This window comes from Microplitis mediator, chromosome 7 (assembly GCF_029852145.1).
Source record: "Microplitis mediator isolate UGA2020A chromosome 7, iyMicMedi2.1, whole genome shotgun sequence".
In the NCBI taxonomy this organism is placed as follows: domain Eukaryota; kingdom Metazoa; phylum Arthropoda; class Insecta; order Hymenoptera; family Braconidae; genus Microplitis; species Microplitis mediator.
In genome coordinates, this window is record NC_079975.1 from 1,227,988 (window position 1) to 1,740,347 (window position 512,360).

At 32.9% G+C, this 512,360-nt stretch overlaps 29 protein-coding genes and 2 long non-coding RNA genes across 44 annotated transcripts; 18 read left to right on the plus strand and 13 right to left on the minus strand.

Moving 5' to 3' along the window:
* Positions 1–8,770: 8,770 nt before the first annotated feature.
* LOC130671646 (beta-1-syntrophin) lies at positions 8,771–163,675 on the minus strand. 2 transcript variants are annotated; one of them, XR_008990547.1, is made up of 8 exons: positions 162,862–163,675; positions 153,668–154,292; positions 55,835–56,023; positions 29,370–29,578; positions 19,525–19,742; positions 11,355–11,578; positions 10,723–10,915; positions 8,771–9,919 (listed from the first exon to the last, which is right to left on the minus strand). XR_008990547.1 is itself a non-coding variant. In XM_057475683.1 (8 exons), the coding sequence occupies exons 1-8, from the start codon at positions 162,883–162,885 to the stop codon at positions 9,827–9,829; spliced, it is 1,794 nt and encodes a 597-aa protein (XP_057331666.1). In that variant the 5' UTR covers positions 162,886–163,675; the 3' UTR covers positions 8,771–9,826. The 2 variants fall into 2 exon arrangements, 1 of the variants encoding a protein (XP_057331666.1); XM_057475683.1 differs by having other exon boundaries at positions 10,723–10,934.
* Positions 163,676–167,442: 3,767 nt separating this feature from the next.
* On the minus strand, positions 167,443–174,849 carry LOC130670709 (purine nucleoside phosphorylase-like). 2 transcript variants are annotated; one of them, XM_057474139.1, is made up of 6 exons: positions 174,526–174,849; positions 170,951–171,045; positions 170,582–170,760; positions 170,261–170,436; positions 168,512–168,702; positions 167,443–168,034 (listed from the first exon to the last, which is right to left on the minus strand). In XM_057474139.1, the coding sequence occupies exons 1-6, from the start codon at positions 174,621–174,623 to the stop codon at positions 167,817–167,819; spliced, it is 957 nt and encodes a 318-aa protein (XP_057330122.1). In that variant the 5' UTR covers positions 174,624–174,849; the 3' UTR covers positions 167,443–167,816. The 2 variants fall into 2 exon arrangements, with proteins under 2 accessions (XP_057330122.1, XP_057330121.1); XM_057474138.1 differs by having other exon boundaries at positions 170,582–170,790.
* A 148-nt stretch (positions 174,850–174,997) lies between these two features.
* LOC130670706 (dynein assembly factor with WDR repeat domains 1-like) lies at positions 174,998–185,455 on the minus strand. The gene is made up of 9 exons (XM_057474135.1): positions 184,941–185,455; positions 184,757–184,829; positions 184,492–184,695; positions 182,703–182,825; positions 182,419–182,603; positions 181,837–181,966; positions 181,451–181,749; positions 181,161–181,372; positions 174,998–175,187 (listed from the first exon to the last, which is right to left on the minus strand). Exons 1-8 carry the CDS (start codon positions 184,978–184,980, stop codon positions 181,176–181,178), a joined length of 1,251 nt encoding a protein of 416 aa, XP_057330118.1. The 5' UTR covers positions 184,981–185,455; the 3' UTR covers positions 174,998–175,187; positions 181,161–181,175.
* Positions 185,456–186,876: 1,421 nt separating this feature from the next.
* On the plus strand, positions 186,877–191,082 carry LOC130670708 (nucleoside diphosphate kinase 7). The gene is made up of 9 exons (XM_057474137.1): positions 186,877–187,175; positions 187,259–187,425; positions 188,433–188,582; positions 188,662–188,869; positions 189,245–189,365; positions 189,429–189,553; positions 189,773–189,886; positions 189,971–190,078; positions 190,166–191,082. The coding sequence occupies exons 1-9, from the start codon at positions 187,062–187,064 to the stop codon at positions 190,196–190,198; spliced, it is 1,140 nt and encodes a 379-aa protein (XP_057330120.1). The 5' UTR covers positions 186,877–187,061; the 3' UTR covers positions 190,199–191,082.
* A 153-nt stretch (positions 191,083–191,235) lies between these two features.
* LOC130670705 (uncharacterized) lies at positions 191,236–197,408 on the plus strand. The gene is made up of 10 exons (XM_057474134.1): positions 191,236–191,589; positions 191,719–191,873; positions 192,532–192,903; positions 193,650–193,871; positions 193,950–194,301; positions 194,826–195,006; positions 195,152–195,315; positions 195,752–195,955; positions 196,081–196,248; positions 196,497–197,408. The coding sequence occupies exons 1-10, from the start codon at positions 191,493–191,495 to the stop codon at positions 197,060–197,062; spliced, it is 2,481 nt and encodes an 826-aa protein (XP_057330117.1). The 5' UTR covers positions 191,236–191,492; the 3' UTR covers positions 197,063–197,408.
* Positions 197,409–197,591: 183 nt separating this feature from the next.
* Positions 197,592–199,993, plus strand: LOC130670707 (putative uncharacterized protein DDB_G0291812). Its single transcript, XM_057474136.1, has 3 exons — positions 197,592–198,185; positions 198,287–198,704; positions 199,381–199,993. The coding sequence occupies exons 1-3, from the start codon at positions 197,968–197,970 to the stop codon at positions 199,948–199,950; spliced, it is 1,206 nt and encodes a 401-aa protein (XP_057330119.1). The 5' UTR covers positions 197,592–197,967; the 3' UTR covers positions 199,951–199,993.
* LOC130670711 (uncharacterized) lies at positions 198,898–199,610 on the minus strand. The gene is made up of 3 exons (XR_008990402.1): positions 199,508–199,610; positions 199,233–199,317; positions 198,898–199,010 (listed from the first exon to the last, which is right to left on the minus strand). It is a non-coding gene; the product is annotated as an uncharacterized LOC130670711 (long non-coding RNA).
* A 481-nt stretch (positions 199,994–200,474) lies between the features above and the next one.
* LOC130671544 (uncharacterized) lies at positions 200,475–202,393 on the plus strand. Its single transcript, XM_057475500.1, has 3 exons — positions 200,475–200,842; positions 201,416–201,617; positions 201,985–202,393. The coding sequence occupies exons 1-3, from the start codon at positions 200,712–200,714 to the stop codon at positions 202,177–202,179; spliced, it is 528 nt and encodes a 175-aa protein (XP_057331483.1). The 5' UTR covers positions 200,475–200,711; the 3' UTR covers positions 202,180–202,393.
* A 16,857-nt stretch (positions 202,394–219,250) lies between these two features.
* On the plus strand, positions 219,251–239,755 carry LOC130672432 (uncharacterized). Its single transcript, XM_057477021.1, has 10 exons — positions 219,251–220,131; positions 232,338–232,506; positions 232,584–232,607; positions 232,685–232,800; positions 233,000–233,237; positions 233,331–236,640; positions 236,960–237,160; positions 237,300–237,434; positions 237,531–237,808; positions 237,884–239,755. Exons 1-10 carry the CDS (start codon positions 220,048–220,050, stop codon positions 238,324–238,326), a joined length of 4,998 nt encoding a protein of 1,665 aa, XP_057333004.1. The 5' UTR covers positions 219,251–220,047; the 3' UTR covers positions 238,327–239,755.
* Positions 239,756–240,541: 786 nt separating this feature from the next.
* Positions 240,542–250,970, minus strand: LOC130672433 (adenylyl cyclase-associated protein 1). 3 transcript variants are annotated; one of them, XM_057477022.1, is made up of 9 exons: positions 249,173–250,970; positions 248,770–249,030; positions 247,221–247,626; positions 246,847–247,131; positions 246,517–246,773; positions 246,120–246,301; positions 245,833–246,039; positions 241,553–241,696; positions 240,542–240,713 (listed from the first exon to the last, which is right to left on the minus strand). In XM_057477022.1, the coding sequence occupies exons 1-9, from the start codon at positions 250,953–250,955 to the stop codon at positions 240,630–240,632; spliced, it is 3,609 nt and encodes a 1,202-aa protein (XP_057333005.1). In that variant the 5' UTR covers positions 250,956–250,970; the 3' UTR covers positions 240,542–240,629. The 3 variants fall into 3 exon arrangements, with proteins under 3 accessions (XP_057333005.1, XP_057333006.1, XP_057333008.1); XM_057477023.1 differs by lacking the exon at positions 248,770–249,030; XM_057477025.1 differs by lacking the exons at positions 248,770–249,030; positions 249,173–250,970 and adding an exon at positions 248,327–248,448.
* On the plus strand, positions 241,918–245,776 carry LOC130672434 (MATH and LRR domain-containing protein PFE0570w-like). Its single transcript, XM_057477026.1, has 3 exons — positions 241,918–242,024; positions 242,103–242,239; positions 242,443–245,776. Exons 1-3 carry the CDS (start codon positions 242,009–242,011, stop codon positions 245,701–245,703), a joined length of 3,414 nt encoding a protein of 1,137 aa, XP_057333009.1. The 5' UTR covers positions 241,918–242,008; the 3' UTR covers positions 245,704–245,776.
* A 3,734-nt stretch (positions 250,971–254,704) lies between the features above and the next one.
* Positions 254,705–255,979, plus strand: LOC130672460 (breast cancer metastasis-suppressor 1-like protein). The gene is made up of 3 exons (XM_057477064.1): positions 254,705–254,856; positions 254,999–255,249; positions 255,359–255,979. Exons 2-3 carry the CDS (start codon positions 255,032–255,034, stop codon positions 255,831–255,833), a joined length of 693 nt encoding a protein of 230 aa, XP_057333047.1. The 5' UTR covers positions 254,705–254,856; positions 254,999–255,031; the 3' UTR covers positions 255,834–255,979.
* Positions 255,980–256,746: 767 nt separating this feature from the next.
* LOC130672459 (homeobox protein unc-42-like) lies at positions 256,747–268,963 on the minus strand. Of its 2 annotated transcripts, none has more exons than XM_057477063.1 (6): positions 267,145–268,963; positions 265,494–265,621; positions 265,133–265,240; positions 260,862–261,044; positions 260,151–260,250; positions 256,747–259,687 (listed from the first exon to the last, which is right to left on the minus strand). In XM_057477063.1, exons 1-6 carry the CDS (start codon positions 267,362–267,364, stop codon positions 259,581–259,583), a joined length of 846 nt encoding a protein of 281 aa, XP_057333046.1. In that variant the 5' UTR covers positions 267,365–268,963; the 3' UTR covers positions 256,747–259,580. The 2 variants fall into 2 exon arrangements, with proteins under 2 accessions (XP_057333046.1, XP_057333045.1); XM_057477062.1 differs by having other exon boundaries at positions 265,494–265,639.
* A 7,462-nt stretch (positions 268,964–276,425) lies between these two features.
* Positions 276,426–278,950, plus strand: LOC130672462 (multiple coagulation factor deficiency protein 2 homolog). Its single transcript, XM_057477065.1, has 4 exons — positions 276,426–276,758; positions 278,226–278,384; positions 278,454–278,540; positions 278,615–278,950. Exons 2-4 carry the CDS (start codon positions 278,233–278,235, stop codon positions 278,886–278,888), a joined length of 513 nt encoding a protein of 170 aa, XP_057333048.1. The 5' UTR covers positions 276,426–276,758; positions 278,226–278,232; the 3' UTR covers positions 278,889–278,950.
* Positions 278,951–278,957: 7 nt separating this feature from the next.
* Positions 278,958–281,349, minus strand: LOC130672456 (ribosomal oxygenase 1). Of its 3 annotated transcripts, none has more exons than XM_057477055.1 (4): positions 281,192–281,349; positions 279,348–281,042; positions 279,205–279,272; positions 278,958–279,084 (listed from the first exon to the last, which is right to left on the minus strand). In XM_057477055.1, the coding sequence occupies exons 2-4, from the start codon at positions 281,040–281,042 to the stop codon at positions 278,973–278,975; spliced, it is 1,875 nt and encodes a 624-aa protein (XP_057333038.1). In that variant the 5' UTR covers positions 281,192–281,349; the 3' UTR covers positions 278,958–278,972. The 3 variants fall into 3 exon arrangements, with proteins under 3 accessions (XP_057333038.1, XP_057333040.1, XP_057333041.1); XM_057477057.1 differs by having other exon boundaries at positions 281,201–281,345; XM_057477058.1 differs by lacking the exon at positions 278,958–279,084 and having other exon boundaries at positions 279,122–279,272; positions 281,192–281,348.
* A 20-nt stretch (positions 281,350–281,369) lies between these two features.
* Positions 281,370–284,050, plus strand: LOC130672458 (transmembrane protein 43 homolog). Of its 2 annotated transcripts, none has more exons than XM_057477061.1 (4): positions 281,370–281,520; positions 282,550–282,738; positions 282,808–283,547; positions 283,607–284,049. In XM_057477061.1, the coding sequence occupies exons 1-4, from the start codon at positions 281,506–281,508 to the stop codon at positions 283,878–283,880; spliced, it is 1,218 nt and encodes a 405-aa protein (XP_057333044.1). In that variant the 5' UTR covers positions 281,370–281,505; the 3' UTR covers positions 283,881–284,049. The 2 variants fall into 2 exon arrangements, with proteins under 2 accessions (XP_057333044.1, XP_057333043.1); XM_057477060.1 differs by lacking the exon at positions 281,370–281,520 and adding an exon at positions 282,363–282,407 and having other exon boundaries at positions 283,607–284,050.
* A 713-nt stretch (positions 284,051–284,763) lies between these two features.
* On the plus strand, positions 284,764–287,191 carry LOC130672457 (regulator of nonsense transcripts 3A). Its single transcript, XM_057477059.1, has 5 exons — positions 284,764–285,108; positions 285,185–285,599; positions 285,677–285,831; positions 285,904–286,767; positions 286,852–287,191. The coding sequence occupies exons 1-5, from the start codon at positions 284,956–284,958 to the stop codon at positions 287,059–287,061; spliced, it is 1,797 nt and encodes a 598-aa protein (XP_057333042.1). The 5' UTR covers positions 284,764–284,955; the 3' UTR covers positions 287,062–287,191.
* A 1,128-nt stretch (positions 287,192–288,319) lies between these two features.
* On the plus strand, positions 288,320–294,651 carry LOC130672487 (sodium/hydrogen exchanger 7). Of its 3 annotated transcripts, XM_057477100.1 has the most exons (11): positions 288,322–289,025; positions 289,291–289,529; positions 289,598–289,675; positions 289,742–289,818; positions 290,341–290,550; positions 290,625–291,344; positions 291,420–291,489; positions 291,874–291,948; positions 292,145–292,402; positions 292,601–292,723; positions 294,510–294,651. In XM_057477100.1, the coding sequence occupies exons 1-11, from the start codon at positions 288,779–288,781 to the stop codon at positions 294,552–294,554; spliced, it is 2,142 nt and encodes a 713-aa protein (XP_057333083.1). In that variant the 5' UTR covers positions 288,322–288,778; the 3' UTR covers positions 294,555–294,651. The 3 variants fall into 3 exon arrangements, with proteins under 3 accessions (XP_057333082.1, XP_057333081.1, XP_057333083.1); XM_057477098.1 differs by lacking the exon at positions 294,510–294,651 and having other exon boundaries at positions 288,321–289,025; positions 292,601–293,602; XM_057477099.1 differs by lacking the exons at positions 291,874–291,948; positions 294,510–294,651 and having other exon boundaries at positions 288,320–289,025; positions 292,601–293,602.
* Positions 294,652–294,886: 235 nt separating this feature from the next.
* LOC130672490 (metallo-beta-lactamase domain-containing protein 1) lies at positions 294,887–296,938 on the minus strand. Its single transcript, XM_057477102.1, has 3 exons — positions 296,639–296,938; positions 296,404–296,574; positions 294,887–295,239 (listed from the first exon to the last, which is right to left on the minus strand). Exons 1-3 carry the CDS (start codon positions 296,793–296,795, stop codon positions 294,887–294,889), a joined length of 681 nt encoding a protein of 226 aa, XP_057333085.1. The 5' UTR covers positions 296,796–296,938.
* Positions 296,939–296,990: 52 nt separating this feature from the next.
* Positions 296,991–299,990, plus strand: LOC130672488 (integrator complex subunit 9). The gene is made up of 5 exons (XM_057477101.1): positions 296,991–297,213; positions 297,290–297,934; positions 298,006–298,884; positions 298,966–299,382; positions 299,573–299,990. The coding sequence occupies exons 1-5, from the start codon at positions 297,205–297,207 to the stop codon at positions 299,690–299,692; spliced, it is 2,070 nt and encodes a 689-aa protein (XP_057333084.1). The 5' UTR covers positions 296,991–297,204; the 3' UTR covers positions 299,693–299,990.
* A 91-nt stretch (positions 299,991–300,081) lies between these two features.
* LOC130672491 (FUN14 domain-containing protein 2) lies at positions 300,082–302,739 on the minus strand. Its single transcript, XM_057477103.1, has 4 exons — positions 302,595–302,739; positions 302,194–302,504; positions 301,812–302,007; positions 300,082–300,281 (listed from the first exon to the last, which is right to left on the minus strand). Exons 2-4 carry the CDS (start codon positions 302,364–302,366, stop codon positions 300,084–300,086), a joined length of 567 nt encoding a protein of 188 aa, XP_057333086.1. The 5' UTR covers positions 302,367–302,504; positions 302,595–302,739; the 3' UTR covers positions 300,082–300,083.
* A 1,157-nt stretch (positions 302,740–303,896) lies between these two features.
* LOC130671731 (aldehyde dehydrogenase X, mitochondrial-like) lies at positions 303,897–306,425 on the minus strand. The gene is made up of 7 exons (XM_057475794.1): positions 306,115–306,425; positions 305,955–306,056; positions 304,974–305,444; positions 304,801–304,903; positions 304,444–304,742; positions 304,089–304,375; positions 303,897–304,017 (listed from the first exon to the last, which is right to left on the minus strand). Exons 1-7 carry the CDS (start codon positions 306,253–306,255, stop codon positions 303,948–303,950), a joined length of 1,473 nt encoding a protein of 490 aa, XP_057331777.1. The 5' UTR covers positions 306,256–306,425; the 3' UTR covers positions 303,897–303,947.
* A 1,404-nt stretch (positions 306,426–307,829) lies between these two features.
* Positions 307,830–327,811, minus strand: LOC130671728 (fibrillin-2-like). Its single transcript, XM_057475791.1, has 26 exons — positions 327,589–327,811; positions 326,828–327,069; positions 320,927–321,009; positions 320,718–320,855; positions 320,347–320,490; positions 319,729–320,016; positions 319,411–319,659; positions 319,195–319,350; positions 318,845–319,123; positions 318,641–318,763; positions 317,581–317,829; positions 317,392–317,511; positions 317,105–317,320; positions 316,100–316,480; positions 315,705–316,010; positions 314,839–315,640; positions 314,604–314,770; positions 314,202–314,530; positions 313,712–314,138; positions 310,907–313,645; positions 310,598–310,837; positions 310,171–310,343; positions 309,903–310,097; positions 309,537–309,794; positions 309,228–309,449; positions 307,830–308,439 (listed from the first exon to the last, which is right to left on the minus strand). The coding sequence occupies exons 2-26, from the start codon at positions 326,992–326,994 to the stop codon at positions 308,215–308,217; spliced, it is 8,676 nt and encodes a 2,891-aa protein (XP_057331774.1). The 5' UTR covers positions 326,995–327,069; positions 327,589–327,811; the 3' UTR covers positions 307,830–308,214.
* LOC130671729 (WD repeat-containing protein 35) lies at positions 317,177–343,035 on the plus strand. The gene is made up of 2 exons (XM_057475792.1): positions 317,177–317,293; positions 338,141–343,035. Exon 2 carries the CDS (start codon positions 338,441–338,443, stop codon positions 341,957–341,959), a length of 3,519 nt encoding a protein of 1,172 aa, XP_057331775.1. The 5' UTR covers positions 317,177–317,293; positions 338,141–338,440; the 3' UTR covers positions 341,960–343,035.
* On the minus strand, positions 329,294–330,331 carry LOC130671735 (uncharacterized). Its single transcript, XR_008990560.1, has 3 exons — positions 330,030–330,331; positions 329,872–329,927; positions 329,294–329,447 (listed from the first exon to the last, which is right to left on the minus strand). It is a non-coding gene; the product is annotated as an uncharacterized LOC130671735 (long non-coding RNA).
* LOC130671730 (G-protein-signaling modulator 2) lies at positions 331,822–334,665 on the minus strand. Its single transcript, XM_057475793.1, has 4 exons — positions 334,266–334,665; positions 332,949–334,163; positions 332,673–332,869; positions 331,822–332,596 (listed from the first exon to the last, which is right to left on the minus strand). The coding sequence occupies exons 1-4, from the start codon at positions 334,308–334,310 to the stop codon at positions 332,200–332,202; spliced, it is 1,854 nt and encodes a 617-aa protein (XP_057331776.1). The 5' UTR covers positions 334,311–334,665; the 3' UTR covers positions 331,822–332,199.
* Positions 334,833–338,013, plus strand: LOC130671733 (adenylate kinase). Its single transcript, XM_057475796.1, has 2 exons — positions 334,833–335,096; positions 335,553–338,013. Exons 1-2 carry the CDS (start codon positions 334,983–334,985, stop codon positions 336,192–336,194), a joined length of 756 nt encoding a protein of 251 aa, XP_057331779.1. The 5' UTR covers positions 334,833–334,982; the 3' UTR covers positions 336,195–338,013.
* Positions 343,036–343,370: 335 nt separating the features above from the next.
* Positions 343,371–381,079, plus strand: LOC130671732 (odorant receptor 22a-like). Its single transcript, XM_057475795.1, has 9 exons — positions 343,371–343,599; positions 343,690–343,809; positions 377,113–377,230; positions 377,735–377,996; positions 379,452–379,583; positions 379,654–379,744; positions 379,819–379,955; positions 380,132–380,264; positions 380,968–381,079. The coding sequence occupies exons 1-9, from the start codon at positions 343,456–343,458 to the stop codon at positions 381,016–381,018; spliced, it is 1,188 nt and encodes a 395-aa protein (XP_057331778.1). The 5' UTR covers positions 343,371–343,455; the 3' UTR covers positions 381,019–381,079.
* Positions 381,080–381,605: 526 nt separating this feature from the next.
* LOC130671006 (uncharacterized) lies at positions 381,606–389,589 on the plus strand. The gene is made up of 9 exons (XM_057474674.1): positions 381,606–382,084; positions 382,520–383,183; positions 384,058–384,213; positions 384,298–384,335; positions 386,636–387,052; positions 387,647–388,036; positions 388,155–388,359; positions 389,199–389,354; positions 389,435–389,589. Exons 1-9 carry the CDS (start codon positions 381,723–381,725, stop codon positions 389,486–389,488), a joined length of 2,442 nt encoding a protein of 813 aa, XP_057330657.1. The 5' UTR covers positions 381,606–381,722; the 3' UTR covers positions 389,489–389,589.
* Positions 389,590–402,876: 13,287 nt separating this feature from the next.
* Positions 402,877–474,817, plus strand: LOC130671443 (glypican-6). Its single transcript, XM_057475335.1, has 8 exons — positions 402,877–403,359; positions 462,624–462,794; positions 466,359–466,501; positions 467,318–467,566; positions 467,881–468,049; positions 469,715–470,144; positions 470,250–470,419; positions 471,164–474,817. The coding sequence occupies exons 1-8, from the start codon at positions 403,215–403,217 to the stop codon at positions 471,571–471,573; spliced, it is 1,887 nt and encodes a 628-aa protein (XP_057331318.1). The 5' UTR covers positions 402,877–403,214; the 3' UTR covers positions 471,574–474,817.
* A 2,726-nt stretch (positions 474,818–477,543) lies between these two features.
* LOC130671282 (phosphatidate cytidylyltransferase, mitochondrial) lies at positions 477,544–483,849 on the plus strand. 4 transcript variants are annotated; one of them, XM_057475071.1, is made up of 5 exons: positions 477,551–477,816; positions 480,204–481,832; positions 482,391–482,567; positions 483,056–483,169; positions 483,246–483,849. In XM_057475071.1, exons 2-5 carry the CDS (start codon positions 480,213–480,215, stop codon positions 483,402–483,404), a joined length of 2,070 nt encoding a protein of 689 aa, XP_057331054.1. In that variant the 5' UTR covers positions 477,551–477,816; positions 480,204–480,212; the 3' UTR covers positions 483,405–483,849. The 4 variants fall into 4 exon arrangements, with proteins under 4 accessions (XP_057331056.1, XP_057331055.1, XP_057331054.1 ...); XM_057475072.1 differs by lacking the exons at positions 482,391–482,567; positions 483,056–483,169; positions 483,246–483,849 and adding an exon at positions 482,142–482,313 and having other exon boundaries at positions 477,548–477,816; XM_057475074.1 differs by lacking the exons at positions 477,551–477,816; positions 480,204–481,832; positions 482,391–482,567; positions 483,056–483,169; positions 483,246–483,849 and adding exons at positions 477,839–477,986; positions 478,117–478,247; positions 478,552–480,197.
* The last annotated feature ends 28,511 nt before the right edge of the window (positions 483,850–512,360 follow it).

Genomic DNA, 512,360 nt, shown 5'->3' on the forward strand with positions numbered 1-512,360 from the left:
TTTTTATATTTCCGCTTTTCTTGTACGATCTTTAGTTTTCCTGGACTTTCTTTTTATATTAGCTAACCTTCCTCGGCAATCTCACTCAAGTTGTTTCACAGTCTGCGAACACATTTCGAAGGAACTTTGATGTCGAATACGAGACGCCAGCGAGTTCTGGCCTGAGCGAACTGATAAAAAATAAATAAATTCAATCGAGTAAAATTAAACTCGCTCATTTTAAATTTTATCATTTTTATTGGTGGATGTAAATAAAAGTGCGACGACAAATCGGGAAATTACGCTCTCAAAAATATATTTTATATTAAATGCGAGGATATCAGAGCTTGTATTTTTACTGCCGCTGCAGCTGGTCCATTAAATTTCTTCAAGCTTTAGTATTTATTTAATATATATGTTGCTTGTCAACTTAAAGTAGTCCTTGATGTATCATATTACTTTTTTTATGTATAAAAATATATAAAAAGCAGCTATTACGCTTCTTAAATAATTTTTTGTCATCAGGATTACTTGAAGCGAAGCTTTTTTACGCCCGTTTTAGGTGGAGACCCATAACTCTGCCATTTTTCGAAATAACTACACACAATACTGCCATTTTTTGTTAATTTTCACGTATACAAGATTTATTTTCGGGCAGACGACACTCGGAGTTTCGTCCTGTTTTGACTTCTTTATACTGTGTGACCATTTCTATCCACAGTAGTCTATAATTCTGCCCGTTTTGGGAATAAGAACGCGCAGTCTTACCATTATATTTCAAAATTAAATTATATTAATCAATGATTAGGGTTTTATGTAAACCACGAAAGAAGCTTCTCTTTTCTCGGGTGTTCCATGACACATAGGGGAGGGTGGGGCAGAGCGGCCCCCTAAGCGAATTATTACTTTTTGTGGCTTTCAACCATAAGATCACTTTCCTTTTGTCCTTCGAACGAATTTATGGACATTTTGCCAAAATTCTGAAAAAAAAAAATTTTTTTGTGGGGCAGAGCGGCTCCCCTCCAAAAAGTGATAAAAAATTTTTTTTTTTCATTTTTTTTTTTTTAAATTGTTTTCATCATTGAGAATGTATTTCTTTCTCTTGACAACTATTTCTGGTTTTATATTACTCGAAAAAAATTTTTTAAGGTGTAATAAATCGTTCACTCTCGATTACCTTAATTACTAATTGTTATTTAATAAAAAAAAAAAAAACAATTCTATAGTTTTACTTTATTTCAAAAATTTATCAACTAAAAAAAAAATTTTTATTAATATAAATTTTTGTGACCAAATTTGGCTCTTATATAGAAAAAGGGCCGAAAAATATGAAAAAATAATTTTTTCGGAAGTTTCGGCTGGTCCATTTTGCCCCAGGTGTTATGCGTAGGTCTAGAAATGTGGAATTATAATAATTTTTTTTTGAATTTGACAATAAAAATATGAAAAAATCACTTTTTCAAAATTTTTGGGTTGTCCATTTTGCCCCAGGTGTCATACGTAGGGCTAAAAATGCGCAAATATATCGGATTTATAGTAATCAGACGAAAAAAAAAAAATTTTCTTTTTGATCAAAATTTCAGGGGGGCCGCTCTGCCCCACCCACCCCTACGTCTTTTTCCTTATCTACGATATAGCGAATACACACGTGAGATTTTTTTTTTTCATTACTAGTAATTATATTAATTTTTCTTATAATAAGTAGTTACGTCCATTTTTCATCAGACTATATTTTTATTCTGTACTCCAAAAAACTGAGCACGAATTCGCAAGTAATAAATTTTTTTAATGAGTAGTCAGTGCCAGTTTAAGTCAGACGTAATTAAAAAAAGTAGAAATGTCTCTTTAGTCAGACATAAAAACTATTTTTATAAAAATGAAAAACTTTTATGAAAATGAGGGAATGATCCAAAAATTATTATTGGGTTGAAATTTGATTTAAAAAAATCAAAAAACTTTTTTTAACACTAGTGATAACTCGCGTTTTTGATCAGACAGGAATTAATTTTTTTATTAAAGAAAATAAAATAAAAATATTTTACTACTTTCCATTGAAGAAAAACTTCCTGAGATTAAAATTTGCTACGCGCGCAATAACTTTTTACTATTAACGTAAATATATATTTATTTTAATTGTCAGTAACGTGACCATATTTCAAGGTTTAGACTCCATAATTTTTATCTGTCCTCAGCAAAAATATATACATATATATTTTTATCTCAATCCCGATTGTCGGGTATCTGACCTATGACGTCAATTCAGTTTATTAATCTCGTAAAAAATATCATTCGTTTTATATTGCCCGTAAAAAGTATCACAATAGAATATGCATATATATATCAGGGTAATAAAAAAATTAAATATCTCCTTATTGTCGTCAGTCATCACGTCAATAACTTAAACTAATAGCGACTTTTTACTGCGAGCAATCGGCTGCTTATACTTTTATCCTTAGAAGTAAAAAGCTCTGGAATTTCTTAATATATTTTTTTACGTTTCGATAACATCAGAACAGAAAGATACTTTTTGCAAAGAGTCGGAAAAAAATCCGACGTCGTTTTCAGCTTTTCACTGAGGCTTTAATGCAATTGAAAACACAGCTTATCCAAAAAGGTACACGAGCAAGAAAAAAAATGATAGCAAGCTCTGAGAAGTCAGAAAAGTAAAGACGCTTTCACAGGATTCAAACGAGTCTTATGTGTGCATGTATAAGACCAAAAAGAAGTATAGTGTCGTAGAGGGCGCGCAAAACGAATCAACTGGCAGGGATGTTTGCATAACCCTGATTCCTAAGGGAGTCTAGTCGATCGAATTCAAATCGAAGAAACCAGTCGACTGTAATACGAGCAAGATAAAATTTACGAGGTTAAAACTTACTACTTCGACGGTTGTGTTTGCATTTTAAATAAAATCTTTAACTATTTCGTAGACTGTACATTTAGAGTTTTCATGTTTTGAAATTTCGATTTAGATTTATCGAAATTTCGATTGTTAAATTGGCTGACGTTGATTGCGACGAACGGAGCCACGGAAAATGAGAGGTTGGATTTAAAATTGCGGAAATTTATTTAAAGTATTTGATTTTTAATTATTAGCGGGCTGATGAAAGGGAAAAATTTGAACCCGGGTAATTTTTTAATTTTTCTGACTCTTTCGACTGATTTTTATAATCGCAAATTAAGTAAATTATGGGATTCATTTCCTTGCATGGAAAAGAAAATTTACTGTAACCTCAGCGAAATTTCGGTTTTTTCAATTTTCAAATTGATGAAATTTAAGAATTTTGGGAAATGGAAAAAAAAATTGCGATCCACTTCTCGGTTGATTCAAAAGGAAAACAAACTTGTCCCAATACCTGTACATGGAACAATAAAAAATAAGTGAAAAGAATCTGGTCGCGTGTAAAGTTTAAATCAGAAAAGAAACCGGTTTAATAGAGAGAAAAGTATAAAGAAAAGCAGATGCCTTCTGGGCGTAAAGAAAACTTGGGGACTTTGTCATTTTTATCGGCAGCCCGATATCCCTCGCCCATGATTGGCCCATGGAACTTTTCTGATCCGTCTTTTGCTTCTCTTATAAAACTTAAAGATCTCACCTCAGCTCGAGGCTGCCCAGCTTTCTATACGTAAATCACCTGTTCTTTCTCTCTCTCCTTCGGTCCAGCCCCTTCCCTCTATTCTCCGTCATTCCGAACTCTCATTCTCCAATCGATGCTCTTTGTCCCGCCTCGTCCTCAAATCCATGCCAGGGGTGCCTCATTCTCATCCTCATTCTCATCCTCGTTCTACTTTTTTCCACCCTTTCTTTTGCTTTCTCGCGAGACATCCGTTTGTCCAACTTAAAAACTCTTGGAATCAAATGTGATAGTAACCGGGAGGAAGTTGGCGGCGTACCCACGCCTTCTATATCTTGTGGAGATTTTGATTGCGTTTGCAAATGCCGGGAAATCTTTGTCAACTTCTCGTCCATACTCTCAGAAAATGAACCAGTGAAATTTCACTGATTCTCCAGTGAAATCCACTAATTCACCAGTGACTAAAAGTTCACTGGTTGAATCAGTGGAATTTCACTGGTTCATTTTAGAAGAGTAGTCTTCTGATATAACGCTAGCACATAAAAGTGAAGGAAAAAAATTTATACTTAAAATACCGCGTCTGTGGTCTAGGATTTCTCTAGGACTTCTCTATACTATCGATACTTTTATATAAGAAAACGTCATCCATACAATTCATGCTTGCAATCTTTACTTACTTGTCCCCTGTGAATTACTTTTCTCCTTATACTTTTCATTTTTTTCTTTTTTTTATAACAACTTTTATTAGATTTTTTATTCTTCTTAAAATTTTTTTTTTAGACGAAGAATCTATAAAATTATTTTTACTTACTAATTATTACGCGATAAAATTCAAACTAAAACAGACGTTCTGAGTTAATATTTACTTTTTTAGATTTAAAATGGAATTTTTTCAGCCGTGGGTACAAAAAAAATTTCTATTTTAATTAGTTTTGTGTTTTCTTAAAGTAAACTATAGATAGTAATCTATAGTAATTGTTGATATTAATCCTAATTGAGTTGAAAAAAAATTTTAGTCAGTAAATTCTCTACTGATTTTGTAAAAAAATTTTTTTGAATAATTTGAGGTTAGAAAAAATTTTCTCTCATCTAATAAATTTGACATCGAATCAAACTCAAAATAAGACACGAAATTTTTCAATTTAATTTTTCTCGGCTAAAATAAAATTGAATTTAAATAACCCGCCAATTAGTTGTCTAATTTGGTCACCTAATAATTTTTAAAAATTCAAATAAATAATTTGTAGGAATCAGAGGTTAGAAAATTTCCACTAGTTCTTAAATAATAAATATTTCGATAAATTTTTGATCACTTACCTCTTACCTGGTACTAAATATAAATCCTAAAAAACCATAAAATAAAATTTTCAGAGCCAGGTAATAAAAAAAGGTATTTCAATTCTAACCACTTGTTTTCTTTATTCTATAACGCATACGTACATTAAAACTCTCTCTTAACTTCTAAAAAATTTAATCTTACCCAACATAAAATATATATATATAATAATTAAAATTACTAACAATTATTTTTTACCAAATTCCCGTCCCCCAAATCGTCATTTGATTTCAAAAATTCCACTATAATGAAATTTTTTATTTTACATTTATTTTTTATTTTATTCGAATTCATTATATTTTAATTAATAAACAAATTGATTTATTCATTTATTATTAATATTATTTACACATGACACAAGTGGGTTTTAAAATAAATAATTAAAACAAATTAATGAGACACGCTTCGTTGATATGTAAACTCTACATAATAATAATAATAAATAATAATTTATTTATTGTACGAGTTTGAGAGCAGATCCGCGGGTGGATCTGCGTGCTGACTAGTCACGCAGCCGCAACATCACGGACCTGCTCTCTTACATTTTCACTTGCTAATTATCTCTCACATTCTAAATAGTACACTATCTCTTGCTTCCGAGCACCACATACATATTATATATATATAGACAATAAACATACACATACATGTACATGTACATTATACATTACACATTTTACATTATTACATTATACATATATATAGTTTTGCGAATAATCTTGCAATATATATATAATACAAGGTGTCCCAAAAGTGCCGCACATAAACCAAGGGGTAGATAAGGGGCGCAATTCTGACACGAAAAGTCCTTTTATGTTTTTCAGTTTTATGCACAGGTAAAACTTACGCGGGTAAGAATATTTAGCCGAAAGTGCGTCGAAAAATTTAAATCCGGGTGAAATCGCTCCGAAATCGTAAAATTTTATTGGGACAGGCCGAAATTTGGCTGAAAATTTATTATTTCTAATAAACAGACCGAAAATTGGCTGAAATTTGGCCGAAATCACACCGAAACTGTAGAATTTATTGGGACAGGCAGAAAGTTGACTGAAAATTTATTATTTCTAATAAACAGACCAAAAATTGGCTGAAATTCGGCCGAAATCACACCGAAACTGTAGAATTTTATTGGGACAGGCCGAAAGTTGGCTGAAAATTTATTATTTCTAATAAACAGACCGAAAATTGGCTGAAATTTGGCCGAAATCACGCCGGAAATGTAGAATTTTGTTGGGAAAGGCCGGAAGTTGGCCGGAAAAACGCTGAAATTTTAGTATTCCTACCAAACAGGCCGAATATAGACTGAAATTCGGCCGAAATCACACCGAAGCCGTATAGAATTATATTAGAACAGGCCAAAAGTTTGCCGAAAATATGACGAAATTTTGGTATTCTTAATACACAGGCCAAAAGTTTGCCGAAAATATGACGAAATTTTGGTATTCTTAATACACAGGCCAAAAATTGATTGAAATTTGGCTGATAAATTGATTTGGTCTATTTTCTACCATTTTTTGGCCCCGTATTCACGATCTGGGGTTTTATCGGCCACTTTTCGGTCGAGAAAAAATTTTATCATTTTTTTTGGCTTGAAATTTTTTTACCCGAGTAATTATTAATTGAAAAGAGCAGCCAATCAAAAACCCTCTTTCGTAAAAAATGAAGAGCAATCACACTTGCGATTAGTAGCTGTTACTCCCCACTTTGCATCTTCCGCAAAAGCGCGCTTTTGATTCGTTACTGTCTTTAACTAATAAAATTAATTATCTGTGCGTTAGACGTCTTTTTGTCTCAGAATCGCAGCCCTTATCTACCCCTTAATGTATGCGCGGTACTTTATGGACACCCTGTATATAAATATATGTATATATAGTATAGTAAAGTTTTGTAAGTTAAACTCACAGATTCGCTGTAGCCAAAATTTATGTACCAAATTCACTCTTGCGGATATTTATTATATTGTTAACGAGTATACCTCCACTTGCAGTCGGCAGTAGTTAGTGCGAGGTACAAGTACTCGTGGGGTTGCTTCAGTGGTGAGCCCTAGCTATTATCTCGATAATTGGTTAAGACTCGCTAGCCCATTTATCGTACCGGGAACGAGCTAGACCATCGGCTCGAAATATTTTTAAAATTTTTTATACAATTACATTTACATATTTTTTATATTTTATTATTGTTTAGCTAAGTACGAGGTAACATAATTTATCTAGTATTTACTTTTTTAATTAAAAAAACTTATAATTAATTTTTTTTTCAATTGAGATAAATGTTAAGTCTTTTAATTTGATTGATTTTGAGGAAATAAATTTAAGGCAGATATTTTAATGAAATTTTTGAAAAAAGTTATGGAATTTCGGGAGATTAGTAAAAGAGTTCTGAAAATGTGGGAATTTTAGACGAAATTAAAATGCTAAGGATTTTTTTTATCGATGGAATCTGAGGAAAATTTTGAAAGCATATTTTTCATTACTAAGAAAAATTTTTTATGTCCGTGAAAATAAAATAAATAAATTTTTTTTTTCCTTGGATTCCCTCGGAAAAAAATTACGTCTTTAATATTTCGGGTAAAAATTATTTAGCTACAGTTATCATACATTACTTTCATTTTTTCGAATATCATTAAAAAAAATGATAATTGAACACATGAAGATTTTTTTTTCGTTTTAAATAAAAAAAATGGTAGTAACTTTTGATTAACCCTCATTATAGTTATCATGCAATAAAAAGATATTTTGATTAAAATTTGTAAATTTATATTTTACGAGAGTTTAAAATAATAATTGTCCCGATGGTCGGTCTATAAAATAAATTTATTACCAAAGATGTAACTCGCGTCTGCCGGTTGCTTTTCTCGCGAGATAAATTTAAAGAGATAATATAATGCAAGCCGAATAAAGTAAAAAGGGGATATAATAATAACAACAATAATAATAATAATAATAATAAAATAAAAGAAATAGTCAATTTAAAATCGCTGCGCTCGTTCTCGGGTACAATTTAAATTACATCAGTTACGCAAGTGGAAAATTCACGACAGTAATACCACCGCCGCCACACAACGGCTATAACACTTGATGTGTTGCGCACCTGGCAACACATTTTATCCTGCGTCCGTAAATTTAATTGCGTTAAGGATACGAACCGTATAAAATAACTACTGAAGGGGGAGAGAGAGAGGGGAAAGGGAAAAGGAGAGGGAGAGGGAGAGTTAAAGGAGATGCTGCAGTCCCGCCCTCTAACTCAGATACCCTCAGCTTAGGAATGTTTCTCTGAGTGGTGGAATGTTACGCGAAAGCGGAGTACAGACAAATTCGGATACCGAGGAAGAGAACGAGGATGGGGGTGGGGATGGGGGTGGGGAGAGACCTGGACGTACTGCAGCAGGGAGAGTTTACCAAGTAAATAGGGCTATAAGGTATGTTATCATGTGATTTTTATTTTATTCTCGCCTTTTTTTATTTATTTATTAACTTTTTTTTATTTTTCAGCCTTTACTCTTTATACCCAATTTTATTTTCACTCTAAACTACATTTTTTTTAAATTAATTTATTTTTTTAACTATGCAGTGACTCCAATTATTTTTTTGGCATAAAAAAATGTTTTTTTTGCCGACAGGTTAAATTATTTAAAGACTGGAAATTTAATTATTTTTTTTAAATATTTAAATTTTTATTGCAATAATAAATTTAAATTGTCATTGAATAATTAAACCAAATTATTTTTTTTTGTATTTATAGACTCGAAATAAAAAAGACAATTATTAGATATTTCAATAAAGAGTAAATTAAAAAATTTCAATTAATTGATTAATTTAAAATCGTATCAATTTTTTAAACAAAAAGTTTTTCATATTCGAATTATTTTAAAAGTCCAGGCAATAAATTTTGTAAAATGGCGCCACTGCATAATCAAATCGTCTAGCAAAAAAAAAATGTCGTATATATATTTTAAAAAATTGATTTAATTCGAGACCAGCGAGTAAACTTCTCAACAATTACAATAAATGATATTTAGCTTAATTGAGTGTCGTTAAATTTACTTAATTATTGTAAGGAGGTTTAATTAATAAATTTTATTAAAACAACCCGACAATAATTAAACAAATATCAAACTTTATAAAATAATTGGTCATAAATTATTTATTAATTAAACCCCATTGTCTTCCACACAAATATTTATCTTACATCTAATTAATCATATAATATTTATATTAATAATTACCATTAATTCGTTAATTACTCAACATATCTCTCATTGAAACCTTCAATATAATTATTATCATCATTAATATTATTATTATTATTATTATTATTATTATAATTATTTGTTTTTATTTATTAATAAAAGGACAATTATTTACTTATGCCAACATCCAGGCGCAATTTAATTAGCAAAACTTATCTTCGTTACCAATTTATTAATTAATTAATAATAATAACAATAATAATAATAATAATATTTACCATCAATTGACTTATTACCTAATTAATTAATTTAATTATCAAAGTTCTCGTGGCAACAATATCGTGGATGGCTTCAAGTCGATAATTATTAATTATCAATTAAATTAAATAAATATTTATAAATTAATAAATATCGACAATTTAACGACAAGTTAAATTTATATTTTTATTTTTCATACTTTCTTAAGTTATAAGTCGTTGACTCTGTTGGCTTTGATTGATTGCTCTCGTGCGTCAAGTATCAATCAATTTTTAAATATTTTATTTATTTATTATTTTTTTCAACGAGTCCTGAGTAAGGAAGAATTTAATTTTATTTATTTTATAAAAACCGGTGTCTTTAAATTAAAATTAAATTCAACTGTCAAATAAATAATGATATTTATTTCTAGTGAAGAAAGACGCTGGTTACAGACCTCGTTGTGTGCGGAGGAAGCTCGGGGACTTCTTCAGAAGTCCCCTCGTATCCCTATGCGCTCAATCCGAGGCGATGGATTTTAGCAGACAAAAAATTGTGAAGAACGAAAACTATCGGCTTGGGGCAGCTCTCGAGGTCCAGCTCCTGGAGGAAAAATAAAATTTTAACTCAACTGCTCGACAAATTTAGATCTTTACGATACTGGGGAGTCTATAAGGCGGAAGGCGAAAGGACCAGAGGGCAAGAGGCCGAGAGGAGTGAGGAGTGAGGAGTGAGGACTGTGTGTGTTTCTTTTGAGAAAAATTTCCCGCGGATGTGAACGCTCGAGGACAGAGAACTGAGAGCTGCTCTGGGCTTTAGTGGACTCTCTGGACTCAACTGGACTGTGGACCGTCAATATTTACGTTTCGACGATGGCTCTTACGTCCCATATGTATATATATGTATATAGCTATGGATAAAGGGTGTTTCGAATGAATGTATCAAGTGTACAAACATTGTTTACTGTCACGACAAATAAATACTTGACAAATTTTACTGCTAATTCTTGTGATTTTATTGTCCATGCACTTGATTGATTATTTATTACTTCAGTTTTTTTTTTATTATAAAGTGAGAAGTAAAGAAAATTAATTTTCGTCATTAATTATAAGATTAATTTCGATTTAAAAAATTTTTTTATTCAGGTTACGGTGGAAAAAAATTTTGAATTTCACGTCAGAAAATTGGCAACTTAAAAAAAAATTTCACTAAAATTGTTTTGTTAAAAGAAAAAAAAAATTTGTCACTTTTTTACCAAATTTCGTTTAATGGAAAAAAAAATTTGACGACTAATCAGGAAGTGGGTAAAACTTAATAGGAGAATTAGTTGTTAATTTAACGTTTTATTGAAAGCAAATGATAATTAAATTACTTAATAGGTTAATAAGGAAAGTGAATAAACTTACAAGCTCATTGTCGTCGTCAATAAAGTCGAGCCATAGCAATCTGGAGCCATCATCAGCAGACAGTCTCAGTTTGTCGAAAGACCGTTTCCAGAGCGGGGCCGGTGGGGATCCCGGACTAGCTCCGTTGACGGGTCTTGCACCTGCTGCGTAGAGCATAAAACCTTCTTCGGTGTTGACGACCAGTTTACACGGTCTACCTTGCCATAAACAGCCTGTTTATTTAAACATTAATGTCATTCATCCGCTGACATTATTTATTATTAATAATTAATTAATTACATTTTAATCTTATAATTAATAAACAACTGGGTATCGAGCCTTCACTCCATCGAAATAATAAATGAAAATAATAATAAACAATAAATCATTACTTCTAGACAGTTGTATTAGCAGACATTGAACATAACTGATTGACCAGCGAAAATATTTTTATATATATATATATTTTTATTATTACCCTTGGCAACGTAACGGAAGTATCATTAATCACAAGTGTCAATATTTGCGCATGCAAATTTAACGGCAATATTGTTTTTAGTTATTAAAAATATTCTCACTGACTTTGATTGATTTAAAGTTTTTAAAATTACCACTTATGTACAGTAAATAATGAATATAAACAAAGTACTTACGGACAGTGTATTCACGTAACGAGAGAGCTGCTGTGTGACACCCTTGAACTATTGCCCTCGCCCAGGCAGCTAAATCTCTTCGCGTTTCAGCCCTCAGGTGATGTGTAATAACCCCGTCTATGGTGCCAACACGTACTGCAAATGTTGCTCCGTTCATTGTTCCGCTATTACTGCTGCCGCTGCTGGACCCGGCTTCATTATTTCTTGTTGACGATGAAACGAGTCTGTGACATATTTTAGTTTTTTTTTCATTCGTTTGATTTTTAATTTTATTTTACATATAAAGAGGACACTCAGTCTGATATTTTTTTTGATCAGACTATAGATGTCCTGAAAAAAATCCTACACTGTAAAAAATCACCGGGGTAAGTCCAAGCGGTGTAGGTGTTAAAATTATCGGTGTTAAATTTACCCCCGAAAGTGGTGTGAAAATGCCGCCGCCACCGGTGTAAATATTCTAGACCGGTGTTAAAATAACGCCGCTGCCGGTGTAAATATTCTGTACCGGTGTTAAAATAACGCCGCCACCGGTGTAAATATTCTAGACCGGTGTAAATATTCTGGACCGGTGTTAAAATAACGCCGCCGCCGGTATAAATATTCTGTACCGGTGTTAAAAAAAATTCTCCGGTGTTAAAATAACACCGCTGCCGGTGTAAATATTCTAGACCGGTGTTAAAATAACGCAGCCGCCGGTGTAATACTCCAAGCGGACGCAATTTACCCCCCTTTTACACCGGCATTACTCCACTTTTACACCTATTACCCCGCTTTTACACCGGTTTTACTCCGATTTAACACCGATTTTACTCCGCTTTTACACCGGTTATCCCGCTTTTACACCGGTTTTACTCCGCTTTTACACCGGTTACCCCGATTTAACACCGGTATTTTTAACACCGGTGTATTACTCCTCTTACACCGGTGTAATTTTATTTTTACACCGGACGGAGTTAAAACGAGTCCATTTTTAACACCGCTCTTTTTACAGTGTAGAGATTAATGGATTATTTTTAAAATGTCTAAGCTGTGGAATTCGAAATTAGGTTTTTTTTTTTTCTTCAGTTATTGTTTAATTTTTATTTCCAGATGTTGATATAAATGAAATATTTTTAAGAGGAAATAAAATCGATGTTATATAGAACTGAGGGGGCTTGGGGATGAAATCACCCGGTATGTGCGCAAGCAAGGAGAGAAGTAAAGGTATGAGGTCCACAGAGAACCATCGAGCTTGAGTAGTCCCTCTGGAGCCTGGCCAATAAACTTGTTATTCCTGCCCGTATTTGTATGAGCGCACCAGCCACTAGCACACACTCCCCCTCCGGACTTCCACCCCCTGGTGTTTCTGTACCGTACAGATAAAACTTGCAGCTAAGCAAAATGATTGGGTGAATTATCATTAAAGTTAATCTACGGTCACCGATGGCACATTATTATGATAATAATGGACACTGGGTATTTTTTATCGCCCTAATTGCATCGTGGAAATAATCTCTGGTAATGGGGAAATAATCTCGAAATGAAAAACGAATTTTTTAATCGATTTCATTAATTATTATATTTCTTTTTGTTACCATAAATTTGATTATTTGAGGGAATAAATCAAGAGAATACACACTGCAATTGTACTCACTGAGGCCATAAATAAAATTGAGAATTGGAAATTTATCTGAGTCACGTGAAAATAAAAAGTAAAAATTTAAAGTCTTGGGAAAGGAGGTCAAGTAAATGGTTATCGATTGTTCTCTGCAAGTGATTCACTAGCTACTGGTAGGAACTGCAAAAAAAAAGTTAAGAAATAAAATTATCAGCGGAAAAAATTCCAGCCGCAAATCACTTCCGGTTCGACTGGCGATCTAATGAAAATGGAGGTTTAATTTTGCTAGGGCCGACTTGTTATTTGGAAAATAAACTCCCGATAGGATGATAAAAAATTATTGGCTTTAAAATACACACATATATAGAAAGTATAATAAAAATTTTATTTTATATTTTAAATTTGAATTTATTTTCAATTCTCTTTGTTATGACCGAGAGTTATGGGGAGAGGGTACGGAGATTGTGGATAGTTATACAGTTATACGGCCGTTGAATTATTCCCGTATAGAATATTGCGAGGAGCGTTGAAGGCACGGGAAGTGAGAGCTGTAGGAGGAGGGAGGGTGAGACTGGCATTGAATGGAGATTGAAAGCTAAATAAAAATAAATTTTAGTTGGACTTAATGGCGCAATAACGGGTACGAGTGCGGAAAATTTTTTAATAATCGTACAGCAGATTTTCACCGTCGCCGAGTGTTTAACGACTTGTGCATCTGTACATTTTATATATATGTACAAATATATATATTATATGTAGTTACGTAAATCAATCTAGAATTATACGTGCAGATGGCTTTCGATATTTATGAAGATCGTTAATTTTTGTTTATTAAAAAATAAAAAATGCTGTGTAATTAGACGTTCGCGAATAATTTCAACTTATGGAATAACGTGGAACGTTAATTGGTATCCCCAAAGGCTAAAAACCTTCGATCGAAGCCGTAGTTTCAGCCAAATACAGAATTCTATAGAAAATCTAGACTCAATGGCTTGGAAAAAAATTTTTTTTCCATTCTTTTGTATGCCAGAGTTCTTCTAAACAACTTGTCTGAAATCAACGACAAAACTTTTAGTCGAGAATGAGGTTCTGATTAGCCAGGGGCCCAGGGTATAGACCAGTCCATAACTTCCTGCTTTTTTTGAGCTACTTGGTTTCGAAAACGTCATTTTTAATACAATTTCCAACTTAAACTTTCACACACACACGTACACATTCGGACATGACTCCGAAAATAGGCAGGTTAGTTTCCTAGGACCTCAAAACGTCGACATCCGACGAAAACTCAATTTTCGAAAATCGGGGTGAAAACGATTTCTCGAACTTTTGGGAAATTGTCGATTTTCGTAGCGAGAAGTTAAAAAAATTATATACCCGAGTCGAAATATTAGACGTAAGTTGAACGTTCTTAACGTTTTAAACGTGAATTGAACGTTTTGAAAGTAAATTAAACGATTTTTTTGTATTTTAGTTCGTAAAAAATTTGTAATTTCACGAGTTATGATTTTAGTTTAATGATAACATTAATTAATTTATTTCAATATTTGTAATCACAATTTTCATAACCTTGATATCATAATATATGAACAGATATACATATCTAGTGTTAAAGATAGATATATGAAACTGAAAAAAATTTTTTTTCAATATACAAATTTCTTATTTAGGAGCCAGAAAGCCGGACGACAAAATTTTAGGGAATTGGCGTGATTATAATCCAGGAGTACAAAATCGATAAAAAAATTTTTTTGTATGTTTATGTTTTTTTATTGTAAGTCTAAATCGGTTTTAGTTACGTTTTTGATTTATGATACTCCAATCTACGTTTTGAATAAGTTGAAAGCTGTCAAATTGAATTTTTAATGTCCAAAACGTTCAATTTACGTTCAAAACGTTAAAAACGTTCAATTTACGTCTAATATTTTGACTCGGGTAAGTGTGGTAATTTTATTTGGCTCTCTAATTATTGATTGTAAAATAAAAATAAAAATTAGTAATGAAATAAATAAATTTAGTGAGTCTATAAAAGCGCAATAAAAAAATGATATTTTATATAGTGAGTATTTATTTATCATCTAGATCAGCAGCAGAGCTGAAGCAGAATAAAATGGAATAGAATATAAGCGAAGAGAGAAGAGTTTACCGAAAAAGCATTTGGTGTAATGCACGGCCGTGGTGCTGCCGAGGTACCAATCAGCAATTGTACCACGGCGTGTTATGAATTGGCCGCACTGGGTTAACGTCGTTTTAGCATCAATTTGCTGCGTTATTTTGTTACGTACAATAGGCGGTACAGGTGCCAGCAGCCGAGGGCCAGGGGAGCCAGCAGGGACGCGAAATTGTTGAGGCCGAAGAGGGGGAGTGGAGGTTTCGTTTAAATATATGGTCTGACAAAAATGTATCGTTATCACGAATTGCCCCCAGGAGTTTTCTCACACCAGCTCCGGTCCTGTGTACATATATTGTGACACCTGATACAAAACCATATACTGTTTATTTATTCATAACAACCTCATTTCAACGATCATATGCAGCGATACTCTTCTTCCCACCCTCGTCCACTTACTCGCTCATTCATCCACCCTCTCTCCTTTGCGCTGGGTGTGAATAAAAAAATTAATTATTTATTCTCGTAATGGAATTGAGTGTTATTTATGTCCCGCTGAAATTAGCTCTGCACTACCGATGCAAAAAATATAATAATGATAATACTCCTGATAAATAAATTATTTTGTTTATAGAGGGGGAAATAAAGATGATATTAATGATGATAAAGATACTTTGCAACTGAAATTCTTTATAATTCTGTGGGTCGAAATTTTCTTTACTTTGCGTTATATAATTTTCTTTTTCCGGGTAAATAAATGAAAAATGATGATAATAAATTATTTTCTATGTGTTTAAGATATTGCCGAGGGTAAGGTTCGAGAGAATTCTTTTTTTCTTTTTTATTGAAAAGTTATTAATGATGAAAAATTTTTGGCTGAATTTCGGAGTTTAAATCATTTGATTTAAGAATTTTTGTTAATTACTTTTTGTGCCGAAGGCTCTGCCAGTATGAAATTTAAAAAAAAAATAGAGAGAAAAATTTTTTTTTTAGACACATCACAGACTCATGTCTCTGGAAAGTTTTTGGGAATCTCTTCTGTTGAGATCCAGTTAAGGTTCTGTTGACTTTTTCCAAAAATTATCATTTTACAATAATTTTGAAGGCCCTATTAGTGGAAAATTATTTTAAAAAATGGAGAAAATTTTTTTTTAAAGTCTAGACCCATCATGTTTCAGACATGGATCTGGAATGGAAACTGCAAATTAAATTTTCGCTCACTTGAATATAAAACAATTAAATTTAAAAAGTTTTAAATATCGGGAAATGAGGCAGAAAAAAGTCAGAGTTTAAGTAAATAAAGACAAGTTTATCTCAAATTGAACATCGTTATAAAATAAAAAAGTTATATTACTGGAATCGAGGTATTTTTTGTTCATCAATTTTATTTTTTATCCAAACTCTTGTTTGAGTTTAAGTTACTTTGTTCTTTTCTTTAATTCTGTTTTTTGTCTTTGGCTCAGTTTGGCTCTTTTTTGTTCTCCGAGTTTTCCGTCTGTTTTCCCAGCGAATGAGAGCGGGCTGATACGTGACATCATCCGCATGTAAATGAGTCCGCATCGCGCGTTCCTCGACCCGATTCCCGCGAGCGCGCATTCGAGAGCCCAAGATAACCCCGTGGGGATGCGCCTCGGACAGTCAGCCGAAAGTTTATTGGGCGCCAGTACACCGGGGAAATCGACAGCACACTTGGCTATATTGCAACTACGTGCGATACGCGACCGATTTCTATTCCTATCGTTTTCTCATCCATACTCTTCGTTTATCTATTTCCTATATATATTTATTTCCAATAAACACCAGAGTTTAATTTTAAATTTTAAATTTCTTATCATCAAACTTTTTTTCAATTATCGGACTACTTATTTTTGCCAAAAAAATTTGAAAAATTTGGATATACTGAAGTTAGCCGACGTCTTATAATTTTTAGATTTTTTAAAAAACGCCAAATTACAAAAAAAAATATTTTGAAAAATTGCACCCGTAGTTTTTAAAATTTTCTACATGTGCAAATTTTTAGTTTTTTTAATTTGTAATCGTCTTGTTGAAAAAAAAAATCCGAAAATTGCTAATTGTCTGTTAACTCGATTTTTTTTTTCTTTTGTTTAAAAATTAGTAGTTTCAGTTTGTAAAAAAAAAAATGGGGCAAATTGATCAGTCCAAACATGCAGCCAATTAAAATTATTCTGTAAAAATTTTATTTTCTACAACCATGGCTCATTTTGCCCGGGGGTCAGCTTTCGAGTTTTTAATAAAATAATTTAGCTAGCAAACAAAAAAAAATAATTTTTCAGGTGAAAAACACGAGACCTTAGCGTCCAATTATTTTTCTGTTGTAAAAAAAAAAAAAAAAAATTTACTTTAAAAATATAAAAATAAAGTTGATAATAAAATGAAAATGATGTTTATTTAAAAGGCTCGTAAAAAGAGGTAATGAGTAAATAAATAAAACATGGGGATGACGAAGGTGCACTTGAAACTCTGTGTCCTCAATATAGTTGTGTAAAGAGTATAGTGTATGGTGTATAAGCATCGTATTTGCAGATCACGTACAAGCTTGGAGCAGTGCTCGGTTTGTTTGACGAGGGTAGACCGGCTGACGATTAATCACTTGCTATTAATTAACCGAGAATCGGGTCCTCGCCCCTCTCCCCAAGTGTGCTAGCTCTGCGCCCTCGGCGTGCAGCCCGGCGACTTGCACGTCTGTCTCCTATCCGTGGCGCGCTGCCCGGCTCATCCACGGACTTGGATCTATCGGCGGAGGTCCGGCGCGGGTCCGCGGGTTAAGCGCCGAGAAGCTCGCCCAGTCACGGTCCTTGGGTTTTACAATCTACGCTCGTTAATTATACGCCAGCGTACACGTTTTATCGTACACATCGGATAGATAATCATCAGCAAATACACTCATTTACACACTCGGGTTAAAAAAATTGTTTTCTCTATCATAATAATGATCGGGTGATAAAATTAACGAGTTTTCTGTTGATGGAATAAATTTTTTACTGTTTTTATTCTTTAAATTTTTATAGCTGGGAAACTGTGAGAGATACGATAAAAGTGGATAGAAATGAATTTGTAGCTTATTAAATTTACTTCAAAAAAGGTCATGACAAAAAAATCCGTAGAGTTGATAGTTTAGTAGAGAGAGATAAAAATACATGAGAGGAAATGTTGACGATTTATTTTTACACATTTTTTTTTTTATGCAGATTAAAATTAATATTTCTCAAAAACTAAGAGAGATACAATAAAAATGTATTAAAATGATTTTGTAGCTCGTTAAATTTACTACAAAAAAAGTCATTACAAAAAAGTATGTAGAGCTGATAGTTTACGAGCTAGAGATGAAAGTATGCAAAGCGACGTTAATGACTTGTTTTTACTCAGATATTTTTTTTTTATGATCACTAAAATTAATATTACTCGAAAACTATCTGAGTTACGGTAAAAATGAATGAGTGCGATTTCGTAGCTTATCAAATTTGCTGCAAAAAAGATTCAGTAAAAAAATACGCAGAGTCAATAGTTTAGGAGATAGTGAAAAAATACCGAAGGAATTTTAAAAATAAATATTTTTCGTGACAAGTCTGCAGGAGGGATTAAATGGTCGGTTAATTACCCCATTAATAGCATCCTACCGGCTATTAGTATTATCACAAATCGGTAACTCATTATTGAGTTGTCCTCGGACCTTCCTCAGTGCAGCAGCAACTCGTATCCTCATAAAAATTTTCATAAGCTCAATATGTTAGCGTGAGGATTACGTGGTCCGTGCACGTAATCGTCGGCAAGCCTTGTACCTGCTAATGTCGACGGGGATGTAATGGTCTTAATTAAAATGGCGGTCTAACGAACATCTCGCTAACTGCCGTAATCCGGGAAGGGCGCCCAGGAGCAGCCACATGTAATGCACATCCATGGGAGTGAGCGAGATCGGATTTTATAAGTGCGAAGGAACGTAAGAGAGAATGAGGTGGCAGCATACCATTGCGCCTCATTGGTAATCCGGTACTCGTGTCTCACTAGTGTACCAACTCAACTCCACACACTGGTCTACTCGTATCTGCATGTACAGTCGGGGCTCGAGCTGAGGATGAAGCCAGAGGATGAGAATGAAAATGAGCAAGAGCGAGAGCAAGAGGATGAGCAAGAGGATGAGAAAGAGGATGAGACTAAAAATAGGTATAGAGCAGAGTGAGAGGATTTTGTCCTAGAGACAATCTGTCGCACGTGCAAAATACGTTTTACGTGTATGTCACGATAACGCCCCACGACGTATATAGTAACACAAAAGCGACCTGAAAAGTAAGTTGGCACTGTACCGAATACCGACCACGGGAATTGAGCCTCGGGACACTTTGGGAAAGCTCTCGCTCGCCCCGACTCAGCCTCACGTCACTGACAAAGGAAACAAAGACTAATAATACCCGACATTTTGACTTTTTGTTAGGATTTTTTAGTCTCACCTGGTGGCTATAAGTGGACACGTGATGCTCGGTGACGCCCAAGCCTCCGGGCTCCAGGGCGCGCATTCATAGAGCCTCAGCTCCCGGCTTGATACTGCCCCGAAGACGCTCCGCCATCCCCCGGCGCAACTGACACCGATGTAACTCCCGGCGACTCGAGACATGCTCGTACTACTGCCGGCCCCGTCTTCGCTGCTTTCACTCGATGCTCGTCCGTTCTGCAATTAAAGTCATTATTTCAAGATTATTCAATTAGTTTGCCCGAACTGTCTAGACGCCAGCCGGTTTATTAAATAAACACCACCGGATGCCATTAAACAGCCATTATCATTTTTACCACAATACTTTCCTCCATTTTTTTATTTACCTCATGCACATTCAAAGAAAATAACAATTATTTGTTAGTCGTAACAAATATTTTCATCTGGTGAATTTAAATTTCCTTGGCAGTTTTAAAGTTATTATTATTATTATCAATTTAAATGCACCAGTATTTTATATATTTATTTTAATTTTAATATTCACTTAACGTTCTGTGTAAATTTTATTTTCCATTACACATTTTTACAGGGCGTGAAAAAATTTAACAAAAGCCTGCCGGTGCTGTATACTTCCGTTGTAAACAAATATTTCATATTTCGAGTTTGTAAAAATGATAGTCGTTATATTTTTTATATATATTTAGTATTGAGCGCCAGGAGGTACGAGAGAGGAGAGACAAGAGTCGAGAGACAGGGGACAAGGTTAAAAAAATTTTCAGTTTCGATTTACCGCGGTCGAGTTGTTTGTACCGCGTTCAGGCTTTTTATGCATCGCAACACAATACCATATTTTATCGTATTTCGGTGTGCCGTCGATTCCGAGATCTATTTTCATGTAACATCGATGCGTATGTACGCTGCTGCAGATTGCGGACAATTCGACCGAATCGCAATCCAAGTATTTATTGAAACGAGAATAAAATGGCACACGCAGATGTACTCCCTCTGTTGGTTTGAGTTCATCTGCGTCTGTGTGTAAGTCTGTGTGCGTCAGCCAGTGGGTTAATACATAAATATAAATATATGTATGTATATAAAATACTATTGATAATATTATTTGAAATATGTCTACAGATAAATGTCTACATGCATGTACGTATATATTTATATATATTTCCATGTGCATAAATGTGATGAGTAACTCAATTCGCCCGTAAATGCCTTGATTATTTTACTGTATTGACTTCATCCATTGTTTGTAATCAACAATTCCAGATATATGATTGCCACATACGTTTTGTCTTTTTTTTTTTTTTTTTATTATTCTTTTTTTTTTGTTAATATTTTTTTATCACCGTTTTCACTGTTTGGCTTTAATTAACTCGGCAATCAGTGTTAAAAATTTATTTACCTTGTGCATAAAACTGAAATTTTATTTACAGAGAAAATTTTTTTCTTTTTATTGAGTGACGAAATTATATTTTGAATGGCAATTAAAAGGATTGTTATTTTAAATTATAATATTGTTTTAGCGGTTTATTGACAGGTAAAAGTCAAGGGATGGGGGATGGGGTGGGGGGTGTAGAGATGGAGGTGAATTTACGAAGGGAGATTGGAAAATTAAAAGCACGAGAGAAAACGCGGACGAACATCGATCCAAGTTAAATGGAGGTGAGCTTTGTCGACCTCGACCCTTGGTTAGAGCTCGGCTGTGTGCGTTGGTTTTATTCAACTTGAATGAATAGAGAAGCTTTTTCAGCTTCGGTGAAATAAACTTTTTTAGAGAAAACTTTAAATTAAAGGAGTTAAAAAATTATGTCATTTATTTATTCATAATAAGTGTATTTAAATGTTTACTTGTGTTGGGCATTAATTAGCGTTCTTAATTTGTTATTCATTTTTTTTTGAAACTCGGTTGGCGGGCTATGAAAATTAATTTAAAAAAATCTCATTAATTGATAGCTTCGAATTTAAAAAAGGAATTTTTATTGTACGGAGTCTAGTGATAGGGGCAAATTTGAATTTGGCGGGCAGCAAAAATAATTAGAGCTCTGAACGCAGCTTTACATAATTTGATAGTTTTAGCTCCGTTTTATAGTAATAAAAATTACTTGATTGCACGGGTGCCCAAATTCAAATCCTAGAAAGGACTAGTTCTTATTTTATTTCAAATTCGTCTGAGAAAAAAAAATAATGAACGTATTCAAGAAATTTTTGAATCGAACCTGAGTATGATTAGAAGCGACTTTATATTTTATATATGTATATATAATAATTGAATTTTCGAAAACTTGACTGTGTTTATCCGACGCGACTATAAAACAAACTTTGGACGTGTGTCAATTTTTAGGAATTGTTTATTAATACTCAAGGGATTTCCAAAGCTTGGAGTACTTTCCTTGCTAAATAATAATGAGATTATGTACTATTAAAGTTGGCTTGGAATAGTGGGATAAAGTGATTAAATATTAAATTAAATCGATTATTTACTTTAATAATCGTGTAATTATTGATGCAAGTGTATTTACTTAAGTTACGGAAGCTGGATAAACCATGTTTGAGCTGTTTCAATCCAAACTATACATTCTATGCCTTGTTTCTCCCTGTGCAATACAACTTTCCACTACAATGTGATATTTAAGGTAGTAGTCTGGTAACTCGCGCCGTTTTTCATGCTTCTTTTTAGGGGCCCTTTTTTTTAGAAGGAACAAATGAAAAGTTTTGCATTTTTAATATGTTTTTATTTACATCTTAAGGTAACAAAAAAAAATTTTTTTGAGGAAATTAAATAATTTATTATTATTATTATTGTCGCTTGAAGTTGACGCCTCAAAAAAAAAGCGCGTGGATGGCCCGGGTGATATTGACTCTTGTGGACATCCGAAATTAAAAATTCTTGATTAGTCTTAATCTATAGACATGTCATTCTCGTCGGAACTAGGATTATTAAATTTTATCGAAAAATAACAAAATGGCGAACTTTGAAAAAAAAAGTCATTTTTTTTTCGCATAAAAAGGGTTGTAAAATGAAAAGTTAGGGATGAAAAAAATTAATCCTAGTTCCGACGAGAATGACATGTCTATAGATTAAGACTAATCAAGAATTTTTGATTTCGGATGTCCACAAGAGTCAATATCACCCGGGCCATCCAAGCGCTTTTTTTTTGAGGCGTCAACTTCAAGCGACAATAATAATAATAATAAATTATTTAATTTCCTCAAAAAAATTTTTTTTTGTTACCTTAAGATGTAAATAAAAACATATTAAAAATGCAAAACTTTTCATTTGTTCCTTCTAAAAAAAAAGGCCCCTAAAAAGAAGCATGAAAAACGGCGCGAGTTACCAGACTACTACCTTAATGTTCTATAGACATATACATATGTGTAAAATGAGTTTCAAAGGGTACAGCAGGTCACGGCGGCCCTTGTAAGCCGCTGATTATATTTTGTAACTTTTGAACAACGGGTTCAAGTTTTTTCGATCTATCTCGAACAAGTAAAAAATTTTTGGTAAACTTTTGAGAGATTTCCTCATGCGCTGGAGGTCTATTGCCGCTGATGGTCTCTTCTGCTATCGAATTCGCAACTAATTATCACATCACACAGTAAAAAATTGTGTGTTAAAATCATTTTTCAACACAGACTATTTGTGTTAAAATTTCAACACAAAATTCGAGTAATATAAGAAGTAACTTTAACACTTTTTAAATGTTAATGGTGACACAAAAAAAAAATGTTAACTCTTATATTTGTACCATGGATTATTTTTAGGTTATCAAAAATGTCAACAATTAATATTTAACATTGAACTATTTTGTGATAGTGAACATGATCCTCAGGTTAGCAGACAGTTAACAATTTTAGAATTTTTTTATCAATAAATCAATTACGAAAAAAAAATAAAAATATGCTCATGTAGAAAAGTAAAAAGCTACAGATGCATTTTTTTTTTTTAAACAATACGAATCATGAACTTTGTCAACTTAATTTTTTTATGTCCAATTGAAAATAAATAAAATCAATGTCACAAAAATAATAACTAAGCAAAATTGATGCTTAATGGCGCTTCCCGCGTGAATAGAAGGAAGACATTTTTTTTAACACAATTCAACTGTCGTTTCAACACTTTTTTTGTGTTGATTTTAAAGTAACACTTAATAAATGTTGATAATATCGATTTTTGTACTAGGTAACACTTTTAAAGTGTTGAATAGGAGATCGATTGAAAATTTTAAAGTAACACAAAGAATTGTGTTGATTTGACACAAAATAATCAACACAAAAAATTTAACACGGACCGTTTTTAACACAGATACACAATATTTTTTACTGTGCAGAAAATAAATTTCTTAATATTGCGTCCTCTTTGAAGACACCGGGGCATGATGGGATATTCAGAAAATTTTCTCAAATAAAAACTTGAAAATTTTGACAAAAATAAATTTTCGCGACACCATCCGACCCGAAGTTTTTAAATTTCACGGTAAATTCATTTATTTCAAGTGAAATTAAATTATGTACGTAATTAAAATCAATAAAAAAAAATTTTCTGGCTATCATGTCTGAATTTTTTTTAATTTATTGAAAAACGACAATAATTTAAAATAAATAATAAAAATACGCGTTAAAATAAATATGAAATTATTATTTCTTTAGATCGCTCACGGGTTCCGGTTTTCCTTACATACATTTTATATTAAAAATAATTCATTAGCAATGTATACTCGGTAAAATACAAACACTGCTGTAGGAGTAATTAAAGTGCACAAAGAACATGAGAGGAAAGTGGAGCAAATGCAATTATTTTATTTTCTCCACAAAAAAACGTTACCGTAGTTTTTTAAAACATTTAGAGCTCGCGCACTTCAGTGTTTATTTTTATAAAATATATATAATAATATGTTATTTATTTTCTTAGTCCATTTATTCAATACCTCGAGTTTCATAAAATACGGAATGAATGTTTTTTTAATTTTTTCTGTTGAAGAGAAAAAATAAATAAATAAATAATAACAATGATAACAATATTACATCTGTCGTATATTATATTTATAAAACATTAAATATTGTTTTAATATGTTTATCATAAACAGGAAAAAAAGTGAACGGTTATACTCCTAATAATGTTCGTGCACATACGGTAAGAGTTGTAAAATTTAACCGGTAAATATATCTCGTGAAGCTATCGTTAAATTATATCGTTCAATGATGGGGGTATAAAATTTTTTTGGTATTAAAAAGTTGTTAAATTGGTACTTTACCTAAAAATAGTACATAAGTGAGTATCATTATATTTTTGAATAAATATATACATAATGGTAATAATAAAAATAGGGGAGCCGGTAATCGAGATGCTCGTGAGCTAAATTTGATTATAGAATTTTACAATTTATTTCAACTTTTATCGAAAAATCTGTACCATTTGGATATTTTTTATGAAAAAAAAAAAATTTAAGGAGAGTTCCGTAGAAAATTACAAATAAATATTTTCCATAGAGCTTCGGTAAAAAGGGATGCTGGAAAAACAATTCATTTTTTTGGACTTCAATGCGAAGGATCTTCAAGTTGTTTTATCGAATTCAAAGAAAATAGAAAAACTTTTTTGAAAAGTGGTGACGCACAGTCTCAATTTTTTCTGAGTATTGAAAATAAAATGAATTTTTTTTTTTTTTTTTTGTATTTATTAAATTTTCATGCCAAGGCATAGGCCAAATGGCAAAATGAAATTATACAGATGATCTTACAGCAGTAGAACAAATTTGAAAATGATCAAACAACAATAATACACTGTAAAAAGAGCGGTGTTAAAAATGGACTCATTTTAACTCCGCCCGGTGTTAAAATAAAATTACACCGGTGTAGGAGGAGTAATTCACCGGTGTTAAAAATACCGGTGTTAAATCAGGGTAACCGGTGTAAAAATGGAGTAAAATCGGTGTAATAGCGGGGTAAACTGCGTCCGCTTGGAGTACTAACTTTAAAAATTATAAAACACAAAAAATGTCAGTTCTTTATGAAAATTAATAAAGAATATTATTTATTAACAAGTATAGTGATCGAGTAAGTAAAAATATTCACAAAGTAAAATATTTTAACACCGGTAAAGAATATCTACACCGGCGGCGGGGTTATTTAAACACCGGTCTAGAATATTTACACCGGCGGCGTCGTTATTTTCACACCGATTTCGGTGTTGAAATTTAACACCGCCAATTTTAACACCTACACCGCTTGGACTTACCCCGGTGATTTTTTAGTGTACTATTAATTTAAATTTGAATCAATTACATAGACAAAGCTAAAATCAATAATAAGAAATAAAAAATTGAACGATATACCGTTACAAATTTCGTTAATTAAAATCTAGATTTAGTAGATAATCATACAACTTGTTTTTAAAGATCTCAATACTGCCTGATTTAATCAGATCTAAGGGTAACTCTTGCCAAAGACGGATAATTGACACAACAAATGATTGCTCGTATAGCACAGTAGAAAAGTATGGCATTTTAAAATTTACTTTATTGGCTGCCTGGAGAGATGGATAATAAATTATCTTAAATATTTTTCCCAATCTCCATTAAAGCTGCTTATTCTGCCCCAGAAAAAAACTGATTAATTTTTCATCGCTATTGTTTCATGTTTTATTAAAAAGAAGTTAAAAATCCTATCTCATCTCCATATTTCAAGTAAGCAAACTAAAAAAAATATTATTATAAAAAAATAATCACTACAAATTCCCGGAGGGTAGAAAAAGACCAATAATGCAGAATCGAACGGGTTATTAAAAGAGCAATAAAGTATTAAATTCACCGTTAGCAATAGCCAATAAGAAATCGATGATAAAAGTATATTTACCCAGTATGAAAACGCATATCCTTCATCATTTATTCCGCAGAAATATATATACATATATACACGCGCTGTTGACTGTTCATACAGCAGTCTGCGATCATCCTCAATTCATATTCTCAATGGAACAAGAATAGCAGAATAGAAATAGCCCAGCAGTGGCAGCCCTACACTGGCAGGTACCAGCCAGTAGTAATATAAGCGATAGGAGATATTCAAGTTGAAGCATTTCAAAAAGCCAAACTAAACTCTTATATACCCTCGTAACCCTCTTTCAAGTTTACTCGCACTCGTATTCCATTCTCCCCTCGATCTACCTTTTACTCCTTTTGCTCACTCCTCAAACTATCCAGGATCCTCTCGACTATCCTCCAACTCGTCAATCCATCAGCAATGCCCGGTAGTATGAGGTTTACTTAGCATTGCTGATGCACTATCCACTTTGTGGACTAAACAGAAAGAGAGTAACTCAAGAGAGAGATAGATAAATCTAGTAGCAGTTGAGCCCAGAATCCAAAACCATCGGCCACATTACGGCTTACAAACGTCCAGACTTTACCACACAAAGATTCCGATGGTAAAAGCAAATATTTGATGATACTTCATATATATACATCTATCACACATACACACCCACACATATATTTATATATGTATACATATATATAAATCTAGAGGTGCACTAATTAGTTGATTATTGATACGAGCAGTTTGTCCTGATTGCAAGCATACACTTTGCCATCTCATCAGTCTACCAGAGGGCTACTGAATTGAGTTTAACCATTAGTTAAAAGCAATTTATTTGCAGCGAACTTAATGCTTTTCATTGGTACGATCATCATCAATGGAGAGCTTTAACTTTTTCTTAGTTAAACAACCTCGAAAGCTTTTTTATTATTAAGAACAGCGAGGGAAATGTTTAATAACAAAAATAAATTAAAAATTATAGGAGGAGTCTGAGGCTGAGGAGGAAGAGGAAGTGGTTGGAAGTAGAAGTGAATTGTAAAGATAGGTCATGCTTTTAAAAAGAATTGAATCAGTCAATAGCTTTTATCAGGAGCACGTACTACGGCGGAGTGGCGAACTAATGAAATGAAAATGGCACCTGACCAGTGCTACCAACATAAAGTGAGCGTGTGCAGAGGAGCAGTAGAGGTGACAGGCTCCGGTTTCAATCGACTGTGTGTGTGTGTGAGTGTGTGTGTGTATTGGTTATGGCGATGAACGTTTCCCAATGACTACAGCGACTAACACACTTCTATCTCCATTCAATTTCACACTAGACGGAACATACTATCCCTGTCTATGTACCGATATAGTCGAGCATGATTAATGGACACACAACCGTATTATATCTATCGAATGCCTTTTACTATCTATCGTTTTTGATATTCCTGTTTGTTTGTGTCTGTATATATTTTACTATTTTTTTGTATATGCTATTAATTTATTGCGTTTAATAAATTGTGTTAGGGTAATGATATTAGTATCGATAGCTCTACTCGACTATTATTTTAAATTTATTTATACGAAATTATTATTTGAATTTCCCGCGCAATGCCGCGTTTTAATTAGATCCTATTTTTTCATTAACAAAATTTATAGATCTATTTACCGGTGAAAATTTACGGGTCCGAAGCTAAAAAGGCAGTTGGCAACCCTGTCATTGTAAATTTTTACTCTAAAAGAGATCTAAGGGGTAAATAATTTGAAGTTTGAAAAAATGAAAAAGGGGAGGGGGATTATTTTTTTATTTATTTATCAGCGAGAGTTGAAGAGGTTTGTTTTGTTGGCGAAGGAAAAGTATGAGTTTAAACTCGACAGAACAGGAGTTTTATACAAGTTGTGATTCGCGCTGATACATAATGTTCTTAGTTATATATTTTTATTTTAGTTTTCACTGAGAACTTTTATGCGACACTGTAAAAAAATAACTTCTTTCAGAGCACAGCGATAATAAAAATGTTCGCTTGTGTGTACTTTGGTGTTAAGCTGATTTTTTACTTATAAAAAGCTTTTTGTTAAAAAGTTTATTATATTTTTTTATCGGGTATTACCTTCATATTTCATCTATTCATTCTATTTGAGGGGCAAAAAAATTTTTACTCCTATCGAAATTTTGAAAGTTGACTAATTTCGCTGAGCTAAAATCCGCAATTAATATTTTAATTGTTTATTATTTAAATATTGTTATTATTATTGTGATTACTGAAACAATAACGGCGTGAAATTTCCAATAATTTATTGACAAGTGTGGGGTCTATAGACTGTGGAACGTGGAGCTAACTATCGCTTAGTAAGACGTGCAAATGGGTTGAGTCAGAGGGCAGCAATCAGGTGGGCAAATGCCAATCAATTATGTGTGAACGACATGAACCTTGCGCCCCTTCCGGCCCCTTTGGCCCCACGTACCACCTTGCCCCTTTATCAATACGCCGAGTAGGACGACGACGACGATAACCAGGGTTGGGTGGCACTTGATATATCAGTTATCGATTCACTCGCACGCTCGACCACGTTCATGAGCGGTGCTTTGCACCTGACAATTCCCCTATAACTATCTTCTGCCCCTTTTCAGAGCCATTCCGAGCCCATTTCCCATTTCCTACCGTATCTCAGCCCTTTCCAATCCACTTGCCCATTCATCAAAATTATTTTTCATTCATCCAATCTAATCTTTTCTTAAAACTCCCTTTTGATTCCCCAACACTTTTTCTTATTTCCATCAGCCATTTCATTCATAAATTACTTTTTAACTTCTCTGATCAGTTTTCATGTTCTCTGATTTATTTCACTCCCGAATAAATTTTTTTCTCAGTCGCTTGATCCGGAGCTTTTTCAGCTGCCCGATCAATTTGTCAATGACCGATTCCTTTATAACTTCTGGCAGATGTTAAACATCCGTAAGAAAAAAGTATTAACAAGTAATTCCGAAGAATTTGATTGATTATTTGTAACTCGGAACAAGATGGATTATTAATTAATTGGTAAAGTTTCTGATAGATCTTTTACCTGAACACAGTGACGTCTGGCCAGCCAGCCGATGTGTTGGAGATGTGGAGGATCCGGAAGCACTGATGCGAGCCTCAAAGCTTTCAATGTTAGCGAAGCCAACGCTGAATGGAGTGCATTGAACCAAACATTCGCTTCAGTTGTGTCGACTGCCCTTAGCCAGCACTCGTGGACTCCGTCAGGCGAATGGAGTTCCAAAATCCGACCTTCTGCAATTATATATTTTGTTAGACTCGCAAAGGTTACGGTTACTTTGCAATGCTTATACAGGGACGTACGTGTATTCGTGAATTGGTGTGGGTGTGGGGTTGGGCCGAGGACGGGGAATCTGGGGATAGATGTATTGGTACTTGTACCAGCGAGTTATTATTAACTTTGAGTGAGTAGCTTTCGAGTTATTGACTTGACATATAACCGCGCACGGCTACTGTGGCACGTTTTATCGTCCAACTTTAATGCTTCTGACATAAATTGAGGGAAATTAGTCACGAATGGTATGCAGGGTAACCTCAGGGTGTCAGTTAATAGACGGACTGCTGGCGCATCTTGCGGTTAATAAATCTCAACGAAAATTGCTATCGATTGACCGGAAATTCATTGCACGTATCCATTAATTATAGATCCATAGAAATGGTATTTTTACCCGAAAGGATTTTTGGGGCTGGTTAATTTAATTTAACATCTTTTAAGTTAACTCTGGAATTTTCTGTGAAATTTTCATTAATGTTTCAAAGATAAAATAATTAAATGGAATCAAATATTTCCTGAATTTTTGAAGGGTTAATTTGGGTATTCATTAAAAGTTCGAGACATTTATAATTTTAGTTCGAATCAATAATGATGAACTCAAAGAAGAATAACTAAGTTACTACACTGTAAAAAAAGCGGTGTTAAAAATGGACTCGTTTTAACTCCGTCCGGTGTAAAAATGAAATTACACCGGTGTAGGAGGAGTAATACACCGGTGTTAAAAATACCGGTGTTAAAGCGGGGTAACCGGTGTAAAAGCAGGGTGAGAGGTGTAAAAGCGGAGTAATGCCGGTGTAAAAGCGGGGTAAATTGCGTCCGCTTGGAGTATTAACTTTAAAGATCATAAAACACAAAAAATGTCAGATCTTTATGAAAATTAATCAAAAATATCATTTATCAACTAGTATAGTGATCGAGTAAGTAAAAATATTCACAAAATAAAATATTTTAACACCGGTAAAGAATATCTACACCGGCGGCGGCGTTATTTTAACACCGGTCTGGAATATTTACACCGGTGGTGGCGTTATTTTAACACCGGTCTAGAATATTTACACCGGCGGCGGCGTTATTTTTACACCGCTTTTGTGGGTAAATTTAACACCGATAATTTTAACACCTACACCGCTTGGACTTACCCCGGTGATTTTTTACAGTGTAATTACTACTAAATTTCTAAATTCGTTAAATTACTAAAATTAGTACGAAAAAAATTTATTGAATTTAGGCGGTTAATTTTGAAATTGGGTCAATTCGAGTATTGATAAAAAACTCAAAGCATCAATAATTTTAAATGAAATTAATAATAATCTCATAACTAAATTATTAATAAAATAATTTATCTACTCAAATTAATTTGAAAAATATGCAACTGAACATTTAGAATATTTGTGACGTCCATTTGAAATTTAAACAAAGGTCTCACAATCGCAATATTTATAAAATAACTTGAATAAGGTAATAATGAAAATGAACGCCCGTGAACTGACGATAAAATCCCTTTTACTAAATAACTCAACCGAACGTATAAAAAAAGCAACCAAACAGTGACAACATTTGTGAGGTTAGAAATGCGTTCTCTGGTTCGCGCTCGAGGAAGACTGAAAAGACATTGAAAGTTTAATTAAATTCCACAGTTAATTAATACAGCATTTAAATATAAAATTGATTAGTTTTCATTTTATTTGCCCGTACATATATATGTATATGAATTAAAGGCTATATATACAGTGCATTATAAAAGCACTATAACTTTGCCGAGTGGATGACAACTCAATTTCAAGTTGAAGCTGACGTGCTCGCGTGCACTTCAAACTTGTCGAGCGGCTTCTCTGAAGGTGTCAGAGTTGTAAAAGGGATTGAGCAAGTCAACGTTAACATTTCACAGTTCATTTCTGCTTATCTTTGAATCATCTACTCCCACATAAATATATTAAAATGTCTGTTACACACTTTAATACGCGAAAACATATATATCTATATATATTATCAAAGACCGCGCGCGGTTCATGTTTCAAGTTGTAACGCATAAGTTTCCTTCGGGGAATAGTTGCCATGGTTGCTTGAGTCCTCAATATCAATTGACGTCTGCTATCAAAGTATCAAAGATAAATTCTTGGAATAATTTGCCAAAGAGTAATTTATAGTTTGATAATTAGATTTTAATTGATATTCACTTCAAGGTTTTACTACGATAATAATAATAATTATTTATAGCGGGAAGCATTGAAACCCTCGAAGTACTCATTGTTTATTTATCGTTTGGACAGGAAGAAATAAATGGAGCTTGAGGAAGCAATCCAAGAAAATTTTGACGCAGTGGAAACGATAGTGGGTGCAGGTGAGGAAGCAAGAGAAGTGGGTACGAATGTCGTACTTATGCCAAGTTAATGTCGTAGTAATCGTAGTTTAAAGTAAAGGCGGTATTACATTTCAAAGGGTTCGTTTAATTGCGTCAGCTCCTAGGAAGTAGATACCAAAGTTCGTTTAATTAACTAAGTAATGATGCACATATACCAGCTCCTGCTTATGTATTGGAGACTGTTACACACCCTTCACTACCAAATCTAAGTACATACATACTTTAATGTTGTACTTGGCTACTTTGTCTTCTTCTTCTTCTTCTTCTTCTTTGCTTCGTATGCTACTACGAGCGCTCCTTGTCAATCTTTTCAGTTTCTGACCTGGCCTCTTAACGTCAACCTCCTGCTCAGTTGAGTTGTTAAGTAGATTTGATACGCTCTTTACCGTTGGAATTACGGTAAAAAAATTTTGATGCTTTTTTGGACTTTTCAAGAAGAAGGTTAGGAGTTTTTTTATTATTTTTATTGGTAGTTTGATAATTTTTTTTTACTTTAAGACGTCAAAAGTGAAAAACTTGAGCGAAAGTAGATATAAAAAAAATATCTTCTATTTTTCAGTTACCAAAAGTTTGAAGGTTTAAATTGACTCAAAAATAATTACGATCTTAGGAAATATTTTTTTTTTACCTCTGTTTGACCAAATTTATGAAACATTTTGGTAATTGGTTTTGATGATCAAAAAAAATTTTTTCAATTTTCTATATCATGAAAAGTCCAACGAAATTTATTTGCCGTAAATTCAAAGTACCAAAAGATTTTTTGAATAAAATAGAGGCCAAAAAGGCATGAAATGATTTAATAATATCAGTGATAATGTCTACAGAATGATCCTCGAGATATAATATCACGTCGCGAAATTGATCAAAGAAAGACTCAAGTGTACACTCGTCAAGATCCATATATCCGAGAACGCGGAATTGAATGTGACTGTCTCATATCCTCGACATCACGCGAGATATTTGCCACCAATATACCAACTCATGTGAACATTTTGACGCTCCAGGCTTATACACTTCACATCGTGATAACTCGACTTTTCAATATCTTTAGACACGAATAAAGATGACACTCAACTACATCTGAACGAAAAGCCAAAAGTAATCCCCCAAAAATCCCTACAGATCCTGCACCTTTGTCTCGCCCTTTAATTTTTATTTTCCCTTCCCTTTATCCAAAAAAAAAGAACATAAACCAGCTCTTGTGTTTCATTTTCCTAATGAAAGTCGCGATAGTTTATATTGTATGGAAAAACAGTACCACAAAACGCACTTGCGGCTACATCTTTATTTATTTCAATGCAACACAACTTCCGCGGCTTTTTTTTTATTTTTCGTCCGAGTACATAAAGAGTAGGCAACGATTTTTAAACTTTTTACTTTTTTTTTGTGTTGGCCATTTGCCTCTTGTGTAAACAGGAAATTTTTCTGTCTTTATCATTCTTTTAGACACCAGCGATACTACACTACTTTTAGTTTCGTACTTTTATTCTGCCACCAAACCTCACTCCTTTGTATCTTTCTCGACCCACCTCAACCTCAATCCCTTCTACTAAAGCTCTTTCATATATATTTATATCTACATATATATATATACAATAACATATCTGCATGTTGCTTCCGGAATACTCTCACTCTCTTTTAAATTTTCAGTTTTATTTTTTTTATGCATCTGTACATTTTCTCTAGCCCTTTCACATTTTTCACGTAATTATTTCTATCCGCGATTGTAATGCAAATTTTTTATTATTATCATCTTTCTCTTCTTTTTATTCCGCAAAAGTTTTCAAAACACATCTCTTGAACTTGGGCTTTTACTCATTTCTCATTCACCTTTTCTACGATTCATTCCTATTTTATTGTCATGACCCATAGATTATTATTATTATTATTCTCATTCACTTTTCGTTTTGTCTCTACTCCCTGTCCGCTAGAAAAAATCGTAAAAGAAGAAAAAAAAATTATTCGATGTACAGGCTTCAGAGCGACGTTCTCAACTATCGTTACTCATTGTCATTTCATTTTGTATGACACTCATTATTTTTTATTATCATGTATTTTATGTGCATTTCATACATGTCAATTTTTTAAAAGTTTTTTTTTTTTACATCCGCATTGCATTTTAATATTTTTAGAAAATTTCACACGAAAAAATTATTTATGTTTTTTCAAATTCATTGCAGATGAGGGGGGGGGGGTGTTCAAGGTGAATTCCAGGTATGAAATTGTAAATTAATTTTCATAATCATCTGATTAAAATAACAAATTATTAAAGCCAATTTCCGCTTTCCAGTAAATATTGACTTCCACTTGCAGCAATTAAATAATTATTATTTAATAATCAGTGTAATATTTATAATTGACATAAAAATTAAAAAAAAAATGACCAATTTACTGGGAAAAATAATTGCCAACTACAATTTCCACTCTCGAAGTACAACTTCATTAATTGAAATTGACGTAAATGATAAAAAATATGAGAGTGAGGTAAAAATTTTTCTTCCATCGACGCGAAAAAAAAAAAAAGTTTACTTCAGAAGTCTGTTCAATAATTGAAGTCTACGTAACTTGAGCCAATTAAATACTTCAATAAGTAAAAAATACTCATTACGGCCATCTTGCTCCGTACTCACGATTTATAACCTAAAAGTCTTCAATTTAATTTTCTTTACTACAGAACGAAGTTTTCAAGTTAAAAAATTCTCAAGTGCGCACTTTGAATGCATACAAAATAATGAAAATTTTTCATTTATTTTAGCAAAGATTTATCATTTTTATTTGAAAACAACAAAAGTTTACATACACTGCAAAAAATCACCGGGGTTAATCCAAGTGGTGTAGGTGTTAAAATTATCGGTGTTAAATTTACCCCCGAAAGCGGTGTGAAAATAACGCCGCCATCGGTGTAGAAATTCTTTACCGGTGTTAAAATATTTTATTTTGTGAATATTTTTACTTACTCGATCACTATACTTGTTAATAAATCATATTTTTTATTAATTTTCATAAAGAATTGACATTTTTTGTGTGTTATAATCTTTAAAGTTAATACTCCAAGCGGACGCAATTTACCCCGCTTTTACACCGGCATTACTCCACTTTTACACCGATTTTACCCCGCTTTTACACCTATTACTCCGCTTTTACACCTATTACCCCGCTTTTACACCGGCATTATTCCACTTTTACACCTGTTACCCCGCTTTTACACCGGTTACCCTGCTTTTACACCGGTATTACTCCGATTTTACACCAGTTTTACTCCGCTTTTACACCTATTACCCCGATTTTACACCGGTTACCCCGCTTTTACACCGGCATTATTCCACTTTTACACCTGTTACTCCGCTTTTACACCGGTTACCCTGCTTTTACACCGGTTTTACTCCGATTTTACACCGATTTTACTCCGCTTTTACACCGGTTACCCTGATTTAACACCGGTATTTTTAACACCGGTGTATTACTCCTCCTACACCGGTGTAATTTCATTTTTACACCGGACGGAGTTAAAACGAGTCCATTTTTAACACCGCTCTTTTTACAGTGTACAAGTCAACAGTCCACGAAAAATATAAATTAAATTTGACTTTTTGACATTAACTTCAAAGATAATCGGCACAAATTAGTACAGAACTTGTTCATTACAGTCTCGTCTCTGTAATAATGCACTCATTACATCATTTTACTCTATTACATCCACTACAATAACAATTAAGTGTAAGCGAACCCTTAAAAATTTTTAAGTGAGAGTAAAAGCCAACACTTTGCTTCTAAAGTGCGCAGTAAATAAAAGTATATAAAAAAGACCGTACATAATATTCAAAAAACTCAACTCCAGCTCAATCCATTACAGTGAAAATAAAAAATACAAAGTAAATGACTTATAATTCAGGAATAAAAAGTCATTAAAAAGGGCAAGTGAGCGTAATCTCAAATCCATAATGTCTACCATTACAGCTCAATAAAAATTTAATCCAATAAAATAACACACTGCGGACAAAAAAAACATCACGCAATAGGGGCATTAAAAAATATATACCACCATCGGTGTGTCCCTAACAATAGTCACCAACAAGTGATTTAACGATTTGTCTTAAAAGCTGTAATAAATTTTATTTTCCGACATATTGCAAACAGATCAGCCGACCCTACCAACAACACCGATAAAAATCTCCATAATCACCAGATGATGTAGAAAAAAAAAAAATAAAAAACAATTACTCCAAGCATAGGAAAATAATCCTCAGTAAATATTATTACATTAGGATCTAAATCACTTGGAATTGATAATAAAATAGACTGAAATTAAATAACGTAACGTAAATACAAGCCGACACCTCCGTTATCCAGCAATTTATATATACATTTTTTTGTTCTGGTCTTTTAGACATGTAGCAGTGACATTAATGTCTCTGTCGACAATGGAACTCGATTTACAGACCAGAGACACGCAAATCACGTACCATCCTGGCACGCTTCTGTTTTTTTGTATCTGGATTTTGTTATCTGGAAATGGAGGTGCGAAGATTTATACAAGTTGGTCTTTAGTTAAAATAAATTAATCGATGAAATCTGATTGGTTTTCATTATTTTTTACATGCGAGTCTACGGTTTTCAGCAAAAGAGAAAAATTAAATTGAGGCGGGAGTTTTAAAATATTGTAAGTGGCTTTTAAGTCGCGTTCACTTGGTTACTTTTCAGTCTTTGTCGAGTAATATGCGGGTATAACACGTGTTCGGAACAAGCACCATCGGTCTTTTCTAGCCACGCTGTTCCGGCACGTACGCTAACCTAATACAAAGTTTCTATCCCATCCTGAAAGAGGCGGAGGACAGGGGGGAGGGAAGAGAAGAGGATTATGGCCTAGGGACATGGTGCTCATCCCCTGGGTGAAGATGATGGGAGGCGCCCTTTTGACGAGCACTTGGATATTCTCCGGAGAATCAAAGCCCTGTATGCATCAATTATTAAACTAAATCAATTATTTATTTGTGAATAATTATCAATTATCGCAGTTTCGGGGCTTTGTTGTCTTTAGTTGTTCGAGGTATTAATTTACTATAAACTTAAACAAATTTTTTCAAATCCTTTAATTTTATTTTAAAAAAATACTATGGCCGAAAATAGGCCGATTCAATTGACGGTCAAATTTCGGTGTATTTGATAAGAATATAAATTTTTCGGGTAACTTTGGGCCAAATATTTTCACCCGGAAAGATACACAGAAAAAAAAAATTCTCGACTGAAGGTAAATATTCTTGATTCAAGAAAATTTTGAAGACCTAAATTTTCTCCGATAAAGTAGAAATTTTCTCCGACCAAGACGAATTTTTTTTAACCAAGATAAATTTTCTTGGGTCAAGAAAATCTTGACTTGGTTCCCGAAAACGTTTGTTTTCAAAAATATTTTCTTGACTCAAGATAACTTTTTTTCTGTGTATTAAAATTATTTATTTTATTGCGGAGGTCTAGTGATTCGGTCATACGAGACGAATATTTATTTCACGTTAAGAAATCGCTTGAAACATTAATATTTATATTTTAATGGGTAATGGACTGAAAAAGAAGCTTCGGTAATAAGTAAATCGGATTTGAAATTTTTTAAAAATCATTTACCATAAAAATCTCCGAATCTTCTTGTGGAAAAGCACCAGTTTTGTTTATTTATGGTATTTGTAAGTCATAAGCTTTTATTTGTAGTAAAGGAATATTTTATTTCAGTACTCAGGACTTTTATCTTTTGACGAAATTAAATGAAATACATATTATGAAAAAGCTCACTGTAGCTTATTTTCAATAAACGGATATTTTGAAACATGAAACCGATTATGTAGAAGGTATAGACACAAATTTAATTTTTCAAAGACTGTGAGCACTCAAGTACGGGAATAATTTTTAATAGAATTTCATGTCCTGCAAATAAATATACATACCCCCTCCCCATTTTTTTTATTTTCATTTCAAACTCATTTCCCTCTTATTACTTTGTTCATAAATTTGTAAGTTCATCATCCAACTAATTTATTAACGTCAATTTAATAATTAAAAATCGCGTTACCGTTTTCACAACTTACCCGTCATAAGTAATTCCCACATAAAATAATGAAACAATAAAATATAATGAAATCGCTCATATTTATTTACAGCAACAAAATATTTAATTAACCACTAAAATATATTTATCCAGGCAAAACAAATAATAAATTCCGCAAATATAAAATTTTATTTCACCTCATATTTGCTAGCTCTCTACGCTGCTCAAACAAAACAATATAACCTACACTTAGCTTTAAAAAAATTACCATTTAAATTAAATATCACATGTGAGCACATTTTTATGCCTTAATAAAATTACGAAACACTTTTTTATTATTCTCGAAAACGGAAAACATGGAAGTAGTAATAGAAAAATAATTTCGCGGAAAATAATAAATATGACATAATTTTTTTTATTCAAATGGTATTACAGCTATGGCATAATAAGCTTCGGGGATTTACGATCATGTCCGAGGGTTGTCGAGACACCCATTGATACAGGATATTTCGGAAACATGGGTAGAAATCTTGTTTGAATTGGAAATATCGTGGGTTTACCTCGGGACAATTGAAGGTAACCAACGAAAACGTCGCCGCAGATGTATGTAGGAAGCGTACGAGCAAAGGAGCTAACGATAGCTATCCAATAGAGGAGAAGCAAACTTAGAAACCGTATAAGCAGCTTTCTATACAGCAGAGACAGACTGAAAAGCTGCGGAGGTTCTGTAACCACAAACCTTTTTACTTCTTAAGAAGTTACGACGTGACCCTTTTACCAACTTTTATATGAAAACCAAAAAATACTCCCACTTCTCCCCAGCCCTCACCCTGCCTCGGTATCTGCGCTACTTTATTTTATTCTGGTTTTGTTTTATTATTTGCCGGCAGCTCACTTTGCTGTACCGCTAATCTTTTAGTTGAATGCTTTTTCGAAAATATAAAACGTAAAGTATGTTGGTAAAATCATGAGTAAATCCGAGAGATTTTTATTTTAGAAAGAGATTGAGTGAAATCTCACGGGTTTAGCTTTTTGTTGGATAACAAAAAAAATTATGAATAAATCTTATAATCTGGTAGATGCAACGCCGATTAAAATATATATTTATTTTACGTCGGATTTTCCTACGGAAAAATGTTTGACATACGGAAAAAATATTTCATTAATTTAGTTATTTTCAAAAATATAATAATCCCGAGCATGGAGATTTAGTTTTTTCAAGGAGATTTTAATTTCGCTTCAAAAGCTACCATAAGTATTTTTATAATGGGAGCATTTAATCCGATAGTTTTTTTTTTGATAGTTAATAAGTATTTCAGTACAATTTTTTTTTTAATTTTTAACTGACGTTGAATCATTTCAAGGTCTAGAAATAATTTTCGGTATGGAATATTGACTTTTCAGTATAAAAGAACGTAGGAAAGTTTTAATAATTGGCAGTAATTGATTTTATTGAAAGTATATTTCATTTTTGGAAATTTGGAAATTAATAATTCGCTAGCGGTAGAGTCTGGCAGAGTCTTAATAGCTCACGCGAGTAGAATGAAATAAAATATTAGTGATAAATTCGACTGAGAAACGAGTCATATTCGTGATTGATCAATAAAAAATTCATTATCTGCAGAAGAATAGAATTTATTTCTGGATGTTGAAATTTTTGTAATGTAGATATTAATTTTTTACCCACCCCTTCTTTTTTGTCATAACATATTTTAGAACACAGAAAAATAGAGCAAAGTAATAAAAATTTCTATACCACAACTGGATTTTTTTTTTTTTTCAATAAAAGTTAAAAAACAATTTTTGGCTCGACCTATTTTTGAAAGAAAAATTTGAAACTTCCCTTCGTCGTATTGATAAAAGAAAAGTTGAAAAAAACAGGACGAATTTTAAGACTAAATGTCAATTTGTATCTTTGATTTTAAAAAAAATTTTAGCGATCGATTTGACAGAGAAATAGAAGTAAGTGAGCATAATTACCCTTTAAATAAAAAATAAGAGGAAGCTTCGCTAAGCGAAGGTAAAGGACAAAATGACAATAGATTATAAATGTTAGCAAACAAGTAAAATTAAATAGTAATAAGTAGAATAGCCCATTAAGTCAGACAAGTTTTTGCGGTTTCTCACGACTAATGGACGTATAAAAGTAATCCTCTGGCACACGGGAAACTCGACTAAAACAAGCAGGATCAGGAGCAGAAGAAGCTGATGAAGAAGAGAGAATGAACTGCTATCTTTTCTCATTCCATCTTTCTAGTCTTTCCAACGAGCAAATCATCTGCGACTGCACACGTCCGTTCGTCGCTCGTTAGTGTTACGTTCCCACACTCTTCACTATTTAACCGGGTTTAAAAAAAACAAGAAAATAAAATCTACCGCCAAGTCATTTGCTTTATGCACTCTCGTGAATATGTGCTCTAACATCAAAACATTTTTATTATCAAAGCAGGTGAAAATAAAAAAATGTTTGTATAGTAAATATACATGACGAAGCTTATTTTTGAGTAAATTTAAATTCTTTCAGGCCATGCAGAGTGCAGACTCTGTAGCAACCAAGTCTAATCTACTTTGGTGGATTTAGTCTTGATGTATCTTTGCGAACGTCACGTCAACAACTACAAATCCGTGTTAACATCAGAGGTGATTATTTGAGACATCAGCGAAAGGCTTTTGGGTTTATGTTTAGAAAAGGATGATGAGGTTACGGAAGACGGAGGAGTGGGAAGAGAGGATGACGAGGAGTGCAGGGCCAGGGGAGATCCAGATGTAAGAGGATATATCAGGTGTCAGAATAAAGATTCAAGTTTTCGAGAGCGTGACATGATGAGTGACTATGGAACCCCGTGATGATCTCCTGAGCTTCTATCCGTGTCACATTAAGTTTGCGGTAAGCACTTTAGTGTGTGGATGCTGGCAGCTTTGCAATGCTTGATCCCTTATCCTCATCTATTATATATACCACTGTAGCTTTAATATATAACTATTATACATCCTATGCATGTATGGATCTGTTCTGTCGGACCGTGATGTGTCTCGCGCTGGTGTACCTCAGCACGTTGGTACGTCGGTACGCTCTTTGCTGATGGCTCAGCTCGGCAGCCTCAAGGCCCCTGAGGACCTAAATGTAATGCGATTTGCAAGCGTTATCGCGGCCCAAACATGACCTACCAGACATTTGGATACTGCCACTGGGTGTCCCACGATGCCGCATAGACATTTGCATAAACACACCACGACACGACTACTAGGCCCTATTGTTATGTCTTTTATATACATATATATTGTACCAGGGATCTATAGTCCTTATGTCTTTCATGTCTATCCTATTAATTGTTGATTGTAACTCGGGTATCAACAACATCTTGCTTGTCTACAGTAATTCGACTATTCATTTTTTATTTACACTGTAAAAAATCACCGGGGTGAGTCCAAGCGGTGTAGGTGTTAAAAATATCGGTGTTAAATTTACCCCCGAAAGTGGTGTGAAAATAACGCTGCCGCCGGTGTAAATATTCTGTACCGGTGTTAAAAAAAATTCCTCGGTGTTAAAATAACGCCGCCGCCGGTGTAAATATTCTAGACCGGTGTTAAAATAACGCCGCCGCCGGTGTAGATATTCTTTACCGGTGTTAAAATATTTTACTGTGTGAATATTTTTACTTACTCGATCGCTATACTTGTTATTAACGATATTTTTTATTAATTTTCATAAATAACTAATATTTTTTATGTTTTATAATCTTTAAACTTAATACTCCAAGCGGACGCAATTTACCCCGGTTTTACTCCGCTTTTACACCAGTTACTCCGCTTTTACACCAGTTACTCCGCTTTTACACCGGTTCACTGCTTTTACACCGGTATTACTCCGCTTTTACTCCGGTTACCCCGCTTTAACACCGGTATTTTTAACACTGGTGTATTACTCCTCCTACACCGGTGTAATTTTATTTTAACACCGGGCGGAGTTAAAACGAGTCCGTTTTTAACACCGCTCTTTTTACAGTATATGAATCAGTTGACTTTTTTTGACGTGGAATTGCTCCTAATTTCGCTCTTTACAATACGACTAGGGAAATACAATTTTTTTAGGTTTGTTTGTTATAAATGTCTCGTACAGAGAGCACAGGAGTGTGACAGCGAAATTATCAGGGACTGAAACCGCGAATTAGTATAGAGAAAAAAAAAGTAAAAAGTCGGAAAGTTGTTTATGGGAAAGGAGATCAAGAGAAAAAAAAAGTAAATGAATGAGGACCGAAAGGAAGAGAAAGCATTGATTGAAGAAGGTAATGATTGACCATTGATTAACGAAGACAAGCGATTTAGGGGAGATTAAAAGTTTATCGTCTAGTTGGAGAGACAGAAGGTGACGCTGACGGAGTCGAACGGGCAAGTGATGGAGCACAAGTTTTGCCGGGCGTACAGAGAAGAACGGCTACGTCTGACGGATCTCGGCATTCGGCCTCTTGCCCGGGACAAATTAACTCGGTCGAGAATTGAACGAGCTGTAGCACGAGACTCGCCCGGATCGAACGGCTCTTTCATCATGCACATGTCCGGCTTTACTTTTATGACCAAGTAAAAAGTGAATTAAAATAATAACAATAAAACCATAATGTAAGAAGAAAATAAAAAAATTTTATTTTCAAAGCACATTTAATTTTTCATATGTACCCGCATCCATCAAATCCCAAAAGCTTTATGAAACTTTCTCTCTATACCTTCAATATTTTTATAACGAAGTTGTTGATTATTTTTTTTTTTATTAATTTTTTTCAGAGTTTAGTTATAAAAATGTAGAGAGGAGCTGGGAGAGAGAGAAAGAGTTGATGAATTTTAAAAGTAACTAAAGCTTTGACTATTCGGTTGAGACTCGCGCGTGGTTCCACCGAAAGTTTAAAAAAAAATCTTTTTTATTTTTTTTTATTTTTTGGTAAATTCTCTTTCTCGCTTTGTGGAGTCTCGATTTCCTCTCGGTCGAGTGTTTTGCATTTTCGAGTGATTTCGAGAGCCGACGGGAGTGCAAGAGAGAAAGAGAACAAGCGCAATTTTCTCCGGGCCACGGGTCCAACCCGCTTCATATTTTCATTCACACCACCAATCTCATTCTCTTTTCTCTCTCTTCCGTGCTTTTACCCGCTCACACCTCTTTATTGAGTTGTATACAGACGCGCATATACAAGTATATATAGACATACAAGCGGTGGTGTAGGTGTAGGTGAATGCAGATCTGTGTTGAAGCATAGATGGAGGTGTAGAGAATGAATTCATCCAGTTTCAAGTTATTTGTAGGTACGTGTGCGTTTGTTCGAGTAGCGCACGCCTCGATGATTTCAATCCGTTTCGTGATGAAGCCAGAGCCCGGGGCGAAAGATCGTTTCGAAATAGGCTGAGCATGTCGGCTGGGTTTGCGATTCACTTTTCCGGAACAACCGATGATATAGAACAAAACATATCTCCTAAACAATAAAACCACCAGAGCGCTTGTAATACATATTTTAATAATATTTTATGGAGACTTTTTCAATTCGTTGTCAATTCAGTGGAGAAAAAAAAATTATTTTGAGCTTAAAGAAAATGAACTGATAAAAAATTCCGCGACCGAGTCATTTTAAAAGTGATGAGAAAAGTCATCGGATCAAATCGCTAAGACGCAATCGACCTCGAGATCGTTTTCGAAGGCCACAAGTTATTGGCTTTTGTATTTTCTATTTCTGTATGTATGTATGTATAGATATATATATATATACAACTTGAAACTACTTTCCGATCCGATTACGTGGTCTTCCTCATCGTCGTTCCTGTTTCGAAATACCGGAAGTGAATCGCAGAGAGAATATCCGCGTCGGCCGTACTTACGTCACTATATATATCACTTTGAGATATATATATATGTAGCTTGTCGAACAAAAGAGACAAAATATAGAGAAAAATTCCAGCGAGACATCAATTTCCCGATACACCCACACTCAGACAATACTGAACTACAGAAAATATATATCTATCTGAAATTACGATTTTCGAAATGAACCTCAATAATAAACCCACCAGAAAGTCTAGACTATTGTTTCATATACTCATTTACAATTTTTAATTTACCTTCTTTTCATCATTTTCCGAATTATCACTTCAATGAAATAATTCAAAAATAATAATAACATTTAAATCACAATTTCAAATTTACGTTTCCATTCACGAGAGCTCAACGGATCATAAAAAGAAGCAGTACAATTTTTCATTAAATTTAGTCGCGAAATAAAAAATTTCACGGTTACAAATACTTTTACGTAATACCCTTTATAAAGCGTGAAAGTAATAATAACAATGTAACAATGAATGGAAATATACATATATATGTATAGAAAAAAAAGGCAGCTGGCAGATAAAATGTTGTCTGTAGACATATAACGTTTTTAATTAGCAATTACAAGTCTAACACATTAATTTCCGTTTGGTTGGGCGGATTGCGATGAGCAGGGCCGTAGCCCAGCGGACAGTAAATGCAAATAGGTTTGCAGTACAGCAGGTACAGTGGAGGCCAATTGATTGAATTGACTCCGTATTCACGTATAAATTCATTTTCTCTCTCTCGTTTTATCTCTTTCTCACTTTGTCTACCCTTTAAACTTTCCTCTGCTTCGACCCAGTCCCTTTATCTCTCTCTCTTTCTATATATATATATATATATATATTTGTATGCATCAACTGCCTAACCAAGTATATACTTGTGCTATAGCTCATACACATCCCCTGGACAATTGTATATTTACGCTTGCAAGCGTCACATAAATGCGAGTGAATCCTGCGGAAAGTAGGTGTACACTTGCGTCACGAATACAAGAGGAATCTGCGGAGTGAGGGTTGAAGTGGGAGGGCCGGGGATGGCCGGGTGGTGACGGAGGAGAGGAATATGGATGCAGAATATAATGGTACGAGTGAATTTTCCGTGAAACGCAAAACCAATGGAATGCATGTGGATGAATGCGAAACCTATTGGAGCGTACGATTGTGTCCTAGTTCCAACGTACTATAATAATGCCTGTTTCCCGTTTGCGGAATACTTTGCGGTGTAAATCTCCAACGTCACGCAGCATCTATTAGGAACTCAATATTACGACACTTTGCGCGATTAATTCAACAGAAAATTGTAAATCGCTGATGTTAAAACATTTTTTTCTAGTTTTGTTGTAGGGTCAATTTGGTTATGGGGATTTTCAAATACTGGTTTTAGGATTTATTAATTAAATTATTGGATCAATGATTTTATTTGTCTGATCAACGGGAATTTCTGTTTTAATATTATCTGTAATTAGTGACCTAAATTTATGTATTGTCAAAATTTGTTATTAATAGATTACGAATGGTTGTATGCAAACTATTGTTCGCAAGCAAGAATTTTAGGTGCGACTATAAAATTCAGTAAAATATCCTAATTTTTCAATGAATTTTCCAGAATTTCATTGAACTTTTTGACCATATAAATTATCGTAAATTCGTGATAAAAAATTTCACAAGATTCTAAAATTCCGAAATTTTGAATTTAAATTATAAGAAAAATTTTGAAAGTATTCTATTACGGACACACTCAAAGTATCGATTTTTTTAAAACATTCAAAATTATGTTTATTATTTTAAATTGACAAATTTCGGTACTAAATTCCATGGACTTGTGAGGAAATGAATAAAATGAGTTTAAAATGAAATTAATGACAAGTGGTATAAAATTAGCAACAAAATATAATTATTAAAGTTTTATATGAGTTATAATCCTTATGCGGTGGAAGCGAACACAAAGAGAAAACGTATTTGTGTAATTTCAAATGTCAGAGAGCATAATTATTGTCTGTATATCAAAAGTTAAGTTTAGATAATGGGAGTTTTAGAGTGACGGATAAACTGAGAGTCTTCAATTATCAAACCTCAAATAGTAGTAACTACGTCGGCTACATACGACAGATTTTGTTTTTAACCTCGTTATTATGTAGTAGCTGAGAGTGTAGATAGAAGGAGGCAAAACAGAAATAGAGTTGAAGGGAGCCTTGAGTCGGTGAGAGAGCGAATGGCGCGAGTGGCTCGAGTAAAATGCGTTGAGAGCTGCTTTAATATCTCCGGAAGCACACTGGTACGTCCCTTGTTATACGCTAATTCCTTTTGATGATTCTGGAAATTTGCGGAAGCCTCTGTCGTTATATGGCATTTCGTTATTTCGCTCTTACACGCGCTACGTTATCCCACTTGTTCTTTTGTCGAGTTAAAATATATAACAACCAACATACATTCACGTATATATATATATATATATAGTATGTACCCACTAAAACTCAGTACGACCTTATACTCCAACTAGTTAGCTGTTGGACGGACAATTCGAATTATGGTGCTGAGGACTTATACGGATGTAGGGAAATTAAAATCAGTCCAACTCTGAAACCACGTAAATTTATCTCACTTGTTTTCTGGGCTTTTGTATCATTTGCTTTTAATATTACATCAGATGTTATGTTTCAACGAAATCACTCGACTGTAGAGAAGGATTTTGTTGGAAAAAAAAAAAAATACTGAGTTTTCATGAAAAATAAAATTTAGTTCTTTAAAAAAATTGAAATATAAAAAAATGATGTGGAGAACTTTATCTACCCTCGAATTTTAGTCTGACTTTTGGCTAGAATTTGGAAAAAAAAATTTTTGAAGATCAATTGAAGTTTGTATTGGAAACTAACCAACCATTGGGGGAAAAATAAACACGGTTGGGTTCCAACGGGTATGTCGCTTTTATTGAAGCTCTTATCAAGAACCATTGGGAGCCAATAAACTCGTAAATTTCAACCAAGCAACTCTGAAAAATATAATTTTCTGTAAGAAAACTGAGAGAAGAATCCAAGAGAAAATTAGGATTATATAAATTTCCAGCGACACACAAACTCTTTTGTCGAGGAAAAATAAAAAAAATAGAAGCGTTGGTTAGCTAACAAAAGGACTACTCAACGGGCGTAAAGCAGAAACTTGAATGGTTATTAAACTTGATACACCCGCCGTAGCAGCAGCTAGAGCACGCAGCTGCTGTTGAATCTTGTACGTGTTTTCTCACAGACAAGATGTACACAGCGGCAAAGAAATTCTCTCCAGTGACGTCAAACAATGGGTCATCATCCTTTTCCAACGGCATCAAATTACGTGTATGTCGTCTCGTGTGTGCCGTCTTTCAGCATCATATCCCGCCGCTATTGTCTCGTCATTTATTATTCACCGTCCACTAAATCTTCAAAGGCTTTTTTAATAACAATATTCATATATCACGCATCCCAAAATAGAGCGTCATAAGTAAATTCGGGTACTCTTTCCCTCTTCATCTCCGTCTACTCCTTTATTGTTCATATAGACTATCAGCAACAAACAAGTTAGAAGAACCCAATGAAATAAAAAAGACCTGAGCAAAACGAGGCAACAACAAAATTTTTCATTTAATTTTTTTTTTCTTTTTCGAGCTTTTATTTTCAAATTCTAGTGCAAGTCATACTTCTCACTTGAATTTACACATGAATTACCAGACTTGTTAGATTTTATTATTAATTTTTTTGAAGCCACTCGAATTTTTCAAAAAAAGTATTTTTCATGGCAGTTAAAATTCATCTTTTTTTTTTTGGCTTTTTTAAATTTTTAAAATCCAAAATTACAAATAAATATTTGAGCTTAGAAGAGCCCAGATACAGCCGGCGGGAAATAACTAAAAATTTGAAAATATTGAATCGTGATTTATGTGATTTGTCGGGCACATTTTTTCCGTCAGTACGTGGACGTCGACCCAGTAATCCGTTTTCCGTTCGATACAAAACTCTGACGGATACTCTACAACTACAACTTCAACTACAGCTACAACTAACAGCTAGTAGACTAGTACACATATCCAATGGCGTCTGTAGAGTAGTATATATTTTAAACTATATTCTGCAATATTTCCACAGGCAATAACATCCAACAATAACTCGAGATATCAAAGAAATCAACGCCACGTTGATTCAGCGATGTGCTACGGGAATTGGCAATTGTGAACATTTCAACACCATACCTCGTCACTGTCATTCTTTTCTCTTACATCTCTACCCGACTTTCATACTCTCCTCATGTGCATTACCTCCATCTCTCCCCCCACCCCCTACCTCCTACAGCTGTATACACTTCATCATCTGGTGTATGGAACAGTGGAAACAGTAGTAAAGAGCACAGTGCATCAGACACGAGTCAACGTTAGCTCAGGCATACAACAGACCGGATAGTGTATGCCTTTCTTGCTTTATCTTCAGCTTTATTTTTCTACGAGGCTTTTTCTTCTAGACGTGCCATTTTTGTTCCTTACACAAGCACTCTTAGTGCTGAAGGAACTGCTGGTGGTAGTCCTTGAGGTTGCCGGGAACCATTTCTTCCGAGCTGTCACCCAGGCCATTCGTAGATTGTACTCTTGTTCGGTGGTACTCTTTCTCCGGCGTGTCGACGCTTACAAACGATCTCTGCGTCAGAATTACGGATTGTAGAGAACCAGGAAGGAAAAATCATTTCCTGCGAGACGATGGAAGCAAACCCCATTTTTAGTTTCAGGCTTTACTTTGTTGCTCCTCAACTTTTAAAACTTTAAAACTCGATAATTATTTCAACATTCTTAATTTAGATTACTCTTTTATGTCTTAATTTTTTGTGTTCGTAATGGAACACTCACAAGATGGCGCCCGTTTTCAATAAAACTTTTGGCTTTTGAATTTTAAATCGATTATTTAAGTTGGCATAAATTTAGAAATGTTTACGAAGAAAGTTATCATTATTACACTGCAAAAAGAGCGGTGTTAAAAATGGACTCGTTTTAACTCCGCCTGGTGTAAAAATGAAATTACACTGGTGTAGGAGGAGTAATAATACACCGGTGTTAAAAATACCGGTGTTAAAGCGGAGTAAAACTGGTGTAAAAGCGGAGTAACTGGTGTAAAAACGGAGTAATATCGGTGTAAAAGCGGGGTAACCGGTGTCAAGGCGGAGTAACTGGTGTAAAAACGGAGTAATATCGGTGTAAAAGCGGGGTAACCGGTGTCAAGGCGGAGTAACTGGTGTAAAAACGGAGTAATATCGGTGTAAAAGCGGAGTAACCGGTGTAAAAACGGAGTAACATCGGTGTAAAAGCGGGGTAACCGGTGTAAAAGCGGAGTAACTGGTGTAAAAACGGAGTAACATCGGTGTAACCGGTGTAAAAGCGGAGTAACTGGTGTAAAAGCGGAGTAAAACCGGGGTAAATTGCGTCCGCTTGGAGTATTAAGTTTAAAGATTATAAAACACAAAAAATATCTGTTCTTTATGAAAATTAATAAAAAATATCATTTTTTAACAAGTATAGTGATCGAGTAAGTAAAAATATTTACAAAGTAAAATATTTTAACACCGTTAAAGAATATTTACACCGGTGGCGGCGTTATTTCAACACCGATACAGAATATTTACACCAGTGACGGCGTTATTTTAACACCGCTTTCAGGGGTAAATTTAACACCGATAATTTTAACACCTACACCGCTTGGACTTACCCCGGTGATTTTTTACAGTGTAGTATTTTTTTTTTCCTTATTGTATTAGTAGTCCAGCAGTGTCTCGGTTATTTGATAAAAAGTTATCAAGTCTATATATTTATATATATATGTAGTAATGTCATTACTATCAGAAGCTTTAACCGACCGAAAAAAAACACAAAAGACTATAACCCGAGCGTTAAAACGGCACATGGGGATAATGAAAGTAAATAGAGCTCTAAACAGCATGTGGAGTATGATTGGTTTGGGGATAATAAAAAAAGTTTCGGCGAGTTTCGGAAGATCGAAAGTTACCGTCGGGTGAAAATGACCAGAGTAAGTATAAACTGGTAAGTGGAATACCAGCCAACTGGGGAGCAAAAATCCATTGCCCGAAAAGATAATGGAGGAAAAAGTTAAAAAATAATAATAACAAAGTAACTATGGCGCTAAGAGACCGTCGTGAGAGCTAAGAGCCGGGAAAACTTGAATTCACCCGGGCTCCGAAAAAATTAAATCTACGAAACGAAAAAGTCTCGATTGCCCCGAAAGGTTTCATTGCTCGCGATCGGGGTAAATGCTAATGCCGTACTGAAGATTACAATTATAATTATAATGATAATGATAATGTGAGATGGCTGAATTTATTAATATATATAATGGATGTGTAACGTATGCTGATGAAGTGTAAATGTCTAGTCAACATTTGTATGCGCATGTAGAGCCCGAGTTATTCGACGTTGAAATGACGTAGCTTTATCGGTTAAATCTTGTTATAATTTCAGCGCCCGCGGCAGTCCGGCAAAGGTTGTTATGTTACACATAACGCGGTATGTTCAATGGCAACCGATTGAAATCTAATTGAAGCTCTCTATCCAACTATAATATAAGCTATAACCAATCCTCCTGGCCACATTTCATATCCGCGTACATGCGTTACATATCTGCTCTGCGACTGTTTATGTGTGTGTGTGTGTGAGTGTGTAAGTGTGTAAGTGTATTGGTATCGCTTTGCCGGATAGATGCTGATAGTTGGATGTATGAATGTATTAATGTATGAATGCAGTGTTGGGGGAGGTGTAGGTGGAGCAGGTGGAGGTAGAGATGGTGGCGGTTGTCAATTCAATTCAAAATCGAGAACTAGGACGTCGGGAAATTGCTACTAAATCGCTCTCTATCACCAGTCAGCTATTATTGTATTTATATCATATATATATATATTTTAATATGCTTTTTTTATACATTTTCAATTTCCGAAAGTATCTATTGTTAGATTTGATAATAAATTTTTTTTATTAAATGGAATCTATATAATATTATTTAAAATATTTTAGAGAAGTCTAATTGTCACAACAAAACAGCATTTGAGTGAATAAAATTATTATGGAATTTTATTATCTATAAGTAAATTTTTTTGATAATGAGCCCAGTTGACATTTTTCGGCTGGAAGTTCAATGAAAGCCTGATTGTTTGTTTATAAATTAAATTTATTATGAGATTTGTTTGGGCGGGAAATATATATTTTTGAATTTCGACTCACGATTTACAAAACATGGAGTTTATTTTTTTAAGTAATTTATTTTTGCCCAGGTAACTCGGTACTCTGTACTGTTGTTGGTTTTTTATTATTTTGATTGCTAGGTATTTCATAGTATAGCATCTGTCTGAAAGTACTTGTCTGAGACGAAACGTCGTCTCAGAGTGCGCCACACGTCCCAGACGTAACAAGGCTTTCGACTTTATATAAATCTTTATACCAGAGACAGAGACGAGAAGATATTTTCTACTGTCATGTTTGTATCTCCAAGATTTTACGTGACTTATTTACTTTATTCGATAATATTTATATAATACATTTATATATATATTTTTTCACAATAAAAAATATTCGAGCTCCGAATAAGAATTTGACCCTAAACTCAATCTGATAAAATTACAAACCCTAAAAAAGATAATTTAGTTTTCATAAAAGATTTACTGCAATCAATACATCAGAGGACGGGGTGCTACTAAATGGGGTATAATGAGACACCAAAAAAAAAAATTTTTTAAGAATTTTTCATTCATTTCTGGATTAACACACTGTAAAAAGAGCGGTGTTAAAAATGAACTCGTTTTAACTCCGCCCGGTGTAAAAATGAAATTACACCGGTGTAGGAGTAGTAATACACCGGTGTTAAAAATACCAGTGTTAAACCGGGGTAACCGGTGTAAAAGCGGAGTAAAATCGGTGTAAAAGCGGGATAACCGGTGTAAAAGCGGAGTAAAATCGGTGTTAAATCGGAGTAACCGGTGTAAAGGCGGGTTAAAAGCGGGGTAACCGGTGTAAAAGCGGAGTAAAATCGGTGTTAATGCGGAGTAACCAGTGTAAAAGCGGAGTAAAACAGGTGTAAAAGCGGGGTAAATTGCGTCCGCTTGGAGTATTAACTTTGAAGATTATAAAACATAAAAAACGTCAGTTCTTTATGAAAATTAATAAAGAATATTATTTATTAACAAGTATAGTGATCGAGTAAGTCAAAATATTCACAAAGTAAAATCTTTTAACACCGGTAAAGAATATCTACACCGGCGGCTGCGTCATTTTAACACCGGTCTAGAATATTTACACCGGTCCCGGCGTTATTTTAACACTGGTACGAAATATTTACACCGCTCTTTTAAATTTGAATCAGTGAAAATAGTGACTATTCACTGTTTACTAGTGAAAAGTATCTCACTAATTCAAACAGTAGTATACTTTTCACTAGAAATAAGTGACTTTTCACTGCCAAATAGTGATTGTCACGTGATTTTCACTAATTCGTTTTTAGAGAGCGGTGGCGGCGTTTTCACACCGCTTTCGGGGGTAAATTTAACACCGATAATTTTAACACCTACACCACTTGGACTTACCCCTGTGATTTTTTACAGTGCATAAATTTCGAAGTGACATAAATTACTCAGAGCAAAATTTCGCGCTTCAAAAAGGCCAAAAAAATCTGGTCTTCATTTTGCTCCGAAAAATAAAATTATGTAGATAATTAAAATCAATGGTAATAAATTATTTGCTCTTCTTGGGTACCCGGCGTACCCCGGTCTCCCCTAATTAATGTAATAAATAATAATAAACAGGAAACAATATAGTAATAGCGGTTTCGAGGAGAGCCTTGAGGGAAAGTATAAAATAACAAAGGCCTACAGGGTGAGCAGAGAAGGATCCAGCAGGTAAAGAGCTATTGGATAAAGTTAAGCGTAGTTTGTAATAGAAACTAAAGAGCTAAGTTTTAAATGCACGGCCCGTGCTGAACATTTTCTCTACAACCTTCGCAAATATTAATTTATAATTTATTTTACCTGGATACACAAAGGATGATATATAATACTTTGGATATTAGTTGATTTATAAAGACTGAAATAAGAAAATTTCAAGTTTTATTTTTTACTTTTTTATCCAGATAAAAAAAACTTTGAAAGTCTTTTTATCTGGTACTTGGTATAATTAAAAAATTCAATAAGTACACGAAGAAAGTAATAAGTACAAGACTGAGCCATTGATCCGATGGTTTAAATTGTTCTGAAAAAGACCGTCAGTTCAATTACCCGTAACTAGCAACCAGCTGCACTATCTCTATACTGCAGACTGCACAGATAAGTATTAAGTTTGAATTCTTAACGAACAGCAATTATCGGTATAACTAAAATAATAAACCGTTATAATGCCACCAATAATTGCAGTAATTGCTATTGGATTTTTTTTTATTAGCGCAGAAAACTTGATTGGCCAGTTTGTTTTTTTTATGTACTCAGTCGGACGGTGTTTATTTTTTTAATCAACGAGATGAGGTTTGTTATTTATTTTTTATATATTTCATGTTGCAGATGCCATAAGGGCTGTTCTAGTGAAAGGCATCACCCGGGATAAGAGCGTATATTAAAACTGCGCCCTTCTGACACCCGAGATCGATGTTTTTTTTGGTGGGAAAGTATTAAAAAATATGAAACATTTTTTTTTATTAATTCTAATTTTTTTCACGCCCTTACGACACTTGGGAATCCCAAGGGTGTAAAAAAAAATTAATTAAAATAATCAGGCTGGCAGAATTTTTTTGCATTTAGAATAAAATTACATGAGTAAGTGAAAAAAAAAATTTTTACGCCCTTATTCCGAGTGCCATAAGGGCGTGTAAGTATTTAACATGTGTGACGCGAGATGTATATTTATAAATATGTGTGCGGGTGAATATGAAGAGAAGTAATTGAATTGAATCTTGTAACAGCGGACGGACATATATATGGTGTAAAAAAAGTCTGGGGTTTTTGGGTGAATAATTAATGAGTGCGAATGTTAAATGTAAATTACGTGATGTATGGAATAGCAACGGTCAATAATGTAATTGTTTAAGCAGATCAAACTCTGGGGGCTAGGGTGCAAATGAAAGCATATGGTTAAAGTTCATTGGATTCATCTCTGGAGCTCTCGAGCTAATGTCAATTACAATAGAAATGCTACTACTGTGAATTCAACCACACTGCTAAATGTAATTATCTACGTACGTTAATCATGTGTGGGTGGCTGGAAGGGAACTCGATGAAAGGGAGAGATCTGCAGCCATGTAGAAACGATAACGACCTAGTTAACCTTATATTACTTTTGGACGGATTGTATGTTTTGTCAGTAATTCCTAGATGCTAATTTTGATTCTCATATTTTATGGGGTTATATTTTTTGTCAGCTATTGCAATCCTAGTTTTCCTTTAATAGATTCTCTGTTCCAATTAAGATCTCAAGATTCTTTTTTAGTTATTCCAGCAATTATTTTACAAATAAATTTTATTATGCCCCTTTTTGTTTCTTTGAAAGTGATAACGCGACGATTAATGTCCCGCTAAAATTCAAAAGTTAATTTCTGGTATAGTCAGAAATCAATAGAACGGCGGCTCACTTTTTCATAAAAAGTTTTTCAAAACAAAAACCATTTCAGCCTTCTAATGCCCGAATAGAACTCAGTTGAAAAAAAAATAATAAAAGTCAAAAGTCAAAATATTCTCGGTACTTTCATAAGCCAAGTATGCAAAAAGTTGATCGTTACCACTTGTAAAATAACAACACGGACATATTGTCCTGGAGAATTTCCAAGAGCGGAGATAAAACACACGGTAACTCTCAGCGGCATCAGAACGTAAAATAAAAAAAAAGCAATTTAACCCTTGTATCGAGCGGCATTACCAGCGAGAGAATATACGGCTATGACTATCAAACTGCTGGAATATGTCCTCAGCAAATCGGTTTCCGATAAATTTCGACCGAAGGTGAGAATAAGTTTTTTTGCTGTGCACACAAAACTCGATATAAGTTTTCATATACAAACATATATATTATCTTCACCTATCTATGCATTGTATACTCATGCCTGTCCACATACTTATACATACATATATATATAATATATATAAGCCAGCCGATCTCGGTTCGAAGATCGCAGGATAACTCCCACCTCATACCCGTAAAGAGACAGAATGCATATGGGCTGCACTACACCGAGTCTCCGATAAGTCTCCCAGGATATGTTTACTTTAAAAATATCACTATGTAAACGTGCTGTCGATTTACTGTACCAGCAGTAGAGATTCGAGCTAGAAAGTAACCACCCAGTATAGCAGGAGGACTTTTAAAAAGGTGGTTTCAAAGATACAACTACAAGATACAGCACGTCTTTGATTGCTTTTCTTAACCCTCTACCTCTACCTCTGCCTCTTCCTCTTCATCGTCCCTTAGTCTTCTGTAGACTCATTTCTACCTACTCACGTTTTTCTTTGTTCGCGTACACTAGACCCCACTACAGTACACTCTGCACTAGATACTAACTACAAGGACGAGAAAAGTCAATATACAATAAACTACAAGAAGGTTAAGCCCGGAAGAATTAAGAGCGCTGCAATAAAACTTGGATTATTTTAGAATCGATTAGTTTACTTAAGTTACCAATTTGTTATTTTTTTTTTCGCTTCATTAGGCTTTACTGCATAAATAGGGATAAGGATAGGGGTCTGAGTTAAATATAACCTGGGGTAGATTTAGCGACCTTAAATTGTCTAATTTAGAAAAAATATGGACATTATTAAATTTTGTTTCAGCGGTTAATCATTTGGGCGACTGGTAAAATGTTCAAAATCGCAAACTCGCGGGTTTGTTTTAGCTACGGGTGGGTGAGTTTTGAGATGTTATGTAAAGGTGGAGGTTAAATGAGTTAGAGTCAGAGTTAGTGTAAGAGAAAGAGAATTAAAACTCACCGGGATCAGCGGATGGATGAGCTCGGGTAAGTCTGCAGAGCTGCAGAGGAAGATAACGCGTGTCCGCTCGCGGTGGCGATTTCGGCGGCGGCGGGGTCGCACTCAAAAATCCCCGTTGAAGTTCCCAGCCGACTTCTTGAATTATTGAAGCCTTTCTGAAGTACGGCGTCACCTCTCGTAGATATTTCACTGAAACAAAAAATTAAACAGATTTGAAAAATCGGCGGTAAAATTTGAATTTCAAAATTTCAAATAGACGACTTTTGAGGCCGGTAATAAAATACTGAATGCTAGATGATAAAATGTGTTAATATATTTTGTAACAAAGATTAAAATAGTTAATGGCATTGACCAAACAGCAATCGGTCTTTATACTACCGATTAAACGAGAGTATTAGTTTGAAAATTGTTTTGAATTTATGATCTATTTTACGACTTAGGGTGGACAGCTGGGATATATATAGATGTATATATATTGACGGAGCAGTTATTACTTAAGTGTTCAATCAACGGAGGAAGGAAGAAGGAGGACGAAGAAAGTGTCGAGTGTAGACGCATCTAAGAAAGTATTTACGAGAATTTAAAAATAAATCGACGTGTATTGTTCTCGTATCGTAAAACGCGAGCGTAAAATGGATATTTTTACTGGACGTTTGTGAGCGATATAACCGAGTTTAGTCGTTAGTTTTTTATCTACAGATGTATGGATGTATAAAATATTTGAACGCGCGCATTAATTGTATAAATAAATATAAACATGCCGGAGTAAAAACATTATGGGACACTTGAATTTAAATTAGATACATAAACTATGGTGTCATGAATTTTTTATTGCCGTGAATTTTATGGATATTTATTTAAATAATTTTAAATTTATAAATACTAGATATTTATAGAACATAAATTGACAAAAAAATCAATAGCCAGCTTTAACGGCAAGAACACTTTCCTGTATGCGGATCTATAATGAACTAGAGAAACACTTTAATTGAAATAATTATTAAAAATAATACGACTGTTAGTAATAACATTTAAACCGTTCTTATCCATGCTTCCTTGTATATATATTTATACAAAACACACTTGTAGAAATAACATTTACCAAAACTCTCGTACATTAAACTCACCTCTGGTTGTGTATTTCCGACTAGACATTGGACGCCAGAGTACTGAGTACCGAGAGCAAGTGGGCATTGCTTGCTTTGCCAGGAAATTCGGACAAAGAACTCTCCTAAGGGTGTTGGAGACACGTTGGCTTGGCTTTCATATGTACATACCCACATATATACATACATACTTACATACATATCTATATAAGATAAGCTGATAAGCTTTTATGGCCGGGATTATTTATTACTTAACATTCCGCCGGTCTTTATGAAGAGCCGCCCAAGTGTATGTATATATCACCATTAAATTCCAAAATTTACCACTAGTTATAATAACATACATACACTTATATAGGGGAGGGTGGGGCAGAGCGGCCCCCCTGAAATTTTGATCAAAAAAAAAATTTTTTTTTTTTCGCCTAATTACTATAAATTTGATATGTTTGCGCATTTTTACCCCTACGCATGACATTTGGGGCCAAATGGACAAGCCCAAAATTTTGAAAAAGTGATTTTTTCATATTTTTCTCGTCAAATTAAAAAAAAATTATTATAATTCCACATTTCTAGCCCTACGCATAACACCTGGGGCAAAATGGACCAGCCGAAACTTCCGAAAAAATTATTTTTTCATATTTTTCGGCCGTTTCTCTATGTAAGAGGCAAATTTGGTCACTAAAAATTTATAAAAATTAAATTTTTTTTTTTTTAGTTGATAAATTTTTGAAATAAAGTAAAATTATAGAATTGATTTTTTTTTTTATTAAATAACAATTAGTAATTAAGGTAATCGAGAGTGAACGATTTTTTACGCTTTAAAAAATTTTTTTCGAGTAATATAAAACCAAAAATAGTTGTCAAGAGAAAGAAATACATTCTTAATGATGAAAACAATTTAAAAAAAAAAAAAAACGAAAAAAAAATTTTTTTTATCACTTTTTAGAGGGGGGCCGCTCTGCCCCACAAAAAAAAAAATTTTTTTCAGAATTTTGGCAAAATGTCCATAAATTTGTTCGAAATAGGACAAAAGTAAAGTGATCTTATGGTTGAAAGCCACAAAAAATAATAATTGGCTTAGGGGGGCCGCTCTGCCCCACCCTCCCCTATGTATGTATGGTAGTTCGACTTTACTCCGTGAGATGACTTTGTAGAGATCGCGCCTCTCGCAACTCGTCCCTTTGCCTGTTTAAATATCAATTCCAACATGGCGTCTTAGGTGGGGTAAAAGATGGACACATTGACTGAGAAATCTCAGCTGTCGTGTACTCAGACGAACAGTCTCTCACTCCACAAATTCATTTTTCCATCTCTACTCTTCTCATTATCACTGATAACGTTTCGCTCTTTGGTATTTGGCGACTTAAGCGGTGACTGTTTCAATTTACTCTTGTACTGTCGTCGCTAGATATATATTATCAGGCGGATGAAGAAATAATATATGAAGTATATTAAGTATCCCGGGTATTTATGCACTTTGATATAAATTTTAGCGATACCGCGTAGCATCAATAACTTTCTATTGGTATTGCGCATTGGTATTATCTGAAAATGTATAGTCGGACGTACGAGCTGTTTAATATATTTATTTTCTGATTTAGCTTTGGTGTATGGTATTATATTGAATTGACCGCGGGCTACATGTAATTTTGTGAATTGGCTGTAGATTACCCATCATTCGTACTGTGGAACGCGTATTTCTGTCAGACTAATTCACCCAAATGACCAAATATTCTCATAGCACTTTCTCCGATTGCCCGCGTGTATACACCATTTCCAATGTTTATCACTTTGTAATCTATTAGTGTTTAATTTATATATCAGTCTGGGTTATTTTGTCTAATTATTTTGCTTTGTTTACAGAAATCTATCAAATCGTATTGGTATGAATCGAACTCGATTTTTGAATTTATTATTTGCTTAAGTAATTAAACTGGATAAAAGCGAGTGTTAATGGAAACTCTGTGTAATTAACATTCTATTTAAATAATTACAGGGAATTAGAAATCGATACCATTAATTCCTCCCTCAATTTGAATTTCAGTTTGATGTTATATTTACTTTAGTTATTAAATATGTTCATTTAATTGAAGCCTATGACGACTGGGACTAACGGATCAGCTGCAAATTTGTTTTTATTTTAAAAAATGCCTAGTCTTATTCCAGAGAAAAAATCAAATTTTTGTTCAAATTATTTACAGACTGGAAAAATTAGACTTGGGAATCAACTGATAATTTTTGAAGCCCGTTTTTTTTGTAGCGCGAAAATCGACGAGCGTGTCGTTAATTTAATGCCTGCGGATGACATTCGCAAATAACGTCGCGTATCCAAAGTAACTGAAGAATGAAAATGTTGATAAAATCGACGGGGGAAAAAATAAATAAATAATTCGCGGAAATAAAAAATAGGGACGTTACTGTGAATTTCGATAATTTTGCGATCGAAGTGAGCGTCGCTGGCGTCGTCCCACACCGGCAATTTGTCGATTCGATCGGCGCGAGCGATAACGAAATTTCCGATGCCGGATAATCCAAGCGAGCACGCGAAATGAATTCGATGTGCAACCGAATATTTTAACATCCTCTCCCCCTCTTACATATATATATATACATATAAATACACGTATGTGTACTGGATATTTCTATATACAAGAATTACTTTTGGGTTAGGAGAAAATTCACAGAGAGTGGTGCGTCGGATGATATACTAGATTGGTAATATGGTTTAACATATATGTAATGTATATTTATATATATTATATGGGTAGAGGCGGCGGATAATTCGTTGATTTCGAGGTTGATAACAATTTCACTGGAAAATTGCCAGAAGTCTGTACACACGTGAATTTTCTGATGACGTGCGATCAACGTTACCCTGATCCCACTAATGTAACCATTAAATTCAATGGCTTCTGCATATCTTTATTTAATTTTACGAAATTCGAGCGAACGGAAGCCGAATCCGGAATACTAAGACCATTACACAAATAGAACCATTTATTTATTTTATTTTTTTTTGCTAGAAAATTGGTGAGAAATTTTTAAATTCAAGTATCGGTTGATTTAAAATTTGTTGTATAAATAAATAAAATAGTCGGAGCAGATGTTACTGAAAAAGTGTAAGTTTGAGTAAAAATGAGATTCAGTTAGAGCTTGAAGATTAAAAATGAAATAACAGATGATAAATAACAGACATAATAAGCTTAGTATCAAATAAAGTTACAGCATAGAGCCTAATTCTGGCGTAAGACAAAAAAAATGAAAATTTTAATCAAAACACTCAACAAATACCCTGGGGTGAAGTTAATCCAGCGAGGGTGTTCCCTCCAGAAAAAGAAGAAAAAAAAGCCCTGATACGAAATCTTGGGTGAAATCGTTTTGCCAAAGTACGTAGAGCTTATCCCTGTATATAGAGAGAAAGGAAGGACTGAGGCATTTAATCGGGCGGGAGCGTCTTATCTCAGCCCTGATGTCTGCAGAGGAAGTAAAATGAACAGGAAAGCAAAAAAATAAAATTAAAAGCCAATCGAAAATGGTATTTCTCTCTCGCTCAAAGGCATCGCCGACTCCATACACTCGACTACGAGCCACTTCTTCAGCCTGTTATTCTTTATTTTTGGTAAACGAGAGGGTGCTTAGCGGACCTTTTTTCATCCCCTCGAAACCCTGATGTCTGATGCCCATTATTCTGCCCGCTCTCTTCCTCTAGCCGCCATTCTATCTCTCTTCATCTCTTCCTTCTTGAGCTCTCGAGAGAAATTACCGGCGATTACCACCGCGATTCCTGTCCACAATTCCAATTCAAAAGCTTTCGAGGACCCACTTCCCTCTGTGCCGTTACCGTGCCACTAATACTCCATTCTTACATTAAAACCACCATCAACACTGTCAATCCAATAACCCAAAGCTCCTTACTCCTCCTTTTGTCCAACAATATTATTATTTCCCGGATATTTCCCCTGTTGCTTCCACAATAAATTAACAATGCAATAAAATGTTACGGTTTATAAATTTATTTCTGCTGCTCAATGCTTTCAATGGATGAAACTTTTTTCATCTCCGTAAAAAATAAAAAAAATGAAACGTGATTGCGGGCTGTTTGTCCGCCTGCCTGCCTGCCTTTTGTTCCCATGCGGATTTGTACTTTTATTTTCGGGGAGAGGACCGATGCGATGGAACTGCATATCTATAGTTCTATCTGGTCTACTCGGTTCTTTGCGTAAACAAACGATACGGACCTTCGTGAGACAAACAGCCAACGGTGGTCTGCTGTCGGTTGCGTCTCGGTGAACGATAAATTGCGGTATCGATTCCCTCGGCACCGAGAGCGAGACTACGCCCTCGAGAATCCCCCGACACCACTGGCACACACTCGTTCGAGATTGTTGAAGGCTGTTAAGACTTTTTAACCGGTGAATAATGTCCCTCGTAATGCCATTTGTTTTTCACGCTCCTTTTTTACCCTGTCGTAATTACACAATAATAAACAAATTGGTTCTTTTAATTTACATTTTAATTGTTTAATTAAACGCTCAGTCTTTTTTAAAGAGTTTCTTGCCCGCACTAACATTACCACCGGTTACTTTAAATTATATATTTTAAATTTCATTTTTAACTGTTTTATCTTTAATAATTCCACGGTACGACCATCCATTACTGCTACGATAAAAAAACTCGTAAAATTGAGTTAATACCTACAATCCAAGTGTGTCCCTATTATTTCTTAAATTTATTCCTCTTGAAAATTGTTTATAACAGATCAAAAAAATTTTATTCCTTCAATTTAAATTTTTATTTTTTTTTTCGAGTTGTTAATTTTCTAATTAACCGCCACGTTTATTTTTTTTCAAGAATTTTTTCATCCTCAATTTTCAAAGGAGGCAAAATTTCGAGTTTCGAACCGAGTCTACACAGAAAAAAAGAATTTCTTGGCGCAAGAAATATTTTGTATTATGAATTGAAGACAAAAATTTTTCTTGGCTCAAGAATTTTTTTCTCGCCTAAAAAATTTTTTTCTTGTTCCGAGAAAATTTTATCTTACCCCAAGAAAAATTTTGTTTTCACTTTATAATACAAAAAATTTCTTGGGTCAAGTAAAAATTTTCTTAGAGCAAGAAAAAATTTTTTGCGCCAAGAAATCCTTTTTTTTCTGTGCAGGGAAAATAGCCCAGAAATTTGTCCTTTACAGCTTTTACTTGATGCCCAAATAAACTTCAGTAAAAAAAAATTTTGTTTATTTCAAGTAAATTTCAGAAATACTTTTCCTAAAAAAAAGTAAAACTCTTTTCAGAAATGAGATGCATTCGGGCGCCTTTACAGGTGTTTCATTCCGTCGATTAATTTTCTGTTTAAAATAAAATTGAAAACAAGCCGGAAGTATAAATTTCAATCCCAGTTAGTCTTTACCGTTATAATTGCAGAAAACTCGCTCTATGGCCATAAACCATTTATAAGAAAAAATCTAAAATAAACATAAAGTGTATTTCCAGGTCGGTAAAATGATTATAAAAATAGTACGGGTTGCAGTATTTTTCCGGCGTGCACGAAGTGACCGTAGTGGTTATCCGAGATTCGACGTGGGTAGTTTAGATAAAAGAGAATGATATTCCAAGAACGCTTTCGTCGGTCGTCATGGGACCAATATCCTCCGTTTTCTCTTCAGTTTCAGCCCGAGCTCGCCATACCAGTCGAACTATCTGAGTAGTATATATAATAGTAAGAAAACCACATCCACCGCGTTAAGCCCTTTTCCTTTCCTGAGAAAACCCATTTTCCCTCTTATACTCGAGTCTTTTCCCCTCCCTGTCCTCCCTCTCATGTATATATGTATAGTATTTTCTCTTTTCGGTTGCTTACTCGCTCGCTATCCTCATCCATTCACCATCGGCTTTCTTTATATGACTCATATCTACTCCACATACACTCATCATCTTATTCCGCCTTTTCCAATGACTTCAGCTTCAGCTCTAGCTCCAGCTCGAGCGATTTTTTTGCTGTTTGTTATATAACTTTTTTTTCATACATAAATAATAATTACGGAGGTAAATAAAATATTCAAAGTAAAATTAAAAAGTCATGAATATTTAAAAATATTTACCTGTAAAATAAAATTAAAAAAAAATTTCCGCGAAAAAATTAGAAAATTTTTTTTACAAGTGTATATTTATACTCGAGTATAACTTTGATAAATTTTCCGAGCTCCAATAAAAAAAGGGTGCATGTTATATGAGAATTACTGGGAGCTCGAACCAAATATAAAGTGAGCAAGCGAGAGAGAAGTCAAATAACGAGATGTGGATAAAAAAGTATGTGTATGTATATGAACATGGAAAGAAAGAAGCTTGTGTAGAAGCGTCGGTGGATATAAACCAAGTTAGGATGCCCAACGAAACAGGAAACAGGTCGTGACAAACAACCCTCGTCTGCAGACGAAAATAAAACCAACGTAAAAAGTTAAAAATAAAGTTTTCAGAATTTTTTTTTTTTTTTTCAAACTTTTCTTTGTTATTTGGACAAAAAAAAAGGTATCAATAGAAAACTTTTGAGTACACATCAATTTGTAAAGTTATGCAGAGTTTTGAATAAATGGGTTTTTAAATATTTTTAATTTAAAAATAAATATTCAAATTGGTTTTTAATTATTTTTGGTAAAGGCCAAAGGAGTTTGCAGTTTTTCTTTTGATTGGATTGTTTAGTATTCGAATAATTTACATTGTCATGGTAAATAATATTCGCTAAAAAAATTTCCTCGATGGAAATGTAACGATCTAATGAATTCACCGACCGCAAGCCGAAATTTGTACGTTGGAAAACTTCTAAATTTGAATAAACAATTAAAATAATTTAAATTTACAGATACTAATTTCTTTAATTTTTTAAAAAATTTATCTTTTTGAGTAAGCGGAGCCTCAAAAATTTAAATAAAAATTACTAGGAATTTTTTAATTACTCATTTGAGCGAGAGAAATAAATAGCGCATCTTAATCCAAAAAGTAGTTGCCCATAGCTAAAAAAAACGGATTAATCCCCAACGAAATGAAATCCAGCGAAGATAAATCTCCGATCCATCTGGCAATTAAAAAAAGTATTACAATGACAGTTAGTTAGTCAACTAGTTCGACAGTGAGATATATCTCCTTCTCACCCACACGTGAGATAAAGAGCGTGCACTGCCGCAGTTAAACGATCAATGGCTGCTTTGTAGTATCCGCGAGCGTATCCTACGCCCACTTGTGAACCCGATGAGTTCGGAATACCGTCGCGAGTATTGCACACGCAGGATGCTGCAGAAATACCAGCAGCAGTACCACCACCAGTACCAGTACCAGTACCAGTACCACCAGCAGCAGTAACAGTAACAGACTACATTGGGATATATGCGAACCAGGATAATCCCTTTAACGGTATAGGAGTGAAAACGTGGATGAGAAGCGGCTGCCACACCAGCTAGTATCTATTACGCGCAACGTGCTCGGACTTTTAAAGGCCTTTCCCTTCCTCTGCTGTGTTCTACTACCAACGAGAACCAGCTCACCCTACAGTATAGAGAGAGAATGAGTGGACGTTGATATTCGACGGGCGTACATTTTGACGTCGAGCTTTTCGTGCGCGAACGACGTCTGTGTATCGCAACCAATATATGATGCATACATATACATATACATATACATGCTGATGGATATAATATATATATGTGTATGTTTAGCTGATCCAACTGATCCTTTTCCCATTATCCATGTCACATGAGAATGAGCCTGAAAGCTTTATTACCAACTAGACCATATCCACCGGATCATTTATATCTCTCGCTACGAATTAATGCTGGTCTTTTCTAGTTGAATCTCTCTGATATGCTTGTGGTATGTATGTATGCATGTATCCATATATTTGTGAAGGGGTCTAGGATTCACCACAGGTTGGGCGATATATCAATTGACTTTATCCTACACGATCTACTTGCCGGAATTTTTGTTATTTGCTCTGATTTTATTCAGAGACTTCATCACTTTCTGTAATTTCTGGTTTTTTTTTATCATTCGAGTCTATTGTGTGGGAATCAGTCGACGGGATCCAATTTGCAGGCTTGTTTCTTTCTGTCTTTCGGCCTATTGAAGATCACCCGGGCAGACTTGAATCTCTATTCAGAGCAAATTGAGCGACTGTGCAAAGCGCTTACGGTCACTGTATTTAACAGTTTGCTCGGACGGTTTATAATGTGGGATTGGGAAGAAGATTAATAGTTTAGTGTCATTTGGGTAAAAATACAGGCAGGTATTGAATTTATGATATGGAAGAAATGTTAAGTGAAAGGGGCTACATTTAGAGCTGTAAGACTGCCCGGAGGCTGTGGATATGCAGGAGGGGCGATAGAGTTATGGCCAGTATGAAACCTCTGGCAAATGATGCACGCGTACGTGACTAGAGTTAACTTGAGCTTGCAGCAGTCCGTAACCCCCAGCTATCAGCCTCCGGTATCAGTTCATATTTTATCGCCTTTCCTAGACCCTGACGCTGTAGAACCAAACCGGGATATTGATATGGATCCAAAAATATTGACTCTGATTTTTTAACTCGGTTGTAAAATTTTAAAGCTCTAAAAATGCGAGATTATCAAGACGGGCTGAGTTTAAAACTGAGCAAAAAATATGTAAAAGTATTTTGACAAAAGAAGGGAAGTTATAAAAGGGGTCGTAATTTTATGGTAAAGGTACAAAAGAAGTAAAATTGATCCTTTTTTTTAATCGTCACTGGGATGGTGTCCAATAATAGGAATGGATTTAAATGAAAGGTAAAACCAGCATAATAATACGGATGTCGGTTTTATTCTGATGAATAATGCTGATGTATTCAATCAAGAAAGTCTGATGGCGTAAGGCGTAATCTAGTGAAATGGTGAGCTAGCTAGGCGCCTGCATTGGGTTCTGGGGTGTCAGGGAACAAGAAACCCTGCACGGGCTGCGGCTACACCAGGAAGGATCCGAACTACATCTATATAGAGATATGTATATGATAGACGGTAAAAGCAGGATAGGAGCGAGCACGTAATACCTCTGGGTAGAAAGCGTTATGGCAGACATATTGGATCATCATGGCTGGATACGATACAATCAGAATTCCACCCCCGTCGCGAATACCTCTCACTCTAGGATAGTACTGCAGCTACTAGTGTTTTCAAGCAATGTACTATCCAAGTGCGTTTCTCTATTAAATTTCTTGCAACGTAACTTCCAAGACAATGGCTGAATCATTTTACAAATACACCGGCGTGTAAGTTAATTGATCCTGAATTGCTTTAGATTAACATTGATTTTGCGTCTTTGCATATTAATATTAAGAGAAAACACAAGATACCGGTGAAATAACTCTACTGCCACCTTAGTCGGGAGCTTCCCGAGTCGAAAATTAGAGCCCATTTAGAGCCTTCTAAAGTCGGACCTATTTCGGACTTGGAGGCTCTAAATAGAGTCTGTTTCTATGTTAAATTAGGTCCGATTTTGGTCCCTGAAGTGCTACAAATTTCCGTTTTCGGCGCTTGCGGGCTTAATCTAGGATCTGATGAAAATTAAAATTAGGTCCGATTTAGGGCCTGTACGCCCTAGTTTATTGTAATAATAATAATATTAATAATTATAATATTAATAATAGTAACATTAATAATAATACTCATATTATTAATATCATTAGCATGATTAATATTGTGATTAATAATAATCTATGTTACTCTAGGTTTTTTTTATACTTACAATGCTTAAAATGATTGCAATTAAAATTATCAAAATATATAGCTAATGCTGTTAATAGTTTAATTTTTTATAATAATCAACAACTCCTAAAGACGTCAGATGACTAATCTTATCGTCAATTTTAGCGCTAGATTCTGTAATAAATAAAAAAATTATTATATGTAATGAATAAATAATTAATCACTGTGACTGCTGAATTTAATTTCAATATAATTCAATATTAATAAATTTCGTTGCATGTCAAAAAATAATGCTTACAATTAATTTTAAAAAATTTTAAACTTTTTTTATCATCACAAATTATTTAATTATAATGAATCGAAATTTATTACGGGACTAATATTGTCGGACTTGAAGGCTCAAAATCGGACCTGTCAGTGAATGTTAGGACCTCTGGGTTCTAAATCGGAGCTACAGGACTACAGGGCTCTAAATCGGATCTATTCAGGGCTAGAGGGACCTATATAGGCTCTAAATTTCGACTCGGGTTTGCGTGTTTACCCTCGCCTCAAAATTTTCACTCTCCCACTCGCACTAAACCTTTAAAAAGAAGACAGTCCAATCAATGCCCGTAAGGGTTTTTCGGCTCAATTTAATTTAATATCCATAAAAAATAATGAAATTTCATTGGCGTCCGTCAGTCGGGTCAATTGTATGTAGACACGATACCTCTAAAAAAAATGAATTAATACACTCGATTTTTTTTCATTGACTTCTGAACTACATACGAGAGAACCCTATAAAATATCTTTACTCTAATTACTTCCGTTTAATTACAATACATGTATATTAGCAGAGCAAGACTGGCAATCTGAGACATTTATTTTATTTTCTTCGTGTCTGTTTGTTATTTAGCACTGGCCTCAAGGCGCTTATTTATAAACTTTTGTTTAATGTCAGTTTCATTTGAAAAATAATGCTATTAAATAATGAAAAGTAAGAGAAAAATAATTTATTATTTATTTTTAATAATTTATATTCCATGTGCATTATGCTCGGGATGTAAAATAAAAAGTATCGGTAAAGTAAAAGCATGTTGCGATACTCGAGAGAAATACCAGAGTAGTAAAATATTCTCTCGTTGTATACAACTATAAAGAGCGCGGAGAGTGATGGAAGAAAATAAAACGAATGCTAAGTGGCATCAGCTATGTGGTGAGAATATACAGATAAAACCACCAGTATCTACAAATACTAAATATATATACATATATCTACATAAAATGAAAAATAAAAAAAAACTATTTTTTTGCTACAGATGAAATGAAACTAGTTTATAAATAAATCACGCACTACTTAAAAGACATCTCCACTCAGTCTGAGTTTTTAGTGTGAAATGTGTGCGCTGAAGTTTCCTCAAGTACTCAGACGCCCCCTGAGGCAGAATTTTGAATCACGCGTATGTCTAAGTGGTCTAAGCTGTTACACTGTAAATAATCACCGGGGTAAGTCCAAGCGGTGTAGGTGTTAAAATCGGCGGTGTTAAATTTCAACACCGAAAGCGGTGTGAAAATAACGCCGCCACCGGTGTAAATATTCTGTACCGGTGTTAAAATAACGCCGCCACCGGTGTAAATATTCTAGACCGGTGCTAAAAAAAATTCTCCGGTGTTAAAATAACGCCGCCATCGGTGTAAATATTCTGTACCGGTGTTAAAATAACGCCGCCACCGGTGTAAATATTCTAGACCGGTGTTAAAATAACGCCGTCGCGAGTGTAGATATTATTTACCGGTGTTAAAATATTTTACTTTGTGAATATTTTTACTTACTCGATCACTATACTTGTTAATAAATGATATATTTTATTAATTTTCATAAAGAACTGACATTTTTTGTGTTTTATAATCTTTAAAGTTAAAACTCCAAGCGGACGCAGTTTACCCTGCTTTTACACCGGTATTACTCCGCTTTTACACCGATTACCCCGCTTTTACACCGATATTACTCCGCTTTTACACCGGTTACCCCGCTTTTACACCGATTTTACTCCGCTTTTACACCTGTTACCCCGATTTAACACCGGTATTTTTAACACCGGTGAATTACTCCTCCTACACCGGTGTAATTTTATTTTAACATCGGGCGGAGTTAAAATGAGTCCATTTTTAACACCGCTCTTTTTACAGTGTATGGACTCGAAATATTGAATTATTTTTTATCCCAATAAAATCTGACGATAAATTGAATATTAAATATTTCCAGATCCCCGGGTGCAATAAGCAGTTTTAGCTCTGGATGCGGGTGGGAAATAATTCACACATGAATAAACGTCATCATTTCTTGCACGCGTTGTGAAAAATTTTATTCCTGGCGCACAAACTGTTTGACGGCGGGAGATTTTTTTATTAGATCCCATTGTCTTGTTGTTAATTTAAACGGCTGTCGTTCATGCGTCAATAATTTATAATAAAGTATTTCAGAGGTACGGTTTAAATTGACGTTAACTGCCGATTAATTATGTCGTTAATTTAATTTATTTATTAATATATTATTTTAAATGCATGAGGTAGAGCTGATTCATTAAATTGACGTCAGTCTGGTGTGAATTTTAGCTCTCGAGAGTTCGTACGTCTGAGTGGCAGTCTTTGAAAATATTTATGTCCAAGGGCACTGCGTTGACGAGAATCACGAGGATGTATAGCTACGGCTCGTAAAAAACATTAACGCGAAATAAAAATAATTTCAAGTATATGACGGCTGAGAGGGCGACGTTACCAACACAACTCATCAGAAGTTTTCTCAATTGCTACAGCCCACATGTACGTGTCACTTATTTATGATGAATAATAAAATTTATGCCGCGGAATAAATTCATTTAATTTTTATATTTAAAGTAACGTTAATAAGAATTTATGCTGCCCGAATTTCAATGGCTGTAGATTAATAAAAAAAGTTTAATTTATATTGTTTTATAATTTATCGAGTGGCTTTGTGGAGTACGAGAGCATCTATGGATTATTTATTCATATAGATAATTTATAAATCATTAATCACTGGTAATTGTGGGAATTTTCCGCGAGTTGTATATGTGTATATTTTCACAATGGGCTTAGTAGCTTTCAAATTTAAATTTATTAATTAAATATGTTATTAATTTATTTTAATTAAAATGAATTAATTTTTATTTATTCGATTTAATTTTTGTGATTTCGGGCAATTATTTAATTAGTCAAAAGTATCACAAGCATATTAAAGACAGTGGGGGGTAAGTTAGTAACCTAGGGTAAGATGATTTTCAAAATTCATTTTCTGCTGAAATTCATAATTATGTCGTCAGAAAATAGGATAGTGTAGAAATTGGAAGCGATTATGGATTTTATTTTCATTTGAATTCATTTCGTCACTCGAAGTTTCCGAGTTTTAAAAAAAATCACTCTGTATATGAAATAAATACAGAGTTTGTCTTCCCAGGAAAGTGATTTTGGGGTGATCTATTTTTTATTTCAATCCTTATTCGCTTCAATTCGGAGTTTTAATATTAAAATAAACTTCTTTAAGTGAATTTCACTTCGAAAGGATTTAATAAATAAACAGTCATCCGCTCCGCATTCACTCCACTAATTTTTTACAGTGTAACAATTAATTAGTCCCTGATTAAACAACTGAATTCGACCGAATTAAAAATTTTAATTCTGTTATATTCTGTCGAATTCTGCAAAACAGAATTCAACTGAATTGAAAATTTGAATTTGAATTGAACAGAATAAAACCGATTTAAAAATTTCAAATTCGTTTTAATTCAGTTTAATTCGGATTCAGAAACAGAAATTGGAGAATTGTTTTCGAATTAATCAGAATTAAACCGAATAGAATTATTTAAATTCGTTTTAATTTGGACAAATTCTGGTTTTCCTGCCGAATTAGACAGAATTCATTTTTAAGTTAGGTACCGAATTAACAGAATTTATCTGAATTAAATAGAATTAAAAATTTAATTCTGTTAAATTCGATCGAATTCAGTTATTTAATCAGGCGTTTGTTTTTAAACTATAATATAAATTTATTTTGAATGTCAATTTGAATAAATTAAAAAATAAATATTTTTACTTATATAAAATTGGAGTTAATTTTTTAGGATTAAATTTGTTCACAAAAAAAAAAATTATTTAAATAAAAATAAATTAATGGTCTAAGTATATTACGTTTGTCTCAATCTCTATACAGCATTTTGTTCCTTTTTTTTTCATTATTTGTTCCGGAGTGAAAAAAGTTTCCTACATTTACGTAATATCCGTGTCCCGGTCTTACGACGGAATTAACGGTTTCACCGCGACTTTTTCCTATATCAAGTTTTCTCCGAGCACGTTTACATTTTTTCTTTTTGCTGTACGCTACCGCTGCTACTGGTGCTCTTTTTTACTACATAGTCTATGTATATATGTATATATGTATATAGATATAAGAGTGAGCTTTTTTGCAGAGTATAACCTGAGGCGCAAAGACAAAACTGCCAACAGTCAAGTGGAAGAAAAATCACGTATCAGCTTGTCGTGGTTAACTTTAGATAACTCACCTCCATCAAAAGTACTTTAAACTTTAATATAAAGAAATAATAATAAAAAGTAACATAAACATTATGCTAACTCAAATTAATCTCTTGTTTCGTTGCTTTTTGTCACAATAAAATTCAATGTCTTTTTTTTTATTTTCAATAGTTTTGAAAATTTTTTTATTATAAATATTAAAATCTCATTATAGATTAGTTCGATATGAGCGAAATGAAATGTAGAGTTAATTAAAATTTAAAAAAATAATTTACGCGGTAATTAAAATATTTATATAAACAAATTATTCTCTAAGGAACGTCGTGTCCCAGTCTAGATTATAAGTAAATATATACTGTGATTCAAATGAAACAAAAAATGAATAAATAAAAAAAAATATATTGCCGGGAAATGACAGCGACATACAAGAGTATATAGAAATAAACGGAAATGTCGAGAAAAATCAGTCGGACGTAGGAATTGAAAAATATAAAACGTAAAATGGCATACAGAGAAAATTCAACAGCATCACATCAGCCAGAAGCAGAAGCAGCAGCACCACCAGAGGCTGAACCAGTAGTTTTACTAGTATATTCAACTGCGTAGTGTTCAATGAGTCGATATATACGCACGAATGATTTCCTTTTATACTTATCAAGACGACGAAAAATAAAATTCTAATGCCAACTGACGGTTCACTATTTTTCTACTTAAGCAAAAAAAAAGAAAAGGAACTTAACATTTGTTGTTTACTTTCAGAATTTTCTTTAGACATTCCGTGTCGTGAAAATTTTCTTTCAGGAAAATCATTGCAAAAATGAAGGAATACTTCACGAGCGAAAGACTTAAACATTTACAGAAATTACTGAAAAATAATTTTTAACACTCGGATAACGGAGTTCATAAAATTATTGTTTGAAGTTCGGCATTGTTTTGTTGGCTAGAGAGTAGAGTATTTTAACAATTTTCAACAGCAGTTTTAATTTTATTTTATTACGAAATGTGTATTGAAACAATGCACTTTATGGAACTGTTGTAAAAGCGTAATAAAACTTTTACAATACTATTTACTAATTTTACGAACCACAAATTTAAATAATTTCAGCCTAAATTACGTTATTAACTCACTCAAAAACTTAAAGTACTATAACTATTTTTGAAATTGATGAAATTACACTTTAAAATTCATTTTATCAAAAATTTTTATAGAGATATTTTTTAGGAAATTTAATTGCCTACAAAAAATGTCTGAGATAAAATTACTCTAGGACAAGCAGTTAAGAAGTTACAGGCATTTAAAGATTAATAATGATCAAAAATTGTTATCTATATATACCAAAATTTGGATCGTCTCTAACTTTTAAACTAATTATCCTACGGTAATTTTACCAGAGACCTTTTTTGTAACCCATAAAATTTCCTACAAAATATAATTACAAAATTTTTCTGTAAAATCAATAGTTTCGCTTCTATCAGCAATAATCAAAGTAAGTCGACCAATTATAGATTCAAATTTCTTTCATAATCATTCTACCCGAAGTATATTGTCGGCTGTCCTTTATTGTAATGATTTTTACACTGGCAATAAATTTGATTGAAATTAACCATTGACTTTTTTTTGAAAAATGCAAAAAATAATTTAAAATATCCCATATAAAAATAATGTTGATACATAAGAGTGAAAATCACCCTCATCTCTATAAACTTGAAAACATCATCCGTCCATGTCGTCTGATCATTTCGCAGAAGAACATTTGCGATGAAAAAATGCTGGGATTAAAGTGACAAATTTACAATGGATGTGATAACAAAAAATTATTAATAGCAGGTTTACTTTACACTATCTTCCTTTTTCATATTTACTTTTTTCTTTTCCTTTTTTTTTTGTGTTGTGTTGCTATTACTGTTATGATTATCATTGTTATACTTTTTTGTAGTACATAAGATGTTTGAAATATTTCTTTTGACGTTGATCCATCTGCATTGTTCCTATCTCACCCTAGTGGACACATTTTTTCCCTCACTCCACTACACTTTTTATGTTCGCTTTACTTCTGTTTTAGAGTAGACCTGAATAACAAAGCGGAAGGATTAACAATGCCAGATGTACAGGGACTAACTTTGAATAGACCGAACCATTGTAACCATTTCTATATATAAATATATATTTTTATATCACAGTTATTATTTTTAGTGTTTTTTTACCGGCTACTCAAATATTATTTTGCCCAATCTTGTCACTTTAATTAAATTAATAACCTTTTTTTTATGTGACGCTAGAAATATTTCAAAATAAATTTATAAAAGCTTTGACATTTTCAAATAACAATAATTTGTGATTATATTTAAAACCTGGTAGACATCTGACAAGTGATATGAGCTTATAAATTCTGTCAGCTGCAGTTTTTCCCGGTGATTATTCAAATAATTATTTAACTAAAGCTACGGTGATTAATAATTAATTAATTGCCTTCAATTATCAAGAAATGAAGGCAATTTATTTTTAAATCTCCAATAATGGCAACTGTAACTACTAATAGTTGAATTGAAAATAAAGTAATCCGGGAAAATGAGACACTACTTCGATGGATACTTTTTTTTAATAGAAAATTTTTTTTTTATTTTGTTGAATTATTATCGTGCCTTTTGGGAAATCAAAAGAAATCGAATTTGTGGGATAAAATAAATCACAATAAAAAAAAATTTTTTTTCACTTCGTCTCGGAACTAAAGTTCATTTCGATAATTTAATTTATTAATTAGAAAATAATCAACAAAATTAATGAATAAAAGTTTAAAAATTTTATTAAACTTTTTTTTAGTGGCTCATTTTACTCCAGCCAAATTTTATTTCTGTGGTCCATAATTTTAAAAAATGACTCGAATAAAAAAAAATTTACTTAAAATTCTGGTGGTCAAATGATCTATGGTCAACTTGCCTCATAGTCCCCTAACATCATAAGCATTGAGAATATTTTTTTTTTTTGTTAAGTAGTCCCATTTCACCCCGGGTAGAAAAAATTATTGTACTGCATTAAAAAATTTATTTTCGAAAAATGTATTGTCCGACTGCATATCGACCTTCTCTACTTACACCACAACTTAAATAAAAATAAATAATTTATTCAATCTATAAAAAAAAACTTGAAGTCCGAGTATAAATTTTTTATTCTACTTAAAAATAAATTTACAATCAAACTTTTATTATCTCATCTAAAAATAAAAAAACCATGAGATCAAAGTTCGATACAAGTTAAGCAACTTTCTAAAGTTCTTAGCAGGTTTCCGCGTTGACAAAAAAAGTTTAAAATATGAAATATAAAATGTAAGAGCTATAGATATGAAAGGTTGAATGAAAAATGCATTACTCTTGTGCGGACTTTTATCTCTCACGAGTGGATTTAAACACAACTGTAAAAGAATCACAGCCACTGTTATGTGCCAGCGTAGAACGTGGAAAGGACTCTAGTGCGATGGTCACGCTCCTGAGGTCACGTTTACATCGCAGTCCAGCCGATGGTTACCTACGTGACGTCGTTAATACGCACCACATGCGACCCACCACCACCGCCGTTTTCAACCACTACCCCAATCCCTCTACAGCTGCTATTACCATCATCCTTTACTCTAAAGACATTTCAAGAATCCTGCCAGTTTATTTCATAAACTCAAACAATCGCATTACTACTTACTCCTGTTTTAACTTCAACCCCCACCCAACCCACCCTTACTACTAAAACCAGACGAAGGTATTTTTGAACCCAGAGTTATGCAGATTAAACTTTCTCTCTTTCAAACCCTAACTACCGTACGACATGCGATTTATATATATACGACTATATTATTATTATTTATGTACACCATACGTGCATCTAATAAACCCCCTTTATTTTAAGCCTCGTAATTATTACTACTGACAGTTTGGACTTTCGTAATATTTTTCTCAAGAAAGGAAAGACATTAGAACTTGATATATAATTTTTTTTTTTTTCTTTTCGTTCACTGCCGTCTTCATTTTATTGTTCCGGAATATCTCGGTCTAATTACCGGCACGCATTTTCTTAGACCCGATTGTTAGGCTTAGTGGGTTAATTACAAACGAGGTAATTTAATAACATACGAGTTAAAACTGTAAGTATTTATACGAAGGGTATACTTTTTATTATTTGAAAAGTGATAAAAAATAATTGTACGGTTTATTTAATTTCTTGTTAATTGATAAATTGTTACGGAGATATTTTTGTGATTAAAAATAATTGTACGTTACTTAAGTCTGTATTGAGACATAAAAAATTTAATGTTTTTATTTTTATGTGTATAATTATTAGGTTGGGCAAAATGGGCTGGTGAAAAAAATTGCGTGATTTATTTTTATGAAGAGGGGAAGTCACTAATTTTAATTCTGAGGAAAGTAATTTTGTAGTAAAATGACCCAGTAAAAAAAAAGTTTTTTGAACTTAAACTCATAGAAAACTCAAAGAGTTATGCAATAAATTAAATTTTATTTGTTGACTATTTTTATAAAGAATAGGTCGCACATATTTGTGTATTAATCTAAGTAACTTGCAATGAGTTTCAAGAAACTCCGGGAATGTTTGGGCAAACATTTGGTGGTATGGATATTTTTTAGTGCTGGGGGATGAATTTGTGTGGAGAGGAGCAAAGTAAAAGTAGTTGGTCTGTGTGTATAGAGAAATTGGAAGTCGAGGAAGAGGAAGAGGAGGTGGGGTAGGATAAAGAGACTTTGGGATAGCAAGTGAGCTATAGTCCGTAAACGCGGCGGCAAGTCAAATCGAATTGGCCGTCCTAAAGTTTCGCAGAGACTCGTTTCACGGCTGACGACGGTAACTTTGGATGTTACTATACACTACGACTTCTGTAACACTTTGGCCTCTGGAAATTCTGCCAGACGAGAATCACTAGGTATACATGTTTAAATTTGTCTATATACATACATATATAGCTCGTATGGAGATACATACGTTTATTGAACTCAGTAGATCCTAATCTGCATATATATGTACAGAGTACTTCTAATGGAATCAATACTTTTTTATAGATTTGTCTTTAGAACACGAAGGAAGTAAAAATTACCTAGGAAAGTCTGATTAACTTCATTGATAATTTTTTTCAAGAAAATTCAATTATTCAAACGGAATTATAGTGAATTAATGAGCTGAGATCGATTATTCAAAATTTACTAAGACTCAAATTTTATTTTGTATCATACACTTTTTCAAACGCCTGTAATGACTAATCTATTGACCATAGAAAATAAAGTTCAGGAAAGATTTTGTAGAAAATTTGATTGGCTACAATAAAGCTCCAGTGCAAAATAACTCTAATTTAATTAGTTCAAAAGTTACAAGCATTAAAAGATTAATAATGATCAAAAATTGATATCTATAATGATCAAAATTGTAAATGTCTATAACTTGTTAGTTAATCCTTTTATGGTTATTTTTTATAGGACATTTTTTGTAGGCAATAAAATTTCCTAAAAAAAATTCTAGTAGTTTTTTGTTCTAAAATCAATAGTTTAGCCGGGATATTAATTTGAAAGTAGTGTAGATTTTTGAAAAAAAAATTTCAGCTATTAAGTCACATAACTTTCCGGCAGAGAATTAAATAATTCGTAAATATAAATCATATTTATTTTTATGTGACTTTATTATTCCAAGAATATACAAGGAAAACGTGGGGTAATTTTTTTTCTCATTGTCAGCAGAAGAAATATAATAAAATATAAGGATAATATAATTTTGAAAAATGAGTAAAAATTTACCACTTTTATACTTATCTTTTTACCACCAATTCCTTCCTGAATTCGTTTTGTAACCCCGGAATACTCGACATCAGGATTTCCGCGATGCGTTCCCGTTATACGCTGATGCCAAAATAGGGTGCGAGTGTAAGGGTGCTGACATTTATACGTATATGTATAAATATATGTACACACGTGAAATGTATATGTATATATATTCATAAAATGTATGTACAAAGGTACATGTAGGTAATATATGTATATATGATACGTCTAGGACTCGTACACGAGGGTGTAGAGCGACCGACGCTGCTGCGACATTGCGTCGAGCAAATGCGAATTTATCGCTTAAACTCCGACAGAAATAATTTTAAAGTGTCACAGAGAAAGTATATTACGTGGCTATACCCAGCCTGCAATGCATAACACATTTAAATATATATCTACACTTTTTTCACTCTATGAATAATAAAATTAAAAATATGTATAAGCTCTAATATTTAACCTTTTTTTTTAAATCTAAAAAATGTCAACGCGTCTTCGGGTGTCTTCATATATTTGATTTATTTGTTCAAATTCGATAGAACAATTCAATAAATTTTTACTTTTTTATTCAATAAGCAAAATAAGGCGGGAAAAATGGGCAGGCTACAAATTTTGAGCGAATACGTGGAAAAAATTTTCAATCTATCCCATTTTTGAAGCAAATAGCCAAATATTTATCAAAATTAACATAAAATATTTTATTGAACTCTAATAAATTTTCTGATCGAAATTTATATTTTTTATCGCCTGCATTGCACCAATTAATGGTCAAATCAGCTGACTAAAAAAAAATTAAACAAATAAAAAGATTTATAGAACAATTTAAATTAAAATAGCTTGCATATATTAAACTTTATATCCGATATATTTATGTGAAAACCTTGCAACGTTTTGTTAAAAAAAATGTATATATATATATTAGCAATTAAATGGCGTAATTTACCAGTAATTGATTACATTCAGTGAAAAACAAAAATGAAACTCATTAGAAGTCTAAAAAATAGACTATGGAATAAAAGGATATTATTATTATGTGAAAATTATTGTAATATTAAACTAAAGATATACAAGTTGACATTATTTGTAGACAAATTTATCAGATAGCTCAATATAAACTGTAATATTATGGTAACGCGTTGGCAATGTAAGTGATTCGATTTATTCCATCGGTTTGAGGGCATTCCGGATCCATTAAATGGACGTTAGCTTTGTGCACAGCTTGCCTGGGCGGTTGGCTCGGTGGACTTTGCATATATACGTTCATCCTATTCTGCACAACACAAACCCTCCCCGAGCACCCTCTTTAGCTCACAGCCTTGCTCTATCCATTCTCTTGCTCTCTATTGCTGGCTCTCTTTTGCACACATGCAAATATATGGAGAGACTCTTAGTATGAGTTTCTCTGTGGCACCCACTTCCGAGACTAACACAAGAGGTCCACGACCACGACGAACCGCCTACATGCCACTAGCTCCTAATAAAACGATACTTCCTTTCCTTCCTCCAAAGGCTCACCACCGTGCGCACACTGAATACACTAACCCAACTTTCAAAGGGTTTACAAGAGTTCATGTTCTTATGGATATTCGTATATATTTCCTCAAGAAACCCAATAATATTTCATCAAAACAATATATTAAAATTCTTGACGACAGCCTTCTATTTGTATCACATTAAATTTCCTTTTATCGATGGGGTTTAGAGAAAAATTTTCAAACAAAAATAATAACAGCATTCGCTTGATGCTTGACATGAATTCTTCCTAGAGAAACTTATTTTTGATATTTTATATATACGAATAAATCGATGTGCATGCTTATGAAAATGTTGAGAATTTTCGATATTCAGAAGATTCTTGACCACAAAGGAACATTGAATTTTCCAAAGTTTCAGCGGTTATTGGTTACTGAATAATCTGATAAGAAGAGAAGATCAAAAATGCGATTTTAAGAATTTGAAAAAAAAAATTCTTATGGTATGAAAGAAAATTTCAAGACAAAAATTGACGAATGGACTTTGAAAAGAAATCGTTTAAATATAGAGATACTTATAAGCTGAAGATAAAATTTAAAAAATTTGTTTTTGGCTTTTTTTCAAATTTAATTATTTACTGATGTCAAGTCAAAAAAATCGTTTCATCAAAATTAGAACTCATTGATTTTTGAATAACCAAATTTTTATTAGCAAATTTCCTTACACTGTTAAAAATAATTTGAAAATTACAATACAAAATGAATTGAATTTTCATAACTAGATATTTGAATTGTATTTTATGATCCTGAAGTTAGCAGACATCTAATAATTTTTGGATTTTTTAAAAAACGATAAATTATGAAAAAAAAAATATTTAAAAAAATTGCACCTATAGTTTTTTTAATTTTCTACATGTGCATATTTTTAGTTTTTTTTTTTCTTCAAGTTTAATTGTTCAAAAAAAAGTCCAAAAATTTTCAATTGTCTGCTAACTTCAGTTACTGATACTGATCATTGTATTTTCAATGAAAAAAGCTTTAAATTTAATATAGGGGAGGGTGGGGCAAAGCGGCCCCCATGGGGCAGAGCGGCCCCCCTGAAATTTTGACCAAAAAAAAAATTTTTTTTTTTTCGACTTATTACTATAAATCCGATATGTTTGCGCATTTTTACCCCTACGCATGACATTTGGGGCAAAATGGACAAGCCCAAAATTTTGAAAAAGTGATTTTTTCATATTTTTATCGTCAAATTAAAAAAAAATTGTTATAATTCCACATTTCTAGCCCTACGCATAACACCTGGGACAAAATGGACCAGCCGAAACTTCCGAAAAAATTATTTTTTCATATTTTTCGGCCGTTTCTCTATGTAAGAGGCAAATTTGGTCACTAAAAATTTATAAAAATTAAATTTTTTTTTTTAGTTGATAAATTTTTGAAATAAAGTAAAACTATAGAATTGATTTTTTTTTTTATTAAATAACAATTAGTAATTAAGGTAATCGAGAATGAACGATTTTTTACGCTTTAAAAAATGTTTTTCGAGTAATATAAAACCAAAAATAGTTGTCAAGAGGAAGAAATACATTCTTAATGATGAAAACAATTTAAAAAAAAAAAAAACGAAAAAAAAAAATTTTTTTATCACTTTTTGAAGGGGGGCCGCTCTGCCCCACAAAAAAAAAAAATTTTTTTTCAGAATTTTGGCAAAATGTCCATAAATTCGTTCGAAATAGGACAAAAGTAAAGTGATCTTATGGTTGAAAGCCACAAAAAATAATAATTGGCTTAGGGGGGCCGCTCTGCCCCACCCTCCCCTACGTAATTTAATAATCAAGCTGGTATTAACGTACTTAAAATTTGTACTTGATTTTTAAATTTTCAAAGCAAGTATTGAAAATTCTAAAACATATATTGAATTTTAAAAATTCTATTTGAAATTTCATAATACTTATTTGAAAATTCAAAAAAAAGTATTTGAAAATCCAGTGTTAATTTGAAAATTCAAAAACGTGTATTTTAAATTCTATATAAAATTAGTATTGAAATTTCAAGCACAAATGTATGTGTTTATTGCGTTATATACAAATCTTTGAAAATTCAAACAATTTTTTTTAGTGTAAAGTCCAAAGAAATGAAATTGAAAAAAAAATGAGAATTAAAATAAATGAATGGAAATAGTAAATGTTAATTAAAATAATGGCAGGTCAATACCCTCTAAAGGTCGTTGGTCAATTCTACAATGGCTAATTATCGTGACACCAACTGCACTACTCGGTCTTTTCGACCCCTTACACCCAGTGCGAGCTCCCTCTACGGCGTCGTTACGGTTACGTTTGCGGACACGCTTCGGCAGCTTTACCCGGCCAATTATTACACTCGAATATGGACCATCAAAGGCGCAAACTTGTCACAGTGATTACGTCACTAAGCTACAAGTGGAATTTTTCTAAAATAATTAATTAAATCCCGACAATAACAACCGCCCACGCACCCTCGCTCAATATATCAACGCGCAAACAAATCATATGAAACTTAATTGGATACTCAATAATTAAAAATAACAAAATGTTACCGTCTATGTCATTTTGTAAATCCATAAGTGAAAATAATTAATAATGAATTAACGAGATAGAGAAACGAACGAATAAAATAAAAGAAAGTTGACGGAGCGCTCGATTGTCCAATAGCAAATTGAACATTTAAACTCTTTAATTGGCAAACTTTTCTCCTCGTTATTATTTTGTTTAACTTTATTTTTATTTCAAAAGTTACTTTGTAGCTGTATATTTCCATCGGAAAAATAAAATACACATTAATAATATTGCGCTGTTTATTGACGTTTTTATCTTTGAGAAAACGATAAACAAAAAAAAAACATTTTTTATTTTTAATGCAATAAATAAATTCGAAATAAATCGAGCATGATAAATACAGAGTATGTCAAGTAGAAATAATGATAAAAAATAATGTTACATTACATTAGACACTTTTTCATATATATGTGATAGCACGAGAAAAATTTTACAACATAAATTTATACCTGGATTACCGTATTTATAAAATTTTATTAGAAATCCGAAAAAAAATCTTTTAAATTTTTTTCAAGTTATCCCGCAATTGTTCAAAAATGAAAATAAAAAATTTTTTCCAATAGCATTCATATTATGCCAACTCCTTTTCTATAAGAAATTTTTTTTCAAAAATATATTTTAATTTATTTGAGAAGGCTATATTTGAAAAAAATAAAAAAAAATTGTCGAAAGCATCTGCTTGTGATAGAACAAATCGTAGAAACCAAATTATATTCTCGTTGTTCGTGATAGTAAATGGGAATTGAAGTTGTGAAAAATGGATAGACAATGGAGACTCGGGTAAGGATTGGAAGTAAAAGAAGGAAGGAGCGTCTGTGGTGATGGGATTGGAAGTGAAGGCAACCTGGAGAGGAAGGAGGAAGGAAAGAGTGAGGAGTCGTGAGGAAAAGAGACAAGAGACAGACTCGAAAAAGGATGAGAGTATAAGGGACAGGGATTCCCTTCCGGGTTCGTGGTAATGAAACAACGACCACCGTCTACCCTGGCCCTGGATTTGGCAGGGATCCAGTTAAATGAATCACGAACGAATGAACGGAGCGGTAACTCACGAGCAATCATCTATTCATGCGGTCAAGTCGTATGTGACACAAGTATCAAGCTAAGAAATTTTTTCGTTACCAATTCCGAAGCTCCGCCGCGGAAAATATTTTGCTTTTGTTCGTGTGTGGACTGAGGACGTACTTTTAAACGGAGAATTTGAATTTTAAATGAGGTCGAGTGACGTCTTGACGAAGAATGACCACGTGGATGATTGCTGAGGTGGTTTCTTGTTATTATCTCGGAGAATATACCGATGGGTTGCGTGAACTGGATAAAGCATCCATTACCGAACGTCAATTAGCTTAACAAGTTCCAGATAATGGGAGAGTATGGATATGTGTGCGCGCGTGTGTATTTGCGCATGTGGTTGGTTTATATAGAGATAAAGTGTCTGAATGGAGCTTACAGAGTGGAACAAAAGACGGATTTAGAGGATGTGGGCACTGGATCAAGTGTGGGGGCTGTGGGCGCAGATATGAAGTGTAGAGTACAGAGTACAGAGTACAAAGTACGGAGATGAGAAAGACATTGGAAATTGGAATGATGTAATGAACAGAAGAATAGTGCGGATGATTGTTGAATGTGGAGACGCGAGGCACGCTAGCGTTTATTGTCTTCGTAAATTAAATCTGACTAACGAGATGAAAATTATGATTTTTTGGTCTTCCTTTTGCGGGATTAAAAGTGTCTAGTGATTGGATACGGTTTTTTTTTTTAATGAATAGAGGATTTTATTAAATTAAAATGTTGATTTTTTTTGGATGTTCAAGTAATCCGGAAATTATTTTCGCTAATTTACGTTTTTTTTTTTGCTTCAAAGAAAAAACTTTTTGATTAAAACTACTGATTAATTTTTGAGATGAATAAAATTTTGATCAGCTTTTAATTAAAATATTTAAATTCCGAATAAACGCTATCTATTTATTGCTAAATACCGCCCGAAATAATAAAACTCGTACGAAGCAACATTACAGATATCGGTTAGTTGTCTCGAGCGCATTTCTGTCATTTAATTCACATTCGGTCGATTAGCCAGGAATATTGTGAGTTATAGCTTGAGGGTAAGCGATGCGTTTGGAATAAATTATCATCCGAAGCAGGATCCCAATCCCATCAGGCATCAGAGCACGGGCTCCAGGACACATTTTGAAACAGCTTAAACCCATCTAGCTCCTAAACCGATCTCGCTCATCTTCACTCTTCAGATTTCATGACACCATCATTCGTAACGTAACAGCCCGTGTATAACAGAGCAAACCCAACTCCGGAAACGACCTGGCGGCCTGTAATATCCTGGATCGTATCCTGTCGGACGTTAACTTCGATAGAAAGCCAGAGCAAATCTAAACCAGAGTCATTTCAGATAGACAGAAACCAGCAGTAACACAGGCTGCCCGATATTATCACTCATTTGTTGTGTTAGTAAGCCACTGAATCGTTGAATTGAATGTAATCGCTGTTATACATACGTATAAACACACATAGACATGATGAGATAGATATTGTATAGACGCGGCAGCAGCCAGTGTATAGACCACAAGATCATCTATAATAAACTTGGGAGAATTGCATCAGTATTATATGAAAGGACTTGGTATGAAACTAGTAATGGACCACAACACCCTCATATTCTAGCTTCCACACTGGCGAAGTGGTTTCGTTTAACCGAAACACGCTACTAGAGAGGAGATGATCCCGAATCCCGGAGAGGGGGATGAGAAGGATATTCACGAAACTGTTCACAGAAGACATGGGGTGGATACGAGCATCCCTAAAAGCACACGAGCTTTGACTAACTCTCTCTTGTCTCTGTTCATCTCCATCTCGGTCTCGCTTCTACTTGCTCGCGTTGGAACCCGACAGTAACATGCGAGTAATAATGCTTCAAATAATTGAGCAAATAGAGCTGGTTAAATATTTACTCTAAGGATTTTTATACTTTTTTGTGTGATGAAAATTTGTAACAAATTGTTTGTAATTATTTATTTAGTAATGTAAAGATTTAAAAATATAAGAAAACTTCATGGGGAATTCAAATAGTAATGAAAAAATAGTAACTCGTGAGGTAAAAATATAAATAACTTATGGAAGAAAGTAAATATAAGAATTTAGCGAAAGGTATATTTGTAAAATGGATAAAAAGATTTAAAAAAAACATTTACAGTTGTAAAGATTGAATGACAAAGCAATTGGGTGTGGGCTGAGATACTTAAGAGGGTCGTTTCAACCGGTGAAACAGCCTGGAACAATTAACAATTCTAACTTAATTCATTAAGTCGAGGTCGAGAGCTAGACCGCGAAACTCCTTGACGTGCCTTGGTCGCCTCTGTTGTTTTGCCTACTATACTTCCAACAGCCTCCGTTCTTCAATCTCCTCAAGGTTCAACGAGCAACTGCTTAACCCGCTAACTCGCTTACCTTCTATTCAAACTTTTACCCATATAGGTCACCGTTCAGCGATACTCAAGTGGGGAAGAGCGAAACAAATAAAAATAAAGACCAACTATCGAGGGGATGAAAAAACTCGAGGGTTTGCACACATAAAAGTTTTCTGATTTAATTACTGAGCATCATTAAATACTGTCTTATAAATTTGATATTATATTTATGGAACGTGATGGTAAACTTTTAATTGACAGTTTCGCTCGTTACTAATTGAAAGCTTTGTTAAGGAGCCATCGTGTTTGCCAACAGTTTTACAGATAAAACTTTTACACTATTTCGTGTTAATTTATTTATAATTTCTTCAATGGTTAGATGCTTAATTTGTAGACGTCAAGATATTTATTTAAATCCGGTAAATCCAATTCCGATCAGCTTAACCCTTTAGTAGATTTGCCGAAGGTTCGAAGCTGACCATTTGCTGGGAGCTCCGTCTTTGTTCGCAGTTGACTAAAAACTAACGCTTTCTTAATCCGAGCGAGGCTATATAGGATCTCTCCCTCCAGTAGACACTTTCAAGGTCGTAACAGCTAATGCTGGCCAATTAGAGACGGGCGAGGTGGTGGGGGTAAGCAGAGAGGGGGAAGTATATAAACGCGATGAATTAGGAGATTGTCAGCAGTCTTTAGTTGACTGAAGAGCTGACAGTATCGATAACTCTCAGGAATAAGACGAAGTAATTTTGAAAATATAATTATTGTTTGATGTACTTTTAGTCCAGCTTATTCCCAATTAAAAATCTTTTGATTAGAAATTTAATTGATAATGAAATAGATTTTAGTTAATTAAAATATTTAATTAATTTTTTGTCGTCGATTGAGAAAATATAAATATGCTATTATTTATTGTTTCTTTATTTACTTGTTTATATTTGTTTTGAAGTTTGAAAATAGAGACAAATATGATTGAGTCCTTTATCAATTGTATGTAGTGGCGATGGAAAAAATAAAAAATTCTGTATGCAAGAAAGCAAAATAACGTAAACAGGATATAAACAATGAATATTTGTCCACAAACACGAGTCATTGGTCCGGAAGGTAAAGCGAAAAAGGTACGAAAACTGGAAGAGAGCAGTAGGGGAGATAAATATATAGAGAGATGATTGTTTTGTTGGCATACAGGTGGGATATGTGCTGTCGAAATAAAACAATGTTGCGCGATGTAGAGCAAATATAAGGGGAATTCCAACAACTTGAATATCTCCACCAAGATATGAACAAAAAAATAAATGAGGAAAAAATGGATAGAAAAATTGGCATCGCGTATGCAATAACATGGCATTAGTCAATACATTGTCATTTGATGGATTTCATTTTTTTTTTTTTTGCAATTTTCTTTTTTTGTCGTTCGCTCTGGGGTGAATTTTGTAATCGAATGCACAACTTCTGACAAAGATCATACATGGTAAATGTTACTGTATTGCGACTGCATGTCAAAATTGACTTTTCAATATTTGCTTTAACTCTGTTGTGATATGCACCTGGTTTATTTTTTATTTTCCTAGACTTATCCTTTGATAGGAATAAAAATATAAAAAATATCGATGTTTAAATTGAAATTGGTTATTGGATAAAAAAAAATAATAATAAATAAAGCAATTACGGGAAAATAGTTAGATTTTTGAATATTCATAGCTTGATAAAAAAATACGTCCAGCCGATTTGAATTTATACTTTATCTGTAATTTGGTGTTGACTTTGTTTTAAACTCGGCAAGTAAAGCGGTAAATGGTTAAAAGTAATTTACGAGAAATAATTAAATAAAAAACTGACAAATTATAGCATTTGTTGAATTTTTGAGGTCTCGGAGAAGAGTCTGAGCCGTGGGAATGGGATAAGAGCCAAAACTAAAGTCGTAAAAGGAGAATCAACGATCTCACATCGGTTCTCTCTTAAACTTTTCACCAGTCTGGAAACTACGCTAGCAGTGGTAGTAATAGTTGCACCAATGACTCGAGTTTACACGTAGTTGATGTCTTACGTGACATTACCACCTGATAAAAGGGTGACAAGGTTAATTTCCGCCGTCTCCGCACTTCCTTTTTCCTTTTATTGCGACAATGTGTCGTAAAAAGCCAGAGCACAAATATACACCAGTCAGTCTGTCTATGCGCATGTATCCAGACACCTCCGAGTTTTCTACTCCCTGTAAATTTAATGACTACTCGTAAAAACCCTATTCTCGTTTACTTGAAAGAACCTACAGCTTTTGATGACACTCGACGTATTATCCACTAATTAAATCGTAATAACAATGCTGCTCATCAAATTACACTTCGCTTTACAGTTTTTTCACTCAAGCAATAATCGTCATTTTTATATCTCACCAAAACGAGTTACATCATTTTTAATCATGAACCAGATTCTGATGATTGGCAAGTAGTAAAAAAATTTCAGAAATTAAATTTACGATCGATTAATTAATTACGAGAACGTATTAGCTGATTGATATTATAACTCATGCACAAGTTAGTTAGTTATTTATCAGTATATATGTAGGTAGGAAGTAAGAGAAGCGTAAAATACCCCAAGGAATAATTCCAGCCGGTGCTAAACTTAAACTCAATTTCAGAAGGATGCTATAAGAGAGTATATCATCCTAATCTTAATTCAACGCTCGCCAGATCTCAGTATTCTCCAGCTCTGTCTTCTCATCCTCTCAGACCTCATCCACGTACTGTAGGCCCAGCGTGACAAATAGCTTTTAATTTCTGTGAGCCTGTTTACCGAGCTCACTCTCCTGTCGCCGAATTAATTGGCTCCCCCTTGCCCCCTTGCTCTTCTTAGCGGCGTCATCAGCGCAAGCAACCAACCAACCAACCAGTCAGCCGACATAGCTGCGTTATCTTATCGACGGGCACTTAAACGATCTAGCAGCAAGTTCTCTGTGATCACCATTACCATCACCAGTTGGAGGGTTCACTTGGTTGCACCGAAAACTCTCTACTACCACTGGTTCTACTGGTACAACTACAGCTACAACTACTGGCACAACTAGTAGCGTAAACTGTCTGGCCTAGAGAGGCTGCCATCAGACCTACCACAAAAGCACGAGGCCAGAGGGCTCTTTCATCCCCGAGCTAAGTATAGTCATAGTCACGGCTCGAACCCTAGTCTTGGTTCAAGGCAGTGGGTTCTAGATGCTAGGTACACAAGACGTCAGATCTGAAACAGTGATTATGAATGCAGACAGGCGTGTAAGCCTCTTCCGAGCAGCCAGATACTAGATACTATACCACTGTTTGTTCAAACCACAGTGTCCGACAGCGAGCCTGTTATCAAACCCCTATCGAGTCGAGACTCATCGAGCTTCGCTCTGTCAGCTTACATCACTCAAATCTGAGGTCACTCGCACTGTTTACTTTGCGCAAATTATTTATTTACTCTGCGTTCCCTTACCGATTAGATTTTAATTATTTTTGCTAGGCTTCCACAAACTTGCGCCCCTTAATTTAATCGCATTTACTTGGAATTATGAGATTAAATCCCGAGCGATTAAATTAACTCGTATTTATAATTCTGTATTGCTTATTTTCAGCTCTACATATATACATATTTATCCATATGAATATATGTATAGATTGAAGGTGTAATTATTCATTAAACAACTGGTGAGTGATGTTAATGCTGTGTATAATAGGCGATAGTTATTAAATATATATAATGTTAACTCAGTCGTTGAAACGTTTGCATAATTTAGTAGTTATTAACACGAGTTAAATCGTCGTACGTATGCTTAGAATTGTTTTGAATTTTAAACTCTGCTTGTGCAATATTTTATCATCTTTGACGCCTCAATCGTATACTTGACGTAAAGAAAAAATAATTTAGATCCATCCGTACGTGATTTCATTTTTCAAAATTACGGGTCTATTTTAAGCTCAAACAATTTATATGGATCCTGAAATTTGAAAAATTTTTTAAACATAACTTCGATCTATGAAGTTCAAAATTTTGATGAATTTGAATAAGACCGAAATTTGACCTCTTTTGTAACTTAGATCGACGTAGATTTAAACAATAAAAAAATTAGGTCTGCAGATGTAAGTACTGCAGGATTCAGGCCAAAGTCGTAGATCAAATTTTTTTTTTCCCGGGTTGGATGTAAAAGTGCACATAAATATATTAAAAAAGACGTACACTAAATAATTGAGCGGTTGAATTGCAACACATTGTTGTAAATAATAGACATAGACGAGTGGGAATAAAACCAGTAACTATATATCTGGAGTAATAAAAAATAAATCCGTTCTACTTAGGTCTATACTTGGATAGTGATTCGTAAATAAGTTAAACACGGCGCTTGTAGTTAAAGTCTCGAGTGAAGCCTACCTTGTAACCTTCTACTATCAAGTTCTGCGACATAAGTGTTGGTATAAGGTCGCGATGGAGTAGAGCAGAACGACAGGAACAATAACAACAGTACTAACAACAACAACAACAACAACAACAACATTTAACGACTTTTAGCAGCACGAATCTAAACCACTAAGCGCTATATATAGATTGAGTGGGTGCACATAAGCATAAATAGTACATTACGCGTTGCACGTGTACCATAAGCACCAGATGGTGATACACATATTGGTAAATCTATATCACACATATCTGCATCCACTTGGCTTCCTGTTCTTCTTCATCTTTGTCATTAATCGTTGGCATGTCTTAGCTCGCTTTTTTTCTTTTTTTTTTAACTTTATTTATTATTGATAAAGAAAAAATTGAATTGACAAATAGATTGGATGCATGAAATATTAAAGTGAAAAGTTAATAAAAAAGTTTATGTGCAAGCTAAGTGTATAGAGGCGAGTGGTCGATGAACGGTAAGCGCCAGGTGCCTTTATCGGTGCTCGCAGTTATTTCCAGCCTGGTTTCCACTGGCCCACATAGCGCCTGCTATTAAGGGTGGTACGACCTCCATCATCCCCTTGTGAGCCTCTCGCTTTATGGTTGCTACCCTTCGTCGATGACTATACCCACACATGTGCTTACTCACTCTAATTCACTCGTTTAATGCAATATTCTTCAGCCGGGGGTTTTTTATCTCTTGTCTACCTTGAAGCTTACACTTAAACTCGGCTTTGCTTTCCTCCGGTACTATATGTTCCTGACCTCGTGAATTATGTAGTCTATGTTATTATTGATGTGAATTGCTGCCAGGTGAGCTTCATTATCTCGAAAATGCACCTGTGTTTCTTACTTTTATTTATCGCTATTTAGTTTTTACTTTTTAATTATTCACTACCACTGGCGCAATAATTAATTTACAAGTTTAAATTTCATTTTTTACAAACTGCTCAATGTCAGTTCATACCGTCCCAGTGTTTTCATATTTTTTATTTAATTTAAATATTTATTTTTTTTTAACCCTCAAATTTTTAATTTACCGACAGGTAAATAATTTTTTTAAGAAAAATTGAAATTTTCACATTCGATTAATTTTTGGTAATAATCTTGAGGGCATATTTTAAATTTTGTGTCGCAAATTTTCATGCCCGGGGGGAAATCACCTTGGATATGATTTTTTTCAAATTTGATCTCTATTATTATTAATTGATAACTTCGTCATATTTTTTATTGGATTTTTTATTCAGTTCCATTATCAAAAATAAATTATAAGAATTTCTAGCTCATGAGCATGAATTTGATACCCAACTTCTAATTTTAGTAAAAAAATTTTTTAATTTGAAATAATTCCCGATATAAATGGAAAGAAATTTTTCCAGGTGAGTATGAAATATTTTCAAGAATTCCTAAAAAAAAGGTGATCTGGATTCCAACACCAGCTTTTATCGACTTACTATTAATATAAAAAAAAGAAATTAATAATTTGCAAGCAGACAAGATGAATACTTTATTTTTCAAGTACCAGAGAGAAAAAAAAAGAAGTAAAATAAAAAATCCGTAGAAATGTTGAATAGTATTTTAAATTGCTTCACGAATTGTGAATTTTCAGTCTGTTAGTCTGACCGAATTCCACCATGGCATTCTTTTGTTATTCGACCTAGTTTTTTATATTTTTATTTTTCGTAGCAACCTACCGACGTTTTTCACTTCATTCACTCTCATCATTGTCATACACTTTAATAATAATAATTGAAAAAAATATAAAAAGACGAGTCGTAAAAAATGAAAAATTTGAGTCAGGATTTTTCTTGAATTTTCATTTATTTTCACAGGAAAAATGCTAACCGAATAATTATTTTCGTAAAGGAAACTGACAGAGGATAAAAAATATTTAAAAGAAAAAAAATAATATGAAAAGTTTCAAATATCGCTAATTGGAAGACGAGGATAGTTACAAATTCTTGATAACGGTCGGATTGGGTAATTCAAGTTTTAACGAGCCCGCGGTCGGGTGAATCGTACTGGATCCTCTCCATCCCGAGCAACGACCCCGTTTGCTCTAGTGAAAGAACCCAAGAAAGGGGGTGGTGACATCAGCGCACTTTGGTAAATTCGTCACGTACATATAGACCCGATAACTTTTATAGCCTTCAATGCGATATCTTTTTCTCTTTCTCTCCACACATACGCTCTCACATACACATATCTATATATTTATACAGTTTCTTCCATCATTTCTGCACGCAGATTACCTTCCATACGTGAAATAGGAAACGTACTATCTTTCAATCTAAATTTTTTTATTGAAAACTAAAAAAAATTGTTTAAAAATAAATAAGGAAATTAGAGTATCAGCAAAATACTCTTCTGCCGAGCGAAATAAATTTCGATTGGTTTTGAAAAAATAAATTTGTCTACTTTCGGCTAAAACGAGATATTACAGAAAAAATTTCGGGTAATTCGTCCAAGTCTTTGAGCAAACATTTGACATCTGGGAAAGTAGATAACGGAATTCTCATTGAGCATTCAGTTGAAGAGCTTGTGGGCGAACTAAAAAATCTATTTACTGATGTGAAGTTTAAGTACGAGGACCCAGTAGGTGACTGCTCGTAAATGAGAATCTAGCCGGGGTTTAAAATTTTAAATCTGAATGCCTGAGTGTCAATTAATTGAATAATTACGAGTCATCGATTGGTACATTCTGTTAATCGAGTGATGTAATTACTCGGGAATTAATGATTGTCAGCAGCGATTTATTATTAAATTAATGAAGACTTAGGGTCATTAAAATTAATTGGGGTTGTTATCGGGTTAAAAATGTTTTCGAAGCCATTCAAGAGGAAAAAGTTTCTAACAATAGTGAGCAGTCTAAAAACGGCCACAAAGACTCTTAAATAAAGTGATAAATATTAGGTAACACAATCTCGATAATACTGAAAGCGAAATGAGAATCGAAGGTTGAATAAAAAGTAAAAAATTTAATAAAAGAGCAGAATAAAAATCGATTTATCGGAACGGGTGAACTAAGCTGTGTATTTAAGTTTCCGTCGGTTGTTCGTGTCCAGGAGAGTAGTAAATATCTTTAGCCTCCTATCATCCAAAGGTGGTACTCGAGATGGCACTTGAATCAGTGCTGCCTTCACCTTCCACTCGTATTTTTCTTATTTCTTCAGCTCTCTTGGCTCTCAACCGCCATGTTAATTGAATGGCGCGCCATAAATAAACCAGGTTTTGGGTTAAATTCTTCTTGTTGATACTTTAAAAGCCTTAAGAAGCCACGTAAAATGGAGACACAAAAATCCCACATTTAATGTATTTAATGCTTTTCTTATTTATTCTTTTTTCCTCCCATCACTTGCTCTTAAGACCTTAATGCCCCCCTTTTTTATTTTATCCACCCAAAATAAATAAGTTCCACCTTCACCGAAGAGCCCGAATAAATTATTGAAATAATTTTTATAAATAAAACCTCTAAAGATTTTTTTGATTTACACTTTTTCCTTCAAAATGTGGTAGCTATCTAGGAATGGTTTAATCCAAAGAGAATTCAAAGGGATAAAAGTATAAAGGTTGCATCAGCGTGAGCGAATTCATCAGACAGGCAGAGGCAGCATTGAAACCAAGGTGTCTTTTGTTAAAAGCATAGCGTAGCATCAGCATTTGTAGCCGCATTACCCAGTACCAGTACCAGTACCAGTAACAGTTTCTCTTCTTCAGAATGTACTCATCGTCGGAGAGTTTTGAGCCGCAAGTGAATGAGTTCACCAGCAGACCCGATCTGAACAAACAGGTAAACCAAAAGCCGGGCAACAGTGAATACCAACACTTGGCTTATGCTGTGTTTAATTTGTGCATACATCCACTGAGTTCGTCCAAAGTATAAGTACTTTGTTAACTCGGAACATACTTCCACCTATTCTATTACCGTTATTATTATTGTTATTGTTATTGTTATTGTTATTATTGTTGTGGCGGGTGTTATTCTGATGAAAATTATATTCAATCGAGTGATGAGATTTAAGGACAAGACAAGACGAGACGAGCATAGTTATCTAGTAGTTTGTGAGATAGTGTCAGGGCGATCGAATGTCAGGGAACATGGAAACTAATCTCTGTTCCGAAGACAAAGCTCCGACATTGTCATAGAGCTACAGTTTCTGATTCACCCCGGCGTCATAGAGAAGAGGGTGCTGGGGGCCGCTCGGCTACCGTATCCGGCGTTTCAGGTGGCCTACATCAAAGGGTTCAACAGCTTCCTGGGTTTCTGGACAGTTGTTGGCTCTATGGTTATAGTTTCGTCATATTTCCCAGGGGTCGGCTCCTGATGTCTTTGAATATCATCCAGACCCTATTGTATAAGTTTACGGAACACATGCTGACGAGCTGAAATTTGATTTTTATTTTCGAGATTACTGTTCGGGATTACGTTCGCGAACAAAATTATTGAGAAGATAATTGTATCCTTCAAGTATTAAGTTGATTATGGATTCGATATGAGTATTATTCATTTGCTTCGAAATTAGGACTATTTGTAAAATGTAATTTTCTGATGGGTTACCAGAGGATATGAAATTCGGGATGAGTGTAATTATCGTTGCATGGAATTATTTTTAATCAGTTGCTTTTTTGGATTTATGGATTCGTTAATGAAGATGGGATGTGTAATTAAATAATTGAAGTTAATGGATTTTAAATGTGATTGATGGTGAGCTAATTTTTTGAGTGTTTTAAATTTACAATTCGTTTTAAAAATAATTTTAATATATGGGAGAGTGGTTTATTTATTCAGCATCCAGGCTTTATTTATTACATGAAAATTTTTTTTACTTCGATTTTTGACGTAAATGTAAATGCTCTTGTATTTTTTAATATTTTAATAAAAATTCGGTCAATTTATTCAGAGTCAAATTATTTATACTTTTATCCGATAAAATAAAAAAAGATTTAATGTAGAGTTCTACAAATCCACTTACTTTAATTACAAATAATTTTTTTATTCATTTCCTGCCCAGCTCTAATAAAAAAAAAATTTGAATTTTTTCCACGACAAAAAAAATTACTAAAGCTTCAAAACAATTAATTATTTATAAATTGTAAATATGAAAAAAAAATTTCTGAATAAATATATAAAACCACAAGGTTAAAACATAAAATATACGGAGTATATTTATATGTATATATATTTAGATGCTTTTCGTCTTGACTATTCATGAATACGGTTTATTATCTTGAGCAAAGATGGATGAACATAGAGGATGCGGTGTTATGCACACATCAATGCTGTTCTAATGTATATATATATATATATATATATACACACGTATATATGGAGTAAAGTTACTGACACGATGTTTTGACGCAAAGGAATATAGAGAGAGAAAATTTACTGGGGTATAATGCAGACCCTCTTTCCGACAGCCCGGAGCATTTTACCATTGACGGGAGACGCGTCGGTTCGTACGTTAATGCCGACACCCCTGGACCTGCCTGGAATGATGCTGCTGGGTCGTTAATGCAATAGGATGGTAACACTACACCTACACATACCATACTATCACCTATCACTGTCATACATCCTCCATTAATACACTGGATACATTGATGCGTGCATGAAACACGGGGTTAAAAACCGACAGGTTAATTTTTAATGACGCGGTATAATATTTTAAAAATAAATTATTTACGGTCTAGTCTTTTGCATGCGTCTGGTTTGGAAAAAAAACAGTGAAAACTTTTTGCGGTTTGTTTCTGTCAGACGCGAGTAGACAAACTGTCAAATAGAATATCGGAAGTTTATTCCGGTAGGCTGACAAGAGAGTTGCAGACCGAGAGAGTGGATAAGAGAATTACTACAACTACGACTAGGAGGACGTGACAGGCCCAGCCCGCGGGTTAAACTGTGATTGACCGTTTAATCGACGCTTTAATTAAATCGTCCGAGAGAAATAACGCCTCTTACCCTCCATCTCTTTCCCTCTTGTTCCCTACCCTATTGTCTTAACAATTTACGTTAGAGTTTAATGGTCATGTCTAACTAGTTTTCAATCGCCGATTTAATTAAACCTTTTTTTATTTCATATTTTTTTGTTTTATTTGGGTTTTAATTTGAAAGAAAGTATAATTGTTATACATTTGAATTTGAATTTAAATTGCGTCCGAACAGTTGCATTTACGGACAATGTCACCTGATACTTTTTTGTAGGGAATTTAATTTTCTACAAAATTGTGTTCTTATATATTTGTCATATTTTCGATAGTTTCATCAGAATTTGAGTTTGAAACCTATAGAATATTAACGGAGTAATTCATAACTGATTTATGAACCGGATGCTTGAAATTAAAACTATGAGTTATTTATCAGAGATACGATAAAATTGCTAGAGATCAAATTTATAGAGAATTAAATTTGCTACAAAAAGTTGTTCTATAAATTTTTCGATAAACTCAATAATTAGCAAGTTATTCCAATTAAAACTTTGAATAATATTTTTTTAGAAAATATTGATGATTACAAGTATTGATTATAATTTTATCATCCAATTGAATTGCCGATAATTAATATACAAAATCGTTCAATTATTTAACATATAAATCCGACAGTTAATACGGGTCAATTAATAAAATAAAAACAGTTTATCAAATGGTTATAAATCAGTTAATAATTAATTTTAATTTAGTCTTCATAATTATCGGGCATCGGATAATTATTATTTTTTAAAAAACATTACGCGGATCGCTTGATTATTTATGCTAATTGATTTTTTACTGTGAAAATAAATATAACGTTCAATTCGAATGTGACTAATTAGTGAAAAATACAAAAAAAAAAAAGAATAAAAAATAATAATAATAAAAAAAAAAAAAAATGAAAAATAAAACAATATTAGTGTAGATTGTCAAGTGGCATTCTATCGCAAGTGAAATAGATAGGAAGTGAATTATTGTTGTACAAGCATGTCCTAGCAACCCCCAGAGTTCACCCCCTTTGCAAGCTTTCCACGTAAACTGAGTGGAGCTGCGCAGGTTTTGCACGATGCAATCGATTCTATTTTTCCCCGGCTTTTGTATCAATTGAGAATACAAAACGGAATCGCTGATACTTTAATGTCTATTTATTTTATCATTTTTTTGTCAACTGAAATTTTATAAATTTTTCCAGCCGACAAGAGGATTATGAGGTACAAATTTGTAAGACGGAATCAGAATTGTATTAAATGTTTCGTAGGGAAATAATAATTAAACTAAGGAACTTTCATCAAGGTTCGTAAATTCTTAGTTGCCGCTCGCGTACAAACTACCGTAGAGTAGCAGTAGCAGTAACAGTTGCAGTTGCAGTTGCAGTTTCAGTATCAGCAGCTAAACTACTAGTACACCCTATGCTGGGATTCGGTGTGGAGGTGCCAGCAAAGCTGAGCTAAATTAACGTTTCGTGTAAACAGAGAAAGGGTAAGCGTTGTCTCAAAGTAGTTTGCTTGTCTTCAGCTGGTTCGTGTAAATCTTCTTCCCTTGGTTACCAGAATGGACAATTCCACTCACTAGTGCTCTATATTTTATTAAGTACTGACTGTTTCTACATAACAACAGCCTGAAGACAATAAACTCGCTGAAACTTTAATTACATTTTTTTTCCACACGCTGAGTTTAAATCTTTTTTAGAAAAGCACAAATTTTGATATTTTTATGGTATCGAAATTTAGCTCATCCTAAAATCGATCATTTAGAAAAAAATTATTCATCGATTTTTAAAAAATCAGTAATTTTTTAAAAAATTAATTATGACAAATCAAAAAAAAAAAAAAATTATTTTTAAAATTTCGATACTTTGAAAGAAAAATTTGATACATTAATTGCTACGTTTAAAAAAATATATAAAAGATTTAAATATCGTTATCTCGAAATAAAAATTCTATACATTAAATTATAATAGATAAATGTGTACATTATGTACAAAAAAAAATTGTTATTCATAGAAATCCACGGAGGAAATCCAATCGTTGGAAAAGGATAAAACGGAAACGGTATCGCATAATAAACACATAACATGAGTAACATGGAATAGAGTTTGACGGTGGAAAACTAGAGAGAGAGAGAGGAAACGGAAGCTGGTGAGTTACCCCAGGAATTCAAGGCAATTCCAAGCCGACTGCAATACCTCCTCGATATGCCTTGAAGTAGAGAACCATAGAAGCTTCTGTGTGTCTTAGATCTTTAATGAGAAGGCTCTTTCTCGTAAGGCTTCACTGGCATACCCCGAATTCTAAAGCCCATACGGTCTCTGGCAAAACCATCAGCCGGCATTGAGCTTCGACTGTTTCTAATTAATTTAAATTAATCATCCCTGATTACTTATTGCTGATATTGTACATATTATTCATACATATGTATATAGAAGGCGAGATATTTACAGCCTTATTACTTATTATAGTGTAATATATATATATATATGGATGATAATGTATGACATGAATATACATCATCAGCAGTGTGTTTGAATCACATGACAAATTAATCAATTAAATTACATTAGAATTATATGATGATAATAATTTTAACCGCAAGCAGTAGCTCTTGAATTAAACAATTTCACCCGGGCTGTCACTTGTCACATGAATCTCTGTGACTTTGCTGTCTAAAAGCGCTTGCATCCATTCAAATTTAATCCACAAAATTAAATTAACAACTATACGATATGCGGATCTCATATATTTATGACACCCATGTTCATTTTAGATTATTTTATTTTTAATATATTCTATTTGTCACTATTAGCATTCCGGCATCGGATTTTCACCAGCTAATTTTTCCTCGCGTCAACTCAACCAGTTTCGTCTAAAATTATCCATCAAAAATAATAATTATTAAGCTTGATCTGCACTTTTCAGAGCTTCTGTCATTAAAAATTCAAACTCTATTTCGATTAATTTATTCAGAAGCTTCAATTTCCTCCTCTATGAAGAAATCAAGCCCTTGATGTTTTATTTAATCATAATTTTTGTCCCTTTTCTCTGACCCGACCAATTTAAATCTCAAAAGTTTCTCCAAACAAAAGCCAGGCCTTGATAATTTTTAACCTCCCAGAAATCCAAACAGAAAATAGGGGAAGGGGGGGCAAAAGGGGGTAGGGTAGGCAAAACGGGGTACCCCAAAAATTTGATTAAAAAAAATTTTATATTTTAAATGGTTTTTAAACATTCCAATATCACTTCTGTAAATATAATTAAGCGTTACTTTGAATTTTTTTTGGTAAACTTTTTCAAAAATCGATTGTCAGTTGAAAAATATTAATGACGTTCATTTTATGATAAAAACTATTAAAAATTTTTTTTTCTCCTTTTGTATCCAATAAACATGTAAAATATAATTTTTCTTCATGTAAATTACTCAAAAAAAAATTCAACTTAATCAAATTCGTTTAAAATCCAGAATTTTTTTTTTTACCTTTTTTAGGGGGTACCCCACTTTGCCCGCAGAGATGAAAAATTTTTTTTTTCAACGGTAACTGAAAATTTCTCCTATTTACTTCGAATATCATTAAAAAAAAAAGATTTATCGTATTTGAGTCCTCGAAAACTTGGTATTTCCTTTACCCCCTTTTGCCCCTCCCTCCCCTAAATAAATTAAACGTCTTTATTATTAAGGATAATAAAGTCTAACAGTATTAATTAGAACCCGTGACAATAATTAATGAATTAACAAACAAAATATAATGAAAAAATATTGTCCAGTGTCTGCAGGTAATGAAGTTGGCATAATCCAATTGACCTGAATCATCCGGTAATTTAACTCTTTTCCAGAGTCTGCGTCATCCTTGTATACTTAAATGTAACGGCTTGCTCTTCTTCATCTACTTCTCCATCTTCTTCTTCTTCTTCTTCTTCTTCTTATTCTTGGATCTTTAAATTTCTCCCTGGAATTATATTCTAGACGTCTCTGTATATTCACTCTTATACATCGTCAGCTAACTTAAAGGATGAGCAAGTACCTCTTTTCTCGCTCGTCAACGAAATCGAATAGAATTAGGACAAAAGTGGATTATCAGCCGACGAAGGTCGAAGAAAACTCAGCCAAAAAGGATCGTCGCGAGTTCAGTCCTTGCTTTCTGTTCTGGTACTCGCTCTTTTCCTACCATTTAACTACTATCTATACAGATATATATACATGTATATATAGTTAAGAGACTTTCTGAAAGCTAATTGAATTGTTGTCATTAAAGTAATTCACAGTTTCATCTCTATAGAAATTTATTATTATAATTATTATTTATTATTAATAAATGAAATTTAAAAAATATTTTAAACGCTAAGAGAATATAATTTCTGAGTGATTTAATTTGGAGCAGATGCGGCGGAGTCGGCGGGTCTGCAGAGATATTCTTGTGAATTTAATAGCAATGAAGAGGAAATAAATATGTAGAGGATGAAAAAAGGAATGGGAGTAAAATGTTGAAATGAACAGAATTACTAACAGTAATTTGTCGACAATAAAACGATAAATTGTCCGGGATTTTGTTGGGTGGGTTGAGTGCCAGCGAGTGGGAGAGAGAGGGCGAAATAATAAAGAGATGAACAGGGAGAATTTCTATTTCTATGATATAAAAAAATTACTGAGTGATAAAAATAGTTGCGAGTGTAGATAACGAGAGTAAATCAACAAAAAGTTAAGAACTACTGAGTTTAGTATTAAAATTTTTAACGGAAAAAATGAGAACTTGATTTTCTGACAACCGAGTAATGAGATTTTCGGCTGGGATTATTGTAATTTTTTTCTTTTAATTTGAGAAAGTTTGAATTAATATTTCATTCTTTCATTCGCAGATCAAAGGTTTTTGTAACTTTTTAAATTTTTTATTCATTAGAAATGAGAAGCGGAATAATAAATTATAATTATTAATTTTGTTCATTCATCACTTATCTAAATTATGTATGATGAAAAAAATGAAAATATATATTTTTTATATTTTTAATTTTATTCATATAAATTAAATCTATATAATGGCAATGAATTTACCGACAACTGCACGCACTCAGGCTTCAACCAGTGTCACGCTGACAGTTTTAATAAAACCAAATCACCCTCACTAGCCCCACCAGTTTCACCACCGACACCCGCAGACTACCACCATCAGCCTATAACCTGTGGTATTAACCCCATAGTGAGCACGTTCCAACAAAATCCCTCAGTTTTCATCCACTCCCATCCTCTCTCTCTCTCTGCCTCTCTCCCTTTCTCTCTCATCTTTAACCAATTGAATGCCACCCACAGTTTCCATTCAACAATCTAACCACTAATTTTTTTATTTTTTTCATAAAACTTTTTACTTTCAACCGCTTTGACAAAATAATTAAAAATTTCGTTCAATTTATTTTAGTTAAACTGAATAAATAATTAAATTTTTCATACTTGGAATTCAAATTGCGTCTAAACTATTGAACTTACGGATAAAGTCACTCAGTACTTTTTTGTAGGAAATTTAATTTCCTACAAAATTGTATTGATACATATTTGTCATATTTTCAATAGTTAAGCCAGAAATTAAATTTAAAGCCTCTAGAATATTCATGGAATCAGATTTTGAACTCCTTTATAAATTGGCTGATTCAAAATCAAAATTACAAGGTTTCTATCGCAGATACGATAAAATTGTATAGAAACAAATTTATAGAGAATTAAATTTCCCACAAAAAATGGCTCTGTAAATTTTTTTGTAGACGCAATAGTTTATGAGTTACTTTAATTTGAACTTTGGCTACAATTTTTCCAAATTATTTTTTGGAAAAATAATAAAAAATAAAGTTTTAATTAAATCGTTTGATTAATCGATTAAAATACTAATGACAAAGTTGAGTATATTAAACCGGAATACCTGATATCTGATAACATTCCCTGAGGGCAAAGTGGTCAAGCATAGGAGATTGTTAATGCGGAGATCAAGTGGATAGATTAGAAGATGAGTTTACGGATCAAGGACCAAGGGAATCATGATAACGTGATAAGCTATTCCATGGCTAAATACCGTTTGATATTTTAAATCATCCACGTGATAAGTTGACCAGATACAGATATAATTGCTATCGAAGAAAAAAAAAATTTCGCTCGCTTTCCTACAAGGAAACGGAAATGTCTCGTATGCAAAAGAGTTTTAATCAGCGTCAGAGGTGAAGAAGCCAAAAGTTGTGACATAGTGTTCTAAGCAAACAGTGAAGTTGATTTAATGAAAATTCATATTATTTATATATTTTGAAAGAAGAGATAAAAGATCCTTAAAGGTTAGAGCGGACGCACGAAACTCTAAAATTTCCCCGAGTGTCGACACGCAAGACACCATCGGGGCAAGAAGCTGCGGTGTACTGCCTCGGACAGACTCAACAATAAGACAATGGAGAACGAATTTACAATGGAGAGAAGGTACGCTGTCGTCGTTGTACCTGGCTTCTATTCATATTATTCTCGTTTCAGAAACACAAAACCCACAAGAAACACCACCGCGATGATGGATCTCGCGAAACTTTTCACAAACTTTGTTTTTATAAAGATACGTATTCAAGTTCTAAGAAAAATTTATAATACAATATAAATAGGACAATTCTCATTTACTTTTTTTAAATAAAAATTTATTTTATTTTAAATTTAACTTTTTAAAGGAAAATATTTTTTAACAATAAAATTATTTAAGCTCTGAACAATGACAAAGCAGCATTTAATGGCCGGATTAATTATGTCATTTTATTATCATTATTATTACCCAGGTCATAAATAAGTCTTTGAACTTAAATATTGTAACGACAAGTTTACCTGAATACAATTTTGTAAGGAATTAAATTCTCTATAAAAAAGTAACAGGTGACTTTGTCCGTAATTCAATTGTGAAGACACGATTTTAATTCGAATTAAAGGACACAGTTTTTTTTACTGGCTATTGATAATTTGAGTAGAAAAAAAAATTAATTTGTCAGTAAAAGATTCATTGCGTAAAGAAAAGTTAAGAAGCTAAAAATTAGTGTACGAATAGTGAGGACTTTGATCCTTACACCGAGAGCGCACGCTCACTGCCGCGGTAATAATTCAACCGTTGGTACTTCTCGTGCGCGACATAATTCATCCCCATTTATAATGCAGAGCTTCAGCTCTCCATTCACTCCATTCGTAGGAATTAGAACACAGCACACCCGGTTTTGACACCGACACAAGAAACTGCGGTACCCATGAATGTCGATGTCAAAAAGCGTAATAAAAAAATTTTTTTTTTAATAATAATAATAAAAAATAAATGCCTTCATGACACACGGGACAAAAGAGGAGCCATAGAAGTATCAGCGAATGAAATAAAATCCAAACATTTGGGTAGAACTGGGTATGTCTGTTTAATATTTGAAGCTTCGAAAGACACGTGCCCTGTATTTAACCAGTCAGTTGTTTCGTGTCACTTTTCAAACGAGTGTACTCGAGTTAACCAATTAGAGTGAGTTTCGTGGCAAGCGGCAATGATGACGAAAGCACGACTCTGCACTAGACTCTGCTGTCTGTATATATATTGCCCCGATGCAACTGTTAAGTCACTGGCTGCCACGTGACTCCATTAACTCGTTGTTTTCCGTAAGTACATTTGAAGTTAATTAGCAAGGGCGCTACGGCTATTCTACTCTACTTGTTTGGCTGTTGGCTGTTCACTTTTGGCTAATGCCGATAAACACTTAATTTATTTTAATTTATGCGACTTTCGAATTACTATTCTGTTCTAAAATCCTCGTTTCATTACTGCGTCAATCATTTTATTTATTTTATCAATTAAGACTATTGATTTCATTCAAATTGTCGAGAACATGGGTCCTACCATTTGTGGTCATTGCTCTATTTTTGGACATTTGCTACTTTATTTTAATGAATTTAAAAGTATAAGACAAAATTTCCATGAAGCAGGGTAATAAAAGTATTTTGTCGACTTTTGAAAAATTATCATGGCGTTTTTTACAAATTATTCTATTTGAAGTTTTCAAAGGTCCAAAAATAGACAAAATCGGTATCGTTAACGATGAAAAAAGATTTTATACAATTGTATAGAATTGTATATCAATTATATATGGACTATATATAATTATATATAGACTATATATAATTGGACAGAAAAAATGGCCCGATCCAATTGTATACAATTTGGATAGAAATTGTATACAATTCTATATAATTGTATACAATTCTACGGCTACCCCCCTTTACATCTCAGAAATAACATCTCGAGACAATAATATCTCAACAATAAAATCTTAGACAAAAATATCCCGGTCCAAAAATATCTCAGACATAAATGTCTCGTTCCAAAAATATCTTTGACAAATTGTTCTTCTTATTATTATCGGAAATAGGCTAACAAAAACGCGCGTAATCGTGTTGCGCCTTTTTAACAAGATTTGAACGTATTTTTACTCGAAAACAGTCTAAAACGTGCGTTTAAGGAAGTTAAACATCAAATAATGCATATATCATATTGAAATTAATATAGCGTGCTAGTCATCATATAGTTGAGTCTGTAAAAAAATTACAAACAATATAATATTTCTTTTCATTATACCGGCATAATAAAATTATTAAAAAAAATATTTTTAATGTGGGGGGCTTCGCCCCCCAACCCCCACCGGGGCTTCGCCTCTGGACCCCAGCTACCCCTTTTTACATCTGAGAAATAAGATCTCGAGATAATAATGTCTTAACAATAACATCTCAGACATAAATGCTAATTCTGGAGATCATACTAGCTGAGAAAATAATAATTGAGATATTTTTATACAGAGACTTTTTTGTTCGAGAGATATTATTAACAAAGATAAGATTTATGAGATATTATTTCAGAGATATTATTGCTAGAGATATTATCGGGGGTCACCCAATTCTACATATTGCAATTATATAAAATTGTATATGATTATATAGAATTGTATATAATTTGTATAAAATTGTATATAATTATATAGACTTGTATACAATTTGTATAGAATTGTATACAATTACTATATAGTTGTATACAATTGGATCGGGCCATTTTTTGTATATAATTTTATACAATTGTATAAAATCTTTTTTCATCGGATTACTCTACTGATATTTTTTTATTTGAAAGTGACAAAAGGAAAGCCAGCAATCATATTTTCCAAACCTTTTTGAAAATTTGAAATCAACTCACGAAAATTTTTTGATCAAATAAGTTAGTAAATTTTTGTTGCTTTGGTCAAATTTTTCTTCAAAAATTTGTCGGCTTTTTTTTCATTGAACTCAAATTTCCCAGAGTAATTTTTAACACTTACTAAAATTAGATAAATCAAAATCACTGGGTTTTATGACCTCAGTAATTCGGAGCCGATTTTAAAATGTATAAATAAATATATGTCATTCTATATAAATAGTAAATTATTTGAAATTTAATTACGATGCAATTTATTTGTAGATATATCACATAAAAATGATCTTAGAGGATTCAATTTATAATGCGATTTATTGAGAATGTCGATTTCGCGCTAAATTTGATAAATGTATCCGGATATTTTCAAATTATCACAAAAATAGATTATCATAATTTTGAATTAACTGTCAAATATTGTACTATTAATATTTGGTACGGTGGCATTCGTACGCCAGAATATTTATAAAATTTATTTATATCTACAATCCCCAATAATTTATTTAAATTCAACTGATATCAATTTAACGATAGACAATTATCTCAAACTCAGTATTAATATTTTATATCGCATATTTCGAGTTCAATTTCTCCTGAATCTTTAAACAAATTTCTATAATTCAACTTGCATCACTCAGATAATTTATTCCCACATTAAAATTCGCAATTATCAATGTAATGTCAACAACAAAATTAAAACCGACGAATTATCTAGATGCCACATAAATATTTCAATACACGTCAAAACTAATTACGCTTGTAAGGGAATTAAGTCATTTATCAAGAGCGAAAAAAAAATCTATAAATTAAAAAATTTTAATGTCGACACTGTGTCGGTGTATTTTTAATAAAATGAACAACAAAAAAAACGTAATAATAATAATGTGGAATAGCGTAATTACACCGCGTCGATGCTTTGATTCATTATTTTGTAGAGCAAGTTGGTGTAAGCAGAAGCATTATCGATTTTCGATATTAATATCTACCAATATTATACAAAAGCTAGTGATATCAATCTCGTCAACTGCAATAAGTTTTTTATAATTATATTTTTAACATAAACTTTAATATTACATGACATTTTGAAATAACTGTTCTTATTTTTTGTTGAATTTCGTTTATAATTTTTATTAAAATGTTGATCTAGGGGAGGGTGGGGCAGAGCAGCCCCCTTGAAATTTTGATCAAAAAAAAATTTTGTTTTTTTTCGCCTAATTACTATAAATCCGATATATTTGCGCATTTTTAGCCCTACGCATGACATTTGGGGCAAAATGAACAAGCCCAAAATTTTGAAAAAGTGATTTTTTCATATTTTTATCGTCAAATTAAAAAAAAATTATTATAATTCCACATTTTTACCCCTACGCATAACACCTGGGGCAAAATGGACCAGCCGAAACTTCCGAAAAAATTATTTTTTCATATTTTTCGGCCGTTTCTCTATGTAAGAGGCAAATTTGGTCACCAAAAATATATAAAAAAAAATTTTTTTTTTAGTTGATAAATTTTTGAAATAAAGTAAAACTATAGAATTGTTTTTTTTTTTTTTTATTAAATAACAATTAGTAATTAAGGTAATCGAGAGTAAACGATTTATTACACCTTAAAAAATTTTTTTCGAGTAATATAAAACCAAAAATAGTCGTCAAAAGAAAGAAATACATTCTTAATGATGAAAACAATTTAAAAAAAAAAAAAAACGAAAAATAAAATTTTTTTATCATTTTTTGGAGGGGGCCGCTCTGCCCCACAAAAAAAAATTTTTTTTTTTCAGAATTTTGGCAAAATGTCCATAAATTTGTTCGAAATAGGACAAAAGTAAAGTGATCTTATGGTTGAAAGCCACAAAAAGTAATAATTGGGTTAGGGGGGGCCGCTCTGCCCCCCTCCCCTACTAAAAACTTGCGGAGTGATTTTTTTAAAAAACTCCGAAACTCCGAGTGAATTCGGTTTTAAATAAAATCCGCAATCACTCCGAATTTACTCCCGATTTTTTACAGTGTAGTGACTAATAAGAATAATCAGTCGCTTTTATTTAAAGCAGTCGCACTTAAATTTTGAAATTTTGTAAAAATGTTGAAGAGAAAAACCCTAAAGTAACTAAACAAATAAAGCAGCTAGAGCATAAACCGTAAATACAAATGGAAAGAAAGGAATAAATGTAAGGGAAGAACGTTTTTGTTAAAATATATTTTTTTAGTGCTATTTATTTTTTTTATTCATTTTAAGTTTCTTTCGCTTTGTCACCATATTTCTTTTTCTTACTATCCCGAACCCACTGAACCGATATATCTTGTTTAAAGTTATCGGCTAGCTAGTTATCCTGAGTGATTGCTTCTTAGGCAGGTACATTCCGCCACCACCGGCAAACTCCCTGCGCCATTTGTGCCATCCTACTCGACTATTCTTATTCCCACTCTCCCCTGCCCTTCCCACCCCTTCTTTTTCCTGCTACTTTTTTCTCCTCATTCACCTCGGCCTCTCACTCCTGCCTTTATTTTCACCCATGACTTGAAACTCTACTTCACTCTACTCTACTCTACTCGGGGTACGGTTTCCTCTAAAGCTTTTTCCACTACTATTTTCTCCAGTCTCAAGGACGATAAGAAAGATAAGTCACGATTTAGAAACGTCTGATTTGTAGAAATGAGATAATAGACTATTTTTAACTATTTATTATCATTTTATTTTGTTACTATATATTTATTCAGAGCTTTTGAGAGTTTATTTCGTTTACGAGGTGACGGCTGATGGCCGGGGACCTTTACTACTCAAAATTAAGTGATTAGGATATGCAGAGTCAGACACAAAAAATGGGCCAAAGAAAACTGGGGCTTCGAAGGATCGGAAAAAATAAATTTTATGTTTGAATTAAGAATTAATTTCGCATTAAGTTCTTTAATCAAAATATTTTAAACAATTCATAATTTTTAGAGTACATGAAGACATAGTGTCACCTGCCTCCATCAGCTTCATGTCTCTTGTTGAAAGAAATATTTTTTTCGACACTTTTTTGAGGTTTCTCCCACAAGAGGACATCTTAATGAACAAAAAACGTTTATATTGTGTAGAGTTATTCCCAACAGATAAAAAGTTACGGGTTACTTTTCGAAAAACACGTAGACAGTGTCATCTGCCCGCATCTGCCCGACGTCGATTATTCAAAAAATAAATTTTTCTCAGGAGTTGTTTGGGGTTTTTCTACTAAAGGACATCATAATGAACAAAAAACGTTCATATTGTGGTGGGTTATTCCTAACAGAAACAAAGTTACGGGCCACTCTTCTTAAAAATGCATGGGCAGTGTCATCCTCATTTATCCTTATATGGGTCTGAACTCGAAAAATAAATTTTTCTTCGGACTTTTTCGGGTTTCTCCTACGAGAGGACATCATAATGAACAAAAAACGTTCATATTGTGATGGGTTATTCCCAATAGGAGCAAAGTTACAGGCCGCTCTTCAACTTCACCCATCCTCACCCATCTTCATATGGACCTGGACTCAAAAAATAAATTTTTCCCAGGACTTTTTAGGGTTTTTTCACTAGAGGACATCATAATGAACAAAAAACGTTTGAATTGTGATGGGTTATTCCTAACAGAAGCAAAGTTACGGGCCACTCTTCCTAAAAATGCATGGGCAGTGTCATCCTCATTTATCTTCATTTATCCTCATTCATCCTCATATGGGTCTGGATTCGGAAAATAAATTTTTTTAAGGAGTTGGTTGGGTTGTTCGTACTAGAGGACTCCATATTAAACAAGAAATGTTTGTATTGTGTAGAGTTACTCTTAACAGGAGCAAAGTTACGGGCCACTCTTCGTAGAAATACATGGATGGCATCAACCCTGACCTCATAAGTTTAAAATAAAAGTTTTCTCGGGACTTTTTTGGGTTTTTCCTATTAGAGGACATCATAATAAACAAAAAACGTTTATGTTATCTGGAGTTATCTCCAACAGAAAAAAAGTTACCTGCTACTTTCCATGAAAATATATGGACAGTGTCAGCTTCCTCTATCCAACTTATACTTGTTTCAATTAAAAATTAGGAGTATGCAAATATTAAAATTCTAATTAATTATTCAAAAATTCTAATTATTCGTCAGTTTTCGAGAAATAACAAATTCCAACTAGAATTTCGAATATTCGATTTTTAATTCACATTTGACGAATTAAAGAAAATTTTCAATAATTAAAAATCTGACGAACTACTTCTTCACTCCTCTTTAAATTATTAAAACCTATCGAAAAATCTAATTGAATATCTAAAAATTTTTCTGCAAATAAAATATCTCAAAGGTAAATTAGTTTAATAACTCAATTAAATGTGTAAACTTAGATAGTTAGCATGAAACAATATATAAGTAAATGTATCTAGTAGTGCAGGAGTGTGTCTGAGAGTGTAGTGCTGGGGTCGTTATTTACCCTGACTGATTGCCTGGTAGTCTAGTTCATTCCTGTGGACTTTCGATCTCTGCCAAGGGCCTGAAAGACTCTCTCCATAGCTCACAATACCGTAACAAGTGACTCAGAAAATGGGAGATAAAAAGCACCAGTAGAAAATGAAACATACACATTCACCTGCACACACACACACACACACACACTCACACTGACGTGTAACCAAAAATACATCCATTACCCGAAACTACAGTAGTCGTGGTGGTTAAAGTAAATAGTAGTAATAAGCATCAGTGGTAGCGGTAAATGAAAGATGAAACAATGGATGAGAAAGCACTCGTGACATGATGATGGACAGTTTTTTATTTTTCTGGACATGCCCAGAGCTCGCTGAGACCTCTAAGAGCCGAACAACAAAAAACAACAACAACTAAAATAAATATATATACCTATATATTTATCGTTTCTCTAGCTTTACTTGTTATTTGTGTTGAATAATGGACTTTGAGATAAACTTCGAGACACATAGACAGGTAATTCTTTTCTTGTCTGAACTAGTTCACGTGGGAAAATTTATGGAAAAACACCGACGGTTTATTAACTTTTTAAAAACACTTTTAATTTTTAGCGTGCCCATAATGGACCGCGTGTAAGATCTCTCTTTAATTTCCATCAATGTCATAAATTTATCTAGATATTTAACCGATTATTAAATTGAAAAAATTGAAATTTTATTTCTGAATTACGCGAAAAATATTTTGCGCACTTGAGTTTTCATTTAAAAAATTATAACAATAGTAGATAATTAGAAGAGCGAATTCAAAAAGTTGGAAATTGCTACCGACTATTGGATTGTATCAGCTGACTTCAAAAAAAAATTTTTTTTTTTAATAATTTAACGATAAAAACTTTTCCGTACTGTATTTTATTTCTAACAATGACACGAATACAAATATCTTGATCAGCATTAACTTTTCCCAAGTAAAAAAAATTTTATAACAGTGGACTATTGTAAAAATTCGCCCTCGAAGATTTTACGTATTTTATTTAAATTCCCTTTATCATATCCATTGGCGCGTATTAATATTAAGCAAACCGTATCGCGGGGTAAAACTTGTGCATTATAAATTTTAGACACGATTCAGCTTTATTCCGGTTTTAAAAAAAAATTCAGATATTCGAGTGCCGGTTGCTCTCAACTGGGTACTTTGCCGCTGAAAACGGCCCTCTTGACCCGCCTTAGTCTTCGTCCTTCAGTTTTTACCTTCACTTTAACTTTAACTTTAACTTTAGCTCTGCTTTAATTTCAAATCCAGCAGCATCGCCCGTACGAAAGAGGAAACGCGAGGGAAAAAAGTGACGCGATACCCAAGCGATAAAATTAAAAAAAAAAAAGGCTTTGAAGCCACGGAAATAAGTTATGTAACTAAAAAATATCTGGAACGTAAAATAATAATTTATTTTTAGCTTTGAAAAATTTTCTTTTCGTAATTTAAACTCGAATTTTTTTAGGGACGAAATCAAAAGCTGAAAGTCGGTCGTCAATTTTTTTTTTGAAAATCGTGATTATAACTAATGCACTAAAAAAAAAAGTTAATAGTAATAGTAGGAGCAGTAAAAAAAATAAAAATAAAAAATAAAAAATGATTACCTGATCAAAATGACAAGAGAATGGCAAAGAGAAAAAAGTATTTGTGAAGTGAATGAAAAAGAATGAAATAAAAATTAATGTTACGGACAGAGCGTAGCAGGAATTTTCACATTACAACTACCACTTTACAACTACTAGCTATTGCAACAACTACTACTGCAATTCTGACTTTAACTCTGACCTTCCCTCTGATTACGAGGAGAAAAAAGTCTCGCGGATGGAAATTCATGGGAAATGCATGGCCGAGCGTTCTGTCGTTTAAAATAAAAGTAAAAAAAAAGAAAGGAAGAGCAGAAAGTAAAAAACAAAATGGAGGGCAACGAAAAATTAAAAGTATTAAAAATATGTAAAATTTTATTCCACTAACTTTTGAGTGCTATATCTATTTATTATGAGATTTTGATCATTATTGTGCGTTATCTCGAATGAGAAGCTCCGCGATTGTGTTATTGCGGAATCTAGGGCGTGGAATTAAATGCCAGGTTTATTTTTAATGCACTTTGTTTGAGGTCAAAGGGATTCTTTGTAGAATGTAAATGGTTTTTTGCTGTGAATGAAAAAAAAAAAAAAAGCTGAATACAAAATTGAGAAGGAGTAAAAGGAGTAGAATGTTCTTCATAATTTACAACTGCGACAAACGGAAAGTGTGTTATTTCATCTAACTTTTCACGCTGTCATGGTTCTTTAGCGCGGAGAAAATTTTATGAATAACGTGAATTTGTAAATTATATTGTAGAAATTTTTTTAACTTAGTATTGAATGTCAGGGCTGAGGAAGGGTTTTAATTTAGTGCAGAAAAAAGTTGATGGATTCTAAAAAATGCAACTTTGACACTCGACAAAGTTAATCTAACTTTTCGTGCTGTTAATACATTGTAGTAAGAAAGAAAAAATCCGTCGCTGGAGAAAATTACGACGGCATGGAATTTTGAAAAAAACGACAAAATTATTATTCCTGTGAACAACAGGAATTTCTGGTTTAACGAAAATTAAAATGAAGTATTGGTCTATTTAAATTCACGACGAATTATTTGGGTAATTTCTGAGCAAGCAGCCCCATAAATATTTAGTGATGACAACGCAAAAGTGCTAAAATTCAAACTGTTTTTAGTGTCTGACAAAGTTTAAGATATGACCTACTGGGAATACTTTCGGTTGCTTAGCCTAACATCGCTTCGAGCAAGATGTAATCCGAGCTAGGGTTCTCAGAGCTTTATAAGCTATAAATGTGCTTCTACATACCCAGTCCAGAAATAAAAATAAAATAAAAACCAGGCGAGCGGATATCGAACGACGGACGCATGATCGTCGTTCAGAAATCGCTTCAAATGGTTCGAGAAATTTCACAGCCTCGATAAAACATCTTGATGATAAAACCTGATAAAATTATAATAAAACTTTTTTTTATTTCATTTATTTTGTTGTTTTTCAAGTCACCCAAAATAAATTTAATAAAAATTTCTTTGCTAAGTAAACATAATTAATAATTATTAATAGTCAGTAAGGTTACGAGGTAAGAGATAAATTAAAAAGGGGTTAACAGCTATATATATATATATTCATTGTATCAAATCCCTTCAACTTGAGACTTGAGAAAGGGTGAAAATAATACCTCGAGGCTTAAGATTTCAACGATGTTCCATATAATTTAAAAATAATTTATTCGGGAGCATTACCCGCGTAAAGAAAATTCTTCCTAAAAAACTTCATAACTTTACTTCCAAATTTGAGACAATTCTGAACTCTGAGATGATCATTTTTAGAAATTTGAAAGATTCAAAAGTCTAATAATTTTCAATCTCCAGGCGTCGTTCTTGAAATGTTGTTACGAAAAGTCAAAAAAAGTTCATATTTGCTTAGTTTTTTTTTTCTATGTTCTTGAAACCAGAAAAATTTTGAAAACGAATTATTTTTACTTCAAAAAATTAGGAATAACGCCCCTGGAAAATACTCAATTTTTTTTATTCTCAAATGTTTCCAAAATTCCAAAAAGGATCAACTCAAAGTTCAGACTTTGAAAGTTCGCGGTTATGAACTTTTTTGTAACTTTTTTATAACGAATTTTTTTACGCGGGTAACGTGTAAAAAAAAAATTATAAATGAATTAATGATTTAAAAAAAAAATAAAAATTATGTTCAAGTAGAACTATAGAGTAAAAAAAATAAAAAATTAAAAAATGAAGGAATAAATTATGAAATTCGGTGATTGAGTGTATGGGTTAAGTTTATTTAAAAAATGAAACTAAAAAAAAATTCTTTTTGTTTTCAAGTGGCCAGCAGGCGAGGCACTCGGTAAAATTTTTAATTGGAGGTCTCGGAGGAGTTGTTGAAGGAGTTTCTTTTGAAAAAAGTGAGCGAGAGCAAGGCAGCTCTGCGGAGCATAACGCGTAAACCAGAATCGAATAATAATTGTGTAATCGCTTGCGACTTTGTAAAGTTTGCTAATAGCTTAAAACAAGTAATTCCACGGGCTCTGGTCCAACTCCTTTTTATTTTATATACTTTGTTTTATTTTATTTTATTTAACTTTTTTAAAACTTTGTCTGTTTTATTTTTGTTTAAAACTGTTTTATACATTTACTCTGGTCACTAAAAACTTTTATGCGTTTGCGATGTTTTCTCTAGCTTCTTATATTTTATTTTTACTGTTAGTTAAATACTAAAATGGACAAAAACATTTATAAAAACCAATTAACGCGAGTTGATCAACTATTTTTGTTTAATTAAATTTTTTAGCTTATTAGCGATTTTAAATTCACGATTTTCTTTGTTGCTAATTATAATATATAAATAATAATAATAATAATAGTAATGATGATAATGTTAATAGTTAGAAGCTACTTAGAAAATTGTTTAATGCTACTTAAAACTTCGTCAGAGTATCAGAAGACTTAAGTCTTATTTCAAATTTGGAAATCATAATTTTCAAATTGCGTAATGGTATCAAATATTGATAGTCCTTAACGAGTCATTAAATTGAATTAATAATTAATAATTAGTAATTAATTGGATGTTCAAAATTAATTTCTATAGATATTTATAATGCAATCACTAGGAAAAGTCTTAAATTTTTCGCTTAGAATTTAAAAAATGAGACAAGATTTTAATTTCAATTGACACAAAATTTATGATCCTAAAGTTAGCAGACAATCAAAAATTTTAGGATTTTATTTTGAACAATTAAATTTGAATGAAAAAAGAATCTGAAAAAAATGCACGTGTAGAAAATTAAAAAGACTATAAGTGCAATTTTTTTTTTAATTTATCATTTTTTGAAAATACAAAAATTACTAGACGTCGGCTAACTTCAGTATCATCAAAATTTTGATTTTTATAATAAACTTTAAAAAAATGTACGTATTTATATATTTAATGGTTACTGTTGTTAGTACTAGCATAATTTAACTGCACATATATATTTTTATCTCATAACGGCGTATAATCCGAGCAAGGTTTCACATTGGCTGCATTGCAGCAACGTATACATCACTCGCAACCACACCAAAATCTTTTGTCTTCATAATATTTATCCCCGTCGAGAATGTCGCGAGTAATGGAGCGTACCGATCCCAAGAGACATAAAAGCAAAGAATAAGTGGCATTTCAAAGCACACTAATCTTTTGATTCGATTTACCGAGTTACCACTACACCCCTATTTACCCCAAATAATGTAATATAATAAAAAAAATACATAAATCGAATCAATTGCTCGAATTTTATATACACACTCCCATAAAACTCTTTGCTCATTTTTTTACGTCTAATAAAAAAAATCTATTTAAATAGTTGATTAAAAAAATCCACGGAATGAAATAAAATAAAAAATAATTGTTATTTAAAAGTAAAAAGACCGTTTTTAAAATATTTTTATCGCAAAATATCTCATTAGTGTCTGACATTAAATCGAGAAGTTGAAAATAATAATAGTAAAAAAAATAAAAAAAAAACGCGTCGGCATAAAATTCAGCAAGTAACAATGGGGGAAGAGAGAAAATACCTCGAGACTTGAACGATGCGCTGCGCGATGAGAACGAGAGAGGAGAGAAAACGGGGAATGAGTTTGTGTCTGGGGTGAGAAAAAAAAAAAAAGAAATAAACGAGTAAAATAAAAAGAAGGTGGTGGGATAGAACGTGAGGGAAGATAAAAAAAAAGAGGACGATGAGTACGACGAGAGCCAAGAGGAACGTATGTGAAATAACGTCGTCGCAGTGTGGGAGTTAAAGTGAGTTGAGGGTGAAGAAACACGGGGATGTTTTATTCGCGACTGACGCTCTCGCGGTCTTTCTTCAGTTTTAGTTTTGTTCACTCGTGCTTGGATCTGTCCCACTCTCTTTAAACCCCTTTGGAGCAGCCCCTTATTCTGCACTCGGTGGTTTTCTCACTCGCTCTCTCACTCTCCCGGTTGCTCGCAGGTGTCTGGCGATACTCCAGGGGAATGAACGAGCTAAAGAATCTCGTCGGTTGTAAACGCGAGGCACATCTGCACGATCGTTTTCAATGCATCCAATAATAAAATATAAATAAATTAATTTATCGACAGTTTCAAAATTATTTAGATAAGAAAAATTTTTAATTTATTTTTAAAAATTATCATTAATATTAATATCAAATTTTTATAAACTCTGTGATTATTTTTTTAAAATAAAAAGTTGATTGCAAGCTATATACGTCATTTTGTTCACACCCTTCGCTACTAACCTATGCATGGAGTTTACAACCCATGCAAACGGGCGCACCTTAGACACAAAGAAAAATGTACATATATATATATGTGTGCTTGTTCACGGGGGATGAAGGGTTGTAAAAAACAAACAACGACAAGTGACGAGAAAAAAGGGACGGAATAATATAAGGAGAGTTTTTTCGCGCGCAACTAGTTCTCGCGGTGGCGAGCGACAGCGGAAAATTACCTAACATGCGACACGACCACCAAACATATATCTATATATATATTTTCAGCATCCGAGTCTCGAGACACTGGGGGAGCTTTAACGTGCACCGAGAGTTAAGTTCTTACGAGGTAATTTTCTAGGCTTCAATTCAAACCCTTGTACTTAAGTCTTTAAATATTTTTTTTTAATTACTCGGAAAAGCCACCAATTTAAAAACTTTTTCATCAAAATTACGAGATACCCTTTTAATTTTAATTATTTCGTTAACTTTCATAAATAAAATAGTAACTTAACTATACAGTGAAGGACCAAATTTTGTTTTTTTTCGTTTCTTTAAGTCAGCCCATTTTGCCCGGAAATAAAAAAAAATTTTTGATAGCAATATTAATTTTCTTGATACATCAAAATATAAGAATCCGTCACTATAATTTGAGTTTTAAGTCCAGAAATTTTTTTCAGTGGAATATTTAAAGAATTGAAGAAAAAAAAATAAGAGCGACTAATAATCGGTCGAAACACTAATAAATAATTATGATAATAATGAAAAAAATGAATAGAAGTATAAATTATTAGTACGTATGAGTTAAACTATAATTGTTCGTAGACTGTACGGTTCAGCAATTCAAAGTTTCCAAACTTTCGCCATTTTGAATCGGCAAAAGTAAAGGAGAATCCAATTAGTTAGCAATCTACCCAATGATAAATGACACGCTTGGTCAGACACTCAATTACATATATATATAGACATAGATATACTTATATAAACGGTAAATTATTAAAAGCTAAGAATATATACATATATTCTTCTTCTTTTTCGTTCACTTGCTCATTTATATAAGAAAATATTTTCAACTCCGACTGCGTCCTTACTCTGGCGTCCGCATTTCTTTGATTATAACTTTTTTGAAATTTTGATTGGTCCCAGGAGAGCAAAGAGAGAGGGAGAGATGTGAGAGCGGAGTCTGTATGAAATAGTGACGGCAATACGTTAAATTATAAGCCGAAACTTTTGGTATAGTGGAAAACTCTTCTTAGGGGTCTATATGTCTTATATCTATCATCATATAATATATAAGTTTATGTGTAGGTTGAATAAGGAGTACAGATTGTAATAAACTAGCGAATGGATAAAAAAAAGTTTAAATTTTGCACGTTAGACTGCACTCGAGGATTCGGCAGATAAAAAATGTGAACCTTATTTTGGTGGCACAAAAATAACTTTAGGGGAATTATTAAAAGGAAAAGGATAAAAAAAATGTTGAGTCAGTAGTATATCAACTGATGCTTTTGATGTAAGTACGCTTCGCAAAAATTTTCGGATATAAGAGAAAAGAAAGTAAAGGATGGGGTAAAAAGTAAAAAAAAGAAAAAAAAATGAAAAATTTGTGGGGTGGAATCGCAGACAGTGTGAAAGGACGAATCCACTTGATCTTTCCCGTTCTTGCTTCATCCTCCCTCTTTCTCTGGCGCTCCTGTGGAGGCTCGCCGGTTTGGTCTTTCTCTGGCAGCCACCCTCGGAGGGGTGGCCGCACACACTGAGCTGGGAAATCCGGACGCAGAGTCAGCAGGATTTACCCATTCCTCGACATCCGCCCTCGAGCGAAATCGTCGATTAGGAAATGCCCACGAGTTTCAACTTATCAAAAACCCAACGGCCTTAATTATTGTCGATCAAGATACGTAAAAAAACTCTTGACCCGAAAAAATTACGTGCGATTCGTTATTTTTATAACGTTTTCGAAAATTATAGGATAATTTTTTGAAAATGACTTCATTTCTTCATATGAATACTTTCGTTCTCTAAATTAATACTCCTCTTAAACTATTGCGCTTAGAAAAAAAAGTATAGGAAATCATTTACAGGAAATTTGATTTTCTAAAAAATTGGAGTCATAACATTTTTTTGTATCTTCTGTAGTTTGATCAGAATTTTGATTCAAAGATTTGAAAATTTTGATAAAATCACTGCTGATACATCAAGCTCGATAAATAAGAATTCTAGCTAAACTATTAGATATACGATCGAAATATATAAACATAAAGTTGTAGGAAATAATATTTTCTATAAAAAATGTCTCTATAGATTTTTCTGTACAGGGTTTCTTTAGGATTTCTCTAAGCCTCGATTTTTTCCGAGTTATCAATATTTAAAAGTTGACTGAACTTAAGTCTCAAAAAAATGAATGGCAATAATTATTAAAGTAACTTTATTTTTTAACTCGAGTAAAAAAACGAAAGGAAGCAAAGTACTAGTGTTACGAATAAAAATAATAGTATAATATAATGATAAAAATAAATAAACAGGAGATAAAAAAAATTAAAAAAGGATTTCCATTGAAAGAGGGCAACTTTATTTATCTGGTATACCCACGATAACAATAATAATGATAATAATATCGAGGATCCAGAAACGCACACACTCTCTTTGGTTATTCAAATGAAAAGCTCAATGGTGAGGATGAGACTCCGCGCAGTTGGTGAACTAAATCCCCAGAAGGATTGAGAGAAAGGCATAAATGTAACTGAGGGATGAGGGACCGGAATGGAGAAAGCTGTGTGGAGATCTGAAGAGGATGAACGGAAGTAGGGTGAAGATATTGGGAGGATGAGACGAGGGATTTAAAGGGGTGCTGAATGAAAGGAGGTGATAGTGCAGAGGGTGATCTGTCGGTCGGTGTAGTTGCTACAGAAGAGGAAGTCTAGAAAGAGGAGGGGGAGGAGTTGAAGGAGGGAGGAAATGATTGGACCAGGGTATAGAGAAACGAGTAGTGATCGAAGGTCGAGTTGGGTGGTAGCGATTAAACTCGACGTGGCGCGTTAGAGAGCAAGGGAAATCACAACGTAGCCCTGGGCTACGGAATCTTGTTCACTGGCACTCTCCCTTGACCCGAAAGTTCGCTAAGTAAGGAGCTCTGAATGCTCCCATTTCGCTCTGGTGCTTTCACCGCACACTGAACAGTCAACACCGAAAACCGTTGCCCCATCGAACAAGATCAGACGGGTGGTAGTGCGATGGCTGATGCTGGCGTTGAAGCCCAAATTAATTCCTTCCAACTTTGCTTTACGCTTTGATGAAACAACCGACAGAACCCTAAATTAAGACGGCTTCTCAAATATTTCTTTACACTTTCTCACAACTCAATCAAATATTGTTATTTTATAATTTGTCAGACATGACTGGAAATAATTGCTAATTTAAAATATAAGCGGTAACACGATTATGTAAGACGCTAGAAATTTAATCAGGATCTTTAATCCCTGGAACGGGTACAGGAATTTCGAAGACCGCAATTTGGGTTTTAATTTTCGTACTAAAATGAAAATTAATTTATTTTATAGACAGTAAGTATTTTAGTACGCATTGACTTAATTTTCCGGAAATTCGTGTAAAAAAATTATTGATTTGAGACTTAAAAATTTTTTAGAGTTCGAGTAATTTTTTATTTCGATAAAAAATGAATATTTTTTTTTTTTGAACCATAAAATAAAATAAATAACAAATATTGTAATTTTATTCGAGAAGAAAGTTGATGCCTCAATTCAATATGACAAATATAATAATTTTTTTTGAATATATCATTTTTATTGTGAAAAAAAAAAAAAAAAAAAAAAAACAAAGAAAATGTATATAAGATATTCTTGGGTATTTTATGGGTATAAAAAAAGTAAAAAATTGGAAAAGCTAAAGGAACATATCTAGAAAATGTTTTTTCGATCCCTTTTCTACTGACATTACTTTCATTCCAGCAAGCAGCTTACACACCCTTCCAATGCATTCCGAAAAGGGCTCAGGATGTCGCCCTCTCGTCTTAGGACATCCGCTGGGTGCCGTGTGCCGTGTGATCGAGATACGCCGATGGTCTTTTGAAAGCCAATATGGCGGCAGAGTACGAAAAAATATCGAGGTTTTTTACAAAAACGCCTGGGAATAAAAAAATTGATCCGAACTACAATCGGCTGACGACAAATAAGTTGACTACTAAAATCACAACCCAATATTTTATTGCGTGTATCAGAAATAACTGAGGAGTGGAATTTTTTAAATTTATGAATGGGTATTGATTCGAAAAAGTATTTTTATCTTGATACTTTTTTTTTCAAATGAATATTGCCAGCGGAAACAATAGCAATCTATTGGAATAAGCAGTTTTCGTCGGATTTTGTATTGGACTATTTTAGAGAGGAAGTCGGGGATTGTGTTCAGTCATCCGATAAACCAGTATCGAGAATCGAGATTCTTTAAAAACCACAAGGGAATCTCATTGCCGGAGTCAACTAGACATTTGTATGTAGACAGAGCATTCACGGTTATTTTTTTTTTCTTTTTTTTCTATAAAATATTTAAAAATTTTATAAAAACGGGAAACTTAGAAATTTTTTTTTCCAAAGATTCTAAACCGAAATTTGTCTAAATTTCGAACCATTTCAAGTACACGAAAATTGAAAAATTATTTATTATTTTTAAGCTCGATTTAAAAAAAAAAATTTTAATAAAAGTTGACAGCTCGTCTCATCTTTCATTAATTTGAATATTTCTCAACTCTTGATGATAAGAAAGTAAATGAATTTTACTATTTTATTACATTTTACTCGAGTCTGTGTTTTACCTTAAGATTATTTTCAATTTTTCAATAGTGGATTGCTTGGAATAAACTTCTTATCGATATTACTTTTAAGCACTCGAAGAATTTCAATAAGTAGAGCTTGAGAAATATTACGATATAAAGTGTATAAGATACTCACTTTCAATATCCGACGAGTGGCTAAAAAAATTTATGAAATGCCGAATAAAAGTGAGCTCGCATTAAAAATAATAATCAGTTTAGATTTATAAATTGGTGATAGTTGGTAAAAAATGAAGACAAATTACTGTTAAACGGATTGAACAAGCAGCCAACAAACTGAAGCATAAAATCGATAAATAATATAACGAAATCCCTTATGATGCCAGTGGTTTTAAAGAAAAAAACAAGCAAGTAAATTACTTGCCGTTGAGAATAATCTCGACGACGTTGAGTCTCAAGTCAAAGAATCTCACCCTCGGGAGTCTTTTCCGTTCATTAACCGAGAAAAGTACGACGACAGGATGACTAAAAAGTCGGGCAAAAGGTAAAGGTAAGAACCAATGGCTTGAATCCTCTCCTATACTTTTGTCTCTCAGCTTATTGCTTTTCTGCACTACAACCTTTTATTCATTTTCCTCCCTGGCTCTTTCCCTCCCTTCTTTGCGGACTATTTCTGTTATCTGATATTTTGTTTTCGCTCGGTTTTACATTTATTTATTTTTCTCAACAACGTCTGCATCGATACGAAGGTGGTCCGAGGAAGGAAATGAAAAATAAAATAAAATAAATGAAATGGAAAAAATTCATTGGAATATTGCAGAGCTCTGGAGCCAGAAGTTGTCACGTTGGTTACTGGGTTTCCGTTAGAATTTCTTTGCCACGGGTAGGAGTCACCAACATCGTCGCCGTGGCAGCAAAATTGCGGCGAACCCGAGAAACCGTAAGTGGTCATAAATTCCTAACGGTTAATATACCGTCGCAGTGGCGATGCTGAGTCTCATAAGGGTCATGGTAGGGGCAGAAAGCGCGGGTGGAGGCGAATAAAGGGGATGGGGGAAGTGGGGCTCGGCATTGCCGGGGTCGTCGTATACATCGGTGTTAAAACGACAGTAGGGTGGATGGGTGGATTACGAGGCAGTTGGCGTTATATTTTGAAACCGAATTAAATTTCGTCGGGTCAAAACCACACTGACCGAAACTCTCGAGTGCTTACTCAAGTAAATAAACCTTTCGCCACATTTTTTATATTTTTTATTTATTTTTATTTCCCTGGGTTTTTATTGTACGTAACCTACGGTTTTTAATGTTTTATCCAGGTCATGAGCGATTAATTAACCCCTTTTAATGGATAAAATATTTTAACGTATATTACAGGGCTTTGTAAAGTTTTGTTAAAAGGTTTCTGAATATTTCGAAAGCTATTTACATCAGTTTTTTTTTTTTATTTCATTTAGTTTTTTTTTAAAAGGATCAAACAGCGGCCGGCTGCATTCAAAGTAAATGAGTAAAAAATTTCATCCGAAAAATTCTCATAAACTATTGAGTTTACGGTTAAATATATTCAGCACTTATTTGTAGAGGATTTAATTTCCTACAAAATTATTTCAGTAAATTTTTCTCGTATCTCTGATAGTTAATTTGTAATTTTAATTTAAAAAATACAAAATTTATAAGAGATGAATTTTTTTTCATAAGTGGACTTTGTTAACTCAAAATTCTGGCTAAAGTATCAAAGATACGATAAAAATGTATGAGTACTAATTTGTAGAGAATTAAATTTCCTAAAAAAAATGTATCTTTGAAATTTTACGTAAATTCAGAAGCTTACGAGTTATTTTAATTCAAACTTTGATTGTATAAGTTTTTAATTATGCAATTATTATGTAAGTAATTATGTAATTAATATTCATGATTAATTACCTTTTAGGAAAATAAAAAATTTTAACTGTTCATTACTTTTCACTGTGACCCCATTTAAAATTTTTTTATTAAAAACATTAAGAGCATAAATTTATAAAATGAAGAAAAAATGAAACAATGAATTTTTTTGAAGAATATTAAAAGACTGAAACTTTATAAAAAATTTTATATTTAAATAGTTTGTATGCGTTCATTTCCAGGTGAAAACTTTTTTATTAAACCGTGCGCAACATAACTAGTTTATCATTTAAAGACATCGAGTTGTTTCCAGCTACTGGCGTTCATTATTTCCATTTTACCATCGAGATAAAACTAAAGTAACGTCAAAGAAAACCGTCTGAGTAGAAGAGAAAAGATCTCAGAAAGGCTCTCGATGAAACGCCAGGCAAACAAGGAGGGGGAGGGGGGTGTTCTGATGAGAAGAAGCATTGGCAGAAGGTGCCGAGCTGGACCAGGAGCAAAAGAGCCCAAGATGGAGATCGACGGAGATAAAAAAAAACTAATAATAATAATAAAGGATAAAAAAGTGAGAAAAGACGAGAAGAGAAGCGAGATGAGGAGTAGAGTAAAGTAGGGGATAGAGTAGGGTAAGTTGGTTGCAGTTTAAAGTCTAATAACCAAGTTTCCGTAGGAATAAAGCAAGAAACGCAAAAAGCTGGTGCACAACCTGCCGCTTGCTGCACTTGGGTTCATTAGAGAGTGAACGAGGGCGAGATGTGGTTACCTATCGGTTTCCAGCCTTCTCTGACACCCTCTGAGCTCCACAAAGCGACAACTGGCTGAAACTTACGGGATTAAACCTTTTGGTTTAGATTTCGCTCTTACGCTTTCTCTCGTCCGACGTCACCAAGTAAAACTTAAACAAAATAAAATCAGTTTGGCTGTGAATATATATATATAGATATACTTTTCCTCAAGTCCGCAGCAGAAATCGAGACGCCGGATAAGCGAAAGAGTGATATATGAACGCAGACAGATGAAAGTTTTATGTATTTTATAGTAAAATTTGAAAGAAAAATAAAATTAACAAGTGAAACTTAAATTCGAAAAGTGAGAAAAGTAACTGAAAGGTTAATTGTACCAGTAAAAGTTGGCACGTATTTCATTAAAAGTAATCCGACTATAGGGAAGAGGGTAAAGCCAGCGGAGAAGGTGGTCGAGGAGATCTGGAGGCTGGGTGGGTTTGTAAAAGACAAACTAAGTCAAACATCATTAGTAGAAACCAGAAACGTTGAAACGTTCACAACAAAGTTATCTGGTCTACTACCACCACCACCACCACTACTACTTCCACTACTACTTTGTACTTTCAAAGCTTTTTCACAGGTTCCTCATTAATTCACATTTCTTTGCAATAATTCACTCCAAAAGATTAAATTCAATCTTTTGTAGTTGACATATTTAGCTTAAGATGTCTTTCATATTCTTTGGACACAGCACCTAATTTTTGTTAATCAAAAAAATGCCAATCAATTGATTAATTTAACTATGACTCATAGACGACGATCCTGACCGAAATTAAAACGTTTGTTGGGTGTTGGGAGGCCTCAGAAGTATCATACAAGTCTTTGGGAAAAACGCTAGCACATGGAAGTGATAGAAAAAAACTGATGAATTTTTTTAACTTGAGGTCTTTTTCGTGACATCTGTTTTGGTCTTTCATATTTTTAAGAAAAATTTCCATAAAATATTTAGAGAAGCTCATTTCGCTCCTTTTTCTACCTCCGGAAATCGATAAATTTCGACTAATGGAAATTGAAGAGCTCTCTGGTGGCGGTTGTAAAAATGTGGTTCTGATATCGATATTATGTTCGGATATAATGGATTTTAATTAAGCGTGATGAAAAATTCCGACAGCCTTATTAGAATATTTATGAAGTGAGTGTGAAATAGTAGGGCATGAAATTGGCAACCGGAAGACATTGGTGTAAGACGCGGGAGTACTACTATAAGGAAGGAAACGAGAATAAAGAGGAGAATGAGAAAGAGACGACATAGTCTAGCCCATTGAGGCTGTTCCCAAATGACAAGATTCTGCAATTATGCCAGCAGTTTCACTTCTGATATATATGTAGTTATAAGTATATATAGTTTTAGGGATAAGATAGAAGTTCAAGTTAGATGAATACTACAACCAGACGCTGCAGCATTCGCTGCACAATACATTATACAGAAGATTTAAACTCCCGAAAGATAATACTCACCTATACGTTTTGGATATTAACACGGGAAACTCGGTGGTACCATTTGGGGAGGCGTGTCACCAAAATTCATTAACCGAAATTACAAAAAGGCTCGGGTTTAATTTCCTCGGAATAAAACTATAGCGAGTTCCGAAAGCCGGGTGATGATAAAAATTGGCCGAGTGAGTGGAAGTTGAGGAAACTCGGGCGGGATAGAAAATAGTAATTAAGTCGTAATGTTTTATGATAGTCGGTATGAAGACGATTAATCATCTCGGAAAGATACCGCGTTGAGTTTTCGGGAAAGATACACACACAAGATGCGAAAGGAGTGAGGAGTGTGTGAAGAGTGGGGCTTAAATACATCCCGGAAGCCAGGAAGACGTAGGACCGAGGGCGGAAACGACTTGGAGTACTTCTTGAGAAGCTTGGAGCTATTACACCCGCCACATATTCCCGCCCGCATCCCTACCGCGGTTATATAACTCATTCGTTCAAGATGAAATGTACAATTTTACTTAAAAACTTCATCTTCAGATGTTGCTCCAAATACTTTACCACCACACAACTTAGATAAATAAAAGTCACTATAATGCTGTCGAAAACATCTACAACTGTATTATGACTTTGAACAATTTTCTGATACTGTTGAATTAGGCAGTGTTGATAAAAATTTTATCTATTCCACGGTTTTAGGGGAGGGAGGGGCAAAAGGGGGTAAAGGAAATACCAAGTTTTCGAGGACTCAAATACGCTAAATCTTTTTTTTTTAATGACATTCAAAGTAAATAGAAGAAATTTTCAGTTACCGTTGAAAAAAAAAATTTTTCATTTCTGCGGGCAAAGTGGGGTACCCCCTAAAATAAGTATAAAAAAAAAATTTCTGGATTTTAAATGAATTTGATTAAGTTAAATTTTTTTTAAAGTAATTTACATGAAGAAAAATTATATTTTACATGTTTATTGGATACAAAAGAAGAAAAAAAATTCTTAATAGTTTTTATCATAAAAGAAACGTCATTAATATTTTTCAACTGACAATTGATTTTTGAAAAAGTTTACCAAAAAAAATTCAAAGTAACGTTTAATTATATTTACAGAAGTGATTTTGGAATGTTTAAAAACCATTTAAAATATAAAATTTTTTTTTATCAAATTTTGGGGGTAACCCGTTTTACCTACCCTACCCCTATATAAAAATAAATTTAAAAAAAAAGAATGTGATTCGGTAAATTCAAAATAGAAATTTCTATCCTTCCATATTTTATTAAAATACTCTGTCATAGTTCAGGTGTTAAATTGTGAGCCAAAAATAACCAGAATCTGCAAACGAAATTTTCAGGTATCTGAAGATCGGTTCAAAATATGCGATGAATGTCGTAGAATCAAATCAATGAATATAAATCTATAAATAATCGAGCACCTATCAAAAGTTAGTAAGCTAATTATTGAAGACTGAAATATCCGGACGCTATATGAATTTGATTATCATAATTAATACTGAGCATGAAATATTTAAAACTCATCATTAAACCATTAGCTTGAAACCTCAGTGGATAATTTATTTGATTGAACTTTAAATAAATAATTCGTTAGCAAATCATCGGAAACTAGTTTGATTTTATTTGAGGTCGATAAACTCTGTAATCAGTTGTCACTTGGACCTTCCGATAGTTTAGCAAAAGTGTTTTGAGTTTAAAAATAAAATATTTACCAAGATTAAACATTTTTGCAGTAAACCGATTAAACTCTTCCGTTTACTCTAAAAAATTGCAATACCCGGTAACCAAATTCGATCTGAATGTTTGAACTCTGGGTGCATTGACTGAAAAAAAAGTAAATAAATAAACGTTGTGTACCGACTAGGGCGGATGCTCGTAAGATTTGGACGTCGACGTAAACTTTTGAGTTGGCAATCTTCTAAAGTAACCAGTTTGCCATTTCGTCCATCCCTTTTTTCTCTCCATCGGCATTTTGAGTCCCCTGATCGACATCAGCTCAACTCATCCACTCAACTTGCCTACTACGACAACTACCAGCTAAAACTACAACACTTATCTATATATAGACTTTTAAACGATCCCACGGTAGCTTAAAGCTCCAGCGTTTAGCTTTTCTCCGATGGCTCTCGCCTCAATGCGGACCAAGGCACCGAAAATGTAAAAAAAAAAACCCGGCAGTGGAGAAGAATAAACGAAAAAATAATAAACAATAAACTAAATAAGTTTTCCACTGAAATATCTATTAAATTCAGAGAACCTTAGCCTGGATGCTGCGCAAAACTGCATGAAACTCTTGCGAGATTACACCGAGAATATCCAACCCTCATTTCAGTTGACTATACATCCCATGTCGCTGTTGATAGTTTAACTTCTCACCCTCTTGTCTTTATTATCCTCGAGAGTTGTTGGAGAATAATGGAACACGATAACAAAAATACACCATCAGCAGTATTATCGGCAAACTTTAACATCCTTGCCCGACATTGACCCAAGAGATCTTGGATATAGCCGACGATTAGTGATTACTGATTACCGATTAACCATTGATGATAATCGCGGACTCCAGAGCAATGATACTAAGAATAATGATAAAAATAATAATAATAAGAGCAATTTGTTGAGCAGAAGCTTAATTTAGAGCAAGCAGTCTAGCATGTTGAAATACACGGAGATGCTCAAAAGTTAAGCTCATGGCAGCGTTCGTTCGCTCAATAATTCTCGGAGGCAAACCAGAGATGGCAAGAGAACCTGCCGGGATACTGGATACACTAAATAATTATCTCTAGCTCGATGCAACTAAAGATGACGTAAATATATACATCTCACGAGTTGATTGCCAAGGTGGTGTGGGCTTCTAAGCATCGATATATAACATATCTGTTTTAATTACACGATCACTTTTCATCGAAATTCACCAGCAATTAAATCTGTCAGAATAAAAACAAACTTTAAACTATAATAATTCATTATAAAAGTTTATTAATTATATTTAATTAGCAAAAGTAATAAATCATGGAAAATGTTTTTATGTTGATAAAAAAGTTTGTTGGTGGGATAAAGTTTGTAAGTAAGATAAACGATTGCAAGCTATCCTGAGGTAAGAATTGATCCGAGTGTAGGTTGCAGTTTGGATTGGGTATCAAAGCCACATGCTGATAAGAAATTCATCGTAAAAGTTTATTCCGAGGGGCTGAGACTGAGGTATTGGGAAGGGGGCGAATTTAAGTTATGACATGGCTTAAAGAGTCTGTATGATCCATCCAATCAGAGCTGATCGGCAAGCCCGGATGTTTAAGATGGAGATGTCTTTTTACTAAATTGGGAAGCTCGTAAAGATTTAATGCTACAACTGACTTTTTTCACCGAAAGGAGGAACGAAAAGACGGTTAAGAGTTGTAAGCTCGGATACTGCATTTGTCTAACGAGCAGGATCTTTGGCTATTCAACCCCGACATAGAGACGCCCTGGAGCATGCTCTGCAAACTGCAAGACGCTCAAGTAATTGAATCAACTATGTCGTGTGCAATTACTATATCTGTAGATGTCTACGCTGAATGTGTACCGAGAAAAAAGGAAAGTCGGAAATGTCGCAGTTTTATTTTTTCAGAATCGTGTCGCTGCGCCCAGTTGACCCCAATTATTGAGAAAGCGGCTAGCACCTACAGCTGCTAATCAAGGATACTTGATGAAATATTAGGAAAGGAAAAAAACATACCACTGTGAGTTGAGAAAGAGTATGGCAGTGTCGTGTGTGTGTTTATAAAGGAAAGTTGGCTGGTAGAAGACAATTAGCGGCAGCCTCAAGAGATGGATAAAGAAGTGGAAAAAAGCATAAAAAAAAAATGTAAAAATAAAACAAAACCCGGGTCTAGTTTTCCAACGACAAGAGAGTCGGCGAGATGACAAAAAGCTTCAGAGTTAATCAAGACTTTACGAAAGAGTAGTTCATCATTCAGTACACGTCCTGGTTGTCGTCGTCTTGGGCACGGGGCTCGCAAGAAGAAGACCACCAGGAGTTTTGTTGAAATAAAAAATAATCGGCAAAGAAGCACAAGTTTAAGTAGCAGCTAGTAGCTAAAAATAAATAACAAACGAAAGATAAAAGTTTATGATACGAGAGCGGTAAACGAGCAACGGACTTTTGAGAGTAGCTTCGAAGCATCAGGAGAATGTGATACTGACAGGGTAGAATTACCGAGTTGCCATCGTCAAGGTCCTCGACGTCTCGGCGTCAGCTTTTGCCCGTTGGTTATATTGTTAGAGTAAGGTCAAGGAACGATTAAGACCTGGAGGACACAAAGTGGATAATTACTTGTCACGGAGGAAACTTTTCCCTGATATATATATGGACAAGTTTAACGCTGGGTAAGGGCGGCTAGACACCACTAAGATCCTGAATCAAGTCAAGACCCGTCTGGTCCCGTGTGGCAGCCTGACGTAGAAAGATACTCAAGTTCCTAACGAGACGTGCCCCGTGTCTGAGCACGAAACCATCGGGGACGAGACACCATCACCACTCTAGCACCCAGTACACTGTAGTACAGATCGCCCTCGAGTATTTTGGCAGCCACTGATGCCGAGAATATCTGGGCAAGAGACCGGGAACTATGAAATACGAGTATGAACAACCCCGACACCAGTAGCCATTACGAGCCACGTCAACGCTGACTAATCGTGCCACCAGACTAACGGCTGGAAATTCTTCTCTTTTTCCCTCCCGACCGTCCGTCCACCCCCGCACCAACGAGCAGCCCGGGCCTTTTTTCAACTACGTCCAAACGATTATTTTACCTGGCTCGTAACTTTTCAATATGCCACTTCAAGTCCTGCCACCCCATCGATCTCACGTACCGGCATTACTCCGTAAAATAAAAAAATGAATAAATTAATCACTTCATATTATTATATACGATCGTATCTCGTCGGATATACTACCTCCGAAAACATTTTTTTTATTTATCAAATGCTACATCCGCTTTATTAGCCCGATAAATTTCACGGAATTATATAGGCTGCGGACCGAAACTCTCATGCGAGACTTAATTTGTCATGCGACGCCTATCGGCGCACAGTAAAAATAAAATGATGTTGTGTGTAATTAGTGCTTATGAACGAACATTGTTGCCACCGGGAGTGAAACGTCAATGGAATAATGGAAGGTGTTGATAAGAAAGACAAAGAGGATCTATCCGTGTAATTGAGATGATAAAATAGCGCGATGGATAATGTCTAGTATAATGAAAAGGTGAACTTTGGTTTAATAAAATTGACGGTAGTTTTAACGTCTCTGGCAATCACTTAGCTGGTGGTGATGGTATATATATATATATATATAACTCTGCAGAGAAGAGAAAGTCCCAGGCGAATTAATGGACAATTACGGTCCGCTGACGCGGAAGGATTCCCCGAACGGTTAATCATTGTTTACGGTATACAATGCCGGGAATGTTTTAAAGGGACGAAGGGTGGGTGTGGAAGAAAAGCTACTAGCTTTATACCCACCGAGGAACCTACCACGACTATCTCTTCTCTCTATAACAACACGGTATAAACGTAACTAGGGAGGGTGAGGAGAGACCTCGGAGGCTGGTATGAGAATGAAAATGGGAACGAGTCGAGGTAAATTTTCTAAAGGGGCCTGTGGACTGAGCCATAATAGGCCGGGAATCTTAACGAGCGCTCGAGCGATTCCAGTCTTAATGCACGCTCGTTACTTCTTCCTAAGAAGCGGCATAAGGTATATTGAATCGTTAAAGAGACTGAATTTAAGGGTAAGAAATGTCAACTCATGATAAATTACATTTTTAATTCATACTCATTATTCATTGTTATTATTATGAGTGTAAGTATAAATATTAATATGAGTATATATATATTTACTGGCGTTAATAGCGGTACTGCTGACTGTGGTAACTTTAAAGACGGTGATTTGTTGACGTTAGCATTGGGCTTTACGATATAAGGGTACTCGTGGGGTAGACTACTGTTTATTGTTGTGTAGGTTCGTGTACGTTCAAGGAAATCCTCTTGGCGCAGATCAGTAACCAGGTCACTTGTGAATCTTTCACGACACTTTCTTAGATCCTCGGAAGGATTCAAACAGAGTCTCTTGAGAGATGCCTGTTAAATTCATGAATTATTGTGCATGCAGTATACATGAAGATATAACGGAATTGTCGTAAATTGGAATTACGTCCGTTCCCTTCCGTTCCGTTCCATTCCTATAAACATCATGGGAATACCAACGAGTCTGATGTCTGATAAAAAGGTATTATAAGACGCTTCTGGGTTTTATTTTATGATGTTTCATAACTGTTATGCGTTTATATGAGCGGATTACATGAATCGGCTCGCGCAATGGTTTATATTTAATTTTTTAATATCAAATCAAATTTTACGAGGGAATTTTTGACATAAAAATGAATTTATTAAATTTAGTTTCGAGGTGTCAACTTTTCGGTGGCTTTTCGGACGAATATAAAATGGATTTTGTAATTTTATAATATGGTAATTCATTGTGAGGTCACAGGTGGGAATAAAATATCTGCGTAATTAAAATTCTGTTGAGAAATAAAAAAAAAAAATTTTTAACTTTTCGGACGAATTAATTTTTTATCAATGCATTTAATTTTTGAAAAGTCTGTATTGTAAGTTAGTGAAATTTAATAAACTATTTATTTAACTGAGCTGGAAAATTCACCCCGTCAATCATTTTTCAATAATAAATCTTCTTTAATAATTTGAATTGTCAAATTGGAAACTTGTATTTTACTTAAATTTAAATTAAAATATTGATTGGGGTTAATAATTAATTTTTTTATGAATTGTCTACCAAATCTGATAAATTATGCAATTTGATTGACACAACTCTTACGTAATTTAAAAAATAAACTATTAAAATTTGTAAGAAAATTGATTATACTTGAAGAAAAAATTGAGAAAAAAATAATTTTGAATTTTGGGCGCCAGTTTAACGTGAAAAATTTATTATTTTTACTTTGCACTGAAAAAAAATTAATTTTTGTAAAAACAATATTTTTTTAAGCAGTAATTAATAAAAATTGTTGTTATTAATTTGATATTTAAGTCAAAAAAAATAAGACCAGCATATTTTGAGCCGAGCTCAGATTTCTTCGATTAAAAAATTGATTTTGAATGAAATCTTTAAATTTTTGCGCCAAAATTATACTAGATTTAAAATTTTAATAGCATAATTGCTTGTAAGAAGAAAAGACAATATTTCTAAAGGTAATTACTTTTTATCTCAGTGTGGGCAACTCTAAGCCCATTAGTTTCATAAAGTTAATCCTTTGAATATTTTCAAGTCTATTTACTGGGAAGTGAGTTGGCAATAAATTATAACAAAAGTTTACAATGTAATTGAAACAATTGAAGTGCTCAGAACAACAATTGTTGAAATAACTTTGAGAAACTAAAATTCCGTGTCGTAAGTAAGTACAAAGACAAACCATTTCCCTCAACTTAACACGTATAACTTTTGAGAGACTGAGTATTAATCGGTTATAAGTTTAGCCCAAGATCGAGCTTCTTATTAATAACCAGTCTCACACATTAACCATCACACTAGCAGTTAGTGAGGGAGTGGAGAGCCAAGAGATTCGGGATTCGGGAAATAGTTTCCGGTCGGATAACGCGGTAGCGTCCTGCGGCGAAAATTCTGGTAGTTACCGGGAAACTTCGGCCAACCGATCGGATACGTGCTGCATCCGCTCGTATCTCCCCTTGTTCCCATCCCTTCTCTCGGGTGCTTTTATCCTAACAGAGACAGAACCAGAACCAGAGGCAGAGGCAGAGGTGAAACTAGAGGTAGCAGACACCATAGTACTATTACTGTTACTACTCGAGCCCTCTCAACCCCAATTCAACTTCTCTGTTCCTTCTCTACAAATGCCTCACTGCAGTGCTACATCCATTTAAACTGACTCAATCGGAAAATTCACTTTGCAAAAAGTAAACTTTGTACATTCGTCTTCAAACTACATTTCATTTACCCCGAGCAGCATAAATGGGAGTACGAGCATGAGCACGAGCTGAATATGAGTCCGCCAATAAATGGCCCTATTAATTTAAATTTCGTAATTTTATTATTATTTCTGGTTGATAGTAAAGTATTGTTAGGTACATATATATATATATATATATTTACTTAAGTGAGTTTGTAAATAAATAAAACAAAGATAATAAAAATAAGTTTGCTAAGAAAGATTGAAAGAAAAATAAAGGGAGTACAGTTGTACTTTCTCAGAAACTCTCGCACCCTATCACATAATGGTGTAACTTTTGCTATGTCGATAGCCGTGTAAGAAATCTTTGTAACTGGGGGTTTCGAAGTCCGAGGGTGAGAGAACGAGAGAGGAAAGGGGTAAAAGAGGGAAAGAGATGTCCAGCATCCCGAGGGGATGTTTTAACGTACGGTCAGCGTATACTCTTGGCAAGTCGTTAGAGGGCAAAGTGAGCCAACACACTCTTTACTCTCTACTCGAGCTTCGGGGCTCGTTGAAGCTAAAGTCCGTTCAGAACCAACTTTTATATCGCGGTTGCTATATTCGCGGAAAAAGCTTCGCTTTAGCAAATAATGTGTCAAATATTCTCACGGGTTTTTATTTTATTTTTTTTTTTTTTTTACAAATTAAATGTTATTATATGAGTAAATATTTGAAAATTTTTACTTTATTTCATTTTTGATGACTACAAAAAATAAGTAAAAAATAATGCATGAAAATTTTAATTATTAACTATCGCAGATTTTAAATAAAATATTCAAGAATTTTCCATTACTTCAGTTTTAATATTTGATTAACATTAATAAATAGTTGATTAACGAAAACGTTAAGAAATGACTAAGATATATCTCAATCATATATAATAATCAAATTATAAGAATATTTTGAATTTATTAAAAAATACAAAATGCTGAGATAAAATTTAGGTCAAGTATTAAAATTTCACATCGCATTGGCTTTTAGTTATAATTGAACGTGAAATGACAACTGTCTGACAAGAAACTCAAAGATGATAAATTTTAAATACTCGAAAATATTAACAGCGAGATATCAATATTAAATAATACTATTAGTAAGCTCGTAGTACCAAAATCGATAAAAACGAAAGAGTAAAATTTTAATTATTTACAGGACAAACAAAAAATACACGACGCACTGACACGAATACCACGCAATGATATACTTTTAGTTATGTAATATTTAATATTTACTTTCAGATATAAAATAATAATAATAATAATAGTATTATTATTATCAGAGAGGAATAAACATCTAACAAGCGACCAGCCGATTAAAGGATATAACTAGTTACAGGAGTACGTGGTGGCGCACAGTATGAGGTAGATCGATAGCATTAAATATGCATGTACACCGTGAAATTGGCTCTCTTGAGCGGTAATTACTAGCACGACTGGTTTAAAATTAAAAACTCACCACTTATCGTTATACCTTGTACTTTGTGGAATCATTTCCATCCCCCACAATCTCATCCACATCCTCATCCACATCCCCATCCCCATCCACATCGACATCCATACTCGCATTTATATCGATGTCATATTTAAAATCCTCTTTAATTTTTCATTAACATTCTCTATTAATAAATAACACTGTTTGCTACGTGAAAGTGAAAAAAAAATATACTGGTATTAAAAAAAATAAAAATGACTTTTCTCGCTGCGCAAGTTTTTTAGCTGTTGCTCTTGTTTTGAGCTCTAGTTGAGTTTTAATGCATACAAGCACAGACTCCCTGAGGGTATCACGGAGGATCATAGCGAAACGATATCGAGCGACGATAAAAAGGCGACGTACGATGTACGATCGGCGATGGACGATGGACCTAGTGGTAACAGTGGAGGAGGACGAGGACGAGGATGAGAATGAGAATGAGGAGGAGGGGGAGAGACAACTTTAGTGTATGGAGTGTTGAATTATGTCCATCGATGAGGGTAGCTTATGGGATGTGGGGGCAGCAGGATGCTCTGTTGAGAGAGTACTAAAGGGGTGAGTAGTGTGGGTGTAGGCGTGGAAGACTGGGGGTACTGAGGTAGCAAGGGGATTTTGAAGACTCGGGTTCTAGGTAATAACTCATACCGTTGCCAGCACAATGCCGTTGTGTTCGTTGTACGGATTCTGCACAGAACAGGAACCGCCATCCGTAGTGCGCTATATATATATATGTATATATTTGTGTATGTATTGTATGAGCAAGTAAAGGTGTGGGTGTAGGTGTAGGTGGATATATATGTACAGAGGACGTGGTCATGTACCCGTTTCAACTAGATAAATATACCAAAGGTTGAGCTATATGTTTCTTGACAATATTGAATGTCACTTGGTGGCAGCAAAAAAAATATTTGTTTATGATTTATGTAGGAGATGAAATATTTTATGAGGTCTATTTTAAGTTTTTGTGTTTATTAATTTATTAATTTTGTGGAAAAGTAATTAGTGAGTTGTCGGGAACAAATAAACTGGGGGTGGACAGAGAAGAGAGAGCTTTTGTGCGCTGGCTGCTGGGCGATATTGAATTTATGTTTTGTTACATCTTTTTACGCGACACTCAAAAGGTAACGATTGGCAAAGCAAAATAAGTAGGTGCATAAATTGTCGCAGACTGTTTGACGCTGCGGTATTTCCGTAGCTTTTTACTTCTTGGGGTTCTTTGATGTCGAGAGCAAACTGCCGAGACTGTCTCCGTCGCTCCAGGATCCTCATCCTCATCCTCATCCTCATCCTCATTCAGCGTCTCGTCTATATCTTTTCTCGGCGCTTACATTCCATGATAAAATAGAAGGCCGGTTGGAATGTTTATGAATGAGCGAGTTGCGAGGACGCTATTCCCTAGACCGGGTTTCTGCCCTCTTCCAATCGTTCCGCTCGATCGACGAGACCTCTAAGACCTCTGAGACCTCTTATACGCCGGCCAACGTCTTTCACCTCTGTACCTCGTGTCTCTATGTATAAGTACTATAAATTCCTTTAACATTTATATGTCTTCGTATTTCTCAATTCTCAATTCAATTCTATACATTCACCCCATTCCTTTAATTTTTATTTCCTTTACATTTAACCTTTTCAACGTGTTTTTAATATTCTCAACTATTCAGATGATAAATATTCATTTTTTTTAAACTACTTATTTTTTTTTTTAACTTTAATGCTGATCCATTTTGTCAAAAAATGAAAACTACATGAAAATTATTTTTACCAAAATACCCCCAAAAATTTTACAACCCTGCGTCTTTTGAAAAATTTATTACACGGAAAGAAAATTATGGCAGCGGTTCCCATAATTTTGTGAAATTTTTTCCTATACCATCATAGGAATTACGACCATAAATTATGGGAGCGGTTCCTATAATTATAGGAATTTTTCCCATAATTATAGGAATAGTTCCTATAATTATGGGAATGATACCCATAACACTATAGGAATGGTTCCTATAATTTTTAGGAATACTTTTTATAATATTATGGGAATCATTCCTATACTATTATAGGAACCATTCCTATAATATTATGGGAATGGTTCCCATATTATCATGAAAAAATTAATCTAAAGAAGTGTGGTAATCACTTCTACAATACACAGAAATATTATTTAACATTAAAACAAAAATTCAAACATTGAAAAAAAAAATCGTATTTGGTAAAAAAACATTAAAATTTTTAACAAGAATTTTTTTGTCAGCACAAAACATTCAAGAAAATTCAAATTTTGGGAAATTTCTACACTATTGTGCAAAAAAAAAATTTTATGATATTATAGGGATGGTTCCCATAACATTATGGGAATAGTTCCCATAATATTATAGGAATAGTTCCTATACCAATATGGGAACCATTCCCATAATGGTATGGGAACTATTCTCATACTATTATGGGGATAGTTCCCATTTATTATGGGAACCATCCCTATAGTAGTATAGGTACTATTCCCATACCATTATGAGAACCATTCCCATAATGCATAGCAAAACTTTCCATAATTTTCTTTCCGTGTACACTAAAAAACCCGTATTTCGGGTAGAACACTTGTTGATAAATCAATCGTTGGAACGAAATAAAATTTAAATTTAACCATCAAACAAAAAAAAAACTCATATGTAATTAAAGACGACAAAATAGTAAACAAATTAAATTAGCATGTGACCTACATCCCCAAAGAATTTTCAACTACACACAGCAAAGCGCCAGCTTGTATACAACATATCTATACGTAATTTACTTCAGATGACGACTGTGATTTGCTTTTGAATATTAACTCAAAGGGTTCATCTGACTGGGCGGAAATGACGACATTGGCGTCAGACCTCGTCCTTGGAGTTGCAGTATATTTGTTGCTTTCACGGTTATGCTTTTGGTTAATTCATGCCTTTCAAAACACGCCTTTCCCCCCAGCTTCTGTTTGCTTGTTGTCATTATTATTGTTATTGTTGTTGTTGTCGTTGTAGTTCGTCTTTACCTCTATCACTGTCAATCATATCCACTCAGCAAATTTGCATTTACATTTATATCATTATTATTTAGTAACTTAAATGCATAAATATTCATCAGCAGCCGCCATTAACGTTCCCCTCGACAACAACAAGGCAAATCCACTTTTTGTTGTCTTTCAATACATAAAGCGGTAATCGAACCAGCATCTGTAAGTCGACATCGAGGAATGTGATCAATGGATTCCAGTCATAACGACGAGTATGAGGGTCAAATGCCTAGAGAGACATCATTGAGGGTGTTTGCATTGGCATTACAACTACTATCAACTCACCCTAGTAATGGTCCATTACTTCGTTAATCGTACGCAGTAACTGGATCGTTAACTGTACAGTACGCGACCCGAGCTCTCTGTATACAAGCACACACACTAAATAACATTCATTCAATATATACGCATGTTTTGTCGTGTAAATCTATAAAAAAAGAGATTTACGTCCGTTATACTTGTAAAATTAAACTGATTGATTAAGTGCTACAGTAGCTTTTAATTTTTTATTTTATAGCTTTCAGTCCATCATGTTGTTTAATTTCATCTGTAGGGTATGAGAGCGTCAATTTTTGTTTTCAACGGGCTTTTAAAACGCGAATTTTTAAAAAATTAAATTGAACGTTAACCTGAATCAGGATCTATGGAGGCAATTTTTTTTTAATTTTTTGAATTTAAATTGTAATTGGCTTTTATTAATAAGTAATTAATAAAATTGCTGTGATAGATTTTTTTTTTTGGGAAAAAAAAAATACAGGATGCACGCAATTCTCATGGGAGTTACGCAATAATGTCGATGCGAATGTATTTGGTGGAAATTGGGGATGGACCGACTGGGATTTTTTAGTATTTTTGATGTGATTTTTTTATTTAAAGGGAAGGGAAATAGAAATTTTATTTCTGGCGCACGTGAGAGAAAAAAGAATCGGCGATCGATGCCGATGAACGATGACGGATGTGCCGAAGGACAAATCGAGAGAGGAGATTTAATCTGTCAAGACTGACGGGGGCTGAAAGTGAGTTAGATGTCGAGTAATTTTAAACATTTAAAGTTAACTTGTTGGCTGTATTAAATATTTTATAGGTTTTTTTTGTAGGGTAGAAAAATATTTAAAATTTTTTTAGTGAAAATAAAATTATTAAATTTATGTAACAGTTATTGTTGCAAATAAAAAGTAAATTATTCATTGTTATGAAAATATAAAGAAGCCTTTTAATATTTCTCGAGGTGGAAAAGCAAGATGTAAAGGTCGACCAACAGATGGTCTTGATCGGAGAAAAGAAGTTATATATGTCACAAAAAAAGGGGAAAAAGTCATAAAATGCCAGGATACAATTCAAGTGTTTCTGTATTAATTTTTAAATACTTTGAAATTTGATTTAATTTTTTTTTTTACTCCACAATTATTTTAAATATTAGGGGAGGGTGGGGCAAAGTGGGCCCCGTAAGCTAAAAATGGGATTACCTTTACTTTTTTTTACTCGTTACACTACTTTATAGGCCCTTGTTTGTTATTTAACATTGATAAGCTGTGTCCATTAAAATTGAAAAATCGAAAATTAGGGGCAAAGTGGGCCTCCATCTAAAAAAATTGTGTGAGACAAATTTATTGCTCGTTTTACTTTTTTTAAATTCTTCACTTTGAAAATGTTATGAATAAGCTGTGTTCATAATAAATTACGAATTTTAAAATATGGGGCAAAGTGGGCAAAAATGGGTAAGCCATAAATAAACTAATAAGTAATAAATGAATAGTCGTAAAAAAGTGAAGGTGACTTATTATGAACCTCGTTCATAAAAAATTTCAGAGTGCTCACTTTGCTTTCAAATTTTAGGCGGGCCCACTTTGCCCAAAAATTTTGGTGGCTTTCCAAATTTTAGGGGGGCCTACTTTGCCCCAAGGGACCCACTTTGCCCCACCCTCCCCTAAATATATTTTCAATTGAATTATAATTTCAATTCTCAAAGTCTGTAATTAACTGACACATTCGTCAATTTAAAGATAATTTATGAAAACAGAAATATTCGACTTTTAATAATTTTCGTGAGAAGTCTAGACAATACGTTGATAAATTTTTAAAATTTGACTTTTCAAGTAGCGACATACTTTTAAATTTTCACTGAATTTTTAAAGCAGTTTAATTATTAAAAAATTATTATGAGACATATCACAATAATTTATTGATCATGTATCTGTCAATACCCAACATCTGATAATATTAAAAAAAAAATATTGTTAAAGAATTTTTTTAGAGAAAAATAAAAAAAGAATCAGTTGAATATTTAAAAATTTTTCTTGACTGAAAAAGGAAGACAACCCCGAGCGGGTTTACAAGTGCTCCATTACAGACACGGAAAAAAAAGTTGAAGTAAAAAATTCGTGCAGAAAAAAAGTCGCCAAAGCACACACTCAATTAACGCGTTCATCGACCTAAAAATGTCTCTACTCTTATTTCATTGGAAGAAATTAAATACTATTTAATAGCAAATATTTGAAAACTTGAAAAGCTATTTATTTAGTATAGAAAAAAGTTACAGAGCAGATAATAACTGAAATTTGACTAGACTATTTTTATTGGCCAGTCGATTCGGCAGCATAAAAAAAGTCGAGCGGGATAAAAAATGAAAGGGAAATTGTTAAATTCACCACGGAAATAAAATAGCAAAGGAGACAGGGCTTTGATCAAAGTATCGAGTATCCGAAATACATCAAGAAGCTACAATCGACAAAAATCTCTCCGAGCAGCCAATCGTTATCGGGCAAATGACAATAGATGGCCTGACAACTCGGTAAAGACAGTTCCAATTTATACTTTATTGCATTCTCTCCCCGGTTACTTTCGCTTACTGCCGGAGCTCGGAGACTCCTCGAGCTTTCAATAAAATGTCAAGACTGAATCTATACATATATATGTATAGGTCCGCACAAAAGATAATAATATAAAATTCAAACGACTTTTCAAAAGTTATCTATCACCTCGCACAATATTCTGGTGATGTATCGAAAGTTTTAAAAGTACGTGACGATGTACTTAAACTTTAAGAAAGATAAAATATAAGAATTGTTGTCGAATTGTGACGATCACGAACCGAACTAAATATATATATATATATATATATGTATATTTATATGTACATTGATTGCATAGAAGGCAAGTTCCAGTGTTAGGAGAGAAAGATCGTCGACGGCATCAACTACTGTACCCTCTATGAATGCCGCTAAGCACGCGATGCTACCATCCTAATGCATGTCTAACCTGTAACTACTTCAGCAGCTCGTATATAATAATAACGAATGAAAAAAAAATTATTACGGTAAAAAAGATGATGATAATAATATATCTGAGAAAACTAAAAAAAATCTTGAAATTTATTAAATTAATCTACAGTGATATCTATTGGGACTAAATTTATTTTTACAAACATATATACACAGAAAAAAAGGATTTCTTGGCGCAAAAAATTTTTTCTTGTTCTAAGAAAATTTTTACTTGACCCAAGAAATTTTTTGTATTATAAAGTGAAAACAAAACTTTTCTTGGGGTAAGAAAAAATTTTCTCGGAACAAGAAAAAAATTTTTTAGGCGAGAAAAAAATTCTTGAGCCAAGAAAAATTTTTGTCTTCGATTCATAATACAAAATATTTCTTGCGCCAAAAAATTCTTTTTTTCTGTGTATAGACCCCTTGTTGTAGTCCCTCTGAGCACGGATTAATAAAAAAAAATAAACTCCGCAAGAAATAAGGGAATTTTTCTAAGATGGCTGCGAAAATTCCGTCGATTAAAAAAACGAATTTCCTATCGATATGAATATTTTCAACGAGACTCCGAACGAAAGAAAAATGATTTAAAAAACAGAATAACTTTGGCAACGTTTCATCAACCTCTGGCTATAAATCAGGGATATTTTAGCATCCAAGGCATCAATACTCCGAATGACGGGTCTCTGCGCCTCCCTCGGCATACAATATATAATATTAACCAACTTGAGATATTATAAAACACACACGTAACATGGGCAGCAAACCTGCTCACGTATTGCGCGTCTAGTCGTACTAAGCACACAGCTCCGTGTGGGCGATAACTTGCCGCAAAATTCAGTAGCGCGTTCTCGTGACCGTTATCGGTCAATCTTGTGCAATTGCAGCACAAGCAGCGTCGAAAATGTGGAGCGTGTGTTGGAGTGCGACTGGTATGGTGGGAGCTGGGGATTCCAGTGAGGCTAAACCGACGGGAGACGTCAGGGAAAGCTTTTTAGGTTATATATACAACACACACTCCCACACATATATATAGAGATATAGATATATAGGTAAACGAGGGTAAGAGAGGGTGATATTAAACAGCCGATAAGGGCTATCTGCACGAGCCCGTATTTGCGTTACCACCCGACTACTGTACAGTACTACATATTGTATACTATACAGTTGTTATATATATGCCTCCCAATCCTCCCCCCGTCCCTTAGATCCCTCACATTGCCCTCCTATTTCGTTTAGCTTCCTATCACTCGCACGTTCACCAGCGCGTCGATTCGAATTGGAAAACCATCTGCACTTATCCGTAAAACAGCATGTCCTCCTCCCCCTGCCCTTCCCCCCTCCTATTTCCCTCCCTCTCAACTAACTCTGGATTTACGATGAGTTTGTGTGTTTACTCGGGCATGATTCTACCTGATAGGTTGGTTACTAACGGATACGCAAACCGGAAGTTACAAGCCTACATGAATTCTATGTATATATATATGTATATGTATATATATATTTATATTGAAGGATGAGATAGTCTTAGAGTTTCTCTTCCGGATACAAGGAGAACTTCCGATTTAACTTTGCACGATCGACAATTATCGCATGTATCAGTTTTCTCTTTACTCTCGACTATTTAAAGTCACCGAAATTTGAATGAATTTACGTTAAAACCATATATAATTTAATATATGCAGGCTTCTTTTATAGACTTTAAAAATTAAAATATCAACTCAAGGATATTTAAATCGATAGTGTGCAAGTTTGTAAGTTAAATATAAATGTATATGCGTGAAAGTTATAATTACAGTGGGGTAAAAAAGATACGGCCAATATTTGTACTAAGTATTTTTTTTAGATGCTGCTTAGATATAATAAATAATTTTTTTTTTTATAAAGCAGACACGAATTATTTTAAAAAAGAAATTTTAGTGTTTGCTAGCAATTATATATCTCAATTAAATAAATTCGTATTATTTGTAAAAGAGACCGGGATATTTATTTAAAATACACATATTGAATGTTTTTGATATTTTATTTAATTACATCGGTGAATGTGATTGTAAAATTGTAATTATTTAATTGAATGTTTTCGCGGATGTTTATTTGAATTTTTTTTTATAGATTTTTAATTAAAATTGTATTATAATAATGAATTGAGCGAATGGAGTATTTGTACTTTTTTATTTTAAAATTGAATTTATTGAACATTTGTATTTCATTTCATTTCACAAAAAGCGCTCATACTTAAATAAACACGATTAAAATATAAAAAATATTGTACAATTTTAACTTTATATATATTGTATATATATATATATTTATATAGATCTGATAGCAAAGGAATTCAATTATAGTGTCGACTTTAAAAGGAAACTAAATTAATTTTAAAGAAACAGGGTCGGGGTGGGTTCGTCCTCAAAGTGTAAGCAGTAAAGTGCAATAAGAATGAAATAAATAAAAGTAAAATGAGAAAATAGTTTCAGAATAGTAGACACTGTAGTACTAATAAGTGTCACAAGTGCACTAGGGATCAGAGGATCAGTATTTCAAGGTTTTATAAATAAGGAATAAAAATCTCGGGCGCCAGAGTATTAAAAAACAGAATAAATTTCGGTTTAGTAACACGAAGTCAAATGTCACAGACAATTTTAGAGTTAAGTTTTAATCGATAGTTTGACTTTACCCTGTCGAAAATGGGGAGTGAATTTGGAATAATTGCGGATTTTATTTTAATGCTAATTCGCTCTGTCGCTTGAAGTTACACTGTAAAAAATCACCGGGGTTAGTCCAAGCGGTGTAGGTGTTAAAATCGGCGGTGTTAAATTTCAACACTGGAAGCGGTGTAAAAATAACGCCGCCGCCGGTGTAAATATTCTGTCCTGGTGTTAAAAAAAATTCTCCGGTGTTAAAATAACACCGCTGCCGGTGTAAATATTCTATACCGGTGTTAAAATATTTTACTTTGTCAATATTTTTACTTACTCGATCACTATACTTGTTAATAAACGATATTTTTTATTAATTTTCATAAAGAACTGACATTTTTTAGTTTACCCTGCTTTTACACCGATATTACTCCGTTTTTACACCGGTTACCCCACTCTTACACCGATTTTACTTCGCTTTTACACCGGTTAACCCGATTTAACACCGGTGAATTACTCCTCCTACACCGGTGTAATTTTATTTTAACACCGGGCGGAGTTAAAATGAGTCCATTTTTAACACCGCTCTTTTTACAGTGCATAAAAAAAACGCATGTGGAATAAATAGGGAATTTGTCTTTTCAGTGGAGTGATTTCGGAGTGATCTGATTTTTATTTAAATCCGCCTTCACTCTGATTCGGAGTTTTAGTATTAAAATAAACTCCCTTTCGGAGTGAATTTCTATCCGAGGGGATTAAATAAATAAACACTCATCCGCTTCGCAGTCACTCCGGGTTTAATCCGCGTTCACTTTCATCGAAAAAATTTAACGTTGGGGTTAAAAAAAAAATTTGAACATGCTTCTAAAAGCTTAAAAATGAGTACCCAAAGTTTTAAATGATTTTGAAAACTATTTCCACAAAAAGGTTAATAATTCAATAGCTTCTCAAAATGTAAATTTCAATCACGAGTTAAATTACAACTTTTCGAAGTTAAGCGAAATCAAACTATTTAACGAAGATAAGTTTTACTAGATACACTCACTTTAATTACAACCGACTGTTGATTTTTTATTTCATTTTATCAATTTCTAAACATCGTTCAATTTTTTTAATCATTTGAAGAAAAAAAAAAAATTATTTCGTCGCAATGAAAGTAATTGGACTAGTGATTTATTTCTGTTAACTTTTAACTGTCTTACTATTTTCGCAACAATTTCACGAGTCATTAAAGTTAACTTACAAAAAATAATTATCCAACACTCGGATTCATTTAATAAAATTATTGACTCGATAATAAACTTTCAGATAAAAAAAAAAAAAAAAAAAAAAAAAGTTTAATGCTCAGGAAAAAAGTTATTCGATAATTATTTTCATAATAAAATAAATTAACTGTGAATAGTTTTATTTTAAAAAATACTTAGGGTAACAAAAAAAAAAAAATTTTACATTTATATCCATAAGATAAGTACTAAGTAAACTTTAAAATCTTTTCGTGAAATTTATTTCATTCAATAAAATTAAAGTTGCTTAAACTTACTTAAAACTAAAATCTTATAACTCAGTAAATACTTAAAAGTTGGTAATGAGTTTCTTTGTATCACTTTTACTTGATTACAAGCACCAAAACTCGAGTACGTTGCCCAAATAAAAATAATTAAACCGAAAAAAAAACATCAATAATAACTCAACACATATCTCTTCATATATGCAACGTCACTTTACAGTTTTTTTTTTTTTTTTGGACTCACTGTTTAAAATTTTTGAATTATTTTCTAATAATTTCATTTTAAAATGCTCGTAACTCAATAAATTTTGAATTTATCAATTTGTTGCCTCAAATCTTTTTTGTAGGCCATTAAATTCTCTACAAAATTGATTCGAAGCTTTTTTACATTATGTCAAAATTTCAGCAACAAAAAAATTTATTACCGAAGCTTTTTAAATTTTAATTGAGAACCGAAATAAAAATAATTTTTTTGAGAGCAAACTAAACAATTTTTGACAGCAGGCAGAAAAAAAGTCTATTATATTTACATATATATGTATATGGTATAATAGTGAACGTGTTAATTGTAAACATCTGCTTAACATATTGAAAGACCAGCAAATTTGCATGGGTACATGATAGACGTGTCAGAGAACCTGACGATGCCTAAACCTCATACCCGTCAGCCCTCAGCTCCCCAACTTCCCTGCGCAGGTCTTGGTTCTAAACCCCCCGGTAAATTGAGTCACGTTCATTCCCTCATGTCCAACATCAACGTGCTGTGGTTCACATTGGCTCGCCACAGGAGATGCATCTAAACGTCAGCCCCAAAGAGAGAGATCCTTTGACACGGAATACCCAATAAATAGCCTGGTCAATTTTGTCCAAACTGGAAAAGCTTATACCTACACACCTACACACCCACACACCTATACACCTATTGAGCCACGCTATTGTTGAACCGATAAATGCTATATTGGAATTGTCATGATTGTATCGAGGTTGTCGTTAATGTCAATCTCATGTGCTCAGCAAACCGAGAGACGATCAATCCTTATTACATTTTTATATTCATAAGCTCGTCATTTTTCATTACCATGGATTTATTTTAATGAAAACTCATAATTATATTTACCTCTAAATAATATGATCCTGAAGTTAGCAGACAATTGAAAATTTTTAGGTTTTTTTTTACGATTAAATTTGAAGAAAAAAAAAAATTAAAAATATGCACATGTAGAAAATTTCAAAGACTACAAGTGCAATTTTTTTAAATATTTTTTTTTTTATAATTTACCGACTAAAAAAAAGTCCAAAAATTATTAGATGTCGGCTAACTTCAGTATCATTAAATAATACCGCAGTCATATTTATCATAATTTTTTATAGGTTTCACTTTAAATTACGATTTCTTGGAAACTATTAGATTTACATAAAAAATTAATCAGACCTTTTCTGTAGGAAATTAAATTCCCTACAAAAATGTGTTCATATATTTTTGTCATATCTCTAATAGTTTACCCGCAATTTTAATTTAAAGTAGAAAAAAATTTGATACAGTAAATTTTTACACTTAGTTCTTTAAATTGATATTACAGCTCAATTATAAGAGATACAATAAAAATGTATGACGACAAATTTATAGGAAATTAAATGCTGAATAAAAAAGGTCCTCATAAATTTAACCATAAATTCAATAGCTTATATGCTATCTTTGTTTTGCTAAACTAAAATTAAATTAAAATATTCTATCCATTAGTAAACGAAGTAAAAGTTTTAAAACTCGTAATTGTTTGTAAAAAATTTTTTTTAAATTCACAACGAGTAGTTATAACGAGCTTTAGTGTAATGAAGATAAAGGAAAAAGTTTTGTTAAAATATAAGTATAATAATAGTTACATATTAAAATATCTATATACACTATTATTATTATTATTGTAGTGAACAAATCAGAATGAAATATGTAACTTTAGTTTATACCGCGAAATAAGAGCACAGTGTAGTGTTGGTATGGGCACAGTGTGCCCGAAAGAAAGACAAGTTGGTTGGAGTTTGCTGTGACAATGAATGCTAATAACGTGGCTGCGTAACAATAGCCGACCAGCGCAAAGCTTGTCACTGAAAGGACCCAGTGTGTGGGTGTGTGTTCACCGCCGAGACTGTTGCTTGTGTGCAAAGCTACACACATGCATAATAATAATATACACACTTGGTCTACCCAATGAAGTAGAGAGGAAAATAAAAATATACGCGAAAAAAAAAAACCTTTTTTTTAATTTATATGAAGCGCTAAAGTTAACGAGAAAGTTTAACTCAAAGGTAAATTAAATTCACGGTAAATATAGGCGTTAAAAAAAATATATTAATAAATAGAAAATGTTGGGTATGAAGAATTTCAATATTTTATGAAATTATCGAGCAGCTGAAAATAATTCGTTATACTTTAGAAGTTTATAATTATTTGAATAAAATAAAAGGCGAATTACTAATTAATATAAAGCTAATTGGATGAAATAATATGAAGTTTAATTGAAAATACGTGCGGGAAATATAAAATATTATGTTATTTAGAGTAATTGAATAATAAAAGATGAGTAGCGGATGACGTAGACAAGGAAATGATAAAATAATGTATGGAAATAAATGTAAAGATAAAATTTATCAAAATGATGTCATTGGGAGTGAAGAGTGAAGAGCGAGGACGGGGATAGAGATCAAGAAGAGGCTTGTTATAGTCAATTTTATTTGCATAAGTATATGAAGCATGAAAATCCTCGTTGAAATGTAGGACACAAGTGAAATAAGATAGAGGTGGGTGGAATGGCAAACTGGCATGGAGAAGAAGAACGACTGGAGAAAGACAAAGAGAGGGAGAGGATTTTACTTTAGGAACCCCAAGTAAAAGCACAGGCCGGTAGCGGCAGTCGAGTCGAGTCGGGTCGGTCTTCTTCTCTGCGCCAGTCGGCAACCGAATAACAATTACGTTACGTTCTCCAGATATTCCAGAATAACCGGAATTCGATGGTGAGCGCTTAACTGGAATAATCGGGCTGGAGACCCTAGAAGTTGCTTCAAATTGCCGGAATTAATTCAACAATTAGACCCTATTGTGCAGCATCCTTTTGAAAATTTACGTTTCAATAAAATTTTACAATCACGGGATGTTTGGATCCTCTACAAGTATAACAATTGATTTTTTTAAACATTTACTTTGATATATTTATATATGCAGCCTGTAATTTTACAGCGATATTTTTATCAGGTTCACGGGTCGAAAACATTTCGATTGCGCTGAAAATTTTCCCTCAGAATTTTATATTCGTCATTTAAAATACTGGACTGCATACTTTTGCTGCTGAAACTTTGACGTTACATAAAAAAGTTCGGGGACGATTTTGTAGAGAATTTATTGCCCTAAAAAAAATGTTTAAGTAACAAACCGATAAATTCTAAATTTATGAAATTTTTAAAATTTTTTGACGCTTCTCTATTTTATCTCAAAATGAAAAATAAAATTTTTGATGTCAATTTAAAATTTGTTTAATTTTTTTTTTATGTAAGTGAAAGATGAAAGGTTTTGTCCACCCAAATATAAAATAATTATTTAAAATTGTTATAAAAATTCATGGAATTGTGAGAGAGAAAGAATAATAAAATGCCGAAAAGATTTATAGGATTGTGTGCATAAGAATGTCGGAAATAGTTTAAATTTCGTAGAATTTAAGATGCAATTTCTGTCTGACAACGTTACTGTTAGTACTACTAGCAGTGGTAAGGCATGTCATACGTCATCCCTCAGGTGGGGGAGCCGCAAAAGCAGCGACAAACTCGAGCTGGGCATAGCGCGGATCTGAATGTACGAAGCTACAATGCACAGTTAAAATTACGCATTCCAATTTCGAAGGACACTAACGGGAATCCACAATCCGCCAGCAGCATATGTTATTCCTGCTACCAATAAATGTCCACACGCCACCGAAGGTATAGCGAAAAAGATTAAACATACGTTAGAATAAATAACCGTTCCACTATTAAATTTTTAGTGTACCTGAAGATTGGAACGTTTTCTGCACAACGAAAAAAAAAATTGGAAAGTAAAAAACTTACTGGATGACTAGATTTCAGAAATTATTCGCATATAGATGCTGGTATGTCAGCCGAAAATCTTCGGCCAACCCCAACTTCTGGAACTACCCCTTAAGGAGTAAAATTACATGAATTTTTTTCATTTTCATTGAGCGATAAACGTTCTGATCTTCAGGTACATAATTTTTAAAGAAAACTTTGGCTGCTTTTGTGCTGTGATTGATCGTTGATAAATTCCGGAATAGATTTTTTTTCGATTTTAATTTACGATCCGCTGTGTGGGGATTTTATAGTAACAGTCTATTGATTTTTAGTGGCTGCCATTTGGGTGGTATCCAAAGTACTCAAGCCTGAATTTACCTTATCAGAAATTATAATGAAAATTCTGTCGAGGCTCCAGTGAAAAAACCGTCAAACTGCCAGAGCATAATTTTAAAAATAATTTATCCAAATAATTGTTGACTTATTAAAGTGTCGTAAAAATTCAGATAAACGAAACTCGAGTCTGAGTTATAAGAAGGTAATATTTCGGTGTGTAGCTTAGTAATATCACCTACGGTGATTAATAATCACAAGGAGACGATATTTCATGAGGATTCGTCTGGATCCGGCGGAAAGATCGCCAGGAAGGATAAGAAGAGACCGAGGAAAGGAGACACGCCAAGTCGTTTGAGAATCGCTTCTACTTTACAAACTTATATGCATTTATATGTACTTCCGGTCGATTTTTTTTCGTTTTTTATGATCCTTACTCAACCAGATCGGGTAAAATGGGCCACCTAAATTCAGTTCAAAGTTTTTTTTCTTTTAAATTTTCTGATTTCACGGAAAGAAAATTATGGGAAGTTTTGCTATGCATTATGGGAATGGTTCCCGTACCATTATGGGAATAGTTCCGATATTGGTATAGGAACTATTCCTATAATATTATGGGAACTATTCCCATAATGTTATGGGAACCATCCCTATAATATCATAAAATTTTTTTTTTGCACAATAGTGTAGAAATTTCCCAAAATTTGAATTTTCTTGAATGTTTTGTGCTGACAAAAAATTCTTGTTAAAAATTTTAATGTTTTTTTGCCAAATACTATTTTTTTTTTCAATGTTTAAATTTTTGTTTTTATGTTTAATAATATTTCTGTGTATTGTAAAAGTGATTACTACACTTCTTTAAATTAATTTTTTCATGATAATATGGGAACCATTCCCATAATATTATAGGAACCATTCCCATAATATTATAGAAAGTATTCCTATAAATTATAGGAACCATTCCTATAGTGTTATGGGTATCATTCCCAAAATTATAGGAGCTATTCCTATAATTATGGGAAACGGTCCTATAATTATAGGAACCGCTCCCATAATTGATGGTCGTAATTCCTATGATGGTATAGGAAAAAATTTCACAAAATTATGGGAACCGCTGCCATAATTTTCTTTCCGTGTTCCCTATTTTGCCTGTCGTTTATTTTTTTTTTACAAACAATAATTTTTCATTAATGTTTAGTTTATAAATATAAAAAATCTAAAGGCACACATCGAGTTTTTAGTTTAATAATATAAGTTTTAAGTATACATGAAAAGTTTTAAAGCTTATTTACCTTTAAAAATTGTCAAGACTAAAGAGAATAAAAAATTGCCGGTAAGACTTTTGCAACTGACAGCAAGTAAACTGCAAGAATATTGTATAACAAAAAAAAATAAATAAGACCTATATAATCTAAAAAAAAAAAAAAGAAAATAAAGAATGAACAAAATAAGTTGAGGATGTGAAACGCTTGCTAGGTTTTTACTGCTCAGATAAAGCTCGTAAAAGATATAGAATGTGTAGGAGACGAACAACGAGAACAAGAAGAACAAGTACAAGAGTTTGCTACTTGAAAACATGTAAGATGGAAAAAGATAAGAGGATAAAAGCCCAATGATATTCATATTTAAGTTAGCCTGTGTGTTTGTGTTGAAGCTTGTTTGTGATATTCTCGTGTCTTTTTCTCCTCATGTCAACTAAACATCGATTAAACTTATTACTATTATCATTATTTTTATTATTATTGTTATTACTAGTCGCAAAACTTTGAAAGGATGACAGTTCAAATGAGTTTATGAATATAATTGTGACAGATAATTGTTTTACTTTATTATAAAAATGTTTTTTAATTAATGCATGGGTTTATCTTTTTACTGCTGTTCCAATTACTGACATTCATTTATTTTGTTACGAAATAAACTGAAGAATAATAATGAATATGTATCTATATATATAGATTTATAGATATAAGAAAAAAGGCGGAAAAAACGCTCCCCTATTTCTACTCTTTACTGCCAAGTAATTATTTAAAATCAATATGACCTAGTAATTTTAAAAAAAATCAATGTGAAGTTAAATGAACCCTTCAAAAAAATTCCTACATAAAAAATAATTTAGTTTAACGAAAGCCAATTTTTTCAAATTTAAGATCTACATCGGTGCTAATAAATCATTTTATTAATAAGAAATTTGAAGAATTAATTTCTTTTATTAATAAAATAATAATGAATAGCGAAACTGAAGAAATTTTTTTTTAATCTGAAATAGATATTTTTTTATCTAAAAAAAAATATCTACGAGTCATTCGTTAATTAAATAGTGACTATGATATTTTTTTCAACAAAACCCATGTCAATAACATATATATGACCATTAAATATAATTTTGACCAGCTTTGTGTTGTACAATCCGGCAATTCTTTACAGTTATTTTTTTGAGACCATCCATTACTTTACCGCACTCAGGGCAAGTTGAAGTATACCCGGGGTCAACTAAAGTAATCGACTCCTTTCATCAGTTACATTTTTATCACTCTCTCTCTCTATGTTCTATATAAATAGGGGAAAGGGAAGGGGCAAAATGGGCCCCTTAAGAAAAAAATTTTCAAATCCTGTTTTTTTTACTTGTATTACTTTTTTTTACTCCCTTGCCAAGGATTTGACCGTAATTTGTTCTGTCCATTAAAAATAAAAAATTAAAAAATTTGGGGCAAAATAGGCCCCCCTCAAAAAATTTTTATAATGCGAGTTTTTCAGCTTGTTTCACTTTTTTTCCTTCTGCTGAGTTTTTGGTGTTAGTTTGCTGTGTCTATGAAAATTAAAAAATACTGAAAAGTTGGGAAAACGGGCCCCCAACAAAACTCAGTGTATGTTTGTCGCTTGTTTTGTGTTTTGAAACTTTTTGCTGTGTGTTTAGTATAAAAAAGAGTTGATAGTGAAAATTTGGACCTAAAAATAACTTAATTTCATTACTTGATTGCTTATATTTTAATTATTTTCGTTTATATAGAATAAATTGTTTTTGAAAAAAATTATAGTTAGTAATGCTGTTGAACTCGTGACCTAGTTTGCCCCTATCATAATTCTTTAATCTTATCTGTTAAAAAAATTTTAGGAACCCGTTTGGCTAAAAAATATTCGTAGGTTTTCAAAGTCTAGACAGCCCATTTTACCCCCTCCCCCCAACACTTTTCATGTTAAAAACTTTGGGGGGCTCATTTTGCCCCCTAATATTTCGAGGCATCCAAAACTTTAGGGGGCTCGTTTTGCCCCCACCCCCCTTCCTCTATATATAAATTGTCAGTCACCATTATTATTGTTTTTGTTTTCCTGTTTCCAATGTAACGATGATTCAGCCGTCGAATACAATTGTCATAGTCATCTTAAAATAGTCTATAACCCTCGTAGTTTCGCACAAGCAACACACATTTACTAGTCACGTATAGACAGAGAGACAAAGCGCACATGTAAAAATACATGGATGATAATAGAGGAGCTTGGTCTGGTGTATGGTGTGTGAGGAATAAGAAAGGGATAAATAAGAGGGAGAGGAAGGGAAAAAAGTAAAGGGTGGGATGTGAAACAAATGGTCGTAAGGTGACAAAAGAAGTTTGAGAAGCAAGTGTGTGCGACTGGGTAAAGACTAGCATAGAGGGTTGAATCCGAATAAAGGACTGAGCATTAAAAAAATGAGAGAGTACTGAGAAATTGTAGAGTGATGACTAAAAATTTAAGAAAAAAGCCGAGAAAAAAATATAATACGCGATGAAAGCTTATGTAAGAAAGCTTTTTTTCTCTAAAGGTTTATTTAGTTTTTTTTAAATACTCGTACGATGGGAATTGGGGCTGGTTGTATAGAAATACTTTCAACAAGTTAATGACAAGCAATTTTTAATATTTTGAATTCGGTGGAAAATAATAAGTGTCTGTAATAGAGCACTCGTGAGATAACTTTTGATAAATTTTTTGAGGCTGTGCCATTTCGCTCGAAATTAAAAAAAATTTTTTTTAATGACAATTTAAAACTATTTGATGTCAATAATAAATTTAGCGGAAAATTATAATAATAAATAAAAATAAAGTCTGATTAAATGACATCATTATAAAAAACTTAAATGTTGAAATAAAAAAAAAAAAAAAATATTACTAATGACATGAAATTTTTTTTCAACCAACAAAATTATATCTTTAAAGAGGCCAAGTGTCAAAGCCCATTGAAGTATAAAAAAAAAAAAATTAATTTAGCTAAAAGCTCATCACGCAAGTGCCGCGGTATGTAGTGGTAGTGTGTGTAATGTGACGTAAAACGTAAAGAAGGTACAATGTACATCGGAGTAAAGAGTAAAGCGAAAGACAGAGAAGTAAAACGAAAAAGAAAAGGAAAAGACGAATAAGAGGAAAAGTGGGTAAAAAGTTAGTGGACGAAAATTCAGGTAAATTATTCAGGGAATTGAAAAGTGGATCTCAAGTCTTAGTGAATAGTTAAGAGACACTAAATTCGATATTAAAACGAACGCGGAGAATCCGTTGCGCTTAATGCACCGCGTACTTAACGCTAATTGGAATAAGAGTCTCGTTAATATTCCCAGGGCTAAACTGCACTACAAAGAGGGTAGAAGAGTGACGATCGCTCTGTATATTTTTCTACAAAATATGTACAGAAGGTAGTACATCAAGTTTGGTACTGAAGTTTATAAAAGATTCTCTTAGTCACGCGATTTATTTTTTTATTTCCAACAATGTATTTATCCATTCTTTCTTACTGTGTAATATACTATTTTTATTTCTTCTTAAGTTGTTTATTTATTTTAGTTTAGTTTAGTATTTTTTTTTTTGCCCTTTTTCTAGTGCAAATGGTATTTTACTAAGTGCAAATCGATTAACTGCTGAAAAGAATGTAGAATAAATGTCCGGTTGGGAAATTATTACAGGAAATTATTAGTCCGAGTTGAACAAACTTTTGTTCGACTTGGCGATTAACTACAAAAAATTTAAATATCCATTTCTTTTTCTTTTAAATCTAATGGAAAATTATTATAAATTTTCCGCTGTCTAATAGCATCAGGATAAAAAAAATTGACTATTTTTTGGGATAAAAATTTTTCATACTATGGGTTTTGAGTGTTTTTGAACTTCGAGTTAATATTCTGACTAAACTATTGAACATACGGGAAAAATACCAGAAAGCAATTTTGTAGGAAATTAAATTTTCTACAAAAAAGGTCTCATTTAATTTTTCCGTAACTTCAATAGTTTACACGTTAGAAATTTTTGAAACCAAACGCTGAATTTTTATCAAAAACTCCGTATTTTTCTGAATGGCTTTGAATTAAAATTTTGACTAAACTATTGGAGATACGAAAAAAATGTATCGATACAATTGTGTAGAGTATTAAATTCTCTACAAAAAAGGTTTCAATAAATTTTTACCTAAGTCCCATAGCTAATCTCAAAATAACGAAATACCTTCTCGCGATAAAATTTTCCGAAAATGTGAATTTTAGTTTTAACTTTGGCTTTTGCAGAAATAATCTTGTTTATTATCATGAATATAAAGATAAAAAGGAGTACTGCATAAAAATAAGTTCATGGGCATTAAAAATCGTAAAGTCAATAAAAATGTTGATGAAGTACGTAAGTAGTATAAGTAAGTAAAGTATAAGAATGAGTAAAGTAAGTAAAGTAAAGTAATAAGTTTACTTACCCTCGAGTTCCACAACCTTGCCAGCGCGTTTAAGAGCCTTGACAGCTTCATCATGAGTGGCTTCACGTAGATCTTCGCCATTCACCGCGAGAATAGCGTCACCGACATAAAGCTGTTCTGTAAGATCAGCAGCCATACCTTTGAAGATCTTGGATATGAGAATGGGCATTTTATTTTCTTTCCCGCCTTTTATTGAAATACCGAGACCATTGTTGTCGCTCTTGACAACGCGAACAATGCGCTTCTGATTTGCCACCGAGTCCGGTACGTCCGGATCATTCAGACTGTCAATATTATTGTTATTTATGTTGCCGTTTAGCGGACCGCCATTGCCCGCGAGTACATGCTCGTAACTCTCGTCGAGGGATATGCTCAGATAGTCGTCCTCCAGAGAAACAAACACGCGGTACCACTGGCCTCGTACTTGGGTCTCCAGGACACCCGACCGACTTGTTGTCGTTGTTGTTGACGAGGACGCCGCGGTTGTTGTCGTTGACGAGGATGACGACGATCCAGGTACTGATGTACCCAGTGGTAATCCACCAGTATTCAATTGTCCCAGCATCACTGTTGGCTGGCTGCTACCACTCAGCTCAACCATCTCGATTTCTTCGCAGACTGTCCGCTGAAAAAATTTTTTTTAAATTTTATTAATTACTCATTTTTTTTTTCTACTCTCTAAAACTAAATAAGTGAAAATTTCACTAATTGAAATAGTGATCTTAAAATTCACTACAAAATTAGTGATTTTGAATTAGATTCACTAATTCATTAGTGATTCCCCGGATTCTACAATGATTACTAGAGGCGCCTCGCTTAAGGACTTTTTATTCTATCGTTGAATTATCAAATTCAGGGCAAAATTAATTACGATAATTTTTAAATACAACTGAACAGTATTAATTCAAGTAAGTTAATTAAATAAAACCTAATTTAGTTGCTAAATAATACATCTTGTTATTTTTTAATAGCTTTATATTTTTACTCCAACTTTTATTACCGAACCTGAATCAAAACCATCATTGACAATAGATTCAGGTTATGAGTTATAATTATGATATAAATATTTACCATATGAAAGTAATTTTAATTGTTAATTTAGTCGATCAAGTTGCTAAAAAAATTTTATAATCAATTACAAATAATAATCATAATAATAATAATATTTTGATACAATATTATTAGTAACGATACAATATTTTTCCAAATAAATCCTCGTCAACAAGTGAATTAGTACATTTTTGACTAATTCAATCAGTGAAATTTTCACTAATTCTATATGTTGTTTTTTTTTACTAATTCAAAAAGTGAATAGTCACTAATTCATAGTCGTATACTTTGGATAATTTAGATTAGTGAATATTCACAAGTAATTAGTGGTTTTTCACTAATTTAGTTTTAGAGAGTAAGGTCAAGATTTAAGATCAAAAATTTTTAAGTCACTTAAAAGTATCAAAAGACCACAGAAAAAAAAAATTGTCAAGTTTCCAATTTTATAAAAAAAAATTAAAAAATTCTAAAGCAAAAGCTCATGATAAAAAAAAATTTCTCGGATTAAAATCGACTTATTCTTATAACTTTCGTATTGGTGGGCGGCTTTTTATTGAACAAATATATATTGATAGAGATAATTCGCGATATTGCGTTTTCAATGGACGTATAAAAACTAAATAAGCTCGATACGACAAAAAGGATAACGTAAAAAAAATAAATAAATGATAATAATAATAACAGAAGAGGTAAAAAAATTTGCCATGCATGACTACTAGAAATTCGGACTATCATAGATGCACGTACAATGAAAGTCACGAGAGATGAAAATCGATAGAGAACTAGAGTCGAGTTGAGTCGAGTAGTCGGAGGCTCAACACACTCTAGCCCGCTGCGACATTAGTGTCGTTTGGATTTGACCCGCGTTATGCAATTTTGCATCGGGTGTGGAAACTGCTCGGCTGAGGAAGAAATTCAATCTGACTTGTGCTCTACATATGTATGTATAACATGTAAAGGTATATATATATATACATATGTAGGTTATATCCATGCATACTCATATCTATACACACATATAATACATTTTCTCACAATGGAATTTCTCAATAGCGCTGGCCAACCGATAATAAAATTCTTATTGAATAAAATCGCATATCAATAATAGCACATTTCACTGCCGACAATGTGGCTCCCGTTGAATAATATTTGATACATTGAATAAAAATTTTTTCATTTTTTCTATTGTCCTGAAAATTTTTCCGCACGCCCGATTTTTGTTTCAAATGTAAAACCAAAAAGTTTTACTTTTTATTTTTTTCGGGTGCCTGCATTAATTTTTAAATTTATTTACACTACGGTCGTAGATATCAACGGACGTTTTCACAATATATAATAAATATATAAAAAAAAAAAAATCCTAAATTAAATGCATGAGTAACGAAGAGTTGGATGAATATTTAATTAAAAAGTACAACACTGTTGGATTGTTGAGTAAAAACTGAGGAGATGAGAGTAAATTAATTAAATTACAACAAATATTTGATATATATTTAATCTGAGATACAGCATTTATTATTAATAGGAAGAGTAATAATGAAATAAATATAAAAATATAAAATATCTCATAAACCATTGGCTTATACAAGCCGGCTTAAATAAATCCTGAATTTAATATACGAACGAAACATGCAATGAGGAAAATCCATTTCATTTCCGAGAAGATGAACATTCTACAGTGATAATATTAATTTGAAATAATAAATAATATATATAAATAAGAGGAATTAAAAAATAGTTATGATAATAATAACAATAATAATAATAATAATGAAATAGCGTAAAGAAGTATGGAAACAAACAAAGCCAAGTTGATGAGGAAAAATAATTATACTAATTATAATTTCTGATTAAAAGAGATATTTGTTTTATGAAATAGAAATTTCTCAAGACTACAAGGCAGTGAATTTATTTTATACTAATTTTTTTTTATCCTTGATAAAAGTTAGTAAATATAAAAAATTAAATCAAAAATGAATAATTAACGTGTGTACATAATTTTCCATCAACAATTTTTTTACACGCTCGCTATTTGAAATCATTTAGGATCTCTTCCGAAAAAAAATCATCTCTCGTTACAGCCGTTAATTAAAACTAAAAAAAAAATCGCCCCGAACTTCATAACATTGGTCATAAAAGTAGAGAAAAAAGTAATTTTATCATATTTATTGTTATTTTGACTACAAAAATATTTTCCGGCGTTAACGGCCGGACGCTGGTATATAGTTTCGTTGATCATCAAATTTAAATATTTTTTTTCAAAAGGTTGTAACTTTAATTTTTGAATTCATCGTTTTGTTGCCTGTAACTGTTTTTTGGGAAATAAAATTAAAAATTTCATAAATTTCTAAGTGACTTTTTAAAATTTCAATTAGATGCCGCAATGAGGATTTTTTTTTAAGTGTAAATTTTATAATTTTGAACAAAGACTATGAAAAACGCTTTAAAATGGCAGTCTAATATTACATATACATATATATGAATTTTTTTGAGTAAATATTAAAAAAAGTGAAAATGGATAAAATTGAGTTGAAGCAAAATTACGTATCTATATTGCTTTTCACGTTATAGTTTTTTTTTACGTTCGTATACAAACAGTTTTATTCAGTATTTTTATTTTTTATATTTTTTTGGAATAGCACACACGATTCTCTGAATTTACTAAATATAAGCAACGATATATCTATATCTAGGTAAATGTTTTTTATCCTATATTCGAGGCTCGCATGTTGTGCAGACGTTTCGTTCAAATTTTTCGCCATCAGTGAAAAAAAAAACCCATACACTATCTCAAACACTATCATCCGGATATACGAATTTTGCTATGCATAATATAATATAATACGTATAAAAAAAAATGGCATATGTAATAAAGATTATCTGAGTGTTCCTATGCACTGTCATAAATTTATTTTTTAAACACCTTAAAAATAATTTACACAAAATTAATGGGGTAGAAAAAAAAGTTAATTACCATTTATATGCACCGCGATCTTTTTACGACTGACTAAGAAGATTAATTTTTTTTTTAATTTAAATTCTTAAATCGACATCGATTCCAGTAGAAATTTTTTTTGCAACAGTATGTGCCCATTTCCATTAAAAAATCGACGCAATAAAAATCTAAAATTACAAACGAAATAACGAAAGCTCATAAAAAAAAAAAAAATGTTATGGAAAATCAAGGAATTTTAGCAATTAACCATAACCAGACATTTCATTAAAATTTTCTTTCATCGTCAAAAAAACTCATATTCTATCTGAGCATTTCGACGCTAATTCATAAACTTTTTCCAACAAAAAATAATTCCCTCCTGATTAACGGCGTAAAAAGTTGATTATATACTTTTTTTTTTCGCGATGTTTTTTAAAAATTTCTACGAGTTATGCGTCGAAATTTTCGTTATATATTTCCAAAAATTATAATTAATCAAATTAATATACTTGAAGTATAAATTTTACTAGATGCACTTTAATTATAAAAGTAAATTAAATTTCATGCACATGGTTATTGCAGTCATCTGCCAAATAACCCAATAAAATGAAATAAATTTTATCGAATCTCAAAAGCCAGTCCAGTATTCAAACACAAAATTTTTCAATAACCCTCAGTTGATAAAAAATTCATAACCTTTTCTGGTCCAATCAATAAAAATTTAAATTCCCAAAAAAAATCGACAAACAAAAATAAAATAAAAATCACTCGATAAATAACTATTGATTGTTATATTTATACAATTATTCATAAACTTCCAATAAATGATATCAGATAAAACTTAATTAATTAAATAAAATCACGAGAAATGATATTTCAGCGCAACAAACAATGTTACATCAAATAAATCAAGTTACAATTATTATCATCATATATAATGAATGAGTATTTGTAATTCGATGATACTGAATTGAAAATAATATTCATATTCTCTTCATATGTTGAAATATGGTTATAACATAACCGAAACGCAAAACCACACGCATACAATTGCCCAAAAATGAAATCCAATTGATATTCACATTGGAATTTGATCAATATATATGTATATATTTTATATACATAGATATAGATGAAAGATATCGTGTTTAATGGAACAATGATTGTATTTAGATCTAAAATAATCGCTTTTAAGCTCTGATATTAAACAATAATAGACTATCTTTTACTCCAATCTATTGATATTCTCTTCTTCTCTCATACGGCCTCATCCCTCATCACTTGTATATATATATAGATATTTATGATTGAGAAACGTATAGAGATGTACAGAACTGAATAGTGTGAGCATTGATGACTAGCAAAGGGGCATCAAGCTGTCGACAAGAGAAAACCGCCAGCGTTATGAAGCAAAACCGCCGAGTAATTAATACCACGAGCTTAATGAAAGCATCGATCGCGTGAGTAGGCGACGAGCTTGTCACTGGACCCCGCCTTTATCTGTACGCCGTACGAGAAGAGGGGCAATAAAAAATAAGCATTAAAAAAAAAAATAGAATAATCCAAGTGTCCCCATCGTCAAATTATCCGGACATTTTTCGATGAAACAAAAAAAATTACCATACATTGTGTGTGCATGTGACAGCTTTTGAGACTAAAAAATTTAATGGAAATTTAAATTTCGCGATATTGGATTTTAATTGTCACATGTGTTAATTCAAAGGGTATTTTAAGAATGACTTAATTTTAACTCGAGTTAATATTTGATAAATATTTGAATTTTGGAAATATTTAAATTTGTCATTTACGAAATTTATATGTATGATTTTTTTTTTTTTTATTGAATCAATTAATATTTCTACTCGTATGATATAAAAATATTTTCCGTAATAAAACTCATATTTATTTATATAGTCCATTTCGGTCGTTACTTTTATTAATGAATTTATAAAATATTATTTTATTAAAATTAATAGTCGCATATGATTGAATGAAATAAATTGACTTGGCATTTAAAAAAACCTGTTCGTTTGTTTAAAACGCGAAAAATGTCGTCTGATTCGCGAAAAAAAACCAATAACCTTGTGCGTTGGAACCGGCTTGTTTATGACCCCAGGGAGGAATGGGAATGAACATTGAAGTATATGGAGATCTAGGGGCTCATACTCTGTCGCATATATTTGTATATGTGTGTGGGTGGGTGGAGAAAAAAAGAATATGAGTAAGAGTGAGATGTAGACAATGTAAAAAAAAAAAAAAAAAAAAAAAAAAAACACAGGAAATGGAAAGAGCTAAGCGCGAGAGTGAAACGCAAATCCACTTGTAACTTTTATCATTGAAACACGACCGAATGCATTTTTTGATTTCATTTGAATTTTCTATACGGTTGATATATATATATATATGTATGTATGTTGGAGAATTCGATTTTCAATGGAACAAAATAATGTATATTTTAGAGGTGCAATGAGAAAAAAAAATTTAATATACAATTTTTAAAAAAATGTAATTTAATTCTTTTAACATTCGTGAGCAATTAATTTATTCTTCATTTTGTTGCGAATAATTCATTGTATTGTGGAGTAAAAATTATACGATAATTAGATTATTTAAATTTCTCATTTAAATATTTCATGTAGAAATTATTTTTTTTTTATTGTTCTCGTGATTAATTTCATTATTTAGACACTAAAATTTATTAGCAAGGATAAATTGTGTTCAGATTTATTTATTTGAAACACGAATTCATTTTTAAAAAAAATTCGGCGCTATGATTTGCGCGCTGAAATTTGAATAGAGATAAAGTTAAATTCTGTGTAAAAAAAATTACAGTCGATTGAAGTGAATTCAAGATGGATTGGAGTGATGTTTTTTAGCTGGAAAATTTTCCTTGGGTCTAATTACCGTTAAATAAATATGTGTAAGATAAAGAAATCTGCAAGCTCAAGTGACGTATCTTGATTAGGTTTGAAAGCTAGTGATGTTATCTCAGTCGAGGAAAATCCTGGCAAAAAAGAATCCCTTGAAGAGCCGGAGAGAAACCGCAAAAAATTAATTTTGTAACGGAAATGAAGCTTTTACTTTCACGAAAAAAATCTACACCTTTTTTATAAAATGAGTCATTTTTTTTTAATCAGAATTTTTTTTAAGAATAACTCACAAGAATTTGCTTTCCATGATTAATTAATTAAATGTCACGTGGCCATTTTTCAAAATTTCTAATTCAATAAAAAATTATCATTCGATTAAAAAAAAAATTTTTTGTGTACTTTCAATACCTTCGTTATATTTCGGGTAACAAATCCTCCTAATTACCGTCTCTGTATCAGACCTCAAATAAATTAGAGATAAATTTTTTAAAAATGACTCTTTAATTTATTCAAAAGTCGTCTCTTTACACCAGACACTAGTACGTCTGAGTATTAAATTCCGTTTCTACTTAAATTTAAATCTCGCTGTTTTTCATCTTTACATTATCCTACGACCCAAGGACACTACACATAACACTAGTAAATTTACATTGTACGAGTGCTGCGCAAATGACATTGACATCATAAGAAAAATTTCTCCCGTTGCAATCTAAAGAAAAAAAAAATCTGCTTGCGTTTAATACCCCGTTAATTCATGAGCGTCAATTTTGCTGACGATCGGTAATTTTTAGAATTTTTTAATAAATACATTAAATGTAAGAAGGAAAATTAAAAAATGCACACTTAGATAATTGAAAAACCAGTACGCGAATTTTTTGCAATTTCATTATTTTAATTAATTAATTCAAAATTTATAAATTGTCTGATATCTGCTATATCCACACTTATAATAATTTTCAAATTTATTCAGTGAATCTTGAGTGCGGCCAATAAACCCACGAACTCGTCAGTTCAATAAAAAAAAAAAAGTGCCAATAAATAAATCATAAAATATCAAAAACTATCTCAGGTACTCTTGATACCTTATTAAATAAATACAAAAATCTATATTTATTTTTCTTTATTTTTATTCAAACCAAACGGTCTGGATATTTATTAAAAAAATCTAGGTCATTAGAAAGAATATAACCGATATGTACATAAAAATTAATATATTAATTGGAATAATTGATATTCTAAATAACTCTCTCATTAATGGAGTGAAATTGGAAAAAAAGAGGAACTAGATTTCTTGACTCTTTTTAGTCTACTCGCCATTTAACTTTTTAAAAACTTTTTTCCGTGTCCATAAAACGATTTCAAATAGATCCACTATCATGAATTAATAATTTTCATAAAATAAATGAAATGTCACGGGTTCAATGAAAATAAATGTTTAATTGATGAATACAAGCGATATCGATTGCAATTATTTAAAGCTCATATAAAATAGAAGAAATTAAAAATTTAAATTTCATATCATTGAGACAATTAATTTGTCACGAAAGTGAAGGCAAGACAGCTGATGATTTTTTTTTGGATTCTAAATGAACGAATTGAATATTATCGAAAAAAATTTGAAAAATCTAGAGGAAATGTTTGATAGTAAAGTCAGTCGACGTCTAATAAATTTTGGATTATTTTAAAAACGCTGAGTTATAAGAAAAAAAAATATTTCGAAAAATTGCACCTATAGCTTTCTTAATTTTCTACATGTACATTTTTTTTTTTTTTTTTTTTTTCCTGACTGATCATGAAAATAATCAATGACAGTAAAGTTAGCGGACATCTGACAATTTTTAAAAGTATGAAATAATAAAATATAATGTTAGTAAAATAAAAATAAAAAAATGCATGTCTAGATAATTCAAAAATCAGTACACGGATTTTTTCAAATTTTATTATTTTAATTATTTAATTTTTTTATCTGTCATTTAAAAATTGTCTTATGTCTGCTACATTTACGCTCATGATCATAAACTACTTTCAGTATCAGTAATTAATTAGCTTACACATAAAAATAATTATTGCAAAAAAGTGTCAGACGAATTTAAATTTTTATCCATAAAATTGATAAAATGTCACAGCTTTAAGATAAATTTTTTATACACATCAATATTTGATTTAATTGATTCGCCCGAAAAAATTTTAATAAAAATTTTTTTTTAATTAAAAAAAAAAGTTTAAACTTTCCAGCCAATGCCCTACTGACTTATTAATTAACCTACGATATAAAATAATTGATCTGCGGATACCGTGTAGTAATTAATACTAAAAATGAGTAGAAAAAAAATATTTACCGATTTTCGAGCGTGTATGGGCATATGACTTCCGTTGGAACAGGAAGTAAAACGTTTTTCTTTCAAGTACTCCACAATTACGTTTTACTTAAAATATTTAAATACCAAAAGTATCCATGTACATGTATACATACACATACATATATATACATATACACGTATGTCTTGTTAGAACTTATTAACGTCAATTAACGTTTGATGTCACGATTCGTGACATTATCGGCCAGAAGTTTGCTCTTGAGTCTGGACATTTTATTTATTTCACCAAAAAAAAACTCGATTTATTAATTATTCTAGATTAATTACATACAAGTAACGTTACTTTTTATTATTACACATTTAAAACACAACACTAAAAAAAATAATTTAAAAAACTGACACTTCACTCGAACGCCATTCCCGCCATTTTTAAATAAATTATTGAGCTGATTATTTATTATCCATTTTAAATAATTATTAATAAGACTAATTGATAATTAATTATCTAGTATATTTTTGAAATTATTATTTAAAATTTAATTTAATTAATTAGTTGCAAATGTATTTTATTTTTTTTTTAATTAAATAGAATTTGAATGAAATAAGTCGACATTTTTGTTTTTAAAATTCCCGCACTGCACTAACACTTTGAGATTAAATAATTAAATGGACACTTTATTAGAGACGACAGTGTCTTTAATTTTACTTTGCGTAATTTATGTAAATTATATTTTATATTATTGAGTAAATAAATAACAAACACTTCACTGCGCGAATTACTTGGAACTCGGAGAAAAAACAAAACCGAGCTTCTGATTCGAGCGTCACGTGTGTACTGACTGCTGGGTAAGCGACTGAGCGGAGTCTCGAACTCCCGAACCAGCGCGACTGCACTTCGGCTGCGTTCGGGTAACGTTTATTTGAACGGAGGCGCGCGCGAACTTCAACGTGGCGCTGCGATCGCTGAGATTCAGCTCACGCGGGAAATTTGAATTTTAAAATTTTTTAATTTTATTTATATTTAATGCAATTGAATATCAATTACAAAAAATAATACTAACAAATTTTAAAATAAAACGACAAAAAAAAAACTTTTTAAATTTATGAGGTCTCAGAAATATCTTGAAAAATTTATTCGATTTAAATTTGGGGTCTGAAGGTTCAAAACCGTAACAAAGAATAAGTGTAAAGTAGTTGATAATTGGCAATTTGAAAAATTTTAGAATATTTGAATAAAATAAAAATGAAAAAATGCGCATGTAGATTAATGGAAATACTGTATACGTTTTTTTTTTAATTCCATTATTTTAATTAATTAATTTATATTATTATTATTATAAATTTATAAAATAAGTAAAAAATAAAAACTTACATTTTGGACGCGATGAATTAATTTTGCTCATTCCGGAAACAGAATTTGAATAATTTGATAATTATTCATATTAAAATTATTCACACAAACACTGACACTAATCACTCAATTATCTTTGAAACACAATTTTTAATTAAAAAAAAAAAAAACTACATTTTTATCTTTAAATTTTTTTACAATGGCGGCATAAAAAGTTTTAAAAAACACTTTCACTTTAACTACCCGATAAAAAAAATCGCACTTATACACAAACACTCACTAGTACTTTTTAAACACTGGTATATTAATAAAAATTATTTATATAGATTTAAATGATCTTGAAGTTAACAGACAATTAACAATTTTCGAATTTTTTTTTTTCAACAATTTAAAATAAAAAAAAAAATATAAAAATATGCACCTGTAGAAATTTCAAAAAACTATAGGTGCAATTTTTCAAAATATTTTTTTTTTTTTCAAATTATCGTTTTTAAAAAAAATTCAAAAATTATTAGACGCTGGCTAACTTCAGTATCATGGATATTAAATTAATAAAACAAATGACGACGAACGCCGGTAGAACAATAAAAAAGATGGGACGCTATAATTATTTGTTATTTTTTGTTATTAATATTATAAGTACCGACAAAATTATTATCACAAAACGATCGTTGGGTGGTAGAGAATATTTAAAGACGCGAGTTTTTATTTATTTTAACAAAAAAACACTGAATTTATTTATTTAATCACGACGGAGATACGGCCCGAGTTAATGCGATGGCGTCGGAGTGAAGTTTGACGCAGATCACTTGCGCAGTTGTAGAGACGCTTTGTGCGACCTGCGCAGTAGAGACAAAGTAGACTCGCGCATGCGCAGAAACCAGTCAGTCTCCCGCGTGATGCTGCTCTCATTGTTTTGTCATTTAAACTCGGTTAAATAATTTGTTTAATTACTGTGCCATGATTACGAACATATAAATCTTTTTAAATTATTTTTTGTTTAATGATTAATATTTAAATATATTAAATTATGTGTGTCAGTGAACGTGACCTGAATATTAAATTAAATTCAGTGCTGACGTATAGTTCTCACGTTGTTTCGCGCACGAGTGTAAAGTAGCAGACATCAAACAAATTCAAAATTATAAATAAATAGAGTACATAATTTTTAAAAAATATTTTTAAAAAATGCACTTATTAATTTAAAAATTTTTAAAAATATTTACTCTACATATTATAATTTTAAATTTGTCTGATGCCTGCTACATTCACGCTCATGTTTCGCGCCATATTGTTTGTCAGAATTTAAATAAATGTGTTATTTTTAGTTTGCTTGTTAATTTACTCAGGCATGGTAATTAAATAAATTTTGTACCTCTTTATAATTTGAATAATAAATATAAATTTGTAAATAACGTTAATTTAAAATTTATCAAAAAGTAATATAAATATAATTAAGCAAATAAAATTCAAAAATAGTAACAAATTTATTAATATTAATACTTATATTTATATTAATGTGCTATGTACAACAGATAAACAATACAACATAATATAATGGAGATGAAAATTATTTACAACGGATTTTCATCGTCGACTTCCGTGTAAATTCAATGAAAGTCAATAAGCCGATAAATATTCTCTGTTGTTTCGGAGGCCATGGTCTTGTTTTTTATTTTAATGTCGTATTATTTTTTAAATAAAAAATATAATAATAATAGAGAGATAAAAAATAGTAAATCGACATTCCAATCAATTTTACTTGATTTATTACATTACTTTTTATTTATCGGTAAAAAAAATTATTAACATAAATCAAATTTTTTATATTTAGGGGAGGAAAAAAATTTGTAATTATAAATCTTATTTTTTATTGCTATTTTTATTAAGTCAATGTGATTTATGTAAATTTTTTTATTATTAACATGCGTCATAAGTAATAACAATAATAATAATAATAATAAAAATTATTTAAAATATCATATAAATTACAAAATATTTCTAAAATTTTATACTGAACTTTGAATTGAAATTGTGTCTTAAAAATTGAGTTTACAAAAAAAGTCAATCAATACTTTTTTGTAGGAAATTTAATTTCCTATGAAAATCTATTGATGTAAATTTATCATATTTTCAATAGTTTCGTCAGAAATTAAGTTTGAAGACACGGAAATTTTAATGGAGTCAGATTTTGAACCCATTCATAAACTGCTTACTTTAAAATCAAAATTCGGAGTTTCCTATCGAAGATACGATAAAATTGCATAGACATAAATTTATAGAGAATAAAATTTCCTACAAAAAACTATTCTGTAATTTTTTTCATAAACTTGATAGTTTATGAGTTATTCCAATTTAATCTTCAAAAGAAATTTAATTTAAAATATTTTTGAAAATTAATTTTAAAAATAATAAATTCTAAGCTTATAATAGAATATAAAAATAACGGCAGTAAGTTTTCGTGCTTGTCAAATAATAATTTAATTCACGGCAACCGGAACAAGTTTGAGTTGAAGGCGTAGTCTCAAAATTATCAAATACCAGTTTTAAGACAAAGATTTAGTTATATATCATAAAGTATATGGAGAAATATAGGGTAGGATTAAAAAGTATATGAATTTATCGTTCACGACTGTCGATAGATTTACAGACCCGGAAAGGGCGCAGCTAAAAAAAAGAGGATTAAAATTTAAAGTCGTAATAAAAATATTAAAAGATAAAATAATTATAATTCTGTTTGGCATAAAGAAATTTAAATAAAAACCGATTGGAAGTAATCAGTGTTACGTAGTTATCTTATTCTTCTTATCAAGTCAACTGTACGTGGAGCGAATCAGTGAGGATACGATCGAATAGTACGAAAGAGAGTATAGAGATGAACAGGGTGCAGTGAGACTGAATTGAGATAAGGTGAGACTTTACGGATCGTAAGCTCGTCGCACGGAAACCACCCCATCGCTCTTGTCTTCGGGGAAATAAAAAATGGAAAAAAAAAAAAAGAAAAAGTAAAATAGTAAAGAAATAACGTGCGATAATTTTCGAGTCTCCTTCTCGTGTTTCCTTTTTTTTAACGGCGCTTTCCGTTTCTTTGTTACCGTCACTTCTCTCGCGTCTTTTCTATCTTCCCCATCACTTACTTTATACGTCGTCTGGTTGGTACTCTACTCCTGGTTTAAACTCGTACTATCTACGCCTTTCTCACCAACTACCACCTGCTCATGCGTTAAATTAAATACCATTTACGAGGGTCCTTCTTTTGTTTTATTTGTTTTTTATTTTCCTCGGATCCGCTGGGATGCCACCAGGTAGAATCCGATTCGATATAAAATACTATACCCATTCTACGTCTACATCTACATTCAAATATACAGTACTTTTAAGTCACCAAGGGCAAAATGGCCATATGCAGTAAAATAAATTTATATTAATGGTGTTTTTGTTTGTATTTGTTTTATAGAATAGTCAATAATAAAAAAATAAAATTTTATTCCTTTAGTAAATCGGCAGTCATAAAAAATACGGAAAAATTTATAATCAAATGCTTTCATTTAATTTTTTACCGTGAAAAAAATTTCTTTTTTTGCTTGAATAAAAAACGTTATGGAAAATTTTTGATAAATAAAATTTAAGTTTCAGTGACTAAGGGCTTGATTCTTTGAACCATACGACGGACGAAATCTTCGAGTACTGGCTGCTGAGATTTTCCGACGTCCATTACCTCCTCGTGATTGGCTTCGTCGTGACAGTCGTAATCGTAGACACAGAGATTTGTTATTAAACTGAATGCGAAGACAGTCAGATTGCAGTGACGTGCGGCTATCACTTCGTGTGCCGTTGACATGCCTGCAAAAAATTTTTTTCATAAATTATTTTTATAATTTTTTAAATGACAACTTTGATAAAATTCTCGTGGAATTTTAAATTAAAATAACTCGTTAATTATCAAGCCTATGAAAAAAATTAATGAATAACTTTTTGTAGGAAATTTAATTCTCTATAAATTCATTACTATACAATTTTATCGTATCTTTGATAGGAAACTCGGAATTTTGATTTTAAACTCCCCAAATAATGAACAAGTCAAAAATCTGACTTTAGTGTCTTTAAACTCAATTTCAGACTGAACTATCGAAATTACGACAAATTTATAAGAATACATTTTTGTAGGAAATTAAATTTCCTACAAAAAAGTACTCTATGACTTTGTCAATAAACTCGATTGTTCAGCCGCAATTTAAATTAAAAGTAAAGTAAAAAATTTTGTTAATTTTTAAACTTTTATTGTTATCAATAAATATATAAATAAATAAATAAACGTACCAACGGCATCAACTCCGATCATTCTCAACATTTTAAGTTCAGCAACTGTTTCAAAACTAGGTCCGCCAAGACAAGTATAAACTCCTTTATGTACGATATCTGATATCCCCATTTCTTCAGCAACTTCTCTCCCAACTTTAAGAAGCTCTCGATCATAAGCTTTATTCATCGGTGGGAATCGCGGGCCAAACCTGAAAAAAAAAAAAGTTTACTCGTCAACTTTATTGATTTTATATTCATACTTTTTTTAAAATAATTATGAATAAATCTTTTAAAACTTTCATGAATAAATTAACGTATGATAATAAAATAAGTAGTAAAAAATTTTATCGAATGACTTTCATTGGAATGTACAGTAAGAGTCCGAAGAAAAGAGGAATGAGTGAGGGATAAATCGAATTTCCGGTAGTCCGCAAAGTAATTCCCGGTGAGCGGGTGCGGCTGTTATAGACACAGAGATAGATACAGATACAGAAATAGTTATAGATATAAATGATAAAGGTTACAGGGTAGAGGGTAGAGGATAAGAGAGGATTCTAGTGACCAGTCAGTTGTGTGGGTGTAAGACACAGAGGTAAGACGGATTCCGAAGGAAACTAAAGTCCATTAATATCAGGACGAGTGGGACAAAAGAACAACTCGGTGATAACGAAAAAGAATGGGGACACGAGTACGTAGTGATAGAGTATGAGGGAGATAAAATAAATAAAATCGAGTAGAGGGAAAGGAAGAGTCTTAAAGTCTACAAGGAGTTCCAGGAGAATAAGAAGATCTAAACCCGGCGATGGTGACGAATTTCCTTGGGTAAATATCTCAATCAGTTTTTTTAAAACTCGCTAAGTAAATACTTCATCAAATCCTGTAATGTTATTGCTCTGATAAATTTATTTCACTGGAATTATTCTGTATTTTCATTTTTATTACATACATTAAATATACTGATTTATTTAAATAAAAAAATGTAGGGGAGGGTGGGCCAGAGCGGCCCCCCTGAAATTTTGATCAAAAAAAAAATTTTTTTTTTTTCGACTAATTACTATAAATCCGATATATTTGCGCATTTTTACCCCTACGCATAACATTTGGGGCAAAATGGACAAGCCCAAAATTTTGAAAAAGTGATTTTTTCATATTTTTATCGTCAAATTAAAAAAAAATTATTATAATTCCACATTTCTAGCCCTACGCATAACACCTGGGGCAAAATGGACCAGCGAAAACTTCCGAAAAAATTATTTTTTCATATTTTTCGGCCGTTTCTCTATGTAAGAGGCAAATTTGGTCACTAAAAATTTATAAAAATTAAATTTTTTTTTTTACTTGATAAATTTTTGAAATAAAGTAAAATTATAGAATTGATTTTTTTTTTTTATTAAATAACAATTAGTAATTAAGGTAATCGAGAGTGAACGATTTTTTACGCTTTAAAAAATTTTTTTCGAGTAATATAAAACCAAAAATAGTTGTCAAGAGAAAGAAATACATTCTCAATGATGAAAACAATTTAAAAAAAAAAAAACGAAAAAAAAAAATTTTTTATCACTTTTTGGAGGGGAGCCGCTCTGCCCCACAAAAAAAAAAATTTTTTTTCAGAATTTTGGCAAAATGTCCATAAATTTGTTCGAAATAGGACAAAAGTAAAGTGATCTTATGGTTGAAAGCCACAAAAAATAATAATTGGCTTATGGGGGCTGCTCTGCCCCACCCTCCCCTATTAATAATTTTTTTTTTAAGTAATAAATAGATTACCTGTCGTCATTGGGTCCTTGGAGGGGGTTGTTGCCAGCGAATCCCATTATATTGAGATGATCTTGCACGAGCATTATGTCACCGACTTTGAAATTTGGGTTCAACCCTCCGGCAGCATTCGTTGCGATCAGATGAGTCACACCAATAAGTTTCATTACTCGAACTGGCATCGCGCACTTTAAAAAAAAAAAATTCAATATTGACATTTATTTTGTGGAAATGATTTTTTTACGATAATTTCCCAGACGAATTTTTATTTTTGATAAGAAAAAGTCTTAATTGAAAATTGAGAGGCAAAGGATTATTATTATTGGTGATTACCTTCCATAGAGGATAGCCCTCGTAGTAATGAAACCTCCCTTGCATGCACATTACCGGAACATCTTGGAGATATCCAAAGACCATCTGGCCTACGTGACCCTTGACCGTGGACTTGGGAAAGTGTGGAATCTCCTCGTAGGGAAAGATTTGCTGCTGGGTCAGTGATTCGGCGATCGAACCTGGACACAACTCACTATGTTCAGACTCTCCTGCGCGTCAGAAAAAGTACCGAATTTTTTCTAGTGATTTCTAACTAACTTCCAATTTTTTTTGTTTACAAAAATTTTCTTTAATTTTTTCCCGATATAATTTATTTTAAAATTGGAAGCTTCATGATTTTAATAAATAAATAAAAAAATAAATACATACTCATTCCAGAGCCACAAATAATTCCTATTTTCGGCCTTATCGATGTGCGATCGAGGAAAAATTGAGCTGTTTCTTGTAATGCTTCAAATGTGTATCTGCAACAATAAATAAAATGAAAAATTAATTATACACCATAACAAATTTGCGGAGTCAACACAAAGTGGATGATTTTTTATTTTTCACTTTCCTTTAGAGTAAAATTCACTCCGAAAGAAATTTTCGCAATTGGATGATTTTTTATTTGTGTTAAAACTCCAGTCCAGAGTTAATGTGGATTGAGATAAAATTCGCGTCACTCCGAAATCACTCTACTCAAAAAAATTCATATTTACTCCGGACGCTAAATGATTTTTTTTAAACTCCAGAATTCTGAGTGACGAAGCGAATTCGGATTTAAATAAAGTCCAGATTTACTTCCATTTTTTTCCTGAGTGTATTTCTACCATCATCAGTAATTAAATAAATAAAATTTAAACGTACAAAAAATTTATGACATTGTACAAAAAAAAAGTAATAAAGAAAATAACTGTACAATTCCATTATTAAATAATATACAATCTATACTGTTGGTTAATTTAAATAACTGATAGCAGTTGTTACGAAATAATTTTATCAATAATTAATTAATCCAAGTTGTTTGTTAATAAGAAGGAAGAGAGAGAGATGGAGACAGAGATTAAGAGGGAGACGAAAAGAGTGAGCCGGTTATATTAATTATTTCTCAGTCACACATTATATATATATAATGAATACCTAACTGGCAATAAATTTTGTCAAGCGTACAACTCCGAGTTGACATATTAAATATATATGACAATCAAATATCGCTGGGTTAATGCCTCAGTATTAAGTTAGAGACATCGAAATATAAGCACCAGCACCAGCACCAGCATCGGCATCAGCATCAGCTTCACCTATTCAACTATATATGCAAGACACACAGGATATAGGAGCAGAGATGAGAGAATGCATCCAGGCATTACATATATCACTCGTCACAAGTTACTCCGGGGATCTTAACTGGTATTCGAAGCATAAGTAAATGGGAGTATCTACTGACACAGGATCCTGGGAAATAGGAAATGGGAGTACCGACTCGAGCATAAATACACATCGAAGGTTCTTGTTATATTGCTCTTTACAGACGCGACTTAACTATCGCAAAACTTGACGTTAAAACTTTATCACTTTTACATCATTTTGTCTAAGTGTGTCCGTAATTAAACGGCTCCCAGATCAAACTGCTCAGTAGTAAATTAAAAAAAAATAAAAATCAATTTCCAAAGCCTGTGGAATTTCAATTTATTGGGAAAAGTAAAATAAAAGTTGTGGGAAAAATGATGGAATAAAAATTAAATGAATTTGACCTGTTTCGGGTTTGAAAAAAAATAAACTATAGATAAAATAAAAGCTCTGAAATAAAACAGATAGTTGAGAGTGATATATTAATTGTTAAATCGGTAAATAAAAATACAAAGGAAGAATAAAACAAAAATTTTTTCATGTGGTTAATTACAGATGCTGTTAACTGATGCGTTAAATACTATGCCCACATGAAATAAACTCTCATCCGCGAGATAATTTGGTGATAAACTATTAACCCGAATAATTATTGCGGACTATGGTTATATGACACTCTAGCATTGTTGTTCAGATACAACCGCATATACACATATATTTATATTTATACATAAATGTACAAGTGGATTTTATAATGAAGAGAGAAAATTATATCGATACTCAACTATATATTCACATCATAGACTGCGAGTTTGTTATAGCTAATGAAAACTACTTCTACTGCAGACATAGACAACAATATATATGTATATAGACAGAAAATTAGTTATATACTGTTTTGAAACTTTGAACATGTTCACTGTGCTTGAATCCTCAAATGTATTAGATGATAAATATTAACCCTCTCAACAAAAAGTTTTCACCGCAACTAGACCCACCCTCGCATCATCAAAATCCTCGGTGCAATTTGTACCTTCACCTTTCAAGCTCGATCTCTTGTATTGTATATATCTGTATACAATGGATGTGTGTACCACGGAAAGCTGTTTCTATTTTACAAAACACTTTGAAAGTATTTCCCCCCTTAACTCTGCAGACGATGCCTAGAGTACATACAAGAGTACACACGTCCCTCATCGAATTAACGACTTTTACTATTGTGCTTTTGAACTGATGGAAAATAATTAATGGCGCTTTATTCGCGTATACACAATAGGTCTACATATTATATATGTATATACAGATACATGTAGGTTATTGTATTTCCACATCGATTATTTTATCTCCCTGTGGGCTAATAAATTAACCATATTAACTCATTGACTGTAAACTTTCATTTCTCATTTCTTTCATACATTTTAAATAATTCAAATCAAATATCGCTTCTAGTACACTGTAAAAAATCCGGAGTGAATCCGGAGTTTAAAAAAAAATCACTCCGCATGCGGGAGTTTTTTTTTAGCGGAGTAATCTCGGAGTAAGGCGGATTTTATTTCACTCCGAATTCACTCCGGTCCGGAGTTTTAATACTTAAATAAATTTATATTAAACTGCTAAACAATGTGTGTGTGTCTGTGTGCAAATGTGTGCGTGTGTGTGTCTAAATATGTGTGTGTGCGTATCAGCTGATCAATAATGTAATACGCGAGTTTTTACTTCGATTTTATTGAGTGGAGCAATTTTTTACACTGATAAAAAAATTGACTTTATTCAAGATCAAAAATCTTGAACCAAGAATATCATTTTGAAGAAAATGATATTCTTGAGTCAAGAGGAAAAATTATTGAACCAAGAAATTATTCTTGGTTCAAGTAAATTTCTCTTAGCTCAAGAATTTTTTCTCTTGACTCAAGAATATCATTTTCTTCAAAATGATATTCTTGGTTCAAGATTTTCTCTCTTGAATCAAGTCAAATTTTTTATCAGTGTATTAATAATATTTTCAAAACTCCGCTCCGGAATGAATTTCACTCCGGAGGGATTAAATTAATAAAAATTTATCTACTCCGCGAAAACCCTGCGGAGTAAATTTCACTCCGAGGGGAGTGAATAATTAAAAATTCATTCACTCCGCGAATTTTTGAAAGTGTATTGATCAATTAAATTTTTATTTTCATTTAAAATTTATATTAATTTATTATTGGTCGATACTTGATTAGAGAATCTGAGGCAAAATGAGTTCATTTTTGTTCAAAATTTTAGTGATATTAATTAGAAATTTGACTTTCGATACGAACTTATGAATATTAAAAAAAAAAATTGTGAGTTTGAAAAATTTTTCTTCTCTCAAATTATGACAAAATTATGATGGAAAAAAAAATTAATATCGGCTATTGGGGTCATCGTGTCCCGTCTTCTCTATTTAGATTTGATAAATTTATTTGTTGGACGCAATTAAAAAATTTGACTTTACTACTTGAGAACATAATTTGAATAACTTCTTTTTATAAAACAGGTAAATTAGTATCTTATTAATAAATAAAAGTATGAATTATGTAGAGGAAATATAATGAATGAAAAAAAAAAATAATTAAGTAGTTTAAAAATAAACTTACGTTGAGTGAGGAACATGTTTAACAACAGTCTTAAGAAACTCGTTTTCGTTGGGTTTATCGACACGTCCATGCCCATTCATAGTCTCCAGGAAAGGCATAATTTATTTATAATAAATCACTTTTTTATTATTTTACTCACTTATTATTTCCGGTCTAACAAAGTCGCAGTGACGTATATTTATAAGTGTATTAGCGAAGTTAGATAAATATTTACTGTCAATGGAGTGATTTCTCAACCGAGGAAACCAAAACAAAGATAACAGGCAGTAGAAAAAATCTAAATAAAAATAATAATTACAAGTGTTGTGAACGATGCGAGTGGTCGCGAAGGAATGTGACAGTAAGCCGAGAGGAGCTGCTTTATAAGTGTAATAAGGAGTAAGAAAATGATGAAAAGTAATGACTGACTAAACAGAGAGCCAATGAAACGTGAGGCTTGAAATGATGACCAATGGTAAGGTCGTTTTTATGATAAAATAAAAAACAGTTGATAATGATAATAATAATAGTAAGACACTCACGAAAGGCTATTACGGCGATAACCCGACGCGTTTAAATGCTCTAATTGCTCGACGAGGCCATTTCTCCCTCTTTTATATTCACTACAACTCCCTGTCCTCATCCAACCGGTTGATCCATTTATACGCACGTTAATTTTTCACCTGGAATTTAGAAAGGTCCACGATCGATATTTATTTCATTAGTATGTATTTTATTTAACAGTTTAAACACTCGTATATTTTAATTATTACCACTTTGTAATCTGTTTACTTTTAGGTGTTGAAAATTTTCTTTCACGTTTTTTTTTAGTTTTTTTTTTTTTGGATCTATTGATATTGATTTAAATAAATTGTTGACAATAAAAAGAACATTGATGATATCTAGTTTTTTTTCTTTCATTTTTTAATATGATTGTGTTCGAGTATTTTCTGTGCCTACTACTGGAAATAATGTAAACTTACACTGAAGAAAAATTACTCACATTGCAGCCTTTTATTTAAATTTTGAAGAATTGCTTATTTTATTAAATTTGATATTCAAAATATGATTACTAATTTTTTTAAACTGCTGAAATTTTTTTACACATAAAAAATATGTAAATAAAAATGTCCTGAAGTTAGCAGACATTTAAAAATTTTTGGATTTTTTTTTTCAACAAGTGAATTAAAAAAAAAAAAAACTAAAAAAATGCACGTAGAAAATTTAAAAAACTATAAGTGCAATTTTTTTAAATATTTTTTTTTTATAATTTATCATTTTGAAAAAATTCCAAAAATTATTAGATGTCGACTGACTTCAGTATCATAGGAAAATAAGAAAATAAATTTACAAAACTGATATTTAAATATAAAAAATAAGTAAATTTTTTAATAGCTCGTTAGTTTTATTTATGAACAATAAATAAAAATTGTAAAATAATTTTTTTTGTAATTAATTAACAAACCAAAATTAAAAATAATAATGATCCTGAAGTTTGCAGCCAAATAAATTTTTGAATTTTTTTTTTAACGACTCAATTACAAAAAATTAAAAAATTAAAATATGAACATTTAAAAAATTGTAAAAACTACAGGTGCAATTTTTTCAAATATTTTTTTTTATAATTTATCGTTCAAAAAAAAATCTAAAAATTATTAGACGTCGGCTAACTTATGATCCTGAAGCAGACATTTAAAAATTTTTGAATTTTCGTTTTTCAATAAATCAATTGCAAAAAAATAATATAAAAATATGCACATGTAGAAAATTTTAAAATCTACAGGTGCAATTTTTTCAAATATTTTTTTTTTATGTTTTATCGTCTAAAAAAAAATCCAAAAATTATTAGACGTCTGCTAACTTCAGTAACATGCTAACTTAAGTATGATACTGAAGTTAGCAGACGTCTAATAATTTTTGGATTTTTTTTTAGACGATAAAAAATTTTTAAAAAAATATTTGAAAAAATTGCACATATAGTTTTTAAAATTTTCTGCATGTGCATATTTTTATTTTTATTTTTTTTTTAAATTAAGTCATTGAAACAAAAATTCAAAAATTTTTAAATGTCTGCTAACTTCAGGATCATAACTTAAGTTTCATAAATAAATAAATAATTATCTTAATTAATGAAATCAATAAGAGAGTAAAGCGTTGAATTGATTAATTTATAATCTCCAGTATACATATATGTCTATGGCATTGGTATGGCAAAACATAGACACGCTTATACAGCAAAGATTACAGATGATACACATTGGAAGTTACATCACACTTGAGCTGCCAACTGAAATGATTAATATACTGTATTTTGTATACATTAGTTTCATGGTGTGATATCTCTTTTTTCCACTCTCTTCACAACACGCCCACGCCTCACACATATATCACCTATAAGCCCAATATATATGAATATATATATTACCTAACTCTACGTTTACTTTTCACTATATATGTATATATAATAAATACATTCTGATGAAAATTCAATCAATCACTTTGTGATATCCACACATCGCTCTATTATTATCACCATTTATTATTTATTCATATACATTCAACTTCAAAATATATTTATCCCATTTAATTCATGACTATTCATGTGCACATAATTATTATTAATTATTTGATACATCCATTAATTTAAATAACCTATTTAGTATCTCCACTAATAACAACTTTTTTTTTATTTGTTTACGCCATTGTTAAACGTCTACTAATTACATGAACTGTTACTTTAATTATCATTTTCTAATTAACTGTACGTAGAAAATAAAAAAATGATGAAATTATGAACTAAATTTTTTTTTGTTAGTTTACTTTTTATTTCATCATAAAAAAAAAATTTTTAAAAGGTTAAGAGATAAAAAATTGTGAAACGCTTTCTCTGAATCCATTAATTTTGAATTAGAAAAAAAATAATAATAATTCAAATTACGTCAAGTATTTTTTTCTGACATCACAAAAAAATTTGTGTACTGAACTTTGAATTGGAATTGTGTCTAAACAATCGAGTTTATGGACAAAGTCATGGGATACTTTTTTGTAAGAAATTTAATTTCCTGTAAAATTGTACTGACATATATTTGTCATATTTTCAATAGTTTCGTCAGAATTTAAGTTCAAAGCCGCTAGAATATTTCAGGACTGTCTTTTTAACTCATTCATAAATTGGGTATTTTAAAATCGAAATTACTAGTTTTCTATCAGAGATACGATAAAAACGTATAGAAACAAATTTATAGAGAATTAAATTTCCTACAGAAAATGATTCTTTACATTTTTTCGTAGACTCAATACTTAATAAGTTATGTAAATTTAAACTTCAAATTGAATTTTATTGAAAATAATAATAATAATAATTCAAATTACGTCAAGTATTTTTTTCTGACGTCACAAAAAAATTTGTGTACTTTACTTTGAATTGGAATTGTGTCTAAATAATTGAACTTATGAAAAAAGTCACCCAATGCTTTTTTCCAGGAAATTTAATTTCCTGTAAAATTGTACTGATATATATTTGTCATATTTTCAATAGTTTCGTCAGAATTTAAGTTCAAAGCCGCTAGAATATTTCGGGACTGTCTTTTTGACTCCTCCTTAAATGGGGTTTTTTAAAATCGAAATTACTAGTCTTCTATCAAAGATACGATAAAATTGTATAGAAACAAATTTATAGAGAATTAAATTTCCTACAGAAAATGATTCTTTACATTTTTTCATAGACTCAATACTTAATAAGTTATGTTAATTCAAACTTCAAATTTGATTTTATTGAAAATAATAATAATAATAAATGAAAATTATTTTCAAAAACTGAATAAAATCCTAAAAAATTGCATTGGTTGACATAAAATGTTTCCATTGAAAGTATAAATAATAAAATTCCATAGCCCCCCGGGGATTATTCACAAGTATCACTTGACCTCTCAGATCACTCGGTATCAGAAGCAAACAAACACTCTTAACATAATACTCTACGATTGTGAAGGTTCTCGACATTGATTGCAAGCAATAACGCCATCATTCTCACACTTTCGTACAATAATCATCAGCACTTGAGTAACCGCTACCGTCCCGTCATCATTAAAATATCAATTCAATAAATTTTATTACCGAACCCAAAAATATATATATATATATATATATATATTAATGAACATCGTTATCTTTAATTAAATGTTGACCTCTCACAAGTGCTCCAAAAAATTTTAAATTCAATTATCCGCACATAAATATATCAAATTTATCGGTATTATTATCACATTATTTGAATAACAATTATGTTTATGTACATACACATATATTTGTAATATAATATAATATAGCATAATATTATTGAGCGGGATCATCATCATCATCATCATCATCGTCGTCGTCATAATCGTCGTCATATATGATTTATATCTATAATCGTATAAAAAGATTGACCCCAAAACAAATAATCAGCTTATGTACAGCCGATTAAAACACTTATGACATTAATATTTAGCCGATTATTTACGTTAATAATCAGCAATACCAGCAGCAAAACAACATTATTATTATTATTATTGTTAGTATTACATCTATATCGCAGTTATTTCGCAATAATAATGCGAATACTGTTATTTCCACTTTGCTGTTGTTGTTATTTATTAACTACATCATATTTATTACTCATTTTATTTACTTACAAGATACTTATAGTTCATTATCATTTTTTAAAATGCTTAGAAGACTTTAAATTTTATTTTTAAATCAAGATTATTTTTTTTAGAAAATATTCCGAGAGGTTTTAAAAATTATGAGACGGTGGCTTTAAAATTTAATTTAAAAATGACAGCCCGCTTTTAAAAAAATTATTACTTTTAAATATTCGCGTTAATTGTGAAACTTAATCGCTTTTGCTGTAAATTGAACAAGTGGATGTACTCTTATATTTATTTTTTAGTCGAGGTGTAAATTTTAAATGAAATTAGACGACAGAAATCGATAAAACTTAATAATTTTTTAAGCGAAAACTTATGGATTTTAGTTTTAAATAAAAATACATCGAAAATGTGATCGGTTTATAAATTCACAGACATATTTTATGTCATATTTATTTGAATCTCTATAAAAATTTATTGATTTACTATTAGGCAGTGAACTTAAATCCAAAATATGCAGATATGAAAATTTCTATAAATTAATTGGACGCATTATTAATTAAAAGTGAACTTTGAAATCAATATTCGCGACCGGAAAATTTTTTCCGATTAAAAACTAAGTGATACTAAAAAAAAACTTTTATTAAACTGATGGAATCTCCACACGGCCATCTTACGGTATTGAATAAATTAACTTCACTTAGAGATAATCAATTACGTAAAATCACTGGTGGTCATTCCTCTATAAAGATTTGAACTCTGTAATAACCGATCAAAATTTCGCTTATTAAATTACCAAAGTTCAAGTATTTTTTTAAAAAAAATTAAGGGGCATAGCCACTAAGAAATTTCAAAAAAAAAAGTTATTTTTTTTTTTTATTAAATCAAAGTGTTCAAAAATATGTATCTAGAGTTTTATATGAAAATTCCGAATATTTTTCAAGTTATAGTAATTTTTGTGACAGCGCGTCAATTGACCGCTGCATCGACTAAAAACTTTAAACGCATTTTTCTCGAAACTACTTTTTTTGAGCTGGTGGCATCTGTAATTTGCATAAATATCAACCGATTCGCAACTTTTTTTTGCCGTATTCGTCTATTCAGTAGCTATAGTTGCACGTAGGGGATTTTGAAAATTTTGATTTTTAAGATTTTTTAGGGCTGTTTGAATCCAAAAAAATGAGAAAAAATAACGAAAAAATTTTTAATATGTCGCCATTTTTTTTCAAATTCAAATTTTCAAAATCCCCTATGTGCAACGAAAACCACATGTATACAGATTACAACGCCGTTTGGTTTTTTTGATTTTGATAATCCGTTTTTGAGTTAGAGATGACATCGTGGTGGGGGAAATTTTTTTGTTGCTCTACAAAAATGCTTATAACTTTGTAATAACATGATATTTTGTAATGAAAATTTAGGAGAATTATCTTCAATGTATACTTTAGTAAACAAAAAAAACCCGATCCCCAAATTCCTTTATTATTTCAGTCAAAAAAATTGCCGAAAATCACCTATTTTTTCGATCCTCACAGTGGCTATCCCCCTTAACCAAAACTTTTTTAGCATTTAGCCGACATTTAAAAATTATAATTTCAACAAATTATGAAAATTAATTTTTTAAATTTATCTATTAATTTAAATTTTCGCTGAAATATTTAAATTTCCCGGGCTAAATATTTAAATAAATTTTTTCAACCCGCGCAGAAATTTCTAGTCATTCCAGTGAACCGAAAGTAAATCCAACTATCAATTGCAATAAAATTTAATTAATGAAACTTAAAATAATTAAAAAAGTCGATAATTATTTGACATCCCTCGCAGTCAATTTATGATTGGAAATACTTTAAATTTATATTAATTGATAAATATTAAAACATGCCCGCCATCAAAACTCATTGTTAGCGGAACAATTAAGTCAGCGGGTCATCACATTAATTAATGTCCGACATAATTAGTAAGTACGTATGTTTACAATTAATAATAATAATTAAAAATGAATAATATTAATGATAATTATAATACTTGAAACCAATCGAGTCATCTCCATATGGTGCATGTGTTATCTTTACTTGCAGTAACTATCGTGTCACCATTATACGAGAATGCGCAGCTGAAGACATCATCTGTATGTCCAACTAAACTTTGTATACACCGGCCAGTATCTGTTGACCATAATCTAGCTGTTTTGTCTAGTGATGAAGTCAATATACTGCTGCCATTCGGACTAAAGCAAACTGTATAATTAAATTATAACTAATAAACTTGTTAACAATAATACCAATTTATGAAATATTATTAATTATGATCGGGACCTTTAGAAACTTCTTCCCGATGGCCTTCGAGGGTAAAAATTTTTTTAAAAGCTCCGGTGATGTCCCAAAGACTCGCTGTCGCATCGCTACTCGCTGTCGCTAATTTACTGGCCTGGTTATTTAACGCTAAGTCTAGAACCTCGTCCTCGTGACCGGACAAGGTACCGAGACAACCGCACATTCGGACGTCCCAGATCTTGGCCGTGTTGTCCAGCGAGGATGACGCTATTAGTGTGCAGTCAAAACTGTAGAGACAGTTTGATATTTTTCCGGCGTGTCCGACTAAACTTGTGATTTTTCTTGGATAGAAAATTTTTATTTTCATTGTCGGAAAAGTGATAAATTTTAGATTATTGAATTAATTTTTTTAATTAACCGGCACTTACTTTAAAATTCTAGTGTCCCAGATATTTATGGTATTATCAAATGAACCAGTTATTATTTGATTGCCATCGTTATTGTAATGAAGCGAAATTATTTCACCGTAATGGCCCTTCAATGTTCCGACTTCTTGTCCTTAAAAAAAATTTTTTTAAATAATTATTTTTACTATTTTTTTTAAAGAAAATAAATAAATTTTGTTTACTAGGCTTTAAATTGAAATTGTGGCTGAACAGTTGAATTTATGGACAAAGTCGCAGAATACTTTTTTGTGGGAAATTAAATTTCCTATAAAATTGTTCTTATATATATTTGTCATATTTTCAATAGTTTAGTCAGAATTCGGACTTAAAGCCGCTAAAATCAAATTTGATGTCTCTATTTCAGAAATAGGGACATTAAAATCGAAATTATGAGATTTCTAGCAAAGATACGGAAAAATTTAAAGAGACCAATGTTGTAGAGAATAAAATTTACTACAAATAATGACTCTGTAAATTTTTTCGTAGACTCAACAATTAACGAGTTATTTGAATTTTAATAACTGCTAGAGTTTTATTAAAAGGTTAAAAATAAAATATCAATACCGGTATCAATTTGAAAAATTTTGGAAGTAGTGTCCATTGAGCCAGTGGCTATTCTCAATTGACTTGGAGAAAACTCAACGGCAACAACTTCAGCGTCATGACCCCAAAACTGGTGATAACAGTGGCCAGTGCGTGAGCACCAGAGATTCGCAGTTTTATCAAAAGACCCAGTCAGTATTTTGTCGCTGTCGTGATCGAAATCATCTCATATACTTTTGATATTTAATATTTAATATTTATCATCATCATCGATAATTATGTATCGGCAAGATTAATTAACTCACGAAGTCGGGTTGTTGAAGGACACGGCATAGACTACATTCTTATGGCCTTCGAGAGTAAGAAGCTCCTTTCCACTGTCAATGTCCCAAACTTTACAAGTTCGGTCATAGCTGCCCGTCAGGCATCTAGTTTTGATATCAACAATAAACGACATATTTATTTTATCTCTCTACCTATAACCCTACGCGTGTGGAAAAAATTTGTTCCAAAAATTTTCCAAAAAGTTCATAACAGAGCTTAAAAATTTGAGAAAATCGTGAACTTTGGGTTGTTCGGGTTTTTCCTTCTAGGTAACACCAAATTGACCAGAAAACATTCTTATTGTGATGGTTTATTCCCAACAGGGGCAAAGGTACAGGCCACTCGTCATAAAAAGCCATAGACATCTGCCCGTATCTGCCCGACCTCGATTACTCAAAATATAAATTTATCTTAGGTCTTTTTAGGGTTTTTCCTACTAGAGGACATCACAATGAACAAAAAACATTTGTATTGTGATGGGTTATTCCCAACAGGGGCAAAGTTAAAGGCTACTCTTCATAGGAAATCATGAACAGCCTCACCCTCATTTATCCTAATTTATCCTCATATGGGTCTGAACTCAAAAAATAAAATGTTCTTAGGACTTTTCAGGGATTTTCCTACTGGAGGACATCACGATGAACAAAAAACGTCTTTATTGTGATGGATTATTCTCAAGAGAGAAAAAGATAGGGGCCACTCTTCACAGAGAATCATCTACACCCATCTCCACCCACCCTCATATGGGTCTGAACTCAAAAAATAAATTGTTGTCAAGACTTTTAAGGGCTTTTCCTATGAGAGGACATCATAATGAACAAAAAACATTAGTATTGTGATGGGTTATTCCCACCAGGAGCAAAGTTACAGGCCACTCGTCATAAAAAGCCATAGACAGTTTCATCTGCCCGTTTCTGCCCGACCTCGATTACCCAAAGTATGAATTAATCTTAGAACTTTTAAGGGCTTTTCTACTAGAGGACATCATAATAAATAGAAAACGTTTGTATTATGCTGATCTATTCCTATCTGGAGCAAATGTCATAGAAAATCGATAGGAAACCCATAGAAAATTGATATAAAAGAAAAACTTGTTGCTGTCGTAGAAAATCGATAGAAAACCCATAGAAAATTGATATAAAAGAAAAACTTGTTGCTGTCATAGAAAATCGATAGAAAACCCATAGAAAATTGATATAAAAGAAAAACTTGTTGCTGTCATAGAAAATCGATAGAAAACCCATAGAAAATTGATATAAAACAAAAACTTGTTGCTGTCATAGAAAATCGATAGAAAACCCATAGAAAATTGATATAAAAGAAAAACTTGTTGCTGTCATAGAAAATCGATAGAAAACCCATAGAAAATTGATATAAAACAAAAACTTGTTGCTGTCATAGAAAATCGATAGAAAACCCATAGAAAATTGATACAAAACAAAAACTTGTTGCTGTCATAGAAAATCGATAGAAAACCCATAGAAAATTGATACAAAACAAAAACTTGTTGCTGTCATAGAAAATCGATAGAAAACCCATAGAAAATTGATATAAAAGAAAAACTGTTACGCTCCTCTCCGGTTCTAGGACACAATAAGCAACAATGAATTACTCAGTTAAAAATTTTTCTTCAATTTCCAAAAATGATCTAATCAAAGTTCCGTTTCGTATAAAATTCTCAAGTTCTCTGTTATAAACCTTTACAGAAAATTTTTCTTTTCTCTACTTGTCTATTACATCTTATCATAGTTTCACAATAAAAAAGAGTACCTTTTACCTAATTTATCAAACGCAATGTTAGTCAGCGGCAACAAATGGGTCTTGAGTGTCTTGTACTTGTAGTAATGTTTTATATTGTCATCGCATACTTTCGACTGCAGTTTCAACAACGTCTCCTCTAATTGTTCCATCACACTGTCGGTTATTATCGGCTCGTTATTTTTTATAGTCAACGCCAATGCTTTTATGTCTGTCCTAAATATTGAAATTAATTTATTAAATTTAATTAATTCATTGATTATCAAAAAATAATTACTTAGCATCAAGATCGAGCAAATCAATCATTTTAGTTTTAACTTCCCCACTTTGTATGTATTCCAAAGCTATTCCTGTTAAATAATGAATAAAATTTAAGTGCAAAAGACTTTTTAAATAATAATAAAAAATTTAACAGCATTTTTATTTAACGAATAATGGGAAAAAATAAAATTAATTCTTACCTGGCGGAAAATAACGCAGCAAAAACTTGAGAAGTCTCATTATTAATTCAATTCACGAAAAAATGCGAAACACGAAACCGAGTAAAAGGAGTTTTCTTTGTGTAGATAAATTTTTTATATCTATAGACATATATATGTAGATATATATATATAGATATAGATAAATGTACGTAAGCTTTTAAATTGATTACACGGATTCTATTTTATAGTTGAACGTGCATTTTCTTTTACAAATCACTGAGCGATAATGAATTTTTATTTAACGCATGAGGGGACAATCATTTTATTCAGACTTGTTTCAAATAATTATTGAGTTTTTTTTTTTTTTGTTTAAACGTTCAATAGATTGTGGCAGTAGTGCTTCGAGTATTAATCACTTGACTTGATACTAATTTTGGTAAATATTTCTACTGGTGTTGTGTTACGTTGCCATGATGGTGTTTGATCAATATTTTGAAATTTCAAAATATAGTCAAGAGTTATGTTCATAAATTTATGTTTACATCATTTCCAATTGAAATTTTTATTGTTTTATCAAATACTTTTACTTTTTATTGGCAATGACTGCATTTATTTAATGAAAAATTTGAATTAATAAATTTTTTCGGCAAAAGGTTGAGTTCAAAAATTAAATAACAGGAGTATAGACTAATTTTTCATGGATTTGTTGGGGAAAAAAATTTTTATTGCGCGTATTTAAGATCAAAGTTAGTTTTTTTTCTGGTTCCCATTTTTCCCGCCCTTTTTTAATCATAGAAATTATAACTTTGTCTATACAAGATTTAAAAATTCATAAATAATAAATATTTTTCAAAATTTATGTGTCCAAAAATAAATATAGGGGAGGAAGGGGCAAAAGGGGGTACTTAAAAAATACCAAGTTTCCGAGGACTCAAATACGCTAAATCTTTTTTTTTAATGATATTCAAAGTAAATAGAAAAAATTTTCAGTTACCGTTGAAAAAAAAAATTTTTCATTTCTGCGGGCAAAGTGGGGTACCCCCTAAAAAAGGTAAAAAAAAAAATTTCTGGATTTTAAACGAATTTGATTGAGTTGAATTTTTTTGTAAGTAATTTACATGAAGAAAAATTATATTTTACACGTTTATTGGATACAAAAGAAGAAAAAAAATTTTTAATAGTTTTTATCATAAAACAATCGTCATTAATATTTTTGAACTGACAATTGATTTTTGAAAAAGTTTACCAAAAAAAATTCAAAGTAACGTTTAATTATATTTACAGAAGTGATTTTGGAATGTACAAAAACCATTTAATGTATAAAATTTTTTTTTATCAAATTTTGGGGGTACCCCGTTTTGCCTACCCTACCCCCTTCCCCTATTTGATAAAAAATTTGAATAAATAAATTTTTTCGGCAAAAAGTTGAGTTCAAAAATTAAATAAACAAGGGTATAGACTAATTTTTCATCGATTTGTTGTGAAAAAAAATTTTTATTGCGCGTATTTAAGATCAAAATGAGTTTTTTTTTCTGATTCCCATTTTTCCCGCCTTTTTTTATTTATAGAAATTATAATTTTGTCTATACAAGATTTAAAAATTCATAAACAATTAATATTTTTAAAAATATATGTGCCAAAAAATAAATATGAATAAACTGTTCATATATTTTTTCGTTTTTTACTAAAATCAAAATCAGTTGAAAAAATTTCCTTTGGATCCAGTTACGTAATTTCAAAAAAATTATCAAAAATTAGCGTTTTTATGACCTTCGAGTGAAACCGCGTACGTAATAATCATAATAATTATTAAATAAAGTTATAGTTTGACGGCAAATGATTATATAAATTTCTCATAAAAAGAATTTATCAATGGAGTAAATATTAAAGCGCATTTAATAAATACTACAGATGGCGGCACATGTGCTGCAATGTGACGTAACTATTTTCATTGACAGTCAGCTGTGCAGTTGCACACACAAACTTTGAGATAATAATCATAGTAACGCACCAGTGGGCATAGTAAACAGTAACCATCAAACGAATTCCAACAACAAACTGCCAACTACAAATGTCATTGATTTTTTTCTGACGTTTCTATGGCAACTAATTAATTTCAATCGTAATTTTCAATTTTAATAAGTAAATATATAATCAAAAATGTCAGATCTTACGGAAAAATATATTTTTGAAGCGGAATGGTTTGACAATGCGTCTGGAATTTTCAAAAAATTTTATTTGTACTATTTTCCTGCTGACAACACTATTGAGCTGGTAAATGAAATTTTTTTTTTAATTAATACCCGAAAAATAGTCAGTGGTTAATCATTAATTGTCTGTTTATTTTCAAATTTCAGTTTGACATAAAAAACAAGAAAATATTTCTCCGTCGAACGAAATGCGAAGGCGTTAATTTGAAAAATTTATTCATCGGCTCAGTTGTCACGATATTTTCCAGGCCGATGAAAATAATCGATATTGCTGATGGTGCAACTAGAAATCGATTGAGTAAAACGATGCAAAAGTAAATTTTCAATACTTATTACTATCATTATTACTTTTTATTTATGATTTAAAGGTTACGTCTTCAGCGGCCCGAAAAATTACCTAGTAGTTTTTTTCGGTTAATCTTTAAAATACTCAAATTTTTATGATCCTGAAGTTAGCAGACATTTAAAAATTTTTGAATTTTTGTTTCTCAACAAATTAATTGCAAAAAAATAGAATAAAAATATGCACATGTAGAAAATTTTAAAAACTACAGGTGCAATTTTTTCAAACATTTTTTTTTTTTATGGTTTATCGTCTAAAAAAAAATCCAAAAATTATTAGACGTCTGCTAACTTCAGTATCATAAATTTTTCTCTAGAATATTGTCAACTGAACTTAGAAGTACTAAAAAAAAATTTCAAATTATTTTTTAATTTTATTTTTATAACTTTTCGATGAGGGTCTTTGGATGGCCTCGAATGAGGTCATCGTTTGCGTGATAGTTTTTTTCAGAGAAACTAAAAAAATTAAATATATCAACTTAATGTTAAGTCATGTAATTATTTGCTATTTAGCAAATTTTTTTTCAGTTAATTATTTGGCTTTAATTCCGATTTTGGACTAGAAAAAAATTTTTTACTTGAGACTAACAATTTATTTATGAAAAAAATTAAGCAAAAACTTGTCCAATCAAACTATAATTAACGTATTATAGTAATAAATAATTATTTATTTCATTTTTTTTGCCTGCGCGTGAAGAAAAAAATAAATACATTCATTTTTTCCGGTGCGGTTCTAAAAAGTTCCATTGAAAACTGATAAAAATGGAATAAAAAAATGGTTTGAAATTTTTTCTATGTAATTCAAGGATCATTTCAAAATATTCAGAAAGAATTTCTTTGTACGGACAAAAAAAATCCTAATTTTTTGGCCTTCCGTCAGAGATTTTTAACCTCTTACGCGAAGGAAATGTTTTTTCTAAACTCAGTTAAGAAAATTTGAATTCTCTGAATCTATTCAAATATTTTTCAAATATTTAAGGACATTCGCTCTATTGACACCGGAATTGATAAATAATATGGGAGAAATATTCAAAATAATAGCGGCACATAATCTCCATATCGCAAACGTGAAAATGTGTATGCTGGAGGAGTCTGATGTCGAAAGAATTTACAGACACGATAATATTCCGTAAGATTTTTCTAACTATTTGTAGACTGCAGATAGAATTCAACAGACAATTAAGTTGTTTATTTAAAAATTTTTTTAGTCACATGAAATATATCTTAACGTCGAAGCCAGTCGTTATGTTAATGTTGATAGGAGACAATGCAGTAAATCGTTGGAATGAATTAATTAGTTTTAGTGATAATATTTCTGGTGGGGAAAAGTCAAAAGTGTCATTACATGAACGATTCGCTAAAGATGCAAGAGATAATTTGTTTTATGGCTCGCCGAATGTTGACGCTGCTGAACAAGTAATTTTCAGTTTAAATTATTCGTTTACTAACAAGTTATTCTGGTTTTCCTTTTGAAAAATTGATTTTTCTTGATTTTTCAATAAACATATGCTTTGAAATTTTCATTGAATAGATTCTCCATCATCCTGTGATTTTTTTACAATCAGAAACTAGTGACACTATTTTTTAGAACCGAATTCCATAACCCATTTTTCGAAATGGAATTTTTTGAATTGTCTTGAAAACAGAAACTAATGATCCGATTTTTCTAAAAATAAATTCATTAATTCTTTGAAAAATTCCGGTTATCAAAAATTTTCAAGTGCAGAACCCAAATGACTTGTTAATTAAAAAAGAAAATGAATTAATTATTGATTTGACTATTAAAATTAGGAACTAGATTTTTTCTTCCCAACCTCAAAATTAAAAAAACACAAATTTCGAAATACGGCAACTCTAAAAAATTGCACTTGTTGCATAATAAAACCTCATGCAGTCCAATCCGATTTGATCGGTAAGTTTTCAATGTTTAAAAAAAAAAAAAAAATTTAACAGTAACAACTATCGTTTTTCCAAGGAAATATTGTTGAAGACATTCAAAAATCCGGTTACACAATATCTGCGCTTCAGCAATTCAATATCGACCCAATAAACGCCGAAGAATTTCTCGAAGTCTACAAAGGAGTTTTAGCCGATCACGGGGTAATTTTTTTTAGCTCAAAAAATACAAAACCCGCTTGCTAAATATTTAAAAATAATTTTTTTTATTAACAGTAATATAGTAATAAGACAATTGAAATAATTATTTAATAAATCCAAGGCCCATCTTTAATCCACTTATTTAATTAATAAAAAAAAACCAAGTTTATTCATGTAGAAAAAGAGCAATTTAATATTCGAAAAAATTAAACTTTCGTCTAGGCTATGGTCGCTGAATTACAGTCGGGACCTTGCGTCGCCATGGAAATAACTCACAGAGATGAATCCATAAACGTTCCGCTCGAGTTTAGAAAACTTTGTGGTCCAATGGATCCAGTAATTTACTTTTTTTTAAAAACACTTCTCCTTTTTCCTTATTATTCAGGTCAACGATATTTCAAAATCCGTCTTTCGTTACAGGAAATTGGTAAACAATTACGACCGAATACTTTACGCGCGAAATATGGAAACACGAAAATCCAAAATGCTGTTCATTGTTCAGATTTACCCGAGGATGGTTTACTCGAAGTAATTATCCCGCCAATTAATTAACTAACCACTTAATCAACTGACCTATCAATCAATCAATCAATCAATTAATTAATTAATTTACAGGTGGAATATTTCTTCCGCATCCTCGACAGTTGAATGGAAATCAAAACATCCCAACTTTTTGTACCGACAAACAATTTTTATTTTTTTAATTTTATAAATATAAATAAATATTTAAACGAAAAATATAAATATGTGCATTATTAATTTCTCATTTAATTTAATGGCGTAATAAAAAAATGTTTATGACCGATAACGCTGGCAGTCGTAAGTCACAGTCAATAATCAAGAGTAGTTGGAGTAATTAAAAAAAAATATATCGTAACAATTGTTCTTAAAAAAAAAAAAAAGACATATGTTTAATATTATTGCATAAGAATATGAAAAGTATGATACTTGTAGTATTTCGCACATTCTTCAGTTGACAAAACAATAAACACGCATAATAAAAATCCAAATAATTGCATGTTTGCGTAAATATATATGTATATATATATGCAAACTTTTTTAAAACATTTATTATAAATAAATGAACATTAGTATTAAGTTTGCGTCGTCCTTGGGAACGAATGTGTTGAATGAATATTTTTTTTCGCCACTAGACCCAATGTTTGATTCAATTACATGGTCATCTGATGAAAAATCGAACAATCGTTATTACAAAAGAGTAATCACTTTACAACATAAAATAATGATAACAATGATAAATAAAAATAATAATAAAGACGAAGGCAAAGTAACATCAGTGAGTTCTCATTGGCTTATTAGGAAATTAACTTCCGTTCTTGTCGTCGACACGGTGGATCGGCAATATTAAGAGCCAGTCCGGAGTATGACATCGACTGACGTACTTCGCTCTTTTTAAGTTACTCTTTAGTTTGTTGTATTATTTTTTTTTTTTTTTTAATCAACTTTTTTATTAATCAACGGCCGATTAATTTTCACTAATTAACGATTTTTTTTTTTACGATTTATCGGTAGTATTATGCGGGTCCGTGATACGGAATATTATTACGTTATTTATTATTATCTCAGCCGATTTTATTTACATTTTTATTTAGCAAAGGTACAAATTATGTAATAGTGTATCAGATATATTTCAGTTAACGACACAAAAGTGCTAGTTTTATCAAGGACGTGAAGTGTTGATGATTATTTATATATATCGCATCCTTTTGATCTCATTTTTTTCACGTGACTTTTGTTCAAAAATTTAATTATTGTAATTAATAAAATTTTAATTAATATTTCAATCGCTAGTATATTTTTGAAAATTCAATAATAATTTATCAGCAAAATGACTTGATCAGTAATCAAATTCCTGAGCAAATACATACGGAAAAATTTTTTTTTTTTTATTTTTGATAGAACCCAAAAAAAATAAGTAAAAATGCTACTGATTGGAAGCTTCTTCCGAAGAATATTTAAGGACTTGCGGCAAAAAGAGCTGCTGCCGTTGAAATTAATATTTTTTGTCCAAGCCTCGAGTAAGTTTTTACTATTTATTATTTTTAAAAATTTAAATTAAAATGCAAGTAGAGAAAAAAAGTTACGTAAATTAGTTATTAAAATATAAGACAATTGAATAAGAAATAAATAAATTATTTAATAATCAGCACTATACGTCCTCTATCCTTATCTCACGATACACATGAGAGAACTTGGAATAAATGTTGAAGAAACGGCAATTATGAGCGCGGTAACTCCGTTCATAGCAATTGTAATGCCGCCGGTTGCTGGAGTCGTCGCTGATCGTATAGGAAATTTCAAGGTAATAATCAAGATATTTTTTATATGGAGTAAAAAAAAGTGGGTTATCTACCCGCGAAAAATGAATCACATGTCGCCATATATGCACTGAAAAAAAATTTCGGAGTGAACGCGAGATTTGTTTTATTTATTTAATTCCCTCCAGAAATTTAGTCCAGAGCTGAGTTTGAACTGAAAACTCCGGATCAAAGTGGATAAGAATCGAAACCAAATTCAAATCCCTTCGCTGAAAACAAGCTCCCTATTTACCCGATATGTAGAGTGATTTTTTTTCAGACCCTCCGGAACTCTGAGCGACAGAGTGAACTTGAATTGAAATAAAATCCGGATTCACTCCCAATTTTTTACATGATACTGAACTCAGCCGACGTCCAATAATTTTTGGATTTTTTTTAAACAATAAATTATTAAAAAAAAAATATTTGAAAAAATTGCACCTATAGTTTATCAAATTTTCTACATGTGCATATTTTTATATATATATTTTTTTAAAATTAAGTCGTTAAAACAAAAATTCAAAAATTTTAAATTGTCTGCTGACTTCAAGATAATATTTTTTACAGTGTATGATCTATATATGTCCATAATAGATCATATATGGCCATATGTGATAAATTTTCGACGGAAATAAAATAAAAATGAGGGTTTATTTTATTTAGATAATGCTGTCATTCTTTTCATCACTGGGAGGTGCAGCAGCACTTCTTTTACTGTTAGTTCCAGTCGGTAGAGTGACTGTTAAGTATCCAGAACAAATTGTTATGGATTTAGGCTGCTCTAGAAATGACAGTAATATAATAATAACGATTAATCAAATGAATCATCATTGTGATAATCGTGTTAATCTTGATATAATAGCCGGTGTACAAAGCTGCGGTTATATTTGCCACGTTGATTTGCACAATCATACTCATCTCGACTATATTTTGACGTCAAAATCTTATTCCGTTGAGTTTTTATATGATAATTATTTTAACGAGAGTAAAAAACAACGCGTTAAGTATAATCGACCTTACGCCGATTATAATCAGGTACAAAATTCAAAACACATTTGTTTGTTTAGTTATTAAGACAACTGGGGTAAGATGAGCTGCCTGATAAAATATTTAGCTTCGTGCGTTTGCTGCACAAAACTTGTTAGTTCAGGCTTTGATGAATAAATAAATCTGATTACAGTTTTTTTTATCAGCGTTAAGTTTTATCGAAAGCAAGATAACATTTTTAGTTTTTATTTTCTTATTTCGAGATGTTCTGATTTTCGAACAATACAAGCCCTCAATTTTTTGAAATTTGGATCATGTATTTTTGGTTGAATTTTGTGCAAAATTTAATTTCAAGTTCGTCAGAAAAAAAAACTGCAAATTTTTTATAAAAAAACAAATTTTCAGAACTTGATTATAAAGTCGTTGAATTTTTTTTTAAGAAAACATAAAAATTGCACATTATTGATGTTCTTGGTATCCAATTTTACAAATTACACTTAATTATCTAAATCATAATAAAGCGGGATCTGAAAAAATGTTCTCTGCTTTCAGTTAACAAACAAAGAGATTTCAGTAATTTTAATTTTATTTACTTTTGTTTCCACGTTAAATTTAAATGTTCACGCGTGTTGTTTAAAAAAAAAAACAACAACAAATAAATTAAAAAGGAAATCAATAATTATGAAATTTTTTTGACAGCTCATTTTACTCCGGAAGTCTTGGTCTGTTATTTATAATTAATTAAGTCAAATAATAAAAATAAATTGAGTAATGTATAAACAACTTTTTTCAAGACAACAATGACACGTGATGAAGTATTGGAACACCGTGTATTTAGGAACAATGAGTATTATAATTCATGCATACGTCAATTATCACGTAGCACAGTATTTTTTCCCACTGATAATCACTTGGAATTTACTTGCCTCACCTCAAATCACTTAGAAACAGAGAGCAACTCAACGACCAACAAAACAGTCTGTAATTTCAAGCAATCTCCTACTGAAATAACTCCAGTAAGTGATAAATATATATTTTCCCGGCGGAATACAAAACATGAAATACAAAATTAATTAGTAAAGTAATTTATTTAGGATCCAAATGACCGGGGATTCACAGCCAAAGTAAGGGCTCTGGTCGACTCGGATCTGGACGTCTTGGAAAAAAGGAAAAGATTTATTGTGGAAAAATTACGTACCGAAGAAAACGCGAACTGGAATTTGGGAAAATGCGAATCTTTGAACCGGCCGTACAGGGTTTCGGCTCAGGTGTCGGTTGATGATGTGGAAGATCCTAATTTCGATAATAATTTGAATTTCAAAGGATGCAGTGAACGCTGCATTATCACCGCGCCGAGAAATGATATTTGTACCAACAAAGATACTGTCATAGAATACAATATACAGTTGACTTTTTGGCTTTACTTAGCAATTCGTGTTTTTATAAGTAATTTTTTTTTATTATCATTCATTTTAATCGAACTGTGAAGTGCCCAATTTTATTTCCGACCGAAAAATAATGAATTAATTATTTTATTGTAATAAAGTAGCGGATTTATTTTTTGATTCATAATTAAGAAGACCGCTAACTTTTGAACGCCCGAAATTGGTGACTAATATTGAGTTTGAATAATTTTTTTCAATAATAAATTTCAAGTTTACGTCTAAGCTCATGTTGATTTCAAAATCCATTGATTCAAAAATAGATCGCGTTTCCGTGCACTTTTTATTCGCGGATTTGAAAAATTTTATGAAAGTTTTTTTAAACGCCTGGTGCACAATTACAGTCGATATTTCCATAGTAACTATTTTTTAAAAATCAATTTATTAATAATTTGAAGCCTCTAGTTTCTATTAAAATTTTTGAACTAATAATCAGGTTGGAAATTAAAAATTGAATCTCCATTGCACGTTTTGATAACCGACAATTTTTTTCCTCATCACAACACATTTTAATGAATTAAATTTCAGGCATTATTGGCGGCACAGCATTCGCGATGTTCGAAGGTGCAGTTATCGCAATATTACGTGAACAAAATGCTGATTATGGGCTACAAAGAATTTATGGTAGTATTGGTGGTATGATATCATCACCATTATCAGGAATGCTAATTGATTATGCCAGTACCGGTAAAGAATACACCGATTTCAGGTAATAAAAAAAAAAAAAAAAAAAAATCAACAACAACAAATCGCTCAACTTAAATTGAGGAAATAAATTTGGCTTTAAAAGTGAAGCATTGAAACGTGAGTTTGAACTCGTAAATAAATGGATTTAAATATTAACTTTATTACAGGCCAGCGTTTTATTTGTACGCGGGACTCAAAGTGGTATCTGGTGGGTTGATGCTCGCAATTAATCTCGAATTTAAGTCGCCGGCCCACAACGTCTTAAGTGACGTTATCAGCGTGCTGAAGAACGTCGAAATAGTCGCGCTGTTGCTGGCTTGCTTTATGCTAGGTTATTATTATTTATATTCAAAAAACCTTATTTACGTGTGCGCTTAATAGTCTTGTCTCATATTTTAAATATCATTGATCATCTATCATTGAAAGGTGACGCAAACGGATGTGTCAATAACACCGGCCGTAACGTCCGTGCGAAATTACAATTTCGTCTTCAAGGTCTTGTTTAATGACCTCCAAAAAATTTTATTATATCAAATAAACACTTATTATCATTGCTCTTTAATTACTTGTCATAAAAACTTGTTTTTTTATCTGCAAATATTTTGACTTTTTTTAAATATTTGAACAGTTTTAATTCACACAAATGTATGAATGTGTTATTTTTTTTTACGGCTGTAAAAATCATCTGATTTACGGGCGAGCTTAAAAAATGATAACACGTGAAATAAATTCCGGGAAAAATAAAATAAAAATTTTTTATTACGTAGGTACGGCATGGGGTTACGTCGAGTCCTTCCTCTTCTGGTTTCTCCAAGATCTAGGAGGTTCAAGGTCACTGATGGGTATCACAATAACCGTCGGTGGAATAGCCGGGATTCCTCTTCTAGTGTTATCTGGTCCGATTATCAAAAGGATTGGTCACGCAAATGTTTTATTCATCGGTTTTGTTTTCCATGCAATTCGTTTACTTGGTAATTTATTATCATTATCTAATGCCTTTAAATTTATGATTGAATTCAGCCTCCCACTTTCATAAAATGTAACAATTTCTTCCATAATAAAATAAATTTCCATGAGTAAAAGTTAAAATTTCCAGGTTACTCGCTAATTTACAATCCATGGCACAGTTTGATATTCGAGGCATTGGAATCTGTAACAACATCTCTGAGTTTTACTGCAGTTGTTACGTACGCTGCTAAATTGTCTACCACAACAACCGACTCATCTATTCAAGGTCTTCTAGGCGGTCTTTATTACGGCGTCGGTAAGTAAACCAACGTACTTACACTTACTGTCTAAGTACATCCGATAATTTATGTTCATTTTAATAAGATCATCCTCGCTCTGGTCTGACTAATAAAGTCTCCGCTCATTTAATATTTAATGTTATTGTCTTCTTAGACTTCGGCACAATTAAATTTTTACGAGTTACAATGAATTGATAAATAAAAAACTTAACTGCTACTGGTAGCTGTCAATAACAATAACAATAAATACATAAAAATGTTCCAGGCAAAGGGGCAGGAAGTCTAATGGGAGGTTTTATAATGAAAGCAGTCGGGACACGTCCGACTTATCAAATATTTTCGGTGGTATCATTAGTAAGCGGTCTTATATATTTCTTCTTCAACATGTGCTATCTGCAAAAGCGCCCGCAAGTCGAGGGGAACGATATTGTGAAGAAGGAGCCGAAGAAGTCGGTGGAGAACGGAGTGAACTTGGGGGAGAAAAATAATAAAAATGAGCTGAATATTAAATACAACAAGAGCAAGAAGGGAAACGAAAACGGCGGACTGAAGAAGAATATTGAAATAAATTTAAAGGCCATCGAGGCAGCCGCCAACGGGAGCAAAGCCGCCGAGGCTGAGGCTCAGGACGTCGACGTTATCAAACGCATGCCGGAAGAGAATCCCAAGATTAAGAAGAACAAGAATAAGAAGCTTAAGAATAGCAATGAGATGAATTTAAATAAGATCGATACCAGGGACGGGGCTACGAATCCGGGGTTTCTGGATGATCGTAATGACGAGAGTCAGTGCAATGTTACTGTTGAGAAAGTACCGGAAGACAATAAGTGATAGATTCTTGTTGCTGGATACACACGATTATAAAGTCCTTTGCTATACCTTAGATATAAATGATGAATGAGTGTGTTTGTATGTTTGTGTGTGTGTGTGTGTGCGTGTGTGTGGGTGGGAGTGTTGTGAAATTGTCACACAGATGCTGGACTTGTTAAAGGCGTCTTGCAAACGCTGATGAGACTATTACGATACAATTTTCTCATCGTTGTGAATGATATTGGTACTTCCGGATACTCAGTATACGTGACATGCAACCAGATGTTATATATGTGATAAAGTGATAAGTTAGTCAAGTTCTTGAGGCTCAGTATTGTAAAATCAGAAATGTTACTAATGAATATTAATAATAATTCATTGTTGTTATTAAATTTTAATTAATTGTATATATAGAAATATAAAAATTGTTTTATCTGAATAAATGATTATAATTATTTGATTATTTTTATTTATTTAGGTCAGTATCTAAAAGGCAGTGGCGTAGAAAATTTAATAAGAATTAATTTTTGAGAATTATTTAAATAAAAATTATGACCTAATTCTGAACGCAGATTTTCAAAAAAAAATTTTTAATGTCCGAAATTGGGTTCACTCAAAATGGCTCAAACAAAAAACCTGAAATAATGCCCCGAAACTTAACTTTCCTTTTTCTAATTTTTTTTTTCCCTTTTCTTGTAAAAATTAAAAACCCCGGTCGCAGTCTACTAAAAAATAAATTTATCTTTAAAATAACCTGCATGACCATAACGGTCCAAGTTTGCCAACGTAATTAGACAGTCTTTGTTCATGATTACGAGTATTTAGCGCATTTAATAGAACACACATAAAGTTTTGTACAGTTATCAGCGGCGAGTCTATATAGGAAAGCAGAAAGTCGTTAAAGGAGTCACAGATTGTCCATAACGATGTTGCGCTCGCTGCTGTTCAGTTTGGCAACTCTTGCGTCAGCATACGCCGCGGGGATTCCCGAAATCACGGGCTACTCGAGAGTTTCTAAAAACGGCGCTAGTGGCGCAGTGGCGGGCAGTGACGCGCGTAGTTTGAACCTGTCGCCGGTCTACAAGCCGGGAAATAACTTAAAAGTTCACAACGGCGAGGTCATCGATTATCCTCCGACACAAAAGTGAGACTAGTTGCAATTACTGGGTGTTAACTAATAAATATTTAATTGACCACTCAAATGTTTGTAAATTTATTTATTTATTTGTTGTTTAATTGGGACAGGTACTCGACCTTGGACGAAGAAATGGTGGCAAAATTGGATGGGAAAGCGAGTCGCCAACAGGCTCAAGACAGGTTCCATCCACCAGCGAGCTTCGAGCATGTTTTAGCGCACTCGAATGCCGCCGGTTCTGGTGCTCTTAGACTGCAGAGACCGTCAGACCTGCCAGGGTCGTCGAGCTCTTTGGCCTCTCAATCCTCAGGTTCATCATCCTCTATTTCTTCCGGTGGTTACGCCACGCTGCCGCAACGAGTTTACTCTTCAAATACTTATCAGTACCCCGACGACTCTAAATTATCAAAAAATAATGACAATAATAATAATAACAATAAATTAAACATAAATAATAGTAATAACCATGATAATTTGCCTTCTATTACTGTTGATGGATACTCTATGTCTGATGATTCTTATTCCAAGGTAATATAGATTTTATAATTATATAGATATGCTTGCTGAATCTCATATTTATTACACTGTCATGTATGTTGTTTTTTTTTTTTATTTTTTTTCTTATTGCAATGAATTCATTATTTTTTATTTCTTAATTTTAACTTTTTACTTCCCGCTATGAAAATTGAGCATTTTTTTACTTAATGTAATTAAAAATTTTAGTGCTCGTAAAATTTTATATTCGTTAAAAAAATTCAGACTCAAGTGAAATTAATTTGTAAATAAAAAATTTAATTATTTTAATTAATCATAAGAGACTGAAAAATCAGACACCTGAAAAAAATAATTTATTTTTATCAAAAAATGTATTCTAGTAAACGAGGCAAAGTGGTCATTTTTCAAGTTAATTTTTTTTTTCAATTTTTGGACTACTTCACTGCAAGGTTTTATTTTTAATCACAAAAAAATTAATCGAAATTTTGAAGTGACCAATTTGCCTCAACAAATTACAAAAATTTGTAAAGTTGAATAAAAATTTTGGGATGTCCAAAGTACCTCACTTTCACTCGTATTAAGTAAAAATTTTAAAAGATGGTGTCTTATTTTTTTGTGTTGGCGGTTTTCCTTAAAAATTCAAAATCTAAAAAAAATAAAATAGATTTTTAATTTGACGTCACTAATAATAATAATTATTTAACAACAGCTACCAGATACATATGGATTAAAAAATTATAAAGATAAAAAACTGACGAGTTATCTTGATAAACTGCCATCTAAACCGGAATACCAACCAGTGCCAGGATACATAGATCCTGATGATCCATACTTACCTAATGATAATGATAATGCTGATCACAGTCATGATCACGGTCATATTCACGACCTGACATACCCACATGAGTATATCTTCGATCACCCACCGGACGATTTCTATCACCACTTCACTAGCACAACCACCGAGGAGCCAATGAACGACCAACGTCTCAATAAACGTCCCTACTCGTACTATTATATCGGCAAAAAACTCTGGTACCTGCCATTGTACTTCAGTATTTATTTCATTATTTATATCGCCGCGCTGGTGCTAAAGAGCGTCGCCAGACACAAGATTAATTTTCCAGCAAATTTAGCGGAAGCTGCGGGTGCTAGGCAACTTAATGCGAATAATAATTTCGCCTGGTCGGATCTCACTCACCGAGTTTTGGAATCGATTGAAAAATTTTCTCTTCATAATAAAAATTTGAATCATACAATTGTAAAAAATGAAAAATAAATTTTATTCAAATTATTTGATTGATAAATTATTTGACTCAAAATCCTCCATTTTTTTTTAATTACTAGAATAATTTGTAATAATTTTTAATAAATAAATTTTTCGTATAAAAATTTATTCTTTTATTTTTTTATTTGAACCTAAAATTTGAATTATTAATTTTTGAAAATTTTTTACTGAAAATTTTAACGCGATATAAATATATATAATTTATAAAATAATATATAATATAATAAAAGCCATAATTCAAAGGAAGATGATATTTAATGTAAGACAAAAAAAAATATTTAAAAATGTACCGCGCGTAAAGTTGTTTGACGAGTTGGTAAAAATTGTTTCCGAAGAATCTCAATATGTTAAGTATCAGAACTTGTCATATCGGCGATCGCATAAGTATTTTGCAATCTGTAACAATTATTACTGGTTAGCACATCATCATTTGCTTAACGTTCTTGTTACAGTTACAGTTACACAAAATGTAACATTACTTTACAAGTTAGTTCACTAGCAGTAACCAGTTTGGCTATCGGTCTTCACCGAAAATCATCTCGTAATTTTCTGACAGCAACAGACGAGCCATCTGTTAAAATTTACTTTTATTTCGGTTTAGAATAAACAAAAAATAAGCCGCGATGTGAACTTGTGATAGTTTTTTATTAATTTTTAATTCAATTTCAAATTCAATAGACAAAAGTGGGGATTTTTAAGCATCGATTTATTAATAAAAATTTTTGACTGATAAATATTTTTAGAAAATAAAAATGGAAATAAAAATATTTAAAATAACTTTATTTTTAATTTACGTAAATTTATTAAGAGTTAAGACTGATAGAGTTAATAATTCAATTATGACAACTCAAAATACAGATATAGCTACGACAGAATCTTATAGGTACGGTAAATTTTTTTTTTATTGAATAAGAAATATATAAATATGTGATAAATATTTATACAAATTCTTTGCAATGAATTGAATATAAAAATTATTTATTAACTACGGAAATTCCAAATTAAAAAAAAAATATAATGAATAATTTGATCATTATTAATTACAATTTAACTTATGTTAATATTTTTGGGCATTAAGTTAAAGAATTAAAAAAAGAAATGATCGTAAAATATTTTACATCGATTCAAAAATTTTTTTTCAGTATTAGGTCGGCTGCCCAATTTCAAAACTCAGTAACTGACAAAAATAATATTTTTGAAATATGAATCGAATCATGTTCACAAGACCACTGGAACTAAAAATACTAAAATATCGATTTTTAAAAATTTGTCCCTTACTGTGTTCGAAATTGGCCAGCTGAGGCATCCAAATTTTGATCATTATGATTATCAAAGTTTTAAAAATCAGTGAATTTTTTTCTTAGGCAAGATAGCCATCGAAGTTTGCTTTTTTGAAATTCAAATTATTAATTCAATAATTTTTTACCAAAATAATATTTTTGGAAACATAATTTAGGCAATCACGAGTATATAGACGCGGGCACGATCATGATCACGATGAAGATGATGATCACGATAATCAAGAAGATATGGATCACATGGACGTAAACGACGACATGGATTCAAAATCCCTAGCGGAGTCTAAAGGGGAATATTGGGGCGGCTATTACGACTTCCTCATAAACGAAGGGAGCTACAAATTTTGGGCTGTATTTCAAGTAAGTCCAGGGTATGCAATCAGTCGAGCACGATATGCAATTTAAAATATTACTCATTTTTTCTTATTTTCTTCATCATTATTATTATCATTATTAGTTATTTCCATTTAAATATTTTACGACTGGTGTGGGACCCGAGGGTTTAAGCGGCGGTAGAGATGAAAATTCTCTCGCCGTGGCCCTTACATGAGAGCGTAAACGATAATAATAAACAATAGAGTGTAAAAGAGTAATAGTGGGATGTAAATGATGAAAGAAATAAGTATTTAAAATAAAAAAAAGCCGAGAAAGAAAGAAAGAGAGAAAGAAAAGGTTTCGTTTATGAGTCTAAAATGGCATAACGGACGTTAATGTATTTTGTCGACAGCTTGCCACCGCTGCGCTCCTCATATACAGCGGTTTCGCGGCTCTTTACTACGCCAAGGTTAATCCATCGACCACTGATGACTACGAGGATTATTTTCTCCGCAGAAGAAAGCGTCATATTAGCGACACGCTTTTTTACATCGACGGTCCGACATTCCAGAGGATTATCGACGCATTGGAAAATAATATTCATTAACTCTTATATAATCTTATATTATATATTATGCATTAGTAATTTAATTTTCATCCGATAATTTATTTATTTTTAAACGAATAAAAGTTTTTGTCTAATTTTCGTTTCTTTTAATTACTCGGCCGATTTGCTATGCCAGGAGATTCATTTTTGCTCTACAGTCTTTTTGTTTATTTTTATAAATATATTAATTAAATTTTATTTCATTTTTATGGAATCCGAGGACATTTGTCTGCACTTCAGTCTGTTATGAATAATAAAAAAAATCGTAAAAGTGTAGATTAATTATTTTTATTAAATATTTTAATTAAAATTTTTATTGCAATGATTTTTTATAAGAATTCAGACAACGGAATTTTGGATTTTTTATTTTGACTAAAATTTGAGTCTTTTGTTTTCAAAATGGCCCTTACTTTTAAGTTTTAATTGGTTCTGTTAATCAGCTGCAAAATCAACTTTAATTTGATATCCAAAATTAAATTTTGTTAAAATGAAAAATCGAAAAAATTTTTTCCAAATTGCAAATTTTCAGCGGTGGAAAAAAAATTTTGTTGACAAAATTTAAAATCAGTTAATAATTGGCTGTTATATAAAATGAGAGATCCGGGGATTTTATGTTCCATTACCGACACCCAAAAAAGCTTAATAAAATCATTAGTATCGCAAAACCCAATGTGAATCTAATGAATAAAAATATTTATCAACACAGCGGGGCTTACGAAAACCCCAACAGCTCATTGATAAAAAATTTAATTCCCTCAATTATGAGCGTTCAAAAAGATCGACGGCCCTCATCATCATCCGCAACGCCGCGACGTCACTCCCAAAAAAATTAAACAATAATTTTACATTTATATATATAAAAATACATATATATATACAATGAAAATTTGATTTATCGTATAAATCCATAAGATAAAAATGTTCAAACAAACTCACAAAGTCTGAGAGTAAATAAAAATATATAATATATGAATAAATTATTATTGTAAAAAATAATACTGATTGAATCGACGTAAGAATGTTGAATTATTTGTTTTGTATTGTGCTTCATACCAACTACACATATATATAAATATATATATATATATTTATATTTATATATATACACTACTTGCGACTCTTAAAGTAAAAGAAGTGGCCATTCGAAAAGGGTTATCATGATCAAACTGTTCGTCTTATATATATATACACTATAGTATATAAATATATATACATATAAGATTATATATTATACTATATAAGTTCAATCTCTCCAGCTGCTAAATATGCGTCGGATTAAAACGTAATAAAAGTCTTGAAGGAAAAAATGTCGAGCGATAAATCAAGATGAGATGCACAGACCCTGGCGAAAGGATGCTCGCAAACGAACGTTCTTGATTCTCAAACATCACCAACAGCGAGTTGTAATAAAATTTATAAAAATAATCACTTAAATTTTTTCAAATTTTATTAACTCGAGAAGGAAGTTAATAATTATTTAAATTATCTTGTAGAGTTGGGTTTGATTGGATCGAGCGAGTAGAGGCCGATGACAGAGATGAAGATGAGGACGAGGAGTGAAAAAATCAGCGAGCAATGTAACGTGTAATGGGTATAGTCCAGTCGGCCTGGAAAAAAAAAGGGGTTTGTTGGCAACTTTTCGACAAAATGGTCCGATTTTGAATTTTTTTTTTTTAAAATACTCAGAAAAATATTCTAAACATTTGTGTGTATGTGGGAAGTGTTGCTTTTTTTTTGTTTAAAAAATAGCGTTTTAGCGTTGAGCTTTAAATTAAAATATCTCAGAAACTACGCAAAAGTAGTCGAGACATGCTGCGTATGAAATTTAGAGAATTGAATAACGAACAAAATGAGCCCAACCCGATTTCTCTACGACCAATAGTTTGCGAGATATTAATTTTTTAATGAAGAAAAACGCGGTTCCGCTCGAACGCTTATAAACAAATAGCTGTAACTCCTCGAAAAATCATTCGATTTACTTTTTTTTTTTTTTGAATTACAGCTATTGTTGTCTACTATAAGCAAAAAAATCAGCTAAGCTAAAAAAAATTTTTTTGAATTTATAGGAATTATTTTCAGTTTTTCGAATTTATGCATTAAAAAATAGTTAAAATTCGAAAAAAAATATTTTGTTTGCATATAAAACTTTGACCAGCACCATAGAATCGATGTGAGAAAAAATATTTTTTTTAAAAAATTTTTTTTATGCAAAAATTTAGCTTACAAGTTTAAAAAAATATGAGCTCTACGGGGACTTGAACTCAACTCCGAGACAGTGCGCGTGCGCCATTCCCCTCAAACCGTTGTCGGCGAAATATGGGGGAAATAATAATAATGTGAGGCATATAATAATAATAGCAAGCGGCCGCTCAGATACTCGGAGTAATTCGTTTTTTCATTCTTATTTATAATTTTTTTTTTTTTTTAAAGTCTTAATTAACTTTCAAAAAATCGTTACGACAATATAGGTATCAATCGATTCCAAATTTTGTGAATCGTCCAGAAAATCTATCGATTTAAGATCGATTTTTGAAATGTTAACTAACATTTTTTATAAACAAATAAGTTTATGAACTTTCAAAAAATCGTTACGACAATATAGGTATCAAACGATTCCAAATTTTATGAATCGTCCAGAAAACCTATCGCTAAAAGATCAATTTTTGAAATGTTAACTAACTTTTCCTATAAACAAATAAGTTAATGAACATTTAAAAAATCGTTTCGATAATGTAGGTATCAATCGATTTCAAATTTCATTAATCGTCTGGAAAACCTATCGATTAAATATCGATTTTTGAAATGTTAACTAATTTTTGTTTATAAACAAATAATTTAATTAACTTTTAAAAATTCGTTTTTTCTATATAGGTATCAATCGATTCTACATTTTATAAATCGTTCGGAAAACCTATCGATAAAAGATCTATTTTTAAAAATGTTGAGTAATTTTTGTTTATAAACAAATAAGTTAATTAACTTTTAAAAATTCTTTTTTTTTATATATAGGTATCAATCGACTCCAAATTTTGTAAATCGTTCAAAAAACCTATCGATAAATGATCGACTTTATAAATGTTAACTAATTTTTGTTTATAAACAAATAAGTTAATTAACTTTTAAAAATTCGTTTTTTCTATATAGGTATCAATCGATTCTAAATTTTATAAATCGTTCGGAAAACCTATCGATACAAGATCTATTTTTAAAAATGTTGAGTAATTTTTGTTTATAAACAAATAAGTTAATTAACTTTTAAAAATTCTTTTTTTTATATATAGGTATCAATCGACTCCAAATTTTGTAAATCGTTCAAAAAACCTATCGATAAATAATCGACTTTATAAATGTTAACTAATTTTTGTTTATAAACAAATAAGTTAATTAACTTTTAAAAATTCGTTTTTTCTATATAGGTATCAATCGATTCTACATTTTATAAATCGTTCGGAAAACCTATCGATAAAAGATCTATTTTTAAAAATGTTGAGTAATTTTTGTTTATAAACAAATACGTTAATTAACTTTTAAAAATTCGTTTTTTCTATATAGGTATCAATCGATACCAAATTTTGTGAATCGTCCAGAAAATCTATCGATAAAAGATCTTTTTTTAAAAATGTTGACTAATTTTTGTTTATGAAGAAAAAGCTAATAAACTTTAAAAATATCGATTCGACAATATTTAGTCCCTCGGCTGAAGAGTACTCGGAAGCCCGTATGCACTTTTAGGTCCCCGGATTCTGATTAATGATATTTACGTATTTTTTTCCGAGGATCACGAAAAACTAGGTTATTTTGCTCGCCGATGGTAGGTTTAATTGTTAATAACAATTTAATTGTTTATAACGATATAAATCGAGAAGGACTGATTTGACGGGGAAGTTTATTTAAAAAAAAAGTTTTAAAATTAAAAAACCAACAAAAAATGTCCTTATCATTTTTTTGATAGAATGAATATTTTCGGAGATAGCGCAAAAAACAACAAGTAGCGGTCGAACCTCTCTCTCGCGCGCACGCATCCCACAGACTCTAGCGACGAACGACAGGCACAGAAAAATACAGGGACGAAAAAAAAATTCAATTCTCGGTGTCAACTAAAGATTAAGAAAAGAAACTCATAGATATCATAGAGGAGACTCTATGGAAAATTTCCAGACCCATAATCGATGGATCCACCCCATAGACACCGAGTAACAGCCCCATAAATGGGAGTTTTTTAATTAAATTGTCGAATTTTCGACTTTAGAAAATTCAATCCTCGGTGTCCACCTGAGATTAAGGAAGGAAACTCATGGGAATCTTCGAGGACACTATACAGAAGATTCCCAGACCCATAATTAAAATATTAACCCCATAGACATCGAGTAACAGCACCATAAATGGGGGTTTTTTAATTAAATGAACGAATTTTCGACATTAAAAAATTCAATCCTCGATGTACACCTGAGATTTAGGAAGGAAACTCATGGGAATCTTCTAGGACACTATACAGAAGATTCCCAGACCCATAATTAAAATATTAACCCCATAGACATCGAGTAACAGCGCCATAAATGGGGGTTTTTTAATTAAATTAACGAATTTTCGACATTAAAAAATTCAATCCTCGATGTACACCTGAGATTTAGGAAGGAAACTCATGGGAATTTTCTAGGACACTATACAGAAGATTCCTAGACCCATAATCGATAGATTAACCCCATAGACACCGAGTAACAGCCCCATAGAAGGGGGTTTTTTAATTAAAGTGTCGAATTTTCGACTTTAGAAAATTCAATCCTCGGTGTCCACCTGAGATTAAGGAAGGAAACTCATGGGAATCTTCGAGGACACTATACAGAAGATTCCCAGACCCATAATCGATAGATTTACCCCATAGACACCGAGTATCAGCCCCATAAATGGGAGTTTTTTAATTAAATTGTCGAATTTTCGACTTTGAAAAATTCGATCCTCGGTGTCCACCTGAGATTAAGGAAGGAAACTCATGGGAATCTTCGAGGACACTATACAGAAGATTCCCAGACCCATAATTAAAAGATTAACCCCATAGACACCGAGTAACAGCCCCATAGAAGGGGGTTTTTTAATTAAATTAACGAATTTTCGACATTAAAAAATTCAATCCTCGATGTACACCTGAGATTTAGGAAGGAAACTCATGGGAATTTTCTAGGACACTATACAGAAGATTCCTAGACCCATAATCGATAGATTAACCCCATAGACATCGAGTAACAGCCCCATAAATGGGAGTTTTTTAATTAAAGTGTCGAATTTTCGACTTTAGAAAATTCAATCCTCGATGTACACCTGAGATTAAGGAAGGAAACTCATGGGAATTTTCTAGGACACTATACAGAAGATTCCCAGACCCATAATTAAAATATTAACCCCATAGACATCGAGTAACAGCGCCATAAATGGGGGTTTTTTAATTAAATTAACGAATTTTCGACATTAAAAAATTCAATCCTCGATGTACACCTGAGATTTAGGAAGGAAACTCATGGGAATTTTCTAGGACACTATACAGAAGATTCCTAGACCCATAATCGATAGATTAACCCCATAGACATCGAGTAACAGCCCCATAAATGAGAGTTTTTTAATTAAATTGTCGAATTTTCGACTTTAGAAAATTCAATCCTCGATGTACACCTGAGATTAAGGAAGGAAACTCATGGGAATTTTCTAGGACACTATACAGAAGATTCCCAGACCCATAATTAAAATATTAACCCCATTGACATCGAGTAACAGCCCCATAAATGGGGGTTTTTTAATTAAATGAACGAATTTTCGACATTAAAAAATTCAATCCTCGATGTACACCTGAGATTAAGGAAGGAAACTCATAGGAATCTTCGAGGACACTATACAGAAGATTCCCAGACCCATAATTAAAAGATTAACCCCATAGACACCGAGTATCAGCCCCATAAATGGGAGTTTTTTAATTAAATTGTCGAATTTTCGACTTTGAAAAATTCAATCCTCGATGTACACCTGAGATTAAGGAAGGAAACTCATGGGAATCTTCTAGGACACTATACAGAAGATTCCCAGACCCATAATTGAAAGATTAACCCCATAGACACCGAGTAACAGCCCCATAGAAGGGGGTTTGTTTAATTAAAGTGTCGAATTTTCGACTTTAGAAAATTCAATCCTCGGTGCCCACCTGAGATTAAGGAAGGAAACTCATGGGAATTTTCTAGGACACTATACAGAAGATTCCCAGACCCATAATTAAAAGATTAACCCCATAGACACCGAGTATCAGCCCCATAAATGGGAGTTTTTTAATTAAATTGTCGAATTTTCGACTTTGAAAAATTCGATCCTCGGTGTCCACCTGAGATTAAGGAAGGAAACTCATGGGAATTTTCTAGGACACTATACAGAAGATTCCTAGACCCATAATCGATAGATTAACCCCATAGACACCGAGTATCAGCCCCATAAATGGGAGTTTTTTAATTAAATTGTCGAATTTTCGACTTTGAAAAATTCAATCCTCGATGTACACCTGAGATTAAGGAAGGAAACTCATGGGAATCTTCTAGGACACTATACAGAAGATTCCCAGACCCATAATTAAAAGATTAACCCCATAGACACCGAGTATCAGCCCCATAAATGGGAGTTTTTTAATTAAATTGTCGAATTTTCGACATTAAAAAATTCAATCCTCGATGTACACCTGAGATTTAGGAAGGAAACTCATGGGAATTTTCTAGGACACTATACAGAAGATTCCCAGACCCATAATTAAAAGATTAACCCCATAGACACCGAGTATCAGCCCCATAAATGGGAGTTTTTTAATTAAATTGTCGAATTTTCGACTTTGAAAAATTCGATCCTCGGTGTCCACCTGAGATTAAGGAAGGAAACTCATGGGAATTTTCTAGGACACTATACAGAAGATTCCTAGACCCATAATCGATAGATTAACCCCATAGACACCGAGTATCAGCCCCATAAATGGGAGTTTTTTAATTAAATTGTCGAATTTTCGACTTTGAAAAATTCAATCCTCGATGTACACCTGAGATTAAGGAAGGAAACTCATGGGAATCTTCTAGGACACTATACAGAAGATTCCCAGACCCATAATTAAAAGATTAACCCCATAGACACCGAGTATCAGCCCCATAAATGGGAGTTTTTTAATTAAATTGTCGAATTTTCGACATTAAAAAATTCAATCCTCGATGTACACCTGAGATTTAGGAAGGAAACTCATGGGAATCTTCTAGGACACTATACAGAAGATTCCCAGACCCATAATTGAAAGATTAACCCTATAGACACCGAGTAACAGCCCCACAGAAGGGGGTTTTTTAATTAAAGTGTCGAATTTTCGACTTTACAAAATTCAATCCTCGGTGTCCACCTGAGATTAAGGAAGGAAACTCATGGGAATTTTCTAGGACACTATACAGAAGATTCCCAGACCCATAATTAAAAGATTAACCCCATAGACACCGAGTAACAGCCCCATAGAAGGGGGTTTGTTTAATTAAAGTGTCGAATTTTCGACTTTAGAAAATTCAATCCTCGGTGCCCACCTGAGATTAAGGAAGGAAACTCATGGGAATCTTCGAGGACACTATACAGAAGATTCCCAGACCCATAATTAAAAGATTAACCCCATGGACACCGGTTGACAGCCCCATAAAAGTCGTTATTTAACTTGTTTTTCGAGAATTTGACTTTTTAAAAATTTAAGTTCTCGGTGTCTACTCGAGATTAAGAAAAGAAACTTATAGAATTTTTATAGTAGACCCTACTGAAGATTTCCTGACCCATAATTAATTGATCCACCCCATAGACACCAAGTACCGACCCCATAAAAGTCGTTATTTAACTTGTTTTTCGCGAATTTAAGTGTTATAAAATTCAGTTCTCGGTGACCACTGTATATTAAGGAAAGAAACTCATAGAATTTTTTTTAGTAGACCCTTCTGAAGATTTCCTGACCCATAATCAATCGATCAAATATTTTTGATAACTCACTTTTGGCCGATTTTTATATATATTTTAAATATATTTTAGATATATTTAAGAAATATTTCAAAATACATAAAAAATACATAGCTAAAAATATAAAATAAATATATTTTGCATATATCTAAAATATATTTGATATATATAAAATATATAAGAAAATCGGCTAAAAGTGAGTTATCAAAAATATATATTTACTATACATATTTTTTAAATATTTGATCGATTGATTATGGGTCAGGAAATCTTCAGAAGGGTCTACTAAAAAAAATTCTATGAGTTTCTTTCCTTAATATACAGAGGTCACCGAGAACTGAATTTTATAACACTTAAATTCGCGAAAAACAAGTTAAATAACGACTTTTATAGGGCTGTCACTCGGTGTCTATGGGGTAGATCGATTAATTATGGGTCAGGAAATCTTCAGTAGGGTCTACTATAAAAATTCTATGAGTTTCTTTTATTAATCTTGAGCTGCCACCGACGACTAAATTTTTTTCAAGTCTAGTTTTAGTTAAATAAGATAAAATTTGGATCTTATGGGGTCGGTACTTGGTGTCTATGGGGTGGATCAATTAATTATGGGTCAGGAAATCTTCAGTAGGGTCTACTATAAAAATTCTATAAGTTTCTTTTCTTAATCTCGAGTAGACACCGAGAACTTGAATTTTTAAAACTCAAATTCTCGAAAAACAAGTTAAATAACGACTTTTATGGGGCTGTCAACCGGTGTCCATGGGGTTAATCTTTTAATTATGGGTCTGGAAATCTTCTGTATAGTGTCCTCGAAGATTCCCATGAGTTTCCTTCCTTAATCTCAGGTGTACATCGAGGATTGAATTTTTCAAAGTCGAAAATTCGACAATTTAATTAAAAAACTCCCATTTATGGGGCTGATACTCGGTGTCTATGGGGTTAATCTTTTAATTATGGGTCTGGGAATCTTCTGTATAGTGTCCTCGAAGATTCCTATGAGTTTCCTTCCTTAATCTCAGGTGTACATCGAGGATTGAATTTTTTAATGTCGAAAATTCGTTCATTTAATTAAAAAACCCCCATTTATGGGGCTGTTACTCGATGTCAATGGGGTTAATATTTTAATTATGGGTCTGGGAATCTTCTGTATAGTGTCCTAGAAAATTCCCATGAGTTTCCTTCCTTAATCTCAGGTGTACATCGAGGATTGAATTTTCTAAAGTCGAAAATTCGACAATTTAATTAAAAAACTCTCATTTATGGGGCTGTTACTCGATGTCTATGGGGTTAATCTATCGATTATGGGTCTAGGAATCTTCTGTATAGTGTCCTAGAAAATTCCCATGAGTTTCCTTCCTAAATCTCAGGTGTACATCGAGGATTGAATTTTTTAATGTCGAAAATTCGTTAATTTAATTAAAAAACCCCCATTTATGGCGCTGTTACTCGATGTCTATGGGGTTAATATTTTAATTATGGGTCTGGGAATCTTCTGTATAGTGTCCTAGAAAATTCCCATGAGTTTCCTTCCTTAATCTCAGGTGTACATCGAGGATTGAATTTTCTAAAGTCGAAAATTCGACACTTTAATTAAAAAACTCCCATTTATGGGGCTGTTACTCGATGTCTATGGGGTTAATCTATCGATTATGGGTCTAGGAATCTTCTGTATAGTGTCCTAGAAAATTCCCATGAGTTTCCTTCCTAAATCTCAGGTGTACATCGAGGATTGAATTTTTTAATGTCGAAAATTCGTTAATTTAATTAAAAAACCCCCTTCTATGGGGCTGTTACTCGGTGTCTATGGGGTTAATCTTTTAATTATGGGTCTGGGAATCTTCTGTATAGTGTCCTCGAAGATTCCCATGAGTTTCCTTCCTTAATCTCAGGTGGACACCGAGGATCGAATTTTTCAAAGTCGAAAATTCGACAATTTAATTAAAAAACTCCCATTTATGGGGCTGATACTCGGTGTCTATGGGGTAAATCTATCGATTATGGGTCTGGGAATCTTCTGTATAGTGTCCTCGAAGATTCCCATGAGTTTCCTTCCTTAATCTCAGGTGGACACCGAGGATTGAATTTTCTAAAGTCGAAAATTCGACACTTTAATTAAAAAACCCCCTTCTATGGGGCTGTTACTCGGTGTCTATGGGGTTAATCTATCGATTATGGGTCTAGGAATCTTCTGTATAGTGTCCTAGAAAATTCCCATGAGTTTCCTTCCTAAATCTCAGGTGTACATCGAGGATTGAATTTTTTAATGTCGAAAATTCGTTAATTTAATTAAAAAACCCCCATTTATGGCGCTGTTACTCGATGTCTATGGGGTTAATATTTTAATTATGGGTCTGGGAATCTTCTGTATAGTGTCCTAGAAGATTCCCATGAGTTTCCTTCCTAAATCTCAGGTGTACATCGAGGATTGAATTTTTTAATGTCGAAAATTCGTTCATTTAATTAAAAAACCCCCATTTATGGTGCTGTTACTCGATGTCTATGGGGTTAATATTTTAATTATGGGTCTGGGAATCTTCTGTATAGTGTCCTCGAAGATTCCCATGAGTTTCCTTCCTTAATCTCAGGTGGACACCGAGGATTGAATTTTCTAAAGTCGAAAATTCGACAATTTAATTAAAAAACTCCCATTTATGGGGCTGTTACTCGGTGTCTATGGGGTGGATCCATCGATTATGGGTCTGGAAATTTTCCATAGAGTCTCCTCTATGATATCTATGAGTTTCTTTTCTTAATCTTTAGTTGACACCGAGAATTGAATTTTTTTTTCGTCCCTGTATTTTTCTGTGCCTGTCGTTCGTCGCTAGAGTCTGTGGGATGCGTGCGCGCGAGAGAGAGGTTCGACCGCTACTTGTTGTTTTTTGCGCTATCTCCGAAAATATTCATTCTATCAAAAAAATGATAAGGACATTTTTTGTTGGTTTTTTAATTTTAAAACTTTTTTTTTAAATAAACTTCCCCGTCAAATCAGTCCTTCTCGATTTATATCGTTATAAACAATTAAATTGTTATTAACAATTAAACCTACCATCGGCGAGCAAAATAACCTAGTTTTTCGTGATCCTCGGAAAAAAATACGTAAATATCATTAATCAGAATCCGGGGACCTAAAAGTGCATACGGGCTTCCGAGTACTCTTCAGCCGAGGGACTAAATATTGTCGAATCGATATTTTTAAAGTTTATTAGCTTTTTCTTCATAAACAAAAATTAGTCAACATTTTTAAAAAAAGATCTTTTATCGATAGATTTTCTGGACGATTCACAAAATTTGGTATCGATTGATACCTATATAGAAAAAACGAATTTTTAAAAGTTAATTAACGTATTTGTTTATAAACAAAAATTACTCAACATTTTTAAAAATAGATCTTTTATCGATAGGTTTTCCGAACGATTTATAAAATGTAGAATCGATTGATACCTATATAGAAAAAACGAATTTTTAAAAGTTAATTAACTTATTTGTTTATAAACAAAAATTAGTTAACATTTATAAAGTCGATTATTTATCGATAGGTTTTTTGAACGATTTACAAAATTTGGAGTCGATTGATACCTATATATAAAAAAAAGAATTTTTAAAAGTTAATTAACTTATTTGTTTATAAACAAAAATTACTCAACATTTTTAAAAATAGATCTTGTATCGATAGGTTTTCCGAACGATTTATAAAATTTAGAATCGATTGATACCTATATAGAAAAAACGAATTTTTAAAAGTTAATTAACTTATTTGTTTATAAACAAAAATTAGTTAACATTTATAAAGTCGATCATTTATCGATAGGTTTTTTGAACGATTTACAAAATTTGGAGTCGATTGATACCTATATATAAAAAAAAAGAATTTTTAAAAGTTAATTAACTTATTTGTTTATAAACAAAAATTACTCAACATTTTTAAAAATAGATCTTTTATCGATAGGTTTTCCGAACGATTTATAAAATGTAGAATCGATTGATACCTATATAGAAAAAACGAATTTTTAAAAGTTAATTAAATTATTTGTTTATAAACAAAAATTAGTTAACATTTCAAAAATCGATATTTAATCGATAGGTTTTCCAGACGATTAATGAAATTTGAAATCGATTGATACCTACATTATCGAAACGATTTTTTAAATGTTCATTAACTTATTTGTTTATAGGAAAAGTTAGTTAACATTTCAAAAATTGATCTTTTAGCGATAGGTTTTCTGGACGATTCATAAAATTTGGAATCGTTTGATACCTATATTGTCGTAACGATTTTTTGAAAGTTCATAAACTTATTTGTTTATAAAAAATGTTAGTTAACATTTCAAAAATCGATCTTAAATCGATAGATTTTCTGGACGATTCACAAAATTTGGAATCGATTGATACCTATATTGTCGTAACGATTTTTTGAAAGTTAATTAAGACTTTAAAAAAAAAAAAAAATTATAAATAAGAATGAAAAAACGAATTACTCCGAGTATCTGAGCGGCCGCTTGCTATTATTATTATATGCCTCACATTATTATTATTTCCCCCATATTTCGCCGACAACGGTTTGAGGGGAATGGCGCACGCGCACTGTCTCGGAGTTGAGTTCAAGTCCCCGTAGAGCTCATATTTTTTTAAACTTGTAAGCTAAATTTTTGCATAAAAAAAATTTTTTAAAAAAAATATTTTTTCTCACATCGATTCTATGGTGCTGGTCAAAGTTTTATATGCAAACAAAATATTTTTTTTCGAATTTTAACTATTTTTTAATGCATAAATTCGAAAAACTGAAAATAATTCCTATAAATTCAAAAAAATTTTTTTTAGCTTAGCTGATTTTTTTGCTTATAGTAGACAACAATAGCTGTAATTCAAAAAAAAAAAAAAGTAAATCGAATGATTTTTCGAGGAGTTACAGCTATTTGTTTATAAGCGTTCGAGCGGAACCGCGTTTTTCTTCATTAAAAAATTAATATCTCGCAAACTATTGGTCGTAGAGAAATCGGGTTGGGCTCATTTTGTTCGTTATTCAATTCTCTAAATTTCATACGCAGCATGTCTCGACTACTTTTGCGTAGTTTCTGAGATATTTTAATTTAAAGCTCAACGCTAAAACGCTATTTTTTAAACAAAAAAAAAGCAACACTTCCCACATACACACAAATGTTTAGAATATTTTTCTGAGTATTTTAAAAAAAAAAAATTCAAAATCGGACCATTTTGTCGAAAAGTTGCCAACAAACCCCTTTTTTTTTCCAGGCCGACTGGACTAGTAATGTGTAAGAAAATATCGAGGATTGGATGAGTAGAGTGTGTAATACTGGTTTTAAATAATATAAAACGAGAGCAAAAGTGGTCGGGGATTTTATGATGACAAAAACAATGGAATTTCATGTGGAATTCCGTGGAGTGTACGGCGTAAGTCGGTAAGCTTAGAACTTAGTTAAATGTGTGTAAAGACGCAGGCCAACGCAATGCAAGAAGAGTAAAAACCCTAGATGGGGAAAAAGAAGATGAGGAGCTGAGACCTGGGACCTGGAGGAAGATGAGAAGAAAAATTTCGCTGGGTATTCTTACGACGGAGATGGAAACTCGATCAGAATCAAACCGAGACTTGTGTCTTTTGTGTGATGCATCAGTTGAGTATTGTAAGCTACACACATACAAGAAATACGAGGCGGGATGTAATGCCAACGGGAATTGCGATGGACATTGAAGAATTGCGGGAAAGACGACATTCATGTCAGAGTTATAATGAAAAGGAAAGGAGATGGGCTAAAAAGAATTCATACTTTTTTTTATTTACTTGTTTTAAAAAAGTCTATTACATCTTTTAAAGAATTTTATAGCTTTTAACTTTTTTCCTAGTCGTTATTTTTATTTATTTATTACGAGGATCAAAACGATAAGAAAATAATTCGACTGGATTTAAATACATGGGATAACTTTGTTTTAATGAGAATTTTGATAAATATAATAGCTTTCTTTTTGAAAAATTTTGGCCCACGTTTAATTGATGACAGAAATTAGGGATTAGTTTTTTTTTAAACGAGTTTGAATTAATAGCAGTAGTCATTTCCTACTAATGGCGAAATTTTGAACCCGAAAATTTTGGAAGAGCGAGTTTTTAAAATAGAATTTTTTTGAAGGCGAATCAGAATTTTTGAAGAAACTAAATTATCAACTTTTTGTTGTAAAAATTATTTGATTTATAGTCAGAGCCTTGATTTGTATAAAAATCAGTTGCCATTACTCATTGAAGACGCTTTCATGTGAAGACTAAGGTCAGCGTATAATTGGCCCATGGAATCAAATTAATCGACCACCAAAGTCGGAAACCGGATGCATTCTGGCAGAGTCAATCGGGTAATCAAGATTCAAATTTAAAAAAAAACTCATGTCAGATGTCAGATGTCATATTGATGAAAAAAATTGTTTTTAACATCTAAATGATTTGCAAGTCGCCAAAAAAATTTATCTTTTTGATTAAACCATCTCTTGATACACTGTAAAAAATTCACGGAGTGAATGCGGATTAAATCCGGAGTGAATGCAGAGTGAATGAATTTTTAATTATTCACTCCCCTCGGAGTGAAATTCACTCCGGAGCGGAGTTTTGTAAATATTATTAATAAAATATAACTCCACTCAATAAAATCGAAGTAAAAATTCGCGTATTACATTATTGATCAGCTGATATGCACACACATACACACATACATATTTAGGCACACACGCGCACTTGCACACACACGCACGCACACATTTGCACACACGCACACACACACACATTGTTTAGCAGTTTAATATAAATTTATTCAAGTATTAAAACTCCGGACCGAAGTGAATTGGGAGTGAAATAAAATCCGCGTTACTCCGAGATCACTCCGCTAAAAAAAAACTCCCAATTCACTCCGCATGCGGAGTGATTTTTTTTAAAACTCCGGAACCCCGAGTGGCGGAGTGAATGCGGAGTGAATTCGGATTTAATTTCACTCCGAATTCACTCCGGATTTTTTACAGTGTAACCTCAAAAAAATAACAAATTTTTTCACTTAAATTACCCGCCATTTTGTTTCGCCTATTAGTGTACCGTAAAAAAATTTATAAGGATATGATCCTGCAGAAATGAACAAAGCGTCGGTCATTCTGTAATTAAATCCAAAAAATGATCGATGACGCAATAATCAATAGAATTTAAAAAAAAAAAAAGTAAAACAATAATACATTTTATTATGATTAGTAACGGATTGAGGGAAGAACAGCAAGGTTTACTTCCCATAAATTCTCAATCACTCCGACCTTTCTTAACCATGTATACAATATATATACATATATATAAGCCAAGTGTCTCTTTTACTCGTCATCCTAATTCCCCATTATTACAGTAGTGAATTCAGGTTACAATGAAAATTAATCCTTTGAATTATCTCATCGTTATATTATAGTTGGATATTATGCTGCAGACAAAATAATAACTCGTGTAATATAAAAGCTAACGGAGTTCTTTATTCGCTCTATGTCACGTTGTTTTAAATAAATTATATTTTTGCACTAAAAAAAACATTTTTTCTCACAATTAATCCGCGCTATTTATTTTATATATTTTTATTATTGCTATTGTTATATATTTACGTCTCCCATTTTAAATGAATAATATATTAAATATAAAAAAAATTGTTTAATAAAGAGCTACTTAAAGCCTAAGTATCTTGGTGTCCTCGTCCAAGTTAAATAGCCCGCGAAGGTCAGACTAAAATTTAACAAGAGTTTATTTGATTCAAGATGAAATTTAAAAAAATATTTTTCTAATGACTCGTAACAATACAGATACAAAGAGAAGAGTGAACTTGAACTAATACGTGAATGAGTTCATGTAAACACTTTTTTATGACCAGTAATAGAGGCTTTAATTTTTTTGTGATCTGAGATTACGATACTTTAGAAGTGGGTGAGGTCAGGAAAATCAAGAGTGGGTTGAAGTAGTGGGGGTAAATTAGCTGGTGTTTGTTTGAATAGAAGGTAATTTAATACGGACGATCAAGTGCGACCTTAAAAGCCTTTGGAGTCAGGACCCCGAGTGAGGAGTTGACACTGAAACAAATAAAATGTGTGTGCTACCTCCTGGCGCGAGCGGGAACAGGTTTTCCATGCACCGGCTTGGTTCTAATCTCGATCGACGGCTTATAACGAAACCCATCCATTTCCGGCTGGCTTGGGCTGTACTTTGATACCGAGGGAAGAAATTACAAATGGAATTCCGTAACCTCGTCCATGGGTCGTTTACGCCTACTTTTTTACCGTTTATTTTTAATTTATTATCATTTTAAATCTTTTGTAAATGTTTTGGGCTCTCAACAAACAAACTTGTTAAATTTTGTAACAAGCTAGAGGATAATTAAATTAAACTACACATTTTTTTACTATGGGAAAATTATCTGAGGAATTTTTGGTTACTTTCAGAGGTTCTAGAGCCTCAAATATTAGTTTTAGGAAGAAGTTACTCTGAATATTTTTTGTAGGAAATTTCAAGAGCTAAAAAAAAGGTTTGATTAAAGTTTTTGATATTTTGAATATTCAAGCCGAAATTTTTAATTTTCTAGAATTAAAAAAGTTATAGATAAACTTTAAAAATGTTTAACACTCAAAGTATTAATTTTGGATAAAAATTGATCAGATCTTTTTTGTAGAGAATTCAAAGAGCTACAAAAGTTACTCCTGTGAATTTTTTGATATTTTTAATATTTAAGTCGTAATTTAAAATTTTAATGAACGTGTGAAAAATTTTAATAATAATTATTATTGTTGTTATTTATGAAAAAAATGACTCAAGAATTTTATGAATAAAAAAAAAGTTAAAAAAAATGATTTTAAACCTTACAGGTAGGTCTTAGCATGGTTGCAGGACGTGGTTGTTGGTTAGTTGCTGGTAGAAGATATTTTTATATATATATATACACCTATACCCATACACTTGAAGCAAGTAGTTGAGTCGAGTGCAGAGGTAGGAATGGGAAGGTGAGATAGTGTAGCAGGGGAGTTGCCGGTGTACGGCTTTAGTAAAAGAATGAAGATGAAGAATGGCGGTGAAGATCGTCCAGTCGTCAGTCGGTGGTCAACCGTCTTGAAATAAAGACGTCGCTGTTATCACACACACACACATAAATAAATCCACACATATAAACACACTCCCACACATAAATTCACACATGACTCGGTCAGTTCTCACAGGCCGAAAATTACGCGAGTTTGAAATCTAATCAAAAGAAAAATTAAAAAACCGCGAAATTTTGAAATTTGAAATTTCGGTATGAATATTCTCACGGGGCTAATGACCCAGAGATTGCATTCGATAAATTGTTAAACTGGTAGATGAGGAAATAATTAATACCCAGTGTTAAATGTCAGATCAATGAACTTACTCCTATTTATTTAAGTGGAATTTTATGCAACTGTGTTTACTATTCGATTGAACTTGAATACCCTGTAGTTATTACCCCCACAAATAATAATTATTAATATTAAAATTAATAAAAAAAAAATTCGCCTCTCGTCTGACCTTCGCGAGTGTAAATCCCGAGTGAATAAATTAAAACTAAAGATCCACCCATAAATAAATATTGTTCCATCAATTTCTCACAGTACTCGGGATTTAAATTATAATTTAAAAAACGCCGCTAAGTCTTCTATAAACAAAAGGTATTTTATTTAAAAGTGATAAAACCAGCATGACGCGATATAAAAATGATCAACAAATATATTCAAAGCGTGAATAAAATTATCCTAAGTAAACAAAGACGATAAAGTTAAATAAATATAATTATAATTTAATAAACAACCTTTAAATTTATATATTTTTAAATATATATTAAAAATAATAAAATGGCATCGATGTGCGGCAGTAGTAAAAGCCATCCGGCTTTGACTACTCCGAATTATTATCGTCCTGGTATTTATCCTTATCAGGTAAGTTTTTTTTTATTTATTAATTATTTATAATCTATTTAATTAAGATAAAGAAAAAAATTAGTCACTATTATATTTAAACAAATTTAAGTTAATTATCGAAATTAGGTTATTATTGAAAAGTCCTAATTTCGAATATTTTTTAATTAGTGATCAGAAAAAATTAAATTTACTTTACAGTTTTATTTAAATTCAAATTTTTCCGCCATTTATCCAATTTTGCAATCGTATATATTTTTTTGATACACAGAAAAAAAGGATTTCTTGGCGCAAAAAATTTTTTCTTGTTCTAAGAAAATTTTTACTTGACCCAAGAAATTTTTTGTATTATAAATTGAAAACAAAACTTTTCTTGGGATAAGAAAAAATTTTCTCGGAACAAGAAAAAAATTTTTTAGGCGAGAAAAAAATTCTTGAGCCAAGAAAAAATTTTGTCTTCAATTCATAATACAAAATATTTCTTGCGCTAAAAAATTTTTTTTTTCTGTGTATATATAAATTTGTTACTTTTAAAAAATTCCAAATATTTGGCAGGATACGATTTTTTATGTCAATTAATAGGAAAAAAAAAATATTTATTGCAAGTAAATAAACCGCTGGAATTTTTTAATTTAATTCGATGATAATTTAATTATTAATGAATAATTAATAACTGAATCTTTAATTAATGCAGTCAGGAATAGAATTATTTAAAAAATAAGTAAACAAACATAAAAAAGTATCCTTGTAAAAAAAAATAAAATATTGGTAAGAATGTCAATGGCACGTGTTACAGGAGCGTAAAAACGGTTGAGTAATAAAAAAGTGCCCTAACATGACCTATAAAAATAAAAACAGGGACTATAAATAAATAAGAGCGGCATGTGAATAAATCGTAAGAGATAAAAAAATCAAAGTGATGAATTTTCCCATGGACAATTAAAAGGAAAAACAGTTAGAACAATAGAGCTTAAACGCAACACGATGCAGATATAATAGAACACACACGGGAACCTCAACCTTGACTCTCCCGTAAGAGAAAGAATTGCATAAGGCCCCGCGGAGGTTTTCAAGTTCACGCTTACATTAGCCAACACTTGCGCGCTTGCACACTTTTAAATCCTTCCTGTCTCGCTTGCTCCCTTTACTTGTACTCGGTTGCTTCTCTTAGGCATTATATTATATATCTCTTTACATTTACCTTTTTTTTTTTGGTATATAGTAGTAAGGATGCTCTATGGTCTACACTAGAGATACCCTGTAATGTGTATATACAAATCCTAAGGATGAGATTCACAATCGCGAGAGAAGAGTACGAGTCAAGTTGCCCTGCTATATTATAAACTCTATACTATTATATTATATATATATATATATATATATATATATATATATATATATATATATATATATATATATATAGTTGTTTGAACTCGTCTTTCTCAGGCCCCGAAGTCGACCCAGGAGTGAGATAGAAATATAAAAAAGGATAAAAAAAAATAAAGGGAGCGTCGTTTTGAACGCCGTTAGCAAGTCAGAGTTGTAGAGTGCGATTATCTTTTATGCTAATCGCACTACTGAGAGAGAGAAGGAGAGACAGAGATGAAAAAGAAGGAATAAGACCTGAGAGCAACTGTTGATGCTGGTTCTGGTACTGGTGCCGGTGAATTCGGGCGCGGGAAAAAATCTTGACGAAATTTAAGTTTTGAGTTAATGAGTCTGAAGCCTCGAGACATTAACCCATTCATCAGAAAATATTCCCATAAAATTTGTATACACTTTAAAAAAAATGTTTTTTTTTTATTTTATGTAATACACGTTAAAACTTTATTATTTTTACCTTTGGCTTTAAATTTATTTTTTTCACATGTTAATTTATTTACATTTGAAATTGCTCGTAAGGGCCGGCTTTGTAATTTAATACCGCGGAAACGGAGGCTCCAAAATAGATCGTTTATGAGGTTTAAATGTTACCGGACTTGTATTGACTTCAAAGCGAACGCGCGTTTTTAAATCTTATGAATTTTTTAAATTTCAAAAAGTGCTAGAGTTTTTTTTTTTTCAGTAAAAAATTCCAGAACTGGGGAGTAAAATTTATCGACAGAAGTCGTGGCAAAATATCTGGGTCTCAAAATTGAGCACACGCGTTTTTGTGTCGTTTTATTTTATCTCGCATTAAATTACGCATTTAAAAAGTTTGAAAAGTCTAACGAAAATTTAGATGTTGAATTTTATGACGAGGAAGTTTCAAAATGAAAATGATTAATTTATAAGCATTAAACCTAAAAATAAACTGACCTAACGTGATCCTGAGGAGCTGAGAACCTGACGAGTAGGACCAGTGAGACCCGGTCTTCGACACTACTCCTGAATACAGTTATTTTACTGGCATACTTTGGCTGGAATACCAAACGAGCATCGAGAGTCAAAGAGCGTGTAATGGAGAGAGAATGCTCTTACTAACCGATCATCATGTGAAATGAGAAGAAACACATCAAATATTTATCCTTATTATCATTATCATACGTCACACTTAGCCTACATAAAGTTCAATCAACATTTGCAAATTTTATCCTTTTTCTATTCCAAAACCAGAAATTTATTCAAACGGAAAATTAATAAATAAATTCTTACCCACCACCGTATGTTAATTTGAATTTTTATCTGGGTCTCATAAAGTTTGAGAAGAAAAAATTACAGTTGAAAACTTTGTGTTCTTGTGTATAAAAATTAAATGGTTAAATATTTTGGGTCAATTATTTGACACCATCAAGTGTAAATTTAACTAAAGTTGAATGTGTTATCTGATCTCAAAAATTTTTGAACCTGTATTATTGTTTGACACAAGTATACTGAGAGAACCATTTATTTGAGCCAAATAACCCGAGTCGAAATTGAACGTTTTAAACGTAAATTGAACGTTTTGGACATTAAAAATTCAATTTGACAGCTTTAAACTTATTCAAAACGTAGATTGGAGTATAATAAATCGAAAACGTAACTAAAACCTATTTAGACTTACAATAAGAAAACATAAGCATTCCAAAAAATTTTTTTCATCGATTTTGTACTCCTGGATTATAATCACGTCAATTCCCTAAAATTTTGTCGTCCGTTTTTCTGGCTCTTAAATAAAGAATTCGTATTTTGAAAAAAAATTTTTTTCATCGATTTTGTACTCCTGGATTATAATCACGTCAATTCCCTAAAATTTTGTCGTCTGCCTTTCTGGCTCTTAAATAAAAAATTCGTATTTTAAAAAAAAAATTTTTTCAGTTCATACTTCTATCTAACACTATTATATCTGTTCATATATTATGATATCAAGGTTATGAAAATTGTGATTACAAATATTGAAATAAATCAATTAATGTTATCATTAAACTAAAATCATAACTCATGAAATTACCAATTTTTTACGAACCAAAATACAAAAAAATCGTTCAATTTACTTTCAAAACGTTAAAAACGTTCAATTCACGTTTAAAACGTTAAGAACGTTCAACTTACGTCTAATATTTTGACTCGGGAAGATTTTGTTCAGGCAAATAAACCCCATATTTGAATGGAACCAACCAATACTTATTTGAGACAAAGATATGGTTCATTTGAACGCAATAATTACTTGTTTAAAGTTAACAAATCTGTATTTGAATGATGGCAGTGTAGCGCCATTTGTTAGCTACAAACAAATGTATATTCACAGAAAAAAAAAAATCTTGACTCAAGAAAATTTTTCTTCAACCAAGAAATTTTTCAGCGAGTGGAATGAAAACCGAAAATTTCTTGAACGAAGTGAAATAATTTCTTGAATTTTAAATCTTCAATTAAGAAAAAAAATTCTTAAGCCAATACATATTTCATACTTGGTCCAATAATAGAATTACTTGTTTTAAAAACTTGCAGTTTTTAGTTTAATAATAATTTTTCTTAATCTGAGTATGTTACTTACTTAAACCAAGAAATAAAAATATTTCGTTCGAGAAAGTTATACACTTAATTAAAGAACTATGATGTTTTGAAATAATAAACGGTACGAACTCGAACTAAAAATAAAGGGAGTTGATTCAAGAAATTTAAACTCTTGGTTTGAGCATAGTGTACTTTCTCTGACCAATCACACGAAAAATCTCAAACCAAGATTTCTAGAGTCTCAAGCCAAGAAAGTTTTCTCTTGGATTCTCACTCATAGATGCTCCCTCCTTCGCACCCGAAGGAATGAATACTCCCCACTCTCTCTCTTTCTCACACTAGCGCAGCAAATGGATTTTGAGTTCACCTTTTTATTTTAGATAAATTCAAAATTAAATAACCAAATTATATTATTATAATAAATTAATAGATTAATGTAATTATATAATATTGAATAATTTCTCAATTTTTTTTGTAATTAAATTTTTTTTTTTTTTTAACTTTTTTATATTTATGTCGAAATTCATTTATGAATGATTCATACAATCCGTTCAGTATTTTGGTAAAATGTCAAAACTAACATTTTTCTAAATTATTAGCGATAACATTTGTAATATTAATTCTGGGTTTAGGATTTAAAAATGTGACTGACCATAAGCCAGTGTGGTTCAGTATATGTGGGCAAAGTAAACGTAGCCTAGCAAAGGCTGGGATGGCTTAGTTGGTAAAGCTCTCGCGTGGCGCCGAATCGATCTGGGTTCGATTCCTCGTTTAAGCGATAATTGTTTTTTCTCAATTTGTTTAAATATTTAGCTCATTGCGAAACTTGCCCATCCCTTATAAATGCTTCTGATACAGTATTTATTTGCTTCACAGCATTGTTTGTAATATTTAAACAAAAAAAAAATTGTTCATTAAAAAAATGAAACAAAAAAAATAAATTTTTTTAGCTCGATAGATTTATTTGCTTAATTAAAGAAACTAATTTCTTGGCTGAAAATTTTTTTTTTGTTTGCGACAAATAAAAAAATTCTTGGCCCAAGAAAGTTTCTTCTTGGTTTAAAAAATTTTTTTTCTCAGTACAAAAACTTTTTTTTTTAGCTCAAGACATTGTTTCTTGACTCGATAAGGTAACAGTCTTTAGACAAGAAACAAATTTCTCGAGTTAAAAACAAACTTTCTTGGCCCGAGAAAATAATGCTTTAAACCAAGAGCAAACTTTCTTGGGCCAAGAAAGTTTGTTCTTGGTTTAAAACATTATTTTTCATGGTTCAAAAACTTTTTCGTTTCAGCTCAAGATATTTTTTCTTGACTTAAAAACGTAAAAATTTTCAGCCAAAAAAAAAATTTGTTGAATTGAAAAAAAAATCTTCTCGAACCAAAAAAAAATTTTTTGGGACCAAAAAATTTTTTTCTTGGTTTAAAGAATTTATGTTTTAGACTAAGAAAATTATGTCTTCCGCGAAGGAAATAATTTCTTGATCCAAATAATTTTTTTACTTTAATAAAGTAAGAAATTTTGCTTGGTTCAAGAAAAAAATTTCGAAGACATTTTATTTCTTGTTTCAAGATTTCCTTTTTTTCTGTGTTTGAATGAAATAAATGATTTTGTTCAGTCAAATAAATCTATTTTTTTGGCTCAAATAAATTGTTCTCTCAGTGTTAAATTAACATCAAAATTTGAGTAGACTTTTGAGACATGTAATTTGTGTTAAATGTAACACGAAGTTTTGAACTGTGAACAATAACTAAAATTTTCTTCACAATAAAACCGACTGAACACAATATTTATTTTTCTCCAGTTATTTGTCTTTAATAAATAATTTATTAGTATAAATAATGGAAACAGTGAAGTAGATGAGTATCTACTTAGTAAACACAACAGTTATTAAGTTGAGCATAAGTAATCTCATTACTGCAATGTCTACATAATTTAAATCTCACCGGTGGTTAGAAACGCATGATTAGTTTGCTAGAAACAGAACATCTCAAAGTACACAACGAGACTGTTTATTTATTTATTATTATAATTATAATAATAAAAACGAGCCTTGGAGTGTTGAATTCTTAGAGACGTGAACTAGTCATTTTAAAAGTAACTTTTAAGTTTTTTTTCCATCATTTCTTCACAATATTTTATCATCTGAAGCTCAACTCAAGTACAAGGTGTGGGAATAGATCACGCCCAGTTGGATTCTCACTTTTTTTTTTATTATTTATTTATAATTCGTTACGTTGATTTATTATTTACTATAAAAAGTATGAGTTAAATAAAATTGCATAACGCAAATCAAGGTTAGCAATGCAGTCATCAATAGATTCCAATGCTAAGAGTCGCTCTTGCTCATAAATTGATCACTTGACTGAATTTTCAATCTCGTTTTTAAAACCGCGTTCTATTAAAATTCACTGACACGGAACACGAGGTTCTATTCCGTGATCGCTGGCATTTGAATCTTTGGCACGCAACATATAAGTTATGATTGATGGCGGCGAAAATGGGATTTTTGAAATTTAATTAGCGAACTGACCTAAGGAGATGAATAGGCACGTGCGCGATGGGGTTATCCTTTATGTCTTGGAGCGGTTATAGTTACAATGATCAACAGTTAGGTTCATTGGCCCAATATTAAACAGATTGCCCGTCTACATTGTATTTATTCAATCGGTTATATAATTATTGCTATCTGCTATTATTTTATTATCTATTGGAGTTTAATACCCTTTTGTTCGCCGGCTTAATAATTCTATAAATAACAACAGCGATTAATAATTACACGCTTAGTACTTTTATTGGAATATAAACCCATTGACCCTGAGAATCTCGGTGGCTATTAAAATTTTTTTAAGCTTTAAGATGCTCACAGAAATTAATAAAAACAGTTTTAATGAAATAAAAAAATTTTACTGCAAAGTTGCAGCTGTTTAAGTGAAAAAACTGGGCAATTATGGTAATAATATATTTTTACGCGATTTATTTAAAAGAAGTTTAAGAAGTTAGCCGACGTTTAAAAATTTTTGAATTTATTTAAAAACTAGTTATAAAAAAAAAATATTTAAAAAATTACACCTGAGCTTTTTTAATTTTCTACATGTGCATATTTTTTTTTTTTGATTTGTTAAAAAAAAAGTCAGAAAATTGTTTATTGTCTGCTAACTTCAAGGTCGTTTTAAATTTTCCGCTGATATTTAAATTTTTGAATTTATTTAAAAACTAGTTATAAAAAAAAAATATTTCAAAAATTACACCTGAGCTTTTTTAATTTTCTACATGTGCATATTTTTTTTTTTATTTGTTAAAAAAAAGTCAAAAAATTTTTAATTGTCTGCTAACTTCAGGGTCGTTTTAAATTTGCCGCTGATATTTAAATTTTTGAATTTATTTAGATACTAGTTATAAAAAAAAATATTTAAAAAATTGCACCTGAGCTTTTTTAATTTTCTACATGGGCATATTTTTTTTTTTTTTTGATTTGTTAAAAAAAAAGTCAGAAAATTGTTAATTGTCTGCTAACTTCAAGGTCGTTTTAAATTTTCCGCTGATATTTAAATTTTTGAATTTATTTAAAAACTAGTTATAAAAAAAAAATATTTCAAAAATTACACCTGATACTTTTTCAATTTTCTACATGTACATATTTTTTTTTTTTGATTTGTTAAAAAAAATCAGAAATTGTTAATTGTCTGCTAAATTCAAGGTTGATTTAAATTTTCCGCTGATATTTAAATTTTTGAATTTATTTAAAAACTAGTTATAAAAAAAAAATATTTAAAAATTACACCTGAGCTTTTTTAATTTTTTACATGTGCATATTTTTTTTTTGATTTGTTAAAAAAAAGTCAGAAAATTTTTAATTGTCTGCTAACTTCAGGGTCGTTTTAAATTTGCCGCCGATATTTAAATTTTTGGAGGGAATTTGAATTTTTACAGAAATATTTAAATTTCAGATTTTCCAAATTGCGGAAAATTAAATTGACTCTTACGTCACTAGTTTTTTTTTGCCACAAAAATAGAAAATTTTGAAAAAAAAAATGAAGATTTTCCAATTTCTTAACTTTTTTGCTTTAAAACCTCAAGCTGTCGCATTCCACTAATAAATAAATATTTAATTCTATTAATTAAAAAAAAACTAATTACGTCTACATGACAAGTTGCTTTACTAATCTGCGTATCATATTTTCCACGACTATTTTCCAACAGCGTAAAATATCATTCGGATTAAGGACAGCAGAGAATACCCGTGGAAAAATAACCAGTCTGATTAATTAGATAATTTTAAAAAATTCTCAGCCTCTCCTTATAAATAAAAAAAATAAATATGAATATTCCTCAGTATATTTATAATTCAAATAAATAAATAATGAATAAATAAAACGTTAAAAAGAGCACGTAGATGCAAATGAACTCAACGGCGTGACTCAATGATTTCCGGTCTATCGTGATCATGTTTAGTACTCGTGGCTACTGCACTTGCAGGAATTCATATATTTAACTAAACTACCATTACTACTAGTTATGATTATTTCATACCCGATGCAGTCAAAAAAAATTTTTCATTTCCCATTAAAATTAAATGCAGCCCATAGTTACTGAGATAAGCCGCCGATTTAAATTTCAATTTATGTCCAATACATACTCGTATGTTTTATGGATTATATTACCATTCGATAAAAATAGTGCAGACAATTTATATATATATTTATTTATATATAGTTAAGTGTAAAGACCGAGTTGTGAAGATGTAAGGAGGGTAAAATAAGAGTCTAGAGGCAAAGTCTAAGGCTTCATTAGCAAGACAAGGACATTAAATACATATCAAGAGCGACCTTGAAGGATCTTTGCACTCGTCGCATCTTCCAACCCGTCGAAGGACGTACACTTAACGTCTAGGTCATGATCTCAGCCCTACACACTCGTATTTATATTTTAAATTTATATCCATTTGTATCACGGACTCACAACAATAACTAAGCCGACAGTCGCCATTTAAATCCGCATTTCCACGAATTAATATCATATATACACTGTAAAAAATCCGGAGTGAATCCGGAGTGAATTCGGAGTGAAATTAAATCCGAATTCACTCCGCATTCACTCCGCCACTCGGAGTTCCGGAGTTTTAAAAAAAATCACTCCGCATGCGGAGTGAATTGGGAGTTTTTTTTTAGCGGAGTGATTGCGGAGTGACGCGGATTTTATTTCACTCCCAATTCACTCCAGTCCGGAGTTTTAATACTTAAATAAATTTATATTAATTTATTTTAAACTGCTAAACAATGTGTGTGTGTTTGCGTGCATGTGTGTGTTTGGGTGTGTGCAGGTGTTTGTGTGCGAATGTGTGCTTGTGTGTGTTCGGATGTGTGCAAATATCTGCGTGTGTGTCCGCGTGTATGCAAATGTGTGCATGTGTGCAAATGTGTGTGTGTGCAAATGTGTGCGTGTGTGCAAATGTGTGCATGTATGCAAATGTGTGTGTGCAAATGTGTGCGAGTGCGCGTGTGTGTCTAAATATGTGTGTGCGTATCAGCTGATCAATTATGTAATACGCGAGTTTTTACTTCGATTTTATTGAGTGGAGTTATTTTTTATTAATAATATTTACAAAACTCCGCTCCGGAGTGAATTTCACTCCGGAGGGATTAAATTAATAAAAAATTATCTACTCCACGAAAACTTCCCTGCGGAGTTAATTTCACTCCGAGGGGAGTGAATAATTAAAAATTCATTCACTCCGCATTCACTCCGGATTTAATTCGCATTCACTCCGCGAATTTTTTACAGTGTAATAAATATAATGTCGCTGTTTCCTATGACTAAAACAAATCACAGTAATTACGCTGGCAATTAAGAAAAAATCAAAATCCAAATTAAAGTCGAGTATGAGGGTGTCACTTCCGCAAGTTATTATCTCGTAATTTACTAAGGGCTAATGATGTTTTATGAGTCCCATGTAGCTGTTACCACGCTCTGTGATCCGCGTAGTTTGTCATGCTTGGGATCACAACATAAGTGAGCTGTTGAGTACCAAGAAGATGCATCAATCTCCAATGCAACAAAGTATTTTTTATTTTTATTGTTATTATTGAGCCTCGAGGCCCATTTTCTCCGGGTTGTTTTATGCTTGCTAATAAACATCGGCCGCAGTCTCAAGGATCGAGCCTAAGGTCCGCAGCCTGCAGTCTGCAGTCGATAAATATTTAAAAGACATGGCCATTACATTGGCAAATGAATTCTAGTATGTATATCCGAGATCTAGATTAGCTATTGACCTAGTTAAGTGGAAAAACGCATGCATAACAAATCGACTCGTCATCTAAAGACGCGATGATCATATTAGACGCGTAATTTAATTTATTTCCCACAATGGGCTTGGAGATCCAAGTGCACTTTGATGTAACTTCAGGGTCTTTTTATTTTATTTCGTTCCAAGTAAAGATTCTAATTGCTATTCAGAGCATAGTGTTACTCTAAAAGGTTCGTCCTTCTATTGTCTGCTGTCCTTATTTATTTATTTATTTATTTAGTAATTTTTTATTAAACTTCGGTCTTGTAATTTTTTAATTTTATTTAGTCGTAACTAAAAATAATAGCGATCAGCTTGAAGGGATCGCCGGCTGTTGGAAGTAATCGGTCTCCGAGCCACAATTTTATACCGGGTTTGCTCTTTATTTGATACTTAACTCGAGTTTTCTTTCTTTACCGGCATTCCTGATGTTAATGGACGGAGGCTGATTTCAGATAAAAAATATCACCCGGAACAAAAAATATATATTTGAACTAAAGTACGAGATAAAGTAAATAAATTCATTTTTTATTTTTTTTTTTAGATAAAAACTTTTGTTTAGGATTAAACGGCAGATGTGAATGGAGATTACTCAAAGCGTGACCGAGACGTAACAGTATTATTATGTTGAGCATTATTTTAATGCTTCCTTATATTTTTTAAGGGAATATTTCGCTATGTACATTAATTAAAACCACAATTTATTATAATATTTAATGATATTAATAATGTGATTATTTACGTTTAATTACTTTATTATGTAATTAAAATCTATAGAATTATTTATTAGCAATGGCGGCAATGGCAGGATAGTTTAATAGTCATTGTCATGATTGTTATGGTAACATTTTTAAATTCTAAACACATTGCCGATGACCATGATGACGTTTATAACGGCACAGACCATTTGTGTTCCGCACGATGAATGTCCTTACAAAATACCGCTACAGACAATATCGTAAATTTAGTACGGATTTTTAATATTAATAAATTATAATAAAGTTAATTCGCTACAGTACATTTGCGTGTTCTTATGGAACGATCGCGATAAAATTCGCACACATCGACAATTTTTTAAAATTAAAATTTTATTGTTTGTTTTCTTAAATTTTGAATCGCGATATTTTTGAAAAAAAATAAGAAGTCGTCATTTTACTTGAAGTCATCGAAAGTGAAAACTCAATTTTGTAATTAAAGTTGGAATACTTTAAGTATTTTTGAAAAATTATGCAAAATTTTGATTTGAATTTTTGGAAAAAATTACCGACTGATAAATTTCTATTTTTCATTTTTAAGGTAAAAAAATTAATTACGTCATTATTTTTATGCTGTAAAAAGAGCGGTGTTAAAAATGGACTCGTTTTAACTCCGCCCGGTGTAAAAATGAAATTACACCAGTGTAGGAGGAGTAATACACCGGTGTTGAAAATACCGGTGTAAAAGCGGAGTAAAACTGGTGTAAAAGCGGGGAACCGGTGTAAAAACGGAGTAATACCGGTGTAAAAGCGGGGTAAATTGCGTTCGCTTGGAGTATTAACTTTAAAATAAAAAATGTAAAATAAATATGTAAAATATTTTAACACCGGTACGGAATATTTACACCGGTGATGGCGTTATTTTAACACCGGTACGGAATATTTACACCGGTGGCGGCGTTATTTTAACACCGGTACAGAATATTTACACCGGTGGCGGCGTTATTTTAACACCGGTACGGAATATTTACACCGGTGGCGGCGTTATTTTAACACCGGTACAGAATATTTACACCGGTGGCGGCGTTATTTTAACACCGGTACGGAATATTTACACCGGTGGCGGCGTTATTTTAACACCGCTTTCGAGGGTAAATTTAACACCGATAATTTTAACACCTACACCGCTTGGACTTACTCCGGTGATTTTTTACAGTGTAGGTCAAAAATTTCAAATTTTGAGGACCTCGAAATCTGATAAATTTTAAAGTTGAATTGAAATTTGACATAGACGCGATTACCGCAAAAATTAAAAATTTGTAATTAATTTTTTTAGAATGATTACTATCTACCGCCGAGATCAGCCTGGTCACGTGTGCCACCGCATCCTTCAAAAACACGGGGTAATACCAGATGGAAAGTTGGTAGCGCTGTGCTCATAGTAGCCGCTTTTTTAGTTATTATCGTCGTAGTAGCAATTGCCGGTCTTGCTTTATGGATGGGAGGTAAGTTCAAAAAATCACCAAAAACTCCCTCATACAAATCGACTCTTTAATTAAAATTAAAAAAATTTTTTTTGCAGCCATGAGATCCGACTCGAAAAATTGTAAGCTAACATTTGACTTTTTCCTGACCGCCATATTTAAAAATGAGATAAAAAATGAATTTTGAATTTGTTTACAGCGGCGCTTGTGTTCGCATGTAGCATACGAATAAACAGAGGAGAAAAATATAACCCAATGTTAAAATTAAATACGAGCATGGTATTCCGCGAGAAGGAACGCAAGTACAAAAACATAGTGAGTCAAATTGTGTGTTGTCTTGGTGGAAACGTAATATTTCTTATGACACAGCAACAAAAACAATAATTCAAAGCACACAGCTATTAAATAAAATATATCGCTTTTTACCGGCTATAAAATAATAATAAATTATAAAAATAACAAAAAGTTAAATATAAAATAAATAAATAAATAAAAATTCTCTTATGCTTTTTAGTTTGATGCTCTGTTCAAAAGAAGTGTCCTTGGACCCTCGTTCAAGCAGACTATCATAGACAGATTCGAGAATGGAACGCTCAAGGTCTTTTTCAGGTTATACCTGGACAGAAGAAAGATTCCCCGTAGCATAACTAACATCGAAGACACTGTCCAAGATATAATTGCTCAAGAAACCTACTCATCTTCATCACTCTTCAATGACATGGAACTAGATCTTACCAACATTATCGTCCGCAGTAATTAATCTTAAAGATCAATTAAAAAATTATTTACCGTCCGGTCGTCAATTAAAATCTGTTTATTTATCCTCATTATTGTTGTTTTTCCAGGACTATCGGATGTTGCTACGAGGACGCAAAAACCCCCAGTGTCCCAGCGTAATGCGATGATCACCAAAAATGGTCTTCTGCGGCCGAGCAGGAATAACACGTTGCTGATAAACACTAAATCTAAGTCTAAGCCCGCGAAAATGGAGCCCACTGAGGCTGACATCGATTTCAGTAACATTCCCACCATTCAGGGGACCTATCAAGCGACCAAATTAAATTTGTCGTCTCCGTCGTCGACTACATTGACAGTGAAAACTACAAGCACAGATGCCCCCGCAGTAGAAATTCCGAAAATAGAAACTAAAATCGAGTCGGGAGTTATAGAAATTAAGAAAGATGATGAATCAAAAGTAGAAAAGGCTAAAAATAGTACTTATAAGGTTGAAAACAGTGAAGGAATGTTAAGTAGCACGGAAAAAAATGTTCTATTGATGGAAAATGAGCCGACAAGCTCTACGACTAAGAAACCTTTCAATAGTTTTCCCGAACCGGATTTTGAAGAATCACCCTGGCGGCCAATTATTCCTAATTATAGTCCAGAACTTAAATCACGCCCTACTGGAATATTATCAGAAGTGGAAACGAAAGTGGGCAATGAAAAGACTGAGGATTCGGCGATAGAAATAGACAAAATATCACTGACGGAATCAGCGCCTGTGATAAAATTTAATCTTCCTGCGGTGGCATTGTCGCCGGTGGATATGCAAGACACGGATTTCCCACACGATCGGATTGTGCCGCAGGAAATTCCGAATTCCAGACCGAACGGAAAGTTTAAAAACAAAATTCCAGGAGTTGAACTGGAAAGTAAACCAGAAATCGAAGTTTCTGGGCAGCTGCCCCCGGAGACGTTCGATCTGCACTTAGGAGCCTCTGGTCCCCATCAGAATTTCCAGCCACTTAGAGGAATTTCGAAACCTACGAGCGAGAATCCTTTTGTGCCGATAGAAACTTCGGAGGAGCCAATTCTGCTGAATCCTATTGAGCTCCCGGTAAAAATATCTGGAGTCGGCATAGCGGAACCTGTCTCGGACTTAGACTTGGAGCTGGACTTGGAATCCCGGAATAAGTTTACGGACATCGCGGCCGTGCCTGAAATAATTCCAGATAAAATAGAAGACAAATCTAAGCCTATTTACACGAGTTACAAAACGCCTAATTTGAACGGCGAAAGCAATCCGAGTTTAGTCGAGCACACGGGAACACTGAAACCCTTTAGACACACCATCCCCGTCGATAAAATAAATTTGGATCAAGAACAAGTCACCGTAGGCAGTAATTCAAACGCAGAGATTAATCAAACTAACGCTAAGTACGAAGATTTTGATGTCACGACGGAAGTAATTAACTCGCCGGAATCAACAGATAAAATTGACGATGACAAAGTTATGACTCTGAGTACAACGGAAATTGATTCCGAGTTACTGCACACCAATTTCGATAAAGAGAAAATTAGCGAGCTACAACAAACCACTTTATCTACAGATAACGTTTCTCAAATGATTGATGAAGCTCCGGATGAAACAACTCCAGAGACCCAAACTAAACAGCCAGAATTGTTTATTTGGAGCTGGAGCAACGAAACGCGCCCGGAAGTCGAACAGAAAAAAACTTACAATGACACTTTGAAAGCGAACATCGTTCGAAATGAAAATGCCAACGCGCATGTCGAAAACGCAAGAAACTCGACGGAAAATAATCAAAAGTCTTTTAAAAATGACGACAGTAAAAATACTGAACTATTGGAAAAGTTATTCAGCACCCACGATCTCGAAAGCGATCCATCGAATATCAGGGAAAGTTTTGCTGATGATGAAAATACACAAGGGCCGATTCAAAGTATCGTAGAAGTTGTTACTTCGGTTAGCACCAGAGTTTCTACAAATTTACGCACAAGTAATGTCGTTCTGAGCTTCGACATCACTAATTCTACTTCAATGCCTATAATAAATGATAAAGATGTTAGAGGAGATGAAAATAAAAAAAACTCTGAAAGTTCTGGTGGGGAAAATTCGGAAAACCGTTCGTTCGATGATCAAATAAGTCCTAGTAATTTGAAATTTTTTGATTCAGAGACACTGAAATCGTTTGATCGTAAAATTTCTTCGCAGGAAAAAGAAGCGATTTTGGAAAAGCTCAAAAAATTAGCGGAGGTTCGGACCGACTCTGACAGTGGGTTTAAAATAAAAAATAGCACTAGGTCGAGTAACGTTCCGGTTGTTAATGAAAGTAGCGAAAAAAATTTAGTGAATGTTGAGGAATTAAAAAAATTAGCGGCCGTTGCAACCGGTAACAAAACAATCGCAACTAATTTTACTAACGGAGTGACACTCAGTCGTGACGGAGTTGAAATTCCTACGAAAATTCTCAACAAAGTTAATAATGACGATTTTCCAAAAGAAGCTGCAGTTGAAACCTGCAAAGGGTTCAAATGCGCTGATGGAAAATGTCTGCCATCTGCGGGAAGGTGCAACATGTCGGGGGAGTGTTCGAACTCTGAAGACGAGGCTAATTGTACGTGTGCTGATTTTCTGCGCGCCCAATTGCTTCACCAAAAAATATGCGACGGCGTTGCCGATTGCTGGGATTATTCGGACGAGTCGCAGTGCGATTGGTGCTCGGTCGGCCAATTTGTTTGCGGCAGTTCTAGATTCTGCATCGACCTGATAAAAGTTTGCGACGGGTTTCGAGACTGCCCGGGAGGTGAAGATGAGAAAAAATGCGCGGCTCTGATCGACGACGAGGAATTGGTTGACAATAAGGAAAATTTCAGAAGAATTCCCAACTGGGGAAGACAAAAAATGAATACTTCAGATACCGAAGCCAATTTCGATGATCAAGAAGCCGTGGAAACTATTTTGACAACCACCTTCAGAATAGACACTCCAAAAAACGAGGCCGTCGACCCAAAAAGTATTTTTGACGCAAACAAATTTGATTTTAACACAGGGATTAATTACGACGGCAGACAAACGCGCGTTGGAGAAAACACTAAAGTTTTTGGCCGCGAAATAGCCGTTAATACTAAAAATATAATTAATAATGATCAAAAAGTCTTTAACACAAAAGTTAACATTCCGATCAACACAAAACCTGATATTAATTACAAGAATAATAATTACGGTTTCATTAGCAACAATTTGGTGACGGAAATAAATAGTTACAGCGACAGGGGGTATCTTAGTGTCAGAAAAAATGGGAAATGGGGTAAATTGTGTCTAAATAACACCGACAGTCTGCTGGTTGACAAAAGAACCATTTGGACTATCGAAGACCTCGGGCGGGCCGTTTGTAAAGCCATCACTTATCAGTAAGTAACAAATCGCAATACGATGACTATTAATAAAAAAAATTTCAGGGTAAAGGACCCGATTGCAAGCCTCCCGATGAGTTTTGAAACGAGATTATTTTAAAACAGATAATTACTCATTTTCTTACTGACTCGACTGATTTCTTGTTAAACCGGTTCTTTTATATCGATTGAATTGTAATTTTTATGGAAAATCAAAGGGAACTGGCTACCGGTCTTCTGCGGAAAACTCAACTGGAGAACCTGGAGATCGGGTTTATTTACCCTAGGAGTCAATTCGCGCGGGTTGCAATTAATTTTGTTTTTCTGCTTTTTTCAGAGACTACGAAAACGTCGAAAAAGTGATAGACGACAGGAAAGGACGTAACCAAATTTACTACAGCCTATTTTTCAACGATAAACTGCCGGATAAAACGAGCCTGACATTCAAAACATCCGATTGTCCGAGCGGGGAAGTTTTGAAGGTAAAATGCAAGAGTTTGGAGTGCGGGATAAGGACGCAAACAACTTCGCAGGCTAGGTAATTTTAAAATTATACGGTAAATAATTGTTTGAGATGTTGAGTGTGATTTAAGAGATAAGATAATAAACGTTCATTGGTATGTAAATAAATAGGAAGTAATAAATAAATAAATTAGACGGACTTTTCGACATTCCAGAATCGTCGGAGGGGGTAGTTCTCAAGCAGGAAGTTGGCCTTGGCAAGTCGCGCTCTACAAAGAAGGCGATTATCAATGCGGAGGCGCTTTAATTAGTGACAAATGGGTTTTATCAGCGGCACATTGTTTTTATCAGTGAGTTTGTTTTACTAATTAGCAGATAAGTAATTTCATCATTTGTTTTTTTTTTTACATTATAAATAATTATTTTACTGTTAATTAATTTAATAGCGCTCAAAATGAGTACTGGGTAGCAAGAATAGGAGCGACCCGTCGCGGAAATTTTCCTAGTCCCCACGAGCAAATATTGACACTCGATTATATTAATTTGCATCCAGAGTACATCGACAGCGGGTTTATAAATGACGTCGCACTTTTGCGTCTCGAAAGGCCCGTAATTTTTAGTGATTACGTGCGTCCCGTTTGTTTACCAGACAGTGAACCAAAAAGCGGTACCACTTGTACAGTAACCGGATGGGGACAATTATTTGAAATCGGCCGCATATTCCGTAAGCATCAGCGACAGCATCGGCAATTAAGATGAATAATAAATAAATAAATAAATAATTAATTGTCTTTTGCAGCTGATACACTTCAGGAGGTCGAGTTACCTCTGATATCAACGGAAGAATGCAGAAGGAAAACATTATTCCTGCCGCTGTATCGAATAACATCAGGAATGCTGTGCGCGGGATTAAAAGATGGGGGCAGGGACGCGTGTATGGGTGACAGTGGTGGTCCACTTGTTTGTCGCGATAAAACAAATGATAAGTACACGTTACACGGTATTACATCGAACGGTTACGGATGTGCGAGACCGGGGCGGCCGGGTGTTTACACAAAAGTCCATCATTATTTGCCGTGGATCGAGAGGTCAATGAAACAGAAGGACGCGAGGCCGTTGATACCCGCATGCAAAGGACACAGGTGTCCTTTGGGCGAGTGTTTGCCGCGGTCACGTGTCTGCAATGGATTCCTCGAGTGCTCAGACGGGAGCGACGAGCGCGACTGCCCTTCTAGTTCATGATTTAATTACTCAAGTGCTGATTGGTTTATTTTAAATCATTTCACTAAAGTCGGTTTTATTTATTCCGACGGTAAATTTATTGTTGAATCAATGCAAATTGCTCATGCCACCGCGTGTTAACATATCGCGTGCCGAATGCCAAAAGGGCGAATAATTTTTTTTTTTTGTGCCAATCATTTGAAAACATGTTCTAAGCCTAAAAATGAAAAAAAAAATTTACAAGGGCGTATAACTTGAGACATACGCCCTTTTGGCTTTAGGGAATTGAAAATTTAGTGATCTAAAGCCAAAAAGGCGTATAATTTTTTTTGGTAGTAGTCGACTTTTAATTATATTTAAAGTTTAAAAATAAGATTGAATATTTCAAATTTAAAATATTTTATTATTAAACTAGTAAAACTAGAAACAAATTAAATTTAATTTAACATTTTATAAAGATAATAATTAAAATTTTTCAAAATTAAAAGAGAAGAGAAACAACTTATATTTAATTATAATTTTTAAAAAATTTATTTGTTTACTTTATAATAAGGAATTTCTATTCGAAATTTCGAAAAATTTTGATTTTTTTTTATACGCCCTTTTGGCTTTAGACCGACAATTTCCTAAAGCCAAAAGGGCGTAAATCTTAAGATATGCCCTTTTGGCGTTAGTACGTCAAAAATTTTTTTTTTGCAGATCTTTACGTTTCGAGCGATTCTAAAAAGAATGGCAAAAAAAAATTTTTTTATACGCCCTTTTGGCATGGAACCCTATCTAACTGCTGTAATACGCCCTTTTGGCATTTGGCACGCGATATTGAATGTATAAATGTCGAGATGTTTTATTGATTGTTTAAATGACTAATTGACGTGATAAGTCTCGCTCAATTGTGCAATAAATTTATAATTTATATTTTGTATAAGACTGGTTTTATAATAATAATAATAATAATAATTAATAATTAATACTGAAGGTATACGTGTTCAATTGATCGTCATTGTGTAATTAACAACGATGATTGCAGTATAGAAATTGTAATTGTTTTATTTTCAATTAATTATTTTTCTGAGGGCCAGTGGCGGGAAAAAAAATTGAATTGTTTTGTTTTAAAATATGAAAATTAAATTTAATGAATTAAGTGAGCAATTAAATGCCGAAAGAAAAAAATTTTGACTTTTGTCGGCTGTAAATAAAAAATCGATTTTAATTTCACTAGTTCTTGGAAATTAAAATTATTTATTTAATTTATAATTATGGTAATTAATAAAATTATTCAATTTTTTGCCGCCAAAAAAAAGTCGCCCTTTATATATAAAAGAATGTGTCTAACTGTATTAATATTAACGCGTGTAATGTAAATGTATGTGATACTTTAAATATATAAAATTAAAAAAAAAATTTTATAAGCAGGAAAAAATGATAATATTTTAAAAATTAAAATATATTTTGATCATTGTTTTTATTTCATTGTATATATATTACTGTTAATTAGCAAATAAATAAAAAAATTTTAAAGTACAATTTGTTTTTTTTTTTTTTTAAATTTAAATAATAATTAATCGATTACTGTAATGAGTTTTTATCAGACGGATAAATTACAGAAAAATGGATTTTAAAAGTAACCAACCGATTATTCAATTTTTTTTTTAATCAGTAATTAATTATTGATGCAAACTCCACTTGGTTTATGGTAATTGATTAATTGATTATTTATTAATAACTCAGTTATTGTTTTATTATTTAATGGTTATAAGGATTAAGAAAAAACATACGATTTAATATTAATAATAATTAATCATCACATAAATTAATTTTAGTTATTAATCAGCTGAGTTTTTAGCAGAGGACTCATATGATAATTAGTAATTAATGAATTAATTACTTATACATGCAGTACGCATTCCAATTTTAATTTTTGACTTTATTTTTAATGATTTTGCTTGATAGTCGAGAGCGATTATTTAAAATCGTCGAATTAATCATTAATTGATTTTTAATTAAAATAATTTTTAAGGCTTGAATAAAAGTTTAAGTCTTAAGAAACGTGTAAATGTATAAAAGCGATAGTAATTTTAACTTTTATCCAAGCCAGTCGTTTAGTTAAGAAAGAAACTTTTTTTTTAATTTTAATTTCAATTGAAATTTGGATCTCGATTTAAAAAATTTTTTTAAAAATTCAATTCAGTGGTAAATGTTTCAAGACTTTAACGAAATAAATTTATTTCCTAATGAATATAGTCGTATAATTTTATTTTATTTTTTTAATTAATTATGAGTCTAATGATTAGGAGACGAATTAAAATTTTAAATGGATTATAAATTTATCCAAGTGAGTCAACGGCTATCGTTGACAATCCTTTGGAATTAATAGTCGTTTTAAATTGCTCTGGCACTGGATACTCCGTCTAAAAATATTTATCAGTTATTTATTTATTGCTCATAAAAAATAATTTATTAAAAATTACGTGAATGAGCTTGAAATTTTTAATTCGTTCCACGTAATATTTAATTTTCTAAGAAATAATTCCCCTTAAAATTTTTATAAATTCAAAAAATTTATTTTAATTACTCGTAATTTTTTTAAATTGAATTTTGATTGCCATTCTCAGACAGTGCCCCCCCCCCCCCACTCTTTTTTAAAAATTTTGAATGACTTTTAACTGTTATAAGCGTATCAAATTTTTATCAATTAATTAAAAAAAAGTTAAAGCATTAATTCAAAAAATGACAACGCAGTCGTAATTTCGACGATATATAGATTTTAAAAAAATTATTTACACTTGATATCAATTAGGAGTTGAACGAAATTTCTTAAATAAATTTCAGTAAAATTGTCATGTCAATTTTATAATTCAAATTTTTAAATTTTGTTGGCTAAAATTTATTAAACAAATTTCGTTCAACTCCCAATTGATATCAATTGTAAGTAATTTTTTCTCAATTTTATATCGCAACGAAATTACGACTACGTTGTCCTTTTTTCAATTAAAATTAAAATTTTTTTTTTAATTGATTAATAAAATTTTAATACGGTTATGATAGTTGAAAGTCATTGCATATTTTTAAAAAGTGGGGGGCACTGTCTGAGAATGCCCTTAATTACTAAAAAAAAAAAATTTTAATTGATTACATATTTTTTTCACTTTAATAAAAATTAAATAGAAGAATTTTTTCTTAAATAATTTTTATAAAATTCCAAATTAAATTTTCTTATTAAAAATAAAATAATTATTAATTAACTTACATAATCACCATTACCCTTAGGTACCATAACATTCATTTCACTAGATTTACTGGTAATCAATTCAACATTAAGTGATTCTTGATTCAAATACATCTGACAGCCATCAGTCTTGTCAATTGAAATTGTTGGCACTTTTCCTAGTACCTAATTTTTAAAAATAAATAAATCATTAATCAACTCCTTGCACTATCGATAAAATAAAACTCCAAAAAAAGGGACGTGCATAAAAAATAAAAAAATAAACTTATCGTCAAAGTCTTGAGTTTAATTTTTGAATAAAAATTTCTTCAGTCAAAACGAACAAAAAAAAAATAATGCGATTGTCATTTCAATCTGTCAAAAGTCAGCAATGTGTAATAAGTACATTTTTTTATACTCAAAGTTAATTAATATTTACATTAATTAACTATTTACAATTCAGGTTTTTTTATCCGGATTTTTTGGTAAACACGAAAAATGCGCTGGCAAATTGGTAAATATTTTAAATAATTTTGTTAATGTATTTTAAAATTAGAGCGACATGCGAACTAATTAATGAATTAATTACTAGGAGGAAATATTAGACCAGTGCGTTTAGTTTGCGAGCTTAATTGGAAGGAGTGTCCATATGCTGTTTTAAATTATATGTGGTCTGAAATAGTAACTGATGTTGTTGATTGTGTTACTAATGAGTCAATCCTATTACGAGTAAGGATACCCTTTAATTAATAATTAAATTAACGCTTAAAAAATACAAGCGATTAAAATTTTTTTCAAAAGTTTTAATTAAAATTAAAAACTCGCGGATTTTTTTTTAAATTATCCCGACTTAATTTTTAATAAATTTTTTATCTGCGTATTTTTAAGTTCCACGTGTTCACTAATTCTTTTTTTTTTTTTTTTTTATACAGATAATAATTTTATTACTCGTGTCAACGATTCTCGTTCACACAATTTGGTCACGACTAAAATCATTAAACGAAAGTGTCCTTACAAAGGACACATTAAATGACGTAGGATATAAACTACAAGATCTCGAATTACGCGTTAATATATTGACCTACAAAATGCAGTACGGGACCTGGCCGCTGCCCGAGCAGATAAAAGGAACGAGTATCGAGGGACATAAACAAAACATACGATTAACTTTATCAGACAATCGTTCTTGGTTAAACAAATGTATAAAAAATACCCGCGATAGCTTCAGCATGCGAGTCCGCAAGCCGAAAACCGCCGAGACCAAGAGAATTAATTACGGGCACGATGCAAATGACAAATTACATCGGCGCAAAAGTGATAAGAGTCTTACAGCGAGAGATAAAAATGATTCACGACTTAAATCCGCCAGCGCAAAGTCCAAGAGTAGCAGAGAGTCGATTAATTCTAGTCTGACGTCATCCAATGATTCTTTAGACGGGTCGTCTAAGAAAAGTTTGAATAATAATTCGATTTATCCCGTCGATAAAATTTTTAAGTCTTCGCAAAAACCAGCCACGACCAAAGAAAGTCTCGCGGACGTCCAGCAGCGATTGGAAAAATTGCAAAATGTTTTGAAAACTTACAGTCAGGATAATTTATTAATCATCAAGTCTAAGGACAATGATGATGACGATGATAAGAGAGAATTTAGAGATTTTTTGAAAGAATTAAGCGACTTGCGCACTGATACTGAAAGTGATGACAATAAATTAGATGCTGATGTTGATAATAATAATGATAAATTAATAATTAATGATGACTCGAGTGAAGGAAAAGATAAAATTACTGGTAGTGAAAATAAAAATGATTTCACTGGGGAGGGAAATTTAAATAAATGTGAATTTAAATCCAATGAAGAATTAACTGATGAATTAAATGACAGTTTGAATTTAAATGGGAATTTAGTTGAAGGTTTCAATGAAACGGAAACTGAAGCGTTGAAACGGACTTTGATAAATGAATTTTATTTAGAAAATAATTTAATGGGTGAAGATAATTTTGGGTTTAACTCGCAATTAAATTTTACGCAGTCGAAATTACTGGATATTATTAATGAAGAGCAGTCGGGCAGCAGTTGCACGGAAAAAATAAGCAAGACGATGATTTGTTTTAAAAAAATAAGCCAGGAAGCGGAAATTCTAGACGCTGTTGAGGGAAAAAATTTAATTCAAGATGAATCACTGGAGCTGATCCAGGAGTTGCGATTTAATGAGACTGATTTAGATGAGGAAGTAGAATTTGTTGGTAAAAATTGTGGGATTGGTTTAGAGAAATGGGAAAATTTTGATGAGTTGTCGATAGCACGCGAGTCTAGTGAGCTGGTAAATAAATTAGAGATCACGGAAGTTAATGGAGGGGATGAAAAATTAGACGGCTTAATGATAAATGAAAATAAAAATGAAAATGAATTGAATATTTATGATTTATTGGAAATAAAAAATGAAGGAAGTGGAGATAAAAAATTATTAGAAGAGAAAATAAATATGGAGTTCATTAAAAGTAATGAAGATCTGATAGATTTGAATGACGACGCAGAAATAAAAATAGATAATGAAAAAATAAAAGATTTTGATAAATTTAATTTAATTGATAGTGAGGAACTCGATGATTTTAATCTGAGTGACGAACCTCTGACGGCAAGGACGATAATTAATGAAAATAAATCTGAAAATTCGGGTGATATTAAAAATTTGATAGAACTGGAGCAGCTGACATTCGAAGCTCTGACGCGGGTTGAAAGTTCATGGGACACTGAGATAACTAAAACAATATCTGAAGCATCGACGATCAATTTTGATTCGCTGGACGAGGATTTGAAGCTCAACACCAGCGAAATAAAATCCCTGAATGTTTTGTCTAAAGAGAGCAGCGTTTATTTGACAGTCGATTCTATTTCGGATTTGTCTGTCGACAAAAGTCTGGAGTCTGGTGATAAAATAAATTTACTTGAGCCCGACAGTTTGGAGATGAATGAAAATAATTTTGAAAAAGTGGCAGAAAATTCAAGCGGCGCTCGGACACCGGCTGAGATAAATAAAAGCAGTGAATTGACAAGTTCGTTATCTGACAAAATGTTTCAGCAGAATATTTATAACAGCGAGTTAAATTTATCTTGCGATAAATCTAATGGTCTGATAAACAATCCGAGTGATAAAATGAATAAAAAATCACGGGCTAATTCGCTAACGGGAATAAAGTCTTTTAAAATATCTGGGGACGGGGAAAAAAATGGAGAAAAAATTTTAAACACTAAAATAAATAATAATTCACAAAAAACGCGTAGTAATTTAAATTTGACACGCGATAATGAGCATGAGAAAGGCGAGAGACGTGTAATTAATTTGCAGAGGCGCAGCAAATCGTACGTGACCCCTAGAAAAGTCGAAGCAAGTCCAAGGATTAATACCGGGAATGCTAATAAATTATATAAATTTAATTCAAGATCACGTGAGTCGATGAATAAATTATCTAAATCCTGTATTCCGGTTCTGAAGACCCGTTTGGAGAGTAAGAAAGACGATTGCAGGCCTAAAAGTCCAGCTCGCGGGCCGCTGACTGTGTCTGTCAGTCTGGAAAATTCTAAGCAAAATATCCCGGTGATTACTGAAGGCGCTTTTTGTAGACCGGTAGTAAAACGCGGTAACTCTGCTGTTGATTCAGAAGCTGGAGGTAAAAGACACTTTGAAGTAATGAGTGATAAAAATAAGGAGTTAATTATGAAGGACCAGACAATTATTTACGTGAATGTCGTCACTGACAGCGATAACTGTGTGACCAAAGTTATTGATCCCAAAACATTTTTGGAGTTTATAAAAGACCGGGAATTAAATGTACAAGAAGTTATTGACAAAAGTGTCGGTGAAAATAATTCAGATAATTCTGAAGATAAAAATAAAAATTCTAAAATAATAACTGTCGTGTCGTCAGCAATTAATAGTAATAATAATAATAGTAATAGTAATAGTAGTAATAATAATAGTAATAATAATAATTTTGTGTGCAATAAATTAAAAGAGAAGGAAGTGTTAGCGAAGCCTTCAATAGCACACACGAGCACATCGATATCAGATTTATCAGGAATTTCAAAACTTAAATTGCCAGTTGACCACAAGCGTGTTCCTGACCGGCCGTCAAATTTAAATGTCGCGGGCATTGAAAATATTTTTAAACGCAAAAACAATAAATCTAAATGACAGTGATTGTATTTTAATGATGATGTTTTGTAAAAGTATTTTAATTTGTACTGCGCTTTTAAATTTTAAATATATATTTTTTTATAGTGATTTAATTTATGTGAATATTTATTTATTGTAAAAACTCACCTGCATCTGGACGCTCTGACAGTTAACGAACTCGATGCTGGAGACGAGTGAGTCGAAGACGATTGAAGATTTGCGGCATGAGTCCATCACGATTGAATTCAACTTTCCTTTTATTATTAGAGTACTGTCTTGGCAACGGTACATGTAGACGACGTTGTTCATCTCGGGGTTCTCTATCACCAGGTCTTTGTTGCCTTTGTGGTATTCCTTGAAAAAAAAAAAAAGAAATTTAATTTAATTCAATATGGGAAATTATTTTAGAGTAAAAATGAATAAAAAATACTTACGATCAGCCATTTTTTACCATCGCGACTAAATACTGGTGGTTTATCAATAGGCGCGTTTGCTGGAGGAACAGATTTCATTGGCGAGCCGGAATTATTAACGACCGGTGCTTTGAATGGAGCTGGACCAGTTCGAAGTGATGAATTTTTATGCGTTTGCATTTCCGATGTTACTTTTTTCAGCGCTAAATAATTTATTTTAAAATAAATTCACCTCAAATTACAAATATTTTCTTATTTCAAGGGAACTGCCATCAGCAATTTAATTTAAAATCACCAGAATATTAAATTTTGCTGTCTAAATTTTAAAAAAATGAATTAACTGCACAAAAATGACTTTTAACACAATTTATAAGTGGCAGTTCTCTTGAATAATTGATAACTAATGAATAATAATTACACTTAGTAATATTTTCCCCTTGATTAATTTGTGCAAAAAGTGCACTTCTGTCATCACCACCAGCAGACGCTGAAATATCACCGACAGGCATGCAAGGTGGCGGTGGTGGCATGCCACCAGGTGGTGGTGGTACTGGAGCTGATACACTGCCTGTTTTAGACCAGACCAAACCAGTTGTATGATGCTGACGTATGTACTTTTGTAGCTCCGATAATGTCTGGACCCAGGCTTTGCACCATTCGACGTGATTCTTATCTCTATTTCATTCAATAAATATACGAGTTTATAAAATAATAAATATAAGTAGGGAAGTAAAAGTTGAACACTAACTTTTCTTTCCAGTCTTTCAAAACACGATTGGTGTAAAATTGACCGGCATCATTCATTTCTTTGACATACGGAGCGGGTGTTGGTGTAACGGCGACCCATCCTAGTGCGGGAATGCTCTCGCTGATTGCCGATAAATGATTGAAGTACTGGGAGCCCCGATTGTTCTCACGGAATTGCTGAATCAATTGAATTTGTGATGACGTAGGACCGAGAAGTGACACTTGTTCGGGCTGACTCGATGGCGCTGGACGACTGGCCGCTGTTTTTATAAATTCCTTTTGAATTCTGTAATTTTAAAATCCCAATTATTTTTTATTTATAAAATAAAGTATCAATTAAAATACGAGATGAAGATTTAAAATTTAAATGCATACCGGAAAGCTTCATCGACGAGTTTGCTGTGAGCGGCAACGTCACCGCCGATCTTTTGACTTATGGCCAAGTACTCGGCGAACGGTCCGGCGACGAGATCTTCGAACCCAGACACGGACATGATGTTGAGTGTGTAATCAAGTGATTCTTGATCGACAACTTCTAGTTCTGCCTCCACGTCTCCAAAGTCGGGAGGATCTGGAAATTCTTGGTCTTGTTCTTCGTCAAACTCTTGGCCTGTCGATACGTCGACGCTCTCAACGCGCTTTGGCAATGAAATGTGAGTCTGGATAGCGACCTCCTGGGTTTCGGTAAAAAATTTCGACGGCACGTTCTCGAGCCTTTTTGTCACCTTCTCTAAACGAGTTACCAGCTGTTCTAAATGCTCTTCTCGATCGTTTTCGTATCCTGGAAAAATATTTTTATATTTATTAACCCAATTATTGTAAAATTCTTAAAATAGTTTTATAAATAGTGTCATTGTCGCAAGAATTTTTACGAAATATATCATATTTTTCGATGATATTATTACATAAATATGATGACTAAAACATTTACGTTGTAATCAAAATGTCTCGTCGCTTGATATTTAAAAATAGTTTCAATTTATTTTATTGATTTAAGCAGATTTTATTATTTTTATTTCTTTAGATTCAAATTCCTCCTTAACTATCAAGTTTACGTAAAAAATTACTCAATACTTTTTTGTAGGAAATTTAATTCTCTACAATTTAGTTCCTATACATTTTTACCGTATCTCCAATAGTTTAGCCAGAATTTCCATTCAAAGATATCAATAATATTAGAAAAATAAATTTTTCCAAACTATAAATCCCGAGCTATGAAAATAAATTCTGGCTAAACTATCAGAGATACGATAAAAATGTATGAGAACAAATTTGTAGAGAATTAAATTTCCTACAAAAAAGCACTCTTTACTTTTTTACGTAAACTCAATAGTTTCCGAGTTACTAAATTTTTAACGAAACTAAAACTTTATTTTTACGAAATCAATTTTTTTTCAATTAAATTACATAATAAATATAATAATTATTTATTAGTTGAATAAATTTTACAATTACAATAGAAAAATAAATAAATAGATAACCCTTATCAATTAAACAAACGATAAATAAATAAAAAAAAATTTTTTTCACAGCAGATAAAATGTTAAATAATAAAATAATAATCCGGTACTTCCAGAAAGCCGCAGTAAACTGAGAGACAACACACAACTGTCACGAGTATTAAACACGATGAAAATAACTACGTATTTATAATTAGAAAACCGCGAATATTGTTGATGAATCCAAGAGTTAAATATAATGTAGGCGTTTAAATAACGTAATACTCACTTAAATTTATATTAATATCTTTATCTTACTCTACTTTGTCGACACTAATTAAAATAAACAAATAAAAGTACAAAGGGGCGACTAAAATTAATAAACTTGAATTTAAATTATAGTTATAATTAGAGATGTAAAATTATTAGATTATTACAGCAGTACAATAAAACAAATAAATTATTATTATATAGATAATCCTAACCAGGATGAATCATCGGTCCCAACGGATCAAATCTGACTTTATGCTCGCTGTTATTGTTGGTTGCGTGCATTAAATCTGAGAAAAACCTGTGTCGTCTTAAAGCGAGTTCATCCTTGGCAACTGGCGTAGCTGGTGGTTCTTGCATACCACCGCAAACCTCGGGATTATCTGTGTCGTCTTCTTCAGAAAGCCAACGTGGCATTGGTTTATCTACTGGTACTACTGCTACCGATGGTGGTTTAGTCATAACCGCCGGACTAACTGTACAATAATTTTTTTTTTACACAATTTCACTCCTTCCTCAAATATTTACCACGAATTTATCAATTAATTAATTTTAATAAATAAAATACTAATTGAAAGTTTGCTACTCGGCTAAAATAATACGTGGCTATAAAAATACCTGGTTCAGTGGTTATTGAATTCTCAAAGACAGAATCGTCCCCTTCGTCGTCAGGTCCATCGGCAATTGTTCTTTCAATGTAACCTGGGGCTTGATACAGACAAACAGCTGGTGGCCCCATTACTATATTATCTAATGTCAATTTACATGTTTTAATATCATCTATTGTTTTAATTGATACAGTAGTACTTGTTGAATCGCTTTCATCGTTATCTTCTTCTTCATTTCCTTCTTCTTTTCCTTCCCCTTCTTCTCCATCGCCTTCTTGTCTTGCATCTTCGACCGGATCGACTCTCATATCATTACTTATTTCAATCGAGCTCTCAACTTGCTCACTTTTCATCAAAGAAAAGTCCAATTTTTCTTCTTGACTTTTAATCGAAGGACCCGAATCTTCCGCTTCACTTGTCATCAAAGAGAAGTCCAACTTTTCAACTTCTTCACTTTCAGTCGAAGGCAAACCAGAACTTTCAACTTGGTCACTTTTAATCAAAGAAAAATCTAAATACTCTTCTTCACTTTTGATCAAAGACAACCCAGAAATATCTTCAATAGGTTTGTCCTTTGAATGTTTTCTAATTTTCGACAAATTTTCCTCAATCTCCTTGCTAATTTCCATTAAATTTTCCTCAACGACAGTTATCATATCCGTGATATTTTCCTCCACCTGATCAATTATTTCCGAGGATATTTTCTTCACTTCATCGATCACTTCAACTTCGACTTCGTTTATCAATTCGTTTGATATTTTTCTAACATGATCTATTATTTCCGGTGTATGTATGCTCACTTTATCAACTACTCTACCATTATCATTATCATTACTATCAGCTACAGGAAAACTTTCTTTGGCATTCGTTGTTTCGTTAAAATGAATTCCAGCAGACTCTTCATTACTTTTAAATTTATAATCACCCCCCTCTTTACTAATACTCTTAACTTCTAATATATTATCTTCATTAATAATATCCGTTAAATTAACTTCGATTTCTTTAACAGTCGTTATTGAATTATCCTCATGATTGCTAATATCAGACTGATTTTCCTCAACTTCGCTACTTAATTCTACAGCTACATCTTTTATTACTTCAACTAAATCATCTTTAATATCAATAACTTTATCTCCTAAATAATCTTTATCAATAACATCTACATCAATATCAATATCTTTTTTATCTATTAAATTAATTTCATTATCTACCGAATTATTTTCAACTCCTTGTTCTAAATTGTCATCAATATCTCTAGTATTAACCAAAACACGATGAGCCTCATTGACTATAATCAGTGACCGTTCCTCGACATCGCGGATTATTTCACGGGAAATTTCTTTAACTTCGTTCATAAACTCCTCTGAATTAACATCAATATCATCCGGTTCTAGTTCTGCTTTGTGATTATCATCAGTTACTGGAGCATCAGTAGCCTCATTAACACCAGAACTTTCCTTATCAGCTTCCGGTTTCGGCTTTTCATCACTTACAGGTCTAACTTTAGGCTTAATAACTTCGTAAATAACATCGATACTTTCTTCTTCTTCTTCTTCTAATTCATTATCATTATTGCTGACGTGATTACCGTTCAACTGTTCGATATTTTCGTTAACGATATTTGAGCTTTGTTCGTTTAAATTTGAATTTGAATTTGAATTTGAATTTTTATTATCTAATGGCAATTCTATTTTTATAGAGTCGACTTCTTCAGAACCGTCAGCACTTTCTTCACTACTATCACCGTTGCTACTTTTAGTTTTTTTTGACTTGCATGCACAGCAGGAAAACATATTTATTTATTTATATAAACATTTATAAATAAACTATTCAATTATCAATCAATAATAATTTTGATTATCGATAAATAAATATTAAAATTTTTCAACAATTTTGTAAATAAATTTATAATTTAAATAAAAAACTTTATAAACTCTTTGAACTTTTAAAATATCAGCCTTTGATTAATAAACTTGATGGGTTTATAAATAAACAGTCGCACCCTTGTTACAAATCACGGGTAATTTCCGCGACTCGGACACAGATCAATAAAATTTTAAACTCATTCGTTAATTACGAGTAAAAATAAATGTAATAAGAGAAAAATACTCGGCACATTTTTGGTTTTTTTTTTTTTTTTTAAGTGTCTACTCGACTTGCCCTCGAATGGGTGGAGCACTGGAGACCATGACGGGGTTGTAAAATATTATAACTGGTACTGCGTTTTTTCCGAGCACGGATTTGGACCGCGTAAAAAATATGAGACGTAATATTGGCGGGTGCGTTGATGCTCGGAAACCCGCGAGATGAACGACGAGACGGATGTCAACGCGGAGGGACGGAGATGGAATTTAAATGAATCCCGGGGGTTAATGCTCGTTTTGGCACTGAGGGAAGCCACGGGGGGTGGAAAAGTGTCTAGGCCGGGTCATCCGGAATACGTAGTCGCAGGATACTGCTGCTCTGGAGTTTCGATTTGGAGCAGCATCTGCGGTAGGTGCTGCCATCAGAAACATTGTGGACGAGACCCGAATTTATTTAACACTTGCTTCCGGTTTAATAAATAATTATGTTAATTATTCTACACATTTATTTCCTACTCTGTATTTCATTAATTAGTATTTTGTAATTTACTCATTTACTAGTAATTATTTATAATTTAATGATAGTAAATTATAAACAATTTTTCGTGATAATTAATGGCTTCAATTATTAGTAAATTAATTGTTTAAAAATTCTGTAATTTTTGTAATTAATGATGACTATAAATATTAAAAAAAAAATTAATTAATTTTAAAAAATAAAATATCGTAAAAATAAAATTAAATTTCACTAATTAATGAAACTTGTACCGTTACAAATTAATTAGAAATTAGAAAAAAAAAAAAAAACAAATTACATATATTAGAAAGTATGACATTGAAAATTAAATCTCTAATGAAATTAAGTAAGAAAAATATGAGTGTGAATTAGCAGACAGACAAATTTAGAATTATAAATAAATGGAGTAAAAAATTTAAAAAATTGATTTTTAAAAAATGCGCATTTTAAAAAATTTGAAATTGATAAGTTCATTTTTTTAAAATTATTTATAATTTTAAATTTGTTTGATGTCTGCTACATTCACGCGTAGAAAAATATAAATAAATATAACTGGGATGTAATTCAATAGATTTTATATAAAAAAAAAAGTAAATAATAATAATAAAGTTGGAAAAGTTGTTTGGAATCAATGCTAAATAAAGACTTGACCTAATACTTATTGAAGCCGGACTAAAACAATAGTAATTGCGCGTATGAGTAATACATAAATTTTTAATTCTCTTTTATGAGATAAAACTGATGGATTTTTTTTGTAGCCTGTTAGATAATCGGTGGGCAATTCGAATTAGAGATTCGGTGGGTGGGAAGTTAATGAGTAAAAAAAAAAAATTAATGAAAATGATAAAAAATGAATTGTTGAATTAAACAATGAAATTAAATGTCAAGTGTCATATGTGAATTATGACTCATGCGAACTCAGCAGGAGACATTGGAACATAACCATCAGATGCATTGATAAATTTATTTATTTTTTAAAAGACTTAGAATTTGAAGAAAAAAAAAATAAGTTTAGTGAAGTCATTAATTGGTGGGTTCAATAAATTTTAGTTGATGAAAATTATCAATGGAATTCAGATGAAAATAATAAAAAAAAAAAAATGACAACCGGAGAGCCAGCGGCTATTGGAAATTGATTTGATAAAATAAGTGAAGTTACTCACTGGTTGATGAAAAAACAAGTGTTGACAGTTGACTTATTGTTGTAACAATATGAGAGTACTTGCAAAATATTTTGTGAGACACAAAAACTGGTTTTTAAATGTAATTTGAAGTGACAATAGTTAGTATGTGACACTAGACATTTACCAACAGACTGACAAACGTCGGGGCGTCTGCCGGATACCGGAAGTACATACTGATATATCTATGTACACAATCATTAAGGCTGGTTTTCAGACACGGATTTGAAATTTGAAAGCGCGCACGCGCGAAATTCGAACTTGGGAGAGTGCGCAGCGTATGAGAGTGGTGCGCGCAAGTTAGTAAGAATTCAAACGGGAAGACTGATGTCTATCACACAGATTCCGATGACAGAAATAAATTTATGATTGAGATCCTGAAGATTCAGATCTCAAACTTTTACATATCAATAACAGGTTTTCATGATGATCATCAGGACGAAAAAATAAAAAAAATATCCGATAAACTCAGGAGCAAAAGTCCAGATACATTCCAAGCACATGCTTGACACATGCCCATACACATTAGGGTGGGCCCGAAATCCGATTTTTTTGAATTTTCATTATTAATACCAAAAATATTTTTCCTTGTACAAAAAAAAAATTTTAGGTCGATATCTTGAGCCCGCCAAATCCCGCTAAAGTTGGAAGTTGTTTAAAATTTTTTTTCCAACACATTTTTATCGGAAATTTGGTTCCCTACAAAAATTTTGCTCTAAAAAATGAAATTTTTGAAGATATTATTACTTTTTCAGGGTAAAAAATAAATTTTATCATAAAAATTTCGTAGTAAATTCAATTTTCTACAAAACAGACCTAATAAAAATTTATTCAAAGTTGATAGTTACAAAGATAATAGCAATTCTTGGTGAAAACCACCAAATAACGAGAAATGTGACTATCTAAACATAAAACTGCCAGTTTCTGAATAACTATAAATTTCAAGTTTTTACCAGAAGACCAATTTTGTTAGAAATTTGATTTTCCATGAAATTTATATGATAAAATTCATATTTTACCCCTAAAAAAGACAATATCTTGAAAAATTATATTTTTTAGAACAAAATTACAATTATCTCAGTAACTATCAACTTTACGTAATTATATCATAGGACCTTTTATGTAGAGAATTAAATTCCCGATCAAAATAAGGAAAAAAAATTTTAAACAACTTCTAACTTCAGCGGGATTTGGCGAGCTCAAGATATCAACCTAAAATTTTTTTTGTTTTTCCGAAAATTTTTTTTCTTGTACAAAGAAAAATATTTTTGGTATTAATAATGAAAATTCAAAAAAAGCGGATTTTCGGCCCACTCTAATACACGTGGGTCTGGGACTATTCTAAGACTCTAATAATTTTTTTCCTCCAGTATTTTTTGTTATTTTCCGTTGAAAGAGCCTCAAAAATCATGTCGAATAACAACCAGATGGAAATATGAGAATAAAAATATCAGACCGACCCAAAGTGTCCAAGACATGAAGATGCCCTCGTCATGGTTCTGTCGAGAGTCTAGGAGTTTAAAAGTTTTTTTTCTTCAATAGTTTTACGCCCCTACCGAGTTTCAAATCAATCCTTACATTTTTACGTTTTCGGGCCACTGATTCCCACTTCGTTTGCGCTCTACGCAATTTTAAAATTTTCAAACCTACTATCTGTTTTACCTCATCGGTAAAAAATATCTCATCCTTACCAATGAAGAATAGAGAAAGTTTCTATTCTCCGTCCATGGCTGTAACATTTCTGTGCGCGGCAACTTTAGTTACATCTACTTCCAACAGGTAGCAATACTATTTCGATAGTTGTGTTTTGTGTACAACAATTTCTCAGAGAAATCAACAACTGTAAATTAAATAAATATTTCCACAGCACAGTGTTTTCATTTTTTTTTGTTTAGTCTTTTTTTGTTTCCAGGTAAATATCCTCATTCACATTTTTTGTAATTCGTATTTTTTCTATACATTCATAAATAAACCGTCTCAAGTATTTGAGGTTAACCAGAAACTCGAATTACTTACATTTAAATTTTTTAATTTAAAAAATTTTACACTTACAGTTTATTCAGGAGTCAACGTACTCCTGATTGTCGATGCCAAGCGTCAAAGATGAATCTGAGCCCGAAGGCGAAGAAATGTCGCACGATAGCAACAACAGTGACCAGAGTTCAGCCTCCTGTGACAGCAGTGCGGACCACAGTGACAGCGATGACTCCTCGGAGATGGATGAGGATGAATGCGAAAGAAGACGAAGTGAATGTATGGAAAATTTGGTAGATTTGGAGCGACAATTTACCCTCCTCAAGGAGCAGTTAGTATTTTTCATCAGCATCTGGACACCAGACCTGGAATAAATTCACAGCGATAATTATTCACTTCTTTATTATTATTATTATTAATGATAAAATTATTTCCTCTAGGTTGTATCGTGAAAGAATTACTCAGGTAGACACTAAATTAAGCGAAGTAAAAGTAGGAAAGTCCGAGGAATATCTCATACCCCTGGAACTCCTTAACCAAAACATGAAAACACGGACGGAAGTTGCGGGAATCTTGAAACAGTTGAGATTACAAAATATCGAGAACCAGTTCCACGCGGAGGAGCAGGCGGCCAGACAGAATTACGAAAGCGAAAAGAGACTTGTCTGGGACGCGATTTACAATGACCTGCAAGACAAAATACGGAGGCTAGAAGAGGATCGCAATAACGTTGACATCAACGCAGACTTGATGTTCAACTCGAGCAGCAGAAGGAGGAGAAATCACACGGACAGACGCAGAGCCGTGTCCGTCACTGGCCCGTACATCGTCTACATGCTCAATGACGCAGACATTCTTGAGGACTGGGCTCTGATCAAGAAAAGTTTGAGTAGTCGGAAAGCTGAGATCCTTTGAAGTAAATATTAAGTTCTTTTTTTTTTTCATCGAAATTTGTGGATTGTGCATAAGAATATTTTTAAAAACATTTCGATCAAGATGATGTTACATTATTATTATTATTGATATAAATATATACAGATAGATATTAAGATTTAAATTTAATTAATTGGGTTATTTTATTTCTTTATCATCTTCGTTCTATTCCTGGTGAAAGTGAGTTTTTGTTTTTCCGATTAATATGAATGAGAAAATTTTATTTATTTTTTTTTTGGTAAAAATTTCACTAAACTGAAAATAATAATTTAGATCTACGGAGACCTAATCACTGCACTTAGATCTACATCTAAATTTTGAATTATCTAGATCTATGTAAAGTAAAAGACCTAGTACCCGATCACTCATGTATTTATATATATATATATATATATATATTTACTAAATTTTACTAAATGTAGATATACAAATAAAGTGATCGGGTACCAGTTCCCTCATCGGGTACTGGGTTTCTTACCTTACAGAAAATCTATTAAAAAAATTCTAAGACTAAATCCAAAATTTCCATTTTTAAATTTAAAATAATAAAATGTAGAATTTAAAAATAACGATCTTGAAAATTTGAATAAATCTCCCAATATCTAGATTTAAAATTTAAATATTAGATGTTCCTGTCGTTGCCACCAAAAATTTTTATTGCGAATGTAATTAACTAAAAAAAAATTCAAAATCTATTTTTCTAAGTTACAAAAATTAAAAAAAAAATGTGATTCCACTTCTACAGATTTACCAGAATTAGAAATAATTTTTCTAACGCCAAAAAAAAAAATCCCACTATTCCTTATTCACTTTTATTAAACCCCGATTTAAATTAAAGCGAGTGGTGATTAATTAACAATTACGGACAAGGGTACTTAAATAATTTTACCATTAAACGTATTTTATTTATGCTATTTACAACACATACATACAATACGTGATCCTTACTTAAATCTAAAGTAATCTACTCGCCCAAGGTGTTGTTATTATTATTACATATTAATATACGTGTCAATGTCAATGTACCAATTGATATTTTCACAACACACTCTTGCATATTTAATAGTCTCATACAATTTAAAATCCTTACACTTAATTTATTAGGGAATCTTTAACGTACTTACAACGACAATTAGAACAATAGAGCATTTGTTTAAGTTTTTCATTTATTTAAGTTTTCCAAGTGTCTGATATGTTACAAACTTATTTATTAATTAATCAAAATCCAGGAACTCGATATTCAAATTTAATTAACGTAACAACAGAAAATAACTTGGCGCTCTTTTAATTTATTTTAAATAAATTTCCCTGCAATTACTATTGATTGTGTACCAGTTATTTGTTGTATTGCTTAGACAATAATATGAGGATGCTGATTGATATTTTATTGTGGTAATGATAATTATTTGACAAGTACTCTATCTGACCAGAAAGACAAATAATAGATATACATATATTTATTTGTATATTTATTTACTCCACATTATATTTGATACCCAAACAGTCGAGTATTTAAAATAAAATAAAATAAAATAATTAATTAATTAAATAAATAACACCCGAACGGATTAATAATAATTATCATAATTTTGCACTTACATGGAACTAAAGCGTCAACCAGATTATTATTTTTATTGTAACTGTCTTATATTTTTAAAAAGACATTGAAAAATTGCATACGCTATTTTTATTTTATTTTATTAAATTTAATTTATTTTAAAATTACCCGCCAAATACGCTAATGCTGTATATGTATATAAGTGTAGTGTATATTAATGTTTATATGTACAGGTAAAGTATTTATCGATTTATTTTCAAATTTTTTAAACTCAATGAGTTTTTTTAAAACTTGCTTCGTTGTTTTAATAAATAACGAAACAGTCTTTAGTCCTTGCCTCTCTCTTTCTCTTAATCTTTGTCTTGTTATTCAAATAAATTCCCGCGAAAAACGAATCCCGAAAATAATTGCACCTCAAAAATAATTAAATTTTTTAATGAAGAAAAAAAGAGAGGGCTGCAGGACAAATATACATTTTATTACTAATTTATGTTTTTAATAGTATACTTTCTTGGACATGTAGAAATTTCTACCTTCAATACGGTCTAAATACTTTATTTTATTTTATGTTTGTTTTTTTTTTTATTGCAATCCAGAAATAAAAATTTAATTTGAGGTAAAAGCTTCGATTATTTTCTAGCCGCCAATCATTTGAATTTAATTACAATGTAACCAATTGAAAATTTGTGCTCGTAAAATTGTAAAAGTACGGTACTAATTTTTTTTTTTAAACTTTAAGGCCATTCTCAGACAGTGCCCCCCACTTTTTAAAAATTTTCAATGACTTCCAACTGTCATAAGCGTATCAATTTTTTATCAATTAATTAAAAAAAAATTAAAGCATTAATTCAAAAAATGACAATGCAGTCGTAATACAGAGCTGATATACAGATTTTAAAAAAAATTATTCACACTTGATATCAATTGGGAGTTTAACAAAATTCGTTAAATAAATTTCAGTAAAATCGTCATGTCAATTTGATAATTAGAATTTTTAAATTTTGTTGGCTAAAATTTATTCAACAAATTTCGCTTAATTTCCAATTGATGTCAATTACAAGTAATTTTTTTTAAATTCTACATCTCGACGAAATTACGATTACGTTGTCCTTTTTTCAGTTAAGGTTTTAATTTCATTTTAATTAATTGATAAAATTTTAATACGATTATGACAGTTGAAAGTCATTGCATATTTTTAAAAAGTGGGGGGGGGGCACCGTCTGACAATGCCTTTAATTAGTTTTTGATAATTGTAAGTTTATTAAAGTCTTGGTATAAAAATTCAAGTATTGGAATTTTTATTTTTATTTATTGATGACTTGAAAATTTGAGGTAATGAATGAGGATTAAATGTCGAGTGGACTTTTTTTTAATCTCTGATAGGAATTTTTCGGACTTTTCTCTGAAAAACTCTGAAAAAGTCTTTAGAACTTCAGAACTGAGTTTTTTTAGAGAAAATTCAAAAAAATTTCCACCAGGAATCCCCTCAGAGAAAAATTCACTCCTGAGAGGAGTTCACTGTAACATTAAAACTCTATGGCATTAAAATAAAATTCAAATCACTCCGCTAAAAAAAACGCCCTATTCACCCCACATGCGGAGTAATTTTTTTAAATTCCATAACTCTAAGGGTCGGAATCAATTCAGATTTAAAAAGGACCAGGTTTTTTTTCTCTTTCACTCTCGTGTTGCACTTGCGCACTAAATAGGAACTTTTTCCACTTTTTTTTTAAACAAATAAACATTTTTTAAAAATAAAAACGTAAATTGCTAGATTATCGTGCAAGGAATCGAGCCTCGTTCTAAACTTTGCATTTGGAATCTTTGTTTGAGAGAAAAGCTTCGATGAAAATAATTACCGACTCTCCTTAAATGAAATCCTTATTCACTCCCGATTTTTCATTTTTTCTAGTCTCTAAAATTCTAGACATTGACTTTCAGGAAAAATAATTTATTTAATTAATTAGTGGAACTGATCGATTTTAATGACTGATTTTTCTGATGTAAATAATTGAAGCTCTTACCAAATTTAGTTAAATAAATAAATGAAAAGTATGAGCATGACGAACAAATCGGTGTATTTAAATTTTAAAATTGGGTTTTTATTTATTTTATTTTTAAATATATATATTTATATTATTTAATTATTAAAGTGTATCCAACGCTGTAAATTATGTCTGATATTGAAGCATAGGCGCAGCCAGATTTGGATGGTGTGCCGTATTCATTCTCAACGCTGAGATACTTTTGTTGTACCATTCATCCTCTGCAGACATTCCTGTTAATATCAATATTAATAACAATTATTTTTACCATATTTAATTAACACCCGCTATCCATGTAAATTAAAATAAATAATTTAATTTCATAGGATAGCGAATAATGAAAAAGATGAAGATAAAGAGATAGAAAGAGGTAGAGGAAGTGGAGGCGGGAGGAAGGGCAAGTCGATAAGCAATTCTCGAATACTCTTGATTTGATTTAAAAGCGATATGCCATCTTGTACAGGAAATGATGTAAGACGTCGCTCCAAAGGAAATGGAGCGTCTTCGAGTGAGTGAATCTTATGTCATTCTAAAGCTGTTTCTACGATTTGTTGTATAAAATTCTACTGTTATTTCCGGTAAATATTTCACAGTATATCGCTCTGGGATTACCGACATTTTTCGTTCCGATAAAAAATAATTGAACTCTTGCTTTTGACCTGGGATTAAATAAATAAATAGTTCAAAAATTTTTACCCATCGCGTCCTGTCGCATTCCCGTTACCGCAGACATATTCGACGCTGAGTGCGACATCGAGAAAGGCTGAGGCATACTTGGATATGACGAGGCTCCCATCTGCAATAAATTGTTATTTATTTATAATTAGTTTTTATAAAATGAAATAAAAAAATGAAAGACATTGATAATAAGAAGAATAATTTTTTGCGGGCATCCGTATCGGTCGTACAAATTATTGGCTCAATTAAAGCGACAGGCTTTCGGTAATCCGAAGCGGGCTCTACTAATTACCTGCAAATGCAATTTAGTTACATGGGTATACTGATGGACCGCGTGTATGCCACACCACGTCAATTATATTTAATCCATGCGGGTTCAAGATTAATAATTCTATAAAGAATTTTAATATTTTTATTTTTATTTTTATCGGAACACTAGAGAGCCGTCGGCGGGAATTTAAATTCTTTATTATCTTCATTGTAATTAATAATAAATAATTATTTTTGCGCGTTTTTTTGACAGTTGATAAGAAAAAATAATTATAAATTGTTCAAACGTAATGATCATTAATTATAAAATTTTGTATCCAAGAGGTGAAGAAGTCAAAAATATTTGACGAATTGTTGGCAATAAATTCAAATTTCATTTTTCTACAACTAAAGAGTTCTCATTTCCCGCCAACCTGAAATATTATTAATGATAATAATTGACAATTAATTTAAATTCACCTGAGGATAACGATTTATTCCATTGATACTATTGTGCGGATGAGCGTAGGGCTGATACCCTCTTCCGGCACCTGGATAAATATTTCTCATCATAGCGCCTTGACAAGTAGGAATAGGTGCCAATGCTTTTTGTAACTGTTTTTCCTGTTTCCGATACTTGGCTCTTCTATTTTGGAACCATACCTGCAAGCAAAAATTCAAATTTTCATAACAACAATACATCTAATAGGGGAATTATTTAATGGGCATTTAATGTAAGCACAAAAATTACGATGGTATAATTCCGCGGGAGGCACAAGGGAGATCCGAAACAGCGTGACCGGCGAGAGTAGGTTGGTTGCCAGGGGAAACATCGCCGCGGAATGAGGACCAGTAAAAGCGGGCTGCATCACCATCACCATCACCAGCATCATCCCCATCACATGTATATAATACGAGAGACGGATAAGAAAGCCCGCGGGTAAAAGCGGGTGGTGAGTTTCGAGAGTGAGAGAGAAAAGCTCTACTTGCCCTGCGCTTATTGGACGATAGTAAACGCGTGACGTCATACCGTGAGATCCCATTGGCGGATACGTTTTATCGACATTTCTGGACTGTAAACGCGCCCCCGAATAAATCGCGACTCCACAAACCCGCGACTATTAACATGGCGCAATAGTTAAACAAAAAATTACTGTTACTATTATTTATAAATAAAAAAACACTAGATAGTTTTTTTTTTAAAATTATCAGTAAAATTTTCCTCAGTTTATTTTTAAAAAAATGTATGAGTCTTAAGACTTGGAACTTTTTTTTTGTTGGTCTGTATCTAGAAAGACGCGTATCCTGCAAGAACTGAAAAGCTAAGAAGAGTTGGTAATTCAATAACCGTATCCACTCTCTTTCTCTTTACTCTCTTGCTAGTCTGCTGCTACTACTTCTTAAGATAGAGGGTGAGTTTCGTCAGTATGAGGGAAAAAGTAGATAAAATATATAAAGATACTACTTGTACTTGTACTTCTTTTCCTTATTTCTTTTTTTTTTTGTTAGACGAGAGCTCGCGGAAGTGCTTTTGGACCTTTTGTTTTATTTAAAAAAAATTTTCTCACAATTTTTTATTTAAAAACCCCTTAGAGTTTATTTTTTATTTACTATTTAGGCGGTGAGTTGTAGAATATATGTGTAGAGAGAATCGTAAAGGAAAAACGAGAGAAAATGGTGGATAATAATAAATAAAATGGCCTTAGGCCGGCTGTGTATAAGAGTGGAGTGGATGGTAAAATTGAGATGAGAGTCAAGGGTAGGCGATGATGTACCGGAGGCTGCCATTATATCTGAGCCGCCATTTTAAATCAAATTTTATCCACCCTAGATAGATCTCTGAAATGTCTCGGCCTCGAGAGCGAAATAAGCGGGAGATCTCTGTCTCAGGTCTCAAGATTCTTTTCCAGTTTCCCTCGGCTTCTTTTTAAATCCTCGACTCGCACACATTTATCGCGAGGATATCCCACCCTCGGCGAATAATCCAATCGAGAATAAATGTACTGCTGCTGAGAGTAAAAATCAAGATTTTTGCTTTGTGATGTTCATGTATCGGTATCGATCACAGTACAAACTAACCATTGTCGAGTATCGATTACCAGCTTCAGAGAATAACATGTTTAATATATAAATTATAATAATAAATTTATTTTATGAAAGAGAATAATTTAATAATTTATGAGAATAATGTTGTTAAGTGCAGCTTTAACTAAACAGAAATATTTAAATTAAAAAAAAATATAAAAAATACTTGGCTACGGTGAGTGAATAATTTTAGAATCACCGCACAAGAAATCTCATTATGACGAGGTAAAAAAGTTTTAAGAAAAAAAAAAAAGTGGAGATCCGGTAGTCCCCGCAATGATATCAAATTAGTCGAGTTATCATTTGAACTTGCCAATCTTTCGCGCTCTCAATCTCGATTTTCTCTCACCTTTTATTTTTATACCTTTGATTCAATGACACAATTCAGACATTATTCAATTAATCTCAATAATATATTCGCGATATTATTTCTGTGCTTTCTTTCGCCTTTTAGGGCACGACCCGCAAGCTTTTTTTTACAATATCCATTTTTTTCGTCGTATTTAATTATTTTTTATCACTTTACGTTCAGCGGAAATATGAGACAATGAAATTAATTTACCAACGGATACGTGTTAGGATCATACCCGAGGATCGAATAAATATTTTGAATGAAAATCATTTTTTTTTTATTCGAATTTGTCACAGGTTTTTATTTTCTTCTTATGGACTGCGAGAAATTTTCGGAGTAAGCGCGGATCAAATTCAGAGTAAATGCGGAGATTATTTTATATTCATTTACTCCCATTGAACTGCACTTTACTCCGAGGGTTTTCTCTATAAAATAAAAGCGCGCGAAGTAAATTCGCGGTTTCAATGACTAAATAGTAAAGTCTCATAAATTGAACTCCGGATCGGAGTTTTTATTAAAATAAAATCACTGATAATTCAATAACCTCCAGCATACAATTGATAAAACTGAGCTGTAAAATTCAATCGAAAAATTTGACTCAAGCAAAATGCGCGGTAACTTTTTCCAGTTTAAAAACTTATAGTTCACACGTCTGCCCATTAATTAGCAAAAGTTTTAAAGCGAAAAAATAAAAAAATGTCAACACACACGAATGTCAAAAGGATGGCGGACGGATAATAACAATATAATAATAATAATAATAATGATAATATATAGGAAATAGCTCGACGAAGTGCGGAAGTGATGCTTTGTGCATAACTTATATAGGCAGTAGTGGGTGCATCAGTAAAAGCAAACCGCGTTTTACTTGGCATCGCAGTTTAACAGGGTTAAGTCACGGCGGTTCTCGGGCTTTTAACGCAAACAACACCCGTGCATTATATATCAAAAGCGGGAACGTTGCGTCAACTGTTTTAATATGTACCTCCAACCGCCTCGTCGACGGAGTTTTGTCAATTTCTCATCCGCGTATTACTACTACCAGCAACAGAGGCTATAGCCGAGCAACGCGGCATGCTCTACAACCTGCACCGACCATTAAATTATTTTGAATACCCATTTCTCTTTGAGAACACACTTCACATTTCCCATTCACTTTTTTGTTAAATATTTTATCTCTTGCCCTTAAACTCATTCTACTCTTTACCCAACTCAATTATTTCATAGGCTTTCCCAAGCGCGTTACACATTTTTTAAAATCCGAAAACATCGACATTACATTTGCGGTGCATTAGACAAACGGAGGAAAAGAGATTCCGCTGAAAAAGTCTCTCGTCAGTCATCAGATGCTGGATTTTTTTAAAAAGAAAGAGGGTCGGTTGCAGCGGAATAAAGCCGAGATATATCTTGAATCGACATTTGCGCTGGTAATTCAATTCAAGCGCCCCTGCACGCTCGCGTCTTTGATTCAATTACGCGGAATGAGTCACAATGTGCGCTCGCGAGACAGAGCAAGACAGAGGGACAAAGAGCACATTGCAGTCAGTGTCAACGGAGTTTAGAATTCAAACTAAAAATTTTTATGTCTATCGATTACTTCAAAGGCTTCCCTAGTGACTTTAATGCGTGTCATTATATTTTTTATTCACAAAAAAATTTAATTTAAACTATTCATTACAATAATAATGACAATAATAAATCAGAAATGATTTCGAGTTCATACCAAACGCGCTGAATCTCAGGCAGTGCAGGATCTTAAAAACCACTAAATCCAACAAAAACTATGTGATAAATGGACCTAAAAATAGGATGCGCAATTTAGTTAACTCTATGCATAGTGATATTAACTTCTTCCAAGGGTCTTACGAGAATTTCCGTTCTTTTATCAGAAAACGATTACTAGAATACTAGCTACTCACACAAAGTAATTTCAAGCAACCGATTTTCCCTATTCTATTCTATTTTATTTTATTTTACACAAAGTTAAAATAATATTGTATAATAATTTAGCTTTATTATCTCATATCGTACATTGTATTATATTTGATCTATATTAGATGATGTATATTGCCGATTGGCGTAATAAATAAATAAATAAATAATTCCAAGTAAACATAAATAAGAATGAAAATGAAGAGCTATTAATTATAAAGTAAATAAATAGTATCACTAAAAATAATAATTTTCATGGTTTGTTTAAATTAAAAATAAAAATTTAATTGTATAATAAATTGAAAGAAAATATACATATATATATATGGGAAATGATGAGAGATAAATGGAATGTTATATGATAGTTGGATACTCTACTCACCTGAATTCTAGCCTCGTTCAATTTCGTGCTCCTCGCTAATTCCTCTCTGCAGTATATGTCCGGATAATGGGATTTCGCGAACGCCGATTCCAATTCCGCCAGCTGCTCCTGCGAAACAATTGGAAACCGTATTTGAAGGCACGTCGCTTTAACCATATATACATATATATATACACATATAGATCTAACTCTGTCTGCATCACGTACATGTTAATCGTGTAATCAAGAACAAGCAATGTACAATAAAATCTACTGTTAATTTATTACGTAGTCTCATTTACATGCTCATTACCACCTCAATAAATAAAAATAAAAAAAGACCGTGTATTACTATCATAATGATGATGAACAATTACGATACCTGGGTGAATGTTGTCCTGTGTCGTCTTCTAGCGGGCGTAGGACAGCTTGCTGTGGTCGGTGTGTGGCCGATGTGCGGACTCGAGGCACAGGGCTCGGGTTTCAATTTTTTGAAAGCACCCTCAGCACCTGCAAACACCGCGTAACCTCAACAACCACATTTTATTAATATTATTATTAATATTATCATCATCATGTTTACTATTTTATTTATCTCTATCTCTAGCAACCTCGCCCGCGACTCCGTTAAATATAAATCCATATTTAATTGAATAAATATCAAGAACGCGCGTCGGCAAGCAGAAGCTCTATCGGAAATGAAAAAGTTTTTAAACGCATTATTAATAAAGTGTTTGGATGGCTGACCATCAGACACTTGGAAGGAACGAAACTACACAGACTGGGAAATCTGCATGACATCAGGTTGATGGCGCAGAGTAAGAGGAAGAGGCGATAAAGAGTGAGTGAGAGGGATAGAGGTGCCGAGCCAGCAGCCAAGCAAGTCCCTCGCACTGTACTCTAACTTGGTTAGGGCGTTAATGACCTAATCATGTTACATGCTGATTCAATGTTCGAGGATGAATGCTGTCCACTTTACGCGCCTTGCCCCCGTTTACCCCATTCAAACATTCTCCAGCAGAAACTCGGTCAAGTTCACCTGCATACATTTTAACCCCATCAATCTTATTTCCCCACCTGATATTTATATCCTGACTTGTCCCCGCTCGGGACTATTTTACGGGCTTACGTGCTAATGACAACGATAACTATGACAATGATGATGATAATGATGATAATAATAACAGTATTCTGTATATAAATGTATGTAGATGGTATGTTAAGTGCGATTTTACTCGATGGGGTGAATGATACTCGACACCGTAGCTCGCCTCGGGCTGCCAACAAGACCATCTGTCATCTTTATAACATCCGTCATCACAACTATCGACATAAATCCATAATAACTCCACCAACTACTTAATCCTACTAATAATCACTTATTTCTAATGACTAATCACGGGTTCAAATCCCGACATCTGGAGTCGCCTGAGTCCTAAAACCATCAGAAGAATCTGGACATCAGACATCAGCTAATAAAACCGCGATAGAGTGTCCAAGGATTTCATTTATCTGTAACCACTTGGATGCTGAAGAAACGTAAATATTTGATTTGACTGATTGATAAAAAATCTACTTGATGCTATGAACAGTATGTACTTTTTAAATGACTCGTAAGTGTGACAATGAGATTGATGACAATAATAGACGGATGGTAATAGTATATAATAATGATGTACTGTGAGTGCGTATTAGTAAAAAAAAAGTCCCCCATGCTCACCAGCCCTACTTTTAAGAGAGAGCCATCAGCGAACAATAATAGCCCGACAACAGGTAGAACCATATGTCGGTCTCGCGGGCCCATTGTCCACACGAGAGTTGACACCCCCCGTGTTGCCGCAACAAGACTTCCGTCACTTGGCAACTCAACAACCGGAAAATTTACCCATCATCTCGAGTAGGCGTTGTGCATTTTAATAAATATAATACCAAACTAATATATATATGGAACTACCCTTTGAAGTTACTACAGAAACTAATTATTATCATTAACAATAATAGTAGTAATAGCATCAATAAATGTATTGTCTCACCAACACTAGTGGCATTGCCGACGCTATTCCTCCCGGGAGTTGCTGCTGGCGTTGGCGGACTGGCTTCCAAACCCTGGTGGACCCCGTAAAGTCCAAAGTCTTGTTCGTTAGAGCTCGCACTGCTGCACTTACGTTTCTCCTGGTTGTGGTTCAAATGGAAAGCGTCGTTCTCAACGAGCCCGACTCCAAGCAACCCGAGGTTCGGCCTCAGCTCGTCCATAAGTTTGTTTTGACTGCAGTTTGCCGCGGCAGCCGAAAAGTTTAGCTGGCGACTGAATATTGCCGGGAATATGTTGAATTGCTGGTGATCCAGACTCAGCGCGGTGGTCGGCAGAGATCCGCCGCCTACGGAGGTACCACCGACGGAACCAACACCGCCGCCTGGGCCACCGTTCCCACCGGATAAGTCGTTAGCCAGGATGATGCCGGGGTGACCTTGCTGAGAGGTCTCAGGTAATCTTTACTACCTTTTCAAACACTCGGTTGGCAACAACTTAATATTACCAGGACATGCTTGTATTTAAATAAATCCACACAACTAAAACTAGTACTCTAGTACTGCAGTCTCCGGTCTCCACTTGCATTAAACAGCAATCCGGTCATGAAATAAAAATTTAATCGCCTCCGTGCATGTCAATTCTCACAAAATAAATCCTCACAAATATTGTCTGCACTTAAATGTTCATCACACAATAGTCACTTTACAATAATTGATGTTACTATTATCCATTTGTTGACATACAGAGTTATCAGTCTCCACAAATATGATAAACAATTTCAGAGCGACGTTATACGTAATCCCTTGGGTTAGACGGCGGCGTATCACACCGAGTCTCGTCTTCAGAGTGCTCTTGCGACCAGGAAGGTCTGATTAAATTGTAAATTCAAATTTTATTACGAACTATTATTTAATTTAGACGGCGCCTCAGTCGGTCAGAGGGTAAGGAGCGAAAGAGGGGAAGGAGTTGCCGTCCTTGAAAATTCAAATATTACCAAAATAATTGGCGGGAATTTAAGGGATGTTGAGTTATTAATTAAATGAATTTTAATTTATGCGTTGCACTGTACTAGGATGATTGTGTTGATAGAGCGCGGCACGGACAGCGGGTCGCAGAACAAAGCATTGCGTGTTAAGTTAAATGTAAATATATATGTATATATATTTATTCGGTAACGGATGCGTCGGATCGGGGAACCGGAGCGCGAGTTTCGAGACACGAAAAATAATTTTTGCCGACGATGGTTGATGGGGGCACCGTTCGCCGTGAGTTCTTGTGGGATTCTGTCCGCGAAATGTAGTTATCCCAGCACAAGATTCGGGGGATGCGCGTCCAGAGCACGGGGGTGGGAGCGGCGTACCGACCCCTGGACGTGTACGAGCGAGCGTCAATCCACCCTCTAGTACAAGTGCCGAGTACGGTTGCTCAGCCTCACTGGTTGCTCTGTGCCAACCGTTGTCATGGTAATGTCCAATAGAACGTCGCGAACAACCACTGCTTTATCCCAGCATTCAATATGGCGGTCGTCCAATGAAAATTCCTCTGGAAAATAGCCTGCGAGCGATTTTCTTCTCTTGCCCACCCTCTCTCTGGCCCTGTCTCATTTTTTTGTCTTGCCATTTCATTCCTTTTTTTTCCAACTATTTTTTTATTTTATTTTTATTTTTATTATTTTTTTTTTTTTTTGTATATTTTTTTTTTTTTTTTTATTTATTTACTTTTTCTGCTTTAGGTACTCTTATGCCTTTTTTTGCCCACTTTCTTTTTTTTCTTCGTCGTCCTCTCTCAGAATGATCTACCAGTTTTTTCAACGACCAACAAGAAAAAGCTCAATAGAAAAAAAAATTAAGTATATTTTTTTCACTCGCTTTTCTTATTTTCTTTATCATGCATTCGATGGACTCAAATGTTTTTTTTTTTGTTAATTTTCTGTCGTGTAAAAAAAAACCGAGACGCTAGTTGTCATCCCAGGTCACTCGTTACTATGTACTAGTGGTAGTAACCGTGTAAATTCGAACTTTTAAAAGTAACTAGTAGTAAAAGACTACTATAGATCAGACCGCACTTTTGCATACTCTTTGTTCTTGGTAAACTTTGTTGCGCTTACTCTCCCCTATGACTATAACTGTGACTATGAAAAGTCAAAATAAAATTCTTGTTCTTATATAAAGTAAAAATAAAAAAATGGTGTGGACGAATAAAAACAAGCCTCGTGTCAATTGTATTAAATAAGCAATAAGAGTAATTTGTCTCCATTGAAATTTAGTAAAAACAGAACGCCCACTGACACGCGTATTTCTCTGACTGTAATTTGCTGGACAATGTACTGGATAGAATAAAAACCGGGCCAATTGTAAAACCAAAAGTGTACGATTGAGGTTTTATTGTATACTTTTTTTTATGAAATTTCCAACTATTAATTATTATTATTATTATTATTTATGAGGGTGACCCAAAAAAACCAACAATTTTTTTTTTATATCTCATAAAATTTTTTACTTCTACTTATTGTAAGAATTCAAATATCGCCATAATTTAAAAATTTCTCAAAGTAATTAATGATTTTGGAAAACTCAAAAATATAAAAAAATAAAATTTTTATTTTTCTAAACATTTAATTTAATTTTAAAATATGAATTTCTAAAGGTCGCTCAAAAATTTCCAAGTTTTCCGCGTCTCATATTTTTGTATATTCAAAAGACATCAAAAATAAATAATTCAAATTAATTTTCAAATATTTTAATTCAAATTTTTTAAAAATATGAATTTCTAAAGGTCGCTCAAAAATTTTCAAGTTTTCCGCGTCTCATATTTTTGTATATTCAAAAGACATCAAAAATAAATAATTCAAATTAATTTTCAAATATTTTAATTCAAATTTTTTTAAAATATGAATTTCTAAAGGTCGCTCAAAAATTTCCAATTTTTCCGCGTCTGATATTTTTTATTTTCAAAAGACCTCAAAAATAAATAATTCAAATTAATTTTCAAATATTTTAATTCAAATTTTTTAAAAATATGGATTTCTAAAGGTCGCTCAAAAATTTCCAATTTTTCCGCGTCTCATATTTTTGTATATTTAAAAGACCTCAAAAATAAATAATTCAAATTAATTTTCAAATATTTTAATTCAAATTTTTTAAAAATATGAATTTCTAAAGGTCGCTCAAAAATTTCCAATTTTTCCGCGTCTGATATTTTTGTATTTTCAAACGACCTCAAAAATAGATAATTCAAATTAATTTTCAAATTTCGCAACCTTTAGTCTAACGAAAAAAAATATCTATCCTAATATATTAAATATATGAAATCAGTGTAACAATTGTGAAACATTATTTCAAAGATGTTATGGTATCTAGGAAATAGTGGTTGCAAAGTCAATTTAAAACATTCACTTACAGTTTGACTTTATAACGAGACCTGATATCTCATTCCCCGTGCACTTGATTTTATTTATAATAAACACACGCGTACAATTCCATCACCATAATAGTAATACTTCAAAAAAATGAAATCTATAATCTTGGATCTTTATCGTCATCGTCATCTTCCATGACTTGATGACGTAAGAGTATAAAAATATCAATAAATAAATACCCTTCTATGTTTATTAATGTATAGAATCAAGATTGTAAAAGATATGGAAGGAGGGTAGATTAGTAGATTAGATGAAAGTATCGGGATAAACCAGTGTACATATTGCAGCTCAATCCTTTAAACATATATGTATACAGTAATGACATGAGTGGTCCTGTCTGTCTTGACTTGTTGATGAAACCGTCGACTTAAACTTAAAATACAATAAATTTATTTGTAAAGTGTGTTAAAGATAAAGTAAAAAAAGTTAAAAATACAATGGATTGAATAAGTATCTCTGTTGAATATGTGAAAAGCATAAACTCGTGTGGCGAATGTGACAGATTTGGACCACGCCCCACCGATATGGCACCCCCGCCGTCGAAAATACCGAGTCCATTGGGTGAACTCTATACCTCTGTACTCTGATAATGTCTCTCTCCGACACACATGTTCCCAAATAAACCCCTGGGTTCTATATATATGGAAATGTATATGTACATGCACATGTATACATATGTATCGATGTATAGTTCGTCGAAATTTCCGAGCAGCTTTGATCTGCGTACGACTATCCAAGGATGCAAAACCAATCCAACTTTTATCATCTACTTCTATATTGCTTTATTGATCTTTATCTGTAATCGATTTTATATTTTTTACAATATAAATAATAATCGCTTTTTATTTTTATTTATTGGCGTGTTCGTTCGAATGTATGTAATGTGCTCCGTAACCGCGTAAATTTAAATTGAGATATCGCCGATGGTATTGATAATAACGAGTGCAGATTGTATTGAAAAATGCAAATAAGTAAATTTTGATAAAAATTGATCGTTTTTTTTTTCTTTTTTCAAAATTTTGTATCTACTTATACAAACATTTTATAGATAAATCATGAAAAATGATTCATCAATGAAATATCTGTATAAAATTTATCTAATTTTAGCAAAACTGTAGTTTTTTTTTTTTTTTCTTGCATAATTACAAAAATAATAATAATGATAATCATTGGGAGTGAGTTCGGAGTGATTACAAAATTCATTTAAATCCGAATTCACTCTGTCACACGGAGTTTCGGAGTTTTTTAAAAAAATCATTCCGCATATGGAGTAAATAGGGAGTTTGTCTTTTCGGCGGAGTAATTTCGGAGTGGTCTAGATTTAATTTAAGGGAAGAGGGGAGGGGGCAAAAGGGGGTACCCCCAGAATTTGATAAAAAAAAAGTTTTATATTTTAAATGGTTTTTAAACATTCCAAAATCACTTCTGTAAATATAATTAAGCGTTACTTTCAATTTTTTTTTGTAAACTTTTTCAAAAATCAATTGTTAGTAGAAAAATATTAATGACGTTTTTTTTATGATAAAAACTATTAAAAATTTTTTTTCTTCTTTTGTATCCAATAAACATGTAAAATATAATTTTTCTTCATGTAAATTACTTACAAATAAATTCAACTCAATCAAATTCGTTTAAAATCCATCAATTTTTTTTTTTACTTTTTTTAGGGGGTACCCCACTTTGCCCGCAGAAATGAAAAATTTTTTTTTTCAACGGTAACTGAAAATTTCTTCTATTTACTTTGAATATCATTAAAAAAAAAAGATTTAGCGTATTTGAGTCCTCGAAAACTTGGTATTTCCTCAAGTACCCCCTTTTGCCCCTCCCTCCCCTAAATCCGCATTCACTTCGATTCGGAGTTTTAATATTGAAATACTTTCCTTCGGAGTAAATTTCTCTCCGAAGGGATGAAATAAATAAACAGCCACTCGCTCCGCAGTCACTCCGACTTTAATCCGCGTTCACTTCGCAAATTTTTTTACAATGTAATAATTGAATGTTAAAAGTAATAAGTAAAAAAATAATAACTGTGTTAATTGAAAAATTTAATTTAAATTTAAACTGTCTATATATTTTATAGAATTGGTTTGCAGATGCTAGTATACGTAACCAGCGAAAAATTACCAATAAATTAATTTTGAAATGGATCAAATGTGTGTTCATTGACACTAACAATTATCAAGTACCGATCAAAACAAGTATATATTTATACAAATGTATAAATTTTGAAACAACTTAAACATTAAAAATAATATTTGTTGTTGTTAAGATAAATTTAAAGGTAAATAAATAAATTTTTATATTTGAAACTATATATAAAAAATGATGATAGAGTTGATGTTTCGACAAGTGCGGTTTTATTGAAGACACGTGCCGTAAAATCAATTGGCCAACACGTGTCGACAGTAGATTATTATTGTCACGATAATTCGATATAATAACGTCTACTTTATCATTTTATCTACAACATTTAGCCTATTATTTAGTAAAAAAAATAAAAAACCATAATAAATATGCTTGCAGAGTTAACAGCGACAGTAATTACGAAAAAACGGGCATCTATTGACATAAAAAATATCTCCCGAACAAAATGCAGTAAATGATTTCAAAAAAAGTCGGAATTGTTATAACGGACGGTGTTGTATTTTGTCAAGCGAGTTGTTTTATTTCTCTTATCTCGAGGAGAGACTCTCGTAGCCGTAAAACTAAGAGAGCTCGGTAAAAGCTCTCGGAAGAAAAGAAGGACCAGGATGCTGGGAAAGAGAGATAAAGAGGGTATAAGAGAAAGTACGAAAGTACTACACTACTCACGGGGCGGAAGCGTCACGTACTGCTCTGAAACAAAAACGTAGCGACGTCAAATGCAATTACGAGAGCTGCGAGAGCTCTAGAACGCGGATGCTCGCTAGGTTAGATGGGGGCCAGGGGAACCAGAGGAAGGTGGAGAGGGTGAACCACCCGGTTGAGCGAACGAGGAGTTGAGGATCCTATATATATATAAATATATAGATATATATAAAGCCGAGATACGAACCTAGACTATGATGATGTCATGTATGTGTGGGTGTTGTGTAGTTGGAATATAGTTGTGTTGATAGTGGGCTTGCTGGTGCGAAGCACGATAACAGAGACACCGGTAAAATTTTGCGAAAATACTCTGAATAGAGAAGCTAGTCGCACACAACATGTACATGGATATTAACTCGATGTTTCTAGTTATTAAATTTTTAATTATTTTTTTTTACCTCAGATATGAATTTTTACATTTCATCCAGATGTAGAAATGCTTTTAATTATTGCTGATATTTTATTTATGACAAAATTTAAAAAAAAGTTTATAAATAATTTAATGATTTTTTATGGCGTCTAGTTAAAGATTAAACTCACGGAGACATGACTCCTGTCTAGCAGCTTCTTCTTCCTTGCTCTCTTTTATTTCCATCTCCGTCTATTCCTCTCTTCTAGTTTTCTCCCTCCGCCCATTAAAAAGTTGTTAAACGCAGCCTGACGGCGCCCCCCGGCAAATTGAAACCTCATCATAAGTCTCGTTCGCAAGCTCGCAGGTACCACGAGTACAGCCCCTAACCGTGTATGTGCATATATAATGTAAATAAATATGAGAGAAAAAAAAATGATGGAAAATTATTTATTTTTACCCGAAGTAAATACTTACGTTTACTGTCACATTGATGAAATATTAATCAGCCGAAAATTGACCTCGTAAATAAGCTAATAAAGAGGGTAATGAAAGGGATAAAAACCGCTGGGAGCGCGACGACTTTGGGAAAAACCACCAGTGGTATATTTTATTCTTGACAAACCATCGGGTGACTTTAGTCCCTAATTTTTTTTTTAATTCCTGGATCCCTTAAAAAATTTTCCACCTGTTTTGGGATACGTCGTAATAAGAGTCGAGTATAGACTGTGCTGGTTTCGGCTTTAAACGATAACGCGGTTAGTAAAATATTTTAAAAATAATTTTGCACTTAGTCGGTTGTAAAAAAAAAATACCGGAAGAGAAGCCGAGGTTTTTTTAATCTTTGCCGATCTTGCAGCAAAAAAATTCGATCGATAAAAAAAATATTGAGTTATAAATTTTTTATTTTATTTCTGCCTACTGCCATTTTGTACCGATAAATAAATTCCCATTCGATCAGTGCGGAGGATAAATAAAAGGAAAGAAAGATTTTAGTGTCTCAGGTCTCAGGTATCTCTGCTGTCTACTGTCCGGGGATATCGCGTTCACCAACGCGGAAAAATAAATATATGGTCCGATGCCTTCAGCAAAACTCCTTAAAGAATATATCAGCAAAATTGATAAGATCTTTTTTTAAAAAGATATTAAATAAAATGAAAATAAAAATTATTTCAGGATATTGGAGCTAATCATCCGGAGAACTTTTTCATTTCCTCAATTTTCTCGACCCGAGTTTATTATTTTTTTAATAAATAAAATTATATTATAGATTTATATATATGTGGGCATGCATGACAAATAAAACTATCACACAAGTTATGAATGTATTGAACAAGTTTGATAAAGTCCGATCGGACAAAACATCGATCACTGGGTGGCGCATCCCTCTGGGCAATTTTCATGCGTCAAAATTTTCAATACGCATTTTTTTTTCTTTATAAAAAAAATAAATTTACACAGTAAAAAATTTGCGGAGTGAATGCGGAGCGGATTTTTTTTTATTTCCAATTCCTCAGAGTAAAATTTCTATATATTTGAAAAAAAAACTCCGAAATAAAAATTGTAAACAATTAACTCTTAATTTACTCCAATTTAAAAATTCCTTAGAGTAGATGAGGATTTTTAAAAAATTTAAATTAACTCCTAAATTATTCTCTGTTTTTTTCAAACTCCAGAACTCCCGCATTTTTTGCAGTGTACTAGTAAAAAAAAAAAAAAAAAGAATTATTAGCAGTCTAAGTAATAAAAATATATAAAGTCAGTGTGGTGGAGCTATCAGTGGGTGGCAAAAATCTAAACGAGAAACGCAGTGGGTGTTCTTGCACGTATCAGTCATATGGAAAATTTAATGATTGATTCAGGTACTCGGCTCGATGACTCCGAAATACTCGATATCATCCATTGTCCTGGCTTTGTAATTAAGCCGGTCCCTGTTCTCCGCAAAACTTTTTATAAATTATATATAACAATAATAATAATAACGTTATTTGGCGAACATTTGTGCTGCAATGAGAGCGCCGCGGTGGAAATAAATAAAGAGTAACGCGAAATAATAATAGTTAAATATAATAAAAATATGGCAACAAGACAGAAGATGAAACGGAGTAAATACAAATATAGATGTCAAGAGAACAGGGCGAAACATCCACACTCCTGTACATTGTTTGCGGCTTGGAATCAATAAAAGCATAGCTTTAGGCTACGCTGGTTTCCATGACAACCGGAGAGTTATATACTCCCTCTTGCTCCTCATCCTCTCTCGGTCTCCTCTTTTCTACTTGCTGTCAGTATACCTATATATATCATCATCTATCTCATCTACCCTTGCTCTCGATTACCACTCAAAAGTTACCCACCATATTCTCAACTTGTAACTTTTTTTATTTCCTCAAATCCATCCCTTGAACTCTTCTTCCTTTACAATCGATCTATCGATCTATCAAGCCCGAGGAAATATCAACTACTCGATCTAATAATTACATTTTTTTTTTTTTACCAACGGTCATGAATTTTTTAAAAGAAAAAAATTCCAAGTTCTTGAAATTTATTTTTTCTAAATTTTTTTCTGAGCAATTGGCTGCTAAAAAAATTCAAATCCGTCGAATAGATTTTTAAAAAAAATTATAAAGGATATTTAGTAATTGTTCAGAGTGCAAAGTAAAAATCTTAAATCCAAAAAATGAAACAAACACCCGCGCTAGTGGGATTTTGCGCGCAGGATCACATTCACGCAGGTCCCAGAAGTAAAAACGTCGATAATCGCTCGCGCGTGCGAGTCAACGAGTATTGTAGAAAATAGCCGGGTAAACATATCCACATAGGTAACCCCGGGGACGATATTGTGTCAAAAAAATACACACTAGTATATATAACAAAATTTTTTTTTTATCAACATCAACATCAGCATCAGCACTAGCGCCAGCAGCAGTTCCAGGACCAGTATCAGTATCAGTATCATCAGATGACCAGAGAAAAAATTCCAAAAGCTATTTAACATCAGGTAATTATTAATTTTTTTTTAAATTTTAAAATTTATCTAGAAAAAATAAAAAACTGTAAATCTCTGTAATAGAATATTGATGCTAAATGTTTAAAAATAGTTAATAAAATATGTATGATGCGAAGTAAAGAGCTAAATAAGTTGGACATATATATATATATACATGGCGAGTGTGGTTTGGATGGAGCTAGATGGAATGAAGGGATAAAAAAATTTAAAAACGTCCCGAGCAGAAGAGTAAAAGAGCGCCGATGGAAGGACGATAGTCACGGGGATGAGATCAAGCGCCGCCGGGTTATTTAAAATGCATCTACAATCATAGTATCGTATTACCGCTACTATTTCCAACAACCAGAATCTGTTTATCTACTGAAAAATTATTTAAAAATACAATATCCCTCGGAATAGCTTTTAAATAATCCGTTTGATGACTGACCCGAGCCACAAAAAATCCTCGCGCAAGTATCCCATATTTAAAAATTTTTTTTTTGAGTAAAATAAAAGTCAAATTAGGTGTTGAGCAGCCTCCAGTGTCGGTCTGGTCTGCAGCCTGTTCACTTGGTAGACTATCAAGCAACTCTTTGTCTGGCAGGTTGAAAACTCTGTAAGAGAACACTCGGACTCGGTCCCCTCGAACACGAGCATGTAGCGTTTTTTTCTCTTCTCTTGTACTTACTCTGTCAATCTCCCTGTAAGTTGAATGAACCAAATGATATAAATTATTTATGGATTTCGACACTCCCAAGTTGTTGAATAAGGGTGGATAGATCTCACTCGTATTTCGCGAGCTCGGATCTACTACGGGGTGCTAGTTGTACCACAGGGGTCCACTTGCAGTGCATCAGTGTGGATACATGTGTGATGGCACTACCGCTCACTGGGAGCAACAGCAACAGCAAGAGAAAGAGAAAGTGAAGCAGAAAGAGAAGACAGGTCCTTGGGGAACATACTCAACATATGCATTCCCGGTCCACTGACGCTCGCTAAGCTTGTAAAATTGATTCCTAAGTACCCTATCCCAATCCTGTCATCACCTACACTACTTTACTCCGACACCTACTTTATTTATAACTTTCCTGAATTTATTTATTTATTTATTTATTACGCGATATTTTTTTTCATTGGAAATTTATGAAATCGCGAGTGTAAAATATCTGCAACAAGTATGAAAATCCAAGTACCAAGTCCACATATACTTATATATGCCGTATATCAGACCCCCGGCTGTCACCAATCTAAATCAATGGGCTTGTGGGTAATCGCATAATAATTACCGTAGACCCCCCAAAGCCCCATCTGTCGATGGCCAGGGGGGCGTTTTGATGTTATACATCTACATGTCTACAGTATTTCCTCTAACCCCCTTTATTTCGAGTGCTCCCGTGTCGAGCGTACCAGCAGGTTTAATTTTATCTCATTGTTATTATTTATATTTGTACTTTTAATAGAATAATTATTTATTTTCAGCCTTGAAATGATACCGATATTAATTGTCGCAATGTATTTGCAATCGTCTGCGGGTTTCCGGGGTCCTCATCATCCGAGAAGTTCTGTCTCCCATCATCATTACACCCCGCAGGCCGACGTCAAGTTGACTCAGGACTCGCAGTTGCTCCACGACACATCGTAATTATTTTTTTCATCACTTCCATTGGCAATTTCTTTGGATAATTATTTTTTTTATTTAATTACCAGGCATTTAGTTGAAGACATGGGTACAGACTACGCGGGTTTGTCTTTAGACGCGATGACTGATGAAGAAATTGAGTTTTACTTCTTCAAGTGAGTTAATTTTTATTGATAATTAATAGATATGTTTTTTTATTCATTCATTTATTTGGTTTTTTGTTCATCAGGATGCATGACAAAGACAATAATACGAAACTCGATGGACTGGAGATACTCCACGCTCTTCAGCACACGTATCACAACGACGAAGACGACAATGAAGTTCATGATTACAACCTGGAGGACCAAATCCCCATGATTATTAAAATGGTGGACCGGGTGTTGGAAGAAGACGATTTAGACAACGACGGGTACATCGGTTACATTGAATACGTTTTGGCGAAAGAAAAAAAAAATAGTACCGAAAAAATAACTACACTGGATGCTTTGAACTCAAAATAAAGTTATTTTGTTAATAATTTATAAAGTTTCAAATAAATGAGATTATATTTTTAAACTGAGTTTTTAATCCCGCGCTCGATGAAGTCATTGAGCGGGAAAATTTAGTCTGTCTGGAATTCGAACCTGGGCAGGACAACATTTGAATTGAGGACAGAAGAAAAAATTAGCTGAATAGAAGAACCGGAGGAGAAACTTTCTGGGGAAAAAAATTACTATCTCTTAATTTAAATAATTAAAATTTTTTAAAATGTAGTATATTTTTTATAACTGCTATTGCTCCTTGATATATACATATAATATTTTATTGTAATCTTACTCAATTATCGGAAGTGGTTGGTCAGTTAAAACAATACATTTTTCCCAAAGGTCTCTCGCCACTTGAACCTGCAAAGAAATAAACGATAAAAAAATACTTATTTTCAATTACAACAAAAAACATTCAAAAAATTAATACAATACCTTGTTGTCTTCGCCGTCTATAGGCAAGTCATCGACTTTAATAAACTCAGGGTACGTCAAAATAATTTTTTTAATAGCCGGTACTAAATTTTCCTCTACTTCCAGAAACTGCTGCTCGTACTCGTGATACTCTTTCGAGTTTTCGCAGGAGTAGTACAGCTTGAAGGAGTTGTCTTCCTCGACTAGTCTGGCACAGTGAGCTCTGGTGAGCCTGATCCTCGTGTCAGGTTCGATTTCGACCCTATTTTCAATCCTTCCCTCCTCGACCATCACTTCGCCGTCCTTTAGAGCCGAGCACTCGAGTTCCACAGGCGCCAGAACCGGAGGCAAGCAGTCGTGGATGTGTCCCTTGGCCATTTGGTCCGCGGCGGCGTCGACGTCAATCATGTCTATGACTTTGTGCAGCAAATCTTTGGTCGTCTCAACAAATTTTCTGCGGAACTCATTGTCCTTGGACTTGCTACCGTTTACTTTATGAACCAACCCGATGTTATTTAAATAACCTAGTGGCAGTCCTTCTCTGAGCTGGGAGTTCTGCGAAATCGCGCTGTTTAGTGCCGCGGGAACAAGTTTTTCAATAAAATCAGCCCAGCAGTTCTTCTGATAAACACTCAAAGTTAAATGGAGACTGTGGCTCTCATCAAGAGTTTCGCCTTGATGAATCGTACCGCGCGGAAAGTACAAAATATCGCCGGCATTCAATATCACGTCAAGTATCGGCCTGCCGATCTCTTCCTGGTTGAAATTTTCCGACGAGAATCTAGGAAGATGTTCTTCTTCACTGCGCGGCTTGTACAGCCGCCAGCGTTTCTTCCCCTCAATTTGCAGGATGAAAGCCTCGATGTCGTCATAATGCGGCGCGAACCCTTGACTTCCTGGTGGAGTCAAATAAAAATTAGCGCCGACAAAGCATCCGAAAAATTCCTGCAACGTTGAGTTCAACGTGTGGATCTTTGGAATAAATGTCTGGGGGTTCAACATTCTTATTGAACACCCGTTTGAATAATAATCCCACACAACACTGGGTAATGCACGACCCGGAGGATTGTGAGTCTCTCTCTGTCCGCTAGAATACGAAGTTATGTCAAGATTTTTAGTAAACAAGACGTTGAATTTACGCAAGACCTCGTCAATCAACGGAGTCGACAGCAAAATCTTGTAATAATTTTTCTTGCCCCTCTGAATGTGCAGCGGCGCTTTCTCCCAGTTTATTTTAAAAAACTCATCAAGTGACAGCGGATGAATCAACCATTCAAATAACGTTTGAGTTTCTTTTATGGGATTTATTGAGTTCGTATTCTGTTCCTGTTCTTCATCAGCTTCGGCATTTGCTGCAGACTCACCCTTGAAACTTTTCACACTCTGCTTGTCATTTTTCAACAATTTCTTTCCCTTCACCAGCAACTTTTTCGTCTTTACTTTCTTAGACAACGCAGTGACTCGTTTACCAGCAGACTTATCAGCCTTCAATGTCTTCTTGCTGACTTTTACTTTAACGTCAGCATCAACCGGCTCAAAATCGACCTCATCATCTGATGCAGATGAACAAAAAGACTCGCCGTTTATTTTGTCCACTTGATCGGGTAACTTGGACATTTTTTTAAATTTCTTAGACCCTTCAGCTTCCAAACTCTTGCGCTTCTGCGACTGCGAGTACATCGCAAAAGCCGAAACACGTTCTCCAGGACTCGACATCTGAAATACAGGTTATATATTTATTGCAGGTTAGACTGGTGATAAAAATAAATATGTTATCGATTTCCACAAATTAGTCTCAGTATTAATAATTATTATGATAAATAAAGTATTTGATTGAACATATCAGTGATAAATAAACAAATTACCTGACGTACTTAACAAAGTGGATAAATAAAAACAAAATTTGCGGAACTGGCGCGGTTTCTATGAAGTCCCAGAACTCAGACACTGCTGTAATTTTGAAATAAAAATCCAGGGATTCTATTGGATGATGATGATGTGTACACTTGGAAACCGGCTGAACGTGTAAACAAAGGACTGATGCTGCTCTCTCATGGCCGGTCATTGTCATTTCTAATTCTTTAGATATTTTTAGATATTTAATTATTATGCATTATGTATAAATAAAATTGATAAATAAATTAAAATGCACTTGAAATAGTTTATTATTATTTACAACATGCATAGAAATAATGTAAGTAAAATTGTTACTTAATAATTCAATGATCCTGAAGTTAACAATCAGCAATTTTCGTATTTTTTTATTTTGATGACTCGTAAAAAAAAAAAAAAACTAAAAATTTGCACATGTAGGAAATTAAAAAAACCACAGCTGCAATTTTTTTTTATAATTTAATGTTTTTTATAAAATATATGAGAATGTAGCAGACGAGACATTTTATAAATATGAATAAATAAATAAATGAATCGAAATAATGAAACTTTAAAAAAATGCACGTACTGATTTTTTATTGATGTAAATACGCATTTTTAATTTTTATTCTACTGACATTTTATCTATTTATTTAAAAATTTAAAAATTTCCCAGTTGTCAGTTACATTCACACTCATAAAAATCCAGAAATTATGACAGTAAAGTTGGCGGACATCTGTCAATTTTTTAAATTTTAAAATAATAAAATAAAATTTTTTTAATAAAAAAATAAAAAATGGACTTTTAAAAAATTCTAAAATCAGTACATGCATTTTTTTTATTTTATCAATTCGATTGTTTAATTTTTTTATATGTAATTTAAAAATTGTCTTTTGTCTGCTACATTTACACTCATCCAGAAATTAGACGTCAACTAATTCAGTATCATGATAATTTATATGAGTGAATGTAGCAGACATAAGACGACATAAATTTTAAATAACTAATTGAATTAATCAAATGAATGAAATTTTAAAAAATGCGCGTGCTGATTTTCCATTGATTTAAATACATATTTTAAAATTTTTATTCTACTTACTGAGAATGTAGCTGACTATCATCAATTTTTTAAATTTTGAAACAAATGAATTAAATGTAAATCGAATGAAATTTAAAAAATGCACATCTATAGAATTAAAAATCAGTATGTGAGTATTGATTCGTTTATTTGTAATTTAAAATTTGTCTCATATCTGCTGCATTCACACTCATGCCACTTTCAGGATCATGTCAGATTGTGGCTTTTATTTCACTATCATTTAAATAATTATTTAATCATTTTTTTTTAAGGCAAATATTACTGAGCGGAGAATCCCGAGGGATCCAGTTGCTGTTGAAAATAATGCGAATCCTCAAATAAATAATAATTTGAGACATTTATCTCCAACAATAATTGAACAGTTAAAGAAATCATGGCTGACTGCAATTATTGGTTGCATTTTGTGTGCAGTTGGTACTTCTTTGCTATTTTGGAATGAGGTAATAAATTTTTTTATTTATTTATTATCATTGTCATTATCAATTAGTGATATTTTATAAATTACTTAGGGCAGAGCAGCATCAGTGGCACAATCTTTGAATGAAGCACTGGAACAAGTGGGAATAATTGATGACTTATGGACAATCCCAACGGAATACGAGGGTCGACTGGTCCACATCTCAGGGCCACTTTGGATCGACGAGCCTCTGACTGAACCAGACTACGGAGTGATAATTGAAAGCGTTAAATTAAAAAGACGAGTGCAAGTTTATCAGTGGATCGAGATCGAAGAAGACCGAGTGTACGCTGGAGAAATTCAAGAGGACAAGAACTATTACTACACCACCGAGTGGAAAGATAAACTCGTTGACTCGGATCAGTTTTACATCCGGACTGGCCACGAGAATCCTAAGCAGGTTCCGATAAAAAGCCAAGTACAGATTGCGAACCAAGTGAAGATCGGATCCGTTTCGCTGGGTCTGGAGTTGAAGAAAAAGTTCACAGACTTCATTGAGATAACCAGCGACCAGCGACCCGAGAGGAGCGACATCAAAATGCACGCGGGTCTCTATTATCACAGCGCGGATTTATGGAATCCCCGGGTAGGGGACATCAGGATACTGCTGTCCTACGCTGGGAAAGCTGGGGAAGTTTATACGGTCGTTGGTAAATTAATTGATGGAACTATTGTTCCTTTTGTTACATCACAAGGCGATGAAATTTTGCTGCAAAGGAAACACCAGATTACTGTGGACAGAATGTTTCATCTGGAGCATGTTCATAATTATTGGCGCACGTGGATGATTAGGTACTTATTCAACTTTATTCTTTTTTTTTATCATAACTTATTTTTATAAACCGTTTCAGGGCTCTCGGGTGGCTGATTTTATTCGCATCCGCTACATGTCTAGCAAATATTCTCCGTATATTGATACAAAATTCATCATTCCTGTGTGGGATAATTGCCGTCGACTCGCTGACGATATCTGTGTCAATGTCAATAAGTCTTCTGATCATCGGATTTGCTTGGATGTGGTATCGTCCGATTGTTGCTCTGTGCCTTGCATTTGCGGCAGTACTTCCATTTTTGTACTCGTATTTTTTTCCTACTCAACAGCGAGATGATTACAGAAGAATTTGAAAAATCTAGTCAATTTTTTTTTAAGTTCTACTACTAATTACTTTTATTTATTTAATTAATCTAGGAATTTGTAAATAAATAAACTTTTTAATGAAAGTGAATTAAATATTTTTTAAATTGTAAAATAAAATAGGGCAATCATGGATTTGAGTGAATTTGAAAATAATGAAATAAAATAAAAATATTTATGACTTCTGAAGATATTGAAATTTAATAAATATCTCTAATTAAAAACTCTGATTGGAATATTCTGATTAACTTTCAATCGGAGTTTTTCATCATGATTCGGAAATTAGCCGACGTCTAAAAATTTTTGAATTTTTTTAAAAACGATGAATTATAAAAAAAAAAATTATTTAAGAAATTGCACCTGTAGCTTTTTTAATTTTCTACATGCGCAATTTTTTAGTTTTTTTTTTTTTTTCGTAATTGATTTTTTGAAAAAAAAAATTCGAAAATTGTTAAATGTCTGCTAACATCGAGTGTGAATGTAGCAGACATCAGACAAATTTAAAATTATAAATAAATAGAGGGAAGAATTTAAAAAATAATATTTTTAAAAAATGCACTTATAAATTTCAAAATTTTTCAAATGCGCATTTTTTCAAATTTTATTTTATTAATTATTTACTCGATTTATTAATAATTTAAATTTTGTTTGATGTCTGCCGCTTTCACTCTCATAAATTTAAATAAAATAAATCGAATCAATACATAATTGAGTCTTGTATTATTATAATATACTTGTATTTGTATTAATACCCGCTCATACATTTATATATTTGTACTATGAACTCAGCTGCGCACGCATTAGAACAAGTAACCAACGGCAACAACTAGAAACTGGTTTTAGTACCAAAGTAAATTTTCAAAACTTAACCAAAATAAAATTAAAAAAAACAACATGTTTACTTTTACTCCGATAAGTTGATAAAATTTTTTTGAATCAATTAACAAAAAGTTAGTTAATTAAATATTTGAAAACTAGTCATAATAATTTAGTTGACAGGTGTAAAATAAAAGTGATACTAAATTATTATATTTACATATATATTTTTATGTATTGATATTTAAAATGACTGAGGAAGTTAAAAAACTTGATAGTAACAGCGATAATTCAGCAACAAATAATGCGAATCCTTTGCCAGCTGAGAACCATCACCAGGATGTCGAGGTGTCGAAAAATAAACCGGACAATAAAAAAGAAAAATGCAAACCAATGACTAAGGTAATTTTAATTAAAAAAGTAAATTTTTTAGGTTATGTTCTAGTATTTTATTTTTATTTTATTTATCAATTCGTAGGTCGTAATTAGAAGATTGCCACCATCGATGTCTCAAGCACAATTTATTGATCAAGTATCTCCACTTCCTGACAATGATTATCTCCATTTTGTAAAAGCTGACATGTCATTGGGACAAAATGCATTTTCACGAGCCTACATAAATTTTATTGACCAGCAGGACATATTTGTATTCCGCGAAAAATTTGATAATTACGTGTTCGTTGATGCTAAAGGTGTCGAATATCCAGCAGTTGTGGAGTTCGCGCCCTTTCAAAGACTGCCAAAAAAACGTGTCGGCCGTAAAAAAGATCCCAAATGCGGCACCATCGAGGCTGATACTTATTACATTAATTTTCTTGAGAGCTTGAAGAATCAGGAGGCTGATGCGGCTGTTCCTCAGCCTAAAACTGAGTACTCATATCAGCCATTTGATAGTAAGTCATTAACTTTCTGTCCTGTCAAATCAATAAAATTTATTTTATTTATTTATTAATAATTTTATTTTTAACAGATACTCAGAAGAGAGTGACGACTACGCCATTGCTGGAGTATTTGAAACAACGGAAAGCTGAAAAACAGCGTGTCCGAGACGAAAAACGTGAGGAGAGACGACGACGGGATATTGAAAGACGTCGGTCTAAAGATGAACCGCCCATGGTATCAAAGGTATTTTTTATAAATTAAATTTATAAGTTGATAATGTGGATAGTAGAATTAATGTTTGATTTGTTTCTCTAGGTATTAAAAAACCCGGAAGCTGAGCGCGAAAGTAATCGTGACAATAAAGAAAATGACAAAGAAAAAATATTACCAAAAGAATTAAAAAACCGTAAGAGAGAGGACACTAGACGTGACAAAGTATTACCGGCTCGTGATCGGGACACTAAAGCTTTGGGTAAAAGTTACAGAGATCGCGAAGATAAAAAACATGACCGAGATAATAAACAGGGTAATAAAAAGTATGAGGATAAAAAATCATACAGGCGAGACGATTATGGAAAAGAGGAGAGACGAGAATCCAAAGGTTCGAGAGAAGATGCTGGCGCTGGAACTGGTACCGGTGCTGGTACTGGTGGTGGTAATTATCATAAGGAAAAATTGGCTGAAGAAAGAAAAGGCAAAAGCTATGAGAAAATGAGACAAGAAAAGCGACGACTTGCTGATGCCAAGAAAGATGAAGTTGATTTACCCAAAGATAAAGGACGGGAAGTTGATCTGAATAAATGTGAAACCAAAAAAGATGTCACTGTTGATTTATTGCCGAGCACATCTGGCGAATGTGATGACAAGAGTAATGATTGCAAGAGTTCGAATGAATTGCCGGACAATCCAAAGGATGAAAAAGTTGCCGATTGTAAATTTGTTGGATCCATTAAAACTGAGGAGACGAATAAAAGTGAGACTAAAGTGCGGAACGTAAAGATTCCGAAACGAAGGAGTTCCTTGGAGAGTGGTGGCGACGGAGGCGGTGGAGACGGTGCGTTTCTTCGTCGACACAAATCACTGGACGGTGGAGACGAGGACAACTTGAGAAAAAACGAACATGAGTATAAAGACAAAGACAAAAAGGATCCGCGCCTAGAACGACGAATTAGAAACAAAGTAATTATTAAATTAATTATTTTTTTATATAAGTTGTTCTGAATGTGTGCCTGAAATTTGTTGTTGTTTTTATTTATTTAAAAGGATCGGCCTGCAATGGAAATCTATCGCCCGGGAATGGGTAAATTTAGTAAACAGCGTTTAGAGCGCGAGAAATCAAATCACGATGATCGAGCTTCATCGTCTGAAAGTCCTACACCTGGTAAAGGTTCTAGTAAAAATGATTTGACATCTACCTCATCCGAGTTGCGCTCAATGACATTTAAACGGAGTGTCAGTCGTGACAATCCTTGATTGCGCTGCTAAATTTATCTTTCTTCCTTTTTATTTAAATTGTTTTAACTAAAGTCGTTTATTTCCATAACTTTGCTGACAAGACTTCTGTCAGTCCTTAGAAATGTATGTTAATAAAAATATAATAAACATGAAAATAATCATACCCATTTTTATTTTTGTCCATTCAAATTATTGCAGATTTTCCAGGTCTCAGAAGAACTCAGACAATGAGTTTGAATGTAACTGACAGGTGGGAATTTTTTAAATTTTTGAATTTATAAATAAAATGTAAGAATTAGAATAAAAATTAAAAATGCGGATTCAGATCAAAGAAAAATCAGCACGTGGATTTTTTTAAATTTCATCATTTTTTTTAAATTTATACTCGTCTGTTACATTCACACTTACTTTTATTTTTTTAAGCAGGAGCTTTAATTTAAAAATAATTTTTTTCATGAATAGTCAGCCGACATCAGTGACCAGATACAAAAATTCAAAAATTGATATCTCGATGAAACCGAACGTTACGAGCAAAATTTTAAAAAAATAAATGGCGCGTATTTCGAATCTCAGTGAATTTTTTCTTTTGTTTTGTTTTATTCATCACTCACTAATAATTTTAAAAATAAACATTTGTTTTTTTACTCTGATTTCCCAAAATGATGAAATTTACTAATTTTTTAATCAGTTTACTGTCATCTCTACATGGATTTCATTCCTTTTTAATTCCAGGCTAGAATTTTTTATGATCCTGAAGTTAGCAGACAATTCAAAATTTTTGGATTTTTTTTTATCAATTAAATTTGAAGAAAAAAAAAAACTAAAAATATGCACATGTAGAAAATTTAAAAAACTATAGGTGCAATTTTTTCAAATATTTTTTTTCTTCTGGTTTATCGTCTAAAAAAAAATCCAAAAATTATTAGACGTCTGCTAACTTCAGTATCATAATTTTTTACATACAAGTTGTCAAGCTGGGATCGAGTAATTTATTTTATTTTTTATATTTACAACTTTTATGAATTAAAAATATTTTTAAAAAATGAAAAAAATATTAAACTTTCTTCATTATTGACAGCTAATAAATTTTCCCCACTTTTCTATGGCATAGTAGCGCTGTCATAGGAAAAGAGCAAAAATATATTGCGACAGTATGACAGAAAGAGCAAGAAGCACCCAAATATATGACACGTACGCACAAACTATACATGTATACATGTACACGTACGTCACAAGTACATAAGTATGTGTAATTATAAAATGCAATAAAAGAACCACCAGGTCTTGGTGTTGGTGGACTTGGTTCTCGTTCTTGGTCTCCAATCCCCAATAATTCTCCGCAACAATTTAACCTCCTCAGCTGTTTCTTAAATTTATTTACGCAACAGTAATTTATCTAATAAATAAAAAACAACATAAAGAAAAATAAAATGTATTGGCCAGTGTTATCGTGTTTATAAAATTAGGTGCTAAATTTAAATGAAGTAAATTTAAATATAAATAATCAGAGGTCACTTTTGTTATCTCGTTAACGTCGTATTAATCAAGTGGTTATTCCGTCGTCGTCTTGGCCAGTTTTATAAATTTATCTAATTTAAATAAACTCAATATGTGCTTGAGCACCTACAAAATCAGCTCAACATATTTAAATATATCATATATATCTACCTGATTATTATTATTATTATTATTATTATAATTATTAGTGCACTGTCATAAGTGATTGCGTACAAAGATGATTGTATCAAACAATTCAATTGTCAGTTTAATTATTTCAATTGTCCTGATAATAACAACCAGGACCTGCAATGGAGCATCGACAGACATTGAGCTCGATGCCAAAGCACAATTTCTTCATCGACTTGACAGTCTAAATCTACTGTTCTATACATTTTTATTAACGCTCACTGTCCTGACTATCTGGACATTCAAACATCGCAGGCTGCGATTCCTTCATGAAACTGGTCTAGCTGTAATCTATGGTAATTATGATAACAATTAATTTAAATTATAAATTCACAGGCAGGTGGACAGTGAATTCAAATTTGCAATTTAATTTTTACCATAAACTGGATATTTTGCCCCTTTACTGGACAAGTTGCTGAAAAAGTCCCAATGAAGGGACAAAAGTGTAAATTTAAATTTACGGTCCAACTTTCTATTAATTTGTTGTCTTGTTGAGTTGATCTGGACACGGTTTTAAATTGAATATAATAATTTATTATAATAATAAATAATTAAATGCAGGTTTAATTGTTGGAGCAATTATTCGGTATGGATTGAGAACAACGGATGGAAAGAATACAATTAATCATATGCCAGTTGTGCCAGATGTTGAGCACAGCAAATATAATCAATCAGTACCGCCAGATTCTTTGTGGCTTCATTTTCCTGAAGACAAAGGAGGTGGTAATATTAAAAATAAAACCTTTTCGTATTCTTTTCGCGGTGAAATATACAAAGAAGAGGAGGAGATTTATTATATGGTAATTTAATATATCACTGTTATTTATTTTGTTTATTTTGTCTGGTTACTCATTCATATATTGTTTAGGCTACATTTGATCCAGAGATTTTTTTCAATATTATATTACCTCCGATAATATTTCATGCTGGCTACAGTTTGAAGAGAGTAAGTTTTCAGATTTTAATCTTGCGCTGATTTTATTTGATGACAAATATTTTTTTTTGTTTTCAGAGATATTTTTTCCGTAATTTAGGTGCCATTTTGATGTTTGCTCTCATAGGCACAACAATATCATCATTTGTTATTGGGTAAATTTATTTTATATTTAAAAAACTAGTAAATGTCAGCTGATACTCGCATTCGTATTGACTTGAATTTATTAAAGGCCAGTTTTTCAACCCAAGGTTTTTTTTAACCCCGGGTTTAAGAAATCTTGGGTTAAAAAACTGGCCCTAAATATAATTAATATTTTATTACTTATAAATATTTACCCTTGAAATTTTTAAAATCTCTACTTTCCAAGATCTACTTTTGATATTTAAATTTTTAACAATCAATTATTAAAAATCCTTGAAAAAGAATATTACATAAGACTTAATTTCATACCCAACGTGTAATTTTATAAAAAAGAATTCTAAATATATCCCGATATTATAAAAAATTCTCTGTGAAATCGAAACTTCCGGCTTTGATAATTTTGAAGTCATAAATATTTTAAAAGATTTAACTTTTATAGAACTCAAGAGACGGAGACCCGATCAATCTTATAAGTCTTCCATTACAGAGAATAATAAAATTACCTCTCATTATTTATTTTTTTTTTATTGCAGACTTTTAATGTATGGATTTTTCCAACTAGTACCAAATTTATCCGAGTCATTTGTATTTCTCGATACGCTTTATTTCGGAGCACTGATATCGCCAACAGATCCACTGACAATAATATCGATATTCAACGATTTGCATGTCGATGTTAATTTATACGCGTTAGTTTTTGGTGAGAGTGTTTTGAATGACGCGGTTGCTATCGTACTGAGTGGGTTAGTATTCATCATTCAAAATTATTAAATAAAAAAAACGAAAAAAAAATAATCTTGTGCCATAATTATTTCAGATCAATTCAAAATTACGGAGCAAGATATCAAACAGGAACTGGTGGTTTTGAAACCCTAGCATTCTTCCAAGCGCTCAGTGACTTTATACGTATATTCGGTTTATCATTATTGATTGGCGCAACGATGGGCTGCATCACTGCGCTTCTAACAAAATTCACGCGGGTACGTGATTTTCCGCTGCTGGAATCAGCGCTATTTGTCTTGATGTCCTACAGCACATTTTTAATCGCCGAAGCTGCTGATCTGACCGGTATCGTGGCGGTGCTGTTCTGCGGCATATGCCAGGCTCACTACACCTACAACAATCTGAGCACCGAGTCGCGACAGCGTACAAAGCAGCTCTTTGAACTGCTAACTTTCCTCGCCGAGAACTTTATATTCAGCTACATCGGGGTCTCCATGTTCACTTTCCCCAAACATCGCTTTGACCCGGGTTTCATTTTCGTCGGGTTCACTTGCGCACTGATAGGCCGCGCGGCAAACGTCTACCCGCTGGCGTTTATTTTGAATTTGGCGCGAAAGCCGAAAATTTCAATGAACTTTCAGCACATGCTGTTCTGCTCTGGTCTGAGAGGTGCCATGAGCTTCGCTCTGGCCATCAGGAACACGGTGTCTGATGCACGACAATCGATGCTGACCACTACCAGTCTTATTGTTATACTTACTGTCATATTCCAAGGCGGTATGACCACACAGTTTCTCAGTTGGTTCAAAATTCCGTAAGTGTTTAATTCTGGTGATAAATAAATATTTTAATTAATCACCCGGTCGCAATTAATTAATTTGTGATGTAGAATTGGAGTAGATGAGGAAATTGAAGGTCTTACTTCGTCAGCGTCTGCAACTCATGGGCAAGTAAGACACGTAAGTATTTTTTTAAATTTTATATTTGGTTCGCTTGTCATTATTATCAATTATTTAATAATTTTATTAAAGGGCGCTTATTTAAAATTCATTTTGCATTCACACCATTAACATCATCAATTTTTATTTTTTTTTTAAAAAGTTCATCCCAGTGCGCGCTCCGAAAACGAGCATCAATAGCTCAGTTTTTTTTTATTTTCTTACAAAAATTTACTGGAATATTTTTTCAAATTTAAGTACTGGGGTGATCTTTTAATTATTAATTTGAATAAACGGTTTATTTATTTTGTTAATAATCTACCGGCGGCACACATCGGCACCTAACAATACGATAGTAAATTTTCTTATAATAAAAAAAAATAAATGGAAAAATTGTTTAATTAGTCTAGTGGCGTCGACAGTGCATGTGGATTTGGTTGCAGTGGGAATCTGCAGCTACACCGAGACCAAAGTCCTCCGGTAGGTTTTATTTTAATTTCCACACTCACACATTTAGTTTTATTATTTCACAGCTTCAAAGCTACAGTAACAATTACATTTTTTAAAAACTGCTATAAAAATAATGCGTAAGCAAAAAATTTAAACTTCTAGAAGCGGGAAGCATCTGGTAGCTTATTAAGTAGCGGCTGCGTATTAATATTATTATTTATTGCAGTACAATTCGATGCAGGATAATTGCTCGCAGGGTGACGCCGGTAGTACAGGAGGCAGTGGTCCAAACTTGGCACACAAATCATCTTCCTCGTGGTCGCCGCCAAATGAGAAAGCTTTTCTCGCAAGAATTTGGGGTGACTTTGACACGCGTTACATGAAGCCGCTTCTTACACACTCACGGCCGACTTTACTTGAAACTTTGCCGGTCTGCTGTACACCACTCGCAAGAATTCTTACAACAGCTCAACAATTATCTCAGGTAATTAATAAATTAATTAATGATATTGAAGTTATCCGACATCTAATAATTTTTTGACTTTTTCCAAAACGATAAATTAGAAGAAAAAAAATTGCACTTATAGTTTTTTAAATTTTCTACATGTGCATTTTTTTTGTTTTTTTTTTTTAGAATTGATTTGTTGAAAAAATTTATTTATTTGTTGAATTTAAACTTTAGGAGGATTTGAATGGCGAAAGAAGAACCGATTCAGATTCCGATTTATGTCTAGCGCATTCTCAGCACCGGGATCAGGTAGGAGGGGGGGCAGGTGGTGATTGGAATACCGGAAGTCTCGAACCGGTAAGTTTTCACCAGTCAAATTTAAATTACACTGTTAATCCGTGCTATCAACCAAATAACAACTCCGAAATTCCTAACTCAACAACAACAACAACAACTGACGAACCCTATGTTATTCTTAACTTGCACAGAAGATAGATATACCATTGTTATTGTTGCTATTTATTTTTATTATTATTATAAATCAACTAATTATCAATAGTATTTATTTATTTATAGTAAATATAAATTCACCGTGACCATATAAACAGTTCTGTGTTATGATAATTTTGTGTATGCGTGTGTGAGAAAAAAATTATTGTAAATTAATTTAAATATTAATACCGACATTTATTTATTATAATTATCAAGATCTCTGGTGTGAGTTCTTGTATAGGGTAAGAGTCCCAATTGTTGACACTAAAAGTTTGTTGAATATTGAAATTGTTTTGAACATTTTCTTGGTCGATGCTTCTGAATTATCACTCGTATTTATTGTTGATAAATAAAATATGAATTTTGAATTTAAAATTTAAAATTTTCGCGCCATATTAATTCTAATAATTAATTAATTTATGTCATTAGACTATTCATGTTCTGGTTGATTGTCACAGAGCCAAAGTTTGTATTTTTTCTGATATTTTCAAAGACATGAATTTTTTTTTTTATTTTCATTTCAAACTTCACGGAGTGAGAAAAATTTATTGACAAAAATATAAAACTTTATTTTCACGGCATAAAATAACGAAAATGGAATTCAAAAAACTTTTGTATCAGGTCTTAATTTCGAAATTTGGCGGGAGTAAATAATTAATTAAAATAAAATAAGTTCATATTTAGTAGCCTGTCAATAATTGGGTCTTTTATCTCATACACAAGATAAAAAATATGTTACAGAATATTTAAAAAAAAAATTAATTGTATTTACACGCGTACACTTGTATTAATTACTTAGCAATTAAGTATTTATTGCCATTAGCGCGAGTTTTTACTCCGCACTGCAAGCAGGATAAGAAAAGTATCTGGCAGTTGTACCTCAGTTATTTATTTAGATGAATATATAAAACAATTATAAATTATAATTAATTAATTAATGACTACGATGTAATGACAGCGGCTGAAAGTACTTTCTGCGATGAGTATTAATAAAAATTATTGTTTTTTTTGACGACAATAATATTAATATATATATATATATATATATTTATTATAAAAACGAATAGTGTAAAAAATATGTGAATTTAATATATTAATATAATATAATATATAAAAAAAACTGCTGTATGTCCATGTGCGCATAGATAAACTTTATTTACTGTATGTGTGTGCGTGCTTACAAAATATATAAATAACAAAAACAAATAAAAATATTAAATCCTGTCGATGATGCCAATGATAATTAAAATATTTTTAATTGTTTATGATATTTTATTATTTATATTAAAAACTTAAAAAATTTTTATTTAAATTTAACTTGTACTGAAAATATTTCAAATTTTAATGCAACAATTTCATGGTAATTAATTATCTATCTATATATTATTTCTCATACTATTAGTATTTTTAAAAATTAACAATTACTAATTACTAATAAATAATAATAAAAATAATTATTAAATATTGCATGTACTCACAATTTTTTGGTGTATGGTAAAATTTTCATGATTAAATTTTTATTAAATTACTAATTAACTCTAATAAATTAGTTGATACCTAAAATTTAATTTTTAAAAAATATATTTATATATATTATTGTTATTTATTCCCATTTATTTTGTTTTTTTGTTGTCTTTGTTTTTATTTACAGTCAATTGGCGCCATCCGTCATACATTGCCGCACTCCAACATCTAATTTAAATTCTGCACGGCATCAGTTTCATTAAATCCAATATCAATTTTTTTTTCTCAATAGTTATCTTACACTATTAATTTTTATGTACATTTATAATAATTATTTTTATTGTTATATTATGGGAGTACGATATAATTATAAGAAATAATTTTGATCAGTATTATATTATTATTATTATAATTATAATTATTTAAATAATATATAAGCATTGCAGGTAAATGCTACGCAGGTTCACATCTCTTACTTTTATAATATCATAAATATATTAATTAATTAATTGTTTTAAATAAAATATTGTGTTGCAAAGGTAACCCCAAGTACTTTTTTTAAAATTACAATTGCGACTCTAATAATTTAATCATGTCTTCAGTAACTTTAAACAGAGCCCCGTGTCCTGGCACAATATAGTCTGCGGTCTTGATAATCATCAGCCGATTTTTCGCTTGGGTCTGCTGGAGTTCTTTGGAGCCCACCGCTTTCCACAGCTCCGGGTCCGCGATGTCAGCTTCTTTTTCAAACAAATCCCCAGTTATTGCCACGCAATGGGTCTGCAGAGCCTGGGATCCATCAACGTCGTTCGCATCATTGTTTATTATTCGACAGTTTTTTATCAAGAGCGTGATGTCTTCTGCAGTGTGTCCAGGAGTCGCGATAACTTTTATGTCTTCATTCAGCTGATACTCTCCTAGTAAAATTAAACGTTTTTAATTATATCACCTACAAGTAATTGAGTATTTTAATTACAATCACGAACATTTTAAATAGAAAATAAAATCCTACTCATTTTAAATTTAATGCCCTATCAAAAAAATCTACACGGGAATCCAGACTAGATTCCTATGTGGGTTTCCACATGGCGTTTTCAGATAGTTTTCACAGAAATAGTAGTCTGTTCTTTTATTTAGATATGCGTATCAATAGACGATAGGCATAGAAACCCAGATCCCTATAAAAATTTCCCACAAAAAAATCCATAAATCCAAATTCTTATATGGGAATCCAGGTATCTACAGTTTCCTATGTGGATTTCCCATATGAGAAAGTATACCCATAGTTTCCTACATGAATTCTTGTATAAATCCATACACTCCTATGATCCGGAAGTTAGCAGACAATTAAAAATTTGGATTTTATTTTGAACAATTAAATTTGAGGAAAAAAAAACTGAAAAAATGCACATATAGGAAATTAAAAAGAGTAGAAGTGCAATTTTTTTAAATATTTTTTTTTTATAATTTATCGTTTTTTAAAAAATCAAAAAATTATTAGACGTCAGCTAACTTCAGTATCATTGCACTCCCTGATTAAACAACTGAATTCGATCGAATTAAACAGAATTAAATTTTTAATTCTATTCAATTCGGATAAATTCTGTTAATTCGGTACGTAACTTAAAAATGAATTCTGTCTAATTCGGCAGGAAAACCCGAATTTGTCCAAATTAAAACGAATTTAAATAATTCTATTCGGTTTAATTCTGATTAATTCGAAAATAACTCTCCAATTTCTGGTTCTGAATCCGAATTAAACTGAATTAAAACGAATTTGAAATTTTTAAATCGGTTTTATTCTGTTTAATTCAAATTGAAATTTTCAATTCAGTTGAATTCTGTTTTGCAGAATTCGACAGAATATAACAGAATTAAAATTTTTAATTCGGTCGAATCCAGTTGTTTAATCAGGGCTCCTATATTAATTCCTATGGATTCTTACATAAATCCATACTTTTCTAATGGATTCTTATAGGTCCCCATGCAATCCCCCATACATTTTTTTCATCAGATATTCTTGATATAAATAAATATAATGAGCAAGTAAATTATTCCTTCTACTCGCTTCCATTTCTTACCTTTGGTGCCAATCTGAGATTCATCAAATATCGTTTCTCTTTGTATGCAATGGCCTACAATATGTTGTCTTGCATGGGTAAATAAGTTGTTGTTACCAATATGGTCAGCATGACCATGAGTACAGATGACATAATTAATGTCCTCTGGTTTAATGTTATGACTTCTCAGAGCTAAAAATTCAAATAATTATCAGCCATAAAAAATGAAAAATATCCAAATCATTTAAAAACTCACCTGTCACTATTTTATCACGGTCCCAAGCAGTCATGGTGTCAACAATTATGTTTATTGTCGGACTTTTTATCAACGTACACGAGCAATTTGCTTCCGTTTTTCCATTCTCCAGCTGTTTTGAGTAGCCGTCAAATAAAACTATAATTTGGTACATCATTTTTTTTTTAAATTACAAAAACTATTTTTAAAATAACTATTAACTAGTGACAAGTATTTATTTATTTACACATGCAAGTCAACCGGTTTGTTTACGTACACAAACTCAGTTACTTTTAAGGTTAACAAGACAATTTGAAATTTGAACCCAGTCGCAGTATTTTTATTTTACAAATTTAAATTCCGCGCACTTTTTAAAATTTTATTATTAAAACTTATTTAAATATATCAAATAATAATACACTATATATTTATATCTCCACATAATTGCGTGAATAAATTTATGGTCCAGGTTATCATTAATTTATATATATGTAAATATATAAATTAGCGGTGCTGATTAACCTGAAAAAATTTAATTTCTGTATTTTTAAAAAATGATCTAAAGATAAAATTTGAAATAACGAAAAATGAAGCTGGTAAGTAAAAAATATATAGAATTATATTTGTAATATATAATTGTTTTTAATTGATAAATTAATTTATAAATTGCAGTATTGCTTATCCAGTGAACCAACGAAACCATGTCTGGTACTGACATTCAAAGGAATAACTCTGATGTTGGACTGCAGTCTAAATATGCAGTCGATATTAAATTTCATGCCGATACCGATGGTGCCGAGTGGTAAATTTAATGCGCTACCAAACTGGCTCCCTCGAGACAACCATCACAATCCCTATCATAACCAGCACCCGTACCAGCAGTACCACAACCAAGAATGGAAGATTGAAGGTGAGCTGAAAGACTGCTGCGGTCGCGTGTTCGTAGACTCGATACCCGAGTTTTCACCTCCGCTGGAGAAAATCGTTGACTTTTCGGAGATCGACGTGATACTGGTGTCAAACTACACGTGCATGATGGCGTTGCCGTTCATAACGGAAGCCACCGGGTTCAAAGGAATCGTTTATGCGACAGAGCCAACGCTGCAGATTGGAAGATTTTTCATGGAAGAGTTGGTTCAGTATATTGAGCAGACACCCAGGACTACTTTGGCCAAGTACTGGAAGGAAATGCTGCACATTTTGCCATCACCTCTAGCTGACGCTGTCAAACCAAAGTCTTGGAAGCAGCTGTACTCAATGAATGCTGTCAATTCGGCGCTGTCTCATATTCAGCTGGTGGGATATGACCAGAAATTAGTGAGTACTTCAGCATCTTTGGTTGTGCAAGATTGTGTTGATGTTAATAAGTTTATTTATTTTACTTGTAGGACATTTATGGAGCACTGACAGTGACACCAATAAGTTCTGGTTACTGCCTAGGCAGCAGTAATTGGCTGATATCCTGCGAGCATGAGAAAGTCGCTTATGTCAGTGGATCGTCGACACTGACGACTCATCCGAGACCGATGGAGCAGACGACTCTCAAACATTCGGACGTCTTGATTTTAACTGGACTGACTCAGACACCCACGGCGAATCCCGACACGATGTTGGGCGAACTCTGCATGGCGGTTGCAATGACACTGAGGAGCAGCGGATGCGTTCTCATTCCTTGCTATCCCTCGGGAGTAGTTTACGACCTGTTTGAATGCCTGAGCACACATTTAGACAAAATAGGACTCACGCATATCCCGCTTTTCTTTGTCTCTCCGGTTGCGGAGTCTTCGTTGGCGTACTCAAACATTCTTGCGGAATGGCTGTCGACTAATAAACAGAACAAAGTTTATTTACCAGAAGAACCATTCCCGCATGGGTTTCTGGTGAAGAACGCGCGGCTGAAACACTTTACATCGATATGGCAAGGAGGCTTCAGCACCGAGTACCGACAGCCTTGTGTCGTTTTTTGTGGACACCCGAGTCTGCGTTTTGGCGACGCAGTTCATTTTGTTCAGCTCTGGGGGAATAATCCTCAGCACACTATTATTTTTACGGAGCCAGATTTTCCGTACTTGGACGCTCTTGCTCCGTATCAGCCGCTTGCCATGAAGGCAGTCCACTGTCCTATTGACACTTCCTTGAATTTTACTCAAGCAAACAAACTCATTCGTGATTTGAAACCGGACAATCTTGTGATACCTGAGTGTTACACTCAGCCCCCTTACTCGGCACCTCATCGCATTGATCTTATCATTGAACCAGTAGCTCCGGTAATTATTAAACCTTTTTAAAAAATTTCTAAATCTTATCCTATACTATAAAAAAAATCCTATGGTGGTTTTATTTTGTAGGACAAACCGCTGATCACCTTCAGAAGAGGCGAAGTAACAAAATTACCATTGAAACGAAGTAAGAGCCGTATTTTCATAGAACCCAAGTTAGCGAGCAGCATTGTTCCAAGTCAAATACGCCCGGGATTGAGTTTGGCATCGATTACTGGCGAACTTGAGATAAAAGACAATGTATATACGATCAAAAGTATTGAGCCTCTGCAGCAGTTGATCGGAAGAGGGAAACGAAAGATGCAAGAGCCTTCATCGTCTGCGGTTGACATTAAAGACAAGGACAGCGAAAATCTCAAAGAAAAAGATCTGAAACATGAGTATGGAAACATTGACATACAAGAACTCTTGCATAAATTCCATCAAGAAGGGATCCATGGTTTCAAAGTAACAAACAATACTCCAACTTCCACGAGTATACATTTAGTAAGTATTTTTTTTTAATTCTATCTCGGTGAAATTGTCGTTTTTTCAATTAAGGGTTTAATTTTTTTTTTAATTGATAAAATTTTGGTAATTGACAGTTCAAGGTCATTGAATATTTTTAAAAAGTGGGGGGTAAAAGTAGTGTCTGAGACTGTCCTTAAATTAATTAATTTTTGATTATTAATTACAGCAGGATGAAGATACACTTATTCAAATATCTGAAAACTCAACTCATATATTTTGTAACGGTAACCAGAGTCTACGAAAAAAGTTACGATTAATAGTGATGCAGTGTTTGAAACATTTCTGAGTGACAACAAAAAAATTATTACTTTATTTTTTTTATTTATTTCATCATAACTTTATAAGTTTTTTTTTTACACACACACACACATACGTACTCATAATACAACTTATGAATATATAATAAATATGTAATATACAGTAAATACAAATAAATAAAAAAAATAATTTTCAATAACACACTATTGTAAATACTGATAAAAAAAAATAAAAAAAATGTTTAATATCATTTGCAGTTGTACGCGTGTGTGTTTATGTAATTGGTACAGATTTAAATGAGTCGGGATCACACGAGTAAGTGTGACGTGTGCGCGGATATTTAGTTCTGGATTATTATTATTATTGTTATTTGTTCTTCTCATTCTTTCACAAGTTCGGTTATTGTTAATGTTAGTGATTTAATTACTAGCGGTTGCACATCCAATTAGGACACCAGCGACAAAAGAAACGACAAAGAAATGCATCTCTTTGGGTTTGAACACTCCGTTGGCGTTGTTGGTGCCGAGGATTTTTTCGTACCAGCGATGGCCTTGTACCTTCTTAGCATTCAAAAAGTCTTCAGCTTTATCCAATTTCTTATCCACAAATCTTTCTACCTGTAATGAACACTTGCATAAAAATATTATTCAATCCTAACTAATTTTTTTTAACTATAAATTCTATCAAAATTTTTATTTTACCACTAAAGTACAATTTTTTTTTTTTTTTTTAAATAAATATTTAGAGATATTTCATACTTTTACTGGAATACAATTGGATTTTATTTTTATTATTTGTATCGGTTACTTAACAATGAAAATAAAAGTAATGAAAAATAGTAATTAATTATTATCAACAAAAGCCTCGAAATGCAAATGAAAGTAATGGCAAGTTTGAATAATAATTTTTTTAAAAATAATTTTTCTGAAGACTTCAGTTTACGCGAGCGATTACATCGCTAAGCCAATTAAAAAACCGCCAACGAAACTTGTTGTTATAAACGTATTTTGACGACACCACTGGCCTACCTGTAATTGTAAATATATAAAATAAATATAAAGAAGAATAATTGTGCCCAAGTACTCCACCTATTTTCGGATCTAAATGTTAGATCTCCTTTCAAAAAAATCCATATAGGAATCCAGCCTAGATTCTTATGTGGGTTCCCACATGGAGTTTTTGGATGGATTCCCATATAGTTTTCTATAGGAATATTCATCTGTTCTTTTATATACATATATATATATATATATATATATATATATGCGTATCAATAGACGATAGACATACACACAAAAAAAAAATTCTCGACTGAAGGTAAATATTCTTGATTCAAGAAATTTTTTTTGGAGACCTAAATTTTCTCAGATAAAGTAGAAATCTTCTCCAACCAAGACGAATTCTCTTGGCTCAAGAAAATCTTGACTTGGTTCCCGAAAACGTTTGTCTTCAAAAATATTTTCTTGACTCAAGATATGTTTTTTCTGTGTAGAAATTCAGATACTCCCGATTCTATAGAAATTACTTGCATAGAAACCCAAATTTCTATATGAATTTTCCACAAAGAAATCGATGTATCCAAGTTCCTATATAGGAATCCAGGTACCCACAGTTTCCTACAAGGGAATCCCTGTAGCCAGTTTCCAATGTGGGTTTCCCATATGGGGATTTCCTACATGGATTCTTATATAAATCCAAAGACTTCTATATTAATTCCTACGGACTCTTACATAAATCCCTACTTAAGATCTTAAAAAAAATGTTGAAAAAATTTGAAATGAATCTGCCGAGTGAAAATTTAAAAAAAAATCTATTATTTAACGATAAATATGAAGTGGTATTGGTTAGCCGTCTAATGATTTTTGGTTGTTTTTTAAACGACAGATTATAAAAAGAAAAAAATATTTTAAAAAATTGCGCCTACAGTTTTTTAAATTTTCTACATGTGCATATTTTTAGTTTTCATTTTTTGTAACTAATTTTTTAAAAAAATATCCGAAAATTTTTAATTGTCTGTTAACTTCAGGATCATTAATATGAACCAGACAATTATATTAAGATTTGCTGATGGTCAAGTCTCGTTTTAGATTGAAGACTTGATCAAATAGGTGGAGTGCATCAGCAAAAAAACGTCCAAATATCAGTACCTTGTCTAAAAATTTCGGGCCTTCGCCCGTAATCTTTTCTTCCAGAGTGTCTGATACTTTCTCAGCTTTCTTCTGTATTTTGTCCCAATTGACTTTGATGTATCCTTGATGCACAGCTATCTGAAGAATAATAATACCACCGCCAACAGAAAACGCTGCGATTTTACCAACTTTCATTGCCAGGAACCCCGTCATCCTATTTTATTTTTTATTGCATAAATTTTTAAGTTAAAAATACTTATAAATTCGTACGTATAAAAATAAATAAAATCAATATTTCAAATTCAAACGTAATCTCAAAAACAAATCATCATTATATTTAGACCGTGAATAAAATGACGTGATATTTATTATATTTAGATGACAATGATTGAAAACTTACCATCCTGATGTGGTTCCGATAACGATTTGTTTAGTAGCTGATGTTTTTGATATATCTCCAAATACTTTGTCCAGATAACTTTTAGCCTCGTCCGCGGACGAGGAGGTACCAGCAGCCTCTCGTAATTCGTTACTCAAATTTTCTCGATTCTTTTTAACCGTAGGCAATCCCATTGTTGCGTTTAATATTTAGTTGAATTAAAGTCGTCAATGTCTTCACCAACTGTCTAAATACACAAAGTATTTATTCTAAGAATCTACGCAATTATTTACTGCGACTCGATCAAAACCTGACAGCTAAAGAAAGTCAACCTAAATGGTATGGAAAATTAATTAAACTATAATTAAGTATCAGTATTAATGTCAATAGTAATAGTAATTAATAATCAATAAAAATCTTACAATTGCTCACAATAAATTTAGAAACTGAGTCACCATCACCAGTCACGAGTTGCAGAATAACTGAAGTTGAGCGAAAGTGATCCCTCTATTCCTATTCCTTTAATTTTCAACAATATCTAAAGTCACGTCATTCGTTTTCTTCGTGAGTCTAGACCAGATTCAAATAAAATCGCCATGTTTTTGCGGACATTCAAATTTCGCGGTATTGGTAAAAAAAAAATAAACGAGTGCACCGGTGTCCTATTTTTTTGAGTGCATTCCTGGCTAGAGCTAGAGTTAGAGCATTTCCGAATGCACTCACAAATTTTAATAAAATTATTAAATTTCAATTTTGAATTTCGCGCCAAATTGGCGCTACTGCGCATCGCTGTTTTCAGGGTATGGCGCAAATTACCCAGTGTGCATATTGCCCAAAACTAAAATGGGTTGGTATCACTAGCGTCAAAGCAAAACAGGAATTCTGTTTTATCATGCGAACTCATCCCCGCTACCCGGAAATTATTTGAATTTACAATAAAAATAATTGGGCAATATGATCACTTCAAATTACCCAATACTAGATATATGTAACTAAAGTTAATAACGGCAGTTAGATGTTGATTTAGTTTGAATAATAAGTAAAAATTCATACCGTAAAATAAAAAACTATCGCGTCGTGAAAACATAAAAAAAAATATAAATAAAATTTTTACCGGGATTCTTATTTGTCTAAGAAAAGTTGTTTCGCAAGTGATTTAGTGTATGAGTGCGACAAAGAAAAATTTATTAGTTCCTTCAAGTCAACAAAAGAAAATCGGCGTCGTTTCTATTCGAACTGATTCTGGGTACGTACTTATTGCTACTGTATATTCAAATACAAAGTAAATAAATATTGACATGACAGATGAGTTTATTATTTTTCGAGTGCAAATGTAGCAGACATACAATTTTTGTATTACATATAAAAAAATTAAATAATTAAAACAATAAAATTTAAATGAGTGTGTGTAGCAGACATCGGATAAATTTAAAATTATAAGTAAGGAGAGTAAATAATTAAAAAAATAATATTTATAAAATTCACTTATTAATTTCAAAATTTTTTTAATTTTTAATTTATTATTTTTTTATTTTTAATTTATTTCTTTAAAGTTTTAAAAATGATCAGATGTCCGCTAACTTTACTATCATTTATTTTTAACTTTGGAGACACGTTAAATATTTACTGCAGGTAAAATTCTAATTTAATTATTTAGCTTTGAAAAATATAAGAAATAATGATCATTAAAATATATGAGGGACTAAATTAATATAATTATCATATTTTGAATAATTGCACATATTTATTTGAATTTCATATTACATCAATTTCATTTATTTAACATTCGCGAGTTTTATAGAAATAGTTTTTGTTTCCAAGTAATTGTCCAAAGCGTCTCGGCCACTGAAAACAAAATAAATTTATCAGCAATTCAAGCAGATTTTTTTTTAGAGATTAGTAGGAAATGATCTTACAGCTCACGACCGATTCCTGATTGCTTGTAGCCGCCGAAAGGAGCATGGGCTGTGATAGCCTCGTTGTAATTATTCACCCAGACGCTTCCAGACTCGACGGCATGAGCGAATTTTATCGCCTTGTTGATGTCATTGGTCAGGACACCGGCTGCGAGACCATAAGTTGTCTTGTTGGCGCGTTCTATCACGTCTTCCATGGAATCGAATTTCAAAATTGATTGGACGGGTCCGAATATTTCATCCTTGGCAATTGTCATGTCGTCGGTAACGTCGGCGAAAATCGTTGGCTAGACAGAATCAATAGTTAATTTTTTTTCTATCTAAGGACTAATGAAATTCGAAAAATTAAATTAACCTGGATGAAGAATCCTTTTTTTCCAATGCGTTCGCCACCGGTGACCAAAGTTGCGCCCTCTTTTTTTCCGATCGCGATGTACTTGATAGCGCGATCGAAAATGTCTTTCTCTACTTGAGGTCCATGTTCAGTTGCTGCGTCAAAAGGATCTCCAACTTTTCTTTTCAACGCCAGGTCTTTAGATTTTTTAACGAATTCGTCGTAAATTTTCGAGTGAACATACGTTCGGGACGCGGCGATACAAACTTGGCCGGAATTATTGAAAATAGCGTTGTGGGCAACTTTGACTGCTTCGTCAACTAAAAAAAAATTGAGCCCTCAATAACTTTTTAAAATAATTTAAAAATAATTACGTACCATTGACGTCATCAAAAATAACCAAAGGACTCTTTCCACCGAGTTCCAGGGTCACTCGCTTGAGGTTACTCTGACCTGATGCCACCATTATCTTCTTTCCGACCTACAAACAGTAAAAAAAAAAAATAATAATCCAAATGATCATTTTTTTGATACAACCCAAGTACTTTTACCTCAACGGATCCAGTGAACGAAATCTTGGCCACATCAGGATGCTCAGCTATAGCTGCTCCAGCAGTGGGACCGTAACCAGTGACGACGTTGATAACTCCAGCAGGGTATCCAGCCTCTTTAGTAAGTGCGGCGACGTGCAAATTACACAGCGGAGTTTGCTCTGCTGGTTTCAAAACCACCGGGCATCCAACCGCCAAAGCAGGTCCCAGTTTAATAGCAATGAGCAGAACTGGAAAATTCCAAGGAGTGATTTGCCCCGCGACTCCAATCGGTTCTTTTCTGGTTATCACCAAACTCCCATCGTCCGTCGGCAATGATTGTCCGTCTATTTTGTCGCACCAACCAGCATAGTAACGAAATACCTCCGCAGTAATCAGAGTTTCACCGTACGCATGAGTAAACGGTTTTCCATTTTCCAGTGTCTGGATGTTTGCAATCTGCGCGGCATCACGTACCACCAAATCCGCCAGCTACAACAATCAAACCACCCATCAATTAACAACTTCATCTCCAATTCCAACAATTTACTTCCCGAGTCGAAATTTAGAGCCCATTTGGAACCTTCTAAAGTCGGACCTATTTCGGACTTGGAGGCTCTAAATAGAGTCTGTTTCTATGTTAAATTAGGTCCGATTTTGGTCCCTGAGGCGCTACAAATTTCCGTTTTCGGCACTTGCGAGCTCAATCTAGGACCTGATGAAAATTGAAATTAGGTCCGATTTAGGGCCTGTAAGCCCTGGTTTATTGTAATAATAATAATATTAATAATAATCATCATAAATTATTTAATTATAATGAACCCAAATTTATTACGGGACTAATATTGTCGGACTTGAAGGCTCTAAATCGGACCTCTCAGTGAATGTTAGGACCTTCAGGTTCAAAGTCGGAGCTACAGGACTACAGGGCTCTAAATCGGATCTATTTAGGGCTACAGGGACCTACATAGGCTCTAAATTTCGACTCGGGTTGTTCCGTACCTTGTTCAGCAGCGCAGCTCGCTGTGTAGGCTGAAGATTTCTCCACTCAGATCCTCGTGCAAACGCATCCTTGGCAGCCTTCACCGCCTTGTCAACATCCGCCTTGAAAATGCCCACAATTAAATTCCATCCTCAAATATCTCAAAAAATAAAATCTTACCTTATCTCCCTCCGCGACTTCAGCCACGACCGACTCATCCACTGGATTGATACTCGGAAATTTTTTACCACTCACAGAATCAACAAACTCATTATTTATAAACAGCTTCTTATACTTAATTTCAACCTTCGGGTTCGCCATTCTGTCAAATTATCCTCACAAAACTCTTCACTCTTTCAATAAATCCACAAGTCTGCTCTCTATTCTTCCCCACAATCGCTATAAATACCGGCAACAAAAAAAATCCTCACAAACAAATATCTTCAACTGCTCAATCTTATCTGTTAGTTACCGATATCGTCAACTAATGACACATAGCTGAGCTCTAGACTCTCTTGAAACTGCGTTTCAATTTATTATTTCCCCACTCTCACACTTGGTATCAAGTCACGCGACAATTATCACCGAATTCCATTACAATATCAATTTATTGCATTCTCTCTTCTCTTTGCTCTTCTTATCCCCCACATTCCTAAGCCTCAAAGCATAATTTATAAATTACGCCCAACATATCATGCACATTATCACCACAAGGTCATTCACGACTCTGTGATTAATTCATTTGACTACAAACATTTAATTTAATGAAAATTAAAATTATAGTTTAACAATACAATTAATCAACATCTGAAATAATAAATCCCTTATTGACAAATTTTTACACACTACATACTTATCAATATTTACTTAGTACTTAAAAATTAATTCCTATTCAAATTAAGAGACATCCGCAGGGCCAACAGTTGCCCAGATTTTTTTTTTTTAGTTTTTTCCGCGAGAATGCGTCACAGAAAACAATAAATGTTCATATTGTTGACATTTATCCCTAAAACAAACCCAGTTATGGGACACTTTCGATGCCAAAAGTCACACGGTGTCTATGGTCTGAAACGATCCGTATCTCCAAGATACAGACCTCAAGAAAACATTTTTTTTTCTACTTTTTTTGAGTTTTTTCTGCGAGAATGCGTCAAAATGAACAGAAAATGTTCATATTTTCTACAATTATCCCCAAAACAAAGCCAGTTATGGGCCACTTTCGATGACAACAGTCACACAGTGCCCACATTCCGAAACTTTCTGTATCTCCAAGATACAGACCTCGAGAAAATCATTTTTTTTTTCTACTTTTGTTGTTTTTTCTGCGAGAATGCTTCAAAACGAACAAAAAATGTTCATATCGTTGACATTTATCCCTAAAACGAACCCAGTTATGGACTACTTTCGATGACAACAGTCGCACAGTGCCCATGTTCCGAAACAATCCGTACCTCCAAGATATAGACCTCGAGAAAATAATTTTTTTTCTACTTTTTTTGAGTTTTTTCCGCGAGAATGCGTCACAGGAAACAATAAATGTTCATATTGTTGACAATTATCCCTAAAAAAAAATCTAGTTATGGGTCACTTTCAATAACAACAGTCTTACAGTGTCCATGGTCCAAGATACGGACGTCGAGAAAATAATTTTTGTCCTCGACATATTGAAACTCACGTCTTTAAGAAATGCCTTTTAAATTTTAGTATATTATTTTTTAAAGTATAGACTATTAAAGTGCGCAAAAAATTGACTTTTTCAAAATTTCACACTAGTGGTGTCCCTCAATTAACTAACGAATCAATTAAATTAATTGTTTCAGATATAAAATCTCTGGCAATGATAATCCGTCGAAATTCGATGCAGGACTAAGGTAAATAAATACTTTTTTTTTGGCATAAATAACATTTTTATATTTATAATTTGTCTAAGTATCATTAAAAGTATTTGATTTCTACATAAAAACATGCGCAAAGTACATAAATTTTTTTTGTACACTATAATAATTAATAATGATTAAAACGGCGTATAAATCGTGCGGTTATTTTGCATATACATTTATAATAATAATAACTAGTCTATTATTTAAAAAAAATTAATTAATTAAAAAGAAGTTTGGTATAAAAATACATACAATAATTGCATATCACCCAACTCCCTAACAATAATAACATTGAACACATTTTTCGACATATTTTTACATGAAAAATTATTTTTTAACGACAGTTACAAATGGCAGTGTCGAATTAATAATTTTGGTTAATTGTTTATAATTTTTATACTCAATCCGTGACGACGATGTGAACTCTGAATGTCAATGGCTTCTCCCATATTTTATTTTCGGCGGTTATTCCATTGGCGGGCCTTCCGTTTATCACCACGCGGAATTCCCCGGAATGCTTGAGACGGCTTTTGAAATGTAGTCCCCATATTCCACCGCGGTCTTTCACTAATTCGAATTGATTGTTTTTGTTTCCTTTTATTATCGAATATTCCATTTTTTCATTCTAAAAAAAAAATTTTACATGAGCCCTCAATTAAAATTATAAAAAAAAATCAATTCAATTTTTTACGCGCAGAAAAAAGACAACTTCTTTCCTTAATAATTATTTCAATCAATTAGATATTAATTAAAAAAATTAATATTCTCACAAAAAATTTTATATTAATTAGCAAGTTTCGTACTACTAAAGAATTAATTATTTTTACCGACAACATGATGACTTTTAGTGAAATAAAATTTTTTGGAGAAGGTAAGAGACCCAGTACCCGATCAAGGAACTAGTACTCGATCACTCCATGTATTTTTATAAATATATTTAGTAAAATTTAGTAAATATATCTATAGATATACAAATACATGAGTGATCGGGTACTGGGTTTCTTACCTTAATAGTTATGAATTCTTGAGACAAAATTTAATTGTCTTCTTAAAATAATTTTTTTTTACTTGGTATTATAGTCAATAGACTGTAAAAAATTAGCGGATTAAATCCGGAGTAAAAATGGAGCGGATAATTATGTATTTATTTAATCTTGGAGTAAAATTTACTCCAAAGGGGAGTTTATTTTGATATTAAAACTGAGTAAATGCGAATTTTAAAAAAATCCAAATCACTCCGAAATCATTCCGCTGGAAAAACCAACTCCGAATTTACTCCCTATGCGGAGTTATTTTTCCTAAAACTCCGCAACTCCGAGTAAGTCCAGATTTAAATAAAATCCGTAATCACTCCGAATTTACTCCTGATTTTTTCCAGTGTAATTACTAATTATTAATCTAATCAATAATAACCTTGATAGCTGGTTGCAATTTGATTATTCTCATTTTATGTTTCGTTTGTCGTAATGTCATTTTCATGGTATAAATTTCCCCATGATGATGTCTCGCCGATCTTCTAATTAAAGGCGCTCGTCTCATCAAACCTCTCGCATGTCTAAGTTTCGCATGATTAACATTTATTGTTTGATTGCCTTGTAATTTAGTTCCTCTTCTCTGTCGTTCTCTTCCATTAATCTGAAATAAAGTAATTTTAAAACCGCAACTCATTCAATTTACTCCAACACCACAATTACTCTCGTAATTTGCCGTTAAAAATTTTACCTTGCAAGAGAAACAGCCTTCAGAAGAAATAATTTTATCGCCAGCCGGTGGTATGTGATAAGGATCCGGGTTGATAACGAACGTCGGTACGTTTCCTATTTCTTCTCCATAGTTACCTGTCGCTAGTGGGTTTATTGTCGAGAGACAGTGGCCTTGTCCGATTCGTTGATATCCTGTCGGACATCCGCACAGGAAACCACTCAATCCACTGGGTGTGCATCCGAATGCGCAAGGACTTCCGACACATCCTGGACTTACCTACGACACAAAACCCGTCAGTTAAAAATTCTTGTAATAAAAATTCTCGATGCGCAATAAATGTTTTTATTAAAAAAAAAAATCAGTAAATAAATAAACAGCAAGTACTTGAACGCAAATCTGCAAATCATTATCGAACTGATAATTATCCGGGCATCCGCACTTGTAACTTCCAATAGTATTTATACAAGCACTGTCACCACAAGGCGAATTATTACATTCGTTTTCATCAATGCACTGGTTGTAATATAAATGCTGGATAAATCCTTCGGGACAATTGCACCTGAACGTTCCCATTAAATTCTAAAGTGGCAAATAAAATTTTTGATTAATTATTTCCATGGTTTTTAGATAAATAAATAAATAAATAAATTACCTGGCAGCCATGATCGCAATTACTGTCTTCGGAGCATTCGTTGTTGTCGGTACAGAAACGTCCAGTTCTGTCTAATTTAAATCCTCGCGGGCAAATGCATTTGAAACTTCCTAGTGTGTTGATGCAAGTTCCTGGTTTTGGACACGTGCCTGCTTCGTCGCATTCATTGATATCTATAGATAATTAATTCATTGTAATTAATTATGATTTTAAAAGATTTGCCGTAATTATTTTGTCCACTAGTAACTACACTGAAAAAATTAGCGGAGTGAATACGGGTTGAAATAAAATCCAGATTACTCCGCTGGAAAAATAAACTCCTTATTTACTCCGTATGCTGAGTGATTTTTTTTAAACTCCCGGATTGAAATAAATCCGAATTCACTCAATTTTTTATAGTGTAGCCGGGGTATTGCTATAAAATTACCATGACAAGCATCTCCATGCTGAGTGTACCCATCTCTGCAGGCACAGGTGTAACTTCCTTCGGTATTAATACATTTCTGCTGACAAAGATGATTGCCGGTAGCACATTCGTCAAGATCCCGACAGCCTACACCATCGGGATTTAATATAAATCCAACAGGACATGAGCAACTGAAACTGCCTTCAGTATTTTGGCAGTTGAATTTGCAAGGACTGGGTGTCAACTCGCATTCATTGACATCTGGAATCAAATAATTCATTAATTTATTTTTTATTATTTAAAATAAATAATTTCATAATAAATATCTACCGAGACAATGAGTTCCAGCTCTGTCGACTTTGTATCCTTTATCGCAAATGCATCTGAATGACCCGAGAGTATTTATACAAAGTCCATTGCGACATAGATCAGGAATGGCTTTACACTCATCGATATCTTGACCATCAACGGAGAATCCTTTGTCAAGACACAACTCGTTGTAGTTATCTGAGTCTCTTGATGGACAGAGTTCGCAATGGGGACCCCAAGCAGCGCCCATGGTGCAGCAGCAGTCGGCTTTCGTGACAGTCTTGAGTTCTGAGGTCCTGGCGGTGCACCTGCCGCTGACGGTCCGCAGGAAACAGTAGCCGACTCTCTTGTCAACGCAAGACTTGCCGTCTAAGCTCGTTTCGAAGCCCTCGTAGCATCTGCACTGGTAGCTTCCCTCCAGGTTGATGCACTGCCCGTTTCTGCAGAGTCCCGAATTAACGGAGCACTCGTCGACGTCCTTGCACTCGTCAGTCATTCCGATTTGCTGGTAACCCGGCGGGCATATGCACATAAAGGATCCAATTAAGTTCTTGCACTGGAACTTGCAGTTATTTGCCGGCGTCGAACACTCGTCGACGTCGATGCAGTGACGGGCATCCGCGGCGAGGATGTATCCGTACGGACAGATGCATCTGAATGAACCTGGGGCATTATGGCAGCGGAACGCGCACTGATTGCCGAGTTCTAGACACTCGTTTATGTCTTCGCATACTTGGTTTACTCCTGGAGCGAAGCCGTTGGCACACGAGCACTCGAACCCGCCTTCGACATTCCCACAGGTTCCGTTGCCGCAGATGTTTTGGTTGTGCAGGCACTCGTTTAAATCAACGCACCGTCTTCCGGTTTCGTCGAGCGTGTAGCCGGGAGGACATTCGCATCTGAATGATCCGTCAGTATTTATACAGTCCCCGCCTGAACAAGCGTCGGGCATAAACAGACACTCGTTCAAGTCAACTCCCGAGTCGTCGCGTCCGGAACCTTCGGGACAGAGACGTTTGAATTCTTCGGAATGTTCTCGTGGACATATTTCGCAGTATTTTCCCCAGGCTTTGCCCATAGTGCAGCAGCAGTGCTTGCGAGTCATCTCACCCTTGCGTGGTGCCAGACACTGACCGCGACGATAACGATCGTAGCATTGCTCCTCTCTGACGTCTACGCAGGTCATCGAGTTCCACTTGTCGCTGAGTTTAAATCCTTCCGGACACTCGCAGATTACCCCGCCCTCTGTGTTGATGCACTTGCCATTCTCGCAGATATTTTTAGTCTCCACACACTCGTCTACGTCGACGCACCTCTTCTTCGAGTTGTCTAACTCGTACCCCGGAGGACAGCTGCAAATATACGAGCCCATAAGATTCTGGCACTTGCCGGGCGATGGACAGAGCCCTGGAATTTCCTGGCACTCGTCGATGTCGCGACAGTGCTGACCATCTTGGGCCAGAGTGTAACCGTCAGCGCACTCGCATATAAAAGAACCCACCAAATTCTTACACCTCCCGTTCCTACAAAGAAACGGCATCACTCTGCACTCGTCAATGTCCGCGCAGTCGTTGTTAGGACTCAGTTTGTATCCGTCATAGCACTGGCATTTGTAAGAGCCGAGTGTATTTACACAAGTTCCATTGTTGCAGATGTTAGGATTCCTCTGACACTCGTCGATGTCAACACAAAAATCGCGGTCTCGCGTCAACGCGTACCCAAGATGGCACACGCACTGAAACGATCCCTGCAGATTATTACAAACTCCATTGGAGCAAATTCCCGGTCGCTCGTAGCACTCGTCGATGTCAATGCAGCTCCGCTGACTGATCCCCAGCTTATAACCAGCAGGACATCGGCACTCAAAGCTGCCTTGTAAATTAACGCACTGCGCATTACCAGCGCAAGGATTCGGCGTCTGCTGGCACTCGTTGTCGTCAATACACTGGTGGGAATCCTCGTCATAGATGTAGCCTAGGTCGCACTGACACTCAAAGCTACCGGGAGTATTCAAGCAACGCCCGTGGGTGCACATCGTGGGCATGAGAGCGCACTCGTCAATCTCCTCAGTGTGATTAGTGATGGGATTCATAATCTGACCCGGTACCATACCGCAGAGTATCTCGTGCTCGCGCGTTCGTTCACCGGGACACCTCTCGCAAGGAGATCCCCAGGCTGCGCCCATTGAGCAGCAGCAGAGCATCTTGGTCTGCGGGTGTACCATCGGGTTGAAGCACTGCCCGCCCTCGTAGCTGACGTAGCAGAGTTCTTTCCGCATATCGACGCACTCTTTGCCGCCCGGCATCGACATGTAGCCTTCCGGGCACTCGCAGTGATATTTACCCTGGTCATTTATACAGTAGCCTACTCCGCAAATTTGCGGATGTAGTGCGCACTCGTCTATGTCAATGCAACTGGTCTTGGTGCTGTCCAAAATGTAGCCTTCGTTACAGGAACACATGAAGCTGCCGAATGTGTTGGTACAGTGGCCATTCTGGCAGATATTTTCGTGTTCCTCGCACTCATTAATATCCTCGAGCACGACGGTCACGCGATTCGGTCGGTACCCGAGTCCTCCGGGACACAAATCCTCGAATTCTCTGCTCCCTATTTCTGGACACTGTTCGCACCGCGTTCCCCAGGCGCTGCCGATGCTGCAGCAACAGGTCGCTTTGGTTACTGACGACGACATGTCAAACACACACTGGGGACGGCCGCCAATATTTTCAGTACCCGTGTAGCAAAGAGATTCACGTCTATCTGTAATTATTCACAAATTAATTGTCTCTATTACTCGCAAATTTAATAATAAACAAAATGACTTACCAACGCACGCATTGCCCGCTTCAACGAGTTCGTGATTAGCCGGACACTCGCAACGATATTTACCATGCGTGTTAACGCATCTCCCGTACTGACAAGCCTGGGGGCTTTCGCACTCGTCAATATCCGTGCAATTGCCTCCAGAGCCGTCAAGCTTGTAGCCCTCGTCGCACTCGCAGCGGAACATCCCGAATATATTTTCGCACTTGCCAAAGACGCAGAGATTGTGAAACATCTCGCACTCATTGATATCAATACACGCCTGCTCATTATTCTCCTCAGGATGCATAAATCCCATCTCACACTCGCACCGAAATGACCCCGGGTAATTAAGACAGTGACCGTTTTCACACAGCGATGGGTCATTGGTACATTCATCGATGTCACGACACGAGTACCCGTCGCCGCGGAACCCAGCATCACATATACACTAAAAATTAATTAATTAATGAATTAATGAATAATTTATCATTATCATGCAATAATTAATTACCTTGAAAGAACCTTCGGTATTAATGCACTGAGCATTGGCATCACAGCCTCCATTATTGACAAGACACTCATTGATATCTCGGCACTCGATTCCATTGCCCGTGAATCCGTCGTGGCAAGTGCACTCATAAGACCCGGGTGTGTTGCGGCAGTTAGCGAACTCGCTGCACGAGTAAGCATTGAGCAGACATTCATCATCGTCCGTGCAGTCTGGTCCAGCTTCCGGTTTTACTGAGTAGCCGTCCTCGCATCGGCAATCGAATGACCCGATTGTGTTGCGACACTCCCCGAAGCCACAGACTCTCGGCTGAGTTATGCACTCATCGATATCTACCCGCAATTAATTAATTAATTAATTAATTAATTCGCTTACCGGAAATACATAACTGATAAATTTGAATACCTATGCAAGATGTTCCGTCTTTTCCAGGCAATAAACCTCCAGTACAGTGACAAGAATAGGAACCAGGTAAATTAGAACACTGGCCCCCATTGCAAATTCGAGGATTTTCTTTGCACTCATCAATATCTGCGCATGTTCTGCCGTCTAGATTTAACCCAAACCCCGCGCTAAAATTCAAATTTAATTTTATAATTAATTTTATTAAATTGTCAATCGGTTTATTTAACAAAATTACCTGCAGGCACAAGAAAAACTGCCGGGAGTATTGACGCAAATATCTTCGCAGCCGCCGTTACCGATTGCGCACTCGTTTATATCTTCGCAGTGAGACTTCATGCCCGTTTGTCTGTACCCGTCGTCGCAGATACACTGGTAAGTCCCCATCATATTCTCACAGACGCCATTAGAGCAGATCCCACTGGTCCTGGAACACTCGTCGATGTCTTTACACGACTGCTTATCTGGACTCAGTTCATGTCCCGGTGGGCAGATGCACTTGAACCCTCCTTCAATATTTCTACAAGTACCGCCGCGGCATAATCCCGGAGTCTCTTCACACTCGTTAATGTCCATGCAGATCTTCATGATGTCGCTGCTGCGATATCCCTCATTGCAGTCGCACTGGAAAGTTCCTGGCGTGTTGACACAAGTCCCATTGCCGCAGACTCCGCGCATTATTTCGCACTCGTCAATATCATTGCACTTGAGTCCGTTTTCATCTAAAGCGTAGCCCTGGTTACAACGACAGCTGTAAGAGCCAATAGAATTCTTGCACCTGCCGTTCAAACACATTCCCGGAAACTCGACGCATTCATTGATGTCTTGTCTGTCTGTAAACCCGTCGCCTTTTGGACACAACTCCGTGTGATGCTGTGTCCCTAATTTGGGACAAAGCTCGCACTTGTCGTTACCCCACGCGCGTCCTACTGAGCAGCAGCAAATGCTCTTGGAAAATTGACCGTCAATCGGAGCCGTGCATTGTCCGTGACGGTAATCCATGTAACAAGTCTCCTGTCTCGTATCAATGCACGTTGTGTCTAAAAATAATTACTCCTTAAAATTTTGACAGTTATAATAATAATTTATATGAATTAAACTCACGTGTGGAGTCGAGGGTGAGTCCAGGCGGACATTCGCAGCGATAAGAGCCGTCAGTATTGACGCAAGTTCCACCGCCTTTACAAATCCCGCTGTTCAACTCACACTCATTGATGTCAGCGCAAGCTTTGCCGTCAACTTTAGCATATCCTCTGGAACAATCGCACAGAGAATAATCGCAAGCCTCGCAAGGACTTCCCCAAGCGACTCCGACAGAGCAGCAGCATTCCGACTTCAATGCCAACCGTGGAAAATTATTCTCGCACCTTCCGTCGATCATTTTCGTCCAACATGAGCCTCTTCTATTGTCTGTTAAATTAACACTCGTTATCTATCAATCAATACCTACATCATATTAATATAAAAAATAGTAATCTTGATGAAATAATTATACCGACCCATACAAATGTGCCCAGTATTATCAAGAATGTACCCATTGGTACATTCGCACTCATAAGAACCCTTGGTATTGATGCAGATACCGTTGATGCAGACGTCGGCGCCCAGTTCTTCGCACTCGTCGACGTCCTCGCACATCTGGTTCTGCGTGTTGAATCGAGTTCCGGTTGGACAGACGCACTGAAAACTACCTGGGGTGTTTCTACATTGACCACCTGAGCACAGTGAATTTTCTAACTCGCACTCGTTTATATCGCTGCATAATTTTCCGGTCGCATCCAGCTCGTATCCGTTGTCGCAGATGCAGCGGTAAGTGCCCATTAGATTTTCACATCCGCCATTAACGCAAATATTGGGATTCTGAGCGCACTCGTTAATGTCTACAGTCAATAAAATTTTTTAAATATTCATAATTTAAGTCCACTTTTAAAGTTCTACACTGTAAAAAATCACCGGGGTAAGTCCAAGCGGTGTAGGTGTTAAAATTATCGGTGTTAAATTTACCCCCGAAAGCGGTGTGAAAATAACGCCGCCACCGGTGTAAATATTCTAGACCGGTGTTAAAATAACGCTGCCGCCGGTGTAGATATTCTTTACCGATGTTAAAATATTTTACTTTGTGAATACTTTTACTTACTTGTTAATAAATAATATTCTTTATTAATTTTTATAAAGAACTGACATTTTTTGTGTTTTATAATCTTTAAAGTTAATACTCCAAGCGGACGCAATTTACCCCGCTTTTACACCGGTTACCCTGATTTAACGCCGGTATTTTTAACACTGGTGAATTACTCCTCCTACACCGGTGTAATTTTATTTTAACACCGGGCGGAGTTAAAATGAGTCCATTTTTAACACCGCTCTTTTTACAGTGTAGTAGATACTCTACTAGACTTCAGTATTAGACCTGAGCCATTTGTTAGATTAAATTCAGGCTTAATTAATAAATTAATTAAACAATTAAATAATAGAGTGAATATTAATCGTAGGCTATACTCTACCATCTCCATTGTAAGTCATCCCAGCACCATGAGGGCACAACGATTCAAATTCTGGTGTCCGAGGCATCGGACAAGGCTGGCAATTACTTCCCCATCCTAAAGGCTGCCCCAAGATCACAGTACAGCAGCAGCAACTGGACTTAGTTACTGCCGTAGACGTCGGATTCAAACACTGGCCATCTTTGAACTGTGAGTAACATAAATCTCGCCGAGTATCTATTATTTATAATTTTATTAATCATCGAAAGTTCTAAAGTTAATTAATTAAGTAATTAATGATAACAAACCTAAACACGATCTGCCATCTGGTCCAAGATTGAAACCCGGATTACATTCGCACCTAAAACTACCCGGTGTATTTTTACATTTCCCATTTTGACACGGCGCGCTCAAACATTCATCAATGTCTGGGAAATTCAAAATTAAATTAATTAATTAATTACATAAATAGATAATTTTCTGAGATAATAATTTACCGATGCAGTGGCTTTGGTCGGGCCCAAGTCTGAACCCAGGGTCGCAGACACATTTGAAAGATCCCTCCATATTAACGCACTTTCCATTATCACACATCCCAGTGGTCGAACACTCGTCCATGTCTACGCAAAACGTGTTGTCTCTCGACGCGGTGAATCCTGACTGGCACACGCAGTGATAAGAACCCGGTGTGTTTTCGCATCTTCCATTCAAACAAATTCGCGGGTTTTCCGAGCACTCGTTGATATCTTGAAATTATAATTAATTTTTATTAAAATTACCCCGATGTTAAGTAACAAAAATTGCACAGAAAAAGGATTTCTTGGCACAAGAAAAATTTTTCATTACAAAATAAAAAAAAAATTTTTCTTGACTTAAAAAAATTTCTTAGTGTAAGAAATTTTTTATTTGCTCAAAAAAATTTTTTCTCACCCCAAGAAAATTTTTTTTTTCAATTAATAATGCAAAAATTTTCTTGAGGTGACTAAAAATTTTTGGCGCCAAAATTATGTAATAAATTTAAATTTAATTAATGATAAAAAAATTTTAATTATATTATTAAAATAGTCAACTATTTTATTAGACAGTCTGGAGATGTAACTCCAGGGGGTCAGAAAACGTTACCCAAATAAAGATTTCAAAATAGGCGCGGCAAGATTTAAATTTATTACATTTAATTGTTTACAGCCAATCAAATTTAATCCAAAAAATCATTTAATAATAATAATAATAGCGTAATAAATAATAAATAATTTTAATAGTTTGATAAAAAAATTAGATAGGACATTTAGCTTGAAGGCTTCCGCATTGCATGTAGCCGGTCGTTATCCTCAAATACTATTACCAAGTGATAAACTGCTGACTTGTAAATTATACTGGATAATATAGTGTAACAAATATCGAGGGAATCCCCGGAGCTAATACTTATAAAAGTCTACAGATTTATCGTATGTATAGGTCGCCCATATATATACATATATATCCACATCCTACTTCGTATGTTGAATAAATAGATTTAAGTTAAAGACATCGTATGAATAAAATTAAAACGGTATTTACCGATACATGTATTCTTGGATGGCGAAAGAACGTAGCCGTCATTACATTTACATTTGAATGAGCCGTTCATATTTGTACAGTGACCATTGGTACACATTCCGGTATCCTGACATTCGTCGTGATCTATTTGTAATTAATTATTATTAAATATATGAATAAATTTAAATTAAAAGACAGAATTAGAAGACGGATGGAAGTACGAACCGCTGCAATATCTTCCTTCGCCGGAAACGACAAAACCTGGCGGGCAGTGACAGAGAAAACTACCGGGTAAATTTTGACAACTTCCACCTTGACAGTAATCTTGCTGACACTCGTCGACATCTTCGCATCTACCAGATTGTTTTACGAAACCGGGAAGACATTCGCACTCGTAACCGTCGGGTGTGTCGATACATTTACCGCCGCCGCAGATGTCAGGTCGCAGTACGCATTCGTTTATCGCGATGTTTGGAGCTTCTGAGCAAAGCTTGTGATGTTCGTCTGTAAATATAAAAAAAATTAGTAATATTTGCACAGTAATTGACAATTTAATTTTTAAATGACTTGCGCACTTGTTCCGACAGTAGGACATTTGTAACACTCGTCGCCCCAACCGCGGCCCATATTTTTCCCGCAGCAACAATCTTTTTTACTGAGCCGTACTTCCAATCGACTTTTGCACTGCCCATTGCGATTCACTGCCGTGTAACAGAGCCCCTGACGTCCATCTAAGAAATTTAATCATATAAATTTTTTTTTTGAATACATTTGAGTTAAAAAAAAATTACCTATGCAAGATCTTCGATCCTGGCTCTGAATAAATCCAGGATTACAAACACAATAGTAACCGCGTTCAGTATTGATGCATTTGCCATCGCTACAAATACCTTCTTCTTCACACTCATTTTTATCTGTACACTCATTAGTCTCCATGTCTCTTGCCTGCCCTTCTGGACACTCGCAAGTAAATGATCCAAGTGTATTTATACATTTTCCACCCGCACAAAGTCCAGGTATTGCTTCGCACTCATTAATATCTACAAAAAAAAAATTAAATTGACAAATATTTAATATTTAATTTTATTAATTAATTGAGGAAAATTTACCTAAACACTGGCCTTGATTATTTTTCAAGTGTCCAATCTCGCAATCGAGCCGCATGGGACATCTCTCGCAAGGGTGACCCCATCCTTTGCCAACGGTGGCGCAGCACATCTGTCGTGTGCATACGACACCCTGCAGATGAACAAGACACTGACCGTTTTTGACTTTTGTATAACAAGGCCCTGTTCGGTAATCAGTCTCGCAACGTCTTCCGGTGTAACCGTATATACATGCACAGCGATCCGGTCCGATACATCTTCCTTGATTTAAACAGGGCTCACGGCAAATCGCTTTAATTTAAAAATTTATTATTTATATTAAATGAGGCAAAATGCGACACTACACTATAAAAAATCGGGAGTGAATTCAGAGTGATTACGGATTTTATTTAAATTCTAATTCATTCCGTCACTTAGTTTTGAATTTTTGGAAAAAATTACTCCGTAGCGGAGTTTGTTTTTCCAGCAAAATGATTTCGGAGTAATCAGGATTTTTTAAAAGACAGCATTCACTCCGATTCGGAGTTTCAGTATTAAAATTCACTCCCCTTTGGAGTGAATTTTACTCCAGATTTAATCCGCGTTCACTCCACAATTTTTTTACAAAAAAAAAATATTTACGTTCGTTACAAAACTCTCCCTCGTATCCGGATCTGCATTGACATCTTCCGTCAACACAATTTCCATTAATACATCGTGCTCTACAGTTTCCACCTGTTCGGGTTTGTGGATTCCTGTGATCTTCTTGTCGCTCTCTTTCATGTCCTTAACATAAAAAAAAAAAAAAAAAAAAAAAAAAAAAAAATGTTACTTACAAATGAAATTCATTAAATAAATTCCGTCATCAGTTTGGTTTTAATTATTCGTCGCGCGTATGGAAAAAATATTAAACGTCGAGGGCTTGTCAATTGGAACGAGCGAGTTAAATCGACTAGACACTTTATTTAATCTGTCAAAAGTGATATGCTATATTGATGATTGAATTGAGTTACCTCGATTCGGGGGAGAGGAAGATTGCGATGACGTTGACGAGATGCCCGCACTGCAAGATGCAGAAACTGATCCTCCGTCACAGAGACAAACGTTTGGTCTTATACATCTTCCATTTCCGCAACGTCTTGCACATATTGCTTTTAATATTTAATAAATAATTTAAAATTTTTATTTAAAATTTAAATAAAAAAAATTTTAGCGAACTTACGAACGACACAAAGTCCAGTCTCTGGTTTCCTAGACCAACCAGGGCAGCAATAACTGCGATATCTCGATCTACATATATTAGGTCTGCAAGAATAAATAATTGAGGCGTAAGAAAAGGAGTGAAAAAACTTAAAAAAAATGATTAAGTACAAGTACGAGTTGTTGTATGACTCGGTGATTTAATTGCCGAGATTGACCCATAAAAATTCCCCGAATGGTCACTCAATAATTTAATTCAAGTGTCGTTTGTGATGAGATAGTAATAAAAATAATAAAAATGAACATCTGATACAGGGATGAGGATAAAAAGGGCTGATGCACGTCACCTAAGACAAGGCGGGCATTCACATGGTTCTTTATAATTAACGTCAGCTGCTAGACCGCGTTTTAAGTACTTCCACTTACATAAAGTGGCGCCGCGGTTTATTGCCGTCTATATATGTGAGCGCATCTCTTACTCTGCTGTACTGCTGATGATGCTGATGACCACTCCACTCACTCACGAGCTGATATGACTAAACACTGATAGAGAACATGGAAAAAAAAAAAAAAAAAAATCCCAATCAACAGATCGCGGCCTACGTCATCGCGGCTACTTTTTACGCTCACATAAAATATTAAAATTTTACGATGACAAAAAAGTGTAACTCTCATTAAGTATTCTAGAGATTAGGATATTTATCGAGCGATTATTGTGAGCAAAAGAGTTATTGAGCAATCACGACATGCCAGCAAACAATTAAATACCAGAACACCACTTACTTACTTATTAACAGCTTCTGATTGGTTATTAACCGTAATGGCTATTGTGCATTAGGTATTCAACTTATTTTTTAATTATTAAATACTCAATGGGCTCTTATTTTTCTTATCGTACGTTATCACTAGAGACGTAAATGTTACATGATAAATTTCCACGATAATTATTATCCCGGCAATTTTAAATATCCGCGTATCGTAATGTCTGTAACGATTTCGCGTAATTGACTTAATTTATTTATATTTATTATAAATTATCGCGACACTTAATTATTCTCACTTGAGCGATTTAGTTTAATTGAGCTCTAGTTCTGTCATTAATTAACTAATTTATTAAATTGCACTATTTTTTTTTTTTTTGAGTCGTTGATTGAGGGAAAAATGGAGTAAAAGTTGATAATAATTACAGTAGAAAAAAAACTGTCAATTGCTGACTCGCTATTGGTCGGAAATTTGACAGTCGATAGAAATTACAGTGAAAACTAATACTTGTTAAGTTGCAATTTATTTTAGACTCGGAAAAATTATTTTGTAAAAATTTTGAATTCTATAAAATTTAAGGAAATTTGGTAAAATTTTATTTTTATCAAAGTAATAAATTTCCGTAGTACTAAAAATTAAGATCTGGTTCGTAGTTTTCTACCCCTTAGTAATTTTCGCTAAATTTTTTCCATGCAAAAAAAAATTTTTACGATAGTTCCTAACGAGGTATTGAGAATAATTTCAACACATACTAAATTATATATATTTGTTTTACTGCCTCAAGCTCAAAGTCTCTCAATATTCCCCAGCTCGGACGAGACAAAATTTTCACACCTCAAAATATCCAATAAAATATAAAAAATATACAAAGTCACAAAAAAAAAATAGTCAACGAAATTAGTAAATTTTTACTCCAATCTCTGAAAAATAAATTCAAAAAATCAAATTCCTACATTCGTATGTCTGGAAACTCGATAAAATTTTTACTCCATTAATCAACTTTTTTTTTTTACCTCAAAAATTAATAAATTAATCAAAATTTTTGGGTTCCGAAAAAGTAAAAATTTTTTTTTTTTAATTTTAATTTAAATTACAATTTTTTTTTAATTCTCTAATGTGTTGGCTTAATGGCAGGTATTTTAATAAATCCGCTGTATCATTTTGACTAGGGTTCAAAAGTGTCAGTAACGATTTAATAAAGTCATTATACATATATATATATATATATATATATATATAAAAAAAAGAGACTGCGTATCAAAAGATCATAATGGGCTTTGATTTTGTGTAATCTATACAATCATGAGTAGAGATAAAAATCTCAGCTCTTCTCTATTACTCGTCTTCGGTATCCGATCGTATATTTTAGTGAAAAAACTAAAAGAATAAAAAATAAAAATACGTAAAGAGGGAGGGTAAGAATGTGCGAATATAATGGAGATAAAAAATGTGTCAAGTGAAGGATGTGGGTAACTTATTAATGAAGATGAGAGAAGTAATGAAAGCGAGAGTTACTTTCAATTCAGCAATAAGAATGGAACCCAATTAGACAATTATCCACGCTAATTATTGTTGCGATACGGCAAATTGGGTTGAATTAACATCTTGCGTAACAATATTAATAAAAGATGATTAAAAAATTTTGAGATCAAACTGGCGGAGAGGAAGGGAAGCAAAGGGAGGAAGGAAGTTTGTTTAAAAGACTTCCGTTTCATATCGTTTGCTAATTTAATCATAGATGCAGTTGATTAATTTGTTACTCATACGTTTATTGGGGGGATGAGGATGTGTAAAAAATGAGGTGACTAAAATTATGACATAAAAATAAATTTTAGTATAATTTATAAATTTATTCTTAAGGTCATGGCGAATTGGCTAAATCACGATTGCGCAAAGGATGTAAGTGTCGTTGTCGTTTAAATGGCCAAGTAGAACGCTAGTCGTTCACTTTAATAAAATTATTAATATTTAAACTCTAGCATTCCGTCATTAGTCATTACAGATCGTAAAATTAAACTACTAGGATCGTCGTTATTAACATAAAATTTATCGCGATAACAATTTTGCAAACGAGAGATAAGAAAATTATTTTCAGTGATACAAATTACAGTCTAAACCCTTCTGGTAATTTTTTCATTTATTTTTATGGTCCCTGTACTGATTTTAATTTTATTTGTTTTAAATTTTCCTTGGATTTTTTTTTTTTTTAATTGAAAAAAAAAATTTTTGCTGAATTTCAAATTTTGATGCAAAAAAATTTTAAAAATTCAGAGAAATAAAATCAAGTTGAGACCAATTTTACATTTTTGTTTCACCGAGAAATTTAATTTAAAATTTTTTCCTGGACTAGTGAAAAAAAAAATCATCAAAATTCTTATGATACTGAAGTTAGCCGACGTCTTTTAATTTTTGGATTTTCTTTTAGACGGTAAATTATAAAAAAAAAAATTGCACCTGTAGTTTCGTAAATTTTCTACATATGCATATTTTTAGTTTTCATTTTTTTGTAATTGATTTGTTGAAAAAAAAATCCGAAAATTTTTAATTATCTGCTAACTTCAGGATCATAAATTTTTGCCCTTTTTTTTACCGCAAAAATTCAAAATTTTGATTCAAAAGCTTCTCGCGCATACTTTTGGAGCTTAAAAAATAACAATTCATTAATTCGCCGTGACCTTAAGAATAAATTTACAAATCATACTAAAATTCATAATTTATATCTCTACTTAAGTAATAAAATTTTAACATTCACACTTATCTGGTCACTAAAAAAAATTCCTGACAACTTCTTACATATTTATCAAATTTAAAATTCTCAAAATTAAACCCCTCTACCCGCAAATTTTTTCCACTTACCAGCGATCAAAACTAAATTATTTGCCCCACGACAATTAATCCCGCGAGGTGCAAAAAAAAAAAACTATGAAGTAATTCCCTCGGAATTTATAATTCTTTCCGCGTATATTTTTAGCCACCAAATCCACGGGTTATGCGTGCGTAGATTGTTATCTGGGTTGAGTTTACATTAAAGAAGTGATGTCGTCTCTCATATATCCACATCTACATATATATCAAACATAAAACATAAAAAAAAAGAGGAGAGCCCCATGAGAATGTGAGAGTTAATTGGGCGCGAGTACAATCTGGCCACCCGGTTATATCTGTACACATGTTATTAATGTATATGACGATGAAAGACGAGAACAAGACATATGTCTTGTCTATAAGTCTATATATGTTTATTTATTTCGTTATAATTATAATTATAATGATTTTTTTATATCTATCAGTATTTATTTTACTTAATAAAGTTGACTCAAGCCCACAATTTTCCATCCAAGTGGGATTTAAATATACACGGGTCGGGAAAAGTTGTCGTAACGTCCGATTATTATAAGTGGCTGCTTATTCATGAGCAAATAATGCTAATTACAGTATACAGTATACTGATTTAAGAGTACCAGAGTAGAGTGGATTAACAAGAATCTGTTTACTGTATAAATATATATATATATATTTATTTATATAAAGTTGTATAGCTAATATAAGCTGGGTATCGGCATCCAGGTTTACAACCTCGGCCTCGCGATATTGGCGCCTAATAAAATAAAATTTAAAAATGTATAAATAAAAAAATAGTTTATGAATGAAGGAAAGAGGGGGAAGGGAGGAATGTGTCGCCTGATTTTAGTGTGAGGGAATTTAATGGCTGTTTGTGAATAGAGATTAAAGTGGCACGTGGTATGTACGCTGGGGTTTTTTATGGACGAGATTGTTCGCTCTGACGGATTCTATTCGGCGTGATATGCTAATGCTACTGTAGTGTAGAGGTACACGGCATTATGGTTTAACAGGAGGAAGTTACTGAAGAAGGTGCGCCCAAATGTCTGAATTATTGGAACGGATAATAAACATTCGCGATTCGACGATCGCGATACCATTATTTCACTATTCATATTGTCCATTGTCACGAGAACATCCTGGCTGTCTGTACAATTATTCCATCATTGATCATCACTTTCTTTCAATTATTTTGTTATTCATATTTTTGTCGTTATTTTTACTCTAGTTTTTTATTTTTTTTTTTTAAATTAATTAGTAATCAATTTTGAGTTTTTTTTTTTGCGCTGACTTTCGATCTGGTGAATTTTTTTTCCAAGAATTGTATAGCTGCTTTAAAATATTTGTTTTTATTTTCAAAAATTTTCAAAAATTAATTATTCGAAAAAATTTTTTCTTAACAACTTTTTGTAAAATAAACTCAAAATTTTTGATATCTTTAATTACTTCATACTTGTATTTAAAAATTTTGAGCCAAAAATTTTGTATCAAAAATTACATTTATAAAATAATTTCGTAAATTGGTCAAAATTTTTCTCATCACAATTTTAAAAATATAGCTTTTGATTTTTTTTTAAAGCTCCGGAATAAAAATTTTTTTTTTCCAAAATTTTTATTGCTGCTTTAAAATATTTGTTTTTATTTTCAAAAATTATTACAATTTAATTATTCAAAAAATTTTTTTTAGAATAATTTTTTGAAAATAAACTCAAAATTTTTGATATCTTCAATTACTTCATACATATTTAAAAATTTGCAGCCAAAAATTTTGTATCAAAATTTACATTTACAAAATAATTTTGTAAATTGATCAAAATTTTGTTTATCGCAATTTTCAAAATGTAGCTTTTGATTTTTTTTTAAAGCTCCGGAATAAAAATTTTAATCTCGAAATAATTTAAATAATTCCCGGTTTAAATTTGATAATTTTTTTTTTCCAAAATTTTTATTCCTGCTTTAAAATATTTGTTTTTATTTTCAAAAATTATTAAAATTGAATTATTCAAAAAAATTTTTTCTTAACAATTTTTTGTAAAATAAACTCAAAATTTTTGATATCTTCAATTACTTCATACAAATTTAAAAATTTTGAGCCAAAAATTTTGTATCAAAATTTACATTTTTAAAATAATTTTATAAATTGGTCAAAATTTTGTTTATCACAATTTTTAAAATGTAGCTTTTGATTTTTTTTTAAAGCTCCGGAGTAAAAATGTTTATCTCGAAACATAATTCAAATAATTCGCGGTTCAAATTCAAAAATTATTTTGAGTAAAAAATACAGAAGACAATAAATAAAAAAATGTAAATAAAAAATTACCCAATTGGCGGATTAGTTTGGGAATGATTATCAAAATCCAGTGGAGCCGGTGTTGAACCTGTGGTATGATGGCTCAAGTATCGTTCCCGCGTCGACTCCTGTCCAGTTTGAACCGCGAGAATCGCAACAATAGCAGCGACGCAAAACATTAACATTATTTTATCCATAATTCAAACAATTTTCACCGAGAAACCGACTCTCGATCATTTATCCTCCAGCTCGACTTCAGCATCGGGAACTAGCTAAAATAATTTATTTATTCAAAAAATAATCTCTTTACATTTATTTATATGCAAGAGTTAAAAATTTGATAACAAGTGTCCGGAGCACGTTGGCGTTTCCGGAAGTACTTTTTAATATATACATACATATATGTATCTGTATATATATTTAATAAATATCATAAATTACATATATTATCACGTGCGTATAAATAAAAAAACGTTATCGTACAACAAATAAATCCGGTACATACATTATTTGATTCAAATAAAAATCAAGTAAAAAAACAAAAAAAAAAACTAAATAAGTAGAAATTTTATCGTGTGTATATTAAGATAACAAAAGAAGCGGTCTAATTTGAATGACTACGAACGATAACAACTCTCGGGTGAGATTTTATCTTAAGATCAAGGAACTTTATTAGAATTTTTTTTTGAAAATTTTCCTAACTACAAAATTTAAAAAAAAATCACGTGTATTAAAAAAAAAAATATTAACACTGTGCACTAATCACTTGTACACAAACACATGTCACTTACTTTCAAAAAATTCAAAAAAAAAAAAGTAAATGGAGAAAAATCGTGAAAAAAAATTTGAAAAATAATTCGGAGTCAGTTTTGAATTTTTGACATCATTGACGACAATTGCCGGTGGATAATAGATGACTGGGGTAAAATGGTAGTGTTTTTCGTGGAGGATCGCGTGGAGGATAAATAAAAGATGCGCTGGCGGGATTCGACGTGAGACTGCCAGGGCTGAGCAAAGTTGAAAGCTGAAGAAGAGTAGAGTAGTTGCCGGACTTGGTTGTTCTCTCATTCGTTTTATTTTCTCACTCTGACATTATCCCTCTTCTTATTTAACTCCAGAACCTCTCGAATTACTCTCTCTTTCTCTGATAATATTTACTCGCTCCAGAGTCTTTTCCCCCACGAGTACCCGCACTCCTGTCAACGCTGTGCATCTCATCTCATTTAATCTCTTATTCATTTTATTTATCATTATTATTATTATTAATTCATTTATTATACATATCGGTAAATTGTTTAATTAGACAATTTATAGTCATAAATATTTCGTACTGATAGTAACTATCTTACGCTAATTGATTGCGAATTTTAATGCTTCTGTATAAAATAAAAAAATATATTACGAATATTTGATATGAAAAATGGAAATAAAGTAATTGAGTTTAATTCCGCGGTATAAAATTCATCTCTTTATTATAAAATCGTAGAATTCTTGAGGGTCATTTCTATTTTAAATGACTACTATTTCATGTTATTTCTGTATTTATCTATTTTATATTTTATATTTTGTATAAATAGACTTTTTCATCGTCTTTAGATTTTTATTGTCGGTGTCGACGTAATATTTAAATATCTTCAAACACTAATAGTTAATATTTGATGTTTGGTTATTAATTACAATGACAAATATTTGGGTTCTTAATTAAGTATGAAAAAAAAAATATATATATATATAAATTATTTGAATCAATTAAAATAATTGATGCGGGACGTGGATGACAAATAACAGATATAATTATTAATGAGGCCGAAGACGCGCGAGATGCAGGACTGGGTATCTGTAAAAATTATTGGACGATAGAAAAAGACAGATAAAGATAATATAATAATAATAATAGTGGTATGAGGGACTATCTCAACTGTTACTGTAATTATAATCATAGAATATTGTCAATAATAGCGTATCTATGTCTTCTTATATTACAACCCGTCATACTTATCATTATAATCAATATAATTATACATGTATGACAATACGCTATTAAAATTATTTTTTTTTACGTGTCTTGCTGATAAATTACCGCAATATACTCATATATTTATATATTTATATGAAAAAAAATTTTTTTATGGTTCGTAATAAAAATTATGCGGAAAAGATTCAAAAATATTTTGCTTTAATGAGCCAGGACTTTAAATTTTGAAATTTGTCTTGGAATACAAAAATGAAAATTTTGGCGGCTGAAATTTAAAAAAAAAATTAAGGGCAGCCCTGGTTGGAATTTTCCGAAATTTTCTTTGAAAAACTCTGAAAAAGTCTTTAGAACTTTGAAAAAGTTTAAAATTTTAGAACTGAGTTTTTCAGAGAAAAGTCCGAAAAATTTCCGCTAGGAAGTGTAGGGAATTCGGTGGTTAAAAAAAAGTCCGGAGGAACGAATGATAAATTCAAAATTTTGAAATAAAATATATATATTTTTTTGATGGTTGGTTCAAAAATTGTAGTCTATACAAAATTTAAAACTCGTGTGATAAATTTCAAAAAATATTTTTATGAAATTTTATTTACTAATCTTGTAATTTTAGACCGAATTTCAAATTTCCCCTTTTTTGTACCAATGAAATTATCAGAGTTTGGGTTCTGCTCCAAGTTTCTGAAACACAAAATTTTTTTTTTATTTCTGATAATTGTAAGGTCTCATCTGCGCGTCTCCATAATTCCCTTAGATCAATTTTTCAGAAAATTCAGAAAAGTAAATAATCTAGAAATTTTTTTGACAAAAATTATTTAAATAATAAATTAAGCGCTTGTACGCAAATAATTTTTCACATGTCGATATTGCAAAGAAATTCGATCCGGGATTAAAAAAAACGAGAGTAAATTTCGTGGAGGTCTTGATCTTCTTAAAGTGTTGCTGGTCGCGATTAATTACCAGGAATAAATGCCGAGCGATGAGAAGATACAAATTAACTTATTTAGCCGCATTATTTGTTATAAATGTAATGTGACACAATTATAGCTGACGATGGTCCGCGACAAGTTGCAATGGATGCAGAAATCGAGATAAATAAACTCACCACAAGTGGGTCAGGGGTGGTCACCGACATCATAGATACATCAACCGGAAATTTATCTAAAAAAAATAATAGAAAAATACGACTTTTTTTAAAATTCACTCCTTTAATATTTAAATACTGAGTCTTTTAAAAAATATTTTTGTAATACGACCACTTACTTTAATCCTCGATTATTTTTAAGTGCCCAGTGGAACCGGATTAATAGCCCGGCTGAGGTCCGATAATTTTTAAAAGTCAATCATAAATAACCCATACTTTTAAAATAATCTAATTAATTAATAAATGAGTGATTATATTTTTAATAAAATAATTAATAATCAGTAGGGACAAGATTTTTGCCTTAATTTTGAAATGAATGGTTCTAATGTTTGATATTACGGCGAAAATATTGGTCTTATCATAAAAGTTTTCAAACAAAAGTTGTGGGAAATTTAATTTTATAAAAAAAATCTCTCTTATAATTTTTTGATACGACCAATATTTTCACCGTGACTCCAAAATTAAGATTCATAATGAGTGATTCAAATTTGTATTAATTACAAAAATCTTAATTTCGAAATTACGGCTTTTTTATTGGCCCTAAGAAAAAATTAAAAGAGACATTTTTTTTATAAAATTAAATTTCCCACAACTTTTATTTGAAAAATTTTTTTATACGACCAATATTTTCATCGCAATTCCAAAATTAAGATTCATAATGAATGATTCAAATTTATGTTAATTACGAAAATCTTAATTTTGAAATTACGGCTTTCTTATTGGCCCTAAGAAAAAATTATAAGAGACATATTTTGTAGAAAATTAAATTTCCCACAACTTTTGTTTGAAAAATTTTTTTATACGACCAATATTTCCGCCGTAATATAAAAAATTTGACAGCATTAATAATTAACTGTTATTTTAAAATCAAAGTAAAAATCCTGGCTCTACTAATCACTCAATTTAAATAAATGAATTATAATTAAAAATATTTCTCTTAACGATCCAACAATGTTATCGTAATTGTTTGTTAATAGATTTATTTTATTACCGCGGAAATTGTCCCATTTACATTATTATCATTATTATTTATTTAAAAACCTCTGACCATTCAACTAAACCGATAGTAATGGAATTGAGCTAAGAGATTTACTGTAGAATTTGTCTCGGTTTGTGTTTGACAGCTTATCGTTTTTATTTTTTTTATAGATAAATAACATCATTATTATTATTACTATTGACATTATTACAACTACAATTAAAACTCATAAATAATAATTAGAAAAGTAAACATTTTTTTTCTTCTTGTCTTTTTATTTAACGCACGTACATAAAAATAAAACGTGCAGGAAATTATTATTAATAATAATAAAATAAAATTTCTATTGTAAGATACTAAAAATAATTGAATTCAAAATTATTAACTATAAAAATTGCCATAAAAATATTTCCTCTGAGGCGTTTATACAATTTAATATAATTGAATAATAATTAAAATATAATCGTACGTCAAATGGTACAGCGACGGTTTAAAATATTTATTATTAATTAGTTATTATAATAATTGATTTTACAATTTATTAATTATAATTAGACACTTGATATCAACAATTGATAGCAATTTTAGATTTTAAATTCAATTTTAATTTGGCATAATTATTTTAATTAATTAATTAATAGTCCGAAAGATAATTAATTATTATTATTTTTTTTTTTGATAAGTAGAAATATCATTAATATGAAATGGATGGAATAAGATGCATTAGATTATTCAAATCTGTTTGATTATTTAAATTATCCAGTAATTATTTTTAGTTTTATTTTAAATTTTTTAATGTCAGCATTAATCGTAAAAAAATTTCAAAAATTTTTCGCAGGAGAAATTTTTAATTTTAGTCAGTTCACATTTAAAATTTAAATTTAAAAAAAAAAAAAATTTTTTTAATTTTCACTTGATCACTTTTTTAAAATTTTTACCCGAATGAAAAATATTCAAAAAAAGTTTACGAAAAATTTTAAACCGACGGTTTGTAGTTTAACTTTTTTAAATTTTTAAATTCGAATTTTGAATTCGCGGAACATTTTTGAAATTTTTTTTTAACGAGCACTGTAATTAATTATTAATAATAACTACAATTTAAATTAATAAAAGTACTATTTTAAAATACTAAAACTATCGATACATTTGTAGTCTTGGCGGTAAAAAAAATGGAATAGATACAGATTTAATTATAACGTAAAAAAAAAACTAATAATTAATTAATTGGCACTGTAATACTCTAGTTAAAGTCAATTAAAATTAAAAAAAATAAATCAATAACTATTGCAGTTAAAATAAAGTAGGCCGATTTATTGATTCTTGCTAGGACCGGAAGCTCTCTGGTCTTCCATGCGCTCGGCCTGGAGTCTCTGGATCAACGCAAAGAGATCTTCCTCCGGCACAGTAGTTCCCGAGGGCGCGTGAGCGCCGTTTCCGTTGGCTCTTTGGTTAATGGGCTCCTCCGCATCCTGGACCGCTGAGGCAGGCAGCGGACTCCTCTGATCCTCCAGCCTCGAGCCCTGGCAGCGCAGCAGCATGTCTATGAAAGAGTCATCCGCGTCTTGCGGTGTCCTCACCGGCGTCTTCATCACCGCCTGGGTTTTCGGAGTCGTGTTCAGTCCTGGCAGGTTCGGCAACACGACTCTCTGCTCGTCCATCCTTTTGCTCTGCATACCCGCTATCAATTCTAACAAATCATCTCCCTCTCTAAAATAATTTTTTTAAAAATTGATTATTTATTTAATCAAAAATTATTTAAAATTAAATAGACAAAATAAATTACTTTTCTTTTTCAATAGTCGGTGGTTTAATCCTCGGCTTCTTATTGACGTCAAGTACGCAGCGCTGGTCGTCCATCCTCCCCGACTGGAACCGCGACAATAATTCAAAGAAATCTTCTTCTTCGTCTTCTTGAGACGGTTGCGGCGCAATACCAGCCCTTGCTGGTGGTAATTCTTTTTGTTTCCCATCGGGGGTTAACTGAAATTAATTGAATTCCAATAAATTTATTTAATCAATTTATTAAACAAACGATTATTAATCAATTACTATCAATTACCTTAATCAAGTCTAGATTATCCATACTCTGTCTCCGTAACCGGTACCTCCCTGGCGAAGATCCAGCATTTATTGGCACATTATTAACCACCGGGTTATTATTACCTTTGTCATTTTCTTTCTCATTATTCTCCATGCCGAGAATCTTTTGCAAGTCAGCGACATTCATCTGGGCAGTGGCCTGGCCCATGGGGTCCGCAAGTTCCTTTGAGATATTCAAGTGCAGAGTGGCAAAGTGCAGAGCCTTCTCATGATTGAACATCGCGGAATAAGCGTTGCCGAGTGACCAGCAGGCACGTCCCTCGCCCACGCGGTCCATCAACTGCTGAGCAATAACAAGATGACGTAAATGATATTCGATAGCTGTCGGGTAGTCGCGCAGCAGAGTGTAAGTGTTGCCAAGGGAGTAACAAGCCTGTGCCTCAACAGCGCGATCCCCCAGCTCCTGAGCCAGGACCAGCGTCCGCTTGTAATGTTGTGCAGCTTTTTCAAACTCTCCCAAAAAAATATGAGAGTTTCCCAGGTTGCTGTTCGCCCGTCTCTCCGCGGCTTTGTCTCCAAACTCGCGGGCAATCTTCAGCCTTTCATTGTGATAGTGAATGGCTTTCTGGAACTCGCCTAGCAGATAAAAAGTGTTGCCAAGATTTCCACAAGCGCGGCCCTGGGCAGCAGAGTCTCCGAGCTCGCGCATCAGCGTCAAGTTCTCTTCGTAATATCCCACAGCTTGCTGGAGACACTGCTTTATATCCTCAGAAAATTCTCCCGGATCATGGTGTCCACGTCCGCCCTGTTTTCCCTTCGCATGATAGACGTTGCCCAGATTATACAGAGCGCGGCCTTCGCTCTGCTTGTCCCCGATCTCCCGCGAAATCTCCAAGTGTCTCTTGCAGCAGATCATCGCCTCGTCGAACTTACCCATCACTTTCAAAGTATTACCCAAGTTCCCGCTGGACTTAGCCTCGCCCAGTTTGTCGTTCATTGTTCTCGCGAGTGTCAAATCATGCTTGTGATATTGCATCGCTTTGACATAGTCTCCAAGATAAAAATACGCATTGCCAAGTTGGCTGTAAATCGCACTGAGTGTTCGCAGGTCATCAGTACCGGCTTGGATGGCGGCTTGAAAAAATGCTACTCCAGATCTACAGTCTCCAGCTTTGCACAAACGTTCGCCTTCTAATGCCAACTCCAAACACATATTACTGTCACTACTTCCGTTCTATAAATAAATAAATAAATAAATAAATAATTATTTAAATTTAAATTTAAATAAAGCGGGAATTTATAAATTTAAATTAATAAATAAACAATTGAAACTTACTTGATTATCAGCTGTCAAATTATCAGGGTTAGTTTCGTCAGTCATTTTTGAATTAAACTTATCAATAAAATAATATGTATATATATATATATATATTGATATTTATATTATTTATTAAATAAATAATTATTTAAATATATTATTTAATCTAAAAACTCTTAACCTCAACATTTAAAATAAAAAATAACAGCATCGGAAATAATTGATCTGTCAATATTCAACAATTACACATTTTAAATAACAATGATAATAACGATGATGATAAATAGGAGCTATTGTTTGAAAATGAAAATTCATTCAACGTTTTTTTTTCTATCAATTAAAGGCGCGTCATCTGGCGTCATTCCGAGTGGTTCCAAGTATTGCTTTCAAGCTGAGACTTGACCTATACACCCTCACACTCAATACCACTGTTTTTATATTATAATATATATATAAATATATATGTAATGAGTAAGAAACAATAAGACACACACCCGGACGGGTGACTTTACAATCGGCGACTGTCGCTCGATAAATAGTTCGGGTTTTTGCCGCCTAGATGTCAGGAAAATAAAAAGATATTTTGCTGGCTGGAGTACGGACTACAGAGGCCAGTTTTATCGTAAAAATTTACTGTACTATTTCTGATCGTTGATCAATCACGTTTTCACTTAAAGTGATAATAGCTGGTGATACATAAATTATTTAAAAAGTTTTAAGTTTTGTGGTTTGAAAATGGCACCGACTGCTGAAGTTATTCCCAAAGAACAATTAGATAAATTGGAAAAACCATCAAGAGGCATCAATGCTGTTTTACTTGGTCCACCTGGTAGTGGAAAAGGAACACAGGTATGACCTATGAACTTTAATTGTTAAATAATAGTCTATTTATTTTTATTTTTATTTTTATTTTTATTGATTAGATTTTTATTTTAAATTTGAATTATACGTGAATTAGATGACGTCTAATAATTTTTGAATTTTTTTAAAAATGTGAATTTTAAAAATTGCACATAATTTTTTTCATTTTCTACATATGCATATTTTTAGTTTTTTTTTGTTGAAAAAAATAAATTCGAAAATCCTGAAGTTAGCAGACAATTAGCAATTTACGAGTTTAATTTTTAAAAAAATATGCACATGTAGGAAATTAAAAAACCTATAGGTGGAATTTTTTAAAATACTTTTTTTTTAAACGTATCGTTTTTAAAAAAAAATAAAAAATTATCACGTCGGGTAATTTCGGTATCATATAAAATTATACTGATACTGAATACTAGATAGTAATTTCATTTATTATTTTAGGCTCCGATATTTAAAGAAAGATATTGCGTATGTCATTTATCAACTGGAGATATGCTGAGAGCAGAAATAGAATCTGGCTCGAAGCTTGGAGCGGAGTTGAAAAAAATAATGGACGAAGGAAAGCTGGTCAGCGACGACCTGGTTGTCAATATGATAGACAACAATTTAAATAAACCGGAATGCAAGAGAGGATTTTTGCTGGACGGGTTCCCTAGAAGTGTCCCGCAGGCCGAGAAGCTCGACGAAATGCTGCAGAAGAGGAAGGCCAAGTTGGACGCCGTCGTGGAGTTTGGTATCGACGACAATCTCCTGGTGAGAAGAATTTCTGGACGGCTGCTCCATCAGCCCAGCGGCAGGACTTATCACGAGGAGTTCGCGCCGCCAAAGGTCCCGATGAAGGATGACATCACGGGGGAACCCTTGACCAGGAGGTCGGACGACAACGCGGAGGCGCTAAAAAAGCGGCTGGTCACTTACCACACCTCGACCCAGCCACTGGTTGACTACTACGCGCTCCAGGGTATTCACAACTACGTAAATGCCGCGAAATCCAGTGCACAAGTCTTCAAGGACATTGATGGCATTTTTATGAATGCCATAAAAAGTGATCAGAGCAAAGGCTTCTTCAGTAGATTCTTCTAATTGTCTGATAATTAATTTAATTAATCAGTAACTTGACCTTGTTTACGTTTCGGTGTTTTAGTAGACAGCAATAATTTAAAATTTTCCGGACTTCAGTATTTTTTTTTTTAATTGCAATCAAGAGTCTCAAGGTTCATTTTAATTAATTAATCTTCGGAAGTTTTTGTTTTTCAACTTTTTAATTATCAACTTCTATTTTTGAGTTAAAATTTTTTTTTTAATTAAAGAGATGAGATTTTAAGAAATTAAGTCATGGAAAATATTTTTGATTAATAATAAATATGAAGATGCATTAGTTGTATTTGAAATTTGAAAAAATAAGTAATTGAATTTAATAATGTAAAAGTAATAATTAAAAATAATGAACTCAAACGAATAGTAATTAAATGTAATTAAGGTCAAGTTGTAGTAAAGTAATTGTTATCAGACTTGAAAATAAAAAAAATTATTTTTCTTGTTAAAAGTAATTATTAGTAATATATCTAAATATTATATATATTTACAGTCAGGGCTTATATAATTAATAATTCAAGGTGATTTGATTAGCAACTTTGTTCATATCCTAATTAGTAATAATTATTATTATTAATTATATACATAGATATATACACAAAAAATGGATTTCTTGGCGCGAAAAAAATTTTTTCGATATCAAATGAAAAAAAAAATTTATCAGGACTAGAAAAAATTTCTTGATTCAAAATTTTTTTTTTCAATTCATTATGCAAAAAATTTATAATCCAGAAGTTAACAGGCAAAATTTTTTGATTTTTTTTTCACCAAATAAATTACAAAAGTAAAAAATAAAAAATATGCACATGTAGAAAATTTGAAAAACTATAGGTGCAATTTTTTGAAATATTTTTTTTACATTTACTAGTTTGAAAAAAAAATTCAAAACTTATTAGACATCGACCAGCTTCAGTATCAAAAATTTATGATTCTGAAATTGATAGACAATCAACAATTTTTTTTTCAACGAATTAAATAAAAAAAAAAAAAAAAAAAAAATGCACATGCAGAAAATTCAAATTCCTACAGGTGCAATTTTTTCAAATATTTTTTTTTTATAATTTATCGTTTAAAAAAGTAATTAAAAAAATTATATGACGTCGTAACTTCAGTACCATAAAACTTCTTACGGCAAATAAATATTTCTGGAGGCAAGTAAAATTTTTTTGCGCCAAGAAATGATTTTTTTTCTGTATATATATGTATGTATATATATGTAATAGTATTTAAAAGTTCTTAGAATGGCAGTGTCATATTCCAATTAGTACAAATGCACTAATAGAACAAATTTACTCATCTCCGATTACATAATTTTAAAAAATAAAAAATATTTTTATTTCTACTCCAATCACAAAACATCAAATATATTACACATAAATCTGTACTATTGGTGCTTGTCAATTAACGAACTAAAGTATTTGCGCACATATTTTTTTAACGTAATCAGCAATCAGTGGGTTAATAAAAAAATAAATAAATTTACTGCCGCTTAGTTGTTACATTCAAAGTATCGTTGGCTGTAGAATTTAAACGAATATATAATTAAGCAAATAAATGATAACAACAATAATAATAACAAATCACCGTTATCATTTAATAATAAATGATCTAGCAGACGCCTAAATGTAAATACGACAGAATATTTTAGATAAAAATAAAAATGTGAAACGAATAAAATTTTAAATCTAGACTAGATTAGACTAGACTAATTAACTCTTAATCAAGATATCTGTTGATGACACAGATCATTGTAACGAATGAGAGTGAGGAGTAATAAAAGTTTAATAAACTTAAAAATTCATCTCTATTTAAATATTTGCGTAATTGCGCAATGAGACCATGATTATTTTTATCAATTTGACCTGAGTAATTTTAATATATAAATATATATGTATACCCACACATATATACATATATATCACTTATTATTTCAGCAACCTGTTCTCGTAGGTCTACATGTGAACCAGCCTTTGGGGCCGTTATCATGACAACACGAATGGCGTTTATAAAAAAACAACAAACTCAGTACGTCAACAAACAAGTACTCGTACTTTTCTATTATCAATTAATCCGCATACTCTGTAGCATCTAAAAAAAATTTTAAAACCAAAAATGGAACCCGGTCTGGTGTAGAAGCAGCAAAAATTAATCCAGTGTCCGGTATCGGAAATATTCCAGCGGCATCTTCACCAGGAAATTTCTAACGTAAGCGAAAAACTAAAACAAAGTAAACAATGTTTGTTTATTTAAGTAAAAAAATAGCAATACCAAATAATTACCGTCTTAATTGCATTGCCTGGAGCCAGAGACACGGCTACATAGCAGTCGGTGGCGAGGATGGGCTGCTGAAGGTCCTGAGAGTCGACTCTGCCGCGAATCCTGGCAGTGGGAGCGGGAAATCCCGTTCGTTGGCGGCTCCGAGCAACCTGAGCATGAACCAGAGTCTCGAGGGACACAATGGGCACGTGCAGGTGGTGACCTGGAACGAGGAGTACCAAAAGCTGACCTCCAGTGACCAGAATGGGGTGATAATCGTCTGGATGCTCTACAAGGGCTCGTGGTATGAAGAAATGATAAACAATCGCAATAAGTCGGTCGTCAAAGGCATGGCCTGGAGTATAGACGGCCAGAAAATTTGTATTGTTTATGAGGACGGTGCTGTGATAGTGGGTGCGGTTGATGGTAATCGTATCTGGGGAAAAGAGCTGAAGAACACGTGGCTGTCTGCGGTCCAGTGGTCTCCCGATGGTAAATTGCTGCTGTTTGGTTTGAAGAACGGGGCGGTACATTTGTATGACAATCAGGGAGTTTTTTTGACAAATATTAATATGAATTTACCAGCAAGTCCGCAAACAATTGTGGCTATTCATTGGTACAATGGCAAGTATGGGTACACTGCTATTGATTGCCCTACTTTGGCTATTTGTTATGAAAGCGGAATGATACAGCTGATGCGCGATGCCGCGGACAGCGAACCGATTGTCGTGGAAACTGGAATCACAAATGTATGGTGCGCGTGGAATACTTATGGGTCAACTCTGGCCGTCGTGGGGATCCAGTCCACGATAATGAGCAATGAAGCTAAAGACAATAATGTCATACAGTTTTACACTTCGTTCGGGAAGCGACTGAGGACTCTGAAGGTCCCGGGACGGGAAATAACCGCGTGCTCTTGGGAAGGCGGATCACTGAGAGTCGCTCTGGCAGTTGATTCCCATATTTACTTTGCCAACATTCGGCCTAATTACAAGTGGACGTACTTCAGTAACACTGTGGTCTTTACTAATGAGAAAATCCACAAAGACGGGACTTGTGTCACTTTCTGGAACACGAGCAACAACACTTGTTGCACAAAATACGTTACTTCTTTGATATCGATAGCTTCCGCTGGAGACCACTGCTGTCTGGCGGTTAAAAACGAGGTGTCTGTTGAGGAGCCGTTCGCTCTGCTGGTCTGCAACACCATCGCGACGACCATCGACATCAAGTACTTGAACCTGGAGCCCATTTGGGTCTGCATGATAAGCACGTCGGTGATCGTGGCTTCGAAAAATAATTTTATGATCTGGAATTTCCGCACGCCGCGGACTGCGGCCCAGTCGAAAGTGCGTCGGGACAAAATTTATCATGTGGATGACACACCGACTGGCGTCACTGAGGTGATTCACGACCTGGATCGTGACAGGAATTACGAGACTCCGCTTAATATGAAGCCGAGTATGGACCCAATAAGTTGTCTGGCAGCGACTGAAAAAATTCTACTTGTTGCGCGCGACTCGGGAATGATTCAACGGTACTCGTTGCCGCATGTTACTTTGACGAATCGCTACACCAGCTCGTCAAAGCCAGGCCAGATTGCGATCAATTGTAACTCAACTCGCGCCTCAATAATTGACGTCAACGGGGTGATGACGATGCTGGACCTGGAGCACAAGAAAGACAGCGAGCATGATGACGTCAGCAAGTTCGAGAGGAAAGACGTCTGGGCCATGTGCTGGGCTCAAGACAATCCTTCGTTACTGGCAATTATGGAGAAAGCCAGGATGTACGTCTTACGTGGTCTTGATCCAGAGGAGCCAATTTCTTGCTCTGGGTACATTTGTTCCTTTCAGGAGCTCGAGATCCGCTGCGTCTTGCTGGATGATTTGATGCAAAAACCCGAAGACACTAAACCCGATTTAATGCTGGATCTTGAAGTTAAGTCGCTACGTGACACCAAAGAGCTTTTAACAAAAGTTGGATTAAAAGAAGCTCATGATTTCATTCAAGATAATCCTCATCCGCGACTTTGGCGTTTACTCGCCGAGTCTGCGCTCAAAGCGCGAGACCTAGAGATGGCGGAAAATGCAATGGTCCGTTGTACAGATTATTTGGGAATCCAATTTATCAAACGTCTCCATTCTATCCACAATGATCAGCTAAAGCGAGCAGAGGTCGCTGCTTTTCTCGGCAATTACGACGAAGCCGAGAAACTTTATCTCGATTTAGACAGACGGGACTTGGCGATAACCTTGAGACAAAAGTTGGGGGATTATTTCCGCGTGCTGCAGCTGATGAAAATGGGGATCGCGGGAACTGATAAACAGCTCGAGCAGGCGTACAATAAAATAGGGGATCATTTTGCGGAGAGACAGAACTGGGACAGCGCTAAAGAGTACTACGAGAAGGCGAGAAATCTAGAGCAGTTGATACAGTGCTACTACAAGCTTGAGAACTATGATTTGCTGGCTGCGACTGTAGATCAGCTGCCAGATAAATCTGTTACCTTGAAGATCGTGGCGAGGATGCTGGCCTCTGTGGGAATGTGCCAGCAGGCTGTCGAAGCCTACATAAAATATGGAGACATTAAGCAGGCTGTTGACACCTGCGTGCGTTTGAACCACTGGGACCAGGCGGTTGATCTCGCCAAGACCTACAAGATGGCCCAGATCAACGACCTGTTAAATAAATACGCGAACCACTTGCTGTCTAATGGGAAGAGACTCCAAGCTATCGAGTTGTACAAGACAGCGAATTGTTTTCTTGCGGCTGCCAAGTTGCTGGTGAGTCTCGCCGAGCAACAGGCCAAGACCCGAGCGAATCCGCTGAGGGTTAAGAAGCTCTACGTACTCGCGGCTCTGCTCATTGAGGATCACATCAACAGCGCGCCGATAAAAAAAGGCGCGAGGAGCAACGTCATGATGGGATTGACGGAGAGCAACGAGGACTCGAGGGTGATCGAGAATGCGTGGAGAGGAGCCGAAGCTTATCACTTCCTCCTGATGACTAATAGACAGATTTACGCGGGGGATACCGATGCCGCGATGAAGACTGCGCTGAGACTGAGGGAATACGAAGACATCCTCGAGTGCGAGGAGATTTATTCTCTCTTGGCTCTGGCCAGTGCCAACAACCAGGCGTTCGCTACCTGCTCGAAGGCTTTTATAAAACTGGAGGGACTGAACGAGATCCCGGAGAGCAAGAAGGAGGAGTATGAAGAACTGGCGCTGCAGATTTTTATTAATCACCCGCCGAAAGATTCAAAAAGCAGCAAGTCGGAGTGCGTTAACTGCGAGACTCTTGTTCCTGATTGGTGTGTCGCCTGTCCTAATTGCGCGACGCGGTTTCCGGCTTGCGTTGTGTCAGGGAAACCGCTGATGGATCTCACCGCGGCGTGGATTTGCACCGTGTGCAGGCATCACGCCGCCTCGGAAAGGGATGTCGTTAATATTAATGCGTGTCCACTTTGTCACAGTATCATTACGTATATGTAAATTTATTATTATTGATATTTTTTTAGATATTTAAGTAATGACTATAAGAGAGGTAAGTTTTTAAATGTTTTAACACAAAAAAAGTAATAGGCTTCATAGTAAAATAAATAAATTAATAGATAATTTATAAAAAAAAAAAAAGTAAATGGATTTGAAAAATGAAATTTAAATTCTGTGATTTTAAATTACAATTTATTTTATTGACGAGATAAAAAAGTTATCAAAATGACTGAGTAAAATGTATTAATATGAGTTTTTGTCGTGAATATTTCAAAAAAAAAAAAAAAATTGGAATATTTATTAAAAAATACTCAAATTTTAAAGGTTATAAAGAATCAGTATTTTTATTATTATTTATATTTAAAATAATGGATATTTACTGACTCTGATTGGCTGCCTAATTTCGAAACCTGTCGAAATTTTTATAAAACTTACATGGGAAAAATCGGGAGTGTATATGGATTTTATTTTAATCAAAATTGACTCCGTAACTTGAAACCGCAGAGTTTTTTAAAAAAATTACTCCGCACTTGGATTCCCTGATTAAGAAAATAATTCAAAACAATTTGAAATGATTTAAAACAATTTGCATTGACTAATATATAGATATACACTTAGCATGGAATAAATCATTTTTCTCAATAAGAATTCTGAGTTTTAATATTGAAATAAATTCTCCGGAGTCAAATAAAAATTCATCAACTCCGTATTTAATCCGCGTTAACTCCAGAAAATTTTTACAGCCTAGTATTTCACTTTTTGATAGAAGAAATTCATAACAACTGAACTCCATCGGTTTCAAAATTAGAACAGCCGTCGAATCCGTCCAATTAATTTTAAGAAAAATTGTACAGAAATTGAACTCCCGCTTACTCTTTTTTTAAATTTTTTTCAATAAACACAACTTCTTTAATCACAAAAAAATATCGCAAATTAGCTCGATATTTTTACTACGTAATTTTCTACTAATAATTCAATTTTATCTCAAAATCAAAATTTATTAGCCAATTAATTTTACTGTTAATTATTTTGTAAGTCCAAAATCCGTCCAATTACAATTTTAATAAATATAAAAATATATTTATATCAATGTTTATGTCTACAAATTTATTTATTTCTTACAATTAAGTCCAACTGAAATTCCAATTTCACTCCAAAGTAAAATACAAAGACCAGAAGTAGCAACAATTTAATTTACTTGGGATCTTTTTGACTTGCAAGTTAAATTTTCCATAAAAAGATGAATAGTCCAAAGGTTTCTGATAGACTGTAGCTCTGCAGCGTGAGTTGAAACGGAAAAATATTGATTGCAGACATGCGTGACTTACCAGCAAAGAGAATCTTTAAAATTGGATTCGGTTGTTTGAGGCTCGTTACGTCTTTGTATAAAAAGGCATTAAAAATTTACAGGAATAGTTAATTTAATAATTACACTGTAGTAAATGTAACAACAAACGGGTTTGTCATCAAACGATAAACGTTGAATCGTCTTTGCTATGAAGTTTTTTAACCATCCAGACTGGCGGATAGGGAAACTGATGCTTTGTTCATTTGGTGGATGGCCTTATCAGTCGCAACACTCCCGCCGAATACTGAATTTCATATCAATTTTTACTGTCCAAAGTATTTTTGTACCGGAGGTTGAGTAAAAATTAATACTATTGTTGTTTTTTTGTCAACTAATCCGTAGATGGGGAAGTTGAATAAATTTTTAAATTTATTGTACGCAGATATTTAGACTGACCAGGATCTGGAACAGCATGGAAATGATTGTTGAGTGCGTACCCATGATTTCGCTGCATATTGTCGCTAACATTAAAATGTTCAATTGTATAATTAATTTAAATAAGGTGAGTTTAGTTATATTCAGTTGATTTGAGAGTATTAGAGAACAAACTTAAGGTGGGAACGAGGAAATAACCAATCTGGGATCGGGGTAAATTTTTGAGCGTTAACAACTCTGCTAATTTATTCTAATCTATTCAGATAAGGATGACACTGTGGGTATTTTTATAAAGAGTGGCCTCTAACTTTTTTCCTGTTGGGAATAACTCATCATGATATTAACGTTTTTTGTTCATTATGATATCTTTTAGTAGGAAAAGCCCTTCAAAGTCCTTAGAAAAATTTATTTTTCGAGTTCGAGTCCATATGAGGGTTGGTGGACATGGGTGGAGATGGGTGGAGATGGTCGTAGATGATTTTCCATCGAGTAGCCTCTAACTTTTTTCCTGTTGGGAATACCTCATCATAATATTAACGTTTTTTGTTCATTATGATGTCTTTTAGTAAAAAAAGCCCTTCAAAGTCCTTAGAAAAATTTATTTTTTGAGTTCGAGCCCATATGAGGGTTAGTGGACATGGGTGGAGATGGGTGGAGATGGTCGTAGATGATTTTCCATCGAGTAGCCTCTAACTTTTTTCCTGTTGGGAATAACTCATCATAATATTAACGTTTTTTGTTCATTATGATGTCTTTTAGTAAGAAAAGCCCTTCAAAGTCCTTAGAAAAATTTATTTTTTGAGTTCGAGCCCATATGAGGGTTGGTGGACATGGGTGGAGATGGGTGGAGATGGTCGTAGATGATTTTCCATCGAGTAGCCTCTAACTTTTTTCCTGTTGGGAATAACTCATCATAATATTAACGTTTTTTGTTCATTATGATGTCTTTTAGTAAAAAAAGCCCTTCAAAGTCCTTAGAAAAATTTATTTTTTGAGTTCGAGCCCATATGAGGGTTGGTGGACATGGGTGGAGATGGGTGGAGATGGTCGTAGATGATTTTCCATCGAGTAGCCTCTAACTTTTTTCCTGTTGGGAATAACTCATCATAATATTAACGTTTTTTGTTCATTATGATGTCTTTTAGTAAGAAAAGCCCTTCAAAGTCCTTAGAAAAATTTATTTTTTGAGTTCGAGCCCATATGAGGGTTGGTGGACATGGGTGGAGATGGGTGGAGATGGTCGTAGATGATTTTCCGTCGAGTAGCCTCTAACTTTTTTCGTGTTGGGAATAACTCATCATAATATTAACGTTTTTTGTTCATTATGATGTCTTTTAGTAAGAAAAGCCCTTCAAAGTCCTTAGAAAAATTTATTTTTTGAGTTCGAGCCCATATGAGGGTTGGTGGACATGGGTGGAGATGGGTGGAGATGGTCGTAGATGATTTTCCGTCGAGTAGCCTCTAACTTTTTTCGTGTTGGGAATAACTCATCATAATATTAACGTTTTTTGTTCATTATGATGTCTTTTAGTAAGAAAAGCCCTTCAAAGTCCTTAGAAAAATTTATTTTTTGAGTTCGAGCCCATATGAGGGTTGGTGGACATGGGTGGAGATGGGTGGAGATGGTCGTAGATGATTTTCCGTCGAGTAGCCTCTAACTTTTTTCGTGTTGGGAATAACTCATCATAATATTAACGTTTTTTGTTCATTATGATGTCTTTTAGTAAGAAAAGCCCTTCAAAGTCCTTAGAAAAATTTATTTTTTGAGTTCGAGCCCATATGAGGGTTGGTGGACATGGGTGGAGATGGGTGGAGATGGTCGTAGATGATTTTCCATCGAGTAGCCTCTAACTTTTTTCCTGTTGGGAATAACTCATCATAATATTAACGTTTTTTGTTCATTATGATGTCTTTTAGTAAGAAAAGCCCTTCAAAGTCCTTAGAAAAATTTATTTTTTGAGTTCGAGCCCATATGAGGGTTGGTGGACATGGGTGGAGATGGGTGGAGATGGTCGTAGATGATTTTCCATCGAGTAGCCTCTAACTTTTTTCGTGTTGGGAATAACTCATCATAATATTAACGTTTTTTGTTCATTATGATGTCTTTTAGTAAGAAAAGCCCTTCAAAGTCCTTAGAAAAATTTATTTTTTGAGTTCGAGCCCATATGAGGGTTGGTGGACATGGGTGGAGATGGGTGGAGATGGTCGTAGATGATTTTCCGTCGAGTAGCCTCTAACTTTTTTCGTGTTGGGAATAACTCATCATAATATTAACGTTTTTTGTTCATTATGATGTCTTTTAGTAAGAAAAGCCCTTCAAAGTCCTTAGAAAAATTTATTTTTTGAGTTCGAGCCCATATGAGGGTTGGTGGACATGGGTGGAGATGGGTGGAGATGGTCGTAGATGATTTTCCATCGAGTAGCCTCTAACTTTTTTCCTGTTGGGAATAACTCATCATAATATTAACGTTTTTTGTTCATTATGATGTCTTTTAGTAAGAAAAGCCCTTCAAAGTCCTTAGAAAAATTTATTTTTTGAGTTCGAGCCCATATGAGGGTTGGTGGACATGGGTGGAGATGGGTGGAGATGGTCGTAGATGATTTTCCGTCGAGTAGCCTCTAACTTTTTTCGTGTTGGGAATAACTCATCATAATATTAACGTTTTTTGTTCATTATGATGTCTTTTAGTAAGAAAAGCCCTTCAAAGTCCTTAGAAAAATTTATTTTTTGAGTTCGAGCCCATATGAGGGTTGGTGGACATGGGTGGAGATGGGTGGAGATGGTCGTAGATGATTTTCCGTCGAGTAGCCTCTAACTTTTTTCGTGTTGGGAATAACTCATCATAATATTAACGTTTTTTGTTCATTATGATGTCTTTTAGTAAAAAAAGCCCTTCAAAGTCCTTAGAAAAATTTATTTTTTGAGTTCGAGCCCATATGAGGGTTGGTGGACATGGGTGGAGATGGGTGGAGATGGTCGTAGATGATTTTCCATCGAGTAGCCTCTAACTTTTTTCCTGTTGGGAATAACTCATCATAATATTAACGTTTTTTGTTTATTATGATGTCTTTTAGTAAAAAAAGCCCTTCAAAGTCCTTAGAAAAATTTATTTTTTGAGTTCGAGCCCATATGAGGGTTGGTGGACATGGGTGGAGATGGGTGGAGATGGTCGTAGATGATTTTCCATCGAGTAGCCTCTAACTTTTTTCCTGTTGGGAATAACTCATCATAATATTAACGTTTTTTGTTCATTATGATGTCTTTTAGTAAGAAAAGCCCTTCAAAGTCCTTAGAAAAATTTATTTTTTGAGTTCGAGCCCATATGAGGGTTGGTGGACATGGGTGGAGATGGGTGGAGATGGTCGTAGATGATTTTCCGTCGAGTAGCCTCTAACTTTTTTCGTGTTGGGAATAACTCATCATAATATTAACGTTTTTTGTTCATTATGATGTCTTTTAGTAAGAAAAGCCCTTCAAAGTCCTTAGAAAAATTTATTTTTTGAGTTCGAGCCCATATGAGGGTTGGTGGACATGGGTGGAGATGGGTGGAGATGGTCGTAGATGATTTTCCGTCGAGTAGCCTCTAACTTTTTTCGTGTTGGGAATAACTCATCATAATATTAACGTTTTTTGTTCATTATGATGTCTTTTAGTAAGAAAAGCCCTTCAAAGTCCTTAGAAAAATTTATTTTTTGAGTTCGAGCCCATATGAGGGTTGGTGGACATGGGTGGAGATGGGTGGAGATGGTCGTAGATGATTTTCCGTCGAGTAGCCTCTAACTTTTTTCGTGTTGGGAATAACTCATCATAATATTAACGTTTTTTGTTCATTATGATGTCTTTTAGTAAGAAAAGCCCTTCAAAGTCCTTAGAAAAATTTATTTTTTGAGTTCGAGCCCATATGAGGGTTGGTGGACATGGGTGGAGATGGGTGGAGATGGTCGTAGATGATTTTCCATCGAGTAGCCTCTAACTTTTTTCCTGTTGGGAATAACTCATCATAATATTAACGTTTTTTGTTCATTATGATGTCTTTTAGTAAGAAAAGCCCTTCAAAGTCCTTAGAAAAATTTATTTTTTGAGTTCGAGCCCATATGAGGGTTGGTGGACATGGGTGGAGATGGGTGGAGATGGTCGTAGATGATTTTCCATCGAGTAGCCTCTAACTTTTTTCGTGTTGGGAATAACTCATCATAATATTAACGTTTTTTGTTCATTATGATGTCTTTTAGTAAGAAAAGCCCTTCAAAGTCCTTAGAAAAATTTATTTTTTGAGTTCGAGCCCATATGAGGGTTGGTGGACATGGGTGGAGATGGGTGGAGATGGTCGTAGATGATTTTCCGTCGAGTAGCCTCTAACTTTTTTCGTGTTGGGAATAACTCATCATAATATTAACGTTTTTTGTTCATTATGATGTCTTTTAGTAAGAAAAGCCCTTCAAAGTCCTTAGAAAAATTTATTTTTTGAGTTCGAGCCCATATGAGGGTTGGTGGACATGGGTGGAGATGGGTGGAGATGGTCGTAGATGATTTTCCATCGAGTAGCCTCTAACTTTTTTCCTGTTGGGAATAACTCATCATAATATTAACGTTTTTTGTTCATTATGATGTCTTTTAGTAAGAAAAGCCCTTCAAAGTCCTTAGAAAAATTTATTTTTTGAGTTCGAGCCCATATGAGGGTTGGTGGACATGGGTGGAGATGGGTGGAGATGGTCGTAGATGATTTTCCGTCGAGTAGCCTCTAACTTTTTTCGTGTTGGGAATAACTCATCATAATATTAACGTTTTTTGTTCATTATGATGTCTTTTAGTAAGAAAAGCCCTTCAAAGTCCTTAGAAAAATTTATTTTTTGAGTTCGAGCCCATATGAGGGTTGGTGGACATGGGTGGAGATGGGTGGAGATGGTCGTAGATGATTTTCCGTCGAGTAGCCTCTAACTTTTTTCGTGTTGGGAATAACTCATCATAATATTAACGTTTTTTGTTCATTATGATGTCTTTTAGTAAAAAAAGCCCTTCAAAGTCCTTAGAAAAATTTATTTTTTGAGTTCGAGCCCATATGAGGGTTGGTGGACATGGGTGGAGATGGGTGGAGATGGTCGTAGATGATTTTCCATCGAGTAGCCTCTAACTTTTTTCCTGTTGGGAATAACTCATCATAATATTAACGTTTTTTGTTCATTATGATGTCTTTTAGTAAGAAAAGCCCTTCAAAGTCCTTAGAAAAATTTATTTTTTGAGTTCGAGCCCATATGAGGGTTGGTGGACATGGGTGGAGATGGGTGGAGATGGTCGTAGATGATTTTCCGTCGAGTAGCCTCTAACTTTTTTCGTGTTGGGAATAACTCATCATAATATTAACGTTTTTTGTTCATTATGATGTCTTTTAGTAAGAAAAGCCCTTCAAAGTCCTTAGAAAAATTTATTTTTTGAGTTCGAGCCCATATGAGGGTTGGTGGACATGGGTGGAGATGGGTGGAGATGGTCGTAGATGATTTTCCGTCGAGTAGCCTCTAACTTTTTTCGTGTTGGGAATAACTCATCATAATATTAACGTTTTTTGTTCATTATGATGTCTTTTAGTAAGAAAAGCCCTTCAAAGTCCTTAGAAAAATTTATTTTTTGAGTTCGAGCCCATATGAGGGTTGGTGGACATAGGTGGAGATGGGTGGAGATGGTCGTAGATGATTTTCCATCGAGTAGCCTCTAACTTTTTTTCTGTTGGGAATAACTCATCATAATATGAACGTTTTTTGTTCATTATGATGTCTTTTAGTAAGAAAAGCCCTTCAAAGTCCTTAGAAAAATTTATTTTTTGAGTTCGAGCCCATATGAGAGTTGGTGGACATGGGTGGAGATGGGTGGAGATGGTCGTAGATGATTTTCCGTCGAGTAGCCTCTAACTTTTTTCGTGTTGGGAATAACTCATCATAATATTAACGTTTTTTGTTCATTATGATGTCTTTTAGTAAGAAAAGCCCTTCAAAGTCCTTAGAAAAATTTATTTTTTGAGTTCGAGCCCATATGAGGGTTGGTGGACATAGGTGGAGATGGGTGGAGATGGTCGTAGATGATTTTCCATCGAGTAGCCTCTAACTTTTTTCCTGTTGGGAATAACTCATCATAATATTAACGTTTTTTGTTCATTATGATGTCTTTTAGTAAGAAAAGCCCTTCAAAGTCCTTAGAAAAATTTATTTTTTGAGTTCGAGCCCATATGAGGGTTGGTGGACATGGGTGGAGATGGGTGGAGATGGTCGTAGATGATTTTCCATCGAGTAGCCTCTAACTTTTTTCCTGTTGGGAATAACTCATCATAATATTAACGTTTTTTGTTCATTATGATGTCTTTTAGTAAGAAAAGCCCTTCAAAGTCCTTAGAAAAATTTATTTTTTGAGTTCGAGCCCATATGAGGGTTGGTGGACATGGGTGGAGATGGGTGGAGATGGTCGTAGATGATTTTCCATCGAGTAGCCTCTAACTTTTTTCCTGTTGGGAATAACTCATCATAATATTAACGTTTTTTGTTCATTATGATGTCTTTTAGTAAGAAAAGCCCTTCAAAGTCCTTAGAAAAATTTATTTTTTGAGTTCGAGCCCATATGAGGGTTGGTGGACATGGGTGGAGATGGGTGGAGATGGTCGTAGATGATTTTCCATCGAGTAGCCTCTAACTTTTTTCCTGTTGGGAATAACTCATCATAATATTAACGTTTTTTGTTCATTATGATGTCTTTTAGTAAAAAAAGCCCTTCAAAGTCCTTAGAAAAATTTATTTTTTGAGTTCGAGCCCATATGAGGGTTGGTGGACATGGGTGGAGATGGGTGGAGATGGTCGTAGATGATTTTCCATCGAGTAGCCTCTAACTTTTTTCCTGTTGGGAATAACTCATCATAATATTAACGTTTTTTGTTCATTATGATGTCTTTTAGTAAGAAAAGCCCTTCAAAGTCCTTAGAAAAATTTATTTTTTGAGTTCGAGCCCATATGAGGGTTGGTGGACATAGGTGGAGATGGGTGGAGATGTTCGTAGATGATTTTCCATCGAGTAGCCTCTAACTTTTTTCCTGTTGGGAATAACTCATCATAATATTAACGTTTTTTGTTCATTATGATGTCTTTTAGTAAGAAAAGCCCTTCAAAGTCCTTAGAAAAATTTATTTTTTGAGTTCGAGCCCATATGAGGGTTGGTGGACATGGGTGGAGATGGGTGGAGATGGTCGTAGATGATTTTCCATCGAGTAGCCTCTAACTTTTTTCCTGTTGGGAATAACTCATCATAATATTAACGTTTTTTGTTCATTATGATGTCTTTTAGTAAGAAAAGCCCTTCAAAGTCCTTAGAAAAATTTATTTTTTGAGTTCGAGCCCATATGAGGGTTGGTGGACATAGGTGGAGATGGGTGGAGATGGTCGTAGATGATTTTCCATCGAGTAGCCTCTAACTTTTTTCCTGTTGGGAATAACTCATCATAATATTAACGTTTTTTGTTCATTATGATGTCTTTTAGTAAGAAAAGCCCTTCAAAGTCCTTAGAAAAATTTATTTTTTGAGTTCGAGCCCATATGAGGGTTGGTGGACATGGGTGGAGATGGGTGGAGATGGTCGTAGATGATTTTCCATCGAGTAGCCTCTAACTTTTTTCCTGTTGGGAATAACTCATCATAATATTAACGTTTTTTGTTCATTATGATGTCTTTTAGTAAGAAAAGCCCTTCAAAGTCCTTAGAAAAATTTATTTTTTGAGTTCGAGCCCATATGAGGGTTGGTGGACATGGGTGGAGATGGGTGGAGATGGTCGTAGATGATTTTCCATCGAGTAGCCTCTAACTTTTTTCCTGTTGGGAATAACTCATCATAATATTAACGTTTTTTGTTCATTATGATGTCTTTTAGTAAGAAAAGCCCTTCAAAGTCCTTAGAAAAATTTATTTTTTGAGTTCGAGCCCATATGAGGGTTGGTGGACATGGGTGGAGATGGGTGGAGATGGTCGTAGATGATTTTCCATCGAGTAGCCTCTAACTTTTTTCCTGTTGGGAATAACTCATCATAATATTAACGTTTTTTGTTCATTATGATGTCTTTTAGTAAGAAAAGCCCTTCAAAGTCCTTAGAAAAATTTATTTTTTTAATTCGAGCCCATATGAGGGTTGGTGGACATAGGTGGAGATGGGTGGAGATGGTCGTAGATGATTTTCCATCGAGTAGCCTCTAACTTTTTTCCTGTTGGGAATAACTCATCATAATATTAACGTTTTTTGTTCATTATGATGTCTTTTAGTAAGAAAAGCCCTTCAAAGTCCTTAGAAAAATTTATTTTTTGAGTTCGAGCCCATATGAGGGTTGGTGGACATAGGTGGAGATGGGTGGAGATGGTCGTAGATGATTTTCCATCGAGTAGCCTCTAACTTTTTTCCTGTTGGGAATAACTCATCATAATATTAACGTTTTTTGTTCATTATGATGTCTTTAAGTAAGAAAAGCCCTTCAAAGTCCTTAGAAAAATTTATTTTTTGAGTTCGAGCCCATATGAGGGTTGGTGGACATGGGTGGAGATGGGTGGAGATGGTCGTAGATGATTTTCCATCGAGTAGCCTCTAACTTTTTTCCTGTTGGGAATAACTCATCATAATATTAACGTTTTTTGTTCATTATGATGTCTTTTAGTAAGAAAAGCCCTTCAAAGTCCTTAGAAAAATTTATTTTTTGAGTTCGAGCCCATATGAGGGTTGGTGGACATAGGTGGAGATGGGTGGAGATGGTCGTAGATGATTTTCCATCGAGTAGCCTCTAACTTTTTTCCTGTTGGGAATAACTCATCATAATATTAACGTTTTTTGTTCATTATGATGTCTTTTAGTAAGAAAAGCCCTTCAAAGTCCTTAGAAAAATTTATTTTTTGAGTTCGAGCCCATATGAGGGTTGGTGGACATGGGTGGAGATGGGTGGAGATGGTCGTAGATGATTTTCCATCGAGTAGCCTCTAACTTTTTTCCTGTTGGGAATAACTCATCATAATATTAACGTTTTTTGTTCATTATGATGTCTTTAAGTAAGAAAAGCCCTTCAAAGTCCTTAGAAAAATTTATTTTTTGAGTTCGAGCCCATATAAGGGTTGGTGGACATGGGTGGAGATGGGTGAAGATGGTCGTAGATGATTTTCCATCGAGTAGCCTCTAACTTTTTTCCTGTTGGGAATAACTCGGCATAATATCAACGTTTTTTGTTCATTATAATATCTTTTAGTAAGAAAAGCCCTTCAAAGTCCTTAGAAAAATTTATTTTCCGAGTTCGAGTCCATATGAGGGTTGGTGGACATGGGTGGAGATGGGTGAAGATGGTCGTAGATGATTTTCCATCGAGTAGCCTCTAACTTTTTTCCTGTTGGGAATAACTCATCATAATATCAACGTTTTTTGTTCATTATGATGTCTTTTAGTAAGAAAAGCCCTTCAAAGTCCTTAGAATATTTATTTTTCGAGTTCGAGTCCATATGAGGGTTGGTGGACATGGGTGGAGATGGGTGGAGATGGTCGTAGATGATTTTCCATCGAGTAGCCTCTAACTTTTTTCCTGTTGGGAATAACTCATAATAATATTAACGTTTTTTGTTCATTATGATGTCTTTTAGTAAGAAAAGCCCTTCAAAGTCCTTAGAAAAATTTATTTTTTGAGTTCGAGCCCATATGAGGGTTGGTGGACATGGGTGGAGATGGGTGGAGATGGTCGTAGATGATTTTCCATCGAGTAGCCTCTAACTTTTTTCCTGTTGGGAATAACTCATCATAATATTAACGTTTTTTGTTCATTATGATGTCTTTTAGTAAGAAAAGCCCTTCAAAGTCCTTAGAAAAATTTATTTTTTGAGTTCGAGCCCATATGAGGGTTGGTGGACATGGGTGGAGATGGGTGGAGATGGTCGTAGATGATTTTCCATCGAGTAGCCTCTAACTTTTTTCCTGTTGGGAATAACTCATCATAATATTAACGTTTTTTGTTCATTATGATGTCTTTTAGTAAGAAAAGCCCTTCAAAGTCCTTAGAAAAATTTATTTTTTGAGTTCGAGCCCATATGAGGGTGGGTGGACATGGGTGGACATGGGTGGAGATGGGTGGAGATGGATGGAGATGGTCGTAGATGATTTTCCATCGAGTAGCCTCTAACTTTTTTCCTGTTGGGAATAACTCATCATAATATTAACGTTTTTTGTTCATTATGATGTCTTTTAGTAAGAAAAGCCCTTCAAAGTCCTTAGAAAAATTTATTTTTTGAGTTCGAGCCCATATGAGGGTTGGTGGACATGGGTGGAGATGGGTGGAGATGGTCGTAGATGATTTTCCATCGAGTAGCCTCTAACTTTTTTCCTGTTGGGAATAACTCATCATAATATTAACGTTTTTTGTTCATTATGATGTCTTTTAGTAAGAAAAGCCCTTCAAAGTCCTTAGAAAAATTTATTTTTTGAGTTCGAGCCCATATGAGGGTGGGTGGAAATGGGTGGACATGGGTGGAGATGGGTGGAGATGGATGGAGATGGTCGTAGATGATTTTCCATCGAGTAGCCTCTAACTTTTTTCCTGTTGGGAATAACTCATCATAATATCAACGTTTTTTGTTCATTATGATGTCTTTTAGTAAGAAAAGCCCTTCAAAGTCCTTAGAATATTTATTTTTCGAGTTCGAGTCCATATGAGGGTTGGTGGACATGGGTGGAGATGGGTGGAGATGGTCGTAGATGATTTTCCATCGAGTAGCCTCTAACTTTTTTCCTGTTGGGAATAACTCATAATAATATTAACGTTTTTTGTTCATTATGATGTCTTTTAGTAAGAAAAGCCCTTCAAAGTCCTTAGAAAAATTTATTTTTTGAGTTCGAGCCCATATGAGGGTTGGTGGACATGGGTGGAGATGGGTGGAGATGGTCGTAGATGATTTTCCATCGAGTAGCCTCTAACTTTTTTCCTGTTGGGAATAACTCATCATAATATTAACGTTTTTTGTTCATTATGATGTCTTTTAGTAAGAAAAGCCCTTCAAAGTCCTTAGAAAAATTTATTTTTTGAGTTCGAGCCCATATGAGGGTTGGTGGACATGGGTGGAGATGGGTGGAGATGGTCGTAGATGATTTTCCATCGAGTAGCCTCTAACTTTTTTCCTGTTGGGAATAACTCATCATAATATTAACGTTTTTTGTTCATTATGATGTCTTTTAGTAAGAAAAGCCCTTCAAAGTCCTTAGAAAAATTTATTTTTTGAGTTCGAGCCCATATGAGGGTGGGTGGACATGGGTGGACATGGGTGGAGATGGGTGGAGATGGATGGAGATGGTCGTAGATGATTTTCCATCGAGTAGCCTCTAACTTTTTTCCTGTTGGGAATAACTCATCATAATATTAACGTTTTTTGTTCATTACGATGTCTTTTAGTAAGAAAAGCCCTTTAAAGTCCTTAGAAAAATTTATTTTTTGAGTTCGAGCCCATATGAGGGTTGGTGGACATGGGTGGAGATGGGTGGAGATGGTCGTAGATGATATTCCATCGAGTAGCCTCTAACTTTTTTCCTGTTGGGAATAACTCATCATAATATTAACGTTTTTTGTTCATTATGATGTCTTTTAGTAAGAAAAGCCCTTCAAAGTCCTTAGAAAAATTTATTTTCCGAGTTCGAGTCCATATGAGGGTTGGTGGACATGGGTGGAGATGGGTGGAGATGGTCGTAGATGATTTTCCATCGAGTAGCCTCTAACTTTTTTCCTGTTGGGAATAACTCATCATAATATTAACGTTTTTTGTTCATTACGATGTCTTTTAGTAAGAAAAGCCCTTTAAAGTCCTTAGAAAAATTTATTTTTTGAGTTCGAGCCCATATGAGGGTTGGTGGACATGGGTGGAGATGGGTGGAGATGGTCGTAGATGATTTTCCATCGAGTAGCCTCTAACTTTTTTCCTGTTGGGAATAACTCATCATAATATTAACGTTTTTTGTTCATTACGATGTCTTTTAGTAAGAAAAGCCCTTTAAAGTCCTTAGAAAAATTTATTTTTTAAGTTCGAGCCCATATGAGGGTTGGTGGACATGGGTGGAGATGGGTGGAGATGGTCGTAGATGATATTCCATCGAGTAGCCTCTAACTTTTTTCCTGTTGGGAATAACTCATCATAATATTAACGTTTTTTGTTCATTATGATGTCTTTTAGTAAGAAAAGCCCTTCAAAGTCCTTAGAAAAATTTATTTTTTGAGTTCGAGCCCATATGAGGGTTGGTGGACATGGGTGGAGATGGGTGGAGATGGTCGTAGATGATTTTCCATCGAGTAGCCTCTAACTTTTTTCCTGTTGGGAATAACTCATCATAATATTAACGTTTTTTGTTCATTACGATGTCTTTTAGTAAGAAAAGCCCTTTAAAGTCCTTAGAAAAATTTATTTTTTGAGTTCGAGCCCATATGAGGGTTGGTGGACATGGGTGGAGATGGATGGAGATGGTCGTAGATGATTTTCCATTGAGTAGCCTCTAACTTTTTTCCTGTTGGGAATAACTCATCATAATATTAACGTTTTTTGTTCATTATGATGTCTTTTAGTAAGAAAAGCCCTTCAAAGTCCTTAGAAAAATTTATTTTCCGAGTTCGAGTCCATATGAGGGTTGGTGGACATGGGTGAAGATGGGTGGAGATGGGTGGAGATGGTCGTAGATGATTTTCCATCGAGTAGCCTCTAACTTTTTTCCTGTTGGGAATAACTCATCATAATATGAACGTTTTTTGTTCATTATGATATCTTTTAGTAGGAAAAGCCTTTCAAAGTCCTTAGAAAAATTTATTTTCCGAGTTCGAGTCCATATGAGGGTTGGTTGACATGGGTGGAGATGGGTGGAGATGGTCGTAGATGATTTTTCATCGAGTAGCCTCTAACTTTTTTTCTGTTGGGAATAACTCATCATAATATTAACGTTTTTTGTTCATTATGATATCTTTCAGTAGGAAAAGCCCTTCAAAGTCCTTAGAAAAATTCATTTTTTGAGTTCGAGCCCATATGAGGGTTGGTGGACATGGGTGGAGATGGGTGGAGATGGTCGTAGATGATTTTCCGTCGAGTAGCCTCTAACTTTTTTTCTGTTGGGAATAACTCATCATAATATGAACGTTTTTTGTTCATTATGATATCTTTTAGTAGGAAAAGCCTTTCAAAGTCCTTAGAAAAATTTATTTTCCGAGTTCGAGTCCATATGAGGGTTGGTTGACATGGGTGGAGATGGGTGGAGATGGTCGTAGATGATTTTTCATCGAGTAGCCTCTAACTTTTTTTCTGTTGGGAATAACTCATCATAATATGAACGTTTTTTGTTCATTATGATATCTTTCAGTAGGAAAAGCCCTTCAAAGTCCTTAGAAAAATTCATTTTTTGAGTTCGAGCCCATATGAGGGTTGGTGGACATGGGTGGAGATGGGTGGAGATGGTCGTAGATGATTTTCCGTCGAGTAGCCTCTAACTTTTTTTCTGTTGGGAATAACTCATCATAATATGAACGTTTTTTGTTCATTATGATATCTTTTAGTAGGAAAAGCCTTTCAAAGTCCTTAGAAAAATTTATTTTCCGAGTTCGAGTCCATATGAGGGTTGGTTGACATGGGTGGAGATGGGTGGAGATGGTCGTAGATGATTTTTCATCGAGTAGCCTCTAACTTTTTTTCTGTTGGGAATAACTCATCATAATATGAACGTTTTTTGTTCATTATGATATCTTTTAGTAGGAAAAGCCTTTAAAAGTCCTTAGAAAAATGTATTTTCCGAGTTCGAGTCCATATGAGGGTTGGTTGACATGGGTGGAGATGGGTGGAGATGGTCGTAGATGATTTTCCGTCGAGTAGCCTCTAACTTTTTTTCTGTTGGGAATAACTCATCATAATATGAACGTTTTTTGTTCATTATGATATCTTTTAGTAGGAAAAGCCCATCAAAGGCCTTAGAAACATTTATTTCTCGAGTTCGAGTTCATATGAGGGTTGGTGGACATGGGTGGAGATGGGTGGAGATGGTCGTAGATGATTTTCCGTCGAGTAGCCTCTAACTTTTTTCGTGTTGGGAATAACTCATCATAATATTAACGTTTTTTGTTCATTATGATATCTTTTAGTAGGAAAAGCCCTTCAAAGTCCTTAGAAAAATTTATTTTTCGAGTTCGAGTCCATATGAGGGTTGGTGGACATGGGTGGAGATGGGTGGAGATGGTCGTAGATGATTTTCCGTCGAGTAGCCTCTAACTTTTTTCGTGTTGGGAATAACTCATCATAATATCAACGTTTTTGTTCATTATGATATCTTTTAGTAGGAAAAGCCCTTCAAAGTCCTTAGAAAAATTTATTTTTCGAGTTCGAGTCCATATGAGGGTTGGTGGACATGGGTGGAGATGGGTGGAGATGGTCGTAGATGATTTTTCATCGAGTAGCCTCTAACTTTTTTCGTGTTGGGAATAACTCATCATAATATTAACGTTTTTTGTTCATTATGATATCTTTCAGTAGGAAAAGCCCTTCAAAGTCCTTAGAAAAATTCATTTTTTGAGTTCGAGCCCATATGAGGGTTGGTGGACATGGGTGGAGATGGGTGGAGATGGTCGTAGATGATTTTCCGTCGAGTAGCCTCTAACTTTTTTTGTGTTGGGAATAACTCATCATAATATTAACGTTTTTTGTTCATTATGATATCTTTCAGTAGGAAAAGCCCTTCAAAGTCCTTAGAAAAATTCATTTTTTGAGTTCGAGCCCATATGAGGGTTGGTGGACATGGGTGGAGATGGGTGGAGATGGTCGTAGATGATTTTTCATCGAGTAGCCTCTAACTTTTTTCGTGTTGGGAATAACTCATCATAATATTAACGTTTTTTGTTCATTATGATATCTTTCAGTAGGAAAAGCCCTTCAAAGTCCTTAGAAAAATTCATTTTTTGAGTTCGAGTCCATATGAGGGTTGGTGGACATGGGTGGAGATGGGTGGAGATGGTCGTAGATGATTTTTCATCGAGTAGCCTCTAACTTTTTTCGTGTTGGGAATAACTCATCATAATATTAACGTTTTTTGTTCATTATGATATCTTTCAGTAGGAAAAGCCCTTCAAAGTCCTTAGAAAAATTCATTTTTTGAGTTCGAGCCCATATGAGGGTTGGTGGACATGGGTGGAGATGGGTGGAGATGGTCGTAGATGATTTTTCATCGAGTAGCCTCTAACTTTTTTCGTGTTGGGAATAACTCATCATAATATTAACGTCTTTTGTTCATTATGATATCTTTCAGTAGGAAAAGCCCTTCAAAGTCCTTAGAAAAATTCATTTTTTGAGTTCGAGCCCATATGAGGGTTGGTGGACATGGGTGGAGATGGGTGGAGATGGTCGTAGATGATTTTCCATCGAGTAACCTCTAACTTTTTTCCTGTTGGGAATAACTCATCATAATATTAACGTTTTTTGTTCATTATGATATCTTTCAGTAGGAAAAGCCCTTCAAAGTCCTTAGAAAAATTCATTTTTTGAGTTCGAGCCCATATGAGGGTTGGTGGACATGGGTGGAGATGGGTGGAGATGGTCGTAGATGATTTTCCATCGAGTAACCTCTAACTTTTTTCCTGTTGGGAATAACTCATCATAATATTAACGTTTTTCGTTCATTATGATATCTTTCAGTAGGAAAAGCCCTTCAAAGTCCTTAGAAAAATTCATTTTTTGAGTTCGAGCCCATATGAGGGTTGGTGGACATGGGTGGAGATGGGTGGAGATGGTCGTAGATGATTTTCCGTCGAGTAGCCTCTAACTTTTTTTGTGTTGGGAATAACTCATCATAATATGAACGTTTTTTGTTCATTATGATATCTTTTAGTAGGAAAAGCCTTTCAAAGTCCTTAGAAAAATTTATTTTTTGAGTTCGAGCCCATATGAGGGTTGGTGGACATGGGTGGAGATGGGTGGAGATGGTCGTAGATGATTTTCCGTCGAGTAGCCTCTAACTTTTTTTCTGTTGGGAATAACTCATCATAATATGAACGTTTTTTGTTCATTATGATATCTTTTAGTAGGAAAAGCCTTTCAAAGTCCTTAGAAAAATTTATTTTCCGAGTTCGAGCCCATATGAGGGTTGGTGGACATGGGTGGAGATGGGTGGAGATGGTCGTAGATGATTTTCCATCGAGTAACCTCTAACTTTTTTCCTGTTGGGAATAACTCATCATAATATTAACGTTTTTTGTTCATTATGATATCTTTCAGTAGGAAAAGCCCTTCAAAGTCCTTAGAAAAATTCATTTTTTGAGTTCGAGCCCATATGAGGGTTGGTGGACATGGGTGGAGATGGGTGGAGATGGTCGTAGATGATTTTTCATCGAGTAGCCTCTAACTTTTTTCGTGTTGGGAATAACTCATCATAATATTAACGTTTTTTGTTCATTATGATATCTTTCAGTAGGAAAAGCCCTTCAAAGTCCTTAGAAAAATTCATTTTTTGAGTTCGAGCCCATATGAGGGTTGGTGGACATGGGTGGAGATGGGTGGAGATGGTCGTAGATGATTTTTCATCGAGTAGCCTCTAACTTTTTTCGTGTTGGGAATAACTCATCATAATATTAACGTTTTTTGTTCATTATGATATCTTTCAGTAGGAAAAGCCCTTCAAAGTCCTTAGAAAAATTCATTTTTTGAGTTCGAGCCCATATGAGGGTTGGTGGACATGGGTGGAGATGGGTGGAGATGGTCGTAGATGATTTTCCGTCGAGTAGCCTCTAACTTTTTTTCTGTTGGGAATAACTCATCATAATATGAACGTTTTTTGTTCATTATGATATCTTTTAGTAGGAAAAGCCTTTCAAAGTCCTTAGAAAAATTTATTTTCCGAGTTCGAGTCCATATGAGGGTTGGTGGACATGGGTGGAGATGGGTGGAGATGGTCGTAGATGATTTTCCGTCGAGTAGCCTCTAACTTTTTTTCTGTTGGGAATAACTCATCATAATATGAACGTTTTTTGTTCATTATGATATCTTTTAGTAGGAAAAGCCTTTCAAAGTCCTTAGAAAAATTTATTTTCCGAGTTCGAGCCCATATGAGGGTTGGTGGACATGGGTGGAGATGGGTGGAGATGGTCGTAGATGATTTTCCATCGAGTAACCTCTAACTTTTTTCCTGTTGGGAATAACTCATCATAATATTAACGTTTTTTGTTCATTATGATATCTTTCAGTAGGAAAAGCCCTTCAAAGTCCTTAGAAAAATTCATTTTTTGAGTTCGAGCCCATATGAGGGTTGGTGGACATGGGTGGAGATGGGTGGAGATGGTCGTAGATGATTTTTCATCGAGTAGCCTCTAACTTTTTTCGTGTTGGGAATAACTCATCATAATATTAACGTTTTTTGTTCATTATGATATCTTTCAGTAGGAAAAGCCCTTCAAAGTCCTTAGAAAAATTCATTTTTTGAGTTCGAGCCCATATGAGGGTTGGTGGACATGGGTGGAGATGGGTGGAGATGGTCGTAGATGATTTTTCATCGAGTAGCCTCTAACTTTTTTCGTGTTGGGAATAACTCATCATAATATTAACGTTTTTTGTTCATTATGATATCTTTCAGTAGGAAAAGCCCTTCAAAGTCCTTAGAAAAATTCATTTTTTGAGTTCGAGCCCATATGAGGGTTGGTGGACATGGGTGGAGATGGGTGGAGATGGTCGTAGATGATTTTCCATCGAGTAACCTCTAACTTTTTTCCTGTTGGGAATAACTCATCATAATATTAACGTTTTTTGTTCATTATGATATCTTTCAGTAGGAAAAGCCCTTCAAAGTCCTTAGAAAAATTCATTTTTTGAGTTCGAGCCCATATGAGGGTTGGTGGACATGGGTGGAGATGGGTGGAGATGGTCGTAGATGATTTTCCATCGAGTAACCTCTAACTTTTTTCCTGTTGGGAATAACTCATCATAATATTAACGTTTTTCGTTCATTATGATATCTTTCAGTAGGAAAAGCCCTTCAAAGTCCTTAGAAAAATTTATTTTTCGAGTTCGAGTCCATATGAGGGTTGGTGGACATGGGTGGAGATGGGTGGAGATGGTCGTAGATGATTTTCCGTCGAGTAGCCTCTAACTTTTTTTCTGTTGGGAATAACTCATCATAATATTAACGTTTTTTGTTCATTATGATATCTTTTAGTAGGAAAAGCCCATCAAAGTCCTTAGAAAAATTTATTTTTCGAGTTCGAGTCCATATGAGGGTTGGTGGACATGGGTGGAGATGGGTGGAGATGGTCGTAGATGATTTTCCATCGAGTAACCTCTAACTTTTTTCCTGTTGGGAATAACTCATCATAATATTAACGTTTTTTGTTCATTATGATATCTTTCAGTAGGAAAAGCCCTTCAAAGTCCTTAGAAAAATTCATTTTTTGAGTTCGAGCCCATATGAGGGTTGGTGGACATGGGTGGAGATGGGTGGAGATGGTCGTAGATGATTTTCCATCGAGTAACCTCTAACTTTTTTCCTGTTGGGAATAACTCATCATAATATTAACGTTTTTTGTTCATTATGATATCTTTCAGTAGGAAAAGCCCTTCAAAGTCCTTAGAAAAATTCATTTTTTGAGTTCGAGCCCATATGAGGGTTGGTGGACATGGGTGGAGATGGGTGGAGATGGTCGTAGATGATTTTCCATCGAGTAACCTCTAACTTTTTTCCTGTTGGGAATAACTCATCATAATATTAACGTTTTTCGTTCATTATGATATCTTTCAGTAGGAAAAGCCCTTCAAAGTCCTTAGAAAAATTTATTTTTCGAGTTCGAGTCCATATGAGGGTTGGTGGACATGGGTGGAGATGGGTGGAGATGGTCGTAGATGATTTTCCGTCGAGTAGCCTCTAACTTTTTTTCTGTTGGGAATAACTCATCATAATATTAACGTTTTTTGTTCATTATGATATCTTTTAGTAGGAAAAGCCCATCAAAGTCCTTAGAAAAATTTATTTTTCGAGTTCGAGTCCATATGAGGGTTGGTGGACATGGGTGGAGATGGGTGGAGATGGTCGTAGATGATTTTCCATCGAGTAACCTCTAACTTTTTTTCTGTTGGGAATAACTCATCATAATATTAACGTTTTTTGTTCATTATGATATCTTTTAGTAGGAAAAGCGCTTCAAAGTCCTTAGAAAAATTTATTTTTCGAGTTCGAGTCCATATGAGGGTTGGTGGACATGGGTGGAGATGGGTGGAGATGGTCGTAGATGATTTTCCGTCGAGTAGCCTCTAACTTTTTTCGTGTTGGGAATAACTCATCATAATATTAACGTTTTTTGTTCATTATGATATCTTTTAGTAGGAAAAGCCCTTCAAAGTCCTTAGAAAAATTTATTTTTCGAGTTCGAGTCCATATGAGGGTTGGTGGACATGGGTGGAGATGGGTGGAGATGGTCGTAGATGATTTTCCATCGAGTAACCTCTAACTTTTTTTCTGTTGGGAATAACTCATCATAATATTAACGTTTTTTGTTCATTATGATATCTTTTAGTAGGAAAAGCCCTTCAAAGTCCTTAGAAAAATTTATTTTTCGAGTTCGAGTCCATATGAGGGTTGGTGGACATGGGTGGAGATGGGTGGAGATGGTCGTAGATGATTTTCCATCGAGTAACCTCTAACTTTTTTTCTGTTGGGAATAACTCATCATAATATTAACGTTTTTTGTTCATTATGATATCTTTTAGTAGGAAAAGCCCTTCAAAGTCCTTAGAAAAATTTATTTTTCGAGTTCGAGTCCATATGAGGGTTGGTGGACATGGGTGGAGATGGGTGGAGATGGTCGTAGATGATTTTCCATCGAGTAACCTCTAACTTTTTTTCTGTTGGGAATAACTCATCATAATATTAACGTTTTTTGTTCATTATGATATCTTTTAGTAGGAAAAGCCCTTCAAAGTCCTTAGAAAAATTTATTTTTCGAGTTCGAGCCCATATGAGGGTTGGTGGACATGGGTGGAGATGGGTGGAGATGGTCGTAGATGATTTTCCATCGAGTAACCTCTAACTTTTTTTCTGTTGGGAATAACTCATCATAATATTAACGTTTTTTGTTCATTATGATATCTTTTAGTAGGAAAAGCCCTTCAAAGTCCTTAGAAAAATTTATTTTTCGAGTTCGAGTCCATATGAGGGTTGGTGGACATGGGTGGAGATGGGTGGAGATGGTCGTAGATGATTTTCCATCGAGTAACCTCTAACTTTTTTTCTGTTGGGAATAACTCATCATAATATTAACGTTTTTCGTTCATTATGATATCTTTCAGTAGGAAAAGCCCTTCAAAGTCCTTAGAAAAATTTATTTTTCGAGTTCGAGCCCATATGAGGGTTGGTGGACATGGGTGGAGATGGGTGGAGATGGTCGTAGATGATTTTCCGTCGAGTAGCCTCTAACTTTTTTCGTGTTGGGAATAACTCATCATAATATTAACGTTTTTTGTTCATTATGATATCTTTTAGTAGGAAAAGCCCATCAAAGTCCTTAGAAAAATTTATTTTTCGAGTTCGAGCCCATATGAGGGTTGGTGGACATGGGTGGAGATGGGTGGAGATGGTCGTAGATGATTTTCCGTCGAGTAGCCTCTAACTTTTTTCGTGTTGGGAATAACTCATCATAATATTAACGTTTTTTGTTCATTATGATATCTTTCAGTAGGAAAAGCCCTTCAAAGTCCTTAGAAAAATTTATTTTTCGAGTTCGAGTCCATATGAGGGTTGGTGGACATGGGTGGAGATGGGTGGAGATGGTCGTAGATGATTTTCCGTCGAGTAGCCTCTAACTTTTTTTCTGTTGGGAATAACTCATCATAATATTAACGTTTTTTGTTCATTATGATATCTTTTAGTAGGAAAAGCCCATCAAAGTCCTTAGAAAAATTTATTTTTCGAGTTCGAGCCCATATGAGGGTTGGTGGACATGGGTGGAGATGGGTGGAGATGGTCGTAGATGATTTTCCGTCGAGTAGCCTCTAACTTTTTTCGTGTTGGGAATAACTCATCATAATATTAACGTTTTTTGTTCATTATGATATCTTTCAGTAGGAAAAGCCCTTCAAAGTCCTTAGAAAAATTTATTTTTCGAGTTCGAGTCCATATGAGGGTTGGTGGACATGGGTGGAGATGGGTGGAGATGGTCGTAGATGATTTTCCGTCGAGTAGCCTCTAACTTTTTTCGTGTTGGGAATAACTCATCATAATATTAACGTTTTTTGTTCATTATGATATCTTTCAGTAGGAAAAGCCCTTCAAAGTCCTTAGAAAAATTCATTTTTTGAGTTCGAGCCCATATGAGGGTTGGTGGACATGGGTGGAGATGGGTGGAGATGGTCGTAGATGATTTTCCGTCGAGTAGCCTCTAACTTTTTTCGTGTTGGGAATAACTCATCATAATATTAACGTTTTTTGTTCATTATGATATCTTTCAGTAGGAAAAGCCCTTCAAAGTCCTTAGAAAAATTCATTTTTTGAGTTCGAGCCCATATGAGGGTTGGTGGACATGGGTGGAGATGGGTGGAGATGGTCGTAGATGATTTTCCGTCGAGTAGCCTCTAACTTTTTTTCTGTTGGGAATAACTCATCATAATATGAACGTTTTTTGTCCATTATGATATCTTTTAGTAGGAAAAGCCTTTCAAAGTCCTTAGAAAAATTTATTTTCCGAGTTCGAGTCCATATGAGGGTTGGTTGACATGGGTGGAGATGGGTGGAGATGGTCGTAGATGATTTTTCATCGAGTAGCCTCTAACTTTTTTTCTGTTGGGAATAACTCATCATAATATTAACGTTTTTTGTTCATTATGATATCTTTCAGTAGGAAAAGCCCTTCAAAGTCCTTAGAAAAATTCATTTTTTGAGTTCGAGCCCATATGAGGGTTGGTGGACATGGGTGGAGATGGGTGGAGATGGTCGTAGATGATTTTCCGTCGAGTAGCCTCTAACTTTTTTTCTGTTGGGAATAACTCATCATAATATTAACGTTTTTTGTTCATTATGATATCTTTTAGTAGGAAAAGCCCATCAAAGTCCTTAGAGAAATTTATTTTTCGAGTTCGAGTCCATATGAGGGTTGGTGGACATGGGTGGAGATGGGTGGAGATGGTCGTAGATGATTTTCCGTCGAGTAGCCTCTAACTTTTTTTCTGTTGGGAATAACTCATCATAATATTAACGTTTTTTGTTCATTATGATATCTTTTAGTAGGAAAAGCCCTTCAAAGTCCTTAGAAAAATTTATTTTTCGAGTTCGAGTCCATATGAGGGTTGGTGGACATGGGTGGAGATGGGTGGAGATGGTCGTAGATGATTTTCCGTCGAGTAGCCTCTAACTTTTTTCGTGTTGGGAATAACTCATCATAATATTAACGTTTTTTGTTCATTATGATATCTTTCAGTAGGAAAAGCCCTTCAAAGTCCTTAGAAAAATTCATTTTTTGAGTTCGAGCCCATATGAGGGTTGGTGGACATGGGTGGAGATGGGTGGAGATGGTCGTAGATGATTTTCCGTCGAGTAGCCTCTAACTTTTTTCGTGTTGGGAATAACTCATCATAATATTAACGTTTTTTGTTCATTATGATATCTTTCAGTAGGAAAAGCCCTTCAAAGTCCTTAGAAAAATTCATTTTTTGAGTTCGAGCCCATATGAGGGTTGGTGGACATGGGTGGAGATGGGTGGAGATGGTCGTAGATGATTTTCCGTCGAGTAGCCTCTAACTTTTTTTCTGTTGGGAATAACTCATCATAATATGAACGTTTTTTGTTCATTATGATATCTTTTAGTAGGAAAAGCCTTTCAAAGTCCTTAGAAAAATTTATTTTCCGAGTTCGAGTCCATATGAGGGTTGGTTGACATGGGTGGAGATGGGTGGAGATGGTCGTAGATGATTTTTCATCGAGTAGCCTCTAACTTTTTTTCTGTTGGGAATAACTCATCATAATATGAACGTTTTTTGTTCATTATGATATCTTTCAGTAGGAAAAGCCCTTCAAAGTCCTTAGAAAAATTTATTTTTCGAGTTCGAGTCCATATGAGGGTTGGTGGACATGGGTGGAGATGGGTGGAGATGGTCGTAGATGATTTTTCATCGAGTAGCCTCTAACTTTTTTCGTGTTGGGAATAACTCATCATAATATTAACGTTTTTTGTTCATTATGATATCTTTCAGTAGGAAAAGCCCTTCAAAGTCCTTAGAAAAATTCATTTTTTGAGTTCGAGCCCATATGAGGGTTGGTGGACATGGGTGGAGATGGGTGGAGATGGTCGTAGATGATTTTCCGTCGAGTAGCCTCTAACTTTTTTTGTGTTGGGAATAACTCATCATAATATTAACGTTTTTTGTTCATTATGATATCTTTCAGTAGGAAAAGCCCTTCAAAGTCCTTAGAAAAATTCATTTTTTGAGTTCGAGCCCATATGAGGGTTGGTGGACATGGGTGGAGATGGGTGGAGATGGTCGTAGATGATTTTCCGTCGAGTAGCCTCTAACTTTTTTTCTGTTGGGAATAACTCATCATAATATGAACGTTTTTTGTTCATTATGATATCTTTTAGTAGGAAAAGCCCTTCAAAGTCCTTAGAAAAATTTATTTTTCGAGTTCGAGCCCATATGAGGGTTGGTGGACATGGGTGGAGATGGGTGGAGATGGTCGTAGATGATTTTCCGTCGAGTAGCCTCTAACTTTTTTCGTGTTGGGAATAACTCATCATAATATTAACGTTTTTTGTTCATTATGATATCTTTTAGTAGGAAAAGCCCTTCAAAGTCCTTAGAAAAATTTATTTTTCGAGTTCGAGTCCATATGAGGGTTGGTGGACATGGGTGGAGATGGGTGGAGATGGTCGTAGATGATTTTCCGTCGAGTAGCCTCTAACTTTTTTCGTGTTGGGAATAACTCATCATAATATTAACGTTTTTTGTTCATTATGATATCTTTTAGTAGGAAAAGCCCTTCAAAGTCCTTAGAAAAATTCATTTTTTGAGTTCGAGCCCATATGAGGGTTGGTGGACATGGGTGGAGATGGGTGGAGATGGTCGTAGATGATTTTCCGTCGAGTAGCCTCTAACTTTTTTTCTGTTGGGAATAACTCATCATAATATGAACGTTTTTTGTTCATTATGATATCTTTTAGTAGGAAAAGCCCATCAAAGTCCTTAGAAAAATTTATTTTTCGAGTTCGAGTCCATATGAGGGTTGGTGGACATGGGTGGAGATGGGTGGAGATGGTCGTAGATGATTTTCCATCGAGTAACCTCTAACTTTTTTCCTGTTGGGAATAACTCATCATAATATGAACGTTTTTTGTTCATTATGATATCTTTCAGTAGGAAAAGCCCTTCAAAGTCCTTAGAAAAATTCATTTTTTGAGTTCGAGCCCATATGAGGGTTGGTGGACATGGGTGGAGATGGGTGGAGATGGTCGTAGATGATTTTCCGTCGAGTAGCCTCTAACTTTTTTCGTGTTGGGAATAACTCATCATAATATTAACGTTTTTTGTTCATTATGATATCTTTTAGTAGGAAAAGCCCTTCAAAGTCCTTAGAAAAATTTATTTTTCGAGTTCGAGTCCATATGAGGGTTGGTGGACATGGGTGGAGATGGGTGGAGATGGTCGTAGATGATTTTCCGTCGAGTAGCCTCTAACTTTTTTCGTGTTGGGAATAACTCATCATAATATTAACGTTTTTTGTTCATTATGATATCTTTTAGTAGGAAAAGCCCTTCAAAGTCCTTAGAAAAATTCATTTTTTGAGTTCGAGCCCATATGAGGGTTGGTGGACATGGGTGGAGATGGGTGGAGATGGTCGTAGATGATTTTCCATCGAGTAACCTCTAACTTTTTTCCTGTTGGGAATAACTCATCATAATATGAACGTTTTTTGTTCATTATGATATCTTTCAGTAGGAAAAGCCCTTCAAAGTCCTTAGAAAAATTTATTTTTCGAGTTCGAGTCCATATGAGGGTTGGTGGACATGGGTGGAGATGGGTGGAGATGGTCGTAGATGATTTTCCATCGAGTAACCTCTAACTTTTTTTCTGTTGGGAATAACTCATCATAATATTAACGTTTTTCGTTCATTATGATATCTTTCAGTAGGAAAAGCCCTTCAAAGTCCTTAGAAAAATTTATTTTTCGAGTTCGAGCCCATATGAGGGTTGGTGGACATGGGTGGAGATGGGTGGAGATGGTCGTAGATGATTTTCCGTCGAGTAGCCTCTAACTTTTTTCGTGTTGGGAATAACTCATCATAATATTAACGTTTTTTGTTCATTATGATATCTTTTAGTAGGAAAAGCCCATCAAAGTCCTTAGAGAAATTTATTTTTCGAGTTCGAGTCCATATGAGGGTTGGTGGACATGGGTGGAGATGGGTGGAGATGGTCGTAGATGATTTTCCGTCGAGTAGCCTCTAACTTTTTTTCTGTTGGGAATAACTCATCATAATATTAACGTTTTTTGTTCATTATGATATCTTTTAGTAGGAAAAGCCCATCAAAGTCCTTAGAGAAATTTATTTTTCGAGTTCGAGTCCATATGAGGGTTGGTGGACATGGGTGGAGATGGGTGGAGATGGTCGTAGATGATTTTCCGTCGAGTAGCCTCTAACTTTTTTTCTGTTGGGAATAACTCATCATAATATTAACGTTTTTTGTTCATTATGATATCTTTTAGTAGGAAAAGCCCTTCAAAGTCCTTAGAAAAATTTATTTTTCGAGTTCGAGTCCATATGAGGGTTGGTGGACATGGGTGGAGATGGGTGGAGATGGTCGTAGATGATTTTCCGTCGAGTAGCCTCTAACTTTTTTCGTGTTGGGAATAACTCATCATAATATTAACGTTTTTTGTTCATTATGATATCTTTCAGTAGGAAAAGCCCTTCAAAGTCCTTAGAAAAATTCATTTTTTGAGTTCGAGCCCATATGAGGGTTGGTGGACATGGGTGGAGATGGGTGGAGATGGTCGTAGATGATTTTCCGTCGAGTAGCCTCTAACTTTTTTCGTGTTGGGAATAACTCATCATAATATTAACGTTTTTTGTTCATTATGATATCTTTCAGTAGGAAAAGCCCTTCAAAGTCCTTAGAAAAATTCATTTTTTGAGTTCGAGCCCATATGAGGGTTGGTGGACATGGGTGGAGATGGGTGGAGATGGTCGTAGATGATTTTCCGTCGAGTAGCCTCTAACTTTTTTTCTGTTGGGAATAACTCATCATAATATGAACGTTTTTTGTCCATTATGATATCTTTTAGTAGGAAAAGCCTTTCAAAGTCCTTAGAAAAATTTATTTTCCGAGTTCGAGTCCATATGAGGGTTGGTTGACATGGGTGGAGATGGGTGGAGATGGTCGTAGATGATTTTTCATCGAGTAGCCTCTAACTTTTTTTCTGTTGGGAATAACTCATCATAATATGAACGTTTTTTGTTCATTATGATATCTTTCAGTAGGAAAAGCCCTTCAAAGTCCTTAGAAAAATTTATTTTTCGAGTTCGAGTCCATATGAGGGTTGGTGGACATGGGTGGAGATGGGTGGAGATGGTCGTAGATGATTTTTCATCGAGTAGCCTCTAACTTTTTTCGTGTTGGGAATAACTCATCATAATATTAACGTTTTTTGTTCATTATGATATCTTTCAGTAGGAAAAGCCCTTCAAAGTCCTTAGAAAAATTCATTTTTTGAGTTCGAGCCCATATGAGGGTTGGTGGACATGGGTGGAGATGGGTGGAGATGGTCGTAGATGATTTTCCGTCGAGTAGCCTCTAACTTTTTTTGTGTTGGGAATAACTCATCATAATATTAACGTTTTTTGTTCATTATGATATCTTTTAGTAGGAAAAGCCCATCAAAGTCCTTAGAGAAATTTATTTTTCGAGTTCGAGTCCATATGAGGGTTGGTGGACATGGGTGGAGATGGGTGGAGATGGTCGTAGATGATTTTCCGTCGAGTAGCCTCTAACTTTTTTTCTGTTGGGAATAACTCATCATAATATTAACGTTTTTTGTTCATTATGATATCTTTTAGTAGGAAAAGCCCTTCAAAGTCCTTAGAAAAATTTATTTTTCGAGTTCGAGTCCATATGAGGGTTGGTGGACATGGGTGGAGATGGGTGGAGATGGTCGTAGATGATTTTCCGTCGAGTAGCCTCTAACTTTTTTCGTGTTGGGAATAACTCATCATAATATTAACGTTTTTTGTTCATTATGATATCTTTCAGTAGGAAAAGCCCTTCAAAGTCCTTAGAAAAATTCATTTTTTGAGTTCGAGCCCATATGAGGGTTGGTGGACATGGGTGGAGATGGGTGGAGATGGTCGTAGATGATTTTCCGTCGAGTAGCCTCTAACTTTTTTCGTGTTGGGAATAACTCATCATAATATTAACGTTTTTTGTTCATTATGATATCTTTCAGTAGGAAAAGCCCTTCAAAGTCCTTAGAAAAATTCATTTTTTGAGTTCGAGCCCATATGAGGGTTGGTGGACATGGGTGGAGATGGGTGGAGATGGTCGTAGATGATTTTCCGTCGAGTAGCCTCTAACTTTTTTTCTGTTGGGAATAACTCATCATAATATGAACGTTTTTTGTTCATTATGATATCTTTTAGTAGGAAAAGCCTTTCAAAGTCCTTAGAAAAATTTATTTTCCGAGTTCGAGTCCATATGAGGGTTGGTTGACATGGGTGGAGATGGGTGGAGATGGTCGTAGATGATTTTTCATCGAGTAGCCTCTAACTTTTTTTCTGTTGGGAATAACTCATCATAATATGAACGTTTTTTGTTCATTATGATATCTTTCAGTAGGAAAAGCCCTTCAAAGTCCTTAGAAAAATTTATTTTTCGAGTTCGAGTCCATATGAGGGTTGGTGGACATGGGTGGAGATGGGTGGAGATGGTCGTAGATGATTTTTCATCGAGTAGCCTCTAACTTTTTTCGTGTTGGGAATAACTCATCATAATATTAACGTTTTTTGTTCATTATGATATCTTTCAGTAGGAAAAGCCCTTCAAAGTCCTTAGAAAAATTCATTTTTTGAGTTCGAGCCCATATGAGGGTTGGTGGACATGGGTGGAGATGGGTGGAGATGGTCGTAGATGATTTTCCGTCGAGTAGCCTCTAACTTTTTTTGTGTTGGGAATAACTCATCATAATATTAACGTTTTTTGTTCATTATGATATCTTTCAGTAGGAAAAGCCCTTCAAAGTCCTTAGAAAAATTCATTTTTTGAGTTCGAGCCCATATGAGGGTTGGTGGACATGGGTGGAGATGGGTGGAGATGGTCGTAGATGATTTTTCATCGAGTAGCCTCTAACTTTTTTTCTGTTGGGAATAACTCATCATAATATGAACGTTTTTTGTTCATTATGATATCTTTCAGTAGGAAAAGCCCTTCAAAGTCCTTAGAAAAATTTATTTTTCGAGTTCGAGTCCATATGAGGGTTGGTTGACATGGGTGGAGATGGGTGGAGATGGTCGTAGATGATTTTCCGTCGAGTAGCCTCTAACTTTTTTTCTGTTGGGAATAACTCATCATAATATGAACGTTTTTTGTTCATTATGATATCTTTTAGTAGGAAAAGCCTTTCAAAGTCCTTAGAAAAATTTATTTTCCGAGTTCGAGTCCATATGAGGGTTGGTTGACATGGGTGGAGATGGGTGGAGATGGTCGTAGATGATTTTTCATCGAGTAGCCTCTAACTTTTTTCGTGTTGGGAATAACTCATCATAATATTAACGTTTTTTGTTCATTATGATATCTTTTAGTAGGAAAAGCCCTTCAAAGTCCTTAGAAAAATTTATTTTTCGAGTTCGAGTCCATATGAGGGTTGGTGGACATGGGTGGAGATGGGTGGAGATGGTCGTAGATGATTTTCCGTCGAGTAGCCTCTAACTTTTTTCGTGTTGGGAATAACTCATCATAATATTAACGTTTTTTGTTCATTATGATATCTTTTAGTAGGAAAAGCCCTTCAAAGTCCTTAGAAAAATTTATTTTTCGAGTTCGAGTCCATATGAGGGTTGGTGGACATGGGTGGAGATGGGTGGAGATGGTCGTAGATGATTTTCCGTCGAGTAGCCTCTAACTTTTTTCGTGTTGGGAATAACTCATCATAATATTAACGTTTTTTGTTCATTATGATATCTTTTAGTAGGAAAAGCCCTTCAAAGTCCTTAGAAAAATTCATTTTTTGAGTTCGAGCCCATATGAGGGTTGGTGGACATGGGTGGAGATGGGTGGAGATGGTCGTAGATGATTTTCCGTCGAGTAGCCTCTAACTTTTTTTCTGTTGGGAATAACTCATCATAATATGAACGTTTTTTGTTCATTATGATATCTTTTAGTAGGAAAAGCCCATCAAAGTCCTTAGAAAAATTTATTTTTCGAGTTCGAGTCCATATGAGGGTTGGTGGACATGGGTGGAGATGGGTGGAGATGGTCGTAGATGATTTTCCATCGAGTAACCTCTAACTTTTTTTCTGTTGGGAATAACTCATCATAATATGAACGTTTTTTGTTCATTATGATATCTTTCAGTAGGAAAAGCCCTTCAAAGTCCTTAGAAAAATTCATTTTTTGAGTTCGAGCCCATATGAGGGTTGGTGGACATGGGTGGAGATGGGTGGAGATGGTCGTAGATGATTTTCCATCGAGTAACCTCTAACTTTTTTCCTGTTGGGAATAACTCATCATAATATTAACGTTTTTTGTTCATTATGATATCTTTCAGTAGGAAAAGCCCTTCAAAGTCCTTAGAAAAATTCATTTTTTGAGTTCGAGCCCATATGAGGGTTGGTGGACATGGGTGGAGATGGGTGGAGATGGTCGTAGATGATTTTCCATCGAGTAACCTCTAACTTTTTTTCTGTTGGGAATAACTCATCATAATATGAACGTTTTTTGTTCATTATGATATCTTTCAGTAGGAAAAGCCCTTCAAAGTCCTTAGAAAAATTCATTTTTTGAGTTCGAGCCCATATGAGGGTTGGTGGACATGGGTGGAGATGGGTGGAGATGGTCGTAGATGATTTTCCATCGAGTAACCTCTAACTTTTTTCCTGTTGGGAATAACTCATCATAATATTAACGTTTTTCGTTCATTATGATATCTTTCAGTAGGAAAAGCCCTTCAAAGTCCTTAGAAAAATTTATTTTTCGAGTTCGAGTCCATATGAGGGTTGGTGGACATGGGTGGAGATGGGTGGAGATGGTCGTAGATGATTTTCCGTCGAGTAGCCTCTAACTTTTTTTCTGTTGGGAATAACTCATCATAATATTAACGTTTTTTGTTCATTATGATATCTTTTAGTAGGAAAAGCCCATCAAAGTCCTTAGAAAAATTTATTTTTCGAGTTCGAGTCCATATGAGGGTTGGTGGACATGGGTGGAGATGGGTGGAGATGGTCGTAGATGATTTTCCATCGAGTAACCTCTAACTTTTTTTCTGTTGGGAATAACTCATCATAATATTAACGTTTTTTGTTCATTATGATATCTTTTAGTAGGAAAAGCCCTTCAAAGTCCTTAGAAAAATTCATTTTTTGAGTTCGAGCCCATATGAGGGTTGGTGGACATGGGTGGAGATGGGTGGAGATGGTCGTAGATGATTTTCCATCGAGTAACCTCTAACTTTTTTTCTGTTGGGAATAACTCATCATAATATTAACGTTTTTTGTTCATTATGATATCTTTTAGTAGGAAAAGTCCTTCAAAGTCCTTAGAAAAATTTATTTTTCGAGTTCGAGTCCATATGAGGGTTGGTGGACATGGGTGGAGATGGGTGGAGATGGTCGTAGATGATTTTCCGTCGAGTAGCCTCTAACTTTTTTCGTGTTGGGAATAACTCATCATAATATTAACGTTTTTTGTTCATTATGATATCTTTTAGTAGGAAAAGCCCTTCAAAGTCCTTAGAAAAATTTATTTTTCGAGTTCGAGTCCATATGAGGGTTGGTGGACATGGGTGGAGATGGGTGGAGATGGTCGTAGATGATTTTTCATCGAGTAGCCTCTAACTTTTTTCGTGTTGGGAATAACTCATCATAATATTAACGTTTTTTGTTCATTATGATATCTTTCAGTAGGAAAAGCCCTTCAAAGTCCTTAGAAAAATTCATTTTTTGAGTTCGAGCCCATATGAGGGTTGGTGGACATGGGTGGAGATGGGTGGAGATGGTCGTAGATGATTTTCCGTCGAGTAGCCTCTAACTTTTTTTCTGTTGGGAATAACTCATCATAATATTAACGTTTTTTGTTCATTATGATATCTTTTAGTAGGAAAAGCCCATCAAAGTCCTTAGAGAAATTTATTTTTCGAGTTCGAGTCCATATGAGGGTTGGTGGACATGGGTGGAGATGGGTGGAGATGGTCGTAGATGATTTTCCGTCGAGTAGCCTCTAACTTTTTTTCTGTTGGGAATAACTCATCATAATATTAACGTTTTTTGTTCATTATGATATCTTTTAGTAGGAAAAGCCCTTCAAAGTCCTTAGAAAAATTTATTTTTCGAGTTCGAGTCCATATGAGGGTTGGTGGACATGGGTGGAGATGGGTGGAGATGGTCGTAGATGATTTTCCGTCGAGTAGCCTCTAACTTTTTTCGTGTTGGGAATAACTCATCATAATATTAACGTTTTTTGTTCATTATGATATCTTTTAGTAGGAAAAGCCCTTCAAAGTCCTTAGAAAAATTAATTTTTCGAGTTCGAGTCCATATGAGGGTTGGTGGACATGGGTGGAGATGGGTGGAGATGGTCGTAGATGATTTTTCATCGAGTAGCCTCTAACTTTTTTCGTGTTGGGAATAACTCATCATAATATTAACGTTTTTTGTTCATTATGATATCTTTCAGTAGGAAAAGCCCTTCAAAGTCCTTAGAAAAATTCATTTTTTGAGTTCGAGCCCATATGAGGGTTGGTGGACATGGGTGGAGATGGGTGGAGATGGTCGTAGATGATTTTCCGTCGAGTAGCCTCTAACTTTTTTTCTGTTGGGAATAACTCATCATAATATTAACGTTTTTTGTTCATTATGATATCTTTTAGTAGGAAAAGCCCATCAAAGTCCTTAGAGAAATTTATTTTTCGAGTTCGAGTCCATATGAGGGTTGGTGGACATGGGTGGAGATGGGTGGAGATGGTCGTAGATGATTTTCCGTCGAGTAGCCTCTAACTTTTTTTCTGTTGGGAATAACTCATCATAATATTAACGTTTTTTGTTCATTATGATATCTTTTAGTAGGAAAAGCCCTTCAAAGTCCTTAGAAAAATTTATTTTTCGAGTTCGAGTCCATATGAGGGTTGGTGGACATGGGTGGAGATGGGTGGAGATGGTCGTAGATGATTTTCCGTCGAGTAGCCTCTAACTTTTTTCGTGTTGGGAATAACTCATCATAATATTAACGTTTTTTGTTCATTATGATATCTTTTAGTAGGAAAAGCCCTTCAAAGTCCTTAGAAAAATTTATTTTTCGAGTTCGAGTCCATATGAGGGTTGGTGGACATGGGTGGAGATGGGTGGAGATGGTCGTAGATGATTTTTCATCGAGTAGCCTCTAACTTTTTTCGTGTTGGGAATAACTCATCATAATATTAACGTTTTTTGTTCATTATGATATCTTTCAGTAGGAAAAGCCCTTCAAAGTCCTTAGAAAAATTCATTTTTTGAGTTCGAGCCCATATGAGGGTTGGTGGACATGGGTGGAGATGGGTGGAGATGGTCGTAGATGATTTTCCGTCGAGTAGCCTCTAACTTTTTTTCTGTTGGGAATAACTCATCATAATATTAACGTTTTTTGTTCATTATGATATCTTTTAGTAGGAAAAGCCCATCAAAGTCCTTAGAGAAATTTATTTTTCGAGTTCGAGTCCATATGAGGGTTGGTGGACATGGGTGGAGATGGGTGGAGATGGTCGTAGATGATTTTCCGTCGAGTAGCCTCTAACTTTTTTTCTGTTGGGAATAACTCATCATAATATTAACGTTTTTTGTTCATTATGATATCTTTTAGTAGGAAAAGCCCATCAAAGTCCTTAGAAAAATTTATTTTCCGAGTTCGAGTCCATATGAGGGTGGGTGGACATGGGTGGAGATGGTCGTAGATGATTTTCCATCGAGTAGCCTCTAACTTTTTTTCTGTTCGTAATAACTCATTATAATATAAACGTTTTTTGTTCATTATGAAATCTTTTCTGTTCGTTCAGATATCCTTTTGTAAGTCAAACGTTAATAAGTCCCAGATAGAATTTTTCGGACTTGCGAGCCACACGACGATGATCGTGTGAAGTAGACCCCCACACTATAAATAATTTCTGTTTTCTATACTCTCAACTCAATCCTAAGAATTACTCCTAATTTCATTATCTATTACTAATAATATGCAGGTTAAAGTATTACTGGAACACATTGAACGTTATTATCAATCGGATTTATGTGAATCTGAATTACGGATTCTGTATAAAGACAGACATAACCACAAAAAAGTTATATCCGTTTACGTTTGTAAGTATCGATGTGTATGATCTATCTAGGGAAGATCAGTCTAATTCAGAAGTGGCCTGATTCAATTTATTTTTCAAAATTTTTCTTACTACCAACGTCAGAGATTTTGCCATTGATCGCAAAATCATCATCAGGCGACTTCTTGGTTTTTTTTATATCCGATTTATTTTATCTCTACGTAACTTTTTTCTAATTTCCTACGACTGCACAAAATTTTCAATTGCCAGGAAAAAAAATAATTTTCTACAATTTCTTATTTTACGCAATTCGTCATATTTTCATGTCAGTCTTAGAAGATATGATTTTACGAAAATCTAGAAGATTTTCCACGGGTATATATTTTCATATATTAAAATTTCATGACATTATTTTTCGCCAAGCGTCAGAAATTTTCGTGTGTCGTAAAACTTAATAACATTATTTTTTCTCTGGTTTTTTTAAAAATATTTTTTTTCACATGAGCCGACGTTTGATAGCCGAAAACTAATTTTCTGTAATTTAAAGTCTACATTTATTCAATTGCGGTGGTTTTTGCGTCAATACCAGTGCTATCGAAGGTGCAAGATCTGATATCACCGCTGAACGAATCGCGGCCAAAAGTTTATCTCTACCCAGCTGAGTATTTTGTCGATCAGGATAAATATTCAACGTACATTTATATTCACGGCTACATGGCATTGCCAATTACGATGACTCTCTGTACCGCATATGACTTTTTGTATTCCGCTTGCGGCCACCATGTTTGCAGTATGTTCAAAATTGCGGGGTAATAACTACAATATTTTTTTTTTTTACTTCTCGCTTGGAAAATTAATAATTTACCAAACCAGAAATCAGCCATAAAATTTTTTTCTGCCCTCCGGCCGGAAAGTGGCAACTTTCGGGCCGCCGCCCTGAACAAAGTTGCAACTTCTGGCCTCGTCGAGCAGAAAAATAGTATAGGGGAGACCGGGGCAAGATTGCCCACCTAAGCCGATTATTATTATTTGTGGCTTTTAACCATCAAGTCGATTTACTCTCGTCCAACTTGAACTCAATTCACCAAAATTTTGGTGAAGCTCCTGAAAAAAAATTTTTTTTTTTGGGGCAAGACGGCCTCCTCCGAAATAAAATGAAAAAAAAAATTTTTTTTTTTAATTGTAAAAAAATTTCCCGCGTAACAAATGTTTATATTTGTTTCTTTTAAATATAGTGGAAACCTAAACATGCAAACATGCAAATAACCTTCTCAATAAGACAATTTATAGATAAATTGAGAAAAATATAGATAGCCCGAACTGGGAATCGAACCCAGACCAATTCGGTATCGCGCCGAGTGCTCTACCAGTTGAGCTATCCGGTCCTATACTATATCCCGTTCAATTTGATCTATAACTTATTGAGCCACACCGTCCATCGTACGGTAATACACCATTTTATATAGTGGAAACCTAAAACATGCAAACCTCTCAATAAGACAATTTATAGATAAATTGAGAAAAATATAGATAGCCCGAACTGGGAATCGAACCCAGACCAATTCGGTAACGCGCCGAGTGCTCTACCAGTTGAGCTATCCGGCCCTATACTATATTCCGTTCAATTTGATCTATAACTTATTGAGCCACACCGTCCTTCTTACGGTAATACACCATTTTATATAGTGGAAACCTAAAACATGCAAACCTCTCAATAAGACAATTTATAGATAAATTGAGAAAAATATAGAAATCTCTTTAACAACTGTATTTACTTTAATATTACTCGAAATAACCTTTTTTGATATAATACGAGTCATTTTTTCACTTCTGTAGAAAATTGATTATTGGTTTTTTTAACTTTTTCAAATGCTCTATTTTAATCCAAATCCATACAATTAACCAAAAAATATTTCTATTAAATTAATCATGACTAGGTTATAATACTATGAACTACATTTTCTTTTAGAATTTTTGAGTGGTTCATTTTGCCCCAAGTTTCATGTATCGGGCTAAAAATGAGTAAACAATCTAAATTTGTGATTATCACAAGAAAACAAAAAAAAAAATTTTTGGTTAATTTTGAGGCGGGCCTTCTTGCCCCAGGTGGGCCGTCTTGCCCCGGGGTCCCCTACGCACCTTGGCCAGTAAAAAAGAAAGCTTCAGACCACATGTTTGTCAGCCTCGGCCAACAATTACATGTGATCTGAGACTTTTCTTATTTTACTGGCCTACGTATGTAATCTACTATTAATTAATTTCAGAAATCGCTTAAAACATATAATTGACAATAAAATTGTGTGGAGTAAAAATGAGTCATTAGACCACAGTAATAGACAAGATGAAGTCTATAAGTCATTAATAGAGTGCGTAAAAATGCACAAATTTATACTGAAGTTAGTTTTCAAAAATTTACTGCATCAAAAATGAAATAGATTTATTTAATTTAATTTTTGATTTTTAAAGTTATGTTGATTGTTATCAGAAGACTTTTTCTGATAGTTTGTTTTTAGTTATTGGTGTAAATATGTTAGCTCTGTGCATTACAAGCTTACAGGTGATAATTTTTAAATTTATTTTCATGCCTATGGCCATTAAATATTTGCTGTTGTTATGAATATTTATTTTCAGAGTTTAATTACAATGAATCAATTTCATGACGCAGTGTCATACATCGTGTTTGCATTCGGACAATTGATCCATTTATTTCTCCTAAATTATCAAGGACAAAATATCATCAATCATAGCGAAAATTTTTATAACGATGCGTAAATATTTTTAGACATCTGGGTAAAATGGGCTGTGCATTGAAAACGTTTTTTTTGTAATTTATGTAATCAGTTTTGTAAAAAAAAAATACCAGCTGAATTTACCCGGTCCTTTTTTATTTAATTGAAATAGTAATTTATATTTAATAGTTTATTTAAAAATTTTTGTAATGTAGGTATCAAACAAATTGGCACGAGTTTTCTAAAAAATCAAGAAAATTATTTATTCTAATAGTAATGAGAAGTTCGGAGTTTTCAGTCATAAGAGCGGGAAAAATTTACGTAATGTCATCTGACAGTTTCAGTAATGTAAGAATTTTCAAAAATACTTATCGGGGAAGGGGGTGGGGGCAAAAGGGGGTACCCCTAATATTTTATAATAAAAAAATTTCATATTTTAAATGGTTTTTAAACATTCCAAAATCACTTTTCTAAATATAATTGAGTGTTATTTTGAATTTTTTTTTGTCAATCTTTTTCATGAATCAGTTGTTAGTTGAAAAATATTAATGACTTTTGTTTTATGATAAAAACTATTAAAAATTTGTTTTTTTTTTTTTTTGTATCCAATAATCATGTAAAATATAATTTTTCTTTGTGTAAATTACTCTCAAAAAAATTCAACTCAATGAAATTCATTCAAAATCCATAAACTTTTTTTTTTAAACGGTAACTAAAAATTTTTCCTATTTACTTTGAATGTAATTTTTTTGTAATAGATTTAGTGTATTTGAATCCTCGAAAACTTGGTATTTCCTTAAGTACCCCGTTCTGCTCTTCCTTCCCCTCATTGTTCAAGGACTGATTTTATCATTATCATAACTTTTATCAAATCAATTTTTTTTTGTCACTGACCACTTTTTAAAAAAAAAAAAATTTAATTGTAATAAATTTATAAAAAAACTTACAAGTTGCGCCGAAATAAAATAACGAAAAAATTTTTTTTCACTTCCATAGAGATAACTCTCTCCTTAGATATATATTATAGCTGACCCCCGATTATTATTTTCAGGTACTAAAAACAGCGATGTCATATTTAATGGTTTTGAATTCACTTCGTTAAATACTCAATAGATGATCATTAGTTTCCTGTAAATAAAATTAAATTAAAATACAGTACCTACTAAAATATTTAAGCTTCACTTTATTATTAATCTTTATCAAAAATTCTTTAACTCCTAATAAATTTTCCGTCACCAAAATGTCAACCCTTAGATAAGTTTGTCGTTGATTCACTAAAACCTCAAGTGTTGAATTGGAGTAAACTCTTGCAAAAGTAATGTCGAATGTCTGTATAATAAATGACGTGGATATTCCTTATTATTTTGCCCGAGATCCATGTCTTCGCCTTTACATATACTATTCATGAGCGTACTCGTGACTGTCATTATGACCACCCACCGCCGCCCGACGATAAGCGCTGGGTTAAGAAAACCCAAGAAAATTACATGCGTTAAATCCACGAAAATATCTACTGCATTATTAACTTTTAGCGACAGTTCATTTTCTTGGAAAATAATTTTCGTTGAACAAAAATATCCCAGCTCAATATTTCGCGACTTCTATTTCCTAGAAGACAAAAATTCAGGAAAGACAAGTCACTGAGGCTTATCATTAAAATAATTACAGTGCACATTCGCTAGCAAAGGGTTCCTTGAAGGAAAGTCGTCATCCAAACTAAAGCATACGTGTTCTCCCAAAATTTATTTGAGTTCCACCAATCAGAAAGCTTTCAACCCCCGACCTGCGCTCAATATTTCGACGGAAATGTCAGCTCTGTCATTTAATTTCGCTGTCTTCAAATACTGCGGACTTTGGAGACCAACGGACTGGTCAGCCAGCTGGAAAACTCGTCTCTACAGTCTCTACACTTCAGTGATAGTAATTTTGATTTTCTACATGACTCTAACAGAGTTAGTGGATCTTATTCTTCATTTTTCTGACGCTGAAGATTTTGCAAGCAACGCATTCATCATGCTAACGATGATTTCTATCTGCGGAAAAATAATTACGGTCCTTGGTTACCGTGATCGTATTATTGGGCTACTTGACATGTTGAAGAGCGACTACTTTAGAGTGCAAAGTGACCAAGACAAAGATACTCAAGATTATTTTGATAATTTAATTAAGTAACTTAAGCCATTATTTATTTTTAATACACTGTTAAAAATTTCGGTGTAAAAATGGACCTGGAGAACTTTACGCAGCCGTGTAGTGTGAAATTTTCTCGGTGAAAATTTTCCATCCGTGTAATTTTAACACGGTGTAATCTACTTTTTTACACCATACCGTCTTAATACTTATTGAATATTTTTTATTACATTAGTTTTATTTAAATATTAAATGGTATTTTCAACATTTAAATATTTTTATGATTAATTTTTTCAAAGCAAAATTATCATGAATTTACATTTACACGTTTGGCGGTGTAAAAATTTTAAATTCACACCATCTAAATTTAACACCGAATATGGTGTAATTTTTACACCGAGACATTTACACTACACCGGGTCTAAAAAATTTTTTCGTGTAGATTTATTTACTGACAACTAATTTTTTTTAAGATTTCGGACAAATGTTTACGCAGGCATAACAGAAATTGGAATGGTTATGATTGTCGGAGGGTCAATAGCAACTGAATTACCTCAAGGAATTTTGCCGTACCATGCATGGTATCCAGTAAATCTGACGACACCCATGGAATTGACTTGTGCTTTTGTGCAGCAACACTCGATCCATTGTATCGGCGCAATTATTAATATCAGTTATGACACCTTGATACCTGGAATAATGTTGGAAATTTGTGCGCAACTCGGGTTGCTGAAAAACAGATTTGAATTAGTGACGAAAATTGTTGAGTCAATGCGTTTTGACCAGACCGAATATACTGACGCTGCTGTACAAAAAATTGAAGCTAAAAATATCGCTGACTGCATTCGTCATCATCTTTTGATTTACGAGTTGGGTGGTTTTTATTTTCCTTTTTTTGTAAGAGATGGTTTTTGGAAAATTTTTCGTTTCAGATTTGTCGAGGAAGCGAGCAAAGTTTTTGGACCACTGATTTTGATACAGTACTCGGCAAGCTCGATAGTATTGTGCGTCAGTGTTTACAAATTAGCGGCGATGGAAATAAGCGACCCGCAGTTTGTATCTTTTTTTATGTACATTGCTGCTATGGGTTCGCAGATATTTATATTGTGCTATGCCGGGACGGATGTTACTGAAGAGGTACAGCTTTTTTCTCTTTTAATTTAATATGTTGATCCGTTTAATTTATCTATTAATTCAACGTTCGGTTTTTAATTGTCATGATGATCAAAGTCAGCGTTAAACACGAAAAGATTTGAACCCGAGTGGTTACTGTTTTGCACCCGACTCAGTACGGTGCTGGAAAAAAATGCTCGATTGTGGTGCAGCTTCACACTGATATGATTACTGTGCGGGACCTGACTGAGTCGTATACGCATATCACTCATTCAGGTTCCACATAGTAATCAGTGTGGTGCTGCATTACAATCGAGCATTTTTTTCCAGCACCGTAACGAGTCAGGTGCAGAACAGTAACCAGCCGGGTTCCAATCTTTCCGTGGAGTTGGAGTGAAAATAAAATTTTTTAAATATTTAGGAGAGGGTTGATGGGCTGTCAATGTAAATTAAACTAAAAAATTACTTCGTTTCATGAATTTTATTAAACTTGAAAAAACAAAAACGATTGTTTGATTTTTTTTTTGGAGGATGACCTGATTGAAAACTCCAATTGAAAAATTTTAATCAGATTCAATCGAAATTTCTGAATGAATCGGATTTAAAGTTGATCGGAAATTCCCTGCTGATTAAATCCTACTGAAAATTTTCAATTTGTAATCAATAATTTTTTTTCTCCATTGAATCTAATGGAATTCCAATCGGATTCAATAAGAGTTTTTATTCAGGGTGGTCTGTGTTGCCGGAAAATTGAAAAAAAATTTTTTTTAACTGTGATTTTTATTTAAAATATCATATTTTATGTTTCTAATCAGTACAATTATATTTTGTCTTTTTTTAACAAGTATTTGAATTGATTTCTGGTCAATAAATTGATGATAATATAATTATTTAATAGAGTTATGGATTGAATCGCGGTATTTACAATGCTAATTGGAACTGTTTGAGTATATCGGGGAAAAAAAGCATGATGTTGATGATGAATCGTAATTTAAAACCTATTATATTTTCATGCTTCAGTATCGTACAAATTTCCATCGACTCATTTATCAGTGTAAGTTATATATTACCGAAAAAAGACAAACAAACAAACTATGAACTAAACTACAAATTGTAATGTTGAATTTTTTTTTTGTAGCTGATTAAACTTTCATACTCAGCATTCAATTTTCTTCAGCAATCATCTTAAAACTATGTAACATTATAATGATAAGTATGAGCTGGATAAATTACACCAAGTCGCACAATTCTATTACTTGAATAGAAAAAATATTTCACTGCTGTTTGTAATTTGTACTAATAACAAAACCACCAAGAGGGGTAATTTACGAAAATTTACTTTTCAGAGGACAAAGAATATTTTAATAATGATTTTTTACTTTGTTTGAAAAATTTATTAAGCCACCGATCAACAAAAAAAAATTTTATACCTTTAAACTTTTTGTTTTTTTAAAAGAGATTTATATGTACAATTAAAATAATATATTAGATGTAATTACTAATTACAATTTCATAAAAGTCATCAGTCATCATATTTATTCACCCGTATTGTTTGTTCAAGATGTTTTTAATTTGTATAAATATATTTATATTAAATCTTTCTAGAGAGTAAGTCGCTGTCGATTTTTACCCCCACTCTTAGAAAACGAGTATAATCTCAAGCCGTCACAAACAAAAAATTTCCGAAAACTCTCGGCGGCGACTCACTCTCTTATCTAGAAAGACTTTATATATAGATAAAAATGTCTGATGAGGTAGTGGGGGAAGCCGTGAGCTCAGTTTATCGCTGACTCTCGGCGAAGTAACATCTAATTCAATGCGATTTTTCTCTCCTGTCGTTCGTTTTTTATTTTTTTCTTGTTGGCTATCGTCTCGATAGGACCATGTGCCAGCCTGACGATCATTATAAAGATTTACTTTCTATGTTTCTATAACTTGGGCTTATATAAAATATTATTTATTAGTCTCTTGTTGTAATTATTTATTTTAAGGTTAGAAAAGGGTGAGGAACCGAGGAAGGATATGTTCAGTTAAATCACCAGAGTAGTCGACTTTCCCAAAAGATCGTGCGATATTTTTACTGCCTCCTGCCATTACACTCCATGCTATTTCACCACGGGAAGGGGTAAAAATATCGCATGATCTGACTGCACTGTCTATGGAACCGGATTAAAAAAAAAAAACACAAAAATATTATTTTGTGTTTACTAAGAAAAATAAAATAAAATCTAAATAACTTAGAATAAAATAGCAAAGGTTCAGGAGTCATCAGTATAGAAGCTTCTTTCGAATTACTGGAGTCTATTGCGCAATTTTTTTTTTGAATCCTTTAACTATCATTGGGTTACAGGTAACAGAAATATTAGTGAATAAAAAGAAAAATCGCTTAAATAATAATAAATAAATTTTATAAATACTCACCAAAATATTTTTTTAAGTAATTATCATAATTAATTGCTTTGTAATTTAATTTAGATCTACTTGAAATTTTTTTTTCCAGCAGCTTCCACTCGCTGAAGGCATTTATTTAAACCAAATATATAAAACATCTGTAATAAATATAATATGTATATAAATTTATAAAAAAATTTAGTGCAATATAAAATTAACGTTTTTTTTTAATTTTAAATCATAAACACAAAAATTAAGTAAATGTAATTTCGAAAGAACAAGTTAACTCTTCGATAGTTAATTTTAATATTAACAAAATAAGATACTTTGTTACACAGAAGAGTTTGTTGATTTTCCGATGTTGCTTTTTTAAAAGTCTTAAGCAAACTAACTTGCTTTTACTCTTCTACCTCCAGTTTACAATGATAATAATAACAATAATAATGATAAAACTTACCCCAGGAAAATGAACACATGCATTTATTTCTAACGCTGTTACAGAAAAGCAAATAAAATAAAATTTTTACCTCCACTCTCTAGAGAACAAAGAAATGACAGCATATTATTACGAATAATCAATTTATTCAGAGGGAAAAAATGCATTTCTTATATTGAAAATACAAGAGGAAAAATAAAATTTCGATATTCCAACCCTTCGGCAGTAGATAATCATAGGCTTTGAATTTCAAGAAAAAAAGTAAAGAAGCTAAAAAAATGGCGACTTGGAAAGTTTGCGTAAGACTGAGCTCCCCACCATAACATTGTATCGATACAATCCTTGTATTGCATAGTGGGGGTGCGTTCAAAGAAAAAAACAAGAATAGAACACACGACAATTTCATCGCATGAATATTTAAAACCCTTATGACAATTTTATTTCCTAGGGTAGATGTATATTTTTTTTCCGCGGGAAATTTCAGGTGGGTGAATATTTTTTTCTAATAATAAACAAAGTTGAGACACGCAGTCGTCGATCTAATTATAAATTTATGCAAAGTCGCAGATCGTAAGTCGGTAGGAGAGAGCAAGTTTTTTTCAGGTGAACGAACTGGATGAAAGGGTACGAGTCAGTCCTTTTTTTAACGTCAAACTGACATCATCTTTCTTAAGAAAAAGTTTTTCTATTCAGGGTATATTAAGATGAAGCCCTTACTTCCTGAGAGCTTCTTTATCCTGAAGTGCATTGGACTATGGCAGCCGGTACACTGGAAGGGATTTAAAACTTGGATTTATAAACTCTTTACGGTTTTTAGTCTTGTCATCTTATTTACCGACACTGGCTCACAGATTGTCGACTGCTTTGTCACCTGTAAAACTGTTTCTGATTATGCTGACCACTCTTTTATTTTGTTGACGATGATTGGGATCTGTATAAAAATGGCTAGTCTTGTTAAAAACCGCTATAGAATTGTTGAGCTGATGGAGAGGCTTAGGACCGGCGCTTTTAGAACTAATAATCTGGAAGAGGAAAACATTTTGGTGAAATTTGATAGCATTATGAAGTAAGATTGTTTTATTAATCACTTTTTTTTTAATTTAATAAAAAGGTTTGAGTTTGTGAGGCTATGAAGTGAAACTTGAGGACAGGCTGATGGGCGCGAAGAACTGGGTTCGAATCCCAGCGACGGTTTCTTCAAAAATCTAAGAAAATTGATTATGAAAAAATAATTAAAATTCAAATTCAATTTTTTTTTAAATTATGGAAAATTTCGGTTGAATTTTTTGGAAAATTAAAATGGAAAAATTTTATAGGAGAGGGCAAACTGAACACCCTGTGGAAAAAATTTTGGATACTGAGTACAATAAATTTTACAATCATATGAACAGAAAATAAAAAATTTTCAATTGTTGTAATTTTTTTTTCATTTTCAGAAAATGGAAATTTTTTCAAGTGGAATTTTTTTTATATTTTTATAAAAATTATTATTTTTGGGACCCGTATTTTGTCTGGCCATTTTATAAGTCACTAATTTCGCAAAAACAATAAAATTTCCAATCGTAATTAAATTGATGATTTTTTTAACAGAAAAAAAGTGACAGCTGAAAGAAAAAGAAAAAAATGATTAATTGTTTTTTAAAAAATGATTTTTTGACAGGTGGAGGACCGTATTATTCTGCATATTTGTCCAAATGGGTACGGTTAATTTGATAATATCGTCAGTAATATACTTAGCACCTCACCATGTAACAATTACGAAGCTCTACCTGCCGTGGGACACAAAGACGGTTGCCGGGTACTGGACAGCGTGGGTCTTGCAGGCGATTTCCCGATTGTTCGGTGGTCCCGTCAACGTCGCTTGTGATAGCCTTGTTTCCGGAGTCATGTATCGTGCTTCGGCACAATTTAAAATCCTGGCAGCTCGTCTGAGAGGCTTCCTGTTAGAACCTGCAAACTTTGAGAATTCAAAATACGATTATCATCGAGTGGAAAAACACGAAGCGAAGAAAATGGCTGAATTGGTGAAAGAACACCTGGAGATTATACAGTTGAGTAGCTCTAGCCTGTTATTATCGATATGGGTCTTGAGTGCCGTGGCGGGTAAAAAAAAATGGGCAAAATGATTTTCAATGGTATAATATCTGTAATATTGTTAATACTCTTAGGATTATTACAAAGCTCAACGATATCTTTGGGTTCGTCATCTTCATGCAGTACTGCGTTAGTTCCACAGTCCTCTGCGTTACGGTATTCGTTTTCGCTCAGGTCAGACAATTTGACATTCATTGTGCTATGATGATTACTTACACTGGATGTCTGTATTTCCAAATCTATCTTTTATGCTCCGCTGGAACTGAAATGACTTCTGAGGTTCGCTAAATATTTTTATCTTTATAAATAAATAAATAAATGAGGAGATTAACAACAAAAAGATGATATTTTTATTATATTTACAAAAAAAACGGATTTCTTGGCTCAGAAATTTTTTTTTTCAATTCAGAATGCGAAATATTTCTTGCGCTAAGAAATTCTTTTTTTCTGAGTATCGAAAATTTTTGAAAATTTAAAATCTGGTATCAAAGCGAGGCCAAAATGGCCCATACAATTTTTGTAAAATAAAATTTCTTCTAAAAATTGAACTAGGTTCCAAAATGTACTTCAGGGGGCAAATTGGGCTAACTAGAATATTTTGCAAAATTTACATACATAAAACAAAAAAAAATAAATTTTGTAAGGGAGAGGGGGACAAACTGGGCCCCTGGGGACAAAATGGGCTGACATTTATATTACATATAAGCCCGCATTTCTTAAGGGGCCCATTTTTAGTCTCAAATTAATTTATTTAAAAATAGAATATTTACCTGTGACAAAAATTTAAACATAAAAATATCAGATTCTGATATTTATTAAAAGGAAACCTGGATTTTATTTATTACAAGAGAGTTTACTTTCTCAAGAATTTAAAGTGGACTTGGCTAAGACACTTTTCTTGTTATATTTTCACTAATTAGCTTCCCCTGCACTAAATTACACGTCTAGAAACACGGGACCAAATTTATTGATTGAATTCAATAACTTCGATTCTCTAGTTGATGCCGAAACATTTGAAAACTTTAGTAACTTGGCTATGATATTTTCCCTTCAATATTGCCACCGATACAATGAAAAAAATTTTGCAAACAAATAATTTTATAAATAACCAATTGCAGAGTCTCAATTTTGTGTCATATATTTATACATTTGACTGGAACGAATTGAAACTGAGTACCAAAAAAAGTTTGCTAATAATGATGATGAGATGCCACCGTCCACTGAAATTCAGAAGTTCTCAAATGATTGAACTGTCTATTGAATCATTTAGCCAGGTAAATTTCAGTCTTAAATATGAAATTATACTGCCGCGAAATGAATAATAAATTAATTGTTTATTTAATTACTAATGCAGATCGTCAAATTTTCATACTCCGCTTACAGTGTACTGGCTCAATCGCAACCTTAACAAGTTTACTGTTACATTTTGTAATGCGAATTAAGATAATCAATTAATTATACACTAGTATTAATATTCAAACACGAGTTTTGTAAAAATAAAGAATTCATACATTCAAAAATAATTTTTAATCCAATCGTTAGCCTTAAATTTATTAACAAAGGAAACATGTGAGTATTTTTAAAATTTCAAATTTTTTTACGACTAAAAAATTTTGAAAATTAATTCAAAATATAAATGATGACAAAGTTCTTCGTTTTTTAAATTTGGTTCCATTTTATTAAGTAATGAATACAAAAACCCAAATTTTTTTGGTAAATAATTGAAGATTTTTATCAGAAAAAATTTGAAAATATTTCAAAATAAATTTTTGAGAACTCCCTACTTGTTTATGTAATATAACAATATTACATAAATATGTCACCGAATAATTAATGAAAAGAATAAAATATACTAAAATAAATAAATAAACGACAATAATTAATGACCCTGGAGTTCGCAGACAATTTAAAATTCTTGGATTTAAAATTTTTTTTCCACTGATTTAATATAAAAAAAAAAAAAAATCTAAAAATATGCACATGTAGAAAATTAAAAAGAATACAAGTGCAATTTTTTCAAATATTTTTTTATTCAATGTATCGTTTTTTAAAAAAAATAAAAAATTATTACCGTTGGCTAACTTCAGTATCATAATATGATTGTGTATGGCACGCCGTTTTACTATTTAATGTTAACAAATAAATTAGAGAAAAAATAAATTGTCATAAAAAAATTGAAATAATTTTAATCGAGGCATAATTGAAATGCGACACATTAATTTTATTATCATGCATAATTTTTATTAAAAATAATTATTATCTCCTGACATAATAATAATCTGGTTATTTATAATTATGTTCTGACATAAATATTTTTGATTATTTAAAATTATGGTGCCGCATAATAAAAATGAATTACATTATCATTATGTGTTTAGATAATTTTAATCATGATTTATTATTATGTACTGACATAATTGTAATGAGTTCTATTAAAATTATGATCTTCATACTAAAAATATGTTGAATTTAAACTATACTATCCTATAAAAATAATTGGAAGATTTTGAGTTATGAGAGCTAATAATATATTAATTTTTTAGATATTCAGGCATTCTGAATTAAAATTATGTCCATAATGGAAATTCAGAATTAAAATTATGTACATAATGAAAATGCGAGAATTAAAATTATGTACATAATGGAAATGCGAGAATTAAAATTATGTACATAATAAAAATTCAGACTTAAAATTATGTACATAATGAAAATGCGAGAATTAAAATTATGTACATAATGGAAATGCGGAATTAAAATTATGTACATAATGAAAATTCGGAAATAAAATTATGTACATAATGAAAATTTGGATTTAAGATTATGTACATAATAAAAATTCGGAATTAAAATTATGTACATAATAAAAATTTGGAATTAAAATTATGTACATAATAAAAATTCAGAATTAAAATTATGTACATAATGAAAATGCGAGAATTAAAATTATGTACATAATGGAAATGCGGAATTAAAATTATGTACATAATGAAAATTCGGAAATAAAATTATGTACATAATGAAAATTTGGATTTAAGATTATGTACATAATAAAAATTCGGAATTAAAATTATGTACATAATAAAAATGCAAGAATTAAAATTATGTACATAATGGAAATTCGGAATTAAAATTATGTACATAATGAAAATTCTAGAATTAAAATTATGTACATAATGAAAATGCTAGAATTAAAATTATGTACATAATGAAAATTCTAGAATTAAAATTATGCACATAATGAAAATGCTAGATTTAAAATTATGTACATAATGAAAATAGTAGAATTAAAATTATGCACATAATGAAAATGCGAGAATTAAAATTATGTACATAATGAAAATTCGGATTTAAAATTATATTCACAATAAAAGCTGTGTATATGGGTTAGTATCTGTATGTGTACTAGCGTGAGCGTGTATTTGAGTATATGTAGCGTGAAAAACTAATCATAGGGGGGCTTACATAGCTATTTATAGAACATGTATGGTCTTGTATGGTTCGTACAGAACTATACATAGGTACATCTGGCTACCCTGGTAGAAAGGGACCATTGGACAAGGCTCGGACCAGGCATTGGCTGGTCGTCATGCCAGAGTTCCGAGCCTTGGCGCAAGCCTTAGTCAAGCCTTTGCTGAACCAATGGGTGAGCACTGGTCTATAACAGGGCTAAGCTGCTACTCTGGTCGTCCTTACAAACGGCGTTACTGGAAGTAATAATGGCCTCCCAGAGCCGGATCTTAGATCATCAGGGTCGGTGTAAAATTGATTTGTAAGAGAAGGAAGAGAAAGGATAATTTACAATTAATTAATTTATTTCCCGGGAAAAAATGATTTTGCCTAATCATATATGATTATATATGTTCATATATATGATCATATATGATTATATATAATCATATATGAAGTTATATATAATCATGCATGATTATATATGGGGTCATATATAATTATATATAATTATATATGACCCCATACATAATTAGATCTGATCATACCTGGCTGTTATAAGCCCATATATAAGTCTATATATAATCAGATCTGATTATATATAAGTCTATATATAGTTAGATCTGATCATACCTGGCTGTTATGACCCCATATATAATCATGTACAAGTCTATATATGATCAGGTCTGATCATATATGAGTCTATATATAATTAGATATAATCATACCTGGCTGTTATAACTCCATGTATAACCATATATGAGTCTATATATGATTAGATCTGATCAGACATGATTGATACAAACCCATATATAATTAGATATAGGCCTATATATAATTAGATCTGATCAGACGTGACTGATATAAACCTATATGTAGTTATATATGTCTATGATTAAATCTGATCAGATTTCATTGATATGAAACCTATAAATATTTAAATATATATATATATATATATATATATATATATATATATATATATATATATATTAAATAATATGACAATTTTTTAATATCAATGTTATTGAATTTTTATTCTGTCAACTATCAATCAAACTTAAATCCCTAATACTTAAAAAATGTTCAAAGGTTTCGGCAGTAATTTAAAAGTATAAAGTATCAATTTGATTATTTGAGTTAAGTAATGCCATAAACGTTTCTTGATTGTAAGTGTATAACAGACTAGAGGATCAGACTACAAACCATCGATAACCAAAGTTAAGCAGCATCGGCGTTAAAAATTAACCACAACTAATTTCTTATAGACTTTAACCTTTCTTTTACCAACAATTTTGTTAAGCCGGTTTTAGGATTTATTTTATTTTACCGCTTAACAATTTATTCACTGACTCTATATCCAATACTCAAAACTTGAACACGTTTTACTTTACGACACATTTAACGTTTATATTTTGGTTATTTGATTTGATTTAATTTTATTTAACTTAATTATAATTAATTTATCCTATTATTAGTGACCCGACTAGAATTTCTTCCTGATTTGCCTGAAGTACCATAAGGACCTTATCAGGTTAATATAACGTTTGCCTTATTAGGGCAAACCTGACAAGTTCCTTGTCAGGACCTCATCACGATATCCCTATTCAAAAAAAGGTTATTTGCCATCGGGTCAACCCGACGAGTTCCTGATCAAGCCCTCATCAGGATATCCCTATTCAAAAAAAAGTTACTTGCCATCGGGTGAACCTGACAAGTTCCTTGTCCAGGACCTCATCAGGATATCCTTATTCAAAAAATAGTTATTTGCCATCAGATCCACCTGACAAGTTCCTGATCAGGACCTCGTCAGGATATCCTTATTCAAAAAAAAGTTATCCCATCCCTTTAAATATTCCATTTACAGGCTAAAAATTATATAAAGTACAAAAGAATATTATATAAAAATCACCTCAATCATTGCAGCACAGATTTTTTACTTCTTCATCAGTTTTTCTTTGACATCATAATAAATATTATATTTACACTTTCAAGATCACATGTGTATGTCAGCGCAGTGGATAGCATCGAGGACTTTGAATCGGAAGGACGCAGGTTCGAGCGCAGCAGTCATCGGGATTTTTTCATCAATAAAAAACATGTTTACTTCCTCTAATTAATGCTCTCAATACGATAGATAACATTCTCGATCAAATTAAAATTCTCTTATTTTTTTTTTGCAATTTAATATTTTTTTTTAAATAATTACTAATAAGGCAATCCCGATAAGGACCTTATGGGTCTTAAGCGTTACATCCATATCAGGATCCTCGTCAGGATATCCTGATCGGGACCTTATTTGAAATAAGGTTAACCCGATAAGGACCTCGTCAGGCCCTTATGAAAAATTCTAGTCGGGGACTAGATAATTCTGACTAGATCGCAATTGCTTTTCCGGCGAATGCTTTATACAACCTGCCTGGAAATAACAAAGCTAATTATGTTGAGACTGGTTTTTGATTAAATATTACGGGAAAATAGGCACGACAATACTTCACGGACACGACGTTTAACTGCGTATTTGATTAATAAATATTCTGGGAATATTCTATAAAATACCTATTACGACGTTCGATTTGTCCTGGTTCGTGTAGTTGTCCTGGTCCGTGTAGTTTGTTCCGTGGTTACTTGGTCATCCCGGCTCTATCCTTCCTGGTTGTAACTTTGTGCGTCTAGATGGTTGCCCGATCCTATGGACTCTGTCCTGAACATCTGTTCAGTCTGGTCGTTCCGGTCACTACTCTTTTATTCGCTGTTGTCTTGTAGTTTTATTAATTTTGCTCGATTATTTCCGGCAATGATCGGAAAGCTCCTCCCTTACTTAATAATGATTGGGCCTAGTGTGAGAGTATTTTCAATTAGCGCGCCCGGTGACAAGTCGAAAAACTTAATCGAATGCTCAATTGGGGTAGCAGGTAAGGTAGGTGGCCATCAGTGATAAATCACGATTTTGGTCAATAGAATTACCCAATTTACCCCGTTACAGGTCCAAACCTTGAATGATGTCCATGTTCCAAGCCTTGAGAAACAAAATTTCAACCCTCGGCCAAGGCTTGGGAAACAAAAAATCAAGCCTCGGCCAAACCTCGGGGAGTAAAAAATCTAAGGCTCACCCAATGCTCTATCTAAAATATTATCATTTAAATTGATAAATATAATTAAAAACAAAGTTTGATCACACTTTTGTCGACATTACATTGGAGTGTAATTAACTAATTACTGAATTAATGGGAAATAACGAATAAAATTATTCGGGGGCTACCGGGGTTCGAACTGAGATCCTTCTGATTACTAGGCCGGGACGCTATCTACTGTGCTAAATCTGATGTTCAGATAATCATGAGTTTTTTGTTTGTTAATTATTTAAATATAATTTAATCTAGAAATACTAGATAGATGTATATTTTTTATTTATTTATTTTTTTATTTATTAATTTGTAATTTTATGATTTGATATATCCCGACTAGAATTTTTCATAAGGGCCTGACGAGGTCCTTATCGGGTTAACCTTATTTCAAATAAGGTCCCGATCAGGATATCCTGACGAGGATCCTGATATGGATGTAACGCTTAAGACCCATGAGGTCCTTATCGGGATTGCCTTATCAGGACCTTACCAGGATATCCTCATCAAATCCTTATCAGGATTACCTTATTAGTAATTATTTTTAAAAAAATATTAAATTGCAAAAAAAAAATAAGAGAATTTTAATTTGATCGAGAATGTTATCTATCGTATTGAGAGCATTAATTAGAGAAATTAAACATGTTTTTTATTGATGAAAAAATCCCGATGACTGCTGGGCTCCAACCTGCGTCCTTCCGATTCAAAGTCCTCGATGCTATCCACTGCGATGACATACACATGTGATCTTGAAAGTGTAAATATAATATTTATTATGATGTCAAAGAAAAACTGATGAAGAAGTAAAAAATTTGTGCTGCAATGATTGAGGTGATTTTTATATAATATTCTTTTGTACTTTGTATAATTTTTAGCCTGTAAATGGAATATTTAAAGGGATGGGATAACTTTTTTTTGAATAAGGATATCCTGACGAGGTCCTGATCAGGAACTCGTCAGGTGGATCTGATGGCAAATAACTATTTTTTGAATAAGGATATCCTGATGAGGTCCTGACAAGGAACTTGTCAGGTTGACCCTATGGCAAGTAACTTTTTTTTGAATAGGGATATCCTGATGAGGCCCTGATCAGGAACTTGTCAGGTTGACCCGATGGCAAATAACTTTTTTTTTGAATAGGGATATCCTGATGAGGTCCTGGCAAGGAACTTGTCAGGTTTGCCCTAATAAGGCAAACCTTACATTAACCTGATAAGGTCCTTATGGTACTTCAGGCAAATCAGGAAGAAATTCTAGCCGGGATAGAACAAGATTTTTAATGGAGAACGAAAAAAAAAATGTCCGTTTCAAACAGAGCCTCCTAGTGATTATACATTACTGTATTAAAACTAGTATAATTTTTCAAAATTACTGTAGAAATTTATATAATTTCATAACATTTTAATAGACGTTTGTATCGTCCCGGGAAAAAAAATCGGTCTGTCAGTTGACCGTGCGGGCCAGCCACAAAACTTCCCGCTGTTTTCGAGCTCAAGAACCTCGAAAACATTATTGTGAATACATTTTCGAGCTCTTCGAGCTCGAAAATACGTTTGTATGCTGTTGTTTTCGAAAAAAAACGTTTTTCACCATTTTTTCTCCAACGATGTCTCTCAAACTAATAAACCGATTGAGACGGTTGAGGTGGCAATCGACGCGTTTTATCAATTTCTAATGCTGATCAAATTTTGAATTCGATTTATCGAGTCGTTTATGAGATATTTCAGAAAAAATAAAAAAAAATTTTTTTTTCATTCTTTCGACAACGGTTTCTCTTGAACGAATAAACCGATTATGATGGTTGAGGTGGCATTCGACGCGGCTTGTCAATATCTTGAAGCTGTAAGAAATTGAGCTTGATCGGTAGGGCTCGTTCAGAGATATTCCAAAAATAAAGTTTTTTCAAAAATGTTTTTTTTGGATAACTTTTAATGTGCTCGATGGATTCATTCCAAAATGGACTGGGCTCTAGAGCTTTATAAGCCGCGTCGAATGCCACCTCAACCATCAAAATCGGTTCATTCGTTCAAGAGAAACCGTTGTCGAAAGAATTAAAAAAAAAAATTTTTTTATTTTTCCTGAAATATCTCAAAAACGACTCGATAAATCGAATCAAAAATTTTATCAGCTTTAGAACTTGACAAAACGCGTCGATTGCCGCCTCAACCATCAAAATCGGTTAATTCGTTCGCGAGATATCGTGGGAGAAAGAAATGCTAAAAAATGTTTTTTTACAAAACAATGGCATACATAAGTATTTGCGAGCTCGTAGAGCTCGAAAATGTATTCACAATAGTGTTTTCGAGCTCAACGAGCTCGAAAACAGCGGGAAGTTTTGGGGCTGGCCCGCAGGGTCAACTGACAGACCGATTTTTTTAACAGGGGTACCCTTGTAGGATCTCTTGGGGATTTTCCTATTAGGACTGTCCAATAAGGGAATTGAGAAATTACCTTGATCAAGTTCGAAGATGAGCAAAATCGATCAGATAGTTTAGAAGATGTGGGTGTTTGAAATTTTTGTTGAGTTACTTAAAAATAGCATTTTTTACTTTATCCTTATAGAACTGTTGAACCAAAAGCGATAACTTAATATTAGCTTGAGATGTTTCTAGCAGAAATCGACGTGTATCATTAAGTTCTACACCTGATTAGATTTTAGGATCAATTCATCAAATCATTCCTGAGCAATTTCAAAAAATCTAAAAAAAAATCTAGGCAACGGTTGGCCCTGCAGGCCAGCCCTAAAACTTTCTGCTGTTTTCGTGTTCCAGGATCTCGAAAACGTTCAAGCCTAGGCCCTATGGTTTGATTTTTGTTAAATCGAGCCTTGGCCGATGACCATTGGCCAATGCCTCAGCCTAGGTTAAATTTTTATTTAATATTAAAATTAGCAACTTTACATGTATCCATATAAAATATACGTATATAGAGAAGACCAGGGCAAAACGGTCCACCGAGTATACAATTAATATCAAGAATTGAAATTTTCTAAAAAGGAAAATTATTTGATATACAATAATTTTCATTTAATTTGTTATTGCTATGTACAAAACTTTAGTTAACATAAATGTTAAAGTTCAATAAACAATATAGTAGAGCTACTTGATCTTACTCTTAATTCATTCATTTATATCAAATCGTACACTGTAAAAAATTCGCGGAGTGAATGCCGATAAAATCCGGAGTGAATGCGGAGTGAATGAATTTTGAATTATTCACTCCCCTCGGAGTGAAATTTACTCCGGAGGGGAGTTTTAACAATGTTATTAATAAAATATAACTCCCCTCAATAAAATCGAAGTAAAAATTCGCGTATTACATTATTGATCAGCTGATATGCACACACATACGCACATACATATTTAGGCACACACGCGCACTCGCACACACACGCACGCACACATTTGCACACCCGTACTCATTCGAACACTCACACGCACATAATTGTACACACACGCCCACATTTGCACACACACACACACACACACACATTGTTTAGCAGTTTAATATAAATTTATTTAAGTATTAAAACTCCGGACCGGAGTGAATTAGGAGTGAAATAAAATCCGCGTCACTCCGAGATTACTCTGCTAAAAAAAAACTCCCAATTCACTCTGCATGCGGAGTGATTTTTTTCAAAACTCCAGAACTCCGAGTGGCGGAGTGAATGCGGAGTGAATTCGGATTTAATTTCGGTCCGAATTCACTCCGGATTCATTCCGGATTTTTTACAGTGTAAAATTACAAATTAATAAATATACATCATTACTCATCATACAATTTTAACTTCATTAAATAAAACTACATTTCACCTCATCTTTACGATCTAATATTTCTGAATTAAATTGTATTTAAATAATTAATAAGCAAAAAAATCAGGATTATCTGAACATCAGATTTAGCACAGTGGATAGCATCCTGGCCTAGTAACCAGAAGGATCTCAGTTTGAACCCCGGTAACCCCCAAATAATTTTATTCGTTATTTCCCGGTAATTCAGTGATTAGTTAATCACACTCCAATGTAATGTCGATAAAAGTCTGATCAAACTTGTTTTTAATTATAATTAATAATTTAAATAATGATATTTTAGATCGAGCATTGGGTGAGTCTTAGATTTTTGCTCCCCGAGGTTTGGCCGAGGCTTGATTTTTTGTTTCCCAAGCCTTGGCCAAGGCTCAATTTTTCGTTTTCCAAGACTCGGCCGAGGCTTGATATTTTAGTTTACCAAGGCTTGGAACATGGCTACCATCCAAGGCTTGAACCATGGCTCGCCCGATGATCAGCCAAGGCTTGACCCAAGCCTTGCTCTAAGTCGAGGAGCATTGACTGACGACGGACCAAGGCTTGGTCCAAGCTTTGGCCAATGGTTCCTTCCAACCAGGGATATGTTCGACATATAGCCACATATCGGCATAAATAGTCCATCGACAACGAAAAATTTTTTAACAAGTCTACCCATAGAGGAAAATACGACGGGGCCAGATATGGGCCACGCTTGGCGCAATGCTGTCAATCTCTGGCCCATGCTTGTAAACCCGCTTTGGCCCAGCTTTGGTAAAAGTCTGGGATGATAACAGGGTGCCAGGCTTGGTTGTTACCATTGGCCCAGGCATCATTGCCAAGGCTGGCCCATGCGTGGTGGCCAGATCTGAGCCATACTTGTTTTCCAGACCTGGCCCATGCTTGCTTGCCAGACTTGGCCCATGCATCGACAAAACAAATAAATTTAATTTAAAAAAAATTTTATTATTATTATCTTAATAGAGTTTGTGATCATTAACGTTTAAACTATTTAAGTGAGGTAAATGACGTGAAAAAACTCGGTGAAAATTCTGCTGGGCTCTGGGCGCGAACTGCCGTCCTTCTGATCGCTAGGTTTGAACGGTAGCTACTGGACGAACCCACTAATGTTGAACTGAAACTTTTATATGTTGTACTTATTCATTTTACTACAACCACTTGGTTTTATGAAATATAAAGAGCTATTAAATAAATGTTTTCGATTAAGAAAAAAATAATAATTTCGTATTATTTTTATTATAATTACATAATTTTTAAAAATAAAATTTATTAAATTTAATTGATTATTTATCAAGAACCCAGTTGAATTGTCTTGCTCTACCACCAATATTAAAAATAACATTTTTTATAAAAATTCATAGGTTATTTCTTACTTAAATTAATTTTTATAACTAAAATTATAAAATTACGGTTGTTGATTGCAAATAACAACGAACTAAAAAATATTTAAATTATTAGTTGTAAATAATTTTAATCGCAATATTATAATATTTATTGATTAAAACTTATTTCAATTCAAAAATAAATAATTATTAATTTAAAAAACCATTTTAATGAGTTAATTGAATAATTAATAAAAAACGTGGGTTAACCAATTCTGGCCCAAGGATGGGGAAACTATAGGTATAGCTGAACTTGGATAATACTACCTTGGCCCAAATCTGGCTTGCCATTGAATGATCAAGACAGGGGAACCATTTTTATATAATGGAAACCTAAACATGCAAACATGCAAATAACCTTCTCAATAAGACAATTTATAGATAAATTGAGAAAAATATTGACCTAAGCTCGGGTAATGATTGGACCCAAGAATGGGCCAATATAGACGTGCCAAAGTTAGGTTCCCCAGTGCTGAGCCAAGGAGGGCCCCTTCGTTCAACTCTGGCAGCTCCTGCATGGGGTGCAGTGGGCTGGCCTTCACAAGGTCCGTGATTCGAGTACTGAACGAACGTGAGTTTTTTTTTCTCGGCCGATATGCATAATAATTTACATATAATTTCATTTTTTATTTAATTATATAAATTTCTTTTCTCCTGGCAAATCTAATCAACACAAATTACCTGGATGTAAGAAAATATTATAAAATGACTTTTCATAAGAAATGGGTTGTTCAGTCTAAGCCCGTGTTAGGTTTACCACTCAACGGCTAAGGCTAGGTCATTCAGTCTTGGTCCATGTTAGGGTTACCATTCAACGGCCATGGTTAGGTTTCACAAACTTGGCCCAAGTTAGGGTGACTCTAGACTTGGCCAAGGCTAGGTTATTCAGTCTTGGCCCAAGCCTGGGTAATCATTGGAATGGCCAAGACTAATTACCCAGTTATGGCCCGGGCATGGGACAGTATAGGTTTGCCAAGATGGGCTTCCCAATAATGTCCCAGGCATGGCCCCGTCGTTCAACTCTGGGGCTTCCTGTATGGGTATACATTGCCATAAAAGAAGCATACATGGACCATGCATGTCTATATGCTGTGAGTTACCATGTACAGAACATATATGCTCCATAGATACTTCCTACATGCCTATATATGCACTATACATGGACATGTATATCAGTTTTTTAACGGGTATGCATCATGAAAACTAAGAATATTAATATTATGAACATGATAAAAAAGGTAGAATTAAAATTATGTACATAATGAAAATGTATAGAATTAAAATTATGTACATAATAAAAATGGTAGAATTAAAATTATGTACATAATGAAAATAGTAGAATTAAAATTATGTACATTATGAAAATGGTAGAATTAAAATTATGTACATAATTTTAATGCTAGAATTAACATTATGTACATAATGAAAATTCTAGAATTAAAATTATGTACATAATGAAAATGGTAGAATTAAAATTATGTACATAATGAAAATAGTAGAATTAAAATTATGTACATTATGAAAATGGTAGAATTAAAATTATGTACATAATTTTAATGCTAGAATTAACATTATGTACATAATGAAAATTCTAGAATTAAAATTATGTACATAATGAAAATGGTAGAATTAAAATTATGTACATAATGAAAATTCTAGAATTAAAATTATGTACATAATGAAAATAGTAGAATTAAAATTATGTACATAATTTTAATGCTAGAATTAACATTATGTACATAATGAAAATTCTAGAATTAAAATTATGTACATAATGAAAATAATAGAATTAAAATTATGTACATAATTTTAATGCTAGAATTAACATTATGTACATAATGAAAATTCTAGAATTAAAATTATGTACATAATGAAAATGGTAGAATTAAAATTATGTACATAATGAAAATTTTAGAATTAAAATTATGTACATAATGAAAATGCTAGATTTAAAATTATGTACATAATAAAAATGTAATAATTATATTTATATGCTATCATAATATTTATATATCTATTTATTATTATGTAGCACAATAATTTTTATTAGCTTAGTTATTTTTATGCCATTGGAAAATTTTTAGTTGGAATTAAAATTATGTTGGAAGATAATAAAAATTCGTCCGTGACAATAAAAATTATGTTAGTACATAATAAAAATTTTTAAATTTAAATTATGACTGTACACAATATTATTCTCAATTAAAATTATGAGCTGTGACATAAAGTTTTTTCATTAATTTTTTTTTATATCAACGCATAATAAAATTAAACCATTTCGTTTATGTAGGGAAAGAAATTTTAATGTTCTAGTTATTATTATGTACTAGCATAATTTTAAATATTTCTATTGTCGAAAAGTTTGGTGAACCGAATAGATATTTAGTCTACACATAATTATAATACAATGTTTTTTTTTATGTGGGGACATAATAAAATTTATATATTATTATGTCCCGACATAATAATAAATAATTAAATTTATCTCTGAACATAATGATAACTTAGAATATTTTGTATCTCCTACTATGCATTTTGATTTAATTTTATGTCGGGACATAATAATATATAAATTTTATTATGTTCCCACATAAAAAAAAATATAATTTAAAATATTTCTTCAAATTTTAAAAATAGAATTATTTTTTATTTTGATAAAAAATTTTATGGCATTAAATAGTAAAACGGCGTGCCATAATTGTGAATGTAGCAGACATCAGACAAATTTAAAATTGTAAATAATTTAAAAAATAATATTTATAAAAAATGCTTTTATTACTTTTAAAATTTTTTAAATGCGCATTTTTTAAAAATTTTATTTCATTAATTATTTGCTCTACTAATTAATAATTTAAAATTTATTTGATGTCAATTAATTGAAATTCAAAAAATTCAAATTCAAATTTGGCGGCTCCCTGTGCGCAGCTGCAGAAGCTTAGAAGGGGGGACGCGCGCACGCGCAGTAGTTCCAGCGCAATAACCCGTAGCGTAGACGCCAGGGGGTTCGAGGCTCGAGTTGCTGGAGCAGTGCGTCGCGTACCACCTCAGCGTGAGGGTGTAAAATTTTTTCGCCGGGACTTTATCTGCATGTTCCGGTGTTTAGCTTTACAATTCCATTATTATTGTTATTATTTAAAAACGTTTTTTAACCGTTCAGTTAATTCAATCCCGTACGAATGTCGTAATAAACCGTGTGTGGGTCTTAATATCCCTATTTAAAATAGCCCGCGTGGCTCTGTGTTTATTTAAACGGTCATTGAACCGTCTGTGGTGTTTTTTGTTTAATATTAAATAACATATATATCTATATAAATACACACATATTTATACGTAATACTTGATTAATAATAGCTATATAAAATATATAAATATACACAATGAGTGGTTTAAAATATCTGTGCGTGCTGTTGGCACTTTGTTGGATTGGAGTTACCGGCGCCCGGCTTAATTGTGAAGTTGTCAGGCCAATTTTTGAATCGCACGGGTTTCCATCTTCCGATATTCCTAAGGATCCTATATCATGTAAGTTTTTATATTTATTATTACCTGTATATTTTTAAATTAATTTTTGTAAAAAAGTATCAGATATAAATTATTTGAATTTTTAAATTGCGGTGTGAAGTAGCAGGCATGAGACAAATTTTGAATTACGAAAAAACGGAGTAAATATATAAAAATATCAAAATAAAAAAAATGCACATGCTGATTTTTGAATTCTATAGATGTGCATTTTTTTAATTTCATTCGATTTACATTTAGTTCACTCATTTCAAAATTTGAAAATTGACAATCGTAAGCTACGTTCACTTTCATGGCTAATTGACATATGAGTGAATGGAGCAGATATGAGACAGCTTATAAATTTTAGATAAATAAAATAATGAAATTTAAAAAAATACGCATATAGATTTTTCATTAATCTAAATATGCATTTTTTTATTTTTATTCTACTGACATTTTTTTTATTTATTCAAAAATTTAAAAAAGTGACAACTGTCAGACGTTCAAATAAAAATTATTATTATCTGTCTATTTTAAAATGAATTTAAAAAAAAATCATCAGATATAATCTCTATTCATTTTGACACTCAAATAAATTTTATTGTTGTCAACATATGACATTTTAAAAATTAATTCCTGATACTGAAGTTCGCCAATAATTTTTGAAATTCTTTCAAAACGATAAATTGCAAAATAAAATTATTTAAAAAAATTGCACTTGTAGTTTTTTAAATTTTCTACATGTGCATTTTTTTAGTTTTTTTTTTTTTTTAATTAATCTGTTGAAAAAAAATCCAAAAATTATTTATCGTCTGTTAACTTCGGGATCTCATTAAATTTCCCACCGATTTTGATTTAATTTAAAAAAAAACCAAATTTATTTCGTTAGAATTTCTTCAGCCATCGATATTCTGATAAATATTATTATTATTATCGGTATTGTGTCATATGTGACAACAATTGAATAATAAATGTAAAAAAGTTTTATTGAAAAAGTAAAGACAAGTGTGAAGTTGTATCAGACAAAAGAAAAATTCTATAAAACAAAATAGTAAAAGGCATTTTAACACAACGGGATGCAACAGGGACTTTGTCATTGTTATTTGTATTACGAAATGACGTTCATTATCCCGGAAGTTACAATGGAAGAGCGAGGGAGAGCGTAAAATAAAATGAAAGGGGGATGGTTTCCAAATGGATATCCCGGGGTCTGGGGCTGGGCAAATTTTGTTTGAGGATTGACGAAATATATACTCAGGTCTAGTCTCGATGCAGAATTGTATATATTTACTAGTCGCAATACGCGTGACGGATAATTACTGTAGCTAATGTTTGCGATTAACTTGTCTGGGATTGGTCAAGCTTTCGTTTGCTCAAAACTTAAAATTCCACGGCTGATTTACCGAACTGGAGTAACGTCCATCCATCTTACAAATTACCCATCACAAATTTATATCTCATAAATTATATATATATATATATATCTACATATATATATTTCTAATCCACTTACCCCGAGGAAGATAACACCTAGAAAATGATATCGATATCAGTAATTTTCTATTCATGAGCTCGATATGGAATCAAATGCTTTAAAATTCACGATATTTACTGCCGCACTTAAATCTAACGCTCACTGGAGTGAATAGCAGTCTTTATATATTTATATAAATTTACTATCGCTGATATTAATTTTAATTTGACATTCTAATTTATTAAAAATAAAAAATGAAATTATTCATCATTTAATTAGAGATTACGGAGAGTGATAAAAAAAATTAAGTTCTCAAAGGGTTTTTTGTAATAGAGGAAATGGATAAATGAAAATTAATATGTGGTTGAGTACACATATATATGAAATACTATAGGACCAATCGGTTCTCTTTCGTTTGCGCGCGTCCGACTGAAAGGGATTCGCGGATGTTAAAAGGGACCGCAAAGCATAAAAAGACCACTATTTCTATCTCTCTTACACGTGGTGCTTTTACTTGTCTATATATCTATATATATACACATATATATATCTAAAACATTTGGGGTTATAGAGATTCAGTAACAAGTAAAAAAAAATGTAAAAGCTCTCAGCAATTTTAAAATTTTTATATCACATTTCTCTTGATTTATTCATATATTTATATATATATATCTTCTTATTTTTTAAACCGACTTAATATAAGAAACGTATATACTTTTTTATTAGACTTTGTAATACAATAGTTTTTTATTTTTTAAAATAGTTTAAGGAATTCTTGGGTAACTTTTTTCGGAGGAGGTTCGTAAAAAAAGATTGAATGTATGAGAGGGGGCTGTATAAAAAATTAAAAAGTCTTTAAGACGCATAATGCGATGTACAGATGATATATGTGAGATATGGCGTACGAACGATAAATATAAATCCGAAACTCGGGCGAATAGTGTGCGATTTATTTGCCGAGTTTCAGGGCCTGATTTGCGACGTTCCCTTCTTTATTCTTTCATATATAGATATATGTGTAAGTGTGTATGTATGACTGGAACTACCACCTTTTATATATGTATATACATATATAAATATATAGTAGTGGTACTCGTCCACAAGAAGAGGAATCAGGCTGAATTTATAGCCGATGAATCGTGCGCTTTGTTCAGCTCCCAGGACGACAACTAAACGACTACGACAACGAATAAATGTACGATGGGGCTCTCCCTTTAGTTACTATACATATATGTGTGTTAATACTGTAAGATAATGTGTGCGTGTGTGTAGGGTGCACAGAGTTGACGCACGACGAGAATAAAAGGAGAAGGTGAAATTCAAATAAATGCGACCAGTCATTGGAATCTTAAAAATTCACATAAAATATCATCGATACAATATCATTCTCTGTAAAAAATGTATATTATTTTTTTTTCTAATTTTATGGAGGAATTTCACATACGAAAAAATCGAGAGTTAATTCGGAATGATCACGGATTTTATTTGAATCTGAATTCACTCGGAGTTTTAGAAAAAATCACTCCGCTTCCGGAGTCAATAGGGAGTTTTTTCCAGCAGAATGGTCTGGGTTTTATTTAAATCCACATTTACTCTGATTTGGAGTTTTAATATTAAAATTAACTCCCTTTCGGAGTAAATTTCACTTTGAATCAGAGTTTCAATACTGAAATAAACTCCCCTTCGGAGTAAATTTCACTTTAAACCAGAGTTTCAATAGTAAAATAAACTCCTTTTTGGAGTAAATTTCACTTTGAACCAGAGTTTCAGTAGTAAAATAAACTCTTTTTTGGAGTAAATTTCATTCCGAACCCGAGTTTCGATTTTAAAATAAACTCTCTTCGGAGTAAATTTCACTTTGAACCGGAATTCCGATAGAACATAAAATCCTTTTCGGAGTAAATTTGACTTTGAACCAGAGTTTCAGTAGTAAAATAAACTCCTTTTTGGAGTAAATTTCACTTTGAACCGTAGTTTCAATACTAAAATAAACTTCCCTTCGGAGTAAATTTGACGTCGAACCGGTGTTTTGATATTAAAATAAACTCTCCTTCGGAGTAAATTGGACTTCGAACCGGAGTTTGAATACTAAAATAAACTCCCCTTTGGAGTAAATTTTACTCCAATAGGTTTAAATGAATACACAGTCATTCGCTCGTATTTACTCCGGATTTAATCCGCTTACTCCACAAATTTTACAGAGTACTTAAAAAAAAATCTAAATACTTTTTTTTTATTCAAAAGAAGCAATAATGAATGAATAATTAATTTAATTGACAGGATTAAATACAAATGGATTTAGCTGAGAGTTTTAGCAAGTGAATTATACTTTACTGATAGATAATAAATTGAACGATATACGATGCTAATTGATCCATTACCGTGTACCGTTAAAGCGCGAGCGGCTAAAGATGAAAGCAACACAACTGTACATCTAACGCACATACATACACACATATATACGTATATACAATTACGCGCTTCTCGCGATTTAATGTCGGAGGTAAAGGAAAAGGTAGACTTTAGTTATTTAACGTCGGTATTTCGCTCAATGTATGAAGATAAAAGTAAAAAATAAATTTACTGAAGGAATAAATAAATAAATGAAAACGAAAAGCTAAATATGGCATCGGTAACAAAGAAAAATCCATCAATAGAACACACGACTTCTTTTATTTATAAATGTTGAATAAATACAAATGAGTAGTTATTTGACATTCTGAAAAGAAAAATAAATAAGAAGAATAATAAGAGAAGTAAAGGGAAGAAAAAGAAATATTGAATGCAATCATGAGGTTTTTCTACGGCTGTACACTTGTCTTTGAAACGTTTTTTCATTTTATTTTACCAACACTCTGTACATAAATACGTGTTTCCATTATAAATGCACATGTATAAATATTTACAGTGTGTATAATGCAAATGATATTTAACAAACGAGTTTAAATTATATGTTACTTTAATTTAAATTGTTTCCATTAAAATTATTCACTCTGAATATATAAATTTACTCTGTTCTGTTCCTTTCTCATTAATCTGTCACTATTAAATTCACTATTTAATGTGACTTTTTATTGTTTATTACTCTCACATATTTATTCCCCATTTGAAAGTTGTCTCGTTAGACAAATAGTTACTGTAATTATAATTACATGTCATTTATTTTTAAAACTCCATTTAACGCTTTCTTTATTTTTTTGTCTTTGACTTCACGTTCATTTATTAATTACTAGACAAATTACAACAAATAATTAGACAATTTTTTTTCGGGTCTCTACGAGTGATCTAAAGTTAGAAAAATAGTCGGGTCATTTTTTTTTTTTTTTTTTTTTTTTTTTTTTTTTTTTCAAACCACAAATTTATGAACCAGCAGAAAATTCTGATATTTATTTAATTTTTTTTACATAAAATTAAATAACAGAAATTTTTATCAGAAATTTGATCTCTGACGTTAATTAAAAAAAAATATGAGAAAAAAAATGACTGAAAAATTAAACGATAAGAATTTTCTTATCTCTAGAACACCCACGATAAATTTAAAAAAAAATTTTAAATTATATGTTATATATAAAATATGAAGGAAATAGCGGAAGGTAGTGGAAAATGAAGACCTGGGCGAAGACAAAAAATCGGAAAAGCAAAATCGTAAAAATCCATGAAAAGCTTGACGAAGCTATTATTCATAATTTCATCCGGATAATCCGTCTCTTTCCTCAGGTTTTTTTTTTCTCCAGGTTTTTCAGCATTAACAAAAGAATTTAAGTCGGGTGGGCTACTTGTTCTTCGTCGTACTCCTTAAATGGAGCTCGTTCTTTCTTTATTAAAGCATGCCACCCCGGTTGTATATTATGTAGGTAGAGTAGCCGAGATGTTACTTGTGCTACTCAGGACCCAGAGACAAGACACCACTGCCAGAGACGGAGAAATAACCGTGGAAGTCACGGATGAACCAGAGGGCGAGTGATTAACGATCCAACGGAATATCGAGCCACTCTCTTACTCACTCACTCACTCACTCACTCACTCACTCATTTATATACTTATATACTTTCTTTCTATGCCCGTTGTCTGGTTTATTCGCGTGACTATTCGGATCTTTGCCGATTAGTATATACTATTAGTTCCATTCCTCGTAACAAAGAAAAATTCTCCATCATTAGTAACAACTCTAAATGCTCCCTTTCCATATTCTCTGAGCCTACAAATAAATTTCTCTAAACTTTATCACGATTTCATAAAACAACTACACTAGTGTAGGGTAGAAGTAACATTTCTGACCACTGCTCCATTTTTGAACACTCAACACTTTATTTTAATTATTTAAAAAAATTCCCGCCAAGAAATTCTTTTTTTTCTGGATACTATTTGTGGCCACTACTCCATTTTCGGTCATTCAAGTCTTCATTTTAATTAACGAAAAATTATTTTTAAAATTGCATTGTAATACTGGACAAAAAAATCTTAGAACACATTTTAAAAACTAGTTAGGGGAGGGAGGGGCAAAAGGGGGTAATTAAGGAAATACCAAGTTTTCGAGGACTCAAATACGCTAAATATTTTTTTTTTTAATGATATTCAAAGTAAATAGAAAAAATTTTCAGTTACCGTTGAAAAAAAAAATTTTTCATTTCTGCGGGCAAAGTGGGGTACCCCCTAAAAAAGGTAAAAAAAAAATTTCTGGATTTTAAACGAATTTGGTTAAGTTTAATTTTTTTGTAAGTAATTTACATGAAGAAAAATTATATTTTACATGTTTATTGGATACAAAAGAAGAAAAAAAATTTTTAATAGTTTTTATTATAAAATAAACGTCAATATTTTTCAACTGACAATTGATTTTTGAAAAAGTTTACCGAAAAAAATTCAAAGTAACGCTTAATTGTATTTACAGAAGTGATTTTGGAATGTACAAAAACCATTTAATATATAAAATTTTTTTTTATTAAATTTTGGGGGTACCCCCTTTTGCCCCCCCTCCCCTATATCTCGTATTTTAAAAACTATTTTATTCAAATTTTGTGTACCTGAAGATCGGAACGTTTTTCGCGGAACAAAAATAAGAAAAAAGAAATGAAAAGTAAAAAATCTACTGGATCTAGATTTCGAAAATGTTTCACACGTCACCCGAAAATCACAGGCCACCCCAACTACCCCTTAAGTCGTCTTTAGACACAAATTTCATGAATTATTTTCATTTTTGATGCGTGAAAAACGTTACAATCTTCAGGTACATCAAATTTTTACCTGCCCAAAACTGGCCATACGTCCAAATTATTAATTACAGATCGTTATTTAGCCTCTGTATTTTTTTTACTCCACTTAATTTTTTAAACAAACAATCCTGAGTCAGTCTGCCTTCTATCCAAATATTTTTTACAAATATTATTACTTCAATCTATATACATATTATTTTTCTAAGTACAACCGCTGAGTCATCGTTTTATTATTCTCGTGATGAATTTATTTTTATAAATTTTTTTATTTTATTTTATATCACAATAAAAGTCATTGGTGGCATATCTGCGAAATTCGACACCGACCTCACGAGTAGTTAAGATGAGAGCTGTCATATTTTTATTATACTTTTTTCCTTTTTTATTTTGCCAATGAACAGAGCTTAGGCTCGTAAAGATCAATTTTGACGAGACGTTAACGCTTTACTTTGACACATGCTTTTTTTTTCATACATATATATGTGTATATATGAAAGAAGCCAATAAAAAAATAAAAGAAACAGCTGGTGTCTTTTTTATCCAAAGAGCTAAAGAAATAACTTCATATATATACATATATATAAAGGATAGAATAGGCTACTGCAGAAGTCTCTTAAGCAAAGTCTTGAGGGATTCATTGACCTTGTCTCTGTAGTCAAGTCTGAAAAGGTGTTAACGATGAGTTTAAATACTCCTAATGGATTTCTTACTTGAAAAAAAAAAAGAAAAAAAAACGAGTCCTGGTTCTTCTAATATCTATTCATAACATGACCGCAGCTTCTGTTGCTGCTGGATAAAAAAACTTGATTCAAATTCTAATCCCCGATTTTATTTATTTAATATTTAATTGACTGTATAAATTGCGTTTACGGATAAATAAAAAAAATTGACGTGAAAGGATCAAGTTCGCAGGTCTCTGGATGCTGGAACACGTTCTCGTTCTTCTTCTTCTTCTTCTTCTTATTCTTCAGAATCTTTTCCCGGAGGCTCTCTGGTAAACTTGAGCAGAAACGTGTGCAGAAAATCATTCAAGTGAGAGAGATAAAAATCAAAGTGTGTTTCCTCGGCCCTTTACTTGCAAACATCATTCGTTTTTTATCCCGAGCGCTAGACTACTATACGCGATTTAATTCTTTGGTGAACTAGTCTAAAGTCTGGAGTTTGAAGACTCGAGTTTGTTAGCCGCATTGAACTCAGTCTTCTCTTAGTACTCGTATTCGTACTCGTACTTGTATATGTACTCAGAATGTACTTGTTCGCTGGTTCGAACCTCCACTAACTGAGAGAGTTAATGGCCCGCTCTTATAAGTTATAACTTTTAAATAACGAGTCCGAGTACGTCGGGGAACAAGTGTTTGCAGCATGCTCAAGGGTTATTAATGAACCGAAAAGCTTTTAAAAATATTTTGCCGTTGGACTTTTGGTGTATAAGTATTTAAATTTTTAATGGATCACGTAGTCCGGGTCTTTGGCTTTATTTTTGTCGGAATTTTAACGGTATATTTTTAAAATTAAGTGGACAAATTAGTGTCAACGGGGACAAGGAGCCGGTTAAAACGATACTTTAGAAGAGTATTAGTGTCTCTAGGCGGCATGAGACCGAGTCGAGATGAAGATGAAGACCAAGATGAGAATGAGGATGAAAAAAATTGAAAAAAAAAATCTTGTTACTGTACGGGTAACTTGATCATCGGACGAAAAGAGACCAAGTTTGAGTTAGACAGTCGCCCAAATGATATCCTTGCGGCATCCTGCGGTTCCAGGAGTAGAAGCGCGAGACAAACTCTTGTTCTTAGTCCAAGTTTAAATGTTATTATTGTTATTGTTATTTTCATGATGCTCTGGGTGTGGGAACGAATTAACATTTCGCTGAGTCAAATGAGACCGGCTACAGATGAGAAGAGTACACACTACAGAACATTATTTTACACACTTTTTAAATTTTATACAAGACGCCAGATAAATATATATTTATGTATATATGTATATATGTGTATGTGTGTATAGCGGCATGTCTATACGCCGCGTTTGAAAGCGTCTCTACTCATTCGAACACAGCTGCCGTGACCACGGGAATCCGTCGGACGTTTTGTGTCCCTTTCGGCTCCTTCATCTTTCGTCGTCATTAACCGTATACCTCTCACTATACACTACCTCAACTCGACTTTTGTACATTAAAAAAAGGAGAGAAAGAATAAAAAAATAAGTTTCTTTCACCCGCAAATTTTTACTCTCAAGTTTCCGCTTCACTCCAATCGGGATTAAATATTGTTGGGATATAAATTAACTTTGAACAAATAAATGAATTAGATTTTTAATGACACTTTTATTTTTATGACGGGATAAATCATCAACGACGCAATAGCGCTGGTTATTTATTTAGCGCAGGCGAGGGTGGTGGCGACCACGTGATTGATGATACCGAGTATTTTTAGCAGACATCTTGGATGAGGGTGCGGGCGGGGTTACGTTTCAAATGTGTAAAATGTTGGGGAAGAAAAAAAAAATACTTAGTTACACTTTTAGACATTTATCTAAATTAGTGTGTTAAGTAAATATTATTTCTAATCTTTCACTGATTTATTAAACATTTTTTATCTCTAAAAAATATCTTACTTTTCATCTAAAAAAATTATTTTTAGCCGTTAATTTTTTTTAAATGCACACCAGAACATGATATATGTGCTCATTATTTATGTTGAATTTTTTAAAATAAATATTCAAACGAAAAAGTCAAATTTAATTCGAAGTTTCATCTTTTCCGCTGGTGTGCTCGTTTATTTTTATGTTTAAAAACGTTATCTCACAAAATATTCAAATAATCTATCAAATTCCTCTTGTAAAAACTTGAAGGCATCTCAGATTGTAGCCCTGTTAAGAATTAAAACTCAAATCCTCGTCGCTAGATAATTATTTCCCTAACGCGGGACCTGTGGGTGTGCATTTAAACTATTTTCCAAATCAAAGTCCTGAAAATAATGATTTAAAAATATATGTGCTCATTATTTACGTAAATTTCTTCGTTTTATAAATTTATGAACTTATTTAAATGAATATTAAACGAAGAAATCAAATTCAATTCAAAATTTAATTTTTTCCGCTGGTGTGCTCGTACAGTTTCATGCCCAAAAACTCTATAACTCACAAATATTTAAACAATCTATCAAATTCTGCTTGTAAAAACTTGAAGACATCCCAGATTGTAGCCCTGTTAAAAATTTTAACTCAAATCCTCGCCGCTAGATCATTATTTCCCTTAAAGCGGGCTCTGAGGGTGTGCATTTAAACTATTTTCCAAATCTTGTATTAACAAAATCCTGAAAATAATTATTTAAAAATATATGTGCTCATTATTTACGTAAATTTCTTCGTTATATATATTTATGAACTTATTTGAATAAATATTCAAACGAAGAAATCAAATTTAATTCAAAATTTTATTTTTTTCGCTGGTGTGCTCGTACAGTTTCATGTCCAAAAACTCTATAACTCACAAAATATTTAAACAATCCATCAAATTCCTCTTGCAAAAACTTGTAGACATCCCAGATTGTAGCCCTGTTAAAAATTATAACCCTAATCCTCATCATTAGATAATTATTTCCCTAGCGCGGGCTCTGAGGGTGTGCATTTAAACCATTTTCCAAATCTTGTATAACAAAATCCTGAAAATAATTATTTAAAAATAGATTTGCGCCAAGTTTATAGTATATAACTTTGTATAGTGAAATTCAACGGGTAAAATTGAGTTTGTCGAACGAGAGGCAGCTTAACCTGGTACTCTTTACTCTCGTAGAAGCTCAACTCCTCCTACAGCAACTTTTCGTCTATCCATTTTACGGCATAATTCTCTTTTCGCTTTCGGCGCTATAGTCTTTAGCAATTGAGCAACATTTTAGAAACTCCCATTTAAGCTCCTATAAGCGCCTCTGTAATACCAACACACTACCGATTACTTTATCACTCATCGTCAGATTAACAGTTTCCTCGAGTCTAATAAAAGCTCAAATTGAGGCCCCCGTGAAAATACACGGTGTGATGCCTCAGTATTAATTTAAAATTACGGAAAATAAATAACAAACTTTTTATATTTTTATTGACAATACCAAAGTATAGTTTATTAAAAGGGTGAATTAAAGTAGAAGCCGGACAGTATATGGGCGATAACGAGTACAGAGGCAATATCGACACGAATGAAACGCGAGAGGATTAACTTTCCCAGTTACTGCGTGCTATAGATGTAGTATATATATATATATACATATATAGAGATATATAAAGCAGCCGACAGTCGGACGTAGGCTGTAACGCGTGGATGTTGATTAAAAGCTCGCTGAAGCGTGCGCTCATAGACTAGCGATAGGGATGAACAAAAAACACTAAAACAAAGAGAAAAAGTGTTGCGGGGGTTGAGTCGCAGCAGAGTAAAAGATAAAAAAAAGCAAAAGTTTGTTGAGATGTTTCACCAACGAGCATTTACCCGGTCTCCTTTACCAAGATCTCGCAATAGTTTTCTCTGCTGTATAGACGTATCAGGCTATTGTGTCTTTATACAACACCGCGACACTGTCGCGACGCGATGACGCGACCCGACCAAAAAAAATTTCTGAGTTAGCAAAAAATTTTTTTTTTTTTAGACATTTTGGTAGAAATAAAAATCTGATGATTTTTTGCAATTAAAATTTTTGTAAGTCGGGTAAAATGGGCAGCCAAAAAATTAAAAAAAAATTTTTAAATTACTGTTGGGTATTTTTACGAAGCGCAAAATTTTTTGTTTGTTACTCTATTTTTCCGGCTTTCTAATTAGTAACTTTGTTTGAAAAAATTAAATCTTCAATTGACTCAATTGTAAATTTAAATTGCAGATTTAAAGTCACGAATTTAATGAATATAAAAAAAAATATGTATATAATTTTTTATAATAAATCTGGGAATGATGTTAATGCAGTCGGGTATCGAGCTAATGAACTTCTTGATTGCCATTATTTTTCATTTATATAAGGTCCCTGGAGTCACTTGAAGATAAATTTACGGACGTAAAATTTTTTTTATTCTGACAGCAAAGGTATTAAGACTTATTACATTGAAACGTCGCACTCGTGGGAATTCCCGGACTTATTTTTCTAGTTGAGGATCTGTTCGTTATCTTTTCCTCCGTACGTAAAAAACGTAATTATATATATCTATATCTATATACATTTTTTTGTAAAAACTGATCTCCAACAACAGATATAAATATATTCAACTTACAACTTTAAAATACGCCCGATTACCGTTAAATTTCTCTGGGCTTTGAAAACATACATTTTACTTTTTACCCGCGCGATACTTTCGTTTATTCTCTCGCTTTTTTATAACGTAATGCTCTTAGCTATTGGGTTTGTTCATTCATCCACAATGTCAGCATAAAAGATTGATCCATCATGATCATCATCATCATATGTCTCTATATATATAGATCATACAGATTGCACTAAAATATATAATAGGGGAAGGGGGAGCAAAACGGGATAGGCCGGCAAAATGGGATACCCTCAAAATTTCGTCAAAATTTTTTTTTCTCGAAAAACTTTCGAAAATGGTCAAAAATGACATCTAGTATCATTTTACACTATTAAAAGCTAAAAAAAAAACATTTTTATATTTTTTGCGAAAAGTATAATATTGGCGCCAATTTCAAATTTTGAAAAGAAATAACAAGGAAAAACTTCTTTAAAAATATGTTGAGAGTAAATTTTATTACTTACATCAATTTAGAAAGACATTATTACATCAATTTTATTCACTTGAAAAAAAAAAAAAAAAATTTACTTTTTTTTGGGGTATCCCATTTTGCCCGCAGAAAATAAAAATTTTTTTTCTGATGGCCGTCTAAAATTCGTTATATTTATTTCAAATAGAATCAAAATGAAGCCAATTTACGATATTTATGTCCCTAAAAACTAAACTTTTCGTTAAGTATCCCGTTTTGCCCCCCCCCCCCCCCTTCCTATCTTTTTACTACTCAATGATCCGTCGAGTATTTTTTCGACTAAAAAATATTTTTGAGCAAAAAAAAATTTATTAGCTCAAATAGCTGGTACTTGAAGGTTTCGTAGATGAAAAAAAAATATATACGGGTTTGAAAGCGATGAAAGGGGTTGTCAAAAAAATAAGCTGAAAAATTTCATAAGCACAATGGATTCCTTTGCTGACGGTAGGCCTCAGGAATATCCGGTTTCCTATATTCTATATACTAAATATAATATAATACCTTCACTTTGTATATGTAAATATGTATTATGCATACAAAATATATAATATATGGATATATATTTATATATAGTGAAAAAGCGTTCGAATTGATGCATTCCCGTGTCGGTATCCGCGTTATGTTGCATTTCACACGACATGGAAAAAAATAACTTGGATGGTTTCATTCTCATAGCCGACAGCTACGTGCATCATACATGTATAAATGTATGTATAAATATATAAGTACGCGGTTTAAAAAAATTCACTCGAGCGTCGAACGACAGGAAACAGATCTCGTGCCCGGAAGTTCTTGCGTTTACTCGAAAAAAAGAAAAATACCTCAATAATAATAAACTTAAATTTTATAAAATATTTTCTTAGAGCTCGAAGATACAGGGGATATTTAAATGTATACATTTAGAAGCTAAAAATATATGAGGATAAATAGGAATATTTTTTTTAACTAATTAAAATTTTTTAAATTATTTGAAAGACGTCGGGCGAAATGGATCCAATTATTTTTTTTCACGTCATTTCACATGCACGGAAATTATTTTTAAAAAAATTTTCGTAATTTTTACTTTTAAATCGTACCGCAAATTATGTACGCAAATTACTGTATTTGTGAATTTTTTTTTTTTAAATAATTTTCAAAGCTACTCCATTTTTGCCGCAAAAAAAATTTTTTCAAAAAAACAGAAGTTAAAAATCCTGTCCATGGACTGGATGAGTCATATGTTATTTGCATTAACTAAAAATTTTCTTAAATAATCTAAATTTTGTTGCTTAAAATTAATTATATAAAATTTTTAGTTAATTGCGAATAACTTACGACTTATGAGAAATATCGAAAATTTTCTCGAAGATAAGTTGTAGGAAATAAAATGCTCTACAAAAAATGTCCTTTAAAATTTTCGGATAAAGTTGTTGGTTGCGTCAAAAAATTTAAAAAATGTAAAAATTTATCGTCAATCTAATTTTAACTTCGAATTACTTTTGAAGAAATAAAAATATCGAAAAGTTATAAGAGACCTTTTTTGTAGAGCGTCAAATTTCCCATAAGAATATGTCTTGAACATTCAAAAGTATTGGACCCACCGAGAGCTACAAAATTCCAAAGCTTAAAAAATAAATTTTCCCATGTTATTCAAACGGGAAATAGAAAATCGCGATGCGGCAGTTGTCTATATTAATATTAAGAGCTCAAACTTTCACAATAATTTTTTTTCGTCATTTCCAACAATATTTTCCATATAATGAAGAAAAAAAAAATTAGTCGATTTTTTTTTATCAGTCTAATAAATATGACACTTGATGAATAATAATGATAAAGTGCCAGTTAATATAAAAATGATTTAATATGGGATGTAACGGAAATAATAACATCGGTTATAAGATCGAGAGCACTAGAGTTGACGTATTTGACGCGTGTCACAGGCATATGTCACCCTCTAGTCTATACTAACTTTCCTGGATAATGCTGGATGAACATGTATAAGTATATATATATATATATATATATATATACAATATACATATGTCTATATAGATATAAAGGAGAGACGCGGAAAGTGCGGAGGCGAATGCACATAAAGTCTCACTCTATCATTTCCCTACACAACATTTACTATACATGTAAACTCTTGTATGTCTGGATCTGTGTCTATGTCTATGTCTGGTGTTCCATTCTCGTACTACACGTCAATCACCCTCGATCTCTGTCTGTCGCAACGGGGTGTCGTCAGACATTCCCAGTGCAATTTGCCCGACAATCAACGATTGCATCGTCTGTACAATGACACGCAGAGTTACTCTGCTATAAAAACTCATCATTTTAAATTATTACTTAATTTATTTACTTATTTACTTACGTATTTATTTTTAAACGGTTCCATTAGAAGGGTTCTTTCAAAAAAAAAACATTTAAGCAGTTATGGTTTTATGGCCCGGCAATGGAAATAAAAAGGGAATTGGTATTGAATGGGTTGAAAGGTTGTTTGTTTCGAGATAAAATTGAAATATTCAGTATTTAGAGCTGCGGTAAAACAGTTGTATTTTGTGTGTTACTGTTGTGTGTTGTGTACACTGTTGAATTGCCACACAGATAAAGAGAGATAGCTGTTGTTGCTCGGGGTTTTAAATGTGTCTTTGGAAAATGGGACCGTCCTTGGGTTTATTATTCCAACAACAAAACTAAACCCATTCCGTTTGATGTCAGCGGTTTGCAAACATCCCCATGCTCTTTACTTGCCGGAAAGTTTACCTACACTTTGTAAATCCTCCGTCTTACCCTTCTCATCAGTTCCTCTCGTCTTTGCTTTTCCTCTTCTCGGTTATGTCCTAACTTACAGAGACAGTCACTAGTCTCTGCATATCCGTTTTATGCCACCGTTGCAATGCTGAGGCGACAATCTCTGGGAATACCGGGACTGCTGCACCACCAATTCCCCGTCTTAGTCTTCTTTGCTTTCGTTTATTGCCGGTTGTGTAACACAGATACAAATGCCGGCTGCTGCTGAGTTCACTGTTTGAAGTGAAGGTGTAATTTATATTATCCTCTAAATCAACAGTCTTAAATGTTTATTTATATTCTGCATTTTATATGTTTGTTGATTCATTTTTTTGACATTTTAGCTCTGACATCTGCAAGCTAAATTTTTTTTTTTTTACGGGAGATTTAAAAAAATGTTTGAATAATTCAAATTTTCGGTTGAAAAAATATTTATCTATCGTAAAATAAAATAAAGTATTAATATTCTATAAAAAAAAAAATATAAAAAAATTGAATAGAGATGTTGGTATAAGCTGTCATGTTATACTACTGATAATCAGCGAGATCAAGCGACTAGTTTTTATAATATCCAGTCGATTCGAACACGAGTATTACACTGATGTGAAAACATATTTCCGATCAGTTAAACCGAAGTTACTCCCAATCAATATAATAATCCAAATACATAAAATATATCTCGATCTCAATCTCAATCTCCACTTATTCGCTCCGCTTATTCATAAAATAAATAAAAAAAAAAAACAATATCATTTAAAATAAATTTAAAAAAAACCCAAAATAACTCCCAATTATCGAAGATTTCAATGTGCGCAGCGATCAACAAACGACCTGCGATTATAATTCCTGGGTGATGAATTCACAGAGCAGAGTGTCTTAACCTTTTGCCTGCCTCCCACTTTGTTTTTTTTATTTAATTTTATCTTGCGTTGCTGTCGTTCATTAGCCTTTTATCGTGTCCATTCTTTTCCCTCCTTAGACATATTCCAGAAGACATTTTCGGACTCGTCCGGTCAGTATACCTGTTCCTTTAATCTTTACACACATATATGCCTCTATATATTATATATAACACATGTGTATACTCCTTTACCTCTGCCTCTACCTTTCTACTCTTTATTCCTCTTTCACTCCAATACTCGCGTCCATATCTATCGATTCTTTACTCGCATCTGATTTTATTTTATTTTAACCACCACCACATCTACAATAAACTTCATCACCACCATAGGATACAACTAACATACAAGGCATTCCCGAAGTCTGGCTCAGCTTGGTAATTATGAGATATTAACCAGTAATTTATAGCCTTCTCGTCGTCCTTCATAAGATAGACTCACGATTTGCTTCGTTCAACCAACTACAACTATATATATATATATATAAATATAACAAAATTGCCTGCTAAGATCTCAGCTCTCACTCCATTGCATTTTTTTTTAATCTTATCATTTTTTTCACTTCTGTATACATTTTTATTTCTCTTTACTTCTTATATATACGGTATACTCATATGACCACCAAGAAGTAGCATATATGTATATGTATATATGTATATGTGTAGTTGTATGTTTGAGTTTAGAGGCGAGTAAAATAAAAGTGGAGAGAAGAGGAAGGACCAACGCTGAGAAAAAATCTTTCGTCACACTTTACCCTAATATTCATTAAACCCATGATAAATAGTTACAAGTGGCTCAACGATTTCATTTAATTTTGTTTTATTTTTTTAACTTTTTTTAATCTGAGGTTTACTGTTCGAGACATTTTAATGAATTATTTTTTATCGCTTGATAATAACTTTTTATGAGATGTTTAATAGAATATATATATTGTATGGTTTATAGGTTTTTTTAACTTATAATAATTTCGTTACTTTTTTACGATACGGTGATATCATTTTGTTGTTGATTTTTTATCGAAAAATATTTTTGTGTATGAGCTGTTATATTGAGGTTGATATCGTTGCTTCAATAAAGATAAATTAATCTTTTGTATTTTAGATAGAGGTAATATTTACGATACTCGACACTTGCCCCTCTTATTTATTATTTCTTAATAGCATTTCTGTATTGCGGCAGTAAAATACGCACTTTTATTCTCAATGACAGCGGAGGATTTTAAAAAATCTAGGAACTCGCCGACTTGAGTCCGTACGTTTTTCCACCCGCACATGACGAAGAAAGGAGGTAAATTAACAATTTTCGAGTGACTGAATTTTTATTTTACAAAATTACGTGGTAACTATTGGGTTTACGAAAAAAGTTGCCCAGTACTTTTTTGTAGAGAATTTGATTCTCTAAAAGATTACCCCTTATCATTTTTGCCGTATCTTCAATCCTTAGCTCAAAAAAAGCCAACTAAAGTCCAAAAATAACATCGAGCTCCAAAATTTTTTTACTCCAACTCAAAATTTCTTCTCAATTATCAATTTTACAAAAAAATGTTTCATACACTTTTTATTCACAATAAAATTTCCTACAAAAAAGTCCTCAGAACTTTTCCCATAAACTCAGCGGCTCACAAATTATCTCAATCCGAGCACAATAAAATCCCGGAGAATTAAAATTAAAAAAAAAGTTTTCTCTCAGACTGTTTGAAGTGCGTGTCTGCGACGCGATACACAACTAATTTACCTAATAATCGTTGACAAGCTTAGAATCCCTTCTAGAGGACCTCGGTCCTTTCTGCGAACCTTGGGAGTGTCGAGTAGAGCTTCAATTACACGCGGAATTCGACGAGCTTTAATTAGGTTGTATACACTGTCAACGGATCAACGAGACCTCTCTCACCCTCGGTCGAAATAATCCTCGGCCTCCTCACATCACGCAAGCCTCTATTTCAGCCTCTCTTGCTCTCATGTATGCCGCTTTATTCCGCTTGCTTGTCACACGTAATCACATTGGTCCCTTAAAATAATTAATTATACCAAACTTTCACCACGTACACTGATTAAATTCATTATTCAGCCTCTCATTTTACATCATCTCCATTCCCTTTTGCCTCAAACGTACACACAACATAAATTATTATGATAACTTAATGCCATATAATTTTTTTTTTATAAATTATCAAAACTTAACTCAGCTCATTAATAAATAATTCAAATATTTTTAAATAAATACATCAAGTATATACTCATCTAAAGTTAGCTGACGTACAATAATTTATGGATTTTTTTCAAAACGATAAATCATCAAAAAAAATTATTTTAAAAAATTGCACTCGCAGTTTTTTAAATTTTCTATATGTGGATATTTTTTTTTTTTTTTTTATAATTGATTTGCTGAAAAAAATCTAAAAATTGTTAATTGATTACTAACTTCAGGATCATTAACTATCTAATTATTATGTACCTGAAGATCGGAACGTTTCCCGCGGAACGAAAATAAGAAAAAAGAAATGAAAAGTAGAAAATCTACTGGATCTAGATTTCGGAAATGTTTTGCACGTCACCCGAAAATGACAGGCCAGCCCCAACTACCCCTTAAGTCGCCTTTAGACACAAATGTCGTGAATTATTTTGATATTCGTTGCGTGAAAAACGTTACAATCTTCAGGTGCATCTGATTATTTTGTAAATGTACACAGAGAACAAATGCATCTTGAGTCAAAAAAATATTTTGGACCACAAACGTTTCCGGTCAAGTCAAGATTTTTTTGAGCCAAGAGAAATTTTTCTTGGTCCGGATTCTACTCTATCCCAGAAAATTGATGATCCAGAAATTGGCAGACAATTTAAAATTTTGAATTTTTTTTTCTACTAATTAATTACGAAAAAAAAAAAATGCACGTGTAGAAAATTAAAAAATCTATAAGTGCAATTATTTGAAATATTTTTTTTTTATAATTTGTCGTTTTTAAAAAATTCAAAAATTAGTAGACGTCGGCTAAATTCAGTATCATGAAAATTGAGGTCTTAAAAAAAAATTTCTTCAATCAAGAATATTTACATCTCTTATAATTTTTTTTCTGCGTGTATGAGGTAATCGTAATATAACTAAATTAAAAGGAAATTAATATTAACTCTATAGAGATAAAGGGTGTCTGGATTATACAGTTGACAGAATCTAAAGAGAGAGAAAGGGAGAGACTGAGGAAGTAAAAGAGAAAGAGAAAGAGGTGTGAGATGTACACGTAACACGAGTGTTAATTAAGAGATTGACTCCCTCCTTAGTTAGTTCATATATTTATATATATATCTACATACATATATGTATGTGTATATGATGTATACCCGCTTTTAGCTTCAGCTCAACTATTTGTTGTACGTAATATAGATTCAATGTCTACATAAGTTATGATATATATTTATATATGTATGTATAGATATATGTATATAGATAGATGAATATATGTAGACACTTGAACTACAGCATACAGCAAACAGTACTCTCTACTCTGATTACTCGAGTATCGTGTCAGACTGAGGTTAAATGCCAAGTGGTTATATATCGCACGTGTGAATTATTAAAAATAATAAAATAATTCAAATAAAGTCTCTCAATATCAAGCTCTCGATTAAATATTTTTTAGTTAAACTCTCTATGGTAATTTAATAACTTTATTTAAAGTTAACGATCGTGATTTAAATTCCTTATAATGGGAAAATTCTTCAAGAGCTTTTAGGGGAATTTTTTTATTAGAGCTCTATTTTTTTTTCTTTATTGGGGACATGGAATATTTAACGTAAGAAACAGTGAAATATTTTTACTCTGGATTTAAATATTATAAACATGACAATTTAAAAATCAGCGAAAAAACTCGATTTGGGAATTCAATATAAAAAAAAAAATTACCAACTTTTATTGTTCTATTGAGTGAAATTTTTTATCTGAGTAATTTATGAGTTTACTAATTTTAATCTTTTTACTTATCGACAATCTTTGATATTAAATTTTTCAAAACATAAATTAATAAAATATTTTTTATCTGTAGATGTGGAAAAAAATTATTTATGACATAAAAAAAAAATATTTGGATATCAGAGTACACAAATAATCAGTTAGAGCTTCTGAAATATTTATATACATATATATATATATGTATTTATTTTATTTTTTTGCATGAAACGATATCGTTATCGATAATACCCACCTATACTGTATCACTACTTCTTTACACGGTTATCCTGAGTAAATATATATAAAGTACACATATATTTATCAATATATAATAATAATAAGCGTAGTGTATTATGTAAAAAAAAAGTATGAAGTTGGAATGGTTATATCGCAGAAGGAAAAGCGTCAGGAACGCTGGAGAAATGTTTCGTATATAACGACCAAAAATGCTTCTGATAGGGTAGTTTAAGATATATATATATATGTATATATATATAAAGAAAAAGGCGAACAAGTATAGAAAAGAATAAAATATAAGAGGGGGAATAGTAGAGAGAAAATGGCACTTTTGGAATCCCAATGGAATTTGTGCGGCTTCGAGAATGATTCATCCAGCGAGAATTCGCACACGCCAGTAAAAAAGCTCTATTCAATTATTTAACTTTCGCAATATCACTTTATTTCATATATATATATATATATATATATATATTTTTTTTATCCAAATAAAATAAATTTATAATTATAATGGTAACTATGAGTACACTGTAAAAAATCCGGAGTGAATTCGGAGTGAAATAAAATCCAAATTCACTCCGGGAGTTTTTTTTTAGCGGAATGATCTCGGAGTGACGCGGATTTTATTTCACTCCGAATTTACTCCGGTCCGGAGTTTTAATACTTAAATAAATTTATATTAATTTATATGAAACTGCTAAACAATATGTGTGTGTGTGTGCGAGTGTGTGTTTGCGTGCATGTGTGTGTTTGTGTTGCTGTGTGTACAAATATGTGCGTGTGTGTGTTCGAATGTGTGCAAATGTGTGCGTGCGGGTGTGTGCGAGTGCGCGTGTGTGCCTAAATATGTATGTGCGTATGTGTGTGCATATCAGCTGATCAATAATGTAATACGCGAATTTTTACTTCGATTTTATTGAGTGGAGTTATATTTTATTAATAATATTTACAAAACTCCGCTCCGGAGTGAATTTCACTCCGGAGGGATTAAATTAATAAAAAATTTATTCACTCCGCATTCACTCCGGATTTAATCCGCATTCACTCCGCGAATTTTTTACAGTTTATTATTGATATTTGGATTAAAAAGATAATTCTTGAGTACGCGAATTAATTTACAAGGCATCAAGGCAAATATTTTCGTAACTGTTTATAACAACATTTAAATTCCTGAGCCTTGTTTGTTAAAACTCTTGAGCTCTAATTATGCACGCATATGCCGGATAATTTTCGTGTAAATTTTAATAAAATTGAATCGCGAACTAGCTGTTGCTGGGGCCTCGAATTCCGGGGTTCGAACCGGTTAATTAAGCGCTAATAATCTCGAGGGCTATAAAAAGCAAATCAACGGAGAGAAATTCATGCGATACCTTTATATATATATTGTAACATGAGGAAAATTCGACATCGACCCGTGGTTTAAAAATTATTTGAAATAATAAATAATTACCCGGTGAGCAACTTTTGGTGACATCTATGACGAAAAATTCCGACTTTGACCGAGCAATCGATCCAACGTATGGATTGAAACGAGAGATCCGGGATAGACGCCGAACTGAACGGCCACGTTATTTTTTTTATTTGAACAATTCGACCCGACCAAATGAACAATATTCGATTCCGACGTTTGAACGATTTGATTAACGACATTTAAGATCAATTCGAGTTTGATCCGAATAATGAATCGCGAAAAAATAACTTCGACCGACAATAACCGACTCCTGTGAACAAGTGAACAAGCCGAAGCATCGGCGTGAATCGGAACAAAGTGTACGACTGAATTGTTTTGTTAATAAACGAGTGAAGTGCCATAATGATTAATTAATGAAATAATTAATTTCGCGTAATAACGGTGTGATAGTGAAATTGAACGCGTTACCGAAATAAAATATTATTTTATATTTTATTTTATTTCATCGAGCAATTCTGAGAATTACGGATTATCCGTGTCTCATTCGTACCGCAGTCGAGTCTTACGTTTACAATACTCTGACGTCATTCGTCAAGTATTTTGTGTGAAAAATAAAATAAGTTTATTTTATTTCGAAAATCGACTGTGTTTCTCCGAGCAATGAACTAATTGTGTTTTCGACCAACTACGATTTTTTTTTGATAATATTGTTTATATCGAATCAAGCCGACAACGGCAGTTAGATTTTTTTTGTAACCGATAACTTTATTTGTGAAACCGATCAACGATTTTGTTTAATTAAATACGACTGATTATTTGTTTAATTCTGATCAATTATTTATCGTAATCTTAAGTGCCTGACCTTTCCCCGATCCGCCACCCTGAGTCGACATTTTTTGATAATTGTTTATTTGGTGATTGTTACATCACCTGGCGCCCAACTTAATTAATTTTGAACAAGGTTGCAAAAAATCGTAAGTGTATTCGGACTTCACTCCGGTAGATCCCCGGTGGTGAAAAACCCGTTACAATATATACAAATACATATATATGAAATATACTGAACATATAATGCGATGTATGAAAATAACGCACTCGTTGCACAATCGACCAAGAGACAGATAAAGGGCGTGCGGAATTCGGCGCATGCGTAGAGGGGACTCGGGAATGGGGAATTTAAAAAATAAATGAAATAAAATGTAGATATTGTGTGTGAGGACGGGTGTGCAGGTAATACAAAGACAAAGCCAAAGATAAAGATGTAGATGTAGAAAGAGTTAAACGTGCTCTGGATTTATTTTAAGTCCTGAGGCATTCCTCGACGCAACCTGTTCACAAACGATATAACCTCCAACAAAACGATTATGATACAGCTCCAGTCGAGCTGATCGGCTTCTCAAGTGTACACTTTTATTATAAATATATAATCTGTTAAAAATAGCTTTTGCCACCCAATGAGTCGATGATTTTCACTGTGGATTCTTAGTGATATTATTCATTTCATTATTTTCTTATATTTATTTTTTATACGACAAAGAAGAATTGGCCGAAGGTTTAATGTCTGCCACCGGCGTTATGTTTTAATCGCGTTATTAGTCACGATGGATTGGATTTCGACATAAAAAACCCGTAGTCACGGTTCATATCTGACGGCTTTATTTGCCTACTCATTCACATTTTCTGTCACATTTATTAACTAAAAATTTATATATATTTATCTAGACAGGTAGAAACATTTACATAAATTTATATACTCGGGAATTTTTTATCAAATTTACCCTACAATTTATAATAAACCTGAGCCAAAAACTAAAGAATTAAAATTAATACCTTGTTTTATTTTTTTACTTGAGAAATTATTCGAAATCGAGTACAATTTTTTCCCCATCACCGAACGATGTCGAAGCAGAAGACTAATTATTAATCCTGGCTCTATTTCACTCACAAAATTAACGAATGAAATTCGCTAGATATTTCTCCGTGCAAAGCAATTTTTTTTTTACTTCAAAATTCATTTTTATGGTCGGGGAAATTTGGCTCCAAAATCTGGACAAAAAAATCAGTCATATCCAGAGTCGTCCATTTTTTCCTCGACGTAAAAAAATTTTTATCAATAAAAAAATTTAATGGCGTAATTTTACTCCAAGTTAACTCAGGTACAGACGAGTGAATTTATTTATTTTCTGGTAGTAAATTTTATAAAAAAAATAAAATCACGAGGACTGTAATGTGTGTACGGATGCATGTTTATTTAAACTCCGATTTCGATCTATTAATTCTATGGCTCGTTAGCATACTTTATCCAGGTTCAGTGGGAACCTTTTTAAACGTCCTGTGCAAAGACTCCAGATATTAATCTCTTGACTTCTGGTTGCTTTAACTTTGGCTTCGAGTCCTCTCTTTTATACATATCGTTTCATCCACACATTATAATAATAATAACAACAACAACACACTCAAGCTCACGGCTATTAGATTGAAACATTGATCCTCTCTTCCTCTTTTCATTTTTTCTCCCAATTAACCTGTCACATTTTTTACTCGACTAAAAAATTTTATCACCGCAAAAATTAATTTTGGTGATAAGAAATTTTAAGTGTAGAGCGCAGGTAGATAGGGAATAAAAGTGAAGACAAGTTTAATCGTGTGCAATAAGGAATAAGGAGCAAAGGAATACAAGGAGGTATTTGTGGGCTGGTATTATGTCGGCCGTGTGTGTCTGAGAAAGAATAAGTAAATATTCGAGAGCAGGGAGTGAGATATTGCGAGTGGCATGGAGTGCAGGCGACCAAGAGAAGGTCCATGGCATGGGCATGGGAGAGGAATGTGGCCAATGCATAAACTATACCACTCTGGACATTCCTCGGACCTCATCGTGGTCCAGCCGCTGCCGCTTATACTGCGGTCGTCGGCGTATAGTTTGCAAATCCATGCTCCTTTATATGCACTTGACATAAATGCACACACTATTCCCATCTCTACTATCGTATCTATGTCCACATATATATATATATATATAAATGTATATGTATTTGTAGTCGTATTTGCAGCAACACAAGAGGTACTCTAGGACTTTATGTACTGTTGGTATTTCCTACTCAGTAACTTGGTATCCAGTCTCGTTATACACTATCATGCCCAATCGGATTAGCGATACGATGAAAGCTTAAGGATATACGTAAATATCTCATCCGACAATCTTTACAAATAAACTTTTTCTTGGCTTATTTATTGATATCGATCTCTCAGCCCTTCAATGTATCCACTTACTTTTTTGCTTTTAATTGACATTAATTTCTTATTTTTTTTTTTTTTAAATTAATTATTCAAAGAAAAAAAGTCACAATGTAATTAAGAGTAAAAAGTTATTCGTTTCTTGTTTAAAAAATCATAAAGAAAGTCTTGAGGGTATGAAATGATGAAGGAAAAAATATTAAAAGAAACTGAGGACTTGTTAAATCTGGTTCTTTGAGATAAAAACAAGAAAATTTAACAACGCTGACAATTATTTATTTTTTACTGACAAAAAAACATTTTTTTTTGCGACAGTTGGCTGATTCGCGGGGGAAAGAGGGGAGAGATTGTGAGAGTAGATTGAGACAGTTGGGTGAAAAGTTTTATGGTGAATATGTAATAATAACCGCGGTATAGTCGGCATGGGTGGATAGCGAGGGGGTAGGGGTGGGGGAGGGGGAGGTTATGTGTATGGCGCGATGAGTAGCACGCGTCCGCTCATCCGGTGTGAACCGCAGCACGTGTCAGCCGACTGACGACGCTACTTGGCTAGACTTGATACTCTTCTTATTCTTTACTTGGTCTTTCGTTCATATATATGTATATATATATATATTAGGGTGGCGCAAAAAAACCGACTATTTTTTTTTTTTCAATCTCGCATAAAAATTTGTTGGTTTACGATGTTTTAAGAAGCCTCTCCACAAATCAGCTCGATAAAAAATTTTTAAGAGGTCGCTCACGAATTTTGAAAATATCGAAAATGATCGAAATTAGGATTTTTATTTAAAAAATTTTTTTTTTCTCGTGGCAGCAATAGTTTATATTTGTAAAATCATGACTATGCTGAAAATTTCAGCCCAAAATTTAAATATTTAAACGGCGCTCAAGAATTTTGAATGTTTCCGAGCGCAGTCTCTTGGACGTTTTTGAGCGACCCTTAAATATTAATAATAAAGCTTCTCGATTTTTTCACCATCAATTTGCATGACAATGAATGAAAATATAACCCGAGAAATAGAAATAATAAGTTATTTACATACTTTTTTATTTTTTAATCCAATTTGTAGGTTTTTTCGCTTATTCAAAACTGACCGAATTTCATTGTTTAAGACTGTTCTGTATATTTTTGGGTATGCAAAAGTTATATTTAAGTGAAATGACAACAATTGAGTTATAAAAACTAATTTAAACTATTAATTACATATTATCAGTAAATATTCGAAATTCTTGAGCGCCGTTTAAATATTTATATTTTGGGCTGAAATTTTCAGCATAGTCATGATTTTACAAATATAAACTATTGCTGCCACGAGAAAAAAAAAATTTTTTAAATAAAAATCCTAATTTCGATCATTTTCGATATTTTCAAAATTCGTGAGCGACCTCTTAAAAATTTTTTATCGAGCTGATTTGTGGAGAGGCTTCTTAAAACATCGTAAACCAACAAATTTTCATGCGAGATTGAAAAAAAAAAAATAGTCGGTTTTTTTGCGCCACCCTAATATATATATATATTAGGGTGGTCCTTATTTTGGACATTTTCGAATTTTAATGCTCCCAGAAGCTTATGTGGTTCGAAATGAATAAAAAAAAATATCCTCAAAGTTTCAGGTCTCTATCTAAATTTTAACCCGTGCCGCACAGCGATGTAAGTTTCCCATTTAAATAACATGGGGTTTTTGGCATTGAACAATTAATTTTTTATTCCGGCTAAAGTAATTGTTCGAAAAATTTGAAACTCTGTAGACTTTATCCTTATATCAGCAGCTACTCCTCAGAATTTCTACAGATTTTCAGCTACTATAATTTTGGGGATACAGCATGATGAAAAAAAAGAAAAAAATTATTTTTCTTATTTTTAGCTAAAATTTTTTTCAAATAGCATATCAAATCAGCCTGCATGCTTATCAGAAGTTCTTACTTTTTTTTATTCTTGCACCTAAGTGGATGAACGGTATATTTTTGTTGCACTAATACAGTAATCAGGAACTTTGCATTAGTGTGCAGTAAAGTGTTCCTTAAAATAATTTTTTGAATTTATTACGATCATCTCACAAACGGTTTCAATTACGACAGAAAAAAATTCCCTCAAAGTTTGAGCTCTTAATTCCAACGGGACAACGTGCCGCAAATTTTGTTTTTGTGATTTTTTAAGTTTATTATATTTATTTATCAAAGACATCTATTTTATTAATAATTTATTATAGTTAAAAAATTGTAAATAAATAATTATTTCGATATTATGATACACAAAACTTCTAACATTTTGTTTATTATTTAATGCTTAAAACAAATAATAAACTCAAAGGTGACAAACTCATTTAAGCAAATATTGAAAGAAATTTAATTTATTGATTATATTTACTAAATATTAAACTAAGACATACGGCATAGATATAACGATCTCTGATATTAATTGAATGCATTATGTATTTTTGAAAAAGACACAAAGTCAAATAACATAAACAAAAATACTTCTTGAAAAAATCACAAAAAAAATTTTGCGGTAACTCTTCCCGTTAGAATTAAGAGCTTAAACTTTAAGGGAATTTTTTCTGTTGTAATTGAAACTATTTTGAGAGGTGATCGTAATAAATTCGAAAAATCCTTTTAAGATACACTCTACTGCACATTAACGCACTATTGTCTTACTTAGCGAAGTGCGCTTTGATTTTTGAAAATTTTCGTTTGTTCATAAGAAAAACTCATCCAAAGCTCCTGATTACTGTATTAGTGCAACAAAGATATGCTGTTCACCCAATTGGGTGCGAGAATGGAAAAAAGTAAGAACATCTGATAAGCATGCAGTGATTTGATATGGTATTGAAAAAAATTTTATATAGAAATAAAAAATTTTTTTTTCTTTTTTTTTGATCATGTTGTACCCCCAAAATTATAGTAGCTGAAAATCTGTAAAAATTCTGAGGAGCAGCTGCTGATATAAGGATAAAGTCTACAGAGTTTCAAATTTTTCGAACAATTACTTTAGCCGGAATAAAAAATTAATTGTTCAATGCCAAAAACCCCGTGTTATTTAAATGGGAAACTTATATTGCTGTGCGGCACGGGTTAAAATTGAGATAGAGATCTGAAACTTTGAGGATATTTTTTTTCATTTATTTCGAACCACATAAGTCTCTGGGAGCATAAAAATTCAAAAATGTCCAAAATAAGGACCACCCTAATATATATATTGTATCGGCTGTGTTAGATCGCGCAGTATATTATACACGCGAGTTTCTCGCAGCTTTTTTGTACTCATAAAACATCACCGCGGTTCCCCTCTAAAGTGTCTATACATATATTCGTTTGGTCGTTCATACGCTAAGGGAAGTCACAACTTCACATATAATATTGCTTTTAGTATAAATATAAAATATATAACTACCATTTACATGACACTTTTAAATAAAATATTATTATGTATATTTCATATATTTATTTATTGTTAAAAAAAAAATTACTGGTCCACTGCAAATTAAATTTTTATTTAAAATTATTTTATATAATCCGCGGATTTATGAAATGTAATTAGCGCGTGTGCTGTGATAACATTTGCCAAAAAAAATTAACCGCGAATAAAAAAAATATTCGACGAATTATATCGACATAAATAATTCATTAAATTTAGTGATGTAATTTAACAACTCAGCGGGCTCGAAACTCTTTCTCTCTAGTTAACATTAGCAATTGATCCAGAAAATTATCACCGAGGATATGTCAATAGATTCTGACCGGGCGCCGCTCGCTGTAATTAATGTTCTTTCGGCTCGGGTATAGAATAAAATAAAACCGAAAGCTAAATGCCAAATGACAATGTAACGATTTACATGACACGAGAATAGAAGTTGTAACCGCGCATATATGTTCGACTGTGGTCGTCGTGAGACAGATAAAATTAAACATGACACGTAACAAGTTTGATCAGCACAATAAATGTAACCTTTGTCACAACATTTCGGCTTAACAACCCAACTATTCATCCATATATATATACATATATGATATATATATATGTAAAAGGAGCGGTGGTAAAAATTGACTCAATTTAACACCACGCGGTGTTAAAATGAAATAACATCGGTGTAAGCGGTGTAATTTCGCGGTGTTAAATCGGTGTAAAAAAAAATCCATGTATAGAATTTAGAAAAAAAAATATGTACCTGAAGATCGGAACGTTTTTCGCGCAACGAAAAAAAAAATTGGAAAGTAAAAAATCTAATGACTAGATTTCTGAAATATTTCGCATATAGATGTCATTAGTATGTCAGCCAAAAATCTGAGGCCACCCCAACCACTAGAACTATTCCTTAAGCAGTTAAATTATGATACTGAAGTTAGCCGACGTCCAATAATTTTTTGATTTTTTTTTAAACAATAAATTATTAAAAATAAAATATTTGGAAAAATTGCACCTATAGTTTATTAAATTTTCTACATGTGCATATTTTTATTTTTATTTTTTTTTTAAATTAAGTCGTTGAAACAAAAATTCGAAAATTTTTAACTGCCTGCTAACTTCAGGATCATGTTAAATTACATAAATTTTTTTCATTTTCTTTGCGTGAAAAACTTTCCGATCTTCAGGTGCTTAAAAAAATGTATTATGTATAAAAAAATTTAATGAATACGCAGAGAATTTTTGAGCCAAAATTACCCATAAAGTTTGGTACTGTAAGAACATCTAGTCAGTAACTAAGTTAGTAGACATTGTACTTCATTTGGATGTTATCGAGTAGTATATTTTACAATGTACATATTTATCACATGTCCTCACAGTATCAAACTTTTTGTGTAATTTTTACTAAAAATTTGTGATCCTGAAGTTGGCAGACAATTAAAAATTATCGGATTTTATTTTGAACAATAAAATTTGAAGAAAATAAAAAACTGAAAAAATGCACATGTAGAAAATTAAAAAGACTATAAGTGCAATTTTTTAAAATATTTTTTTTTTTATAATTTATCATCTTTTAAAAAATCCAAAAATTATTAGACGTCGGCTAACTTCAGTGTCATAAATTTTCTCTGCATGTAAAAATATTCATTAAGTATTTTCAACACCAAAAAATATTTTAAATTAAAAAAAAACATCGATATCGTAACACCGATAGTTTTAGTTTTCTATTATCGAGTATCGATATATCGTCTCCAAAAAATATCGATAGAAAACATCGATACTTTAGAAAAAAAACATCGATAGTTGAAATATCGACAGATATCGCCCATCCCTAATTTTAACACCGGCAAAAAATATTTACACCGACTGTAACACCGAAAATTTAAACATCTACACCGCCTGGGCTTATCCTGAGTTTTTTACGATGTATATATGTGTAGATTTAAATTGTAATGACCAATTGTTCGACAGTTTTATATTAACCCATCCAACTTGACCCTATAGTTAGCAACAACGGGTACTTTCTATCGCTTTCTCTCACCAGGTTAACCCTCAGTACTCTTTCTCTTGGCATTCACTGTGTTCCCCTTTGTTCACTCAATTGTTTTGACTGAACGCCACCAGACCGTGACCTTAGGCAAATATTTTGTCGGGTATTGATTTTTTTTACACACCAAGTACTTTGAATATCACCCTTGTACACTTTTATTATTATTATCATTTTTTTTAATGTTTCCAGTTGTAGTTAAAGCCGGAGTACGAGTTGGAGTAGACTGATGTCTAAATAAAACGTATAGTAAATGGAAGGGATTTTTAAGAATAAGAGATTAAAGTAAAGTAGTGCTTGAAGATTATAAAAAAAGTATTTAAATATAGAGTAGAAATGTAAATACGGAGTACAGAGAGCCAGGATTTTTAATAGAATGCATCTCTTTAGTAATTGTAGTGAACTTTACGCAAATTTTTTATTTTTTTTTTGTTTATCCTTTAAAAATCCATCAACGGATTAAGCTTTCGTAAAATGAAAATCTTGATCTTAAATCGGATAAATCGCTGAGGATTTGAAGGAAAAAAAAGTTGAATTTTTTTAAATTTCAACTTTTTATAATTTAAATTTTAAAAAAATAATTGACCTCTGCGGTAAAGAGACGTCAAAAATAAATTATAAAAGCGCCATTGAGGAATAAATTCTTTCGAGATATTTCCATCACACGCCTTCACTTTACTTAACTCTTTTTCAAGGCAAGGAGGAAATAAAACAAAAAGGTTATAAATTCCTGGAGATAATGACAGATAGGATGTTGGTACACTCTACACTATACACTCTTTACTTTTAACTCTCTGTTCTTTACCGGGATACAATAATGCTTCAAAAAAAATATCACCGTATGTAGGTCGACTTGAATGGTGTGCAATTACAATAATTATCACAACCGAGTCACCATTCGTGACTTTATTAACAAAAACTTTTTTTTTCATTGTCTTGTTTCTTAAATTTATTGTTTACTCAAATTTTTAATTTTTGCACAACTCAAAATTGTGAGGGTGTGCATTTTACGGGTCGGATGTGAGATCCGACGGTGTGCAAGTGACAAAAAAAATTATTTGACGGGTAATTTTCGATTGATTACATAAATTTTTATGTTTCATTCTTGAGATTTATCATTTATTCAAATTTTAAATTTTTACACAACTCAAAATTATGAGGGTGTGCATTTTACGGGTGAGATATGAGATTCAAAGGTGTGCAAGTGATAAAAAAAATTCAATGACAAGAAAATTCTTCAATTCACTTAAATACAAATTTTCTTTTAAATTTATTATGTACTAAAATTCTTAATTTCTACACAACTCAAAATTTTGAAGGTGTGCATTTTACGGGATGGATGTGAGGTCCGAAGGTGTGCACGTGATAAAAAAAATATTTGACGGGTAATTTTCGATTGATTTACATAAATTTTTATATTTCATTGTTGAGATTTATTATTCACTCAAATTTCAAATTTTGACACAACTCAAAATTGTGAGGGTGTGCATTTTACGGGTGAGGTGTGAGATCCAAAGGTGTGCAAGTGATAAAAAAAATTCAATGATAGGAAATTTCTTTAATTGACTTAAATACAAATTTTTCTTAAATTTATTATTTACTCAAATTTTTAATTTCTACACAACTCAAAATTATGAGGGTGTGCATTTTACGGGTGAGATATGAGATTCAAAGGTGTGCAAGTGATAAAAAAAATTCAATGACAAGAAAATTCTTCAATTCACTTAAACACAAATTTTCTTTTAAATTTATTATGTACTAAAATTCTTAATTTCTACACAACTCATAATTCTGAGGGTGTGCAGTTTACAGATGAGGTGTGAGGACCGAAGGTGTGCAAGTAATAATAAAAAGTGTATGACCTGTAATTTTTCGGTGATTTAAATAAAATTATTTTTACCGTCTGAAGATGATTTAAATTTTCGAAACGTCGCAAAGTTCGAGGGCACTCTAGGTGGCAATGAGCACACTAGATGTACAGGTGGTTGGAAAGCTTGTTCGGAAAGTACATAAGGTCAAGTGGAACGAGACCAAGTGGCTCCTTTTGCTATCTCTCTTGTGTACATTTACACAACTATGCCTACAAACCCAAACCCGCACACACACGCACACTTTCCTGTAGATCTTTATATAGGTAGGTGGGTGCTTTATTTGGAGTACTCGTCATTCAATGCGAGTTTTCGACGAAAGGGGACTACGACTACTCTTGTCTACTCCTCCTCATCCGGTGATTCTATCTTTACTTGTATCTATATATAAAATCAGCCCACCTTTCTTCCATCATGCACTCTCTCGGTGTAGGTCAAGTATCTTCAAGATCTTTCAGAAGTTATTCAACCGATTTTTCCTTTATAATTATCAATTAATAAATACATCCAAGTTTTTTTACTGACACTCGCTTCCAATCCTTTCTCCCCTCGGTAAAATATAAAAAAAGTATAATATTACAAAGGAAACATCCCACTGGACATGCTCTCCTTGGTTTCAATCCAATTTACAATTTACTTATGGGAAAAAATTTAATTAAACTTTAAATTTCGGTGGTCTCCGGTGGTGTGCTCGCATGTATCAAAACACAATAACTGACAGAGAATCCAATTAATTGACTTAATTATTTTTTCATTGGCTTAAAAGCCTTGAAAGTAGAGATGAAAAAAAAAAAAAAAAACGGAAAAAAATGAATGAATTTGAAAAATTCTTTTGGACAAGAAAATTTGTGAAAGCACAACAAAAAGAAATTAAAGGTACCGTGAATGAAAAAGTAAAAAAAAAATGAAGTCTTTAAAACCGATGATAGTCACGCAGTAGGGGTCTCCATAGAACCAGTACCCAATACCTATACTACCTCACAAATGGAATCAACAGCCAGGACACGTTGGGACTAGTCGGCGACACGCATCAGCATGTTCCCAGGAGCCAAAGGCGATACATATATATATAAATATATACATATATAATACCTAGTGGTCGATCTTCCGATTGTTTAGAGCCGTCAGGTCGTCAGGGTCACGCAACAGCTACCTAACACACACACCCAGCACACCCATAACAATACCTGCCCACACTTACACACATTATGCACACACTCCGTCTCACTTTCTTCCGTTCCCCATATTTACTTACTCTCTCACCAAGAAAAGACTAAAGAGTTCCCCTCAACTCGAGTCAGCTTACGCTCTTTTTGTACTTCTCTTTCTCCTCTCTTCTTTCTTTTCGTCTATATATATATACTTATATATATGTATAATTTTTTTTGGAGCTCCCCCTACTATACTCGCGGGCCTCGCATACCTGACCACCACGAGAGTGAACCGTGGAGCTCTGGACTTGAGCCAGTTGCCACGAACTCACATCCGCACATCCCTACACACACTTACACACATAACTAAGAAGCAGAAGAAGAAGAAGAAGATTCAAGACAAGGGTTTAGGACACACGATAAATCTTTGCTCAAGATATTATACAATAAATGGATATTAAAATATACTTAAATAATTATTTAGTAAATATATAAGTATATATTGATATTTATTTTATAATTCTACCAGTCTAATAGGATTTAAAAGTTTAGCAAATATTTATTCTGTGATTTTCGTTAATTTTATCGTTTTATTTCCATAATCGCGTGGCGCGATAGGAATGAGTCAGCGGTTTTTGCTAATGCTTACAAAAAGCTGAGGGAGGTTGCGTGGAATGGTGTGGGTGTGGGTGTAGGGTCTACGGGTTCTGTCTCTGACTGACTCTGGGCTCTGGACTCTGCTTCTATCCGGGAAAAGCGGGCAGTGCTGTGAAGTAGACGAAGTCGGATGCAGACCGACCGCGGATTTTGCGGTCGGTTCGCACCAGCGGGCATACAGCCTCAAATTAAACTCCCACTCTGCGTGTCGCTTACACGTAACCGCGTGTAAATCCATCCCTGGTACGGTGAATCTTGCCGTTTCACATAAACTCTGTGTGCTCAAACTCAAAGCCCGTTTAGCTGTAGGTTCATGTTCATGTTGATGTTCATGTTCATGTTTATATATTGATGATGGACATGGAGCACAAAAGATTCCTTTCATCCTTCGGAACGTTAATTTATGGTATCAACCGAGAGATGAAGGATTGTGGTCTACTAACCGCGACAATGTTGTCTCGATAACTTTGACTCTCTTTTTACTCTGATGTTCAGTAATTTTGTGAGGTGGTTATTTGGACATCGTGTTGATTATTGAGTTGTTAAATTACATAAATTTTATATATATGTATGATAATTTTTTTAAAATAATTAAAAAAATTTTTTATGTTTTATTCATAAAAAAAAATGATTTTCATTTAATTAAAATGTAATTTTTAAATTAATTGAGTTGTAGTTGGGCAATAAAATATAAATGTTAATGTATGTTAATAAATTGTATAATTATAAATATAAAAGTCAAATTTAATAAATAAATGCGTAATTAAAAAAAAATAAAATGATAATTTAAAAAATTTATCTAAAGGTCATAATTGAAATGTGTAATTTATTTTTTAGAGGAGATGAGGTCAAGTAAAAAATTTTTTGTGTGTTAATTTACTGCAGTGTCTATTTAAAAATTCATTTTTTTTTTTTTGGAAATTTAAAAAAATTTCATTATTAAAATGACGGGTGAGAGTCTCGGAGCAGCCTCTCGGTCCGGATGATTCTTCGTAGCTTGCGAATCAGCTGTTTCGTTAGCAGTTGCATAAACCGGCCACGAGGGGTCGGAGTGGGATCAGAACTACCTGAGCGGCGAGGTTCAAAGCATACCACAAAGAGAGAATGCTCTCGCGAATGGCCTCAGCTCTTGGAGTAGAGGGAGCGAGACGGCTGGGAAGAATGAATGCGCGTATATATATATATATATGAAAGCGAGTGAAAGAGTAAGAGTAAGAGTTGGAGCTGGAGCTGGAGTATAAGTATGAGAATGAGAATGAAAGAATGAGACACGACGGAAGATTCGAAGCCGGAGCCGCTAGAGGAGTAGCGGGAGCTGTGGGCAGACGCGTGAGAGAGTTTCGAATCGTGGTACGCGAGGTGCTCAACCTGGATTAATGCTACACCTTAAATCATTCAAATAATTCCTCCTTCCAACTTAACTTTTTTTCCTTCACGATCCCCAAAAATTTCTTTAAAATGAATTTTTGCCGAAAAATTTTAATTAAACTTTCATATCATCGCCGGATTTCGAAATAAATTCGCTGGTTTTAAACCCGAGTTTGCCGGAGTTGAGTCTGAGAATAAGTGATTAAATAATAGATATAGAGAATTGTAAAAGAGAAATCAGTGCAAGTATGAGCCGAGTGTCTGGAAATGATAGCTTCCTAGATAATTATTGTCGGTATGAATGCACCGGCCTGCATGTTCTGCTGCTGATGATTTATGTGCGTTCGATGAAAGGCAGGACAGATATATGCTACATAGTGCCGGAGAGCTGGGGAACGAGATGGAGATGGAGATGGAGATGGAGACCAAGACGGAGACGGAGATTGAGGATAGAGATGGAGATGGAGATCGCAAGAGGGTTAAGTTGAGATATATGTACATACGAAAGAGCTCGTTTGCAGGCGCCGTGTAATGCGAACCAATCAGCGTTAAAATAACCCGGCAAACTGTTGGATTCAGTGTAAAAATCAGCCTCGGGCTTGTCTAAAAATTCTCCCGAATACTTTCTGTCCCTATATATATATACTGACATACACGACCGGTCCGAGCTCACCTACATGCCTTTTATACACATCCACGTGCACACGTTGCCGTCAAACTCTATATATATGTATGTATATATATAACTATCGTCTTGATCGTAGTACCCTGGGTAAACTCGTTAGTGTGCTACTTCAGGGACATCTTCGCTCGAATTCACATGAATACCTCCGCTCATCGCACCGACAAACTTGCTCTCTTAAGAGATACTATTTATTTAAAAAAAAAAAAAAATGTCCATTTTTACTCCCAGCGAACGACAGAGGCTCGAAAAATTAATTTCGTGTGAGCATATAAAAATTTTTGTCCTGAGGTTAAAACATAAATTAAACCCCCAAGGTCACGTGTACGTAATTAATTATCATTTTTATTAGCGTTTTAAAAATTCCTCAAGGATGTATTTAAGTATGACCATTTTTTAAAAATCACATTCCGATGTTACTTTATTTTTAGCCTGATTAAAATGATCGATTGTGTCAAATATGGAGATGACTATAAATTTTAATTATTTATGAGCTTGCGACTTTTCAATTTTTAATTTAATTTCGTAAAAATCATATATATTTTCATTATCATTATTGTTAATTATTTGTTTTTTTCTTGTTGCAGGTATGTATTGAACTCACCTGCTGCGAAAGAATTCATTGGGTTCGTAATTAATAAACTATAGTCCTTGGGTGGTCTCAATCTCAGCTCTTGACAATGGAGCCCCCATAAAAAGAATATATATATAAATATATGCATTTAAGTATCGAACAATTAACAAAGTATTGCGATCGATGTTTGATCATTATCGAAACTTATTCAGGTATATAGATATATATATGTATAGGGAATTTTATTAATAAACTTTGAAACGTGGAGATGATTGTGTGTAAGGGTAAGAGACTCGGCGAAGGTGGACGCCAAGTTCGAAGGGCATAAGGAATTATTACAAATTCGCCTCGGGTACTTTCGCATCGGGTTGTTACGGAACAACCAATTACGAAGGATCGTTTCATCGGGATAATGGCGGATGTATATAACCCCTTTTGAAGATGTTCTGTGCACCAAAAAAAAAGAGAATTTTATTCTACAGCTCATTGCCTCCTCAATATCGTAATAATTTATTCCCCGATCCATTAACCGTCTCGAGAGTTTCCCAATTACTGCAAATTAAAACCGTTTGATGAACTCCGGGGCTGAGCCTTTTACGAAAATCATCGGAAATAAATTTAAATATAGATAACTAATATCGTTATTGTTGTTAGAGTACGAGGTATGCTAACAATAATTCGCTTTGTTTGTATCGAAGGTACACGGACGGGTAGATAGTTAACCGATTGGAACCAAGTATATCCGTTGGGCAGAAACCCGTTGATAAACGACGCACGATTATCGGGGCTTAGATTATTTTACATTAACAATAGACCGGAAGAGTAGATCTGTAGTTTTTTTTTATATAAATTTCTTGGCAGTCTCTTCCCACTGTCTTGTGGGAAGACAGATCGGCTGATAGAAATCTGTAATAATAAGAAGACGAAACTGGGATACTATGAACGTTCATTAAGAAACCGTTACTACTGTAGTGGCTGGAAGGGCTACTGAAAGGGCCCATTGAGTTATCCATCGGACTCCTTGAGATCGACACAAAAGGCCCGTGTAAATTGGGCCAGCTGTCGTTTCAGTCCGCCTCAAAACGCAGCAACACTACACCGATAAAACGAAAAAAACCCGCCCAAGTTGAGGCATAAAGCGCTCTAGTCATTCGGATTTGGTGAGTAGTCGCGGCATGAATCGCTGGTATGTGCTGCTGGCACCTGTTCCATTAATTTGAACCCCCTCCCTTCTATCCACTTTGGGCCTAAATAATACCCTCTTAAGAGGGACTTTGGTTTAAATCGGTAATTAACCGTTTGTCATCTCGATCCGGGCAGTGTACGACTATTATTACCCTGGTCTGAGTGCATTAGGATCTGGGACTCGGGACGGCCGTAACTGGGTCCGGCCCCCAACCTCTCAGGTAAAGCGGAAATGCCCGAGTAAACGCGTGCGCTCTGCTCACTCATACAATAAATAAAAATATATGGTGTGTGCACCCTAAGCATAAGCTGTATTATAAGCATTCACATGACAGCGGTTAATAATAAAAGAAGTAAAGAGGGAGTGTAGTGCCGGAGAAGACTTAAATCCCAGAGGAAATGAATGAACTGGTTGCCGTGGGCACGAATGATGCCTTTTCGAGATATTTCATGGGCCAGCGAGCAGCCCAGTGGTGGGGATCCGGGTCTCAAGAATGCAGTGGTGGGGCGTGGGACTCTGGCTCGCGAGAGTGGGGACACTGGGGCCTCAAAGTGTATCAGTAGTAGGGGTGGGATGTGATGGGGCCTCAGGCCCACACACGTGAAGACAGGTCGTACTAAGTCTCTCCTCGTACTAGCGTATTATGCCCCGCAAAAAGATTTCGATCTATCCCCACTTATGCTTGCTGGCTTTTCACCGGCACGGGCCTTTTCGTGTTCAGGCGGCCGACTTCTTTGATCTTCATAGCCCAGCTATGCTTTACTTCCACACTGCAATAGTGTGTGCGTACGTGTGTACACTACACCGCTTTCTTTAACTTTTTCCATCTCTTTCCCTCTCCTACTCAAACTCCACCACGTGCGAACAACTGCCTTTCTTCCCTTACCTTCCTTCATATTATTAAATATATATATACATATATATATAAAAGTAAAGTTGTGCACCGAAAAGTGGCGCTGCCAAAGAATGCACCTTACGCTTTCAGGTATTTTTTTTTCCTTTTTGAAATTTTTATTTTCGCCTCTTTTTCAGGCCCACGGATATTTTTCCGCATTGACGAATTGTAAGAATCTTTATTATTTGCTGCTCCCTTTCACGCGGATTACACTTGAATTTCGTACTTCCTGCTTTGTTACACTATTTATATATATATATATTATTTAATGTCTATACACAGCCGACTTAAATTCAATGGAATAAATGTTTCAAAGGAATTTTAAAACCTCCCCGATCCTGTTTCTAAAAAAAACCATTTGAATATTTGATCTTGTTTGTTTTGGTTTGAGGGAAAATGTAATAGAGGTATAAAAAATTCAAAGAGTTAAATGTACCTCGTTTACATTTATTACATTTTTTCGTGTTAATGTACATACATACATATATACAAAATGGAGTTACCGCTTGCGGTTGAGATGCCATGTGTTCCCTCGGCCGCTATCACCTGCCCTGAAGTTCAGGTTGCCGCTCAAGCAGCTGCGGCTTCACCGGCACGCTACCTCACCTCTGCTGTACCTATATCTGTATCTACCGCATGTAGATAGATACAGATACAGATACAGATACTATATAGACACTGGTAGTACGTATGTCGGAGACCGGGATCCCGGCCCCAAGACCGAGGATAGAGAGGAATCTGGCCTCGCGGTCTTTGTCGAGTCGACTCTCGCATCGGGTGCTCGTACACCAGCAGACGATAGCAATGCGGGTGGCCGAGAAAACAAAGCAAACGTAAACTAAAAGTCTTCATAAAGAAAAGGTGAAAATTATTCTTCCGTCATGCATCATCATCATCATCATCATCATCATCATGATTATTGTACTTCCACGAAACCCCAACTCCACATTCTACATATATTCCTTATCTCCAGAAATTTTAACTTTTACGACTATAACTAAGATTGTAAATCAAACAAGCCGCTATAAAAAAGTATCGAGGTGGCATTTTATGAGTTATGAAACACGAAAAAATCTATTAGAATTTTTATTTCCAAGCGGATGTGAGATTGTGGTTTTTTAAAAATATGTACTTTGATCATACTTTATTGTAATTATTATCATTATCTATATACATATTATTATGATGTACGTGTATATAAATATATATATGGGTATATTTATATACAAGTGAGAATTATTTTAACCTATTGACCCTGGAGTGGATAAGAATTAAAACGTCGAGGTGAAGAGAGTATGAAAGGCGGCGCGAGGAAAATTACAGTATTAATGTCGCGGTTTTTATTATCGACGTGTCTCAGATGGTCACGGCTCATTTAAATGATAAGGCTATTCTTAGCACTATCTTTAAGCTCTTAAATACTCTTATCTGCTTTAATTCTTCATTTATTCGCTCAGATCAATGAAAAAAATATTTATATGAATTTTAATTCATATTTACGTGATACGAAGGCTCGGACGCAGCCTCACAGATCTCATATTTTTCGCTTGGGTTCAAATAAAATGAGAAAAATTTTTAAGTGGCATTGAAAAAAATTTTTCCATTTTCGGGCGGATTGAAAAGTCTTTGAAAAGTGAAAAAAAAATTCCAAAGGTCTTGAATTATTTGACTGGCCTGCCCTCCCTTAAATGATGAATAAGTCTATTGGTTTTAGAATTGTACAAAGTTTATTTAATTATTTGTATAAAACGTCGTAATTTGTCTTATTGTTAGGAATGCTGGTGATGAATGAATCCCGCGAGAACGCCTACGAGTATTTTGAATGAAGGAAATAAGTATACTTGTGTATGGGGGTATGGATGTGTATAAACTAAAAATTCCTGGCCTGCTGGCATGATAAATATGAGTGAAATAATGAAGAACGACTTAATTGCTAGACTGGAGAACTGCGGGTTTGAGTTATGTAAATGAGGCGTCACCGCGTTGCACACATGAAATTCGGAATTGACGCCCCCTTGAGTACTAACAGGAGAAACGAGTAGTAGGGCTTTCATGAGGGCGCACTCGAGTGCCAAAAGAACGAGTGAGAGAATGAACGAAAAAAAAAAGGAACAAAAAATGAAATAAAAGACTTGGGAGAGAGTGAGCGAAGTTGCTTCTCACGTCTTCCCCTTTCGTGTTTTCTTCGGGTACGAGGCCGTTGCCCGACACGAAAAGTACAGGCCGGCTATCGCCGTCTTTTCGACTGCCGAATAAAGTAGTAGGTGAGAGTGGGAAACTGTCTCCTGAGGGACTACCGAGGCCTTTGATCCCTGTCTACCTGCACCAATCATACCAGTCACTGGCAATTTGAAACTTAATCGTTTCCTAACCTCACTTTTTTGAAAACATTATTTCTGCTGCTTAAATCCCCGAGGCCGAGTAAAGTCGCACAGGCGCCAATGATTTTTCTAAATTCACTCGTGAAGAATCGAAAAAAAATTTTGCGAAAGCAATCGCTCGTTAATTGCAGCCATGAGAGCCCTGGAAAAATCGCAGGTGAGCGAACCCATGGACGAAACAAAGAAACTTGGAAACAGATGCGACCTATGGGTAAATCGATTAGAAAATGCTTCAGTGTGATAAATACAGTTATAAATTCAGACAAAGGGGCGATCGAATAAAGAAATAGAGACTACGATAAAGAAAGAAAAGAGTAGAGAAGTTTACTGCTGGCTTTGATATCTTATCCTCATGTTTCCCCTTATATATTTTCCTCTTTCTCAATTTATTTTTTATCTCCACCGTGGCGTCATAACATTTGCTCTATTTTTGCCGTGCAAGGAAGGAAGGAAGGAATGGCGAAAAAAAAATGAAAGAAAGAAAAGATGAAAGCAAAAAATGACTGAGATAGCAGCTTTATATATATATGAATAATATATATACATATATATAAACTTCGACTGTAGAGAAGAGCAATATCATGGTATCGAGTGCGAGAAGTGTGTGCGAGGCATCAACAGCCACAAACAGGCGTTGCTAAGCAAACGTTTGACTCATATTCCCAACTCGGCAACTCGATACTTATATTCCTTCTCTTTCTCTCTTGTACATATATATATGTATTCTATATACCTTATATATTCTACACTATCTTATACTCTTCATTCTCATCCAACCACTTGAATATATACTCTAAAAGTTGCTGTGTGCAATGCTTCGTTTCTCATTTCTCCTATCCCATTCATGTGTCCCCGGTAAATCCGACTATTTATACTATATTACTTAGTATATATGTATATGAACAAGTTTGTCGTGTGTATATAATGCCATGACGCCAGACGATAACGTCGTTGTCGTTTGTTGTCCTCGCGAACCAAGATCGTTGTCCACGTCCACGCCACCGACGCTGCCAGGCGAGACTACTGTGTGAATGCCCGGCAAACTATAACTTTAATCGATTTTCTCTATATCTCTGTATGCTATGTACACATATATGAGTATATAACGTCATAAAATTAACACTTATATATATATATATACATATTTGTACTCAGACTTGACGACGAAATTAAGTCGGCGAACATGGCGACCGAAAACGGCCACTTGGAGTTTTAGTCAGCGTCTGGGGAGTTTTGTAAACATTTTTAATATTCAGTTTATTTTTTTTGTCCAAGAGCTGGAGTGAACCAACGCAAAACACCCATTAGTTTATGAATTTAAATTATTTAAAAGCGTTTATGTTTAAAAATTTGTTTTACCGAAAATTTGAGGTTAGGGCTCTAGCAACTCGGGTTAGTAGTATAAATATTGATAGATTTTCGTAGAAGCTGTACAAATAAGTTAAAAAAGAGTTGAGAAAACATGTTGTCCAGATGTATAAGAATCGATTAGCTCGACTCGCTCGGAAATAAAACGGAACGAAATAAAATGTCGAGTGATTCACGAAAGCAAACAGTGATCTCATTGGGCAAGAGGAATAAAATAAAATTAGTCTGTAAATTAAAGCAGTCTACCTCTGCTCGACATTCTTTCATTGTTGAGCACACATTTAAATTACATATTTAAAAGTATCATTTTAAGTAATAGTAATCCAGATGATGAAGCGTGGAAGGTTTTGTAACCGGACGCGAGAATAAACTAGGGCTTCCGGGCAACTGCGATGTTGCTGTCGAGGTATTCATAAATATAGATTGACGTCTGCCTTGGTCTTTTGGTTTAAATACATGTCTGAGTCTGGTTGAGCCCCCTAGCCCCTAGCCAGTACTTACATTCATCATTTCCGTGTAGCGACACAAGTCCCAACCGAAAGTTTATAATCTACCACTCGGATCTCCTGGACAATCAAGTCATTAAATGTCTCCGTCAAACTTAAACTCAAAAACATACCTACCGAAAAACACAACAATAATAACAATGCTACTAAAAACAACTGGAAACTGATAACGCGGTTTCTTTTCGAGTCTCATGTTCATGTACGATCATAATCTCGGCAAATTAAATCCCGACGTCAGCCCACACTGTAATGATTTGGTAAAGATTGTGCATGACAACGCCCTCATCGGACTCGAGGTTTGAATAAAGAGAGCAGCACATTCGTGATCTGACTAAACAACGAACTGTTTCTGTAGACCAGGACTGAGGACTACATTGTAAAAAGAGCGGTGTTAAAAATGGACTCATTTTAACTCCGCCCGGTGTAAAAATGAAATTACACCGGTGTAGGAGGAGTAATACACTGATGTTAAAAATACCGGTGTAAAAGCGGGGTAACAGATGTAAAAGCGGAGTAATTCCGGTGTAAAAGCGGGGTAAATTGCGTCCGCTTGGAGTATTAACTTTAAAGATTATAAAACACAAAAAATGTCGGTTCTTTATGAAAATTAATAAAAAATATCATTTATTAACAAGTAAGTAAAAATATTCACAAAGTAAAATATTTTAACACCGGTAAAGAATATTTACACACACAAAAAAAAAATTCTCGATTGAAGGTAAATATTCTTGATTCAAGAAAATTTTTTTGGAGACCTAAATTTTCTCAGATAAAGTAGAAATCTTCTCCAACCAAGACGAATTCTCTTGGCTCAAGAAAATCTTGACTTGGTTCCCGAAAATGTTTGTCTTCAAAAATATTTTCTTGACTCAAGATATCTGTTTTTTCTGTGCACCGGTGGCGGCGTTATTTTAACACCGCTTTCGGGGGTAAATTTAACACCGATGATTTTAACACCTACACCGCTTGGACTTACCCCGGTGATTTTTTACAGTGTATACTAAGGGAGCAAGGAGTAAGAAGTGTTGGATAAGGAGGTGAATAAAGAATTAAACGTATTAGAGGTGCCGGAGCGCAAAGCGCCCAAGGAGGCCGCATCTCCGTGATTTCTTCACCGAGATATCAAACCTTTTTTAGTTTCACCCTCTCGCTCTCTCTTAAAACTTTTCCCTCATATTTAACCCGAGTCTCTGTCTCTCTCCCGGTCTTTTATGTACTTCCACTTGAAGTTGTACAGTACGCGCTGATCGTATCGACGTCACGTGCGGGCAGACCAGCGCTACATTCGCGAGTTTGTGCTCGGAATACAAGTGTCTGACCGTCCAGATGGTCTTATATTCGTGCACCAGAGTATTGTGCGCTGCCTTTATCGATTTCCTCGGCTAGCTCTTTATTGCTGACATCCATTTGACCTCATATTATTATATTTTAACGTTTCTAATCCGACAGACCCCGTAATCTCTCAATTTTTATTCTCGTAAAAAGTTTTAAAAAATAATATAACATTCAAAACCCGTATCCAGTTCCTAGGCTCCGGGATTTCAGCTCGCATTCGCATTGGCATTAAAATACTTGGATTCAATTCTTGCTTTTTTACTTATAAGCTATAAAGAAACAGATTGTATCACATTTAAACGTAAACGTTTGTTTTATCGTTGTAATAATATACTTTTGTTGGATTGGACTGGAGTCAGTGTAATCTTATCAGGTTTTATATGAAACTAACGTGTGTATTGCCTACACCACAAGATAAACTGTTTTTTTTCCCTGACTCTCTTTAATCTCTTAAAACTTTTTTACCCACCAGATTACTCGGTATTTTACGAGCTATCATAATAAATTATCCGTGTCGCTTAATCGATAATAAATTATGTATGTCGATCACATAATTTTAATTTGTAATAAAAATTTATTTTTACTTTTAATTCTCGAGTCATAAATAATTCAGAGATCCATTTAAGTATTCATTTATATATTTATTTTATTGTAATGCACTGTGGGTTATTAAATGCGTATATATATTTGCTGAGGATATTTTACGGGGACAAAGAAGATATGTAGGATGAAACAGCCTACATATGTCTAAATGTGGGCGCACGTTCAGATAGGGGATGAAATATCGACATTCAACGACCCTATTGGTTTAAATTTATTCTATATATATATATATATATATATATATATATATATATATATATATATATATATATATATATATATATATATATATATATATACATATATATATATATATATATATATATATAGGGGAGAGGGGGTAAAGGGAATGCTAAGTTTTCGAGATGACATTCAAAGTAAAATAGAAAAAATTTTCAGTTGCCGTTAAAAAAAAAATTCACTTTTACGGGGAAAATGGGGCACCTAAAAAAAGTGAAAAAAAGTTTAACAAAAAAAAATTCAAAATGCTCAATATATAAAATTTTGGGGGTACTCCGTTTTGCCCTTCCTCGTCCTCCATATATATATATATATATATTAGGGTGGGTTGAAAAAAAATTTTTTTTTTGTTTTTCTTAGCATGGGGGTAGAATTTGTACCTTATAAAAAAAAAAAATTTTTTTTACTCAACATTTTGAAGTGGCCCAATCGTTTTTAAAATAAATAATTGATCAAACGGAGTAGTCCCAACGAAAAAAATTACATGGTGTTCTAGAATCTGTAGGGTGTCCCCTTGAAAGCTAATTGAAAGTCAGGAGTTGAAAAAATTTTTTTCCTATTATTTTTGTAATTTAAATAAAAAATTCAAAAATGAAAAGCATTTTCTTTTGAATTAAAATTAGAGTGAAGTAAAAAAAAATCACATTCGACAATTATTAGATGTTTTCCACGATTTTGGACAAAAAATAATTTTTTTCGTTGGAACTACCCCGTTTAATCAATTATTCATTCACAAAACGAGTGGGCCACCTCAAAATATTGAATAAAAAAATTTTTTCTTGAAAAATTTTTTTTTTTATAAGATACAAATTCTACTCCCATGCTAAGAAAAACAAAAAAAAAGTTTTTTTTCAACCCACCCTAATATATATGTATATATGTGCGTGCGTTATATATGTGATGAGATCCTAAAAGCTTCATCTGAAATATCCCCCTCTCCTTCACACACACATTTATGTATATATATATATATATATGTATATATATATACTTGATTTATATATATACTTCTCCACACACAGCATGACCTGGTAATGACATAGATAAGACACTTGCTCTTGCTGAGTCACAGCTGCACCCAATGGCTCTGGTTGAATATTATTTGTAAATCAGTAGCAAAAAAATATTATTTTTATTATCATACTTTAAAACCTCATTCTTATCTTTCATTTCATTCCACTTAATCTTATTTATTTGCATAGCTTTGAATTATTGAGGTTAACAAACCTCTCACCTGCCATCTTTAGCTCTCAGCCGCGATAAAAATTATCACTTAATAATTTTCAAAAAATTCCACCGCCAACTAGGCAGCTGAATCTAGAAAAATCATTCACAACTTTATACTTGTGGACTTCCGTCACCAAACGGGATATAAAAACGCATTGTGTCGAAAAGTGAGGTTAGCTTGGGAGGGAATAATTGAAATATATTCTGTGGGATTTCGGATCATGTGTAGTTGAATACTTTTTTATAAAAAAATTTATAAATTTCTATGGAAATAAATTTGAGCGTCGAAATTTTTTTTTTTTTCATTATAATAGTAATAGTTATAATGTAACAAAAAGGTAAATTTTCCATAACAATTGCGGCCGGACATTTTTAACGGCCCACCCAAGTCATTGTTGCGCACGAGGACGTTAAAAGGTGGCAGAAAACCTTTTCACCTTTTATTTCTATTCATGATGATTCTCCACATCGCTCAAGTGCTCCGTGTTATTATATTATTGAGACTTTTAACTCTCATATAAGAATAAAATATATATATAGATATACATATTCACGGAAAAATATTTTTTTCAGGCTCAATAAATTAAAAAATGTGAAAGTTACATCCGCGTGATAAATTTCAAATTCTTTATCTTCATCCGTGAAAATTTATATATATTGGGATGTGTAAATTTTTCGTATCGAATCGAATATAATTCGAATCAATTGTCAGTTTTCCTAAAATTTCATAGATTTTTTTTATAAAAGATTTTAATTAGACGATAGAGAAAATAATTTTTTGGAAAAAATGATTATAATAAATAGCAACTAAAAAAATTTCAAAATTAGGATTCGAAAAATCAAACACTGGATACACAGAAAAAAAGGATTTCTTGGCACAAAAAATTTTTTCTTGTTCTAAGAAAATTTTTACTTGACCCAAGAAATTTTTTGTATTATAAAGTGAAAACAAAACTTTTCTTGGGGTAAAAAAAAATTTTCTCGGAACAAGAAAAAAATTTTTTAGGCGAGAAAAAAATTCTTGAGCCAAGAAAAATTTTTGTCTTCAATTCATAATACAAAATATTTCTTGCGCCAAGAAATTCTTTTTTTCTGTGTAGATAATGGACTAAAATTTTAATTCCAAAGCTTACACAGAAAAATTCTAAATTGAAGACGAAAATTTTCTGAAGATTAGGAAAAATTTCTTGGCGCAATAATTTTTTTCGCCTTAAAAAGTCTAAGGTAAGAGACCTAGTACCCGATCACTCATGTATTCGTATATCTATAGATATATTTACTAAATTTTACTAAATATATAGATATAAAAATACATGAAGTGATCGAGTACCAGTTCCCTGATCGGGTACAGGATTTTTGACCTGACTAATAGTTTAAAAAACCGACGAATTATCTGATTCGCACACCCCCGGTATAAATTTTCAATAAACACAATATTCGCACAAATGCAATGTAAATAAATAATAAAATAAATTAGTAACAAATAGTAATCGCGTGAGGAAGGTGTGCATTGGTGTGAAAGAGATGGTGTCGGCGGATGTTTTCCACGTTGTGCCCGTCAACGAGCACGTACGCTCGATTGCGCACGTGCCTCTGCCACCGTGTCGGCAGCAGCATCAATTCGCCCCCTTGTATATATATACGATATATACACAACTATATACAACAACGTAATATGCATAAACGGGCGCGGTTTTCCGGACGAGCGCGACGTTATTCCCTACTTTACTCTCTCTCTCTCTCTCTCTCTCTCTCACACACACACACACACGCGAATTTATATTTATCGCTACGTTTTTTTTAATTACATAATTAAAACTGAAACCTCCTGACATTAATTAATTCCACGTATCGCTAATCAATGTAAATATATTTATTTATTTACATTTACATATAAATATATATTGTAGTCGAAATAATTTAGCTGGCGTGTTAATTTTGGTATGAATATTTAAAATAAATAAAAATTTAAACCATGAAAAATATTTACGGTTCATTGTTTGTACAAGCGAGTTGCCAAAATTAGAATCTTGTGTTTAAATACCGTCTGTATAAAGGAGCCTTAACTGTAAGCACACGGGTGGCCTGGAATTTAAACAACAAACGCTGCAATTCTCTAAACATCATCAACATTACCCAGACGACGATGCATTTAGTTCGTCGAACTTTCCCGGGAAACGTTTAATTTTAAATTAAACCCAAGCGAATTTTATTTTACTCAAAAATAATTTGATAAATCACTTAAAATATATAAATATATATGTATATGATAGAAGATTTAAACGCTGGGTAATGAAATAAAAAAATTTATATAATAGATGGTCGGAATAAATATTTAAACACGAGGCTCCGTTATGTTATGTATCGCGAATATGAATTTTCCACGGAATTCACTCGGCGCATTGACCGCGGCTGCGTTAGCAAGGAGTCAGGACGAGAGGATGGAATGAAAAATCGGGAGCGACGTGACCAACAAAATTGTGCTCGGCTCGTTGGGTAATCTACCCTCTATTCCCTTTTCCCTCTCACTCTCGTCGCTGTAAATCCCTCGATAAAATTCCATCTATACATACATATATACATATATACATATGTACGGCTTACATATATATGGATTGAGCACTAACGATATCTCTTTTGCACCCTTTGTCGAATTACGCTTTCAAACAACCCTTTTTGCAGCTTCTTTTGTTCTATAATTTTATTTTATTCTTAACAAGCTCCAATTATTTTTTTTTTCATTTTCACACTTTTTTTTAATCATAATTTATTTCATAAAAAAGATTAAATTATTTTTGCAATCAACTTTACTAAAAATTTTTTTATATTTATATATCAAATGAAAAAAATTTCTAAAGAATTTGAATAGTTGATATATTTTTGAGGGGTGGAAAATAATTGGAAAAATAAAATTTTGATGAAAAAAAAATATTTGGAAGTTTGATAAAAATAATTCAATAGTTGACATATATTTTCATGGACAAATAATAGTAATACATTTATAAATTGTAGAAATTGTCTGATCGATAAGCGCGTAAATGTATGAGTTGGTAAAAAAAGGGAGTAGGGAATTGGGGATCGGAGATTGGGGCTACGAGTAGACAAGAGTTAGAGTTACTGATGGCAATATGAGGGGTTACATGATATATATATGTGTGAGTGTATATATGAGGACATGTGTGCATGTGCGTTTGTAGACTAAGTACAAGTACACGACGCCACATTGTCGCAAAGCGAGAGCCATTCACGCGGCACGAAACCCAATACAAGCATGAGCTCCACACTAGTGCGGCTCTCGCCCCCTTTATTTGCATTTCCATCTGGCCATGAGAGTTCCTGAAGGGATCACTCCTCCGCTCTTCTCCCATGGCACTCTTACTCCAACGGAAGTGCTAACCCTGCGTTATTTTATACATTGTGTCCCGATGTTATTCACTTCCACTCACTTGGCCTAAAATTCAACAAATCATTTCTTTCTCCCTATTCAATTATAATATTACATATTTTTATTTCAATTTGTCCTTTTATCAGATGAATTTTCAAAATTTCAGACATTTATTAGTAACCATCTTAGAGCATTTTCCAGATTTTTCAGTTCGCCGCCCAATAATTAAATTTTAAAATTTTCTACCGACCCTCGAAGGCAAAAAATAAAATTATTTTTCAATCCCGTCTCAATTTTGATGGAAACTTTTTTTTTCGTACGTCACTTGAAAAAAAATATTTTTTAAATTCAAATTAAAAAAATTTTTGATCCCTATTCAATTACAATATTACGTATTTTTATTTCAATTTGTCCTTTTATCAGATGAATTTTCAAAATTTCAGACATTTATTAGTGTCCATCTTAGAGCATTTTCCAGATTTTTCAGTTCGCCGCCCAATAATTAAATTTTAAAATTTTCAACCGACCCTCGAAGGCAGAAAATAAAATTAATTTTCAATCCCGTCTCAATTTTGATGGAAACTTTTTTTTTCGTACGTCACTTGAAAAAAAATATTTTTTAAATTAAAATTAAAAAAATTTTTGAATCCCCTATTCGCCCGCCTTTTTTAAATGTCAAATAAAAGAAAAAAATTTTTTTTTCTCGTTAAAAATTTAAAAATTGATTGACAAATATTGAGTATGTAAATCTTAACAATTCACACAAAATAGAATAAGAAAAAAAAAATTTATAAAGAAATGTCATGTCTTTTGTTGAATACCTTATGAATGGAGTGAATGTTAAGTGGACTGAGTCGTCTCACTGCCAACATCTCGATAGAGTACCATACGCATTTGCATATTTACTAGGTAATATACTGCGTACAATCTATATATACAAATATATATATATATACATATATAGATATATAGATATAGAGTGTGTGTTGACAATGTACGTATTAGCGGACATATCCAACAGTAGGCATACAGAAGCGTGTGTTGTGTACTCATATATATATATACAGATCCATATCTATATGTATTTGTATATTTATATATACACGTATATATAGAAGCAGTAGAACAGGCCAACAGTCTGGCAGACACGTCGTAAGATTGACGAACGAGCTTATGATAACCAACAGAATTGTAATGACGAACTAAACGAGTTTATACTATGAAAAACCTGTTGTATTTTTGTCGTCACTGAATATGTAATCGAGTGTAGCCCGTCGTTTTACGAATTTAAATAAGAGATAAATTTGTGTGACTAATTTTTTAAAATATTTTTTTTTTCAATCTTTTTTTTCATTGCGTCATGTAACATGTGGGAAATAGGCGAAGGAAATTTTGGAACCGATGAATTTTAAATTAAAAATAATTACTACTTGTCTATTTCACTGGCCACCTGTTACGTTAAGATCCGAGGAAATATTTTTAAAATTTTCGGTTTATCAAGAAATTAATTGACTTGGAAATTAAAGGAGAAAATTCGTAAGAGGAAACGATTTGTCGGTTATTAATTATTTAAATTAGAGGCTTTTTGAATAGAGGCGTGTCGGGTTATTATCAAGCGAAACGCGAAAAAGTTTTAGTAATTTATCGCGGTTGACAATTTATATTTTTTGATGTGCGTATTTAAATATTTTCGATTGCGGGAGAAATAAAAATGAGTTAAAGTTTTTAAAAGGAGTATTAAAAGTTTTCATGAGGATTGAGGGATAGAAGGAGTGCGTGGCGAAAGAAAGAACGGCAGAAAGCAGAGCCGAGCGAGTGTAGAGCGCAGATCGGCACGGAAATCGTGGTCTTGTGCGACCGATTCGAGTTGCCCCTGGAGTTGCCAACGGGTAATGCAATATAACACGTGGAACAGGGGTGTTTCCTAGCAACCCTATGTCTTCTCACCCCATTGCGTGAGAGTTCCCCTTCGCGCTTGCTCTTCTCTTCTCTCTCGCTTCCACTAGTCCGAAACCACTGGCATCTATAGTCAGTCTCAATTCTACTCTCTCCACTCTCTCTGTGTTATATGGACTAGACTTTGCCGTTAAAACCATCATGGTAGTCGTGTTAACTACACGCGAAACTTTTTTTTACGTGTCTACTTTGATTAGGATTAATTTTCATTTGTGTTTTAGCTTTAAAAGATTTTTTTTTTAATAAAATTCTATTACGATTTACTTTAAAATAAAATTCCTTCTAAACTAACGAATTTACGTGGAAAACTACCTGAACCTTTTTTGTAGGAAATTCAATTTGCAACAAAATTGTCCATTATCATTTTCGTCGTATCTGTAATATTTTAGCCGTAATTTAAATTTTTAATACACGGAAAAAAGTCGCTAAGTGAAGAATAAATTTTTTATGTCTTTTTAAATTAAAATTCCTCTTAAACTATCAAGTTTACATGAAAATTTATGATAACCTTTTTTGTAGGAAATTAAATTTTCTACAAATTTTATTCTTATCATTTTTATCGTATCTTTGATGGTTTTATCAGAATCCTTATTTAAAGTATTCCAATAAAAGTCACCAAGTTAAATACCCATTTTTTCACGTCTTACTTTAAATTGAAATTTCTCAGAAACTATTAAACTTACGTAGAAATTTATCATGACCTTTTTTGTAGAGGATAAAATTTCCTACAAAAGTTGCCTCAATCATTTTTTCCATAGACCCAATACTTTCCGAGTTATTCTAAAATTACAATGAAAACTCAACAAAATCGGATATTATTTGAAAAAATTTCCTCGCAATAACTAAAGTACTAAAGTTTTTAATAATAAAAAAAATCGGTTATTCCGTTGAAGTTAAATAACTATTATTTACTCTATAAAGTACTTTTTCAAACAGTTATAATAATATAGGAAGTAATAAATACTGAAACTTAAAATCTGACTTGTTTTTCTATTTAAAGTTAAATTTTTTTTTAGTTTTTTACGAGTTTCATTTAGCGCAATATTCGTAGCCAATTTTAAGTCGTGAGAAAGCCTTTGCAACATCTGCAGAAAATTCAACGACTAGTATAGTAGTCTAGAGAGTGTATAAGTAAGTAGCTGGTTATATACACGCAGTATTAATAGGCATACTTTACAAAAAATTATAAACTAGTAGAGCCGTTCTGCGAATATAAAACCCTTTTTAATGAACTACTTACTCCCTGATCTCAATAAAAAAAAAAAAAAAAAAAAAAAAGACCAAGTACCCAGTAAAGAAGTAAAAAAATAAACAGAAAAGATATAAATTTTATTTACGATAAAATAATGATAGGCATAATTGTAAAATACCTTTTTAGTTTATTATTCAAGGAGGATATTCAGTCGGATAAAGTTTAAAGTTAAATCTGTTCATTCCGTCAGTGTGCAAATATTTGACAGCCCGCTGGGTTTATACCATTAATTTCCGTCCCTATTTTCAATTTCTCAAAGACGCTTATATTCTCTTACTGTCTTGTCTTAGTCTCTCATTCTCATCTGTCTTATATTATATATACTATATATATATATAGTAATATACAACCACCATATTATCATCCGTCTTTCTCACTTTACAACCCACGTGCCATTGATGCTCGAGAAATCACTTTTGGGGTGCCTTAGGCTAAACAATATATATATACAAATATATTGTATACGAATTTTCAATATGCACAAAGATGCGAAATTTTATTTTATATTTTTCTCATATAATTTACTCACTATTCCTATTAAAAGTTATGAGTAAAAAGTAATTTTGTCTATCGAATATTGATATTTAAATATAACGTTGGTAATTTTTACATGAATTTCAAATATTCAAATAAAAACTTTCAGTTTTCCAAGTGATTCAAAAATTATCGTGACAGATTGTAATGAAATTTTCAACCGAATCAGAGTTTTTCAATACCGGAAGTAAAAATTTGATATTATCGGATGACAGGTGACTTTGAAAGTGTCGATAATGATAACCTGTATTTTGACGTTGCTGTAAACGAATCTAGTATTAATACATAAAATATAGAGATTTAACCGCGAAAATTTCAAATTTACGAAACGTGAAATGTAAATTTTGAATTTCCGTTTGAAAAGCGATAGCTAGAAATTTTTCAATTTTTCCACTGATATATTTACTATATATATACATATTAATCTTATCAGGTTAATCATCAATTAGCAAGTAGATAATAAAAGGACTTACACCCGATAATTATTAAATCAGCCATTGACCCCAGTGTCAACTCTGATAAAAACTACTCAATAATTCTCTAATGTCGGCACCAAAATATCAATCGTTATAAATCAAACGGCATTTTTTTCGACCGTCAGTTAATAAACTCATGAGTTTCAAAAAGCAAACCCACACTTCCCGCGTCTCTATTTGAATTGTAAATATTAATTACTTGCGTCAGTGTAAAAATAAAATAAATTTCGTTATTTTTTCGCGGCAGTTTATATTATCGGTCATTTAATTACCTCCTAAATAAATGGAAATGAACACGTAATAAAAATAACCATAAAGTTTTCGTTAATTTTTTGCTGCAAAATATTTTACGATACGCACACACGCGTTCCCATGCGACATGTGTGTGCCAGGATAAAAGTTTTTTTAAATTTCCTAGTTACTCTGCCATGGCGCTTAACTTTTTATCCGTAACTTTTCCTATCCCTACACAGAAAAAAAGAATTTCTGGGCGCAAGAATTTTTTTGTATTATAAATTGAACACAAAAATTTTCTTGGGACGAGAAAAAATTTATTGACTCAAAAAGTTTTTTCTTGCTCTGAGAAAATCCATTCTCGCCGTAAGAAAATTTCTGTTTTCAATTCATAATGCAAAAATTTTCTTGGGGCGAGTAAAAAATTCTTGTGCCAAGAAATCCTTTTTTTCTGTGTACATATATATCTATATAAATATATAGCATTGGATGGACAGAAAGAAAATGAGAGTGACAAAATGGGAGAGGATGAGAATGAGAATGAGAATGAGTTAGACAGTTATCCTTGTACTCTATTTCTCTATAACTATGACTACTATACAGAGAAACAAAGCTCTTTTTACTCAGTACCCTAGTAGTTATATATATCGACGCAGCAGAGTCATAATCGCATGACTGGTTTTGAATGACGCGATAAAATTTGCAATAAAATACTCGGTTTTCTATGGAATTGAGATATATCTTGTGTTGCACTGTCAGCGGAAGGAACTACACAATATATTTTAATCTGCAAATAAATACCTACATATATACTCTTTTATTTATTATTGATATATAGGTATATTTATTTAAAAAATTAAATACTACTTTTTTTTAATTAAAATAGAATAGATTCAATTTGAAATACATATATATATATGTATATATAACTGCAGGAAACGAATCCCTCGAATAGGGATTTAATCGAATTTTATCTACTATCCTGTCAGGGGTTGGAATTTGTAAATTCTCAAAGATAAAGAAAAAGAATCCCTTTCTTTGATGATTCTGGAATATAAAACATCAAAGCATTTTACTGCTCATGTGTAATGGAAACAAGATCTTTCAATTCTATGTTATATATATATATGAATATGTAAAGATAAAATTTGACACTGGGCTATGCTATAAAATTTTATTTTATTACGGGACGTTTTCAGTAGACTTTTATTGTATGTATACATATATGTATAATTTATTTATTTAATTATCTATTTATTTATGATGATGCTATTTTGAGTCCCGGGTGATATATTTATGTTAACGACACAAAACGGTGCATTAAAAATAAACATATAACTGACCTTTTACACACAGAGACTTTTTTATCAGCCGTTTAGTTAATCGAGTGTTAAATATAAAAGCTGAGGTGCTAGACAGAGCCATCGGTACGTGTAATATTCCGCTTATAAAATTTATTTTATCGATTTCTCGGTTTTTTTCTTCGGATATGCTCATAAACGATCTAAAGTAAAAGACTTGTTTCATAAAAAATTTTATTTTGCTCCAGTTGGCGCTTTTTATCAGAATTTACTGCTCCCGGTACTTATATTTAAGTATCACTTATAATTATTAATAAAAATTTTTTTTTTATCGATTTTCAAAAGTGAAATTATCGGAAATCAATTTTTTAAATCGATTTTCCAGTTTCAAAAATATGGAAAAAATTATTAAATATTTTTCTGATAATTTTTGAGGTCACCCGTGAAATTTTTATTTTTATTTCGAACAATCGATTAGTAATCGAGCTAAAGAAATTTTTTTTGTATTAAGAAGCATTGAAAATTATTGCCTATGAATTTTGTCTGAATTAAGGAAATTGCTAAAAGAAAAAAAAAATAAAAGTTCGGAAACACGTCGCGACTCAGAGACGCCCGAGGGGTGAGTCACCCAGGACACAAACAAACCTCTTGCAATATCCCATTATACTCTAAAGTATATGCGCGTATATTACACGTACAATTGTACCGCGGAAGTTTAAAGTAGAGTACAAATTGCCTGCAGATATCCGCCTAAAACATGCTCCGGAAATTTTGGCTACAAGCCTCGTAATAATCCTCAACCTCATCTCCATTATTACACAAAATATTTCCCAAGAATTTATATTACATTTTTGTCGCTCGAAAAAGGAAATAAATAACAAAAAAACTCCAGACAAATCAACTTTTATGATATTACTTTTCCTTGAAATAAAACAGGACAATTTTTTGAAGTAAAAAAAAATTATATAATTTTCCGTCGAGAGGCAATAAAGAGGGGAGTGGCCGGTGGAAATGAGTCTGGAGTTCGCCTCGAGAAGTTTTCAGCAGTCGATGCTTCTGGGATATGACTCTTGGAGGATGTTCAAGATCGCGACGAGGGTGTGGCAGCGGCGGTGACGACAGCGGGATCCGGGGACTGGTGAACTTTGAAATTAGCTAAGGCGTTAGATGTCGGATATCTGTTGATAAGCAATATAGATGCCTCAAGGAGCTAAACTGCTTGAAAATTATCTCTCCTTCCCGCAGAACATCCCCTTCACTTCTGAAATAACATTTTACCATCCACTAGATTTTTATCTCCGCAAAGTTTAATCTTACATTATTTTTATAATTTTATGCCTTGTAAACAACTAGAAAATTTTTATTATTTTTTATCAGATATTAACCCTCGTCTCTTTTATTTGTCCACTTGTATTTTCTGAGGATTTCACCATCCGTTCCCTATATCCTACAGTTTAAGTGAAAAGTTTTTCTTACTGCTATCCTCGGGAGAATAACATTTTAACATTCAAAGAGGGAAAAACTTCTTAAAAGTCAATCTATTGTTATGCTGAAAAGTATTTTTCATTATTTATATTAATTTATTTGCCTTCTTAACCTTTTCAGCGGTCGAAAAATTATTTCTTAACTTTAAATAAATATTTTCATTGCGATAATTCATTTGTTGTTTTTGAAAATTTATTTTTAATTATGAAAAATCATTTTTCAGACTCTGATTGATTTGTGCCATTAAAAAAATTATAATAATAATTTTTTTTTAAACAGAAAAAAATTTTCAATTGTAAACTGAAATTTTTTATAATAATCATTATTTTTCTCTGAAAAAAATGATTTACTAAATTCTCATTCAATTTTCTATTGAAAAGAAACGATTTTCCAAGTTTTCATTTGATTTTCTATTGAAAAAATGTATTTCCCGCGTTTATTAAATTTCCTACTGAAAAGAAAATGATTTTCCCATGAAATATATGATTTTTATTTTTAAAAATAAATTTTCTCCCGCCAAAATTAAATTCATTTTTCATAATTATTATTTTTTCTCTAAAAAAAATAATTTTCTAAATTTTAATCCAATTTTCTATTGAAAAGAAACGATTTTCCAAGTTTTCATGTGATTTTCTATTGAAAAAATTTATTTCCCGCGTTTATCAAATTTCCTACTGAAAAGAAAATGATTTTCCCATGAAATATATGATTTTTATTTTTAAAGAAGAATTTACTCCCGCCAAAATTAAATTCATTTTTCATAATTATTATTTTTTCTCTAAAAAAAATAATTTTCTAAATTATCATTCAATTTTCCATTGAAAAGAAACGATTTTCCAAGTTTTCATTTGATTTTCTATTGAAAAAATTTATTTTCCAAATTTCCATTTAATTTTCTATTGAAAAAATTTATTTCCCGCGTTTATTAAATTTCCTACTGAAAAGAAAATGATTTTCCCATGAAATACATGATTTTTATTTTTAAAAATGAATTTTCTCCCGCCAAAATTAAATTCATTTTTCATAATTATTATTTCTTCCCTAAAATAAATAATTTTCTAAATTTTCGTTCAATTTCCTATTGAAAAGAAACGATTTTCCAAGTTTTTATTTAATTTCATATTTAAAAAAAATTTATTTCCCGCGTTTATTTAATTTTCTACTGAAAAGAAAATGATTTTCCGTTTTTATTTTTTAAAATTAATTTTCTCCCACCAAAATTAAAATTTCCAACAGTAAATTAATTCTTTCCATTAAAAATGACTTTCCCACAATGAAATTGACTATCACAATAAATTTAAAATTGAATTTAAAAAATTAAACAAGAGACAAAATCTAATAAAAACTTTATAAATCACTTGGTAATTGATTCCTAACTACAATTATAAAACCAATCTAAAGTAAATTTCCTCTTAAACTAAATAAATCTAAACATCTTCGTCAAAATATATGTATATAAACACTTTAAATTCAAATTTATCGTAATTGTAACAAGGAATAAATCTTGTAAAGTTTAAACCGTCTTCCATATAAACTAGTTAAACAGTAAATATGTCTTCAGAAACCCTTCTGGGAATAAAAAAAACGACTTTTGAAGATGTTTCTTTGCTTACCCGCTCCGATAGTCCAGTCCAGCTTCCACTCCACTCGACGCAGTCTGTCTCATCTTCTTTTCGAGCCAAACTAAATTACATTTACCGTGCTCTTGAAAAAAACACCATTCCGATGGTATTTCCTGGGTAAACATTCTAACAGATTGTTTTTCTTAAACTTTCTGTTTTCTTAAACTCGACATTCAAAAACAAACAGCTTTAATTCAGATACAAGTTATTAAAAAAATAAATAAACACTCGAGATTATTTTTTGTTTGCGTGTCAGAAAAATGAAAAGGGAAAAAAATGGATATCGATCATCACTTAGCGAAGAAATGCTGTCTGGTGACTAAATCCCAGTGCGGTGATCGTGGAAAATTGATCGAGTCTTTAATAGAAAAAAAAAAAATTCTAACAAAAGCATTTTCCGGTCTCTCCCTCTTTCTCTTAAAAGACAACCCGATTTCTTTCGTTGGTTTCATGAGAGGAAGTGTGAGCATGAAGGGAAAAATTTTTTTTTTTATTATTCTTATATTTATGTCAAAGAAAATATATGTTTTCACTTAATGAAAATGTTGAGGAAATTATTTATTGATAGAAAACTGATAGATTGATTATAAAATTTGTTTTTTTTCGTATTTTCAGCACGAGAATTAAGATCATGCGGTGGAATAAGCAGCGGTGGAGAAGTTTGCTGTACAGCAGATATGGAATTAAGGTTACAAGCAAAAGCTCGTGACAGACACGAAAAAGCTACGAAATCAACCCTCCAGCGGCTGCAACAACTTCTCGCCACTAGGGGCGCAAGATTTCATAGTGAGTACATGAATCTTGGTACTTAATACTTTCCATACTCAGTCTCACCCTCTGGCACCTCCTTTAATCCACGTAATCAAAGTAGAGAACAAACTGAAAAGGAATAAAAAAATTTCTAAGGGCAAAAGAAAAAATAAAAAACGGGGGATGAGAGTTTTTCAACTCGAGTTAGACGCGATTCAAGTCAAAAGAATTTTTCTCGTTAGCGGCGCAAAGTGACAACGGGGGATCGAACCTGTCCGGCGCAGCTTTTTAGGGGACGCGAGAAGTGAAAGAGGGTGGATGAGTAGCACCAGAGATTCCGGTGGCTTCAGAGTGTCGGATCAAAGCCAAATAATCTTCACTTGACTCAACTTTTTTCCGACGTTATAACATTTTTTTTTTTTTTTTTTATTTTACATTCCACTCCTACTATTATTTTTATTTTCTAATTAAAATAAAAGTCGTGTAAGTGTATTAGCTTTTCGTCGCGAAAACTACTTTGGAGATCCACTGAAGCCCTAGAGCGCGGATCATTTTTCTTCGTCCGTCTACTTTTCTACTTGATAAATTTATTTTTTATTCCTACGCAAGTTTTCTCGACAGCTCGAACCCACTCGAGTGCACCACTTGAATTTCAGATAATTCAAGAGTGTAATCACCTGTGTACCTGAGTAACGTCTTCAACACACCCCTCATTTCAAAACTTATTTAATAATAATTTTTTTTTTATTTATAATTAATATCTTAATTAAATTTCTAATTACTTGCTAATAGTACTCACTATCTAATTAATATTAAAATTGAAATCCAATCCTACTCTACAATTAATTTTAAAATTTATTACTCGAATTATTTTTGTTTATTTTTTAAATAATTTCACTCCAATTGTAAAATAAAAAAATTCTCTTAGAAATTTTAATTTACGCGATCCTCGCTTCGAAACTGCAGTTCCAGACTCATAACTATAATTAATGACAAAACATTTTAGTTTCCCTAAAAGTTCAAAAAAATAAAAAATTAATTACCCAACAACTGAACAAAAAAAATTATTGATTAGTAGGGTGGTCGTTAAAAATTAAATTTTCTCAGGCAGACCCGTAGAAAGCTTCTTTATAGTGTAAAAATACGTGGAGAATTTGGTTTTTTTTTTTTTGAAGTAAAAAGAACACGTGTCTTAGGACGATCAAAGTTCATTTTTCGATACAATCGCGGTTTTTTTTAAATATCTCATGAAATATGCAGATTAAAGGAAAAAATCATAGAAACAATTTTGTAGGAAATTAAATTCTTGACAAAAAAGGTCATATTCATTTTTTTCATAAAATGTGTATTTATGAAGATATTTTTAAAAAACTTTTTTAGAGCTTATCAATTGAGCATTTTAGGATTACGAATGTTAATAATAACGTTTTTTCTTAAATATAGACAACTTCGTAACTCGTAACATATCAATATCAATTGAAATGATGATAAATTTTGTCACAAGATGGCTCGTTAAGTTACTTCGATATTTTTTGGTCGTTTGCTATCGCACATGTAACCAAAAAATATTTTTTGATCCGATGATGACGTCACTATTGGAACGATTAGGTATCTTTTTTACCAGCTGTATCTTATCTAATATTTTTAGCTGCCGGCTATAGGCGCTAAATGTCGTAGATTTCAAGTGCCTGTCACAAAAAAAAGTTTTTTTAAAATATCTTCATAAATACACATTTTATAAAAAAAATGAATATAACCTTTTTTGTCAAAAATTTAATTTCCTACAAAATTGTTCTTATGACTTTTTCCTTTAATCTGCATATTTCATGAGATATTTAAAAAAAACCACGATTGTATCGAAAAATGAACTTTGATCGTCCTTCGGCACTTGTTCTTTTTACTTAAAAAAAAAAAACCAAATTCCCCAGGTATTTTTACACTAAAAATAACTTTTTTATGGGGCGCCTAAGAAAATTTAATTTTTAACGACCACCCTATTGATTAGTAATTAATTCCCTCACTATTTAACCTCAGCGCTTTCAATTAATTTGAGCTACGAAAGAGCTACTCCCGGGGTCCATGACTCTCTTTAGCGAGTCTGTCTTTCTTAGCACCGGCTCTCAGCGGAGTTTTCCTTTGATGCGGCTAGTGGGTACCTAGCCATCGCAGAGCATACACTTACATAGTGCCCTTACGTACTAGTCTTTAGTCTACGCCATCCATCCACATACATATATTTATTTTATATATATCAACATATATGAACTACGAGTGCAATGCAGTGCTTGATACCGGCAACGGCAATAGGCACTCCGAGTACTATACGCCGGCACAAGACCTCCCTTATAATGTCTGACGAGACCTGTGTCGTGTGTTGGGGACATGTGAGCTTTTCCTCTTTTCACTCTTTACTCTTTACTCTTAAGTACTACCAGCAACCCTACTGTATATGTACTTATTACTCTACTCTCTACTCTGTACTTTATATATATATACGTATACTTTTCCAGCAAACGTTACGAGTGTAGATCCCAAAGATTTACAGACTTGCGCCCACTGAAGATTTTTTTTCCTGCTTTCTTTAAATTATTTTTTATTTTTTATTTCTTATTACTTTCATCTATTTAACTTTGATGTCTAATAAAAAAAAAAATTTTTATTTAAAACGAACGTGAGAAAACAGGATTAGAAAAAAAAAAGCATTAATTTTTTAAAATTAACACTCCAGTAAATAAATAATTAATTAACTGTAATTAAAAAATGATTTAATTTGACAAAAACGGTCTTTGAATCGGTAAAAAAAGTAAGTGGGTATTTAACGATCTTTAATTAAAGACTGAAAGAAAATGAAGAGAGGCTGGATGGTCTTGAGATTTAAAAGACATTCGAGTCGTATATTTATGCTCTATATAATATAATGTATATTATATTATATTATATATAATTATATGTATCTGGACGTAAAAAAGTTAGCAAAGGCTGCGTGCTAATTGGCGTTTTTACCCGAGGAGAGACACGAAATTATTGAATGGAGGAAAATTCGTTCCCATCCACGTCCGGAGTCGAAGTACAGGGCACAGGTAATGTAAGGAATTGCAGCAAAGGGCGGGTTGGGGGGTGGGGGAGGGAAGGACAGAAGGGCGGCAGTGGAAATTAGTTGAGATTTTACCGCCTCGGAGGTGCGCGACAGACGTTGGTGAATTAAAAGCGTTGCCGCAGCTAAGTGCTTCCTCTTTCACTGGGAACGAGGGCTAGGATTCGTTACACGATTACTCTCGCTCACTCTTTTTAACTCGGATGGATGTCGTTTAAAAGGAATTTTAATCTCATTCTTTCGTTCGGCTCTCTGGAGTGACTGGTAAAAAACGAGTTTAAGTTGGTAATAGTAAAAGCGAGATGGAAAAATAAATTGTTCGGAGCTTCGAGCTGAGTTTTAAGCTCCCAGAGCTCGGAATAGCTTTCTAATATGTTTCTCTTTAACTTTCAGCTTACAATCTGACTTTTCTTATTAAAAAAATTTCAAACCACCCTCTACTTTATACCTTTTACCTTCTGATTGACACTTTGTTTTTTAATTAAAAATTTTATTTTTTTTTGCAGCTTTTTTTAAAGATTTATTGGCAACTTCCAAGAAGGGATTTCATGAAATGTTCAAAAAAACTTATGGAATTTTGTATGAGCAGAATGCTTATGTATTCACGGACTTGTTCGATGAATTGGAAAATTACTACACCACGGGAACAGTAAGTTTTTTTAATTAGTATCATTATTTTTATCAAATTCAGTTGGAAAAATTGAGATCCGCGAAAAATCTTTTCTGTAAATCAAAATTACGGCCAAACTAATGGAGATACGATAAAAATGCACGGATACATTTTCACAGGAAATTAAATTCTCTATAAAAATGATCTGATTGTGATTTTTCGTAACTTCGATAGTTGAGAAGAAATTCGAGTTCGAAATAAAACTTAAAAAATTATATTTGACTGGGTGAATTCGCGGTCACGTAAAATCAAAATTCTGGCTCAAATATAAGAGATACGATAAAAATGTATGAGCACAATTTTTTAGTAAATTAAATTTTCTACAAAAATGGTCTGATTGACTTTTTTCGTAAACCGAACAGTTTATCCAGAATACGAATTCCCAATAAAAATAAAAAAAGAAAAACTCAAAAGATCGATAAATCAAATCGCAGACGTCGCAATTCAGCAAAAAAAAAATCGTTCAATACTCAGCGGGATATCTCTGCGATGCTTTTCCTTACATTATTATCCTCTCTTTACATTACTCATAGCCGGTAATATAATATAATCGCGTGCAAGTGGATGCTCAATCAATGCTTCTGACATAAAATCACTCTGCGATTACTGATGAGTCCTTTGCTTGGATTTTAAATCTCCATTAAACTGCATTCAAATGACTTTACTCCCACTTGGACTTACTCACTAAAATCCATATAAATTTTTACCTTCCCCCCAACTTCCACTCCAATAAAAAATTATCACCCATCCCTCCATCAGACTCCAAATAAATAAAAATAATTTTTCTTTTTCCAGGTAAATTTAGACGAAGCCATGGATAATTTTTTCAATACCTTGTATCAAAAAATGTTCACTGTACTAAACAGCCAGTACAATTTCGACGCAAAGTATCTTGAATGCGTGGGCAATCACATGAAAGACATGCGGCCATTCGGTGACGTGCCTCAGAAATTGGGTGTGCAGATAAAGAGGTCATTCATTGCGACGAGGGCTTTCAGCCAGGCTCTGACGGTCGCCGCGGATGTACTGAAGAACATGCAGACGGTATATACACAATACAACACAATATATATAATATCTCGAGAAATATGACATGCCGCCGTTTGGATTTTGAATCACGTAAATTACTAAAGCAATAATCGGTTATTATCACGGTCGGATGATTCCCTTGAGAAAGGACTACTCTGTAGTCACCACATCAGACATTTCCACTCGCATTTGATGCTTTGACTTGACTGATTGTAGTTCAACATTCAACCTCGGCATTTCACAATAATAATAATAGTAGTAGTAGTAGTAGTAGAGCGTATGTACAATAGACTAATACGTAAAAACATTTTGTTCTTATAAAAAACCAGCTGAAAGTTTCGCCTGAGTGCGCAGCAGCATTGACCAGGATGACGGCCTGTCCATCTTGCAGCGGCATACCCGGTAATGTACTTGCCTGCGGTGACATGTGCGCTAATGTCATGAAGGGTTGCCTCACTCAACACGCAGCACTTGATGGTGAATGGAATCACTTTGTCGGTATGTCATTTTAATGTTTATTTTTATTTTTAACAGATTTATTATTATAATTGCTCGGGCACAGCCACAGAAATATGCAGTTTTAATAGCGATTTTAACCACGTGGAAATTTTAATTACAGAAAGAGAAATCTGGGTGTAAATACTGATATAATTTTATGGTAATGTTTCTAATATTGGAGGTGAAATTTATGGTTTCGTAATATTTTGAGATGAAATATATATAGGGAATGTATAATTATTCATATTTAGAAAGACTTTAGTAAGTTGTTATTATTACCGGTTATTAGATTTTTAATTTGCGGTAAAGTTTAAATAAATTATTGGAGTACAGTAAAATAAATTTAATTAGATATTGCACACCCTCGTATATTGAGGTGTGCATTTATGATGAAAGCAGTAGATAGTTGACAATTTTCATTTTTTTTTCGACAAATCAATTACAGAAATAAAATATCTAGGGGTAGAAAATTAAAAAAAACTATAGATACATTTTTTTTATAAATTATCGTTTTGAAAAAATAAAAAAATTATTAATATTTACAGAGACTTTAGTAAATTATAATTATTTCCAATTATAGTAGATTTTGAATTCAAATATCAATTCGCGGTAAAATTTAAATAAATTATTTTATTAGAATAAAATATTGCACACCCTCGTACATTGAGGTGTGCATTTATGATGAAGGCAGTAGACAATTGACAATTTTCATTTTTTTTTCAACAAATCAATTACAAAAAAAAAATATCTAGGGGTAGAAAATTAAAAAAACTATAGATACATTTTTTTTATAAATTATCGTTTTGAAAAAATAAAAAAATTATTAATATTTACAGAGACTTTAGTAAATTATAATTATTTCGAATTATAGTAGATTTTGAATTCAAATGTCAATCCGCGGTAAAATTTGAATAAATTCTTTTATTAGAATAAAATAAATTTAATAAGATATTGCACACCCTCGTATATTAGAGTGTGCATTTTTTCATTGTTTATTTAAATATATGAAAAATGATTTTTTTTAACAAATTTCGTAAATTGAAAATTTTTATTTATTAGTGTAATTAAACAATTAATTATCAAATCAATAATAATTATCAATAAAATTAATCAACAGTAAAATTACTATATAAATATTTTTGAACATAAAAAAAAAGTGCATTCCTCATTAGAAATTAAATACTTCCGTACAAATCATTAGCAGACTTTTCTTAATGGCATAAAAAAAAAAAAAAAAATAAAAGTAGCCAAGAAAAATAATATTAAAATTCCAAGCTCATGAATTATTAACTCAATTAAATTATTCCTTTTTACAAAAGCGTACTATTACAACCGCGAATAATTTCATCGCATTGCACAGTTAAATAACAACAATAATAATTATAGTAAAAATAAGAAACAAACCCGCCAGGTTTCCAAGAACCCGTTAACCTCCTAGTGATTAATGAGCTCTATAAAAAATAAAATACAAGTACCATGTGTTCATGCCCCTTGTTAGGAAATGATATTGCGAAATTTCTAAACTGCATCTGAACATTCCACTTAATTAAATCGTCATTTTACATTTAACTTTAAACAAACCATTAATTTAAAAACTATAAATTCCAATTAATGATCCCGAGTCCGACTGTTCTATTTCTAATTATTTATTTATCTGAATTGCAGAGGCGGTAGGAAAAGTGGGCGAGCGATTGCTCGGGCCATTTAACATCGAGATGCTGGTGCGTCCGATAAATCTAAAGATATCCGAAGCGATAATGAATTTCCAGGAGAACAGTCACGACGTATCCCAGCGTGTGTTCAGTGGATGCGGACGTCCCGTGTTGGGCAGACGAAAACGCCGTCGTCGAAGTCCTTCTGCGGCGGCAGCTGCTCGTGATGTAGATTTTGACTCGGGAAACTTTGATCAGGAGTCTGGGGAAGACGGCCGCTCGGCAACTGCGGTGATGCTCGATAAACTTGTTAAAGAGATACGTCAGCGTGTGAGAGATTCGAGGCAATTTTGGATCTACTTGCCTTACCAGCTATGCAATGACGGGCTCGTTGTACCTCCGAGTAATACAAAGGAGTGCTGGAACGGCACACATGTTGACAAGTAATTATTTTCATTGTTACGCTTGACTTGATTTATTTTGAATAGCAGTTGGGGTCAATGACTTCACTTTGCTGAGTCTTATACTAATGATAATATTGTTTTTAGATATTTATACCCCGTATCGTCTGACGGCGAGACTCAGACACTGAACCCAGAAGTGCGCGGGGCTGGACCCAGAGCTCCGATTGTACGAGATCAAATATTTGCTCTCACAACAATCACCAGTCGACTCAGATCCGCGTTCAATGGCCAAGATGTTGATTGGATAGACGCCGGTTTGTTTTTTAATTTTTTATATTTTCCTTTAAAATAATCGGGTAGAAATAAACAAATTTTTTTTTATTTTAAATTTACCCGTCGAAAGCCTGGTCTAGGGGACGTAGGGAAATTTTTAGAATTTGAGTCTTCCCACCGTGCGTAGTTTTGTTCTCGACTACCCGTTATAAGACTGTGTTTATTTTATATAATTTTAAACGTCATATTAACATTTTGTAACACGCGAGTATCCCGATTTTCCTGGTGATTATGGCGCTAAAATAAATACTTATTTTTTTACACAAATAATAATTATAATGATAACGGTAGTGACTACAGTAATAATTAAAATAATAATTTTATTGATCAACTTAATGCTCAATAAAACTTTTAAATTGTAACAGAAGCTTTTAATATAATTCATCATTATAATTATCAACAATAAATTATATTTTACTTACTAATCATTAAATTATCATCCGCGAAACATAGACAGTAAATTTTCATCATTAATTTGTCGATTTTTCCTGTTGTTAGTTTATAATTTCGAGAATTTTAACGGAGGCTCATAACGGGCTCTCAGGTACAAAACTCCTTAGAGTTCCCCCTTAAGTGGGGGAATTATTTGGACTCAGTGACTCCCGATTGAGAGGAAGAGGCTCATGACGGGTAGTCGACTGCAAAAAATTTTTTAATCTCAATCCAATAATTAAATTCCCACTACCGCCTGAACTCAAAATTTTAACAAAAAATCTAATCCACAGAAGAAATACCCGAAGGATCTGGCAGCGGTTCCGGAGACGGTGCCGACGAGGACCCGATAACCGACGACGAGGACGGATTCAGCGAAGAATCCTCCGGGTACGAGCCCAAGTCCGCGGAACCCATACCGCCGAAAGCTGCGGCACCTGTGCCGGCAGCGGTGCCGCCCCAGGTCGACATAAAGCCCAAGGTGCCGAGCGTCGACGTGAACAACGTCGACCCTCACCCCGACTCCGGCAGTGTCAGCAACACCGACACTAGTCACAACTCGACGACAACCGCGACAGACAGCGGCGGAAGTACCAGCGGAGCCGCGAGTCGCCAGCGAATGTCACTTACTCGCGCGCTCACGTCTTATCTCTTCCCCATCGCCGTCATGTGGTTCGGCGGCTGTCTCACCGAGTGGCTGTGATCTTTCATTACTACCGATCAAGTGGAAATTGTAAATAATTAATTAATCATTTAATATTTAACTATTGAAATAATAAATCCTTACCTACCTTCCTACCTAATTAATTAATTAATTAAAAATTAATGCTGTTAATCGAGCAGATAAATTTATTTATCATCTTTTAAAAGTGACCAATGTGCCATTTTTCATATTTTATTTTTATCTCGTGTCAGTGCCAGATTTTATCCAACCAATGGCCGTTTTTTTTATTTATTTTATTAATTAATTAATTAATTAATTAATTGATTGATTAATAAATGAGTGACTTTGAGTTAAAACTTCAGGACTTAAAAAAAATATAATAAATATAAAAAGACTCTTATTGTATACGAGAGTGAGTTAAACAGGACTGAAAAATTAATTTATTCGATTAACAAATTAATTAATTTGTTTATATATTATTTTTAATTACTCGATAATGAGTATAAATAATAATTATAATTATTGATATTTTAAATTTATTAAAATTTCTCTACTCTCTTTTGTAAAGTGTAAATAAAAAAAAAGTAGCCAAGCAACTTTTGGAGTAAAAAAATAAATTTAATTTTCAAAAATTTAATTGATAATTTTTTTTGAATTTTGTTATTTAGGATAAAGTTGCTTGCGGTTTAGGTTTAGGTTTAGGTTTCGGTGTCAGGTGATAAGATGTATAAAAAAATAAAATTTATAAAATAAATAATAAATCAAAGAGTGGAGATAAAAGAAATTGAAAATACAAAAATAAAAAATAATAATAATAATAACGGGATCCTGTGATAAAATCAAATAAACCCGCGCGTAAAGTCTCGGACTTTGCTCGAGGCGGACAAAATAATAAATAAATATAATGATATGTAAGAAGTAACGTAAGAAGTAATAGACGATTTTGAAAATCTAGTGAAATATTCAGATAACTTATGAATGGTAAATTAATTAATTGACTTATTAATTGATTGATTTATTGATTATTATAAATGATAAATTATAAATAATAATTATTTGTAATTGTATTATATTATTATATACATAGATTTATATATGAAATTAATATAACAAATTTATTGACGAGAGTTTTATCCCAAGGAATATTATTAGGGAATTATTTTTAAGGTGCAATCGTGCATTATTTATACGACTATTTTTTTTTACATTTTTTACTATTTTTTATGCTCATTGTTTTTGTGTTGCTTGTGAATTATGGGCGTGTGCGAATTATTTTTAACATGGGGTTTTTTTAATGGGCAGAAGTTTTGCTTTGAAGGTTTGAAATTTTTTTTATTGTGTTTTTTAATACGAAAGTTTTTTAAAAATAATTTTGAGTAAAAAACAAAAATTTAAGTTTGACAGAATAATTGAAATTTCTATTTTTTTTTTTTAATTTTTCTTTGAAAATTTTATTTTAGATAAACAGGATTTTTGCTTTGAAAAATTTGAAATTTTGTTTATTCAATTTTCCGATGCGAAATTTTTTTTAAAATAATTTTAAGTAAAAAAAAAATTTAATTTTGACAGAATAATCAAAATTTCTGGGTATAAAAAATTAGTAATAGAAAAGCGAATACAAATTTGAAATTGAATTTTTGGATACAAAAAAAAATATGGAAATCTGTGTAAATTTATTTTGTAAATTGAACTGAAGAAAAAGGTTGAGACCAATTCTGGGTGTCGTATAAAATTCAATTAATTTTTTTAATTAGGTGCATGAAAATTTTTATTGACAGTTAAAAATATTTGAAAAATTCAAACTCAAAAATTTAAAAAAGAATTTATGGAAATCGGAGTAAATTTATTTTATAAATGAAACTGAAAAAAAAAGTTGAGACTAATTTTGGATGTTGTATAAAATTCGATTAATTTTTCAAATTAATTACATTAAAATTTTTATCGACAGTTGGAAATATTTAAAAAATTCAAACTCAAAAATTAAAAAAAGAATTTATGGAAATCGGAGTAAATTTATTTTTTAAATTGAACTTAAAACAAAAAAATTGAAATTAATTTTGAGTGTTGTATAAAATTTACTAAATTTTTAAGGTTTGCCGTCAACTGATCCCAACAATTTTATACCACGACAAGTGATCCCTACAAATTGATCCCACCGACATCTGATCCCATCAACAATTGATCGTCAATTGATTTTTATCAACAAATAATTTACATAATTTAACTTTTTATATTTACAACAGTGAATTTTAATTATGTCATAGTAATTAATTAATAATTAATTATTTTATAAATTTGTCAGTGGGATCAATTATCGTGTGATAACTTGTCGGGGATCAGTTGTCATGGAACCAATTTTTAAAATAAATTACATGAAATTTTTTATCTACAACTCAAAATATTGGAGGAATTCAACCCAAAAATAGAAAAAAAATTTATGGAAATCAGTAAATTTATTTTGTAAATTGAACTGAAAAAATAATTGAGACCAATTCTGGGTGTCGTATAAAATTCAATAAATTTTTAAAATAAATTACATTAAATTTTTTATCTACAGTTAAAAATATTGAAAAATTTCAAAAAAATTTATAAATAAATTTGTAAAAAAAAATTAAATGCAATGCAATAAAAAATTTAAAAAATTCGCACATGCTCAATAATTGATTTAAAAAAAACCAGAACTGTCCTACGAATCTAAACAATTTAAATTAAAAGGTTACAGGGTTCTTCAAAGAAGAAAATAAAAGTTGATAGAAAAAAAAAAAGAATTATTGGATAATGTAATAAACAATCGTACTAAATTATAATTATTTAAACTAAATATTAACATTAATATTAATAATAATAATAATGTATTTAAATGTGAGTTTTAATTTACGACAGAGTTGCGAATGCGACCAGTCATTTGCATTTTAATAATTTACCAACAAATAGATGAACAAATCAAGTTGATAAACAACAATAATAATGGTGATAATTTTCATTATTTCGATTATTTAACAAAAATACTTTGATAGAAGGGGACATTTTTTTACTCTGTACATTACGATAAATTTTTCTATTGTATTTAATTCTCCATTCCAACTGATTGACTTTAAAAGTATAAATATATATATTATATATACCAGTGCTATTGATTTAAATAAATAAAAAGTAATTATGATAATAATGATAATTAATTAATAAATGAAAATGTGGATGACAAGTTTATTTATACTGTTTATTAACATGGAATAAGTTTATTATTGACTTAATGAAAAAATTATTTAAATATAAAAATATATCACAGTAATTATCAACTTGTTTTATTGATTTGCTACCGATCCCTTCGAAAAATGACTTTGAAAAGGCCGCGCTTGGACTTTATTTTACGTGATTTAAATGAACTGTTTGGGCGAGGTCGATATTTTAATCTGAATCTACAAGATCTTCAATGGGCGAGAGTCATCCTGTGGTAACTGGAGATCTGGTGGGAATTTTTTGGCAGAAGATCGCGCATCAAAAGGAAGAAATTGAGGAGAACGCTCCTGTAGATTTTTATGGAAAGTCCCGTAGATTTTCTGTTGGAAATAACTCTGTAGAATATGAACATTTTTTGTTCTTCTTGACGTTCTATAGTAGAAAAAACCCCAAAAAGACCTAAGAGAAATTCGTGTTTTGACTTATGATGACGCGCCTGGCCGGAGTGGATGCACTCCAAGTTTTTTTTCGAAAGTTAGCCCGTAACTTTTTCCCTGATAGGAATCACTCATCACAATATGAACGTTTTTTGTTCATTTCGATGTCATCGAGTTAGAGAAGCCCCAAAAAGCCCGCAGAAAAATTTTATGTTCGAGTTATGATCGCGCATAAGACGAGGCAGCATCAGGGACGGTCGAGAAGACGCCAGTCCATGGATTTTTATAAAGAGTGGCCCGTAACTTTGCTGCTGTTGGGAATAAACTATCACAATATAAACGTTTTTTGTTCATTATGATGTCCTCTAGTAGGAAAAGCCCTATAAAGTCCTAAGAAAAATTTATTTTTTGAGTTTAGACCCATATGAAGATGAATGAGGATAAATTAAGATAAATGAGGATGAGGCTTTTCATGATTTCCTACGAAGAGTGGCTCATAACTTTGCGTATGTTAGAAATAACCCATCATAATATAAACGTTTTTTGTTCATTATGATGTCCTCTAGTAGGAAAAGCCCTATAAAGTCCTAAGAAAAATTTATTTTTTGAGTTTAGACCCATATGAAGATGAATGAGGATAAATTAAGATAAATGAGGATGAGGCTGTTCATGATTTCCTATGAAGAGCGGCTCATAACTTTGCGTCTGTTAGGAATAACCCATCATAATATAAACGTTTTTTGTTCATTATGATGTCCTCTAGTAGGAAAAGCCCTATAAAGTCCTAAGAAAAATTTATTTTTTGAGTTTAGACCCATATGAAGATGAATGAGGATAAATTAAGATAAATGAGGATGAGGCTTTTCATGATTTCCTACGAAGAGTGGCTCATAACTTTGCGTATGTTAGAAATAACCCATCATAATATAAACGTTTTTTGTTCATTATGATGTCCTCTAGTAGGAAAAGCCCTATAAAGTCCTAAGAAAAATTTATTTTTTGAGTTTAGACCCATATGAAGATGAATGAGGATAAATTAAGATAAATGAGGATGAGGCTGTTCATGATTTCCTATGAAGAGCGGCTCATAACTTTGCGTCTGTTAGGAATAACCCATCATAATATAAACGTTTTTTGTTCATTATGATGTCCTCTAGTAGGAAAAGCCCTATAAAGTCCTAAGAAAAATTTATTTTTTGAGTTTAGACCCATATGAAGATGAATGAGGATAAATTAAGATAAATGAGGATGAGGCTGTTCATGATTTCCTATGAAGAGCGGCTCATAACTTTGCGTCTGTTAGGAATAACCCATCATAATATAAACGTTTTTTGCTTATTATGATGTCCTCTAGTAGGAAAAACCTAAAAATGTCCTAGAAAGCCCTAAGATAAATGAGGATAAATGAAGATAAATGAGGATGAGGCTGTTCATGATTTCCTATGAAGAGTGGCCCGTAACTTTGCTGCTGTTGGGAATAACCCATCACAATACAAACGTTTTCTGTTCATTATGATGTCCTTTAGTAGGAGAAATCAAAAAAAGTCCTAGGGGAAATGTTTTTTTTGAGTAATCGCCGTCGGGCAGATACGGGCAGATGATACTGTCTATGGTTTTTTATGAAGAGTGGCCTGTAACTTCGCTCCTGTTGGGAATAACCCATCACAATACAGATGTTATTAGTTCATTATGATGTCCTCTAGTAGAAGGAACCCTAAAAAGTCCTAGGAGAAATTTTTTTTTTGACTAATCGATGTCGGGCAGATGCAGGCAGATGCGGGCAAATGACATTGTCTATGTATTTTTTGAAAAGTGGCCCGTAACTTTTTTTCTGTTGAGGATAGCCCAACACAACATAAACATTTTTTGTTCATTATGATGTCCTCTGAAAGGAGAAACGCAAAACAGTCTAGAGAAAAATTTTTTTTTGACTTATAACCATACGTCAAATGAGGAAGGATCAAGGAGGATGACACTGTCTATGTATTTTTATAAAAAATAGCCCGTAACTTTTTCTCTGCTGGGGATAACTCCTCACAATATGATCATTTTTAACCCATTTTGATGCTCTCGTATAAAAAAGTCTAGGGAAAATTTTTTTCTTAACTCAATGCATGAGCGAACGGAGTCAGACAACACTCCATATATTTTCATAAAAATAATAAAAAGATCCCAAGTAAATTTGTCTCCTTTCATCACCGCAGTCTTCTCAACTCAAAACTCCCCAATTTTTTAAAATTTAAAAATTTCCCGCCTAAACTTTCTGCCCAGCGCGCTCTCGCTCTGCCTCTCCAAACTTACCGCGTTTTTTGAAATTCAAATAAACGCGGCAAAATAAAACCAGCCACCCACAGTAGCGCCAAGCCAACGCGTCCAGAATATTTAGAAAAAGCAAAACATTTATCGCATGGCGCACTCGCACTGGGATTTTATACTACACGTTAAAAAAAAAAAAACGTAACAATAATTTATAAATAATATATTTGTTTGTTTTTCATAATATCAGCACCCACTGGAGCTGAAAAACTCTTGCGCTCATCTAAAATATATCGAGTATTTAACTTTCACACCGACAGCAATTAAATGCCGCAAGTAAATATTGTAAAGATGGTCAGTTAAGACTCGCCCCGACATCGCAAGGGATTGCCGATTCATTTGCACTCATGTAAGTTGTCTACCCAATATTTATCACTATATATATATCTATACATTTATATATAATCAAGATGATAAGAATTAGTCAGTAGGTTTTATCTGCCGACGTAATTTCGCAAAAAGCGACTCGGGTTTTTTTAATTTTTTTCAGCTCCAATTCTAACCTAGTGATCGCAAGAAGTCAATATCTTTTTTTTATCATACTCTGAATCACCTAAACGTATATATGTATATATATATATATATATATATATATATGTACATATATACTGATATTAATTTGATTAAATAAAAAAATATTTGGCTTCAGTGAAACGAACGATGGAATCCAGATAAATAAAAAAAAAGTCATATATTTATTAGTATATATATATATTTAGGTATACATATATAGATATATGTAAGTACCGAGGTTGGAAACTACTTTTGATTGATAAAAAAGTAAGAGTTTATTTATTGCAAAATTATGGAGTAAATTTGAATTTCATTTAAAAATTAAATTTTTAAATTTAATTGAGTAAAGAAAAATTATGTAATTATCTGGTTGATTGTGAAATGATTCGAATAAATTAAAAAAATTAGTGTGTATTTAATTTTTAATAATTAATAATTCATGTTGAGCAAAATCGGTTTTAATTTTAGAAATGCAAGAAAATAAAATTAAATATTTAAACTAAAAATTATTTTTTTGTGATTTTAATTATTTACTGATAGATAATGTATACATTTATATAAATATATACAGATAAAAGTCAACGGAAGCAACTCTGGATCAAACGTTAATTAATTAGAGGAACGTAATGAAGAAAATTTGATAGAAATTATAATTAAAGTGGTGGTATAAAATATTTTGTAAAATAATTGGCGAAGAAAAAAATTGAATTTCCAAGATGATGGAGAAAATTATTTCCGAGTCATTCAAAAAAATTCTCCAGGCATTTCCGCACAGTATGCGGTTCTGTTTCGCTTACGGATCGGGTGTAATAAAGCAAACAACGGATCCTAAGAAGAATATGTTGGACCTGATATTTGTCGTGCGTAATTCCGAGCAGTGGCACGCCGAGAATTTAGCCCGCAATCCAACTCACTACGCCCAGCCGCTGCGTTTCCTCGGTCACAAGGTTATCAGTAGATTCCAGGATCACTGGGGCGCGAAAATTTACTACAACACTTTGATAAAATCCGCCGACGAGAGACTGATCAAGTACGGGGTCGTCAGCGAGTCCGCGTTGATAGAAGATCTGCTGGACTGGAATTATCTGTATCTGGCTGGACGGCTGCACAAACCGATCCACATTCTCTGCCCTCCGAGCGACAATTCCTCGATCCAAACTGCCCTGGCGCAGAATTTAAAAAATGCCGTGCACGCGGCTCTGCTGCTTCTGCCGGAAAAATTCACAGAAATTGATTTTTACCGAACGATCGCGGGACTGTCGTACCAAGGAGACTTCCGCATGATTTTTGGTGAAGACAAATCGAAGATTGCAAATATTGTCATGCCGCAACTGTCAAGTTTTCAGGAATTATATGAACCGGTTCTAAAATTGTTTGACCACTGCCTCGACATGCCGAGAGCTGATGGGACCGCGATTTGTCATCAGGATGACAGTCCCGCTGGGCGCATTCATCATCTCTATCAACTGCCGAGAACTCCGCAGAAAAAATTGGCCCGGTTTTGGTCCAGGGGTCGCCGTACTCAGGACATGGAGGATTGTCTGAGGGCGATTGCTCACGATCTTGATTGCAGTGAAATAGTGCAGAGTATACTGAGTGACATTGTCTGGCGGTCAAGTGTCTCGCAGAGTATCAAAGGTATCGCTACCGCGGGAGTAATTAAATCTGTTAAATACAGCGGTAATAAAATAATTAAAATGATTAATTCTTATCAGTCGAAACCGAAACTAAAAGATTTAATAAAATTTAAACAGTTACAAGAAAGTAAAAATAATTTTGTTAATTTAAATGATAAATTGGTAAAAAAAAATGTCGATTCAAAGTTAAATCAAGAGTTGAAAATTGATGATAAAAAAATAATATTAATTAATGAACACAATAAATTATTGAGCCAAGAAGAAAAATTATTGAGCCAAGAAGAAAAATCATTGAGTCAAGAAAAAAAATTAAAGGATCAAGAATTGAAATTAAAAGAGCAAGAAAAAAAATTACATGATCAAGAATTAAAATTACAAGATCAAGAAAAAAAATTAATGAAACAAGAAAATATTTCAGTGGATTTAAAAATAATTAAGGAAGAATCAAATTCTAAAAAAAATAATTAATCAAAAATAGTTTAATTAAATAATAAATAAAATTAATTAATAGCTGTAGTTAAAAAAAAAAAACTCTATGAAATAAAAGTACTATTTAAAAAATAATAATAGATAATTTTTGTTATAGTTTTAGAGTATGACGACAATGGATTCAGATTCCGAGAGTCAAGACAGCGACGAAGGTAGACGTTTTCGTTTTGAAGCGACACGTAAAGACGCAATTGTTAATCAATTGCACCCCCACCGTCGGAACCCGTCGCCATTTAGGCCGAATCGTCGTCCAGGATCGCGGGACAGGTCGCGGCACGACCGGTCAAGGAGCCACGAGCGACGCAAGGAGTCACGAGGGGACCGGCACAGCGATCGGCATGGAAGCGGTCGCGGAAGAAGCAGAAGCAGCTCCAAGGATCCAGTGCGCGGAAGCAAAAATTCAAAGGAAGAGTTACGCGGGCGCAAAGACAAAGACGACAGGCATCGCGAGCACAACCACAAGAGCATCCACGGCAAAGAGTCCTACGACCGCCGGGACTCGAGGTCAAGAGACTCCAGGTCGAAGGACCCGAGAGACCTGAAACGCGACCGCCGCAGATCGAGGGATTCCTATGATCGTCGCAGTGACAAACGCGAGCGTGGCCGCAGGTACTCGAGGGAACGCGACAGGCATAAAAAGTCTCGGGACAACGACAGAGTTCCGGATGCTGGTAATAATGGTGATAAAACTTCGACGAATGATAATGATAATGATAATGATAATGATGATAGAATCTCAATACTATCAGACAACCAAGACTGTAAAGATTTAAATTTAAGTGATTTTGATATCGTATCTGACACTGAAGGCAACTCGCACTCGGATTCATCATTGAGGGATCGAAACTGGAGAGCCGGTTCTACAGATCCGAAAAAATCACGATCAAGATCACGATGTAGGTCTAGATCCAGGTCCAGGACTAGATTGAGGACTAGGTCGAGGTCTAAGTCTAGGCCCCGGTCCCGGTCCAAGTCGAAATCGAAGTCAAAATCAATCTCGAGAACGAGATCTAGACCCAAAACGCCGCCAGTTATTGTTGTTGATGAGATAATAATTGACGACGAGGACGAGGATCAAGACGAAGAGGAGGATGACGATGACCTAGGACAATTTAACACAGATACCTTCTCAGACATACTGCTGGGCAATGCATCAACATCAGCTCCATCAATTTGTAGTATTAGTGATAATGATAAATTAAAAATATGTACAGATTTAATAGATAACTTAAGTGATGATGACGATAATAAGAACTACAGCAATCTTACTATTGATGACGACGAAGAAGATTCTGTTAAAATATTAAGCGGCGACGACTGTTACGGGCCTACTCTGCCACCAAAGAGTACGGCCAAGTCTGAAACAAAAGACAAGAACTCGGAGCAGAAGATTATTGGCCCCTGTTTGCCGGACAGTTTGCGAAAAATTGACGGAGATGACAAAGAAGCTTTCGGACCGAGTTTGCCGCCCTCGCTGCAGAGACTCGACGAGGACAGAGCGAAGCGGACGATCGGGCCCTCGTTGCCCAGGCATCTGATGGAACACCTTGACGACGAGGACGATTTCTTGATGGACGTTGACGTTGACGGGGAGGTTGATGATATTGATGAGGAAGAGGGCATGCTGGGACCTCTGCCTGCGGACCATCCGGCCATCAGCAGCGACAGGATTCAGCGGCAGTTGGAGTACAGGGCGAGATTAATTAAAGAAGAACTTGCCGAGATTGTAAGCATTTGTTTTTATTTTTTTATTTTTTAGAGGGACAAAATTATTTATTTTTAAACGGCCAATTTGTCACTTTTTTTTTAATTTTTGGATTGGAGTAAAAAAATTTAATATGTAGACTTTTTTTTTTGTGGGAAACTTTTAAATTTTTAAAATGAAAAACTGAAGTAGAAATGGATAATTTTTATTTTTGAACCGCGGATTGGAGTCAATTAAATTTTGGTGGCGGGAAATTTGTTTTTGTTGATAAATTTTTTTAATTTTGATAATTTAATAGATTAAACAAAATTATTTTTGTTTTTGTATCAGATAATAACAAACGAAGATTTAACGTGAATGGAGAGTCAAAATTTCAGCGAGTTCTGCTCCGAGGACAATAACTCTTCTCTTCATGCTTATTTATAAAACGAAATGAAATAGAATTAAATTAAATTAAATATTAATAAACTATCTCAGAAAAATAAAAGCCGTAGATTTTTATCCCTCTAAAAAATATATATTTTATTTTGCTGCTAATTGTAACTGAATAATTATTAAATGAATTGATTGGTTAATTAGGACTATCGGGAAGAAAAAAAACGTGAAGAATGGATGACCGAATTGCCGGCAGTCAGAGCTGCTAATCTAGGACTGGGTCCGAGAAAATTTCGTGCTAAAGAGGGACCTGATTTTTCAGACAGATCTAGTTGGACTGACACTCCTGCTGATCGTGAACGCAAACAAAAAGAGCTCAAGGTAATTTATTTTATTAATAATTTAATTGTCAAAATAATTACAAAAAAATTAAATTACTGGCAATTATTCCCAGATTAATTTATTTTATCTGAGAAATTTTTGTCATTGGACACTTGGTCATTTTCTGGCTGTTTTATGAGAGACTAAAATATCTGAGAAAATCTAGGTGTCATTAATTGGGACGTGGAGAATAAAATTTTCTTTAATTAATCATTTTAAGTAAAAAAAATCTTGATTAATTTTTTTCGGTATCGGTTCTCTTGAAATTTTTTGTGTTAAAAATCAAAAAATTTAGTCTGTAAATTGACATCTTTTATGGCAAATAAAAAAAATAAACTTGTCGCGAGTTAGAATTTTTTTTATGATGATTGCCAACGAAAAATTTGAAAAAGAAATTTTGTAAAAAATTTGGATCTAAGAAATTTTATTTTATCGACGTCAGTGTCAGTGATTTGAATAAAATTGTTAATAAAAATTTTTAAATTTAGATGGGAAAAAGACCCGCCGAAGCCGTAGATGAGAGTCCGAAGGAAAAGTCAAGTAAGAGACGTGAAAAATCACTACTCGAAATGCATCAGAAGAAATTGAATAAAAAAAGACGGGTAATTATTTACCATTGTTATTATTATTGACATTAATTATTAGAGTGTCTAATTAATGAATTTATTTTAATTACAGAAAGAAGAAAAAGACGCGAAAAAAAATAAAACCACAGTACGTAGACCATTCGATCGCGACATCGACATGCAAGTTAATCGTTTTGACGACGCACGTAAAAAAAGTATTTTAATGAAAGCTCAGGCACTCGACGACAGATTTTCGCGCGGCAAAATTTAAAGTTATGTTTTAGTTTAACTTTACTTTGTTTTTAACTTTTTAATTTAATACATTAATATAAAATAAAAAAAATGAAATAAAATAAATTTAAAGTGAACACGAGTGAAAGATAAAACAAGTGACCGGTACGTGAAATTGGTGCCTTGTTATATTTTTTATTTTTCGGTGACTGCGTCGGTCTTATCAATTAAAAATAATCATTAATTTATCACTATTTAATTAAGTCAAATTAATTAATTGCCCAATCCAATTTTCAAAAAAAATCGTACTGTAATTTTTTTAATTTTTGTAATTTAATTAATTAACTTGTTAATTAAATTCCAGTCTAATTTCTGTACAATTAATTTTTATGTAAATAATTTCATAATTGGTTACTGATTATTAATATTATTATAAACAGTAAAGGCAGAACATTAATCAATTAGTCATTAATTAATAATTATTATTATCATTATCATTATTATTAATTTTTTAAAAAACTCAATGTATAGATGTAATTATAATTGTTTTATTTTTTGTTTTAATTATGTTTAATAAATAATTTCTTTTCTTTCCATTAAATAAAATATTTCGGAAATGTATATGTTACATTTATCAATTAGTAATATTACGTGTGCTGAATAATTTTTGTTATTTATTGTCTTTTTTTATAACGATCGTTTATAAAAGCTTATAAATTTAAATGACAAATGTATCATGCTTATCAATCTACGAAAATAATTTGTAATAGAGAGAAAAGTGACTTATAAATAAATGAAATAAAAAAATAACATAATTCAGGCAGTGTTACAATTCTACTCACATCTCTACTCAAGGGAAAAAAACTTTACTCAGCCTTAACTCTACTCAGTTTTTTTTACTCAGGTTTAACTCTACTCAGTTATATCTTTACTCAGCTTCATCTCTACTTACATATTTTAGCCTATCGATAAAATATCAATTTGTGAGTAGAGTTGTAGCTGAGTAAAAAAAACTGAGTAGAGTTGAGGCTGAGTAAAGTTGTTTTCTCTTGAGTAGAGATGTTGCGAGTAGAATTGTAACACTGTCATAATTCATATTCATATTGATTTTCTATAGATTCTTTTAAACGGTGACAAGCCTAGATTTCCTATCGATTTTCTTAGACGGTGAGTTTTCGTTTTCTTTGGATTTTATTAAAATCCTTAGAAGTTATATAGAAATTTTTGAATTAAAAATTTTCTTTTTGATTTAAAATTTACGGTCAGTAACTAAGAAAAATGAGTGTAAATGTAACTGACAAGTGGGAATTTTTAAAACTTGATAAAAAAGTGTCATCGTGATCTGTGTAACAGAGCTAGAGCATTTCCGTATGCGCCCGAAGTAATTAATTTATTAATGATACTGAAGTTAGTAGACGTCTAATAATTTTTGGATTTTTTTTAGACGATAAACCATAAAAAAAAAATATTTGAAAAACTGCACCTGTAGTTTTTTAAATTTTCTACATGTACATTTTTTTATTTTATTTTTTTGCAATTGATTTGTTGAAAAACATAAGCTCAAAAATTTTTAAATGTCTGCTAACTTCAGGATCATAATTTATTAATAATTATTCTTATTATTTGCGCGGTAAATTTAAATATTTGAAAAATAAATTATTAAATGGAGATAAATTAAAATTCGTAAATCAAAATAAAATGGCGGCAAAGTACAATAGAAAAATAGGCTTGCAGGCACACCGTCAAAAGTAAAAATTTCAGAAGTATACCAACTTCAGAAACTCACAGTTAGGAATGTAAAAAATAAAGATGGTTCATAATTCAGAATGACAAATCATCACCTTGTCAAAAACATCGAATCTCTAATCTTTATATCAACACATACTCAGAATTTACAATATTCATTCTTTCGTAATAAAGAATTAACAATATTTAGAATGACAATATTTCAGAAATCCAATACTTCCGAAATATTCAAACTACGAACGCCAATTCTTCAGAATTACATTTTATACGAATGACCATTTTAGTAAAATTTTCTAAGCTTTGCTGACAGTCGGTATTACAGACTTTCCCTATGAATTTACCATTATCATGTGAGTGCTTTGGCGGATTGATTGGGTTTAAAAAATTTGTATGACTCGTTATGTAATAATTATATATGAATTTTACGAGTTTAATTTGTATGAAACGATTATATTGAATGTACTGAATTAAGATAGAAGTGCTATTTATGACCAGTGTTTTATTTTTAGACCTTTAATATTTCATTTTAATTAATGGAGAAGTATAAAAAAAAAAAAAATTCATTCTAATACAGTAAAAAAAAAATGTTGGAAAATCCAAAAGTGCACACCTCAATCGCTCAATTTATTTTTAATCATTACTTTTATTATTATATAATATTAATATATTTTTTAACTTCCCGCTAAGAAAATCGACGATTTTCGAAAAATTGGGAAGTTATTGTTTTCACCCCGATTTTCGAAAGTCGAGTTTTCATCAGATGTCGACGTTTTGAGGTCCTAGGAAGCTATTCTGACTATTTTCAGAATGATGTCCGAGTGTATGTATGTATGTATGTATGTATGTATGTGTGTGTGTGTGTGTGTGTGTGTGTGTGTGTGTGTGTGTGTAAACTCTTTGTAACTTTTTAACTAATGAATCGATTTGGATGGTTGAGGTGGCAATCAAAAGAGCTTGTTGGCCCGCAACTTTCCTAAAAATTTCAGATCATTTGATCAAGTAGACTCGAAGATATTGGCGAATTAATGAAAAAAAAAAATTTTTTTTTTAGTTTTTTAGTGATTTCTCAGAAACGACTCGAACGATTGATTTCAAAATCTAATCAGCTCTAGACCTTTATAAGCCGCGTCGAATGCCACCTTAACCATCTCAATCGGTTAATTTGTTCGAGAGATATCGATGGCGAAAGAAATGGTAGAAAACGTTTTTTTTCGATTATCTTTGAAGTGACTCGTCTGATCAATTTTAAAATTTAATCGGCTGTAGAGTTCAAGAAAACGCGCCAATTGCCACCTCAAACGTCAAAATCGGTTGATTAGTTCAGAAGATATCGGCGCTGAAAAGTTAAAAAAATAACATTTTATGTTATTTTTTCCGGATAAATCAAAATATCATGTGCTAAAATTGTGCTAATATGCTAAACTTGTTCCTTAGTTTTAAAGATATCGTCATCAAAAAATTGAAAAAACCCAGTCGTTAATGTTTTTCTCGGATTTTCAATATATTATTGCTCTGACCTAAGTCAAAAATCATTCAAATCTTGATTTTGATCACTGACATTGATTTCTGCCTCAATACATTTATTTCAGAGAACATAATCGATAATAAAAATTTAAAAGCCGCTTCTTTATTGATGGTTTTCGATTCTTAACATTTCAAACTCTAGCATGAAACGTAACTTGATAGAGCTTAAAAGGCTCATAATAAAATGATTTCATGTAATAGCATTTTCGAGCTCGAAAATATATTCACAGTAATGTTTTCAAGCTGCTTGAGCTCGAGAACAGCGGGAAGTTTTGGGGCTGGCCCGCAGGGCCAACAGACGCCCAGATTTTTTCTATAGAATTTCAATGGTATGTCTCTGGGATTTCTCGAAAAAATTTAACTGGTGATAATTCTATTTGTTCTATAGAATTTCAATGGTATGTCTCTGGGATTTCTCGTAAAAATTTAACTGGTTATAATTTTTATATTTTCTATAGAATTTCAATGGTATGTCTCTGGGATTTCTCGTAAAAATTTAACTGGTTATAATTTTTATATTTTCTATAGAATTTCAATGGTATGTCTCTGGGATTTCTCGTAAAAATTTAACTGGTTATAATTTTTATATTTTCTATAGAATTTCAATGGTATGTCTCTGGGATTTCTCGTAAAAATTTAACTGGTTATAATTTTTATATTTTCTATAGAATTTCAATGGTATGTCTCTGGGATTTCTCGTAAAAATTTAACTGGTTATAATTTTTATATTTTCTATAGAATTTCAATGGTATGTCTCTGGGATTTCTCGTAAAAATTTAACTGGTTATAATTTTTATATTTTCTATAGAATTTCAATGGTATGTCTCTGGGATTTCTCGTAAAAATTTAACTGGTTATAATTTTTATATTTTCTATAGAATTTCAATGGTATGTCTCTGGGATTTCTCGTAAAAATTTAACTGGTTATAATTTTTATATTTTCTATAGAATTTCAATGGTATGTCTCTGGGATTTCTCGTAAAAAATTAACTGGTTATAATTTTTATATTTTCTATAGAATCCCATGTAACAATTTCCAGTACAAGTCGCTGGTCAAGGCACTTTTCTCAAGAATCTTTTGATAGATTCTACATAGGCTTGCTCAAGATGTCGTACAGAAGTTGATCTTGTGAAAGTCTTGCGTAAAGCCTGGTCTCAAATCCACTAGTTGTCTATGTCTTTATATGACTCTGTATCTTGCTGCAGACACTGGTCCACAGATTTATATTGCAAGCCTTGTGCATGACTTGTTTAAAAACTTTGTGTAATGTTATACTTCAAGAATTGTACAAGATTCTTGAATATATCTTGCTCAAGATGTATTGATACAGTTAACTTGAGCATATCTTGCACCAGAATCTATTTGCAGATGCTTGGGCATATCTTGCGCCAGATCTGCTCAAGACGTGTCATATTACACTGTCTATCTCACTCTTGTCTCTCTCACTTTATCCCCTCCATCGGCACACGTTACCAGAGCTCAGTGGTACTCAATTGAAGTTATAATCGGATAGAAAAACATTTTTAATCCGGAGTTCATTTGCAAAATTAGAAGCGCCGTAGTAATCACAAGTAAAATTTAATTCATAACCTATAATAAGATATGTCTTTTGATCGATGGTTTGATTTTAATAAAATTATTTTTTTTAATTTTTTTAAGGATAACACGAAAAATGAGATGAAATTCGATAATGAAATGTTTTAAATTTTTTTTTTTTAAATTGTAATCAGTTACTTTGATACTAAAATACAGATATTGATTGTTACGAACCCGGTATCATTCATTCCTTATACATGTATATTAGGGTGGGTTGAAAAAAAACTTTGTTTTTCGTTTTTCTTAGCATGGGGGTAGAATTTGTACCTTATAAAAAAAAAAAATTTTTCAAGAAAAAAAAAAATTTTTTACTCAACATTTTGAGGTGGCCCACTCGTTTTTAAAATAAATAATTGATCAAACGGGGTAGTCCCAACGAAAAAATTTACATGGTGTTCCAGAATCTGTAGGGTGTCCCCTTGAAAGCTAATTGTAAGTCAGAAGTTGAAAAAATTTTTTTCCTATTATTTTTGTAATTTAAGTAAAAAATCCAAAAATGAAATGCACGGAAAGAAAATTATGGGAAGTTTTCCTATGCATTATGGGAATGGTTCCCATAATGGTATGGGAACCATTCCCATAATGGTATGGGAATCATTCCCATATATTATGGGAACCATTCCCATAATAGTATGGGAATGATTCCCATACCATTATGGGAATGGTTCCCATAATGATATGGAAATGGTTCCCATAATGGTATGGGAATGGTTCCCATAATATTATGGGAACCATTCCCATAATAATATGGGAATGGTTCCCATAATGGTATGGGAATCATTCCCATACTATTATGGGAATGGTTCCCATATTAGTATGGGAACTATTCCTATAATATTATGGGAACTATTCCTATAATGTTATGGGAACCATCCCTATAATATCATAAAATTTTTTTTTTGCGCAATAGTGTAGAAATTTCCCTCGTGATATCGGGAGATTCAAATGAAGCTTCTTCGACGCTATATTTGTATGGAAACACAAAATTTTTTTTGTGTTTTCGGCTAATCAGCACATTGAATTTATTACGTATACACTATACTTGAATATGATTGGTTGCAGCATCTACGAGCATGCGCAACGAACCGCGAAGAAATTTAAAATTTGAAATTTTTACACATAAAGCATGAAGATAAAGTGTGAACTGCTTTTGATTAAATGTTAAAAATGATAATATTAATAAACTGTAAATAATTATGATCCTGAAGTTAGCAGACAATTAAAGATTTTTGGATTTTTTTTTTTTCAACAAATCAATCACAAAAAAATAAAAAATAATAATATGCACATGTAGAAAATTTAAAAAACTACAGGTGCAATGTTTTAAAATATTTTTTTTTTTATAATTTGTTGTTTAAAAAAAAAATCCAAAAATTATTAGACGTCGGCTAACTTCAGTATCATGTCAAATTAAAATTAATATAAACTTTTTGAGAATTTATACAAAAAATTTCAATTTTTGAAAATTTGAGATTTTATCAAAATTTAAATTTTTATTTCCAAAATTTAAATTTTTATTTCCAAAATTTGAATTTTTGTTTTTATGTTTAATAATATTTCTGTGTATTGTAGAAGTGATTACCACACTTTTCTTTAAATTAATTTTTTCATGATAATATGGGAACCATTCCCATAATATTATAGAAAGTATTCCCATAATTATAGGAACTGTTCCTATAATTATGGGAAACATTCCTATAATTATAGGAACCGCTCCCATAATTTATGGTCGTAATTCCCATGATGGTATAGGAAAAAATTTCACAAAATTATGGGAACCGCTGCCATAATTTTCATTCCGTGTGCATTTTCTTTTTAATTAAAATGAAAGTGAAGTAAAAAAAAATTACGTTCGACAATTATTAGATATTTTCCACGCTTTTGGACAAAAAAAAATTTTTTTCGTTGGAACTACTCCGTTTAACCAATTATTTATTTAAAAAACGAGTGGGCCACCTCAAAATGTTGAGTAAAAAAATTTTTTTTTTCTTGAAAAATTTTTTTTTTTTATAAGGTACAAATTCTACCCCCATGCTAAGAAAAACAAAAAAAAAGTTTTTTTTCAACCCACCCTAATGTATATGTGGGTACGCACATATATATTAGAGTGTTTCAAAAAATCGACTTTTTTTTTTTCACGAAGAACATTGAAAAATCGACAGAGTATCCCTAGACAAAGACCCTGTTAAAATATGAGACCTTAATACTAATATTTAAAGGTGGCCATTCACGATTTTCTATTTTCCATTTAAATAACATGGGGAAAAAGAAATTTTAAGTTTGGAATTTTATACCTCGGCGATGGCTTATTAAACAGATAAGTCCAGGATTTATTTTTGTAGGGAATTAAACGCTCTACAAAAAAAGTTTCTTATCAATTTTTGATAAATCCATCTATTCAAAAGTTATTGGAGCTCGAAGTCAAGTTATAATAAATTTCGAGATCTTTTTACTTTTCCGGCGAAACTATCAGACTTATCACAAAATGTTATACTATCTTTTTTGTTAACAATTTTATTCTCTACAAATAATTTCCGTTAAATTTTTTCAAATTCCACATTATTTTTTAGTTATTTTCGTTTTAATGTCGAGCTCTTGAAATCGATCAGAACACTAATTTTTTAAGAGCTTGGCATTAAGAGTGTAATTGAAAATTAAAAAAATTTATTTTCAATATAATAAAAGCAAAAAAAAATGATCAATATCTGTATTTTAGTATCAAAGTAACTGATTTCAATTTTTTAAAAAATTTTAAAAACATTTCATTATCGTATTTCATAAACGGAGAGAATTTTTCGATAAAATTTATCCTGCAATTTAGAGTAAGCCTGGGCTGAAAAGATAATAAATACGGAAAAAATAACAACAGATTTGTTTTGTTTTATTTTTTATTCTTTTTTATATAAAAATTACTTGAAATTGGGTGTTTTTACCCCATAATTGAACACTATCTAGAAACGGACGAGTAATTGTTCATGCAGGCCCAGTTTGATTCACAATTAACGAGTAAAATTTATTAGATAATATTCCCTGTGTAGAATTTTTCGTGTTATCCTTTAATAATTTTATTAAAATCAAACCATCTATCAAAAAACATATGTTATTATAGGTTATGAATTAAATTTTACTTGTAATTACTACGGCGCTTCTAATTTTGCAAATGAACTCCGGATTAAAAATGTTTTTCTATCCGATTATAACTTCAATTGAGTACCACTGAGCTCTGGTAACGTGTGCCGATGGAGGGGATAAAGTGAGAGAGACAAGAGTGAGATAGACAGTGTAATATGACACGTCTTGAGCAGATCTGGCGCAAGATATGCCCAAGCATCTGCAGATAGATTCTGGTGCAAGATATGCTCAAGTTAACTGTATCAATACATCTTGAGCAAGATATATTCAAGAATCTTGTACAATTCTTGAAGTATAACATAACACAAAGTTTTTAAACAAGTCCTGCACAAGACTTGCAATATAAATCTGTGGACCAGTGTCTGCAGCAAGATACTGAGTCATATAAAGACATAGACAACTAGGGGATTTGAGACCAGGCTTGCGCAAGCCTTTTACAAGACTGTTATATGGGTAGATTAGTACAATGGACTCTGACGATAATAGAGACCCTAGACTATAAGAAAATACTACTGTTCTAATCTATTGAGATGTGTAAAATATTTTCAAACGTCCTGGAACACAAAATTACGGAAAACCTGAATACTTCGCTGTGACCTAATAATTTTGAATTATTTACAAGGCCCAATAGATTAGTACAATGGACTCTGACGACAATAAAGACCCTAGACTATAAGAAAATACTACTGTTCTAATCTATTGAGATGTGTAAAATATTTTCAAGCGTCCTGGAACACAAAACTACGGAATACCTGAATACGTCGCTGTGACCTGTTAATTTTAAATTATTCAAAAGGCCCAATAGATTAGTACAATGGACTCTGACGACAATAAAGACCCTAGACTATAAGAAAATACCACTGTTCTAATCTATTGAGATGTGTAAAATATTTTAAAACGACCTGGAACACGAAATTACAGGAAACCTGAATACTTCGCTGTGACCTGTTAATTTTGAATTATTACAAAGGCTCAATAGATTAGTACAATGGACTCTGACGATAATAGAGACCCTAGACTATAAGAAAATACTACTGTTCTAATCTATTGAGATGTGTAAAATATTTTTAAACGTCCTGGAACACAAAATTACGGAAAACCTGAATACTTCGCTGTGACCTGTTAATTTTGAATTATTCACAAGGCCCAATAGATTAGTACAATGGACTCTGACGACAATAAAGACCCTAGACTATAAGAAAATACTACTGTTCTAATCTATTGAGATGTGTAAAATATTTTCAAACGTCCTGGAACACAAAATTACGGAAAACCTGAATACTTCGCTGTGACCTGTTAATTTTAAATTATCCAAAAGGCCCAATAGATTAGTACAATGGACTCTGACGACAATAAAAACCCTAGACTATAAGAAAATACTACTGTTCAAATCTATTGAGATGTGTAAAATATTTTCAAACGTGCTGGAACACGAAATTACGGAAAACCTGAATACTTCGCTGTGACCTGTTGATTTTGAATTATTACAAAGGCTCAATAGATTAGTACAATGGACTGTGACGACAATTGAGACCCTAGACTATAAGAAAATACTACTCTTCTAATCTATTGAGATGTGGAAAATACTTTTAAACGTCCTGGAACACAAAATTACGGAAAACCTGAATACTTCGCTGTGACCTGTTAATTTTGAATTATTCACAAGGCCCAATAGATTAGTACAATGGACTCTGACGACAATAAAGACCCTAGACTATAAGAAAATACTACTGTTCTAATCTATTGAGATGTGTAAAATATTTTCAAGCGTCCTGGAACACAAAACTACGGAATACCTGAATACGTCGCTGTGACCTGTTAATTTTAAATTATTCAAAAGGCCCAATAGATTAGTACAATGGACTCTGACGACAATAAAGACCCTCGACTATAAGAAAATACCACTGTTCTAATCTATTGAGATGTGTAAAATATTTTAAAACGACCTGGAACACGAAATTACAGGAAACCTGAATACTTTGCTGTGACCTGTTAATTTTGAATTATTACAAAGGCTCAATAGATTAGTACAATGGACTCTGACGATAATAGAGACCCTAGACTATAAGAAAATACTACTGTTCTAATCTATTGAGATGTGTAAAATATTTTCAAACTTCCTGGAACACAAAACTACGGAAAACCTGAATACTTCGCTGTGACCTGTTAATTTTGAATTATTCAAAAGGCCCAATAGATTAGTGCAATGGTCTCTGACCACGATAAAGACCCTAGACTACAAGAAAATACTACTGTTCTAATCTATTGAGATGTGTAAAATATTTTCAAACGTCCTGGAACACAGAACTACGGAAAACCTGATAACGTCGCTGTGACCTGTTAATTTTGAATTATTCAAAAGGCTCAATAGATTAGTACAATGGACTCTGACGACAATAAAGACCCTAGACTATAAAAAAATACTACTGTTCTAATCTATTGAGATGTGTAAAATATTTTCAAACTTCCTGGAACACAAAACTACGGAAAACCTGAATACTTCGCTGTGACCTGTTAATTTTGAATTATTCAAAAGGCCCAATAGATTAGTGCAATGGTCTCTGACCACGATAAAGACCCTAGACTACAAGAAAATACTACTGTTCTAATCTATTGAGATGTGTAAAATATTTTCAAACGTCCTGGAACACAGAACTACGGAAAACCTGATAACGTCGCTGTGACCTGTTAATTTTGAATTATTCAAAAGGCTCAATAGATTAGTACAATGGACTCTGACGACAATAAAGACCCTAGACTATAAGAAAATACTACTGTTCTAATCTATTGAGATGTGTAAAATATTTTCAAACGTCCTGGAACACAAAATTACGGAAAACCTGAATACTTCGCTGTAACCTGTTAATTTTGAATTATTACAAAGGCTCAATAGATTAGTACAATGGACTCTGACGACTATAGAGACCCTAGACTATAAGAAAATACTACTGTTCTAATCTATTGAGATGTGTAAAATATTTTTAAACGTCCTGGAACACAAAACTACGGAATACCTGAATACGTCGCTGTGACCTGTTAATTTTAAATTATTCAAAAGGCCCAATAGATTAGTACAATGGACTCTGACGACAATAAAGACCCTAGACTATAAGAAAATACCACTGTTCTAATCTATTGAGATGTGTAAAATATTTTAAACCGACCTGGAACACGAAATTACGGGAAACCTGAATACTTCGCTGTGACCTGTTAATTTTGAATTATTACAAAGGCTCAATAGATTAGTACAATGGACTCTGACGATAATAGAGACCCTAGACTATAAGAAAATACTACTGTTCTAATCTATTGAAATGTGTAAAATATTTTTAAACGTCCTGGAACACGAAATTACGGAAAACCTGAATACTTCGCTGAGACCTGTTAATTTTAAATTATTCAAAAGGCCCAATAGATTAGTACAATGGACCCTGACGACAATAAAGACCCTAGACTATAAGAAAATACCACTGTTCTAATCTATTGAGAAGTGTAGAATATTTTTAAACGTCCTGGAACACAAAATTACGGAATACCTGAATACTTCGCTGTGACCTGTTAATTTTGAATTATCCAAAAGGCCCAATAGATTAGTACAATGGACTCTGACGACAATAAAGACCCTAGACTATAAGAAAATACTACTGTTTTAATCTATTGAGATGTGTAAAATATTTTCAAACGTCCTGGAACACAGAATTACGGAAAACCTGAATACTTCGCTGTGACCTGTTAATTTTGAATTATTCAAAAGGCCCAATAGATTAGTACAATGGACTCTGACGACAATAAAGACCCTAGACTACAAGAAAATACTACTGTTCTAATCTATTGAAATGTGTAAAATATTTTCAAACGTGCTGGAACACGAAATTACGGAAATCCTGAATACTTCGCTGTGACCTGTCAATTTTAAATTATTCAAAAGGCCCAATAGATTAGTACAATGGACCCTGACGACAATGAAGACCCTAGACGAAACGAAAATACTACTGTTCCTATCTATTGAGATGTGTAAAATATTTTAAAACGACCTGGAACACGAAATTACGGGAAACCTGAATACTTCGCTGTGACCTGTTAATTTTGAATTATTACAAAGGCTCAATAGATTAGTACAATGGACTGTGACGACAATTGAGACCCTAGACTATAAGAAAATACTACTGTTCTAATCTATTGAGATGTGTAAAATATTTTTAAACATCCTGGAACACAAAATTACGGAAAACCTGAATACTTCGCTGTGACCTGTTAATTTTGAATTATTCAAAAGGCCCAATAGATTAGTACAACGGACTCTGACGACAATAAAGACCCTAGACTATAAGAGAATACCACTGTTCTAATCTATTGAGATGTGTAAAATATTTTAAAACGACCTGGAACACGAAATTACGGGAAACCTGAATACTTCGCTGTGACCTGTTAATTTTGAATTATTACAAAGGCTCAATAGATTAGTACAATGGACTCTGACGACAATAGAGACCCTAGACTATAAGAAAATACTACTGTTCTAATCTATTGAGATGTGTAAAATATTTTAAAACGACCTGGAACACAAAATTACGGAAAACCTGAATACTTCGCTGTGACCTAATAATTTTGAATTATTCAAAAGGCCCAATAGATTAGTTTAATGGACTCTGACGACAATAAAGACCCTAGACTATAAGAAAATACTACTGTTCTAATCTATTGAGATGTGTAAAATATTTTCAAACGTCCTGGAACACAAAACTACGGAAAACCTGAATACGTCGCTGTGACCTAATAATTTTGAATTATTCAAAAGGCCCAATAGATTAGTTTAATGGACTCTGACGACAATAAAGACCCTAGACTACAAGAAAATACTACTGTTCTAATCTATTGAAATGTGTAAAATATTTTCAAACGTGCTGGAACACGAAATTACGGAAATCCTGAATACTTCGCTGTGACCTAATAATTTTGAATTATTCAAAAGGCCCAATAGATTAGTTTAATGGACTCTGACGACAATAAAGACCCTAGACTATAAGAAAATACTACTGTTCTAATCTATTGAGATGTGTAAAATATTTTAAAACGACCTGGAACACAAAATTTCGGAAAACCTGAATACTTCGCTGTGACCTTATAATTTTGAATTATTTGAAAGGCCCAATAGATTAGTACAATGGACTCTGACGACAATAAAGACCCTAGACTATAAGGAAATACTACTGTTCTAATCTATTGAGATGTGTAAAATATTTTAAAACGACCTGGAACACAAAATTTCGGAAAACCTGAATACTTCGCTGTGACCTGTTAATTTTGAATTATTCAAAAGGCCCAATAGATTAGTACAATGGACTCTGACGACAATAAAGACCCTAGACTACAAGAAAATACTACTGTTCTAATCTATTGAAATGTGTAAAATATTTTCAAACGTGCTGGAACACGAAATTACGGAAATCCTGAATACTTCGCTGTGACCTGTCAATTTTAAATTATTCAAAAGGCCCAATAGATTAGTACAATGGACTCTGACGACAATAAAGACCCTAGACTATAAGAAAATACTACTGTTTTAATCTATTGAGATGTGTAAAATATTTTCAAACGTCCTGGAACACAGAATTACGGAAAACCTGAATACTTCGCTGTGACCTGTTAATTTTGAATTATTACAAAGGCTCAATAGATTAGTACAATGGACCCTGACGACAATAAAGACCCTAGACTATAAGAAAATACCACTGTTCTAATCTATTGAGAAGTGTAGAATATTTTTAAACGTCCTGGAACACAAAATTACGGAAAACCTGAATACTTCGCTGTGACCTGTTAATTTTGAATTATCCAAAAGGCCCAATAGATTAGTACAATGGACTCTGACGACAATAAAGACCCTAGACTATAAGAAAATACTACTGTTTTAATCTATTGAGATGTGTAAAATATTTTCAAACGTCCTGGAACACAGAATTACGGAAAACCTGAATACTTCGCTGTGACCTGTTAATTTTGAATTATTCAAAAGGCCCAATAGATTAGTACAATGGACTCTGACGACAATAAAGACCCTAGACTACAAGAAAATACTACTGTTCTAATCTATTGAAATGTGTAAAATATTTTCAAACGTGCTGGAACACGAAATTACGGAAATCCTGAATACTTCGCTGTGACCTGTCAATTTTAAATTATTCAAAAGGCCCAATAGATTAGTACAATGGACCCTGACGACAATGAAGACCCTAGACGAAACGAAAATACTACTGTTCCTATCTATTGAGATGTGTAAAATATTTTAAAACGACCTGGAACACGAAATTACGGGAAACCTGAATACTTCGCTGTGACCTGTTAATTTTGAATTATTACAAAGGCTCAATAGATTAGTACAATGGACTGTGACGACAATTGAGACCCTAGACTATAAGAAAATACTACTGTTCTAATCTATTGAGATGTGTAAAATATTTTTAAACATCCTGGAACACAAAATTACGGAAAACCTGAATACTTCGCTGTGACCTGTTAATTTTGAATTATTCAAAAGGCCCAATAGATTAGTACAACGGACTCTGACGACAATAAAGACCCTAGACTATAAGAGAATACCACTGTTCTAATCTATTGAGATGTGTAAAATATTTTAAAACGACCTGGAACACGAAATTACGGGAAACCTGAATACTTCGCTGTGACCTGTTAATTTTGAATTATTACAAAGGCTCAATAGATTAGTACAATGGACTCTGACGACAATAGAGACCCTAGACTATAAGAAAATACTACTGTTCTAATCTATTGAGATGTGTAAAATATTTTAAAACGACCTGGAACACAAAATTACGGAAAACCTGAATACTTCGCTGTGACCTAATAATTTTGAATTATTCAAAAGGCCCAATAGATTAGTTTAATGGACTCTGACGACAATAAAGACCCTAGACTATAAGAAAATACTACTGTTCTAATCTATTGAGATGTGTAAAATATTTTCAAACGTCCTGGAACACAAAACTACGGAAAACCTGAATACGTCGCTGTGACCTAATAATTTTGAATTATTCAAAAGGCCCAATAGATTAGTTTAATGGACTCTGACGACAATAAAGACCCTAGACTATAAGAAAATACTACTGTTCTAATCTATTGAGATGTGTAAAATATTTTAAAACGACCTGGAACACAAAATTACGGAAAACCTGAATACTTCGCTGTGACCTAATAATTTTGAATTATTCAAAAGGCCCAATAGATTAGTTTAATGGACTCTGACGACAATAAAGACCCTAGACTATAAGAAAATACTACTGTTCTAATCTATTGAGATGTGTAAAATATTTTAAAACGACCTGGAACACAAAATTTCGGAAAACCTGAATACTTCGCTGTGACCTTATAATTTTGAATTATTTGAAAGGCCCAATAGATTAGTACAATGGACTCTGACGACAATAAAGACCCTAGACTATAAGGAAATACTACTGTTCTAATCTATTGAGATGTGTAAAATATTTTCAAACGTCCTGGAACACAAAATTACGGAAAACCTGAATACTTCGCTGTGACCTGTTAATTTTGTATTATTCAAAAGGCCCAATAGATTAGTACAATGGACTCTGACGACAATAAAGACCCTAGACTATAAGAAAATACTTCTGTTCTAATCTATTGAGATGTGTAAAATATTTTCAAACGTCCTGGAACACAAAACTACGGAATACCTGAATACGTCGCTGTGACCTGTTAATTTTAAATTATTCAAAAGGCCCAATAGATTAGTACAATGGACTCTGACGACAATAAAGACCCTAGACTATAAGAAAATACTTCTGTTCTAATCTATTGAAATGTGTAAAATATTTTAAAACGACCTGGAACACGAAATTACGGGAAACCTGAATACTTCACTGTGACCTGTTAATTTTGAATTATTACAAAGGCTCAATAGATTAGTACAATGGACTCTGACGATAATAGAGACCCTAGACTATAAGAAAATACTACTGTTCTAATCTATTGAGATGTGTAAAATATTTTTAAACGTCCTGGAACACAAAATTACGAAAAACCTGAATACTTCGCTGTGACCTGTTAATTTTAAATTATTCAAAAGGCCCAATAGATTAGTACAATGGACCCTGAGGACAATAAAGACCCTAGACTATAAGAAAATACTACTGTTCTAATCTATTGAGATGTGTAAAATATTTTAAAACGACCTGGAACACGAAATTACGGGAAACCTGAATACTTCGCTGTGACCTGTTAATTTTGAATTATTACAATGGCTCAATAGATTAGTACAATGGACTGTGACGACAATTGAGACCCTAGACTATAAGAAAATACTACTGTTCTAATCTATTGAGATGTGTAAAATATTTTCAAACGTCCTGGAACACAAAACTACGGAAAACCCGAATACGTCGCTGTGACCTGTTAATTTTGAATTATTCAAAAGGCCCAATAGATTAGTACAATGGACTCTGACGACAATAAAGACCCTAGACTATAAGAAAATACTACTGTTCTAATCTATTGAGATGTGTAAAATATTTTCATACGACCTGGAACACAAAATTACGGAAAACCTGAATACTTCGCTGTGACCTAATAATTTTGAATTATTTGAAAGGCCCAATAGATTAGTACAATGGACTCTGACGACAATAAAGACCCTAGACTATAAGAAAATACTACTGTTCTAATCTATTGAGATGTGTAAAATATTTTCATATGACCTGGAACACAAAATTACGGAAAACCTGAATACTTCGCTGTGACCTGTTAATTTTAAATTATTCAAAAGGCCCAATAGATTAGTACAATGGACTCTGACGACAATAAAGACCCTAGACTATAAGAAAATACTACTGTTCTAATCTATTGAGATGTGTAAAATATTTTCATACGACCTGCAACACAAAATTACGGAAAACCTGAATACTTCGCTGTGACCTGTTAATTTTGAATTATTCAAAAGGCCCAATAGATTAGTACAATGGACTCTGACGACAATAAAGACCCTAGACTATAAGAAAATACTACTGTTTTAATCTATTGAGATGTGTAAAATATTTTCAAACGTCCTGGAACACAGAATTACGGAAAACCTGAATACTTCGCTGTGACCTGTTAATTTTGAATTATTACAAAGGCTCAATAGATTAGTACAATGGACTGTGACGACAATTGAGACCCTAGACTATAAGAAAATACTACTGTTCTAATCTATTGAGATGTGTAAAATATTTTCATACGACCTGCAACACAAAATTACGGAAAACCTGAATACTTCGCTGTGACCTGTTAATTTTGAATTATTCAATAGGCCCAATAGATTAGTACAATGGACTCTGACGACAATAAAGACCCTAGACTATAAGAAAATACTACTGTTTTAATCTATTGAGATGTGTAAAATATTTTCAAACGTCCTGGAACACAGAATTACGGAAAACCTGAATACTTCGCTGTGACCTGTTAATTTTGAATTATTACAAAGGCTCAATAGATTAGTACAATGGACTCTGACGACAATAAAGACCCTAGACTACAAGAAAATACTACTGTTCTAATCTATTGAGATGTGTAAAATATTTTCAAACGTCCTGGAACACAAAACTACGGAAAACCTGAATACGTCGCTGTGACCTGTTAATTTTGAATTATTCAAAAGGCCCAATAGATTAGTACAATGGTCTCTGACGACGATAAAGACCCTAGACTATAAGAAAATACTACTGTTCTAATCTATTGAGATGTGTTAAACATTTTCAAACGTCCTGGAACACAAAATTACGGAAAACCTGAATACTTTGCTGTGACCTAATAATTTTGAATTATTTGAAAGGCCCAATAGATTAGTACACTGGACTCTGACGACAATAAAGACCCTAGACTATAAAAAAATACTACTGTTCTAATCTATTGAGATGTGTAAAATATTTTCAAACTTCCTGGAACACAATACTACGGAAAACCTGAATACTTCGCTGTGACCTGTTAATTTTGAATTATTACAAAGGCTCAATAGATTAGTACAATGGACTCTGACGACAATAAAGACCCTAGACTATAAGAAAATACTACTGTTCTAATCTATTGAGATGTGTAAAATATTTTCAAACGTCCTGGAACACAAAATTACGGAAAACCTGAATACTTCGCTGTGACCTAATAATTTTGAATTATTTGAAAGGCCCAATAGATTAGTACAATGGACTCTGACGACAATAAAGACCCTAGTTTATAAGAAAATACTACTGTTCTAATCTATTGAGATGTGTAAAATATTTTAAAACGACTTGGAACACAAAACTACGGAAAACCCGAATACGTCGCTGTGACCTGTTAATTTTGAATTATTCAAAAGGCCCAATAGATTAGTACAATGGACTCTGACGACAATAAAGACCCTAGACTATAAGAAAATACTACTGTTCTAATCTATTGAGATGTGTAAAATATATTCATACGACCTGGAACACAAAATTACGGAAAACCTGAATACTTCGCTGTGACCTAATAATTTTGAATTATTTGAAAGGCCCAATAGATTAGTACAATGGACTCTGACGACAATAAAGACCCTAGACTATAAGGAAATACTACTGTTCTAATCTATTGAGATGTGTAAAATATTTTCATACGACCTGGAACACAAAATTACGGAAAACCTGAATACTTCGCTGTGACCTGTTAATTTTAAATTATTCAAAAGGCCCAATAGATTAGTACAATGGACTCTGACGACAATAAAGACCCTAGACTATAAGAAAATACTACTGTTCTAATCTATTGAGATGTGTAAAATATTTTCATACGACCTGCAACACAAAATTACGGAAAACCTGAATACTTCGCTGTGACCTGTTAATTTTGAATTATTCAAAAGGCCCAATAGATTAGTACAATGGACTCTGACGACAATAAAGACCCTAGACTATAAGAAAATACTACTGTTTTAATCTATTGAGATGTGTAAAATATTTTCAAACGTCCTGGAACACAGAATTACGGAAAACCTGAATACTTCGCTGTGACCTGTTAATTTTGAATTATTACAAAGGCTCAATAGATTAGTACAATGGACTGTGACGACAATTGAGACCCTAGACTATAAGAAAATACTACTGTTCTATTCTATTGAGATGTGTAAAATATTTTTAAACGTCCTGGAACACAAAATTACGGAAAACCTGAATACTTCGCTGTGACCTGTTAATTTCAAATTATTCAAAAGGCCCAATAGATTAGTACAATGAACTCTGACGACAATAAAGACCCTAGACTATAAGAAAATACTACTGTTCTAATCTATTGAGATGTGTAAAATACTTTCAAACGTCCTGGAACACAAAATTACGGAAAACCTGAATACTTCGCTGTGACCTGTTAATTTCAAATTATTCAAAAGGCCCAATAGATTAGTACAATGGACTCTGACGACAATAAAGACCCTAGACTACAAGAAAATACTACTGTTCTAATCTATTGAGATGTGTAAAATATTTTTAAACGTCCTGGAACACAAAATTACGGAAAACCTGAATACTTTGCTGTGACCTGTTAATTGCAAATTATTCAAAAGGCCTAATAGATTAGTACAATGGTCTCTGACGACGATAAAGACCCTAGACTATAAGAAAATACTACTGTTCTAATCTATTGAGATGTGTAAAATATTTTCAAACGTCCTGGAACACAAAATTACGGAAAACCTGAATACTTCGCTGTGACCTGTTAATTTCAAATTATTCAAAAGGCCCAATAGATTAGTACAATGGACTCTGACGACAATAAAGACCCTAGACTACAAGAAAATACTACTGTTCTAATCTATTGAGATGTGTAAAATATTTTCAAACGTCCTGGAACACAAAACTACGGAAAACCTGAATACGTCGCTGTGACCTGTTAATTTTGAATTATTCAAAAGGCCCAATAGATTAGTACAATGGACTCTGACGACAATAAAGACCCTAGACTATAAGAAAATACTACTGTTCTAATCTATTGAGATGTGTAAAATATTTTCAAACGTCCTGGAACACAAAATTACGGAAAACCTGAATACTTCGCTGTGACCTTATAATTTTGAATTATTTGAAAGGCCCAATAGATTAGTACACTGGACTCTGACGACAATAAAGACCCTAGTTTATAAGAAAATACTACTGTTCTAATCTATTGAGATGTGTAAAATATTTTAAAACTTCCTGGAACACAAAACTACGGAAAACCTGAATACTTCGCTGTGACCTGTTAATTTTGAATTATTTGAAAGGCCCAATAGATTAGTACAATGGACTCTGACGACAATAAAGACCCTAGTTTATAAGAAAATACTACTGTTCTAATCTATTGAGATGTGTAAAATATTTTAAAACGACCTGGAACACGAAATTACGGGAAACCTGAATACTTTGCTGTGACCTGTTAATTTCGAATTATTACAAAGGCTCAATAGATTAGTACAATGGACTCTGACGACAATAAAGACCCTAGACTATAAGAAAATACTACTGTTCTAATCTATTGAGATGTATAAAATATTTTCAAACGTCCTGGAACACAAAATTACGGAAAACCTGAATACTTCGCTGTGACCTAATAATTTTGAATTATTTGAAAGGCCCAATAGATTAGTACAATGGACTCTGACGACAATAAAGACCCTAGACTATAAGAAAATACTACTGTTCTAATCTATTGAGATGTGTAAAATACTTTCAAACGTCCTGGAACACAAAATTACGGAAAACCTGAATACTTCGCTGTGACCTGTTAATTTCAAATTATTCAAAAGGCCCAATAGATTAGTACAATGGACTCTGACGACAATAAAGACCCTAGACTATAAGAAAATACTACTGTTCTAATCTATTGAGATGTGTAAAATACTTTCAAACGTCCTGGAACACAAAATTACGGATAACCTGAATACTTCGCTGTGACCTGTTAATTTCAAATTATTCAAAAGGCCCAATAGATTAGTACAATGGACTCTGACGACAATAAAGACCCTAGACTACAAGAAAATACTACTGTTCTAATCTATTGAGATGTGTAAAATATTTTCAAACGTCCTGGAACACAAAACTACGGAAAACCTGAATACGTCGCTGTGACCTGTTAATTTTGAATTATTCAAAAGGCCCAATAGATTAGTACAATGGTCTCTGACGACGATAAAGACCCTAGACTATAAGAAAATACTACTGTTCTAATCTATTGAGATGTGTAAAATATTTTCAAACGTCCTGGAACACAAAATTACGGAAAACCTGAATACTTCGCTGTGACCTAATAATTTTGAATTATTTGAAAGGCTCAATAGATTAGTACAATGGACTCTGACGACAATAAAGACCCTAGTTTATAAGAAAATACTACTGTTCTAATCTATTGAGATGTGTAAAATATTTTAAAACGACCTGGAACACGAAATTACGGGAAACCTGAATACTTCGCTGTGACCTGTTAATTTCGAATTATTACAAAGGCTCAATAGATTAGTACAATGGACTCTGACGACAATAAAGACCCTAGACTATAAGAAAATACTACTGTTCTAATCTATTGAGATGTATAAAATATTTTCAAACGTCCTGGAACACAAAATTACGGAAAACCTGAATACTTCGCTGTGACCTAATAATTTTGAATTATTTGAAAGGCCCAATAGATTAGTACAATGGACTCTGACGACAATAAAGACCCTAGTTTATAAGAAAATACTACTGTTCTAATCTATTGAGATGTGTAAAATATTTTAAAACGACCTGGAACACAAAATTACGGAAAACCTGAATACTTCGCTGTGACCTAATAATTTTGAATTATTTGAAAGGCCCAATAGATGAGTACAATGGACTCTGACGACAATAAAAACCCTAGACTATAAGAAAATACTACTGTTCTAATCTATTGAGATGTGTAAAATATTTTCAAACGAGCTGGAACACGAAATTACGGAAAACCTGAATACTTCGCTGTGACCTGTTAATTTTAAATTATTCAAAAGGCCCAATAGATTAGTACAATGGACCCTGACGACAATAAAGACCCTAGACGAAACGAAAATACTACTGTTCCTATCTATTGAGATGTGTAAAATATTTTAAAACGACCTGGAACACAAAATTACGGGAAACCTGAATACTTCGCTGTGACCTGTTAATTTTGAATCATTACAAAGGCTCAATAGATTAGTACAATGGACTGTGACGACAATTGAGACCCTAGACTATAAGAAAATACTACTGTTCTAATCTATTGAGATGTGTAAAATATTTTCAAACGTCCTGGAACACAAAATTACGGAAAACCTGAATACTTCGCTGTGACCTGTTAATTTTAAATTATTCAAAAGGCCCAATAGATTAGTACAATGGACCCTGACGACAATAAAGACCCTAGACTACAAGAAAATACTACTGTTCTAATCTATTGAAATGTGTAAAATATTTTCAAACGTCCTGGAACACAAAATTACGGAAAACCTGAATACTTCGCTGTGACCTGTTAATTTTAAATTATCCAAAAGGCCCAATAGATTAGTACAATGGACTCTGACGACAATAAAAACCCTAGACTATGAGAAAATACTACTGTTCTAATCTATTGAGATGTGTAAAATATTTTCAAACGTGCTGGAACACGAAATTACGGAAAACCTGAATACTTCGCTGTGACCTGTTAATTTAAAATTATTCAAAAGGCCCAATAGATTAGTACAATGGACCCTGACGACAATAAAGACCCTAGACGAAACGAAAATACTACTGTTCCTATCTATTGAGATGTGTAAAATATTTTAAAACGACCTGGAACACGAAATTACGGGAAACCTGAATACTTCGCTGTGACCTGTTAATTTTGAATTATTCAAAAGGCCCAATAGATTAGTACAATGGACTCTGACGACAATAAAGACCTTAGACTATAAGAAAATACTACTGTTCTAATCTATTGAGATGTGTAAAATATTTTCAAACGTCCTGGAACACAAAATTACGGAAAACCTGAATACTTCGCTGTGACCTGTTAATTTTAAATTATTCAAAAGGCCCAATAGATTAGTACAATGGACTCTGACGACAATAAAGACCCTAGACTATAAGAAAATACCACTGTTCTAATCTATTGAGATGTGTAAAATATTTTAAAACGACCTGGAACACGAAATTACGGGAAACCTGAATACTTCGCTATGACCTGTTAATTTTGAATTATTACGAAGGCTCAATACCCATGTAACAATTTCCAGTACAAGTCGCTGGTCAAGGCACTTTTCTCAAGAATCTTCTGATAGATTCTACATAGGCTTGCTCAAGATGTCGTACAGAAGTTGATCTTGTGAAAGTCTTGCGTAAAGCCTGGTCTCAAATCCACTAGTTGTCTATGTCTTTATATGACTCTGTATCTTGCTGCAGACACTGGTCCACAGATTTATATTGCAAGCCTTGTGCATGACTTGTTTAAAAACTTTGTGTAATGTTATACTCCAAGAATTGTACAAGATTCTTGAATATATCTTGCTCAAGATGTATTGATACAGTTAACTTGAGCATATCTTGCACCAGAATCTATTTGCAGATGCTTGGGCATATCTTGCGCCAGATCTGCTCAAGACGTGTCATATTACACTGTCTATCTCACTCTTGTCTCTCTCACTTTATCCCCTCCATCGGCACACGTTACCAGAGCTCAGTGGTACTCAATTGAAGTTATAATCGGATAGAAAAACATTTTAAATCCGGAGTTCATTTGCAAAATTAGAAGCGCCGTAGTAATCACAAGTAAAATTTAATTCATAACCTATAATAAGATATGTCTTTTGATCGATGGTTTGATTTTAATAAAGTTATTTTTTTTAATTTTTTTAAGGATAACACGAAAAATGAGATGAAATTCGATAATGAAATGTTTTAAATTTTTTTTTTTTAAATTGTAATCAGTTACTTTGATACTAAAATACAGATATTGATTGTTACGAACCCGGTATCATTCATTCCTTATACATGTATATTAGGGTGGGTTGAAAAAAAACTTTTTTTTTCGTTTTTCTTAGCATGGGGGTAGAATTTGTACCTTATAAAAAAAAAAAATTTTTCAAGAAAAAAAAAAATTTTTTACTCAACATTTTGAGGTGGCCCACTCGTTTTTAAAATAAATAATTGATCAAACGGGGTAGTCCCAACGAAAAAATTTACATGGTGTTCCAGAATCTGTAGGGTGTCCCCTTGAAAGCTAATTGTAAGTCAGAAGTTGAAAAAATTCTTTTCCTATTATTTTTGTAATTTAAGTAAAAAATCCAAAAATGAAATGCATTTTCTTTTTAATTAAAATGAAAGTGAAGTAAAAAAAAATTACGTTCGACAATTATTAGATATTTTCCACAAAAAAAAATTTTTTTCGTTGGAACTACTCCGTTTAACCAATTATTTATTTAAAAAACGAGTGGGCCACCTCAAAATGTTGAGTAAAAAAATTTTTTTTTTCTTGAAAAATTTTTTTTTTTTATAAGGTACAAATTCTACCCCCATGCTAAGAAAAACAAAAAAAAAGTTTTTTTTCAACCCACCCTAATGTATATATATATGTGGGTACGCACATATATATTAGAGTGTTTCAAAAAATCGACTTTTTTTTTTTCACGAAGAACATTGAAAAATCGACAGAGTATCCCTAGACAAAGACCCTGTTAAAATATGAGACCTTAATACTAATATTTAAAGGTGGCCATTCACGATTTTCTATTTTCCATTTAAATAACATGGGGAAAAAGAAATTTTAAGTTTGGAATTTTATACCTCGGCGATGGCTTATTAAACAGATAAGTCCAGGATTTATTTTTGTAGGGAATTAAACGCTCTACAAAAAAAGTTTCTTATCAATTTTTGATAAATCCATCTATTCAAAAGTTATTGGAGCTCGAAGTCAAGTTATAATAAATTTCGAGATCTTTTTACTTTTCCGGCGAAACTATCAGACTTATCACAAAATGTTATACTATCTTTTTTGTTAACAATTTTATTCTCTACAAATAATTTCCGTTAAATTTTTTCAAATTCCACATTATTTTTTAGTTATTTTCGTTTTAATGTCGAGCTCTTGAAATCGATCAGAACACTAATTTTTTAAGAGCTTGGCATTAAGAGTGTAATTGAAAATTAAAAAAATTTATTTTCAATATAATAAAAGCAAAAAAAAATGATCAATATCTGTATTTTAGTATCAAAGTAACTGATTTCAATTTTTTAAAAAATTTTAAAAACATTTCATTATCGTATTTCATAAACGGAGAGAATTTTTCGATAAAATTTATCCTGCAATTTAGAGTAAGCCTGGGCTGAAAAGATAATAAATACGGAAAAAATAACAACAGATTTGTTTTGTTTTATTTTTTATTCTTTTTTATATAAAAATTACTTGAAATTGGGTGTTTTTACCCCATAATTGAACACTATCTAGAAACGGACGAGTAATTGTTCATGCAGGCCCAGTTTGATTCACAATTAACGAGTAAAATTTATTAGATAATATTCCCTGTGTAGAATTTTTCGTGTTATCCTTTAATAATTTTATTAAAATCAAACCATCTATCAAAAAACATATGTTATTATAGGTTATGAATTAAATTTTACTTGTAATTACTACGGCGCTTCTAATTTTGCAAATGAACTCCGGATTAAAAATGTTTTTCTATCCGATTATAACTTCAATTGAGTACCACTGAGCTCTGGTAACGTGTGCCGATGGAGGGGATAAAGTGAGAGAGACAAGAGTGAGATAGACAGTGTAATATGACACGTCTTGAGCAGATCTGGCGCAAGATATGCCCAAGCATCTGCAGATAGATTCTGGTGCAAGATATGCTCAAGTTAACTGTATCAATACATCTTGAGCAAGATATATTCAAGAATCTTGTACAATTCTTGAAGTATAACATAACACAAAGTTTTTAAACAAGTCCTGCACAAGACTTGCAATATAAATCTGTGGACCAGTGTCTGCAGCAAGATACTGAGTCATATAAAGACATAGACAACTAGGGGATTTGAGACCAGGCTTGCGCAAGCCTTTTACAAGACTGTTATATGGGATTTCAATAGTATGTCTCTGGGATTTCTCGTAAAAATTTAACTGGTTATAATTTTTATATTTTCTATAGAATTTCAATGGTATGTCTCGGGGATTTCTCGTAAAAATTTAACTGGTTATAATTTTTATATTTTCTATAGAATTTCAATGGTATGTCTCTGGGATTTCTCGTAAAAATTTAACTGGTTATAATTTTTATATTTTCTATAGAATTTCAATGGTATGTCTCTGGGATTTCTCGTAAAAATTTAACCGGTTATAATTTTTATATTTTCTATAGAATTTCAATGGTATGTCTCTGGGATTTCTCGTAAAAATTTAACTGGTTATAATTTTTATATTTTCTATAGAATTTCAATGGTATGTCTCTGGGATTTCTCGTAAAAATTTAACTGGTTATAATTTTTATATTTTCTATAGAATTTCAATGGTATGTCTCTGGGATTTCTCGTAAAAATTTAACTGGTTATAATTTTTATATTTTCTATAGAATTTCAATGGTATGTCTCTGGGATTTCTCGTAAAAATTTAACTGGTTATAATTTTTATATTTTCTATAGAATTTCAATGGTATGTCTCTGGGATTTCTCGTAAAAATTTAACTGGTTATAATTTTTATATTTTCTATAGAATTTCAATGGTATGTCTCTGGGATTTCTCGTAAAAATTTAACTGGTTATAATTTTTATATTTTCTATAGAATTTCAATGGTATGTCTCTGGGATTTCTCGTAAAAATTTAACTGGTTATAATTTTTATATTTTCTATAAAATTTCAATGGTATGTCTCTGGGATTTCTCGTAAAAATTTAACTGGTTATAATTTTTATATTTTCTATAGAATTTCAATGGTATGTCTCTGGGATTTCTCGTAAAAATTTAACTGGTTATAATTTTTATATTTTCTATAGAATTTCAATGGTATGTCTCTGGGATTTCTCGTAAAAATTTAACCGGTTATAATTTTTATATTTTCTATAGAATTTCAATGGTATGTCTCTGGGATTTCTCGTAAAAATTTAACTGGTTATAATTTTTATATTTTCTATAGAATTTCAATGGTATGTCTCTGGGATTTCTCGTAAAAATTTAACTGGTTATAATTTTTATATTTTCTATAGAATTTCAATGGTATGTCTCTGGGATTTCTCGTAAAAATTTAACTGGTTATAATTTTTATATTTTCTATAGAATTTCAATGGTATGTCTCTGGGATTTCTCGTAAAAATTTACTGGTTATAATTTTTATATTTTCTATCGAATTTCAATGGTATGTCTCTGGGATTTCTCGTAAAAATTTAACTGGTTATAATTTTTATATTTTCTATCGAATTTCAATGGTATGTCTCTGGGATTTCTCGTAAAAATTTAACTGGTTATAATTTTTATATTTTCTATAGAATTTCAATGGTATGTCTCTGGGATTTCCCGTAAAAATTTAACTGGTTATAATTTTTATATTTTCTATAAAATTTCAATGGTATGTCTCTGGGATTTCTCGTAAAAATTTAACTGGTTATAATTTTTATATTTTCTATCGAATTTCAATGGTATGTCTCTGGGATTTCTCGTAAAAATTCAACTGGTTATAATTTTTTTATTTTCTATAGAATTTCAATGGTATGTCTCTGGGATTTCTCGTAAAAATTTAACTGGTTATAATTTTTATATTTTCTATAGAATTTCAATGGTATGTCTCTGGGATTTCTCGTAAAAATTTAACTGGTTATAATTTTTATATTTTCTATCGAATTTCAATGGTATGTCTCTGGGATTTCTCGTAAAAATTTAACTGGTTATAATTTTAATATTTTCTATAGAATTTCAATGGTATGTCTCTGGGATTTCTCGTAAAAATTTAACTGGTTATAATTTTTATATTTTCTATAAAATTTCAATGGTATGTCTCTGGGATTTCTCGTAAAAATTTAACTGGTTATAATTTTTATATTTTCTATAGAATTTCAATGGTATGTCTCTGGGATTTCTCGTAAAAATTTAACTGGTTATAATTTTTTTATTTTCTATAGAATTTCAATGGTATGTCTCTGGGATTTCTCGTAAAAATTTAACTGGTTATAATTTTTATATTTTCTATAGAATTTCAATGGTATGTCTTTGGGATTTCTCGTAAAAATTTAACTGGTTATAATTTTTATATTTTCTATAGAATTTCAATGGTATGTCTCTGGGATTTCTCGTAAAAATTTACTGGTTATAATTTTTATATTTTCTATAGAATTTCAATGGTATGTCTCTGGGATTTCTCGTAAAAATTTAACTGGTTATAATTTTTATATTTTCTATAGAATTTCAATGGTATGTCTCTGGGATTTCTCGTAAAAATTTAACTGGTTATAATTTTTATATTTTCTATCGAATTTCAATGGTATGTCTCTGGGATTTCTCGTAAAAATTTAACTGGTTATAATTTTTATATTTTCTATAGAATTTCAATGGTATGTCTCTGGGATTTCTCGTAAAAATTTAACTGGTTATAATTTTTATATTTTCTATAGAATTTCAATGGTATGTCTCTGGGATTTCTCGTAAAAATTTAACTGGTTATAATTTTTATATTTTCTATAGAATTTCAATGGTATGTCTCTGGGATTTCTCGTAAAAATTTAACTGGTTATAATTTTTATATTTTCTATAGAATTTCAATGGTATGTCTCTGGGATTTCTCGTAAAAATTTAACTGGTTATAATTTTCATATTTTCTATAGAATTTCAATGGTATGTCTCTGGGATTTCTCGTAAAAATTTAACTGGTTATAATTTTTATATTTTCTATAGAATTTCAATGGTATGTCTCTGGGATTTCTCGTAAAAATTTAACTGGTTATAATTTTTATATTTTCTATAGAATTTCAATGGTATGTCTCTGGGATTT

What these genes read in the sequence shown, in the direction of transcription:
- LOC130671646 (XM_057475683.1), bottom strand. Translation starts at nt 162,885, where the DNA reads ATGCCCATACACGCTCGAAAATCG. An exon ending in TGTCCACTTATAGCCACCAG is followed by an intron (nt 11,579 to 19,524) that starts GTGAGACTAAAA and finishes AATATGTCACAG; the next exon opens with ACTCGTTTCATCGTCAACAA. An exon ending in GTTACGTGAATACACTGTCC is followed by an intron (nt 10,935 to 11,354) that starts GTAAGTACTTTG and finishes TTAAATAAACAG; the next exon opens with GCTGTTTATGGCAAGGTAGA.
- LOC130670709 (XM_057474138.1), bottom strand. Translation starts at nt 174,623, where the DNA reads ATGCCTTTCCTGGAGACTATGAATGGGCATGGACGTGTCGATAAACCC. An exon ending in AGGGCTATCCTCTATGGAAG is followed by an intron (nt 170,437 to 170,581) that starts GTAATCACCAAT and finishes TTTTTTTTAAAG; the next exon opens with TGCGCGATGCCAGTTCGAGT. An exon ending in CAAGGACCCAATGACGACAG is followed by an intron (nt 168,703 to 170,260) that starts GTAATCTATTTA and finishes TTTTTTTTTCAG; the next exon opens with GTTTGGCCCGCGATTCCCAC.
- LOC130670706 (XM_057474135.1), bottom strand. Translation starts at nt 184,980, where the DNA reads ATGAGACTTCTCAAGTTTTTGCTGCGTTATTTTCCGCCAG. An exon ending in TTGCTCGATCTTGATGCTAA is followed by an intron (nt 184,696 to 184,756) that starts GTAATTATTTTT and finishes TTCAATATTTAG; the next exon opens with GACAGACATAAAAGCATTGG. An exon ending in AATTTTTCAAATTGATACCG is followed by an intron (nt 181,967 to 182,418) that starts GTATTGATATTT and finishes ATTTTTTTTAAG; the next exon opens with GACAAGAAGTCGGAACATTG.
- LOC130670708 (XM_057474137.1), top strand. Translation starts at nt 187,062, where the DNA reads ATGTCAGATCTTACGGAAAAATATATTTTTGAAGCGGAATGGTTTGAC. An exon ending in TACAGACACGATAATATTCC is followed by an intron (nt 188,583 to 188,661) that starts GTAAGATTTTTC and finishes AAATTTTTTTAG; the next exon opens with TCACATGAAATATATCTTAA. An exon ending in GAGTTTTAGCCGATCACGGG is followed by an intron (nt 189,554 to 189,772) that starts GTAATTTTTTTT and finishes ACTTTCGTCTAG; the next exon opens with GCTATGGTCGCTGAATTACA.
- LOC130670705 (XM_057474134.1), top strand. Translation starts at nt 191,493, where the DNA reads ATGCTACTGATTGGAAGCTTCTTCCGAAGAATATTTAAGGACTTGCGG. An exon ending in CTTACGCCGATTATAATCAG is followed by an intron (nt 192,904 to 193,649) that starts GTACAAAATTCA and finishes ACTTTTTTCAAG; the next exon opens with ACAACAATGACACGTGATGA. An exon ending in AAAGAATACACCGATTTCAG is followed by an intron (nt 195,007 to 195,151) that starts GTAATAAAAAAA and finishes ACTTTATTACAG; the next exon opens with GCCAGCGTTTTATTTGTACG.
- LOC130670707 (XM_057474136.1), top strand. Translation starts at nt 197,968, where the DNA reads ATGTTGCGCTCGCTGCTGTTCAGTTTGGCAACTCTTGCGTCAGCATAC. An exon ending in GATTATCCTCCGACACAAAA is followed by an intron (nt 198,186 to 198,286) that starts GTGAGACTAGTT and finishes TAATTGGGACAG; the next exon opens with GTACTCGACCTTGGACGAAG. An exon ending in CTGATGATTCTTATTCCAAG is followed by an intron (nt 198,705 to 199,380) that starts GTAATATAGATT and finishes ATTTAACAACAG; the next exon opens with CTACCAGATACATATGGATT.
- LOC130671544 (XM_057475500.1), top strand. Translation starts at nt 200,712, where the DNA reads ATGGAAATAAAAATATTTAAAATAACTTTATTTTTAATTTACGTAAAT. An exon ending in GCTACGACAGAATCTTATAG is followed by an intron (nt 200,843 to 201,415) that starts GTACGGTAAATT and finishes AACATAATTTAG; the next exon opens with GCAATCACGAGTATATAGAC. An exon ending in AATTTTGGGCTGTATTTCAA is followed by an intron (nt 201,618 to 201,984) that starts GTAAGTCCAGGG and finishes TTTTGTCGACAG; the next exon opens with CTTGCCACCGCTGCGCTCCT.
- LOC130672432 (XM_057477021.1), top strand. Translation starts at nt 220,048, where the DNA reads ATGGCATCGATGTGCGGCAGTAGTAAAAGCCATCCGGCTTTGACTACT. An exon ending in TCTTGCTTTATGGATGGGAG is followed by an intron (nt 232,507 to 232,583) that starts GTAAGTTCAAAA and finishes TTTTTTTTGCAG; the next exon opens with CCATGAGATCCGACTCGAAA. An exon ending in CAAACAACTTCGCAGGCTAG is followed by an intron (nt 237,161 to 237,299) that starts GTAATTTTAAAA and finishes TCGACATTCCAG; the next exon opens with AATCGTCGGAGGGGGTAGTT.
- LOC130672434 (XM_057477026.1), top strand. An exon ending in ATGAGTCAATCCTATTACGA is followed by an intron (nt 242,240 to 242,442) that starts GTAAGGATACCC and finishes TTTTTTATACAG; the next exon opens with ATAATAATTTTATTACTCGT.
- LOC130672433 (XM_057477022.1), bottom strand. Translation starts at nt 250,955, where the DNA reads ATGTTTTCCTGCTGTGCATGCAAGTCAAAAAAAACTAAAAGTAGCAAC. An exon ending in TTGAAAGACTGGAAAGAAAA is followed by an intron (nt 246,774 to 246,846) that starts GTTAGTGTTCAA and finishes TGAATGAAATAG; the next exon opens with AGATAAGAATCACGTCGAAT. An exon ending in AGGGGAAAATATTACTAAGT is followed by an intron (nt 246,302 to 246,516) that starts GTAATTATTATT and finishes TAAATTATTTAG; the next exon opens with CGCTGAAAAAAGTAACATCG.
- LOC130672460 (XM_057477064.1), top strand. Translation starts at nt 255,032, where the DNA reads ATGCCAAGCGTCAAAGATGAATCTGAGCCCGAAGGCGAAGAAATGTCG. An exon ending in TTTACCCTCCTCAAGGAGCA is followed by an intron (nt 255,250 to 255,358) that starts GTTAGTATTTTT and finishes TATTTCCTCTAG; the next exon opens with GTTGTATCGTGAAAGAATTA.
- LOC130672459 (XM_057477062.1), bottom strand. Translation starts at nt 267,364, where the DNA reads ATGGACGAGCTGAGGCCGAACCTCGGGTTGCTTGGAGTCGGGCTCGTT. An exon ending in TGAACGAGGCTAGAATTCAG is followed by an intron (nt 261,045 to 265,132) that starts GTGAGTAGAGTA and finishes TTTTGCTTGCAG; the next exon opens with GTATGGTTCCAAAATAGAAG. An exon ending in AATGCGACAGGACGCGATGG is followed by an intron (nt 259,688 to 260,150) that starts GTAAAAATTTTT and finishes TGATATTAACAG; the next exon opens with GAATGTCTGCAGAGGATGAA.
- LOC130672462 (XM_057477065.1), top strand. Translation starts at nt 278,233, where the DNA reads ATGATACCGATATTAATTGTCGCAATGTATTTGCAATCGTCTGCGGGT. An exon ending in CAGTTGCTCCACGACACATC is followed by an intron (nt 278,385 to 278,453) that starts GTAATTATTTTT and finishes TTTAATTACCAG; the next exon opens with GCATTTAGTTGAAGACATGG. An exon ending in ATTGAGTTTTACTTCTTCAA is followed by an intron (nt 278,541 to 278,614) that starts GTGAGTTAATTT and finishes TTTGTTCATCAG; the next exon opens with GATGCATGACAAAGACAATA.
- LOC130672456 (XM_057477055.1), bottom strand. Translation starts at nt 281,042, where the DNA reads ATGTCGAGTCCTGGAGAACGTGTTTCGGCTTTTGCGATGTACTCGCAG. An exon ending in TAGACGGCGAAGACAACAAG is followed by an intron (nt 279,273 to 279,347) that starts GTATTGTATTAA and finishes ATTTCTTTGCAG; the next exon opens with GTTCAAGTGGCGAGAGACCT. An exon ending in CAACCACTTCCGATAATTGA is followed by an intron (nt 279,085 to 279,204) that starts GTAAGATTACAA and finishes TTTTTTCCCCAG; the next exon opens with AAAGTTTCTCCTCCGGTTCT.
- LOC130672458 (XM_057477060.1), top strand. Translation starts at nt 282,378, where the DNA reads ATGCACATCTATAGAATTAAAAATCAGTAT. An exon ending in ATAGAATTAAAAATCAGTAT is followed by an intron (nt 282,408 to 282,549) that starts GTGAGTATTGAT and finishes TTTTTTTTTAAG; the next exon opens with GCAAATATTACTGAGCGGAG. An exon ending in TGGCGCACGTGGATGATTAG is followed by an intron (nt 283,548 to 283,606) that starts GTACTTATTCAA and finishes AAACCGTTTCAG; the next exon opens with GGCTCTCGGGTGGCTGATTT.
- LOC130672457 (XM_057477059.1), top strand. Translation starts at nt 284,956, where the DNA reads ATGACTGAGGAAGTTAAAAAACTTGATAGTAACAGCGATAATTCAGCA. An exon ending in AATGCAAACCAATGACTAAG is followed by an intron (nt 285,109 to 285,184) that starts GTAATTTTAATT and finishes ATCAATTCGTAG; the next exon opens with GTCGTAATTAGAAGATTGCC. An exon ending in AACCGCCCATGGTATCAAAG is followed by an intron (nt 285,832 to 285,903) that starts GTATTTTTTATA and finishes TTGTTTCTCTAG; the next exon opens with GTATTAAAAAACCCGGAAGC.
- LOC130672487 (XM_057477098.1), top strand. Translation starts at nt 288,779, where the DNA reads ATGATTGTATCAAACAATTCAATTGTCAGTTTAATTATTTCAATTGTC. An exon ending in CTCAGTTGGTTCAAAATTCC is followed by an intron (nt 291,345 to 291,419) that starts GTAAGTGTTTAA and finishes TTTGTGATGTAG; the next exon opens with AATTGGAGTAGATGAGGAAA. An exon ending in CTCATGGGCAAGTAAGACAC is followed by an intron (nt 291,490 to 291,873) that starts GTAAGTATTTTT and finishes TTGTTTAATTAG; the next exon opens with TCTAGTGGCGTCGACAGTGC.
- LOC130672490 (XM_057477102.1), bottom strand. Translation starts at nt 296,795, where the DNA reads ATGATGTACCAAATTATAGTTTTATTTGACGGCTACTCAAAACAGCTG. An exon ending in CCGTGATAAAATAGTGACAG is followed by an intron (nt 296,575 to 296,638) that starts GTGAGTTTTTAA and finishes TTGAATTTTTAG; the next exon opens with CTCTGAGAAGTCATAACATT. An exon ending in ATCTCAGATTGGCACCAAAG is followed by an intron (nt 295,240 to 296,403) that starts GTAAGAAATGGA and finishes TAATTTTACTAG; the next exon opens with GAGAGTATCAGCTGAATGAA.
- LOC130672488 (XM_057477101.1), top strand. An exon ending in TCATTGAACCAGTAGCTCCG is followed by an intron (nt 298,885 to 298,965) that starts GTAATTATTAAA and finishes TTTATTTTGTAG; the next exon opens with GACAAACCGCTGATCACCTT. An exon ending in CTTCCACGAGTATACATTTA is followed by an intron (nt 299,383 to 299,572) that starts GTAAGTATTTTT and finishes TATTAATTACAG; the next exon opens with CAGGATGAAGATACACTTAT.
- LOC130672491 (XM_057477103.1), bottom strand. Translation starts at nt 302,366, where the DNA reads ATGGGATTGCCTACGGTTAAAAAGAATCGAGAAAATTTGAGTAACGAA. An exon ending in ATCGGAACCACATCAGGATG is followed by an intron (nt 302,008 to 302,193) that starts GTAAGTTTTCAA and finishes AAAATAAAATAG; the next exon opens with GATGACGGGGTTCCTGGCAA. An exon ending in GCCCGAAATTTTTAGACAAG is followed by an intron (nt 300,282 to 301,811) that starts GTACTGATATTT and finishes TGTTCATTACAG; the next exon opens with GTAGAAAGATTTGTGGATAA.
- LOC130671731 (XM_057475794.1), bottom strand. Translation starts at nt 306,255, where the DNA reads ATGGCGAACCCGAAGGTTGAAATTAAGTATAAGAAGCTGTTTATAAAT. An exon ending in TATTTTTGATGACGTCAATG is followed by an intron (nt 304,743 to 304,800) that starts GTACGTAATTAT and finishes ATTTTTTTTTAG; the next exon opens with TTGACGAAGCAGTCAAAGTT. An exon ending in TCAGGAATCGGTCGTGAGCT is followed by an intron (nt 304,018 to 304,088) that starts GTAAGATCATTT and finishes TTTTGTTTTCAG; the next exon opens with TGGCCGAGACGCTTTGGACA.
- LOC130671728 (XM_057475791.1), bottom strand. Translation starts at nt 326,994, where the DNA reads ATGGATAAAATAATGTTAATGTTTTGCGTCGCTGCTATTGTTGCGATT. An exon ending in CGACCAAAGCCACTGCATCG is followed by an intron (nt 317,512 to 317,580) that starts GTAAATTATTAT and finishes TGAATTTCCCAG; the next exon opens with ACATTGATGAATGTTTGAGC. An exon ending in AGCGGGCAATGCGTGCGTTG is followed by an intron (nt 313,646 to 313,711) that starts GTAAGTCATTTT and finishes GAATAATTACAG; the next exon opens with ATAGACGTGAATCTCTTTGC.
- LOC130671730 (XM_057475793.1), bottom strand. Translation starts at nt 334,310, where the DNA reads ATGACTGACGAAACTAACCCTGATAATTTGACAGCTGATAATCAA. An exon ending in ATAATCTAGACTTGATTAAG is followed by an intron (nt 332,870 to 332,948) that starts GTAATTGATAGT and finishes AATTAATTTCAG; the next exon opens with TTAACCCCCGATGGGAAACA. An exon ending in CCGACTATTGAAAAAGAAAA is followed by an intron (nt 332,597 to 332,672) that starts GTAATTTATTTT and finishes AAATTATTTTAG; the next exon opens with AGAGGGAGATGATTTGTTAG.
- LOC130671733 (XM_057475796.1), top strand. Translation starts at nt 334,983, where the DNA reads ATGGCACCGACTGCTGAAGTTATTCCCAAAGAACAATTAGATAAATTG. An exon ending in GTAGTGGAAAAGGAACACAG is followed by an intron (nt 335,097 to 335,552) that starts GTATGACCTATG and finishes TTATTATTTTAG; the next exon opens with GCTCCGATATTTAAAGAAAG.
- LOC130671729 (XM_057475792.1), top strand. Translation starts at nt 338,441, where the DNA reads ATGTTTGTTTATTTAAGTAAAAAAATAGCAATACCAAATAATTACCGT.
- LOC130671732 (XM_057475795.1), top strand. Translation starts at nt 343,456, where the DNA reads ATGAAGTTTTTTAACCATCCAGACTGGCGGATAGGGAAACTGATGCTT. An exon ending in ATGCACAAATTTATACTGAA is followed by an intron (nt 379,584 to 379,653) that starts GTTAGTTTTCAA and finishes TGATTTTTAAAG; the next exon opens with TTATGTTGATTGTTATCAGA. An exon ending in CATCTGACAGTTTCAGTAAT is followed by an intron (nt 380,265 to 380,967) that starts GTAAGAATTTTC and finishes TATTATTTTCAG; the next exon opens with GTACTAAAAACAGCGATGTC.
- LOC130671006 (XM_057474674.1), top strand. Translation starts at nt 381,723, where the DNA reads ATGTCAGCTCTGTCATTTAATTTCGCTGTCTTCAAATACTGCGGACTT. An exon ending in TATTTTGATAATTTAATTAA is followed by an intron (nt 382,085 to 382,519) that starts GTAACTTAAGCC and finishes ATTTTTTTTAAG; the next exon opens with ATTTCGGACAAATGTTTACG. An exon ending in GAACTGAAATGACTTCTGAG is followed by an intron (nt 388,360 to 389,198) that starts GTTCGCTAAATA and finishes AACCAATTGCAG; the next exon opens with AGTCTCAATTTTGTGTCATA.
- LOC130671443 (XM_057475335.1), top strand. Translation starts at nt 403,215, where the DNA reads ATGAGTGGTTTAAAATATCTGTGCGTGCTGTTGGCACTTTGTTGGATT. An exon ending in ATTACTACACCACGGGAACA is followed by an intron (nt 466,502 to 467,317) that starts GTAAGTTTTTTT and finishes TTCTTTTTCCAG; the next exon opens with GTAAATTTAGACGAAGCCAT. An exon ending in TGTTGATTGGATAGACGCCG is followed by an intron (nt 470,420 to 471,163) that starts GTTTGTTTTTTA and finishes TCTAATCCACAG; the next exon opens with AAGAAATACCCGAAGGATCT.
- LOC130671282 (XM_057475071.1), top strand. Translation starts at nt 480,213, where the DNA reads ATGACGACAATGGATTCAGATTCCGAGAGTCAAGACAGCGACGAAGGT. An exon ending in AAGAAGAACTTGCCGAGATT is followed by an intron (nt 481,833 to 482,390) that starts GTAAGCATTTGT and finishes TTGGTTAATTAG; the next exon opens with GACTATCGGGAAGAAAAAAA. An exon ending in AATTGAATAAAAAAAGACGG is followed by an intron (nt 483,170 to 483,245) that starts GTAATTATTTAC and finishes TTTTAATTACAG; the next exon opens with AAAGAAGAAAAAGACGCGAA.